General features: G+C 37.2%; 5 protein-coding genes, 3 long non-coding RNA genes and 1 other non-coding gene across 31 annotated transcripts; 5 read left to right on the top strand and 4 right to left on the bottom strand.

Annotated features, from left to right (window-relative positions):
* Positions 1-28,065: 28,065 nt before the first annotated feature.
* TSPAN12 (tetraspanin 12) lies at positions 28,066-89,492 on the bottom strand. Of its 6 annotated transcripts, none has more exons than XM_017655654.3 (9): positions 89,370-89,492; positions 88,955-89,123; positions 87,926-88,058; positions 76,261-76,343; positions 75,251-75,386; positions 53,737-53,811; positions 49,970-50,077; positions 46,186-46,329; positions 28,066-29,662 (listed from the first exon to the last, which is right to left on the bottom strand). In XM_017655654.3, the coding sequence occupies exons 3-9, from the start codon at positions 87,989-87,991 to the stop codon at positions 29,357-29,359; spliced, it is 918 nt and encodes a 305-aa protein (XP_017511143.1). In that variant the 5' UTR covers positions 87,992-88,058; positions 88,955-89,123; positions 89,370-89,492; the 3' UTR covers positions 28,066-29,356. The 6 variants fall into 6 exon arrangements, with proteins under 6 accessions (XP_017511143.1, XP_036879337.1, XP_017511148.1 ...); XM_037023442.2 differs by lacking the exons at positions 88,955-89,123; positions 89,370-89,492 and adding exons at positions 83,421-83,521; positions 84,445-84,590 and having other exon boundaries at positions 87,926-88,062; XM_017655659.3 differs by lacking the exon at positions 53,737-53,811.
* On the top strand, positions 73,135-73,241 carry LOC118973405 (U6 spliceosomal RNA). The gene has a single exon (XR_005062714.2). It is a non-coding gene; the product is annotated as a U6 spliceosomal RNA (small nuclear RNA).
* A 10,522-nt stretch (positions 89,493-100,014) lies between the features above and the next one.
* Positions 100,015-125,305, top strand: LOC118973396 (uncharacterized). Its single transcript, XR_005062703.2, has 3 exons — positions 100,015-100,317; positions 123,212-123,327; positions 124,615-125,305. It is a non-coding gene; the product is annotated as an uncharacterized lncRNA (long non-coding RNA).
* LOC140849869 (uncharacterized) lies at positions 113,047-157,894 on the bottom strand. Its single transcript, XR_012132161.1, has 3 exons — positions 157,758-157,894; positions 154,250-154,423; positions 113,047-113,254 (listed from the first exon to the last, which is right to left on the bottom strand). It is a non-coding gene; the product is annotated as an uncharacterized lncRNA (long non-coding RNA).
* Positions 157,895-158,052: 158 nt separating this feature from the next.
* Positions 158,053-184,125, top strand: ING3 (inhibitor of growth family member 3). 4 transcript variants are annotated; one of them, XM_073238542.1, is made up of 13 exons: positions 158,156-158,322; positions 158,575-158,646; positions 161,313-161,413; positions 162,290-162,331; positions 162,976-163,041; positions 172,931-173,027; positions 174,642-174,713; positions 175,522-175,641; positions 175,922-176,079; positions 176,657-176,850; positions 178,115-178,307; positions 180,055-180,093; positions 181,634-184,125. In XM_073238542.1, exons 1-13 carry the CDS (start codon positions 158,295-158,297, stop codon positions 181,748-181,750), a joined length of 1,299 nt encoding a protein of 432 aa, XP_073094643.1. In that variant the 5' UTR covers positions 158,156-158,294; the 3' UTR covers positions 181,751-184,125. The 4 variants fall into 4 exon arrangements, with proteins under 4 accessions (XP_017511150.1, XP_073094644.1, XP_073094643.1 ...); XM_017655660.3 differs by lacking the exon at positions 162,290-162,331 and having other exon boundaries at positions 158,160-158,322; XM_017655661.3 differs by lacking the exons at positions 162,290-162,331; positions 172,931-173,027; positions 174,642-174,713; ... (4 more) ...; positions 180,055-180,093; positions 181,634-184,125 and adding an exon at positions 166,253-166,369 and having other exon boundaries at positions 158,053-158,322.
* On the bottom strand, positions 182,022-190,197 carry LOC140849868 (uncharacterized). The gene is made up of 3 exons (XR_012132160.1): positions 190,043-190,197; positions 186,238-186,321; positions 182,022-182,160 (listed from the first exon to the last, which is right to left on the bottom strand). It is a non-coding gene; the product is annotated as an uncharacterized lncRNA (long non-coding RNA).
* On the top strand, positions 189,532-441,794 carry CPED1 (cadherin like and PC-esterase domain containing 1). 14 transcript variants are annotated; one of them, XM_073238530.1, is made up of 25 exons: positions 189,532-189,666; positions 191,007-191,481; positions 216,719-216,902; positions 243,312-243,418; positions 250,434-250,509; positions 277,501-277,633; positions 278,974-279,142; positions 305,687-305,829; positions 306,615-306,687; positions 307,848-308,015; positions 309,256-309,360; positions 310,904-311,073; positions 314,769-314,839; positions 316,234-316,284; positions 320,514-320,700; positions 321,721-321,889; positions 360,647-360,704; positions 375,450-375,544; positions 403,644-403,761; positions 410,526-410,662; positions 423,060-423,280; positions 423,502-423,633; positions 424,038-424,125; positions 427,529-427,675; positions 439,773-441,794. In XM_073238530.1, exons 2-25 carry the CDS (start codon positions 191,233-191,235, stop codon positions 439,989-439,991), a joined length of 3,270 nt encoding a protein of 1,089 aa, XP_073094631.1. In that variant the 5' UTR covers positions 189,532-189,666; positions 191,007-191,232; the 3' UTR covers positions 439,992-441,794. The 14 variants fall into 14 exon arrangements, 13 of the variants coding, with proteins under 13 accessions (XP_073094631.1, XP_073094636.1, XP_073094637.1 ...); XM_073238535.1 differs by lacking the exons at positions 189,532-189,666; positions 439,773-441,794 and adding exons at positions 190,383-190,567; positions 435,902-437,144; XM_073238536.1 differs by lacking the exons at positions 189,532-189,666; positions 439,773-441,794 and adding exons at positions 190,383-190,567; positions 429,987-435,123.
* Positions 441,795-460,235: 18,441 nt separating this feature from the next.
* WNT16 (Wnt family member 16) lies at positions 460,236-474,643 on the top strand. The gene is made up of 4 exons (XM_017675778.3): positions 460,236-460,680; positions 460,871-461,118; positions 462,927-463,213; positions 469,942-474,643. Exons 1-4 carry the CDS (start codon positions 460,586-460,588, stop codon positions 470,404-470,406), a joined length of 1,095 nt encoding a protein of 364 aa, XP_017531267.1. The 5' UTR covers positions 460,236-460,585; the 3' UTR covers positions 470,407-474,643.
* Positions 474,644-480,547: 5,904 nt separating this feature from the next.
* FAM3C (FAM3 metabolism regulating signaling molecule C) lies at positions 480,548-525,329 on the bottom strand. Of its 2 annotated transcripts, none has more exons than XM_017675791.3 (10): positions 525,173-525,329; positions 515,884-515,938; positions 511,857-511,961; positions 505,341-505,370; positions 504,308-504,431; positions 493,666-493,724; positions 492,553-492,603; positions 490,489-490,573; positions 481,667-481,793; positions 480,548-481,080 (listed from the first exon to the last, which is right to left on the bottom strand). In XM_017675791.3, the coding sequence occupies exons 2-10, from the start codon at positions 515,894-515,896 to the stop codon at positions 480,991-480,993; spliced, it is 684 nt and encodes a 227-aa protein (XP_017531280.1). In that variant the 5' UTR covers positions 515,897-515,938; positions 525,173-525,329; the 3' UTR covers positions 480,548-480,990. The 2 variants fall into 2 exon arrangements, with proteins under 2 accessions (XP_017531280.1, XP_017531288.1); XM_017675799.3 differs by lacking the exon at positions 525,173-525,329 and adding an exon at positions 517,140-517,239.
* Positions 525,330-528,403: the final 3,074 nt, after the last annotated feature.

The raw sequence follows: 528,403 nt of genomic DNA, 5'->3' as shown, positions 1-528,403 counted from the left end.
GTGCATCTGTATTGTAAGTGAAGTGTAATTATTTCTGTGTACCATATGGACTAGCCAAGGTCATTGTTTTGCCGATTTTGTTTTAAATTCATATATCTTATCTCAAAGGGTAGCATAATATCTGCATTATGCTGAAAAAAATAGACCTTTGGAGAATACTTAAATAAAACATGTGCATGCTTGAACAGGACAAAATGATTGACTGTTGCCCTTTTTTTCTTAGACTTCCTTTGTTTCCAAAATCTAGGATGTACCACACTTGCAGTACATATTTGGGAAGACCCTGTAACATGTGCAAACTCAAAGAACCCGTCCATAGTGAACGATACTTACATTAGCCTAATTCAGTAGAGGTAGTAGCTTTCTGCTACACTGGGAATTTAGGCAGAGACTTTAGTAGAAAAGTTAATATCATCTAAAAATAGAAGAGCATCATTGCTTTAAATGGCTGTTTTTGGAATTAGCTTGCTTGACAATACAACTCCACAGCTAATAACTATGATAATTTAAGAATAGTACGATGTTTATTGGTCATTGGGAAAAAAGGTAGCATGGGTAAAATCTGTTATTGTTTTTAATGTGAGACTTTCAAGTGGAGTGCTCTTTGCAGTGTGTGACCCACAGTTTATTAGCCTGTACCCCATGCCACTTGCCTCTTGAACACTGTGGACCAAGAGGTAAGGCTAATGCCTGAACCTTAAATACTTCTTGAGTTAAGTAAAGAGAAGCTCTGAGGTAATAACTTTAGTCAGAACTCAGATTCATAATCAAAGACTTTTCTATCTAGAGAAACAGCAGGATTTATTTGTCTAGCTATGGGTGTGTGTGTGTGTCTACATATGTATGTTTATATATATTCACACCCATATGCATACATTTTTATTTTAAAAATATGCACATATGCTTTGTTTCTCTTCAATAGGGGACAAAAAACAAGGAAATGTTAAGAGATTATTAGAAGAAGGAAAAAGAGAAAATCACTTAGAACACAGAGTGGTTTTAACTAATGATAACTAGTGATCAGCTTGGTGGATAGTCTTCTCTTTTTTCTTATTAATTCTTTTCCTTTACAGTCCTTCATTTACTGAGATGCCAATCCTGTGGTAAAAGGTCCAACACACCTCCCCATCCCTTCAACTGAGTTACAATGTTGAGTTGGAAATAGCCTCCAGGGAGTTATTTCCATGTCTGCCAGCAACATTGCTCAAAAGAATAAAAAGGGTTCTGGATATCAAATAGATGACTCCTCAGAGTTCCACTAGAAAAGCATCTCCTTTTCCCCAGAGTGTTATTGAGGTGTTTGTTTTATTAACTCACAGGTGTAAGAATGGTTATTGCTCTGCACTGTATCAGTTTCATCAGAATTTTCAACACGATTGGATAGGCACACTGTATTATTTTTTCTAAGCAAGAGTTTGAATTGTACCCACCTTGGCTCATTTTATTTAGGATAGTAAAATATTCTCAAAAGAGTATTGTTTTTACTTTTAAGGAATTACTACTTTTGAACAGCACATTTGCCTAAGACAATTATAAAAGCTATTCACTGCAAAGAGCTTTCAGTGGCAATAGTAATAGATCCATATCAGATCCTCTAATTTGAGCATGAAAAACACTAGCCGTTCCCAAGTATCCATCCTGCCCTTCCCACCATGGTTTCAAAAGATGTGAAAAACACTAATAAGAGAGTGTTGCAGGAGGAGTACCACAGAATGCTGCTGTGAATCCTAATCCCACCTCAAATTGGTTCATCTGCTTGATCCCATTGAAATGTCAGAGAATGGGACAACAGAGCAGTAAATCTAGAAAGAAGGGTAAGTTTACACTCAGAGGCATTCACCAATCATTTGGGCCTATGTGGTCTCTATGAATTCCAAGGCATGGGGCTGCCTGCAGAAGGGAATTGAAGGGTGGATACCAAACATGTGAAGAGAGAGCTGGAGAAACCCTAGAAGACATGGATAGGGATATTGACAAGGCTACAAGGTGCTAGGGATGTGTCATTAGGCTTTGATTCTAATTGACAATTCAGCATTTTTTACATTTATCAGATTAATTCCTTTGTTAGAGAACTACAAACTCTAACCCCAAAAGGTACTTATCTTAACCTATACTCAGTTTTTAATATTCAAGCACCAATAAATTGCTCAGAGATCTCCCAGACCCCCTGTATAACAGAGAACAAAACCCTAAAAGAGCAGAATAAGGAACCAGCCCCAATAAATGGGAAAGAGCTGAAAGTGCAGAAGCATGTACCTTAACCTTGAATAGACGAATCTGTTAAATTTCCCAATCAGAGGCACTGGATATGAAAATTTTGGAAGTAAAAATGTCATGCACTTCACACTTTTACCTAGGATTTCACCTAGACCTAACGAGCCTCATTTTTAATTCCCAGCTACCCTAGTAAGGGACCAATGTACAAACTACAGAAGTAAAATCTGGATGCATCCTTTCCAATATACAGTTTATTCTGTGAATTCACAGTGAACAGTAAATAACAATGACTATTACAACCATGAAAAGATAACAATAATAATGAAGACTATTAAATTTTACCAGGTCCTAAATACATGACAGGCATTGTGCTAATCGTTTGAAATATAAAACTCTATTAGATAATTTATAGCTACTTTTCTGTTGAGAAATCTTTAACACTGAAAAATGACAGATCTGGAATTTTATAATTCAGATAATATAATTTTTTAAATTAAATCACCTATTTCTGCAATAGAGTTCTATTTTGTAGGAACATTGATGTAATTTCTTCCTTTAACATAAAACACAAATGAAAAGAAACAGGATCAGGAAGAAGCCTGGGTAGCTGTGGTCTATTGATTGCAATGTTGTTATCAAAGGTGATTAATGTTTCTGCTCATTTTATTTGGTCTGTATTTCTTTCTTACCTTGAAAAATGGGCTGCTAATTATGATTTCTGGTTGATACTGGTGAATTAAAATAGAAATAGAACCTAGCTGGAAAATAACACTTCTATCCTCGTTGACAAAGACTTTTCCAACAACTGCTTATTAGCGCAGCATACACATTGAGCTAATTTTCCAGTAACAGAGAGAACTGTTTGGTAGAACGTCTATCATCTCTCACTTACTCCCTCTTTTGAACAAGGCCTGCCAAAATTTTCAAGGTTGTTGATCAGGGCTGCAGTTATAATTTGCATCACCTAATTGGTCTATAGTCCAAGTCCTGGAAACTTGTAATAACAGAACAGAAATATTGTAGAATTAAAGTCAATAACCACAATTCCCAGCCTTCATTATCTTTTGTATCTTGCTCAAATTCTTTCAGGCAAAAATTCCAGAGGATGACAGTTAAGTCCTATTGGCATTTAGCACAATATGCAAAATAAGGTGCAGAGAGAGTCTGATAGGCAAAATGGTTGCATAATTCAGTACCCCAAGTTAGTGTGATAACAATTAAAAATATGCTTGGATTTTTACATCCTTGCAAAGAACTTCGAAATTTTTCTGTAGGTTGCTGATATTTTTTATTTGCTCCTAGTAAAATAGAAAGCTTCAATAAAGGTGTAAACACAGACATGTGATTTATACAGAACTGTAGAAAATTTAATGTACCTTTTAAAATGGTACTTGGGATATAACTACTTGTAATAAAACTTCTTCTTTGGGTTTCATCGTTTCCTTGTTTTATGTTCCAAAATAACACTGGCCTATTAATAATATCTCTTTACTTTCCATCTCAATCTTCCCTTTCCTACTTCTCAAAAGGCAGATGTGCTATTCATTCTAAGTATTAATATTTTTCCCAAAACTTCTTTCACATGAAAAAATTCAGGTGAAATTATGATTTAAAAGAATTGTATAGAAAAGTGAATATTATATATGATTTATCATTGTTAAATCCTATTGACAATGATGGTAAATTATAAAAATGTACCTCAATGAAATAATAAAACCTCCAAATTGTCTTGCAGAAAGATTAAAATCCTTCATTTTCTGTTTTACCCTAAGTAGGAATATGTAGCAGGTAAACTCTAATGTAAAAATCACACTCTACTTGAAAAAGAGGCTTAATATATATAACATAAGACAACTCCACTAGTGTCCAAAACAAAATGCATTTATTCATCCAAGTGTGTGTAAGCCTACTAATGAGAGACTAAAAAATGGAGCCCTAAGTGACTTAAGGAAACTGAAACCAAACATTTTGTGGAAGATACAGAGATTGAAAGACCAGAAGAATTCAATCACGTCTGTTTCTCCAGTCATCTTACCTAGAATTCAGTTCATTGGCAAATATTCTGAGAGTTCAGTTCATTATGCTGCAATTATTTACTGTTAGATACAGGTAATATATTTTGTAAGATTATCTGAAAGTAATTCAAGACATTTCCTCTATCACCTATAGACTCGAATTTTAATAAGTATCTCAACCTAAATTTAGATTGAATGCTAAAATGATTACAATAAACTCAGTGTAGGAGAAGACGGTTAAGGTCATCAGTCAAAAAGTGAGAGTAGAAATGTCTCAGTTCATGTGTCTGAGTATCTCTGATATTGATTAAATATGTTTCTATAATAATTTTAGAATCAAAATTTAAATGCATAAACTTTAGAATGTCTATTGTTTACTTTTAATTAGCTGCACTTCCCTTCTCCATTTTTCCCATAATAGAGAAAAATTAATTTGATGTCCAAAATATATTAGAAGAGCCTAGCCTCAAGAAATGGTTTTTCACAATATAAGAGAAAGCCAAAAAAAAGTTAACTTAAGCCATCAAATGCATTTTTCATAATAGGAATATGTGAAGTAATACAAAATATTGCTACAAAAACACAAGTTCTTAAGAAATTTATTATATGTTTATTTCTGTTTTTAATCATAGATTACCATATAACTTATGCAGTGGTTTTACTATGAAGTCTCTTTGATGTCTCAGATAAAACTGAGGAGGGAAAATGTTAGAGGGAGCGAGTTAAACACACATGCGGGCACACATCACACACACGTACACACACAGGCAAAATGTGGTATTCCATTGATTTCACTAACTGATAAAAATAGAATTTTAAGGAAATTCTTGGAAGGCAACCCTTTCTTGTCAGTAGTCATTAAGTCTTGTGGTGGTTTGTTTTCTTTGTTGATTGGAGAAAATTATGATGTAGCTATGTCTAGGCTTTTAAATGAATCTTCCTGAAAAGAACTATCAAATGTAGCATTCTTAGGATAACCAAATAGCATTATCTTTTTTCTAAAGCTTAAATACACAGCATGCCTGAGCCTGTGTTCACTAACACAGAAAAGAAAAGAGATAGCAGTGATTTTGAGTGCAACATGAAAAAGAGAAATTCATTGTTTATTAACTTGCAGATTATTGAGAATCTGTGCCTAGAAGGCTACTTCTAAGTAAAGCAACAGATTTTCTTAAAAAGTAATCAATTTCTTAGCTAAACTTGTTTTAAACAGTAAGGTAATTTTATCTGATAGTGGAGCTGTGAAAAGCAAACTTCTGTTTTCTTACCATAAAGTTGAAAAGGACACCAAGAATTTCACATTCTGTCTTCAAAACGTATCTATGAGCTTCAGCCCTGTTCTCCTCCCTACTTTTCAAGGGGCTAAGCCACTTTCTTAGGACTTCATAATTGATAAGGATGACAGATGTCCACACATGCCCAGTCTCCAGTCCATGTTAATACTGTATGTGACTGTGTGGAGAACTGGAGACATACCAAGAGGTGGAAGCAAGTCTCCTCATCCAAAGGGAATGTTAAATGCATCCTGAATATTAAACAGTGTGAGATGTGACTCAAGAAAGTTCTTTTCAGCTCCTTTAATGGACAGTATAATGCCTGCAGCTTTAACTTACATACATTTCAAGAGATTTTCTAACAAGAAAGTTAATTTTGGGGAATGATTTTTGCATTATACTTCAGCTATGATAAAAACAGCAGTGCAAAGGGGCATAATGAGGCTTGGGCTGTGGAGGTAACCCTTCTCCTCATTCAGGTTCTTTGTGAGCACACTGTATGTTCCAGGCACCGTGCTAGGTGTTGGCATAAGCCAGTGACAAGATTCTTCCCTTGTTGGTATTGCAGGGGAGGAAAAAATCATTTTCCTTTTTCCTGTCTGAGTTATTGGCTAAGACCAACTCATAACAAAACACAGATTAACAAGAGAAAAACAGGAGTTTATTAATGTGTATACCTCATGTACACATGGAAGAGACCCAGGGAGATACCAAAGGTGGCCTAGAATTCAGGATTGAATATCATTTTCGCAGGGAAAAAGAGAAGGGGTGGGGACTTCTCAGGGAAGGATAGATTATTTTTAGGAAGAAGAATAGATGGAAGGTATGAGAGTTTGTGACAGTTTATCTAGGGAGGGTGTGGAATTCTAGTCCCTTGTGAGAAGGATCAGTCCTTCTCCCTGATTGATGAAACTGCCAGGCAGGACATGTCTGAATATTGAGTTCCTTTTGGAGGACTTATCTTTAGGCAGATAAAGGAGGTTCGGAGAAAGTCTCTCTTGCATTTGGTGTTTTACAAGTGCGTACAGCTCCAAACAACCAATATACCAAAGCAACATATTTCGGGGTGGCAAGTTCTGTATTCGTATGGTCATGTTTTGGGGTATTGTATTCTGCTACTTTTTGGTATTGATAGTCTACTTGTTGGCTCGGACCCAAAACAGGCAGAAGTGGAATTAAGCAAACTAAGTTCATAGTGAGATGCACTCCAGGAAAAAATATATGGGGTGTTCAGATCAGCAGTGAAAATGGTCAGGTGGGGAGAATATGAAATACGGTGTTGATGAAAATGCCACTGAAAAGCCATGTGAGATTGGTAGAAGGAATAACAGACCACCCCCTTAAAGACATTTCAGGCCTGGGAAACATCTGTACATTTGCCCTAGGAATGTGAAAAACCAATCTATCTGATTTCAGTAAAGTTCATGGGCTTTAATTTTTCCCTTCAATTGCCCATTATTTCAGGACTTTATATGATTTGGGGACAGATTTTTCTGGATGTGAAAGCAAAAAATCAACAGTTTATCATTCTTGATTCCTATTTCTTTCCCTTTCATAATTAAGTGCCAAAATAAAGGTCTCTCAGTGAAGATGACAGCTAACCTTTATTCATTAAGCAACTAATGCAAGGCATTGACTTCCTTTCAATTCTCTCAACAACTTTGGAGCTGGTGTTAAGATAACCATTTTTCAAACAGGACATTTTAGATCAGGGTAAGTTAAGCAACTAGCCAAGGCTACACCACTGGTAAATGATTAAGATAGAATTCAGACCCAGGTTTGCTGCAAAGACTATGTGCTTACTCCTTTACCAGAGTAGGTCATTTTGTCAACTACAGAATGAAATAGTATTAAATCTGTGTACAGCACACAGTTCTGGATTCCATCACTTAACATCAAAACACTTAGGAACATCTTACAACTTGCTTATATCTATATTACTGTGCTTTCCTTACTGAAATGACAAGTATTTACATCAGCCACAGTTCACTCACTCACTTTATGGGTTCAACACATATTGATTAAGTGCTGCTCTGCTGCACATTTGAAATATAATAATGGACAAGACAAATATGATCCCTGTCATATTACAATGTTTGTTGAAAGGAATATCATTAAGCGAATAAACACACAGATAATACATAATTGCAAGTCGTGGTTAAGTGCCATAATGGAAAATAAAGGATACCGTGAAAGGATGAAAGGAATAACAGAGTGGTCCTAAGTTAAAATTCAAGGTTCAGGAAAGTCCTCTTTGAGGAAGTGACATTGACTGGGGGCCCAAAGGAGAAGTGGGAGCTATTCCAAAAGGGGAGAAAAACATTCTAGGCAAACACTAGAAGCAATATTATAATCTGCAAAAGAGAAGAGCTCCTGTAACATCTGAAAACCTGTTAGAAGGCCTGTGTGGTTGAGCCACCACAAGTGGGGAGGAGTGGCTTCAGATGGGGAAGTGGACACAGTAAAAGGTGTAAATGAATTTATAGACTCTTCCACATAAGGATTTTGACTTTGGCCATGGTCCAATGGGAAACCACAGAGAATTTTTAGCAGAGGAGTAATATAATCCAATATATGCTTTTAAAATACACTCCAGTTGCTGTATGCTGAAGAATAACTTGGGGAAAAGGGCCCAAAGGAAGCCAAGAGACCAATTAGGAAACCATTTCAGTGGCTCAAGTGAACCATGACATATGGCTGGCTTGAAGTGGTACCTGAGACGCTGAATGACTGAAGGAACACCTTGAAGTCAAAGTGTAGGGGACTTGGTAGTGGCCAGCATGAGAGAAGTCTAAGGAAACTGTTGATTTTGGATTGAAACAGCTGAGTGGAGGAAAGTGCCATTTGCTGAGAGGATCAGGAGTTCTGTTAAACATGAGCATGAGTCATCCAAGAGGAGGGGCAAATAATAGTAATAAAAAGAATTGGGAAGTATTTATTAAATGCTTATTGTATGCCAGACACAGTTTTTAAGTGCTTTAAGTGTATTACTTCATTTGTCATCATAAATCCCTATTGAGTATATACTCTTAGCTTCTCCAGTTTATAGATAAAGAAGCCAAGGCAGAGAGATGTCACATGCTTTCCTAGGGTCACCCAGCAAATAAACTGCAAGATTGGGATTAACCCTAAATTTCTAAGTCTGACTCCAAAACCTCAAAGTTTATCCACCCAGGGATCTTTCTCTTTGGTCTTTAAGTAAGTAGTAAGATATAAGTACACAGCACAGAAGAGGATTTGAGAGTTATTCATTTGGGAATCAGCACCATAGAGAAGGAGGTAATGAAATCCAGCTCCGAGATGAGATCTCTCAGGGGAGCACAGGATGAAAGGAGTGGGGATTTTATTTTGTCGGCTTAATAGGTTACAATACGGCATGTTCCAGTCTTGGTAAGAAAGACCAGGTAGACAGGAAAGGAAAGGTTGAAGTTGCAGGAAAGAGAAGAGAAACAGAATGCAGAAAGGAGGGCCTGGACTCAGAGAGCAGAAGAAGGAGCCCTTGAGGGGAGGGTCACTGCCTCTGGCCCTGGCATGAGCCTCTCGCACAGGTTCCGTCTGTGGCCATGAGAGGCAGAGGAGGGCATAGTCACTGAGTGTGTTCCCTTGCTGTCCTCTATTTGTGCTCACCATGGGGTGACAGTGTCTACTGGAGACAAATCTGCCCTTTCACTGTTCTGAATAATAGGAGCATTGACCCTAACTCTAAAGAGCACCTGGAAACCTTCGAGGCACAAAAACGTACAAGGCATGTATGGCACTCAGCAAAGTGTGAGAGCAGCTGACTGAGTTTTCATTGGTTTCGTCCGAATTCCTTCTCTGTACTTTCCCCTCATTTCCGGGCGCTGGCCAGTCCTACAGATAGGAGGAATCCCTGTGACCTGGGGAGATGACTCAGGAGGTGTTGCCTCAGCCAGCGAGCCACCACCCGCCACCCAAGTGTCCCCTGGGTTTCCTTTTCTGAGACCCTTGCCTGAGTTTTTATCTCTGAATGTGGCCAGCCAGTGCTAGGAGGCCAGCCAGTGCTAGGGGGAACACAATCCAATCAGAATAACTCACACGAAGATACAGTGACAGACGCAATTCCCAGGATATTTGCAATTGAAAAGAGACCACTTAAACTTAATGAATCTCTAGAGAAATACTAATATTGAGAAAGATATCTGTGGTCCCTGAGTATTCTCCAGGAAACTGTCTAGTCTCTCTGATCTGCTTATCAATCAGGACAGCCCTACATGCAGAGAGACACATCAGATACCCACCCAAGCACACACACTGACACATGTGCATATACTGAGATACTCACACATCAAGACACATTCATTACACACCCCCATGCACATAATACACACAGCATGCACATGAACACACTTGTACTCACCACAAACACCAAAAATACAGATACACACATGTTCAGATAGCGTGCACCAAAATACCTAAGTACTGTGTATATTTTTACATTAACTATACTTTTATTGGAGCACTATATTACCATCTTTATTTATCAGCCCATTATTCACTAAGTAAGTACTTCCTACTGGTGTACCCAACTTACTGATCCCAATTATGGTCTTTTTTTTTTTTCACATAACGTGAACAAATAGATCATGTCCTTCACTTTTATGGTATATACTCCTGCTTCAGGTTTTCTGTCCAATTGTTTCTCATAATTACCACTTAATCCACATGTTCTAATTTTTTAGTTAACAATTGAAATAAAGTTTCAATTCCAATCAGACTTTTGTTAAGCCAAATTGTGTTCTATATGTGTGTGTGAAGATCAGTGCAGCTGGCTGTGGGCAGGGACGAGGATATGTAAACATTCTAAGTCAGAGAGAAGAGTTTGGATTTATTATTGTAAGTTAAACACAAAGCCATAGAGAGTTCAATACACCATCGTGGCTGTAGTCCCGAGAATACTTACAAGGAACAGAAAGGAAGTGAGGGAACCTATCAGGAGGCTACTGCAGAGGTCCAGCTGAGAAGGGAGGTGGCGTGAACTAGAAGGGGAACAGTGGGGATGGAGAAAGTTTGGTGGATCCAGGAAAGATGTTGAAGGCGGGACTAACAGGACTTGCTGAGGGATTAGAGGTGAGACAAGGAAGAGCCTAAACAACTAGGTGGATTTACTAAGACAGGGAAGCCCGGAAGAGAACTGGGGGGATTAGGAGTTCTGTTAACCATGTACACCTTAAATTCATGGGATCCACGTGAAGAAGTCACGGAGCAGCTGGGTATCTAAAAGCGGAATTTCAAGGAGAGGTCAGTGCTGAAGATAGAAATCAGAATTGTGAGACTAGAGACGGTGTTTAAAGCACAGTCCTGGAGTGCATTGCCAAGGTGAGCATGTACATAAAGAAGGAGTCATGAGCAGCTGGGCTCTTCCAACATTTTAAAGCAAAACAGAGGAGGAGGGGCAGCAGAGAAAATAGAAGAAACTATCAGTGAAGGATGAGAAATAGCAAGACAGTTTTTATCAGTTTTACTACTATGTGAACCTACTGAAAAGGGAAATAAATCTATTTTATGTGCTTTCTCCTGCAAAAGCTAAGAATTTGGGCAAGGCATTGTGGCGGTTTTAAAGATAATGTCCAAGAATTCTTTGCTATTCCTTCCTCCTAGATTTCCCTCCCTTGTGTGGGGGCCGCATTTAATGAATCTCTTCTAATTAACTGAATCTGGCAATAGTGGCAGTATCTCCCTTCAAGATTAGATTATAAGAGGCCTGCACATTTACCTTGGGTGTTCTTTCCTGTTCTTTTTCACTCTGTCTCGGACCACTTGCTCTGAGGCAAGCTGGCTACTGTGTTGTGAGGTGACCTGTTGGAGAGGAATCCAGAGTCCCAGTCAGCAGCTCACATCAGTTGCCAGCCACGCAAACATACCACCTTGGAAGTGGGTCCTTCATCCTGGGGTGCGGGGGCCTGCAGGTGACTGCAGCTTCATCCAGTGTCTTCATCAGAGACCCTGAGCCAGAACCACGCAGCCACGTGGCTTTCAGAAACTGTGAGATAATAACTATTTGTTGTTTCAAACTATTAAGTTTTGGGGTAAATATTCAAAGCATTAGCTAATGAGTTCATCAGCATAATGGAGACAGAAAGTGCTACGTAACGACATATAACAGGCTTCCCCTCCAATGTTCTTATTGCTTTACTCCCAGGAGAAAAAAAAATCAAATCTGCTAAATGTATTTGAAGAGATAAGAACTGATCTCATCTTTTCTCAAAACCGAAATGGGATCTCATGGCACAGACCCACGTGTAGTTCACATCTTCCACCTCCAGCTATTTTGGTCAAAGTGCTGTCTACCTCAATTAGCATTTATGATCTTGAAACACAACCCTTAGAGGTCAGTGTTAATACACTACGGGTTTTGTAAAGTATTCCCAGACAGAACTACTTTAAACCCTCCCCAGTCTCCCTAAAAATGGAAGGTCAAGACCAAGAGCACCAGAGGAGGAAGGAGAAGGAGAAGTCCGTGCGCGGGAACCCGGGCTCTACCACCGCCTGGCTGTGCGACCTTGAAAGTCTATCCAGCCTTTGAGTCTCCATTTCCGCGTCTCTAAAGTGAAGTTCCTCCCACCTTACAGATGGATGGGAGAGTTAAATAAAATAAAACCTGCAGAAAGCCCTTTTAAAAGGCAAGCTTTTAGGATGATCACACAGCCATCCTTGTCTGCTCCCTCTGCTATTGGCATGTTGATGGCGATGGCTGATAGACGTCACTGGTTTGTTTGAGGATAGAATACATTTATTCAGGCCACACTGAATGTCCCTCTTTCAAATTGTTCTTATATTGTATGAGCCCAGAATATTTTACACCAAAGGATGCATTTCTACCTAAGTGTTCCCATATAGCCTCATACACCTGATTCTGGCATGCTTCTATTTTACTTTTATAAATTATGAGGAGCTTGTTCTTCCTCCTTCTTGGTAATTCTTGGTATGAACTATTTTATCTGAACTGAAGACAACAAATCTCAGAGATGAGCTGTACAGTCTGAGTCAAGTTAGCATTTTCAGCGTTAGTTTCTACTCTGTTCAAGCTGAGAAGTCAGATTTCTCTCTGTTGAAATCATTAAAAAACAATCACGCTAATCACAGCAATTGTAAGCAGATGATTATATTAAAGGTCACAAATAAAATCCATACTTTAAGGAACCTCAGATGAAATGTGTATAAACAAAATATATGTACTCACGGTTGGTTATTGAGATAACCATGGAGTTAACGTTAAACTTCTCTCTTTTTTTCAGCTTTCTCTTCTCTAACCTTTCACATAAAGGAGAAGGGCATTCCTAGGGGAAGTTGCTGGTCTCTAGGAATGAATGACGAAAGCTGTCATAATGGCCAGATTGATCCACTTAACGAGTTAAAGAAACATGCAGAATTAGCATCTCTTCATTAAAAAAAATTTAAATTAGAATATAAATTTATTCTGTTTCTTTGTCTTCTTAGAAGTTCATTTTTGTTGTAGTCAATTCTTCTCAAGGGCCTTTAAGAACCACCTTTCTGAATTTCAGCAAATGTTTTGCATTGTGATCTGTTTACTTGCAACAGGTGGGTTCATTTCGATTGTTTGAGATTTTAAAATATTTTCAATATGAAATATTTTGACAATACTGAGAAGCAGGAAGAATAAATAAACACATATGTTCTCACCACTGAGATCTAACAAATGTTAATGTTTTGCCTAGTTTCAGGTATTTCTTTAATTTTTCAGAAATGAAGCCTTAAAGTTACAAGTGAAGCTTCCAGATTCCCATTCCCTTCTTCCCTCTCTATACAGAAACCTTACCCTGAGATCTGTATGTTACACTGTCCATTTGTGTTTTAATAATTATTCTACATAGGTGTGTATGCAAATTAAGGTGAGATGCCAGAATGTCTTTGCACATTTAGATGAAGGGATCAGAAGCTTTGGGAGACAGGAATTTGGAGTGAATTTATCGTGTGACCTACTCACTCACTGTGGATAAAGTGAAGGTTCCTGTGGCCATGATTCTCACCTGGCCCTCGTTGGCCAGCTCACTACACACATGTGGGCAATGCGTTGTTATTGACTCTATATTAAGAGTTCTGCTGAGGACAGAGACTGAGACAGCCGTGGGGGCAGAGAGGTCCAGAGGCAGAGACCAGCTTGCTGCATGCAGACTCGCTCTGAGTGGACAGGATTCTAGTGATTGACCTGCCACCATGGAAATAAAGTCGGGTATAAACCCTTTCACCCCAAGAACGTTCCATTGTCATTTCTTTGGTCTCATTGAATCCATAGTGAACTCTTCCAGGGCTGAAACCCATTGGCAAGACGCCCACCCAGCAACTCTCTCCCAACGGAATGCTCGGGAAACACTCCTTTACCAACCAGTTGAGAAATATAAGGAAAGGCCCAGTAAAGAAAGGACCGGCATCCTAAAAAGCTCAAGTGCTTCAAGCCAGTGACAATGTGAGCGACTCTCCCTTTGAAAGGACCTCCCTGATGCTCGGTGTGAAGGGACAGCTGGAAGTGATTATCAAAATGAGCAGCCGAACTAGAGCAATAATCAAAATAATTGAACCCACAGAGATCTTTGGCAGTAGCTGAGTATGGTGTTCCTAGAAAAAAATATATATGGACAGCCTATAATATAAGAAACAATTTAAAAAATTTTAATTCTCAAGGCAGAGTTTTGACTTTAATTGTAACAATGAAGAGCCACAACTTGCTCTCAAATCCCAGATTTGAGCCAGTTCATAAACATAGGCCCCTGAAATGAAGGGACCAGATTCCTTCAAGGTCGCCTCCTGCCACACTACCACCAGAAGGCTGTGTAAATCCTCCTTGGGTTCCCCAAAGGCACCTGCAGTCATTTATTAGTCTTGCTGTGCATTGGGGAATAAGAAATACCCAGACTCTTCAGAGATTATTGGACTGGCTCAGAGCTAACACTGATCTAGGGAGATCCTAAATGCCCAGGTGGCCCCATAGGCAGAAGAGGGACTTGCAGAAGTCAATGGCTTACATTAAAGGGAGTTGAAAAGCCAGAAATTCTTTATTATAATGCAGAGAAAGAAATGCACAAGCCAGAGTCTATCCCTACTATGGACTGAGCAGTTCTGTGAACTCACCTGTGCTTAACTACACAGTTTCTGGGTGCAGATCCCGAGTTCAGCAGCAGGAGGTATACCCAAGTTAGCTCTTTGATCCTTGGAGTAAGGACTGTAAGGCAGAAAGAATCAAATGAAAGTGGCTGCAACAGCCTCTCCCCTCAAAATTAGAAAACCACCAATAATACTTCAGAGATCAGGGCCACTGTCCTATCTGAACGATGAGGGGTAGAGATTTCTGTCACCTCTTGCATTTAATTCACTGTCTTGCCAATGGGTTTCAGCCCCAGGCAAGTTCTCTATGGATTCAGTGTGACCAAAGAAATTGACAGCAAAACGTTCTTTGGGGTGAAAGAGTTTATTACCCTGCTTGTTCTCCTAGCAGTAGGTGGCATCTCTGCCTCTGCCCAGAGCACTGGGCCAAGCTCTCTAGATAGTACAATAATAGCTTATTGCCTAAAGGTGTGGCAGTGGCAGCCCAGCAACAGGCCAGTTACATCATCAGGTGGTTTAAGTTCAGTGAGGATCCTGGCCATAGGAACCCCAACTTCCCCACACTCCACCCCTCCAGGATTCTCACCTTACAATCTACATGCTTTCAATCTTCTGCAATGGTCCCTGTGCAAGAAAGCTGGAGCACTGTAACCAGATTCCACAGTAGCAACAGAGAATAACAACAACTTAGAGATAATAACAAAAATTATAATAATCCTCAAGCCAGAGGAGGTTCCTAGTAATAAAAATTATAATAATCCTCAAGCCAGAGGAAATTCCCAATCCACAAAGACTTTAGGAGCAGTAAGACACATGTTTTCATGACACCAACATAGGCAAATCTTGTCCATCAAGTAGGATGCATGCAAGAGAACGGTCCTGTGATAGGACTGTAGCAGGAAGGGGGGCCCTTCCAAGTCTAGTATGCCACACTTTTACTCCTTTCCCCAAGGGGGTTACTGAAAGGTCTATATATATAATGCTACTGGAGGTGCATGCACTAGCCATGATAAAACAAAACTCCCAGGTAAGATGCTCCTACCTTCTGGCCATTCAGGATATACTACTGTAACCTTTGGCAGCCACTCTGCTATTATTCCAGGAATACAAAGGAGATCAGCTTCCAGGCCTTGTCCCCAAGGTGCCAGGAGAGCCAGCCATCAATGGTCCATGTGTTGAAAGGTCCAAGGCCATGTTCACTCAATGGATTCTCCGGGGTCCAGTGCAGTTAGTACTGGCAGCAAGATGTTATTCTGGTGACCAAATCTTGACATCAGTGATTCTTCCTTGGTTTGTACTTGCAGTTGTATAGGGGAGGCAGCCATATGTGTTAACATGTCTTCGGGGCTCAGGGCTCCCTTTTTGGGTCTTTCGTTCAAACACCATAGCATGGTCCATAAGCGGACTGACCATCCCCACAGACTACTGGTATCTGACTTTAGTCCGGATTTTAACAAGCCACTGTGCCTCTCTATCATGCCTGCTGCAGTAGGATTGTATGGCACATGAAACTTCCATTTGATTCCCAGCTGTCATACCCATTCTTGCAGTGTATGACCAGTAAAATGGGTGCGCTGATCACTCTCAATCACCTGTGGTTGGCCGTAGGCAGCAAAGAGATGCTCCAGGCCTCTTTTGGTCGTCTGCAGGTCTGCACAACGGGCAGGACAAGCACCCAGAAGTCCAGTAGCTGTGTCCACACAAGTCATCGCATACCGATATCCTCCTGACACAGGTAGAGGCCCAATATAGTCTATCTGCCACCTGACGAGGGGTATAGGCCCCTTAGCTATTGTCCCATGTTGCTGTGGAACTCAGTCTAAGTCCCTTTGGGAGCATACAACACACTCCTGCGGGGCCCTACTAACTTCTTCAAAGGTCAAAGGCAAGCCTTACTGACGGGCTACAGCCCACATTGTCTTTTGCCCCGCATGCGACAAACTGATGTAACCATTGGGCTACATCAGAGGCAGGCTTTCCTTCTAACCAACGTATCTGGGCCAATTTATCTGCTTCATCATTTCCTGGGGATGCCAGTGGCACATGGTATACTGTAGTTATTTTAGTCTGACCACAGGCCCATAAGTCTTGCCACAATTCTTGCCCCCAAAGGGGTCGATGACCAACCAGCTAGTTGGCATGGCCACAGGGTCAAGCCCCGATAGACAGCCCAGCTGTCAGTGCAGACTATAGGGCGGAGTTCCTGGCTGATCACAAGCCACACAGCCTGCAACTCCACCCATTGGCTACTCTTCCCCTCATTCACCTACATGGGTTTTGCCAAAGACAGATGGATTTTGTAGAATTATGTGGATAGTCATAAATAAAATCGAGCCGTGTTGGCACTTATGCAGCTTTTCAAGATGTGGTTCAGTATGCCGCTATGAGATATGGCAAATGCTCTTCCTCTACACTAACTCCTAAAGATCAGAGAAGCAATATTCTGTCATGTGGCAGGGACAATATGCTATAGATTCCCTGGGCTCACTCAGCTCCGAGGACTCTCTGGGCCTCTGTGGCATCCACATTCCCGGGACCCTGGTTGTCTTATCATCCCACCAGACATCACATTGGTCCACTGTGTTTGATAGCGTCATTCTAATTAAATGTGTGGGACTCCACAGAAACTGAATTCCTGCCAGTTGGCCTCCCCCTTGACAAAGGCTGCACCCTTTTCTCAGCAGGCAGTCTCCTTTTGTTTATTTTGTCCCTGTGCCCAGTAAAAAAAAAAAAAATCATGTTTCTCCTCCCAATTTTCCCTGAAACGGCCTCTCGTACAGGATGTGCTTCTTTTTTTCCTTAATTTTCTGACAATTCATTGTCTCTTTCATTGGGTCTATTTCTGCTCCTACACACACAAAACTGGAGCCTGGTCTCAGTCAACTGCTTATGTTCTCTTTCCATAGAATGTGTTCTTGTGTCAGGATTCATGAGGAAGGAAAGCTCCGGTTTAGACATTTTGAGTATGAAGAGGTTTGATATAGGGAATTAGAACACCATTAGGGCTGGAGGAAGAAAAAGTAAGGTGGTCAGAAATGTAGGTGTGATCGCTCACAGGCGGGAGGCCACCAGCAGGGTTCCACAGGGGGCAGGAGGACTGAGCCCTCGGAAATCCATGAAAGTGGCTCTCTTTGGAAAAATCTACCCTGAAGCCATACCAGCAGGAAATTCTGAGGAATGGATTCCAGACTGTTTTCCTACGACACAGGAGAATGAAGAAACAGGGATTCTGCTGAGTTGACAGAGGAAATTCAATTGTTCCCAAGGGTCTAAGCTCACCACTATACATTGTCTCTAGTCTGAGCTTCTCCTTTAAAAACCTGCATCATCCTGACTTTGCCACAATAATCTCAAACTTGAGCCTAAAACAAAATCTCTACAACAGTTGTACCTTCTCATTTCTCTTCCGTCTTTTGAACTGTATTCTCCTGAACCTTTGACTCGTAAATCAGGGAGCCAAAATATATTTCTTTTTCATAATGTGTGAGTCTCACTGTTTTCTGCTTTCCATGCAAGGTTTCTTTCTTCTTGACCGTGCTACAAACATAATGCTTCAAAGCTGTCATCACCAAGTGTCTGTATTTCCACATTTAGGTCCCCTCCCTTCAGAGTATTTTTCTTCCTGTCTATCCTACATGCAGTGAAAATACAGACTTCAGAACTATGGCTGTGCTGATAAAAACCCATGTGAGGTTCTCCCTGTACTCAGAATAAAGTCCAAAATTCTTATAAGGCCCTCCATTATCTGAGCCCAGACTACCTCTGTGTTTTTATCTACCCCAGTCATAACAGCCTCCTCCCTGTGATGGGTGCACACTATGCTAATGCCCACCTCTTTGATGAATTTATGATGACCTTAACCTGAAATATCCTTCTCACATTTTTTCTCGTTAAAGTGTGCCCCTCCCGTATGACTTTCTATGATAGGCCAAAACTTCATCTGCCTTGATGTCTTGCTTTCTTGCTTTCTCGGAAATCCTGTGTGTACTACATATTTTTTCATTTAGTCTTACATTAATTTTCAATGTTATTAATTCAGTTCACACATTAATGAGTATCTTCAGTCACCAGAAACTGTAACTATTCTATTCTATGTCCATTTGCCCTATCTCTCCAATTAAACTGTGAGTTCCCTGAGGCAAGGGTTATAGTTTATATTTTTTTTCTGACCTTCACAGTGTCTAGCCCTTCTTATTCTACATAGCAGATGTTCAATGGATCTTATTAAATTGAATTGAATTGGTCTCAAACTTGGCAAGAGAAGATAAGAAGATTGAATCCCAAAGAAAACTAGGAGAGAATAGAAAGAAATTAGAAACCACCATTAGACATCTGATTGTCAGATTGATTCATATTGAACCGCAAGCAGAATAATAGCACATTGTACCTTCATCACAGCAATTTCTCTCCAATTTTGCCAGAGCACATCTTTCCAGAAAGAAATAGATTTTTAAGCTATGCATGTATGGAAAACTTAGCAACACAAGGGCAGTTAAATTCTCACTTGCTTAGTCCATAATACAGAAAAGGTACTATCCCAAGGCTTATTTTTAATTCCAGAGAATGCATCCATTTGTTTTCCTTTAACTGTTCTAGCTACAGGTCCCTGCCCTTTGACACATGTTTGAACATGAATTACAAAACAGAGAGAACTTTCTCCTGCCATACTAAGAGATGATTTCTATCTTTCTTACTAGTTCAAAGATCATGAATTATAGGCCTTTTTTGTTTTAAACTTCTTTTAAGAATAAGAAAGAATATGTCCTGGGAGCACATATTATCCTGAAAAATCAAATCCCTACACGGAAGAGATGCCGCATCTGATCGCCCAGTTTGAAAGGCCCTGATGGGTCAGGCTTATGAGCAGACTTGGCATATGGTTTGTTCAGCTCTGTCCAGATGAAGTTATCTTACACTAAAACAGGAGAAATTTAGTCAAGTCCTAGTAAAGTATTAACTACTACACACTAAGACTAGTAAATCGTTCAAATGGTGAATAAAGAAGGGTGTCAGCGAGGCTCAGGCCAGGACTGAGGACAGCCAGTTCAAAGAGAAACTAGGTAGCAAGTGGACCTCAGTCTACAGAGGCAGGTGGAGACATAATGAAGCCTCTCCCACTGTCCCGAGACACCCAGCGTCCCCAGGGCTGTTTCCTAACGCCCAGTCTTATTCCCTCCCCCACTTTTCCTCCCCTAGGCAACCGCTGATCTGCTTCTGTCACTATCAGTTATTTTGAATTTTCTAGAATTTTATGTAAATGGACTCTTATAGTATGCACCATTTATTGTTTGGCTTCTCTCACTCAGCATAATTCTTCTGATTTTTCACCCATGTTGTTGTATATATCAGTAAGTCATTCTTTTTTGTTGCTCAAGACATAATTACTTTGAGAGTTACCCATACTGTTGTTTGATCAATAGGCCATTCTTTTTTTATTATTGAATAAAATTCCATCTGATGGATATGATATTCCTGGATCCTTTAAGATCAAATTTGGAAAATTTACTAATATCATTTATTCACATCTTTCTTTTGCTCTTTCTCTTGAGGACTCCAATTATATGTGTATTAGATTGTTTAAAATGGTCAAAGCTCAGGGATGCCTTTTTCCCTGTTTTGGATATTTTTCTTTCTCTTTGATTTCCTTTTTACATAATTTATAATGGTCTGCTTTGAAATTCATTAATATTTTCTTCTACAATGGCTAATCACTGTTAATTCTATCCAGCATGTTTTTAATGTCATACTTTGTAGTTTTTAATCTCTTAAAGTTTAAGTCCTTTTTGTTATCTTCCCTATCTCCACTTAATTAGTTTAACACATGGAGTATCACTGCAGGCATGCCTCATTTATTGCACTTCACAATATTACTTTTTTTTTAAACTAATTGAAGGTTTGTGGCTATTCTGCATTGAACAAGTTTATCACTGCCACAGAATTTTCTCACTTCATGTCTGTGTGTCTCATTTTGGTAATTCTCACGATATTTCAAACTCTTTCATCATTATTATATTTCTGATTTATGATCAGCGATTACACCTCACTGAAGGCTCAGGTGATAGTACTTTTTAGCAATACAGTTTGTATTACTTAAGGTATATACATTTTTTTTTAGATTGAATGCTGCAGCACTCTTAATTGACTGCAACATAGTATAAACATGACTTTTATATACACTGGGAAACCAAAACTTCATTGGGTTCATTTTATGTGATATTCACTTTTTGTAGCAGTCTGGAATTGGACATGCAGTAGCTGTGAGGTGTGCCTGTACATATACTCTTTTAATATCTTTGTCTGCTAACTTTAATATCTGTGGCAGTTCTGGATGTATCTCAATTGGTGTTTTTCTCCTCATGGTCATATTTTGTTGCTTTTTAGAATTCCTGGTAATCTTTGACTGGATGTCAGATATTGTGAATTTTCCTTTTGAACATTTTTGTATTTTCTTAAATATTCTTGAGCTTTGTTTTGGATGCAGTTATATTACATGGAAATGGTTGTGATAATCTAATATCCTGTTTTTAGGATTTGTTTGATGCCAGAAGAGCCAAATTTATTCCAGGGCTAGTTATTCGCCACTACTGAAATGGGACATCCTGCATACTCCAGCCAATGCCCTATGGAATTATGGGGTTTTCTAGTCTGGCTGGTGTGAGTAGCACTTTTCCCAGCTCTCTGTGGACAGTAGGCACTGGTCACTCTAACCATAGATTCAGTTCTCTTCTGAATATTCAGAGGGGAAATTCTACATATCAGCAGGTCCTTTGTCCATGCATCTCTCTCCTCCAAACTCTAACTGCCTTGGTCTCCCTATATTCTGAGTTTCACATCTTCTACATATGAAGTCCTCCAAACTCTATGTAAATTCTACCCCCCTTCACTACACCCTGAAAGCTCTCTCAAGGCAAAAAGTTGAGGAAACCATAAGGATCATCTCATTTGGTACCAGTTTCTGAAAGATCCCTTTCTTTATTGCCTGATACCCAGTGTATTGAAAATCATTATCTCAGCACTTTGTTGTCTATTTCAAGTAGAAGGGTATATTTGGTCCCCAATAGCACATCTTGGCTGGAGGTAGAAGTCTTATTTTGTATCCTTAAGGTCAATAATAGACAGACAGATACAACATTTTTTATCTAATAGAATTAAAGACAGAATGTACACCTTCCAAGTTCTGAAACTAAAAATAAAATTTTAAATAAATGTATTTATGGGACTCTAGCTTGTAGACCTTGATACAATAGCTATCAAAGATGAATCTGTTTATACACACATACATACACGTACAAAATGCATATAACCTTTGAACATTAAAAAATTTCTAAGGAAATTATAGCAAAATTGAGCAATAGAATAAAATAACAATATGTCATGACCAAGAAATTAAGAATAATTTAGGCAATCTCATAATAAAATAGCTCTCTTATAAAGTAGTTAAGATCATGGACTCTGAAGTTTAGACAAACTTGGTTAAAATATCAGCAATATCACTTGCTTGCTATGTAATTTGGGGCATAACCCTTAAGCTCTCTGAGGTACCTATGGAGGTACCTCATCTTTCTTATAAAACTGACCTCATTGGAATTATGAAGAGTAAATGAAATACTGTGTTTGATGTACACAGTGCAAAAGTTTTGGATGTCACAATTTTTTAGGCAATTTTCTAGAATTGCATAGATATTCCAAAGAAAATCCAAAGCTAGTGGACATTTGTTCCAATCTTCAGCTCTCCAGAGAGTTCTTTAGTGATGTAAATTCAGCTTTTACTCTGTACTCTCCCAGTTAAACAAATGTAGATTTAAAAGTTAAAGGATTTGGTGTTAGGCATAAAAGCATTTTATAAATCTAAGACACTATTATGTTATTAGACCACAAGTACAATTTTATAGTTCACTCAGACATTTATAAGACTTGACTGAGCTCTAAATGCATTCTGCAGATCCAATCTACATCCATTTATAGCTAAATGAATCCTTAGCCCATGATAACCCAGTGCCCTCTATCCCAGTCAAGAGCAGTTTCTCCTTATTGGAATTATTTTGGACAATAGCTTTTGATTTATGTAACCAACTCATAATTCAAGCACTTATTAGTTCATACACATAGTGAATAGATATGCTACTGATACATAAGAAACACTACTCAGGCCTATGCAAAATGCTGAATGGGATACAAAATAACAGAATTTGTTCTCAAAAGAGACTAAAAATACAAAAAGAAAAGGCTAATATAAATGAAAATAATAAAATAGAAAATACAGGGATCAAACTAGATATCATAGCAACAGCTCAGAGAAGGAAGGACCACTGTGGTCCAAAGAATTGGTTTGCTTGATGTAGGAAGTGGCTGCTGAGCTGGGACTTACAGGTTGAGTGCAAGGTGAACCTGTGGAGATGAAGGTACATCAGAGAAGCACCAGGATGTAAACAAAGTCATGAAAGCACAGCATACATGGGATGCTGGAAGCAATGAGTGGACCATGGCCGGCCTATGTGGCTGGTGTACAGCAACATATGGGAAAGTACTAGGGAATAAGTTTGGAAAAAGAAGTACAAGTGGAAGATTTTATTCTGCAAGTGTCAAGGAATGTGGCAGATGGCTAGTTGACACCTAATACCCATTTTCATTTTCTGTAGTCATAGAACTGAAATGCCTGGTTTAACTGGATACACACACTATTCCCTCCCAAACCCTGTAGATGCGGGATGTGAACGGAAGCAATGTGTGCTGCACGGTATGTCCTTAAAGGGAAGAAGCATGCCTCCTCTTTGACTCGCCCCTTTCTCCAGCCTGCTGCCTGAAATGTGGAAGTAGAGTATGCCCTTGGGATCACGTGAACAAGGGGAACGACTGAGCAGAGCAGCCGCAGAGAGGAGCCTGAGCCTCTCACACAGCCGGGCAGCCATACCTCGGGCTGCTCGCACATGTATGTTTTATGACATATAAACTCACTTCCATTTTTTTAACTGAAGTATCATTGATATAAAATCTTGTATTTGTTCCAAGTATACAACACACTGGCTTAACTGTTACTTATATAATTAAATCCTCACCCCAACTAGTGTGGTTACTGTCAGTCAACATAGTACCATGCTGTACTACCACCCCCATGACCAACTTATATTATGATCAAGACTTTTTGTGCTCCTTTATCACCTTCAACCTCCACACCCACCCACCCCAACCCCTCCTCCATGGTAACTACCGGTCATTTTTCAGTGTCCATGAATCTACTGCTGTTTTGTTCGTTTTTTGTTTTGTTTTTAGATTCCACAAATAAGTGAAATCATATGGCATTTGTCTCTCTCCGCCTGGCCTTTTGTTGCAAATGGCAGGATTTCTTTTTTTTTATGGCTGAATAATATCCCATTGCGTATATGTACCACATCTACTTTATCCATTCATCTACTGATGGACACTTAGGTTGCTTCCATTTCTTGGCTATTGTAAATAATGGGTGGCAAACACGGGGTGGGGGTGCATATATCTTTTCACATTAGGGATTTTGCTTTCTTCATGTAAATTCCTTGGAGTAGAATTACTGGGTCATATGGTATTTCTATTTTTAGTTTTTTGAGGAAACTCCATGCTGCTTTCCATGGTGGCTGCACCAATTTACATTCCTACCAACAGTGTAGGAGGGTCCACTTTTCTTCATACCCTCAATGATACTTGTTATTCCTTGTCTTTTGGATAGGGGCCATTCTAACTGGTGTGAGGTAATGTTTCATTGTGGTTTTGATTTGCATTTCCCTGATGATTAGCAATATAGAGCATCTTCTCATGTGCCTGTTGGTCATCTATATTTCTTTGGAAAAATGTCTGTTCGGGTCCTTTGCCCATTCTTTAATCAGGTTATTTGATTTTTTGGCATTGAGGCATATGAGTTCTTTATATATTTTGGATGTTAACCCCTTATGGCATGAAACATTTATGAATATATTCTCCCATACTGTAGGTTGCTTTTCTGTTCTGCTAATGGTGTCCTTTGCTGTACAAAAGCATTTTAGTTTGATGCAGTCTCACTTGTTCATTTTTTATTTTGTTTCCCTTGCCTGAGGAGATATGTCCAGGAAAAAATTGCTCATATTTATGTTCAAGAGATATTTGTTTGTGTTTTATTCTAAAAGTTTTGTGGTTTCATGTCTTACATTTAGGTCTTTAATCCATTTTGAGTTTACTTTTGTGTACTGAGTTAGACAGTTTAATTCTCTTACTTGTAGCTATAAACTCACTTCTATTTTATTTAAGTCACTACATTGCAGCCAAATCTGTGTGCTGCCTTATTGCTGCCCTACAGTCCTCACTTAGCCAGGCAAGGACTGGGATGGCCTGTCGCCTCTGACCTTCATTTACCACAATGTGCCACATAAATGATTAACACAAATGAGTTGGAAAGCTCTGTGAAGTGTTTGAGTAAGGATGTGAAATGAAAACAATTGCATTGTAAAAGAGTTAATCTGAGTAAGGCATGGCAGGTCAGTGTTACCTGAGGCTAGGAATGGGGATGGCAGGCATTTACAGCAAAGGGGCATGATAGAACTTTTTGAAAGGGTGAAATGTTTTATATCTTGATTGTGGTTGTGGTTAGATGAGTATATATGTTTGTCAAAACTAACTAAACTTAAAATAGGTGCTATATATAATCACTTCAATAAGGTTTATCAAAGAAAGTAATTTGGCTGTGTTTGTGCAAGAGAGATCAATGGGAGGAGATAAGAGGTGGGGAGAGAAGATAAATTGATGACTTCAATCAAAGCTTTAGATAATTGTAACTTGTTCTGGCAAATAGTAGGACGAGTGAAATTACATAGATGCAAGAGTCACTTTGAAGCAAGAAGTAACAGAATTTGGAGACAAATTAAGATTGGACATATTGACTCCCATGCAGAACAATCTGGATTTTTATGTAAGGCATCAGCAGAGTTTCACCCCATGCTGATGAAGATGCTGTGTCACAGAATGGAGGGGGAGGAAGGTAGGGCACTGGCATTTACTTGTTAAATAAATTTCCTCTAAGCTTCTCCTGTTCACTTGTAAAATAGGGTTATTAATGACTATAGATTGCAAAAAAGGGCAGAAAAATATGTGTAAAGTAACTAGTACCCTGTGGTATGGCACCCAACATGCACCCATAAGCATGTAAAATAAAAGATAATGACAATAACATAACAGAGAATAAATGAGCTTTCAAGATGATATCAGAGACTCTCTCATCCATGATTCTAGGAGGAGCCTGGATGTGAGAAAATAAGAACTCAGTTAATAGAAAAAATGAATCTGTTTATAAATCACAGGATGATAATAGGAAGGGGGTTGGGTGAAGTAACATAGCACTTGGCAGTATTTTTTAAAAAGAGGGTGGCTCCTTTGCCACAGAGGATTCAATGGTGCATTCACTTCTATTTTCTTCACCTCCCTTGACTCATCCACAGGAGTGGGAGTTCAGATAAAAGGAAGTTCTTGTAGCATCCCGTTTAAGATTCTCTGCACATAAGATTTGGTTCTCAGCCCATTTTCTGTCAGGCTTCCTGAGATCAGAAAGCAATGTGTAAAAAATTTCAGGCTTCACAGTGAACTCTCCTGAGCTCCAGCCTGGAATTTGCAGCTGACTGTAGACATCTCCATCTGTATGTCCTGCAGGCACGTCCAACTCTGTACGTCCCAAACCAAATTAATTACCCTCCCGCACACCAGTTCCCCTCCGGTCTTCTATCTAGGTTAATGCCATTGCCAATTTAATGGCACAAAATCTAGAAACTTTGAGTCTTTAACTTCTTGTCCCATAATCCCCAAAATAAAGCTGCTACCAATGTTTGTGGGTTTACTGTGTTATCTGTTTCATGCACTCTAGTTTTTTTACTTCCATTGTCCTGGTGAGGATCCTTCTGTCTCTCCAGGACCACAACAGCCATCTAGCCAGTGCCTCCGGAGTCTCCAGAGTCCTGTAACTCCAGAGCACTCCGTACTAAGATGGGGTAAAGGCTGGCCCTCCTCACCTCCACCCTCCCCGCCACGGAGTTGTGCAATGGGTTCACCTGTCTCCCTCTTCCTAGTTTCCCACTTGGCTAGTACAGTGAAATTCCTTTATTACTTCTTTTCTGAAAATATTTCAGTGACTCTCCACTGAATTTACAAATTGAGATCCAAACCTAAATTTCACCCATTTCCTTTTCTATAGTATCTCTTCAGGCATCTATGATCTATCTACTTTGAAGGACAGGCTCTGCCCCAAAATAATGTACACTTTATAACTTCAGAGAAATGTGCTCCATTGTTGGCTAAGCTCCACCATTCCTTTCTAACTCAGCTTGAAGGCCATTTCCTTCATGTGGTTGCCTTAATTCCACTCTCTTCTGCCTCATAGTCACAAACATGCATATTCCTGTATTAATATCATCTGTGGTTAGCATAAGTGTCTCTCGACCCCATTTTTACAGTGCTTGAGGACAGATACCATCTCTTCCTGCCATCTCTGAATCTCTAGGGCACTTTGACTTGTCTTTTGACCAGTCTGTAAATAATCTTTAATTTTTACTTTTAAAAAAATGGTGATTTTTACAAAATAAAGATTTTAAAAGTTCCCAAAGAAACAGTTAACAATTTTGTTTCCAGTGTACCTCCACAGTGAACTCTCTCAGCTCTGCCATATAAAGTGCACTTTTTTAAGTCCCTTGCAGTTTTATTATTACAGGTGCGCTGCTACCATAAGAGATCTTTATAGACCACAGTTATAAATGTCATTTGTTCCCATTAAGCAAGTGTATTATATAAGATTGTTTAAATCTATGTTGACTATTCTATAGAGCACTAAATCACGCAATATATCAATATATCTCAAGTCTAAAAATATAAAAATAGACTTTTATTTATAATTTGAGGACTTCTTGTATTTTTTTTACTGAGCTCAATATATGCTTGTTCTTTCTGAGACTACGAGACACAAAGCACCCAAATTTGACCATTATCGAAATAATTCAAATAATAGAGCTGCCTCAATCATTTGGGCATTTTAGGTGAAATTATGGGAAGCTGGGGATGTTGAGGAAATTATAAAAAGGATTCTTTTGGTTCTAAGTGATTTACTCAGTTTTCAATTAAATCAATAGAAGAGATGAAATCTGGCAGTTGATTTCAAACATATTCCTTAGACTCATTTTCTCTTAACAATTACTTTAGGAAACTGGGGAATGAAAACATTGAAAAAATAAGTAAACATAAATGAGCACATTTTTGTCATTTTTATATTATATCAAATACATTATACATCATTCAGCTCAAAAACAAACTGGAAAAGTAGAGGGGCATCATTTTGTTTTTTCTCAGTGAACACACATACTCTTATTGATTAGTTCCTAAGTTTGGAAATCCCTTCTTTACTTTACTCAATCATTTCTTCCCATATTTTCCTCTCCCTCTTAATCTTCTTGAGTGGTGAAGGTGCTATTAAAATGTAAAAATTAAATACAGATAAATTATTACTCTCTAGAAAATATTTATTGATGTTTTAAGTTTCTTTCCATTTTCTGAGAAATAAACATCATGCACAACATACAGTAAAATGCACTTTTCCCATTTCAAATAAATATATTTTACTTTTGTAAAGATTTTACTCTTGTAAAGAATTTAATAATCTTTGTAATGCACCACAGTATCTTAGTCAGTGAAATAAAGCAAAGAAAATCTCTAGTTAAAGTGTCACCAGTTTTAATGATTCTCACAGCATTTTTCTGGAGAAAGGGAACACTATTCTCTGTAGAATTATATTTAGACTTGGAAACTGTTGCTTCTTGTTTAGAGAAAGCGAAGATAAACCCCTTTAAAAAGTGTTTATTGTCAAAAAGAGTTAGTTTGGGAGAAAGATAGCATCCAACTCCATGGCTGAATGCACTAAATTATGTCTAAACTTGCCTGTTACTTCCTAGAGACCACACTACCTTCTGAATTATAATGATTTCTTTGTATCACACTGATAATTTTTCAAAATTAGTGGTTAAGTATTTAAATTGACAGTTGTGTATGTAATATAAACCCAGACAGAATTTTAAAGCTCTATTACCAGGAAAGGTTAAAAATAATGGTGCTATACAGGACAAATTTAATCTTTTCACAATTGTTATTCTTAACATTTTAAGAAACTAAATCTACCAATCATAAAGACTTAACACAGACTCTTACATACACATATATCCCTGATCAGTTGAAGACAATGTGTTAGTTTGCTCTTGTAAGTAGTAAGAATATTTTAGTAACCTGCAAAAAATCACTTAGGTAGTCACCAATATTTAGAGTTTTCTTATGTATAATCTATCCACTCTCAAAAGAATATAACGCCAAGTAATAAAAGTCATTAGTACTGTCTACTATGTTAGCAGTTAATTGGTAGTTTATACACTAGCAAGCTTAGGGAAGTAAATCAAACCTGACTGTAGCCCCAGTCATACCACACAGTGGCTCACTTACATGGGTGCAGAAAAGTTGGTCAAACTATGTCAGAAGCTCAAAGCCTAACTCTGTCCATAAAAATCTTACACAGGCTATAACACAGGTATTAGATCTGTGCCCAGCATTGCAAAGGGCATCAACTACTGTCCCGGTGGGGACTTATACTATGCAATTTTTCCCTGTTCATTTTAAAGGGTAGAAAATTATATGCTTAGGCGTTCTTTCATGGCAATATTTTATTTTTGCACATTTCTGAAACAGGTAAGTATGTGCTCAAAAATTCACAAGTCCAGTAAAATAACTTTCCTTCTTTGACATTCTCTATAATTCCTCCATCTCAAAGTGTGTGTTAAAACTGTTTGCCATGGATGTGTGTTCAAAGATCCTCGACAGGCTTGGCTTCAGCAGTTCTACCGAGTGGCACGACAGGTGCTGGGTCGTGTCATCCTTCAGGGACATCATTTGGTCTGTCCCAGGCTCCCTTCTGTCATAATAGAGCGCCCAGAGAAGAGTGACAGTGAGAATCATGGCCAGGATTTGTGTCACTCCAATGGAGATCCCCAGAAACCTTAGCACCTGCAGTTGTTTGGTTCCTCGCAAAAAGGAATACATTTTCTTCCCACATCCCTGTAAAAGAAATAATATGGTCAATATTACACTGGATGTGCTACAGAGGGTCAAAATAGTGAAAATAATCTCTATCTTTAATGGAACCAAGTGACTTGAATCATGAAGTTTAAGACAGTGACTTGCAACAGGAACGCCTATCAGAAGCTGGAGGAGAGATGAAGTGTGTGGACTTTTTGAAAAGCTGGCCCAAGTCAGGCTGATAAGCTTATTCTTTCCTCTGTCTTCTTCACAACCTGAAATTGAGAACCACTGGTATAAAACACAACATCTAGAGCAGGGTTTGACAAGCTTTTTTTTTTTGTAAAGGGCCAGAGAGTAGATCTGTTAGGCTTTGCAGGCCATATGGTCTTTACTGCAACTACTCATCTCTGCCACTGTTAACAGGGAAGCAGCCACAGACAGTAAGTAAATGAATGGATGTGGTTGTGTTCCGGTGAGACTTGAACAGAAGGGCAGCTGGCCAGAGCTGGGTGGGGCACAGGACACAGGCTGCTGACCCCTGATAGAGATTGATCCAAAATATTCATAAACTATGTTTCATTATTATTATTTCTATTCACTGCTAGATTATAGCTCATTTGGTCAGAAGCTTTTCCCAAAGATCAGGAATGTTTTCCCAGTTTGCTGCTGAAACATGCTGGTGGGTGGAAATCAGTCTATTCCCCTCTTCCTAAGCCCCACATGCACACATACCTCTGTCCACTGCCTGTCACAGAAATACACATAGGGGCATTTACAGCATGACATCAAGTTCTAGTTCTACCAGGTAAGGGTTTTAAAGGTACCTTTAGCTCTCCTATAGACTAGAGACATCTGATTTTAAAAGATTAGCAAGCATTTTTTTTGTGTGTTGTTGTAAGTACAAAAGGCTAAGGAGTGCCTATGGTAGATACAGAAGAGAATTTTAAAAAAACAGAGAAAAAAAGTGTTAAGAGAAAGAAAAGCCACACTGAAGGAAAACTTGGTGGATGGGAAGAAAAGGAGGTAGAATGTGACTAATTATTGTCATTAAGTCACCTCTCAGGTGAGCAAAGCATAGGTGACCTGCCATGTCTTTTGAATCCACAGCAAAGAAATGATAATACACTCTTCTAAAGGGAAACTGATTCTCAGCTAAGGTGAAAATCTAGGAGAATTTTATAACAATAACAAATTTCAAACAAATATTTGAAGATCCTCAGATATTACTCTACTTAGAAGAGACCAGTCCTGCCATAGTTTCATGGATGCTGGCAGAGACAAAGGACTTTATCACTCATAGTAACAGAAATAGCCAGAGGTATGTGCTGGTTCCTCGAGTCCCACAGGCAACATTAAGAAAGCCAGATGATGCCTGCACAGAGGATGGGTTGCATCATGGGAGAGGAACCTAAGCTCAGGGAACCCTAATATTTTATAAGGGGCAGTATGCATATTTTTCCTTTGCATCAGACAGAGACATTATCTTTATTATACTGGATAGTAAATCTGCCCTTTTCTCTGGAGAGAGATCCTACTTCCATCTTCAAGGCTATTTTTCATGCAAAACCTTTGAAAAGACAGTGTAGAACAAAGACAGCTAGCGCATCTGCTTATAAGACATGCAGAAATGCAAGAGACACATGGAAAATCAGTTTTCAACAATGAGAACTTGATTTTTTAAAGTTTTTATTCTGAGTTTGGGGTAAAAATGACACAGTGCTTACTCTGTTGAGGCAGCTACTTGAATAAAAATAACCAGAAAGATATTTAAATATCTGTCCCCTTGTCTTCTTCTTCAGATTCCACAAAAAAAAAAAAAAAAAACACAACTAAACCAAGGAAGGCAAGATTACTGAATCAGTTGTTAATTTGTTCATTATATTGGAGGGGATGAGTGAATAATAATAGATTTCCAAAGACACTGATCAGTAACTATATCCCAATAAGTCATTAGTCTCAAGAAATATAATCATGTAAAGCTAGTCACAGACACATCCCAATAACTATATTATCTGGTTTACCATGTATACAAATCAATAGAAAAAGATAAGCAAAGTTTCATCAACTTCACCAAGAATGAAAATATTTTTAATTTAATACTACTTAACATTGGTTTAATGAAATCACTTCTTTGGCCGTCTTACTTATTTAATGCACACACAAATAGGCATGTCATGTGCACACGTACACACACATTCTGTGAGAAACCAAAATAGATATCACAAGAAGACAACTCACCAAAGTTCAGAGACTCTTTGGAGTTCTACTCAGCCAGTCTATTAGAGTCCATTCACTCTTACATTTATGTGCCATTCTAATAAGCGTCCTCAGATGACACTGAATAGAATAACGAATAAGATCATTCTGAATTTCAAATCCCTGCTCTGCTATTTAGGAAGCTATGCGACTTTGGGCAAGCTATTCTCTTGGAGCTTTAATTTTCTCATGTGAAAACATAGATAATTATAGTGCCTATCTGTTTGGGATGCTGGAAGAATCAAATGAATAAACACATTGAAACACCTAGAATGGGGCCTAGTATGTGTTAAGCGTTCAGTAGGTGTCAGCTCTTCTCTGGTGTGTCAGCCCACAGAAGGTAAGAAAGCTCGAATTGAAATAGATAGAAAAATCTATGAGAAGCAGGTATTCGCAGATAAGCATAAGGTACAACACTTTTAACAAGACTATGAAAATGCCAAAATCACTGCATTGTGTCACCACTGAATATTGATGCAATAGCCCTTGTCCACAAGAGCCAAGGTGGCTGTCACTTGTTTTCAGGACAGGGAAGCACCTATCCAAAATGATTAGTTGTCACAGAGACATTATATCACGAGTCTTCTCATTAAGCAGAGAACAATTTAAAATAGTTTGGAAAGAGTTACATTTAAAGATAGTTAAGCTGAAAAAGTTTAGCTTCAGACATTTGGTAAATTAATGTATATGGACATAAAACGTAGCATCAGTGCCAAGTAATGCAGCGCCTGCTCAACATATCTATCTTAAACAAAACTGATATAAGAGGCTGTAGATTATATTTAATTGATTTCTTACCTATGTTCTCAGGACTTAGTATAAAGATGGAAATTTAATGAATAAAGGAAGAATTAGTGTGGGCCTATTAATATTTTGGTAATAATAATTAAATTTCGGAATTAAAGGTACACCAGGAGAGAAAAAATTGTGCTGATGATTCAGGCCTGGGAACGGCTCCAAGTCATTTATCATTTGATTTTTACCTTTTCAGTAGTCCCTGGCATTTAAATTTTACCCATACAGTTCTTCCTATTGTCTTAAGATCCCCCACCCCTTTTGCCTAATTCATTCTAACCTGAAAAACTGTGCAGGAAAGGCAGTATTTCTTTTTACATCTGTGAATAAAATAAAGCAGAGATTAATAACTAAGCTACAGTCTACTGTGCTTCGTATTCTGGCATGGGGACCGTATTTCAATTTTATTTTAAACAATCACATTTATTTTAAGAAGGTACAGTAAATTATATTATCCAGAATGGTTTGGCAATGTGATATATTAGTTAACACTGAACATTCTGGAGTAGGAGGAGACCTTGGAAGTCAATGAATTCACCTTTTTAACATGTAAAAATATGGCTAAAAAGCACTTCTAAAATAATATCAGCAAAACTGGCAGTAAAGGGACCTGTGAATGTCTCTCCTCCATGTGAGCAAGGAAAGCACTAGCAAAAATTGTCAGAATCGACTTTTTTAGAACTCTAAAAATTAAGCAAAGGCTTTCAGTGTCTGAGATTTATTTAAGAGAAGCACCTGAATCTCAGTAAGAACAGCAAGCTTTGTAGCAGTTTAACTTGCGCTGTTCCCATCCCGCTCCCCAGCTCTGCAGTAGCCTTGAAAATTAACAGCTCACAGTTATGGTGAAAACCAGGGGCCTGGAAGCCAGGGACAGCTCAATAGGGTTATAATTCCTTCGAGGGCCTGACATTCTCAGGGAACTCCCACCTGGTGGTTTCAGTAAGACCTTGCTTGCAAGCCTGCCTTTATCTGAACCTGACCTGCAGCTCTACCAGGGTGGACAGCCTTTCCCGTGGGAGTGCTTGCCAAAGCCCCAGAGGCACCTGTGAATGCTGAGGCTGCCCGAGGCAGGGGTAACAGTTACACACAATGAGCGAGTCAGAGAGCTTGACGGGAGAAGCTGGGAGGACGAGAAGTCTTGGCAAAGCCGTGGTATATCCATGCGGATCTAGAAAGTCACAGAGGTGAGCTGAGCTCATGCCCAGGGAGTGCGCAGGCGACGGAAGCGCTGGCGAGGCCGTAAAATCTCACCTCTGGCTATACGTGAGGCTGTGTGCAGCCTTGGCAACGCTGGGAAAGTTACTCATTCCGGGAATCTACGGAAATCACTAGTTCATTCAATAACTGACTGCTAAGCTAACTGAGCAGAGACTTCAATGGTCACACAAGACAAAGACTTTACAGAGTTAGTTCAGGAAAATCATTAATGAACAAACAATAACTTCAGGGAGAGAGGAAAATCTGATTCCCAGAGTTTCTACATCATATTATTTAAAAGGTCTAGGTCTCAACAGAAACAAAAATTACAAGATATGCAAAGAAACAAGAAAGTATGGCTCATATACTCGCAAAATGAGCCATCAAAGAAAGAGCACTTCCAACGAGAGGAACTCCCTGCCTCACCAGCCAGCCCTACCCACGCCTGGGCGAAAGCAGCTCTGGCCCCGCGTTCCCTTGCTGGAATCTGTGTTCTTAGCAAGACGCCCTGGTCCCGGCGCCGCCTTCAGATGATCCCTTGTCATAGCGCAGGGAGCCGTTATCTGAGGGGTCGGCGCTTCCCCTTTAACCACTCTGTCTCTCTTCTCCAGACTGTGTTCCTAGTCCTTCAAGTTTTCCCAATATATATATATATTGCATCGTCCTGATGACCTCTTTGTGGATTGTGTGGACTTTTGTCAGTGTTTCTTTGAAAATAACGCTGATTTTTACTTTAGAAAACTAGAGAATGCAATGAAATATTGAGACAACCACAGCTGTTGTGAATGGGGTTGGATTCCATGAAAAAAGCTTTTTAGGTATCCCAGAGGCGTGCACGTGGGATTGTATCGTTCAGCAGATAGTCAGAGCCTGGCCTCCTTCCAGGTCGCTGGGCCCTGAACATGGCCTCCGTGTGGAGGTGGCAAGAGGCCTAGTTAGATTCCTCATTTTTTCTAACAGTATGTCAGTCTTTTTACTTTTGTGAAGATTTGTGAAAAACAATATCGGAGCTATATTCCCAGGTAATTTAGAATAGTAAATAGAAAATCCCACTAGATAAAAGTACTTCAGAATTTTGCTCCCTTTGAAAAATTAGAATATTTGATTTTTTACCACTTAAATCATTCAGATGATTATGGCTGCTCTTGATCTGGGCTTTCAAAAGGCTCAAAGGCATATACAAAACTCCACAACAGCAACGCTGTTTGCCTTATGTGAATGTCTAATTACTCTTTCCCTAATCCAGATTTTCCAGTGCTGTTTATGTTTTATCATTAATTCAGTTATCTTTTTTATTGTATGCTACATTAAATCCTTTAAGAAAAAAGATACAGGGTATATAGAGTATTTTTTACATAGATAATATATAAAATAGAGTATATATTATATATTTTATATATAATATCATATATATAATATAATACAGTGTGTATATTTAACATAGTATATAGTAAAACATATATAGTTTGCATATTTATATAAAATATAAGTAAAAGCACAAATCTATACTACACACAATTTATTACTTCTTTGATGACTTAAAAGGTATGGCAGAAATTTACAGCATATTAGATATCATCAGTAAACCATTTAAATATTTACTTTAAGTTGAGAATTAACTTCCCAAAAGAATATTCCTTTTCTTGGGAAGACATTATTTTTCCAGATTTCTGTGAATAAAATAATTATCTCCCTTGGCCACTCCCTAAATTCTTCATAGAGACAGCTCCAAGGTTTATGGTCTATTCTGTATTATCCTCATTGAAGTAATTCAGTCTGAACATACATAACTTGTGAGCTTATTTTGAGCCAACTGAAAAATCATGCATAAGATTTACACTTTTCAGTGTAAACTTGGATACTTTGGTTGAAAAGAAAGGCATTCAGTCTATAGAAAAAAAATACAAATGTGCCTCTATATAACCTATTGTACTATTCGTAGATATTTAGCTGCATAAACAAACATTTCTATTCAATGAGTCAAAGAGGAAATAGAAATGTTAAAGTTCAAAACTGCATTCCATTTTTCAAAGTGTGTTTTATTCTGAATAGGAAAGAACTGAATTGAACTTATTTGCTTTCCTCAAACTAAAATATTATGAGTTGCTTTACCGTAAATATGTTTTCTTCCTAAATAAAGCTACGTTAAGCAATAGGGTTAACCTCAGATAATTCAAAGGTATGAGGAAGACATATTGGCTAACCTACTTTATTTGCTGTAATATTAAAATTCTGGTCAATTATTAACTGTAAAAAATAACACTATCTTTTTATCAGAGAAAAACCACCAGTTCCTAATTTCCTGGGATCTGTTTGAAGGCATGTCAGAATGCCTCATTTCACTAGAGGAAATTATAAACATGAATTTTTCTATGATCTATCTCTAGAATGAGTCTCTAAGATTGGAAGAACACCCATGGCTTTTCACTACTCAATATTCACAGGCCACATGAAAAAATTACGCTGACTTCTAATGTGCTTATGAAGATACAGTATAAATAAAACCTAGGTGCCAATACATGCCAGTATTGATATTTTTGTAATTGATTTTTGGTAATAAACATTACTCTCAAGTCTGAAATGACTGTGTTAATTATCAGGTACAAGTATATAATCTTCAGCCCTATTTCTTCTAAAATTTAAAAATTGAATGATAGCAGTTCATGAGTTCATGAGCTTTAAACAGGTTGGACCAAAAGTTCTCCACTGATACCCACAAACTCTGCAGGGAAATAAATGCTTCCTTAAAGGCAATTAAACAGCAAGTAATAAAATTCACTACAGGACTTTTCTATTCTCTGTAGAGTCAACCAAACCCTTGCATAGGAGATGCAGAAGAAAAAGTCTTCTTATTTCTTAATAACAACAGGGTCTCATATCTCATTTAATCTTCATAGTAGCCCCATTATCTAACAGGCAGAATCATCAGATTTAAGGGACTGCAGTTACTGAATATTTTTCATTTTTATATTTAAAAAATGCTGTTATAAAGAAACTAAAGTCAAAAAAACCCAGAGGGTGCTGTTCTCCCTGGTGAGGCCAATTCCTGCAGCAGGTGTGCCCTGACTGAGCAGAACATTTACAAACTGCTCATGCAAACACTGTCTTTCACTGGGCCCTTTTGTCCATCTAAATGTTCATCTATCAGAAGTGGGAAGGTGTTAAAACAAGTAAAGTAGGAAACCACATGAAGCACCCAAAATCTTGACCTGAAAATCTACCTTCAGCCAGCACAAGTACTATAGCCAGAAGATGCCTCCTCTCCCATCATTACCAGCAAAAGTAGGTGCAAGTTGGCTAGTTAAAAATCTCATCACATTCAGAAGATTGGAGACTGACAAGAATTAGGCTTGGGGTGGATTAATGATTGTGCATTGAGCATTGACTCCCCTATACAGAATTTTATTGTTGTTAACAAATATTTGACCAATAAATATGAGAGATGCCCTCTCAAAAAAAAAATCTCATCACAGATCACTAATTTTTCTATCTACTTTAATAAATACATTAATAAATTACTGTTATTATTGTCATTAGCTACTACCATGCATTGAACATTTGTGTTTATTATGTGCCAAGTGGTTTTCAAAGGGTTTCTCATCAAGTAGCTTGATTTATCTTTGGAATAGTATAATGAGGTAGGTACTATTACTGTCTCTCTTAATAGATAGGGAAATTGAGGTTTAGAAGTGAAAAAAAAAAGTGTACAAACCCTCAGCTTGCTTCTCCTCATGTATTCCACACCTCAGAACTTTAGTGTTGAAAAGTTATGGGCTTTGGCATCAAATAGACCTAGGCTCCATAGCTGACTAGCTCTATATAGCTTGCTTAGCTTTTTTGTGCCTCACTTTTCTCTTCGGTTAACTAGAGATAATGTACATTCATAGAAATGTTTTAGGGCTTAAATGTCATAATAGATATAAAATGCTCATTCATAGAGCAACATAAATGTGTATCCTATTTGAAAAATCCAATGTCTACTTTTCAATCCCTAATTTGCTTTAATTTTCAGCTATTACTGGTAGAATATACTTCACACAGGAACTATTCTAAGGGCTACTCATTCTTCAAATAACCCTGAGATGGGTACTCCTGTTTATTCTCATGTTAGAGCTGAGGAAAATAAAGCACAAAGAAGTTTTTAAAAAATAACTTGCCCAAGGTCACATAGCCAGTTAGAAGTAGAGCAAAGATTTAACCCAAAGAGTCTGGTTTCTGAGTCTAGTCCTAACCTCTGAACCATGCTTCCTCACTAAGGAATATCCATTCCTAAAATCTCCTTCTTTGACTTTTAGGACACTGCTTTCCATTTCTTCCCTGTCTACAACAGATGTCTCCTTCCCTGCTCTTATGTGTTGCCATTCTCCAACTACTGTCCTCCTCCACATACACGACACTCTCTCTTTGTGTGGTCGTACCTCCTTCCATGCATTCATTGACTCATATATGCTGATAACACCCACTGTGTAAACTGTTAGTCCCCCAAAGGTACCCAGTCTCTTCTCCACGTCTACATAGTAATTGACGTCCCCTCCGGGAACACAGCCTGCTAGCTGGAGACCACATTTCCCAGCCTCCCTTGCAGCTAAGCACGGCCATGTGAGCCCCCCTCCCCCGCCCCACCGTTGACTGGAACTTCAAAGAAACAAAAGCAACTCTGGAAGACAGGTATTACAACAGGTGAAGCTGTCTTACCATCCTGGGCCCCTGGATGACTTAGTACAGCAGAACTGCCTGGCAGCCTGGATCACCTACCTGGTGTATGACAGAGAAACAGACACCCACCTTATTCAAGCCATTGCATTTGGAGTTAGCTCTTCCTATAATTAGCACACACAAAGCTGGTATCTCTGGCTGAATTCTGTCTCCTGAGCTTCATATTTCTTCCTGGATTTCTGTACATGGCACACCTGACAGGAACATTGAATTCTGCATTTCCAAAATGGAACTAATCAAATCCAACTTCTCCCCGCAATGAATGGCTTCTTTATCTATCCGGTATTCAAGTCCAAGTCAAGTGTCCTTGCAGCTTCCCTGACACTCACTCCCCACACCTCCTTCATCATTCTGTTCCTTCTTTTCTTAAATATCTTTCACCTTCATCCCCTCCTCTCCAGCCTCAATGGCACAACCTGAATTCAGCCCTTCTAATCACTCCCATGAATTACCTACAATGGTTTCCTAACTCTCTTCCCTGCCTCAACACCGAATCCTCATTTCAATTCATTCTCCACAATGCGGATATGATTTTTAAGCACAAATCCAAAATTGTTACTTTGTGAGGTGCTTTTTCAGGTCAAAATATTATAATAGATTTCATATCAGTCAATTCTAAAGACAGAATTTTCAAGTCTTCACTGAAAAAGCATGAGAAGAAAAGTTGTTTGAATAGTGAATAGGTAACAGGAAGCTCACAACTGAACCATATCAGAAAGAGAGTGAAAGAAAAGAAGGCATTTGTATACCTGAACTGAAACCTGCAGAATAGTTCAAGGCCCGATTAGATCAAGCAAAGCCTGAAGATAAAAGGGATTTTCCTGACACCAAACCTAAATGGTCCTGCAGGGCTTTTCAATGATAAAACAGCTACCACCTCAAGTCAGAGTCAACCTGTCCCCTGCCTGTGTTGCTGAGGAGATAATGAAGTCAGCAGAGGCAGGAGGGATTTGACTTTATGTAACTTCTTGGGGATATTCCATCTAAATAACCACTGAGCCTGAAAGCTGCCTACTGTTTCCTATCTGGGCAGGAGATTCTGTGTGTGTTTATCTGAGAACAGACCTTCATTATTAATAAATCAGAATCCCATGACTACTCCATCCTAAGCCTCACATTTGTGAGCTGTCTGCCTTTTTATTTAGCAATGCACAACTCACAGAACTCAGTATAAAAGCATGCGTTCAGGACATACAGAGCTCTTCATAATCCTCTGTCTGCCCTGTCCAGCCCTGTCCACATGGCTCTCCTCACGCACTGTGCTCCAGCGGTGTGGTTTTGCTTTCAGTTCAACTTTGCACTAGGGCCTCTCTGCTTGGAATGCCCTTTGTGGCCCCAGGCTGCTTGGCTAACACCTGCTTATCTAAGATTGGAAGCCCAGTGAGTTAGTGCTCTGTCCTGTGTTCCCATTGCAAATCCCAAACAGAAACACAATGGCAATTAAGGATTGCCTACCCTATGTCAGGCTCCTTCTTGTGCCAAAATTCAAGACAATCCAATTCCTACATCTTATTCTAGCCACTGACAGTAAGGATCGTTACTATGCAGATTTGACTAACTGTACATTAGTGCAGCTGCTGTTACCTCTTACTTCCTGCCTTAGACTTCTCTTTCAACACTTGCTCCTCATTTTGTTTCCAGTGTGGCAATTTACTTGGTCTTAAGAAGAATCACACTAGTAACTTAAGAGCAGGTATACTTGAAAGAAAATAATCAACTCCATAATTACATAGAGCTTGCCAGAAGGCCACACCCCTATTTCCCATCATGCCCTTTCATACTTACAACATTCACATCTCTACTTCTGGCTCAGAAGTGCTGAAGAAATACTCATGTGTTTAAGATGTTGTGTGTGAAAATTATAAAATAAAAATATCTTCTATTAGTCAAAACAAAGTATTGACACAATTTTTAAATTGGTCAAAGATGTTAACACTAGAAGAGTGTTAGCAAACAGCGTTGAGATACTCCCTAGAAAAAAAATACATATATCGATTATAAAACAAATACCATTTGCCAAGGACAGCAGGAAGAAGATCCCCAGTTTGGGTGAGGCCGACAGCATGAATTCATGGCTCTCAGCTCACAGAGCAGCTAACACACAACTGAGAGGATACAAACCACAAACAGCCCATCCCACATGGTTCTCTATGAGCTGCCCCCACCTTTAACCTGGAGGAGGAGCCCCACATGTCCAATTACTGTCTGTGCACACTGGAGACCTACACATACTTGTCATCATCTGGGGTCTTCGTCCTGTAAGCCACAACTCGCAAAGATCATCTCCCTTCACAAACATCCCCTACCCTTCTCCCTCTCCCTAGTTATAGATGTTTTCTGTTACTCAGAGAGGAAATAAACAACCATCTAAAGAGGCAGAAATGGTTTGAGCAACACAATTTGTCACAAAGCAAATTATTAAGAGCATTTAACATTCAAACTCAACGCCACATGGAATAGTCTAAAGGACAAGTGCCCCAAAGACACGCAGCGGGAGAAAACCATCTCTGTCCTTACATAAACCTCTGTGGACACTGGTTTTCTGAAGAAGCAGCCAATATCTTTTAACAGTAGTCTTCCTCCTGGCTACAAAACCAAGAATGTGTCTTTAGGAGTACATTTTACTTGACTCTCTGTCCCTCTTTATTTCATATTTTGCACTGATCCTCTTGAACTATGGCCTGTCGTGAGTCTGTTTACTTCCATTTACTTTTCTGGGGGTGGCATACAGAGTTGGAAAATGGCATTTCAGTCTCTTTAAGGAGATGTTTATGCTTCCTTTCCTGTCTGAGATAGCAAAACACTTTAATTATTATCTACAACTGTGTCCTTCACCATTTTAGATATAGAACCCCAAGAACAGTTGAAAACTATGGATGCTAGTCACTGAAAGAAATGCATATAAAATATTGAAAACAACAGCGGCAGTTATCACTTTTCCCTTGAAGTCCATCTAAGAGGAGCAACAGGTCCATGGGCAAGAGTCTCTGCACTTCAAAGACTTTTTCTCTACCAGCCTCTGCCTTCTTCTTTCCTTCTGTTTTTCTTCTCCAGATAAAGTCTAGGCACAGAACTTTAGTAACAGATCTGGTGGAAAACTCAGCAGGTGAAAGAAGAGATGCCTAACAGTCCTGTATCTTACCAACCGAAACTCTGAAGTCTCACTGAGGCCAAGTTTCACATGTGATATTTGGAAAGTATGGTTACAGAAACAAACCAATCAACAGGCTGGTAAGCAGTCAGTAACAACTGCCCAGGCCACCTCTGTGTGGACTTTTGCACTTGCAGCTCCCTAGACTCAAAAAATACTCTGCAACAGATGTTTGCACATCTGCATCCTTCTCATCAACTGGTCTCAGTTTAAGTGCCACCTCCGAAGAGAACCTATTCCTTACCTACCATCCAATCTAATGCAGTATCCTCACCAATAAAGCCATTCTCCAGCACATGACCCTGTTTAGAGTCTTCAAAGTGCTTACTACCACCTAAAATTATTTTTTATTGCTTTTTGTCCTTGCTAAATGTCTATGTCCCTAACTAGAATATAAGTTAAAAGGGTGGAGAGGTTTTTGTCTGCAACATTTTGCACTATCAGAATGTAAATATCAGTCTTTATAATACCTGGAGCCCAGCAGGTCCTCACAAAATATTTGGAATGAATGAATCTGATGGAAATAAATTGACGGCTGAAGATATTTCCACCTGTGATTTTTAAAAATCTATACTTTTATATAAGTATGTAGTTCATTATAGGTATTTGAGGAGCTGTGTACCAAACCCAGCAATACCTCTGATAGGAATGTTTCTAAGATGTGCAATTGTTGCTAAGTTTCTGCTCTGTCATTTTTCACAGGTTTCAAATGTGTCATAAAATATTATCGGGTCAGGGACTATGCAGGCCACCAGATGGTTGAGAATGATTTATTTCCTTGATTTCAGTCTACTGAAGAATGTTTGCAGACAAAAAGCCAGTTCTTATCTCTGAGCTTACAGAATATGAAAGAAAAGGGACCTTGAAGTTCATCTAGTCTAGATTCACTCCTAATTTTAAAAACTCATTCTACCCACCAGTGGCATGATTATCTGACCTTGACTTTAATATTTTTAGTGATGAGACACTCACTCACTATTTTACAAGAGAATTTGTATCACAATTGGAAGGATTTTGATGAGCAAGGTCTTCCTTCTATTGATTCAAAGTTTCCTTCCTGTAAATTCTGGCCCTTGGTGCATCAATGAGTAAATCTAGTTCCTGTTCTGAATGATGAACTATGAAACATTTGAAGACATCTAAAATACCTCCTCTTAGCATTTGCTACTTCAGAATAAACGTCCCAAACACCTCCAGCCATGTCTCACTGGTTCTTCCTTGTAGGCCCCTCATCTTCCAGGTGGGTGATCTCTGGGCACACAGCAATCAGCAAACGTATGTTCTCCAGGGCAAAGTGGAATTAAGTCTTATTTTTAATGATCGATTTAATTGTATTTAAAGTACAATTAGCCATAAAACTACTAAGTGGTGATCCACTTTTCTAAGTCAACTATGCATATAATTATGCACTACAGCACTACCAACATTAGTATCTGTTATTGATTGTAAACGCAAAAGCAGCATGAACCTCCATCTCTGCTGGAAGTCTGTCTAAAGAACATCTCATAATATAAGTAATATAATGACATTGTCATAATGACAATGCCAGCTTACTATTGAAAGTCTTTTGATGAAAATATGAAAAAAACTTAAAATAACCATGCCATCAATTTACACAGGTACAATAGTGTCACTTTTTTCAATCTTAAAATTCATGGAACAAGCAATTATAAACATCCTGAAAGAAAAGCATCCCATTATAAATACTACCAATGAAAATAGTATTTTCTAAGTGAAAATAATCTAAGATGAACTAGTAAAATGAATTGCATTTTTACAACAGAAAAATTTTATTACATATTTAAATGAATATTTTCCAACAAAATAGGGTAAAAGTGAAATGAATTTATGCAGATTCAGAGTTTGTGGGAAGATCTGGCAAATTGATTCACGTTCTGCCATTCTCAGGATCAATATTGATCAATAAGCATACTATTAATATTAATTACTATAGAAGGTGGAAATTACTACATATGGTGGTATAGTCAATAAATTCTCACATTGATGTTCCACTCCTAAAAACTAACAAATTGTATTAAGTTCACCCTAGGAAAGTTGGTAGGTTTCAATTCGCGTATCTACACTTATATCTATATGGCCATCATTTGCTTTCTAAAAACTTAGTGGTAACTTATAATGTTTGAATATCCACAATTATGTCTGCACTCAATATTATCTTAGAAAATATTAAGCACTGTTTTCTGTTTTATGGGACAAACAGGACTTTAACTGATGAACTTGTTAATTGACCATCCCTATTACAGACACCTGCTAATATTCAGCTTTCATCCAGAGAAAAAGATGTAGCATAATCACTGAGGAACTCAGGGACATTGACCCAATAATTCTTTGTTCAATATACAACACCTTGCATATTCTTTTTTCATCAAAGTCAAAAGGTTATACTAAACATAATTTGGTTAAAATGATAACACCCAAAGACAATGCTTCCCAGTAGTGTGAGACATTACTGAAAGTATTTTACTTACCTTTTAAAATAAACATTTATCCAGTTGTTTGGACAATTCTTGTTATGAATTGAGTTGTATTCCCCACCCCACATGCATATGTCAAGGTCCGAATCCCCAGTACCTCAGAATGTGATCTTATTTGGAAATAGAATTGTTGTAGATGTAATGAGTTAAGATGAGTTCGTAGTAGAGAAGGGTGGGTCCCTCATCCAATATGACTTGGTGTCCTTATGAAAGGGGGAAATTTGGAGACAGATGCAAACAGGAAAAATGCCATGTGAAAATGAAGGCAGAGATTGAGTGATGCTTCTACAAACCAAGGAATGCCAATGATTGCCATAGAACCACCGAAAGCTGAGGGGGAGGCATAGAACACATTCTTTCTCATACTGCTCAGAAGGAACCAAACTTGCTGACACCTTGAACTCAGATTCATAACCTTCACAATTGGGAGGCAATAAATATCTGTTGTTTAAGCCAATCACTCTGTGCTGTCTTGTTACAGCAGCTCTAGGGAACCAATACAATTCTGAGGCTCAAAAATACTAGGCCCTCTTCTTTGTGTTATTCCTTCAGAGTCCAAAGCATTTTATTTTGGATATTGCTAAATGTGCCATAGTCTTGTTCTCTGAGATTAATGTTTTTTAACAGCCAAAAACTACTCATATCTAAGACACGAAAAGAATGGATCACTTCTGTAGGTAATCCAGGATCTTTTTCAAATAAGTTAGTTTATACTTTAAGTTAATGAAACTGATGTTTATACAACTGTACAAACTGACTCTGGCAGCCTAAAAGATGTTCTGAATAATAATAGTATTTCCAGAGAAAAATATGTAACCTCTTAAGGTAACCATCTTGAAATATGTAAAAATACATGTTTCACAAATCCTAATGTGTTTTGTCTTAAAGCTTTATCTTTACAGCCACACTATATATAGTTGTGTGTATGTGTGTTATATTGTGAATAGTGCTGCTACTTTATGTTAAGCCAGAAGTTTTCCATAGTGCTGTGTGATACCCAGGGACATGACTGGAAGTCTGGCTGGGAAATGATCCCAACTCTTCAGCCTGAGCAGCTTCCCTTCCATCTGATTTACATTTTGAGCTTCCATTCTTGACCAAGACTGCAAATAAACTTTTTGTAAGGATGGAAATATTCTAGATGGGTGTCCAATACAGGAGCCACTAGTTCCAAATAGCTTTTGAGCCCTTGAAATACAGCTGGTGCAACTGAGGAAATGAAATTTTTATTTAATTTAATTTACATTTAATTTAAATAGCTACATGTAGCTACTGGATACTGTATGGAATGGTATAGATTATAATTTGAAATAGGATTCTGCTGATAATGAAGTTTGAAAATCACCACTAAATATGAAGGAATAGGAAAACTTCTGATAACAAAGGTATAACTGATGATTCTGGTAAATTCTCCCAGGAAACACAAATATGCAACTTTCTTGAGTACGAGACACTTGATTATCATCCCAGTGAGCGTCTAACTCCATCACATCAGCTAACTAAAGCTGACATCACTGATCGTTAGCCAGCAGGGGGAACCGAAGAGCACAGGACAGCATTCTCTCAGGAGAGTGAGATTGTTTCCCCTCTACATGTTTTAGTCTACGTGGAGGCCTAAAATACATACTCGGCTCAGGAACTCCAAACGTTGTCTTCCCAAATATCCAGTTAGTTACACACTCTGCATGTGCCTGTTTTCAAAGGACCCCCTAGGAGGCAGCAATGGAACTTCAGACAAGAGTTTACAATCCAATTAATTCTAAACCCTAGTCTTCTCTAAATCCCTTTGTTAAAATGTAGTTAGTATTCAGATTTTCATATTGATTTTTACCTTTATCCTGTTTCTTCACATATCAGAGAAAAATGTTAAGAGCCTTTGTGTTTAGACAGAAGAGGAAAATTTCATCGGCCCATTCTTTTATTCATAAGTTAACCACATGTGGCCTTACCTCCTGATAAAGGTCACTGAGATCTTCCTGGTGGGCCTGTTTGGAACATCCTGGGAATTCCCTAACACAACAGGAATCCGGGGGCCAGTCCATCTCTGTCATTTCCAACCAGTCGGTGAAATACACCACTCCACAGCACTTAAACTGCAAAAGAACAACTGGTCAGGCCCAGAAACTGCAAAAATATTTTCTTAACTTATCGGAGATTAAACGCTAGATTTCTTAAATTTCTGTACCCAGAGCTAAACTCACTTCTTTCATCACCTAATAATACATGTACGTTCTACATCAAGGACAAACATGTTGTAAGGGGCTCCACAAGAGAAGACTTCTGAACAATAATGCCCGTAACACATGAGAACAGATCAGGCATAACTGAGTCTCACTCCCCAGCTGCAAGGTCCTCTACAAATGATCATATAGCCACAGGGTTAATTTACACACTAACACAACAAATAGCTGAAATCTTCTATTTATCATTTAACTTCTTGGCCACTAAGGAATAGTTGGTCAATCTATTTGTATATTACCTAGTTAACAATTTAACTACTTACAAAATTCATATATTATATTAAAAGTTTCCATAATGTCTGTAGAAAGATTTGTTGACCAAAAAAGCCCACATCATAAAGATTAGCTAACTTGGATTCATTAGCCAGTAAAATTTCAAAACTGTTTGAGATATAAACACAGTTTTGGCCAACAAATTGGTATTCAACCAAGTGAGAGTCTTGAAACAAATTATCATATTCTATCACCACAATCTCAGAAGAAATGATGTGACTTCAGTCTAAATAAAGTTGGATTTAAGATAAACTATGTTGCCTTTTTTCTTTTTTGTCTCATTTCACCAAAGATTAGTAAAAACTTTCTCTGAACAAGGACACAGATCTATCTATGTCCAAGATTAACACTGTGTCATAAAATATCACAATCTACCATTGAAAATTCAACTACCATCAGTTTTGGAGAATTCTGCACTTCTCATCTAAAATGAAAAGAAAAATACTAAAAATGATTTTACATCTTTTCATTTACCTAGATATCTAATTTTTTAAAAGAAAAAAATCCCCTTCAGAGTACTTAAATGATGAATTACTGAGGCTATGAGTTATACTAAAATTTTCCAAGAAACTTAAAAAATATTTTTAGTAGTTTCCTTTTACAAACTTGTTCTAAAAGCCATGAATATACCTGAACATCACAAATTAGGTCAAACATAATTTGACATTATATATTTTACATAAGTTACAGACAGTATCCATCAAAATGTAAAAAGACTTCAGTTTCTAAAAATCATAAACAACTACATTTCCAAGTCAGTATTTTTACATCCTTGCAGTCAGAGAAAACCCACTTCTCATTCCCTAACGACATGTGTTTTTCCACATTGATGACAGGACAGTTCTTGGAATACAGAACACTGCAACTCCATCCACAATGAAACAGCCCATTTATGTGGCTTTGTCAGGAAATGAGGTGCTCTACATAAATGAATTTTCCAAATAACTTAGGCATACCAGTGCCAAACATTTTTTATTTTAATAAGTGGCTGAGTTGTTTTTATTTTTAGGTAGTTTTTTTCTTCATCAACAGAAGATCATGAATTTGCACTGAAAATTTTCCTGCAAACTCCCTCAAGAAAACCCATTGATATGTCACCCATGCCTGTGATCTACATTTCCTTGTACTTTTCCTGCCTCCTTTAAAATGGCATTGTGAGATGGGGCCACCCTTGCTAACACTGTGTCAAACTAGAAATGCCCCCAGCACTCCACACATGAAGAAGTGAGGATCTGAGGGGCTAAGAAAGCTGCTGGGGCTGCAGAGCAGTGTGTGGCAGAGCCTGTTTATTTGAAGCCTGTACTCCAACCACTATATTAAAATACATTTGCAAAACTCCATTTTTTGTTTCAAGGTATTAAATAAATGTGCCAAGGGCTTAAGCAAGAGTCCACAGAGCTACAGTGGAGTCAGGAAGCCTGAGGCTTGACAAGGTCACTTTCAGCTCTACAAGTTATTTTGAGAGAGGGAAGTTACGAGCTGAACTGTGGCTCCCTCACCCTAAATCCATGCTGACCCCAAGAATATGACCGTGTTTGGAGACGGGGTCTTTAGAGAGGCGATTAAATAAGGTCATAAAGGTGGGCCCTAATCCCATATGACTGGTGTCCTTATAATAAGACATTTAAACACAGACACATCCAGGGAGAAGACATGACGACACAGAGAGAAGACGTCCATCTGCAAGCCCAGGAAAGAGGCCCCGGAAGGCAGCAACTCTGCCCACACCTTGATCTCAGCCCCTGGCCTCCTGAACTGTGAGACAGTGGCACATTGTGATGATGGCAACCCTAACAAGCTAATACAACGGGCTTTTAAAAGCTCTCTGAGGGTGTCCAGAGGTCTTCACCACTTCCTTTTGGGCAAAATAGGCCTATGATATGGAGGAGACTTGTTACCATGCAACAAATCTAAAAATATGTGTGCTCTCATTCACAATGCTTGTAAATTGTCCATCTAGGTGGAGGCCCTCTTCCTACCATTAGAAAAAAACTCATTTTTTTTTCTTAACCCGGGTCATCATGGTCTACATCACAAATTCCCAGAAAATAAGCTCTGGACAGCTTCTACCCAGGGCAGTAGCTGAACAGAGCTTATTATAAGTTCCCTAATGTTTCATTTATTTTCCCTTCATGTTGTTTTTAGTACAAATGAACAGCAAACAAACAAAGTCAGGAAGCATTTAAACAAACAGGAAATCTGTGTTACAATGATAATTTTCACCATCTCAACGATTGTGACACAAAGAGCCAGATTTGGAGACTCTCCTGGACTTGAACCTCTGCCTGTGTAGTGGACAGAGTAACTGAGCAGAGAGCTGGGTAGCTGGCATTTAAGACACTGATTCTCAAATACCTTATGGCCCAGCATTGAATGAAATTAAAGAAATAGGAACCCTTGGGAATATTCTGGAAACATCACTCCAATCACAAGGAAACTGCTTGGGAGAAAAGCTTGGTTGGAAACAATAACAATGGTTAATTTCAATTCACCAGATTTTAAACACCTAAATATAGACTCTGTTAGAGAAGATTGAATGTAGTGCTCTATGGAATTTAGGACAGCAAAGCTAAAATACTTAAACTCTGTAATGTTATTGTCAAAGATAAACTAAATAAATGAAATTTATCTTAACCTTCTCACTTACTCTTCTCAACACCCTGAAGAGCTAAGTACTTATTATCACTATGTTTCAAGTGAAAAGACTGAGGCTTACAAAAGTTAAGTAAATTATAGAAACTCATGTAATAGGAAGCAGTGGAGCCAGATTTGAACCAAGGTCTTTCTGACTAGAAAGTTCATGCTTTTAATTATTTACTGGCTCTTATTCTCAAATGAGAACGATTATTTAAAATTTTTAAATGATGATTGAAATACAGTACTAAAAACATGAAAAATGATCTCTTCAAAGTGAAATTGGATATTTATTAGGGAACTCTCATATAAGGAAAACACCACAGTTTCAGTAAAAAAGACTTTGAAGAAATTCTAAAATATATGTGAACCATGTGAAATGAAAGGGAAACGGCATACTTGGGAAGAAAACCAGGGCATGGAGTAACTAAGGTATTCCTCAATAAAGAATTACACTGGTGGTAACTAAATCATAAGATCCACTTTTTTAGCACAGAGTAAATGACCAAAACCAATGTTTGGAACATTTGTTTTGGAAGTGTGCCATTTATTCCACACCCTCTACCTCAGAAACTGTAGCACTTACCTCTCTCTGAAAAAAATTCCAAGCATGAGTAAGCCAACGGTATCTAGGTAAGCCATAATTTGTCATTCTAGCTTTCAAAGTGACCATGTCTGACCACTGTACTGGAACCTGGAGATAAAAAAACAAAATATCAACAACTGTAACAGATAAACACACACATTCAAACACACAGACATTCACATATTCACAAACATGATCACTTGCAAACTCAAACATACACATACTTGGAATGCATTGCAATTGACAAATACTGTTTTAAATTTATATTTAGGGCCTAAATTAAGCTAAGCCTTCCTAATACTTACTGAACCATCTCTATGTGCAGATTTTTGTACTAAAGGAGGAGGTACTTAGCATTTAGCAAAGAATGCAAAATCATTTAATGTCAATATCATGCTCAAGAAAATCAAAAAACAAGTAGTTTACTATCCATCCTACAGATCCACCTGAAAAGCTCCTCAAACAAATCATCTCTGCAGAGAAATGCCCTTTGATTTGACTTCATATGCTATGAAGCTGTTCTTTGAAATGACTGCAAATTGTAGCCCTGCAATAAAAGAAGAATTAAGAAGGGCAAGAGTTCAGCTCATGCGGACCTCACTCTGAAATAAGTTTGTCAACACCTTTTCAAAATTGGAGTTTGGAGGCATGCTAGAATTTTGGAAAAAATAGTTCTCAAAGCATTTTTTGTGCTTTTATTCTCATGTCACCAGCATCATGACTCTTAACAGTGTTGAATCACGACAGAACTTCAGATACACAACACATAGTTGGCCAGAAATCTAGTCAGCGTGTCATGCTGTGTTTTATCTGTAGTGCCATAGGAGAAACGGAGGCATACAGTCCCATCAACAAGTGCTATTACGTTTAGATTATGGAATTGGGAAACCAGACAGACTGATATGTGGAGTAATACAGACTGGGCTTAGTCAAGCAAGCTTGACACCACTCAAGATTTAGGTTATTTTAAAGTCTTATTTTTTAAAATATTAATATCAATAAAGTAGTTTAAAAATTCCTGACCACAGAAAAGTCTTCATGTTTTTTCCTTTGCTAACTTCTTTTTATGACTTGGAAATTTATAATACAAAAAAAAACACCTCAACACTTGGGCACATAACTTAGTTCTCCAAATAATGGGCCAATTGGGTATACTTCATGTCCAACCAAGTTCAGGGAACTAACTAAAGTTCAAGTTACTCACTGTATCATTATTATCTTGTATCCTTTTGAGCATAAAATAAATTGAAATAAATTCTCTAGGAATATATAATCTGAAACAATATTATTGACATATTTTTTTCTAGAAAAGGAATAATGAATAGATGACTATATAAACAACAGAAATAATGGGGTGACAGACTGATGTCAAATCTCTTGATTTGGTTATTAGAATTAGCCTTACTTTTTCTTTTATTTTCCAAAATAAATGTAAATTGTTTCCCCCTTGTGGCCACAATTGATCTGAGACCAAATGTGGCAAAAAACAGAGATCATTGAGATTCTGGCACTAAATACTGTGATTTAGCAATGAAGGAAAACTCATTTACTGGCTTCTTTCATGGAACTGTTAAGAGCACAAAGCCCATTCTATGCAAAGGTTGGGTTCTGCAAAATTTGGCAGCTAATAAACTTAATGGCAGTTTTCATTTACACTGCTATTAGTGCAAAAGCAATAAAAAATTCTGACAAACTTTTTTCTAAAGGATTACTTTCCACATTTCACTTTTAAACATCCCTTGCTCTATCCTGGTGACTGAATAGGGGAGATATACACAAGCAGTTATATATGCCCTCAATGGAAATCGCACTGTGCACCCATTTAATGCCACTGTTACTAAGAAGATATTTGCAGATTACCCCTTAACAAGATATAAGAAAGTTCTCTGAACAACTACAAATTCCTTTCAATTCAATTCTCAGAATTATATTACAATCAAACCATTTCCTTTCAAAACCCTTAAATTCTTTCTGAACTTGTTGTAAGTTAGATTTATCAAATTTTAGCATGACATAAACACCATCAAACCATTTAAAAATCCACAGAAAGTAAACTCATTTCTAAAGACCTTTTACTTATCAAAGAACACAATCAAAGGCTGAGGTGAGGGGATAAAGAATTAATTATATGATTTACTATCCATTGCCTGAATGTCAAGAAGACACATGGATGTATTTTTTGAAAACAGAAAAAAAATTAAAAGAGACCATTTCTTTACCAATAAGACCCAGAAAGTGAGTCCCTGGAACCAACTACTTTTTTACTCCCTAAATATGAACAAAGTTTCTAGGGATGAAGTAATCACGTGATTTTCAAAGACCACAGGAGCAACCCTATTTTAAGGGAGATTTAGTTTTGAAGAAAGTTCTTAATTAACTTTATATGAAACATGCCCTGATTTTTCTATTTTCAATAGAGAAAAAATTGTCATAAATTCTCTTTCCTGACTGAGAGTTGTCATACACTGAGTGTTTTCAAGGGGTTCAGATGTGTGGCAGTGCCAAAGCCCCATTCACGTGCAAACTGGAGCATGCAGAGTACCCACTAGTCTGTAATTACCACTGAGGATTCTGAACAGTTTTACTACAGTAGCAGGTTCACCACTGAATCTTTAATAATGGCGTCAGTACCAGAAACAACTTCAGTTTTATTACACAACTGCCAAAATGCATATCCGAAACAAATACAGAATAACCTCCCTCTCTTCTTAAGAGCCTTTAGATTTTAAAATGTTGAACTCTCACCTGGTGAACTTGCTCAAATGCAAATGCCCAGTCCCTACCCCTTCTTCCTCTGCCTTTCTCACCATTCTGATTTAGCATATCTGGCCTAGAGCCCTATAATGTGCGTTTTTAAGGATCTTCCTGGATGACTCCAGTTGTAGACAGTCCAAGGACAACATGGGGGAAAACATCTTTCTCCTGAAACAGAATTACTCTATGATGCTTACAGTGCAAAAAATCTGGTCTGCCACCATGTAAACCATCAGCAATCACAAACATGCAAAGTTGCTTGACCTCAAAAGTGATAAATACACCAATTTTCATCAGTAAAGTGAGAAAACATTAAGTAATAATGCCCAGTGTGAGCCAGGTGAAGAACAAGTGGTCAGCCAGACATGACTGGTAAAATCTAAAGACTGAGAAGCTGTGATCTATATTCATTCGAACATAGGTATAAAATTTATTCCATGACAAAATGAGAGGAAAAAAAAAATGCTGAAGAGCAGTTTTCACATAGCCAACTCTCAAACTGTGAAAGCATTTGTAGACAACTGAGGTAAACACACCGCAACTCTTCAAATACACTTCTTAAAGTGGAAGGTGGTTCATCTTGCTGCAAAAAGATGCATGCTTCCTAGACATCAGCATACAGCTGTGGTGAATATTCTATAGATCTTTCATGCAGATCTTCAAGATTACTCAATCCTGTCACAAACTCAAATCTTTCCTCTTATCATTCAGAAGTTGGTAAACTTATTTTCAAACATATGTTATTTTTAGTCCATTATATCCAGATTTAAGCAAGCTGTGGAATTAAAGAGATAAAGTACACCAAATGTAGTATTACAAACTATGGTTTGGAACCATGCTTTAGACACAGAAAAGAAAGAGTTATTTTTCAGAAGTAAAGGGACTACTCATTGTTATTATAGAGTATAAATACTCAGATTAATAATTGTGTCCTAAGCTACTCCAAAGTATCTGATTTAAAAGGCCAAACTGGATATTATTTCAGATTGTGTTTATATCCCATTTTGACTCACCATAATTTCCTGCTCATATGTCCAAACACCACAAGCCAGTTCTACACAGAAAATGACAAGTAAACTCCCAAAGTACTGTAGAAGAACAGAAAATTAATGCTGTTAAGATAAAATCAAAGTAAAATATGTTCATCAGAGACAAACTAAATATTATTCACTGCTGTTTATCTGATGGACAGAAAAACAGAGGCACATATTTAAGAAGCTCCCTTGGGAGCAGCTGGGGATAATTTCAGCACATTTAGAGACATCTGTGTACAACATCCAATACTCACCTCAGTGGGCCATGCAATAGTGCCCTGTTTACCATGTACTTTCATCATTAACTCACTCAAGAACCTTGTGCAATGAATAGGACTACCTCTTTCACAAATGAGAAAATTAATGCAACAAGTGGACAATGTGACTTGCTCAAGAATGTGCATAGTCAATTTTGGAGGGCTTAGGCCATTGGGGCCCTGTGCCGTGGGCTGTATTGGGACCTCCCCAGCTGTGGAGGCAACTGTACGGAAGTAGATAGCAACAGTGTGAGAAAGAATAGGCTCTCTGAAAGCTCCCTGCACTAATTCCAGCATAAACAAGACACCACCACTGCTCTCCTGAATCTTTCACTCCCTTTATAGTGCTAGTCAGGCTGGGGGTACAGGATAGTGATGTTTATTGATTATTCCCTTTCACTGAAATGACAGCTCCATTAAGGGCAGGGACTTCATTGCATTGCTCATCACAAAGTAGGTGCTCAATAAATGTATATCCCGTAAAAGAATAAATGAAAACAAAACTGAGCAATATGATAGTAAGAGACTGGGAGCTGCCTTGGACTGGTTGACCAGAAAAGGCTTTGGTGATATTTTAGATGAGTCAGTAATGACAAGGAGAAGGCCATGCTGATAAGACTTGTGGAAGAGCCACTCAGTAGGAGGAAATACGAAGTGCAAGGTCATCTTTCAGGGTGAGCTAGTTAGTTAAGAACTCAGTGGTAACTGAAGCACAGAGTGGGGTGGGATGGCACACAGAGAGTGTGAGCAGATGGCAGGTACAAAGAGTCAGATCTTTGTGGACCACAGAAAGGATTTTGGATTTTATTTTAGGATTAACTGAAATCCATTAGCAGGGCTATGATCTGATGTGCATAATAAAAACTGAATTCTGGCTGTTTTGTGCAAAATGACCTGTTGGAAAGCAAGGGTGTGATCAGGGCAACTAAATTAAAGATTGCAGAACTAGGATGCTACCAGGGAAATGGGAGGGAAAAATGAATTTATTAAGGACTGTGAGCCATCAGGATTTGAATGTTGAATTTCTTTGCTCATAATTTTTGCCAAAAAAAGGAGAGGTAAGTATAAAACATAGAAAATTGAGTTGATTTTCTACTACTTCCATGTGTGTCCCCTATGATTTAAAAATATAAATCACTGCTATTTGCTCTCATATAAAAAAAATAAAGACTATATAGCTGCATAATCTCTTAGACAATACTGTGGCTTAAAAATAATTGGTTCCAAAGAAAAAAGGTCCCCTTTTGGGATCCTACATCCCATTAAGGAGATGCCATTTTACAAGCAGTTTTATTTTCAGTATATGTAGTTCTTCTGGTCAGCTTCAATCTCCTCAGATCTCATTTCCAAAAGTTGCCTTCCTTTGAAGACTTTAGCCTTGAAATGATTATTAGAAGAAATTTTGTCAACACAGTATTCCAAGTCAGGCTTTCTCCAAACTCTCTCATAATACTTTACTCAAGAGATCGCTAGACATAAACAATACTATATTTGCACCTTACATTACAAAGAGATAAACTGTTCAATAATTATACACAAGATCAGTGTTCTTATATTTGATAAGATAAAATCCTAGGGGAGATTAAGACTCCAGAGTAAAACTATACTATGGGATACTCTTGTTTTCTCAGATCGCTGACCTAAATTCTTTTCAAAATTGATGTGTAATTATAACAAAAGCCAAGGCAGCTCTGAAAGGCAAGATACTGCTAAGATAAAACACGGACACGGACGAGAATTATGCACGCTGTTGCTAGAAAGAGAGCAGGAGATATCCTAACTTTGCCTTGGGGATAACCATGCAGATTTCTGGATTGATTTTATATCCTTTTGAACTCCACTGGAGTCATATCCCTTGTTTTTGCCTCTTATAGTCACTGACCGGTTTATGATGTCTGTGCTGCACCACAGAAAGGCTCCCAGCACAGGGCCAAGGGCCATGCTCAGGTGCATGTAATACGTGTAATGCCTGAGTAACTCTGCCAGGCCTATGGAGCCAAACAACACTACAATAACTAGAGGCCTGCACCACCTTTGACTTCTTAAAGTGAGCTTTACAATGAGCCAGCTTTACTGTAACTTAAGTATCCCCAGGAATGCATACATAAAGCATATATATTATATGTATAAAAAACTGTCTCTCATTACAAACTGAACACTGAGATTACCAAGCATGGGAAGGAGGGGGTCCACATGAGTTGGACACTCTTTTAACTCTGGGAAAACTAAAATGATCAACTCTTTTAGATTTCTAGTGTTCTCATTGGTGCAAGTTCTCCCATACAAAACAATGGTGTCTTTATTCCACTTATACTCAGGAACACAGATTTATTTGACCTTAAGATTTAAAATACAAGTTTCATCAACAGTATAAAACTTTCTTGGAACAAATCAAACCTAGAATTAAATTCAAATAAAATATTTGTTTTTACAAACGCTGCTGCCTCTTCACAGTCAGTGGCTCTGCTTTGTTATCATTGCATTAGCCTCACACATCCAGTCTTCTAATTCCAAGGAAATCTTCAAATATCAAATCCATCCTTAAACCAACATAAATAGATCAACCCCATTTACCCTTGCATTTTCTTTTCCAGTAAGCTCTGAGTCTAGCTAAATTTATTCTCACACTGATTATCACACAGGGAACCATTTCGCCATTATTCAGCGTAAGGGCTGGATCTGAGTTAGGCGTCTATAGAACATGGTGTTAATCCATAGAACAAAACAAGCAAAGAATCAAGCAATAGCTCCCACAGAACTTTGTTATGGTTTGAAGTGTACATGTATGTCATATTCCAGTACAAAACCGTCTGTTGTCCCCAGTGTGACTGGGAACGTGTGTATATCTCCCCTCAGGGTGTCAGCATGTGTCTCTCATGCCTCTTACTTTCCTAATGCACATGGTTTGATGAGATGGCCTGTATCGGTCTAGTCTGCAGAGCCACTCATTCCTGTCTTCTCCTTGTGCTGTCCTGGAATGGTGGAAAGGGCTCTGAATTTGGAGTCAGAAGACTGACGTTCAAGCCCAGCTCTGAAACACACTGTGATCTTTGGCAAATCATTAAACAGCCCTGGCTTCAGTTTGTTCATCTGTATAATGAAGATAAAAGATAAAGCTTTCTTCACTGTTATCATCAAGGTTGGTTGGACACACGTGACAGTGGTTTGGAAAGTTTTAAGTTTGTCAAGAATTACATAATACTTTTCTGAACTAGTTTGTGAAATACAATCCAATATTGACGTGCCCTTTCTTCCCATACATAGCCTTTGAGGCCTGCTAAGTGCCAGTTTCTTCATTATCATTTTTCCAGTATTTCTTCTCATTCTTTGTCCCATTATTTTTCTCCTTCTTTCTGTGTTTCTCCGTCTGCTGTACATCAGGCCTCAGAGGCTTCGTGTTCAAACCAGTTGACTACCTCACCCGTGAGTCACAGGGCTCACGGAACTGCTAGCTCACTGGTTCTGGCTGGTAGGCCTCTTGTTCTTAAACATTATTTTATCCTCAGTGACTGGGCAGTCCCTGGCACACAGCAAGTACCCAAGGAACGTTTGTGGTAATGATCAGTTTCCCAACTAAAAAGACCAATTTCAAATTATGTTGAGATTCTCTAAGGTGAACCCTGTTTTTTTGTTAACATTTGATTCCTTTTGACTTCTGCTTACCCATTTATATTTTAAATATTGTCTTTCTGTTTTACTGCTGTCATTTTTGTTTTGTGGATGATTCCAAGATAATCCAGTGTGTCCTTAAACATTTAGACAATTTACATAGCTAAAGGAAAGGAACAATGTGCAGACTCTCCCCATCATTCCTGCCCTGCTAACAACTAAACATTTTAGACAAAGGAAGAATGGGAAAGTGTGTGTTTATACAAGGAAATTGGAATGCAATTATTTGTATGACAAACTATTTTGTTTTAAAAATTATGCAATATTGAGTTCCTTAAAATAGCTAAATTCCTCTAATGTAATTAAACTAAAATTTGTGTTATAAGAATAAGTTTCATCCCTAAACATTGTTCATAAAAAGCTTGCATCAAGCAAGGCAAGCTCATAATAAGACATGTCACTCAAAAATGATGCAATTAATTAGTGATACTTTTTCCACCAAATTTCTCAAGTTGAGAATAATTAATTATCTCTCAATTAAAAAATGAGTGCCCTCATCGGGTTAGATAAAACATGATGAATGTGAAATTGCTTTTTGGACTCTTTTCTAACAATTATACAAATGGAAAGAGCAGTGACTTTGAAATAAAATAGACCTGGCTCCAGATTCTGGCGCCTTTACCCACCAGTTGGATGACCCTGGGCAAATTAAAAGGCCTCCATTTCCTCAGTTGTAAAATGAGAATGTTAAAACCCCCTTGCAGTGCTGCGTTAAGGATTCAAACAGATAAAGTGCTGTCATATAGGAAGCAATCCTTAAATGGTAGTCATTATTAACCATACATAGTCTCTCTTGGAACATAAACTCAATAAGGACAAGAGGTACCATTATGGCCAGTTATCACACTACCCGGCACAGAGCAGGTACTCAACGTGTATTCTTTGAATAGACGTAACCATGATTGTAGGATGATGGCGACTAAAACTATTCATCTCCTCCTAAAACTACCAGAATCACTCCCACTAAAAGACATCTAATCCCACAGGCTATCTGGTAAAATCTTTAGTAAAATCGCCGTGCGGTAAGAATATAGTTGGTATTTTTTCAAAACATCTTTATTAGGAAACTAGAACAGGAAGGACATGGGCAGGTAGGGAACCTGGCTTCTTTTTCCAAAAATACTGAAATAAATGGTCTGTTATTTTAAGCTAAGTTTGTCACAAAATGGCAAGAGTGGCATATGTTACTAGTCCCTTTGTCCGCTAGATTTATCTGAAGAGGAAGGGAAGGGCATGACATCTCACCTTCCTATGTAAGCCCTTGGTGATATGTAGGTAAATGTATCCCCCAATAGAAACAAAGGGGATTTAGTTCCCCCACTGAAAGTTGTTTCATTGCATTATCTGTGTACAGACAAAACAGTATAAATCTCAAGGAAGTCCTTTCTTAAAGAAACATTTAGTTCTAAAAGTGATCTAGTTCTTTGACACTCTCCTCCCCAGGATTTCCCCTGAAGAAAGCAGATTAAACACATGCTCTACCCCTTTTCTCTCCTGAAACTTCCCTAAAACAACAATAAGGGGATTTTTTTTTTTAAAGCACAAACCCAGAGATAAAGGAAAAGGAGATGACAGCAAGTAGAGTTTGGAATGTGCAGAGAAGATAGAAGAGAGCAAATACCTCAGCAGTCGCCCAACAGCTGAATGCTCAGCCAGTAGCACGGAGAGTCAGGGACAGCCTGATTCACACTACAGTGGCCCCAAATGCTCAGGCGCTGGCAGCCCTGGATGCCTCTGGAAGTGGATGAAGGTAGGGGCTGAAAAGAGGATGCCTTGTTGAAAACCTGTTTAGGAAGAGGTTAGACTCCTCAGGTCCCCCTCCCCATATACGTAGCTGGGGGACTACCCACCCCCACCAACAGAAAAGCTGGGGGGATTTCTTCTGTGGAGACAGTGAAACAGAATCTCAGGTCTGGGGACACTAGGCAGAGTAGAGGATAAAGTACAGTCCTGGAAACAGAAAACTAAAGTTCAAGTTTACACACCTTTCCCACAATGGTTCAAAACTCCAATAAAACCAAATAGCACTGAATTTCTCAGTAGAATACTGGAAGCTAGGGAGCAACAGAGGTATGTCTTCAAAATTCTGAGGAAAAAATGATGTCCAACCTATAATTCTATAGCCAGCAAAATTAACATGTAGAGGTATATAAAGGCATTTTTACACATACAGTCTTTTAAAAATTGTGTCTGCTCTGTATGTTTTTTTCTGGAAATTACTAGATGTGCTTCCTGAAATGAAAGACTAAACAGAGAAGGACAATGACTTGGAATTCAGAAAACAAAGACCCCAAAACAATAGAGGAAAAGGAAATCTCAGACTGGTAGTAAAGGGATATCCCATGACAGCAACAGCTTCAGCAGGCCTACACTGGAACAGGTCTCGAATGTTCTGAAAGATTTCCTCTAAAAAAATATCATTGGTAGAAATCATGAAATATTTGAATGTATACAGAGAACATTTAGAGCAGAGGGAGTTTAGTGTTGAATTAGACTGAAATGCATAGAAAACAAAGAGAATTATTAATTCCAAGAAAAACAAAGTATTATTCCAGAAAGAAAAACTAAACCTTGTACTTTCTGTGGCCCAGCTGTGAAGCACATTTACATAGTCATAATCAGGTAAACACTGATCAAACCTAAATTATGGTATGTCGAAGTTGAGGTGTGACAGGAACTATACATGGGGGTGGGAATCAGGGGAGGCATGAGGGCAGGAAAGGGTGCTGCTTTCTCATCTTCCATAAGAAATCAACGAATAGTGCTTAAAACTAAAATCTAAAAGAATGAGAAAAGTTACATAAATATGAGATTTAGAGATGTGGAAGTAAATTCCAAGGGAATATGCTGAAATAAAATTGAAAGCAGCTGCCTTTTAGGAATGGAAAGTTGTCAGCCTGGAGGACTAGTATTTTTCATAATAAGCATTTAAGAATTAAATTTGCTCTGTAAATAGGTGTATGAAGCTCTCTGATAAAAGTAAAAACACAATGAAAACAAACAGTAGCCTCCCCTGAAGCCTTTACACCAAAGAGAAAAGGGTTCAAAGAAGAAGCAACTTAGGTATGTTTACATAAAAAAAGTTATTCAAAAGGGGTGAAAATTAAAAGTAGCCCAGTTATACTTCATGGTAATTGAGATGGAAGAGGGTCAGTAGCAACTGGAAATTATGCTCAGATGGTGTCATCCTTCTGCTTAATGTACCTTCAGGAGCTCAAAATAGTGATGCTATAACAAAATGCAAAAGTGTGTACTTACAAGGGTTTATAGACCCCACTGAGAGGTCTCTTTCACTAGACCCTATTTGGCAATTTGGAACTCTCCTGCAATATTGTTCATTAAAACTGCTCATATCAGTGAATTAGATTATTTTCCAGAACAATTTCAGTCACAAAATTTTAAAGCCCAGAACTCTATATTATGGGCAATTTCATTCCAGAAGGAAGGCCTTGATTTGGTTTATTTGCTCAAGAGATATATATGTTTGTATATATAATCAAATGTTGTGTGTATACAAAATTACAAGTATATAGAGAGTATGTAAAAAACAAGCATACTTTTATATATGTGTATATGCAAATGTATGAGTGCATACACCCACATGGGCATGAACAAGTCATTTATTTTGCCAGAGATATACATACATTATATAATTTACCACTCAATAAATATTACAAAAACATCATTATCTCTGCTTTTTTGAAAAAGAACATGGAGCTAGGCACATTCATCTGTGATTGAGAGGCACTAAATTCCTCAGAGAACAGGTTTTAGACCTCACACCCTGGATTCAGATTCTACTTCTACCACCTAACAGTGGGCAAACCAGTTTTTATAATGAAACCAATACAATTTTTATAATGAAATCTGATGCCATGTAGACACTGAGCATTGAACAGTTCATTAAATAGAACTTTTATAAAAGTGCTAATAAACAAGTGGTTTATTTTGTTTTCATCTTTACTGTTAATGTATATTAACACAATTTATAAAAAGCAGTACTTGCTTTCGTATAAAATATCAAATAATTTTTGCTTTTGGGAAAATAGATTTATTTTTCAATTTTCATTTTTAACTTTTTTATCAGTCTGATAAAGATAGAGCTATCCTAACAAAGCCAATCAATTTACTGAGTGTTTACATTTTGGAAAGCATTAAAGTTTATAAACAGTTGAGAGATATAGGTAAAAAATAACTTTTGATTACAAAGAGCGTTTTTATAGGAAGTAAATCCTATTCACATAAAACTTATCCTCATTGTATCCAGCTTTATAGAGAGGACTCTGAGATATACACTATTTAAAGGAAACAAAAAACCTTGTATCCAACCTATCACAACCTACCAGGAAGTTATTTTCTAAACTACTTTTCTATATAAATGCCAACTGGAAAATAATTTTTACATTAAAATAAATTGTAATGTTTTCTTGAGCACTTTTACATAAGCTGTTCTGTGTAAGCAAGCAGATAGTCAGCCAAGTATCATAGAATCCCTCAGTAAGAATGTATTTCACTGAGGGAAAAGTAAAAATTATAAACACAAATCTGCTAATCTCTTAATTTATAACTAAAAACTGAGACTGATTTTTCATAAGCAACATTTTACACAATTTGAAATGAGAAAAGTCAGCTTTGGTTATTCTGGATAATTAATACAACCTGAAGCTCACCTCCCTCCAAATAAAAACTATTTCAAAATATAACATACCCTACTGGACATCTTAATGTTCTAAAGTCACAGTGCCTTTTGACTCCTATCTACATGCTACATAACCGACACTTTTAATAAACAAAAAGTGTGATTAAAGGCCTGCATTCACTAAATGATAAATGATAAACTCCAGTCTCTACCCTGTCAAATACTAAACTCTGCAAGCTTTCAGTGCTAAGTATCTCTATGTCAGTTGTTTATTTTTCCTTCCCCAGTGATTGGAGGTTTAAAAATATAATATTACTTATAGTTAGTAAATAAGAGAATTCCAGTGCCAAATATTTGTACAAGATAATGGAACAACCGACGTTCTGTTAAGAATCCACTGGGACTGAACTTCTAACAGTCCAAGAAGGCCTGCTGCTTAAAACACTCACCCACACAAAGCATCTGGTTCAGCCTTCCCTCAAAATGATGTCATAGTAGACACAAGCCTGGTACTTTCTAAAGGCCAATTATTCACCATGTTCTATGTTTCTCTATAGTTCTTTCAAAGAAAAGGCAATATTAAATATTTTTTCTTTTAAGAATCATACATGGAATGAGGTCAGCCTAATTTAGGAAAAAGCTAGAACTAGAAACCAGTTTTTGAAGAAACAAAGTCTTGCCATGCCTGAGCCCCTGCAGAAACTCAAGCTAAGATAAGAAAGTATAGGCATGTTGTGGCCCTTTGTGCATTCTTATGCTTGAGGAAATATAGAGGACTATTTCTAATAATGGATCTTAATTCATTCCCCTTTTCAATTTTATTTACCCCAGTAATCACTGAGTTGATTCCTTTAAAAAAGATGTTGGTGACATTCAAATTAGTAGGTGTTTGTTTTATACATTGTTCAAACTATTAGACAGAAAAATGTGTTATGCCAAGATCAAGGGACTTAGTCAAGGGCTATGAGTTCCCAGGGTCAGAGACCTATGTCATGAGAGTTAAAGCATTAAAGGTAAGGCAATAAAGTAGCTGGACATGTAGACAAGTCACCACGTATAGTTTCTGTTGCTTTGTAAGCTAGGTCAACTAAAGACTGCATGCTCAGCCCTGTCTGGAGAGAGTTAAAGGGTGTTACTGGTCTCTGAAGAGGATACCACTACATATTATGGGACCATCCCTCAGAATTCAAGACAGGGGTCCCCATCACCAGAAACTGGGCATTAGAGCAAATAGGAAGGAACCTTAGAAATTTCCTACCCAACAAGGTCAAAAGAACAACAGACTCAATGGCTGATCCAGATCATGCCTCTCAGACCCAACCAAATGTGGCCAGATCCCTCCCAAACACAAAAGTGGAATGAGTTCATTATCATAGGCACTTTATGACAGCATCCTTTGCAAGACAGCAGTTTAGGAAATTGGAAATTGTTAAAGATGATTTTTTAAGCAAAAAGAGAATTTATACTTTTCTATAACTTTGCGTGAAAATATCTTCTTCTAAATCACAGTCTTTTAATTATTTTCCCTTTATTTTCAGACAAGCTATGCACATTAACTTATTTTCACATATTCCCCAGAATAACTGCAAACCCTATTTGTTAAAAGAGTATTAAAGAAAAATGTTTCCTTCAAATTTTTCAAATCCATACACCCACATATCTAATGAAAGTGGAGAAGTTGATTCTTTTTTGTTCTTCTTTTTTTTTTTTGATAAATCTGTTCAAGCAAAAACACTTTCTTCCTAAACCAAAAAATATATTTTCTTCCTTAAAAGAAGAAAGTATATGAACATAACCCAATTCACAGTCATGCTTAATGTTCGGGGAAAGAAGACCACGTGTAAATAATGATAAAGTCATTAAATTCTTACCAAAGTTGCATAAACATCCTAAGATTCAGTCTAACTGATAGAAGGAACAGTTTGAATTAAATAGCGTTGAGTTACAGATTGATGGAAAGATATTCACTTTTGTTACAACGAGTATTTGAGCTATACCAGTGTTGAAAAGTGGAGACACTGAAGGCCTGCTTTTAGGAACAGATTGATGATGATGTGAGGGGAGCATGCCCATCATCTGTAAGTAAATGCTTCTAACATGCTTGAAAAGCTTGGTCTCAAATGAGTCAAGCAGTTCTACAACAATCCTCTGGTACTAGTAAATTGTTTATGGAACTTTATTTCCCTGAGGCTGGAAAATTGCTGCAGCATTCCAAAGGACTACTGTTCTAACTTTTCCACAAGAGTCCTTGAACCTGGCTAGTCTCTCTAAGGGCACCTTAGCCCAGCAACCAGTTTCCTGGTGCCTATTCAACTCGATAACTATTTTTGCTATGAAACCTGAACTAAACACATACAGATTAGTAAAATTCTGTTTAAAATATACATCTAGACAAAATTCTAAATCATTAACTAGACTTCCCTACCTGAATACCTTTATTCCTTCATCAGCAAAGGCAGATTGCTGAAGGAAAAATGTATGCCTTCAATCCTCTCTTCTATCATTAAAAAAACTTCTATAAATGTGAAACCCCCTCAGCCCAGAGTGGCAAGACCAGCCTGCTCTTCTTTCCCAGGTAAATGAGCAAAAAGGTCTGGAAGCAAACAAGAACAGACACTGCTACCTGGATGATGTAGCAAAAGATGGATCTGATCACATCATTCTCAGGCTCGCAAAACTTCAAACGCAGAGTATGTATGCATGCCATTCATGACTCCCAATATTTGGGCCCTAGCTCAACACAGCCCTAGCTCCCACGTAGGTGGCACACATTTGCCATGTGACCTATACATGCCCTTCTCCAAACACACGGTGAGCATCCAAGTCTTATCTCTCCACTAGCTTTTCAGTTCCTCAAAAGTACTGTGCTCTGGGAGAAAGGGCCCCTCCATAAACCACAGTTTACCTCTGCCCAACATTTACCAACCACCCACACTTTGTCCTCTACCATTAGATCTCAGGTCCAACACGTCTTCATGTCCCTTTATACAATGTTCTCAGTAGAGCAAGGCTATTGTTCCTTAGAGTTCTTTTAAAGTATCTTTAATAACACAAAGGGAAAACTGTTAGAATTAAAATCCTTTAATTCTAAAAGGCAAACCTCTTATGGTCTCACTAACAGTTATCAGTCCATGCCTTCAATTCAGCTATGCAAACCCTGCACAGAACTGGAAATTTTGAAATATTTTTAATGTGTGTTTCCTAGAAGAGATACTGAAAAATGCATATGTTTATGCAATTAGAAACACTCTTACATTGGCAAAGATCATCTAATAAAATGCCAATCTTCTTAAAGACAGTGTTTCAGAAATGTTTTCATAGTTGTGATCACTGTGAGGAAATTTAGTTTACAAATTTTACAGTTTTAAAACTGAAAAATGGTAACCTAAAGGAAATTCAAGGATAACCACTTATTTTAGAATAATCAAATGTACTGCTTTACAGGAATACTAAGTGAGACAACTATTGGGTTTGCACATTCTAAATAAAATTTAAATTACTATTTCTGTCATGTAAGTACATTTATCTTTATCTGAGCACATAATAAGGGCCTGTTATCACCCTTTATCTGAAAAAAGAGAAACATATATGAATCACAATTCTGAAAAAGGAAGCTTTTTAAATTTATGAAATTTCATGAAACAACCTTAATTCATAAACTGTTATTTAGTCATCAATTTCATTAGACACTACAAATAAAGTAAGTATGAAGCATCATTTTTCTAAAAAGCTTACCTGACAACAACTTTCCTCCTCCGTTTAAAGGACTTAGTACGCTCATCTTTTATATGTGTCATTTGCCCCTTTGTTTTAACTCTGAACATTTAGGAAAAACTGTTTCCTGAGTCATCTACATAGCTATATGATTTTATATGAATGTTTACTGCTTTACATTTGCCAGAGGAAGTCAATAAACTGACAAGCAGATGTGAAAGCAAAAGCACTTCATAATTGCTGAGTTCGCCTCAAGGTAGCTTGTGCTGAACTGGTAACCAGCATTCACAGCAAACGAGCTTTTCTATAACATGTGCTGACAGAGAAAAATCTGGCTTTGAACTCTGTACAGACAAAGGGCATTCACCCAATCAATATATATAGATTTACATGGCTTATATTTAACCTAAGCTATCTCAAATGTATATATAACGAAACAAGACATAACGCTTAAAATGCTTACCATGCCAGAGTATACCTAAAGTATGCAAAGGGCAGAAATACAAAAACTTGAACCATTCATCCTTCAAACCCGAAATTAAGCCGAAGTCCAATGAGCATCAAAACCCTGTCACCAAGACCCAACACGAAGGGCATGAATATCACACAATTGTCCTGGGTCCCAGTCTTGGACACAACATTTACTTTCAAAGACATCTACTTAATGTGCTTTTCTGGGGCATAGTTAGAGGCAGTCAAACGCCATCACTTAGGAAATGGAAGAGGTCACAAAACTGTGTCCTGAGCTTCCGTGCACACAAAAACAAGATGTCCAAATGGAGTCTCTAGGTCCAGAAATGCTTAAATCTTCTTCAGTTTCCTCTGCTGAAGAGCTTTTTGAGTTTAACAACTAAATTTAAATACTATAGCTTTTAAAGAATTCTAGTTAACATGCCAAAATATAGTGCATGTATTGAAGGGACATGTTTCTATCATATGAAAATGCATAACACTGAATAATACCTCATTTCCTAATGTCAAGTAATACAAACATTACTATGGTGTAATTCTTTCTCCATAATTTCATCTCAGCAAGGTCTACTGAAATTCAGCCACCTCCCATCCAGTCCCCAAAGTCTTAGTTCAGACCCCAACCATGGTTTCTGAAGATGATTTGTGTAACCATGGACAGGGCTTCCCAGTGCCTCTGGCCCTAAAAACTATATATATCAGGAAACAAGACATAACAACGCTTAAAATGCTTAACTCTAAACATTAAGGAAAAACTGTTTACTGAGTCATCTACATAGCTATATGATTTTATATGAACGTCTACTGCTTTACATTTGCCAGAGGAAGTCAATAAACTGACAAGCAGATGTGAAAGCAAAAGCACTTCACAATTGCTGAGTTCGCCTCAAGGTAGCTTGTGCTGAACTGGTAACCAGCATTCACAGCAAACAAGCTTTTCTACAGCACATGCCATTTCCAAGGGCATTTCTATAGCATTGGAAATGCCCTCCATGGGCTCTCCATAGCCCAAGAGATAACGTTAGACTCTCTCCTACAACAACCTTCACAACCGGATGACTTCATGCACGTCTCACTCTGCACTGACACCAGAACCACACCGAATTTCCGCTTTGCCTAAACTTGCTGTGTTCCTTCACCCCTCGTGTCTGTGCACACATTCTTAGTGCTGCTCTAACGCCCCTTCCCTTCTCCACCAGAAAACACTTCCACACTTCCATACACAGCTCAGATAAAGATTTTCCTGCAAAATCTGCCAGAAGTCTTCAATCGCTCCCTATTCTAATTCCCATAATAATTTGCTTATAAATTGAATACTGGGTTTTGCTATGTCATTTGTTTTTGTACTCTCCCTGCCCACGTTTGTATGTTAAGTGTCTGTCACAGATTGGGTAGTTAATATATGTTTAAGGAGGGAAAAAGGAAAGAAAAGGAGAATGGGAAGGGAAGAAAGGAGAAAGGAAAGAAGAAACAGTTTAAATTTCTTTGACAAAATAAGAGAGAATTATGGTATAATTTTTAGGGTTATTTTTATAATAAGGATATCAAATGATTATACTTTTAAAGGTTCAATGGAATTTTAAATGTAGCATATTTGTCTTACAGAAATAATGCCAGTATTAATGAAATGTATAGCAGTGTGCTGGAGTAACATGCATGGACTGTATTTGAATGCTAATGATAGTAGCTAGCAGCTGTGTATCTTTGGGCATTCTACTCTTCCTCACCTGTAAAATAAGTCTGACCATCTAAAGCTGCTATAAGTATTTACTGCAGAAACAGGGTAAAACACTGGACAGATGCTAAACATGCAGTTGGTGAACGGACCTTGATTTAGAAATAAAGATGCTAGGTTCTCAACCAAAATTACAAACAAAATAAAAAGATATTTACTTTAGTTTAATTTTAACTTAATGGCTTAGGACTAGCTATATAAATATAAAACATATGACTACTTAACAGAAAGCCTTAAACAGAGACTGCAGAAAATTACTCTTTGAAGATATTCCAGTTTTGCATTATGATTTCAAATAAAAAGCTGTGAATGGCTCATTTCTCCATGGTCATTAACAATTTACTTGATTTCCATTAAGAGAGTCTTTTCAAATTTGGTCCAATCACTGCTTATTTTAAGAAAGCTTTAAAAGTGCTTCCATACAATCACTAGCCATATGAAAATTCTCTGGAATAATAATTTTGGAACAAAAAAAGAAAACCTTTCCTGGTAAACACAAGGTATTGCTTAACACGTAAGGTGCCTCCAATTTCATTTCTGACCAACACTTGAATAGATGTGGTTTGCTGGCAGTCAAGCATATATTATTAGCATCACACTCTGACAAACGACATCTCCTGATGGTGACATTCAGCTGTTGTCGATATTGTAAACACGTCTGTTCAATCTGTTTACATTCCCCCTGAGCTGGCACAGCTTTCCTAATGCCTATGTTAATAGTAAGGTAGAATTGCAGTAACAAATGAATTTCATTTAGTCTACAGCTAAAAGCCTTGGGACGTACCCATCTACAGCCTAAAAGCAATTTCCATTTAGCTTCAATTTGTCTTTTAAAGAGAGAAGGAATTTCTGCTGCTGAAATTACTTTGAACGACATGGCATATTCAAGTTTATTTTCCAAGTCATTTTTGCCTTGTTTTCCCAATATAATTAGAATTTAATTATTCTTAATCTCCTCATATAAATACATAAAAGTTTCTGTTCTAGGACAGTTTCACATTTATTAAGAACAAATCTAGTTACAGCAGAGTTGCCAGATTCAGCAAATAAGATTACAGGATGCCCTTTTAAATTTGAGTTTAAGATAAGCAATGAATAACTGTTTAGTAGATACATATCCTCAATATTGCATGGGACATACTTACACTGCAATATTATTTTGTTGTTTTTCTGAAACCTAAATTTAATTGGATGTCCTGTAATTTATTCAGGAAACTTACATTATGGTGTTTTAACAATTTGCACCTAGAATTCAATAGAAGGGTCAAATTCATAACCAATGTTACCAGAAATGTTTCCTATGGTGGCCTCTGAGTTGCATTTTCTTGGAGGGGGTAAGATGGCAGGGCAAGTTGGTTATAAAGATCTGTTTTGAGGGTCTCATTTTTTCTTGGCCGGCCTGATGAATAATGGCATTTTGACTTTTGCTGGAGGAGCACCATAGCCCTGTTGCTAGCTGTTTTTTAGTAATCATTTAAGAGATATGCCAGCTCTCAGAGATACTAGTTGTCTAAAAAAAATATTCTTCCTGCTAATCTGGCTAGGTCTTAAAAGTGAAACAATACTTTGAATACAAGGAAATGGGCAAGTTGGTTTGAATGCATTGGGCTTGTTTAAATATTTACATCCAAAATAAAAGTAAGGAGCCACCTAAAGTTTGTTTTAATTAGGCTGAAAAGCTAAAGGTCACAGAGGATGAAACCATGAGAGTTGCCTTGCAAATATTTGCCAAAGATCTAACATCATGTCATGTTTTGCCTGAGTTCCCCCCACTTTAGCAAGTCATTAGCTTTGCAGTCTAAACATCTAAGAGGCAGATTCTTCCTTTAAAATGTCTCATCACTGCCTTCCAGGCATTATCCTCCATGTGATACGCTGGCCTCCCCTACTCACACTGTTCTAATGTCCTGTATATTAGGAACATTTATTAAAGCAGTAGGAAAGGTGAATGGTTCATATTAACAAGTTGTTTGTTGTCCAGTAGATTGGGTTGGTTATAAAAAAAGGAAATTTACACAATGGAAATGTGCTAGATTTCAAAGGGTGAGAAACATCTATTAGAGACATTTGGTGCACGCCCAGTGACAACAGGATTGGCAATCAGAAACACTTGAGGTCTGAATCAAAGCCCTCCTCGTTTTGCTACATGATGCTGGGCATATATACTACTACTGAACCTCTCCGAGCCTCATTTATAATTATCTTAGATGACTGTTGTCAGATTTAAAATAAAACATGATAGGGAAAATCTTTTATACAATGTGAGATACATTGATAGCACTTAGGTAAAGGCAGCAATTTGATTGTAGAGTGAAATAGGGAAGTTGTTATAAATACATTGTTGGAACTGGACTGCCACGGTCTGAACACCAGATTCTCCATTTACTGGCTATGCAAACTTAGGCAGATCACTTGGCCAGCCTGCCTCATTTCCTCACCTACATTATGGGAATAATAATAGTACTCTCTCATTAGGACTGTAGAGAGGACAAAATTGATCAGTTCATGTAAAACTCTTCTTATTTAAAAATGTACATAAATCTCTAGAGTATCTGTAAGCACCTGAGAATGCTAACTATTTTGATCTTCATCATCATCTTTGTCATTATTATGATTTAAGACCAGTCTTCATGGGCTGGTAGTATTGAAACAAAAGTATTAAGAAAGTCCCAGCTCAAAGGACAGCAAGAATAAGCAGAGAAGATTGGAGCAAGAGAAGTTTGTACAAGGGTCAGAAAATACAGTTTGACCAGAGAACATGAAGTAGTTGAGAAAGATAAAAATGGCAGATGAAGGCTTGATTGCAGAAGAATTCGATGCAAAATCAGGGCATCTCTACTTCATTGCCCAACCAGAAGTCTTTCCAGTTTTTGGAACAGAGGAATAATGTGATCACCATTGCATCATATTAAACTGAGACATTAGATTTGGGAAAATTAGGAGATAACAGAGACAGGCAGTTTACTCTGGGGGCTCTGCGCTGCTTCAGCAAGAAGTCAGGGGAGCCTGGACCTGAGTGCTCCAAGTAAGAGTAGAGAAGACACTGCTCCTGCGATTGTGGATTCAGTATTTACAGGACTTGGCAATTGTTTAGAGGAGGATACTGCAGAAAGGAAGTCAGAGAAGAAACTGCCTGAGAAGCAGATGAGATGCACATTGTTTATGAGTGACAGGGAGTTGGGAGTTGAGACCACAGATCATTCTCTAGCAAGGGAAAAGGTGTGCTGGATCCAGACAGAGTAGAGTCGAGAAACTTTTCATGGGAAAAGATGAAGCACAATGGGAACTGGTAATGAACTGCCAAAGTCGGTCAATGTTACAAAACAGCCAAGATTGACACACTCAACAGCAATGTACTGTGAAAAAGAGTACACCCCACAAGCAAAGGCAGGGACGGGACACAGCTGTGTCAGTCTATGCTCCTCACCCTTCTAGAGGAGGTGCTGACCCCTCAGTTGAGAGGTACCTTCTCTCTGGCTTCAGAGCACCCAGGAAAGCCTTCTTAGAGCTCTCATCAGACAGTGGTGGGATTATCTGTCTATCATACACACTGGTCTAATGGTAAAAACTAGTAATGCCTATATCATCAGTAAGTATTTGAAGCATGAATGGATGTACAAGTTAGTGGCCTTTACAACTTCAGTCCTCCAGGTCACCTTTGCATCATAAAGCACTTTCCTGCCTCACAAACTAGCTTTTCACACACAGGTTTCTATGATCCATTCTGTCTCAGGGAGAGATCAAATTACTTTGTTCTTTGTCAACTTGCTTTACATTCAAGCAACCTAGTGGAATTTATAAATGGTTTTCAGAATGTGTTCTTAAAGGTCTTTGAGCTTCCATGAAATGTGCTATCTCACCCCACCCCATACCACAATCCAGGGACCATCCAGAGTCATACAGAATGGGGGGAGGGGGAAGAACAGCAGTGAGACTATGGTTTTAAAATAGGATTCTGAGGCTTTTTTTAACTTTAATATACCTTACCCATCCTTAAATTCTAAAGTTCATACAAAGTAAATCCTGCAGAAGTTTTCTTAAATTACTGTCCTAATACCTTAAGTTGCAAAATAAAATTCCAAACCCTTCCAACCATTCTCTCTCTCATTATATACCAAGTAGAGACAAGTAAGGCAATGGGAATGGCCCCTTCTCAGAGTGGTTTATTTTCTGCAGCATTTAAGGTTTTCCAATCATGGATCTGAAGAGTTATATTCCAAGAAGCCAAGTAATACATTAACACAGGTTGTTCCTGTGAAGTGCAAAGCTTTAGTTCAGCTTCACACTAAGATTCTGTTTTAATTGGCTTGGGATGGGAGCCAGTCAAGCACTGGGTGTGCAGGAGTTGCCTCCTGAGAGCCAATTTGTGTTCATCTCTCCCCAGCCTTGCATTCAGTGATACCACATTGGTAGCCTGATATCAAACATGCTGGGAGTATTTACCCCACGGAAATGTTCAAATGCTACAATTGAGTTTTTTTTAATATGCTCAGATATCTAGCATACCAGCATACTGTTAAACTATTTTTTAAGTTCCCTACAAGAAATTAATGTGCAGCTAGCATTGAGAACCACTGCAAAGAAAGGAATACACTCGGTGAATTTTTTAGGAATCTGATGCATCTGCAATTACATGGTAGCAGCCTCACTACCTGGTGCCCCTAATATGCAAAATTTTATATACTCAAAGTGCTTCAGAAAATATGTATGTAAAAAGTTCACATGTAAACTGTACTTTTAATTGACTCAAGTTGTTATTATCAAAAGAGAGTTTGCTAATTTTTTAATTAAAAGCCTAACCATAGATTTTGGAATCATAGAATTTGAGTGCTGAAGGTAATTTAAGAAGTAATTTAGTCCAACTCTTTCACAATTAAAAAAAAGAGAAAACAGTGCTCGCTTCAGCAGCACATATACTAAAATTGGAACGATACAGAGAAGATTAGCATGGCCCCTGTGCAAGGATGACATGCAAATTTGTGAAGCGTTCCATATTTTTAAGAGTCATACCAGAAGATGATCACCAAAAAACCTCAACAAAGATCCAGGCGATGCTGCAGTTGCAGCTGCATTCATCCCACCGGTTCCTGGACTTGCCATTGGAATGAAGAAGGAGATATCTAAGCTGGCCTGTGCATACAGTAAAACAACAAATTTGACTGGATCTATACTGTTGGAACTCAACCAAGAATTAGGAGAAGTGCAAGTTGTAGCGCTCCAGAATCTTATGACTACAGACTATCTACTGTTAAAAGAACATATGGGATGTGAACAGTCCCCAGGAATGGGTTGTTTTAATTTGTCTGATTTCTCTCAGACTGTTCAAGTTCAGTTGGACAATATCCACCATATCATAGATAAGTTTTCACAAATGCCTAGGGTGCCTAACTGGTTTTCTTGGTTTCACTGGAGATGGCTAGTAATTATAGGTCTGCTTTGGTTATGTAACTGTATTCCTATTATGTTAATGTGTGCACACAATTTAACTAGTAGTTTAAAACTTATACATGCTTAAGTTACTCTACAAGAAGATATATCAAAGAAATAATCAATCTTCCCATGTTATCTTCCATCTGCTACTCCTATAGCTTTTCTTCTTCCATCCTAATTACAACCCTTAAATAGAATTCATGACTCACATCGAATTTACCGAGTATCATAATTCTTCCAAGTGGTAAAGATACCTCAAGACAAATACTGGGCATAAAAGCCACAGGGCATAAATCTGCAAAGAAGTAAAAAGCTAACCTTTTCAAACAATATTGCCTCTCTCTCACTTACCAACTTTACATTTCCCTGTATGGCCCCGGAAGATGACTGGTTAGCCAGAGACGGGTAAGATTCCTCAAGGGAGGAACAACCTAAGACAGGCACAGTCGCAGGGGGGCCATTAGGTGAGAAATTGGGGATCAACAGAGGTGAGGCTTAGAATCTCACCGCCCCCCCCCCGTGTTTTGAGAGAAATCTTCTGCATCCGTGGATGTTTTATTGCCCTTGTCTCGCTTGGATTAACACTTAGTGTACAGGCACACACCTGATCATCTAAATTTGCTCTCTTACAGCACTAAACTATGTTTTCTACCTTTACCTTGCATCTACCTACAACCTCAGCATTTTATTTAAAAAAAAAATTATAATAATAATAATAATAAGGGAGAAATGTGGGATTCACATATAAATCAAGTATAAAAATCAAATGAATATTCATATTTGACCTGATTGTTTATAGTTCATAATGTGTGATCAAAACTGAAAGTTTCTGTGATGACTGCCCTTGTACTGTTCACCATGTGAGAACTTATTCACTGTGTAAGAACTTGTTCACCATGTAAGAGCTTGTTCGTTATGCTTCAGAAGATTGGAGACTGACGAGAATTAGGCTTGGGGTGGATTAATGATTGTACATTGAGCATTGAGTCCCCTATACAAAATTTTATTGTTGTTAACAACCATTTGATCAATAAACATGAGAGATGTCCTCTCAAAAAAAAAAGAGAAAACACTAAGATTATAGAAACAAAGACTCACTTATACCCAGTAGCCTATGTAAAGGCAATGCCGGGATTGTAATGTCTATCTGCTACCGCACCACCTGAGTTTCCATATGGTTTATGGGCAGGTTTATTTTTAAAAAGAAGAGAGAGAAAGAAACAGAGTTTCATTATGACTTCACAATTCTAGTCCTAAGGGGCCTGAGTTGTAATAAGGTCCATGACATGAGAAAAAACTCAACTTCCAAATGAAAATGTCAACACATAGCCCGAGTGAAATAATTAAATAGTTTACGTATTTCCAGGCCTCATCATTTGACCACTGCAAATACTTCTATTGAAGTCATCTCTCATGGAAAGAATGCTTCCCTTCTCACAGGATGTTGAACAATTACCCCAGATTAGAGTATTGCTCTCACAGTTCCCTAAGCACGTAATCATGTGTGCTGATGAAAACGCAACACAGTGTACTGGTTGGTCTTTTTTAACATAAGAAAGAAAAGATACAAACCCATACCCACGCAAGAAGCAACAGATTTCTTTTCACCGTTCCACAATATCCTAACATTCCAACAATGATAAGGAAACAGCAAACAGCAATCATGACTGGATGAACCACAGGGAAGTAAGTCAAGATGACAGCCTCCTCTACCCTGAAAGAAGAACAATAATGTCATATTATAGGTAAACTAAAATCAAAACGTCTTTGCCTCAGGAAACCACCAGGGACCCTCCCCTCCTTCCCAGCTGAGAACAATCTCCCTCTTCTTCCCTGACCTGGGTCTCCACGTACAGCACTTCCTTCCCAACAACTGATCCTTCCCTAAAACGTGAAAGACTTCAATATGAAGGGAAATTGGTCCATATTAAAAGAAAGAGGATGGCAGAGAGAAATGATTTTTGCTGGAAAATTATGGAAAAATCATTAACTAGAACAATGAAAGAAGAACCATAATACTAAGGGTAATAATAATGACAACAAAAAAGGACTAAGTGCTTACTAAGCTCCATTGTGTTAAGGATTTTACAAAACCATACTCAAGACATTTCAGAGTAGTATATGTTGCCATCCCCATTCAGAGATGAGGAAATTGAGGCTGGGAGAAGTTTAGTAATTTGCCCCGTATGATGTTAGGGGATCAACCTTTGCAATTTGAGAAGAAAATGGCATTGCTGGGTTTTGATTTCCTTAGTTCAGGAACATGAAAGTTAGAAAGTTGGCAGTGATTTTCTTAGAGAGAAGTAGCTAGGCTGTCCTTTATACACAAATGTGATATGGCTGACATATTGTCAGGAGGACAGGCAGCTGGTATTCCCACACCCAGAATGTTCTCTGGGATAAGATGCATGCCTTAATGAGAATGTGAGAAAATGCAAGCGTCTGCAACAAAGGTTGCCATGGGCAAGAAAAACTTTCCAAAGGATCCTGAAAGAGCACTACTACCTAAACAGCTAAGGACAAAGTTGCTTAGAAACCAGCATCTGAGGAAGCTGATGAAAGGTGTAATCATTAATTATGAAGCCTACCTTGTCTCTGCAGTTAAAGTCAGAACATTATTTAGGTAGTCCCTCATCCAAGCAGAAACTGCCAACACACTGATGGACATTAGCTGGGGAGAAAAAAATACAAATTGGTTACCAGCACTGTAGGCAACGTTCTCAGTAGGATTAATAATTTATTAAGAAATTTCATCACATTAAGAAAATCAAGAATTTTCATCACATTATTGTTATGAGTTTTCCTAATGACCATTTAGGATCTGTTGAAATTTACTGTTACTATAAATATCTGCCATTCCATTTTGTAATCTTGTCATAGCCACTAAACAGAGTGTCACAAAATAGAATACAGATGGCTACACTATGAAATGGCTGATTCCAGGTTCAAATAGGAATTGAACTGTGCAAGGCAAAGTGGCCACAGAACACTAATTTTTTCAAGTGTGTAAGATGAGCTAAAACATGTCAGACATAAAAGCACGGAAGTGATCAAATACTATGAATGTCAAAGCAGGTAACTTGAAAGGGCTTCCACTGGCTAACGTTCAAACAATTTGAGCATCAAAATAATAGTAATAATACAATGAATGCAACTGTTTGAAACATCAAATATACTAAATGTATGAATTCATAAGAATAACTAAAACTTACTTGTCTGGATACTCAGTGTTCAGAAGAGAATCCAGTATTTATCCTACTTTTCCTATACAGACTAAAGAAAGAACCAAAGATTTAATGAAAGTTTTTACAGAATTCCTGCTGACATGTGCAGAAAGCATGACGGAGTATCACTATTTAACAATCCCTTCTGAAACGATGGCTCTCTAGGCAAAATCCTTAATAGCTGCCAAAATTATCAGGTCAGTGCTTCTCAGTCCTGTCAGTACATCCGAATCACCCAGGACTCTGAAAAAAAATTACTGAACCCACATCCACCCTGGACCAGTTCTTGGAAGTGGTACCTAGGCATCAGAAATGTGTAAAGGCTACACAGATGTTCTAATATGTAGTCAGGGCTGAGAACTATTGCATTTCTGTAAAAGGCTGATGGGGACTTTTAGAATGAAGAGACCAGGCTGATGTACGATACCAAAGAGACTCCACTAATCAATCTTACTATCACAAAAAGAGACAGAGAGCTACAATGTGATGTCCCAACACGCAGCAATCAGAAGTTCACAAAGATACCTTTGAGATATTTTTACCAAGTAGTCAAACCTGAATTTAATCAAGCCTCCAGCTCTAATGATCAGTGTATAGGAAATACAGGGAACAGATTTAAACTTGTTAAATGCCACCATGGGGATGCAATCAGCAAAATTGAGAATATGAGAGACTTTTAGAACAAATGATCTGGTTTATTCAACTTTTTAAAACTTGCAAGTGAAAAAAAGGCAAGAAGGAAGGAGAAGCTGTTATAAATTAAAAGAGATGTGAGAGGTTATAGATTACCCAGTGCAGTATGTTGACCTGGTTTGGATCCTAATTCAAACGAACCAACCACAAAGGCATTAAAGAGGCAACTGGAATATTTTAACATGACTGGGTATTTGAAAATATTAAGGAATTATTGCTTACTATTTTGGATGTGGCAAAAGTATTACGGTTTTTTTTTTAAGTACCCACAGCTTTTAGATACATGCTGAACGGTTTAACAACAATGACGCAGGAGGGTTAGGCGGAAAGTGGAGGCTACGTTGATAATTGTTGAAACTGGGTAATTAGGGGTAAATAATGCTTTCTACTTTTGTGTATGTTTTAAATTGTCCATAATTCAAAAAAAGTTTTTTTAACGCAACTACTTAGAACATGTTCAAAAGGAGTCTTCCTGGGAAGCTTTTCCAAAAGCTGAAGGCTAACCCCTAAGTTCTGAAGGTCTTTCCTATTTTGATGGAATTTTTTCTAAAATGTGTCTTATACTTATCTTCTGAAGCATAGTAGAGTAAAAATTACCTTAACTTGATTTTTAATAATTTCTTGCATCTTAATGAACGTCATTCACCATTCATTACATCTTATAGATTTAGCTGTAAATGCTGAAATAATGAATAGACAAGCTAGGAATGAGCCTATACTGACTCCAGCAGTGGCAATGAAAATGCTTTCTGGATAAAAGCTTCAAGGTAAAGCAAAATATGTAGAGTTCTGTGACCTCTTACACAGGCAAGTATGGCCACCTGCTTAGAAAATCAGCTAGTGAATTCACCTTTTCTTCATTCAATTGCAAATGTTTACTTAACACCTGCTATCTGCCTGGTGCAGTCTGTGCTAGATTCGCAGACCCAGAAATGAGTAAAAGAAACAAGATCCTGGCTTTTGTAGACACAAGGAATAAATATATAGGCTAGATAATTACACATGGTAACATGTACCATGAAGCACAGAAAAGTGAAGTAACCTGGCCAAGGTCTTTCAGACTCTGAGTGGCAGAGCTAAGATTCAAATCCAGGTCTTTGGTGTTTGGAGCTTTAGGCTTGGTCACAAACTTCCTTCTGGGTTTAGAAACGAGCATTGTAAGTTTGACGGGCAGTGAGAAGGCTAGCCTGCACAGTTCCTTTTTAAAGCAGAACATGCAACAACACAAAGGCAAGTCAATAAAATGAGAGGGCACCCTACTGTGTCGGAGAGTAGATTTGAAAATAACATACCTGCTAAGGAGCTGATATCAAAATATATAAAGAACTCATACTACTGAACACCAAATAAATAAATAACCCAATTAAGAAATGGGCTGAGGACCTGAACAGACATTTTCCAAAAAAGACATACAGATAGCAAACAGACATATGACAAGATGCTCAACATCACTGGTCATCAGGGACACACAAATCAAAATCACCGTAAGATATTCCCACACACTAGTCAGGGTGGCCACTACCCAAAAGACAAGAAATAACAAGTGTTGGCAAGTACCTGGAGAAAAGGGGGCCCTGCTACACTGTTGGTAGGAATGTAAATTGGTGCACCACTGTGGAAAGCAATATGGAGATTCATCAAAAAACTGAAAATAGAAATGCCATATATCCCAGTAATTCTGCTTCTGGGAATATACCTGAAGAGAAAAACATTGCTGATTTGAAAAGATACATGCACTATGTTTATTGCCACATTATTTACAGTAGTCAAGATAAGGAAGTAACCTGTGTCCCCAATAGATGAATGGATAAAGAAGATGTGATATATATATATACACACACACACACACACACACACACACACACATAGTAATAAAAAGAATGAAACCTTGCTATCTGCAACAACATGGATGGTCCTAGAGGGTAGGTGTTATGTAAAGTCAAATAAGCCAGGCAGAGAAGACAAATATTGTATGATTTCACTTACATGTGGAATCTAAAAAGCAAAACAAACAAAATAGAAATAGACTCATCAACACAGAGAAAAGATTGGTGGCTGCCATGGAGGAGGGGGTGAAATAGGTAAAGGGGAAAAACAGGCAAAAGATCTCAAATATAAAATAAATTAGTCACAATTTTGAAAGCATAGCATAGGGAATTTTTTAGAAGGGGGTTTGATGGCAGAGGTAGTCTGTAGGTAGAGGTAGTCAGGCTGAGTCTGAACTGTATTCTTTGGTGAATGGGACCTTAGGGGTCCTTGGCCTAAAACAGGTTAAGAATCCTGGGACCATAGTTCAGAGAGGAATTAGGAAAATTATTACTACAATCATTTCTTTTGGGAATGAAGAACAGATTGTAAGCCTGGATAGTTATCCAGTGGGTCAGCCACAGTGTATTAACCATGCTTCTAGGTTCTGTACACTTACCACTTTAACATCTGTTCTGTATGCCTATGCTGGACACAGCTTGGTCTGGACAAACTGATAATATGCCTGAGTCACCTTGTCTTGGCTGCATGCCCTCCACCCACCCCGGAAAGAGTCCTTCTCCCAGGCATCTGCTTTTCCTTCTCAAATACAAAACAACCAACCTGGAGACCACACCCCCAGCCACTTCCTTTACTATTTCTCACTCTGCCCACTCCATACCTGCCCTAATCAATCCAAGGTCCAGGTGCCGGACAACTAGGGACGGCCCCTATACTCCCAGGCTGCTGAAATTATTCAGACTAGCTAATCCAAAACCTACCTACCCTGTCTTCTCCGTTCCTTCTGGGAGAAGCCACAATAAAAGCTCTTGCCCAGCCACGCCCTCTCTCTCTCTGCCTTGAGATGGATCCCAGCGCCGCCGCCCCTCTTGACCTGCCCTGACAAGACACGTACTCCCTTTTGGGACTGAAGAATATAATACATTATTTTTTCAATGGCAGTCATCTCCTGATCCATTGCCCTTACCATACCTAAATAATACAGAGCCTATTAAAACACCCAGGACTAGCAGGGAACAATGGACTACTTGATTAAATCTGAGGTTATGTTTTCCTTGGCTGTATGTGGGTCTTCAAACACCTTCTAAGTTCCATGGGGGACAGGAAAAATATCAGTGTGCCATTTTATTACCTCAAATTCTTAAGTTTACCTCAAATTACTTCAAATTCTTTTGTAGCCATAAATAATTCTCCTCCTTCTTTACCATTCTTTAAAGTACTAACTGATCTTCGTTTCTTCATCTTCTAATTTCTTACAGGCTGTTTAGAGGCTTTTCAATATAATAGCTCTGAGACAGGTGTCAGTGAATTACTGGATTATTAATTTTGTGTAATATATTATCAGTAGTTGCCATATACACAGTTCTTCCATGTATTTAAAAAAAAAAAGGTGTATTTCTTTTAAATGGCACATTCCAGAACATTTCTAATATGGTAGAATGGTTAGGAACATAGGTTTTGAGGTCATTCTTCAAATGGTATGACGTGCTACAGCTCCTTTAGTTGTATATGGAATAGGTGACTGACCTGTTCCATGGGGTCAAAGGATCTTCTCTAAGAGAGCTGAAATCTGAAGAATAATCATCAAGTTCACTAGGGAGAGGAAGGTCGAAAAGAAACTTCTAGTCAGAGTGAACAGCGAAGGTCTCAGGGTAGAAGGCAGCATGATTTGGTCAAGGTAGGAAAATTGGCATGTGGTAAGAATGGAAAGCCAGGCAGGGGCCAGATCACACAGTCTTAGAGCTCATTCTAAGGTATATGGTCCTGGCCAAAATGACAATAAGAAGCCACTGAATCAAAAAGCCATGGTTTGAATTCCAGCTCTGCTCCTTTTTAGAGCTGGATGACTCTGGCTGTGTCAGTCTTTTCTAAGCCTCCATTTCCTCACATATAAAATGCTGCAATAATAAGAAGTCTGATTTTATAGAGGATTTATATGATTAAAAAAACAGAGTAGGATCTCATATATATGACCAATTAACTTTCTCAAGTCACTTGACCTCAGGGCTTTCTCTTAACGATTCTCAATTTAAGAGACAAAACCAGACCTAAATCAGTTCAGAAATGGAATCTTCAGATACTGGAAGGTCTGACAAATGGTTGAGGCAGGAAGCTCTGACAGCTACCTACTGCACATCCATGGCCATTCTCCATCCTGACATCCCTAAAACTGAACTCATCGCCATTCCTCTCAAAACCTGCTTGTCCCTCCCACTGTTGCCTGTCTCAGTAAACGGTCTAATCAACACTTCAGTCACATAAGTGGCAACTTGGTGGTCAGGCAGAACCTCTCCCTCCTCCTCAGTCCTACATCTACTTATTTTCAAGTCCTCAAGACTGTTCTTGACACCGCTGGCGGGTTTCCCCACTTTCCTGCCACTTCTGGCTAGTTCAGGCCCTCAAGCTCTTGTGAGGCAATTAGTCAGCTTACAATAGAACTCTCCAGCTCACAGGCTCCACCCCAGATGGAGGGTTCGGGAAGCTTTATGACCCACAGATCCAGGTCTTTGGCTTAAAAGCTCTCACAGCTGCCCCTTACAGCTTCTCCCACCCACTTCCCACAACTCTCCCCTGGAGAATAAAGTTTAACCTCTTGAACAGGGCACACAGGCCCTCCTCAGTCACCTCTGAGCCTGTCTCTTCTATCTGTTTCCGGCCCGTTCCTTCCCACACACATTCTGTACCTGGGCAAGAAAAAAACCTGTTCGCCTTCTCCATGAGGGCTCATGCAGCTCTGCCCAAGCCTCTAAGTCTCACACATGCAGTTCCCTCTGCCTGGCATGCCCTCTTCCCCAGCCATTCTGTCCTCAGAGCAGAGCAACCTTATCCTTAAAGACTAGCTTAACTGTCAGCTAGCGTGTACAGATTTTCTCCCAATTCCCCCCTTACCCGGAGTCAGAGTTCTTGGACAGACCTCATAGAGCCGCGTTATCTATTGTTTCCTATTTTTACCCACCCATCTCACCCTGCTACAGGACACAGACTGTGTACAGCCCCAGCATATAACAGAGTCCCAGGCCCAGTAGTGAGGCCTGAGATATATTAGATGAATGAATGAAAAAATAAATTAAAGGAAGATGATTTCAACCTGCTAGATAATTCAACTGCTAAAGAACTTCAGCAGATGCTTTAAGAAGAATTAAGCTTTCAATCACTGGAAGTTTTCCAGTAGAGAGATGCTTGCTGAATTATAAGATCAAAGACTTATACATATCAGATTGGAAGTAGGCTTCAGGGTTCTCAAAAGTCCTTTGAACTACAAACTTTTGTGTTCTCCTTAGCCCTACTGTTGTTGGCAGTTGTTACCCAAGTATCTATTACCCAAGTATCTGTGCACAGAACATTACTCAAAATAAGTCATATCAACACAAAGCTTTATCTCACAGTAAACAACCAACTCTGAGAATAAATTACCTTTTATTATGACATTATTTCCAGCTACATTAAATGTCTGAGAACAGTTTCATTCTCAAAGAATGATTGAGAAAATCATCATAGTGACCACAAATACGTTGCATACTATAGCAAGAAACTAAGTTAAAATGAGATGAGGTCACCTCAATAACCAATCCTGATGTTATTAAATCTAGAAGCACAAATTATACAAACAATTCAGAAGTCCTTCCTAATAATGGTATTGTCTAGTAACTTCCCAAATTAAAATAATTATTTAAATGTCATTCATGATGATTAGTTATTAGGCACATTGCATTACAGTGATCATGTGTAACTATGTTATAGCTCCTTACATTTTCTCCAATAATGTAAAATATTATTTGTAGTTGGAGGAAATATTTAGAAAATAAAACAAATGTTACTTTAGAGAAATACATTTAACACCTTACTTAGCAGGATATTTGCCACTTCTGTCTTGAAAACAATTAGAAAATGCTTCCATGCCTGCTCCCCTCTGCGTTTTTGGGCAGTTTATACCTTCTCAGTTCACCTTCCATCAGGAGATGAGCAGCAGAAAAGAGAGCAAATAGAAGACACTATTTTCAAGTGTTGTAAAAAAAAAAAGGGCAATGTAAATAATAGCTGAAATGAGTTCTAGAGGTTCCTTGTATCATTTATGCGTGAACATCTGTTAATTAGAGATGATAAATCATTACTACCCTGAAGCTGTTCTGACTAAGAGGTTTTACAGATCATGTTGCCCTGCAGAAGGAGTGACCATATATCCTTCTTTGACCTGCTTTAAGCCTCTGCTGTCCTGGCATTATTTTTAGTAAAGATACCCTCTCCACTTTACTCTCAGAATTGTCTTGATTTCCATGACAGATGTTATGGTCACCCTATAGGCGATGCCGTAAAAGAAGGATGGAATGTCTCATTCTACACTGCAGTTTCTCTGCAGTCTAACAGCAGGAAGCTCCAAGTCCACTCTCCCAGTGCCCCAGTTCATGCTTATTCTGAGTGGGGACAGATGAGCGAGGGGCCTACTGCTCCTGTCTGTAGCAGAGGTATGCCCCCAAGACTCATCCAAAATGCCTTGCTCTTCAAAAGGCCTTGCTTAACAACCATACAGTTGCTTAGCTGGGCCACACTGTATAAGAAAAGTTTATCAGCTTTGCCCCTGATAATAAAGTTTACTTAAAGTTTATTTTTAAAAAGCACTAACATTTGTTGGAGAGCTCTTCACGTTTCCTTAGTAAGAGTTAAAGGAAACTTGAATGCCTTTCACAGTACAAAGTTGAGAGCATCAATTTAAAAAGTCATATTTTTGTATGACTCTATAGATACCGTGTGCATGCCTGTGTTCACCTGCCAAGAATCTCTTTAGGGTCTGCATGGGTCAAGCACCTAACAGTTCATTACAAATGGCTAGAGAAAAAGAAACAGAACATTGAGGCTTCTGTTTTTTCATACCTCACATATATCCCAAAAAGGTGAACTAGATTTCCTGTCCACCTTTTAGGATTTCTTTTATAAGTTTCTTTTCATATTTCATCAGAGTAGTTCTTCTTCACTGCTACTATCTTCGGTAGTGGTAAATGAAAAACAATGGCTCTTATCTGCTGGTGAGAAATGGGAGTTAAAAGCTACAGATGGGATATTATACTTTAACAAAATAGTAAACATATTTGATGAATGCCAGTGTTCGTCAATTTCAGAAACATCCAAAGAGAACCATATTTTTTATCCACACTTGTAGAAGCAGAAAATTACCACCTAAGAGTGGCAAACACTCATATCATAAAGCCACAATTTCTTTAAAATGAAGGAAAGCTTTCATTTACTCAAATAACATGTCATTCAAATACTAACATGTGATAAATATGAAGTGAAAATCACCCATATCCTTGTTCGATCAGAACCAGAATGAGAATCATGGCCTGAAGGGAGTTCCTGGGGCAGTTTACTCACGGACCATGTCTCATGTGCTCCTTCGCATTACAAACCCACAACACTCATGACAAACCTAGAAGGTCCAGTATCTGCCTGCCACCCCCAGTCCAGCAGCACCAGGTTCATGCTTCTTCAAAGCATGGAAGAGCCACTCAACAGATGGCAAATCAAGGTCACTGGTCCATGGCATTGAAGAGAAGGTATTGCATTTGTGATCTTGAATGTGTTGTGGATTGCTTCCTCTTAGACATGCCTGTGCCTCACACTTTAAAAAACTGAGTATTCAAAGTGTCCTTTTTTACTTAAAAAAAAAATCACCCAGGTTTTCAACTCCCAGAACAGCAAAACAAAATTGTATAGGTCCTCTTTATTTTGCTTTTCTCTAAAATCCTTCTAGGGTAGGGAAGGGGAAAGGGTACCAATATAATACAAATAGATTGGAAAAAAAATCTAAAGTGGAGAATAAAAGGTACAGCTTTTGACCTCTTAGGTAATGAAGGCAGGTTTCTCAATCTTTCAAAACTGGAGGTAAGAACAATCCCCTCTCTACCCAGGAGGTGAAGGCTGGCTTCAGAAGTGGGGCTCATATGCCACTGGTTTGTTCTGCTTGTAATTCCAGCATGAAGTCAAAGCAAGGACTAAAGCCTTGCTCCTTGAGGAGAGGCACTGGGATCATCACTATGAGCATCATGGAGCATCATCAGTATGAGAAATGCAGATGCTCAGGCTCCACCCAGACATGCTGGATCAGAATCTGCCTTGTAACAAGATGCTCAGGTGATTCCTATGCACATGGCGTTGGAGTAGCACTGCTTTAGAGGACTTGGAATGAGCAGGTGGACAGCTAATCCCTTCCTACCGGGGATGTTTAGTTCTCCATTGCAAATAAATTCACTACCGTTCCCAGTAGCACAATTTCCTACTTGGAGAAAAAAGAAAACTGGAACTTGACTCCCTGTTCTAATCCTTATTAGCAAATTACAGAAGTTCTCTGAGCAACTTTTCTTTACCTAAAAAAAAACAAAACCTATTTTCCAAGACTGCTATGAGAATCAGATGAGAGAGGAGTATGAAGATGCCCAAGAGTGTGCCTGGCACAAGGCTGAAAACTACTTTTGACTCAGTAAGGAAATATAGGACCCACAAGTATTGCTCCAACATGGAAAGAATGCCAATTTCCCCAAAGTTAGCATATACCTGTCATACAATTCCAACAAAAATCTCAACAGCTATTTTTAATTATAAAAAATAATCTGAAATCTATATGGAGAAAGAAACCTTAACCAAGACAAGAAAGGAAGGTGCTTTTAAAAAAACAGAAAAATATAAAAGAATATATAAAATTCTAGAGAAAAATTCTACTAAAAACAACATGTACACAGGTATAAATAAATCTATCTTTGTACTTAACAAGGAAAAATACAGAGGGATGCACACTAGGTGGTTACCATGGACTATTCTGTCAGTGGGGATTGAGACTGAGAGAAAAGAAGGTCCAGAGAAAGAAGGAAGCAATCTCAATAAATAAATAAATAAGAACACCAACACAGAAAATGAAAAAGCTGAAACACAAGATAACAACAAATAAATAATATTTTCTATTCTTTTGGGACATAAAGAGCTCTGAAGTTGTTCAAGGAATAGGTGTTTTTAAGCAAATTCATTACTCAGAAGAGCAATATTTTTGTTAAATGATTTAGGTTTTTTCCTCTACAAAATACAGATTATTAAGAAACGCTCCAAGGTTCAGAACTCAGTAATTGTCCATGCAGAGGCACTGTCTAGGGCCAAGAAAGTGAGTTCTGCTCCTGGCACCATCACCATTGGGCTATTCGACCTTTGGCAAGTCACTAACCTACACTTACTTTTTCGTCCACAAAGTAAGGAAGTACAACCAGGTCACCTTTAAATCCCCCTTAGTTATAAAAATACGATGATTCTATAATTTAAAAGCATAAATCGTAAAAGTGAAAGACTAGTAAATAGAGTGAGAATTACTACACATTTTAAAGAAACAAAGTTTGAAATCTTAATACCTATTAACTAAGCAGGTAATTAATTACCAGGCTTTAAAATGTACTTTTTTAGAATTTAAAACTGTGATCAATTAGTGATTTTACATTTCCAAGTGGTGCATTTAACTACTCAATGCTTTATTTCTCATGTTGAGGAAAAAAATGATGCCACTTTAGATATATTTCACATTACTCATTGAAGTAAGGCTTAATTTGTCACTTTAAAATGAAGCCATCCCTAAGGAATATTCAAAGTTTTAATTTTATATTTTCCTCATAAGTTTTATAAATAATAATGTGATTATTAATAACACATCATGAAAATTTATGCCTGGGTGCAAAACATTAAAAAGTCATTAGCTCATAGAGCACAAAGATTTCCATGAGCTTGTTAAATCTTATGTATTTATTTCCTTAAGTGGATATGGGATTTTCCAAAAGCATACACAAAAATCCTTAAAATTTGGCCAATTTAGAAATAGTATATGAGAAACACCTTTTCAGGCTGTATGGGATCTTCCAGAAGAACTACTCCAGTCTCTTTATAGGATATCTGGATATGAATTCCTACAGAAACATAGTAAGACTGCTTGCCTCAACCAGATAGTACAGGCTATGAAGAAGTGAGGAAACAATTTACGGCTTGCACATTTATCTGAAATTCCTGAACACAAGCAGTTTCCTAAGTAGTTCATCATAATTTTCTTCATCTACAAGCACGTGCATTTATTTATATCCCTAGATTAAGTTCAAGTCTAATTTTACCGCCACTTGTAGGAGTGGATTTCTTTTTTGTTATTACAAATGGAACTTGAGCTAAATCAAAGGCATTTTAAGGTCAAATTTTACTTCTCTGAAAATCAGAGGGTGTGATCCCATGTAATTAATTAATGTTCAGCCATGCCCTTTGGCGCATTACACGGTGGCTGCAGGAAACCGAGTCCAGCCGTCCCCACCTGTTGGTGCAGTGGAACTCTTTGACTTACCCAAAAGAGCAGATTGAGGGCGTAGAGCAAGCAGCGTAGGCACTTCACGGAATCTTCTCTGGCCATTGTGAGCCCGGGAAAGAAGACCCATCCTTTCACCACATCCTACCCCCACGGGCAAAGCAGCGGCGATCTGCAGGAGGAGAGAAGAACCCGGACTTCTCACTGCGCTGCGCACCCCCAGCTCATCCCTCCTCCGCCAGCCCTCAGCTCGGTCCGGAATCTGGTCCCAAGCCTAGTTCGTTCGAGACATCGCTTCATCGAAAATCATGTGTTACAGTTATAATGGCAACCTAAACTCCCAGAAGTAGCAAACCGGCTTCAGATATCACCTGCTTGAGAAGAGAAAAGACTGACTCCCCGGATGAATGGAGGCGCACAGCGAACTCCGGTTCTCAGGGGACACGCGGCGGTGCCCTCTGCATTCTGATGAGACGCTCTTTAACGCCTCCCTCAGTCCACGCCCCTCCTCGGGGACAGCTCAGCTCGGAACTGTCCCGAAGGTCAGAAACCACACTCCCCCCGGAGACGTCAAAGGCGCCGCCGGCGAGCCCCTCTTTTTAGGACAGTTCCTGGACCCCCACCCCCAGCTCCATCCCGCAGCTCGCGTGTGGATGCGGGGCACTAGGAGGGGGCGCAGCGCCGAGCTGGGACTCTGCCCGCGACCAGGGTTTCTTTGGGAGAACGTGAGAAATGATGTTTCGGCCCCGGAATGATGGATTAGCCTGGGACCGGGGGCGGGGAGGGACGCCGGGGAATTAGGGCCGGTGCAGCTGTGCAGACGCCGAGTTACTCATTCACGTCCCCCTCCCCCGGCCCCGGCCGCTGCCGCGACCCCGCGCTCGGAGCTGCCCGAGGAGCACAAAGCCGAGCGCGGTCACCGCCCCGCCACCGCGTCCGCGCGCCCCCGGCAGGGCGCCGGGAGCCCCAGAGGCAGCCTCTAAGTAGTTTAGCACACAGCGCCCAGGGCAGCCGCCGGCGGGCTGGCGGGACGCGCGCAGGAAAGACGCGAGACACGCGGCCACTCACTGTCGGCGCTGGACTGCGTGCCCCACTCCCGCCGGGGGACAGTCGGGGACCCACGGCGGGGGCTCATCGGGGCAGGGGCGCTCCTCCCGGGGAGCCCCGGGGCTGCACTGGCTCCAGCTGGAGACGCTTCCTTCTCTTCCTCTCTCCCCGCCGCCGCCGTCGCCGCCTCCTGGGAAAAAGAAAGGAAAAAAAAAAGAGTCCTGGGCAGCAGTTGCTGGAAAGTCTCTGCTAAGCCACCTCCCAGCGCCGCTGTCCCTCCCAAGTCCTCGCCAAGTCCGGACTCGAGGCAGCGGCGGCGGCCAGGGCCAGCTGCACAAACTCTCAGCGCATGCTCCGGCCGCGGGCTGCCGGGTTGGATCCTGGTGGGTGTTTCTTGTCCCTTCACCCGACGCGAGCCCCCGAAGGGACGCCTCACCTCCACAGACACAGCCCAGAAGGAGTTAAAGCCTAGAGACTTTGGGAAAGTCCACGCAGTAAACCTCTTTAAAATGGTGGTGTCAGGTTCGGGGAGGTTGGGTTTATAACCATAGGGAAACTGGCTTTTATTATATGAAAATATTTGTGTTTGAGAAGGGGGGTGGAGGAATGGCCCAACCCAATTCCTGCAATGAGAAACTAGTTTTCACAACCTTTGTGGAACCACCTCCTGTGATTTGCCACTAACATGGTGCCCTAATGATCCTTCTTATCGCTTTGGTGCCCTCCCTGATTTAAAAAGCAACAAAATCCGGTTTTGTTCCCCCCTTGCACATAATATCATTTACATGAACCCCAGAGTAAATGTGTCCAGGTCTAACATCCAGGATAGGAAAAAGAATATATTTAACTCTTTCACGAGTGACCCAAAGTCACCAAAATTTCCCCCCAATAAGATTGTTTGAGTTTTAAGTGGGTGATTTGTATTGAATTGCGTGCATCACAATGGGTCTCTGAATTTTTTGAAACTAGTAATTCAGGAAGAATTAAAATAATAGGAGACGATCCTTCCAAAAGTACCTTCCCTTTTGGAAGTTAAGAAGTTTCACACTTAAATCACTCAATCATATTCTCCATGTAAAATGTTGATGTTTTATGCCTCATAATAGTCCACATTTCTATGTTAATTTTTGTGCATATTGTATGGCAAGTACAACTTCACTAAAAAATATGAATACCCTGAAATACAAGCAATATTTTCCAGAAAACCTAAAAGTGAGAGTTCTCTTTAAATTTCTTCAGAGAGAAAAAAAAGGGAATTAGAGGCCTGTGTCCATCATCATCTATCTAGGGTAAGTTGCTGTATGAACAGAGTGAAAACAAGATACACACTCTCATTTGGGTAGAAGTAAAATCAAGACTAAAAGAGACATGGAGTGTTCCGCGTTAAGGTCAGGAAAAGTCTTGGTAAGCAAGTCACTAAGCCAATTGTAAGGCAGCAAGCCCAGAAGAGCACAAAGATAGCCATCCACACAAAATACCAAGAAAAACGTGCAGTTATCCATCAGATGACTAACTCTGGCAACAGAGCATCTTCTGGAACATGGAGAAGAACAAAGAAACCCACTGTTATCTTCTGTCAGTTTCTGCTCCAGTCAGGGTGTACACCAGTTCTAAGCACAGACTGCTCAAACAGCCCACCTTCTGAATGCTGCTGATACCACACATTCCTTTGAGAGAGAGAAATACCCCCACACTGGGGGAGTCTGTGACTGCCATTAAAACTGACAAAAAGAGTGCACATAATTCCCAAATCAATAAACAGAGATCCTCTTCTATTTCCAGAAAGCAGTTAAATGCCTTTTCATAATTCATAAACTTTTAAGGGCCCTAGAGTAATAAAACTTGAGAAATACGTATGTCCCCACTACTTTTTAGTAAATAAGGAATATGGAACCAAGAGAAGTTAAAGAAGTTGCTCAGTGTTACAACTCTAGTCAAATCAGTCTCCATTCTAATTCCAGAGTCATAACTCGCTAACTAGTATGCTAGTTCAATGACTCTCAAAACTGCTATACATGAGAATCACTTAGGGAGCTTTGGAAAAATCCTAATGCTCATGCAATAACCTGAACCAATTAAACTGAAATATCTTCAGATGTAGCCTAGACATTCAATTTTTCAAAGTTCCCAAATTCATTCTCATCTGCAGTGAAGTTTGAAAACCACTGCAACTAGCACTTTTCAGATGCCTGAAAACTAGCAAAGCACTATCTTCCAGTTTAGCTGGATCAGATCCTCCACCTGAGTGTTGATAAATTGGGATTAATATCCCCAATTACAGGTAAGAAAACAACTGTAGTTACTGCTATAATAATCCTGATAAATGATCATCAGAATCTATGAATCAATATTGTAGTGGAGGAGATCTCATTACATTTGAGACAGGACAGTATGGGCAGTTCTGATTCTTTAAGCTTGACCACACCTCTTTTTAACTTCTACTCCTCGATTCTAGTTCTGCCTTTTGGAGAGTCTACAGCATGAGCAACCCTTCTCCATCTGATAGGCATTCAACACTTTGAGGGCCATTGTTCTTTCCTCTCTCCAAGTCTCTTCTCCAGGATTATAGAAGCACAGTAAGATTTTTCTATATGAGAATAACTTTTTTGTGTGTGCACAAAAGCATGAAGGAAAATCACAAAATGGTCATGACTATTTTGAATGTAGAATAACACAGCAGGGAGAGTGTCTGGTCTGTTCACTGCCCATCAGGTAAGAAACCAAGTCTATGGCCATGCCTGTTTCACTAAATACTTTTTGAGTGTGTGGCACCCACTGTACCACATGCTGAAGATATTAAGAATCAGATGGACTCCTGTCCTCCAAGAAAAAGCAAAATTATTTTGTCAGTTTAGATAACAAGAACTAAGATTTATGTATGATCTCATTATGTGTCAGTCCCAGAGTCGGGAGTAAAACTCAGCTATCCAATAAGGTACTACAAGTTCCTCACTCCACCAAGCAACTCACTTGTACATATCTTATTCCATTCGTTCTGCTCAAATTGTGCAAGGGAAGGAGCTGCATGGGTATTTGGTTGGCTGAATGAGTTTCCATTGTTTCCTAGTATAATCTCCTTACAAGTACACCTAAGAGAGCTCTTCATTACAATACAGGAAAGAGATCTAATGTTTTAAGCAAGTAATATGTTCCTGACATAATAGGTACTTCTCAAAATAAATCTTATTAATTACCCATAACAACACAGTGAGATACCGAGACTGAGATAGTTGATGTCTACAGGGACATATAAGAAGTGAAGAAATTGAGAAGTTGTCTGACTCTTTCCATTGTTAATCTGTATTACCATACTATTGCAAATTGGGGTGGAGACTCATTGACAAGCTACAAGAAGAAAAATATTCTAGACATGTTTTATTAGTTCCTGAGAATATGAGGCTGAATTTCAACTATATATACTCAGTCTGTGATTGATAAATCTACTTTTATCTTTTACTTCTGAAAGAGTACACCCAATAGGACCTTAAAAAGCCTTTTATCACTGACTTAGGTAGCCTACTCTCAACTACAAGTTTAAAGTTGGTAAATAAAATACAAAATGAACAGCTAGATTAAAATTGCAGATAAACTACAAATAATTTTTTGGTGTAAGGATGTCCCAAATTTTGCATGAAACAAATACTGCACTGGACATGTAAATACTAAAAATTATTCATTGTTTATCTGAAATTCACACTTAACTGTGCATCCTAAATTTTTATTTGCTATTCTGGCAACCCTATGCAAACCAGAAAATTCAACTCAAAGTGACACAGCAATAGGACATAACTAAATATATTATTTCTTGTAACAATAAGTCCAAACATAGCAATTAATCCACTCAACAATGACGTCAAGGAATCGGTTCTTTTTCCACTTTACTCTTCTGATGTACACCATGTATTAGCTAATGTCCTTGGACTACCTTTTCTCACTATCCCGAGATGGCTTTGCAAATCCAGGTATTGCATCCAGTTACTACTTCTAGAGGAGAAAGAAACTATTCCCTGGGGGGCCTCTCCCTTAGGATCAAGAGAACCTCTCCCAGAAGTTTTGCGGCAGGTTGCCCCTTATGATTCATTAGCTCGAACCCCATCACATACATATGCACCAGTTATTGACAAGAATTACGGGTCTGCTGTGACCAGTTTAAAACAATCAGGATAAATTCCTTGTGCCTGGAACAACTCTTCTCCAAAGTGCATGGCCAGACAGAAGTGGCTAGGTAATTGAATAGCATCAGAATTTTGTTTGAACTTTGGGCTGAAGAAAGGAATGATGCCACCATTCTCTCTCCTGTTCATTGCTAAAAAAAAACCCTACCTCTCAGCCAACAATTCCTGTGGCTTTACTCAGCAACAGCCCTTAGTTACTGAGAACCAGTGAAGCAGAAACCTACTGGTCACAGCAAAAGATCCTATGGAAACCCCATTACATCATTCCCACCCCAAGATAAAAGCTGACATTCTGCACCCATATTTGCCTTGTACACCATATGGTGATTAAAGGATTGCCCAAATCAGCAACCTCATGAAAACCTGAAAACCCCTAGAAGAATTTCCTCTTAAAATGTATCCAAACCCAGCCTCTGTACAAAGTTCAGAGGTTTGGACTCATATCACTACCTGACACTGGTATAAATAATCTAGTCCTATTCAATAAATACTTATTGAATTGTTACTACAAACTCAGAATTTTGATAGGAGATAACAAAAGTTCTAACATAATTTTGACTGTCAAAGAATTTATCACTTTATTAGCATAATTCCTCTTCAGAAAGCAAAATTTAGAGAACTTAAGAACTCTTACCCTGTATAAAGTCTTACAGTTCTTTGCAACAAACTGTAAACAAAAGGAAAGAATCTGACTCCATTTATGAATAACTGCCAAACTCTACCTTTCTTAGATCCCTCAGGGATTGTTCCATCATACCAACTCAGCTTCTTGTCATGCCCGCCATGCGACAGCTAGGACAAAGGGAAACAGTCACCACGACAATCAGACATTTGTTTTCATCTGTTGACCTTTCTCTTTGCTGTGCTTCAAAACTTTCAGGTTACTTCAACACTGCCTTAGTAAGACATCTATTTTTTTATACCAGGTAAAAATATTTCATTTCAAAGTTATTTTCAGTTAGCTAATCCAAATTCACAAGTGTCCTCACCCTACCATCTACAAACCAACCATTTTATGTAACAAAAACAGTTGTGATTTTGTGATTATAATTCAGCCTGTACAAAAGATTTATCATTGAAACCTACACTTCCTATTCTTATGTTATTATTTGTATGTGTGTGTGTGTATTAACCACACCCAAGAATGACAAACTAGAGATGTAGTGGGTTTTCATGTCATAGTTCATAGTGTGAGTGCATACACAATTGGCTGGTGAACAAGAAAAGAAAGCTAGTGTTCCTGTTTTTGTTCAGTAATGGTGTTACTTTTTTTTTCATTGTTTCAGGAACTATTGCCATGATGTTTACCACCTTTGTATTGACAGTATTCTTTCTTATAAAGCAGTATTAAAGGACACTAGTCACCATAATAAAGGAAGAGATAACATGTCATGGACATAAGACATTGTATATAACTCATGCCATTAGTTTTAATAACTTACAAGCATGTCTATTATTTTAATACATTGCTTAGTTTTATCAGTAGTATTACTCAATGTAAATGACTAGAAAAAAAGACTTGGGATGTAACCTGTTTGATTCAGAAAATGTATACAGATTCTCCAAAATGATGGCAGTAATTAAATGCTGTGTTTTGTGGCATGAGTTTTATATTGATGGCATTTTATAAGTCACTATCACACTAGCACTGGGTCACAGAGAGGAATCTTTCCAGGTCTGCCGAGATGGAGATGAGCTGCTTCTCACTTTGGAAAAGGTGACCTAAAATGAGGCAGCAGCCAGCTTGGGCTGCAAGGCTGACCATATGTGAACTTAATTAAGGAGGTCCCTGAAACCATTCCTTAGATCACATGCAGAAGCTGAAAATACAGCAGCCGAAAACTTCTCATTGTTGGGGCTTACTCTGTCTCTCTGTTTCTTATACTGTTCCCAACTAGTGCGTATCCTGGGGGCATTTTAAATCATGTCCCCTCTTCCCTCTCCTCCACAGCCTTCACCTGTTCAGGCCAGTAGTGCTCACTCTCCCATGAACTTATCATGTGTGCTGTGCTCCCCGGGCTCACAAACAAGCCTCATTCAGTTCTGGGAGCAGGCAGTGATGGCCAGAACCTAAAAACTAGACCAATCAATTAGGGTGTGACTGGAACTTGAGTGAAGACCCATCAAAAGGCCATGTAAATCCAGGCAGCTGAGCGGAACCAAGTATGAGGGGAATGTGTTGGCAAGCTTGAGGTGGAAATTTCAGCAGGAAGACAGATGGCAGCATCAGAGAGGCCCAGCAAATGGGAGCTGACAGGCACCCTGGCAGACCGACAGAAGTCAGGGGCACCGGAGTTGGCAGCAAAACACATGAAAAAGTTCACAACAGCAAGGAAGGACCCTCTGCATGTCAAGGTGATTTAGGCCCCCTCTTCTGAGGCCTAGTTGGTGAGGCTGGTCCAGGGAGAATGTAGCTCCTTAGAAAAGCAAGATTCAAGTATAAGAATCACAGAGAAATCCCTCTAGTCCCTAAGAGTAACATACTGACAACAGCAGGGGTTTGAAGTCAGCTGAGCACTTGAATACTGGCTTTCCCACTTGCTAGTAGGATGATAATGAGCACATGACTCTACCTCACTGGCCTCCATTTCCTTATCTGTATACCTACCTCCTAAAGTGGGCATGAGTATAATATGTGAGTGGCCTATATTTAGCTTGGTCACATTGTCCTTTGAAGTTTAAATAGAATAGATTGAGCCCCTTTACCGAGAACAGTGGGTAAACTTTTCTCCCCTTGCAACTCCTCTTGGGATGCTCAAGAAGGAAAACACTTTTTGTAGAGTTCTGAATCAGTTTATGGACCATTTTGCCTTCCTGGGCATGCTGGTCTTTTCTCTGAAGGATGACAGCCTTGAAGAAAATGCCTTCCTTCTCAAAGTATGGCCAGCACAGGCCTACATTCATAAGCCACCTCCATAGCAGCACCACATACAACTCAAACACAAATATTAGAAATCCTCTGGCTACTCTAATACTACTTATTTCTTGATGGTTGTCTTTTCCTGAAGTTTCCATGTTGACAGAACCTCTGTTCTCTGTTCCCTCTCACTACTTACATGCCAACCCCAAATTCCTGGGAATTTCTCAGGCAGATGACACAGCTTGGGCTGCAAGCCTGACCTTTTGTTTCCTAGTCTTTCAAACTCCGCCCTAGAGGTCTCAGCTTTCACACAGTTCTCTTCCTAAGAGAAATTCTGGGGCTAGGCAATTGGGGAGAGATTCATGGATCTAATAGAGGTACATCCTATGCTGCAGACAGTGAGTTTTCAGAAGAGAACCTGGGATTAAGACAGCCAGGAGGAGTCATTCTGGGATCAGGGTAAATATCAAACACTAACCTCTGAAATTATTCCTTCCAAGACGCCACATTTTGATTGGATTAGTTTGTAGAGGAATCTATGCCCAAGGCATTGTTGAAAATAGTACATGGATCAGTGGGCATTTAGTGGAATTTACCATCTCGTTGTGGTCAGGCAGAGAGTAGAAGGGACCCCTACCAGTGCCACCATCATCCCAGGGTCCCTGAGGCACAGTCCAAGCTGTGCCCCTGGGGAGCAACACCAGAGACTGAACACCATGGGGGAAAATGGACTTCACTACTGAAAGATATTCCACAAATAAACAAGCAAATAACAAGTCCCAGATGAGAAGAGAGCGACCAGTACCTAGAGCTGCTACAACATACTATCTAAAATAATCTAGTGTCCAACAAGAAGTTCCAAAGCCTGAAAAGAAATGGGAAAGTATAATTCATACACTAGGAAACAAGCAGACAACAGATGCTGCCAGTGATGTGACCTGATGTTGGATCTCACAGGAAAGCATTTCAAAGTAGCCATTAGAAAGATGCTCACAGCACAGAAGTTTGTCTAAAGAAGTGAAGGAAGTGTCACCTCATACAGATAATATCAATAAACAGAGGTAAATCCATTTATTAAACAACCAAATCTTTCCATATGTTCTAGATCAAAAGTACATTTATATACAACTACATATATATAAAACAATACATTATATATATGTGTGTGTGTGAATATATATATATATAATGTGTTGTTAAGCCTAGAACATGAAGAAATGTAATAAAATTGTTATGTTTGTCAATAACAGCACAAACAAGGTGGGTGGAGCAAAGCTGTAATTGGCTAAGGAAATGACTATAGGTGATAAAGTAGTAATTACATAAAACAGAAAGGAAAAAAGGAAGTAAGAATGGAAGAAAGGGAAGGAGGGAGGAAAGAAGGAAGGAAGGAGGCAAGGAGGCAAGGAGGCAAGAAGGGAAGGAGGGAGGGAAGGAGGGAGGAAAATAATTTTCCTGCCTGCTTCATCAAAGATTATGACACCAAGTCCTATCTTCCTTGGCAGCTGCTAAATTCCCAGTTCCATTCTTGTACACGCTCAACCCGCTCTGGTGCTGAAACAACCTTGATGTTGCAGTGTAGATGGTGTGACAGGAAGGGCAAGACTGTCTGCTACCAGAGCTTCTGAGAAGTCCTTGGTCGCCCAGCTGCAGCCTGTCCCTGTTGGCCCTACACTACGGGTCCAAGTACTAATTATGGGCTCCTGCCTCTGCTTCCCTATTTGACATTCCAATTCTGAATCCGATTTAGAATCAGAAATCCTCCCCCAAACTCATCTTCCTGGCTATGCCTTAACACTGTTCTTAATCTCTCCCTCCCAAGGCTAGGTCTTGTTCCCTAGTTTAATTTGTTTCTTATTTTTCTGGACCTGTTGAGAATGGGCCCCTACTGTCCATTCATAATGTTACAATGCTGCAACCTGATTCATTTGAAATTTTCTTGATGTTATGTACCATCAGCTCCACCCCCCACCACAAATATCCTTCAACACACACACACACACACATACACGTTAGGCCTCCTTGGATATTAAAACCTGCAAGAAGCAAGACAGAGTCTGCCTCCACCCTTCAGAAACGTACCTCAAGTCCTAGAGGTGGGGCGCGGTCCCCAACACTTTCCTATATTGCCCTGTAGGGATTAGTATGGTTTTTGTTTTGCCTAAACCTGCTTGAGTTTTAGCAGTGAATACATGTAAATGTCTTTTCAGTGTTGAGCTTATGGAAGTAAGCAGGTTATTGGCTTCTCTACTAAAGGAGTCTTTCATGTAGCTTTCTGTCTCCTCACTGTCAGGCTGGTTTTGCTGGCTTGTCAGTTGTTTTTGCTGGTCACAGTGTGCTTGCAACAAGCAATGGTGCTCTCCCCAGCCCTGTGCCCTGCTCTTTCCTGTCAAAGCTAAGGAACGCATTTTCTTATCTACTCTGGGCAGAAAATCGGGAGAACAAAGGCAATAGAACAGAACTCAAAGTCGAAGGAAATATGCTATAATGAGTCCAGAAAAAGTGGTGAGCTTTAGTGTAAGGATTTTGTGGTCTATTTTTGCATAAGAATTTAATGTAAGGATTGTGTGTGTACGTGTGTGTGTGCTTTCCTCATCTGTGTTCTGTGTACTTAAGCTCCTAAAATCAGTGGCCTCTGGTCATGAAAGTATTACTGAATTAATCTTTTGAAAAAAAGCCTCTGAGAAAATATTTGAAGGGAATTTTACTTTTAACAGATCATAATACTCCCAATCTAATATTGTATCTGAGCTACTTCAAGCATATGAGTGAAATGATCATTGAACTGGGAAGCAGAAAACTGAGCTGCTAGTCTGGAGTTACGTAATGGCTCTCCATCTGGAGAGGTAAGAATGAGTTTCTTTATCCCTATCAATCAATTAACTTCTTTAATTTTAATATTACAGTTCCCACTCAAAGTGGGATTCAAGCATATATTTAAAATTCCGTCCTTTCTAGTTCTGCCAAAAATTACTACCTATAGTAATTTTTTTAGAGGCATACTTTCATGATCTAATAACCTTTCATAAATCTACCCCCCAAGTGCTGATATGGTAACTGTCCCTCTATTCTATTGGTAACAATAGTTCAGTGTTTTGATATTATTGTGGTAAATAACATCTCAATAGTTGAGGTTCAAAGTTATGTTTACAATATTAGTTTACATATTACTTTGGTTAAAAAAGATCTGTTTAGAAGAAATGGTCCTTGTGCTGTATAAATCAAATACTTTTGTCTCCTCTAGGTGTATCTAGGCATGATAGATACTGGATTTGCTTTCTTCCTTATTCTTTTGTCTCTCAACTTTGAAGATGGCTGTGACTAAAACATAACATTGCATTAGGCATCTACATTTGTATTTATACCTGTAATTTTTTGTACATTGGCCATTCATAATCATTATAAGTCAATGCTAACTGGTAGCTCTCATTTCCTTTATTAATTCAGATTCAAGACCCTAAATCATAATGCATTTAACCTATTGTTCTTTCATTTGCAGGATAAAAATGACATTGTTGTGTGGTTTTTATTAATTGGTAGTCATCACAAAATAATGAGCATGTCAGTAATCAATAAGAGCTTGAAACAAGTACATTTGAGATTCTCAGTTGAATAATAGAATGAGGGAAAGGTGATTTTCAAGACATGTTTTCTGCTAAAACTAGCAGTGGTGCCAAATGATTTAGAAATTTTTGCAGTGCAGATAATAAAATTGCAAAGAATTGGACCAGAAATATCAAACTCATTTCAAATACTGATTCTTCCTTAAGTCACACTCCCCATATTGCAGTGTTCTGCATGAATCCTGGAAAAGCAACACTTAACTTACTCTGATGAATACAACAATTATAACACAAAAGAAATCACTAATGTATCAGAATAGAAGAGTATGGCCTGTTAGCATCTAATTAGGCTTTTGCTGTAATTATTCTCCATTTGAGAAATTTTCTTGATGCGAAAATGATCAAACAAATCATAAGTATTCATTTAGTTTAATTAGTTAGTAGCACTAAAGCACATTTAGTTTAATCTGTACCATTTTATATACTTTGTTCTAATGATCTTAACTGTAGAGAAGCTGAATATTTTACCACTGTAAACCTTTAAAAATACCCACATCATAAAATATTTCTTATTCAACCTTATCTCCTATCCCCACAAAACTCCCTGACAAATTCCCAACATTGTGCCGCGTTATCTGCGCTGAAGCTTTCAAAGAGGAGGGAAAGGGCTAGGGGAGTGTTGTGTGACTGGCCTGAGAGCAGTGAGAGAGCCCGGGAGGAAGGAAGCCGGAACAAGGACGGCAGAGACGCTGAGAGATGGAGGAAGAAGAAAGGAGGACAGGGGAGGTGAGAGGAGGGGAAAGAGGAGGCTGGGTTGGGATGGGAGGGAAGAAGACTGAAATGAAGGAAGGAAGAATCAGAAGAGGAAGAGTTAATGAGACGGCTGAAGTAGAAGCAAGAGCATGGAGACTGTATGTGTATCACTCACTGGTGATCCAAGCCTAACTTGAAAAATTACCTATCTATCTGGCAATGGGATTTTGTTGTTGTTATTGTCTTCTGTTTTTTTCTTTGGGAAAATGTACATGAAGAGAGGACTAAATTCTGCCTATAATTCTCCCAAACAGAAAACTCTCCAAGTTCCCTAATATCTTTTTCCATTCCTTTCATAACCAGGGAAACCCTGAGCCACCTAATTGGACAGTCTTGGTTCTCAGGATCACAAGTTCTTGCTGCCCCCTGGAATGTATGGCCTTTAATCGACGGAGGGCTCATAGGAGGGCAGAACAAACTCCAGTTCAGTGCTGGAAAGTAGTTTAATTTAATGTGCATGGTCGATTTTGGATGGTTGGGACAGCCGCTCCATCTGCCATGCTGGCAGAATTGAGTTGTAGCCAAGTCAGTTTCTTCCCTATTTGCATCAATGATGGAAAAAAAAGAAATCTTTCCTATTAATAATTTTTCATAATTTATGATTAGCTCAGTTTATTTGCTATTCTGATTACCTTTTGAAAATCATGCTTGGAAAGGTTGTACTAAATGAGTTCTTCCTCTGTCTTTATTTTTAATGGTCCTGAGATATTTCAAATGCATGTTTACATTGGAATGTTTGAATACATGAATGAAGTTTTGATCTGGACCTACAAAGCCACTTCATAATAATTTAATTTTGATTATAGATCTGAGGTATAAAGAAAGTTTCAAAATAAGTAGTTCTAAAATCTTTTCTACCATCAAAAGTGATGTTTAGTAAAATAAATACTTGATGAATAATTAAGGAAACATGCTTAGATTCATTGAACTAAAATGTAAAAAAAATGCTGCACACTATTGATTCAAGTTTACAAGACGGGCGGAGCATTTGGGAACTGTTCTCTAATTTAGTCAGAGTTTATATTCATGTTGCAAGCATTGATATGGCCACACAGGTTATTAAAATAGTAAATGCTTCTGACCTACATGGCAAAGAGCTGCTGCTCTGAGCCCTTGTCTCCCCAGCTATCCTGTCACTCTCCCACAGTCCTTGCACTGTCTAGAAAATAAAGCATTAAGGTTGGGGCAGCATGCATCCTCTAGGATCTGTTCCAAGGCTTTACAACATCCCTTCTAATTTATTGGTGTCCGAGTCACAATGACATTCAACGTGTTAAACAGAACCTCTGTATGGATACGTGCTGCCTGTTTTCACCAACATGAGAGAATGTGTTTGCAGCAGGAGGGGACAATACAGTTACTATAGGTTTGGTTTGTTTGTTTTAGCCCGTGAGCTTTCATACCCTTCTTTCCTTCCACAAGTTTCAGCCAATCTCACCCTGTCTCTGGGTAGCATTAGATTTTGTTCTACAGACACAAGTGTCTATTCCCTTGCCCCTGCTACTCCATTGCAGAACCCTGTTGCTCTAGTAATGTAGGCAAATCATGGCATGACTCCACTGTCGTTGTGCCTTCTTTCTTCCCACTGTCTTTTTCCTTCTTTCCTTAAGAGGAGGAAGGGGGTGTACGTAGAGGGGTGAGTGGATCTTCCTCCAGCCAGCATAACAGTTCCTTTAATGTGTTCATGATCAGAGTGGTTTGGGACCTCAGCATTTTCTGTACAGATTTTTCATGTTCCTGGAGTGAGCTTCCTTTGGAGTTGGGTTGAAGTTACCACAAATAACAGAAAGCAACTCTCCTCACTAATAATTACACTCATGGGTTTAAAACAGAACACCTTCACTCTCCACTTTCCCAACTCAGTTCCCCGGTTCTAGGGCCACATCAGGAGAAATTCCTCTTTTATAGATGCCCCCCACCACAGTGTTGCTTCAGTTCCAGCACATCCAGACATCACAGTCCTTCCAGGAGGTAAATAAAGCCTTCTGGGAGCCATCTAGGTGTTAGATGATGTTCAGGAGTGGAAAAGCCACCTGGATCTCCAGCACATTACACACCATGCAGTGTGCTAAAACAATGTACTTTCTTTCCCGATCTTTATTACTACATTTAGCATCTTCTTTTTAGTTGCTATCCTTAATTGTTCCATTCTAGTCAAAAACATATCCAAAATAATTGATGAGTTTCTCTTCTAAGAAAAAGTACAAAGGTGCTGAATAAAATAACATCTCTTCTTTCTGTGTTTTGTGAGGAAAAAAATGTTTTGCTGACATAAATTCTCCTCACTTCAATTCTTTATTTTGTTTTCTCCCTCTCATCTCTGAGTTTAAAAGGCCTTCAGGTGAGAAGTGATCGAACATTGATGTGTTATATGAAACTTTCCCTTCTCCACTCAGCACTAATGAAAATATTTGCCTTCTGCTTAACAGGTCTTTTCTTTAAAACTTGCTGAACTTGTTTTTTAACTTAGTAACTTCAGTGCAGCCCATAACAGGGGATGCTGTAGATTTTCATCTCTTTCATTCCTTAAGAAAAAAAGAAAGGAAAAAAATGTCCCCAAGCTTACAGGTTGAATAAGGAGAATGAAGAAAAGTCCCTTACTTCATAAAATAATCATTTTAAACTCTCATTGGCTTATTAAATTATTGCTTTCCATTAAATACCAACAAAAAATCAGTTACTATTACAGAATAATATATGTAAATTGCCAACATAATTTAATTTTATTTCATAACAATGGGGAAAGCACAAAGGGAAATGATCATCCATCATTAACAGGCACAGAGTGCTTTAGAATTGTAACAGTAATATCTGCTCAATGGGCTAATTCAAACTCAACACATGGCATATCCAAGTTTTTTATACCCTAAAATCATCTCAAGTCCACATGGTAAATCTATCCATGTAATTTTTTTTAATTGGTAAGACATAAAGGTACATACAGTCAGCATAAGAATATTTTAAACTGTTTCATCAAACTCACCAAAATTATTCCACTGAAGCTAAATAAATAGTCATCATATTACTACCCAGAGTCAGCAGCTGCTTCTATTTAAGGCTTTCGTATATGTCTTTACTGTCCCCTCCCTACTCGGCCAAATTAACCAAGGAAAGAGTCAGTGGGATTAATTTCAAGAGCTCTTTCTCCTTGCAGGGCACTGGAGATGATGGAATGGGGAGCAGCTGCGTTTCCTGAGCCAGTCTGTCCCTTCTGGTTATTTTTCTTCCTTTTCTTTCCCTCCTCAGTCTCTTTCTTCCCTTGTAAAATCTCAATTAGTTCTCAAGTTTAAATTACATTTACAACTTCACAACTCCTCTAAGTGTATCTTCAGCATTGACTCCCTCCACTGGGAACTCCAGATTCAATATTCAATCATGTACAGGCTATCTCAAGCTTCTGTGTGCACAATGTAACTGTCAGCAATGGAACAGCACACCACTTCTCTGTAAGTAGTAAGTGGAATCATTACTCGTTCATTACTCAACCAGAAACCTAGATTTTATCCTTCATTTGTCCTTTTCTATTATGCCTAAACTGTTTTCACTCTACTGGAAAGTTGTATCAGTCAACTGCAAAATATGCCTCAAATCTCTCTCATTCCCTGGCTCTGTTGTCACCAACCTAGTTAAGAAGAAGAAAACGGCAATCTCTCCACTGGACTGCTTCTTCAGTTTCAGTCACATCGATATTTTTGGTCTTGATCCATTATTCATAAAAATGTAGTAGGAATTATTGTCCTATTATTACAGATAAGGGAACTGAGTTTCCTGATGGCAAATAAATTTGCCCAAGGTTACATGGCAATAAAGATAGAGCCAGAATTTTAAACTGCATGAGCCAGCTCAGAGTTCAACAATTTATCTTATTCTGTATAGCTACAAAATGGATCTGATAGTTCAATTTGGGGTTCTTTTCACTAAACTACACTGTTGTTCTATATTTAAAGGACTAGTGACCACAGGAGTATTTTGCACATCTCCAAAATTAAAATAGACTAGAGAACTCACATGTATACACATCAGTATGTGTGTGTATCTGTGTATGTAAATATCAATTATCAAAAGTTAAGAGATTATTGAGGAGGGAATATGAGAGAGGTGAAATTATGTGCACTTTCATTTTCTTCTCTGTAATTTTCTGTTTCTACATTTTTCTAAATTCTCTACTAGTAACATACATCAGTTATAATAAAAAACTCACAATAAAACTCTAAAATAGGTCTGAAGAAAACTTAAGTAAACTATATTTAAACTGAAATATTTGATACTTTAGATTAATTTTGTGACCAAATTTTCATTACTTTCACAATTTTTAGTAACTCAATTTTTATTAACTTTGTAGATTGTGTTATAGGAATTAATCAAAAGGTTCTTTGCAAATGAGATTAGAAATTATTATCTTCCTTAGAATATTTCCCTTCCTCTCTAAATTTTCCTAACCGAATATATCATTAAAAGTCTTAATTTTGGTTAATTCCTAAGCCAACCTAAATAATATTTATATTTAAACTGCATTTTCATATACACCTGAAATCAATCATAAGGAATAGAACAGCATTTACACATGAGTGACAAGTACCTCTAGAGACATTTGATTTGTAGTACTTGTGAAGTCAGCCCCTAGAGTTCCTCTATGACCTTTCCTTGCTCCACCATACATCCAGCTTCTATTGACAACTCACTGGCATTTCAACACAGTAGGCCTAAAACTGGATTCTTTAGCAGCCAGGCTAAATTAAGTGACCCTCATGTATGCTCCCATAACACAGTACATAACCTCTTTTAACATGTAAATAGTGTATCAGAATTATTTCTTGGTCCTTGGACTTCACTAGACTATAACCTCTTTAAAAGCAGTGTCTATCGTTCATCTCCTCAGTGTCTAAATTGTTTGATAAGCATTTTGTAAATATACTTTTCAAATTTAAAAAATTAACTTCTCTAAAATAATATAATAAATCACTTTAATCAAAATCTACATCATGATAAGAAGTGTAACTCATTTTTGAAGGCAATTTAAAGTTAGTCATTCAATGAATATTTTAATACTTAAAAGATTCAGCCTCCACTAGGCCAAATGGGGAAGAATTCAATGGAATAGGTTATCAACTAGAAAATTTTTACTTTTGGTATACCAGGTGTATTTGGAGTGATGGTAAAATATTTGATTTCAATGTTCCTTACTTAATGGAATTGGTCAGCAGCTTTCTTGTTATTCATTAGACCCCATCTCTATAATTCTATTTCTTTTAAATAGAGTGTCTTTAGATGTATGAAGACTTCACTGAAACACAGTGAAATTCAGTAGGGCTATCAATGGAGATCTTTTTCCTTTTACCTAACTCCCTAAAAAAACACCGTACTCTTTTTGTATCCAAATATTGTCAACATCTTTGGCTCCCCTTTCTCTCTCTCAATAAATTCTAGATTATTGTATTTGATTCTCTTAATGTTGTTTAGTATTGGGGCCTGATATAAAATGCCACTTTGAGAATTTCATCAACCACAACAGTATGTGGAAGATATTTTTGATAGTTTTCATAAGAGTTGCAATGTCTGGTAATTTGCATCAAATATTCAAGGGTGGGGGAAACCCTGAAGCATCCACTGGCTATATGAACAAAGCTAACACCAGAGTGTGTGGCTAGTGAATGAAGGGACCTTAAGAAATTAAGGAGACTAAAAGGTATGTGGACAATTGTTGGGCTTAGAGATTGTCCTCATTCCATAGGGTATAGGATATGTGATCACTGAGAGACTGTTTGAGGCCAGAGCTTCAACCTCATGAAGTCTGAGTCAGAGTTCTTGCAGGGTATAATTTACACTCTGCAGATCATTGCCTAACATTGCACTTTACATGGGTCTTTGGAGCCTGTTTGGTGACCAGCCATGATTCACTGTAGCAGCACATTGTCAAGGCAGCTGGCCTTGCACACACACACACACACACACACACACACACTCAACCCACTGCAGAAATTAACTCTTTCTCACCTAACAACACATACACAGCTTTGTTTTCATACTGCCCCATAAGAATCACATCTTCCTCTGTGATGACCAGTTTCGTACCCACTCTTTTCATATAATATCTCTAAGCTTTGCAACAACCCTATAACGAAGGTATTATCATCCCCAATTAACAGATGAGAAGACTGAGAGGTTGAATATCTTGCCCAAAGTTTCAGAACTCTTATAAAGCTGAGCTGTAATTCAGACCAATTGCCATTGGTAACTCCTCTTGCCACACTGATAACCAATTATTTATTTATGCATCACAGTGGGACCTAGGTAAAGGGCAGAAGATCTTGTGAAGTGAAAACTCATGGAAAGTCATTAGGAAGTTAGGCAAATTCAATCATTAAAGTTGTAAACCTGCCTTCATTATTTCCAGAGCTAACTTGCTTGAGAACCGTTAAGAACCCAGGATTACTTAAAGTATGTGCTTTAATCTCAGTACATTGTTTTAAATATTCAGTACACTAAGGAAATAAGTTATTTTAATAAAGCACTAAAAAAAAATGCAGAAGTTCCCAAAAAGTAAGGAAATTGCCAATACTGTGGTCAGAATGCAGTATATTAAAAACCAGTTCCCCATCCCACGTGGCCATCCAAAGCTGGCATTCTCTAGTGAATTTACCACAGCCTAATTGAGACGCTGGTCTCAACTTTTTGCCATCAGAAGTGACTCTTCTTAAATGAGAATTTTGGCTCCTCCAGACTGCTTCTTATGAGAGAAAAAAAAATCATTAATAAGTTGCTACTTTTTAAAATATTCAAATATACCTATAAGTAGTAAACAAGCATTAATTCTTTAAGTTGTCAGTTCAGTTTATAAACCTGATTATGCCATGTATAAAGCTAGCAAATCTTCAGTCACTTTAAAGGAGGCCCTTCATTACTACAAGAAACCAGTTATAAACCTTGTTAATTAAACTGCTTTTAACATTTTAAATTGCATTAATACATTCAATAGACTCAATTTCTTTCTATATACACATAAATTATTTTAACAAACTTTCTCAAGTATTTAAGCAAAATGTATAAAATTAATAAATGAAACTTTACAAATGGTTTCGAGTTTTCTTAAATGTTCAAATATTATATACAAAATTAACTATGGTCAGTCTAGATGCACAATTTTAAATCAGTTCAATCAGACACTTAAAATGGTGTACAAGTTAAAGTCTCTTATACATTATAGCTACTTAATAGTTAGTGTAAAATATTAATATTACATTGTGGATCTCTTAAACATTTCTACAATTAAGTCTAAATCTTTCCAGAGATGAAGCATTATTTGCACAAAGGAAACACACCATCTCACAAAATTTTAGGAGTTATATTGGCATTTAACTTTTGCAGTGGCTTTCTCAGCTTTTCAATGATCTGAGGCTAGTCCTGTGGTGAAACTGGATCCTGTCTGTGACAGGGATGGAGTGCACTGAACTCTGCAGATGTGAGCAGACTATAATAAGGACTTCAAAGGTGAAAGAAGAAAATTTCATGTGGCTCATATTCATTGGGAGTGAATCACACCATTACCTAATTTTCAAGGCAGGTTAGAGTCTGCAACTCTCACCCAGGTGGCCATCCCTCTTAAATGGATTTTGCTTTCCTTGGTTCTTAAGTAAATGCATTTACATCTAGGTGTAAAGACATTTGAATGTAAAGTATCCTCACATTACTCAAACCACCCAACTCTCCATGGCAAAAAAAAAAAATGCTGAAATGCCTTGGAGCTCTGTTGACCACTTCTGCTCACAACTTCCAAGGTCATTCTATTGACAGACACATCTCCTAAGGACAGATGCACATTAACCAGCCTCACAAAAATAAAGTATCAAAATGCCAATGTCTTAATTTACAAGAAGAAATCAGGCTGGTAAGGAAGTCAGGCACTTAAAATCTTCTGGTGCACACATTATTTTCCTATAAACAAATCTCATGCAGAGGCAAGTTATTATCTGAAGACTGTCTAGTGAATATGGAATCAGAAAAAGAGGAATTAAATATATGATTTGGATGATTAGTGAATGACATCAGCACGAGACATTCTGATATATCTGCTGGGGTTTAAAGAAGTTGGATAGCCTCCCTTCTTACCTTGAGAGTTTGGTTACCAACTAAGAGGCAAATTTGGATCAAACAGATGAAGCTCAAAATGTCAGCTTTAGTACTGACAAGGGCTAGATAAAGGGCATAGCTCTAGCTATGCAGCTAAGCGCACTGGATGCTATTTCTTCACTGAATGAGACCATTAACATTGTCACTGGTACAGCTGCTCAATCCCAGTTACCCCACAGCCAACCCCATGACTATGGGTAAATAGGCCAAAATGCAAGCATCTTGTGGGAAGGCTAGCTTTCAAAGAGGAGAGAGAGAGGTGAGCAAAGAGTGACATTTTTCTCTTCCAATTTTCACTTACTAGGTAAGACATTTCTTCTGTGGCAAGAGGGGCCAGGGAATTCTTCCACACAAAGAATAGGGAGTAAGTGCCCCATGCCTAGGCAACATCCACCTGCTCAAGAAGGACTGACCTGATCTGCCATGGGGTCAGGAAAGGGTTGAGTACCGGGAACTGCTTCTGTCCCTGATTGGGTCAGGATGGGCACCAGGAGTATATGCCTCTGTGATTCTCATCTTTCCACTCGTTTACTGCATATCAATCCCTTGCCTCATTTGCAGGGTTGTTGTTTTTTTTCCCATAAGTTCTGTTAATATATCAAATGAGGTTAATGTTAAGTTTCGTGGGTCTGGAAACTACTCTCCCTTTCGAAACATTCTTTGCATGTCTTTGCTATGATCCATTATCATATCTCAATATTAATTCCCTCAATTCCAAGTTCATGAAGGATAACTCAGTCCCCCCAAATCATAAGATAGGTACCGAATAGACTCCATGGAGCTAAACTGCACTATGAGATTGAGAGATTCTTTTCTGTTTACATTTTCATAGGAACCTTTATTTAATAGCACTAAATGCTTTATTTTTACACATAAATCAGACTTGCTGCTCAGTTTCTCAAAACTAAAAAATAATTGTCTAGGAATAAATCCATAGGTGCTAAATCTGTTCTTTAGGCAAGGGAAGATCAATATAAAAGTAAGAAATGTGGTCACTTCTGGAAGCAAATGAGGGGAGATGCAGTTGGAATTGTACACAGGGGACTTTCTAAGTACTGTTAAATGTTTTATTCCTCACACTGAGTAGTGGGGACACAGGTGTTTATTATTATGTATACATTAGTTGTATGTTTTAATATTTTTCTATACAAATGTTTTAAACAAAAATAATTTATCCATTATAAAAATGGCAAGTGTAATGATTCCATTTATGTAACATTTTGTTCATGTGCATGTATGTATATGTGTGAAAATATACATGTGTCAAATGGCAACCATTAAATGGAAGATTTCTCAAGATAGATTTCAGATGGCTTCTGGTTTGTGTTGGTTTTGTTCTTCTGTATTAATCTTCTTATGTTATAAATTTAATTAGAAAAAACCAATAAATTATTTTCATTGCGAACCAGAAAGAAACATAACTGCTGCACACAGAAAGTTATTAAATGAAATTGTGTATGTAGCTTTGTTTTCCAAATTTGTTATTAAATCGCATTGCTAGACTTTTATTTTTCTCTAGTTAAAGAAAAATAATATCTGGTATATTGTATATTGCATATGGGGTCAAACTTCACTCCTGGTATCAAAAATAATGTATTATTTTTCTATTGTTTCCATAACAAATTACCACAAACTAAGAGACTTAAAAACAGCACAAATTTCTTGTCTTAATTCTGAAGCTCAGAAGTTTAACATGGCTCTTATTAGGTTCAATCAAGATTTTTTCAGGGCTGCGTGCCTTTCTGGAGGCCCTAGAGATGATCCATTTCTTTGTCTTTTTCAGCTTCTAGAGACCATCCATATTTGTTGGCTTAAGACCTCCTTCATCTCTGTAACCACTCTTCTCCCTGATTCTCTCCTGTTTGAAAGATTCTGTAAGGATTCGTTTAAGTTGGGCCCACCTGGATAATGCAGGATAATCTTCCCATCTCAAAGTCCTTAAAATTAATCATATCCTCAAAGTCTGTTTATTTATGCAAGGTAACATTCCCAAGTTCCAGAAATTAGAACAGAGACATCTTTGGCCATCATTCTCCCTACCATGTTTGTCTTATAGATATGAAAGTACAGTTCTGTGTTTATCCATATGTAATTTTCCTCTAATCTTTAAAAAACTAGAAATTTATTTTAATCTCCAAGAAACACATGATCAAATGGGAACATAATTTTAATTTACTTGGAATAATTTCTTAAAAAATGGAAAATATTGTTTACAATAATGACCCAATTGAAAAATAGGTCCTTTTGTTTTAATTGTCAAAGAAACATGGGGTCCTATAAATACTGAAAGCCCAAACTTTATAGATACTTTAGGGTTTTAAAAAATAAGGTTCCTTCAGTAAACTTTTACAAAGACCATAACATCGACAGCTACAAAGCAAGAGTAGGAATCATTGTATGTATTATGTCTATCCTTCAACCAGGGTCAGCTTTCCAAACAGGTGACTTTCCAAACAAGTGACAAGACTGCTTGTGGGAGTTGCTGCATGCTGTTCAGAACCTCTTTTTACTTGCTATCTACTACCTGTGGTGCAAGTTCTTCCAATAGGGATTCATTCATAGGTTCAAATCCTGGATTAAAACGCCAGCTATCAGAATGTAACCTAAATATTAGCAAAAACCTGGGGCTGGATTTGTTAAAAATTAGGATAAAACTTGACATTCGAGGAGGCAAGTGCATCAGAAGAAATCTACCAGAAGCTGAGAATGGGTCACTGAAATGGCAAACACAATAATGTAACTTTATCCTATTTTCTGTTTTTTAAATGCACCAACCTCTACCAAGAATAAGATAAGTCATGTCAACCAGTTGGGGGAAGATAAAATATAAGGACATGGAGGCATTTTTTAATTAATTTTAAAAACTGTAATGTCCTGGCCAGAGAGTAGAGATGGCAGGGATTCTTGATGAAATAACATGAAAGCTAGATGTAATTCCCAAGAAATGGAAACATATATGCAACTGATCATAGATCACTGATCATATTTATGCCTAATGTTTTACAACATTTTCTCTGCAGTGCCCATTGCTTATTCAGATTAATAAAAAAATAACCTGAAATTAATGACAAAAGCCCCATGAAAATACTGCAAAGCGAGGACATTATTTTTAAGATTACTTCTGCTTCTGCTCAAAAGAGTTGAAAGCGTTATATCACTTGGTGGCATATTTCATCTTAAGCAGGCTCATCCGCTTTCATGTCTGTGCTATGTATAGCATGCTGAACTATCTTCTTAAGATCAAAGGGAAACTCACTGTACTTTATTTACAAAGGCAAATATAATGGGTAACCAAGGTTCTTATTTTCCTAAACTGACTAGTCCCTTTGAACTACTGTCTTCACTGATCCATAGACCATGCTCAAATGTGGAGAAGGCTTCCTTGAATTTAGAGAATGTTCTTAGCCTAATTGGTGCCCTTTCTTTGAACAGCATGTCATGGATTTACTGTCCTATATGTGTACAACAGAGGTTTCTTCAGGATACATGAGTACTAAAATCTTTTAGAAAACAAAAGCAAAACAAGTAAATAATGTGTCAACACTGCAAATTGAAAATAGTTTATCTTAATATCAATGGATAAGAACTTGTTCCAAAGTACATGATTATAATAGCAGTAATTTTTACAATAACTGATGTACTTACCTGTGTTTAACTGGCTGTGGAATAACTTACAATGCTCATATCTATATGGATTTAAGTGGAAAATATGTGCTTTACATTAATATAAATGAGCAAATGAATATATCTGAAGCAATATGATGCAACGGAAAGAATATAGGTTTATGAGTTTTGCATTCCCATACACCACTGTAAGAACAGGGTGATTTTACCAAAGTTGTTAACATTTCTGAATCTCAAATCTCTCATCTTCAAAACAGGAAGTCCCCTTTTGCGATATACATCAGTGTTGCTCACCAGTACTTCTGCCTCTTGTGCATTATGAGGGAATTGGATTCTCTTACCCATTATGGTTAGGAATGTTGCTGTAACTTACTTTGGCTGGTAAGATATAATCTGTCATTTCTGGGAAGAAGCATTAATTGGCATTATGAAACTTTCCAGAAGTATCTTTATTTTCTGGGACAATTTTGGAAGCATGTGTTGGTATGAGATGGGGTTGCAAGTCTGAGCTACCACATGGAGAAGTGCTGCTTTTGGGAATTACCTGGATCTAAAATCTTGCTGCTTTAAGCCACCAAGAGTTGTTACTGCAGGATAACCTACCCTATCCTGACTGAACATCCCTATGCAGTTAATGAAAGGATTGAGTGAAGTAATATAAACAAGCACCTAGCTGAATGCCTAGCACATATTAGTTGATTCATAAATGCTGGTTAATAAAGTTTTCCCTTCACTCTTTCTAACCTTTCCTATGAACTTTTTTACCTCTTCTACCTCTTTTTCTGGCTCACAGAAACCAGCTATTACAGACAGAAGCAAAAAAATACTTCATAACCATTTCCACATCTCATACTCCTCATAGTTGCAGTCTCAAGAAATAAAATTTTAAAGATGGGTTAAATCACCTGGAATTTCTATTTTTATCCTCCAGAAGAATCACAAGTAGTTGTCTCTGGATTATCCTCCTTTGATGTCGTCATCTTTGACTACTTCCCAAGAACCATGGCAGTTCTGAAGGGTATTTTCCATTATGTTTCACATTAGGGTCATGATTTCCCTTGGCCTAATTGGTCTGCAAATTAGCTCTAGTTCTGTTTAACGATCTCAGTCTTTAATTCTTCTTTTTTCTTTTTTTCAATTTACTGCAGGACCTAAAAAACTGAAGTATACAGACATACAGACATGGAACAAAACAATCATTCTAGCTCAGTGAGAAATGGCCCTGAACTTATATTATTAATAGCTATCATATACAGACCATTGACTATGTGTCAGGTACTTTGCTAACCACTTTGCAAGCAACCCTTTATGTATTCTTCATGATCCTATGAATTAGGCACTGCAAGCAAGAATGGTGAAGCTGAGTTTAGAGAAACTAACGCACTAACATCCCTTGCTAGTAATTAGTGGAGCAGAAACATATGTTCAAGCAGTTTGACTACAAAGTCCATACTCTGAACCAATTCCCAAGACCTTTACCATATGATTAGGATCTTCCATCAAGTCATACTTTTAAGTTACCAAGTCATATAGTTATAGAAGACGATAAGCAGACCATTCTAAGTTGGTTTCTTATGTATCAGGCACCATCATTTCATCCCCAGAGGAGAACTTGACCATATCCCACATTCCTCCATAACAAACGGGTTGTTTGCATATATACAGGAATATCATATACAGAGGAGATCTGTATCTGTAAATTTCCTGGAAATTAGGTCATTCGGAAATCAGAGGGAGGAAGAAGAGAGCAATGATTTTATTTTCTCTTTGTCATCCAGGACTCAAGTACTGATCTTTTTTTAATTATTATTATTATTATACTCTTGTGTTATTCAAAGAAAACATTTACAAGGAGACATTTTTAATCCATATATATTGAATTATTGAATATAGTTGTATAGAAGATGCTATACCAGGAATATTTATGAAACACAGAGATCTGATCCTTGCCTCCCAAACTCAGTTTCAGAAGGGGGAGTGATTGAACTAGAGTTTGATGTTTTTGTAACTGTGATCACCTGGTGTGATGGGGAAGAGAATAATACAGCTTTAGTTTTCTTTGTAGAATACCTTAATTTCATTCCATATTTAAGTTAATTAAAACTGTTGTGGAAAATTATCTCTAGTGCCTTCTGTTCTCATTTCTTTCTGAAGAAAAAAGGAAAGAAAATACGTTCATTATTTTACTTACTAATTTCCTGAAACTTAATTTTGTAGTGTAGAGAGGCTGCTTAGAATACTTTAGAATTTCTGAGGTAGAAAGGTTATATTAATATAAGGAAATGAGAGAGCACAGGAGTAAGATTAAAGAGCAATTAAAAGTTATAAATGTGGTCTTACATAATATTGCTTTAAAATGGCAACTGGCTTCATAATTTTCTCACACCATCTTATTTCTACCTCAATTTGTACATATGTTTCTGCTTTTACATAAATATATGTATTTGGAATGAAGGATTCTCAATTTTTTTGTATATGTATTCATGGGAGTTTTCTAAATCAAAACTTGGAAGTCTGTCATTCATTTACTTCCACTGTAAAATACTCCCTAATTCTATAGAGGCATAGTTATATGCGACATTAACATTTGGGCTAAAATGTGTCCTATAGTTTCCCATAATTTAATGTAGATGAATATATGTTCATATGAATGTATGTATGTTCAGAGTCAAAACGAACTTGAGAGGGCATCTAGTTCGTACCATGCCTCTAAGCAAGGAGTCCTTAAATTATCAAAGGTAAGCGGTTATTAACAACTTTTCCTTGATCAGCCATGGATTTGCTGCAGGAAAGAAGAGCTAGAGATGGAGATAAATAAACTGATGTTTCCTGAGACAGCAATTAAAATTTTTAATTTTGTTAAATGTCTGTTAATTATAATAGTAACACACTCCAATCATAGCAACAGAACCAGGCAAGAGTTATACAAAGATAAAGGAAAGTGTACTACCCATGTTTTAAATACTCTTCCACCCACCTAATAGTTGACCTTCATTTCTTCATGGTCATACAGGCCAGTGCATACATACCTCCTCACATTCTCTCCCTCTCTCTGTTTCTTTCACACACACACACACACACACACACACACACACACACACACACACACACACAGGTTTTGTTTTTTTTTTTACAAAGATAGAGCAACATATATTAATATACAATATGGTTTTTTCATTTAAAAATACATCATATACATCCTTCTGAACCAATAAACATAAATAGAATTCACACTTTTGAATAGCTGCATTGTGTGGATGTATTGAAATAACACTCAAATTTTTTATAATTTTGGCCATTAAAAACATTTCAATAAATATGTGCAAATATTTACAGGTTCTCTTTATTCATTTCTATGTAATAAATCATTGAGGTGATTTCAGCTTAGTAACTATTTTGTGTAATTAGTATTCCAAATAATAATCTTAACTGTGGAATCCATGGCTCTGTAAGTAATTCATCTGTAGTTAATTTGCCTGTAGTATTTCCCTTAATGATCAGTTTGTCTAAAACAAAATCAGATTGAGTCATATGCTAATCCATGTAAGCTCATTTGTTTCCCCTTCTTTAAATATTTGTTCAATATTAATTTTGTGGGAGAATAAAGTTTTCAACTAATGATAATTAAATACTAACTTTAGGTTCAAAAGGAAGATTATTATAGATCCTAAATATCACAAAGCATCTTAACTGCTTTCATTTCTAAATTATTTTCCCTTAATACTTTTAACTGTATTTTTATTTCACTGTGAAAGAATTGCTCCAAAATAGTCAACTTGTCAGGAGGCATTTTAAACATTATTAATTTGATGATATAAATTACTTATTCCTGTACATATTATGTGTCTGAAGAATTAGGGCATAGAGAACTAAAAATAGAAAGAAGACAGAAAATTATTTGGCAAGTCAAAAGATATGACTTATTATTGTAGAGAATGAAGTAAAGTGAGGCACAGCATGGTGCACTGATGTTCCGTGCTTGGGGTCATGCTGTATATATATATATATATAAATGTATCTTTAAAAAATCATTTATTGAAGCCGTTATGCACAAAACACCAAGCTAAATGATGTGGAGTACTACATAGCTTGAAAGACACAGCCCCAGTCCTGTATCTGTGTTGCACACGTATAGGTAAATCTCTCTTGCGTTGCTTCACATAGCACTGATTTATTTTAGTCTTGGTCAGCTGCTTTAGAAAAAGAATACACTATCCTTCTTTATTTTAAGCATCTCTGATCACTTTGCCATTAAATTCTTTTTCACTTAGCTAGAAGTCGTCTGATTCCTGTCATACTGCTTCACTGTTATTTTAAAGATAAACATGGAATTATTTTAATAGTTTATATCCTTGTTACGGAACCTGAAGACAACTGAGTCCCAAATGGATGTAGGATCATGTTCTAAGCCTAAGCCACAGTGGTAAAGAATTCCTAGATGACAGGTATCAGTCAAGAAATATTTACCTATACTTTGGTCATAGGTAATATATTCTCTGTCGAGGAAATATCTCCAAAAGAACTATATTGTAATGCTTTGATAAGAGTGAGTTGTTACACTGTTCCCATTTCTATGAATTCATCCTCATTCTAAATGGAGACCTAAGAGTTTGATAAGAATAAACCAAATGCTTATAGCAGTTTTATGTAACTGTCAAAATTGAAAACTAGCTACACGACCTTCACTGGTGAATGGATTAACAAACTAGTACATCCTTCAGTGTACTTTTACTCAGCTATTCAAAGAAATATACTTCTGTTACACATAAAAACATTGATGAATCTCGAATGCATTATGTTAAGTAAAGAGAATCTAACTCAAGAAGTTACATAGTGTCTGGTTCTATTTATATGACATTCTGCAAATGGCAAAACAATAGGGACAGAAAACAAATCAGTCAGGAAGGATTTTCCATGCCAGGAACTGAGTATGGGGAGAAAGAATAATGACAAAAGGGATACATGTGAATTTGGGGGAATGATGGAAAAGTACTTTATCTTGATTGTGGTACATTTTTCAAAATGCAAAAATACTGATTTGCACTGTATGTAAATTACATCTCAAAAGAAAACAGTAACAAACTGGAACATATTTTCTAGTAACTACAAAACATACTGCGATTAAGTGGAATATATTAACTCTACCAAAACCTGATCCAATAATTTTTATGGATATCCCGAAGGTGAAAGATGTAACTATAGTCTGGGATAGAAGAGTTTTTGTAGCATTTAATTCACAAAAGCCTACATAAACATGATATAAAGCCCATATGTCTGCCCCTTTGAAATGTATATTTTGTATGTCATAAGCAGAAAGTTGATGGCTTGGCAGCTGTTAGTATTTGTTCAGTTTTCATTTTTGATGTACACTGGAAATAAATCCATTCTTTTGTCAGTAGCAGCTGAAAGGATACAGTTTTGTTAAATAATTAGTTTCATAATATTTTTCAAACTGGAAAGACCAAGCAAAGTTGTGTCATGGTTTTTAAAATAGGGGAATTAATGAAAAAATAAAAATTAAACTAAGAGTACATAACAATTTTTTTATTAAAGTATTATTGATATATAATCTTATGCTCAGGTTTCATATGAGCAACATTGTGGTTACTACATTCCCCCCTATTATCAAGTCCCCACCACACACCCGGTAACAGTCACTGCCCATCATCATAGTAAGATGCTGTAGAGTCACTACTTGTCTTCTCTGTGCTATGCTGCCATCCCCGAGCCCCCCCATATTATGTGTGCTAATCATAGTACCCCTGAAAACCCTTATCCCTCCCTTCCCACCCACCCTCCCCAACCCCTTTCCTTTTGGTAACCGTTACTCCATTCTTGGATTCTGTGAGTCTGATGCTGTTTTTTTCCTTCAGTTCTGGCTTTGTTGTTATAATCCATAAATGAGTGAAATCATTTGGTACTTGTCTTTCTCCACCTGGCTTATTTCACTGAGCATAATACTCTCTAGCTCCATCCATGTTGTTGCAAATGGTATGATTTCTTACTTCTTACGGGTGAATAATATTCCATTGTGTATATGTACCATCTCTTCTTTATCCGTTCATCTACTGATGGACACTTACGTTGCTTCCAAGTCTTGGCTATTGTACATAGTGCTACAATAAACATAGGGGTGCAAATGTCTTTTAGAATCTGTAGTCTTGTTTTCTTAGGGTAAATTCCTAGGAGTGGAATTCCTGGGTCAAATGGTATTTCTATTTTTAGTTTTTTGAGGAACCTCCAAATTGCTTTCCACAATAGTTGAACTACTTTACATTCCCACCAACAGAAGTAAGGTTCCCCTTTCTCCGCATTCTCACCAGCATTCATTTTTGCTTGTCTTTTGAATGTTGGCCATCCTAACTGGTGTGAGATGAAATCTCATTGTGGTTTTAATTTGAATTTACCTGATGATCAGCAACGTTGAGCATCTTTTCATGTGCCTGTTGGACACGTGAATTTCTTTAGAGAAGTGTCTGTTCAGATACTCTGCCCATTTTGTAATTGGGTTGTTTGCTTTTTGGGTATTGAGGTGTGTGAGCTCTTTATATATTTTGGATGTTAACACCTTATCAGATATGTCATTTATGAATATATTCTCCCATACTGTAGGATGCCTTATTGTTCTACTGATGTTGTCCTTTGCTGTACAGAAGCTTTTTAGTTTGATGTAGTCCCACTTTTTCATTTTCACTTTTGTTTCCCTTGCCTGAGGAGATATGTTGATGAAAAAGTTGCTCATGTTAACATTCAAGAGAGTTTTGCCAATGTTTTCTTCTAAAAGTTTTATGGTTTCAGAACTTACATTCAGGTCTTTGATCCATTTTGAATTTATTTTTGTGTATGGAGTTAGACAGTAATCCAGTTTCATTCTCTTATGTATAGCTGTCCAGTTTTGCCAACACCAGTCATTGAAGAGGCTGTCTTTTCTCCATTGTATGTCCATGCTCCTTCATAATATATTAATTGAGCATCTATGTGTGGGTTTATATCTGGACTTTCTATTCTATTCCATTGATCTATGACTCTGTTCTTGTAGCAGTACAAGAATAGTGTTGCATCTCCCTGGTCTTTTCTCCCTATTATTTACTTGAAACATGTTTTTTCTTCCCTTCACCTTTAGTCTGTGTATGTCTTTGAGTTTGAAGTGAGTCTCTTGTAGGCAGCATATAGATGGGTCTTGTTTTTTTATCCATCTGTAACTCTATGTCTTTTGTTTGGTGTGTTCAGACCATTTACATTTAGAGTGATTATCGATAGATATGTACTTATTGCATTGCAGGCTTTGGATTTGTGGTTACCAAAGCTTCAAGGGGAGCTTCTTTACTACCTAACAGTCTAACTCAACTCGCTTATTACACTATTACAAATACAATCTGAAGATTCTTTTTTTTCCTCCCTTCCTTTTCTTCCTCCTCCACTCTTTATATGTTAGGTACTCTTTGTGTATCTCTTGACTGACTTTGTGGTTAGCTGATATAATTTTGCATTTAGTTAGTAATTAATTGGTCTACTTCCTTTACTGTGGTTTTATTTTTTCCAGTAACAGCTATTTAGCCTTAGGAGCAGTTCCATCTAGAGCAGTCCCTTTAAAATGCACTGTAGAGATGGTTTGTGGGAGATAAATTCCCTCAAGTTTTGCTTATCTGGAAATTGTTTAAACCCTCCTTCAAATTTAAATGATAATCTTGCTGGGGAGAGGATTCTCGGTTTGAGGCCCTTGTGTCTCATTGCATTGAATATAACATGCCACTCCCCTCTGGCCTGTAAGGTTTCTGCTGAGAAGTCTGATGATAACCTGATGGGTTTTCTTTCATAGATTATCTTTTTTCTCTCTCTGGCTGCTTTTAATACTCTGTCCTTGTCCTTGATCTTTGCCATTTTAATTATTATATTTCTTGGTGTTGTCTTCCTTGGGTCCCTTGTGTTGGGAGAACTGTGCACTTCCATGGCCAGAGAAACTATTTCTTTCCCCAGATTGCAGAAGTTTTCATCAATTATTTCTTCAAAGAGACTTTCTATCCCTTTTTCTCTCTCTTTTTCTTCTGGTACCCCTATAATGCAAATATTGTTCATTTGGATTGGTCACACAGTTCTCTTAATAGTCTTTCATTCCTAGTGATCTTCTTTCTCTCTCTGCCTCAGCTTTTTTGTTGTATTCCTGTTCTCTAATTTCTATTCCATTTACCATGTCCTCTTCCTCATCTAATCTGCTTTTAAATCCTTCCATTATATGTTTCATTTCAGCTAGAGTACTTTTCAAGGTGTCTATCTCCCTCCTGAATTCATCCCTTAGCTCTTGAATATTTTTCTATAGTTCCATTAGCATGCTTCTGACTTTTATTTTGAATTCTTTTTCAGAAAGATTGGTGATTTCAGTTTTACTGAGCCCTCTTTCTGGTGCTTGAGGGACTTTGGATTGAAAAAGGTTCTGCCTTTTCATAATCCTATTGGCTAATGAGAAATATTAGGTTTGTGCAGGAAGTGCCATCTAGTGCCCAGAAACTCTGCTCTTTAGAGGTGCCCAGCACCTGGAGTAATGGTCGTAGGCAAGCAGTGCCAGTGCCTACCCTAAAGAATGAGCTTTTTCTTGCTTCCCAACTGTAGAGCCAGTATCTGCTGTCAAGGCCAGTGGGCTGTGTGCAGGGAGCAGCCCCTGAATTAAGGCCCTAAACTGCTATAGGTGGGCTTCCCTCTGGCTGGCCTGGAGCAATGGTGGGTGTCACAGGTAAGTGGGTCTGGTGACTGCTGGGAGGACAGAGCCCTTTCCTGCTTCCTGTCACTGTGTCTGCCTCTGCTGTCAGAGCCAATTACCCCCATGCACAAGGATCAGCCTCTGTGTTAAGCCACTGTAGTTGCAGTAGGTGGAGCTATCCTCCAGCTGGCCTGGCATGATGGTGGGGGCTGCAGGTGTGTGCACAGGTGCTGGAGGGGAGGAAGGAATGGCAGGCTACTTGTCACAGTGGGGGCCTCAGGGCTGCTTTGCCAGCCAGTGGTCTGGAGCACCTGAAGCTCCTGAAAGTTCCCAAAATTGCTAGGACAATTTTGTCCACCTGTTCCTTCTCCTGAGCAGCAAGCTCTGTGTAATCCTTGCCCTTTAGCAGCCCTCTCACTGTTGGGAAGTCTTTCAAAGTGCCCACCTTTCTTTTGTCCCAGAGCAGCCAGTTATGGGGAACCTTTTCTCCCCTAGCAGCTGGAATCTGGCTCTGACTTTGCTTTTCAGCTCCTCTGATCTCCAGAGCACCATGCAATGTGTGTTTGTGCTCCCAGATCAGATTTCTAGGGCTGGGTATTTAGCAGTCCAGGGCTTCTACTCCCTCCCTGCTCTGTTTCTCTTCCACCAGTGAGCTGGGGTGGGGGGAGTACTCAGGTCCCACTGGGTTATGGCTTTGTTACTTTACCCTTTTCCATGATGTAGATTTTCCATTCTCATTTCCCAGATGTAGACAGGCTAGTGCAATCTTATTTCTGGTCACTGTTTTAGAAATAGTTGTATTTTCTGCATTTTCGTAATATGTGTGGTTTTGGGAGGAGATTTCTGCCTCACTTCTCACACCACTATCTTTTTCCCCCCATCCATACATGACAATTTTAATGACATAAAAACTGAATCTTTGAGGATAAAGTAATATAAAAAATACAAATAATTGTTATAAGATACAAAAGATATACAAGAAGGCACATGTTATATGCATCTGTTAAGAAAATGGAAAAATTACTTTAGAAAGAAGAGGTAACATAGAATGAGGCCATCAAGAATAGACATTCATTAGACTTTTCTCTCCTTAAACTGATTATGTGATCCATTGTTAGCCTGGGCCTCAATCCATACAAATATCAAGCAAATAATATCATATGCCATCCTGCAAAAAAATTTTTTTTCAAGTAAAGCACTCTTAAATATACTTTACTGTCTCAATGTGATTATTAAAATTAATACCTAAGCATGCATTAAATGTTTCCTAAGAAATGTATCAATGAATTAATGTGCTTATCTAAAATATAATATTGCTAGCATGTAGGTTTATTCATTATTTATTTCCAGTTGTGACTTTCAAAAATTTTATAATATATTGCAAATGAATATAGATTAAGTAAAATTATCATGAGTCTGTTTCTCCATTAGCAAATTGACTCCTCGGGAACTTCACCAAAATATAGGATATGTGATAAAATGGGCTTCTTATATAAACCAAGGTAATTCACGAAATTTTCATTTTCTCTAAATAAAAATTTGTAAATAATGTTAATTCTCATGTTAGGACTTTATAAGCCTACATTTAGTTATCCTTGTTTAGTAACAACCCTTTAATTGAGAAAAGAGAACACAGAATGTAAAATACTATAGAATGATTTTTTAGACAGCGGGGAAAGTGCTGATACAGATACCCTATTCATGTAAGTGGTTTAAACTTAACATAGTGAAAATAGGATTTAACTCAGTGACTCATCAATGCCATGTTAATCATATAGAAGAGGATTAGTCTCTTACTCAGCAGTGACTGAAATTCAGACCTGAGTAACTCACAGTTTATGTAAGTAGGTGGGATCTGTGGAATGTCTCAGCCTCCCAGTGCTTGCAATCCTGATACAGCAGGGAAAGTCCAAACAACACAGGAGGTGAGGCAGAGTTGCCCATGCATCATTTAGATTTAGCTCTCACACTCAAATCCTATTCAACTTACATAGCATATCATGGCCTCAAATCCTTGCAAGAGGTGGAAATTACTGATTGGGTCAGCAAAAATCAATTGTAGAAAACACTGTGGGGTTCTGAGTGTCATGGCTGCCTAATGGAGGTCATAATTAAATGTCATGGTGGGATTTATTTTTGCTCCCAGAAATATCATACACACACACAAAGTTGGAAATGGGGGAAAACAAGAAGGCTGATGGAAAGGTGAGCTGCTTTGGGAAGCAAGGCTAGACAGACACACTCACGTTAGAGTAATGACCAAAGAATGAGAGATTATGCTTCTAGTTCAGCTGGGCAGTCATCCTCAACCCAGCGAGTGTGTTGTTGGGAGAACCCAAAGCTGCTGGAACTTGAATGATGTGCCCTGAGGAGGGAAGAAGAGGATCTCACCTGTGACTCTGCATCTCTCCCTCATCAAAGGTTCCAAAGTTCTGGAGGTTCTGGAGTGGGACCTTAAATACAACTCTTTCTGCCCAAGGCTGGGAGAAGAACTAGAACTCCATCTGAGGTTATTTCACTCATTCTTCATTCTTAAGGTAGGAAATCATTTTCCTAAAAGTTATTTTTAAGTACGATTAAGGTTTAGGCAAAAGATTGTGTTTTTGAAGGTGTGTGATGAGTAGAATTGAACTGAACGTGTGGAGCATACCTCAAGGAAACTTTCTGATGGGGCTGCTATGGGATTTGCCAGGACAAATTAGGGATCTGGGTGTAGAGAAAGGCTCTTTTCAGGGAGAGTAAAGAACTCACCTTGGTTAACTAGTCCGCATTTGTGGAAAGGCAAAAACTTGGGGGAATAGGTATCCTTAGTATCTTTCATTGTGCAGATTGATTGGTCCCACCACCTTCAGGAAGATTCCGTTGCACAGGAAAACTGAAGGGAGAAGCAGCTTCCAATAGCACATAGCTCTGGGCTGGACCTGATCAGGCACTCCTTCAAATAGGTGCTTCTCCAGCAGGGCTCAACCATTTTTAACGCAATGCTGTGGTTGCCCTGGAGTATTTTATAGCATGGACAGTCTTTATATATATTTGAGATAGAAGTAGTTATAAATATAGCCATTGGAAGCTAGGCTCATTAGTTGTAGCTGTGTTTCTTATCCAATTTTTTCAGCTCGGATTGAGGCAATTTTCAAGATACATTTTGCCATGACATGTATGCCTTTACTAATCATATTTTAAACCACAGAATCCTATTAATAATAGCCAAATGGTGAGCTTAAAGAAGAACTGCCATCAACTCTTTGGCTTTGGCCAAGAGATATGCATTTTTAATCTTTTTTATTGTCATGTTTTCAGCTGTGCCAAGGAAAAAAGAAAGTGTGTGTGTATGTGTACATGTGTGTCCAGAAAGACAGAAAAACAAGAGACAGACACAGAGTGAGAGAAAGGAGGAGGAAAAGACTGGGGTCAGTGAGGATATCTGTATACATGTTTGGCTATTTGTATGTTGATATGTCTGCGCATCTGAAATCTATGTATAGAAAGAGAAACAAAACTAATCAGTTGAGGTGAAAAATACAATTTGTGAAAAATAAAAATTTGAAACTATAATAGTATCTTCCCAACTGTAGAGGTCATATCTTTGAAAATTCTTGTGTAGGAGAATTTATAGTTAAGAAAAATAGAATAGAGTTAACTGAAGTCAGAAATTAACCAGTTAAAGCTATTATACATTTGTATTCCCTACAAAAAGAAGAGAAGAAATTATCACTAAGGATAAGATCAATAATGATCAATGAAAGCAACTAAGAATTTGTTCTGCACTATTTTGTTTTGCTTACCACCTAAATCACTAACAAGTCTCTCTCTCTTTACTGCAGCTTCTAAAAGATATATGCACAGCTGTTGGATTAAATTGAAGATTATGTACAATCTAGGGTAATGTTTATGGAGTCATAGTCCATGAGGTCCAGCATCAGGTCAGCAAAGCAGTCAGAGCACAACCAAAGAGATCATTTAAAAATAATTTAAACTCTTCACATGTGTTTCTTAGAGTCCTTAAAAGAAACATTTTTCTATGGCAATGTTTAAAATTCTTGTTCCCTCACTCATCTGCTTCTCTCTCACAAGGTAACTTCTATGCCATTCTGTCCAAAATTCCTCTGAAAAACGTTCTTGAAAGTTTTGATCCTGAAATTGCTCTAGTATTCAAATTGTTCCCTTTCAGCACACATTCCTTCTGCAGCAGTTCATCATGAAATCCCCAAAGACAAGTGGAACACAACAGTACCTCTTTTGGAGCTCAGTAGAGGGGAGAACTGATGAGATGAAGCAGGATTCATTTTGATGGATGGGGGGGAGGAGAAAGGCAGTATTATCATTAATCGCTTAATAAATTTGCCATCATAACAGCGACAAGACTTTTTTGTTTAATGCCTTTCTGATTTGATGGCTAGAGATGCTAACATCTACATGCCAATCCCAATCCTTTCCTCCCTGCTTCCATTGTCCCCATATCCTTAGTTCATCTCCATCAGCTTTATTTTGTATATGACCCAGCTTACTCATGTCTTTTCTAAAAATGAAGTTTTCTTCTTTTTAACATTCTTTATCTTTTCAACCTTAACTGCAAAATAAAGTGTTCTTTCTCTACTGTCTGATTTACTCCTTTTTCTATTCCTAACCCTAGCTCTTTTGTCTCAATTATCAACAAGGGTGATTTGAAAAATAGCATATACTAAAATCCCACATTGGGTAATTGACACAAATATTACATAGGTAAATTAGCAAATTTCAAAATTTTATCAAAGGAGAACTTTTTCTTGAGAAATGACTACTATATTTCCAAGTCTGCCTTAATTTCTACAATTAAAGTCAACTAAAAAGATCATATTTTGTTCAAGGCATGATTGCATTACTTGTACATACTTTGTACAGTTTGCTATATATTTCCTTTGCTCAATGATTGCAAATTCTTCCTTTCAGCTTATTGCAACAGCTGCTTCAGCATCCTGTTCACAGTGGTGTTGGGTTGCATCGAGGATCACTGTAATGCCAGAAGACTGGCTATGGTCCAGGATCCTGGTAGTGGTGATATTATCTGGTCATTTTAGATAAAGTATGAGCTTTCATTGATGGTGATGAAATATATTTAGAAGATATAGTAATTATGACAGATGAGATCTCACAAATACACAACAGGTCACAATCTGCTACTGTTCAGTCTTTAAACCTTTAGTTTGGTTAGGAAGCTGAAGCCAGTATCATAGACTGCTCTGCCTTCCAGCCCAGCCAGTTTGGATTGACTGTGCCAGTTAGTGTATTATTTCACTATGTGCTCTGCCAAGGCATATCTGTAGTGATAGCTTTAATTCTAATCGTGCCAATGCAAATGTACAATGTATGTGATGTATCTGTGTACCCAATGCAAGCAACACCAACACTTCAGAGTGGTTGTGTAATGCTCAAGGAATTGGCTTGAATCAGGTTTTGCATGATTGTTGCCATGCTTTGTATCACATGCCCCTGGCCACCTGGCCAGACCATAATGGATCGTGCACAGATCAATGCCTGACCCAAAGACCTGACTTAGCAACTTTTAAGAACTGTACCTGTTAAAGAAGCTGTAGCTTGGTCAGGGGATAACTGTGGCCACATAATTCCCTTTTGAGAATATGAGTACAACAGGAGACCACACTTAGTAAAAGAACAAAAGAAGAAGACATCAGTACAATAAAGTAATGAAGAGAAAGCTTTAGGGAGAGTGGTAGTTTTAGGCAAAAGTCTCTTGAACATAAGTATGAGCAATTTTTTCCTGGAAACTGCTCCTTCAGCAAGGGAAACTAATTCAAAAGTGAACAAGTGGAACTACATCAAACTAAAATGCTCTGTACAGCAAAGGACATCCTCAGAAGAACAAAAAGGCAACCTACAGTATGGTAGAATATATTCATAAATGATTTTTCCAAAAAGGGGGCTAACATCCAGAATATCTAAAGATCTCATACACATCAACACCAAAAAAATAAAATAAAATAACCCGACTAAAAAATGGGTGAGGACCTGAACAGACATTTCTTCAAAGAAGAAATACAAATGGACAACAGGCACATGAAAAGATGCTCCACATCACTAATCATCAGGGAAATGCAAATCAAAACCACAATGAGTTATCACTTCACACCAGTTAGAATGGCCACTATCCAAAAGACAAAGACATAGCAACTGTTGACAAGGATGTGGAGAAATGGGAACGCTGCTACACTGTTGGTGGGAATATAAATTTGTACAACCGCTGTGGAAAGCAGTATGGAGGTTCCTCAAAAAACTAAAAATAGAAATACCATTTGACCCAATAATTCCACTTCTAGGAAATGACCTGAAGAAAACAAAATCCATGACTTGAAAAAATATATATGCATCCCCAAGTTCATTGCCACACTATTTACAATAGCCAAGATTTGGAAACAACCTAAGTGTCTGTCCATTGATAGATAAATGGATAAAGATGTGGTACATACACACAATGGAACAATACTCAGCCATAAAAAGAAAAGATTTCCTGCAAAACCTGGATGGATCTACAGGGTATTATGCTCAGTGAAATAAGAGAGGTGGAGAAAGACAAATACCATATAATTTCACTTATTTGTGGAATACAAAAACCAAGCAAAATACAATGAATGAAACAGAAGTAGACTTATAGCCATTGAGAAGTTACTAGTGGTTACCATGGTAGAGGGTTTGGAGTGGGTGGTTGTGGAGGATGAGAGGGATAAAGGGGCACAAATATTCTCAATCAGAATATAAGTTGGTTAAAAATAAAAAGCTTTACTTTTCCTCTTCCTTCCTAATTATAACCCTTAGGTAGAATTCGTGCCTCATATCGAAATTACCGAGTATCATAATTCTTCCAAATGGTAAAGATACCTCAAGACAAATGCTGGGCATAAAAGCCATAGGGCATAAATCTGCAAAGAAGTAAAAAGCTAACCTTTTCAAACAATATTGCTTCTCTCTCACTTACCAACTTTACATTTCCCTGTATGGTCCCGGAAGATGACTGGTTAGCCAGATACAGGTAAGATTCCTCAAGGGAGGAACAACCTAAGACAGGCACAGTCGCAGGGGGACCATCAGGTGAGAAATTGGGGATCAACAGAGGTGAGCCTTAGAACCTCACCCCCCCTGTTTTGAGAGAAATCTTCTGCATCCGTGAATGTTTTGTTGCCCTTGTCTAGCTTGGATTAATACTTAGTCTACAGGCACACACCTGATCATCTACATTTGCCCTCTTACAGCACTAAACTATGTTTTCTACCTTTATCTTGCATCTACCTACCACTTCAGCATTTTATTAAAAATAATAATAATAATAATAATAATAAGGGAGAAATGTGGGATTCACATATAAATCAAGTATAAAAATCAAATGAATATTCATATTTGACCTGATTGTTCATAGTTCATAATGCGTGATCAAAAACAAAAGTTTCTGTGATGACTGCCCTTGCACTGTTCACCATGTAAGAACTTAGTCACTATGCAAGAATTTGTTCACCATGTAAGAACTTGTTCATTATGCTTCAGAAGATTGGAGACTGTTGAGAATTAGGCTTGGGGTTGATTAATGATTGTGCATTGAATCCCCTATACAGAATTTTATTGTTGTTAACAACCATTTGCTCAATAAATATGAGAGATGTCCTCTCAAAAAAAAATTAAATAAAAAATAAATAAATAAATAAAAAGCTTTGGGGAGAATGGAACAACACAGTCAAAGTAAAAAAAAAAAAAAAATGATTTTGTCATTTACTAAGGATATAAGTGGGAAAAAATAGGGAGGCAGCCAAAACCTGAGGTTCTTCAACTGGCTTTCCTAGACATTATGGTTTATGTCCACCAGAAAGATGATGGAATTTATAGCACAAAGCATGTTGATCATGGCAACATCTGTGATGTTGACTCATGAAAAGTTTATTCCAAATAATAAAGAAGCTGGGCAAACCACTAAAGCTTTTTAAAATGAAATATTTACATGCCATTTGTAAATTTAAGTGGTAAATATACTAAAATCTACTATTTTAACCATTTTTAAGTGTACAATTCAGCAGCATTAAGTGCATTCAAAATTTATGGAAACTAAAGAGGAGCAGGGTAGGGGGTAATGTTAATTCGAATAACCTCTTGCCCATAATTTTCATTGTTTTACATGCAGGGCTTTGCTAATAGGCAAGAATTAAAACTTCCACTTCAAAAAATACTTGTGATAATTGAGTCACTTATTTATTATATGGCCTGGGTCTGTTCTTATCAAACCAAAAATTAATTTTATTTTTGAGCCTAAGACTATATTGGAAAATACAGTTTTTGATCAAAACCATTTAATTCATATATATTTTAACTATATATAAATACATACATATAGTCATTAAGGAAAAAAATTCAAACTCAAGTTTTTTGTATTTTTACCAGTAAAATTTTTTCATTCCTTAAAATCAACTACTGTTTGTTTAATTAGAGGGCAGCAATCACAAGTAGAGAATTTAGCTTTCTCAATACTATTTTAATTTTAAAAACTATGTTTTTATGAATCATAGTGCTGGGGATGCACTTGAGAGAGTAAGTCCCATATCTGTAACATAAAGATAGCTTCATGTGTTAAAACAGAGTCACTAACATTTACACATACTCAAATTCCAAGATCTGATCAGTACCTTTGAGATTAGTGGGGCTACAGTTTTAAAGCCCCCTTAAGTAATACAAATCTACAGCTCAATACCAAAGTCAATATTTGTTCAGAATGAAAAAGGGCCACAAGTTTGCAGTTTTTAAAAAGGTGAAAAATATCACAAGTATTACAAAATATAAAAATATGGGCTAATGTTTCTATCAATTACTCTGCCCCATCTTTGAATTACTGTTTTTTCATTATATTTTTGGTTTATATATGCTTTTGATTGACTTTTCATGTGATGATAATTTTGTAATATTGTTTCTGTAGAAAGAACAGATATTTCACTCTTCCCAAAGGATTGATCCAAATATTTTTATATTAATAAAATAGGCATTTTTCAGCTTCATAATGCCTTACTGTTAATATCATGTAAATATTTAGGATTTTTGTAAAATCTGGGAAAACCTCTATCAAGTTTATTATTCATAATGAGCTGTGCAATGTCAAGGAAGGTCATTTTTTCTTGTGCTGTTTCTAATCTTAAATGCTCTTTATGTTGACAATACTCATTAACCAGTTTGTCTGATATTCTTCATATAAATTGTGTTTTTCTTTCTTTCCTCAAATCAACTTTTAAGTTCCTATATAGACATTTACTGATTTCACAGCAGCAGACTCACAGAACCCAAGACTGGACTAACAGTTCCAAAGGGAAAGGGACAGGGGAGGGTGAATGGGAAGGGAGGGATAAGATGATTAAGGGGTATTATGATTAACACACATAATATAGGGGGGGCCCGGGGAAGGAAGTATAGAACAGAGAAGACAAGTGGTAACTCTATAGCATCTTACTATACTGATGGACAGTGACTGTAATGAGGGTATATGGTGGGGACTTGATAATGGGGGGAATGTAGTAACCACAATGTTGCTAATGTGAAATCTGAGCATAAGATTGTACATCACTGATACCTTAATAAAAAAAATTTACTGATTTCATAATTTTTTTTCAATGTTGTTGCACATTCATTTCCCATACTTTCTGGATATCCTTCTTCTTTTCCTTATCTTCATGATTTAGACCATCAAAAAATTTACTGTGAGATAATAAAAGAATTTTTGGCATTTTAAAACTTCTTTCATTCTGCATTTCAGTTTACATTTTTCTTGCTTCAACTAGGATACTTTCTGACAATCATGTTTGAATTTTGGTGGGATCAGTAATTCTGAGAAAAAGAAACAAAATTAATCTGAAATTAAGGGAAAAGCAAATTTTTTAATTGCTGCTGTATTGTATTGAGCTACATAATTGTTTAATCAAATTACTCTAGGACTATACACATTGCCTTATTGATTATGGGTAGGAATTTTGTCACTGGAACCATTATTTCTTCAGGTTATTCCACTGAGTCAGTAGGCATTTACATCTTCCCTAGGTTGTAGCAGCCAGACTTCCCCAGTTCATGATACAGCAGATATCTAGTATGTTGGAAAGCATAAAAAATGTGACTTCACACATAGATACACTAATTGTTTATAGTACTGCTAAAATGTGGTGCCCTAAAAACACAGGAATTCTGACAAATGCAATTTTGCTCATATTGAAAAAATATACATTGTGCATTTATCATTTGATACATTGTATTATCAAGTATATTCCTGATTAGAGAGGCCTTTTTTTGACAAGGCATTGATAAGAACAGAGGCTTTTGCTCAGTTTTATACACCAAATGATTGGAATAAGTTTCCACCTATTAATGCCTTGTTTCATACATTTAAGCACCCTCCTCCCCCCTTTTTTTGACCCATATATTTCCAGGGCTGGTTGCTGTCAGACACATTCATGTGATGACATAGGTATGACCTTGTACCTTTGTATCACCGCACTGTGATAAGTCAATATAATGGGCACAAAAGAATTCCTAGAAACCATCCCTATACCTGCATGCTAGGATTAACTTAACGCTACTTACGAGTACGATTACATAAACATTCCTTCTACATTCACACCAAATGTATGTCCAACTCAAATTCCCATCAGATCCCCAAACTGCTTACAACTCCAAAGCCACCTAACACAAAGAAAAATGTGACAAAGAAAACACTGACATGAAAAGAAACATAAGTCTTAACCAAGTGTATTTAAAACATATTTTGCAAATATGACCATATGTAGTGGGTGGCCTTCAAAACACATATTCAAGTCCTAACTCCCAAACTTGTGAAAGTGACCTTATTTGGGGAAGAATTTTTGCAGATATAATTAAGTAAAAGATCTTGAGATGAGATCATCCTAGATTACTCGGGTGGGCCCTAAATCAAATGCTAATCATCCTTAGAGAAGGAAAGACAAAGATACAAAGGAAAAGACTGTGTGAAGACAGAGACGGAGACTGGAGTGATGCAATCACAAAGAATGCTCACAGAAGTGGAAAAAGCAGGAAGCCTTCTTCCCTAGAGGCTCCTGAAAAAGTACAGCCCTGCCAACACCTTGATTTCAGACTTCTGGCCTCCCAAACTGTGAAATGATAAGTTTCTGTTGCTTTAAGTCACAAGTTTTTTGGAAATCTGCCATGGTACACCATCATCTCTAGAGCCCTTTCAGGACCTTATAAGGGGTCCAGGTAAGACAGTAGGTTTTCTCTTTCTTGAGTACAAATAGGTCTGTGAAACTTACCTTATATTTTGAAATAACTTCAAATTTATCCCTCACTCAGGCTCCCCAACTGTTACTGTTGGTGATATTTTACTATATAGTTTTTGAACAATTTATGAGTAGTTATAGACATGAAACTCTCTACTCCAAACACTTTATCATGTATTTATTTTCCAAGAAGAAAAATCACTCTTACATGTCTGTAACACAATTATGAAAATCAGAAAATGATTCAATACCATTATCTGAAAATTTTGTTTACTTTTCTGTTATTGCCCTAACATCTTTAAGAAAAAAAAGTCCAGTCCTTAATGTAATCAAAGATCATATGCTGCATGTAACTGTCCTGTCTTAGTCTCCTTTAACCTGGAACAGTTCTTCTGCCCTTTTTTTTTTTTTTTTGTCTTGTATGATCTTGACAATTTTTGAAGGCTATAGGCCAGGAGTTTATAGAATATCCTCAGTTGTCTGACATTCCCCATGATTAGAGTCAAGTTCTACATTTTTGGCAAGAATACTACAAAAGTAAGGTTCGGGTCTTCAAAAGAGTCATGTCAGGAGACACATGATATTGGTTTGCCCCACTTCTGTTGATATTAGCATCAGTCATTTATGTTTAGGTAGTGTTTGCCAGATTTCTCCATTGTAAAATTATTATATTTCCCTTCTAAGTAATAAGTATTTTGGGAGAGATACTTTGAGACACATAAATATCTTATTTGTCATTGCACATATACCCACTTGTTCTAGCATCCATTGATTCTTGTCTGAACTGATTGTGGCCAAGAGATTATTTTTAAACTCCATTGTCCTTTCAACATTTAATAGTTGACATTCTACTCATGAGTTTTTCCTCCTCTGTCATTTATCTTGCCAAGATTTGGCTAGAGGAGCCCCTTTAAATTGGTTCTTAGGACACCATAAACGTTTTACAGTATCTAAAGGAAAGACATGAAATGGGTAGCAGGTGTGGTATAATAAAAAATATATTTGGTCTTTGTCCTTGGTTCCTGATACAGAGGTCCTAAAACTCTTGGATTTTCTAAGTAATAGGAGTATCTTCGTTATTCATAACAAGACCTTTCAGCCATACCTCACCTTTGCTAATGAGATGACTTGGTGCCCCTAGATGGCTTCAAGGTTGGGACTGATCACCAAGAAAATCAACCAGGAAACTGGAGAATTAGAACATTCAGCATCATCCCTCAACCTCTGGGCAGGGGAGAGGGGGCTGGAGACTGAGTTCAATAACCAGTGGACAATGATTTAATCAGTTGTGTCTGTATAACGAAATCTCAACACACACAAGTAAACTTAAACAGGATGTCGAGAGCTTCTAGGTGGTGAGCACGTCTAAGTACTTGGAGGGTGATGTGCCCTGAGAAGACATAAAAGCTCCCTGCCACCCCAACTCTCATATCTTGCCTTACGCAGCTCTTCCACAAGGATGTTCTTCAATTGTATCCTTTATAACAAACCATGTAAATGTCCATGAAGTGTTTTCTTGAGTTCTGCGAGTTATTCCAGTTAAATTTTTGAACTGGGGTGGGTGGGGTTTGGGGAGTTGTAGGAATTCCACAATTTGTAGCCAAGTCAGACAGAGTACAGATAGCCAAGGGACTTGGGATTTGGGAGTGGTATCTGAAGTGAGGGCAGTATTTGGGACTGAGTCATTAAATCTGCGGTTTGATGTTAACATTGGGTAGTTTGTGTCAGAATAGGATTGAACTGTAAGACACCCAGCTGGTGGCAGAGAATTACAGAACTGCTGGGTGTAAAAGGACCTCAGAACAGGGATTACTCCACCTCCCACCTGCTGGATACATAGAATTAGTTTATATTCTTTTGCTAAAACAACAAAGCCTTTGAAAAAACAGATCTAGGATGAAAATAGCCTCAACAGCCTTGGACAATAAAGGAGAAGCTAGGGGAAAGAAATCAAAGTAAGACAGGAAAGAAGCTTATTCTTGTCACACCTGGTCCTCAGCATGATGTCCCCTCTGCTGTTCTCAGAACTTGATGATCCTCCCAAGTCTTCACCAAATTGTCATAGAAAATAAGATAATAGATTCAAATGTTACAGTTGGACTTTGTCAATTACAAGGATGCAAGGATGAAAGAGACACCCATAAGCTCGATGTGACCCATGACCAAACCTCAGTTCCTTAATTGGATTAGCTAGCTGTGCAATTTACATTCAAAAAGAGTCAAGGGATTTTCTTTAGGTACATTAAGTAATAAAGCAAACTGATTGTGGCATTTATGCAAACTTATGATAAGTTAGCAAACTTGGAGAGTTATTTAAGAGTTTTAATAGTGCATTTTAATAGTGGCTGTAGCATATTTGTGCAGGGAAAGTAAAAACACAAGGATTTTATCAGTTCAGTAAGCTCATAACCACGTACATGACTATGTAGTTTGGACTGTCATGGAGATTGAGTTCTTTTTCCAGTGAAAAGAGGAGACACTGAGTCTCAGAATGAAGATGACATTATACAAAACAGAGCTACTTTTTAAAATAAAATTACTGTGGTTGTTATTAAGACATAATCTCTTCTGAGGAAATTATTCTCAAAATGGTGTGGATATTTCCCTAATATTCCCCAAATCTCCTGCTCCCAAAGTGATAGCCACACTCTTGCTTGGTTACAAGTTAATAATTATCCTATTGGCATAAATGATGCCACTTGGGTTGATCAAGTGTAGGCTATTTTATTGGTTGATGTATGCTCCTTTTTTTCCATCCTGTTACATCCACACCAGACTCCTTACTGTTTCAATAAAACACCAGGCATGCTTCTCCCTCAGGAGAAGCTATTTGTTCCCTCCACCTAGAACATTCTTCCCTGGGGTATCTGCCTATATAGCCAGTTTTGGGCTGCTACAACAAAATACTATAGATTGGGAGGTTTACACAACAAACCTTTATTTCCTATAGTTCTGGAGCCTAGGAAGTCTAAGATCAGGTGCCTACAGATTCAGTACCTGGGGAGAGCTCTCTTCTTGGCATGCAGAGAGCCCCCTTCTCACTGTGTGTTTACATGGTGGAGAGAGAGAGGGCGCTAGTATCTTTTTCTTATAAGGGCAGTAATCCCATCATGGGGTCCCACTCACATGGCCTCATCTAAATCGAATAACCTCCCAAAGGCTCTGTCTCCACTTATATCACACTGGGAATTACAGCATCAAGATCTGAATTTGGGGGTAGAGGGAGACATAAACATTCATTCTATAGCATGACTTCTAAGTAAGGTCTAATTGTGCCAAGTGAGCCTCTTCACTTCTGTGCTTCATCTTACTGTCTACCTTTTCACATGATCTTTTCTTTGTTTATCCCTTCCCAACTCTAAAGGGCAAACACGTAAAAGACCAAAAGGATACAGACCAAAAGCTTAGGACTAGTGGAAGCGAAGTGGAAAGTATTTCAGTTCTTTTCTCCCAGCACTTTCAATTTTTAATTGTATGGACTTTAATTCTACTAAATTCTATGGACTTTACTAAAAATTACCAGAGGTTGACTCATACAGCTTGTCTAATGAGCTGTTTCAGGAATTTTTAATGAGAAATGCTATCTCCAGTGAATTTCACTGAGTCACTGATACATAGTGTAGTAATATATTCTAAGTATTTCACCCTTAAAGCTGGGACCTACTTCTTGAAGAAATGTGTATTAAAAGATTTTCACTGAAATTAAAGTATATAAAATTATTTATAAGAAGCAATTAATTTATACTAGCTACTGTACACTTATTCTAAAATACACATTTAGAACAACTTTAGATCATCAACTACTGTTTAGTAAGGTTTTAAAATGTAATATATGCTCAGTAAGTCTACCAATCTAAATCCAGCATAATTTATTTATGTAACTTGCCTTGCACTGTAATTTTTGTTTTAGAGAATTAAAAAAGCAAAACAATGTTTTGTTCTAAACATAGTATATGAGTTACCACACTCTTTGTATAAATATCTCTGCTTACAGAATTCTATGTCACTAATCATGACACTCTGGTTAAATCAGTAACAGAATTATCATTTTACCACACTCTTGCTCAGGTACCTAGGCTTACAGAGCTGCATGCCATTAATCATCTCATCGTTAGGCAAAATTGTTTCTTATCCAGGAAAACTTATACTTAACTCAGTAAGAGTACCAAAAAGCTCACATTTAACCAAAGCAAACAATAACCTCCTCCATGTAAGACTTATTCTCTAGAGTAAAACTGAGGTAGAGAGCAGTAATCTATAACCCAAATAAATATTAATTTTAAGAAAAACAAGTGCAATGGTACAGCTTGGAAAAACAAAAGGTTCCATCATTGTGGTTAACCAGACAATGTACACTTCCATGTAATATACTTACTCCTGTTTCCATACAATACTATCCAAGAGTAGGGAATTGCCCAAAGCTCCAGCTGACTATGAAAAGGCTTACACTGATAATATGATGCTATTAAGATTGAAAAGGAAAAGGGATGCTCTAAGTTCACCAGCTAACGATTCACTGGGGGTCATAATGGTTCCTGCCTCCTGAGTGATTTCATTGAGAAGTGTATTTCTAGTACAGCTTTCTTTTCTTGAGTCCTCGTATTTGTTGGATTGTGAAGACTGAGGTTAGTTCCTGAAGGGCCTTGTGGCTTCTGCTTCACTCTCTAGGATTGTTTGTGCTGAGGGAAGCCAGCCATTATGCAGTAGGGGTATTCAAATAACCCTATAGAAAGATCCAAGTGAAAAGGAACTGAGGCTTGCTGTTAAAGCTGGCACCAATTCACTGTCCATATGAAATGCCACCTTGAAAGCAGATCCTCCAGCCCCCTCAAGCCTTGAGATGACTGTAGAACCCTGGCAGTCATCTCAACTGCAACCTCATGAGAGACCCTGAGCCAGAATTGCTGCCCAGCCAAGCAACTCCCAAATTTCTGACACAGAAACTGTGAGATATAATAAATGTCTATGGGTGTTTTAAGTCACTAAGTTTTAATTTTTTGTGAAACAATAGATGAATAATGCACATTATGATCATTATTAAGATAGAAAAGAGGCAGGCAGAATAATAACAGTAAATCAGGAACATTCAAAACTCAGGTGTTACTATGACAGTGACGCAGATTTGTAGCACAAGGTCAGAGTTACATTAGTGGCAAGATCTTTGAGAAAGAAATGATACAGCCTATGGAAAATGTGTTTCCACCAAGGTAGTAGAGGGGGAAGGAGAATACAGTTAGAAACTAGTGGCCCAATTCATGGAGAGAGAAGAAATCTAAGTCTCTGAATTAGTCATAATCATAAGAACCTTTCTATGTGCATGATATAAATATGAATACAAATTATTCCTCTCATTTTTTCAGATGGAACTTTAATGAGATTTCTGTGAGTCATGCTCCTATTTGTAGTGACCTCTAGTCCCCAACTGGGGCTTTTTTTCCAAGACGTTATTTTTAGCCATTGTAAAACAACAACTATTTGAAAGTTATGATTTCTTGATCCATAAAATAACAAAGATTTACAATAACTCCAAAAGTGTGTTTAATGATTTTTATTCCTGCTGTTTACAAAATATAAGTATTTACAAAAACAGTAATTTCATTTTTAATTTTAAAATTAAAGAATATTACTTCTAACATTCCTCCAAGATCATTACTTTCTGAGCTTTCCAGGTCCTGCTAACAGGTTATACCCTCCAGAAAACCAACAGGATTTTTAAAATACTCTTCATTCTGTTCTTCGCTCAAACTTTATTCTATAGTGCTCCACTCCACACTTAGCTATTAAGAGATAATGAATAAACCATTTTGCTTATTTCTGACAACTCCCAAGGAATAGGCACCTTTATAAAGAATAATACTTGCAATGGTGGCATGTTTGTGAAAATAATACTTTTGGAAGAAGAGCCTCACACACAGACATTTGCCTGCCATGCAAGAACTGAGGCCTGAGTCTGAGGATCAGCATGGAATTTGCATGTGGATAAATGAGGACATTTAGACCAAATGGGCTTTGGTGTAAGGCAAGAGTGACACAGAGTTGTGTCAGTTCAAGTCAAAGAGATTTTCATTCCTGTCTACTTCCACAGGCTGGCACTTAAGGGAAAAATATTCTTTATACACCTAAAAGTTCCTTCCCTCTTTCTTTCCATTTTATTACTTTTGCCTGTCTTCATCTTAACATTAAAACTTACTTTCTGGTTTCTGCCAAAAAATATTTAAAAGACTTTCTAAGACATAGTTGGAATTTGTGAGCACCATTAATTGAGTGCTTACCACAGGGTTTAGCTCAGGTAATGATATTAAGCCATCCATTTAATGTGGCAAGTATGTTTTATTATCCTCACATAACAGACAGGGAAGATATGAGCTTGGAGGAGAGAGCAAATAAATGAATGAGTTGCCAACACCACACTGATGGTATGAGGAAGAACTGGGATTGGTCTCCAGGTTTGCCCAGCTTCAGTGCCCATGATTTTAATTACTACACTATGTATTGGGGAAATACAAAACTAATATTATTATAGTGCTTATAAATATTAGGTCTTCTTCTAAGAACTTTATATGTATCTACTCATTTAATTTGTACAATGACCCTATGTAGTAGGAACTATCATTATACCCATTTTACAAATAAGCAATCTGAGGCAAGGAGAGGTTAAGTAACTGCTATTGCATTATGGAGAAGGCATTTAGTCCCATGTTGTCCAACTCCTAAGTACATTATTAATCTTGTATGTACCAACAATTTTTTTTAAGCACAAAGGATTTTAAAGACACTGCAATGTAAAAGGTTTTAAGAAAAATTAAAGTAAAAATGTATCTTTAATATTGCCATAGTATTAAAAGCAATAAACCATATCTAATTAACAACTTTAAATAAGAGTCAGCCTTTGGAGACATTTTAATATTTTAATGATCCAAAAACAAACTTTCAAAGTTACATTATATTTTAACTCATATAAAGCAATTGCAAAAATAGGCCTTCAAAAGTTGTTGTTTTTACTGAATACACAAATAAAATGTAAGTTAAAATTGATCGTTTAACTCAACTTTGTCTAACGGTTAATCACTTTGTGCTCACAGGCAGTGGGACATAAATTAATTCAAACCAATTTTCGAGTAAGTGGAAATAAAATGGTTAATAGTTGATGATGTTTTTTCAGACTGCAGGGAAACAAAAGGGAAATAATGACTAATTCAGCTGTAAATGAAATGAACTAAAAGAGAAGGTGTGTATTTGTCCAAATCTGGGCTGAAAGTCAAGTCTGAAGATACAGGGAAATTCCATTTTCCTGTTGAGGAAACATGCAATTAATGATCTTGATCCTGAAATAGATTAGTTGCTACCCAAAATTTGTTTTTTTTGGTTGAAAATATATATATAGTTTAAAGTAAATTTTTCATAAGAGCGACATGTTCATGGTAAAGCACTATTGAGTCAATATTTATCATCATCGAAATGCATGTACTGACATACCTATCTGTAAGAATTTACAATGATAATGGGTGCACTCCTGCTTCACTGAGAAAAGAATGTGTGATTGTGTAATCCTCAAAACAAATCACTTACAGTTTGTGTTTATAATGTAGACTGTGAAGGGAAAATAGTAGAAAAGAGAGGCACAGTTCCTATTAGAGGTAAGTTTATGAAGCGGTGAGATTTTAAAAGAAGTTAAGATTTTCTTAAATAAGTCAATGAACATTGACCTTAAAGCTCTAAACTTGAAGGGAGTGAGAGGGAGGCTCCATTTAAACAAGAAACTTAAAAGAAAAATAAGGAAAGATAATTCTTAAAGTTGTAGAAACACAGATCCTCACCAACTCTTTTTCTACAAATTATACTACATAGCTTTAAAACAGAAAGCATAGTGAATGGGAGAGAGAGAGAAAGCAGTTTCTTCTGTGCAGAAAAGTTAGTTGGGAGCTCTCATAAAGAAACAAAATGTCTTATATTTGTCAGCAGAAAAATATCCAAGATGTTAAATGAAAAGCTAGAGCTGGGAAGCCAGGGAGATGATACATGACTCTAGGGATCTGACACTAAGACAGTCTTGTGGTCAGTGTTATCCTTAATGTAGAAGAGAAAGCCAGAGTTAAGTACTAGTCTTTGCAACTGATGACTAGGGAGAAAACAATTTTTTCAATGTTTTATGCTTCTTTAGATCATGCTCTAAATATTTCTTTCTTGGCAAATCTTAGAAAACAAAGGAAACACTAAAAGCAGAAAACAATATGCAATTTGAACTAAATCTCAACATATTTGTCACATTACAAGTGTAAGAGACTACATTAATCTATTAGATTGTCTGTAAAATAATAACCAACCAGATGCAAGAGACATATTTAAAATAAAATGACTCAAGGAAGGTTGAAAGTAAAAAAGCAAAACAAATATTAATCATATGGGGAAAAGTATGGTTTGCAGTAATAGTATTAGGTAATTATTAAGTCAAAGTAAAAGGCTTAAAGGAAAAAAATGGACACTTTAAAACAATAAATAATGCAGTCCACAATGAATATCTCTCAAGGATCTTTATGTACAAAACAATAGCTTCAAGATCCAAAGCTGCAGAAAATACAAGTAGATACAGAAAAACAACAATACTACTTTGCTCAGCACATGATAGAATAAGTAGATAGAAAAATAAGGATACAAGGACCCTACATAACAATACTATAGAACTTACAGGTAGATATTATATTCAATATCCTCAAAACAAAAACAACTTTTCAAAAATTCCTTTAGCATTTATAAAAGGTCACCATATGTTAAGCCACAAAATTTCAATAAATCCTAAAATACAGAAACAACACAGAACACATTATTTGATCATAAGGCAGTAAAATTAGAAGTCAACAAAAATAGAAAACAGCTACAACATTAAATCCTCACAATACCTAGAAATTCAAAACTCCCTGGTTAAGCAATTTTGGGGATGAAACAATGATAAAGCCAAAATTTTAGAATATTTGCAGTGTATGGTAGTGACAATGAAAAAATTAAACAATGCTTAAAGGAAATATTAGCCATTTGCACATACATTACTATACAAGAATGAATGAAAATAAATAAGTATTAAACTTGAGAATTTGAAAAGGAACAATAACAAAATGAAAGGAACTGTTTCAGGAAGGTGTTTTGGTTGAAACCCATGTACACTTAAGTCTGATAAGTTTAGGCTGTAAATGAATTTCTCAGAAGAGATCTTAGGTAGCTCACCAGCCTTCTGGCAGGACCCACAAATGAGCTTAGAAAAGAGTAACATATTTTTTTAAAATCTGTAGCCCTGAATTGAACATAGAATCACCACTGCTAAGCGTGGAAACTACAGATAGTACTATTAGCACTGCACATTGTTGGCACTGGCTGTGGACACCACCACCCTTATCCTACCATAAATTTCTCATTGGTGCTAGCTTTGTCATCAATTTCTGATTAGGTTCACTCTGGACCCATCTCATTAGAGTACTGAAATCACATCCATAAGGAAATCTGGGAAAATTACCATCTCTCTGGCCTTTTTCCCCTGTATAAGATAAAGAATTTCCCAAACATAGGCAATGTATTCAACGACAGCTCAGAACCATGACAAATAACACCACAAGCCACCATATTAGCTGCTTGATTTTACACACTTTTTTTCCCCTGAACTTCCAAAAACATCAATAAAAAACAACCTAACATAATGTGACATAATTACATTTTCCTCTCATATAAATAAAAGCAATCTCACCCTCTACTTGAAGAGAGACAGCTCACCACAAAGAGATATCACTTTACACCTGTTACAATGGCTATTATCCAAAAGACAAGAAGTAGCAAGTATTGGCAAGGATGTGAAGAAAGAATGCGCACAGTTTGTGGACTATAAATTGGTACAACCACTATGGAAAAGAGTATGCAGGGTCCACAAAAATTAAAAATAGAACAACCATGCAGTCCAGCAACTCCACATCTGGCTATTCATCTGAAGAAAAGGAATCACTAATCAAAAATATATCTGACCCCCATATTCACTGCAGCATTATTTACAAGAGCCAAGATATGGAAATAACCTACTTGTCCACTGATGAATGAATAGATAAAGAATATGTGGTATAAATATACAATGGAATATCATTCAGCTATAAAAAAGAATGAAATATGGCCATTTGTGACAACACGGATGGATCGAAAAAGTACGCTGAGAGAAATAAGTCAGACAGAGAAAACAAATTCCATGTGATCCCACTTACAAGTGGAGTCTGAAAAAGCAGAAACAAAAACAAAGACAAAATCCCTCAGAGTATAGAGGGCAAGTACCTCAACATAATAAAGGCCATATATGACAAACACACAGCCAAAATCATACTTAATAGTGAGAAGCTGAAAGCTTTTCCTCTAAGATCGGGAACAAGACAGGGATGCCCACTCTCCCCACTGTTATTCAACATAGTACTGGAGGTCCTAGCCATGGCAATCAGACAAAACAAAGAAATACAAGGCATCCAGATTGGTAAAGAAGAAGTCAAACTGTCACTATTTGCAGATGATATGATATTGTACATAAAAAACCCTAAAGACTCCACTCTGAAACTACTAGAACAAATATCTGAATTCAGCAAGTTGCAGGATACAAAATTAATACACAGAAATCTGCTGCTTTACTATACACTAATAATGAACTAGCAGAAAGAGAAATCAGGAGAACAATTCCATTCACAATTGCATCAAAAAGCATAAAATACCTAGGAATAAACCTAACCAAGGAAGTGAAAGACCTATACCCTGAAAACTACAAGGCACTCTTAAGACAAATTAAAGAGGGCACTAACAAATGGAAACTCATCCCATGCTCTTGGCTAGGAAGATTTAATATTGTCAAAATGGCCATCCTGCCTAAAGCAATCTATAGATTCAATGCAATGCCTATCAAAATACCAACAGCATTCTTCAATGAACTGGAACAAATACTTTTAAAATTCATATGGAACCACCAAAAACCCTGAATAGCCAAAAGTAATCCTGAGAAGGAACCATAAAACAGGGGGGATCTCACTTCCCAACTTCAAGCTTTACTACAAAGCCACAGTAATTAAGTCAATTTGGTACTGGCACAAGAACAGACCCACAGACCAGTGGAACAGAATAGAGAGTCCAGATATTAACCCAAATGTATATGGTTAATTAATATATGATAAAGGACATACAATGGGGAAATGACAGCCTCTTCAACAGCTGGCGTTGGCAAAACTGGACAAGTACATGTAAGAGAATGAAACTGAATCATTTGTCTAACCTCAGACACAAAAGTAAATTCAAAATGAATCAAAGACCTGAATATAAGTCATGAAACCACAAAACTCCTAGAAAAAAACATAGGCAAAAATCTCTTGGACATAAATATGAGCAACTTCTTCATGAACATATCTCCCCAGCAAGGGAAATAAAAACAAAAATGAACATGTGGGACTATATCAAGCTGAAGAGCTTCTGTACAGCAAAGGGCACCACCAATAGAACAAAAAGGTATGGGAGAATATATTCATAAATGACAGAGCCGATAAAGGGTTGACATTCAAAATATATAAAGAGCTCACGCACCTCAACAAACAAAAAGCAAATAATCCAATTAAAAAATGGGAAGAGGAGCTGAACAGACACTTCTCCAAAGAAGAAATTCAGATGGCCAACAGACACATGAAAAGATGCTCCACATTACTAGTCATCAGAGAAATGCAAGTTAAAACCACAATGAGATATCACCTCACACCAGTAAGGATGGCCAACATCCAAAAGACAAACAAGAAATGTTGGCGAGGTTGTGGAGAAAGGGGAACCCTCCTACACTGCTGGCAGGAATGTAAATTAGTTCAACCATTGTGGAAAGCAGTATGGAGGTTCCTCAAAAATCTAAAAATAGAAATACCGTTTGACCCAGAATTCCACTTCTAGGAATTTACTCTAAGAATGCAGCAGCCCAGTTTGAAAAAGACATATGCACCCCTATGTTCATTACAGCACTATTTACAATAGCCAAGAAATGGAAGCAACCTAAGTGTCCATCAGTAGATGAATGGATAAAGAAGATGTGGTACATATACACAATGGAATATTATTCAGCCATAAGAAGAAAACAAATCCTACCATTTGCAACAACAAGAAGGAGCTAGAGGGTATTATGCTCAGTGAAATAAGCCAGATGGTGAAAGACAAGTATTAAATGATTTCACTCCTCTGTGGAGTATAAGAACAAAGAAAAAAACTGAAGAAGCAAAACAGCAGCTCCTTCAGAACCCAAGGATGACTCACAGAACCCAAGAATGGACTAACAGTTACCAAAGCAAAGGGGACTGGGGACAATGGGTGGGAAGGGAGGGATAAGAGGGTGGGGGGAGAAAGGGGGCATTACGATTAGCATGTATAATGTGGGGGGGGCACGAGGAGGGCTGTACAACACAGAGAAGACAAGTAATGACTCTATAGCATCTTACTATGTTGATGGACAGTGACTGTAATGTGGGGGGGACTTGGTGATGGGGTAGTCTAGTAAACATAATGTTCCTCATGTAATTGCAGATTAATGATACCAAAACAAAACAAAACAAAAAAATCTCTCAGAGAATATATTGGTGGTTACCAGTCAGAGGTGGGGATGAGCAAAATGGGTGAAGAGAGTCAAAAAAAGGTAACTTTCAGGTATAAAATAATTAAGTTCTGAGGATGTAGTGTACAGGATGGTGAATATATTTAATAATATTTTATTCCATATTTGAAAGTTGCTAAGAGTAAATCTAAAAGTTCTCATCACAATAAAGGTAACTATGTAACTATGCATGGTGACAGATGCTAACTAGACTTGTGATCATTTTGTTATACAAATACTGAGTCATTTGTTGTATACCTGAAACTAATAAAATGTTATATGTAAATCAAACCTCAAACAAAGAAAAAAGAAACACAAAACTACAGACCAAAAGTCCTCATGACATAAAACAAAAAGCACTCAAAATATTAGCAAATCAGGTTCATCAATATATAAAAATCATTACTACAGTACTACCATAGTAATGACACTGTGGTATATATAATACTGTATCATTATAATATAAAAAGTATTACTAAAGTATTAGTACTCGTGGATTTTATACCAGGAAGGCAAAATTGTTTTAATCTTCATATATAAATCAGTGAAATTAATCACTTTATCAGAAGGAGGATAATCACATATAATGTCACTAGATTCAGATAAGGCATTAGATAAAATTCAACACCAATTTGTGATTTTTAAAGAACACTTACCAAAGTCAGAATAAAAGGGAACCTCCTCAATAGGACAAATACTTTCTTCAAAAGCTCTATAGCTATTACCATATTTAATAATGTAGTTATTGAACACTTTCTCCAAAGAACTAGGAATAAAACAGGAGCATTTTCCTTATTACCACTTTCAACATTACTTAGAATGCTCTATTCATTGTAACTGGGCACAAAATAGAAGAGAAGTGAAACTGTCTGTATTAGTTTGCTAGGGTGATTATAGTTCCACAGACTGGGTAGTTTCAACTGTAGAAATTTTCTTACAATTCTGGTGGCTGGTTGTCCAAGACCAAGGTGTTGACAGGGTTGGTTCCTTCTGATGTATATCATCTTTCTATGTCTTCACATTGTCTTCTGTATGTCTGTGGTCTCATTCAAATTTCCTCTTCTTACATGAATCGTATTGGATTAGGGCCCATCCTAATTACCTCATTTTAATTTAATTGATTTTGTAAGGACCCTATCTCCAAATTCAGTCACATTCTGAGGTATTCAGGGTTAAGACTTCAACATGAATTTTGAAGGAGACATAATTCAGCCCATTACACTGTCCTTGTTCACAGATGATATGATTTATATACCTAGAAAATCTTAAAGGAATTTTTATAAAAATGAGAAATATCCTATGAACTTAAGTGAATTTAGCCAAGTAATGAGATATAAAGTCAATATTTAAAAGTTAATTATATTTCATATGCCAGCAAGAATAAAAGAATGTTCTAGGATAACAATTGTGCAGTAAGCATGGACAGCAACCAATATCAATTAGAGTATAACAAGAGAGGTGGATAAGATGATGGAGAATTAAAAGGTAATTGAGTATGTAGCATGAGAAAAAGAGAAAAATAATTAAAAAACACAGAGAGGGGAGGGGGATGGACAACAAGCATAAACATAAAACGAAGTAAACAGTGGCATGGTTTTCAACACTTGATGGCGTTAGGAAATGGTGCTGAAAACATTTCTTTCAAATATCATTGCAGTGAAAAATAAAAAAGTTAGGCACCCAAATAATTTCATCTTCCAAGGAAGAAGTCAAGAGATGCTGTCCAAGGGGATCGAACTGAGTTAGTGTTCTTAGGATTAGGGTTATACACTTGAAGTGCCTAATTGACATTGAAAGTCTAACCAATGAAACAATAATTATATATCAAAGTCTAGAAGCCAGGAAGGTGTGTAAGTATTCTACATACTCATCTTTTTTATTGAAGGGACAATACATCTTATCCAAAAATTAATATTTAAGAACTTTATAAACCTGAAACTTTAAGTTCTGAACGCAGCTACTAGAAGAATTAAAAACAGAAAATAACTTCCTCCAAAGAATGGAAGAGACCTGAGGATATAGAAGGCAGAAGTCTCCTGCATTTCATTATAAGCTGTTTTATACTATTAGTTTGTTGTCACATTACAGAGAAAAAAAAATCTCTCTCTCTCTTTCTCGTTCTCTATCCATCATTTAGTATCTTTATTTCTACTGAAAATTTGAGGACAATTGAATGACCATTCAGAAAATAATTACTTTCAATTACTTTTTTTATATAAGTCAAAACCAAGTTTCAGATTGTTTAAAAAATATCAATAAAGAAAGAAATACTAAAATAACTAGAAGAAAATGAGGTAAACATTTAATATCTTAAAACAACAAAAGCTTTTATTGCAACATAACATAAAATTTTGAAACCACAATTAAAATATTGATAGACTTGGTTCAAACTGGGAAGATTCCTGTCTTTCATTTTGTCATGATTTTTATTATTATTATCAATAGAGTAATAATAAGTATTATTATTTTTACCAAGGGAAAGTAATAGCATTGAATATAAAAATGGCCTATCTCAAGCTCTCTGTGACTTCTTGTTATTTTGATGACTATTTACTTAATTTGGAAAAAGACTAAGGATATATTTTTAAAGTTCCTTGAGCAGGTAAGAATCTAATATAAGGAGAATAACATCTCTGAATTTCATTGTGTTAACTACAAAAGAACATATAGTAAGAGTGTTGGATTTGGCAGTTCCCAAAATTAAGATTTATTAAATCCTAGAATAGTCTCCCCAGAAAAGTATGATTGATTATATATTGGTATGAGGTGACATATTTCATTTTCTTAATATTTCCATGCAATTGGTAATTGTTTTCTGTAAGTAAAATGTTGCAGATGTCAGTCCTCAGAGGATAAACAAGTCGTTTCTTGTATCTGTGGAACTCCTATTCTACAATCTTTAACCTATCTTTGCAAAAAATATGGTGATATTTTCTTCAAAAATACAAAATTATTTTCTTTCATTTATTCTATTTCTATTATTATATTTGCTTTAGGGATTCAAGAAGTAGAAAAAGAAAGAAAACTTATGGAGGACAAATGATAATCAAGCACAGAAATTTGCTTATCACTGCCCTCTGCTGTACAATTTTCTCAAACCAACACTACTGGGTTAAGGAAATGACCATGTTACTGAAAGATATGGAACACTGACCCAAGAATACTGTGTACCCTGCAACTACAGCATCTGTCTGCAGCAAATGTTCTCAGCTTTGGCATTAATGACATTTTGGACCTGAAAATTATTTTTTGCAAGTGGTTGTCCTTTGTATTGCTGGATGTTTAGCAGCAGTCTTAGCCTCTACCCATAGATGCCAGTGTATTTCCCCAAGTCATGACAGTGAAAAAAAATGTCTCCAGACATTGCCAAATCTCCCTGGGGGGCAAAATCACCCCTGGTGCCCCAGGTGGAGAACCACTGGTCTACCGGCTAGCAATTATATCTGTAACATGGTCTTACTATGAATCAAGGCCTTTGGCATTGAACAATGTTATCTGTTCCCAAGGATCCACTTATCATCTATGTCTGGATTATCATCTATGTCTGGATAACATAGAGACTTGCTTGTTTACTCTTATCTGTTCCATTCTGAAACACACACAAGTGTTGAGCTAGATGAGAAAGTGCCTCAATGATACAAGGATGCTGAGTCCTTTCAGTGTCATCTGCACCAGCCATCATGACAGTGGGTTGGTGGGGAAGCAGACCTTAGCCTGCCATGCAGAACAGACTCTGCTCCCTATTATTAATTATATCCCAAACCTGAATTCTGTTGTTTCTGCTACCTCTGCTGACCTTAGCATTTGCATGTTGTACTGTGTTCCAGGATCTAAGTTGGAAAGTATTCTTTCCTCCTTGTGTTCTTGACCTCATTTCCTATTTGTGTATCTGCTTCCCTCAGATCCTGACCTTTATGTGTCTGACCCAAGACCGGTAATGGGACTCAGAATCCTGAATGCCTTTTTTGCTTAATGACTGTGTGTGATATTTTGAAACTTGGATAGCACTTTGATCCTAATAGCAATATTAACTCAGCTTTGGAAAATTAAGAAAAGCTGTGGAGAGTAAAACTGATTATTCTGGAATATTTCATATTTTTTCAGTTATATAGAACTTGGAAAGAGTTCTGCGTGCACACACAACATACTACATAAGGTACCAGTCTGACTGCATTCATCTCTCTCTCTCCAAATATATATCTGATTATAAAATAATTTTAAACTTGGAAAATATAGAAATCGCTAAAGAAAATATAGTCACCTGTCATCCTACCATTGTTGAGAAATAACAATTGTTAATTTTCTAATGTAGATTCAAGTCTAAATATAAATGTGTCTGTCTATATGTATCTATCCACATACACAATTTTTTTCTTTATAAAAGTACTATCAGATTTCACACAGTACTTCTAACCTGATTTTTACTTCATAATGTATACAGGAATAATATCCAAAATAATTAACAACCCATTGCAGAGGCTGGCCTCAATGGAGAGGGGTCCTGGCATGCTGCTTATTAACACCTTAGTAGGTTCATGATGAGGGAGCCCGAGAAAGTCTCACAGGAAGGGCCATGGCAGCCAGGGTGGCGTGGGACACTCTGGGAACTCAGAGCAGCTACCATATACAAACCACTAGAAGTATCTCAATTCTTTATCTTCTATTGACTTTATTAATTTAGAACAGTTTTAGGATCACAGCAAAACTGAGGGGAAAGTACAGAGAATTTCCAAATACTCCTGCCTCCACACATGCACAGCCTCTCCCATTATCAAAACCCTTCACCAAGGTCATACATTTGTTATAACTGGCAAACCTATATAGACACATAATTACTCAAAGTGCTCATAATTTAAAATATGGTTCACTTGGTGTTGTACACTCTATGGGTTTGGACAAATACATAATGACATGTATCCATCATTATAATATCATGCAGAGTATTTCCCAAAAATCTGCTGTGTTCTGTCTATTCATACCCCCAAACCCTCTCCCAACCCTTGGCAACCAGTGATCTTTTTGTGTTCTCCGTAGTTTTGTCTTTCCCAGAATGTCATATAGTTGGAATTGTTAAGTAAGTAGACTTTTCAGATTGGCTTTTTTCACTTGGCGATATGCATTTAAAGTTCTTCCATGTATTTTTGTGGTAGCTCTTTTCTTCCTAGCACTGAATAATATTCCATCGTGTGGATGTACAGTTTATTTATCCACTTGCCTACTGAAGGACATCTTGGTTGCTTCCAAGTTTTGGCAATTATGATAAAGCTACTATAAACATCTATGTGCAAGTTTTTGTATGGACATAAGTTTTCAGCTTCTTTGGGTAATATCAAGAATGCAGTTACTGGATCAGCCAAATTATCTTCCAAAGTAGCTGTACCATTTTTCATTTCCACCAACAAGGAATGAGAGTTCTTGTTGCTCCAATTCTGGCCAACATTTGGTGGTGCCAGTGTCCCAGATTTCAGCCATTCTAATAGGTGTGGTTTTAATTTACATTTCCCTGATGGCATATGATGTGAAATACCTTATCTTGGTATTTTAACAAAAAAGTTAGTGCTGTATCAGTGTAAATCAGCTCATTAGCACTCTTGAAAGTACTGTAGTTGAACATCTACCTTGCTAGTAATCAAAAACATAATATTTAATGGCTGCAAAGTACTTGAATTTGTGGAAATTTTATTCAATATGTCTTTATATTGGTCTCTAGCACTTTATCTCTTTGTTGAATCTATATATTCATTACTCATCAAAGAAACCATCATTTCCCCATCAAACTTATGTAAATTCTTAATTCTTCCTTCCTCAAAATGTGACCATATGATAGCATCTACTACACTGTATTTGATCAATTTTTCATTAACCACCTTATTCTCTTACCAAGTTGTGCATCTCGCAAGAACAGTGACTGTTTTTTGGTTATGTTTGTATTGATGGTATTTGCTGTTCAATAAATGTTTACTGAAATGAACTGGGGTAATATTCTTTCTCATGTTCCCTAGGAATCTTATTTATCTATTAATATTTAGAACTTCTGAGGATTTTAAATACATAGAGCAAAATGAATTACCATATTACTTTCACTTTCCCTTTGTTCCTTAGGGCAAGCCTAATTAAAAAACACTTTGGAGGTCAACCCACTCCTGTATTTGAGAATTTTTCAAAGCCTTCTATTTAGAAAATTCTTCTCAGTATTCCAGTCCAATTACTTGAATGACCACTGGAATCCTATTTTCTTCACAGAGTTTAACAGTTAGCAGTCATGATAATTCCATCTTGCCTTCTCTGGTCTGCACTTGGAGACTTATGAACTTAGGCCTGATGCTCATGCATTTGTTCCTTCAATAATTGATTACATCTTTATTGAACTCATATTACCTGCCAGATCTGTGGATCAACAGATGAATAAAACATAGTCTCTGTCCTCGAGGAATTCCAAATTAGGGAGGCAGGCTCTATACTACAATGTAAGTCTCATAAGATATTTATGAACAGAATGTAAAAAAAATCCACTATATTTGTCATATTTTCACACTCTATTTGTTCAGCGGTAAGAATAGCCTAACCAAGTTTAGAAAAATACTTTATCCCTATTAGTAAAATAAGGTTTCCTAAGCCTTTAGTGATTTGGACTCATTAAAAAACAAGTTTTCGGTAAAACAAGAAAAAGTTTTAATTTTTCAAACACCATTTCTTGTCAATATCATAGAGGCTCAATGAAAGAGAAGAAGAGGAAAAGGAATCTTTGAAGGTTTTCCAGCAATGTTAAAAATCCTTGCAGTCACTGAAATAGTTTCATACAGCATCACAAGGAAAAGATGTTAGATAATTTATCTTCACATTATCAGTCTCACAAAAATGAATGTTAGGCTTTCAAAATCAGTACAGGAAATAGTTATAGACAATGATGCCATTGTGTATAAATTTACACTTGCTTTCTGTGAGAAGCTTTTAATAAGCTTAGCTAGCATATCTGACACTGGGAGCAGATCATTTTCTGAATATATCTCCTATCATTACAAGAAAATTATTTTAGAAAATAATCATTAAATGAAATAAATAATGATCATGGCCAGAAAATAAATTCAGACAGTATAATTTTCCTTTTATTAAACTTCATTATATAATAATGCTTGTAATGAATAATTAACTAATTTTACAGGGAAGAGAAAGGGAAGAAGTATTGGATTAGTTACATTTAAACTTTTTTTTAGAAAAGGGAAAACACTGGTCTGTTGAACTGCTAACTACATTAAAATGTAATAGCAATTAAATATGAATCAAACAGTAAGTTTTAAAAGGGTACCTTTTAATTTTCAAGATATTTAAATTCAGTAATACGTTTCATGTATGAAATAAAATTTGCATTTGATGAGCAACAATATTACACCTAGCAAATCAGTTTCATTTTTAAATTAAAAAAAAACTCCTCCAACTGATCATAATTACATAACTGAAATAACTCAAGTTCTGTGTCTTTGTCTTTACATTCACTGTGCTTTCAAGTGATTGCTTCCAAGACATTTATTTCCAACAGAAACATGTAATGCCAGTTATTAAAATTCAACCCATACCTTCAGAGATTGTTAAAAACTTAAACCAATGAAATATTTTTTCAGGGAGAAATATTTTATCACTGACATTGTTTGGAATTGCTGGCACATAGTGATAATAAAAAGCAGACTGTAAAAATTTGTTTTATTGTTGTTTTTAAATCCTTTGAAGAGAATGCTACCCCTTATTTGCCCACTCTGGGGTGACTGCTCCCATGGCAATGCCTCTGGGATAGCACGTACAAGGCCTTTTCCTTAATGGTACTGTCATTTCTACAAATAATATTCTTCCATAATTACATTTCTGTGCCAGGCATTGTGTCAGGTACTGTTATACATTATTTCCTTTGAGCCTTGCCACAGCCTGATAGTGCAAGCACCTTCCTTACTCTCATTTCATGGGTCAAGAAACAGTTTTAGGGACATTGAATAACTTGGTTCAGGTCATACGAGCAAATAACAGAGACAGTGCTCAAACTCGGGTGTGTCTGATTCAAAAGCCCCAATCCACTCAATACTGTTTCCCTTGATTCAAGTCTGAGTGTCTTCTGAAAGCTAATAATAAAGCAGTGTGTAAGAAACAGTCCATACCAGCAAAGGGCTCTACGATTAGTCAAAGACCGCACTTGCCCCATAAGTGGACCTCTTCGATATCCTTCACCGTAGATTCTTTTGATCTGTTCAGAAACTTCATCAAATATAGAGTATATCCTCTTTAGTTTCTCCATCTTTTTTTTGTTAACTCTTTCTGGGATTAACTCCCATTAATCAAGTATTGAAACTTCAAGACTGAACTACCCCTCCCCCGCACCCCAATTTCTTATGCATCTTTTTTATTTTCTCTTTTTTGTTCGTTCTACTTTCAGGATTGATATCATCAATCACGGCTTCTAATACTTGTATTTTTAGAATTCCCCCATTTATTCTATCTACTAACAGTCTCAGAGTTTTCATTTCCTTAAGTGATTTGTAGTATTTGAGTATCAGCTCATTTTCAATAGAGGTTGCTTTTTGTGTCTAGCCAGAGGAGCAATCCTAATGAATATTATTGCATTTGTCTTTATATGGACCCCTCATGTTTCACTGGGCCAAACCAATGCTCATGATGTTGGTACAGGGGCTCTGTGCCTTGTGAGGAGCCGGGCCCATGTGTGGTGCAGGTCTGGGGTCTAAATTCCTCTGGGATGCCTTTCCACCTATGATTTTAGGTGAATGGATGGCAAGCTTGTTTGCTGTTTCCCCAGTTTCACAGAAGCAGCAGCCCTTTGAGACTGGCCTTCTGCAAGATGGCTAGCTTAAGCTCCCTACAAATATACATCCTGAAGCTTGTGTTAAAACAAACTGATTACAGAAGACAATTTAGGTGATACAAACCACCTTTATTTGACAGTTCATAAAGCAGACAGTCTCTATTCAGAGAACTGCCAAGTGCGGCATAAGGCAGGAAGCTTTTACAGGATAAAGAATAAAGAACAAGGAAGAGAAAAACAGAAAATATCTGATTGGCTGAGGTCACATAGTTAACTTTTTTGGGGGAGAGAGCATCAAGAAAAGAAGTATAGAGTCCAGAGTTGGCTTGACATTTGGAGACTGGCTGACCATGTTTTTCGTTAAGTGGATTGTGTACAAGGATATGGAAATCACCCAAATATTGGTTTGCAGAAGTGGCACCCCAGGCGGGGGTGGCTCCATCTTGGGCCTAGAATTTATTTCTACATTTGTACTATTTTCACTCTACCACAGTCAGAAGCCAAAGATTAAATAGTTAAGGGCTATAAACCCTCTACTCTTTCAACTCTAATTCTTTGCTACTCCAACTTTGAATTCACTCATTTCTGGCACCTGAGAATTTCATTCTCTTAATTTCAAGCTTCTTTTATTTTACCCAGAATCCCCATTTGTTTTGAGGGAATGGTTTTGTGACAACTTCAGATCCAGTTACACACCATCCTTCTCAATATCTACCCCCTTCCATCCCCTAACCCCACACAGCAATTCCCCTCTGCGGTCTCCTTACCTCTCATGTGATTCTCCATCACAGACACCCAGGAACCTGGTCAGGAAAGTAGAATCCTCCGTAGAGAGGTCTTTTTAGTAGGTATTGTGGAGGTAAAGTCTGGAAACATCCATCTATATGGGAAGTGAAGCCTATTGTCTTGCTGCTTATAACTGATGGAGTGACTCAGTGGATCTGAAAAGATGTAAAATTAGAGAAAGTCAGGTAAAAACAGCATATTATTTTGCTTTCTTCCCATATTAGAAGTCTTCCAGGGAGGATACACTGCTTACTACAAAGTTAAGAAAATGTTTCAAAGTTTTACTAGTAAGATTTCAAGGTGGTGGTTTTCTTCCTAGGAGGGAAGCAGCAGAAATTTAAGAACAAGGGAAAGATTCCTCTGAGTAAATGCTATATATTAAGGATTTAAATTTTCCTTTATTCTTGGACTCCTGGCAGCAGTCATATTTTATACTCATTTTTAAATCTTTTCCCTATGCTCCAACTCCTTCTGTTAGCCAGGAGTCATCAGTGCAATACTCACATAGCCTTCCCACTTCACTTTTCCTTTGATTTAGTATGATTGTGGCAGTACAACAGTTGCAAGTGAGATATTCCTAGAGTTCCAGGTGGTGTCCAGCCTCAAAGTAAGTAGGGCGCAAGGCAAAGTTAAGAGTAGCACAAAGGAGCATCTACAACATGGATAATTTAGGAGGGACTCAACAGTATTAATAATGATGGTAATAGAAGCTGACACTTATTATATCATCACATTTATCAGGCATTAACCCAAGTGTTTTGCGTAGATGATATCATTTCAGTCTAATACTCTTATGACTTGGCTTCTGTTGCTATTTCTACTTAATAGATCAGGAAACGGAGGCCCGGTATTACAATAACTTTCTCAAGGTCATACAACTATTGTTAGAGAAAGTGGCAGAGAGAGGGAAAAAAGGTCAAGGAAAAAGCTAGAGCTGCTTTGGGCGATCTCAGCAGCAAGTGCTTATGGATCATGTATTTATTGTGCTGCAATTAATGCAGCTCTGCCACAATGCCTTCAGTCTCCAACTCTTTTCATTCCCAATTTCAAATCTAAAAGAGTGCATCTAATAGGCCCAGCTTTGGCCTGTCCTTGGTAAATTAATGGGGTATGATCAGGGAGTGCAGTAATGTAATACAGATAAGGTCACTCTGTATATGAGGGGCACTGCCTAGAAATGCAGTAGTTGCAAATTGGCAGCCACTTCAAGTGGTAACTACTATAGAACCTAATGATGTAGGAAGCTATCACATGCTTGTACATATACAATTTCTGCAGTTGATACATAGTAGAAGAATAAGAATTACATTCATTAACTAAAATATATAGTGTGTAAACTGGATTAAGTTTTGGTTTCTCTGGAACATGTATGTAGATTGACTGAATTTGGAAACCATCTATTATCTCATTTTCCTTTATATGGAAAACTTCCTGAAGAAGCTCAGTGTTTACTGAAGTGAAGGACTTCTATTTTTATTTCTTTCATTTCTGACAGCATGCTATTTTAGCTACATTGAATGAGCCACCTACTAAAAACAAAAAATACTGGGCTTTAAAAAAAATCAAATACATTGGTGAACTGGTAGAAAATGATGGAATTCTCAGAATGGGGGAGAAAAAAAAAGGAAGAAAAATGAGAATACTATGATAAATAGGTAAGGGCCAAAGTGGGCTTCTGCTGAGAAATTACCTGTGTCACACTGGACACCTAGAACTCCTGCATTGAAAACTGTGCAACATGCCAGGGTCAGGAAATGAAACCAATGACCCAACTGAAAAGAGGAGTCTAATAGGAGATAAAAATTGGGGCCCAGAGGATTATATACCCAGCAAAATGGTTAATGGGAAGGAAACATGACGAAAGTTTCCTTACAGGTCAGAAATGAGATATGTCTGTCTTGACCTTGGAACCCAGAAAAAGTAAGTCTCCCCTGAGAATCTGTAACAAGCCATTTGGATTTAAGGCCAAAATTCAGTATATCTGTACAATCCAATAAACTTTAAGTTGAGAATTTAATATGGCCCTAGGGTTGATGGTGCCTCCAAAAGCTTACAGAAGCCAATTCTAACACTCCCTAGGAAAACTCAATTTTAACTCTGGCCTCAAAGAATACTGACAATTACAACCCCAGAAACATGAGTGCAAGATCTAGAATGATAACCCACAAGGAAACGGGCACCATGAGCAGAAGCTGGAAGAAATGACAGCTCAAAAAGATGCATAAAATTTTCGGTACTGGCTTTAACAGACACAGAATATAGACTATGTTTAGTTTGTACAACAAATTAGAAAATGGCTCAACAAGCCAAATAGCACTTTTAAAAATGAAAAGTATTTGAACACTTTGAGATGGACCATATAAAAGGAAAACTGATGAGAAATGGAGGATAAAGTGAAAAAGTCTTAGAGATGTCCTATAGGTATTCAAAGAGATAATGGAGAAAATGGGAAATAGGCAACACTGAAGAGGTAATGGTTGAGAGTTGTCTACAATTGTTGCGGGGCACTAATTCTGAGGTTCAGGAATCCTTTAAATCCTAAACATGGAATAAAACAATTTTTTAAAGTAAGGAATAACTCCATACCTAGATCATCACTGTGAAATTGAGAAAATATCAGAGATCTTAATAGCAGACAGAAGGAAAGAAGGGAAGAAAGGGATGGAGGAAGGAAGACTGAAGTCACCAGGTTTTAGATTAAAAGTACAGAAAATAAATTAGATAATTCTTACTAGGAATGAGGAAAAGTTCCTTTGAGATTCATCAATATTACGGGTAAGTATCCTGTTTAAGAATGGTGGAAAAGTCGAGTACAAGAAAATGTAAGGAAGGGGAAGGGAGAAAGCCGGGAACACAAATGTATAGTGTTTCAACTCCAACTTCAAAAAGTATAAATAGAACGTTAAATTATGAACTAAAGTCAAATTTCTTTGAAAAACGAAAAGTTAAGTGACAAGTGGAAAATAATAATGCCCAGCCTTTATTGAGTGCAAACGTTAAGAAAAATAAAACACACTGAGCAGTTAAAGTCTGAATGTATCACAATGCACTTTTGCGGGGAGTGGAAAGATAGAAAAATACTGCCCAGGATTACAGACATGTAATAAGGCTGTTACTCAACATAATTAAGTTATTGCTAACACAGCCCTTTAGATATTAATACGCCATTGATTATTTCTGGTTGCTCTTTTTGTTTTTTTTTTTGCGGTTGCAAGCTTAAATACGTATCAGTTACATTAGGATGAGGAAACGGAAGGCAAACTAGGTTATGTAAGAAGCTATAAAGAGCTATTTGTGCATCTTTTAATATGGTAAATACATCTTCACTCCGTATTCTTAGTGTGAACTGTTTTAGACGAAAGCCAAACAGATGGAAGCCACCCCATTTATATTTTTAGGAGTGGCTACTGAAGATAAATTCCAGCAGACAGTTTCGTTTTAAACAATCCCAAACTGCCCGAACTTTGCTGATTATTCTAGAGTCAGGACCTTTGTTATTTGCCTAGCACTACTTGAAATCCATGAGTCCCAAACGCCGGGGCATGCAATCAGACCAGCAAAGAACAGGTGAAAAGTTGTTGCTACTTGCGGTATGCAGGCGCATACAAATCCCGTCCTTCCCCGTGGAAAAAAATCAACAAATAAACAGAGGCACCGCATTTCAGATTCTGTTGCGCACTGCTCGCAAAGGCGCCCGGTTTTTGTAGTTTCTTCAAGGAGAACCACCAGCCTCACCTTCTCGCTGAGGAGAAACTAGAACTACGTTTCCCACAAAGACGCGGGGGAGGGATCCGGTCGGCCTACGTCAGGGCCGCATCCGACCAATGACAGCTCCGGGCGGCAGTGAGGCAAGCGCCGTCAGGCGCCAAAGTGGTTTTTCTTTTTTTTCTTTTTTTTTTTTTTCCGCCGAAGCCGAGCGGGTGCTGCTAGCAGAGGCGCCATATTGGAAGGGACAAAACTCCGGCGACAGCGAGTGACACAAATAAACCCCTGGACCCCTTCGTTCCCCCAGCTCTAAGGGCCGCGATGTTGTACCTAGAGGACTATCTGGAAAGTGAGTGGGCGGCACTGGCGGGTGCCGGCTGTGGGACCTGCGGGCCAGCGGGAGCGCGAGCGGACGGCCAGGCGGGATGGCGGGAGGGAGGGGGAGGCGGGGGATATTTCTTTCTCACGGTAACTGGCAGCCTCGCTCTGGGCTGCCGGCTCCCTCGCCCCCCCGACGCACGCACACACGCATGCACGCAGCGACGTCAGCGCGTACTGTCACCGGTGGCCCCGCCCCTCTGACGGACTCTCCCTTTGACAGTGATTGAGCAGCTTCCAATGGACCTGCGGGACCGCTTCACCGAGATGCGCGAGATGGACCTGCAGGTGCAGAGTAAGTCCGCGCGTTTGCCCTTGTCCGCTGCGCGCGTTCAGCGCCAGAGTTACTTGCCACGACTTCGGCGTCTCTGCTGTTTTGACTCTACTCCGGCTCCCTGGCTAGTACATACGGAGTTGTCAAAAAGAAGCCGCAGTGCCGAACCTTGACTCTTGCCTTCCATGCTTCTGTTTCCTGACTCTTAGAAGAGAAGGAGAAGGCGTTAGGGCACACGCGTGTGCCTTTCTCTAGTTTGGGACTGCAATAAAAGTTTCCATACCCTCATTGAGAATGTAGTTACATGGTTCATGTTTTAATGCACATCGGCATGCATGTTGAGAAGATTTTGACTTGAGTCTTTACGAATAGAACATAGATTTTAGAATTTATACTTTCGTTGAAGTTCTTTCTATTCAAAGTTTTTTCAAGGGCAGAGATACGCAGAAGCACAGGTTATATGAGGTTCTTTAGAGACCCCTGTGAACTTGGAACGTCAAATTTTGAAAAGTAGCACATTATAGAATACCTTCTCCATTGTCAACAACATGGTATTTTCTCAGAGGGAAATATTTTACCGTAAAGCTTCTTGTCTGCTGTAATAAAAATTCTGGCTTTTCTTCAATCAGTGATCGCTTAGTGGTCCGGTTACTTTTTCCCAAAATTTACCATGTGCTTTCATCAAGCAGTATTTGGTTTATATGAGCTTTTTTTTTTCTTTTTCTGTGAGGTTCTTAAAAGGGTTTATGTTTCAGAGAAGGTAAAGAATATACGTTTTGGAGATAAGGTAAATTCTTAGAGCAAAATTACACTTAAGAACAAAAAAATGCTACAGAGTACCAAAGTTACGACAGTCATGCTCCAAAAGGACCTCACAAACCTACCACCTTTGTGAAATGAATATAATATAGCTTTGCAACTATTTTGTAGAGATACTGTATTAAAAATTAAGAATGTGAAATTAATTATACATAATTAAAATGTATAATCAAGTCTGCTTTTTTGACAATGCATCACTCCCTTTGGAGAAATGTAGGCGCTCCACAATTGTTTAAATGATATAAATGGCTGGCTTTCATGGGGTGTATCTGCAGAAGATGTGTTTCTTGATCTGTTTATTGCAGCTCTGTTTAAGCTATGTATGAGATGGTTCTCACGCTGCCAGGTTTTCTTTTTAGAAAAGTAGGGGTGGAGGAACATCTAGATTTTGAGGTGTAATAGTGAGGAAGAGTATCTTCGACAGAGACCAGAGAACCAAACATTCCAAAGTGTTGGAATCTTAAGGTAGCTAAGAACCTGTCCTTTTTTTCCCTCTTCTCTGTCCCACCACCACCACCATACACACCTCCATACCCATTGTTTATGAACATACCTTTCACAGCCTCTTTGAGTTTCATGTGGTGCATAATACAAGGTGGTCAAATATGGAAGCTACCTTCTTTTATTAGGTGGATTGTAGTGTGGATGTCCGAAATGTATGTTTTTCTAGCTTGCTCACTAAGTTCATTTTAACTTTAATGTAGTCAAAATGCTAAAGATTTGCTTAATTAGCCATTTTTACAGGATTGAGTACAGATTTTCATGTCAGATAGATCTGAGTTCATTTTGGAGTTTCCTGACTTACTCACTGACCTTGACCACTTTACTTCTGAGGGGTTTTCATTGTCTATAAATAATGAGAATAATCTGAAAATTAAAAATAATAGATAAATCAAAACATATAATACCTAATACAAAGTAGGCACCCAATAAAGGGTAGCTGTTGTTTTATATTTTTTCATTATCATTACAAATTTTAAATTATCTTGTAATTTGGACTTAGATTGTATAAATTAGAGGCTTCTTAAACTTTCACTTTTGATAAAAATGAAAAATTAGGATTTTCTACAGTTTATAGATATTGTGGATTAATAAAAGAGACCTCATTGTCAAGTAAATTAGGAAATCCTTATTTAAACAAAGGAAAATCCTTTTGAGAAGTTGATTATAAGACTTCTCAGAATCTTAGAAACTATCATGCACTGAAAATCTTCAAAAGAAGAATATAGTAAAAAGATTTTCCTCAACTTACATAGCAACAGAATCCCTTTTATATTTCCTTTTTGAGCAGAGATGGAATGAAATGACTGCTCTTGGTACACACTTAGGGAAATACCTATCTAGAATAAATAATATAGTATATTAACTGAGTAAATGATTGTACCTACCACTTTCATTCATGATATGAGATGATGGGTGCTTACTGACTTGTAACAAGAAGTTAAAATCTTTTTATCACTTTTTCTTGTTTAAAGAAACATGAGGATTATCTAGTGGCGCTTTCAATAAGAAATTGTGTTTTGTCACATTTGGCTGATTTAATTCCATTAGCTTTTGACCCCAAGGCTGTACTATTCAAAAACTAGACTAGCATAGAATCTATGAACATTGTTGACTACTTTGACTATTGGAAATAGTTTTGAAATAGCAACAACAAAAATAGTAGGGAAAATCATAAATTTTGGGGATTTTTTTACTAGGGTAATCAAGGCACTATATATTTATATAATGAAAGCATGACATATTTAAGTTACTGGCCAAATGAGAATGTCTGTTGTCAGATAACTTTTTCTTTCTCCAAATCAAAGCATATATATTCAGTGTATGAATTTGGTCATTAAATATGAAATGTGTTTATTATGTTGTAGATGCAATGGATCAGCTAGAACAAAGAGTCAGTGAATTCTTTATGAATGCAAAGAAAAATAAACCAGAGTGGAGAGAAGAGCAAATGGCATCCATCAAAAAAGTATGTTCAAAACTCTAGATGATTTATCAGTAAATATTGGGACCCTCTGAGAAAGATATTTTAAAATTAAATAGTTTCCTGGATATCAAAACAAGGAAAAGATACTGATACCTTTTTAGAATTTAATTGTGTTTTAGAGCTTCAGATATAGCAATTTTTAATCATTGAAACATTTTGGTAATTTAAAAAATTATTTCAATAATTAGTGACTTCTATTAGATAATTGCAGAGCCATAAAAAAGTGTATTTCTGTTTCTTTTTGTTTTATTCTAGTTTCAGGTAATTAAATTTGATTCATCTTTAGAGATATATACTGTCTTCCAATTTGGGCTGCAAACCATAATGAAATTGGCAGACATTGAAGTATATTTTATATATTGCTGTGTTATCTAAGTTGGTAGAATCATGGGAGAATCGAATCTTGATGAGAGTTGAAAGGATCCTTAAAAAGTCCTGTAGTTTAAAACTGTAAATTTGTATATGAATTGATCTTAGAAATACAAAATTCCTTTAGTTTTTATTAGATGTATGGAATGTATAACTCTTAGAGATTAAAATGATTATCACCAGCTCCCCACCCCACCCCTATACAGGTTTGCTTTAAAGGTATGATCTAATTTATTTGGGATTCATTGAAAAAACTACTTAAAAATCCTGAGTTTTGTTATGACTCTCTCAGTTAGCTGTTTGGACAGGTCCTTTAATATCTTTTTGAGTAATAATGGTTCCCCTGCTCCCAGCCTTTATATAATTGTTCAGGATCAATTGGGAAATAAATTTGAAAACTACAAACTTAGAGTAGTCTTCCTATTTATTTTGCCGCATTGAGGAAAATTATATCTGTTAGGAGAAAACAAAATTCAGAATCTGTTACAGACTTGGTCCTGGCTTGGAGGAAACCTGGAGGCCTGGGTGTATGTGAGTATAAACATCACATATATACATCCTGATGTCATTCATCATCCCTTTAACCTATCAAGTTTTTTATGCAGTTGAGCTAGGATATACCCTGAAAAGTCTGGTACTCCATTGAAATTAATAGGACCCATTTTTAAAAATTAATTAATTTTAATAATTTGCTTTATACCGAGAAGAAGTCAGGTATAGGTTGAGGTGTATGAATTGATACCTAACTTAAAGTGAGGGTTATAGAACAGTTGGAAACAAGGGACAGGCAAGTCAGAATCCTTTCAATAATTTTATATTTAAAAAGTTTTAAAAATGGAGAACATACATGTTATTTACAAATTAGATATATTTTAACTTTTTTTTTCAAAGAACTATTCATTAGCTCATATAACTTTTACTAATAGAGGCTAGACATGGAATGGTATTGATTTTTATTTTTGTCTTTTCTAGGAATTCTGAACATTTTTCTTTAATTGTTGGCCATTGTCCATAATTTCTAATTCTACCTCTTCCCTACCCTTAACTGGGTTTTTATTGCTAATGTAAGGTAACTGACAGTGATAACAAGGTATGATAATGAAAATACAGTTACATGTCCTGGATATACATATTTTAAAATTACTAATTCTTGAAATGAAAATGTTTTTATTCAGGATTACTATAAAGCTTTGGAAGATGCAGATGAGAAGGTACAGTTAGCAAACCAGATATATGACTTGGTAAGTAAAGTGAATGTGCATGCTATACCACAAGTACTTGGATTTTATATTACATTTTACATGTTATTGGCTTAAATGTAATAGGAAGAACAGATGAAAGCTAAAATACTACTCCCTTGATTCCATTCAATTTGAGAAGTCAGTGTCTAATTTTTGGAAAAGAGTCAGAGTCTGCAGTGTTAGGTAACCAATCTGTAACCTTGTATTTTAACCACATCTACATTGCTGTAATGTTAGTCCTTTTTTTTCTTTTAAACAAGAATTGTTGTTTACTAATCATCTTCTTAAGATAGTGTGTTTACTTGCTTGAAAAATCATCTCAGACTACTTTGTTGACAAGTGTTTTGGTAGCCTGATTAAAATGAAGAAGAGAATCATTTCAATCAGTGTTAATAGGTAGTACTTAAGTATCTATTAAGTGACATCACTAGATAGGACTTGATAACTGGCTAAGGTGGCAAAAAATGAGAAACACTAGATTAAATAAGCTTTTTAAAAAGGTTCTTTTTGTAGAAGTAGCACTTAAAGATTGAAATCAGAGAAGACAGCTATATGCAATATTTCTCAAACTGGTATAATAATAGTGTGCTTTTTTATGTAAAGCATCTTCTCTTAAAATATATACTTTAGGAAATACTCATGTCTGGTTTTGCCTCAAAGCAAGTTAAAGCTAAAAACACATGCTCACTTTTGGTTAACTTTAGTATATAGATTTTATATCTTATTTTTGTGGTCTTATCTGGATTACTTATTACTGAACAAGTATATGTCAATATAATTGTCATTGGTGAGCAAGACCAAGCTAAAGGTAAGCTAAACAAGATAAAGCTCACACCATATATTGGTGTACATTGTAAATAAATGCTTATACAAAACTAGAAAACATTTGTCCTATAAAGCCATAGAAAATTTTTAGTTATTTTTATATAATGAAAATATTTTAATGGTTATAATAACTTAGGCTCTTCTGTTCATACAGTTAATTCTGAAAATAATTTTATAAAAGATACTGTCTAAAGAAAGATAGTAGGCTCTAGTTTGATTTGCTGTGAAATTTTTTTAAAAGTTCTCGATTGTTTTTGTCTTACGTTATGTCTGTGAACATAGAAAGACATTTATATTTGAATCAAAGAGTACTTTCTTTAGTTACATTCTTCATTTTTAATGACTGTGTCAGTCTTTATTTAGAAACTGCCTGCTTCTAAATCATATAGCTCTTTGGTTCTACTCTTTGTTTTTGTTACATTTTGTTACTGTACTACTGTTTATACCTTTATTAGAAATATTTAATGTATTTAGAAAATATTTCATGCATTCAGAAAAAATACACAGGTAACAAATATATGGTTTTTAAATATGTGTGTTTTTTTTGTGTATCCTTCCCTTATTTATGAACTATGCTGTTCATCCACTGTGTGCTTGGTATAATGGAGTTTTACCAATGTATAATAAGAAATAAAAAGTAAATGTTACAAATGGCTCTTGTCCTCAAGGTGTCTGTAAATTTGTTAGGAAGACATGCCCACAAAGTGAAGTGAAGAACCTGTATAGAAACATGTAACAAATAAAGATTAATGTGGCTGAGTATTAAGGGATATGTGATAAAAGACTGAACCAAGTCATGCAGAGTTATTGTTGATTTTGTAGCAGGTTTGATAGGAGTTTTGAATAGAATTTATTTAGAGGCTTAGGGACTTGGATTAGGTGTTGTACTGAGAGGAAAACATTTCACTCAGAGATAATAGATAAACAGAATGAAAATAAAAATGAGCAAATGCTTCAAGGAATATAGATTATTTAGCTAGAGAGTGAGGTGAGAAAAGGTGATGTAATAAATCTAATAAAATGTAAATAAATAAATCTAATAAAATGTAGTAAAAAGCAAATGTCCATAACAGATTCATTAGAGACATGAATTCAGCCACTTTACCTGCAGTAGGACTTTGGAAATGTGATTAATCCTGGAACTTAGTTGCCTTGTCTGTAAAATAGCAGTATTTGTGCTTTACAGGAGGATTCACATGCATATATATGAAATGCCCTTAGGTACTCACTCCTTCTTTAAAGACCCTATCATTTTTCTAAATCATTTTTCTACTTTACTGAAGGCACTGCTTTTCAAGTGAAGGCATTTTCCCCTTTCATCCCTGTAGGTTATACCTGTGTTTTCCCATTCTTCTAGTATTTCTAGGACTGCCTCTTGTCTTGTCTTTACTCTTCCTCTCTTTTTTCCTCCCCTGCCCTTCCTACCCTGTTTTCCTTCTCTTTGTATTCCTTTACTTTTCCTCTCCTTCCTTCCCTTCCTTCCTTTTTTAATACTCCATTGCTATTTCAGGAGATGATGCTATCCTTAATATAAAAACCCACTCTTCTCTGATATTTAATGTTAACTATATCATATGCCCACCTTTGCGGCCATTTTCAAGCTCCTAGGCTATCACTCATGATGGGTGCTGTTCCTCAGAGTTCTGTCCTTGACCTGCATTGCTGCTTACTCTCTTCACGTGGCTCTCACATAGAGGTACTTTCTTCCCATCTTCTCCCCCAGCTCTGGAGGCCAGGGAAACCGAACGCCCCATGGTAAAGAATTGTTCTCTCTGATGCCTGTTTACCCCCTTGCGCCCACACTCATCACCCGAGTTGAAAACATTCTTCCATTACTTTTCCAGTGCTTTCTTAGTTTTAACAATTATACCTAATTATTCCTCATGCTCAGACTTCTCTTTTGAGTCTATTCATCGTATCTGAGAATTCCTAGGCCCTGGAACTCAGTGTACTAAAACTTAACTCTTAGCCCTTCCCTATTTCTCCCTGCCCCACCCTTCTTCCTCAGTCTCAGAACCGGTGATCAGTCATTCACATTGGAATGCTGAAAGTCATCCTAGACTTCTCCTTGTCCCTAATGTCTCCACTTTACTTAGCCCGTGTGTTTTTCATTTTGCCTTTCAAGTATTTCTCATTATCCCTTCCTCCACTTCTTCAGCCTGCTGTAGTTCACATACTTAAAAAAAATTGTAATGTCTTTGCTTTTCATCTTTTTAAACTTTCTCCAGCTTTCATAATCGTGCATATGCACTGCCTCTTTATTAAAATCATCTTAAAAATGTTCATATTTGTGTCATTTGTACCTAGGAGAAGATACTTGACAGCAAATAACAGAAAAGCCACACAAGAATGATGTAAACAAAAGATGTATTTTCCTCTCATGTAGAATAACTGTTAGAGGAGACAGACCAGAGCTTGCATGGCAACCCCAGCATCATCAGGGTCCAGCTGCAAGGGAGGCTGAGATATGTTGCTGTTTTAACAGGGCACATTGCCACCCCAGGTATGTGGGGTTCTGTCAGTAAGGAGAGACTGGATAGTGAGTAGGTAATTAGCAGTTTGTGCCTTCATCTTGCACCTCAGCAGAATCATGCCAGCCTCCAAGTCACTGTTATTCACTTGATTTTATTATTGCTTGAATCACAAGGTAGCTATTTATTACCTTGTGCTTGTATGTTTGTGTTCCCTACTGTTAATGTGAAGAACTATGTCTTACTTAAAATTTCAGCATCTTCAGAGCCTAACATAGTTATTTCTCAGTATTTTTTGAATAAAATCACCTGAATAAGTTAATGGAGAAGAAAAAGCACTGACATGTTATGACTCCCAAGTTATGAGTTTTAGGGATAGAGTTTAATGGTCTGATTGTTGATGTTAGATACATTTTAGTTTAGGACAATTTTTCAAAAGGTAATGGAGTTACATTGTAGTATGGTGAAATTGGTTCAGTTTTGATGAACAAACAAGGGTAGACTGAAGTGCAAATAACCACTTCTCTTCAAGGTATGCCTTTAAACCAAGAAAAGTGAAAGTAGTATAATTCAGGTGAGTTTAGTTTCCTTTAGAGAAGCACTTTAGGAGATTAAACACTTAATCTTATGATCCATATTTTGCCTCAGATCTTTTTGATATCCCTTTTTTTAAATTGCTCTCAATTTTTTTGGTTACTTCAGTTTGGATAGATTTCTTTTTATTGATACATTTTGAAGGTTCTTCTGAAAAAGGATTTATACATGTACCCCCAGCAAAAGGGCATTTTAAAAAAATATTAAATCTTATTGTGATGTACATATTTTTAGTATTTTAAATAAGAATATTTTCTACTTTATAATTATACATTTGTTTAATTTTCAGTTCCTTTACATTTAGTGAGGCTTCTTTTAAATTATGATAAAACATTTACTAAATGCTTTTAGGCTATATTATATGAAGTAATGACAATATTAGACATTCAGTTAACTCCTTCTCATAGTCTTATTTTATTATTTCCATAAAATAAAAATACTGTATCTCCTAACCAGAGTGCCTGAGGTTAGGCAAGGTTCTTAATCCTTTTGTACCCTCAGAGCCTGGCGCTATAGATTAGTTCAGTGGTAAACAGGACAAAGAAGGCTTTTGAAGGGATCTGATCCACTGTTTGCCAAACCTTGATTGTGCATCCCACCTTAAGGTTTTCACAGTGTCTTCACACCACCTATACATCTGTTTACTAAGTAAATTTTTAAATGAAATGTATTTAAGAGAAAAACTTAACATTTTGATACTGTTAACATAAGTGAAAATCTAGCATTGCTCATCATGCATTAACAATTATTAAAATGTTAAAAACAATGTGCACCCTTCTTGGAGTGCTTGTACTTTGTGTGCTGTACCATATTGCCGGAGTGGCTTGTGGCATTTGAGCACTTTATGCTTGTGGGTAAGAAATTTACTTTATTGATCTTACAAGTAATGGCAAATCAAACATAAGGGAATTATTGACTTGTTCAGTGGGAGGTCACAAATGAATTTACCACCTCAAATTAGTTATACCCCCCAGATTATCCACACTAAATATCCAACTGAAAGTTTTCATAAATATTAAAGAGAAATTACATTCCTATAACATTTAACATTTCAGAACTTAGAATGCTATGTGCAACAGAAGTGAGTGGGTGAGTCATAGTATAAGCGTAAAACTACAGTCATTTTATTCATAGATCATTCACCCAATAAACAGTGGTACTTATATAGTTCTATATAGTGGGAAAGTATAATTTCCTTTCATTTAACAAATATTTATAGAGCTCCAGCTATGAGCAGTCATTTGTACTAAGTGGGCAGTAATGACACAGACAATGAATAGGAATATAGGCAAACTATTAAATAAAATTATTTTAGATTTTGTTAAGTGCCATGAAGGAAATAAACATTGTGGAGAGAGGGAAAAACGACTAACTAGGGCAGGCTGTCTAAAGTGTAATCACGATGCGTACAATCTGAGGAGGTGACGTTTGAGGTGATATTTGGGAAATGAAAAAGAGCCAGCCGTGTGACGAGCTTAGGGAAGAACATTTCAGGCAGGTGATGTACCAAGTGCAAAGTCTGAGCCAGAAAAAAGAGGCCAGTGTGGTTGGTGTGAACTGGAAAAGGAAGTGTGGGATGAGAGGAGGCAGGCAGGAGCCCACACACGCAGGGCCTGCCAAGCCATGGATGGGTGTGAATTTTATTCTAAAAGTAATGAGAGGCCAGTGAAACATTTTAAACACTGGTGAAATGCATACCTTAGAGGAAGTTGTATGTATACCTTTGGTTAACATTAATATTATTATGGTAATTTCAAGTAAGTGTGTTGTATTTTTACACATTGTAAGATACAAGTCAGTATTTAATGTGTTTCATTTCACCCCTCAGTATTTTATATAGCATCGTATTTCATTGTATTGTCTTTCATTGAGATATTTTCTTTACTTTTAAAAATCAGTAATAAACTTTTATTTCCTATGACCAGTACTTTACTGACTACCTCATTTATTAAGGAAAGAAACCAGACTGCATAAATATCCACAAATGATGAAATTTGTGGAATCGGGTTCAGTAGAACAAACTGAGAATTTATTTCAGTAGTTGTTTCAGTGAAATTTTATAAACAGAAAAAGCTATCCTATTAAAATAATTTCCTTCTAGAATCCTGATACTGAATCATTAAACACCTACTGGGTTTTTCAGCCAGCTGCCACTGCCATAAGGCTGTGTTAGAATACAATACCTAATAAAGTTGATGTATATATACTGAGAAAATTTGAGCATTTAGTTAATATTTGAATGATTTTAGCAGCCTCTTAGCATGCTCAGTACCTTTGAATTTACTTCTTCTTTATATCCTGGCCTATCCCTGAGATGATTATATTTCAGGCCCACATATTACCTGTAAATTTGAGAATTTTTCATCTGATATTCTAATTAAGGAAATAAATTATGTGAATTTGACCTTTTGATTTGTCTCCTACCCATACTGTCTTTTAGGAAGATGATTATAGTTTATGTGTTAAGGCCTCCAGTATTTGCAGCCCAAAGATGGATCAAATTTTCATCTAGTTTAAATATAATTCAGAGATGGAAGAATCATTTTCATGACTTATCATCAGAGAAATAACTTACCATCATGGATCCTTTTTCTTGCCCAATTTACCATCCTTATTCACTATTACCAGATCTTTTCATGGATAGAAATTTATCTCAATTGCCATGGATTTCAACTTATAACTTTTGATACCAACTTGTGCTCATTCTAAAAGAGCAAGTTAGACATCTAAATTTTAGAATTTGCAGGATTAGAAGCCACAAATTATGTAGAAACCTTTTGAATACTGTATTTAGTTCTGTTTGGTTCCATCAGTACACATTTTAAAATTTGAATATTGGAAAATGGAGTGTCAAAATAGAAAGAGTAAAAGATTACAACTCTATGTGAAACTGTTGAAGGATGAGGATTTTTTGTTTCATAAAGAGGGGCCTAGTGTGACTTAAATATCCTTTTGATCTTGAATATGTTAACAAATACTGATGACAGAATTCCTATTGTCTCTGAAGAGGTCCGAAAAAGGATAATAGATTTAAACTTAAAGCAATTATGATGTGGAGTTATACAGTATTTGGAATGTAGGATAAGTAAACTCTGTGGCTAGCATTTATTGACATTAAGTAGGGCACAAATCAATAATTAGACTGTGGTCAGCCTTGTGCTAAGAATCTATGGCTAATAGCAAATTCCTCTCAATTGGATCAGTACCTTCTTTACTATTATAAATCAGTCTTACGGGGTTAGGTGTATGGAGGGGTGGGGTAATTTAGGTTCTTACTTTGCATGATACCTATGTGTGGCTTTTACAGATGTGAGATAAAATAGGTGCTTTAGCCATTCAGAATCATGTGGTTAGAGGGAATGCACTTTATAAATTTCAGCCAAGTTCAGTTCAGTTCTTAATATTTAAGTAATCAGGTACTTTATAGCTTATGTCTTGCAGTCAAATTACTTTCCAACTTTTTGGTTAAGTACAGCAATGATGAATCTAAGGAAAAAATTGTATTGCCTGATAACTGCTTATAATATTAATCAGCTCATAATCTTTTTTAACATACCAGGAGGTGGAAATGATTGGAAACTGTTTTATGAAGCTGCCCACCACAATGTGGTTAAAGCTTTTCAGTCTTTATTTTAATTATGCATTTGGTTTTCAGAGTTATTCTTTGGGTTCCATTGCTTTTTCTGAGCTATCTGGTATTGGAAACGACATCATTATTTTCTCTGTGCTGTCAGGTGGAATAAGCCTTATCACTACTATCTGTAATACAATGAAGTAGTTCTTAAATGTAGAGGTGGAGTGAGTTAGGGGAAGGTATATGGCGTCTTCATCTCACCCTAACCCACTTCCAACTGAGATTCTGTCTGTACTGTATATACCTATTACAGGCCACACTATACTTTGCTTTCTTTTTCTCTGAGAATACTAGTTATCTTCCTATCTCTGTTCAATCTTTAATTATTAGCCTTTCTTTCTATTTAAGACATTGTATTCTTCACTCTATAACTCAATCATACCTCCTTTGTGTCTGCCACAGCCCAGTGTTACATTTTTTTCTTTATGTGCTACTTCTGACCCTTTTTCGACTGTTGCTAATATGTTGCATCTAGGGGGTGTGTGTGTGTGTGCGCGCAGTAAACCTTTATTATGTTAAAAAATCTTTTAAATCTTGATTTTTTAGCTAAACTCAGATTCCTACGAAGGCACGGATTCTCTCTCATTTTTCATGTTTCCACCATTTAACCCAATGCCAAGCGCATACATAATAGGAACTCAGTATTTTTTGTGGTATAATTGTAACTAAGAAAGGTGGTGAAATTTTTCATTGCACTAAGTAGTCTTGGAATTTAAATATGAGTATTTTTCTGACTTCCCTTGAGATTAAATTTTGACAATGTAAGAGATACTCTTGAATAACTGAGGTCAGTGCTCACACTTCATTATTGTAAGGGTGGTTCCATTAAAGGATGCTGTAGTTCAAATTACCTGAAGGTTCTTTGAATAGAAGCAAGTGTCTATAATATGTAATCCTATAGGATTTTAAATATTTTAATTATAAGTTCTACCAAACTCTGAAAAGTAACTTTTGTATGTGTGATAGAGGGAAAACTGGGCTTTAAGTTATTGAAAAGTTATAAACCAATACTCCAATAGTTGCTATTAATGTATAAAACACAATAACAAGACAATATTCCTGTTTTTTCAATTTGAATCGTACTACTCAAGAGTTAAAAAACTCTTGGCTCCTGCATGCAGAAGTTCAGAGGGCAGTATGGTATAAATGTTCAGTATAAACGGTGAAGCACAATTTATTACAAACAGAGCAGATTAAATCTCATTTCCATAATGCATGAGCTATTAACTTTGGGCATTTTACTTATTCCCTCTAAGCCTTAGTTCCTTCACTTATGAAATGGAAACAATAATAATTATCTCAAAAGATTAGAGCGAGGGCTAGACAATATAGAACCTCTAATACAAGGAGCACAGTACCTGGCATCCAACTCACACAAATTGTCCTTTGCTACTTTTCTCCCCTTTCCCTCATTTTAGATACACATTATTTAATTGAAAATCTCTAAATGTTTTGCTTTCATACTGTATTAGAGACATTTTGATGTTTGTGAGTTACTCTTAATTATAACAGTGATCCAGTGGGAAACTAGAGTTTGAAAAAAGATGTCAATAGTATAACATGAATGCTTGAAAGAGTTCTTGTTTTCTTTTGTTTTACTCAAAGTAGTAAATTTGAAAAAGCATGGAAAAGATATTTATTATTACATTAAAAAATTTAAGATTTACTTGTTGCCAGTTTGAGGAGTCATATGATTTTCTGAAGTCAATCAAAAGATCTTTAGTTGAATGAGAAAATAAAATTTGCTACCTTAATGAGGGCAGCGGTATTTACAATAAAACCATTTTAACCACACTCTTTGGGGAATGGAGTTTTCTGACTAAAATCCCCTTTTGTTCCAGCCCCTTATATAAATGTTTACAAGTATAATGGTTTATGTTCCTACCTTAAGGAAATGTATGTATAGAATATAGTAGCCTCTTTGTTTGTAGACTGAGGATCTTTCATTCCTTCCTCAGTAACAGTTGCTACAGTATGGCAACGTGGATGGGCCTGTTTTAAATAGCAAGGGATTAGCTGAAATAATCCTAGGTATACTAGAAAAAGTTACCAACCCTCCTGCACTGCCTCCCCCCCCATCAAATCCCTAATAGTAGTTTTGCTTTAGTTTTCATAGCCCACTTCTGAATGTTTTCTAACAAATTGCCATTCTGGTTTCTTAAAACTTAAAAGTTACTAAAGGAGACTTGGGAGATTATTTAGCCTAGTGCCCTCATTTTATAGATTGAAAACCTGAGGTGTAGGTTGATACTCAAGAAGGATACTAAGGAAGTTCACTAAAAGAAACAAAGATTTAGGTTTCCACATTAAATTGACACTTTGTCTCACAGATTTTGGTGGTTATCTTTGATTTTATTTGAAACAGGTAGATCGACACTTGAGAAAGCTGGATCAGGAACTGGCTAAGTTTAAAATGGAGCTGGAAGCTGATAATGCTGGAATTACAGAAATATTAGAGAGGCGTAAGTAAAATTTACAGTTTTCCATCAATGTTGGACAGTATGTGTGTAAATCACTGAGGAGACACTTGTCCCACATGGATGTAAGATATTAGAACAAAGATTTAAGGAAATATAACCACCTAGAAACAAGGTAACCATCTGTCATTAAATGCATTGACTGCCCTGCTTGCTTATACATTTCTGCTTTGAGAAAGGTTTTTATCTTCTTCCTAAGAGCTGCCTGAAGGCTTTTCCTCAACTGTATTGTGAAGAAAGATTTTAACGTGGTTCCACAATACTTACTCTTTTACTCAAAGAAATCTTTCCTAAACTTTCTCTTATCAGCAAGAATCCATTTTAATGTTTTTTGCAAGGCTTGACTTGATCTACTACAATTTACTTTAATCACTGCTGGTATTTAACTCAGCGGACTTCCCCAAAACGGAGGCATGAGCTCCGTTTCTTTAAATAATTTGGCATCTCCTCCAACCTAAATACGTAATGACCATAAAAGCAGATTGTGTGGTGCTAGGCCCAAAGAAGATACTCACTAAATGGAGTTGAACCAAATCATTATTATGGCTGATTTCTACTAGATTTAATTAAGAGTTCAAACACCTTTTTTTTTTTCTTGGTGCATTTGCATAGCAAAAACCTGTTTTTACACACAGGAAAAAAAGTTTCTTTATACTGTTAGGTTATGTATGGCCATATGCATACTCCCTGGAAGGCAGCTAGAGAAGCAAGCAGTCACGAATCATTCTTGGTATCCATCATTGCATTTTTTCACTCAAAAGTAAGTTTGTCACTTTAGATGGTCATCTAATTTATTTCTGATACTCTATTCCAAGGGAACCCAATTTGAGGATAATAAGTATTTTGAAAGAAAATATAATATTCTGTAACTGCTTTGAGTTTTTTGAAATGCTGATACTAGCTATGAGTAACAGTAATTCATGCCCATTCAGAACTCCAGGGAGGTTAATGAAGCATCCTCTGTAGGGACACAGACATATGAAACTAAATCAAATCGTTATAAAATCTGCACCATATTTTCATCTCAAGGGATCAAGATAAGCCTAGAAAATTTCTTTAGAAGTATTTTAATGCTTAGTGCTAGAGAGTCTATGCCTTCCTTTTCTCAAGCAAAATCCCTAACTTCTTTTAGGAACCCTTTACTATCATGTCATTTTAATGACAAAAGAATTTTCTTTCATAAAATAATGTCCTATCACTTAATACTTTAGGATCTTCCATAAGAAGGTCTTCAACTCAGTAAAATTGATTATTTTTCAGATCTTATCAGTAATGGAGTTACAATATCCTTTCATTGACTTATGTGGTAGCCACTGTCGTGAATTCCCTAATTAAACATTAGCATGCCTTGAGCTGTTTTGGACTTAATATTGAGAAATGGATTACTTATTGCATAGAGAGAGGATGAAATTGGCTCAGGGAGAAATTGGCAGTGATGACCCTGTAATGTGTTTGCCTAAAATAATACAGGCATATGCGTCAGAGCTTGTCAGTCCTCTTCTGGGCAAGGGGACACAGTGTCTGTAGTTGATTGGTGTGTAATGTTCTGTAGTGACATTTAATGGTGGTGTTTTTCTGTGCCTCTCTCCTTTTTTTTAGGATCTTTAGAATTGGATACCCCTTCACAGCCTGTGAACAATCACCATGCTCATTCACATACGCCAGTGGAAAGTGAGTTTGGTTTAGTTCAGCTAAAATTTTAAATACAATTGAAAACTCATTGTATTGCCTGTATATTCTCTTTTATTAACTCTACACAACCACTGGGAAAGAAATTTCTTTCCCTTCCTTTAATTTCGAGATATATTTTTTTCATTGCAATTCCTGGCATACTCCTTCATTTGGGAAAAGCATATTTGATTTCGGAACAGGGAGTCTGTTTTCCCGGGAATTCATAGAGGAAAAAAATATGTGGTACTAATAGCAGCATGTACTTCCTACATACAGTTATGTGATTCTCTCTAGGGAATGTTATAAACTGAGCCAAACAATAAACTGCTTAATGGTGGGCTCTTTATTTTTTTAAATCCTTGCATCTCTACAGCTTAGCCCACTCTTTGGCATATAATAGAGTCTCAAGTGGCTGGTGAGTTAGTAAGTAAATGAATAGTTAGTCAGATACTAGCTGGCTACATGACTGTACTGGTACATTTTTTGACAAATCAATTTAATATGAAAGAAAATTATTGTAAATTGTAGACAATGTTTTGAAAGCAAAATTCATGTTTATGTGAAACCATGGTGCTTCATGGGTTATCTTCACTTTGCCACTGAAGTTTTTTTTAATGTCTGTGGAGTCTACTCTTAATAAAACACGTGACGCACAGAGTTCTGCTTGTTCTATCTTCTAAGAAAGCATAATCTTCTGTACTCTCTGAGGAGTTCAGAACATAACCGTACTTGTTTATAACAGATGTAAGGATTATGCCTTATCTATAGTTTTCCAAAGTTTAAAAACACATTCTTTATTTATATTCAGAAAGGAAATATAATCCAACCTCTCACCATACGACAACAGATCATATTCCTGAAAAGAAGTTTAAATCTGAAGCTCTTCTGTCTACCCTTACATCAGACGCCTCTAAGGAAAATACGCTAGGTTAGTTTATTATTTTAAATAAGATTGCTTTTTAATTTTTTATTTGTGTTAAAATAAGGGGAAATGAAAGCATTCAGGATTAATGAATCATACAGATTTTTTACCTGGTTAAAGTCTAGATATGGAGAAAGAAGGAAAAGGAAAAATGTGATATGAAAATTTTTATGACATGAAAATGTTAAGTTTAATGATTATATCTGTGCTGGGAAATAATGTATTTTAAGCTCACTAACATTATGTTCTCTCCAACCATTTTAATTTCTTCTTTAATTTTACACAGGGTGTCGAAATAATAACTCTACAGCCTCTTCTAACAATGCTTACAATGTGAATTCCTCCCAACCTCTGGCATCCTATAATATTGGCTCATTGTCTTCAGGAACTGGTGCAGGGGCAATTACCATGGCTGCTGCTCAAGCCGTTCAAGCTACAGCTCAGGTAAGAAGGAAAAGGTTTGGAAACAGAATGTTACATTTTGCTTGAATCACTGGCAAACTGTAATAGAAACAACTGGATGTGAACAAAAGGAGTTTTCTTACATTGTATAGTTTCTTTTTTAAATCATAGTTTTATGGTATCTGACAATTAATGAAATGAATACCCAGGAATTATATGATTGATAATGAAAAGTAAAAAATAGATTCTTACAGGTCCCTTCTCAAAATAACTGCTCATGACGCACATGGTTTTGACTATAATCCACAGCACCTGCTAGGACAGTACTTCATTCTGCTAGGACAAGGCAGTTCTGGGGCCTTCTCTGTCACCTCAGAACTTAGATTGCCTGGAGCTCGTTCACCTCTGTACAGTTTATCTGTGTTCCTAATTAAGTTTCTCATTCTATAGTTACTTCAGATCTGTGTAAAAACTGATTTTAAAACTTTAAGAATAATATAAATTACTGTGATGTAAACAAAGTAATATTAGATAAACCAAAATGATGCCGGAAACAGTAAGACTAGAAAAAGAAAATATGTTTATGTATATTAATACCACCAACGAATGTCTCTTGAAGATGAAAGAGGGACGGAGAACATCAAGTTTAAAAGCCAGTTATGAAGCATTCAAGAATAATGACTTTCAGCTGGGGAAAGAATTTTCAATGCCCAGGGAAACGGCGGGCTATTCGTCATCTTCAGCACTCATGACTACCTTGACGCAGAACGCCAGCTCCTCAGCAGCTGACTCACGGAGCGGGAGGAAGAGCAAGTGAGTTTTGTTGTACAGTAGCTCTGTACCTTTTTACTAAATGCGAAGTCCGCTTGGCTTCCATATTTTAAACAAAGGTCGCATATAATGGGGAGGTGCAAAGACATGACATTGTCATACACTATTTGAAGGGGTGAAGTCTTTAAAAAGTGTTTGGAGTCTTTATTCTTGAGTTTTAAATTGAGTTAATAAATAACTTCCGTTTACTTTCTTTTGTTCATTAGGATAAACCATTTTTATGGAACTTTTTCCATTTATAACCCCTTATTTTGTCATTATATTAAGGTAAATTGATGAATAAATAAAAACTATATCCTGAGCATTTTTAAAATAAGATTATTCATTTTTATTTAAGAGCAGGTTGTGTTAATTCTCAGTCCTATGAACCAAAAATTGAAATTATGAAAATATGCCTTTATTTTGTATATGAGACTTAGGATGATTATATAAACTTTAAGTATGAAAACTTAAAAGATTTGGCATCGTCTATTCCAGATACCTGCATACTCTAGGTGTTTATACATAGTGAGAATTCAAATGCTACACCAAAAGAGTTAGTTACCTAATAATTGTATTATAATTTATTTTTAAATGTATTTTCTGGGTGTAAGTCCCCAAAAGAATGATCAATACAATTACCATGGAAGTGCTAAATATTTAAAAAATGATTTCATATTAATGCCCACACTTATTATATTTGCTGATGGTAAAAAATCTATATTTAAAAATTTTAATTAGCATATAGATAATGCTAAATTAGTTGTGAACTTTAACACTTTTTTTCCTGTCCTACCAAGGTAGGTGTTCACTCAGTCGATGGTCATGGCCATTTTCATCAAATGCTTCTGTGTATCTGTGTTTTAGATTTTGAGGAAGAGTATTCAGTTTGATTAAAAATACAATGGTAGCCATAACTTATACTAATTCTTAAAAGCATTCCTGCAATTTAAGTTAACAGTAAGTAGTAACTGACTGAAAAACTACTTTAAAAACTTTGAAATATTTTGAAAGAATTTCTTTTGAATACCTTTACTCTCCAGAAAACAAAAAAAACACCGAACAAAAATAAACTGTTAAGAAAAATGTTGCTTCTTGTTGCCCTAAACAATTGTGCTTTTAAATCTTTTTATCAGATTTTTTAGCCTACTGTTAAAAATTAATTTATACATTTAATGTTATTTCATTTGATATCAGTTATTTAGGAGTTATTCTCAGGTAACTTGTTCTGGATCCTGAGCAACTAAAACTGGTACTACTTTTTCAGAAACAACAACAAGTCTTCAAGTCAGCAGTCATCATCTTCCTCCTCGTCCTCCTCATTATCATCGTGTTCTTCATCATCAACTGTTGTACAAGAAATCTCTCAGCAAACAACAGTAGTGCCAGAATCTGATTCAAACAGTCAGGTTGATTGGACTTATGACCCCAATGAACCACGATACTGCATTTGTAATCAGGTAAAAGCCTGAGATATTCTATAAAAGCATAGTCTGAACAAACTAGGAAAAAGAATGATTTCAATTTTTAAAGTGCTTTTTAATCTAGTTAAAATACCTTTGCTTTTTTTTGTATGTTTCTTCCTGCTTCTTATAAAAATGGCATTTGCTATGAATACAAAGAGTGTAAAGAAACGTGTATGTCACCCATAATCTCAACTCTCAGTTATAACCTATATTAAACATTTTCATTTACCACTACTGTATACCCCACCTGCGTATTGTCTAGTCTGCCCAGGCTGCCATAACAAATACCACAGACCTGAGTGACTTAAGCAACAGAAATCTGCTTTTTCACAGTTCTGGAGGCTAGGTAGTGCAAGATGAAGGTACGGACAGATTCCATGCCAGGAGAGGACTTTCTCTGGGCTTACAAGATGTCTGCCTTCTTTCTGTGTCCTCACATGGTAACAAGAGAGAGCTCTGGTTCTCTTCCTCCCCACATGAGGGGACCAGCCCTACTGGATTAGGACTCTACCCGTAAGACTTCATTTAACCTTGATCACCTCCTCACAAGGCCCCCTTCTCCAAATGCAGCTACACTGGGCTTAGGGTGTGACACATGAATTTCGGGGAGGGGCACAAACATTCAGTCCATAATACGTGTCTGTGTATGAATTTGACAATTGGAATCATGGTATATTATTTTGTGTGACTGGCTTTTTTCACTAAATCATGTGTACTGAACATGATTTTCCTTTAAGATCACTGCTTTTCTTCACATAGTTATCTGTTAATACTGTGTGATATAACTTTTTAACCAATACTTAGCAATAGATTATTTTAGTGGTTTTAATTTCTTTGAAATTACAAGTAACATTAATGATAGGAATTTTGAAAGTCTAATCTATTTTATACATTTAATTTCTAGGCTGATCCTTTAGAAATTAAATTAGGTTATAATTATTTGACACAGTTACTGGATTACCTTTGAAAATTACCAAATAAATTAATGCCCAAAAAAAAAGTATATTACCTACAAAAGAATAAAAGTAGATTCACCCTAGATTCCCCCTCTAACACACTGAAAACTGGAGGTTAATGGAATAGTCAGTGGAGTGGAGCTTTTAGGGAAAAATCTGAGTGCCCCCCAAAAATTGGCACCCAGAGAAGTTGTTCAGGTGCAAAAAGTCTCACTTGTGCAGAGAATCAGAAAGTCTACCATCTAGTTACCCTGTCTGAAAAATTATTCAGTCCATTAAGTATTTAAATTAATTGAATAGTTAGAAAGTTGTGCTATAAACCGCTGGTGGTGAACAGTGAAAAGAAAAATGAGAAAGGACATATAATAAATAGGTAATATGTTTAAAAGTTTTAATGAAATGGTCTATTGACTGCAAAAATATAGATGTGCTAACATGATTCAAAAGGAAAGTAAAAACCTGCAGTAGGTAACTACCCAAGAGAGAAACTTAAAATCTTTACAAAATGAACCATCCACAAAGGTGTCTTTTGTGAGGTGATTTACAGAACAAGTTCTTCTAAACTTTGAAAGAGCACATAGTTTCTATCTCCCTCTATGCCCTTGCCCCCAAAACGTTTTTTAGGAAAAAACTTTAAACTATATAAAACTATGTACTCTGTTTCTTAATGCAGTTGTATATTCAGTATATTTTATCTGGTTTCTAACAGTATCATAAACAATCAATTTGGATTTAGATGCTTGTTATATAGTCATAGTAAAAATATTTAATTTTCTTTTAACCAGGTATCCTATGGTGAGATGGTAGGCTGTGATAACCAAGATGTAAGTATTAATTTTGTCTTTGTCAATTTAGAAATGAAAAAAATCACAGGGTATTATTACTTACTTGCATATTTTTCTTATTTACTCTGTCTCTCAGTCTAAGAAAAGAGGTTTGCAGTTATGCTAATTATGTTATATTAATGTGAGAATATTCCTCTCTGAAATAGGTTAGTGTCTCTTAATGTGTTACCAATTTAATTTTCTTAAAGGTAATTTTATGGTTTTATGTGCAGATTACACTTCTCAAAAGGTATTAACATTGTGTGAAAATTATTAGGAACCCCCTCTTACCCTTTGTTAAAGAACATTGTGTTTACTAGATCCATGAAGGTGTGGAATTTTAAAACTTCCTGCATTCTGTCAGGAAGTGTGATGCTGAGATGCAGAGGAGGAATAGTGAAGCTCTGATGTGAGGTTGTTTTCTTCCCCTTAGTACAGTGTTTCCTACTCTACTCTGCAGGTGTCAGCTGAAAACAGCTTCTGATATAAAAAATAAAGGAGGTTTGAAAGAAAAGAATTCTTACTTCTTTTTTTGGAAGCTTAATTTTGGTTCAGGATGGTTTTTTTGTATGCTAAGACTACTATTTCTATTTAGTAATTTCACTCCCTCCTTACTTTCATACAACTCAGCCCCCTTCTGTCTGTGTTCCTCCAGAGGGCTAGAAAAATCCTAAATTCTAAAGAAGTCAGTAAGGTCAGACTCCTAGGATTAATAATAAAAGTTTACAATTTTTAGAACAGTCTGAAGACTGAGCAGGGTTGGCTTAAATGCATTAAAGTTAATACTTTCTTGACCTGACAGGGTCCCAGCCACATGTTCACATAGATACCCTCATTCCACTTCCTCTGTAGAATCACTTGTGGGCTGTTTATGATTATTGCAAAACTGTGTTGCCCATTTCAAGAACACATTGTAAACTGTCCTCTGGGGCAGTTAGTAGGAGGTGAATGATATTGCTATGAATACCCTGTCATGTACTCTGATCCCACTCATTTCCAGTTGCACTCTTCTGAGGAAGCATAGAACTGCTTAATATGTTGCAGAGTGGAACACTTTTTTCTACATATGTATGTAAGAATAGATACACCCAGAAAGGAAACCCAAGGAAATTCCTTTATGTCTTTCATTACAACTAGCTTTATTCTACTTCATGAGAGGGTGAATAGGCTGAATAGTAAAATCTTTAAAATACACTTACCTTCTATATAAGAGACCCGTCTCACTCCTTGTCCTTGAAAGTTAGTATCAACTTACTGTCCAGCTTAATGAAAATCAGCACATTTCTGTTCATTATTTAAGATACAGGCCTATGTTACATGAGCCTCAGAGTTAACAAAGATGCATAATTTTTCCGTTCTTCCATTTCCTTATCTCTGAAACTTATCAGTTGGACTAAATCATCTGTAAATTGCCTCTTAGATTTAAAAAATGTATTTCCACAAATCTAATTATTAATATGCAGTCTACTGGGCATATTTTCATATACTCTCTGACCTTTAGAGGTACTAAAAACTATTTCTTTGCAATTTTGCTTCGTAGTGCCCGATAGAGTGGTTCCATTATGGCTGTGTGGGATTGACAGAAGCACCGAAAGGGAAATGGTACTGTCCACAGTGCACTGCTGCAATGAAGAGAAGAGGCAGTCGGCACAAATAAAAGGAGGTCATTTCATTTGAGAAAGAGAAAACGTCAACCTAAACATTTTATATAGGACTTTCAAAATGAAGAAAAAGAAAAATAGTGCATTTCCAGGCAACCACTTAAAGGATTTACATAGACAATCCAATAAGATCTTGAACTTGAATATTATGGGTTGTATTTTAATAATGTAAGTAAATTATTTATGCACTCCTGGTGTGCTATGAATATTATTCCAGTTAGCCTTGGATCATTTCAGTGGCCAACACATGCGGACGTTTGTACTCCTCAACCATTTTCTTAAGTAATGGGCATTCTGTGACTTAGACTTCAGAGAATTCCAAGGATGAAGATTTTAGGAGAAGTATTTTATGCTCCACAGGCGTGTTCTGCTGCATGTGCTGTACTCCAGAGCTGTTAACGTCACACTGTATATAAATGGTTGCAAAAAAAAAAACACAAAAAAAGTCAGTGCTTCTAAAAAGAATTTAAGTAATGGTTTTTTAAAGGCCTTTATAATAAACTTTGTTTCTTTGTGAAACGAAATTCAGCAGGCTGAAGGAAACGGTTTGTGCGAAAAACTGCTCATGATTCTAGAGTACCTGGGTACGTAAACAGAAACTCCTGTTGGTAAAAACGAATCTGTGCCATGAGTCTTTATATGTTTCTGCATCCAGATAGAGTGCAGCTCATGAGGGTGGGAGGGGGAGGGTCTGAAGGGGAAAGGGTGTTAAAGTGATACATTTTTATACCAAATGTGTTTATTTTTTTGTGCAAGTAATCCTTAAAATTGGAATTGTATTAGGTGTTAAAATAAAGTTTTTAAAAAATTACTTGTATTTATACTTTACATACTTAATGAAATTTCTTAATTCCAATTAATTTCCAATTTTCATAATCTAACAAGGACAGAGACCCAGGACATAGAATGCTGTGTAATCTGTAATTTCTTTAATAATGCCTGGAATCTGTGATGTGAAAATAAGGGAAAGACATTTTTAATGTAAATTTGAAATGCAAATGTATTTTTCTAGAACATCTCTCTGACTTTTCCTTTAAGGGACATGAAAGAAGTCTCATTACAGCAGATAAAATGAAAATAATGGTTCTAGATGTTTTGACTTGAGGCAGTGTGGCCAATTTAAGTGAAGAGATCCCCTGGATTGGAGCTTAAAATTCAGTTCTATTTTTTATTCTGCCACATACTGATATGATAGTTAATTCAAATTTGAATCACTCTGGGCCTTATTAAACCAGGGTGACGCTGTCTGCAGGATGTCTGTAAAGCACTCCTAAGATTTTATTCCATAGGTGCTATTTAAATTATGAATTTCGCATAGTGGAGATTTTATTTAAGGTATAATATCAAGTCTGGTCGATAGAAAAATCCTCAAAACTTTAAAAATGCTTATTATGTCATATTTATTTTACATTGAAACTTACTGCATCTGTCAGATTTTGGCTTTACCCAAAACTGCTTATGAACCTCTTAGAACTTACTCAAAAAAACTGTAAAATCTATGCAATGCTACCCAAAGGGTATGGATTAGATAGGAGATTTCTAAGGTCTCTTCCAGCTTCACGATTCCACAATTCTGAGCTGCTGCAACCTGATTTTATAACTGGACAGCCCATAAAGCTAAGTTAGGTTCATTTGTGGGTACTCATGATTTTATCGTATCATGAGTATCATCCCATGATACTCAGAATTTTCGTGGAGATTTTATAGTCCTATAAGAATATATAATGCAGTATTCAGTTAACTTATTAGCATGTTGCCTGGAGATGCTCAGTGGTAATGCTTAATCTTCTGATTATATATAATGACTTTTTCAAACTCATTTGTTTTATAGGAATTGGTCAAAGGAAAAAGCCTTATGTACAGCCTTATTTTAAGAGACAGTTCCTTGTCAGAGTCAGGAACATCCCTATTTCCAGCTGCTACAATCCCTTTCAAGTGTGTGAATTCCACTACTTACCAAATCACACAGAAAAACAGCTTAACAAACTTTGAACTCAAACACTTGACTATATTATGAATTGTGTATAAAAAATAAACCAAAATTTTGTGCAATGATTCAGTAAATGGGTGGAACCTGTTAATATCTGAGATATTAGGGCCAAACATGGAACTACCTCATCAAAAAAAAAAAAAAGATGTGGCCAACTCTTAATATTCTTTGTGACATTTACACCAAGGGTATAATGAGCATTTTTGGTATTATAAAATACACAAAGTCTTTGTTGTAAAAAACTCATGTAACAATTGGTGGCACAAAAAATCCAAATGTGGGTTCACATTTCTAGGTGGTGAAACTTGAGGCCTTACTGCTGTGGAGTGTATATTCAATGTTCATGGTGACACATTTGAAGCAATAAATGGCTTAATTAAATGCCTAAATGAAGCTGAGTGTTTGATAAACATGCAGTCATGCTTTTTAAGGGCAATTTATATTTTGCTATCTTCTCCTTTAAAGCAAATTCCACATATTTTAGATTTTTAACCATATGTTTGTGCAATGGCACCCTTTGTCCTTAGCCACAGAAATAGTTTTCTCCATCTAACTATTTGGATCTTAGAAAAATAAATGTCTAATATGCTTGGGTTATAAGGGGTAAGATACTCTTTGAATATGTAGACATTTATTTTTATAATTTTACAAGCATTAAGTGCCTAGATACTGAGAATACACAGATGAGCATTGTGTGGGTGTGGGTGTGGGTGTGTGTTGGTGTGGGTGTTCACAGACGTGAGCGACAGACTGCTGTATTTTGGTAAGTGCGGGAATGGATGTATAAAGTACCCCGGGAACACTGGGAGACTTAGCACAGCAGGTTTCATTTGAACTGATTCCTAAAGATAGATTGATTAGGTAGGGACGGTTTTCAAGGTGGAGACTGTTCAGTTGCCAGGTATATTCTGGGAACTTAAAAGTAGTCTGGAATGAGTGGATGGAAAGTAGGGAGATAGAAGGCCAGCGAATGAAGCTGGGAAGCTGAGCTAGGGTCTGGACATGAGCATTTAATACTATGCCATGGAATTACTTGTTACTAAGATTAGGGGTGACATTTCCATATTGTTAGGTAAATACATTATCATTTTAAGTTTAATAAAATAGCACTTTTATTAAAATTATAAAGTAGGGGTGACATAATTCATTTATAACTTGGAAGTTGCTTAAAAGTTATAAATTTAAGGTGAATCTCCCAATTTTGGGGACTACAAATTAGAATTGCTAGTGAAGAATTTTTAGATTTTTTTATTGAGATGATAAAATCTAAATTACTAAAACAAATTATAGTTTCTGATCCAGAATCTCAATATTCATGATTTGATACTGCTACAGAGAAATCAATTTAAACTGATTTAAAGATAAACTGATTTTACAATTTTTTGTTTTATTTTTTAATTGAAGTTGGACATAAAAAAGAGGTATATCCGCTTCTGGACATTTGCATTTCAAGTAGTAAGTCATTTATACTTTATAAATCAATATTTTAACTAATATATTTATTAGAGACCTAGGTATATTAAAATGTTTATTTGAAAGAAATGTAGTAATTTCTTAATAAATTTTTCAGAGCCTTATAATTCAGTTTTTAGTTAATCCAGATCTTCCTTTTACTTTTTTCACTGCTGGCAAAGGAAACTACAAAAGACTATTATAGTCATTCACTTTTCTGCTGCTTACTAAAAATTTAGAAGCCAGTAGGGGAAGTGAGGGTGGGGAATGTGTATGCTTGTGTTTTGTGTTGCTTCTTCCCTAAGTGTTTCTACTTAGCTATGTTACTGAGTAAGAATTGTTTTTCTTAGGAAAGTGTATAGTTGCTAGTTTTTAATGGCGAACCTGACTTAAAACATTCACAAGTTAAACATCAGTTGTAGAGAAAAACCGTGGTCAAAATTTAATTCTTTTTGCATTGTTAAATCTACTCCAGTAGAGGGACCATCTATGCTTATACATTAAAATTAAAGCAATTGTCAGTAGGTACCAGCTTACTTTTAAAAAGCTGTCTAGATCAAATGTAATACAAGGGGTCAGCCATGAATATTCCTGAATAACCCTGAACATAAATATAAGTCAGTTCATTAGAATGATTTTATTAATGTTATAACTCGTTAGCAGGTTTTAGCTGACTTACCCAGAATGTCTCATTAGAACTTAATAATATTTGTATCTCTGATTAAATTTATGTATTTATCTTTAATATGACAAATGACTATTTTCTTGAATGGGTTTCCCAAAGTGTACCAAAAATGTTTTCACTTTACCAATGGTTGTCATAAATGTTTTAAAAGTCCAGATATCTGTTGAAAACAACAACAAAATATTAAGCTTATGTATTAGAGATTATATGGTTTAGATACGAAGTAATCTTTGCCTTTTTGTGGTATACATGTGACCAAAGAACCATAGTCTGTCAAAGAAATTTCCTCTTCTTGCCCACCCAGATTAGCTAAATTAATGCCAGCCTTCATGACAGAGGTAAGATAAAAAACTTACCTCCTTTCCGTCTCCCAGTACACACATCAATTTTTTAGGTAGCAAAATTTGATGTTGTAAACATGTCAAAATACCTCTTGTTTTCTGAAAATAAAAATGGATGATTGAGTTACAATTACATTTTAAAAAGAAAAAAGTTAAATTATGTGGCTCTTCTAAGACAATTTTTAAAACTTTGGTTTCCAAGGCATATTGCAGGTATACAGAGAAGTGGAATTTCTAATTGAATAAGAACATAATTTGATATTATGATATAACAAATGAAAGTTAAATTTTGTCACATTTTCTATATTGGTTGATAAAAACTTAAGAATTTTGGGTCCATGCCAGGGTATAAATTTGCGTCGTAAAGCAAGTAAAACAAATAGTATAATCCATTGGATTGAATGTTTGCCAGTCTTCCTGTGTGCTCACTGATTGAAGCGATTCTAACTACCATCATCGCCTTTTAGAACTAGTGCATAAATATATGTATGTATATGTGTGTCTATACATACACCTAGATGTATAGATACAGTTTTTTAAAGGATGCAAATCCTAAAAGCAAAGTATATATAGGCGTAAAGGAAATTAAATGCACAAAGTTGCCTTTGCTTTGGGGAGCAATGTAATTACACATACAGAACGTGATTAAAATCCCAAAGGTGTTGCCAACGCTGCTCAGGTATTCATTATCCTAACTGAAGTAACATTATCTTAGGCAGCCACATGTGAATTGTGCAACAACTATTCTTTTGGTTAAATTTTAAGTTTCCCAACCTCAGCACTGTTGACATTCTGTGCAAGATGATTCTTTGTTGTGGAAGTGCTGTCCTGTGTATCGTGGGATGTTTGGCACGTTTGGCAACACCCCTTACATCTGCACACTAGATGCCTGTGGCGTCCCCCCAGGCCCACAAGTTGTGACAACCAAAAATGTCTCTAGGCTTCCCCCAGTGTTCCCTGGGGAACAAAACTGTCCCCCCTTGGGTTAAATATTACCAAGAAGTGAAGTATTTCCTGTAGGAAAAATGGGAATAATATGGAAAATATATGAAGTCATGATGTATAGACCTCTACAAATGAAAATTTTTAAATCACTTGCAGGAAGACACTGCTAGATGCTGCAAGGATGTGGAAATAAGTAAAATAGTTTCTGTTATAAAGCAGTTTATACTGTACAGAAGTAAAGTACACTAGTAACAGTACAGAATACAATAAAAATCATTTTGGTACTGGTGCAAGCAAGCTCAAAATGCTTATAATGAGGGAAAGTTGTGAGAAGTAAGTGACCAGTTGAGAACTATGGAGAGCTGGAGAGCCTGTGTCCCATTTTAAAAAGGCAGTACAGTGTCATACAGAATCTCCAGGTGATTTGTACTCTCAGAAACACTGGTTTAGTGAACAATTTAAAATAAAACACTTCGTTTAGAGGATTTGTTCTATTTGGACTGTTTGCTCATCTAGAAATTTGAAAGGTCTAGTTTAAAAAATAAAATATTTTTTTTAAAACTACCTCTTCAAACAGTGATTGTTAAATTCATTCTCTCCTTTTACCCCGACTCCATACCACAAACCAAAAGGAAACACCCATATGATGGAAGAGTATATTTCGTGTTGGAGAGATTTGAGGAGGAAATTACTCTGTGTTGTCAAACCTTGAAATTATACAATTCTACAAGGTGTGTCACTTTATTGTCTGAGGTTGATTCTGCTTAAAGATAAGCCCTTGAATACTGAAGTGTTTTAGTGGAAGTGGTACTTTATCAAATTACATGCACAAAAACACCCAATGTGAAACACTGCCAAAATCCACAGGTTCATAGTTCTGCATATTACCTCCCACTCCCCTCACTGAACCAACTTACTCTCTGTCTTCATTGTTCCCTGTTCTGATGCCTTTGGACTCGAACACATGCTCCTACTCAGGCTTCCATTACAACTGAGGCATAAACACCTCCTACCTGCAGTTTCCACCAACTGCTCACTGCCATCCCACTCATGCTCTTGTTCTCCCAGATAAGTATCTGCCACCCACCTCCATCTCACCGAACGAGGCAAAGAGAGCTAATATTAAATGTTCATGTTTGCCGGGGGGTCGGGGGGAGCTTCTGTGTTGCAAGAGGCTCATTATTTAATACATTTCTGTTCACTTGTCTGACACCACACCGGACTGAGCTCAGCCTCAGGATCCGAAACATAACAGACGTGCCTGCAGCATGCTTTCTTGCAACAAATGTGCACAGAACGCTTAGGTGCTTTCCACACATTATCTCCTCTAGTCATGCCAACAATGCTTCAGAGGAAGCATGAGCATCCTCATTTCACACATCACTTGTTTAAAAAACAGTTGATAAGAGGCGGCACCATGATTCTATTCAGATGGGGTTAACTCTAATATCAGATGTCTATGCACACACTCGGTGGTGGTAATTCCTGCTGTACCTTCTTCTCCACCTCTTCTTTCCACACTCCCTCTAACTATTCCCTTTCTAACACTAACTCCTTTATTTGCCACCTTCTCCCACTCCCTCAGACTCACTGGTTAAAATGGGGAATTGGGTTTTTCAACCTGCCAGTATCATTTCTAGAACACTAATGTTCCATCTTCCATCTGATTCTTATTATTTGAAGTCTAGCTATAAAATTCTCTATGCTGTTTTCTTTCACTTCTCCCCATCCAGGGGCAATGTGATTTTAGCATCTGATTTATGCTTTCTTTTGTACTTTTCTTACAGTACTAGCAATGTAATGATTGCATGCAAATGACCCTTCAGATTCCTCACTCTCAGCTCAGATTTTTTGCCTTAATAGAGATAGGCATGTCCATTCCTTTCACTTGGTGAAGAACTTTGTCTCATTTTGGATCCTTTCAACACAGGGACAATTGCAATTTAGAGATCTTGTAATTCCTATTATCTCTCAAATCACAGTGCATCCACCAAGACAAGTATCTTCCAACATTGTTGTTTAGCCATTTCCTCTTAAAACTCTTAGCTTCTTCTAAATGTCAAGTGCCACTTCAGTTTCTCTACTCCTTCATCTGTCGTCGGATTATAATGTTAAACACACTGGACGGGATATATACGATGTTCTAGATAAATCTAGCTTTAGTGTGAATATTTACTCCGTAAAGCTTTAATTCTTTGTTTTATAACGTGCTAAAGTAGTTTCCTGCAAGGAACTGTAGACGCTCATTTCTCGGAGACTGTAATAGCGGGGCACCCCTAGGGGGCGCTCCGTCTCACAAAATAGAAATGACTGACAGGAGCGCGCCTCACGGGTGGGATCACCTTAGGGGTGGGCCTCACGAGAACCTCAGCCTACAAGAGCGAGTTTGGGTTAGGAGCGGGCTGCAGAACCTCTTAGGTTCGAGCCTTGAGGAACGTCTACTACGAGCCTCCGCCAGTCCCGGGTACCCAGAGCTCGCAAAGCCAGGGCGGAAGGGAGGTGAGCAGCGGCTCTTAGGCAGGTCACCTTTCGCCTTCGCGTTCCCTCCGCTGATTCAGCACAAGTGGATGTTGTTTGCAGACGTGCCCTACGAGTGCGCTCGGTAGAGCATCAGACTGAGTTGACTTCGGGACCAAGCCTGCTGAATGTCCCTTTCTGCTGAGCAAAAGTTATTCACACCGGCTACAATCCACTCATTACAGGAACGAGGTGTCAGGCAAAAAAAGCCTTAGAAAGATTAAGCCCTTCGTCAGGAAAGGAGTAATAACACGTGACGTGAGTTCGGTTCTCAAGCGGAAAGCTCACTCCCAGTCACTTCTGGTGTATGCAACAGGCTGTCGTGTTCTGAGGTCCAGACAGTGTTTGACCCTCTTACCCCATCAGAAGGGACGGCAAGTCCCTCGAGTGCAGCTCCTTGCAGTCTGCTTTAGTCTCACCCTCGACCTCTGTCATCAGTGGACGAAGGGCTAGTTGTTTTTCCAGCGCTGTATTTGGCAGAAAGAGGTTACTTAAGGGGCCGAATGTCAAATACATATTTAAAATTCTGCAGCCCTGGAGAGGCAGCGTATTTCAGGGGAAATGAGAAATGCCGTTTCCAGTCTGGAAGGCCCTCGTCTCTGGAGCGGAGCCGACGGCGCGGCTCCAGCCGCCCCCGGAGGACCGGAGGAGCCGCGGCCGTAGCCCCGCCCCGTGCCCGGCCTGAGTGGCTGGGGGCGCGCGGGCCGCCGGCTGGGGCCCGGAGGGCGGCGGGCGCGCGCGGCCTCTGTGGGTCTGCGTGTGTGTGTCCGCGTGGGGGAGATGCTTCGGAGCCCTGCGACGGGGTGTTTCCTTCCGAATGGTTTTGGTCAGCAATCCATTAGGGGATCATGAAACTGTTTTTGGCTAAAAGGATGAAAACTGAGTAAGTACATAGCACTTTGAACTTGAAGCGGAATGAAACAAATACAAACAAAACCCTGAGAGCAACCAAGTCCATTCAAACCGAGCATTCCCTTTTTATGTTAAAAGCCGTGAATGCTCACAGGAAAGTGGCAATTTAAAACGGAATGAAGGGAAAGCAGCTAAAAACAGGAAGAGTCTGAAAAGCAGGACTGCTTTAAAACTGTAGAAAAATGAGGAACTGCTAAGGCCAGCTGGCCTGCATCCAGCAGGCTCTTTGGGTTTGAACCTATTGCGTTCTTCAGTGCTGTTTTTAGGCTTAAGATTTTACTTTGGTGCTGTTTTCTCTTGTCCTGTAAAGCCTTTACTGTGAGTTTAAGGATGTTCAGAAAGTAAGGCATTATCGGAAGCAACAGTTAGGTTATATAGTTTCAACTACCTTTTTTGTTTTTTTAAACCAGGCCAGCCACTATTTACTGTCATCCAAGGAAGGGCTCCTATTCTCCACCTCAGACTTCTGAAACCTATGAATCTTTGGCATAACCCTTCGGAAAGTTCTTAAGCGGGAATGGAGCAATCGATATAAGTCGTGGAAGAAGACAGATTTGTACTTTTCATGCTGACAAAAAAGAGCTGCAATGACTTTCCCAGCAATGTGGACGGGGGCCAAGTGAAGCTGAACTGGTCATGGTCTGTCGTCCGGGGTTCCTTTGTCGTCGGCGCTTCTGCCCCCAGCCCTTCTTGGTGGGCTTGGTGGTGGCAATCTGTCTCTTCTACCAGAGCCTGACGTTGCGAGGGACAAGGAAGCTCCCAGCTGCTGTCCCTGGAGCTGCCCCCAGCACACCCACCGAAACCCAGGCAAGCAGATGCAAGGAAGGATTCTCCCTGGACAAACAGTGCTTCCTTCTCTCCAGTAATGCACAAGAAATCAGAAAGGTAAGACGGTCATAAACTATCCTTGACATTTTCTGCAAGGATTGCTGTCTGCCTCTCTCTGTCCTTTCTGCAAAACTAAAATTAACTTCCATGAGGTCTGAAAGAGATCCAGAGTATACACAGCCCGGAGAGTGACCTTCTGACAGTGAAACACACATTAGCTTCAGCTCCTTGTACTGACTTGCAGAAAGTCCTGACCGTTATTCTCTCTCTCAGAATTTCACATCATTTCAGCTGAAGGGAATAGACAATTTGGAGCAGGTGGGAGTGATGTGAATTCGTTCTAAAATATTAGGATTCTAAGAGATTTGAAGATTTACAGTTCCAGACATAAATCAGATTCATAAAAATTGATAAATATTGAGTGTCTCTTTCCTCAAGTAAATAGAAATAGTAGACCATTTCAGCATGGGTGCCCAGATCATTCCAGTCTCAAAGATACTCTGGAATTCCATTTTATAATTGGTTAAATCAGTTTTTCATTGGTGAACACATTTCTAAGACAATGTATTTACTTCAGAACCACTTAAAAGAAAAGGATAATAAGTATCATCAAAAGAGTTTATGCTGTGTTTATTGTTTATAGAATTAGGGAAATACTGATTATTTTATACTTATATTATTCTAATTAACTTTACTAATTTTACATGTCAAGTGTTGGAAAAAACACAGAACACACCAAAGAAACCACACAGGATTTCTATTTCAATATACCACTCTGGTCATACCTGTCAGTGAAGTGGGCCTTTAAAACAGTCCAGCTTCTAAAAGAAAAAGAGGAAAGAGAAACACACACATACAAATTCACGGTGGCAAAGCCACTGATTTTTGTGCTACAGCATAGCAAGATAATTTAGGAATCTATGAGTTTAGGAAACTATCTTATATCTGCAGTAGGTAAGATCGTGGTATTGTTTGGAGCAGAATTTCCTGTTGAATATGCTACCATTATTGTGAACACCTCCAGCACCACTACCACCTTGTTGCAAAAACTCTTTTACGCATTTCTTCTCAGACTCATAACCCTGTGAGATAGGTAAGGTAGGTATGATTGTCATTATTTTACAGATAAGGTGACTGCCACTCAAAGATATCTGGGCAGGTCACAGGGCCAGCATTATGACATGGTACATCATCCCCCTGGTTCCTGCTGCAGGACTGACACTCTGAATAAAAGTCAAGTCAAAGCTCTAGAAACAATTTGTAAAACCACAACTGTAAGAACTTACTGATATACCCAATAATACTAGAACACAGAAAACTTGAAAAATTTTAAGTGAGTGACTTATTTTATCAATAACGTCAAGAAGCATCTTGACCAAGAAATATCTTATGACAAAGAACAACAGATAATATAACTAGAAACACTTTCATATGGAACTTCAACTGTAATGTGAATTAGTTATTAAATGCTCTAAAGTAATTGAAGAATTTGTATTTTTTCTTCATTTATATTGGTTTCAACTTAACTCATTTACATTTTTGTTTTTTTATTTAATACATCATATTTATGATGGGTGTAAACTGTGAGTTTGACAGTCACTTTTTGTTTACTTCTAACATTCAAAAATATAATTCCCTTAAAAACAGTTGAGATGGTTTTGTTCTTTACCTAAATTTTTTGCTGAGAATTTTGGACAAAAAGGTTTTTGTTCATTAACTTACAGCCTTTTGACTTAACATCCCTACCTGACTTTATGTAACTCTTGCTTTTGCCAGTAACATAGGCATATGTTATGTGTTATTTGTAGACTATCATGGAAAATTCCATTTCAGCTTTGAATCTCCTACTACTTATAAACCATCTGAAACTTATTGGCTGCTTGTGTAGAACATGCCCTCTAGAATTTCCGTCACAAAAAATGCCAAACACATAATGGTTTTTTCAAATTGTTGAGTCTTAAATATTTTAACCATAAACAAAACTCTAAATTCTCAATCACAATTCAGAAGCCCAGGAGATTTGAAAATTGCATTTCCAAACATTTGCCATGTACCCCCATTTTTAACATAACTTGTGCCAAGCATTGGCTTGGAGTCAGTTTTTATTAGAGGTACAAAGGAAGCTTTAAAGTATCATGTGGAAGTTAGTTAAAATCACATGTAAATTAGGTCTCCTTGTGATCTGTGTTCCAAAAAAAGAATCAAATAGTAATCCAGGTTTGAAGATTAAATATTCTTTCTGAGAGCTAAAGTGAAGAAAAAAATGTCTTTGGGGTCAACATTCTTGAAACAGCTACTTATGAAGTTCATTAAAAACATAACTATTGAGATTACAAAGATTTGCCTCAAGACCTAAAATATAGCTTTTAGGCATTTTATAGAAGAGTCATTGTTTCTATCTATAAATGTGGAGTTTTGCTGCTACTTTTATTGGCAAACCAAAATGTTCATGTTAACTAGGGCCTTTCCTTACTGGTATCTAACCATCTTCAAGTGATTTTTAAAATTATTTAAAACAGCTGATTTTGACCTATATTTCATTGATTCCAGAGGTATTTGGATGTATAAGATATCTACTAAACCCAGGCATTTCATGCAAAATATTGCATATATGTGTATCTGCATTTCTCTGGGGAAAAATATCATGATACCCTTCAGATATTCAGCCCTAAAGAAATACTGAGAAATGCAAAAAATGCTTAAAAAGCAGTATGTTTAAACTTTAACCGCTGCTCCAGAAAGTATGAGTTGGGCTTAGACTTATAAAATTAAAAAAGGAAAACAAAATCTTACTTAAAAAATCTACCTGAGAATGTTTGAAAAAGTGTTTCAGTGAAAGCTGTAGTGTCTGCAGAGATAAACATTCAGAAGCTAAAATATACTCAGAGTATTTCTTGAATCATAGTTTTCATACTTTCGTGAATAAGCAATAAGAATTTCCCAGTCTTTGTTATTGCTGTTGTTTCTCGGAGACCTTTTGTACTTTATCAGCCTAGCAACAGAAGAATATTCTGTCACTCAGAATATTAGCAAATATTTAAAGATGGGTGATTGGCTGTGCCTTTTACACCTTTACATTTGGAATTTGATTCAATGTCTAAAATGGTTTTCAGTATAGATTGAGATCACAGTATGGCATATGCCAACTTTCCATATTGAGGAAATATTCTTTGTCAGGCCAAATTTTAATTCTTTTTTCCATTTGAACTTTCCAAAGGGCCTTGCTAAGCAGATGTACTTCTGTCATTTCTTCTGTGTTTCCTCTCAACATTAATTTGAATTTTGGCTGATAAACTGCTGTGTAATTTCAGCTATTTCGGTTGTCTTCACGGAAGTAGGTCACTCAGTAAATTTATTTTCTTTGAATCTAAGACTTTAATATTTCATAACATAAGTACATTAAACTATAAACAGACACAACAGAAGAAAATCTTCTTAGGATATGTTCCTTTAATGGAAACTTTGCCATTTGGGGTATATAGTTATACTCACCATGGACATGTGTTTCTGATTATCTTCTGTTGATGCTCTACAAGGAGAATTACTGGCTCTTTTTTGCTTGATTATTCGTTCTCTTTTCTTCTTGACTCTCTGTTTTCTGCCAGTGACTGTTTTCTACAACTGCTCTTCCCAGTATCCCACTGTACCCACTGCACATAAATGAATGTTTTCATTATGTTTTAATAAAATGAATGTTTTAATTTAGTTGTGTTTCCAGTAATGCATAGTATATTTAACATTAGAAAATTTCTAAAAATTACTTGTTTAGCCCAGGTTTTCTAGAAATAGAACCTGAGGCAAATATTTAACATGCTGACTATAGGATAATGCAATCCCAGCGGTGCAGAATTTGGGAGAAAAAAGGAAGAGAGAGAGCCAACACAAATGGGTGCATGATGGGTGACATCTCCAGAGAATCTGCACTAAACTACTGTGTCTCAGAACAGGCATTGGAGGAAAGGGGCTGGATGGGCAAGCAATTTATCCCCTGTCTTTCTCCTTCTGTCTTGCATTGGTTAGAATGGGCCCAGGCTACTACCAGGTGGTATTTCCTGGACTATTGGGGAAGCCACTGGGGAAGCCGGGGCCTCAGTGGGTACAGTCCTGCCAGCACAAAAGTGAAGTGGTCCCTCCTTTCCAATCAGTACTGTGCATAGGGGCTCCCAGGTCAGTGGTGGCCAAGTGGTGAAAACAGTGTCCATACCCACAGCAATGGTGTGAGTAATGCCTTCTGGATGGGTATGGGAGGCAAGGTGATCTAGCGTCCGATACAGTATTTATGCTAATTTTGTTTTCTGAAATCTACAGAAATTGTTGAAATATGCTCTTACTCTTGGGAAATGACATTGCTTTCTTTAAGTGAATGTGTAATTTTCTCACTGCAAACTTGCCTCTCCAACTGAAAAAACAATTTTCACTTCATTTTTACCCTTTTTCCTCCTCATCCCTGTCACTCAGTCTTTCGTCTTCTTCATTCATTTAGTGAAAATTTTTTGAGCAGTTTGTATGTGCCAGACTCTGTACTAGGTCCCAGTGATAGAGAAATCAAAGGCACTGTGAGACAGGCAAGTAAATAACTTTCAGACATTTTGAAAGATGAGAAGGAGCTAGAAAGGACAGAGAAGGAAAAAAATATTACAAGCAGAAAAAGCCACATATGCAAACAAGAAATTAAATAGTGTACACACTTGGAGGATTCAGAGTATTTGCTCTGTGGGATATGTGTGTGTGCATGCGCATGTAATGTGTTGAGGGAAGTGGAACATGAGGGTTAACAGATAAGGTAGCAAGTTCAGCAGGGTGTAGTAGGAAATGTGGGCATAATGAGTCTGGATTCTATCTTGAGGGCAAGAGGGGCTCCTGAAGAATGGTTAGCAAAAAGTGGCATGAATAGATTTATGCTGTAGAGAGAACACTCCAGAACACATATCGCAGAAAGGACTGGAGGGGTGGAAATGAAGGTAAGTAGAACAGTTGGGAGGCTGTTTCAAAATACCTCTTCTTTGCCAAGTTTTACTTTCCTCTTGTGTTCCTCAACATCTTTCAGTCTTTTCCAGAACCTACTCCAAAGATACTATTAGTTAACATATTGCCATTTCAAACATTTCCATTGGCCCATCCCTTAAACTTGATCATAACTGACAAATCAACGATAAGCTTTCTTTGCACCTGGCAGCCCACCTAACCCAATGTGCCTTCCTCGTCTCTCCTTCCCCTCTGAGAAAGTATAGCTGGTTCTCTTTGGAGGCACTTTCTGGCCACCCCTATCTATTTCTTATCCTTTTCATTTGATCTTTTCTACTAACACTTCTTTGATGGTGACCCTTACACTACCAAATCAAATGATTTATCTTCAATCCACTGCCTTCTTCACTAAAGCATTTTACACTATTGGACAACAACTCTTGAAACTCCCCTTTTAAGTTCCATGACACAACAGGGCTATCCTCTGACCTTTGTGAAGTACTCAGGGTCTTGTTCTGGGCCCACTTCCTCTGTCTGATGCTAAAAGTAGACATTCCCAAACTTAGTTTAATAGGCCTTTAATTATCTTGTTTTATACTTTCTCTTGGTCATTATATCAACTTGTCATATTGTTAATTTTCACCCCTGTACAGATAACCTATCAGGTATATTTCTAGCTTGGATCTCTTTCTTAAACCCCAAGTCTTGCATCTCCAATTTCTTGTTACATTTTATCGAGGAGTAGTAAGAACTATGAAAACTCAAAACAGTTTTCTCTTCAAATGTTCATGCTAAAATCAGTGACTCCCCTTGACCTTTCTGTTTCCATCAGTAGGACTCCTAGTTCCCTGTTCTCCTGGAAGCATAGGTTCTCAACTTACGGTTATATATTTGTTGCTTTTTCTCCATACCTTGCCCATCATCTAAAAATCCATCTGACCTGGGTCCTCACCAGATCTGTAAGCCTCTCCTTGATCTACATGGCCAGGTCCAAATTACATTTTTCAGGTTGCCCCTTTTCTTTTTTAACTGCTATTTTAAAAAAGGTTTTATTTGTGGTAAAAGACGTAAGGTAGAAAATTTACCCTTGTCACCGCTTTTAAGTACACAGTTCAGCAATGCTAACTGTATTTCTATTGTGCAAAGGCCAGAGCATTTTTGCCCTGTTAACAACCCTTATTGGAAGCATGTGTTCCAACCCCACTCAGCTTGCATGTTGCCTCCCAGGCTGTTTTCCAGGTTTATATACTGCTTTTAGACATGTAGTTCCTTCTCTAGATCTCACTTGTGATGTCTCTCTGAGACCATGATGCACGTTTGGTCCTTTATTACACTAAGTAAGTTTAATAAATATCACCTTAGTACAAGTCTATATGACTGGTGTAAAGTGAGCTTTGCCCAAATCCCCTGGATGAATCTAAATAATAACTAATCAATATTCTAGAATCTTAGCATTTACCTTCACAATGTCAATGCTCTGTCCTCTTTGCCACTAACCTAGACTATTTCAGTAGTCTAACTAATTACCCCTCAATCTACCTGCATGTTCTAAGCCACCATGCACAATAATGTTACTCCTGAAAAGCCTTCAGTAATTGTAATGTTGAGCCCATTAAATTCGTAGGAACCATCCCTCCCACTCTTAGCACGTCCCAGCATACTTTTCCAGCTTTATCACCCTCTCTGCCTTTACTTGTAATCCATAGGCCAGGCCATACCTATTCTCCAGATGCCAGCATCTGTACCTCTGCCTGGAGTCCCTGCCAGTGAGTGTGCCCTAGTCAATACCTGTAGAAATCTTCATGCTCATCCTTAAGGCATTCTTAAATCTATGGAATTCTACCTCCTCCACGGTGGCAGGCCTTATCTCCAGAGCTTGCTTGTGCTTAGCATCCCTAATAAAACTTATTTTTTGATTATCATTATTTAGAAGTGAAGAAACCTGAGAATCTTAGAACTGGAAACAAGTTAGAGATCATTAGGTTTAAGGTCTTTATTTTATAAGTGAGGAAAATGAAGCTCAGTGAAAGAAAGGGTCTCTCTTGAAGTAACACATAAAGTTGATAATGATGATAGGCTTGGATGGAGACCTGTGTTTTTTCTAACTGCCTCTATTCTATTTCCATACAATATCTCCATTGACTGGTGTTATGAGTTGAATTGCATCCCCCACCCCCTGAAAAAGATATGTTCAAATCCTAACTCCCCAATACCTCAGAGTGTGACCTCAGTCAGAAATACAGTTTGTTGACAATACAGTTAGGTGCAGTGAGGTTACACTGCTGCAGAGTGAGCCCCTAATCCGATATGACTGGTGTGATAAAGAGAGTCACGTGAGGGCACACACATGGGGAGAGCGCCAGGTGACAGGGAGGAAAGAGATCAGGGTTACGCAGCTGCAAGCCAGGGAGCCCCAGAGACAGCTGTGAAACTGCCCAAAGCTGGGAAGAGACAAGGAAGAGACGTCTCCTGCAGTTTTCTGAGGGAGCATGGTCTGCTGACACCTTGATTTCAGGCTTCGGGCCTCCAGAATTGTGAGACAATACATTTCCATTGTTTTAAGCCACCCAGTTTGTGGGACTTTGTAACGGCAGTAAAATTGCCAAGGCAGAATAGTTCAGCACATGAACTCGAGTCTGATTAATAGCCCTTGTTACCTTACTACCTTTGACACATTTCTTGACATCTTTAAGTTTTGTTTTCACACATAAAAATGGATGTATTATCAACCACCTTCCAAGGCTGAACATGAGGGTTAAGTGAGATAAATCATGTGAAGCACTTGTGTGGCTGGCAGATAGAAATGCTCCATAAATATTAACTATCAGAGTAATTATTATCTGATCTCCTTGAGGATTTACTCGTCTCTGTAGTTCCTATAGACCCTAGCATTTGGCCTTTGTAATGCAGGTAAGCAATAAATAATTGCTACAGTGAATATAATCTGTACTTGGTGAGGGGTGTCTGAGCAGAAAGCCTTGGTGGGTTTTTCTCCTGCTCGTCCAGCCTCTTGGCTGGTGCTGTTTCACAGTGACGTGAGCCTTTAGAATCAAAACAAAACTTAGGGAGGCTGATTTGTTACCTAGAGTCAGGACTGCTTCTCTGTAGGCAAGGTCTTTGATTTGGGACAAATCTTTTTTTTTTTTTTTTAAGTTTAAGATGCTGGATTGACAGCATGCTATAGGTGAGCATGTGGAAAGATGAATTGCTTAGGGAATAGGGGAGAGAGGTTAAGATTTTCGACTCTGAACAAGTATATATATATCTGTTTGTTTAATGTCTGTCTCCCTGCACAGAAATAAGCTCCTTATGGGCAAGGACTGTGACTGGTTTACTGCCTACGTCCAGTGCCAAAACAGTATTGGCACATAGTGAGCTCTGGATAAATACCTAGTCAGTGAGTGAATAGATCAATGAACCACGAATTTGAGGGTCAGAGAAAGCCTATGTTAAAGGAGAGGCCAGGAAATGAGAGGACCTCCTTCTCCTTCTCTTTGTTCTTCTTGCTAAACTCTTGGTTCCGCCACTCTGTCTTTCTCCTGTACCAGTATCCCTCGAACTCCTTCCTGTACCATTTCTTGCACTTGTAACTAATGCTGATCATCCTGCCATTTTGCCACATTGAATAGGCATCATTACTTATCATCTGTCTCTCCTATTCTCTCCTATTCTCTAGCTCACTTGTGTCTTTGGGATCTTTATCATTGTCAAGTGTCTACCCTATTAAAAGATAGGAAGAAAAAGAACATCCTTCCCCACACTGTGTGCCTTTCTGGTGACTTCCTATCTCTCTTGGCTCCTTTGTCACCATCATCTAACTGCTCTTTCTATCAAGCAATTTCTGTTTTAGAATAGATTGATTCTACTAAAAATTCAGCTTCTCCTTTTATATGTTTTTATATTTTAACTAGATTTGAAGGTGGAGATTTTAAAATTGTGTGATGGGAATCTAAATACAGCATTCTATGTATAGGAGGCTCTCAGGAGATGTTGTTAGCATATTAACAGGTATGTGACTTCCATAGAATTACTTGGGCTGCCTAATGAACATTTAATGCCTGTGGATCTCTCTAAGCTAGGTGATTAGAGTGATGTTAAATTTTTATAATAAAATATCCACATGGGTGAAAACTTGTTCATAGTGAGGGAATTTTAAACAAATTCAAATTTGCTTACATTAGATAAATTTTAACAAAGTCTTGATGAAGCTTGTATTTAAACAAGGTGTGTTAAATTTCCTATGAATTAAGGTACTAGGAATCAGTTCATAGGTGTCATGCTCTCTGATTGTCTCAAGATAGTGTCGATAGCTTCTGCTGCTTCTCCCTCTGAGCAATTCTGTTTCTTGTTTCAAATGAAATTGGGAACTCACATAAGATCAACCTCTATGTGGAAACCACTAGATACACTGACATTACCAAAAGTGCTTCCTGTTACCAACTTTGAGCCTCTGGCCTTCAGAGGTGAAAGGAATGTTTTGGTTTCATTTTTCCCTTCGGTTTACTTGGGATTTTTTTGGGAGCCATTCTCACTAAAAGAATGAGCTCATGTTCTAAAATAGAATTTATGTTCTCTAACAAGAACCATACCAAAGTTGGAAATGTGCATGGTAAACAGTACTTTGTCAGTTTCTGTATGCTCCACAGATTTGTTCGAAATATAAAGCTAGACATCTTGACTTATGTACAGAAAGGAATGTAATGATATAAGATAAACTGAGTCTTTGCTATATATAAGGATCTTGATGAACATAATTTATTCAACGTTCAATTAAATTCACTAATGGAGGCTAAGGATACTTACGATCCAAAATATTACTAAGAAGATCACATGGATCTGGAAGTGGGCCTGATCACATGATCCAAAATACAATATCATTTGGTATCTCTAATCCTTACTTGGAGACTTAATAGAAACTCCCTACCCCGTTTGCTTATAGTGCATCCCCATCAGAGCAACTTGCTAAGGGGAGGCTCCTAAACTTGGTATATCACTGGTGAGAATGGACCCAACTATCTACAGCAAGCCTTCTGACCTCAAACCTATTAAATATATTGAATAAGAAGTCTAATAGAGCAGAGCTTTGTTGTGGAACAGACATTGGCTCTGGTGTACACTGATTCAGATCTGCCTGTGTCATTCACTAACTATAGGTCATAGGCAAGTTTTACCTGGATTTCTGAACTCTCAATTTTCTCACTGGAAAAATGGAGCCAACTAAAGCCTACTTGTGAGAACACCAAGCATGGTACCTGACCACACTGGGTGTTCAATAAATGCTGGTGTCCTTCCTGCCCCTGAGAAGCTGAGTTTAAGCTCTGATCTCAGAAACAAGCACTTTAAGTGGCTTATATTTATTTTACGGATGCACCTATGTAGTATGTATTTTTGACCCTTAGCCTGTGAGCTTTCTTCACTGTATTTTGCTTAGGCAAATGTTGAAGGCAGGGTGTCCTATGCTGGCGGTCTTTGCTTTCTCTCTGACACCTCTAGAGGAGTCCAAACCACATTCTGCTGGTTTTACAGGGCTGTACATGATCCTTCTTTCCTCTCCCACTCAGGAAAGGGTTTAACTGTAAGTAGTGAGAATGGAGCATATCTTCCCTGATTTATAAAGTGTAAGTTATTTATGAATGTTGAAATTTTAATTCTTTTCTTAGCCAGTTTTTCATAACACATCTCACAGCTGATCTTGACAAATGGAAGCTGGTCTCTGCTGCCCTAGGTATATTCTGATAAATCTAAGAGAGGATTTGGGGAAAAGTGGCCAATTCGGGATGGAAGAGTCAGGCAGGGGAAAGAGCCCAGTGACTGAATAATCTAAGGGGAGAAAAGACAATTGATGTCAAGAGGAAGGTGGCCCCAACGTCTCAGTGTTTCTTATTTGTTTTGACATAGGAACAAGTGGGTAAAGACAAGTAGGGGTGGTAGTGTAGACTTCTGGAAACCTCCCGAGTCACCTGTTAAAGGTTCATTAGTTGAGGTAGATCCTGCAGTGCCCTACTCACTCTCTCCAGGCAAAAGAAGAAAAGCACAAATGGGAACCCAGCTCCAATGCTGAAGAGTTGAGTTACAATGGACAAGTGACTCCTTTGGTTGTCATTTAGCTTAGCTATGGCAGAGAGGGAAATGTCTACTATAGAGATGTCATAAGATCAAATTAGACACAGCAGCTCAGGTGCTTTGAAAAGCATGGAGATTATAAAAGGTGGAGGAATAAACATCACCACAGCTGTTAAAAGAGAAACTGAGGCACATGAAAAATTTTAAGAGTTTGAGCAAAAACAATTTAGAATCAGGCAGCCCCAAACTGCAAGTGGCTAGGACTGCTCCCTGAGCAGCAGCTTAGGGGAAGACTTTTATAAAGAAAAGACAGAAACAAAGTAAGGAAATTACCGATTGGCTAAAGCTTCAAGCCTAGCTGGCTGTGATTGGCTGTCCTTAGGTTTTGACTTCATAACCTTGAGGCATTTACAGGCTTCGATTTGTGGTTGCTTACTAGGCCACCACAGCATTAGAGCCACCTTGGTGTAATGGGCTCCTTGTTCAATCAATTTAACACAGCCCGAAGGATAATATCAAGAAAATACTCTCATTGCCTTTAGCACTTGAGGGAAAAGAATGCATCTATGCAACAGAAATGTGAGTACGAGGAATACCCCTTTTTGCATTAAAAGGTTATGGTGTAGTGTGCTATACAAATGTGAAGTTACACAGTTATGTTTCAGAATGCCACCAGGAGTCCAAATTGCACGGTCACAGTTGAACTTCCTCTTGATGTTTTATTGTTATTTTAACAAGCAATAGGAAGTATAATAGCGTTCCAATAGTTTCAGCCCTAAACCTATTTCTTTCCTAGTGGAAAATCTAGCATTAATTTAGCCAAAGAGCACAAATGGTTCAGGAGAAATGGAACAGGAAATTAACTTTCCTGTAGCAGTGCAGGAACTACCTGACCTTAAACAACGCATCAACCAGAAAGCTGACTTTCATACTGAGCAGTAAAACTTCCCTACTGGACACACCCAGAGCTCAGAAGTGATTTCAAATGGACTTTTCCTCCCTCTGCCATTTATTATTAACTTTTTTTTTTTCCTGATTAAACAGTGAAAATATTAATACAATATGTGAGGCTTCCTAAACCTATTTCTCCAATTATTTTAGTGCTACATAAGCTATTTTAAAAACATATTTAGAGGAGAATTCATTTTCTTTTGTGTGGTGGGAAGTAGATAAGGATAGGGAAAAGGAGGGTTAGCTGTTGTTTTTCTTTGGAAGAAACAATGGTCAAAGTAATGCTATTTCTGCTTTAAACAAACTTGTTTTCTGGAAAGCAAATTAAGTGTATTTGTGCAAATATATTCTGTGAGAAACATGTATCTCGAGAAACTAGAATCGTCTCCTCTTTTTAATACAAAATAATGATATTTTAAAAGGAAGCCCTTTTTCTGTGCTGCAAGTGGAAGGATGTCTCATCATGCAGTGACGTGCACTTAGGATCTAAGAACAATTCCCAGCAAAACCCTGAACAAAGTAACTAGCATTTATGATGATGTAACCACTCCCTGTGAAATCCAGCATTTAAACAAAACCTTCTGATAAATGACTGGCAGTTGCATCAAGTCAGGGATCAAGTTTATACAATGCCTGGCGCCTAACAGTTTGAATGAATGGATGAATCTAGTATAATTCATGCTGTGTGTCCAGTATAGGTTTTGCTGTGGAGGCCAGCAGTCCTTAAATTCTTCTTTTGTACTCTGATTTGTACTTTCCATACCATCCAGTTCTTCCTTCATTTATAAGATATTCTTACTCCCTGCCTTTCTGAAAAGACCAAAGCAATCCACTGTGTTAGAAGAGGTGGTTTCTTTTTTAAGCCTGACCCCTCAGACCTTCTGCTGGACCCTTTAAGAATAAACTGGGTCTCTAGCCAGTCCAGAAGAAAACTAAATGCTCCTCTGTAACACAGCCCATCCCCTAAAGGAAGGATTATATGGTTTAAGGAGTTGAACATTGTGTAACAGTAATAGATGATGTCTTACTTCTTCTTCTAGAGATAGTGCTTATTTTGTTGTATTACTAGATATTGTCATTTCCTGCCAATTTTCTATTTTTAAAGTAGACAGTTGGCCATGAAATACTAAAACATTCTGGAATGAGTGTGTAATTTGGAGAGCTCTAAGGCAGGTTTTGAAAGGAATATATGAGGTTGTGTTATAGTGTGTTGGCAACATGAGCAGGATCTGGGTAGACTGGGTGGAGGCCTCCAGAGGGGAAGCATGGGAACAAATGTTCTTAGGGCTCATTCAGGCTGGGAAGAGTGTTCCCCAGGGTAGTCCCCAATAACAGTCAAACCTGTGTATTAATATTGGCCAGTGAGCTGAAGGGACAGGATATGGAGGCCATGAACAGGCACAGAGGGTGCTCAGAGTAAGCAAGAAGACAGAATGAGTGCCGAGGCATAAATGTGCTTAAGGAAACTTGATCTACAAATTTGGTATAAGGCAGGATGTTTTATGCAGAGTGTGGTACCTGAATATTTAACACTGTTTTCTCCATTCTTCTTAACACTTTGGGGCCCACATGGGTAGGACGAAGCAGAGTTCCATTGGGTTTGTGAGGTATGTGCCTCTACTCTGTGGAATTTCATTCAGCCAAGAACTGGAGTTGACCTTTGCTGCCTGAAGATGCAGGGCCACCTGCATGGAGTATGTTGACTTTCCCATCCTCAACCATCTGTGCAGGTGCAGTTCCTGGGAACCTTGAATTTCTGGGGAGAATCCTGATAAATTGGTTGCTACTGGGACGTGAGTGCTGAGGGGGGCAGACAGGAGCCACAGATGCTGTGTGCATGGGATTGACAGTATTAGACACTTGAAGTGGGCTTATGAACCTATCCTCCTCTCTTGGGGGGTATGGTCGCTGGATAGACAGTGGGTGGAGAATCTTAATCCCCAACTCAGTGCCTGAATTCTATCCTTGCATCAGGCAGGTGTTTTATTAGGCTAGAGTAGGGATTGTTTGCTATGGTGCTGGAAGAGATTCTAGGCTGGCCACTACACATTGCAGAAGCCCGAGGTCTGTGTGTGTGTAGGATGAAGTGTGGGGCTAGGAAGAGAGGAAAACTATAAACTAGGCAGGATAGTAGTGGGAGGGTGAACTGCAAGCCTTGCAGTAGGGAAAGAGGAGAGAGGAGAATTAGGATTGAAATGGACAATGAGAAGGAGTAGTTCAGGAATTTATAGGGGAATTCTATGGAAGTTCATTAGACTAGACAATGGTGACTACATATTCTAAACCAAAAAGAGTGAATGTAATGTGATTAAGAGCTTTTTAAATCCTGATAGTGTATTTCTTTTAGGACAATATAACAAAGTGAAGACTAAATCATATTTAGTCATGCAATTAATGTACAGCCTAATTTTTATCTATCCCTCATATCTAAAAAGTATGTCATGTATGGTATCAAAGGCCATTCTTTTGTTCATAATGCTGTGTTTGCTGTAACACTGGATTTTTGTCAGAGATGAAGAGTAGAAATGGTGATCCATTGATTATTTTTAAATGCCTACCGTATCATATTCCACTTGTAATTTGACAGACCCCCTATAAGTCATGTAGTTGGATTTTTTAAGTTTTTATTTTTTTAAATTAATTACAGAAAGAGCCCATTAGACGGAAGTAGCTCTGATACTGTGGCAGCCCATGTAAGCAAACCAAAATCTCAGCCTGTCAATGTCACAAGGCTCTGAAATCAAACACTAAGCACAACTGATCACAAACAGCCAGCTAGGCTTGAAGCTGTGGCCAACCAAATAATTGCCTTACTTTGCTTCTGCATTTTCTCTCTCTATGCCTTTCCCCCAGTTCCAGTGGGCAGAGCGCTCCTAACCACTTAGAGTTCGGTGCTGCCCAACTGGAATGAATTTTTGCTCAGATAAACTCTTAACATTTTGAATATGCCTCACTTTATCTTTCAACAATTTGAAATATTTAATTTGTCAAGAGGTTCTTTTATAGATACCTTTTTTTCTTCTCCCTGCCCCCCTACTCCCTCAATACATCTTTGAAAGATACTTAAGTGCACCTTCCTTGATGAGGGGCTATGTATTTCTGAATGCTTTCATCTTCACCTAGTCTCCCTTGACCCTCACACTAGTATGAAAAGACGGAAGGTTGGTGCTCACTTGCGAAGCCTCGAACTTGAATTCAGAGTCTCTGGCATCTAGGAAAATGCCCAGTACATTGTATGATGCTTAGGTATTGATATTATTGTAATGACCCCAGTGTTCTTTCCTTTCTTTTAACATTTCCTTTGTGTGGACTTACTATTTTAAGACTGAATTGCTGAATTATCTCGTTGTTTGGTCATCAGGGGACAGAGACTTGCTATTATTTTAACATTTTTCAAAGAACAAGGTCTGTCCTTGTCCTCTGCTTGGTATGAATAATTGTGGGTTGTCAATTTTGTATTTCCTTCATTACCAATGTCCATTAACTCCTTCTCTCATAACTAGGATAAGTAAGGTTCAGGGGCTGAAGAGCATTTCCTCTAAAACCAGAAAACACAGTCATGGCTTAAGGATGGATAGAAAATAACTGTCCTCCTCTTAAACTCCATGTGAGTGTTTAAGAGAAGACTGAGGCACGGGAAGAGAATAAGGAAAGGAGAGCAGAAAGAAGGAGAAGAAACAAAAGGGGGCACTTGGGAGTGATTTTTATTTGACCCAAAAAGGGAAGTAAAATCAAATGTGCCAAAAGTAAAGTCAATCTTCAGTCTCTCCAGATCTCATTTAAAGCTTTATTTTATTCTTAAAGATCTCTTGTAGGAAGCTGTCATGATGACCATCTCTCAGCCATTCCTGTGTTTTTGTAATCTCAGCTGGGCCTTTGTTATGTCTATAAAGTTCCTACAAACAGTAAACTGACGACCCACAGCTGTGCACTGTGGGTGGGTGGCATCAGAAGGAAAAGAGTCTTGAATTAGTTGGAGGAAGAGCCTCCAGAGGAGGCTGAAAAGAGGGCTTCATATGACTTTCAAAACAACTAGAAGAGTGAAAAACAAATTGGGGAAAAGGGAATATTAAGTTCCTTGAGGTTGTTTGCAATGGAGAGCATTTCAGTGGGGGTACAGCTGCTGCAGAAGGCTTGGGAAAGCAAGAAGTCACAGCAGAAGACCTTAGATGTGGACTTGAGAAATCACTGTTCTTGTGGCTTGGTATAACTCTGGGGGGAAAATCCTGGGGCCAAATACCTTTGAAATCGAAATCAGTCAAAGGGAGAAATAAAGTGAAGAAACCCATTTATTTCATACAACCAGTCATCCTTCCTTTCTCTCTTGACCAGGCTACAGCAGAAGAGAGCTCCCCAACCTCTCTGATCCAGATAAACTCTCACAGGCCCTTATAATTACCTACTGATATGTAGATGCACCACTCCTCTCCTCCCCTTGAAACACCTATTGATATGCAGATGCATTAAAGCCAGGCGAGGGATTCTGGAAATAGTACAATTTTACCCGAGTTGTGTTTTTAACTTCTCCCTGTTTCCCAGATTCCTGCCTTGAGTGAGGATTAGTCTGGGGAAGCAATGAGCAGCACACAGGTGAAGCTACGCTCAGCATGACTGCTTTCACTGGGGTTTGCAGAGCTGGGAAGCTGATCAGTCTGCCATTTGTTTTCCTGTCTCGTAACTTGCTCTCCTCTAGTCTCTCCTCTTTCTTCTGGTTACATAAGCTCTAGACTCTGAGCCCTATTTGGAAGGGTACAGTGTGATTCCAGGTTGTGAGTATGGGGAATGGGCATTACACATAGAGATGACCTGGGAATTCTCTGGGTTTACCTTGAGATTATATGCTTAATATTTTATAGATGGGTTAGGAAGACTTTTCTGATAAGCAAAAATCATAATGTATCTCTTAAGTCTCAGAATTTCAAATGTTCCCAGTGGACTAAGGCAACTTGACATTATTTATCATTAAATAATACCTAGCTTGGCCAGGTCAGGGTCTGTCCTGCTCTTTTCTTTCTTTTCCTCTGTTGTGCCTGCCTCCCTTCATCTTATGTATCAGGCCTCTCTGTTTACTTAACATCTTCACAACACATCCTTTCATAGGACTTTTTTCTTCACCTCCTGAGTGTTTCAGCCTACCTTACCTCTCACAATTACACATGCTGAGATTGCCCTTTCTGTTGCTGCTCCTTGCTTTTTCTATGCCAAACCAGGCTCCACAGGGCTCTTGTCCTCCTGAGTTAGGGCAGGGAAATGGGACAGGGGTCATGCCATCATAAAATCTTCTTAGCCTGAGAAAAAAGTCCAGCTTATTCATGAACTTAGTCCATGTGCTGTTCTTCCTCTTCTTCCAGCCCCTTAATCAATTAAGTAACTTTGTAACCAAGACAGGAGGTAGACATCAGAAGTGTAAATGAACCAATGTGGATAAAGAATGCTGAGCTCCAGACCTACACAGTCACCTATATGACCATATTTTTAAGATAAAAAACTTCAAAGGAATTATGAATCATCTGTATACATCATGCCTTATGCTGACCCCTACCCAAGAGATCCTATAAACCCCAAACCCTTGTGCACCTCCTCCCAAGATTGCCTACATTACCCTTTTTTTGAGTGTGTACTTTTTGCCTTATCTAAAGACTTCTCACTATGCAACTTAATGGTGTTTTGTCTCTGTGCTCTTCCAATGGTAAGCGTCTGTTACTTTGCTATTTCATTCAGTTTTCTAAACTTCAGCACAAGTTTTCACTCTCTCTGTCCTACTTTAGACAAGTGGGGGGGACTACTGAGATCTCTGATTTGAGCTTGCAAGTTCCTGTTGCCTGGGTGACCCAGACAGGACTATAGCTGTAAGATCATGCTCCTTAGTAGCCTGCCTGAAAATATCCTTTCTTTGTTTTTGGGAAGTTCTCAGAACATAGTCTCACTCCATTACAGTGCTCTGCAGTGCCCCTAAAACCTGGGGTGGTAGGGACTTAGTTCCCATGCAATGCAGAGTTAAGCAGACGCTGCATACCAGGTGACCCTGGCTTCAGGAATTGGCAAGGGATCTGCCCTATGCTGAGCAGGAGTTCAATGAGCTTCCCTTTCCTCCCTCTGTTCTTCCTCTCTCTTTGCTGCTTGCAAGGCAGCTGCCATTCCCTGCTTCTCTTGCTTTACTGAATTCCTTCTTTACCAACAATCACCCAACCTATTTGAGAATTCTTTCTCATGCAGTCAAGAACCCTCCCCTGTCCAGGCTGAAATTTCCCCTAGGGCGCAGGGAGAGACCTCCCCAGAAACAGCTGCCTGGCAACACAACATTCTCCATGCTCTCCCTTCCCATGTCCCCCTGGTGTGGTTAGATGACTCCTTAAGACAGGTCTCAGGTCTCTCTCATATGGCTTGATGACCCAGGTCACTGAGGATTTCCATTTTTTAAGAATTTCTTTTTTTCATTATAGGAATGCTGGCATGGAGGTGTTAGGAAATCATGTGATTTAGGTAGTAAAATCCTTGTCTTCTGCAGTCCTATGAAGGTACCTGTCTGTCCAGCAAACAAATAAAATAAGAAAACACCCTCCCTCGATCTATAGTAAACACAGTTTTCCTCATCCACCTTCTCCCTGTTATGGCTTTTAGTAAAAGAACTCAAAGAAGCTGTACCTAGGTAGAAAGACCAGCGTAAAGTTACCAACTTTAAAGTCTCTACTACTCATTAGCTTTTGGTTTCCTACTAGCTACTTAACGTGATAATAAGTAACATGGCATTACCTCCACTTTATCCTTGTCTCCAGGTCTTTCCTGTTGCCTGCCTGACCATATTTACCACTCACTATAAAAAGTACCTGTGGTACTGACCTTCAAGAATTTCCTGTTTTAATTTTTCTTTCCATCTTTTCTCTCCCTCTAAGAGTGGCCATTCTTTTCTCATTTTCTTTCAGACCCAACATTCAGAGCACATGGAAGCAAAAGCACGTTACCATCTAAATGAGCTCCTGGTCATTCTTTAGCACTTTACCCTGAGTAGAGACACTCTCTCTTAGGAACTTACATTGCATGATTTCATGAATTGTTTATTGCTCCTCTCACTGAAAAGTAAGCTTAATGAGTGACAGACTGTATCAGGGTCCTTCGCTGTTATATCCCTCGGAAACTAGAACCATGTCTGTCACATAGAAAGTGTTTAAAAAATATTAAATAGGTAAATGAACAAATGAGTGAATTGAGAAAGAGCCAGTGGGAGAGAAGGGGGAGGGAATATAAAGGATCAGGAGAAGGAGCGAAAAGGTAGACACAGTTCTCAGGTATTTGAGCCTAGAAATAATAGGGAGGATGTTTGTTTCCTGTCGGGAGGAAGAGGGTGTGGAATTCCGAGCATAAGCAGAGTGATTAGCTCCAGATAAGAGGACATCAAGTTTCTGCTATGGAAATCAGAAGAATAGTGTAAATGTTAGTTGTGACTATAGGCTGTAGATTTACCAGAACAGAGGCCCTGTAACGCTCTGCTTTTCCTTTGAACAGTGCTAATTTCCTCTGTGAATGGGAAGCATTTATCTGTAGAAATAAGGAGGTAGCTAGAGAGTGGAAAAGCTTATCATGCTGGAGAATGTGAGAGAATTGACCAGGGAAGCCTGAAGGGGAGCCTGAAGACTGAAACGCCTTTGCCAATGAGAATCTGTCCAGCCAGGCGCTTTAATTCAGCAGCTGTCAGCAAGCCCAGCCCAGGGGCAGGACAGGCAGGCTGCTGAGATCTCCCTCCGGTCTCTCAGCTCACAGCATCCTATTCCTCCGGACTGACTCGGCATGTCAACTCATTATGACTAGTTGCTTATGCCTGCTTTCTTTGGTGGGCTGTCAGGGCAGCAGAGGCAGAGACTTGTCTGTATCCCCAGCTCTTCCATGCTGGAGGCCTTGCCATGTGAATATGATGCAAGCACAGTGGAGCAAGGAATTCACATATTGGGTACAGAGTGACTGGAGCGTTGGGTCATGAAATCTGAGCTGCAGAGGAAGGTGAAAGGAGGCTAGTACAAAGTTGGCATGAGGAGGAAAGACTAGTGGTTGAAGAACTGATGTATTGGGAATAAATGAGAAGGGATGGAAATACATGAGATCAGAGAATGGAAAATGTCATTTTATAATTTGAGTGGTGGAGCTGTTTTAGGGACCACAGAGTACAAGATGTGACCATTGGAGTGGATGGTTGTAGCAAAGTGGAGGAGAGAGAGTCATTAGGCATAAAGAGGTGATGGGTATTTTATGACTTGAGATACAGATGTCAAAGCTGACACTGAGACTTCAGTGGATTTTTTCACTATTTTTATAACATAGAGAGTTATAGGTCCTCTGTTCTGGCAAATCTAGTAAAATAATGAAAGGGCTTGTGTGTGTTTACAAATGCTGAACTTAACACTTTGTGTTCATGCAGTCATTTGTTTGCTCATTCATTCATTCCTACCTCTTACTTAGAACTGGCAGTAAGCTGTGTGTACAGTAGTGACCAAAACAGGCAAGTCTAGGCCCTCATGAAGCATACAGACTTGTAGGAGAGGCAGACATTAAAAAATAATATGTAACTATAAATCACAAAGAGTGCCAAAAGGAAAATTAGATTGAGTAATAGGTGGTGATAGGGTTTTGGCAATGGCTATTCAAGTGGGTGCCATTTCATCAGAACTATATTGCAGGTACATTTTTTTTATATTAAAACATCATTGCTTTTGGTCTCTATTATTTGTTTAGAACTTACATAGAGCCACAGATGAGCAAACTTGCCTTTCATTGGATGTTGAGTGTGGAAATAGCCCCAGGGTACAGTTTGGGAGTACAGTCAGAACGTGCTAAGTGTCCCAGACTAGTTCTGAGAGATGTGGGCTCATTCCATGGTGGGATCGAGATTCAGCTGAGTCGCTGTGGGAAAAAAGCAGAGGTTCACTAAAGGTTCGTTTATGTAGGAAACATTCTGATGAGGCTCTGCTTGCATATCCAGGGAACTTGCAGCCCCTCGACTATCCTGCAATTATCAATAAGTTCTAAGTAGAAAATGTGTAGGATATGCATCTTAGCAAACTACATCCATTTTTTTATTGAATTCTCTAAAATAAGTGTACATTTCACTGGAAAAAAATCTTTTATTCTTATAGTAGAAAAATGAAAGCATAATTCACTATGATAGATTCTGCAATATTTCTAGAATGCCAGAAATCCAGATCAGCAAGACAATATGACCTTTCATTATATGTGAGACGCATCCGAGGTCTACTGTATGATTTGTATTTGAGCATCAAAAGATGTTATAAATACACAGATACTTTAATAAATCCAGAAAAAAATCTTGTAGAAAAAAACAAGTTGTATTTTTCATCCCTAACTCTATTTTGAAGAGTTATATTTCTTGTTTTTGTGGTAAGTCTTGATGAAGACTTTTTTAAGAGTGCAAGTAACTAAGAAATATAGTACTTCTATAATATAACTCTTCATTCACATTTTTCAGTATACATTCATTATTTTGCTCAAATATTTAACTATCCTTTTCTCATTCTTGCTACTATTCAAATTCTACTGAAATAAGTTTCCTAATACAAATTTTCTCCACTTTCTTTCCCAATATTCCATGGTAGTATTTATAACAAAACCTTTACAGACTGAAAAAAAAGATGTTTGTATTTATCCATTCATTTAAAGAATATTTATTATGTACCCATTCTGTGCCAAGTACTATTCTTAGGCTAAGGAAACAAATGTGAACAAAACACAGAAATGCATGCTTTTTATTTACTTTCTTTTATGACGTAAAGAGACAGGAAATAAACATAATACATATATTATATTTTTGCATTTAAAGGTGATGAGTTCAGAGAAAAACATACCAGGGTATAATAGAAGCATATAGATTATTGTAGAAATGCTTTTTATGACAAAGACTAAGCCATATTAATTGAAAAGCATATAGAATTCATGTAAAAGCACAGTTACAATATAATATGATTGTTACTCAATTTTATTCATGTATAGTTAAAGTCATTTATTGGTGAGACACTGTATTGGACACTTGCATCTAGAAGATTTTTTCCCTTTACAACCTAAGGAGGTAGGACTTGTTACTTCAGTTATACATATGAGGAAACTCTGATATCGAGAGATTAAATAATCTCCCCAATAGATGAAGCAAGCAAGTTGCAGAGCCAGAATTCAAAGCCGAATGTTTGATTCCTAGTCTTCCTCCATTCTTATGCTGCACCGCTGCATCCACCACTCCCAGGAGTTTATTCCAATGCTCTATCCTTTGCTTTATCTCACGTTGTATACAGGTTTCAGGTTTTGAAGTCCTTTCATTAAAAATAAGTGTTCAGTTTAAAAATAACTTTCTTATAGTCTAGCAAAGTGATTTTTCAAGGACTTGCTTGCAGATCTCTCAAGAGGAAGGGAGAGAGGGAAGTGATTCGGTGTTACCATCCAGAAACACTCATTCTTTTCTGAATTCTCCTCAACAGGCTTGCAAGTATAAAGCTCAGTTGTTATAGTGGTGGCCAGGTTGAATATATTCTTCCACTAAAAATGTATTTCCCAAATTGTAGGAGTAATCAGGAGCTCTCATTTCCAAAACTGCTGCTTTGCCTTTGAATAATCCTGCATGTGCTGGTACGGCTAACTTAATTGTTCACTTAGTTTTTATTTCACATACGCAGTGTGTGCACCTGTTGTTAGACCAGCTAAAACTGTCCTTGCCCCTTGGTATTGGGCCATTCTGCTGATACAGTGTGTTATAAATATTACAAGGACAGGAACAGTTTATATTTCCGGATAATGCAGCATAATTGAACTGATAAACTCACTTCCTATTTATTCTCTGTAGTCTGATATGTGAGTTAAAATTTCTATCTATGTTATAAAGGCTATTGTGAAATATAGCCGGTGATTATACTTTATTTAGAGTATGTCTATATAAGATATATTGGTAAGTGCTACATTGGTAAGTAAGCTCTTGCTTAAACTGATCCTGGTTGGGGTGAAGGGAGGGATGGCATCTTTCAAAATAATAATAACTTAAAGTTTGAAAATATACTCTCCTCTTGTGCAATCACTGCCATTCTTGAGCCAGCTGTAATGGAGTGGAGCATCCTGTGATTATGAAAGAAAATAATATGAGAAGGGAATTCTGGGCACTGTGCATTTTGCTTGAGTGACATCGATATATTTAGAAACATCTGTCTTCCCCTTTCACCTAGACGCATGTTTGTTTATTTTGGCCTCCTATGCATTACTGGTTCCCTCTAACTCCTGGGTCCAAAGGCGTAACCTGTGTTTGATTTCAAATATTCCTTCTTGTAAGTTTATCATTGCAACCAATTGCAACATTTGCTTGGGAATCATGTCCCAATTTGCAGTTAAATTCTTGAGTTCGAATAATTTCATTATTAGTAAAATGCAGTATCCTTTAACTGGGGAAAATATTGAATCATCATGATTTGCATAGAAGTTGTGATTGGCTAGTGTTCTATTCTTTTCCATTATATTCATCACATGTTTATTGGGCACCTATGTTAGCATGTACCAGGCAAAGCTCAGAAGCAGAAACAGTTTTGCCCTTTGCTTTTTATGATATATTATTATTTTGAAAATACATATGTAGTGCTTCCTATATGCCAGGCACAGTTCTAAGCCCTTTACAAATATTAACTCTTTAATTCTCCCAGCATCCTTAGAAGGAAGGTATTATCCAAGGTCACACAAATAGCTGGGGGTGATGGGATTCAAACCCAGTGGTCTGGCTCCAGGGTTTATATCCTCCTACACTACACTATGTTTTGTTTATTCATTCACAGATAGTGATAACTTGTATATATCAATGAAAACTAGGATATGGTTCCTTCCCTCAAAGGGTTTACAATCTAAATCTATTTCTTCTTTCTTTCCATTCATATCTTCAAAGATCTTGATAGAGTACTGTAATTCATTAATATGCTAGATACTTTCATCTCTTAAGCACATACTATGTGCACTGAAGACACACGGGCCATGCAGGCTACCAGTTAAAGATCTCACATCAGGGAGAGATGCACATTTCCTTTCATAAATTCAAAGGGAAGGATGTATTCCAATTAAAACTTTCCAAAAGAGGTAATGTTTGATCTAGAGTTTGCTAGTGTGGATGAATGGAGAGAGAGGAAAGAATTACAGGTAGAAGGCCCAGTGACAATGGTGTGTGTATGAAGGAGCAGTGGTATGTGGATGAGATCAGGAATGGAAATGGTTAAGAGGATATAACCAGAGAAGGAAGATAGGGTCTAAATCTGAATGGCCTTGTATTCCTTGTTGAAGATGTGGAATTGATTCTATCATTAATGGAAAATAATGAAGAAATTTTAAGTAGTGGGAAGACACATTACATGTTGTGTTTTAGATCTGTAAAGTGGACAGTTTGATTCAGAGCTGCCCAATTTTTTTTTTTTTTTTTTTTTGCCTCTTCCACTTCATCTTCCTCCTTCAACTCCTTTGTCTCCTCTTCTTTGGCCTCTGCCATTGTTTGTCACACCCCCTATCCAATCTCATGGCTCCTTCCGATAATAAAAAAAGCCTACTTTATCATTGTTTACTCTCAAGTTGTGAGGAAAACATCCAATATCTGCCATTAAACTTTAAATGGATTCAATGTCAGCATTCCTTCTACTTGGTTAAAAAATTCCTTTTTGCCAGTGAAATTTCAAATGTCATGACAAAGAGGTTTATTTGGAGGAGCAACAAGCTACTGAAAGAACCTAAAATTATGACACTTCAGTTGCCCTCCTCTTCTCACAGAGATCCACCCAGCCTCAGTGACATGCACTCAAATTGCTGCGTCCTAATGAGAGAAACAGCAGCACTGAATGCCCAAAAAGCTCTGACATTGCTTCTCAGTGCTGGCCCGTCCTGAACATGTCCTGGCACAAAACCTGTCCTCTCTGAGTCTGTTTCCTCCACTGTTTGCCTAAAAGAACTGTTTAAAGATAATGTAGCTGGAACTACCTTATAAAAGCACAATGCAGGTGAAAGTCATTGCTGTTAATTTATATTTTCAGCTACAGTTGAGCTCTGAATTTCTATGCAGCAGTATTCCTCTAGGAGCTCTATATTTTAATGGCCTAAAATTTTCATCTTTCCCTAATAGTGGGGAAAAATTCATTTCACCTTCGATTCTTGCATATGAGGTCACCTTTGTCCTTGTCAGCCTTTTAGAGAGTATCTTTCAATTCTATAGAACAAGTTAAAGGGTGACTTTCTGAATGGACCTTGATTGGCATTAATGATGTGCTACTTTTTCCTCTTGAATTTTTATGCCTTCTCTCTTTTTCAGATGGAAGAATCCATTGAGACACACTTTGGCAGCCGTGGCAGAAGGGCCATACTCTGCAGGCCTGCTTCCTACAGCAGAATGGAGCTGAAGCTCTACCAGCGCATTCTCACACAACACCACTTCACAGTGGTCATCACTGAAGAAAGGCTCAGTGATAGCCTTGGACTGGGGCTTCTAGAAAAAGGTCAGACTATGTAATTACCAAACTTGCTTGACATAGAATGTTAATTTCTAGAACATGCTTTTATCTTCCTCTAAAAAATATTCACAGAAACAAATTTTTACCCATGCTCAACTTTTTTGCATCATAGAAAACTTGGCTCCTTTTCTACGTCCTCTCAATTTTCCTTTAGCTCCATTTCTTTATTCCTGAAATTATTTTGTTTACATTTTTGTAGCATTTTAGAGTTGCATAGTTCATGTTTAAATGCTACATAAAAAATGTTTATGTTTATGAGCCTGAATACATGTTCTGCCCAACACCAAACTGCTCCATATTTTAAGAAAATTGCCACTTCATCTGACTGCAAGTAGAACATGCTGGAAATTCTTGCGAGAAGCCAGCTTAAATGTGATTCACAGATTAACTCTAAAATGCGAGACAAGTGTGAATATTTATTACACACACCATTACTAGTCAAGTCCTCTTATTTCTACTAGTTGAAGTGAAAAATAGAAGACAAGTTTTTAAAGAAGTTATTCGAGAAGAAAGTTGAGTAGATGATGAGGGTCAAAACAGGCAGTAACAATAACAGCTAACATTTATGAGCAACTAACCATGTAACAGATACCATGTTGTATTCTGCATTCTTGATCTCATTTAATCCTCATTGTGGCCCCCTAAGTACCCTAAAATTAAGAAATATTAATCCCCCCCACCCACTCACAGTATTCAGGAAGAGGAAACCGAGGCAATTTAGTGAAGCAATGCGCCCTGTATGTTCAACCTGGCTTGAAGGAAGGGCAGGATTTGAGCCCTGTGTTCCAGCCCTCACTTCTGTGCTCCTCCTGTTCACCACCTTGTTGACCATATGCTCCTCTGGTCCATTATCCTGCACTGTGCTATGATTGTAAGAGCCATGAGGATGTGCCACAGCTATTTAGCATGAGCCAATCAGATTTTTCTCTTTGTGATGACACAATATATCTGATTTCTGATTTATCAAAAGGGAGGGGAGGAAAAGCAATTTGCATCTCAACTACTAATCTCAGTGGCGGTTTCCTTTGGGAGAGAATAATTTTCATTTTTGACTTAAATTGAAACAGTCTTGCCCTCCTCATAGCACTTCTTCAGGTAGGTGCCCTCTTGCTCTTTAACATGCTGCTTTATGCGGGTGCGTGAAAGAGGATGGGGAGGGGGGCATTCAGCTTTGGTCACCTTTTACTACATGGGCAGTGAAGTTGTAAGCTACTGAGCTAGCATAGCTCCCAGGGAGTAGAGTCCAAAAAGGTCTACTTTAGCTGGTCCCTGTCCCCTAAGAATAATATTGAAATCTAGAACACTGGGCTGCTGGAAGCAAATGAAAAACAAAAGGGAAGATCAAAGCCCAGGAATATCAAAGAGGGCTGGAAACATACTTTATAAACCTTATTGAGTTGTTTCTATTAAGAAGGACCAACCTAAAATTCTGGACCATCCATAAATTGCATTGTCAGGAAACCATTTATCAGAACAGCTGTCAGTGTTAAGGAAAGATATAAAACATTTAGTCTCCCTCTCATGCCACAAAATATTTTAGCCTAAACCAGATGATTGTATAACCACCGCCTGCATGCCACGTGAGCTGTGCTTCTGGAGTCATGCAAAGCATTGGCCCTGATAACACACCACTATTGTCTGAAATTTCTATATTCCTCTGCCTCCTGGGTGCTGATACTGACTGTGTATGTGCTCAACATGGATTATCTGTGCATTCCAACATCTATTCAATTTCAGTTTTCAATTTTCTCCAGTTGCAAAACAGAAGGAATATGTGTCCTCTCTCCCTGGATGTCCTTAGGTCAGTTTTACAAGAAAAAGAAGGATTACTTTTCAGCTTCCAAATATCAAGAAAGTGCAGACAGCCTGAAGGCTGTAGAATCTGGCAGCCAAAGGAGCTGCTGGGCCCAGTAGCACAAGTTAACAGATGGCATCACCATAATTTGTCAGTGTAAATGCTGATTTGGCTGCCTTTCCTCACATTCCCTCGGTTTTTGAAAACATCTACTTTCTAACTCTTTCTTGGATTTCTTTTACTCTGTGTAATATTATTCCTGGATAGGCCTAAGAAAGAATAGTAATTTCACAAGTACAGAAAATCGATTCTGGGTTTTTCATTTGATTTTGCAGTTTTCACTATGAGAGCAATGTACGTTGAATACCTGAAATAAAAAAGTTCTGTGACTGTAATCTAACATTTCCTTGATTATCTAAAATACAGAAGAAAAAAAAACCACTTTTTTTTTTGCAGCTTATTTTCCAGGGCCACAAATATTATCTACAAATTCTGTTTGAATTGTGGGACCTACTACAAGAAGTGTTTTCTAGAAATTTGATTCTTGTAAGATTTCTTTTGCTTTAGTTTTACATAGTCACTTTATGCTTATTTTACCACATGTACAACAGCAGAAATTACGATGCTATATTGGCACATTTAAACTTAATTTCCCCATGTTGAGAAGCTTGGGGGAAGTAGAAACAATTGAGAATGATCTGGATACCTACCCACCTATTTTTCACTTTGCTACTGTAGTTTCTGCTGTTTGCTAATCTGAAATTTAAAAATATTACATTAGAAACAATACAGATACTTCCACAAATGTTACTAAGTACCCAGGTGCAGATTTGACACATTTATAAAATGCATTCTTGGTCATAGGAAAACAAATATGAAATGTATTTTCCCTATTCTTCCTATCCATTCACCTGCTTTCTCTCCTGACTTGATCCCAGTCACCTCTGCTGACCTCTTTCTGTACCATCTTTTCAAGCACAAGCAGCCTCTTTAAAGCTTAGGGTTCCTCACTCTGTTTTGTTTTTTCTTAAATGTTTAAAGCCAGCAGCAGATAAAAATTAGAAAAAATAAAAGGGTCACCAGCTAGCTAGATAACATTCCACTATTAAGTATGATTTGTAGAGTAACATTTGAGCTTTATATTTTACTTAATTTTTGTAGTACTTTTTCAGTGAACATTTGTTAAAAAGAAAAGTAAGCAGTCTCGGGTTCTAAATTAGATCATGGACATTATGTTATTTCCCTAGTTAATTCCATTCTAATGACACAATAGAAGTTGGTGGCTTAATTGGGAAAGACCATAGGGCTGTGGGTATATGACCTTAAGCAAGTTAAGTTCTCTGAGCCTAAGTTCTCTTATCTGTTAAAGGCAGTAATAATATTTACTTCTCAGTAGTAGGTGGTGAGAATATACTTACTTTGTCCACCCCATCAGAGTTCTGGGAGGAGACAAAGAAACCCAGCCAGTATTTTTCTTATTTAGTAGTCTATAGTGGGGCCCAGAAATTTATATTATACATGGACATGTAATTCTGATGTGTAGCTCATTTTGGAGAGCACGGTTGTAAGGGATAACTATTCCTTCAAGGAACAGCAATCTTTAGAGTTAATTTAGGGAATAAAATGGTACAAAACTCTTCCTGCTAAAATGCCATTGCATTACTTAAGATTTAACTGTAGTGGTATTTGTAAGCATTTCATCTTTAGGCAGATTTTGAGAATAGTAAGTAAGACAACAGTAATTGTCTTTATGGATTTATGCCTACAAAAATTTAGCAGAATGTAAAGCATATACTTTTATGTTCTTCAATCCCTTGGTTTGGAAAAATTAATCTTAAGTCCTTGCATTTGTAAGAACATATAATTCCCTAAAGGAAAAGATAGAAATACCAACCAATTATTCCCTTTCCTAGTATCCAGGTACTATTTAGTAAATCAGTGCTTTAGTATATGGACTAGTACAGTGGCCTAAAAAGAGAGTAAATGTTTTCTACAACTTCTTAGCCTATTCCTATGGTAATATTCAGGTAGTTACATGGTTCAAGAGACTTTTTATAGTCCTCTGAAAAACAAATACCAACTTGCTATAAAAGCTACAGAGTTGGAGTCACTCATGATTTCAAACTGTTCTTGTTATGTTACTTGGGGGTTTTACATGGGATGTTTTTGGAAGAAACATAAAAAGTGAAAGATTATATTGATTTTCTTACCAGGGGTTGACAGACTATGGCCCACTGGCCAAATCTGGCCCAGTGCCTGTTTTTGTAGATAAAGTTTTATTGGAAAATGGCGACACACTGGTTTTCGTACTGTCTGGCTACTTTTGTTCTACAATGTCAGAGTTGAGTACAACAGAGATTATATGGCTCTTAAAGCCTAAATATTTATTGTTGGGCCCTTTACAAAAAACATTTGCTAACCCATGTATCTATGCTTATTCTATGTTACTTGATCCCATACCAAGCTGATGGTTAAACTCTAGGACTGAGATAGTTTTTTAACTTTTACTAAGCCTCATTCAAAAAGGGTTTGATGGTTTACAATCGAACATATAATAATAAAATTACCAAAATGGATGTATAAATTTAGGGCTCAAACTGGATATTCCTCTTAGTTGCCATAATTTAAGCTTATTTTTGGCTTGCACCTCCAAGTACCCAGATCAATGAGGGAAAGAATAGAATTTTTACTCTCAGGAAGAAGAGAACACTACAGTTCCCTCCCCTAACCTCCCACATGCTCAAGTAGTATATTTAAAACAACTTTCTGAAAGGGATTATTAAGTAGATAACACTGTTACATGATAGTTCAAGGGCCAGAGCAACATTTGTATTGCAAGTGAAGTAGTTGTCATATTTTGGCTTATATAACAATCTTCCAGCATGAACTGAGAGCTTAATATTTACAGCATGGTATAGTGAAGGCATTTCAAGGAAAGGCTGGAGTTAATACTGTGACAAATAGTACCTATTGATATTAAAGTTAATATATTGTGTCGTGAAGAATGGTATTTTAAATAATGTTGCTTCAGAGCTTCCCCACTGCCCCCACCTAATAAGGACACTCTAATTTACCCAACTGGGTTCTTGGGAAGCACGATTAAAAGGTGTGGTTAATAGAGTGAAAAATACAGATCACTACTTAATGTTGTGGAAAATAGATTTCAAAAGAAAAAGCTTATTTCCTTCCCTGTTCATAATTTAATAGATTTCTCTCCTCCTATATTTTCACTTACATTCACTTGCACTTTTACAAATGCTCCACACATCAGTGTAAATGTTTGAGATTTAGTCTATTTTCAAAGGTTTATTTATAATGGCTACTTGCCAAAAGTTGTTTCTAAAGTTTATATGGAAAAGAAACATCTACTTTTGTAATGGAAAGCATATTTCAGATTTTTCTTCAGTTTATTTGTATTCAAAAAGAAGCAGTGAAGAAGTGGAAATTTAAATTACCCATATACCCATAAGTAAGAAGAGTTTAACCACAGTAATTGCTGCCTTGGGGAGGTAGTAGATTGTGGTAATTATAAAGACTAAGCTTTGGAGTAAGACTGAACATGGGCTGGAGTCCTGGGGTATCTTTAATGGTTACATGACCTTCGACAAGTTACTTAACCCCTTAAAGCCCCAGTTTTCTCTTTGTGATTGACTGCTTTGTATTATATGACTGACACACTGTAGCACTTCAAAAATGGGAGATAATATTATTACTACTGTCAGGAACTAGTTACAGAAAACAGACTGCGGAGATTCCTTTATGGGGAGAAACATTTAAATGGTTCTATGTGATGTAACATAAGGGTGATGCTGCTGGGTATTTTGGGATAAATGAATCTGATAGGTGTTTTCAAGGCCTTTACATCATGTGTTCATCGAAAGATCTGGGTTGTAAATCCTCATGACATTCCAGCAACACTCTCCTGAATATTTACACAAGGAAAAAAACCCTCACTTCCAAAAAATCTGTAAGGTCCTTGAGGTCTGTACCATGTCCAGTCTGCTTATTACTTAAAACTATGCCCTTCCTATAGGCACACATAATAAATATTATTGAATACATGAATAAATGCAGACAAAATAATGTAGCAACACTTGGGTCCCTTAAATAGTAAACTAATTGAGAGAACTCATATGAAAACTTAATTGAGAAACCATTTATCTTTTCTATAAGTTTTCAGGAACAGTGACATTTTACTAATGTTCAAGTCTGCCCTAGTAACAAGGCTAAGGCAAACACGAACACAGTAGTATAGAGAACTGATGTTTTCTGCAGCCTACACTGTTGAAGCGTTTAAATGCTTGTGTCCAGTTTTCAGAGTTCTTCTCTTCTTCTGCTGCTTTTAAGACTCTCTTACCTCATTTACCAGTGTTATCAGCCTGTTGGTTTTGGGGAGAATGGATGAATTTAGTTCTAAACATATTCAGTCTTAGTTGCCATGAGTTTTTCATGTGGATTTAGTTAGCAGAAACTGGAGCAAGCCGAGAGGCCAGGGTGGAAGCTGATTTATGGTTTACCTGCTTAGAGGTGATCATTGATTCACTGAGGGTTTAATATTCCACAAATAACAGAACACATAGCATTATCTAAAAATGCTCCCTAGTAAAGGATGCATAAAAGTAAGCATGTATAGCTGTTGCCATCAAGAATATAGAAAATATTGGGTCGATGCCTGTCATGACATTTAGGTCCCATCTGTGTTCTCTACACTAGGCTCTCTTTTTTTCTTAGCATAGTGTAAAATACTCACTTTTCAGCTCTTCCAATCCCTTACTTTAGGAAAACAGATCATATGACCTACCATTTTTATAACATACATTTCTCTAAAGAAAAAGACAGAGGCACCATCAAATTATTTCTCTTCCATGTCATCCAGGTACTCTTTAGTAAGTCATTGTTTTAGTTCATAGAATGGAGAGAATAAATATTTTCCAAAAGTTTTTAACTTGCTCCCAGGGTAGAGTCAAGTAATATGTGGTTCAAGAGACTCTGATACAGAGTGTATTTTATCATTAGGTCAGAATTATTTATGTATACTTGAAGAGGGCATATTTCTACAGTTGCAGCAGAGAACGATTGCAGCAGGGACAAAAAAATAGATTGTTCCGATTGCAAGGAATGTTTCTGGGAGGCCCTGCAAGTAGTTGGACCAATATTTTTGTATTCCCACAGTTTAACGGGACATTTGAGCACAAGATTTATTTGTAGTAACTCTAGAAGGCATGATCAGGACCAGTTTAAGAGTGAACATTTTGTCAGAGTTATCCAGCAATGGAACTGCCCATCTCAAAAAGTAGGAAGTTGTGTTGGAACAGAATCAAGTCAGGGCTGGTGATGAAGAGTTGTTTTATTACTCAGGAGAATGAGTAAAATAACCACCAAAGTCTTTTTTAAAAATCTGCATTGTAACATTTATACATACAGAATGAAAGGAAATAAGAAAAAATTTTAAACCTGTATAATTTGAGGGATTCCTTTTCTTGAGTCTTTGCCTTTAGTCTCAGGTCCACGGGCAGAAAAGAGGAATGGGCTGCAAAGGGGTGAGTGGAGAAAACATCAGTCTAGAGGCAAATCTGGAGGTGGTCCTGTTTGGCTAGTAGTGCATGTTTATAGCAGATGCTTCTGCTGATAATTTAAAACTTGAAAGCCTAATAAACTCCCCTTCTCATTCCTCTCCCCTGTCAGCCTCACACCAGCACCCATGCTGCTTTCCTGAGTCTAATATGCTTTCTGACTATTTAGCAGGAAGACAAAAGAGTAAAGGTCACATTTAAAAGGCACAGTGTGTTTTGCCTTGTCAGTATTTCACCAAGAACACCTTTGACATGTGTTTTTTATTATGCAAGTAATATGTTTTGGACTCTATCAGAAGGTGCTTCTGTGCCTTTAGTTAATCAAACTGGAAAAAAACAAATCGAATCAAAGAAACTTACAAGGCTGTACCATTCTATTTTATTATATTATGATACACAGTAATTGTGTGTTCAGGTTTATTGTTATTTTTCTCAGTGCTTATAGAATTACCGATGTATTTACGACCAAACAGAATTTGTTCTTTAATTGGCACGCTAGAGCTCAAGGAATGTTTATTTAACCTTAACTCAGTTGAGTTGTTTATATTACAGGGACTTGAGTTCAATTTAGTTTTGCAAAAAGCTTTCTTATTTATAAAAGTTGAGCTTGGAGTGACCTCCCCATTCTGATGTTTCCTTTACCCTCCACTGTGCAAAGAGAACAGAAAGCCAGTGTCTCATTTTTACTCCAAAGAAACTAAACTGCTTCCTTAAGTGGGTTAGTTCTTACAGTTGAAAATAGTAACCAGATGTTTATTGAAATCCCTAGCATTTCTCCTTCAAGCCTAGCTTCTTTCTAATCGTTTGATCTTTTTAAGTTTCATAGAAACCAGATTGGGTATTTGAATTTTCCAAAGCTGGGAAATGTTTAATATAGCTTTGAAGATACTTTCTCTGAACTGTATCTTTAAATGTACTTTCTGCTACTTTTATTTCTTAAAGAAGATGCAGCAATGAAAAGCTTTTTCTGCAATACCATCAATTCTATTTAATTATAATTACAAATAAAATGTTCTATTATTTGGTTTAGTGTTAAGGAAAAAAAATCTTGCCCGATTTATTTCTGGGAAATACATATGCTTGCTTTTGTAAAACAACAAACATCCACATTTCACCTAGTTTTGTCTCAGTTGCAAAATTAATAACCAAGTTCAATGACCAGTTGAAATACTGGGCTCATTTCAGGCACTAGGTAACATGGATTCACTCTGATCTTTTTAGATTTTGGTTCTCAAACTTGGCCACCAGCTGTAATCTTCTGAGGGGCTTTGAACTGCTGCTTGCTAGGTCCCAGCCCCAGAGATTCTGATTTAATGGAACTAGCATTTTAGCCTCAGTATTAGTTGTTAAAATCTCCAGGTGATTCTAAAGTACAAATTTTCAAACTTTGGTTGATGCTCTGTATTTTTTTCATTTCAAATTTTCATAGGCAATTTATTTCAGGTCATTGGTCTTTCCATGTTTCTTTAGGATTGAAAACATTGGGGATTGGGGACTTTCATGGTTTTTCAAATTTTCTTTGGTTTTGCCACAGACTACACTGTGCTTTGAATGACAGATTTAATGTGTAGAAACAAATAATATTCGTATTAAATTTAGATTGAGGAAAGACTCCAGAAAAGAAAAACACACTCCTTCAGATGGGACCTTTCCAGTGACAGAGTATGGATTAACTGAAAGGTAGTTTGAGGACTCCAGACTTAGTGGTTACTATGCTAGTGTGTTATCAGATTTAACTACTTGAAATACTTAGATATTTTTCTCAGTCTGGGAGGAATTTGGGAGCAGTTACCAGTATTGTCAGGACTGCCTCATAATTTTTGTACTGCTTTTCCTTTCCACTCTCCATATTATGAATATTGTTGAAACTTCGGTAGTTACTTCTTTAGAGTTGACTTTCCCCAGGTTAATTGATCTTTCCCTTTAGATATTGTCCTCTAGGACTTTTCAACTCTTCAGCTAAAGTTATTTTCTCCTAACAGTATCTCTTTGTGGATTTCCAAACTACAGTTTGGGAAATAAAGACTTTAGAAAAAGTGGGTATTTTTTTCCTTAGCAGTCTCTCTCTTATTAACCCTTGATAATCTGACTTTGACCCCCACCCCACCTCCTAAAATTGTCTTCTCAGATCTTACCAAGAACCTCCTTTTTCTTACAAAATCTACTCACTATACTTATAGTTGCATTATTTTTGGTGCAAGAACAGATTTGACCATGAGTAGGTCACTTAAAACTGTAAATGAAGCTTTAATTTGAATTCACTGATGTTAATTTCTCAGTTTCCTTGATCTCGTCTAGCAGTGTTTCCCACACTTGGTGAACTGTATAAACCAGTGGAATAACCACGTGTCCTAACACTGAGAGGCTACTCTGGAATTTTCTCTTTTAATTTCCTTAATGCCGCCCTCTCTTGCTTCTCAGACCTTTCTGACTCCTCCTTTATGTTCTTCCTCCAAATATGAGCTTTCCTTAATACATTTATGTCCAGTCATCTTCTTCACCCCATCTTGTTACGGCTTTAAGGTATTTTTCTACTCTGCAGATTCAGTGATCTCTGGGAAACAGATTGGTGGGTCCCAAAGGCAGGGGATGGGGGTGGGCAAAATGGGTGAAGGTGGTCAAAAGGTACAAATTTCTAGTTATCTATAAATAAGTTCTAGGGCTGTGATTTACAGCATGGTGACTGTTAATAATACCATATATTGTATTTTTGAAAGTTGCTGAGAGAGTAAATCATTAAGGTTCTCTTTATAAGAGAAAACGTGTAATTATGTGTGGTGATGGATGTTAACTAGATTTATTGAGATCATTTCATTATATATACAAATATCGAATCGTTGTGGTGCATACCTAAAATTAATGTAATGTTATATGTCAATTATATCTCAAAAAAAATCTCTTCTGGGCATATAATCTCAAAATAATGTTGAATCCTAATCTGACTCCTATATGGCAGAACTTTGAGAGTCCAGACTTTCCAGGTACCTGAAAGATGTTTTGATTTGTGTGTCCCACTGTCCCAAGTGAACTGATCATTTTCCAGCCCCAGCAGCATCCACTGTTACTGCCTGCCGTGGTCCTCTTCCTAACACCCCATTCCCTCAGTCTCTCGGGCTCTGAGGCTCATTGTCAGTTCCTCTCTCTCCTCCAACTGCAGCACACATCAGGCACCAAGCCCTGGGAGGTGAGTGTGTCTGCTCTCGGCCATGGCTCCACTTTCCTTACAGTTACTGTATGTCTCTGTATGTCATCAAAGTGGCTATTAGATAGTGTCCCAGCTGCTGGTCTTTGCTTTCTACAATAAACACCCATGACTGCCAACGTGATATATTCCACAAACACAGCTCTGCTTACATCACTTTCCTGTGCAGAACTCCTCACTGACGTCTCATTTTCTCCTAGAAAGAATGCCTATTTCTCAGCAGGGAATTCAAATCTTCCTATGCCACAGAGTCAGACACCTCCCCCTTCCTCTAGAGCTTGGTTTTGGGACCTGTCTTCACACTCAAATTACCCAAGCAACTTAAAAATTTTAAAAGCCAATGCCCAGGCCTCACTCCAGAAAGTTATGTCAGACTTTTAAGAGAGTATGTTTTTTATAGCCTCCCAGGTGTTATTAATGTGTGGATAGGCAGGACTATGGCAGTTGACCAGCTCACATTTGCCTGATCACATTGCAAAGCTTTCTACTTTGCATTGCTACTGAGGTTTATGCCTCCTGGAATTTCCTCCTTTCTGCCATTTCTTAAAATCCAAATTAATATATAAATTCACCCATATATTCCCTTCAAACTAGAAATGGTGAACAGGTTATCTGAGATTTCATCACACATATTCATACAGCTCTGATGCCTAGGCTATGCTTCCTGTTATATTTTTCATAATTTTTGTGTGTTCACTCATCTCCCATCCTATATTATAAACTTCTTGTAAAGCAGGGAATGTTTTATTCATCCATTTATCCTCTGTTCTGCATAGGACGGTGCCTTGCATATACATAGGAGGGACACAGTTAAATGAATAAGCAATTGACAAAATTAGCCTACAAATATACTATAACATAGCTGAATCTTTCCTTCAGATATTCAAGCACCACTTGCTGCTTTGAAGTTGAGGGGGAAAATAAGGAGTGGGATAGGAAGTAACTATGTGGTAGAGCAAAGCTCAGAACCATCTGAAGAACAATCTACATACCTGCTGCTCTAGTGAAGGTTCTCTGTGACTTTGTTTCAGAGTCAGTCAAGCCAGTAATGTCTCTGTTTTCAAAAAAGAATTCTACCAGTAAGTTAGTAATAACCTCTTAAATAATAGTCATAGTAATAATGTCATTTCAGCTCTTTAAGGAAAAATATGAAAATCATATGTGAATCTCATCATCTGTGCAACAAAATGGTTTATTTAGAGTTGGGAACTCTTGGAATTTCAAAAATCTTGTTTGGCATTCCACCTTATTATCAGAGTGACCAACATGTGATTAAGGTATGTACGGAGCAGAGATGACTCTCAGAGGGCCCCGCTTCTCTAACAGCTAGCTCTATATTTTGTGTTTATTAGAAAGTAAAAGGAATCCTTGCCTGAATGTTTGCTTAAAGCACAAAGTATTGACAGAGCTCCACCCTAGTATCTACTGACGTGCTAGGTCCATGATTCTCAAACTCAGTATGCATCACAATGTCTGGAAAGCTTGTTAAATCACACATTGCCAGGCCCTCCCTCCCAGCAGATCTGCAATAACAATGGGGCTGGTAAAAAATTAGTCCCCCGGTAATGCTGTTTGGTCCTGGACCACATGGCTCCAAACTTCTTTCGGTGTTTCTTCCAGAATCATGAAGTTCTGCTTGCTTGCTATTTAAGTAGCAAGTGACCAAATAATTCTCCATTTGCCTCACCAGGACCCTGAATCAACCTTCCACACTGGTGAGAAGCCCCATTTGTGAATTTCCATAGTTGTTAAGCCCATTAATTACGAGTTGACATGCAAAGCCTTGGTGCATGTTATCTTAATTTTTTATAGTCAAGGCCAGTGATCCCATTTGAAAATGAGAGCAACAAGTAGTTGAATTTAAACTGTCTTTGGACATGTTGGGCTTGCTTGAAGACAGTGGGATCAAGGTAAAAATATGGACACACAATTTATCCCAATGATACTTATATGACCCCAAGGAGAAGCAAGATGGCATTGTGGAAAACAGGAATACTGCCCTGCGTTGCATTGTCTATGTGAAACCATGACTAAATTAACATAGTATCTTCAGATGACTTTCATTTTACAGAAAATGAAGATTTGGGGGCTAGATGACCAGTTGGAAAATACACTAAAAAGTATAATAAATAATGAGGGATATTACCTATATGTGACCAACAGAAGCAGTTCTTTTTGAACATGTTTCTTTACAAGATTTGTATACATTTTAAACAGTTTTCTAGCTTGCTTTTTTAGCATACTTATATATCAGAGGCACATGCCATAAAAACTTGGTGACCATTATTTTGATGGCTATATAAAATGGTATTATATGGATGTATTTGATGTTAATTAAATTTTCTTAATGTTTTCCTCATTGTTAAATATTTATGGTATTTCTAATGTTTTGCTATTGTAAATAATGCACTCACAACATTTTTGTATATTAATCCTTGTCCATACTTCTAATTATTTCTTTAGCATAGATTTCTAAAATTATAATGACTAGAATAGAGAGTAAGAATCCTTTTTGAAGCTCTTCATTCATGTTGTGAAAATTTTACCTAAAAAGATTAAAGCTTTCCCACTAGACATGCAAGAAATTTCCCATATCACCAAACTTCACCAAGATTAAAATTGTCATTTTTAACAAGTGAGGTTGTTTTAAGAATGAGAACTTTACCTGATGTTTGGTGGGAATAGAGCATGGAAATCCAAATTCACAGCTGTACTATAAAACATTAAGTTTCTACTGGAAATTGGTACTTGCATCATAATAAGAATGCTGGGAATGTCAAAATGGCAGGCACATTCCACAGTAATCTGGAGCCTCACCCAATTATCAAGACTAATGAGTGCTTGCATTTCCTTTGGTTTGCTTGCTCTAGGATTCCTATGTATTATTTATCCATTTTTAGAGAAATAGTATATTAAGGTCTAACAGTAAGGCCTTATTTTGTATGGTGCCTGAAATCTCTAATCCATAGCTGTTTCCAGTATAACTATAGCAGGTTGAGACTGATTTTTGTTGTTGTTTTTTTTGTCTTATGGAAAGGAATCCTATTACTTTGTCACACTGAGTATTTTTCAGGTACTCTATGTTACCTCAGAGACAATCTTGAATTTTAAACTGATAGAGATCCAGGTTAATTTTCTATACATTTTAGATTCTATATAACAGTTCATTGGAACTTTATAGTACTTTCGCAGATTTTACAGCACATTTTACAGGTACACAATGTGTGAAAAGACTCAGTGTCATTTTTCTTGGAGAATAATATTTCTTGGATGCATATTCTAACCACATTTTTAGAAAATAGTTTTTCCATTTAAAAGGTGTTGTATATTTAAGGTAGAATTTGAATCAAATATTTGCAAATACAAAGATGAAAGCGAACATTACTCAAGGCCACCCATGAGAGAGAACACAATTAACAATGTTGTGCATTTCCAGGCATCTCTCTTAGCATAACACACGTGTGCACACACATGCACATACACATACTTCCTGTTCCTTGCCTCCTGCCTCTTTATACAATAGTTCATCCCATATGTTTTAACAGATAAAATTTTACTACTTTGATATCATGATAAAAGTTTTGCCATATCAATACAGTCTTAAAAATTTTTATAAATTTTCATATCAATCATTTTAAGTTAGCTTTTTTGATTAGTAACTAAATGCACTGTGCTAGGTACTTTATATACATTAACTCATTGAATTCTCACTCCTACTCCATAAGGTAGATACTCTGTTTCACAGATGAGGAACTGAGCAGTACATCTGACAGTGGTACAGCTGAGGTTTGACCTGAGGACTGTCTCTCTCCAAACTTGAGCCTTTAACTACAATATCATATGAGTTTCCTGAAAGTATATGAAGAATATTTCCTTCCTTCTTTTGAGTATTTTATTGTGGGCATATATCATAATTTTATAACTATAGCCTTCTTGATAGATATTTCGAGTTTTTTCAACTAGTTGCTATAAAATACAACTGCTACAACATTCATCTATACTACATTTTGGAGACTTGAGTTTAATGCTGATTTATTGGGTCAGTGGTTGAAAATATTAAAACGGGTTCTCCCTGCCAAATTCTTTTACAGAAGGATGATTCCTATTTTTACTTGATCAACAGTGCGAGTTCCCATGGATCTTCAATAAATAGATGTTAACATATTTTTAATCCAATAAAATTAGAAATGACGTATAAGTTCATTTTATTAAAAAGGTAGTTGTATTTGCATATCAAGTATTAATATATTATGCTAAATCCTGCTTTTTTAATTCCCCATACACTTTTCACCTACAAATTCTGCTTTTTAAACCTAATTTTTTATTTGTAAATTTATTATATAAAAGATATGAATAACCAGTTTATAGAAAACACATCCAAATGGCAAAACAAAGAAAAAGATCATGAAATTCAGAAAAAGTACAGAAACACAATTTAAAGTACAGCACATCACTTTACATTTTATAGGATGGGCAAAATCAAAAATTGGTGATATCACCTATTGCTGGTGGGAATTCCAGGAAAGGAAGCTTTCATACATTGTTGTTCAAGTATGAAATATTACAGTCTTTTTTTGAAAGTAATCTGGAAATATTTATAGAATTTTAAATATCTGTACTTTTTAAGCTAGCAATATTATTCTTAGGAATCAATTTGACAGACATTAAAGCATCAAAACACAATAAAATATTTAGGCCAATCTTAACATTAACAATGTCAGTGAAAGTAAAGAAAATGATTTTATGTAAGGACATCCAAAGTAAGGGAAATAAGATTACTGTACAAATTTTGAGCAGTAAATAATCAGAAAAATAGCAAATTTTGTTCCAAGTTTATCCAGAGAGATGAAAAATTAATGTTATACAGTTAGAAGAAACTGATTTTACAGAATTCTATTTAAATATGTGAGAGAGAAAATATGCTTCTTAAATGCATAAGAACAATGCACTTCAGAAGTGTGGTACATTTTAATAGTCTTTGGTGTAGTTTCACATTGGCCTAAATAGTCTTCATCTCATGGATAACAGATTTACAAGCCTCTGGAGACATTTCTGATATCACATTGGCTTCTGGGGGCAGGGCCAGTTTAAGAAAGTTGTGAAGTGGATGAAACTTGTCTTACGTGATAGCCCTGTTTACCCATTACCCAGGTCCCTCCTTATCTAAAGCACCCACTTTAGGATCACACTGGTTTGTCCTAGCTTGTCAGGTCACACCTATCATTTGGGGCTTGCTGCCACTCACTCATGAAAATGTGCATTTCTTCATCATTAGTTTTAAGGCTTATGATGTCAACTATTCTAGTAAATGCCCTTGTAGGGCCAAAGAGAGAAAACTGCAGAGTCCAGTTCCAGATAACATGCACGAGTTTTAACTGAGGCATGCCACCGATGAGGTCCTTTCTTGGCCTTAGATTGAAACCACCAGTTGGTGTCTGTTGAGCTAACATATCCTCCCCCCTCGGTAGGAATACTTACTGAAGAAACATGAGGGGTAGTGTAGAGTTGGGAAAGAAGATTGTTTTCTGTGTTTTCTAATTATATGTACGTACTTTTACTCAGAAGCCTTAAATAATAAGATACAAGACACATAGAAGCTGTCACATTTTGTTTCTTGAAAGTTCATCATTAGATCTGGAAATTATTGGAATTTACTACCACCCACTTGTTTATTCATTAAGTGCACTTATCAAGTGCTAGACATTGTTCTAAGTACTTTACAAACATTAACTCACTTAATCCTCATAACACCCCTTAAATACCGGTATTTTTATTACTGAAGGTCCAGGTTTTATGCTTCACATTTGCTGTTTGGAATGACCTTGAACAAACTTAAATTATCTATTACTTGATTTGAAAATGGGAGATAAGGCTTGCCCCATAAATATCTTACAGAAATATTATGATTGGGTTAAATAAATCCCCAAAGATTATGAAAATAATGCTTTATGAATAGGCAATGTATAATCCTGAAATATTTGTGGCATTAAATAATAAGCCATCGAAAGAGCTGATTCTTTTTTTTCGTGTTAGTGAATTATATTTTCTGAAGCTTTAGTTCTCATCTGTGCCAAATTAGTGTGGAACTATTCGTGGAATAAGTTTTAAATCAATGACTTTCTCCTCCCTCTCATATTGCTCACAGTCTCCAGTGCAATATTATACAATATTAAACCAGATATGACTAGATTGCATTCATTGCATTTTAAAGAAGCCATGCAAAATTACTTAATAAAACAAGAAGAAGGAGTAATATTTGGTTAAATAAAGTGTCACAATGCTAGTAATACACTAAAACCTGTGCCATTTTGTAGAATTTGGTATAAGGAGGGTCTATGAAAAATTCTGTCAAGTACTCAAGTAATAAAAAATAAAAAATCCAATTTAAAGCACCAATAAGGATTATGAAGAAGATATTATAACCAGGCATCAGGATATTTTGTGATTGACACTAAAACTCAAGTTTTATTCAACACATGATTGTTAAGGAAGAGCTACGTACAGGACCCTAGAATTGTTGTGGAGTCAGGTGAGTAAGACCTTTGAGGGAGTTATAGGGCAGAGGTGTATGTCAGTGCTTCTCAAACTGACACGTGCATACAAATCACCTGGGGACCTTGTTGTCGCCCAGTTCTGATTTGGTAAGGTCTAAGTTGGGGGCTGACACTGTTTATTTCTAACAAGCTCTCAGTTGATGAAAATGTTGCAGGTCCAAGGGCCATTTCTGAGTAGCAAGAATGGTTAACTGCAATGCAAGATGCAGTACAAGCAGTATGAAAGGCAGAAATAAAGTGTTTCAGAAAACAGAAAAAGAAGTGACCAAATCTGAATATGGGGGCCTAGAAAGGTGCCACAATAGAATCCTTGCTGTGTAAGAATGACTGCTCAAGCCGATTTTGGAGGGAAAAGCATTCCACAACATGAGCCGCGTGCTAGAGGCACACAGTGCTGGGAGTCTCAGAGGCCCACAAGGGGTCTGTGTGGCTGAAGAGGAAGAATGGGCTGCATTGAGAGAAATGAGATTAGGACACTACCTCAAGGGAGCTGTGATGGGCCCTGGGTGCTTTGTTGAGGAATTTGATATTGTGCTTGGAATGCTAAGATTTGTGTTCTTGGAAAATGACTCTGGTTGTAGGGAGGAAGATGAGAAAGAAAAAACATTAGAAGCAGGGAGACTAATTAGGAGGCCTTGCAGAAATGGTGAGATCTTAGGTGTAGAGACTGTGATAGGATTTGGAAAGGTCAGGATATATTTAAGAAATTCTAATTTAGAATTGATGGGAACTGGAAATCAGTGGGATATGGGAATGAGGTATAAGTTGAAGATGGCCTTATACTTTGTAGATTGAGGAAGGAAGAGGGGTAACACCTCTGATGATAAGAAAAGTGGAAAGAGGGACAGGTTTTGGCAGGAGATAATGGCTTCAGATTTGTAATTGTTCATAAGGGCATCTGGAAATGCATCCCTGAAACATGATAAAGATTGAGAAACATGAATTTGGGAGTCAGGGACAGGGAAGGAATAGCTAAAACAATAGATAGAAATAAAATTGCCAGAGGAATTGAATTTAGTGAGAAATAGTAACAAATGTAAAGAAAGGATAGGAATTTGGGGAGCTGCATGTATTAAGAGGAGGGTCTCAAACCCCAAACATGATTCATTTTTTCATTCCTCTGTATTTTAAACACCACTGGAGTTTTTATTAGCAGAGAATGCATCTTGCATAAAATGTACTCATTTTTTGCTTTCTGCATTCTAGTGCTGATTGGTTTTGTAATACAACATTCTTAGTACAAAATACTTGGCAAGATAGGTAATTAATATGTGAGGGTTTATGTCTAACTATCTCCAAATACTTAACAATCATCATTTTCTCTGGAGAATTTTATTCTGATTTTTTAGCACTAAAATCTATTCTTCACCCAGATTTTCACTGAATATCCTTTTTCTGTTCCAAGAGCCCATCCAGGATATCACACTACATTTGTTTCCCTAGGCTTCTCTAGGCTGTGACAGTTTCTCAGACTTTCCTTATTTTTGATGATCTTGGCAGTTTTGAGAAGAACAGGTCAGGTGTTTTGATGACCCTCATTTGGGATTTGCCCAATGTTTTTCTCATGATTAGACTGGAGTTATGATTTGGGGGAGTAAGACCACAGAAGTAAACCATTGTTCTCATCACATCATATGAAGGATGTGAACAATCAATATGACATATTGTTGATGCTAACCTTGATCACCTGACTGAGGGAGTGTTTGCCAGGTTCTTCTACTGGAAAGTTATCTTGTTCCTTCCCCTTTCCATACTGTACTCTTTGGAAGGATATCATTATGTGCAGCTTCCAACTAAGGACTAGAAAGTTTATGCCCCACTTTCTTGACTTCAGAGTAGCTATGTAAATTATGTGGCATTTTTCTACATGGCAGATTTGTCTCTTCATCCCTACTTATTTATTCAATCATTTGTACCAGTATGAAGTCATGGATATCTATTTTATACTTTTGATTATAAGTTAATATTACTTCAGTTATTTTGTTTCTCAAGTTTTTCCAGATTTGGCCCTTGGCTCCTGTGTCCCTTGACATACCTCCATCACTGATTTTCTTTGTTTGCTTGTTTGTTTTTGAGCTCTTCCTTACTTTCTGGCACTACAGTGCTCTAGGCTCAACTTATATGTTTACTGCTCCAGCCCTTGAATCAGCCATTTCTCCAAGGACCCCTGATTCCTTTTATTGGAAAATGGTATTAGGAAGCAATATCTGGACACTAGGTGTAGCCTGATTTTTAAAATGCTACAGTGTTGATTTCTCTTAAGGTCTTTTAGGCTGGTGGGAATTCCAGAAATGTAGAAATTTGCTAAGATGGACAAATGAGAGTTTTCTCCCAGAAAGACAATAGTCTTGAGAGCAGTGAAAGTTTAAATACACATACACACATATACAAACAGTTACACTTCAATAGAAGACTACAGAGGTGACATGAAAGTCTTTAAAAAATTAATTTAAGAAACCTGTGGAAGGAACTTTAACAAGCCTTCTAAAGTAAGCATTTCTTGAGTTTATTTCATAGGAATAAACTGATGTATTTCCTTTTTCTTTTTAATGGAAAATTTCTTCAGAGCAGGAGTCCTTTAAACTTTTGTAAAAATTTAAGTGTAATACTGCCTTCTTAAGTTTATGAGTAAATTAGAAGAATTTCAGGGGCTCAGAACCCTTCAGCAAAATGATACCATTGATCTTCACAATGCCTCATAGGGCAGAAAAATGATAGACATTAAGAAAAGAAAACCTGATTTCTAATGTGGATGTACTACATCAGGGGAGGGAATGGGTTAGAATTTCTCTGCAGTGAAACACAAAGTTTTCATCATCAGGTTTTAAAAGGATAAGGAACCAATAGCAAACAAAAACACATGACCTGAACCTTGGAGTAAGGAACCAGATTTAACTGAATTTTGTGACCATGTTGTATAATTAATTGAAGATCTCAAGATTCTGTATTTATGATTGCTCATAAAGTGAATTCTGAAAATTGAAATATTCAATCCAATTAAGATCTACTAAGTGTCTACTATAATCAGTGTTGGATACAAGAAGGTGAATGTTTTCTGTCCTTAAAGAAAAGCCATGAATAAAATTAACTAAATGCTATGTTACTGTTCTGTAGATGCATCATATTAGGAGTACAATTAAGGGAACTGGTAAATGTAGCTTGAAAGATTCAGGAAAATACATAGATATTTGTCAAGGCTAATTTATGTCCAAACAATCTTGTGGTGGAATCAAGCATAGAACCTAATTCATCAGCAATCAGTTAATAATGTAGCAATGAATGTAATGCCATCTACTAATTCTGGTAAAGGATGGATTCAGAGGAGGTAAGACTTTGTTATTCAATAGTAATTTTATAATCTAGTTGTGAAGAGAAGGGTATACAGGTGGAATAGTGAGCACATGAAATGTCCTTCTGTTATATTATAAAGGAATATTATGTATTATTTAAAAATTAACCATCTTCAGTATTTCACACTAAAGGAAAACAGATTTTAGAAATCATCCCACTTGTATCCTTATGGAATAAAATAATCTAACACTGTAAATAAGTAAATGAGGCTTGGCTTTTGTAGCTAAGTATCTTGGAAACTCTTGGCCAAGTTTCTTTTCCAAGTCAAACTTTATAAACCTTTTGTGCTTCAAGCTAATGTATGTGTTCACAGAAAAGTTCCCGTAAGTAAAGCACTTGGTATCTGCTATGATTTCTTTATAGTCAATGAATGGTTTGCTTTGTTTTCCTTCCATTTACTTCTCCTTCATTCTTTCTAAGAACTAAAATATATATTTATACCCTTTTTTAAAAACTACTTTGACATTTTTCTCACTATTCTTTCATTTTTAATTTTTATAAAAGTATTTCAGTATCCTGTCTTTTCATTGAATTTTAATTATAGATCTGTTACCACGTTCAGTTATTCAGTCATTTATGCATTTAACAACTCTGTAAATTCCAGCCACTGTTGTAGATACTGAGAATGAAGCAGTGTACAAAATAGACACAGTCTGCCCTTAGGGAGCTCATATTCAAATGGGAAGAGGCAGACAGTAGACGGACAAAAAATATGTACTCTGTCAGATGATGATAAATGCTATGGAGAAAAATAGAGCAGGAATAGACTTAAAATTCTGAAATTTTATACCATGTGCTAGGAAGCTGAAGTTGTCATTCCTTAAGTTAAACAGCATTTATATGAATGATGCTATCTCAGCGCTTTCTGCTGTTCTCTAGGTTGAATTACCGATCCAGGAGACTTTATCAATGAGGGAGGTCATTTGAGAGACAGGAAATGATTGTTTGCTTTCCATGGCAGCCTGCCTATGAGAGACGAAATAGTCTACAGGCAGCTCACTCCTTAGGGCAGTTGCTTGGTTAAAACAAAACAAGGACAAGAACCTTTAAAAGTAGCTCTTACTTTTAACACCGAGATGTTAGGTGGTTCCTGAGAACATTTAGAAAAGGAGAAAACTACTGTCAGTGATATTTTATGTCTGAATAAATATATCTGGACCTGACAACTTGTTCTAAATTTGTCTGGAGAGTCTGTGTTGCCACCGGGGCCAACACTGAAGAAGCATGTTAATGAGTGGTGTTCTCAGCAATGGTGCTTCACAGTGCATGGGGCGAAGCCTGTAGATTTCCCATGTTTTTGTAGTTTTGAGATGGAGCATGGAACATCCACAATCCTGTTTTCCTAGAACTATGCCCTATGACCTATTTAATGGCTTGACTGCCCCTATCTGGGAGCTAGTCCTACTCTGGTTTCTTTGTGACAGGGAAAGAAACCATTTTAACCATAAAAAAATCTAAGAAACTTCAAGATTTCTTTTCGAAAGTAGGTGGAAGCCAAGTTAATATTTACAGTTCCCGAGTACAAGTGCAGTTGAGCACTACTTCCTCTGACATCTGAAAATTTTACTTACTTCAATTACCAGTGGTATTGCTAATAATATTTTGGGGTGCTATCACTGTGTCAAGAGTCTAAGAATGCCTGAGTTATACATGTTATAGTAAAGTTTCCCTCCATGGTCCCAAAGGAAAATAGATGTACTGGACAATAGTTGGGAAAATACCAAAGCTGGAGAATTCCTCTTTGTCTCAGTTTCCTCTGTTATAAAGTATGTGTAATAATTGTTTCTACCCCACAGTGTTGTTGGAGATTCTGTGTAAGTTAATATAAATGAGGCATCAAAAGCTAAATTTCTTTGTGGCCTTATGTCTTTTAAAGGGATGTCATGGTCATAAACATGGCCTCTAGAGCTGCAATTCCTGTATTCAAATTATCTTCCCACAAAGTTAGACAGCTAACTTTGGGGAAGTTACTTAACATTTTGTGCTTTTAAAAAAAAAGGGGGAGGAGGGATAATCATATCCAGCAGGGTGTTGTGTGGAATAAGTGAATTAATACAAATACTGAAAAAATATATGGCTTATCGCAAGTGCTCAAGAACTGTGCCCATTGGTATCATCACTACTATGACTACTTGTGTATTAGCGTGGCCTTGGCGTCCAGATTCTAATGTAGTACACTGAAGAGCTAGGCTGGATCTCATAAAAGTCTCCTCTTCCCCTGCCAGGAAAACCTAAGAAGCCACCATCCAAATCGGCCTGGGTCTGCTTTGCCTGTTTCTTTCCCAAATTCAAGTGTGACTCCTCAGCTCTTACATTCTAATGTCAATCTTCCGGGGGCAGAAGAAACACATTAAGTAAGACCAACACCAAGAGTGTCTGCCCCAATGCCTCAGAAAGGAGTCTGTCTGAGGCCGCTTGAAACTGTGCTATCCCTGAGACAGGACCATGTGGGAAAGAGTCCAAAGAGAGAGATGAGGGCAGGCCTGCCTCAGAGTGGGACCTGCGTGCCTTTAGCAATCTAACTGGAGAGAAAAGACCTAAAATGGGAGAGAGAGCCACAGGCCACCCTTGACTTTCCCTGGCTTCTGAGAGAAAGAATGACTCCAAGAGGCACATTTGGGTCCTCGCCCCTTTAATCTAGCCAATAAAATACCTTTGGAGTTGAAGTCACCTTACTCACCCTTGTGGGAGAGCATGTCCAAACCTGAAGATCAGTGGGTATGTGCAGACATCCGCTTAAGACCAACTGACCAAATACCACTTTCCCTACAGTCATCTCAACAAAACCACTTCCCCTAAGGAGCAAGTCTAATTCATTAAAAGCTAAAACATGGAATATCAACTCGCTGAATGAGCAGTTCATGAAAAACGGAAACACCAGTGTTTTACACCGGGTCTGGCTCACTGCTATTCCAGGCAGGACCCCGACAGAGTTAAGACCAGGCGGGGCCACTACAGTAAGCTGGAGAAAATGTGGAAGCTGTGCTCAGCCCTCGTCAGTGGCTGCCTTGTAGGATAGGGACACAGTATTGCCATAGTGTCCAAGTTTCAAATGAAGGCTGAAATCTGGATTCTTACGTGAATTGTGCTGATGTTTGCATTTTGGCAAATACTTGAAATTAAAAACATAAAGAAATGAAACATAAAGAAATGCAAGCCAAACGTACCCCATATGCAGGCTTGATTCTCCCATGTGCCTGCTGTCTGCAGGCTCTGCTGTACATTCGTCCACTAACTGCTCACGCTTGCAGCTAGTTGAGCACAGGCCCAAAGCGCAACAAGATATAGTAATTTGTAATCTTGCTGAGACACAAATCTGTATCCCTAGTGCTCCAAGGTTGACTGCTGAATGTTATTTACTTAGCTACTGAGTGTGCTTTGTTCTCTCCCCAGTTTCTGAATGTCAGTGTGTGTGGCTTTGGGGTTTTTTAAAACAAGCTTGTATACATAGTACCACTCAAAACAAGTAAAGCTTTTGCTTTAAACAAAGGCTATGGGAGTTGGGGGCGGGAGTTGACTTCTAATGTTGGAGATGGAAATGAAGAGAAAGTGAAAAGGTCTGCTAAATATTTAACTAGGAAATAGAGATTTGGCCGTTTGGAGTAGAATTCAGTGAGGGGAACAATAGGAATTTTGCATGAAAACAATCAGCAGTTTTCAGGCTATCATAGCAAGAATTAAGAAGTAAATGAAGAGATCACTTGAAGTTTTTATTATACTTTACTTGATTTTAAGAGGAAATTTAAGTACTATATAAAGTATTTTTTAAATACTAATTTTTAATTTAAAATATTCAGTATTTTTGAGAGCTGAGGGTAACCCTGATGAATGTCAAGAAATTGTGATGCTTTATAAGTTATCCTAAATTCTTTTTACCGTTCAGTTCTCAGAGATTGCTTCAGCAGTGACTATCTGTACTTTTTCTATTTACTTTCATATTTCTCATATAGCATTCTGCTCATAAGAGATTCTTAATGAATTCATTGCTTTGAATTATTTAAACATCTTCCAATTTTAAACTTTTATGGCTTATATATAAATATTTTCTATCAAATCTATAAATTGTGTGTGTGTCTTGGGTAGTAAAGGGTGACATGCCTCAGACTTGGAGGAATATAAAACATATCCAAACAATGGAGTCCATGATTTGAAATCATCTCTTTGTACAGCCTTATCTTTTAAAAATATTTACTTGAGTATATTATGACAGGAGGTTTCTCCTACTGGGCTAGAAATAATATTGAATGGAACAGCCATTGGGTTTTCCCTTTTGAATCCATATCAAAGCTTTTGGCTGAAAATACCATTTAAAATAAAGTATTGGAATCGTCATGGAGTATTTGGTTTTGGCTATAGGAATCTGTATTTTGCTTCCAAGTGATGGTGCATGTAACAGGGTAGACCCTCTGGTCCAAGGCCTGATGGTTATTACGTGGACAGATTTCTTCTACCCCTAAATTGCCTTGTCCCTTGAACTGTTTGACTGTCTTCCCCCCTCTTAGGATACATCTAGCAAACAGAGAAGCTCTAGGACTAGGACTCAGCTGTTGACTTGAGTTCGATTGTCTGGGTCCTTTTGTTTGGCACAAAGGTTTCTTTTCTAGCAACAGGACAATTACAAACAGAGGAATCACTAACTCCGACAGCACAGAGCTTGTCAAACTGTAAAGGATTGATTAGTGGAGAGTGAAATGTCATTCCTGATTGTCATAGATCATCACTCTTCGATATCAGTCTTTTTTCTTTTTTTCCTATTAAGACCTTCTTTGAAAGCATTATGTCTTCAAGTGAGAAATTCTTCTGGAAAACTTTTTAAAGACAGGATTTGGAGCTGTTGGTTATTTTCTAGCTTTCTAGAAGCCACTATGACCCAATGTTGGAGATGACTTGTCAGGTTTGGTGTAAATAGCTATATCTCAGGATACATCAACAAAAGATGCCCTGTGTACAGAAATTGCTTATTTTCTTTTAAACTGGATTTCTATCCAAAATAGGACAAATTTTCCAGGTAATATCAATTCTTTTATACATAGTGTTCTTTTTCTGGTTATTTTTGAGAAACCTATTTCTATATAGTCTCTAAGGTAATGTGTTTAGCACCCTGTTGTGGGCTAAGTATTCATTCATTTAACAAACAATTATATGCAAGGCATGTTGATAAACATTTATATAAATAAATCAGAGAGAATTAGGAAAAATAACTCAAATACACAAAACAATTTAAAATGTTCATTGAAATAACTGAAATATCGTTTGCTTTGGTGCATGTCATACTCTTTATTTTGAGCTCACTTCTTTCAAAAACTAAACCACTAATTCCACTTACACAAAAACTGTCTTAAATTTTTTTGTTGAATTTTACTTTCTGCCTGCGACACGTTTTCTTTCTAAGAAATCTTTTGAGGTATATTTGAGGTCTAAGATCTATATAAAAGTAATGGTGGTATGAAGCCTAGAACAAAATATTTGGTGTTTTGACTTCTTATCATTATTTGATTTTGCAACTCTCCTATCTTAAAAGGCATAATAATCTTTTTTCTTCCAAATCTCCAAATAAGACTATAAATTTATAAAACTAGTGACTTAAACCACTCTACTTTTTGTCTTTTAAAGGAATTTTATGGTATCAGTGCCTTCTTAGCTCAGTAGGCAGTGTTGTCATCCTCATGAAGGAATTTTATGGTATTGCCTCTGTAAGTGAATTTCCTTTAAGATACAATACTAAATTTTAAAATGTTAGGTCTGTTAAAGTGTAATTGTTAATTTTAGTAACTTTGAATATTGACTTTTAAAAATATTTTGAATCATTCTTGTGTTTTAGAATTTAAATAATTACATTCTTTAATCTGAAGAAGTAAGTGGTTCCTTTAGAATATCTGATGAAGAATTATTTACTTTTGAAAACTCTTTGGCTGTTAGGTGATTTGGACTCTTGGGATCTGCTCATTTGCCTGTCTTCTCAGAAGGCTGGTGGAGAACCCTGCATACCCAAGGAAGGCATATGTCAGTTAAGTTTACATCAAAAGGTAAATATTACTCTTCAAAATGTGCACAGATTTTTCAGTCCTATGATATTAACACTGGCATTTCTTGGTCCATAATGTTTAAAAAATGTCTTGAAAAAGTGGAACCATTACATCTTTGGAGAAATTTCCAACAGCCATACCTTCCACACTACCATAAAGTAGCCACTACTTTTTGTTTGCTAGTATTCCCCTCAACTTAAACTGCTACTAATATGGACCCAGTGTTATCTAGTAGGAACCAAAGCTTCATCTGGAAGTCTATAGCCTATCAAGTTTTGCTTACCGTGGCCACACGTTCATTCAAAGGAGTAAAGTCTTTATTTTCTAGATCACTATTTTGACTTGTTCAAACCTAAATTGGTACCCTGAATTACAGTAAAATTTCTACAATTTCTTACTAACTTTTACAATTGACATTCAAAGTTTAGTCTATTTTGTCTGAACTTAAAAAATACTTTTAAAAAGTTAACTAGCGGAGGATATGAACAGACAGTTCTCCAAAGAAGAAATTCAGATGGCCAACAGGCACGGGAAAAGACGCTCCACATCACTAATCATCAGGGAAATGCAAATTAAAACCACAATGAGATATTACCTCACACCAGTTAGGATGGCCAACATCGAAAAGACTAGGAACAACAAATGCTGGAGAGGATGTGGAGAAAGGGGAACCCTCCTACACTGCTGGTGGGAATGTATACTAGTTCAACCATTGTAGAAAGCAATGTGGAGGTTCCTCAAAAAACTAAAAATAGAAATACCATTTGACCTGGGAATCCCACTCCTAGGAATTTACCCAAAGAAAACAAGTTCTCAGATTCAAAAAGAAATATGTACCCCTATGTTTATTGCAGCACTATTTATAATAGGCAAGATAGAGAAGTGACAAGTGTCCATCAGTAGATGAATGGATAAAGAAGAGGTGGTACATATACACAATAGAATACTACTCAGCTATAAGAAAGAAACAAATCCTACCATTTGCAACAACATGGATGGAGCTAGAGGGTATTATGCTCAGTGAAATAAGGCAGGCGGACAAAGACAAATACCAGATGATTTCCCTCATTTGTGCATTATAACGATGAAGCAAAACTGAAGGAACAAAACAGCAGCGGACTCAGAGACTCCAAGAAGTGACTAGTGGTTACCAAAGGGGAGGGGTGGGGGAGGGTGGGTGGGGAGGAAGGGAGAAAGGAATTAAGGGGTACTATGATGAGTACACATGGTGTGGGGTGGGGGTTCAAGGGGAAGACAGTGTAGCACAGAAAGACAAATAGTGACTCTGTGGCATCTTACTACACTGATGGACAGTGACTGCATTGGGGTATGGGGGGGGACTTGATAATATGGGTGAATGTAGTAACCACATTGTTTTTCATGTGAAACCTTCATAAGAGTAGATATCAATGATATCTTTATTTTTTAAAAAGTTAAATAAAAATTATCAAATGCCTGCAATATGCAAGTCACTATCCTGGAAAATGTACATATGATCTATTTTTGATTCCTATAACAAGTCATTAAGAAAAGTGTCAAAACCAATAGCTATTTTTCAGTAGTAAAGTAGTACTGCAGTAGCTATCCTGATCATTTGATATTTCTGCAACTGACAGTCTTGATAACTCCTTCCTCTTATTACCGTTTCACTCCCTTGGCCTTTGTGCTAAACATATTCTTTTGGTTGTTCTTACACATCTTTGGCCCTTCTTTCTCTGTTATCTTCATAGCCACCTTTCTTCTGTCTATTCTTTAAATGCCTGTGTTCCCTAACCACTCCTAAAGTTTCAAGTTTTGTAGTTGATCATATCGAAATCTACATGTAAGGTTCCAGGCACCTTCCCAGACTTCAGGCTTGCATATGTAACTGCTTGCTGAACATCTCTGCTTATATGTCCCACAGACACCTCAAAATCAACATGGAGAAAACTAACTCATGTTTCCCCAGTAAATTCACTTCTACACTTGTGTTCAGCTCTGCACAATGTCCGTTTGACTTGTCATAAGCATGATTGATCACTGTGTGTCCCTTCCTAAGATGGAAATCTGGCACTTACCTATGAGTTCTTCCTGTCCCTCGTCACCTTCATTCATCTCTAATACTAAGGAATTTAATTACTAAGTATTTCTCAAATGTCTTACTATTCCATATTTATCAAATATCATTACTTACTACCTTTATTGTGGTCAGTCACCATATCTTACCAGGACTATTGCTGAATCTGCCTCACTGATTTTTCTGAAGCAGGTATTTTGTCCCTGAAATCTATTTTGTGCACAGTTAGATGGTAAAATATAAAGCTGAATTCACCTGGCTACTCCTGTGCTTAAAATCTTCAATGGCTTCCCATCAGCTACAGGATAAAGTTTACAATACTTGCTGCATATATTGGTCAATCTTCAGAAGGAGACAAGTGCCTCACTCAAAAGGGTTTGACTAAAGAGAAACCAATGAATGAGTTATTTCAGTTTTTGGTAGAATAAGAGAAACAAAAACAATTAGAGGCACCTAGCAACCGGCAACATTGTAAAATTTTTCTGAGCTTTGTCGGAAGGAGGGTATATAGAAGGAATAATGTAGCAGAATCTAGTTAGAGCTGGAGCCAAGAAAGAGGACTCATAGGAAAGGAGCTATGAACACAAGGGAATGTAGCCATTGCCAAAGCAGAGTGCAGTGGAGAGGGAGCTGAGAAGATAGGTGCTCAGCCTCTCTCTACTTTTACCCTCCCATCTCTTGCCAAGGTCTCCTGTTGGTGCCAGGCACCATTCTGAGTGCTTACGTATTTACTTATGTCCATTCTTTATGTATGAGGGGTCTGAAGCATAGGAAAGTTAAGAAAATGGCCTAAGACCTCATAGCTAATAGATGAAGTGAGCAAGATTCAAACTCACGCAGTCTGGCTTCCAATTCTGTTTTCTTCACCACATCACTATAGAACCGTTCTAAATAAATATTTAGCCATTGCACCTACAGCCTAGTTAGTCTAATGAATATTCTTAGATACATAGATTCTAAGTGCTACATGTCACTTTGGAGCATGAATAGTTTGAAGCTTTATGAACCCTGACTTATTTATATAAACACAACTATTCAGAAGAGAAGTTGCTTCAAATTTGTTGGGAATTTATGATTGTCAATGAATTTAGAGGGAACAGAGAAAGGGCACCTGCTCAAATTAGGATTACTAATCACATCAGAGCTTTGGAATTTAAGTGCTTAATGAAAATGATCATAAGATATGTTATAGAAAACACATGGCCAGTAGTCTCTCTAGTCAGAAGGACAGTTATGTGAATTCACAACATGTATCGGTCCATGTGATGCTGAAAGTGAAGTGAGGTCCACTATTTGGGATAACACTAAACTTAGTAATTGGGCCTATATTTCACCTTTAACAGACAGGTTCTAGTGTTTCAGGAGCAGAGGGATTCATTTCTAGCTCTGCATGTGTGCAGTATTAGCCCTCACTAAAGCCAGGGTGCCGTTTTTAGTCTTGGAGCACTGAGAACTGCTGCTTTTACTGCATTTGAAGACATTTTCAGGAATATTTGCTGGAATGATAATTGCATGTGAGAGACCTGGGGATAAAAAACATTTTCCTTTTCTTTGAGAAAAAAAAGTATGACTTTTCTTGTCATTAATTCTTTTTCTTGCAGATGATACTGAACAGCTTTCCAAGGTCTTATTTTTGATAAAATAAAAGGTATAAACATCTGAACCAATTATCAAGAAAAAAGAGCAGTTCCCTAAAATAAAATGAGAGGAACATGTGACTCTCAATGTTCATGGTGACAAAAAATTTTTTTCCCTATGTGCTTTCTTGTGCTTAATAAGGGGCCCAAATTCAAATGTTCACTCTCCTTAATGAGTTAGTGATATTACTATAGTTGTAGTTCTTATTTTTAGATGTTTTCTAAATATTTAGAATTAATTTGCTGTTTCACTTATTAATTAAATGTATCTCAAAATAAGAGTGAGTTTTTCTTTTGCTTCTGATAATACATAACAATTTAGATGAGATTATCCACAGATTAAGATTATGGAAGGTATGTTTGGATTGAAGTCTTTCTAAATGCACATTTCTTTTCTCCCAAATTGATCTCAGAAATATCTTAAGGCTCAAATGTCATAATTACTTTTATGTGCATTCTAATCCTTTCAAGGATATTAAAAGTTTTATGCCAAGAAAAACAGCAGTCTTTGTAAAACACACACACACACACACACACACACACACACACACACACACACACACACACAGGAATATATAAAGCATTCAAACCCAGTATAAAATCAGTATATATTGAAGGTAATTATTTAGGTGATAATGATTTGTCAGTGTAGATTCTTTAAATGTAACAAGTGTCCACTCTGGTGGGATGTTGATAATGGGGGAGGCTGTGCATGTGAGGGCAGGACCGTATGGGAAATCTCAATGCCATCTGCTCAATGTTGCTGTGCACCTAAATTTATCCTCCAAGAAAAAGCCCGTTAAAAAAATAACTATCACAGTGTTAAGCTGGAGAAGTCAGCATAGAGAAGTCAGCTGATCCAAGTTAAAACTTCTTTGATGATGTACTTGATAATGACTCAAATCTCATACATTTTATGATGTGCAGTAAAAAAAGAATAAAGGACAGTAGGATATAGAAGAGCATTATTAAGTTTGACAATTAAAAAGTTAATATATATGAACATATAGTTGATTTAGCATAGCTGTATTACCCATAACCCTTGAATATGTTTATTTCTTTGTGCCAAGTTATTCAGTTTAAATGCTGAGCTTGGTGCTTGGTTCCAGAGTATAATGGAAATTATGTTTTAGGTGTCACCACTCCTGCAACTCTGAATTCCAAAGAGGTGTTTTGGAGAAAGGAGCATGGGAAGAGGTCATTGGATGGGGAATGGGCAAATAGAAGGTGGAAGGGTGATAGTAATTGCTTCCTTTGGCTTGGCTCTGGTGTTTTAAAGCAAGTGCTTTGTTGATGCTGAGTTAGTTCAACCTTCAGATCCAAGGCCTCATCTGAAAAGTTATTTCTCTGATAAGACACAGTAACTTACCCTTCTGTCTGAAATCTCTGCAAGCTGTACTCTGTCTTGGCAGCATCTACATGATTCTTCTGGCCTATTAGTTCAGTTCTTGTTCTGCATTTTTGCTAGGTCTGTTCTATTTTTTTCAGTTTGCATGGGATGGGACAGCATATCTGGGATGCTCCAGTATCTGCAAAAGGAACACATTTGCTTTGAGTTCTTCAAGAAGTGGCAGAAGGTTTGAAAATGGCCCTGAGTCCATACATAGCCTGTAATGCTGCTTCCCTAATGCTGATTCCCTTTCTGCATCCTTCTGTTTTTAAAGACTCCATTTAGTCAATTGCAGCTGAGTGATTTTGCCTGATGTGGGGCAAAATAGTTCAAGTTGATTGACTTTTGAAGCTCTAACAATCAAATTTAGAAGGGTTCTTTATGTATTATCTTAAGAAAAGGACCCAAACCTCGAATATGGGTTCCTGTACTTTTGCACTATTCTGTCTCTCCTCAGCCTGCCTTAGGAATACTGAATTGAAAACTTAAGACCTTTTGAAAACATTCCTACACTTAGTCACTAAACTTTCTCACTTTTGAATGTGATAAATGTAGCCATCCCTAAATTCTAAAGCGTACTATACATAGAGCCTTTTCTCAATTTTCAGGGCAGAAAGAATATAAATTCCTTAGACTTAAATATTATCTTTGGAGACTTTCAAAATTGAGTATTTAGGATGTTGCTAGTGCAGATTTACAAGAGCAGGATCTTCTGAAGTCTGGGCTTCATTCATGCACAACCCAGACTGAAGTTTACTGTTTGCTGAAAAAAGGAATAGGGTTAAGATCGCAAGGATTAGAGAATGTTTAATCCAAGCACTGTTTCAAAGCACTTTAAATGAACTATTTTTAAGAAAATGACAACTTATGTTTGAATTACTGAACTGGTAAAATCTTAGAGAAGAAGTGGAACTTAGAGACCAAAGCCTCTAAATGCTTTATTGTACAAATGGAGAACTTGACAAAGAAAAGCAAAGGGTTATGATTCTCAAGGTCAAGGTCATGATTCTGTAAAGACTCAAGGTCATGATTCTGTAAAGGCCACCAGTGGGGTGACAGCCTGGATTTCTGTTTTCTCTTTTCTCCAACTGCATGCTAGCAGGACACAGTGGAGAAACTACGATACTTTATTAATTTGGAAAGTAATCAGTAATTTCTCAAAAATGAATCTGAATTTCCAGCTAATCTCCCCTGATCTCTTTCTGTTGGTTTAAACAAAGCTTTACCATATTTGACATTAACTTGGGGATGTAGTTGATAATACCTACTTAATTAATTTGTAAATTCAGAAGGAGAAGATTAAGCTTGTTTGTATCTTTTCTTTAAAGTTACAATATATATTTGAATTTAAGATACTTCTATGAAATTTTCTAAGAACAGATTTTTGTGAAAACACAGTTTTGCTGTGACTCAGTTTTATATTTAGGAACAATAATGCCCTTCAGTATGAAGTGAAACTCTGTATGAAGTTTTCAAACAGGATTAGCACTGAATTACCCACTGTCTATGATTCAGATCACTGAGGGCCTTTGGAACTTTGGAGTTCAGTTGATTCTGAGGTATGTTTAGTGCTATTTCTTTTTGCCAAAGCGAAATTTGCAACTCTTAAGTTATTTGTGTTACCCTAATTTCCATGAGGGCAAAAGTGACTATGTTTTATTTCTAGCAAATATCATGGTGATGAAGTATATTAAAGTCTTCAAAAGCACTCTCAAATATTTTAAAGATTTATAAGCACAAGTTTTTATTTTATGTTATCAAATAAACCACTTTTATTGTTTTGGATTTGAATGTTGACTTGCAGACATTTGAAGGTGGAGTGTGTATGGTGTAGATGGTACTTCCCGTCTATATATATATACCCTATGGGTTTTGCATCTCCTTTGCTAGCATTTGTGAATGCCTAACTTACTAGAATCTCATTCCTTTCAGGTCAACATATTGCCAGAAATACAGCATCAGCTTTGCACAAAGGAAGGATTATGTCAAATAATTAGAAGATTTCCAGGTAATCTTCAGTTTGCTTCTTTATGCTTAAACAGATAAGATATGTAGGCTTCCTCAACAGAGACCAAATAATGAGGTCTCAGAACCTCATATTTAACTCCTCTGTGTATCAATTCCACTGTCACAAATCTTCCAGAATCCACAGGTTTTACCAATGTGAAGACCTTGATAAAAAGGAATACAAGTGTTAACATTGATATTCTTTCTCTCATTTTTGTCTTCTAACTTTCTAGGTGAATATTCCATTTCTTCCTTTGTGTTTTTCTTTAAAATAATTGCTTTATTTTAAAAGCAATTATAATATTTCTTAATTATATAAAACTTGAGGTTTTAAAAAAATGTATTTCTTTGTGATTAAATGATTCTGATCCTAACAAATTTGTTTCTTCTCTCTGAAATCCCCCTTCCTTTGTGTGTTTTAAACTGGATACTGAATGAGTAAATTCTATGTCCTGACAACATTAGAGCCAAAATTACCACCTCATTTCCTCATAGATTCCCAGAGTGGAAAAAAAGCATCAGATGGTATATGAATCTTCATAGATCAAATTATAACTTACTTCAAAACTCATCAGTTTAAAGAGATCCTCAGATTTCTTATTTAAAGCCTTATGTAATATTTAACAGCTTATGCCCCTAGAAATATAGTATTTCACTATATAATCTAGATCTACATTGCTTTCTTTCTTTTTTGGGGGGGAACATAGTGAAATCAGAAAACTGTCTTAACCCATCAACTTTCCCATAGGGTTTCTGCCTCCACACCAAACTGTGTCCTGTTATAAAGACTGCAGTCTTCTGTCATTTATCAAGGATTAAAACAAAATAAAAATGGACCAGCAATTCAACTTTCAATTTAAGATATGGTCTAAAATAAATAATAGTTGTATAAACTTTCTTCTGTAGCTGTTGTTTCATATGGCAATTGTACTGACTCCGTAATCCGTTTTTGTTTTGTTTGGGTTAACTCCAGCTGGGTTGTTTCTCTTTTTTATAAAAAAAAGAATGTTTTTATAAGAAGTAAAATAATTATTTCCACTGATAAATTATTAATAAATATGTAGAAATCCTTTAGTTAAGGCAATTTGAAAAAGGTCTTGTTTACATTTTGAACAGAGCTTACATATTTTTAAAGTATGTTTTTCTAGGTTACTATTTACATTTCAAATGGTTGAACAAAACACCAAGTTTCCTTAATACTGGAGTTAGCAGAATAGAATCATAAGAGTGAAAGCATGCTTGCAGCCAGAAATGGATTACCAGTTTTAAAAAATTACCCAAACAACTCTTATATAAGTTTATATTTTGTGTCCATAAAATTAATGTGTTTTTATGTCTTTCTTTGCTTTAAACTTTTTTATTCTCAAGAACAGCTATAGGTTCTAGACATATCCTTTCTCCCCTCTGTCTAGTGTGTTAATTTTCTGTTTATCTCCGTCACTAACAAGATGGTTTCATGGACAAGATGATTTCATGGAATATACACCCTTTTAAATGGAATGACTTCTCCTGTCATGTTATCTTTTTCTAGCTAAAGATAATTTTCTTAGATGTGTAGCTTTAAAAGAATGTGTCTATAGCATTATTTTCTGATTTAAGCTTTATAAACAATATCTTTTATTGTAGACTGTTGCTATGAATATATGGTATATCATATAAGCTCAGTATTCACAAGATGGAAAATATTTTATTTATTGTGAATACTGAATGTTTAATACTGGTTACAGATTAGATAGCATCATGTTAGTACCTAAATATATATAGCACTATTGAAAAGTTAAGATAGTAAAACTGAAAATAATACTTCATCATATAGCCATTTTTTAAAAAAGGCCAAGTGGCCTGTGTTATTTTAAGCTGTTTTTCATTTCGAGTGAGACAAAACACAAATTTTGAAACCAGAAATTTTAGCTCTGCCCCCTATTAGCTATGTGGCAACTTCAGGATGTTGAGTTTTTAAATCTACAAAATGAAGATAATGAGAAGCTTATTACCATTTCATAAGCTTTTGAAAATCAAGTAAATTATATATGTATGTATAATATACACATTATTATACACTCATATATGTGTCTCACACACACACATATATTTGTACATATTACATACACACAAAAAGCAAATAATACCTTGTATCTTACATGTAATGCTTACAAAATGGTAACTGCATCATTATAGATTTGAAAAATCAAGCAACAGGCCTCACTATACTTAATATTTTTTCTTCATCTGATCATTACTATGACTTTATATTTCCATCGAAGACCTGTAAAGAGTCTGAGATTCCATGCTACTTCCAAACTCACAAGTCACCTGCTACAATTTCCTGGGGGCTGGCAGAAGGTAGGAGACTCCAGGGTCAGAGACAAATGACTTTATTATTTGTAGTGATAGCTGGAGGTGGACTGTCAGCATCTGCGCCAGTTTACTGTATCCCACTTGTGATGTGAAGAAGGCTAGGGAGCTAGGTAATGCTTGAATCCTTAGAGTTTGCATTTCAAGAGAGGAACTCTGAGCTTAGGGAACTTGAATCTTTTCTAATGGGCATGCCTTTATTTCTAGTGAGCATGCCTGCCCTTTGCCCCAGAGAGAGACATTATTTTTGTTAAATGGTACAAAACCTTCTCTTTGCTCCAGAGTGAGACACCATCTCTATCTTTCAAGGCTATCTGCTGTATAAATAATCTTTGAAAAGATAGTTCAGAACAAAGATCGTCAGTTCCTCTGCTTGCAAAATGTGCAGAAATGTGAAAGATATATGGAGAAGGGTTTCCTAAGGTTTCAGAGAAGAATACCTGACAAGTTCTAGCTCCGACGTTTAATCAATATATAATTCTGAGCAAGATTTGAAGCTTAGTTGTGCTTCAGTTTTCTTATCTATAAAAATGCAACATTTGGCAATGATTAATAATGCTGAGGTTCCATGATTCTACTGTGTCATTTTTCCCTGTAGACACGCTGCCCCATGCTTTATCTTCAGCAGTAGGTAGAGACAGAGATGCCAAGAAAGGAGGGTGAGCATACTGGTGAATGCAGTTGGGGGCAGGTAAGTGTGGCAGGACAGCGTTTGGGCCAGATGTAGAGGAGTGCTTGAAGACAGCATGTTAGACTAACACAGTCTGTTCTGTTCCGCAGCCAAACACGGTGTACCTGACATTAGAGTCGTGACTCCCATTAAAGGGCACAAATCCATGGAACTTTTACGGGCTAGCTCAAAGATTTATTTTTATCTTGTTACTTAATACTTTGCCTTTGGGGGGAAAAAGTTTCTTATAATTTTTAGTTGACTAACCTTGTTGCTAATGATTTCTGTTGCTTTTGATTAAAGGTTTTCTTTTTTTTTTATAAAAAGGATTTCTTTCCCATATTCGAACTATAAGTATAAAACACAACATCAGAGAACTGTTTTACTCCAGTTGCAAGTTGTTGATTTTGTTCTTTTAGTGCAGCATTGCCACCAAAAAGTCCTGCTTAGGAGCTTGCCAAAATTTTGGCTCTCCCTCATTCTTTCCAGCAGTGTTATCTCAGCCTGAGCACTGGCTTTCACATGGAGCCTGAAATGTACCCAGACTTCTATTCAAAGATAGCATATTGAACGTTTTAGGATCTCTGTCCTCATTTTCTTAGTAACATGTGAGCACATAAAGAGAAAGGAAAACAAAAAAAATTGAATACCTTTCAATGTATCTAAACAAGGCTGAACTTTAAAAAGTCATAGATACCAAATATAAAACATATCTTTTTTATTATATAATTGAAATTATTTTTAAACATTGGCAAATAATGATTATTTATCTCATGTGACACTGTTGATTGCTTTTAATATTCCAAGTCTAAAAAGTCCTATTTATCATATGCTCTCAGTGAACTGTTGTCCAACAATCAGGTAGCCTAGCTTAAATTTTTTAAAAAAGCAACATGTAAATTGTCCATGCTTAAGACCATTTGAGGATTTTACTACTTTCATTTTTTTCCTCCCCACTGCTATACCTTGGAGGAATGTTCTTCTTCAAACAAGGGTAAAGGAATGGGACCATCCCTAATATTAAAGAAGACCAGGGGCTTAACTCTACTAGACAATTAGGCAAACTTTCAAAGTAGGCCAAAGTTTGCTTGTTCTCTGTGCTCTCAAATGCTGACACCCCATCCTGTGTCTCCTGTGTGCTCTTTCCTTCTTTTGTATTTCCAAAACCTTTTACCTCCTGAGCCACACATGATTATAATCCTTTATGCAAAATATTCTTTCCCCGAGTAAAATTCATCTCTTTAGTATGACTGACTTCAACAAGGTGATAGCAGAAAGCAAGCTGATGGAACTAATTCATCCTAAATTATACCCTCACCCCAGTTATAAGCCTCTTAGATATATTTGCATTTTTACAAAAGAAGCTTGCAAACCCAATGAATTTCTAATTGGTAGGATTTCTGGAAGTGCATTCAAATTCCCATTCAATTATCAGCAAGCCATCCACACCCAAAGCTTACCAAATCCATCTACTTTTCTTCATCCCTACCATGACCGTCCTGGTCCAAGTCAGCATTCTCTCTAACTCTCCCCACTTCCTTTCTTGCCTCTGAAACATCCAGAGTGACCTTTCTGCAGCCAGATTGATCTTTCTCCATCCCTTTCATAAATAAAACAAATTCATTAGGCCTGCTCACAGTAGTCTGCCTAGGGACTAAACAGTGACGCCCCCAATAACTAGCTGATGCTCTGACATGACCCAGGGATGGATTTTATCTAGAACAGAAGTCACACACCCAAATGTTTCCAGGGACCTGGCTTGGGACACAGAAAATTTCATAACAAATTCAGAAGGTTGAGAGGCCAGATAACCTGCACATTTTCAGTATTTGGCCTGTCATTAAATTTAGACTCTTTCGCATAAGCCACTGGGTCTCCGGGAAGAGGAACTGAACCCATAGGAAAGTACAAGGCTGTGCTGCATGGCATCCCAGCTACACCTCTGGAGTGTTTTAATGTTGGAAACTTAAAGAAAGGTCCCCTGTGCTTCTCATCCCTGTAAAGTTCAGTTACCACTAAGATTCAAATCCCTTCCAGTGGCCTAGTGCTGCTTCTCCCACCTACTCATCTCCATACTTGTCTCTGCTCCTTCCCCTTAACACATCTTTGCCTTTCCCTAAACCCTTGGTAAACTCCAGCTTTCCTTTTGCTCATAAACAATAACTGCTAACCGCTAAGCACAACAAAGTTGGGTTTTCTAGTAAAACCTTAATTTCTGGAGTTTGAAGGGATTGTCAGCATCTCCTTGCTTTTCTTTCTTGCTATTGTCTACAAACATCCTGATGATTCAAGACAGTCAAGAAAATTATCACCTGGGTTAACTTCTTCCTCTCCACTTTAAATCTGCCATCATTCTTGCTACTTTTGATGTCCATACCAATGACCCTGTCATCAGCCTAACCTTACTGTTCTTTGATCTCACTGAGCATACGATGTTCATTTTTCATCAACTTCAGCTTCCTACTTGTGTAACTTTGCTTAGTAACTTGCATCATCCAGAACTACTCCATCTTTGAAGCTTAAATTAATTCACTATTGTTAATCATAGTCCTTCTGGCATTTTCACTGTTTCAGTGCCACTGAGCCTAGAACCTCAGCTGACATTTTGGTACTCTTAATTCTGCTACTTTCTCCAAGTATGTTAGCCAGTTTTGGTCATAATTTCTTTCCTACCAAGCCTGGATCACCTAGTCTTCCACACCACCCTTTTAGCAACCAATTTGACTTCTCTGTCCCTATACAACAAACACTGAAAAAAAATCTCAAAGTTTGTTGTTCTCTTATTAGAGGATGTGTTCCTCAGTTGCTAAAATGGAAAAAAACAATCATGCTACTCTTGAAATTGTCAGCTCACCTACCACCATTAACATAGTAGTGGCCTCTTCTGAAGCAGCCTCTCCTTGTCTCCTTCTAAAACGCTTATGAAAACACATACCAGTAAAAATTTAACAACCACTCCTAGCACTTGCAATGCAGGAAAACATAGGAGGAATTTCTAAGGCTGTGCATTCTAAGACTGATAGAAGTAAATTGTAGCGCTTAATATTCCATTCAATTCAGTAGAAGTACAGAAGATCTTCTCCTCCATAGTCAGGATGTATTTCCAAAGATGAGCCAGTGGAATGTGCACACGGTTTGGATGTGGTTTCCAAAAGAATGTCTTCTACAATCTTAGCCAGTCATCAGTTGAGCTAAACAAGTTAGCACCAGAAAATGGATCTTAATCTGTCGTGAAGCCGTAGGTCTCAGAAAAGTCAAGGGTTGAGAAAAGGACACATTCGTTCCAAATTGAGCATATTGTTTTTAAAATGAAGAATATAAATATCTTGACTATACCAATCCAGAGAACATTTTTGTATATCTATTTCAATACAACTACGAACATTTTTGTGTGTGTATTTCATATTGAAAATCTAAACTATTGTAACTCAAAGGTGTCTTCCAAGTGAAGTCTCCCCAATTCGCTGACATAGATGTATACTTCTTTCCTCTGTGTCCCTGCTGTACCTGGTGAAAACTTCTATTGTAGCCAAGTCACATGGTATGCTAATTGTATTTTTTTGTGCTTATCACTGCACGAGGACTGAGATTCCCTGAGGGTAGGATCTCATTTGTCACTTCTCAAGTTCAGTGCATGGTCATAGTTCCTGGTATATAAGAGTCACTCTAATATTTTTTAAAAAGACTGGAGAGGCTGATGGAGAGGGTTGGAGTTATAGAAAAGAAGTCCTTCCAATCAGTCATCAGAGGGTCTTGGCAATACTTGCGTGAGTTTAACATTTACCCGTTATTGGTTTGTTACTGGTACTCAATACTGATTTTGTTCTAGGGGGCAGAGAACAAGGGCCAGCAAAGTTGAAAATACTGCCTTATTCCTCTAAGATATAATTAAATATTTTGAGTAGTAAGGTATTTGCATCTATGAAAGACTTAGAGAACTGGCATAATATATATATACACAATGCATAACATTATCAGTCGACCAACTTCTAGGTGATTCCCATTGCAGCCAAGAGACTCATCACTGTACTGAAGTCGAAGAGGACAAGTTTAACAGTGTCTCACATTGTTGTGGATCCTCAGTCATGCAGGCTAGACATGTACTTGCGGTTCCCTTGGGCAGGCTCATATTTATGTACCACTTTAACCCAAACATCTTTAAATATTTGTTCACCATTTCTTTAGAAGAGAAGCTAAGTGCTGACTGCCAGAAGGATGGAGTAGGAAGACAATGGTGAAAGTTCTCTCTCTTTACTTATCCAGTAATATTTTAGTGCTTCTTATAGATGAGCCCTTCAGGCAGTTTTCTTCATCTTAATGGTTCTACATTCAGGGCAGAGGAAATCCAATACTTCTTGCTTACTATTGTGCATCAGCAGTTTTTCTCTGTGAATCCTGTGAAAGAAAGTGAGGGTGTCTGAGATATGGATGGAAAACCTAAATCAGAATGAAAGAGCATTGATCTAGATTGCAGTGGATGTTAGGTGAATTATTTTTCTTTTTTAAACTTTAAACCTTAAAATATCTGAAAAGCTCTATTTAATGAAGAAATGGAATTGCTTTGGTCCGTAACAGGTAGGATCCTACCCTCTTCATCACCTCCCTTGCTCTGTCTTTTCTTTCTCCTGGTGACCCCTGGCGGCAACTTCCTGACACTTTCCTGACCCCAGGAAGCTCAGGAAGGTTCAGTCTGGGAGTCATGACTCGAGCGAGATAAGGAACCTTAGACTAGAGAGACTTCACAGCAGTCAGTGGGAGTGGAAAGTATATTTGTGATGTTCTCTGGTTATCAAGCATGAAAGTTAGTAGACATGTTCATCTCTTTCCTTGTATCCGGTTCAGGTTTTTGCCTGCCCATAAAGAAGTTAATGCAAATAGAAATCAGATTTTTAAAATAATCATGCATTTTAAAAATTCCTTTTATCTTCACCTTTTATATGCCTTTATCATACTAGTAAGATACTTCCATTGTGAAAAAACAGAAAATATAAATAAACAATAAAAAAGAAAAAAGTAAATACAGTGAAATTACATAATCTTCTCTATTAATATACAATTTTTACATACTAGAGTATTATGCAATTCAAGTGTGAACACATTATGGCATATTTATCAGTGAAAAACTAAGAAGACATTAAAAATAATGTAGATTTATATTTATTTTTACAGACAAATATACACACCATATTGTTGAGTTAAAAATGAGAGTATCGTGTATCATATATATTTTATATACTATATATATTTTATATTAATATATACTTTGCCTATTTATACAGTATTTATGCAAAATGTGTATTGAGTGTGTTTAGTTTTAAAATATATAGTTAATAATATTGTAATAAGGGTGGTGGTAGGGTAACTAGACTTGTTACGGGGATATTTTGTAATGTAGAAAAATACCAAATACCTATGATGTGCACCTGAAACTAATAGGATATTGTATGTCAGTTATACTTCAACAACAATAAAGAAATAAAAAATAAAAATATGTACTTACATATATGAATTCATTTAATACAATGGCTCTATGAGGGAGATATAATTATTTGACTCAAGTGCAGAGAAATTAGGTAAAATTTCCAGGATCACACATAGAACACATGGTATCTGCATATAGGCAGTATGAGTCTGAAGCCTTCTTTCTTGACCTCTTCACTCAACCAAACTCCTCAGGGTGGCATTCATGGCCCCACAGGCTAAGGCAGCTTGCGTTTCCCCCTGGTCTCCAGTTATTCCCCCAACCTAACTCTATCTGCTCAAGCCAACTGCCGCCACTCATGCATACGTTACTGCCCTCTCCTCTTGTGGCTTCACCCTATGACCTCTTTTTAGCTTGATTATCTCTTTAAAGACCTTTTCTCCAAATACAGTCACATTCTGAGGTACTGGGGGTAAAAACTTTAACATAGGAATTTTGGGGGACACATTTCAGCCACAGATGGGTGGATGAGGCAAGGAAATGTGATTGGCAGTTCCACCAGATCCATTTGGAGAGAGGAAAACAGATCTCCAAAGGAAGACAAAAACAACAGATGTCTATTATTGTAGGTATTTGATAAATACTTATTGGTTGGCTATGATAAAGCCTGTGGAATTCTTTAGCAGAACTAACCTCCCTGCCCCAAATCATTTTAAAGTAAGGGAATATTCATCTCCCCTTCTCTTCAGCCCCAGGAGCCCAATACTGTCCACTAGTGACACGCATGCCCTCTGCTGGGCTCCATGTGGGCTCTGTCCGCGCTGTGCTTACTTCTTTCTACCTTGAACCCTATTCTCACATGTCCCCAGACCTGCATCTACTCTCCAGAGCGAGCTAATCTGACAGATTAATTAGTGCTGCCATACTTCCCTTTCTCAAAAGTACAATTTTTTTCCCACAGGAAATACTTCAACCCAAATTAATTGATAAGAATTTTAAACACCCTTGCACACCAGTCAGAATCTTATGGAGACTATTGTACATGCAAATGTAGCAATCACCTACACATTCTAATCTAGCCTTAAAATTTGCCACTCTCCCTCTGAACCATAGATCTTGAAGTTTGCTAATCATGGCCAAAATCAAATGGCAGTATTTGGAAAATGATAGCATAGCCTTGCTTCACTTCCTTGAAAATGGGGGGGAAAATCTGCTGCTTACTATATAGCCTGTTAGTCAGAAAAGACATATTTCTTCCTCCCACTTGGCATTTCTTAAAATCTAAGAAGCAAAGTTATCAGTGTGCCAGGATATGTACTATGTGGTCCTTCATACCTGGCCACAGGCAAGATGTGAGTGAAAGCCCATGGTGGGTCGTAGCACTGGGATATGAGGAAGAATGTGAGCTTCAGAAGCCTCACTTTTTCCTCTTGTCTTTGGGAGAAGTCAGACCAAGTTCATTGACCCAAAAGTGTCTCTTGCTCTTATGTTGCTCATGGCTTTATACTGTCCACATTTGGCATCAGGCCAGTTTGAAAGGGACATGTCCATTTTCCAGTCAACATCTGGCAACTCATTGGCATGTCTAGAGTCATGCTAAAGACTGACTAGGTAAGGGAGTGGATTAATCCCTCTGCTCTTTGTTAAAAGGCTCTGACCTTGAACCAGTTTGGTAAATCTTTATGTCTCTGGTTTGTGACCTCTGTTATGTTATGCCATCATGTAGGTGTATTTATTTATTTCACTTAGAGTCTGTTTTTTTGTGCCAAACACTGTTACAAACTAGGGGCAACATTGCGTAGCACACATATATGATTCTGATTATTAATTTAGATTTTCAACAGACTGTAAAGAGGTAAGAAAAGTGATGTTCACTTTTGTTGCCTAAATCTCTGTCAGGCCCCTATTTACTTACTTAGATGATAAACATAGGTGAGTAGCTTGTGTCTAAATAATACCAAAATAACTTGTTAAAATATGGAGAACTTCAAACAACAAAACCAGTTTTCTTTGCATTACCTAATAAAAATTTAGTACTGTATTTTTACTTCATGAATTTGGTTATCCTGTGTGCCTGGCCTGCATTTATTAACCAATAATTTATTCCCAGCTATATGTAGACATATTGTATGACTCAGTATATAGCCCACTAAAATAAACCATACTATATTTGTTCACATTTTCCTCAACAAATATATCACCCAAGCAAATGACTGTGATATTTTCCCCACATCACTTTTTTCTGAGCCACTATATTTGCAACAAAAATATTAGTAGTGATTTTGAAGTCTTGAAAAGATGCCTGAAAAATATAACTTGTTTCAAAATAGATGAAAAAATTCTCACATGAGTGGCGAAAGTTTTTATTTTTAAGCCATCAGGGGCTACACAGTTTGGGTATTGTACAAGCTGGGTTAAGAAGGATGCAGGTGAAAATTCATACGAAACTTATCTACTTGCTTAGCTTTGTGAGTAAGCTCAATAAGCAAAAGAGAACTATATAATTTTGATTGATTTATCATTTTCAAATCTATTTATCATATATATGTGTTTGTGTGTGAGAGAGAGAAAGGTAGTTAGGTGTTAAAAGACTTCAAGATAATCTCTTTCCCAATCTCCCCAGTGATAGAGATAGCTATTGTACAACAAAATTACAAGTGTTAGAAAAGAAAAATGATGTAAGTTTGTAATGCTCTTGAACATTGGTTTTGTTCATTCATTTTCGTGAAAGTCCAGGGCCAGGAACTGACTTTCGATTTGCAAGGTATCATCAACATGACAAAATAAAAGCATACTGAGGTGATGTATTAAGTGTAATGTGCATACTTCATAAGGGCATGTTATGTAACACATTCGTGGGAGGATGATGCTTGTTATGATGACTCGCTTAAGCTTCTCATTGTAACCATAATAATTCATAATACAGTTTATTGGAACTAATACATTTTGACAGGCATCTTGTGTCTTCCAATCGGACACACCCTGTTGGAAAAAATATTGATAAAGGCCCAAAAAGAATGCTGCAGTAAGTTATAGACAAGGTGAATACATTCATTTCCCCAAACAGAATTTTAGAGTTCTTTGTTAGTGGTTATGTGTGATTAGAAAGATACACGTCTTAGCAGAGGTATAATTAACTGAACGAATGGGGTAATTTTAGAAGATGCTTTACTCCTTGATGATGGGTTGGGTGTGCTTCTGACTGGGAAAGAGGCGTAGACTGTATTATATAGTAAACCCCATTCAAATCCTGTGATTTATTGCATCAATAACTTTCAAAGCTATTTTCTTTAAACTTCTCTTAGCACCATCTAATGGTAAAATATGGAATTTTCTCTTTTCTTCTGAGCCATTTTAATGAATGACATCATAGAGTCATAGCAATACAACCCCAGTGCTGACAATCATTTCACGAGAAAATGGGTAACAGTATCAAAGGGTCAACTTACCCCCAAAAGGACAAAAGTAGGTAATTCATCCACATTGACTGAGAGGGCCTTCTGAAGGTCCACCTTGCTTCACCCATTGCTGAGCATCTTTCAGAAAGTATGTACTGATAAGAATTCTAACCTACCTTGTGAAGACAGAAGTCAGGAATCCTATATGGTCCGGGTGGGAGGAAATCTAACTCTAGTTCCAACCCTAACTGTAGTTATGAGACTCTGGGAAAGGTTCTTAGTCCATTCATACCTCTTTTGTAGGCTTTTAAAATAGGAACAATGATAATGACCATTCTTTCCTCATAGAGTTTTCATGAAAATACTTTATAAAAGAATATGTTTTGTAAATCTATGAAAGTAACATGTAAGGAATTATTTTTATATCACTCCGGATATCCATTACTTGATTTGGAAAGGAAAATCGAATGAGGTTTTCAGTTTTCCACACTGACATAAAACTGTCACAGCAATATATATTGTTCTTTTTGGAGGCATTCTGATAAGGAAAGAAATAGGCAGGTGTTATCTACAGTTAGAGGTTAAGTACAGACCATCGCTGAATAGAATTAATACTAGTTTTTGGGTTGTTTTGAAGAAAGTGTTTGGTTGTTTTAAAATTTTTAACCCTTTCTGAACATGTGTGGGGCAGATATTATCATACCTTATTCAGATAAATGGAAGCTCTGAGAACCACTGGGCTACCGAGAAAGAACCCATATCTCAGGTACTATACTTTATCTCTTATAATAAACTTGAGCCACTATACTCTATTTTAAATCTGTCTTATAATGCAAGAAAACAAGAAAAGAACTATTTAAGAAAGCCTAGTACCTGGGCCTCATGACAACTTGAACTTGTTTACCAATTCTATTATTATTATTATTATTATTTATCTCATCCACTCAAATTATCCTTGTAATCTTTTATTGATCTTCTTTACATGCAGCAGCTGTTAAGTGAATTGGCTGCAGGCAGAAGATTGCTTTTGCTTTGTTTTGTCTTAGCCTTTTGATCTGGAACTCAAGAGCCATGGGAGCCACCCTCCCTGGGCCGGTGGAAACTCAGGGCCCCAGCCCACAGCAGTATTCTCACCACTGAGGGTCCTTTTCACATTTCTTCATCTACCACTCTAGGCTCAGTTCTTCAAACCATCTACAACCTTTCTAGGCGAAGTAGGAAATCTATAGTGAGAGACCGCTTAATGTAGCCATATGCATGCCCTTAGGGAGGACTCAGAGGTGGGGGTGCTCACCAGCGCTATGTTTGGGCCTCTGCAATGATGGGGACCATCTGGGCCTACTTAGAAGGGCCAAGAATTAGTTGTCCTGGCTTTTTGAAGCTACTTTTCTAACCTTGGAAGGTTTTCAGAATTCACTGATTGTGTTGCTAAAATGGACTATAAAAACCCAATCTGGGGTTACGGATTTATAAATATAAGAAGAACCAAATTATGCTTTGTGGGAAATATATGATGTCTGTGGAATTAATGGTGCTCAAAATCATTTTCAGAACAAGTAATTGCTTTGACCTGATTGCACATCTGTTGTTGGATAGCGGCTAGATGCAGACTGAGCCGGGCTGCAGATGTGTGAATCCCATCTCGGCCACTTCATAGCTTAGTGTCCTGGGGCAAGTTTTTTGCTTTTTCCGTGCCTCAGCTTTCTGTCTACAGCTGAGGGACAATGACTATCTCCTAGCATTGGTAAGAGGATAGAAGGAGTTGACGTGTTTAAAGTACTTGGCACAAAGCCTCGCACAGAGTGTGCAACCCACATGTATTAAGTAGTACGATTGTTGCTTCAATAAGTATTTCCATAAATATTAGTTGATAATTGCTAACTACTACTTTCATCTAGTTTGGTGAGACCTGAGTATTTCAGGATTCACTGACCTGGGTTCACAACTAAGATCTTAAAACTGTCACAAAACTATTTCTTTGCCATCACCTGTATTCACTATCTTCAGGTTCCGTCATCTCAAAATCCTGCTACCCTTCACTTTTGGGTCATCCTAAAGCAGTCTTCCACTCTTATCAGACCACACATTCTTTTTAAATAACAAATATATTTATTGCCCTCTGATTGATCTGGGAGGAATAGCTGTAACTTACCTATACACATAATTTCAACAAGCCGGTATAATGCCATAACTTTCAAATAAAGGACAAATACAAGTACTTTATAACAATTTGTAATCAATATGTTTAGATACAATGATGCCATAAGGTGGAATGAAATCCTCAAATGCTCCCACTGATATTTGGAATCACTATGAATTTGAAAGATACAAATTCAGATTGGTGCAGTTGATTTGTAAGAAAATCAGATTCTATAGGTCAAATGTTGGTACTAGAGATGTGCTTCTCCAAAATGGTGAACAACTCTTGAGAAAATCATAGAGTTGTTTCCTCGCTTGACCATGGAACTACATTCCTGTAAAATTGTGCATATTAAAAACTGAGTAAAATCTTGGAGTTTATATATAAAATGGAGTTAAGCTCTAAGTTCAAATAACTACCAACAGGCTTTTCACCCATGTTGGTGTCCAGTGAGACATTCAAATGTGATGCAGTTTAAGGAAGAGTTCACTGCTGGGCACAGAGTGATATTCAACACAGTAACAACTCTTGTGGTATATGCACTGGCCAATGAGAATGGATGGCTAACTATTCAAATAGATGCTGGACTTCACACCTTACTAGTGCATTCCTAATAAACATCAGCTTTCTCCTACACGAGGCAGAAATCTAGCATTTATGACCCACAACTGTTAAGTTGCAGCAGCATTCTTATGCATCGTGATGCCCGCAAGTGCCATCTTTATCTTAAAGGGTTTATTCTATGTGTGCAGGAGATGATCCTTGCATGCTTGATACCACGTCCACCATTACTCTATGCCTGTTCAGGTGGCCTCTGGTTACCTGTTGCTGATGTACGCCACTGATCTGCCCACCAAAAGTGCTCTGCCACTCAGGCCCCACATGGCTGCTGCTGTGGCTGGCACTGTGCTGAAGTGTCAAGCCCAGGGTCAGGGATTCCAAGGGTCATGCAGACCTGCTTCTCCCCTGGTCGCTGCTGAAACTGGTTGTCGTGTCCTGTTGTGCCAATCGCTGTCTTGCCATGGGCTGGAAGTCTTTGGGTGTTCTCAGAAGCCCAAATAAGTCAAAACTAAATTGATTCAGTAGTAAAAACCCAGGAGTCAAATCCTTTCTGTTAGAATTTTTTTCTATTGATGTAGTGTTACACTCTCAAATTCTCACAGATAATTAAAAAAAAGTCATTTAGCATTGTTTTAGCTTCCAACCTGGCCTTGACCTGGATTGGAAGAGTGACTGTGGACTGCAGGAGCAACGTTCTGAAGCTCACCCTTCTCTTCTGTGCTGTCCCGTTACCCCTGGACGTCTTTTACCAGCCACCTCTTCTTCTATAGGCCAGATCCCTTAGTATTGGCCTTACCCGCAGCTCCTCCAGTCAAGGCCAGACATGGTGAACCCCTAGTTGGACACAGATGAGCTTCACACCAGAACTCCACTATGATGGTAGATAACAACCAGATAGCATCCTTGACGTGTCCTATTGACCATAGGGTTTAAAAGAACAAAAAAGTAGATATCTTTTTTTTCTTGTCTCATTTTTGGGGGTTGTGATGTGATGTTTATTATTGCTGAGTTCTGATAGTGTCCCTCCTGGACCTGAACTATTTCTCTTTAACAGAGTATGGAAATAGGGTTGTATTTATCCTTCAGATATAAAACTATAACTATTTATATGCTTGTGTTCCAAATATTGCAAAAGCAGAATGTTTACTTTGAATCTAAATACAGAATTGAGAACAAAAGGAGATAGATTACATGGTTAAGTAAACTGCTATGCCTGATTTATCTTTTTCAGTAGTATTTGTAATGTTTCTGTTTCTAGATTCCTTCTCTCAGTCCTGTGCAGGTCAGTCAACAGCTAATTTTAGAAGAGCTGATGTCATTTAAGGGAAAGAACTTTAAACTGTATCCATAAAGGGTTGTTTTTTAAAAAGCAAAGATACCACCCACAAAGTGATATTTAAACTTTTCCAGTTACATGATTTATTGGTAAACCTACGCATGTTATGCCAAGAGCAAAATAAGTAATACACCAGTTGTACTCTGAGTTTTTAATTAAGGGAAATTTTACCAGTCATACAGATTTTAATAGGATATGCTGCTATAAAATGGGTGAAAAGCCCTTAGTTACATGGAATATGGTTCACAGGAGAAAGCAAAACCTAAAAACAACCAAAAAAATCTAAGGTGTTATGTCCATTTTGAAAATTTCTGGTTGGAATCATGTGCCCTAATGTCAGCTCCAGCTCCTGGGACTAATGGGTTTTGTGAATGTTTTAAGTGATTTGGTAAATAGAAGCTGGTGTCAGGGGACTGAAGAAAATGCTGAGTCAAGAACAGCAGTGCCGAGCTGGTAACTAGGGAAGCAGTTTTGAAGCAGTGCTGAAACCTGAATTTCAAGTCATTTGATGGATGATGATGACTGTGAACTTTTGTCACTTCTCACTCCAGATCCATGAAATTGAATGAACACTCAAGTCCAACTTTTTACCTAATAGAAACTTCCTGACCTTTTTGGTTGTGCTGGGCTGCCAGCGACCCTGCCTTCCCTCACAGTGGAGCACCCAGCAGCACCTCCAGCAGAGAGAGCTGATCTCGCCACAGGGGATCAAGCCATGTGTGGCAGGGAACCTGGGCGAAAATGGCCCTTTCAAGACAATGCTAAGCATTATGTTGTGTTAAACAAATTAAAACAGCCCCTCCAACAACAACAGGTCTGTCTCTAAAAACCTTGAGGAGTAGTTGAACTTAAACAAATTTTTAATACATGGAGTGAAACAAATACGATAACAAATATTGGTAGCAAAAGGGGGAATTAGCCTTAATGCATAATGAAATTTCTGCCAAATTCTGCTTTTATAACCCTTTTTCTTCCCTAGGCAACTCCCTCTGGCTCACCAAAACACCATCCTAACCAACCTCTCTCCTCGTTGGTTTTTTTGCCCACCCTCCTCTCTATAACTCATTTCTGTACATTTAAAAAATCATGTTACTTTTTTTCCCATTACTCCAAATAACATAACAAAGGCTTGGTTCTTAAGTCAGTCTTTCTTAGAGGGAAAAAGAGGAGGAGAAAACCTGTACTTTGACATTTTTTTCACTGTTACCTAATATTTTCCCCTCTTGACTTAAATCTAGCTTGATTTATTTCTACTACTTAACAATTCAAACTTTTAAATTTAGCTTCCATTGGCTGGGGCTATGGTATCAAACTATAGTAGAGAGTTGACCAGTTAGCTCAGGGCTTTGAATTCCTGAGTGATGGCCAGAGCTCACAAGATCTTTTAAAGCCATCACCACACACTAGTACTCTTACCACTGAGAGTCCTTTTCACATTATGTGCCCTAATTTATTGAAAATAGATTGAGACATTGATAGGTGCCACAAGATTATTTTCCCTATGACATTTAATATATTTGGTAAGAAATAGAAATTCAGTCTGTATTTGCTATCCAGGGACATGCAGACAAGTGGTTTTAATTGAGATAAAGTACAGATGTCAAAGCTCTAAAGCCTGCTTGAATAAAGTCTCTGGGAAATAATTTATATAAATATATACATACATATATGTAAATGCATATATAATTATATTAAATATATATTATAAATATATTTATATACTAAATATAAATATGTAAGTATTAAATATATATAATTATTCATATATACATGCATGCATGCATACATGTGCATGCACACACATATATGCTAAATGCATCTTGGCAGTGCAAAAGATGAGAGATGTATGGAAAAAATATGAAGAATATCCTCTGGAGGATAGTCATTTGAATTTAATGTCCTGGCCTAAGTTCTATTCAGAGAAAAGACAGTTCAACTTCAGAGTTTAAAATCTGGACAAAAATGGGAAAAAAAAATCCAAAATTTTAATTACCTAATTAACATCTTTAAAGACCAACAATTATTTAGCACTTCAGATATTGATAGTATTACTATGCACATTTTATTACACCAAAAATATCGTGTAAAAAATTGAAGGTTGAGTTGGTCTGTGAACTTGCATTCAGGGAGACACGTTAGTGCATGGTTTCATTTAAGCAGGGTCAATGACCTCCAGCGTTTGCATCTTACATTTAAATTGGGATTGGCTTCACTGTACTTGAAAAGAATTCAGAATCACTGTTCCAAATTTCTAGTAGAGTATTAATTATTCTGATGTAAATTATATCACAATATTTCATTGTTTACTCTAGAAAAAGTTCCTGAGAAAAATAGTTTAATATTAATAAAGTGATTAACATATTTTACAGTGGGTGGGCTTAGATGGCTATTCTGTTATCAATTTGTTTCACTCTATATATTAATATTTGTTGGAGGTTGCATTTCAAATTGTTATTAATGATGCTCATTAATTTAGGCCAAATTATTCATCTTTGGTCTTGTTGAAGTAGTCAAGCATTTTTTTTCTCCTTTCCTTTTGGGAGAATTCATGCAGAAAAACATCAAAGCAAAATTAAGCTGCCATAAAGTAATAAAACAATCTTTCATGCTATTTGGTCATTGCAATGAAATCATAGGGACAAGAAAATTGAAGTAGTAGTCTAGACACAGTTTTTATTACCAAGGATGAGCAGAATTCAAGGTTCTTATGTTGTCATGGTCAAAACATAGAGTAGGCCATGGGGAAAATTGTTTTTGTAGAATTGCATGACTTTGACACTTCCACTGAAAAAGAACAGAAAGGAGAACATTTATGGCTTTGCATTTACTGAATGCTCTCTAAGCATTTGATTGATTGGCTAGTCCTTGGAAACTTTGTACAATGACTACCCCTTTGAAGCATATTGCTATGTCATTGAGCTGGTCACTTTTATGGGTCACATTGTATCTCCACTTACATCAGGACATGGACTGCATCTCATTTCCTGTAACATTAAGTGTGATTTTTCTCCCCAAAATTACTATATTGGAGTTCTGTGCTATTTGTGGTTCAATGCACCCTTATGTAGTAACATAGGAAAAATATTCTGAAACTATAGAGAGGAAACTATTGGTGTCAAAGCTACATAGGTAATAATATAATAATGTCAGATCTTGAGAAAGGGATTTTTAGTTGCCTGGCTTAAGGGGAGAATTTTGTATTAATAATGCTCTTATGTGTTTGGTGTATCCATGTTCACAGCACATTAAAGGAAATTTCATATTTAATTCTGTCAGCATCCAAATGAGGTAGGTTCTTATTGCTATTATTATTCTCATTTTCCAGATAAAGATACTGAACCAAGAAAAGTTAGGGAATTAGATTATGCTCATAACTATGAATAGGAACCCATTAATAGACAGGAATTAGGATTTCTAAAATAATTGTTATTTGGAATATCATTTGAAAATATTTCTGGGGAAAAAAATTGGAAAGCAACTATATTACAACATCCTGGACAAATTAAAACATGTGGCTGTTGGTTTCTCCCATATCTTCACAGGCCCAGGTTCAGTTTGCTACGTAAAACAAATGAATCCCAGGTCCCCAAATCCTCCCTTAGGTGGTGTCCATAAGGTGCAGCCTTCCTGCTAGCTGTCTGATGGTGACTTTCCCTTCCAAGTTTCTTGTGCTCACTGTGAGTTCCAGGGAGCTCTGGGGTATCAGGCCTCTTGGCTTCATCTCGGGCATCCGTCTCTCCCTGCTCACTGGAGCTGTCTGAGTGTTACTGCGCATTCTGATATGGTCATGAACATATCGTGTCACTCTAATGAGTGCCACACTGAAGTGGAGAGAGAGAAAAACAATTCCTGCCCACATTGCACTCATTTCCTTGGGGGGTGAACAAAAAGGTTACACTACAACTCCAGTAAAAGCACTCAGCCCTTGGCTTGTTCCTTATCATTTCAGCCCCTTTTTCCGTGACCAGTGCACATAATCTCTAGTTATTTGGGTAAGAAGACTTTGGCGTTCACTTATTAAGCAGACGTTTATTGAGCTCCTATACTATTCCAGCCTGGACTTGGGACTAGATGTGCAATAGAGAAAAACAATGAGAGTTCCTGACCTCAGAGAGCTTATAGTCCAGTGAACTGAGAATACCCTTTGATGTACTGAAAATAATCTGGCCCTTCTGACTGCCAATGAGTAATCAAGTTTGTGAATTTGAATCTACCTCACCATTTTTACACTGCTCAAGAGATGAAAGGTGGTTAATATTACTCAAATACTTTCTCAGAGGTTGGGAGCTTAAAGTGGGTCCAGCTACAGCCTCTCCTACAAGGTTTATTGGGCCTTACTGGAATAAGGCAGCAGCTGGTAGACCCCGAGGAGCACTCACAATTGCTGGAGAGTGCCTAAATTCACAAAAGGACCCTATTTCAGCTCTGGCCCTTCAACCCTTGCCATTTATCTGTTCCATTATTAGGTCATAATAGCATATATTAAAAATTCAGTGTAACATCACTTTTTACCTAGAATCACAAATTTAGAACTGTAGAGTACCTTGGAAATCATCTACTTACTCATGGAGCAAATATTTGTTTAGTGCCCACTGTGCTTGTTCTGTGCTTTTTCATTGTCACACAACGGAGGAAACAGATCCAAAGGTTGTTTCTCTTAAGGAACTGGCAGAACTTGAGGTTTGCTTCTGTTGTTTTCAAAGCATATACTACATACTCATTGGATGATGTGAAGATCATTCCTTGTATTAGAACTCTCCAGAGAACAGAACCAATAATATATCTATTTTTATATCTATCTATCTATCTATCTGTCATGTGCTGTTACCTATCATTTATACATAAGAGAGAGGGAGAGAAAAAGATTTATTGTTATGCTATTGGCTCATGTGATTACAGAGGCTGAGAAGTCCCATGATCTGCCATCTGCAAGCTGGAGACCTGGGGGAGCTGGTGGTGTAGATTCCAGTCCAAGTCTGAAGGTCTGAGGACCAGTGTGCAGGGCAGGAGAAGATGGCTGTCCCAGCTCAGTCTGGGAGCAAATTCAACCCTCCTAGCCTTTTTGTTCTATTGGAGCCCTCAGCAGATTGGATGACAGCCACCCGTATCTGTGAGAGTTCCCTGCTTTACTCATTCCACGTATTCAAATGCTAATCTCTTCCAGAACACCCTCTCAGGCATACCCAGAAGTAATGTTTAAACAGCCATTATCTAGGCATCTGTTGGCCCAGTTAAGTTGCCATATAAAATTAACCATAGAACCCCTTTGTCCTTCCTGCCCACAGACATTCTAACCTTCTCTCATGGGGAGTATGTTTATGTACTCTCTTGCTTTCCTCCATTTGGACATGGATGATATGTATCAATATTCAACCATTTTTGACCTAACAAAAGATAATTTCGTATGGTTTCTGCCTAAGCCATATATAAATGCTGGTATTTGATATCAAAGCTAGTGTTATTTTTTTCTCCCTCATTCTTCCTTTATGTGTACACACACACACACACAGTTATACACACGTATAACTGCTTCTCCAGGACACGTGGCTAGTAAGGAAAAGACCTGCACCAAAACACGTATTTTACAAATACAGGGTTTGTACTGGATATTCTCCATTTGCCTGTCCAGATTCACACTAACCCCTTTCCCAGGACACCGTCCTCCACAGGCCTCACAAGTCTCCCCAGTCCCCTGACTTCTGGCAGGAGATCAGTGTTCAGGAGGACAGAACTTTGGGACATTTATTCCCCACCTACTTCCCTGATGAACCCCAGCTTAAAAAGTGTCTGTGCTTCTCTGCTTGTGGCCAGAGCTCATGATCGGTGCCTTCTCCCACAGCCAGGCTTTGTGCCTGGTTCCAGAAGCATCTCCCTCCTGGGCTAGATGTGGTAAAATCTTCCATTCTATCAGGTCTGGGAACTTCACTACCTATGGGTTTTCCTCAACTCCACCTTTGTGTTTGTTAACAGTCCCTTCTTGAATAGTCTCTTGGTTAATAGTCTCTTCAGTTGCCCCTTTGGCCCATCTTTTTTTTCTGGGTCCCTCATTGAGAGTTGTTTCCTGGCTATAATGTCAGTTTGTGCATGTATTAATCTATATTTGCTATGCATGTAAATTCTGAGGATATATTTGCATAGCTTTTATACCTGCAGGCTAAGGACTAAGACTTGTTAATATCCTCCAGCAGAAAGAACAATTAATACATCCACAAATAGTACCATTTGTGGATGTATTAATTGTTCTTTCTGCTGGTATTTGTACTTCTGATCTTAAAACTAACTGTTAATTATTAAGACCTTTCATCTTCACTGGAAGTTTTAAAATAAGAAAATACTGGCCAAGTTTAGCTTCCTAACATGAAATGCAAGACAATATTCAAACATCTGTGAAATATAATTACACTTTCCACTATTACTTTCCCATTAATTATTAGCTCTGGGGGAAAACATTAAATCAAATACAATATAAATTTGGCAGCTAATCTTTGCTATTACAAGTGTTTTCCAGTGGTTAGTCTTTGCCTGTGATGTATATAATTATATGCCCCATAATGGAAGGGAAAAAAATAACCAAATAAAATATTTTTAATACATTGGAATACCATTTTATTCTCTAAAAGTACATTGGCTTAATCCCCCAAAGCTAGTTCCTTGCTAGAACAAACATTTACTGAACCCTTGTTATGTATCAATACTGTGTTCAGTAATGTGGGACATCCTGAAGACTCATGGGAAATGAGTATGCTTAAAGACTCCTTGCCAATGTCACATGCCCACTAAATATTGGTTGGTAAGAATCAAAATGAAACCCTAGGCCTCATGGTTCTGGTTTAATCTTCCTTTTCACAAAACCATGCCACAGTGAGTAGATACTCAGTGCCTGACCAGCCAGGTACTACAAGTCACGAGAAAAGCTATCTTCATGCATCCCTAACAGATTGTTCATTTCTTCTCTAAGTGGTAAAGTTATGGGCTGCAGAAATCTTTAAAATAAGCTAAGAGTAGTCAATAAATAAAAGCACATATTGTTACTGGGAGAGGTCTTTCTCGCCCCTCCTCTGTCATGCAGGGAGAAGGAATAAGAAATGAGAAATCTAGAAAACAGCTTCATCTAGCAAAGTGGAAATACACTCTGAAAGAGAGAGTGGGCAGTCTGAGAGGTCAGGACCAGCCCTGTTTATTTGAATACTTATTGGTTTTATAGGAAAGTGTGAGGAGTGGGTTAACAAGTTCAAATTATATAACTGCTCTGGCTCTGAGCATGCTCTTACTCATAATGCAGACAGAAAAACCCACACGGGGAAATGTTCTAATGGTCATATGAATGGGCCAAGGTCTCTTGGACATGTCTTGATGTCCTTTGTGCAGGCATCAGCTTTGGGGATTTCCTGGCTCCGTTTTAACTTCTTGTTTTAGCCAGAGTGGGTATAAACCCATCTAGAAAGGTTACCAGCTTCCACCTCTCCCTTCCTTTCTGCCACTCATGTCTTACTAACTGCCTACTGTAGCAATGTGATAGTTCATTTCTGTATCTGCTATCTGTTTGGTTCTCATAGTGTGGGGTAAGAAAACCCTAAAGATGCACACTATGCCTTCCATATTTAATGACTTTCTGAAAATATTTAATAAGTATATGTTAATGAATTACAAGGCCATTTAAAAGACTGTATCATAGAGCCTCATCTCCCAAACTCCTTCCAAAAACAGAAACTAGTTTTGGCATTGTCTATAGGATATTGCTAGGCTCCTGGTATGTGTTGGGGGGTCAAGGGAGAGAGGGGATGTAAGATTAAGGAAGTAGATTAGACCGGTCTATTGAGAAAGCCCTTGGTAGATATGCCATGAAAGATATTAGGAACAGTGAGTTCTGACAAATCTTTGACTCTGTTAAATAAGAACCTATGATATTTAAAGTTTCCACAATTATTTATGAATCCTCCATGAAATGTCGCATTTTTAGGTACTAATGGAGCTTATTTTTAATTTTTGACTGTAATCAAGGAAAATAGAATGATTTTAGATGTCAGAGTTTTGGGGGGTTTTTTGGTTTTGTTATTTTAGGATCATTATAACCTCCAAATCTGTAATAATATAACGGCAAGTCTATGTATATGTCACGAAAGGTAACGGTGACTTTAATCAGTATTCAGTTCCATTGTTCAAACACCATTTCAGGGGAATCTGACATGAACTTGGCAATTGCTATATTGGAGTCCTTCAACTATATGTTATGTTATAGTCTCCTCCCCTTGAACTCAACCAAAAAAAGGTGATGTAAAATTGTTTACTCTTCTGACATATTTGCTGACTACTTCCTCAAAACCATCGAGCTATTTATCTTGGTGAAATACTTACTATGTGTAGCTTCTCTTCAAACTGGTACTGTTGCTTCCTGGCAGCCAGGGTAAAAGAGAAATCAGTCAATTATACTGTTTTCATAGTAACAAAACACACTACAAATTAGATCTTCTGGAGACAGAAAGTTTTCCCTTGTAATAAATTCTAAAAAATGTCTATATAATGAAAAATAAAAGAATATTCTTATTGCAAATTTAATCCTAACACATAAAACTAGTGAAAAAAAAGAACACTTATTTTCTTACTACAAATTTAAAGAATTATATAAATACTTCAACTCTTTTTAAGTTGTGATTCCCAAGAAAAGCAATTACCTTAATGACTCTTCATTTGTCACCTCCAGAAACAAGCAATTTGAATATTTCTTTTATTATGATGTATTAGAACATCTTTAATAGGGAAGCCTTACAAATAGGCTATCGTTTTTTTGAGAAAGATCACACTGTGCTAAATAATGAGATATGGGAATGCATTGAACAGCTTGACTTCTGCTGACTTTTACTTAAGAGTGTGAAGTGTTTTAAATTGGACTATATTAGTATTGATGAAACGTGTACAAGGGGGAAAATAATTTAAAGGCTTTGTTCCATTTTGAGGGCTAGATAAATTGTATAATTTAAAAATAAAGCTCTGTGACTTTGGCAGTAAGGAAACAACCACTCTCATATGCTGTTGGAGAGAATGGAAATTGGGGCAATCTTTGTGGAAGGCAATTCAGTATGTCTATCAAATTTATAATGCATTTACTCATTGACCAGGCAGTTACACATATAGATTAGAATCTTCCCCTAGATAAACTTATAAAAGTATACATATGAGAGCATTCATTGCAGTATTTTTGAAATCACAAAAGACAAACATTACAAAAATAATCTCAATACACAAAGTAAAAGAATGGCTAAATTAAATATATATTGATTTAATGGAACACCTTAAGCCGTTAAGAAGTATAAGGTAATTCTGTAGTATATGCTAATATGGAAAGGACTCCAGGAGGTTCGATAGCTATATATATATATATATATAAGCCACACATAAACCATCTTACAGGGGTCTCTCCTTATCCACAGGGCATGTGTTCTAAGGCCTAGAGTGGATGCCTGAAACCCTATATAAACCATGTCTTTTCCTATTCATACATATACCTATGATTAATTTATCAGTCAGGCACAGTAAGAAATTAACAATAATAAAATAGAACAATTATAACAATATATTCTAATAAAAGTTATGTGAATGTGATCTCTCTAACTCTCTCAAAATATATTAGTGTACTCTATTCACCCTTCTCGTGATGTGAGAGTATAAAATGCCTACATAATGAGGTGAAGTGAGGTGAATGATGTAGACATTGCAACATAGCCTTAGGCAACTATTGACCTTCATCATGCTCCAGGACCTTGGTGGACCTCAGGTAACTGAAACTGGAAAGTGAAACTACAGATGAAGGAGGACTACTGTAATGTCTCTTTAGGATCAATAGAAAAACAGTAATACCTACATGTAGGCACACTTCATACTGCACTTAGCAGACACTGCATTTTTTATAAACTGAAGGTCTGTGCCAACCCCACATGGAGCAAAAGTCTGTTTGTGCCACTTTCCAACAGCATTTGCTCACTTCATGGCACTGTGTCACATCTGGTAATTCTCAGGAAATTTCAAACTGTTTCACGATTGTTGTATTTGCTGCAGTGATCTGTGATCAGTGGTTACAACTCGCCAAAAGCTCAAACGATGGTAGCGTTTTTTAACAATAATATATTTTGAAATTAAGATATCTACATTTTTTTAGGCACAGTGCCATCACATACTTAATAGACTCCACTATAGTGTAAACATAACTTTTATGTGCAGTGGGAAACCAAAAAAATCCATTTGATTAGCTTTATTGCAACATTTGCTGTATTGTGGTGGTCTGGAATAAAGCTGCAGTTTCTCCGAGGTATGCCTGTGTGTAGGTTGATGTAGATATACTGATTTCTCTGTCAACTTACGTACTAAAAAGTCATATGGATCTTACCCACTGTGTGCTTTCTAGACTTCAAAAGTGAATATGTAAGCTTTGGCTTTGGTGGGGAGAAGCCCTAAATGGGTGTGGATAGCCAGCTGCTTTTTCTTTTTCATTTGAGAGCTTTCTGTACAATTGATTTTTCTAATTATGTACATACCTATGTTTTTCAAAAAAAAAAATCAAGTGAGCGTTCTTGAGTAAGTCATTAGTTGGTCTTTATTTTTATGTACTTCAAAAGCCCAGTAAATATTATTTTACAAAACAATAAAACACTGTTATTGATGTCACCAAGGTGATGAAGCATGACAGACCCTAGCGTGTGAGGGACCGTACTGTCAGGGTACCAACTCAAGCTATCTATGTGATACTCTCACTGCAAACAAGTCAGCTCCTGCAGCCACCTTCCCTGTACTGAGAGTGCATCTCTGGCCTTGTAGATAGATCCGTTTGGTGGAGGGTAGTTGGAGACATCATCTGGACCTCCCTTTCTGAGCAAGAAAATTTGAAAGGTTACTACAATTATTTTCCTAGTCTGTGGTAAGAGAACATACCACAAAACAAAGACCTCTCTTAACATGCTTTCATACTGAACGGATCTAACTTTGGTTCAGAGTGGGGAGAAAATTTGTTGCCTATTTCCGGTGGACCTTGTAGTTTAACACAGCAGACCCTATTTTGAAAGCAATTCCAAAAGGAAACAGTAGAATGACTGTCTTTTGCTCTTTTGCATCTTTCCAGACTTACGACTTCCAGTGAGCCCATCTGTGTGTCTGGATCAGAGCACGCAATTAAAGCTGAGTACTTCGAGACACCTTTTAAAAACAATGAAGCCGCGTACGTGGAAACCAAGGCAGTGGAGGCAAGAACAGCTGTAAGCTAATCATTTTGAATTGTTATATCCAGCATGCATGTTAGGAGGCAGCAAACAAGAGAAAAGCACTGAGCAGATTTGGCGGTTTTACATGTTTGAATGATTAAGTTCTGTTACATAAATTGTTGGCTATCTTTCATAATAAAGAATGCTATCATGGATTTCTTTGAGACTTGTTCAAACCTTTCCTACCATAGAATAGGCATCTGGGTAAACAGGATTCTTACCCAGGAGGTCACATTAATGGAAATCGAATTTAAAACCTTGACAATGTGAAACTATAAAATTCTAACTTCCATTTTTATACTCGGATGACATTGCCTTAGTCTATGAATATGGCTGAATGATTTTTTTTCCGTGTTATTTTTTTTATGGGCCCCAGGATCTAAGAAAGCAACTGCCAGGTACCAAGTTATTCAAGTTACCTTCACAGAAATGATTTTGTAATATAGACAAATTACAGTGAAAAATTAAGAGATTTTCATTATCGTATCTAAGAAACAAATAATTTGATTCATCTTATTTATAGTTATTAGGTAGTATTTCCAGAGTTAATAGTATTTATTGAAGAACCACATGTGTTTTCTGTTACCAGGCTTCAATATTGAAATAGCATAATAGTCTTTTCACTATTTGAACTTAGCTATGTGAAATGTGGAAACACTGTGCAGGAAAGCAAATAGTTATACATTTTGGTATCATTTATAATTAAAATATAATTCATTATCATTTACAATGAAAATGTATTTCATTTTCATTTCCTCACAAAACAAACTGCCGTTATTTTTCCTTTGCAGACTAAAGTGTTTTCCTAATACTTCCTCCCTTAAATTAACTCTTAATTATTGGTGAGAGTTATTAGGTAGAATCAAACTAGTGGGACAAGTATTTTGGCATATTTTTGGTGACCTGGCCACTATTAAGAAACTTAGTATCTTTTCTTGCAGAGGGAAAGATAGAGCAAAGGGAGGCAGGGCAGAACTGGAAGATTCCAGGTGTTTCACTGCTGTCCTTTTATCACTTTTGTTGCAATTGTACCATATGTGACTAATTTAAATTTTTTAAATCTTCAAACCTTACTTTAGGTACTAGTTTCCTACCTTTCTTTCTTTTAAAGAATGTTTTTGTTAAATCTGCCACAGTGGAGAATTCTTATCAATTTGAACCCTTATCTGTGTAACTGTGTATCTCCCAGTAGTGATGCTAATACGCAGTGAAATTGCTTAAGGAAACCCACCCACTGAAGGCTAGAGGATAGAGGAGTGTACCAAGCTTTGAGGTAATTTACAAATTACACACTCCAAATTATGGAGCATTAACTGTGTTGTTTCATTTTTTAGGAATCAAACGGCCATCCTTGCTCCACATGAAACAATCTTTAGAGCTAAAGATCTATCTGTGATTCTTAAAGCATATGTTTTGGTGACATCCTTCATGCCTTTGCATGCATTCATTCATTCAACTGGCTCGGTTTGGGATCCACCAAAGAAAAAACGCTTCACTGTCAAGGTAAAATTTCCTTTGAAGCTATTTCACACAAAGTACATTGAAGATCAGTGAAGTAAGTTGGGCTGTCTTTCCCTGACCTTTATGAAATCAAATCCCATTGAACAAAAATTGCATCATTTTATTGCTGCAAGCGGAGATTTTCATTTAATAGGTGCAGGTTCAAAAAATGAACTGGAAACAGCTTAAGTCACTGGGGATCACAAATGCTACATCTTTTTTCCCCTCAATTCATCATTCTAGTTCAATTCTTTGACCTATTAGAAAAGTAGTTCTCAGCTGTATTGTGTTTTTCTTGACTTTCCGCTTATTCAAGAAAAATACAGTTGATGCAACAAATGAAAATAAAATTTTACCCTTATACTTTTTGCTTCATTCTTAGGAAACAAAATGCCTATTTCATTACAGCAGTCAATATGGAATTATTTACTGAGTGAAAAACAGAGCTGTCAGGTATACCTAATAGAGTAAGACACAGCAGGAAGAATGATGAGAAACTTTCAGGGAAGAACTTAATAACATCTCCAAAAAGTTTAGGAATGAAAGGTAAACTCAGGTTTACTCAGTTGAAAAAAAAAAGTTCTAGCTAAGACACTTGTGCATCCTTTCAATTTCCATTTTCTCTTATGTGTCCTCTGAACAATTCTTTCTATAAAATTGAAAATTCCTCCAAAGAACAAAGTCTACATGATCCCACTTACATGAGGATCCAAAACAGTCAAACTCACAGAAGCAGAGACCAGTATGGTAGTTACCAGGGGGTGGGGGTGAGGGATGGGATGGGAAGGTGTTGGCCAAAGGGTACAAAGTTTCATTTATGCAAGATGAATTTGTCCTAGAGATCTACTGTGCAGCTTACAGTTAATAATACTAAGACTTGCTAAGGATTTCCTTAGGTTTTAAGGGCAGTTGTCCTATCTCAACTACATCAATACATGTGGTTTTAATTAATCATGAAAAAGTAGAATCTAATTTGGTTTCTTTCATGTTATCTCTAACAAATCTTTAGAGTGGCTGCCTACTATTTCTCTAAATACCTTTAATTATTCCTAAATTTTCCCTGTGAGTTTGAATTATATGAAATTGCTGATATTTGGGCCACTTTTGACCCACAAAAAAAGTTTGCAATTTCATGTGACTCAACCTAATATTTGGAACTCAGGTATAGAGATATAAAAGAATCATCTTTCTCAACGCATGTCACATTCATGCATTCAACAAATATTTATTGAGCACAGACCAAAATCCCCATTCTCGTGGAACTAGCAATTGCAGTCTCGGCAAGACCCCTGCATCTGTGTACTCCATTTTATCCCCATTTCCCACTCAAATTCCCTTTCCCTCAAAATGTCCTCTTATAATGATTGAATGTGTATATTTATGTTTATATTCTAAAATGTGCATTTTTGTCTTGTTATGTGTGTATGCATTTTCAGTGTATTGTACTAGAGATTTTTTCTTCTGATTATTTTATATTCAGCACTATATATTTTTAGGAAGGAACCATCCACATTGCTATTTGTACTTCTTTTGTGATACTTTTCACTGATTTATAGTATTCTGTGATGTGTATTCCATAATAGTTTACCTATCCACTCCTCCAGCAATACACGTATTGATTGTTCCAACATTTGGCTAAACCAAACAGTGCTTCAAATGTACAAAATCCCTCTTTATGAACCTGCATATGATTTTTTGGAGAATATATACCCAGCACTGGCATTGCTGGGTCATAGATAGGGGTTCATTTGATAGAATTAAATAATGCCAGTTCACTTTCCAAACTGCCCATGTAAGATTTTTGCCATTGTTAGTCTTTCCATATCCCTACCATTTGGCCCACATTTGACCTTTTCTAGCTTGTAACAGATGAAAGTGATATCTCACTCTTGAACATAGCTCAGTTTGTCATCTATTTGTTAACTTCATCTATAGTGTCCTTTGTTGATGAAAATTATTCAACTGATTAGTCAAATAACTTTTTCCTTATGGTTCCTGCAGAGGAGATTTACTTCCAGAAATCACTTCTTATCTCTAAGTCACAACGTTGTGCTTCTTCATTTTATTCTATTACTGTTATCATTTTTCCTGGGCATAAAAATATTTAGTTCAACTAGAGTTCACCTTCGATCCATGTACCAATTCTCATGGGCTACAAATGCATCATTTCTCAATAATCCGACATGTGACATAACCTTTATTGTGTAAGTTCCCATATGAATAAGGAACTGTCTCTGAGATCTCTATACTATTCCAGTCGGCCTACTTGTTTGATTATTTTGGCAGTATATGCCTTAGAACACCTGGCAAGGGAGGTTCCTCTTCTCTACTTTTTCAAGATTGAATTAACTATGTTTAGACATTTATTTCCTCATGAACATTTTAAATATCAAATATATTTTTTAAATCCTACTGGAATTTCAATATATAGTTTCATTGAATTTATAGTTTAATTTTTGAAGAATTCACTATTCATAATATTTAAGTTTTTCCATTTATTCAGATCATTTTGTCCTTTAATAGTTTAAATTTTTTCTCCACAGAGATTTTATACGTTCTTGTTTATTTTTAGATTCTTTTGAGTGTTTATTGATACTGTTTTTAAAATTGTTTTATTTAGTTGCTTATTACTAGAATAGAGAAATACTACTTTTGAAATTGAACTTGTATTTGGTAAACTTGTTGCAATAATTTTACCTTTAATACTACTGGTATTTCTAGGTAGATGATCATTTTATCTACAAATAAAGTCCTGTTAATGTCTTCCATTTTAATTCTTGTATATCTTCTTTCCTTCTTTCTTTCTTTTTTCCCTTTACTAAATAATGTTGGCCAGAACCCCCAGTACTATCTTTAAAAGAAGTAATAGTAAGTGTTCTTGAAGGGAACACATCTCAAGTTTCTCCATTAAGTAAGATGCTTGCAGTAGGTTTTTGGTATTTAATCTTTACACTCTCCCAAAGTAATAAAAATAATATAACTGACCACAGTGTATCCATAATTGTCTTAACAACTATTACAGTATGTGGGTAATCTTGTTTCATCTGCTCTATCTCCACTCCCCTTCCCAGACACTAATTTCTTCTGAAATAAATGCCAGACATTGTATGATTTCATTTATAAACTTTTTTGGAGAGAAATCTAAGAGGCATGGGTTTATAAACTTAACTAAATCAAAGAAGTTCCCTTTTAATTTTAATTTGCTGGGAGTCTTCATCATAAAAAGATTGTGAACTTCACAGATGCTTTTTCTTTATTGATTAATGTAATTATATATGATTTTTTTTTACCACTTCAGGTTTATTTTTGTGATTCATTACATTACTAGGTTTACTTTTAATAAAACCTCCTTGCATGACTGAGATGAAACATAACTGATTATTTGGGGCTATTTTTCAGATCTTTATTGGATTTGTTTAGTTACGATTTTTATGTCTATGTTCATAAATGATATAGACCAATAATTATATTTTCTTATATTTCCTTTATCTGGTTTTTATAGTTGAGATTATAGTAGCTTCATAAAATAGAGCTGGATAAATTTCACTCTTTTTCAGTTTTATATAAGATAGGAATTAACTGGCCCTCAAGAATTTGGTACAAGTCTCTCAAGAAAATAGATTTGGAAGGTTTTGAAATACTATTGACACTTCAGTTTGTTCAGAGCATTTTGGTTGATTCTAAGTTCTCAATTTCTTCTTGTACAATTTGGCATTTTGTATTTTTTTTTAGAAATTTATCAGTTTCATCTACATTTTCAAATTCTTTCAAATCAGTGTATAGCTGATTATAATGCTTTGATTTTTATACCTGTTGTATCCATAACTATTTCATTTTTTCATTTTATAATTTGTATATATATATATATATATTCTATTTATATCTTGATTAGAATTGCCAGAGGTCTGTATAGTTGGTTAATCTCTTTAAAGTAGTTTTTACTTTGTTAATCTTTCCCTTTATTTTGGAGATGTTCCCAATTTTGCAAATTTCTCCTCTTATTTTTGTCATTTCCTGGCTTCTAGTGTTTTGTTTGATTGCTCTCTTGTTCTTCTTTCTAGCATCTTCATTCTAATGCTTGCCTCCTTTATACTTAATATTTTTTGTTTCCTAGCAAAAGTGGCTAATGCTATAATACCTTCCATATACTCCTTTAGTCATATCCCATAATTTTCAACTATTTTGTTCTAAGTATTTCTTAATAATCTTTATGATCGCCTTATTTAATCAAGATATTTAATAATATATATTATTTTGTTTCTAAAGATAGGATTATTTTCAAGCTATCCTTTTGTTATGAATATCTAATTTATTGCATTATTATCAGAGAATATATTCTGTATGCTACTGCTATCTTGGAATTTCTTGAGTCTTCCTTTTATTGACTAACATTTATATTGAAAGAGTATCTTCCATAGGTGCTTTAAAAGAAAAACTGCATGTGGGTGTAGAATTCTATATATACTTAAAGATTCAAACTTATTAATTGTGTTTTACAGATACTTGGCTCTTTTTTTTTTTTGCTTAATCTAGCAGCTGCTAAATAGAATGTATTAAAATCTCCAAATTCTCCAAATGCCTTTTTCTCCCTGCCATTCTGTTGGTTGAATATTTTGAAGCTACTTTGTTAGTTACCTATTTATTTATGATGGCTGTATGTTCTTTTTCCATAGTTCTTTTAGCCAGTATATAATATCTTTCCTTCATCTTAGGATACTATTGTGTTCATTTTATTTTCTTAGACATTAAGATTGCTATGAACTTTCTTTTGGTTTGTATTTTTATTTTCCTATCTATTTATAGGAAAATATGTATATTTATATATTTTTAACACTCTCTACATGTCTTTGTAGTAAATTACTTTTTTGTAGGCAGTATTGATTTGGAATTGTTTTGATGCAATCTGACAATCTCCGTCTTTTAGTTTATGATTTTTTAACTGAGTTGCACGGATTGTGATTGTGTTAGGACTTATTTATTTTTGATATTCATCTTTTGTTTCTTCTTAAATATCTTTCCTGTTTCTCCCTGTAAAGCTCAACTTTTCTTCGGTAACTTTTAAAGTAGTACGTTCTAAATATATATGATACAGAGTAGGAACCCTTCACTTTAAGACATACACTCACATTTGTCTCCTTTAATTTCTTAAACTTTTCAATATCTCTGTGCTCCTGGTCTGCCCATCAAGACAATTATCCTTTGCTTGCTGTATCACTTCCCCAATTCTGTCATCAGAACATAGATTTTTAGTTCTGGTTGAATAGTCATATTTTTTTTCCTTTTATGGTCTTTTTTTCCCTCAAAACAAAAACTAAAACAATAAACTTTATCAAGGAATCTTTCACCTTTAGTTCCCCTATTTATAACATTCTACTGGATTTGTTCCTTGTCTTATATGAATGTTTCCAATTTGGGCCTGAAGTCTTTACTCTAATTATGGAAAATATGTTTTCATTATTTCTTGAAATATTTTTGCTCCCTCTTTTTTCTTTCTTTCTCCTGTTATCCAGATTTTGATCCCTTGTTTCATTTGCCAATTCCCACAGTTTTACTTACATCTATTGACTTCTTACTGTATTTCCTCTTGGTACTTTTTAATGATCCCTTTTTCACATTTCATTTTTCTACTGTCTTCCATTATGTTCATGAATATATTAATCATGCTTATTTAAAATTCCTAGTCCATTAGTTTTAGAAGTCCAGCACAGTATCCATTGCACCACAGTGCCCCTAGTCCATTAGTTTGAATAACATGATATATGTTACTGCGTTACTTTTGAGAAGCTGTTTTTTCATGTGTCCCCTATTTTGTCCTTTGAACCTAAGCTCTCCTGCAGATGCACCATTTATTCCAGCTGGTGTAGTATTTGGGGAAGGTCAGTCCTACAAGGGAAGCCAAGAAGAGTGGAAAGGATGAGTTCCAGGTCCCATAAACCACTTTTGGTCACCTCCCTCTGCTGCCACTATAGCAGGAGATTTCTCTGGTCAGAATTTCACCCCCAAAACTCTTAGGAAGAAAAGCCCTAGGAGTTGGCACTTATGTCCATTGAATTCCATTAAATTTGGAATCAGAGAGAGAGTGGGGTACAGGAGTGAACACCAAATGGGACAGAATCTCACACATCTCCTCAACTCCTCCCCTGAGCAGGACAATAGCCCCAGGAACTGACAACTGGAATCCTGGGGTAGACTTCACATCCTCAGCAGGGAAGGAGCAGGCAGTGATTGTCCTAGGGGGTCACAGAGGAGAGTTAGGAGGAAAACAAAAATATTTTTCTTCAGCCTATCCTCTCAAAGAAGTCTTTGGTAACCTCCCACCCCAAACTCCAGCCATCCCTGTCCGAAGCCACTGGTCAGACCAGTGCAAAACAACTTTCAGAATCCCTTTCACACAGGGTTTCATTGTTTGTTCTTATGTTAAATTCATGCCTGGATCTCATTTCATCTACACGAGCTCCTTATCTTGACAGGAAACTGAAGCTCCTAGATATTCCAAGTAATTTTGTAAAGTTTTTTTTCTTTATTGAAGCCCCACTTCCCCGACCCCAGTAGAAATGATACACTTTTTTTGTGATCGTTTTTGTATTTCCTAAGATAAGTCATAAGAAAAGAAAGCTCTTTGTGATTTGCTTCTCTTTAGATTTCTATGCTGTATTCACCATTTTGTTTCTTACTCGTATGTTTGTCGCGTCTGTGGGGCAGATGTAAGCTGCGGCTGGAGTGCAGGAAGCATGCAGTTCTTGCCATATTTGTCCTCACCACGGGGTGTGTCTTGTCAAGATCTTGCCTGATTATTCTGGGCAATACCATTATCTACTCTTAAAGGGAGGTAGTGCAGCTTCCTGGGTTAATGTGCCAGAGAGAGATTATTTCCTTATGAGGTCAGAGTTAAATTTGATGCTACAGATAGATTTGAGAAAACAAGGGAATATTTATTTACCCTTCAAGTGCAGAACTTATTGCTTCAGCTGAAACAAATAGATTATACTTATCTGTTAAAGCACTTGACCATCCTCCAAAATACTGCTTCCTCCTGGTATTTTTAGATGTAAAAAAATACACACAAACAGTTCTCAATGCTAATGTGGAAAGAAGGATAAAATCAAAACCCACTTTAAAGACTAACCATGTGACATCAAAGTTTTATTAAACGCTGTTCTTAAATTTCTTAAAACGTTAATATGTGTGTGTGTGTCTGTGAGTCCTGAATTCAAAGGCTAAATTACTTAGTTAAATCAGTAATGATTTATGCACTGTGCAGTGAGGCAAGCCCACTAAACTGGTTATCAGTGGCCATTTATATAATATTCTGGCAGCTAAAGGAGGTATGAATGTAATAACAGATATAAATATGAGCTCATTTATTTCCAATTAGGCCTGCTGCTGAGATACTATATCTGCTAAAGCTTTGGAAAGAGTGGAAAAATATCAAGAAATGCAAATTTGAGAAATAATGAAAAGTAGAAGCTTTGTAAACTTAACTTTTTCTAAAATTCCCTTATATACCATGCAGATAATTTAAGTTTAAGCATTAGATATTTCCAAAGGAAAGACAAATTTAAAAGGGGAAGGAAGTTGGAAAAAGGGAAAGAAAATTAATAGCAAAAGCAACATTCACTTTACTATTTAATCTGATTTTAGGACAACCATTTTTGCTGCTGTAAAAGCAATGTCATTTTCTTGGTGAATATAATCCACTTTTAAGCGACAGTTTAGTAAAAATTTCTTCCCCTAAAAAGCTCTCAATTCAATTATGAAACACTCTGGTTATATCTCTGACTTAAAGAATAGAACTCTTCCACAACCATTCTAACTATAACTTTTGATCAAGTGCATCCATGGTTGTCTTCATACACAGATCATATAGATAGCTGCAAGAAATGTCATAAATTTAAGTTTGGTTCTTAGAGTAAAAGTGTCAAGTTATCCCTTCATTGTAAAACTATCCAGCAGAGAGGAAACTCTCATATCTGTAACTTTTTTATGATGTCTAGAGATTCTTATAACTATGACCATAGCAGACTGCTCCGAGTGAAATGGATTGCTGGGATGATTTGTGACTTCTGGCAGGAAGACCTGTCAAAAGCCTTATTTTGTCTAGTTGAGACATTACTTAAGTCAATTCATTGATCAGCTACCCCTCGTTTAAAGATGTTCATTTCCTGATATCCAGTATTCAAAAATGTTGTTAAGACGATTCGCTGAATGTAATCAGCTCTCGATAAATGTGTCTTTGATTGAATTCAATCAAAGATCACTTAAAAATCATTTCTTTTGGACAAAGTAAAATTGTATTTGTAGATGATATGCTCTTTTTTAGTGAAGTATAATTGACATACAATATCCTATTACACTCAGGTATACAACATAGTGATTCTATATTTTTATACATTATGAAATGATCCCCAGGATAAGCTGAGTTACATTGTCATTTACAAATTTTTAACTGTGGAAGAAATTGCCCCAGTCTATTTAATCCCTCACCTCTAGTTCAGTCCCTGTATTTTGTGATGATCTTCCAGTGGCTTAGTAAATGCAGTAGACAGGTGTCATAAACTGAATTTTTGAACAGGGCCACTTTGAAAGGGGAAAACATGAGACATTGCAGATTTTTCTCCAGTCAGTGTCTGTGAGAATCATCTCCAGTAGAAACCTAAGTTAAAGCAAGCTCCTGCCCAGTGTGTGGCTCTAAATCACCTGCTTTCTACCACCACTGCATTGGCCTTTGGGGGACCATTCTTCCATTTCCAGGGCCTGCAGTTCCCTTTCACATCCTTGCGATTAGCAGATGTGCACGCAGGAGAGAATGAACCTTGGCAAAGAGGGGCATATTATTATTTGCAAGGACCCCTTTTAAAGAATGCATATATCTCTTATTCAGGTTTGGAAACATGACACAGTGGCGAGGATGAAGTTAGCTGCGTTTGTCGTCCATATTTATGCAGTGCCTTTCGTAATGTTGGGTGAGATAGCTCATATATTCCTAGGGTAAAAATGAATAATGTCTTTGCAAGTAGGAATAAAGATACAGTATGGTTTTTCAACCTTAGGAAGTATTCTTTTCCTGATCATCATTTTTACATCCAAAACGGCAGACAGTGGCACTGACCTCGTGAAAGACTTTCACTGAGCATCTGGCCCTTCTCAGGTCTGAGAGATTTATGTCAGCTGCAGAAAGAATGTGAATAAAAGCCTGCTCCTGGGAGTTGGTAAAATGAGTTGATATATTACTTAATCTACTCTTGCTTGGATTAAATTTAAAAATTGTACCCAGTGTTCATTTTCAAGTATGATTTCATATAAATAGAAAATATAGATAACCAGCATAAAGTTAAATAAATAAACATTGTGACTAAAGCTGACACAATAAAAACTAAAATAATAATTGCAAAATAACACTTATGTAATCAGGCAACAATGGTGTTAAAAGTTATTTCAGATATGGTATGTATTTGCTCTAGAAAAAGAATGATTGTTTTGCAACTGCACAAGATTTCAAAGAGCTGTCGATGGCAACTTTGTCTCTTGTTTTGAAAAGTTTCATTCAGACTCAGAGACTCCAAGAAGGGACTAGTGGTGACCAAATGGGAGGGGCAGAGGAGGGTGGGTGGGAGGCAGGGAGAAGGGGATTCAGGGATAGTATGATTGGCACACATGGTGTAGGGGGGGATCAAGGGGAAGATAGTGTAGCACAAAGAAGGCAAATAGTGACTCTGTGGCATCTTACTACACTGATGGGCAGTGACTGCAATGGGGTATGGAGGGGACAGGATAACAGGGGTGAATGTAGTAACCACATTGTTTTTTCATGTGAAACCTTCATAAGAGTGTTTATCAATAATACCTTAATAAAATAAATAAATAAAATTTAAAAAAAGAAAAATTTCATTCAGTCCCAACTTTGTTCCATAAAAGGCTTGTCAGGTAGTTTTGTGCATTCATTCATTCTTAATACTGCAACCAGATTATTAGCCTAATAGATAGAAATTTATTCATTAATCATGGTCATGTTTATTTGATAAAAAATGGTCATTCAAACATATGGCAGGCACTTTAAAAAAATGTTCATTTTTATCCAAGGTACCTTTACTGACTGTAACATATAAAAAACTTTCACTTGGGGAAAATGTGATTTAAGAAGAGGTTCTGCAGCAAAAGATAAATATGGTTAATTTCCCTATAACATCTTTGTTAATTGAAATATACCTCTTCTGAAACTAATGTAGTGAACCAATAAAAATATGCAAGTATAATTAACTGATGTGTATACATTGCATATATTATATGTGTATAAACATTATATAAAGTGTGTTACAGTGACACTAAAAGGTAAAACAACAATCATGAATAAATTCATTAATTATTATTTCCTTTAATACTAGAAAACGTATAGGCAAGTATTAATTATATATCTGGGAAAATGGAGGTTAGCTAATATTCGGGGATTTCAGTGTGAAATCAGGAGAGGTAAGTGAATTTCTTCAGATTGCTTGAAAATGAAAATGGGGAATGCTTTGAGGGTATTTTGGATGTTGGGAAAAGAAGACTAATATAAGCACAATGTTTCAAATACTTAAAGCATCTACAGGGAACGGCACCATCTTAAGTTTTTAGTTTCTCATAGTTTCTTCCATGCATGAGCTAGGTAAGCCTGAAAGACGTTCAGAGAGCAGCTGTAATCCTTTCCTTCACTCCTCTCCATACAATAAAGAGTTAAGATGGAGCTTTGGGTAATGGACCCTTGAACTAAGGCAAAACTCCCTGCAAGCTTCCTGAATTTTTCTCCTTCTGTGCAGGCATCTAGAGATCTACTGAATTTAATTTTATAAATCTTGATTCCTGGACTTCAACGAGACTCACCTGAGTTTTCCATTCTGTGATAATAGTAAATATATTCTGAGGACTGGAAAATATGTTGGGAGAAAAACAGATAAAGTCAGCAAAGAATCAAGAGAGAAAAACAAAGAAAAATTTACTTGCCTACATATATTTAGAATCCTTGAAAGAAGAGGTTATGCTTATTTTTTATTTAAAAAAGAATCAAACGTTTGGTGCCTGACATAAAACCTAGTAGTGCCCGATAGATAGAGGGGGAGAGAATGACTTGGAACGGACACTCCACTCATCAAAATGCAGAAAAGCATAATTAGTAATAAAAATAACCCATATACAAAGTGGCATGTGAATACAAAGTAATAATAGTGAAGACCATGGTAGTGTCTCCAAAAATTAATTATCTTAACGCTTAAGTTTATAATAAAATAGGTACTGAGTGGAGAAGACAGATAGTTATGTTTTTACTTTAGGTGTAGAAACAAAATAATTTTCCACCAGTATATTTTGAAGCCTATTACATGTTTCTCATTTGAAACATTTCTATTAACAATTTCCTTTATTCCTTGAGATATATCTCAAAGGCTCTGACAAATTCTAAATGTAAAGTATCCCCAGGTGGGCCAACTAGATAAAACAATTATTTCTGCCAAAAGAAGACAGACTTTGCTCCCGTCAGGAGAAAAATCTGATGTGCATTTGTCTTATATGATTTATTCATTGTAAGTTCAAAATGAAATACAGCCTTTTCCCTTCCATATATTAAAATACGGTTTTAAGTTTGAGAGGAACAGCAATCTTTTGTCACAGAAGCAGCCTACGTAGTTATAAGATCAAGCAAAACAAAATACTGTATTGCCCCCACGTGGTCTTTTTAGGTATTGCACTAATAGCCTGAGCTGTCCAACGGAGAAAGGAAAAAAGGCAAAATGCTTAGACAGCAAAGCTTTGACCTTTTTCTTTCATTGAATTTTACATACATTCATTTTTAAAATGTTATTTGATAATCCATGAATGTGGCAGGAAGGCTATATTGCTAAGCAGAGATTCTGAATTCTAAATCTTCAGTGCAATTTAAATTGCCTACACCACAAAACTGGAATGCTTTCAGCATTTGTCAGTCATTGGACATTGTGTTTCTATTTAAGATGATTTTGAAATGCACAGGGTTTGTAAAGAATACTGTAAGGTTAACACTAGCATTTTAGATTTAACATTTAGGAATGCATTACTTTTATCATTCTCGCTTGTGTGTACTTCCATTTGATTTCAGCCTGAACTTCAAATTGGTTGCTAAGTCGAATTCCTGTGAATTATGTAAAGGATCTAATAATGTGATATGGAACTGAACATTTGTCTTTAATTTATGTGTGCTAGGGCAGACAAAATGGATTCTTCCTCAGGATTCTGTGCACATACATGGTGCTGCATTCTCCATCTACAGCAATTGATTTCATGGCATTTGTTAGTTGTATCTCTCTAGAGCATATAAGCAGTCATTCTGTCTTCTTCCTTTACTGTACAAAGCATTCCCAAAACCATTGCTCCATCCTCTTTGTCTCATAACAGCCCATCCCCGTACCTCCACTGCCATACTTATGAAGCCAGTTCTTAGAAGCTCTATGAAGCAGGTCTTTAAAATTTGGAGAAAGGGACGGCAAACAGGAGAGGAAATCCCAGGTATCTCTGTGTGTACATATATATATCCCTGTACCCATATGCTGTGTGGCTCCCCCCAAACCAGCTTCCGTATGCCTGGTGTTTACTCCTCTAGAATCAAATAGTTCCAGGTAACACAGCCCCCTCTACCTGTTTAAAAAAGCCCCTTACTGAAATGACTTCTACCAGAACTTTTATTCCAGATGTATATGAAAGGTAGGAGAATTTTCCCATGTGCCTGATCACCCAAATCATCTACATAACAAGTACAATTTCAGGTCACAGAGAATAAAATGATTACTCTAAACTTAGAAGTCACAAAAGAAAAACATTATGCTAAGAAAATATATTACATTTTCATGCTTTCAAGGAGTTATTGTTAAAGTGAAAGAAATGTGATTTAAAGATATGAATAGGGCGGTGCTGACATCCTTTCAGTCTGAATGATAAGCAAACATCCAACTACACTTTTACTCTAAAGGAGAGAGAAATAAATCACTAGCAGTGGATGTATAGTGCTGGACCTACAAAAGTAAGAAGAAAAATGCCAAAGCATGACCTGCATGTGCCTAGGGGTGGAGGTGCAATAGAAAAGTCCTTGTACCCCACTTTATCTATAAAATAGGAATGATTGTCTGCAAGCTAAATCGAGTATTTTCATTCTTTCTGCAAACATTTACTGAACTTCCCATATTCTGGACATTGTGTTAGGTTCTAGTGATACAGTAATAAACAAGACATAGTCCCCACTTTTGTGGAGTTTATCCTTTTATTGAATGGTAGGTGAAGTATAGGTAAAGAATATCTATATCAATACCTGTATCTATCCATCTAAACAAATACAGATAATTAGATTTTTAATGTAGCTAAGAAGGAAGTGAATAAGGATGATGTGTACAAAGCCATTTTATGAGAGGTGGAAAGAGCTCCCTGACTAGGCTACATTTGAGCTATAATTCATGGAGAGACCGAGTGCCACGGAAGAGCTAGTGCTGAAACATTCCCAGCAAATGGAGAATTCCAGTGTCTTGAGGTGGGCGGGTCCTTGCACATTCACAGAACAGCCTGAAAGTGCTGTGTGGAACCAAAGGAGAGTGGTGGGGAGGGAGTAGGAGAGAAAGGCAGAAGTGGCGTCACCCAGGACTTACAGGCCAAGTAAGGAATTTGCATTTTTTTTCCTGTGGGCAAAGAAACACCACTGAAAGATAGTGAACAGGGGAGTACCATAATTTGATTTTCCTTTTCAAGTCCACTCTGCTGCTGTGTCTAGAGCAAATTGAAGAGGATTGTGAGTTGAGGCAAAGAAATCCATTGCAAGGCTATTGAGATGTCCAGGTGAGGAGGCTGGCGGCTCGGACTGGTAGGGAGATGATGGTCTAAACAAGGAGAGAAATGGATGACCTTGGGAGGTGGAAATCATTGGTGATGAGCTGAGAAAGAGGATAGACCGAGACAGCTCAAAGATGGTTCTTCAGCCCTTATCTGGGTGGTGGTGCCATTTCCTGAGGTGGGTCAAATGAAAGGGAGTGGACAGAGAAATGTGAAATGAGGAAGAGGAGAGGGGGATGGGCCCCTGAACTCCCTGCAGCTGAACCCCGTTGGGGCTTCACAGCCACTTGTTTGGCTCCAGGCCTCCTGTGCTCTCTGCCCTGCTCGAGGCAATACACAGAAAAGTCCCTGCCTTAGGGGTTTAGTGCTCCTTTCCCCATTCACTTTTCCTCCCTGCCTTTCTCCACTCCATCCCCCTCTCCCTTCTGCCACTTCCAGCAGAAGTCTCCTATCACTTCTAGAACAAGAGAAGAATAACTAGTCACTCTCACTAACAGATGCAGTCTCCATTTCAAAAGGAGAAGAAATGAAGACAGTTTGAACAAACAAAAAGGCAAATTGAATTAGGTAGCTTCTGCAAAACAAGCCACCCACCAATTTAGTGAATTGGAACAACAAATACTTATTATTTCTCATGATTCTGTGGGTAGGCTGGGCAGGCACTGCTGATTTCTGTGGCTCAGCTGAGGCTAAATGGTCTAGCCTGGCATAACTCAAATGTTTGGCTCTTGTCTGGCTGTCAGCTGTGATCATGGGGATGACTCAGCCTGTGCATCATCCTGCAGGCTACGTTCTGTTCTTTTATATGGTGGCGGCGTCAAGGTTCCCAAGAGCAGCAAGTGAGCATGCCCCAAAGTCCAAGTTCTTTTCAAGCTTTTGTTTGTATAGTGGGCTGAACGATTGCTCCTTAAAAGATATGTCCATATCCTAATCACCAGAACCTGTGAATGTGACCTTATTAGGAAAAAGTGTCTTGGGAGATGTAATTAAAGATCTCAAATTGCAGTCATCCTGGATTATCCAAGTGGGCCCTAAGTCCAGTGACACATGCCCTTATAAGAGAAGGGAAAAGGGAGATTTGGCACACAGCCCCCAGAAGCTGGAAGGGGCAAGGACTGGATTGTCCCCTAGAGCCCTAGGAGGGAGTGTGACCCTGCCAGCACCTTGATTTTAGACTTTTGGCCTCCAACACTGAAAGAATTAATTTCTGTTGACTTAACTCACCAAGTTTGAAGTTGTTTGTTACAGCAGCCTTAGGAAGTAAAAACAGTTTGTATCACATTTGCTAATGTCCTCTGACCAAAGAACATCGCATGGCTGAGCCAAGGTTCAAGGGATGAAGAAATAAACTCCACTTCTGGTCACACATCAAAGAGGTGGGCCTACAGAGGCGGGAAGAATTTGATGCAAGTTTTTACACACTGCCACACCAATGGAAAGAAAGGTTTTCACATTAGAGCAGATTATGGGCAGGTTTCATGGGATGGACTATAAATGTGACTAATAAAACCACACACAAAAAAAAGTTTTTCAGTCAGAGGCAGGAAGTAACAAGAGAAGTGGCAGAAGGGCATTCCTATCGAGGGGCTTCTTTACTCCTACACGATGAGAATGAAACTTCTAATGGTTGTATTCCTTCATCAAGTAAGGCAGTCAAACAGTATCATCTCCCTTTATTAAATAGTTGATAAATTAATGTGTGTAATCTGTGTCTTTTTGCATGTTTAAGATTTTTGTGTTTGATCATGGAGTCAAAAGCAACTCAAAAGCAATGCTGTTTCAGTAATTGTCCATAGTCAGTTCAGCTCAGTTTACTTCAAAATTGTTTAAAGGATACCTAGGCACTGGGCAACATGGAGAGGGACTCAGAAGAGAAAGGTTGTTCTTGCCTTCAAAGAACTGTCCAGTGAGTTCTTTGCAAGAGAACATATTTGTAAACCATACAAAGCTGAGCACAGTAAATGGCTGAGGAGAGAATTATTCATCCTGGGGAAGGTGAGGTAGATTTCACAAAATAAGTAGTATTTTAGCTGAGCTTGGAAAAAATGGGTGGGATTTCTTTAGAAATGAGGAGGAAGTGTATACATTTACCTTGGAAAGACATCATAAAGCATGCAGGTAGAAACATAGGTTATAGTCTCAGAAGTATAAGCTGCCTTATTTGCTGGAATGTGTGTGCATTTCAGGGAGGGAAGAGTCCCAGGATAGCCTGGAGTAGGAAGTAACCTGGAGAAAGAAAGAAGGGAAATGGGTAAAGGATTTGTGGAATGGAGGAAACCAGAAAAGATGTTAGAGCCAGATCCTGAAGAGCTTGAATTTCATGCACTATAAAATGGAAAATCATCCCACTGTCATTTTATGCTTCTGGATATACTCTCATATATGGTTTCATTTGATATTTTTAAGAACCCTGGGAGATAAGGTAATATCTTTATATCCATTCTATGGATGAAGAAATGAAGATTCATGATTTAGAAGAGATGACAGAGCCAATAAATGTGATTAGGATTAAGACTCAGATCTCCAGCGAATAAAATCCCTCTTAATTATCACTTAACTACCTGCAGTATTAAGCAATGCTCTGTGTGCCCTCCATAATGCACGCTGACTGCTGAACCCAGAACCTCAGTGCCCGAGGCAAGCGTTTGTATTGCTTCCATCATCGTGCACTGAACTGTAGGAGCAAAAAGAGCCAGATTTGCTTCTATAAAAGCAAAGTTGAATATTTATAAAAGAATCAGTCTAGAAAATTGATTTAAAACATCGCAGGTGGATTAGGTGTGGGGTAACAACTTTCAGAGTTCAGGTGGCATACTACAATACCTTGAAGATTCTGCCCTGAGATTTCTTTGCAAGTGTCTTTATGTTCTTACTCTAATTGCAGTTATAACCATGCATTACGGGTAAGGTTGCCAGATAACTGGCCGTTCTAATTAGTTCACCTGAGTGCAAATAAAATACGTTGGCTGTGTGCTGTAAGACTGACCGAGGAAGATATAATTTGTTTTTAAATGATTTTTAATTTTTTGTGTGTCTGTGTGTGTTTTTAATTTAAATGTTTTTTAATTAAAATGTGTAAGAATTGTATGCATCACTTTTTGAATTCTATAAAAATGAGAGAGCTGTCTGTCCCTTTGTAACAAAAAGAAAAGGGCTTCTACTGTTTTTTATACCACTCCTTTTATAAATAGTGGGGGCTTCTTTCTGATTTGAACTGTGCTTCATAAAGATGATTCTGGCAACAATGAAAAAGGAAGTGGTTGGGGGCAGGGAAATCAGAAGTTGGTCAGGACCACAGCGATTTGGACTAAGTAAGCAGCATTACAGTTGACCCTTCAACATGGGGTTGAACTGTGCATGGATTTTTTTCAATAAATATGTTAGAAGAAATTTTAAAGATTTGAGACAATTTGGAAAGACATTTTCTTTTCTCTCTTTAGTGGTAAGAATACAGTTTTTAGTACATATAACAAAAACACACATAGTAATGGCTACATTATCAAAGGCTATTAAGTTTGGAGGAGTCAAAGGCATACACAGATTGTCCAGTGCCAGGGCGATTGGCACCCCTAATCCCCATGTTGTCAAGGGTCAACAGCATATTTAAAGTACTCAATCTTGCACTTTTAAATGATGTGTCATATTTAAATGCTCATTTAAGATATCCCATTAAGAGAATGAGCAGTATTTGAACACTGGTAGGAGAGGAGTATAATAAGGTAACTGCAACGAGAAAGGCATGAGGAAATAGCAGAGTTGTAATAAATCTACTAAGGAGTCAACAGACTTCAACACTACAGTTTCTTTACTGTACAACCAGAACCCATTGCTTTTGTAATGAATTATTTTTGTGATTGACCATGAAACTTAGTAAGACCTCAAATAGATATTCTGCATAAGATATCCAGAACATAAATGGAAAACATCTTCCCTTTTCACTTTGTTACTCATTTGAGAGTATTTATAGATATATGAGAGAGGTGTATTTCTTTGCCAAATGCATCCCTGTTTGCAAATTTTATACTCCCTGTTACAAATATTACTTGTTGGAAATTACCAGATTTCCAGGTCATTTTCTACTCATTTTTGCAAACTTTTCCAAAAAACTGCTAGACCTTCACTTTATTGGAGATGTAAAGAAGACCTGTCTTTTGACTTTAATACAAATAGTTACGACCTGCTTTAACAATGGTATTCACATAAAGAAAATGAGTAGACATATACATACAGAGTCCAGTCATAAAATGTTTACAACTTTAACTCTTTGCTCTTTACTGTTAAATCTCTCTGCTCCTTTATATCCCACTGAGAGATTCCAGAAGGGGCAATAAAGATAACCTGCCAGTCCTCTGAGAAGGATGAATATAATGCAATCAAGGGTCTACCATTTGAAGCAAATAATTAAATTTTTATGCTATTCCAGCCTTTTGTATTTCTGTACCCTGCTTCTGATCAATTCTCTGAAATGCATGTGGGAGAATTTTAAATTTTCAACTATAAAACTGATAAAAATCACATAGAATCCAGTTTTTGAATTTCCAACTTTAATGTATGCCTAAAGCTTATGATTGTTAAGAAGTACAAATGAGTAAGATTATTCATGTCACTGGAAGCAAGAAACTTATTTAAATACTGGAGTTTTGATCTAATTCCAGGAAATGAGTACAACTATCCTAATTTAGGTTCAGCTAATTAATTCAGTTTTTCAGTGGTTTACCCTAAAGCAAGCTAATTTTCAATGAGCTAAAACAAATGATGAGAATATTTATGTTCTTAAATCATTTACATTAACACAAAACTTGTTCTTGATCCAGGCAATTTGATTTAAATTACAAAGAAATATTCTCAGTTATTCCAAAAAGTAATTAAACTACATAAATGCTCAGGTTGTTGAATTGATATTTTAGATGTATGGATATAAGGGCACATGCTTGAGAATTGTGACAGCTTAAACCCCATTTTCCATGTGAAAACAAAAACATTCTCCTATATTTCAGGGTCTATCCACATTCCTAAATCGAGTAGTCAAAGTCACATTGCCAGAGGTAATGCTGGGCTTTGCAGCCAAGCAGACTTGCTTCAACAGTCATATAAGTTACCTCTTGGCTATATAACCTTAGGCAAGTTTCTTGCATTCTGAACCCTCAGTTTCTTCATCTATGAAGTGTGGATAATGAGTATTAACCTCATAACATTGCTATGAATATAAATAAAATAGTGCATGAGAAACACGGAGTGGCTTTCTCCGCCTGGCTTATTTTACTTTGCCTAATACCCTCTAGGTCCATTCATGTTGTTGCAAATGGCAGGATTTCTTTACTTTTTATGGCTGAATAATGTTCTGTTGTATATATGTACCACATCTTCTTTATCCATTCATCTACTAATGGACAGTTAGGTTGTTCATATCTTGGTTATTGTAGATAATGTGACAGTAAACACAAGGGTGGATATATATTTTCAAATCAGAGATTTTGTTTCCTTTGGACAAATTCCTAGGGTGAGGTGGGATAAAGAGGCATAAAAATCTCAATTGTAATGTAAGTTGGTCACTTAGATGGAAGTGTAGCAAGGAGAATATAGTCAGTGTTTCTGTAATATTTTCCTATGTTGACAAATAGTAACTGCACTAGTGGGGGTGAGGATTTCATAATGTGTATAACTGTTGAATCACTGTTGTGTATACTTGAAACCAATATAATACTGTATGTCAACTATAATTCAGTTAAAAAATACAAATAAATAAAGAAATGCTGTGTCTGGTATAAGGTGTCAACTTGGCTAAGGACAGTGACTATTATTAAATACAGCATATAATTATAATTATATCCAAATACAGTATGCGCACTCATGAAAACTTATATCAGTACTTCATGAAATTCATGGTTTGTAATTTAGTCATTTTTTCTTCATTTCTCAAATCTTTTTTCCTCTTTCACTTCTGTTTTTAAATGTCTGATGTTTTCTTTAAATCATGTCCCTTTCAAACACAGAGGAAACTTCTTCCTAGGGCCCGGAATGCTCACTAGCACTTCATCTCCTTCAACAGCTCTCTGAAGTGTGGCAAATGTGTTCCTCTGGGCCAGACCCATCCAGAGTGTGATTCTCATGCAGGGTGTCGTGTACCTCTGAGAACTCATGAAGACTCTCTAAGGAGTTCCCAAGCACGTGGATAGTTTCAAGAGAATCTTCTTTCCCCGTGCCTTTCATAGACCTTTCTGCCCTTCAAAAGAAAGAGCTAGCTCTCATGTATCCCTAATACTATGAAGATGATGATTGCTCTTGGAGGAAAAAAGTTATGCAATACCCCCTCCAAAAAAAAAACTCAACACAAATTTAAATACAGTGTTGTTTAGAGAAAGTAAAGAATGATAATAGTGATTATATAACAAACACTATGTAACACTACATAACAAATCCTTCCCAGCTCACGTTTTCAGTTTTTAACAAAATTAAGTATTTCATGATAAATCACTATGTATAAGTGCTTTTTGTTCCCCACAAACCTTGGAGGGAGTTCAAGGAACTAAGTCACATTGCTATAACTAAGCTCTTCCAACCACATCTCTATATTTAGGCAAACAACTTATCTCGGTGCTTTCATTAAAAGTGCTAATACTGATGCCAAACCCTTCGCATGCTAGCGATAAGTAATATTCTCTCAATGGCTATACGAGCTAACTGAATAAAAAGAAATCATATCCATCTAAGGGTGCATTTCCAATACAATTTTACTTTTTTATTTTAGAAATTATTTCATAAGGTTTGTAATCTATTTCTATTGTTCTGACCAATTGTATACAACCAATAATTGTAATCATAACTCATTTTAGAAGAAAAAATATTTTAAAAGTTAGAGCCATATGGTAACTGAAAATTTTAAAACTTAAATTTATAAACATTTTTCTTACTGACCATTATGGAGTGATAAACTTTCATATGTAAAATATATTACTTTTGGATAAAATTCTGAGGTATTCTGATTCCTTCAGATACATTTTCCGAGTTCTGCTAGGGAAGAGACTGGTTAGCTCAGAGTCAGACAGAGAGATCCCAGCTGAATCTGTTAAAGGCAGAATAATAGTATCAAGAACAATAGACTTGAAATCCAACTGTAAAAAATAGAGAGATTTGAGTACATACTTATTCCCCTTTTATTATGGACAAACAACATAGAATGCTAGATAGCATATATTTAATCGAGTTCCCTTAGATAAAATTGAGTCTGAGCTCTTATATGATATTTCTTTTTATGCTTTGACATAACCTGAAATGGTTATTCACTAGACTTTGTGTTCCATCATTGATTTGTCCTCTCTTTTGGATTGTTCCTATCAGCATTCAAGTTTGCGGTGTGATATTTCTCACCCTAGGATTATTCCCATCAGCATTCAAGCTTGCTGTGTGATATATCTCATCCTAAGCAAATGAACAAAATGTTCATGGATAAAACAGTAACTAAGAGGAGATGGAGTAGAAATGGAGATCACATCCACTATTTATAGGAGCTGAGAAATGTTTCTTTTGCAAAATTTCTAACCATTGAAGAAGTGCTCTTTGGGACTTTGGCAATACAAAATTAACAAGTGTCTAAATGTGCTGGTTGGAGGAAGTAAGACTGTAAAAACTGCAAAATTGCTTTTAAAATGTTTCAATTGTGCTAATACATGCATAATAACAAATTTACCACCCTAACCATTTTGAAGTGTACAGTTCAGTAGTATTAAATATATTTACATTGTTATGTATCCAATCTCCAGAACTTTTTGCAAAACTGAAATTATTTACCTATTAAACAACAACTCTGCATTTCCCCCTCCCCCAAGTCAGGGATAGCCACCATTCTATTTTCAGTTTCTATCCATTTGACTACTCTGACACCTGATGTAAGTGGACTCATACAGTGTCTTTTGTGACTGGATTGTTTCACGTAGCATGCAAAGTTCATGCATGCTGTAGTATGTATCAGAATGTCCTTCTGGTTTAAGGATGAGTAATATTCCATTGTATGTGCATACTACATTTTGTTTATCCATTCATCCATCAATGGATACATGAGTTGCTTCCACCTTTTCACTATTGGGAATAACGCCACTATGAACATGGGTGTACAGATATCTCTTCGAGACCTTGTTTTCCATTCTGTTGACTATTTACCCAGAAGATGAATTACTGATAATTCTATTTTTAATTTTTCAAGGAACCTCTATGTATTTTGCATAGTAACTGCACCACTTGACATCCCCACCCACAGTGCCCAGGCCTTCTGATTCCTTCACATCCCCACCCCCACTTAAAATTTTATGTTTTTTAAAAATAGTAGCCACCCTCATTGACATGAGGTAGTATCTTTTTGTGGTTTTGATTTGCACTTCCCTAATGATTAGTGAAGTTGAGCATCTTTTTATATGGTTGTTGGTGCAAAATGATTTTAAGTACTGTATTCTTTATCTGAGAAGATGAAAATTTTTTTCTCACACAGTGCTATTAAGAGAAATTCTAGTAAACTGTGATAAGGTACAATGTTATTAAACACTACTCAAAATTCAAGATATTGAAATATCAATATCCTGCTATAGTTTCCCTGTTAGTCAAGAACATACTTTAAAGAAAAAACTCTAATATTTGCTAATCTTTCATCTCCTGTTTTAACTCTTAGATTAAATTTTCTTATCTCAAAAATCCTCTTGAACAGCTGTAAGCTTCTATTTTTCAAAGGTTTTATTACAAGTCACCAGAAAAATGCATATCCTCCCTCTCTCAGGAGATTGAAACAAGAGATAAACGTGGGGTCCTAAGGAGAAAAATGATGTTTTCCAGAAGCTTCAGTAAACGGTTTCTCTTATCAAAGTCTCTGGTTTCTGTAATGTTATACTTAGATTTATTTATTTAACAGTAAATAATACCTGCTGTGTGTTAGGTACTGGCCACCCAAAGATAAAATGGTACATTTTCTGCCCTAAAGACACCACAGTCTAATCGTGAGAGCAGACGAGAAAGTCAGCAAGTTTTGACACAGAACAACATGTGTTGACATTGAAAGCAATTTGCTCAAGGCCTCATGGGAGAACACAGGGAATTAATCAGGCAAAGCTGGGAATTTAGCATGGGAGGGGTCTAGAGATGGGGTGGGGGAATGAAGTGGATATAAGGACACCTTAGAGTATTTTAAGGTATCAAAGACATAACTGAAGTCTTCCTGTAAGTATTTTCAAGTTCATCCTCAGTTCCCCTTGTCTTTCCACTTTTAATTGATAATTTTGATCTGTCTAGTTCAATAAGTCTCTTGAGTGAATAGATAGAAAAATTATAAATACCTTACTTGGTTATGATTGAATTTTACACAAGTACAAACAAGTGGTGATGCTTTATCTGGTGTCATAACCGTGATCTTACAAGGTCATTCTCTATTTAATTTATTTTGCCCTAAATTTGTATTTAATTTTTACACCAATAGAGGAAATTTATAGTTCATAAAATAGTTTCATGTTATGCTAAAAGTTTTAAGATGTTCCTTTATTCATTTTTACCTCACTGCCAAGGTACTGATTTCTAAGGGTCTTATATTGTTATATTTATGCAACTTGGAAAAATCAATTAAAAGACTTGATCTAGAGAGGGAGAAGTCTTCTTGATATTTGCATTCATGGCTTGATTGTTTTAGATTATTGATGAAGGTGAAGATGCTCTTTCAGGTATTTGTGCTGGTGAAAGCTCCTGGGTGAAATGTGTTTTTCAGATACTGATGGGTTTGAATGTAATTAATATCAAATAATTTCAGATTCGACATTGTCTGATGAGATCACTGAACATAGTTCTGTCTTTCTACATCTGAGGACACCAAGATGCACAGTACTCAAGTAATTTGACCAAGCAGATACAATTAGTGTAGCAAATTGTAATACAACGAGATACTCTAAGAAGTCTTCACTTAGCCTAAGTGGATTAGTTATAAGAACTAATAGAAGTATTGTGCCCTCTCTATGCAACTTGTTGAAAGTTGATGATCTTTAAAAAAAATACCTATTAAGCACTTGCATAATGCTACTTTCATTTCCGACATACGTAGTTTGCTTGATAGTATACTAAATAAATTAAACAGAAGAGGTCACTCATCTAGACTTTTCTTTGAATTGAAGGACTTAAGTAAATTGAAATCCAGGCAGTGAGATAGAAGGAAACACATACAGAGGCAAAAACTGAGACAGAGCTAACAAAAAAATAAAACAAGTTGCTCCATTTTGAATCATCCCTTTGAGTACCACCTCTCTCTCCTGTCTTCACACTTCTGTTTATAAAGGCAGCTATGTTCTGGGCCCTCTGCTTTCATATTGTTGTGGATGTTGGTCCCTCTCTTAGCACATCGAGTTCTTTGGGAAATGGAAGAAAAGCCAGTCATTGGGGCCCTTCAGTTATGCTCTCAACCTTATGTTGGGATATATCCCACCTGATAGGCCATTCGGTCATCAGACCTTTTTATCCTCTCTTCCTTAAACATTCCTATTGCAAGGCTTATCAAGTATTTTTTAAATGCTGTTCTTTAGGTGATGTCACAAATATTTGAATTTCCAGAGACAGTTGTGCTTTTCTGCATCATGCATTGCAATCTGACAATCTGGGCTCAACAAATGCTTTAATTGAAATTTCTTTTAAACTGCTGTGGACTCATTTTAATTAACAAAGGGAGCTAATGTGCTGAGTATTGACATGTGCTGGGTGGTGGCGTCCCTTACATACATTCTTTCATTTAATCCTAGCATTACCTCTACAAAGTAAATAGTGTTGTTACTCCCACAGGGTCTCACAATTACAGTAACAGGCATAGAGCCAAAGTCAAATCTGGGACATTTTACCTCTAGAGACTCTAGTGTTATCACTGTGCTAAGTAACTTGTCCCCTAACACTTAGAGCACAGAATTTTCCCTAGGGTAAAAAACTCACTGAAAGTTGAGTTTAATGGAACTCAATTCATGTACTAGCAGCCCATATTCAATGCTCACTGTTAACAGTCAGAAATTAGGAGATAATCTTTGCCACAGTAGAGGAATAAATACAACCCTAAGACATTAAATTGCAAATTATTTTTTTGCCATGGAAGATATAATCAGATCATTAATCTTATGTATTTTATATGCTACATAAACATATCCAACTTTGTTAAGTTTTTACCTCTGTGATATTCAGGAAGCATTAAAATGGAAAATGTAATAATATCATTAATAACCCATTCACCATAATGTGGTGAACTGAGTGAAATATGGTGAGTTAATTTTTATTTGGAAAAACCTCATGTTACTCTGTTTTGACTCAAGGGTGTTAACATTTTTAGTGTTAATGTTAATTTGTTTTGTCTTGCTCATACAATTATTACCTTCATTTTCCTTAGTGAAATGGAAAAATGTCCCATTTGCCAAATGCTAATGATGTGTTCTCAGGTCTTAAAATGTACATCTCATTAGGTTTCTGTTTTTTAGCTGGTTAAAGTTTATGAAGTCAGTATTTGTTTCTCTTTGGGGAATTTTGCTTGTGTATTTTAAAGATACATTTACCATTTCCCTCAGGTGGCTTGCCAATAGTGATCCTTCATTATCATAGCAATAAAAAATTTTTACTTTGTAGTCTTATGCAGATTTAGTGTGTTCTTCCAAAAACATTAACAGAGTACCTGTTGCATGTTTTTTCAAAAAATATTTTTTGTTCTTCATCTTTGAAAGACTGTGTTTATCCAGAGAAAGTCCATTATGACTCAATATGAGTTTTGCTGTACACTTTTTAAAAGTTTTGACTTGAACTTTGTTGTTGAGTATCCTCAAGAAGTAGTTTCATTGATCTGATTGTTTTAATATTTAAGCAAATAAAAATAGCTCTTTGTGACACCAACAGTAGTGTTTCTAAGAAGACATGAACCTGAGCTTCATTCCCCTTTATGTAATCCAACCCCATCCTTTCTATTCACACACAACATTAAATTAAAATGTTAGGAAGATACTTAGATTCTCTTAGATTCTTCTCTAGCTGGCTAACTCTCCCATGGCAAAATATCATAAAGCAGCAACTTTGATATAGTTATTTTTGTTCTGATATATTCAGAAAACTGATAATAATAGAGAGCTTAGATTTGAATTTTTCATACTTTACAGTAGCTTTTAAATACATTTTCTTTTAAGTAATGTTCTGACTTCACAACTCTTATTGGTAGGTATTAATCCATTTTAAAAAGGACACAAAAAATCTGGGGAAGTGAGTTATAAGTCCAAATTCACCTCGTTAGCAGAGTCACAAATTAAACCTGGGAGTTTTGATCACAAGCCCTGTTAATAGTCCCACCACACATCCCATAATGAAATGCCATGAAATGAAAAAAAATGGAGTAGGTACCTTTAAAGTAACTTAAATTACAAGGTGTAATGTGAAAGACATATTCATGTGAAAGACTTATCATATTTTAAAAATATATAATATTATATATTGCATATAATATATATTCATTATATAATTATTTTCAATATATTATATACTCTTTCAGTATTTTATATATATAATGTATACACATACAAAGAATATATATGTCTTAGATTTTCAAATGTTCCTACTTAAGGAGTTTTTTTTTTTAGTGTGACAAGGACAGATAACCTAAAGAAATTTTTCAAATTGGTCATCTACAAATGATAGAGAGACAAATTGAGGTGGTTGTTTCAACATATGAATCTTCAACTTTATTCACAGCTGCAAACATTTTTTGAAACATTCCTGACAGCCAGTTCACCTCTTCAGGCTTTTGATAATATGAAGGAAGCAATTAGCAAGCTCCTGCTAGCTGCTGAAGTGTTCAGTGAAACATCTACTCTGGGACCAAAGGCTTTTGAAAGGTAAAAACATTTTAATATTTAAAAAAAACACCCTACCTTCTGAAAATTGATTGTTAGTGAAAATATATCTAAATTACATAGTAGATGAAATTAGAAAGTCAGTATACAATGTCAGTACACAAATATGAACTTCTAAACATGTTTCTGTATTTATAAAACCTAAAATTTCACAGCTTGTTATAGACTCATTAGTATCTAAATAATGGTGGCAAGATATAAAGCAGATGTCATTAAATTAATTGCATCCTCTTTTCAAACTCAGCTATTTCTATCATACAGGCTTTGCATTGACTAGGTATAATTGTAATTGTATTTATGGACTTTTATTAAAAAAATCCAACAACTCTTGTTTTCGTAACTCAAGTTAACTGAATATAATTTAATGACTTTTTTCCTGGGGAACTTCTAAATTTGGTATGTCAAAAAAAGGGAGTGACTCAATTAAGTTTTATTATGCTTTATATGTGAAAAAGACTCCCTGGCACATAAGAGTAGGAGAGTTTCCTTCGCCATATTTGGGTTACATGGAGTAACCCCCATTGTCTAGTTTAACATGTTGTGAATTATGTTATGAAGTATGTATTTGTAATTTCTGTAAAAAACAAAACAGATTTCAAATCCCAAAATAAAATGCATGTAATTTTAGATTATTCAAGCCACTGCTCTTTTTAATTAGCACAGACATTCACATTTAATTATAGTAACTGTTAGTACTGTATTACCAGGTAGTCGAATAATGTAGCAAGTAGAATCTATTTTAATGTTGCCTTGTGTCTTTATTGCAGATGCAGGTTGTGTTTTCAACTTTTAACTTTTGACATCGGCTATGGAGGTTTCGGGTACCCTATAGTGCTCCAGGTGAGTGTGCCAAGGCCTCGTGTAAGCCTCTACCTTTTGCTGAAGGGTGTGCACGCGCATGTGTGTGTGTGTGTGTGTCTGCGGTTTTCATTTACAATAACCAATCAACAAAAAGCAACTTGCCTCAGAGTCACTATAGGCATGTATTTACCATGCTTCAGAGAATTAATTAGTATGGGGGTAGAGTTCTAGTCCCTATTATGCATCCCTGTAAGACAAGCTTGGATTTTTCTATGGTTCAGTCACTGTTGATGAAATAAATGCGACATAAAGCTGAGTATTTATTAATGCAGAAAAGCAGACATTTAAATACTAGAAAATAGCACATTTCCCAGCTTATTCACATGGGTTTATAAAAAAAGATAACTCTTACTCTTTACATATATATTTTGTTTAAAATGGACCTATATTTTAATTTTAAAAAAACCATAGGAATTTTTGAAACACATGTTTTTTTCTAAAGTATAAATATGTATAAATTGAGGAGTGTTTTTTGTACACTGATTCTTTTACTTCCTCTCAAACTCATTCAGATCATCTCCTCTGATATATTCATCATCTTAATTGTCCTTAGTGGCAAGAAGATTAAAACACAGTTGATTGCATTAGTCAATAGGAAGCTTTATTTTGGAATATGGGGTGGAATGAGGAGAAGAGGAACACAATAAAATTATGTGCAACAAGAATTCAACTTTATATTGAGTGTTGACTGGTTTTCAAACTATTATACAAGGAGAATGATTGCATTATATGTGGCTCAGACATTTGGCTGAATAGCTCAAAGATTTATCCATAAAATTTTGAAACTTTATGAATACAAAACATTGTTTTATACACATCTAATAGTTTATGTTATGCTTTTTAAAATGTATTGCTCAGAATTTTATACATTATCTTTCATGAGTACAAATTCTTCAACAATAAAGAATTTCAAGATAAACTAATGTGACTTTATAACCCATTAGTTAATTTTCTTATAAACAATCTTATCTTCAAAAGAACATTGCTTACATCTTAAAAACTGTTGACCTCCAAAAGACCACTAGATGTCAGTTCTGATCTATAATCCAACAGAAAACTAATCTTGTCTTAAGAGATGATTCTACTGTATTAAAAGTAAATCAATAAAAATTATTTGCTGTGCTTCTACTCTTTCACAGGTTCATGAGCACTTGAATTTTCAAGATGATGATAATATGGATTTTGAGGACCAAAATACAAAAGAATTCCTTTTAAAAGACACTTTCAGTTTTCTCTTCTCTAATGAATCTTCATTTTCCATGTTTTCTGAGATAGTTCAGGAACTTCATAGATCAGGTGTGTTCAAGGTAAGTTCATATATTTGTGCTGATAATTTTTTTTCAACTCATTCTTTAGAAGGTGACAATATTATTCAGTTAAGCAACTTGATAATTCATTTGAAACTAATTGGTATCTGTTATATTATTCCTCAATATTTTTCTCACTTGAGGACCAATATTATTTTCATGTCCATTAACTATGTGAGTGACTGATTATGATGAAATTTCAGTTTGAAAATGAAATAAATATTTCCTAATTCCTAAGGCATGTTTGTGGATATTATAAATAAATAATGCATGTTATTTGTTATAGAATACATTAAAAGGAATTCTAGAACTTTTTGGAGGCTATCTAGAATAGCAGTGAGTGTTCTAGATTGACATCAAGGGACTTGGGTCATAATACTAATTTTTTAAAGCATTCCTGCCTGGTTACCATCTTTGCTTAGATGTCAATGATTAGTAGCATTGGTTCAGAGCAACATTGGTTAATTTTTCTGGCATGTTAATACAAGTTTTCTTGATGCATCACCAAATTTGTATAGATTACTCAGCACAGTATTGTTCTCTGTATCTTTTCATTTTAAAGCCCATGTTCAGAAAATTTGGAGGAGTGGAATATGGAGGAAAGTTCTCACAAACAAACACTGATGCCCTATGGAGAGATGTTTGTGAGAGATACATAACATAACTTTTTAGATTCTTATTTCCCTGTGATTTTATTGACTTGTTCCTCAAGTTCCCTGTTCTTTTTAGTGAGTGGGTTGTCATTAAAACCATTAGAATCATTCAACCCAGAAAGAATGGTAATATGTTCTCAGGGATGAATTGGAAAAAAATGGATGTGGGAAATAATGGGGGGTGTCTGTTCACTAGAATCCACGAAACTCTAATATTGTAATGGCCCATAGATGAGGTTCACATATAAATTTGCTGCTCTGCTCTCTAGTAACTAGCAGGCTATTAGAGACGCCTCCTGCATTCCCAGACTCTCACACAGTCTGCCTGCCTGGGTTCATCTCCCCAGCCTTACTACCACAGCACTACTGAGATACTTCATTCAGGTCCTCTTTGTCAAATATGAAATTTTCTTATATTCAGACACCATTGTGACAAGTTGACATTGCTGTGTCTTAGCATTAATGAGCTCAATTGTTTATTTATAGAGTTCCAAATTAGATTGGTTTATGAATTGGAAGGCAGTTGGGCTAATCATGGCTTGACTTTATAACAGTTGCTTACAAACTCTTTTTCTCCCCCATTGTAGGGTGAAAACTATAAAAAGGAACTAAACCAATGCCTGTCTTTAGAGGAGATTAACTCAATTATGACTTTCATAAAGGAACTTCAGAGTTTGGGACAATTCCAACTGGTAAAACAAAAGTGACATTTGATTCCTCTTGATTACTGAGATTATAGTAGATTAGCCATAAACTGCTTGATTTTGACTTCAAACTAGGTGAAGACATTTCTTTAAGAATAGACATTTTTGTAAACTGCTTTCCTCTTTCCAGAGATTTAAATATGAAGATGAGCAGAATCCATATTCTTTAAGAGTTTGCAAGTAATAAGTGACTTCTTAAAGGTAAAAGAATATGGGATTAGTATAGCTACCAGGATTTGAGAGTTCCTAAAAAGAAAATGTCCACATTTTCCTAAAGAAATCTTGCATTTAGCTGTGGAACATTTACATATAACAAAATTTTCTTCCTGCCTAGTGGGGCCTTTTTATGTGTGTAAAATAAAATATTATTGCTTATAATAATATTTTAGAAAACCATCTAAATCTTAATTTGTGTAGATCTAGAGCAAACTTCAAAGAAAGAAAATATAAATAATTATAATAACTTACTGATTTTGCACTAAAAAATAAATGGCATTTGTTTTTTTATATGTATTTTTCAGGTTTTGTTTATTTGTCTTGTCAATATTAAGGGGTAACTTATTAGATGTGCATGTGTACAATATTTGCTTGTTTCTAGTTCTGCTACTTACATAAATAAACTATAATAGATTTGTATTTTTATACCTAAGATTTGTTTATACAAACCATGTTTTTAAAAGTCTAATGATAATTTACTATTAATCTTTTTGGATCAAACGTTTGTTTTTTACTTTTAAAAAACTATGTATTTACATACTACTTGTATGAGTTATAACCAGTTTACTAAGTTAAGTAATGCATGCTTGACACTTGGTTTTGTAATTTAGCCCCAAATTCAGAGGGTTCAAAGTAAGCTTATTGCCCCAAGATAATTTAATTTATGAATGATTTTAATCAACTTAAATATAGGAAGTATTACATTCATGACAGTTTGGCTCAATTCTGCACAAAGATAATAAAAGAGAGAGAGGCCTCCTCCTTTAGGAATTCATAATTCAAGATGTTGTGAAGGTAGAGAACACCTCTTGGCACAATGTGAGGAAGAACTGAAGAACTGTTTTGCAGGAGAAAGGGCAAACCCCAATTCCCTGACTCTCGGAGTAGAAAGAAGTTAACCATACATTTTCTTTTTGGTTGGATTAATATCTCTTACCCTGGCATAACTGACTTGTAACCCAAGAGGATTTCTGCTCATTCTTCCTGCTGTCTGATTCACTTTGTAATTCAGTTGTTTCCAGGTATCTATACCTAGGAGAAATTCATTTCCATTTAATGAAAAGGGAAAGAAAATTTACCCCATTTGGAAGTATAGAATCATCAACAAAACTAGTTCCTTATAAAAAGTGGCATTTACCTTGACCATTGCACAGAAAATTCAATTATGGTGCTGACCATTTTCTTTTAAAAAGGTATCTTTAGTAAATATCTTATTTTTAAAATATACGAATAAATATGAAACCTTTCCTAGTAATGATATACTTTATTTTGCATAACTTATTCTGATACTCAGTTTGTGAATATTCCTTCTCAGCTCTTCCCATCTACTACTCCTGGGATTCAATCTTTGATGCATGAGTTTTATGATGTGGCAAATACTATGGGAAAACCTGTTTCAGCCCTCACCCAATACAGATCTCTTTTAAGTGTATTTGAACAATTTCAGCTCCTAAATAAGAAGGTACAGCTCCAGCCACTGAAATGGTAAGATAGCCACAAATTTGAATTGTACAATCCAAAAAAATATCTCAAAGGCTTTGCATGCATTAAGGAAAGCAACAAAAAGAAGTATGTCCAAAAGTCTGTGCTCTGGAAAATAAGCTTCTTTAAAGCACTGAAACCATAATGATTCTAGTGGTCTTCGAACTGTAGAAAAAATATATCCAAACGTTTTTCAAACCAATAGGACAACTCTACTAAAAAGTAATGTTTAAAATGAAAAGTTCCAATGTAGTTTCATTCTATGATACATATCCTTGAATTAGAGGAGCTTCAGATGGAAAGAATGAAGGGAGATTGGTTTTATGAACCATCAGTCAGAGTGGAACCTGAGATGATATGAGCCTTTGTTCAGAGAGATTATGAGATGTTACTTTATTCTGGGCAAAACCTATACAAATTTATAAATACATCTCTGCCACAAGATGAGAAATTGTTTTTAAAGAAGGTAGAGTCTCAAGAGGAAAACATTTGTTTGGGAGAAAATGTTCTTGGCCTCCCATCTCCACGTCCATTCTGACAAGTAGTAATAGAGAATGAGAGGGAAGATGGACCAGGTTGGTAGATACTTGTGTCTTCAATTTCTGTAGTTGGTGAAAAGGGGCAGTCAGTGCCCAGGGTGCAAACTCAGTGAGCTTCTCTTTTAATGATTGAATTAAGAGAGTATTTGACTTTTTTACTGCCAGGCAAACAGAAGTAAACCTGAACCTCCTAGGGAGATGAAAGGCTAACAGCCATGCCATAATTACTTACATCTTTTACAGTCACTCTCAGGAATGGCTTCAGGTCTATTGACTTGTACTTCATTTCTTTCTGCCTCAGGAGATAATGAAAACAGTTCTGTAAGAAATTTCTCCTTAGAATTCAAAACTACAAATAAGCACATATTTGAGGAATTCTTAGGAAACCTCCCAGGATCAAAATTCACTTTAATTGCCACAACTTTATGGACTTGGCTGTATTTCCTCAATGATCAGAAATAGAAAGCCTGACAGAAGGTTTTGTTTGAAAATTAGATTTTACATAATATAGCTCAATCCCCCTTTGCTTGTTTTTTGCACTCTCAAATAATCCAAGACTCACATTCATCATTACTGATGGGGGAACAGCAGAGTTAATTTACCAAGGGGACTATTTAACTACTGATTTTAACCTTGACTAAATACCCTTAAGATAGGCAAGCTTTGGAAAGTTTGTCCCCCAAAAGCTTTACTTAGGTTCTGCATATGTTGTAAGGGTAAGCAATTGACTTATCTTAAATTCAGCATACAGAATTTAACACTAACTCAAACTGATTACCTTCCAATAAAAGAGTTTACTAGTGGTCAGTGTTGAGTATGATTAGAAAGGGACTCATTTTGAATCTGACAGGACTTTCTTGAATCAGACAGACATGAATTCAAGAATCCGAACTTTAGAGTTTATTATTTTAAAGTTTTGAGAGACTCAGTTCCCACATCTGTAAAATCTGGATTTTATTACCTACCATGTGTTATTTCAGAAGGATTACATAAAATAACTTCAGATACCACCTGGTGTCTGGTATCCTGCAGTGCAGGTAGGTAGAAATATTAGTATGCTTCCCTTTTCATGCTTTTATACCATCCAAAAGTCACTTATGCATTGACAGTGGGGAAAATATGTTTCATTTCTTTTATGGGAAAAGCAGAACAAATTTGAAACATTTATCTAAGTTAATACTGAGACAAGTGAGCCTTAGATCTTTACCAAGAAGCAGGTAACTCACTCTTAGAACATTTCAAGAAACAGTACTCAGTTCTAATGATCTTCAAATACACCTGTGAGCATATGTATATTTAATTATCATCCCTGTTGTATTACAAGGAGGATGTGTATTATGCACATTTCCCAGAGGAGAAAACTGAGGTGCTGAGGTGTCTCATTTGTTCAAGTGACACACATAATAGGAATAAAGGTGAGACTGGGACTCTGGCCTTCTCATCCATGGTCCCAGCTTTATTGCAGTGTATCCTGCAGATAGGAAATCACATGTGGTCATTCATCACTGTGCTTATCTTCAAAATGGTGAACTTGTTTATCTACAGGGAAAACTAATTTTTTATACTGGTACTACCTGTGTGATTTAATGCCTTCATCCTTTCTTTGAAGCAAAGATCATCTGCTGAGAGCAAGAAGGTGAGGAGAAGTAAGGTCATAAGAGCGACAGTTTAGAAAAGGTGACAGCTATGCCCGTGCCCCGAGGCTTAGAATTCAGAGGTTCCAACAGAATTAGTGTGAATCTAAACAGAATGAAAATCTTAAAGTCAGTGTTTGTGCACTATCTGCTAATTTTCACTTTACCAGAAATAAAGCTGCAAGTGTACTTTGCTGTAATCACATGGCTTCCATGAAAATCTACATTTTCAAAACAAATAATTTATTCACAGAATTACCCAAGAAATCACTGCGGATGCCTTAACATGTAAAGCATCTCATTCTGTTACAGATAGTGACCTTTCCAAATTGAGTTTATGTGTATTTATTTCAGGGTCGTATCTTTCATGAGCTTCACTCAGAATTTTTGCTTCATATGAATCTAGAGGGTTTTTAAAAATGTGGCCTGGCATCCAGTCAGATTTCAGCTACATGTTATCTCACCCCATGCTTGCTTTATCTGTTTCTTCATTCCTTAGGAGGAGTGAACTATTTTAAAGAAAGTCCTAAACATCATAATTTTTTCAACCTTAATTATGTATGTATCAAATGAAAAAAAAGACGTAAAACTGCAATAAAATTATCACACCTTCCAATATTAGCATTATCTTGTAGTCCTTGATTCTTAATTTCCTATCTGATGTTTATATTTTGAAGGAACTGAATATGCCTTATTCATCTCTTCTCTACCACAGCGCTAAGCACAATATCTAGGACAATAAATATTTATAAAACTTAATTTAACACTAAGCATTTGATTCTCACAGCATCCCTGTGAAATAAGCCAGTATTACTCTCTCCATGTTGCTGGAGTAGAAACGGAGATCCACAACACTGCACGGGAATGTCAGGTCACATCCTGCCCAGTGTTCTCTATCATCAGGACCACCAATTTTTTTGTCTGCAATTTAGATCATTTTAGTCCCAGATTTGAGGACTTAAAGGGCAATCTGGCCAAGTATTTAGTTATACAACAAAGAAATGAGGCAACGCACCAAAACATAAGTAACTTTTACCATTCACTACAGTTAATCAACATTTAAGGATGGAATCCGTGGCAAGTCATAGATTGCTTTCTGCATGGTACACTTATATTTCTTAGATTATATGTATGTTCTTTCGGTCTGTTCCTCAGAGTTTCCAAGGCTTCTTGCTTCAAGACTATGTAACTTTAGCCAAACCGATTCCGGTAAGAGAGCATGTTCATGAATCACTTCTGTTGGAGCCACGCTATCAGAGGATACTCCCTTTCCAAATGCAGAGTGACTTTTTACCCTGGTTTTCTTCAAATGTGTTTCTGCCGATTAGTGATGATGAGATTTCCACCCACGTCACTTGATGCAAGATTGCCAGTTCTTGAGGAATGAAATCCAGAAAGTGTTTCTTTGTGTTCATCCCAATAAATGTGCCCACACAGGGGGGGGAAAAAAATAGTGCCTTAGGCGTAATTTCCATGAATTTTGTTCATTTCATTGATCCAGAGTCGTTTCGCATTGCATTTTCAGGAATTCTTTCGTAGAGGATGAGAACATTGAAAAGCCCCAAGTGCCATTTGATGCCATTAAAAATAAAAAAGGTAAAAACATATATCCCCATTTATTTCAACCTGAATGTAAGTATTGTGTGGCCAAACATTTAAAATGACTGGCTTCATTAGCAATCAATAATGAAGATGAAAATGGGAAATGATATTTTCCTTCAAATTTGGAAATATTTTTTGCCTCTTAAAAATAATAGAGTTGGGGAAATATAAAGAAATAAGTATTGTCATGTATAAATTAGAATAACCTGTTTAAAGAGGCCAGTTAACAACACATAAGAAAAGATTTAAAAATTATTCTTGCACACCAGAAATTTCACTTTTAGTTATTCATTTTAGGGAAATAATTAAGAATGTACACAAAAATTTAATTACATGTTATTAATAAAATATTAGAAACTACCACTGTTGCAATGCTAGTGAACTGTATAAATAAGCTATGTTCATCCAATAAAATACTAGAAAGTCATCCTAATGCTACAGTAGAATACCTGTGGCATGAAAGATGTTTATCATATATCATTAAATGAAACAATTGGCTATAAGCAATGCAGACCTCAACATTAATGCTGATTTTTATTTTCTCTCCTAGACTTATGTCTATTTTCTGATAAAACTGAGTGTTTTATCATAAAAAAGATGTTTCTAACTTTAAGGAGAAAAAAAATGAAGTACCGTATGCCTATAATTTTTTTTAATGAGGTTTAATCCAATACAGTGCTTCTCAGTGTGTGGCCCCTAGATCAGCAACCTCAGCAACACTAGGAAATTTGGAAAATTCAGATCTTCTGAACCAGAATCTCTGGGTATGAGGCCCAGAAATCTGTATTTTCAGAAGCCCTTAGATGATTCTGAGACCTGCTAAAGTTTGAGAAGCATTGAGTCACTGAAATGAATCACCAGGCCCAGTGAAGGGCTGATGATAAACTTCAATTCGGATCGTCTTTCTCTCTCCCACCATTTTTTCTCTTTAAATGAATGATATAAGCACTCTGAGTGTTTTAAGTCATTCATTTATTCCATCAATATTTGTAGGGGAGTGTTTTAGATAGATGTTTGGTTGAATTCAGAAACTTTGAGTAGGTATCAGTGGAACCAACTGGATGGAATTTCTGTAATTCTAATGATCTGGGAAATTACAGGATCATAGAACTGAAAGGAATCTTGATCACCTTCAGGCAATGGATGGATGGCACTTAGATAATTTATTTTTCTCCCTTGATATTTTACAATTTGAAACAATCATTCTTCTGAGATCTGAACCAAATAGCTTCTTTTCACTGTAGCTTTCAGTTTAACTTAGATGTGCTTTCTGATAAATGTTAAATAATATAATATGTGTTTTATTGCATTATACTCTTTGAGACTACTGAATAGACATTCTTTTTTATTTTGATTAATAATTTTCATTTTAAATTTACATTTTTCAGCTGCAGTTCCACAAAGTATAAATGAAACCGAAGAAGTGCATTGCAGTGATGGTGAGTTCCAATTAAAGTGTTTCAGCAGCATAATCAATGGGCAGAGCCCTGCTTTGAATAAATCATCATTTTATCATATTTGGGTATCTTTAGACTGCTAAAGTATTTTAAGTAAGTTTTCAGAAGTTATGAGATTTCTGAATGAGTCACTATCTGTCACTTTCACATGAGAAAAACATTTTTAATTTTTGAACATGAAATATTTGTAAGTGTGTTTGTTTAAGGACAAAGACTTCCAGATTTATTTTGAGGGCTCCTGAAGGTGCTAAGGTTTACCTTGGACTCTGCTCAAGTGGAAAAGCTTGGTTCATCTGCTTCACACATTGATTTTTAGCACTCTTACCACCCCAACGTAATTCTTCTTCTGCCAGATTGTTGATATAATGGATAGGACTTGAGTTGAATTTTCTTTATAACAGTTGAGAGTTTTAAAGCCAATTCTTGATATGTTTTCTCAAAATTCATGGTTTTTCTTGCCAAAATATAATCATGAAAAAATATATACATTACAGTAAAACACAGCAAGTATTATATAGATTTTTAAATTTTTAAATAATTTTCTTCACTGTGGTCAGTATCATTCCAGTGTTCTTCCAAGTATATCATTCTAAAAAATTTAACTAATTTTTTCCAAGACTAAGGGGTTATTAAATACCTGAACTGGATCATAAAGCTGGGTCTTCTGATTCTTTGTTAAAAACTCATGAGGTATCTTAATATCCTATGATAATATGATGAAAAAACAGGAGTTTTACTTAGAAGGTTTGTTTTTTAACAATGTGTGTGTTTTAAAATGTACAAATAATTAGTGCTAAAACTTGCAGTTAGAAAATTTAGCCTTTCACAAAAATCTATTCCAGTAAAACATTGAAGCTCAAAAAAATGACACTTATGGACTAAAGTCTAATTTATTATGAATAAAATCTTCTAATTTAATAAAATCTAATTTGTAACTTCTAAAATGCAATTTAAGTCATTCATTATGCTTTAACATCATCATTAAAATAAGGACAGACTGATAGGTTTTATAAACCACTTATAAACTATATAATAATGTGGTTTAATAGAATCAACAAATGCATCCAAATAAATAAAAATAGCATTTTAAATAAAATATTGCCACTCAGGAAAAGGTAACATATTACTTATGCCATTTCTTCCCTATATCTCTTATGCCAATCTCCCACTCCTAGAAATATACATGCTACTCAATTCTCCTGGGACACTGGTGCATAGATTGTAGTGGGAAAAGGTCTAGGGAGAAAATTGGGAGCAAGATTAGAATGAACATTTGCTGAGAGTCGGCTCTGTGCCAGGCAAGTTCTGGGTTAGATGCGACATCAAGGAAGCCACTTTACCTCTTTGGTCTTCTATTTTCTCATCTGTAAAATGAAATGACTTGTGGGATAATCTCTCTCTTTTTTTTTTTCAGTTTCCAGATAACATAGTGTAGCGGATATGAACATGTTAGATAAGCTCTGCAACTTTGTTCATATCTTTATGTTTGATAAAACTGGTCCTACCTGAGTCTTCATAATTAATTTTCCTGCTTTTATGGTATGATATAAGATTACAAAGAATGACTTGATAATGCCACAGAACAGGTGGGATTATCTTTGAGAATCTAGGCTGTTCTTGTATTTAATATGAATTATGATTACCCCTCAAGAGGGCAATAAAGTCTGCAGTTAAAAGAAATATATTAAAGACAACTAAAACTTCGAACAGCTTTCCCATATGTACTTGCCAAATAGGTTAAGCAGCCTGCTGCCACCATACCTCACCCTAGGTTCTCTGTAGAGCTAAGGTACGTTGGCCAGAGACAAGCTAGGACTGGGCTGGGAAGGATGCCAAGGAAGCCAGGTGTTTGTAGGCAGCAACACTGATGATTCAGTTGAAGATGATGTCAGGGCTAAATCAGCTTTCAAACAGGGGTCTAAGATGCAGCACTTAAGCCACAGGTGGAGAGTTTCTGATGAAACCAAAAACAAGCCATTGCCAAAATCTCACTTAAGAGTGTGATTACACATTTCATCTCAGAGAGGGCTGAGTTTCAGTGCTGTAATGGGCAACCCCATCAAAAACTTTCACTACTAAGTAAAACTGTAAACTGCGGGGAAATTAACTCTCAGTGACTGTTTTTAAAAATGTATCATGATAGGTTAAAGTACATCTTCTGCGGTTATTATTTTTGAAGAAGTTAATACTTTGTTATTCATTGAGCTGATTCTGAGCATAAAAGTTCAGTGCAAGTATTTATATTACGTTTCTGCCTAGGAAATGGCCCTCTTGAAAGCAAATTCTGTATCTCTGGGCTCCAGATTGTTTAAGGTGTTGTGTTGGGTTCATTGTCTCCAATTTAATCAGATCTCATGCCCAACAATAACCCGGTTACTGTGCTTATCTCTGTGCCTTGAATATAGAATATGCTGGAAAAAAATATTTGACAAAATGAATGTATTATTAATAAGTGGTTGAATTTGGATGAAAATCTATGGTCCTTTTCAGAATGAGAAATCTAAGGACACAATCTCATCCTTGTTCTCTGATTTTTCTCCCTTATTATAAAAAATTGCAGGAGCTGGTCAAAATCATAAATGCAGTCTACCTACATCTGTCAGCCAGATAACATGCTGATAACAAGTAAAGCAGGCAGTTTATCCAATTCATGGAGTTTTCAACCAAAATAGCTAGTTGTTTATTTTTTTCATTATGACTTTTCCCAACAATGAAATTCCAATATGGCTCTTGTATTATTGCTGTTCCTAATTTGCACTTGAACAGTTTTTTTCTTCCACTGGCTGAGAAAACCATGGAGTATAGGTTAGAAATACATAGGATTTTTTTCATTTTTATTGTTTAAGTCCGTGATAGGAGTTATACTGAGACCCAGTTCTCACAACTGGAATAAAACATCCCTCAGGTTGGTGGTGTCCATTGCTGTGGATTTGTTGTTGCATCTCCATGTCTATCAAAGGCATATAAAAAAATATGGTATTGCTGAATCACAAAGTCCAGGATGTAATGGGAATACAACTGGAGAGGAAGATGAGGAGAAGATTGTGAAATGCCTTGTCTGCTTTATTAGGAGCTTATACAGGCTTCCAGAGGTCATGAGAAACCATTAAAGAACTGAAGGCAAATTATTGTATTTTATTTTAGAAAAATTGCTGAAATGGCTATATAAAAATAGAAGAGACAACAGATCATAGGATAATCTACTTTCGGTTCAGTTATATAGCTTTTTGCAGCATATTAAGAGTTCTCTTTTTTGTTGCTATGTTGTAAAAAGCATTGAACACTTTATTTAAAGGCAATAGAAAGATGCTTTCATTTTACCTGTTTCTATAGAATTTCCTCTGTTTATTTTACTGGAATTTTGTTGACTATTGGAAAGTATTTATGCAAAAAAATACTAATGTTTCTTGGGAAAACATTTGCTAAATTTCTTTTGAGTAATTTGTTTATTGCAAATATGAACACAATATAATATTGCAGTGGCTATTATATGTGCTTATAAATATTATTATGTTTTCTTTGCCAAGATACTTCTGTAAAAATTGGGCTACCAAATAGAAACACATTTTAAAAATGGCTTAGTATCAGTGGTATGAAGTAATATGCTAGGTTCTATAACAGAATTGAGTATTTCCATCTTATATTTAAGGGTACTTTCTTAGGTGAGGTGGTTGAGGTATTCCTCAGGGGCTCCTCAGGATGCCCCACTGATGTTTTTGTGTCTAAGTGTTTGGTATAATATTGGATTTCACTTCTTCAATCTGCCCTACTGCCTACAAGCTAGTATATCAGTACGGTGGCAGTTTAATGACACTCCCTATTAAGGAATTTTCCTCATTCCTTTCTGTCACCATTTCACAGTCATCACCCCCATTTCCACAGTTGCTTAATATATGCAGTAAATGCAATTATCAATCCATTGGAGAGATGTCACCTTCCATGGCTTTAAAACTTTTAAAGGCTGAGCAAAAAAATATCTGTATAGTACCAACTAAAGTCAAGCTGTAATATGAGGCAAATTCTACAAAATTTAGCAAATAGAAAATCCAGCTGAAGCCACAAATCAACTACCATTAGAGTGCCAAATGGAAAATCAGCAGTGATCATTAAAGTTGTTAAAAGGAATTTTAAATTAAACAAACCCTTTATCATATGTAAATATTTAGCCATTTCACAATTGTCTTTTCTTTGTGATTGTTTTTTTGTAACAGATGAAGACATGCAATGTTATATCAAGCAGATCTTTGTATATCCACATTTGGAACTAAATCCTGAATTTAACCCCAAGATCAAAGATTATTACTCTGAAGTCCCATTTGACGTGGTAACAGTGGCAGTTGGAGCAGAGACTTCTAAGTGTCAGTGCAAGGTGTCCCTGTATGAACGGGCAGGGCCAAGGTATGGGGATGCTGACGGGGGCTGAGTGGACACATCATAGTGAGAAGCAGGCTGTTTGAAACAACCTTCGAAGATGGTTCAGAAAAGCAGAGGCTCAAGCCCAGCTGGACAGAATGCCAAAGTGTGAAATCCTCCTGATTTTCAGGGGTCATGTGATTAAAAAGAACACATCAGTGTTCTACTGATGTTAGCCATCTTTGTATCTAATCTTTTTAACAATGTTGCCACAAAAGAGCATTTTATAATATGAAATATTAAAGAGTACTCAATGAGGGAAAATTAATTTATGGCTGTCTTCATGTTCTTAGATTGTTGAAGAGTTCATCCTTCTGCACAGTAGCCTCCTTCTACCCCAGTGTGATTCCTCAAGACTTAATTTTCAGGGGTTGATTACTTAATATATCTGTTGGTGACAATTTATGGACATAGTAGCATTAATTCTCAGACTCACAAGATTTTTTCTTAGCCTTTGAGAGTCACCAACTCTTTTATTGGTAATTTTGAACAGAAGATAGAATCTTGTCACATGGCATGTCCCTGGCAAGGAAAATACCCACGTACCAGGCTATCAGGGAAGAGATGCACTGGCATCCGCAGAGCTGGGACCAGAAGAGTCTAGTAGAAAGGAAAGAAGGTTCAAGTCAAACCAACCTGGGTTGCAACCCTGACTCGACTGTATGACTTTGGGTATTTTGTTTCCCAGTTCTCTGTTTAAAATTAGGACAACCATAGTTTTTATGTAGATTTGTGAGTATTAAATGAAATAATGTGTAACCCTGACAGGGTGATTAATAAATATGAGTTCCCTTTCCTGTAATTGATAGGGGACATGACTTGCTCCACAAGATAACTCTTGGCATATCAAGGTACTATGAAATACAAGTTAAAATCTTTTTTTCAGGTTTTTGGTTTCTTATGAACTTGTACAGACCTTATCTGCTTTTTATGCGAATTGTAGGCATTTAATAAATATTGATGGATCACTCCATTTGGGCTGAATAAATGTTTCTCTCTCTCCAGCTTTGCCAACTACCCTCTGGGTTTAGGAATGAACAAAATCTCAATGCTTGTGGTAGATGAGTCTCCAGCACAGGGTGATACCCTGATCACATACAAACTCACTATCTATAGAGAAGACCGTCCGAGTCTGCCTTTGTTTGAGGACTTCACAGCATGTGGTTTTGTGCAGGTAAGTGAATTTTACATTTGCACGTTGGTTGAATTGGGAGCAAGCTGTTAACACATGTGAAAAATGCCAAATGAAAATTATTAGGAAGAATGTATGCTTTCAAGTTCAACTGTGGTCTCCCTTCAAAAGAGAGAGTCCCAGTCAGGTATCTAAGAGACCTCACTGTGAGTGGTGGTTCTTTTTAGTGTGGTGGCTACTCAGTGTTTATTTGTGTTCAGTGAGTTTATTGTGGTTAATATTGGGAAAAAGTCTGAGTCCTCACGCTTAGTTACAAAATGGCCTTTATTTACATTTCCATTTTAAATTGTGCTGTTTCTTGAATTTAACCCTGGACCTACTTTGAAATTTTAAACTAGATTCAGTGGAACTTATTTTAAAGAATGAGAGGAAAATTTATGAAACTGCTTTACACAAGGGATATCAGTAAATGAAATTAAATTTGCTTGGGTAGATATATTTCTCCTTTACTTCTCAAACCTTATTCATTCCTAGAGGCTGTGGTTTCTCTTACAATCAACACACACCATTCTGTAGTCCTGCTGATTTTGGGGGGTGAACATTACCCAAAGAGAGAGGCTGTCTTTTTTAGTGGTTTATTTCCTCTATTTTATCCTTTTTTTAGGATTCTGTGTATAACCTTCTACATTTCCTTTCTTCATATACCCTCACTGTAGGTGATTCTAGGGCGGCAGTAATTGGTACTAATCCACTTAGGAAGTATAACTGCAAATATGTCATGTCTCAGTGACTGATTAACTCTTGGCAGCATTGAAGCACAGAGGGTTGGTGAAAGAGAAAAATGGCCCAGTAGGTCTCAGAGGGTAGGATGGATACCTCTGAGTATCCATTTTCATAATGTAGTAACCAGTTTTCATAAATGTAGTGGCCAGATATAATATTCTGTCCCCCTCTACCCACCACCCCCACATTCTCACCTATGCCTAAGAGTTTAGTACTATTTTGTAAGGGTACTTGTTGCTGAGATTTTTATTTTTTGAGGAAACCATACCTGTAGTTTATAAATGACCACCAACTCAAAGAAAATTTCATGTTGGTCTAAAGACTGGTCTAAAGCAGGATGGAACCATTATTCTGAAAGATATTAATAGGTGAACTTTAAAAAAAGATAAAGAGTATGTTTCCAAGGTTATGAAGCAAAGGATTAGACAAAATCAAGTAGGTTTCTTAATTGTAGGACTTCTCTGAACCTTTCATATACTAATTTAAAGGGTGGACCCTCACAAGGAAAATATATAATGGGCTGCATTTCCAAACTAACTTGACATCCTTTCAGTGGAATAGCTATTAATATTCTTCTGTGGAACACAGTTGAAGAAACACTGAGCTAGACTATGAACAAGGCTTCAAAATAAGTCCCTCTCAGTCACCCACTTTTCAGTTTGCTTTGTTTGGGTTGCTCTGCCTCAGTCTTTTTCCAAACTAGAAAGCAAATAATAGAGCCACACCAAAAATGTTCGCTGAGGGAAGAAAAACCAGAGGGAGGTATGTTTTTGTCTAAGTATGTGTGTATTTGTGTGTATATAATAATTTCCAAACTAAATATTCTCACCTTCTTTGGTGTGTGACTATCTGTATTTTTTGTTTTTCTTTGTCCTACTCCAATATTTTAGAAAGAAAGCTAACTCTTAGGATAAATCATCTTTGTGGAAAAGATAATAGTATGCATATTTTCCCAGAATATTTATGGTTACCTACAGCAGTTATTTTTCACATTAAAAAGCACCAGAGATTTCATTTTAATGTAGATTTTAATTTGTAAGTCTTTAGGGGTGACTACATTTTTTAGTTGTTCAGGAAATGTGACTATTATATGGAGTAAATATGTAATAAGGGTTATAAGGGAAAATAAAATACCTAAAGGAATGTATTTTTACTTCTAATGTGTCACCAGTTAGGTTCGTACTGTTGCTTTTTTTTTTCCCCTCTGTCTTTTGAAGCATAATTGTGTTACCCACAGTTATTGGCACAGGATTATATTTTTGTTCCACTCTAAACTTAAACATGGTAAGGTGAAATATGAAATGACTCATTCACTCTTCTGTTATATACCAAACCCATTTAATGGGTATTAATAGTTTAATACGATTTTTTTTCAATTTCTAAGTGTTCATAAAAATGTAAAATCCTTATGCTGAATCTTTAACCCTGACATGTGTTTCGGGAATATCTGTTCCTTCCTGGGTGTCATTTGGAGAGACCACTGTACTGTTAATTATAATTATATACATGATAAGTATCTGGAGAGGTATCGGTAGGAATGGGAATGTATTCAGTGGAAGGGAAATTGCAGAGGTGGAGTCTGCAGGAATTTCTCCTTGTCTATGGTTATCATGTCTTTGTGCACGACTACTTACTGACTCAAATACTAAACTAGTTCCAGCCATATCTGACTGACTCTTTTCCAGTTCAGTTTTGCAAACTTGATCTTGAACAACTTGAAGCACACCCTGTCAAAGACTTTTTAAAAAAATGCTGCAAGCTTCCCCTTCCGAAATGACCATGCATTTTCGTGGCCTCCTGCCCTACTATTTGTCAGAATGTGTTTTGTGCTTCTGCTAACCTGGCTTGCTCACTCTTCCCCTGTTCATCCTTCCCAATCATGCAACATTGTCTGATGCTGTCCCTCTCACTGGAAACTAAAAGGAGTTTATTTGATGTCACTCCAGAAACTATAACTGGGATTCCAGTGAGGAAATTTAGATACAGATAGTGTAAGATCAAAACTGCCCAAGGATAGATAATGACTGTCATTTATTATATACAAGGCTCTGTCCTAGATGCTTTATAGTCTCTTTAATCCTTACAGCATCCCTGTAGGTTGAAATCTGCTCTTAGACCTGGGGTTTCAGAGGAGAAAACCTAAGGATCAGAAAGGTTAAAGAAATTGCCCAAGGTAACATAGCTAGTGAGGGGCAGGACTTAGAATTGAATCCAAGCATGCCTAATGCCTAAGTCCATGCTATATTATTCTAGTAGAATGGGCTGTCTTGTAGGTAGGCACTTTCTTCTCCCATGAGGTGTTCAAGCATCAGCTGGAAATCCATCTCTCAAGGAACAGATGTGGAATTGGATTGGATGACTTTTTAAGTAACCTTGATGTTAACAAAATCAGAAGTCTTCTCATTGACCTTTGGTATGTTGCAAATTCCCATGATTAAAATACAGTGTTACTGAGGCCACCTTGTGCCAAGGTAGGCTGGCTCGCTCAGTGGGGATGGGCATCTTGGACCTGATGAAGGAGGAGCAGGCCCTAGCCCTGCGCCTTATGCCAGCTCTACTCAGCTCAGGGCTCTACACCTGCAGGGCACCTTGTCCTCTGACTGTGAGCAAACCTACCCTTATGGACTCCCCGCAAGGATTCTGGCTCCTGGAGTTTGCCATTCCCCCCAGGAGCCTGATTCCAGTTGCCTAGTCAGGAACTCTTTAGGCCCAGCTATCATCTATCAAGTAACCCTCTTGAACTCAAAAAGAATAAACTAGAGAAATAGGGGCTGCTGCCCTCCATAAAGTGGTGTTGGCCTGGTCTGCTGGCAGGAGGAACTGCCCGGAGGAAGACAACAGGGAGAAGCGCCCTTCACACAACCCAGGAATCTTAGGTGGGATGAGTGGAGGCAAAAGGTGACCATGAAGACTGGCAGCCAGACCACTGGCTAAGTAACCCCTTGGGCAGTTGGTGCCATCTGATATTTTTCTAGCATTTGCAGCTCCCCATGATTTAAGGGAGAGAAAGTCTTGAACAGTTATCAGAAGATTATGAAACTGAGGTACAAAAGCACTTACTTCATAAGAGTGGATAACCCAATGGCCAAGAAGCATGTGAAAAGATTCTCAACCCTATCAGGCATCAACAGCACCTCCCACCCACCACAATGCAAAGCATTGAAAGAACTGACAATACCCATACTGGTGTGGATATGGAGCAATTGTTCTTTCGTACACCTCTAGGGGGAGTGTAAAAGGTTCCACCACTTCGGAAAACTTCGGCAGTTATTACTAAAGCTAAACATACATATGGTGTATGACTTGGCAATTCTCCTACTTATACACTCAAGATAAAGGCATACCCATCAAAAGACATAACCAAGGAATCTTTTTTTTTTTAACTTTCATAAAACTTTATTTTTTAGAGCAGTTTTAGGTTTACAATAAAAGTGAGAGGAAGGTGCAGAGATTTCCTGAATACTCCCTGACTCCACACATGCACAGCCTCCCGTCATCAACTCCATCACCAGAATGGTACAGGTTTTACCAAGGGCAAATTCACCATGACTCATCATAACCACCAAAAGACCATCATTTGCCTTATGGTTGACTCTTGGTGTTGCACATACTGTGGGTTTGGACAAATATTCAATGGAATATATACATAATTATAAAATTATGAAGAGTATTTTCACTGCCCTAAGAATCCTCCGTACTCTGCCTATTCATCTCTTCCACTGCCTACCAAAATCACTGATCTTTTCATTGTCTTCACAGTTTTACCTTTTCTAGAATGTCAGCTGGTTGGAATAATAGAGTCTGTAGCTTTCTCAGATTGGCTTATTTCTCTTAGTCATATGCATTTAAGGTTCCTCCATGTCTTTTCATGGTCTGATGGTTCATTTCTTTTAAGCACAAGAAATCTTCATATCAGTTGTATTTATAATAGCTAACAATTCATTAAGAAAAAAGATAAACAAACTCATTATAATACTGTTGAGATATTTAAAAATAAATGATTGATACACATAAACATGGATGAATCTCCAAAACATTCTGTTGAGAAAAAGAAGCCAGATATAAAAAGACATACTGTGTTTCATGTACATGAAGTTTAAGAACATGTAAAACTAATCTGTGGTGATAAAAATCAGAATAGTGGTTACCTAGGTTTGGGTAACTCTGAGCATGAGGGAACTTTTGGGCAAATGTCCTGTACCTTAATCTGGGTGGTGGTTACATGTACAACCAGTTGATATCTAGATATATAAAAAATTTAATTTACTATGTACTTAAGATTTGTGTAATTGACTATGTATAAAACACACATAAATGTATTTAGCTATATAAAAATTATGTACACTGGATATAAATTATACCTCAATAATAAGAAAAAATGAGTAGTGAGGAAGTATGTATTAATTTCCAAGGCATGCCTCCCTTTTCAAGTATTATATTGATCAGAAACATATTAATGAGCATGCAACTGCCTTAGATAATAGATTATATTAGGCACTTGTTACTATAATATGAAGAAAAATATTAGAAAATTTTTGTGGGATGTATCTTGCAGATGATTGCTGAAAGTATTTCAGTGATTTAAAAGAGTCCTTCCCTGAAGGTCTTAATTTAAAGTTTATGTGTGGTTCCTACAGTAGGACTATATTTTATAACATGAAAAAGTGTCTAGTAAGTACTAGTATATTTTTAGCCTTCCTTTTAGAACCTGTCCAAAGAGTGAACAGATAATGAGTGAGTAATATAGATTGCTTTAGGCACTTACCTGGGCACAAGTGGCCTCAGGAACTGGGAGAAGGCAGTGGCAGAGGTAGGATTTTCTCACCATAGGCTCCAGTTAAAATTCAGATTCAGAGACCTTCCCATTATTTCTCTTTTATATTTAATCTCATTAAGTTTCATTGCAAACTGATACCATGATGATGTTTAGAATATAGAGAGTGAGGTATGAAATTTCTAATGTCCTATCAATTCTCAGTTATTTGAGAGTTTCCAAATTAAGTTAATAACTAAACAGATACACATTTTGAGACTTACAAACTTTTGGCCATCCAAACTGTTCTTTTTATTTTCTGTCAACAAGCATAGTGCCTTCATTAGATTCTTAATGTTGAAGTCCAGAGTCAAACTATTGCATATGAAGTGATGGACTGTTCTATTTGAATCCCCAAAGCCTGTATGTAGCAAAGTAAAAGGAAATGAATTAAACTTAAATTATATTTTGTTTGTTGGCTGATGAAAAAAATTTTTCTTTTAATATTTCTAATTAGATTTTGGCCTAAAGGATTCCATTATTAAATTTTAATTAAACATAAAAAGCAATCCATCTTTAAATAATCAAAAAAAAAGAGAATACAATTTGTGGCTAATCAAGTCTTCTAATTTCTCCTTCCCCATTCTCTTACCTTCTGGACATAAACTATTTCATCATTTCAATGAAAGACCATACAGTGAAGAGAAAGCAAATGTAAGGCATACCAGTCAATTTAAAAATCAATTACTTTAACACTTTGGTGAATAATAAGATAAATTAATTTGGTAATAGACATTTTGTGTCATTTATATGATCAAACATTGTCAAGTACCTACTTAGCCATAATTAACTATTTGAGTTTAGTGTCTGAGTCTAATTATATAACCAATGGGAATTTGTATATGGTTGCCACAGAGGCATCACTTTGTTTGCTTATTGCCCATGAGGGAGAAAGGGCTCATTTACATGACTGATATAAATGATTTATATCATTTGATATAAACTTAATGACTGATATAAATGATTTATATCATGACTGATACAAACTAGATTTGGAGCAAGGTTTCTCAACCTCAGCATTGCTGATATTGGGGCTGGATAATTCTTTGCTGTGGGGGACCATCCTGTGCCTTGTAGAATGTCTAGCAGCATCCCAGGCCTCCCTCCACTAGATTGCTCTCCAAGCTGTGACAATCTAGTGTCTCCAAACATTGCTAAATGTCCCCTGAAGGGCAAAATCCATCCCCATTGAGAACCACTGATGAACCAAAGAGAGGTTCTACTTTTATTCTTTCCACTAATAAATCTAGTAAGTCTCCAGTGGATTTACTGGAAGTATGAAGAGTTTAGAGGTAACCCTTCAATGCTGAATGCTGAAGAAGCATTCTTACCTTTTTTCACCCTTGTATTGTTAATCATTTCTGTAGTGGGTGATACTCCTCTGACAGCTCTTGATGCTACTCATTGGCTTGCCACTGTTTCTGTCTAATGTAATTATAATGAGGAATATGCATTCAGTTATAGATAACATGATTATGAGATAAAAAAGTCATACAACATATCTAGACTATTTCATTTTGATTTGCCCATAAATAGCATAATATTTTGCTGTTAGGAAGAAAGATTTAGAAAGTAATAAACTGTTATTATGGCTGGAATATGTCATGCTTAGGAATTAATAAAATATATTTATACTCTAAGGAAATTATAATACATATGAGGAGATATTTCTTTTAATATCTCTTTTCAAATCAAAATTTTTTGATATGGATAACAATAAAACATTCACAGAAATTGATCTGTATAGATGATCTATGGTATTGTATATATTCTGCTCCTGAAATGTTATGCCAGAATAGAGCCATAAATAAAATCTACAGAAAGATCATATAGCAGAAATATGGGAGACTATGTTTCATGGGTCTACTTACTAGAAACAGCTTTCATTTTAAAATAAATTCAAATTAATAGAAGGAAAATGCCAAGGAAAGGAAAAATATCATTAAAAATTTTTTGTCCAGCATTTAGCTACACCCTTAAAACTGACATTTACTGCTCTATTTTTAAAAATTAATTAGTGATCTGGATGATGAGTTATTAAGTGTTGTGTGAGTGACTTCAGTTACAGCATTTGGAAATGCTTCATAATTTTCCTATTGATTTTTTTGTACTTTCACAGCACTGCAGAGGACTATCACAAAATAACTCATGTAAAAGTTGTCTCATGTCTTAGCAAATGTCCATAGTAAAAGAACAAAAGAACAATTTATCAATAACTACTTAATAAAAAACCTTAATTACAACCTTCCAGTTGTAAAGCTACAACTGGAAATAAAAGCATTTCCAAAGTTGTATTATCTATTAAATACTTATTATAGTGGTTAGTTACCTTGCCCACCTCAATATACCAGAGGAATGTGATTTGATTTTTTAACAACAGAGTCTGTGTCATAGTGAAATGCTCCCAAAAAGCAACTGTTTATTAACTATATCATATGCACTGTTTTTAGAAATAGATGCCATTGCTGTAGCATAATCCAGTAATAGTGACAGCGGCAGAGAAATAATAGTAATGAAATACTTATATGATCTTATTATGTGCCAAGCATCGGGTTAAGCACTTCACCTTCCTGTCTCATTTAATGTTCTACACAACCCTAAGCATAGACTAATTTTTTACCACCCCACCTTTTTTAATCATACAGAGGAACTAAGACTTTAAAACATATCTGATTGTTGACAAAAGTGGGATTTGAATACAGGTCTGACTTCAAATTGATCCCCTTAGTCATTACTCTTGACCATAGAATTTAAAACCCTCATCATATTTACAATCTAATTGACCTGTTTAGGAAACTCTTCTTCAGCCAGAATTCAACCTGTTAAAATTTAGGTGACTAGAATTTGTTTCTATGGTCATGTACAATGGTAATTTTTGTAATGTTCCTGGAATCACTGAAAAGTTTGAGGTCTTCATAATCTTCACTTCGGTGGGGAGTATTATGATATCAGGGCCTTCCTTTTTTCAGTACTGATCTATTAGGAAAGTTTAAAGCTAACATCTAAATTGTATCTTTATTGATATCCAATAGTGGAATTCTACTAGCCAGAATACTATTATTCTACTATTGTTAATTTTTTTCCAATGCACAGGCTTTTTTAAATGTTTTTAATGTTATCTTTGATTACACATTAGAACAATTTCTAGTTAACCATTTTCACTATTTAATGCAACTTGCTATCTTATTATTGCTATTAAAAATATCCACAATACATTTTTTCAAAGGAACGACAGGGAAGTATACTTTCTTACAGCAAGAAGAATGTGTTGTAGGACTGATAACTTGACAATACTCTGATGACCTTACCATCACACTCTTGTGTAATCATTACAACAAGGAGATAAGATAACGTAGGTGATTTTGATCATCTGCTCCACCCTACCCCCTTCTAAGAGTCTTAGGCTAAGTATTTTATGTTTCTCATATTTATTTATAGATTTATTTACTTTTTTCTGTTAACTTATATATTTATATTTTATATTAATCATATTCCTTTGTATTTTATATTACGGTGATATTTCTCAAAGGTATCATGAACAAATATAAATTTCCACTTTCAATGACTGACAATCTCTCTAACTTAAATGAGTAAAAATGAAGTCGTTTCTTGAATGCTGTTATTGAATACTGCATTTAGTTTTTAAACTTGTAGTAAAGAATGTCTCCATTGTAAAAGTCAGCACTTTCTCTTGCCCTATAAACAGATGAGAGTCAGTGTTTTCTTTGAAAATTACTTTATCAGAGCTAATTTTGTATCTTAGCAAATTTTCCAAACGTAGGGCTTAAAAGCCATGGACTCAAGGATGCTGGCCATAACTGCCGTCAGGGAAGCCTGAGCTTCGGTCCCAGCTCTGCGTTGAGCTGGCCTAATTGGCCGTGTCTCTTAGTGCAAGGCATGTAAGTTCCCTCACCTCGGTTCCTTATCTTTAGAGATGGAACTAGTAATATGATCTATCTTATAGAATCATTTTGAGGATTCGGTTAGATAATAAATGCCAAGTTTTATCACGAGCCTAGTGCATGATCAAGTGCTCAATCAAATAACCGCCATCATCTTCATCATCGGGAAAACTCCTTCTGTCCAGACGCACCTCTAGGGCTAACCCGCAAGTGTATAGGGAAGGAGAAAAGGGGGGAAGAAAGAGAACAAAAGAATTAGGAGCCAATAATACTGAGGAATAGCCAGAATTGAGACAGATTAAGAGTTGGAAAGGAGAGTGAGTAACTTTAGCTCTTCCACACGGCTGCATTCCTGATGCGTTCAAGGGCCCTAGGCACTTTAGCCTTTGTGGACCCTTTTTCATGGGGAAAAAAAAACGGACTTAAATTACATTTTATGACTGTGTTGATAAAAAGATGAATATATTAATATGATATATAGGGAGACGTTTCTTTGGCTGAAGGATTTGCTTTTTTCTTCTCATTTTAAAGGAAATTGAAACATTTTCTTGGGCCCTTCAAAGTATCGTCTGTGGTAAGCATGGTTCCCACTGTGCCTAACAGAGAATTTGGCTGTACTCTTCTGTGTCACTCTGGAACATTCGTATGTAGCAGAGGCATCCATTTCATTATCAATGACCCGAGCCATAGGCCTTCTTTTCAAGTCTTGTTAAGGGCCCTTGACTTAAAACAGCCTTTTGAAGGTGTTTCAAGTTCTGTGAGTAGGAACTGAGCAACCCTTACCAACATTCTTCAAGAACCCAGGTAGCACCAGTAAGAGTGACATGTTTGCACGAGCAGTTTGCACACCCAGACATTCTGAAAGCAGAGGTCTCCTCCTTGGCCAGTAAGCATTCCTGTACATCAAAGGCTTGGGCATTTTTTGTTTAGCATTCAGTTTTCTTAAAAAGCAATCAAAGATAAGAGGGATGTGTTCTTTAATTCATGACCTATTTTAGCACTTACATAAATTATTTTTCTGAGTTGGTGAAAGAGTCATGTTAATCACTCACCTCAAGAGTTCATGTAACTTATGGTCAGATAAATTACCAGTTAAATAAAAACTTTTGCTCAGCACATCTGTTCGCCGTGTTTTCCAAGTCACATCTGCTTCCTTTACAAGAAGAAACAATCTTTTACTACCGTTAGCGTAACCGTGCCAATACGAAGGGGAAGAAAATGAATCTCTGTGGCTTCCAACAGCATCCAGAGGTTTCCCTGAGTAGAACCTTCTGCTGTATACACTCCTCTTCATTTGTTTGTGTTTTGGCATTCTAAGCATTCATCTTCTGATTTCTGAACTGGATGGAAAAATAGAAAAGAGCCCTGGGAGGTTTTTAAGTAGAATATCCTGTTCGAGTAAATGGATTTCAAGTGTGACATTGGAAACTTTGAAGGAGCTTGTGGCTAAAAGAGGCAGAAAAGGGAATCTCTTTTTGATAACCCCAATTCCTAATACCCACTTCTTTGTGGGATTTAATTGCTTTCAAGGGCCCCCAGATGTTTTATCTCTCATTCCCCATTTTCTTCCCCATTTCTCAAGTCCAGAATAAGTCTAGTAGAGGCACATACCAAGAAAGCAAACATGGTGGTGAGAGGGGAGAGATCTTGGGGGCCAGAGTAAGTATTTTTACAAGTCCTCCTCACCCTACCAAATGAAGTCTAGAACATGACCTATTTTTAAAAAGACATTTTTGGCTTCCTCAAACAATAGAGTGGCTCTGTTGAGTTAAAACAAGGAGTTGGTCTGGGCCAGTGGTCCTAAATGTTTTGGAGGAAGCAATTACCCTTTTGAATATCTGATGAAAGCTTTGACCCTTGTCTCAAGAAGTAACCCACAGTCACACCCAGTGCAGTAATCAATGTCACAGTCATGAAAAACCCCAGGCAAATATTCTTATCCTAGTAACTCACAATCGGAGGCAGGATAGCATTAGCTGCAACAAACATAATAAGGAGAGTTTCATTTGTGGCATAAATACGTATGGTTATAATTCAGTCTGTTGAACACCTACTTTGTCTCTGAACACCTAGTTTGTTACAAACTACTAAGTATTAAGTGTATGCAATTATTATTTCATTGGTAGTTTTAATGGTAGAGAAATTAGTGTCTGCATAATATTATATTTTGGAATTTCATGTGGTCTTTCAATGACCTCTCTTAGCTCAGAGAACCAGCAATTGTGATAGTCCTCAAAGCCAACTGCCACCAAATCTAATACTGCTTTAGAAACAAACGTCTGTGAGGAGCTTCCTAGCCACTCTTCTCACAGGCTTACCAAGTGGTTATGAGTTGTAGGGAATGGTGATCTTGAAAATGCAGGGGAAATCAGTATGTCATTTGTTTCTATTATCCTCTAAATTTGATATTAGCCTCATTAGTCAAAGCCATTGATATGCTTTCTTTCAGCAGGCTATAAAAAATTGTTCCCTGTTCAAAGAAAGGTTAGGTTAACCCAGTGGCACAATTAGGTAGTTCTGAGAACATTTCCCCTTGCGTTGGAACACCAGTAACATTCTAGTCGGTAGGCATGCATTGTAGGACCATGAAGGAGGGATGGGATTCCTTGCAGATGGTTTCGGTGATTGCAGAGCTACAAGCTGACGTATGTTCCCTGAAGGCAGCATTGGGACACTTTCCTGCCTAACATATTTAACTTCTTTGAAAATGCAGCTAATTTGTCTTTTTTTCCTTGTTCATCCACGTCCATTTTTTCAGGCAGGACTAATGAGCTTTTAACTTTGAGCATGACCTCACTCCTCAAAGCAGATCAGGCCTCACCACACCGGTGGCCCCAGCTTGGTAGGATCTCACTCTTTAGCAACGTGGCGCTGCCTTTCACTGACTTGCCTGGGTGTTTACCTCCTCCACCCCCCACCTCCTTGTCATGCTTGAAGCTGATCTTCCCACACTTAAGGATTTGAAAAATAGATATTGCAAGTGGGATTCTTGACCTGATAGGTTCCTTTATAATTAAGCTCTGATAAGGTTAAGAGACCCAGATTTTAAAGGTTTTTAAGAAATAGTAGGGAGGGAAAAATTTTCTTTAAGTGAAATAACCTCTCTTAAATACTTTGAACAAAATAGTGGTTGTGCTGCATGGATTTGAGTCAAAGTTCACCACTTCCATGTTGGAGACCTTGGGCAGGTTTCTCATCTCTCAGGCAGGCATCTGATAGTACCAACCCCATGGAGTGATTTTAAGGAAACACTGAGTTAATACTGTGGAGAGTTTGGAACAGTGCCTGCACGCAGAATGAACTCAATATACATGTTTGTAAAATATAAATGGGCTGATTTGAAACAGGGTTTTTTTTTTCTATTGAGGTCTAGTAAACTGGATTGGAGATTTTTATATTGCTTACATTTAAGTTTAGATTTAATGAGATGTAAAAATGTTAAGGGCTTTGCAGAACAAACCACCTGTGCCAAATTATTAAGTTTTGTAGTGAAGGTGAAAAAGGAAAAAAATTCCAGAATTGATTGGAAAATTGGTCCTGAACATGTGTTTTAATCTTGGTAGTTGCACGATTAATTTTGTATGTCATTTTATAAACGGTCTTATTGAGAGACTGAGAATTCAAGAGTTATTTGACAAAAAGAGGGGAAGTAAAAAAAAAGTTTCTTTGGACATTCTTCACAGATATTATCTACTGGATTCTATTAAAGTTAAAGAGATCAAATGTTCACTGTACCATTTTCTTAAATGAACAGAGAAGGACAAAGTGGTACCTGTGTGTCATCAGGCACAAGGATTACATAATGTAATTTAATTTTTAGTATGTGCTTTAAAAAACAAAAGGACTATCTTTTGAAGTTGTGATAATCATCTAAATGAGAAAATGAGTCCCATTCTATATATTCACATCATAGTTTCAATCCAAACTACTAAACTCTCACCCACTTTTTTAGAACCAAAGTTTGTTCCAAATGACTTTCGGATTCCTAAATGCTAACACATCCTCACAGATTAGAAGTGTATCACTTTTGAGAATATTTAAAATGCGTAGTATCTAACTTTTTTTCAGCACTTATTGTATGCCAGAATACTTACTTGGTAATCTGCAAATCTAATTACTTCCCATTCATTAAATCAATTCTCAAAAACAAAAAGAAGAAAGAAGATACAAGCACTTACCAAGCAGATACTTTGATAATGCCTGATAATTTCACAGATGGAGAAATGAGACACAGACACCATGCCCAGTCACATAGCTCATAAGGAGCAGAGCCCATTCTTGAACCCAGCTAGCCTAGTTCCAGAGCTCTGCTACTTTCAAGTTGTCATCTTAGCATCTAGACTCCATTCCAAAACAAGATTACAGAAATAAGAGTATGTTTTCCAAAAGGCTTTGGCCCCAAAAGCTAATTTGTAGGTTATTGTTTTGGAACTTGTAGTCAATTTTTTATTTCTATAGAAAAAAATTTACAAGTAAGGTTAGGTTACAGGGAACTTTCAAAAAACCTTGTAATTTATAATATCATTAATATAGTGGAAGAGGATGGGGCCAGTAGGCCACAGAGCCCTGCAACCAACACAGCCGGGGGTTGGGGAGACCCAGTGACCAAAGCTGTTAGTGGGAAGATGCCGGTGGAGGACATGGAGTAGCTGGATGTGTCTTTAGCTGTAAGATTGGCCAGTAGCTCTGTGGGCAGCTGTTGTATTCATTTTAAGGCCATTTGTGAATCTTGTATTCCAATTCCATCCTCCTCCACTAAATTAATGATATCATAAATTACAAGGTTTTTTTGAAAGTTCCCTGTAACCTAACCTTACTTGTAAATTTTGTTCTATAGAAAAAAAATGGACTATAAGTTCCAAAACAATAAACTCCAGAGTTGGAAGATCCTGGATGCCCAACCCCTCACCCTGCCTATGAGTAAACCTCAATATCTTGCCAAAGCTTATCCTTAATAATTTACCAGAGTTCATTGCCAGTAAGTGGCAGAATGAGGATGAGAACCTCTGGCTGATGATCAGACCCCCTTGGCAGTTACTAGTTATGCCCTATATGAAAGAGCTTTTGGAATCCAGACCTAGATATGTTTCCTGAGTTGCTTGAGGCAGCTCTACATCTTTAAGAAAATCTGTAATGAAAATTACTACTAGTAAATTTATAAAATGAATGAACAGTTGCAAACTTGCTGACCACTCCCCTTAACTAAAAAGAGGTCCCTATTTCTTCTTTACACTATATACCTTGCTGTTCCATGCCCTTATTTGTTAAGTCTTAGTGGTATCCTCTTGACATAACAAAATGTAAAAACTATATCCTCTTGATGTAGCAAAATGTAAAAACTGTAAAGAAAAATCTTTCTGGTGAAAGGAAGGCATTATATGTAGAGGTAGTTAAAAATCATTATTTAAAAACATCCTCCTTGAGCAATGGCCCCCAAGAATGAGATTTACTTGATAATCGACAAATTTTGAATAGCTGGTCAAAAAATACATTTGTCTACATCAATACTGGCACAGAATGAAAAAATAATGATTCATGTAAAGATCTCAAAATAGCATGCACTGCCTGGGACTCTGGCATCCTCCTTTCCTATGCTAAGTCCATCTGTGATCACACTAACCCCTTGGCCTGGCTCGTAGCCCTCCCTGCCAACTGGCCACATGCCACTGATGAACAGCCTCTCACCCCCTTTCATAACCAGAGTGCAAATATTAGATGAATTTCCTTTGAACCTTGCTTCCTCTCGGCTATTAACATAATCTAGCTCCGAGAAGAAACGCTTTCGGTTCTGGGAGCCACAGCTTCCCTTATTAATCACCTTTTTTTTTTTTTCTGGATAAGCAAATATGAAAAGAAGTTTTACACATCTCCAAGGTATTTGATACATTTTATCTTGATTGGAAACACTGTCCATTTCTTACATGTTTAACTAGAATCTGTCAGTGCAACATACAGAGGGTTAACTAGCCCTTGAAAGGAATACTAAGGTTTCTCTGTATAACAATAATAAGATCAAAATAATAATAAACCAGACATTTCTTATTTGACGCTTCTTCTGAGAATCTATTTCCTTAGCTTCATGTGTAACTGACCAGACAACAGCCAGCCCATATTTAAATAACTCAACTTAATAAAATAATATGTGTTCCATGTTAGAAGGAAACATTCCGGAATTTTATAGTCTTCTTAACACCATTATCCAGTTAGAACACTTTTAACCATAATGATAATAATTTCCAGCTGTCTTAAATCCTAAAAGTAAAGCACCAACCCTCCCCAAATAGATCTTGGCATTGAAACATGTGTAAACAATTACGAATATCTAAACCATACCAGCACTGTTTTTCAGACTCTCTCCAAAACCGTAGGGAAAAAAAAATGCCTCTAATAAGTATGTTGGTAGATATATCCTACTTCAAAAGTTGCTTTTGCAGACCCACAGTAAAGATTGCACTTTTTAATGGATATATAAATGGTGTAAACTTTACATTTCACATCCATAAAAAAGTTGAAAACATCACTGCAATTTAGTTTTCTGATTTGTAAAACTCAGATTTTTTCAAAACCCTGAGGATCTAGGTGGAGAAGAATCATGACTTTTCAGTAAGATCCTGCTTCTCAGGAGATCAAACAGGGCCTCGACTTGGCTAAAAGTTTGCAAGTGGATTCTCCTATCCATTAGCACAGTAGTGTTTAAGATAATGAAATATTTGTGGGTATCTTTAATACAACACTATAATTTACTTAAAAAACACCATAGTTACTTAACTATAATACTATAGTTACTGTTCCTGGAGATTATGCTCTAACTCTCTTCCTTTCTCATTCTCTTACATGTGCACATGGGTGTCTGTACGCATATGCATGCACACACACACACACACACAGAGGCATGCACACACATCAAGTTCCTCCAGGCAGAAACCTAGGTCTTTGATCACCCCACTTACCACAATGCCTAGAAGATTCTTAATTAATATTTGTAAAGTTAAAGGATAGTTCCAAGCTAGATGCAAAATTAAATAGATGTTCCACTTTTTAAAGTCATTATATTCTAAGCCATATGATTAAACTCCTCTCAGAAATGTTAAAATGCATCCTTATGTTTGTATCAGAGTAGTGCTGGCATCATTCCTGTCCCTGAAGGTTACCAAATAATGCAGTTTCTAAATACTTCATGTTTCACTAAAGAGAAGGCCTCCTTCATAGCCTCAGACTTTCACATACTCAGCAACAAGGATGATGCAGACACTGAGAGAGAGAAGAGGTGGCCTTTGGGGAACATATTTCTCTTAAGAAAGCCTCCCTCCTTCCCTCTGCTTCTAAGGGGAGAAGCGCACACTTCCCTATCTGAGGTAATCACCTGCAGAGTTTGGAGATGACTTCAAGGAAGAGAGAAAGGTGCTTGTTTATCTGGCTGACTGTCTGCTTGGTTATAGGGCTTGCAGAATGGCCTTGTCCTGCCAGAGAGGGAGAAAGCTTTCTTGAGGTATCCCATTGGTAAAGTTCATCAGGCTAAGAAGGAGCAAGGACTGGGGGTGTATCTATACTTAGAGATGTAGAGGTATATCTCAGGACCTACAGGTATGTCTTCCCAGGCTGCAGTGCCTTGAGATGAAGCTGTAGAAGGTAGAAGAGACTTTGGTTCCTTAGACCTATCAGGGGTTCAGCTTGGGACAAAAAGGTACCTGAGGCTCTGAGTAAATCAGGATCCACTGGAAAAGGTAGCTGAGGCCTCTCACAGCTGCTTCATCATCAGGGCTTATTTGAAGCTACCCTCGTCCACATTGAGTGTAGAAGACAAACTAGATCAGCAGCGATGACCACAGGAGCGATTCCCTCTCTCCTACTTCCTCACTCACATTAAGAGAAGTGAGTTTAAGAAAGCTGTGAGATAACAGACTTCACCCACTACCTCCAACCTTCTGGTATTAGTTTTCCATCACTGTGTATCAAATTATCACAAATGTAACATCTTAAAACAATCAATTTACTCAGTTTGGTAGCTCAGAAATCCAGGAAGAGTGTGATGGGGTTCTTGGCTCAGGGGCTCAAAGCTGGAATCATGGTGTTGTTCAGGCTGAATTTCTGTCTGGGAACTCTGGGAAAGAATAGGTTTCCAAGCTCACTCAGGTTATTACAGAATTCAGTTCCTTGCTGCTGCAGGCCTGAAGTTCCTGTTTCCTGGCTTGCTGTCAGCTAGGGGCTGCTGTCGGCTCCCAGAGGCTGCCTGCATTCCTTGCCATGCAGTCCCCCCCATGTCCTACACCAGCAATGGAGAATCTCCCATACCTTGACTCCTTCTCAGAATTTGTCTCTCTCTGTCCCCATTGTCTCTGATCTGTAGACCTAGATTTAATTTCCCTAATTTAAGGCCAACTGATTTTTGTCCTTTGTTACATCTGTAAAATTCTTTCACAGCACCACCTAGATTCTTGTTTGCTTGAGTAACTGGAGGAATATATATAAACACCAATGGCCAGGAATTTTAAGAGCTTTCTTATAATTGAAACTGTCACACCTCTCTACCCACCATAAGCTATAGGGTCAACAAATCTAACCTCCCCTGGGGAAAGCTTTGGATCCAATATGAAATCAAATTTTTAGTGAATAGTCCTAAGTCTTTATAATGAAAATGAGACTTTTTATAACTGACAATGGCTCACGTGTAATAATATAGACCTTTAATACTATTAAGGGAGTCAGACTCCTTAAGAAACTGGGTAGATGTGTCAATGGAGTATAATAGTAATAGTTATTGGAAAAAAATAAAATTACTCTTATTTATACCTTGCAAGTTGAGATTTCTCAATCAAAACAATTATACATGATTGGAATAAGCTCATGCATAGAGCAGTCCATCTTTATAAACTGTGTGCCAGTACTGTTCTTGGTAATTTTATCATCTTAATATACATGACAACCATGAGTGGTAGGCAGTGTCACCACAGCAAAAAAGCTGCAGACCTGGGATTTAAATTCAGGTCTGTCTGGTTTCAAAGCTCATGATAGTAATTGTTAAACAATTAGCTGCACTTAAGCTACTAAGGTATTTTTACCCCATATGACAAATGAGGAAACCTGTTCAGCCATGAAGTAAAATGCCTATTATCAGAGCTTTGGATACTTTCATAATCAAATCACGTTCTGCACCAAATAAATCCCTATAACCCTGATATACAGGGTGTGATTAGGTTTCCAAGTGTGCATTAGTTCCTCTTCTAAGATCAGCATTTCACTGCACTTGGTTGCATTTCTTTATTTGCCTTTTCTTAGGTGAAATAATTTAAAAGACTTGGGATAGACCTAACTAAACATAAAGTGTTGCAAATACAAATCCTTTCAGAGGTAGGTAATAGTACATGATAAAATCAGGCCAAGGGAGAGGCAATACGAAGTGGTAGGGAAAGCCAATGCCCTGTTAAATGTGAACAGCAGTTACGAAGCTCAAGATGATTGTTGCCATTTTGGAATTCTAGCTCAATATTGTCTGCTCTCCTGAGTCGTCAAAAGAAATGTTTGGATATATTGGAAGACCTCTCAAATTTACCTACAGGTAACAATTTTTTAAAAAAGAAACCCTCTGATTATGCTCAGTGAAATAAGCCAGGCAGAGAAAAACAAGTACCAAGTGTGGAGTATACTCCACTCATCTGTGGAGTATAAGAACAAAGAAAAAACTGAAGGAAAAAAACAGCAGCAGAATCATAGAACCCAAGAATGGACTAACAGTTACGAAAGGGAAAGGGACTAGAGAGGATGGGTGGGAAGGGAGGGACAAGGGGGGTGGGAAGAAAGGGGGCATTATGATTAGCATATATAACGTGGGGGGTAGGCACAGGGAGGGCAGTGCAACACAGAGAAGACAAGTAGTGACTCTACAGCATCTCACTACGCTGATGGACAGTGACTGTAATGGGGGCTGTGGGGGGGACTTGGTGAAGGAGGGAACCTAGTAAACATGTTCCTCATGTAATTGTAGATTAATGATAGCAAAGAAAAGAAACCCTCTGCAAGCCAAACAATCAAACGAATACAAATTCTATGATGAGGTCTCACTTACAGACCATCAGTTTGTGTCTTCTTATATAACCCGACTCACTCATACTATAAATGGTAAACTTAATCATTGTGTATGGGGGAGGTAGCAAGGGAGTTAAGAAAGGATGTAATGGTTAGAACAGTTTATATTTCTAATGTTGAAAACCCAATTTGAACTAAATTTTAAAATGAAGGGGATTTACTAGCTGATGGAACTAAAGGGGGGAAAAAATGTTTGGCTTCAGGTGAAGCTTGATTCAGTGCTCAAATGGTCTCACCTATTTCCTCTCCATCTTCCTGCTGTGTATTCCAGTTGTTGCATCTCCCTCAGACTCTACCTGGAAACCTATGGTAGCCCTGAGTCCTCTTACGTGTCTACATGTAGCTGTGGCCATACTAAACTTCATGGCCTCATATCACATTCCTAGAAGTCCTTTCAAAATCATCACAAATCTCATCTCTGCTTAGATCTTGTGCCCAACCATTTATTATTGATTGACTTAAGTCAATGGACTATCTGTAGAAATGGTAAGAGGTCAACCTCCAGCTACGTATGGACAAAAATCAACTACCAAAAGTAGTTAGTAATACTCTTTCAAGAGATACAGGTCCTGGGAAACAAAAAATGGCTTCCACATAGGATTCATCTTATGTGATTACTTCTTCCAGTCATAGGACTTTAAATCTAAAGATGGCTATCAAGTACCTACCTGTAGTCTCAACCCTCCTCTTCTCCAGCTACACATGAACCACTGTTACTTAGATAGCCCACCTTCTGTCATATTCAGTATCTTTAATGTCAAATTCATTATTTCTTCCCCCCTCCCAACTTCCAACAACTTTTCATCACCTCTACTTTATTAGTCAAGGTTCTTGGGTACAAAAAATAGAAATCAATTCTGGGTAACCTAAGCAGAAAAGGAACTTATTCAAAATGTATCTGGTAATTTACAGACTTGAGCTATTAAGGGAAAACTAAAAAAATCAGAAAATAGTATGCAAGGGAAACAGATGACATCATAGTCAATGTCACACCGGGAGAATCATCTCGTCTGGATGCCCCTGCAGGTGCCATTATGCCTGTCCAGATTCCACCCTTTCCACATCCTACTGGCTGCTGCTCCTTTCACTGCTGCCAAATGTCAAGGCCAGTGAATTCTAAACTGTCCCTTCTTATTTGTGTTATTTTCTCCAAGCTCAAAGTCTTTGGGTGTGACATCCAGTTGGCCAAGTTTAGGCCATATGTCCTTTACCAATTTACCTGGAGTACCTGTGTGACTTTCACAGTAGAGAATCCATCCTAAATAAAAAGAGCTTGAGTAATAATAAGCAGTGAAAAAAATGACACATATCCCTAATTCTGGTATTTTTTTTGTGCCTCATAAGTAGACAGCTACCAGTTCACCGTAAGTAAGTGTATTCTCATACCTGTAGCTCTGCAGAGGTAGAATAAAATAGGCCCCCTCAAGAGGCAATATGCTTCTCGCCAGAGTATCCATGGCACAGACAAGTTGACCATTTGGTTGCAATACTAAAGAATTAATTTGGGCATTAGAAGCCTGGGTAGACCAGATGACTTTTTAAAAACTCACTAATCTATGTATTTTAAATAAGTGAAAAGTTAAAAGGATATCCCAGTCTAAGTTTACTGCTAGATGCTGTTCTTTTTCTTTCACTGTTTTGTGTTTGTAAAGACCTAAGAGCAAAAGCTCAGGACACCATATGTCTGACTTCAGGGACCCAATACGACCCTGATATCACTTCCTTTTGTAGATGTCACAGGGCCTGTCCCACTGCTGGCTGCTTGGCCCAGGGTTCCAAGGGGCTGTGTGCCAAAGCTGATTTGGAGGCTTAGACCACAGGTTGCCATCCAAGTTCCTCCCTGGTCTATTATACTTCTTCATTTCCCTTCCAGCTAGACCTGAGTTTCCTTAGGAGTCACTGCTTGTGGACACTGTAGGGGCTCACAGTACCTCCTGCACAGACAGCAGGGCCATTTCTACCAGGGCTTGCTGTCCATGGTATAACCAGCTGCCTTCACTTTCTTTTCATTCCTGTCCTGTCACTGCTTTTCCTTATACTAGTGATTCTCAAATGTGATCATGTGTCCAAATCTCCTGGAAGGCTTGTTAAAGTGCAGATTGCTAGCCCCAGCCCATTTCTGATTCAGTAGGACTGGGTGGGACCCAAGAATTCTCATGTCTGCTGGCTTTCTTGGTGACACTGATCCTGACCTCTGGTCCAGGAACTGTACTTTGAGAACCATTGCCTCTTACTATCCCTGAGCTTATGCCCCTTCTTTCTCATCTAAAAAGCACATGCTTTTAGGATAATGTAGCTCAGGGGCATTCTTTCTTCAATGCAGTTCTTTTGTAGTCCATTAATTTGTATGATAGGAAAGACAGTTTCTGTACCTTTCAAAAAACCCCATTGTTGTGTGTGAATAGACTAATTTCTAAGTACTGTCACCAGGGAGATAGTTTTTCCAGAGAGTAAAATAAACCCCTTCTAAGGTATTTCTCATTACTTGACTTTCAATCCTATATTGATCACTTTGTATTCTTTATGGAACAAATGTATTTTTACTCATTTTTATTAACATTTTCTCATGTTTCCTATAAGAGATTCTAAAAAAATGAAGATGCTTTTCTATGGCTTTTCTTGAATTGTCCGAAATTGTCAAAAGCATTCATGTTTTGCTTATATAGCATATTATATCAGATTATTTCAGTGATGAATAATGCAAATTATTAGTCTTTAGTTTCATTTTCCCTTGTTAAACATAACTCAAATCTATGAAAACAAAAAGGAACAAACACAGAAGGAAAATTTCACCAAATATCAAATAAAAGACATACTGAAGTGGTACATTTTGGGTAAAAGCTTCATTTAAGGATCCCCTCAGTGTGTTTCTCATTTTGTTTTGCTGTGTCACTTTTGGTAAATCAGCTTCTAAAAGTGAAAATACATTTCTTTTGATCTAACTTTAAAAATTTGAAACTTCTAAATTGACCAACAATGAAAATAAAGGCTATGCTCATTAATGGACCAGATTCTTATTTGGCAACATATAATTGCATGGATACATTCAAATAATTTTTATCCCACTTCTATTATTCAGTCATGAAAATGGATGATATGTTTAGTTATTATTTGACCAATCTGTATGTCATTAAAAAGGTCCTTTTCTTAGGAACTAATACCGTTCACACTCCAGTTTCCTTCTTTCATTCTGTGCCCAGTCTCTAGAGACCTCACCACAGAGCTCTAATACACCCACTTCCTACATGAGTTCTCTGTGTGATTCACCACCATGGAGTCTAAAGTTTCTAAATTATTTTTTTCTTTCTTTTTCCTCTTTTTGTTATGTGAGTGGAGTGTGTGGGGGGGTCAATTTTTACAATTCAGAAAAAGTTTTAAGATTGGAATTTACAAAATCCAACATTTCTTTTGATTCTAGCTTTTAGTCAAATCACTTGTTTTCTTTTTGTTTGTTAAATTTCTACATGAAACCAAAATATTATTTCATATATTTGTAGTTTTAATAAACTCCATGCTGTTCAGAGTCATCCAAGGTTTTGGAAACATAATGTATGTAGCTATTTTAACTTCCTATTAAACCATTTGAGTATATGAGATTTTTTTGCATAAGGATGCTAATTGAATAAACACAATTTACCAACCATCACTGCCAACAGGGCCTCTTTAAGTGAATGATTTTTTTTAAAACCACTAGGACACTCCACCAGAAGACCACATTTTGCAAAATGTTTTTCAGTTATACACAAGGGTGGTATCTGAAGACCTGGATTTTTGTGCTGGCTCTATCACTTACTACCTCAATGACATTGAGATGCCAATTAACTTCTCAGAAAATTGCTATGATCTGTGAAATAGAGATAACAATTACCCTAACCTATTTCACTGTGTTGTTATTAAAAGTAAAATGGTAATGGATATAAAAGCCTTTTGTAAATTAGAAAGTGTTATAGAGATGAGGGAGACTATGTTCATTTATATATTAGGCATATTGCTTAGTTTTAAATGATCCCAGTTCATTCCTTTTGGGGATTTTAATTAAACATATATTCTAATATCATCCTCTATCAGAGGAATGGCTGTGGTTCTCTTTGATAATAAACTGATATATGTAACCGAATTGGTTAAGCCTACATTGTAAAAACAACTCACGATGATATTCCCTCTGCCAGGTCCAAAGGGATGTTTGTCTTTGAAATTATTTTGGTTCCTTTTATTTTTAGAGTAATTCCATGTTTCTTCTTCCTCTTTAAGAATCATGTAGCAATGAAAAATATACTGTAGACTGTGGCATTTTCTTGATGCTACAAGAAATAAATGTATAAAAAAGTTCTTTACTCTAAAAATTCCTAAGCATTAACAGATCGTGAAAGTCAGCAACAACTGTTGTCCCTGGGATCATGGGCTACAAGTAGAGGGCAGATAATTCCACAGAGATGAAAAGAGTGTGTGAGTGTTTGAGGTGTGGCCTCATTTGGCTTTCATGTCCTTTCGGGACACAACACATTTTGTGGGAGAAGAAGTTAATGCAGCTGCCTTTGCTAATCAGTCAATATGACCCAGCTCCTCAGGGAGGAAGGCAAAGGCAGCTACACTCTCAGACCCACCAGCCTTGTTGATTAACAGTGAATAGGCTGGTAAAGTCACCCTCTAAGTCTGTCTAGCCCATCAGGCCTAGAAATGTAATTTAGATGATTATCTCTGTGCCCATTAAACCTTGTGACCTATTGCAGTTCGTTTGAAGTCAGCCTGCTTACACTTGCTAATAGGAAAAAATGAAGGATTAACTCAGAGGTCATGAAATCAGAGTGCAGCCAAGATGATGGCAAAAGAGCATAAGCAACCTTCCTCTGTCCCTGTAGGAAAGAGGAAGAACCCTAAGAATAGGAGCTGTCAACAGAGTTCATGTCTTTATGGAAAAAGGAGTTCTTTAGAATGCAACCAAGACTGAATCCTTTGCCATCCCCTGGTTTCAGCCCATGTTGTTAATTTATAGTCATCATATTCAGGCAAGGTGGGATGTCATGTTTAAAATCACAGGATTTCTGAGAGAGATCACAGCATAAAGTCTGGCTGGGAAGCTTTATGAAGATAATAAACAAAGTATCTGTATCCTATAACCATTTGAGGCAGATGCCTTAAATATTTGGGATCTGATATAAAAGTTAAATAACTTTGTGTAGATTTTAAGGCACAAAAGAACCTACTAGAATTCATTAGTTTTAATTCACCTCAAGAGTTTATTGATTTAAAACTTATAAGAGCTGAGCCCAGTTCCTCAGGTCCTTACTTGACTCACCTTCTCCATGTATGCTGAGTACTTTACTGGCTAACTTTTTAGATACTGTAATAACAGGAATATTTATTACTGGTCAGAGTTTTAATATGTTCAGAAAGTTGATCAAATAAAAACTGCTTATCAGCATGCCTCTTGCTGGTTGGATATTTAAACTTCCACTTTATGAAAATCTGAAGTGAATTTTTTTTTTTAGTGTCTGTCTGGTTTTGGTATTAAAGTGATGTTGGCCTCATAGAATGACTCTGGAAATATTCTCTCCTCACTACTTTCTGGAATACTTTAAAAAGGAGGGGTATTAGCTCTTCTTTAAATGTTTGGTAGAATTCAGCTGTGAAACCATCTGGTCCTGGATTTTTATTTGTTGGGAGTTTTTTGATTAGCAGTTCAATTTCATTCCTGCTAATTGGTCTGTTCAGATTTTTTGTTTCTTTATGGGTCAGTCTTGGAAGGTTGTATTTTTCTAGGAAATTTTCCATTTCTTTTAAGTTTTCTAATTTACTGGTGTATAGTTTTTCATAGTATTCTCTAACAATTGCTGGTATTTCTGTGGTATCTGTTGTGACTGTTCCTTCTTCATTTCTTATGTTTATTTGTATAGTCTGCCTTTTTCTTGATAAGTCTGGTTAGGAGTTTATCTATTTTGTTTATCTTCTTAAAGAATCAGCTCTTGGTTTCATTGATTTTTTTTATATTCTTTTATTCTTTTTTATTTATTTCTGCTCTGATCTTTGTTATGCCCCTCCTTCTACTAACTTGGGGTTTCATTTGTTCTTCTGAAATAAATTTTTAAAATTTATCACTCCTAAAAAGTTAGTGAGATGCTAATATTTCAAAAATAGTCTTCTTCATCCAAAGGATCAAAATGCTGTATTCTCTTGAGTATCACATTTAGTAGATAATTTTATTTGCCAAAACATTTCCTTCATAATTCTTTAGAAACAAAACTATTTGCAAAGGTAGGTAATTTAATATGGCAAATCCTACAAATGTTTCATGGTCATAAGAAAAGAAAATCAAGCTGAGTTTTAAACCTCAATTAAGGTCTTTTTATTTTCTAATTCATAATGGCTGATAATAACCAAAAATAATATCAAATGCAACATAAACATATGTGCACATATATATATGCAAAATACTTTGGTGAAATAAGTTTAAAATTATAAAGTTTTCAAAAAATATGGAATGCAATTGACAATTCAGAATGCATGTATGAATGAATATGTATATCTTTCAACATTGAATAGATACCAGTCATGTTCTATAAAACTGTCAAACAGATTAATAACCTACATACAGCTTTTACAGATAGGTTAAATTAGTTTGTCATATTCCTAAGAAAGTATTAAAATGGTTGTATCAAAAATTAAGTTTTATAGAGAAGTTAATTAGGAAACATTAACCTTAATTAGAAAAATGCAACTTTATACTTTTAGAAACTTTCTGCCCTATTTATTTCCCTTTCTAAAATGTATTCTGTTTTTAAATGGAATTTTCTATTAAGAATAGTATGGCATTGAATTAGATATAGTTTTATTAGAAGGTAGGAGATAATCCAAGCTTCTTTGTTCCCATGAAGCTTTAATAAAATGTTTGATTAAAATAACCTTCTGCTTTTTGAATTAGCTGCCAGAATTTAAACATAAAGAGGTTCATGTAAAAATCTGGATTTTAGTTCCTGGTCAAGATCTGGCAATCTTAGGCCTCTGTTCCCAGATGACTGATATTCTCACCACAATTTACTGTCCACTGAGGCATACCTCCCCGACCACATCACTCTGTAAGCCCCCAGTGTCTGCCCTACACTGAGGAGAGTGATTAGGTTAGTCATAGACAGGGTTGTACTGAATGGGTAGAAAGCAGTATCTTATAGGTTGAATATTTGGAGACATGCTTACAGATTTATAAATAACTAGTGCATCTTCTTGAAAGCTAATGCTTAGATCACAATGCTAGGCAACTACTGAAAACCAAGCATAGTTTTCTTTCATCTCACAGTTTTATCAACTCTGTCCAGACTGAAATACTCCATGTTGTTTCTTAAATTTTTGTCTCCATTTTGAGTTTGAACCATACTGGAGATATTTTTTCTTGCTTTACTTTAATACAGTTAATATAACTCATATGCAATTTAAGGATTGCAGAAAGCTGCTTTCTCATAGAAACATGTAGGGGCATTGGTATCAATAAAATATTTTAATAGCCATAATTTATATCCTTTCAGGATTTTTGCTTTCTGTGTCTGTCTGTTGAGAATATAAGGAATACCTATGACAAATGGATAGATAGATCAATCAATAGATGTCTTAGTCCAAACATCTGTATATTTTAAGGTTTTATAGTACATCTCATTCTTCTCAACATCTGGTTCCAAGCAGTGTATAATCTATGATAATCTGGAGTATGAGTGGATTCAGTTGGCTCTGCCTTTCAGGCTATGTAGAATAATCTACATTTAGTGTTGAATAATTTGCATATCTTTAGTGATTAATAGTTTCAAACTTTATACAAATGAATGTGGGTCTGGATAAAACATATATACTGCCCTATGACTGTCCTCTTTCTTTGTGTACATGATCATATTTTGAATTTCCAACTAGAAATCAATATTCTTGAGTCAGAGACCATTTTTATTGGGGGGCTGGAAGGGGTTTGATACCATCTCGTATCATTCAGCTCAGTGATATGTAGTCCTTCACAGATGCTTGTAACCACTCATTCAAAATGATGGTTTCACATGTCAGTACTCATTTAGTCATTACAACAGCCCTATGAAATTGATACTATTGTTAATATCCCCATTTTATAGTTACGAAAACTGAGGCACAGAGCAGTTAAGTATCTCACCGAGATTGCATGGAATAATGGAGCTTGGATTCAAATGCAGGCAGTTTAGTTCCAGAGTCTTGTATTCTCCATTACTGTTCTGCATTGGATAAAGGCCATGAAAGTTATTACCGCAATCATACTTCTATTTCTTGATTCAAATATGAATATTTCAAGAAAGCTCCACAATTGAACATGAATGATCTTTAAAATAAAGGTCTAATTTTTAGGTTCAAATATATTTTGAATCAACAACTATCATATTTTGAACTTGTCCGGATGAACCTGGCTGTGCCCTCACTATAGGAAGAGTGACAGAGGAAGGTTGAAGCTGGCACCAGACTGAGCCAACAAAGTGAGACAGAAGCTGGGAAACAGCTCTTGATCACAGTAGATCTGTCAGGCAAGGCAGCTAGACCACGGGATATGGTTCACTTTTTTTCTGAGAGAAACAGTGGCAGCAGGGCTGCACGAAGCAGCAAGTTGACTTGAGGTGAGTGGCCTCCTATACTGAGTAGCCTGAAGCAAACGCCACTTGGTGATTCTGCACAGGCAGGTATAAAGCACTTAAGCAATTAGTCCAGTGCTAGCAGGATCCTGTCCACAGGATCTGGGTTCAAGTAGGAACAGGTTTTCAGGTGCTAAAAAACACTGGAAGTAATGTGAATATAACAATTAGGTTAAAAAATAATAATAATAACTAACAAAGCCTGCCAAATAATAATGAAAGGGAAGGGAATTTCTGTATATATTTCACAGGATTACAAGATCCATAGAAGCCTCCACATCTTTTTATCCCTGTTGCCTTTTTTTCTTCATTTTGTTTTGTTTAAGTCTCTGCCTACCTTTTATAATGGCACATTTGGAATATCACAAAAAGAGAATCACTTGGAATATTGCATTTAGTTTTGGTTTGCACATTACTAAAAACAAACCAGTTGGATGAAGTTCAGAGGAAAGCAAGAAAAACCATTAAGAGCATGAAAGGACTGATTTATTAGTCATGATTAAAGGAACCAAATATGTCCAAAAGGAGAGGAGAGGAGCATGACAACAGCTCAGAAATATCTCAAAGGTGCAGTGGCTCCTGGAGGGAGACAATTTTTTTTTTTTAATCTGTGCAACAGCAAGTATATCTTGTCAAACAGATTTGGTTTAGAAAGAAAAATCGCTACTTTGTGCTTTTATAGAGACAGTGGAAGGAACAGCTCTGATGTAACTCACTGTGCACTTTCTCAGTAAATATTCTCCCCATTTTGAAAAAGACCAGGGCAATCTGAAGTAAAGTATGAGCGATTATATAATTTCTTTTGCGGGAATTTCTGAAATCCTTGGAAAGAAAGCATCTGTGATTACAGAGACTAGACATGCTCCGAAGAATAGAAGGAGCAATAGCTTTAAGGTAAATCTGTCATGTATTGACCTACAGCTGCTTGAATTTACTCCCTAGTAAGTAAGAGTGTTCTAGCCAAGGATGCTTGCTTAGGAGTAGCAAGGAGAAGTGGCAGGTCACATTTTTGTATTTTGCTTAATTTGTTGTTTTTTTATGGGAAGTACCACTGAGATTTAGATGCATTGGAACCAAATTATTTTCTACCTCTTTTCCCTTTTAGGAGTGTGACTTCATAGTGAGAGAGAAACACATTCTGTTGTGACATACTGGCTTCTTAAAATGCAAATCACAAAATTTTACCTTCCTAACTGCATGGATTAAACAGAATAGGTGGCTTGTGTCAAGCTGTCTAGTTCATAGAGGGTGCTGACTTGATATTAATTTTCTCTGCTTGGCACCAGCCCATTCTCTTTTCATCCTTGCAACCTTTCTAGTCAAACTAATTCTGTACAAATTCTTGGCATTGTCCATTTTTAATGTTTTTCTAGAGAAGCAGAAAATGCTGAATTTCCCTGAAAACTTCAATTCACAAAAAAATTCAAGAAAACCTTTGAAAGTTTGTATAAACCAAACAAAACGCATACATAGGCCATATATTTACCTTAAATGATTTCTTCCTTAGTTGTAGAATGCTGTAGTTGAGGTATATGGTTGATCTAATGTGTTTAAAAATACTAAGAAAAACTCTTAGAAAAGAAAAAAAGATGCTGAATGCAAATGTACAAAGTTTAAAGAAAAAAGGTGTAGTGGGAAATTCCTTCCAAGCAGGAGCCAGGAGTAAGTGCTGCGCTGTGGCTGAGCTATTGTCCAGCCACCTATCTGGACAATAGATTTGCAAATGGTTTTTAGGTTCTGCTACCATAGATGTAATGCAATGATATTTTGTAATACTAACCTATGCTTTCCCCCCCTTTTCCCTGCCACCTTTACCTGCCTTCCAGGCGGGAATCAGCTTTCACCCCAGGTGGTATGGGGGTTATAGCATAAACACAAGTAAGAAGACAAAGGCAATTCATTAAGTTGAATTCTGCCTTACAGAAAAGGTGTCTAGGAACCAGTTCTCACCACTCCCAACATACTACCATTGTCTGATTGCAGAACAGAAGGGAAAAGCAGCAGGGAACAGAGAAAGCTGGGTGCTGGTAAGTGTCCCTGAGAAGGTGTCCTTGAACCACACATCCTTTCTGTCAGCAGAACCACAAAGCAGAGAAGCTCTTGCCCTTTGTTGGGAACCCAATAGCAGAGATGCTCTCTCCCTTACTGAATGCAGCCTCTGAGGAGGGGGCGAGTTGAGCTAGCAACTTGTGAAAGCAGGAGAGATGACAGCATAGAACATTCAGGAGATAGCAGCCAAAACCACCTTGTCAAATGTCCCAAGGCCCCATTACCAAATGCAAATGCATCTGGAATTGGCCCAGTCTCTGACTTCCTTGAGGAATAGGCATTTAACTAGAAAGTAATTTTTTTTTTCAGAGAAAGAAAGCTGTATTTTCACGTACCTGTGTTTGTGGTCTGTGAAATCACCTATTATACTAATACACACGTGTCAGTATTTTGGTTATGGTGAAGAGCATTAACCTCATGCTGTAGTGTCAGGGCAAAGAGGGAGTGGGGGACTGCTTGATCAAAAAGATCCACTTGAAGTGGATCCATTTGAAGATGAGTATTTGAAGATCCATTTGAAGGTGAGTATTAAATATGAAAAACTCGGTGCACACAGGTAGGCAGGCCTGTGCAAGAAGCTGTGGCCTGAACTACAGTGGCAGTGAATAGGAGCGACCTGATGGAAGGCTGGAGGTCCGGAGGGCAGGGAATGAAGGAGCCCAACAGTGAGATGCCATAGCGACTGAGCTTAGATGATAGAGGGTGGAAGGCAGCCCCAGTACATATGCAGGGAAAGCAAGATGAGCTGGCTTTGGAAAAGATGAGCATGTTCACCAGCTAAGTTGAATTGAAGGCACAGGTGGGTCACATGACAGAAAGATCAGGCAACTGAACAGAAATTTGAAGGACTGGAGATGCAGGTGTCATTGCTATGAAAGTGTTAACTGAGTCTGTGAAGCCAGATAAGATTATGCAGGCAAGAAAGTAAATTTGTCCCAGGAGAGACTTACAGGAGTGCCCTGTACTTAGTGCCTAGGAGAAAGGAAGGAGCCAGCACATGCAACAGAAAATGTCAAAAACAAGCTGCACTGTGCCTTGAAATAAAGAGTGAAAGGTGTTTGAAAAGGAGTGATCAAATGCAGTAGAAAAGTGGAGGGGAGCAAGACTCTCAGGCAACCTGTTGGCCTACTCAGTTAGGAGGTTAGAGACCTTAGAATGAACTATTTCCCCCGGGAATGGTGAGTGCAGAAGCTAGGTTGCTAGAGGTAAGAAAGGAGCGAATGAGGAGAAATTAATAGCAGTAGATATATATACTGTTTGTTAGAAGTTTGGCAGTGACTGAAGTAGAGATGATAGCTGCAGAAAGGTCAAACAAGGCCTGTCAGAATGCATTCAAGCCCACAGAGCCCTTCATGTTTTAATGTACATGCACAATAAATTCAAAGGCCAGGGAGGATTCCTATGTGAAGACAAGTTTATGTCCTACATCCTACTGAAGTACTATCACAGTAGTGTACAGACAGGAATGTTTCTGGTACCTTCTTCCAAACACCAGAAGACGGCTTTTTTCACAAGTCTGTATCTTTAAGCCTTTAATTATGAAACTCACTTTATTTGCTTCATATCCTTCTTTGATTTTTCTGTTGTCTACCTGAATTTGTGTGTTCAAGTGATTAAGATTTGAGATGAATAATAGCTCAACGGCAATGGTTTTTAAACTCAATATAACAGTTTTTAATTAGCTTCTTAATTGCTGTGTATTAAAGGTTATTGTTTAGCCCTGGTCCAACATAGTAAGAGAGAAGAGCCTTTTAGTTAGTGTAATAAGAAGTTAAAGTAATTGCTTTATTTAATAGTCTGCAATTTTGTAAATAAATATTTAGTGTTTAAAATTAGTCACAGTATTTGTGAAAGAAAGAAAAAGCTAACAATGGTTGTGCTGTGTTTATGATATACACTGGGATCAAAAGCCTCACAGTTAGAACACAGAACTGATTTCCAATTATGGTTTTTTGTTTACGGTATGACTTACCAAAGTTCATGTCACTTTACTATTCTCTCTGTGAATGAGGTTTCTTGGATTTCCAGAACCCTGGAATAATACCAGATGTGGCCCAGATGAGGTCCAGCCTTTTTCCTGATACATTCCCCACAGTATAGGTTCCATTGCTCTGGGCAAACTGCAGAAGATGTGTGTGTGCTGAGCCCATACTGACTTGTGATGTTTTCATATGAGTGATTTTCATACTACAGGAGAGACAAATGTCATCAGCTGATGACCTGTTTTCCTTTTTTTCTAAAAGCTAGCACAGGAATGGTTACCCCAGTTTCTTAGACATATATCTCTCTGGGAAAACCCCAACATTGAAATGGAAATAGACTTTTAATGTGCCAGCAAATTTGATTTTCCTGCAAGAATTCTGAGGCTCTTAATTTGTTTTTCTCCATTATTCATGCACAAAGATATGCTATTTTGCTTTAATTCAATCTGTTTTGTTGATTTTCTTTTAAAGAACCCGACTCTGTATTTTCATCCCTTTAATTGGTAAACTCACTTTAATCGGTAAATTCACTATATTTTTAATTTTTTTTAACTAACAAAAGACTTTGAAAAAATTAAAAATAGCAAAGTAAACAGTCCTTCAGGTGAGCCTAGTGCTTAATATTCATTTTAGTACTTTGAAGCCAATAGGATAGTGATAATCTTAAAAAATTATTATTTTAATACAACCACATGGAACTCATGACAAATATCATATAGAATCCACGGTTTGTTTTCTGTACACTCTTATTCTCCAAGTGTTCCCTGTCTTATACTCACATCCCCCAGTGAACTGTACCTCAATACACACTCTTTCTACTACTTTACTGCTTACGTATATTATTATCGGCCCTAGTTTTCCAGTGCCCCAAGGATATTTCTTTACTACACAATGGAAAAAGTGATGAACAAAGAAAGGATGAGTATCTGCCCTTTATTAAGTGAGGAACAGGACATCATTAAATGATCAACCAGCAGTTTTTAAAATTAATACTTCATCTCTACTACTTTCTTAGTCATTTTAAAAATCAACATGGTGATTAGCAGGGATGTGCCTTAGCATTTATTTATCTTCAAACCAACTTGACATTTTTCCACACACAAAAAAAATCTTAAGCTACTGTTTTTTCCTCATTTTCAAGAAATACCCAGCAGTAAGTGTTCTACTACAATCAGGCAACTGCACAAGATATTGTGTGGTGATTCTTACACTGATTTATGCTTTCATCTGTGTGATTATCACACTGCAGGAGAGACAGCTGTTTTCAGCTAATGCCTGTTTAAATGGTTTCCCCAGCTTGCTTGACACAGAGGTATATTCATCAGGTATTCCTGAAAATTTAGGAACATTTCACTCATCACCTAAAAGGAAAGGGATAAGCCATGCAAAGGGATCAGCATTAAAAATGAAAAATCCACTGGAACCTGGAGTTCCCAGTTGCCCAAATATTAATTATGAAAGAATCACTGTCCCCAGGCCCCAGCAATGACTAAATTGTACTGGGCTCTGTATGTTTCCCCAGATGGAATTCAATATATTCATTTGAAGTACATTTCTCACAAGAATATTTCCATGATTAGTATATAAATACATTATTGATTTTGAATGGCAATCAAAAGATTTTTTTAATGTATATTCTACCTCAGAAAGATAGCATAAAAAGTGCTCTCCAGTTTCATTTCTAAGTGATATTAGTTCTTAGCCAAAATGTCAACTTGGCTGATACCAAAAGTTTGCAAGTATTGTTGCTTATATGAATAGATTTCTAATATTTTATCAACCTTAGTAAAATTGTTAAAACCTATATCCTCCAAAAATGTAAGAAAGGTTCTATTATCAGGTCCATTTTTCCGATGAGGAAAATAAAGCACAGAGTGGTTGAGTCCCTTTCCAAAAGTCATACACTTAGTTTATGGCAGGTCTGGTTATCAAGAAACCCTAAATGCAAGAATACTGGATGCATATTAATTGAGTATGTATCAGTCTCAAAACTCAATATGGTTCTGAATAGACATTTCTGAACAAAGTTAATAAATGGAAATTCAAAAGCCATATCTATTCCAAAATAAATATAGGAAACTATTTAGGGGGCCATTTATGCCTATCTACATCAGCTGTGTCACACATGTTTATTTCCCTCATAAAAATATTCTATACTGGACCTATCCAACATATTAAAATATTTGTTCTTTCAGACAATAAGAAACAATAAAACCACTATAAAAGCTACAGTGAAATTAGACCTGTCAGCCCACACTAAACACTTAAATGAGGGCTTTTTTTAGTTTTAATGATGTTAGATTTCCTGAAATAAAAATTCATATAAAATTCATAAAAATAATGCCAGAAGTTGGTAGACCATGTTAAGGTATTTACTACTTCATTAAAAGCAGACTGACCCATATCAAAATGGAAGAAATCCGCTTAATGGAGACAGTGACTGCTAATAGTCCAGCAAGTTGCCCTCTGTGCCTTCCCCACTTCCATGCCCTCCTTCCTTGGGCCCTTGTTCCCTCCCCTCCTGCCTGCTCCCTCCTGCCCTGCCCTCCTTTCCTCCTTTCATTATTAATTTTGTGGTTACTGAGCATCCTTACATTTCTAAGGCTCAGTGTAACTGAAAACAGCAAGCCACCGAGAAGCACCACTGGTGAGAACAGGAGTTCTAGAGTCAGCCAGCCCTGGGTTTAAATGCCAGTTTTCCCCTTCCTGTTGGGATTATTTCGGTCAAGTCACTATACCTCATCGCTAAGATGGGGATACTAGTACCTACCTGGTGGTGTTGTGAGTGTGATTTAATTAAATAAGCCAACATATGTAGCCTGAGGACCACTATACCTGGCATATGGAAGGTGTTTGAGATATGTTCAGTCCCTCCTCTTACCTTACTTCCCTTATACCAGCATTTTTTTTCCTTCAAAGAATAATTCCTGTTTATTTTTCTAAGGTCCAAACTATCCTTTCAAAGAAAAAAAAATCATTTAGTTTTTCTACAAAGCCCTATACAAATGTAAGAATTTGCCAAAATACTGTAATTATTAAGTCATAGGTAATTAATAGTAATTATGTGCCTGGAGCCCACAAGGTTCCCCCAAGTGCTGAGTGCTTGTCTCGACTTTTGGGGCCTAGAAACCATTTGGCTTACCGTGACCCCATAGTCCTTTCCTTCAGGGTGTCTAGCAGTTCCGGCTTCCATTCAGCTTAGGAGTTGTTTTTGTAGCTATCAGCAGAGAAGGAAATGGCATAAAGCAATGGCAGTGTTTTTAAGTTTAAGTAATATTTGCTTCCAAGTATTAAAAACTGTTGAAAGCCAGAGTTGGGACAGTTGTCAGCCAAGGAGTACTTACTGAATATGAATTTGGACATGGATTTGAGAAGACAGAGGGGCCCTCATCCTCAAAAAGCTTCCCAAGGCAAGGGAGGAGGGCACTGCGGACTCTAGGAATTCCAAATGTCTGCAGAGTATTTCAGAAGGCTGGGAGTCTCTGGTAAGTTCCATAAGGCATAGACTTTGTCTTCGGTCCCTCGCAGGCCTCTGTACCTAATAGACACAGAAACAACAGCGGGTAAGTGAATGAATAGCTGCGGCAAGCTGCTCCAGTACATGTTGAACTGATAAGAAATTGCTCACTATTCGTGGAGATCAGATATGAACAGAAGAACATAACTAACATTCTTTTCCAGGTGAATTTCAATTTTTCTTTCAAAGTTAGTTTATAACATCTATTCAGAATAAGGTACAGAATATATTTAAGTTTTGATAACCAAAGAGCTAAGTACCAGGCTCTTGATTAGAGATTCATTCAGCTCACTGGGGGGAAAAACTAACTGTTTTCCACACTTCTGTAAAAATTATTTCTTTTGTGTGATTCTTCACCCGAGAGGAAGAAAGTCAAGACGCAGTTGCTTTCTTTATTGCATGTTGAAGAGTTTTGATTTAGCCATTTTTCCTATTATTTAAATGATAAGATGACATTGTAAGAAGGGGAAAAGAGTACCACTAGTCTACAGAAAAAGTGAGGGCAAACCAATTTTTTGTAAGCAGTTAAAATGTGAACAGTTGAAATGTAAGCTCAGTTGAGACTGTCATCCAGTTTCAGATAAATGTAAAACAAATAATACTGTTATTTTAATTTAATCCTAAAGCTGTTTTTCATTATTTCTGGGTTTCACTACATTCATCAAAAGTCCTACAGTGCTTAACCTTTCTTGTTAAACTTTTAAGGAGACTCATATTTCCTCTTAATAAGTTTTGCATTGTATTTAATACAGAAAAACAGTGGGTGGGTTTTCTATTTCTTCTGACTTTAACAACATTAAAGATAATTATAACTATTTTCTGAGTTGTGCTTTGAATACACTTGAGTTGCCTTAATCAAAGCCTGGCAAAAAAAAAAAAAAAAAACTAGAGTAAGAACTGAAGGTGGATGAACAGAGAATTGTTGCAAAGGGGATGCAGTCAAAGTGTGTGCAGTGCTCACTGATAGTAGATGAACAGTGGGAACAGAAGGATAAATCAGTGTTAAGTAAAAGGTAAACAACTTCTTCTCTCTGAAAATGGCTACATTTCTTTAACAAAATGACCATTGCAAAGCCAAGAGAAGGGAACAATATTCAATGAAGTATACAGTTGAAATCATAAAAATAACTTCTTCTCTTGTCTGGAATTATCTAATTCCTATGGTTAAGTAAAGAGCGAAGGAGACACAGGAATTCCTTTATGAGATTAACTTCATTCGGTTTGAAGTTAAAACTACCCACCAACCTGAGGCAAAACCTTCCAGAAATGGGTGCTGTTCATCATAAATGATTGTATAATATGTCAAACATAGATGTGGCTCAGTGCAATCCTATCACCACTTCTGAGACCCAAAGAAGAGTAAATGTTTTCTAGTCAGTGGCATCAATCCTGTATGATTCTATATATGTTCTGTATGAAGAACAGTATACTGTCCCTGGAAATAGCACATATAAATATAAAAATTATTTGCTAGACAAAGAGTATAGCAAATGATCTATCTCTCTGTTTCAGAGATGGAATTAGATACAAGAAACAATCCAACATCTTATTCTTCAGTGATTTTACATTGACATTTTATAAATGAGCATGACAAATAGCATAGGAAACACTCATTGTAGGATTACTTCAAAGTGTTTACTATTTACCTTAAACAAGTTTAAATTTTAACTTCAAAATATTTCTTAAATCACAGAAAATAAAGAAGTAAATACAAAATATATAATAGCCGGACATAAAAATAAAATCTATTTTATTGCCAATAATTAAGAATTTAGTTTTAAGCTATGGAATCAATAGCTTAATGATAGTGGAGGTTTTGGGGTAAACTGTATGGGGTAAGATAAAATTCAGTGTGGGTACCTCCTGCACTTCATTCCCTGTTTCTCCAAAGCACTATAAATTGGGAGTGCAAAGTCTCAGCAAGCAAATGCATTCAGTGAACATCGGCAAACTGTAAATTTACTAGGGTTTCTTATGATGAATTCCTACTGCTGACATGTGTCCAATTATCACAGTTTCCTAATGGATTTTTAGATCCACAGTATACTGCTGATAATTAAAAGTCTTTGCTCGAGCAATCCGTAAGGCCCACTGCAGCAAGAAAGAAGGAAGCCATGGGCTAGGAAAATTGCAGCAGCCAGGTAATAATCTGATATCAGACATTTCAAATGCTTTGCAAACAACTAATTAGCCATATATGTTAATGTATTACAGTGTCTAGAATTACATCCGATGAACTGGATACCACACTGATCATTACAGAATTCTGTTTTTTGATCATTACACTGGCTGCCCTTCCAGAGCATCATTAATAAAACAGACCCATGACAAAAGGCATTTAGTTTCATATATTTTCATTTGCTTTCTTGAACAAAACATTATTCTGTGTTCAAGACCTGGTTATTTATAATGATGACCAGGCAGGGAAACAAATTTGCAAATGTTGTCCAAAGTTTTGTTATTACAGCCTTTTATTCTTTATCTGTCTTTGATGAGATAGCTGTCAAATTCTGCTTCAAGACTTGCAAATTACCTAAAAAGTTTGTGCATGGGAACTTGTAGTAAGCTTCTTTATCCATAAATTTAAAAATTCATAAAATAGTGTTTGAATATTCTAGGTGAAGACACTAGCACTTATCTTCTATAATGGTTATTATAAAAGAGAGTCATTATGGCTCTGTTTTGAATTCCTGATATTTTATGCCTCTATCAAAATGCTGTCCCTAGCCAGTATGAATTTTTTATCTTCTGGTGCCTGAAAAGCTGAACACCGACATAATATATAACATTTAGAAGACTCACAACATATAGGACATTATGCATATATCTAGCAAAATTATCAAAATAAGATGTCAAATGCTATAGGTACCTAGCAATTGATTAGAGGAATAAAGTTTTTGTGAGACTCTAAAAAATGAAAAAATTATTCCCTTTGTAAAATTGCTATAAATTAAGTGTAGTAGCACTGATTTAATCAAGCTACTCATAGCTACATTTCTTACCCAATGATTCAATTCGGTTCAATTTGTCTTCTCTTTTCTAGAGGAGAAAAGAAATTCTCTACCCACCTTCTGAAACCCACAAAGAGGCCAAAATCAAGGGTATGTTTTTAAGCATTTATCTCAAAGAACTGCTCTCAGAGTGCATCAAGGATTCTGAACTAGGGCATAGACTTCTCTGATGTTTCCTGCCTCCCTGCAGCCTAAGATGTGAACTGACGCAGCCAGGTCTGCTCCCAGAATACCTGGTCAGCTCTGGAACTCACTGATCCGTTCTTTTCATTGCAGATACAATTTTCCAGGCATTGAGGTCAACAAAATAGACATGATTTCTCTCCTGTGTTGTGAAGTTTACAGTATACTTAAGGATCTAAACAGTAAACATCCAAATAAATCATATAATTATGGATTATGCAAAGGCCATAAAGGAAATGATGGACAGTGATAAGGAACCCTGCTGGCAGGGTCTTTAGGGAATGTCTCACTGTGAGGGGGATGTTTCAAATAAGAGGAAACCAGCCTTGAGAAAGGCCAGGGTAAGAAAATTTCAGGCATAGAAACCTGCTTGTTTAAAGGTCTGTGGCTCTTTTGAAGAAAAAAAAGAAAAGGCCAGTTTGCTGAGAGAATGGCTGGATAAGGGAGAAGGTGGTGCTGAAGAGAATGAAGAGGCAGCAGGAGACCAGATCATGCAGCGCTTTATTGGCCACAGCACGGAGTTTACATTTTATGTTCGTCGCACCTAATAGCACTTCAGGCACATCATATCCAAAAGTGTAACTTGTAATCTCCTTGTCATATCAATCCCTCAGTCTAAAACAAGAAACACTCAGGTCTTTCAGAGTTAATTAAATTGAGGGCATTGCATACACAAGTGACAAGAAGAGCTGAGAAGCAAAACAGGATGGTGGAGCAACCTAGACATGACCAAGTCCCTGCCACCCCGGAGGGAGACCAGGAGAGGAGCTGGCTTTTCAGATGCTGGTGCCATCTCACACCATTTTACAGTGTGGCCATAAAGTTGGAACAGAGATGATTCATTTTATTTTATTTTATACATTAATTTTACAGATTGAACAACCAGATATTATGTGTGCTTGATATGATACAATAAGGAAGTACCCAGTACCACCCAAGATGCAATGTTCAGCTCTTGTTAGGCTTATAATTCAAACAAACCGATGATTAAAAGACATGTATAGACAGTAAGAGTAACAATTACAAATATTAAACACTGAATATTCGTCAAAGTTAAAGAATTACTAATTTTTTCTAAATTCGATAGTGTTATTTTGTTTACATTAAAAGTGTTTATCTTTTAAAGATACATATTGAAGAATTTACAGATGAAATGACATGATGTCTGGAAATAGCTTTAAAATCATCTAGTGAGAATAGATCAGGGAATAGGAGTTTAGATCAAATAAAATTGACTGCATGTTGCTAATTGTGAAAGATAGGTGTTCAGTGTATTACTTGATCTATTTTTGTTCTGTTTGGACATTTCTACAAATAAAACACCGAAATTAAATTTGCAGGAATGGTAGCACTTCCTAGAGAGAGTTTGTGAGGAGAAAAGATAAGAGATCCAAAATTGAGCCTTGAAACCCATAACATTTAGGAGTGGGGAAAGGGAAGAACCAGAAAAGGAGACTGAAGTGGAGGGGCACAGATGAAGAGGGAATAGGAGGTGAGTGCGGCATTGTGAAGCCAAGAAAGAATTAGAGTAGCAGTCAAGATATGTGGAATGGGAGCAGAAAAGTCCTTCTCATCCCAGGTGTGATTTGGGGCTCTGCTATCTCATTGGCAAGATGGTGGGAAAATGAAAAGATTGGGATTCAGTCTCAGGGCAGGTTGGCATTGCTCCTTGCACTTGAGTATGTGACCTTCCCAGTTTACTAAAGAAAACTGGGAAACAGACATTTGGTTTCCATTTGCGACATCCCTTGGCAACATATTATGGCTACATATTATGGCAAGATTCAGGAATTCCTCAGTCACTTAATAGTGTTCAACTCCATCGTCACTTTTTTTTTTTTATGGAGGATATCATTGAAAATATGAAAAAGTCCCATAAATCAAAGAGAGACTTAGCAAAAGTATTTTAGCCATTATACTTTTCAATTTATGAAAAATAAAGAACTTACCCATGGGTAATTTTTTAAGTTCCCACATTTTGGAAAAGAAATGAGATTGGTTCTAGCCATACTTTCTTAAGATTTTTTTTTTACACTTGTAAGCTGTATGTTATTGCCTTTTTTACCACCTTAGCCCTATCCCAATTTAGAATAGAAATGTAAAGATTTATTTATTCATTCCACAGGTAAATTCACAAGTATTTATTAAGTGCCTACTAAGTATCAGGCACTGTTATAGACACCAAGCCGTACCAATGGAGAAGGACCTGGCAGGAAACAAAAACAAGCAAAATCCCTGCTTTCATGAAATTTACAGTTGTTGAAGAGACATGCAACAATTTTAACAAATAATTATACAGTATATTAGGTAGTGATAAGTGCTATTCATAAGTGATAAGATCAAGCATGGTAAAAGGACAGAAAGCAAGAATAGTATACTATTTTAATAATTGATCAGAGAAGTTCCTGTGAGCAGATACCTGAATGAAATGCAAGAGTGAGACTTGGTCTCTGGGAAAAGCATTCCAGGCAGAAGGGACAGCAAGTGCAAAGGCCCTGAGGTAAGCATATGATTGGTGCTTTGAAGAACAGTGAGCGGAGCAAGTAGCATGGCTGCAGCAGAGGGGGTGAGTAGGAAAGTGACAGAGAAAGAGAATGAGATGGGCATAGGGAAGTTGCAGCATGGAGACAGATCCTGAAAAGCCTTGTAGACCATACTCAAGTCTAAGTTTTATTGGAGAGAATGGAAAGAGAAGGCATTGCATAGTTTTGAGAGCAGGTAGGCATGATCTGACTTAGTTTTTTTTATTTTAATAAATTTGTTTAAATTGAAGTGTAGTTGATGTGCAATATTATATTGGTTTCATATAATACAGTGGTTCAGCAGTTACCTGTATTTTAAATCCTCACCCCCACTAGTACATTTACTATCTGGCAACATGGGAAGATGTTACAGAATCATTGACTATATTCTCCATATTATGCTACCATCCCCATGACCAACTTATATTATGATTGAGATTTTTGTGCCCCTTTGCCCCCCTCACCCTCCTCACCCACCCATTGCAACCCTTCCCTCTGGTAACTGCCAGTCACTTCTCAGCGTCTCTGAGTCTACTGCTGTTTTATTTGTTTTGTTTTGGTTTTAGATTGTACAAATAACTGAAATCATATGGTATTTGTCTTTCTCCACCTGGCTTATTTCACTTAACATACCTTCTAGGTCCATCCATGTTGTCACGAATGGCAGGATTTCTTTCTTTTTTATGGCTGAATAATATTCCATTATATATATATACCACATCTTCTTTATCTGTTCATCTTTGATGGACACTTAAGTTGCTTCCATATCTTGGCTATTGTAAATAATGCTGCAATGAACGTAAATGTGCATATATTTTTTCAAGTCAGAGATTTTATTTGCTTTGGGTAAATTCCTAGAAGTTGAGTTACTGGGTCTTATGGTATTTCTATTTTTAGTTTTTTGAGGAACCTCCACACTACTTTCCATAATGGCTGCACCAATTTTCATTCCCACCAGCAGTGTAGGAGAGTTCCCATTTCTCCACATTTAGCCAACACTCGTTATGTCTTGTCTTTTGGATAGTGGCCGTTCTAACTGATGTGAGGTGATATCTCATTGTGGTTTTGATTGGCATTTCCCTAATGACTAGTGATGTCGAGCATCTTTTCATGTGCCTGTCGGCCATCTGTAGTTCTTTTGAAAAATGTCTGTTCAGGTCCTTTCCCCATTTTTTTAATCAGGTTGTTTGGATTTCTGGTGTTGAGTTGTATGAGTTTGCTATATATTTTGGATATTAACCCCTCATTGAATAAATTCTTCCATTTACAAATATATTCTCCCATATTGTAGGTTGCCTTTTTATTCCATTGATGGTTTCCTTTGCTGTACAGAAGCTTTTTAGTTTGATGTATTCCCACTTGTACACTTTTGATTTTGTTTCCCTTGCCCAGGGAGATATGTCCAGAAAAAAATTGCTCATGCTTATGTTCAAGAGATTTTTGCCTATATTTTCCCCAAGGGTTTTATGGTTTCGTGTCTTACATTTAGACTTTAATCCATTTGAAGTTTACTTTTGTGTATGGAGTTAGACAGTAATCCAGTTTCATTGTTTTGCATGTAGCTGTTCAGTTTTCCTAACACCATTTACTGAAGAGACTGTTTTTTACAGATTGTATATTCATGGCTCCTTTATCATATATTAATTGACCAGATGTGTGTGGGTTTATTTCTGGGCTGTTCCATTGATCTATGGGTCTGTTCTTGTGCTGGTACCATACTGTTTTGATTTCTATACCTGTGTAGTGTAGCTTGAAGTCAGGGTGAGTAATATTGCCAACTTTGTTCTTTTTCAAGATTTCATTGGCTATTTGGAGTCTTTTGTGGTTCCATATGAATTTTAAGATTATTTGCTCTAGTTCACTGAAAAATGGCGTTGGTATTTTCATAAGGATTGCATTGAATCTATAAATTGCTTTGGGCAGGATGGCTATTTTGACAATATTATTTCTTCCTATCCATGAACATGGGAGAGATTCCCATTTATTTGTGTCTTCTTTAATTTCTCTCATCAGTGTTTTATAGTTTTTGGAGCACAGGTTTAACCTCCTTGGTTAGATTATTCTTTTGTATTATTTCTTTTTGATGCAACTGTAAATGGAATTGTTTTCCTGATTTCTCTTTCTGCTAGTTCATTGTTAAGTATATAGCAATGCAACAAATTTCTGTATATTGATTTTGTATCCTGCAACTTTGATGAATCCAGTTATTAGTTCTAATAGGTTTTCTTTTTGGTGGAGTCTTTATAGAGTTTTCTATATATGATATCATGTCATCTGCAAATAGTTACACTTTTACTTCTTCCTTACCAACTTGGATGCCTTTTATCTCTTTGTGTTATCTGATTGCTGTGTCTAGATCTTACAGTACTATAAAATTGCTATGTGAATAATACTATATAAATAATAGTGGTGAGTGGACATCCTTGTCTTGTTTCTGATCTTAGAGGAAAAGCTTTCAGGTTTTGGCCATTGAGTATGATGTTAGCTGTGGGTCTGTCATATATGGCCTTTATTATGTTGAGGTATACACCCTCTATATCCATTTTATAGGGAGTTTTTACAATGAATGGATGTTGAATTTTGTCACATGCTTTTTCAGATTCTGTTAAGATGATCATATGATTTCTATCCCTCTTTTGTAAATGTGATGTCATCACATTGATTGATTCATGAATATTGTACCATCCTTGCATCCCTGGAATAAATCCCACTTGGTTATAATGGATGATCCTTTTGTTGTCTTTTTAATTTGGTTTGCTAGTATTTTGTTGAGGATCTTTGCATCTATATCAGGGATATTGGTCTATGTTTTCTTTTTTTGTGGTCTCTTCGGTTTTGATATTAGAGTGATATTGGCCTCATAAAATGAGTTTGGAAGTATTCCGTCCTTTTCTACTTTTTTGGAATACATTAAATAGGATGTGTATTTGTTCTTTAAATGTTTGGTAGAATTCGGCTTGAAAGCTATTTGGTCCTGGACTTTTGTTTGTTGGGAGTTTTTTGAAATTTAATTTTATTACTGGTAATTGATCTGTTTGGGTTTTCTGTTTCTTTCTGGGTCAGTCTTGGATGGTTGTAATTTTTATAGGAATTTGTTTATTTTTTTAGGTTGTCCAATTTATTGGCATATATTTTTCATAGAATTATCAAATCATTCTTTGTATTTCTGTGGTGTCAGCTGTAACTTGCCCTTTTTTGCTTCTGACCTTGTTGACCTACTGTTTTGAAAGATGTGTGTTTTTCTGTATTCACCCATTATTTATCTGATACTGTGAATAAAGTATAAGGATGTGGGCAAGCTCGGCCCTGGTGATCAGTTAGGTATAGAGAAAGGCCCACAAAGAACACCAAAAATCTCAAACTGTCTTTGTAAGTGTATTTTTTAGATGTCTCTTAGAGATGGTTAAGCAACATATAAACATCTTTTTATTCCTTAGCAGCTGTATATGACCATTTAAAGTCCTTAAAAGCTCACAAAGTAACTTGTGGCAAATTAATGAAGTATTGGCATGTGTGCATGGTATTATTAACATGACAAAGTTCCATCCTAAATATCAAGTTATTAAAATCAATGTGGCCACATTGATTGAAAATAATTTCTAGCCCATTCCTCTTAGCTCTTTCTGATTTGTAGTAAAAGAAACTAAGGCCATGAGCAGTTAGTTCTCCTGTCCAGGACCACATATTAGAGCATTTTAAGTAAGACAAAGGCCAAGGTTTTCTCACTTCCAGTCCTGTGTTTTCCAGGCACTAAAGTGCCTCCAATACCATGTATCATTTTCACTGACTAATTTCAATTCTAACTTTAGAAAAACTAGAGAGACAAAGTTCTTCTATGCTCAGGAAAACTAGAAAATAAGTCACTAACCAGATGATAATCAAGAAATATGTTTCATTCACCCACTTTTATTTGCTAATATTAAAACAATGTATATCCTTTTCTGACCATCAAAATGCTCTCAAGTAATATAGTCTCTCAAACTCTGAAAAATGAAATCAGCTCTGAACTATTCTACAACACTAAACAAACATTAAAGTCTGAAACCTGCCTGTGATGACAGGACTTTATTAAATCTTGGTGAAGTCATGTGAATTAAGCTACAAATTAATTTACAAAAGTCACACACATAGAAATCAGATTTTCCCCATCCCTAAGTCATTGATGAATTTTAAAGCCTGTCTGGCTAGTCTTGGCTGTTAAAGCATTGGTTTCTTCAGCCCGTAAATGTCAAGGTCAGTTGGAGGTAAGAGCCGTGTGGTAATAGGGAAAGAGAATTAAAGGAATGAGGAAAATATTTCCAAATCTAAGAAAATATTTCCAAATTTTAGGTAAAAAGTAAAAGAACTCTTTGATGCATACTTTTGCCACCTTTTGGAGTATAAACTGAAATCACAAGTCTTTTGAAAACACTGAGAGCAGGAAAAACACAAGGTTTTTATAGATTAACAAATAGTTTACAGATTTAAAGGGAAATAGATGCCCTAGTGACCGAAGGATATTCTTAAGTCTATATCCTGCAGTCTAGAATGTAAAACACTGGTTTAAGTATATTAGGGAAGACTTCTTGGAGGGGGTGACATCTGAAATGATTTTGAAGGACTCGTAGAAAGGAGGCTGAGGCGGAGGGTACATTCTTGCCCAGGGGACATGAAAGGCAATGCAGTGTATCTAAGAAACTATATATAGTTCAATGCTGCTGATATGAAAAATCCCAACAGAAACTACTTCATGCTTCTGTCTATTTCTGGTTCTTCATGGAACATATGCATCGAAACTCATTTACTCTGTTGACAGAAAAGCATTATTAATTATTGTCAAAAAAAAAGGCTACTGTTAATTTTCTATACCCAAACAATGTAGAAAATAAGTGGCTTTTAATAAAGAATTCCAGACAGGCTGGGCAAACCTTCATTTTTGTCTGCCTCCAAGATTACTGTGAGTCTAATTGAGGTCAAGCTTTAAAGTCAGGTAACACATGTTCTTGCTGTTCTCAACAGAAAAAACAAACACATCTAAAAAATACACTTACAAAGACAGTTTGAGATTTTTGGTGTTCTTTGTGGGCCTTTCTCTATACCTAACTGATCACCAGGGCCGAGCTTGCCCACATCCTCAGTGTCTTTTGATCTTTATCTTCATTATATCTCACTTGCAGTTCTGTCACATTTTTCTCTCTACTTTTAGTCTCCTGGCATCCTAGGAAGTGAAGTGACTTGTCTGAGATGCAAATATGATGTTATTCTTCCCCTATAATTCTGCCCATACCCCATGCCTTCAGGATAAAATCTAATCTGCTTATATTCCCTCTGGTTCTCATTCCCATCATTGCCTCAACTTCTGGACTCCTCATTTTACTATCTTTCTATCCAGTTTGCTATTCTGTTACTTCTTTGCTTGAATTACCCTTCTCTTCTTTTCTAGGTTAAGATGTTCATTTCAAGTACATTTGTCCTAGGAACTCTTGCTGAGGTTTTAGACCAAATGTAGGAGAAATCCTTCAGGCTGCCTCAGAATTAACCTTTTCTTACCTTAACACAGAGCACATATCACATTGTGTTATGAAGGTTTCTCTCACAAGCTAAGAAATTCTTAATAGCTGCAACCCTATCTTTTATTTCTGTATCTTCTGCATCCAATAAATTATCTGGATGTGGTCAAATTTCTAAGTAAATGTGAAATAAAATGAGTTAATGTGTCCTTTTCCTATAAGTCACCTATATATCTCTATTTTTCAAATGTAAAAAGTACTAAGGAAAAATTCAAGGTAAATTTTTATAAATTTGCCTACTTCTCTATCAAAAATATGAATTGTGTTTTTAGGATGAATTTTTAAAGGCATATTTTAAAATTTTGTAGAGTGAAAAACTTAGTCACAATTGTTATTAGAGAGGCTATTTCTTTTCCAAGGAAAGCCTTTGAATTGAAATTTGGGGTTATTTCTATGGTTGTTGAAGTAAGAATGCAACAGCACAATTAGGCCCAATCTGTGTTTGTTTTTTATACTTTCTGTCAATTCTTCTAATCCTTTTGGGATGGAATGCCTGTGGCTTACTGGCTAGTGTGGCAAAACGGAACAATTCTAATTCACTCAAATTTGGGTGATTATTGGTTTATGCCTCTGTGGTTCTTTTCTTATTGAGTTTTGGGTCCAAAACTCTTGGAGATATATCAGTTTCAGACCTCAATCAAAATGTATTTTTAATTGGCAAGCTCATACGAGAAATTGAGAAAAATGGCATACAGATAAAAGGAAACACTGTTATTTGAACAATTTGATTTATACACTTTCCTTCAGTATTATTTCCCTGGCATACCAACAAAATGATACTTCAGTTAAGTCTACAATAAATATTTTAGTCAAAATGTTGTTTGATCTCTTGTCTAAATGGCAGCAACCAAAACAATCCCTAGATAATAAGTAATATTAAAAGTGGGCCTTTACATACATTGAAAATACCAGGTATAGTCGTTCTGTTTCTGGTACACTGAGTAAATCAGAGAGCCAGAAGCCAAGAATAACTTGGGGAGGTGAAAATCTGTTTAAGCTCTAAAATTATGTTTGAATTTGCAGCTGAGAACTCCCACACCTATTGGTCCTTCCCTGAAGCTCGTTGGCCCTGTCATGTGTCTTTCAACACTTTCCCCCATCCTCTCCTACAGCAGGGTATTTATAAATGTTGGTTACACGTTGGAGGATATACACAGATGTACATGTTGCTTTGTGGGTATACTCTCAGAAATCAAATCATAAGGTGCAAAGACTAACTTTATCTTATGCTTTGTACTCTTCACATAGCTTAATATTGTGCATTAAAATGCTTGATACACTGTGTTCAAATTTCTATGACTACAGTCCAACATTATGAGGGAAAGCAGACTAATATTTGTTGGAAGACCGGGGAGTAGAAGAAGCATGAATGGATAGAGAAATTTCCAGGGAAACTTAACTTTTCTCCATTTCTGTGTCTCAATACAAAAACATGCTTTAAAATAACTAAACACATATTCATTCCTACTGGCAAAGAGAGTGCACTTATATCGAAATAAAGGAATCAACAAAATGGGTAAGATATGTTTTCAGTTGAGGAGGAGCAGAGCACTTCCCTCTATTTCTGACAGTCTGTCGCCAGGCCCGTCCAATGTACTTTCTGGGAACTTCATCAAGTAAAATCTTCTAAGATACTACTGCTTTCAAAACCTAGTTCAAATTTCCTTTTAGATCTGGGAACTTCCCAAGAGCATATAGAACTCTTAAGGAAGATTAATTTTTATTCTGTTCATCTGATCTATTTCACATATCATTTAATAAGTTGACAAAAGGACTGAAATACACAGAGACATGGAATTTTGGGTTACCCAAAACAACCTCCTCTGACTCAGTCAGATTTGTGGTTTATATTTTAGCCATCACTATGGTTAATTTCTATTTGTTTTTACAATGAATATGAGCAAATGGTTGATAAAAAAAATTAAAAGAGAAAGAACCAAAAGTGAAATGTGAGAGCAGACAGACCAGCCAACACTGTATTCAAGATACCAAGCTAAATGGTGGAAAATATGAACAAGCTGGGTTACTTTAGTTGAAAAAACAAACCGTTGACAGGCCCCTAATACCTTTAAGGCTTGTTTGGTAAATGTTAAAGCTTTTCTTTCCTTTGCATGGAAGTTTCTATTGGGTCACCTCAACTAATAAAATCAAGCTCACCTTGAATCAGTTCTTCTTTAATTTTTTTCCTCCTCTCGTGGGTCATCTGAAAATGTCAGTGATGACATGATATGTTCCATGATCCTAAAGAGTAGGCTACAGGCAGATGTATGGGAGGAAACTCAGAGCAGAAGAAAAGTAGGAGAAACGGGGGAAAAAGCCATTTCCAGAGCACCTACTGGGTGTTAGGTTAGATCGGGGCTGTACAGACATTGCCTCGCAATGACCCACTGAGTGTTATTAACTCGACTTCACAGATGAGGAATTTAAGACTTTAAAAGGTCAGTAATTTCTCTAGGGTTAGTGGTAGGGTTAAGATTTTATCCCAGTTCTAATTTATGCGAAATTCTTATGATTTCATGTTACCTATAAAACTGGGATACAAAAGTAAGAAATGCCTGATATAAAAACCCAGAAATAAATAAAATGTATTTTCTTACATGTGTATAAAAGTTAGAATTAATATCTGTGGACATCATTTATCTGTGTAGGCTTGGCCTCTATTACCGTGGATAGCAAGCTGACTATATTTTTAAAGATAGTGATAACAAATGTGTATGGCACTACCCGAATAATACTGATTAAAAATAATTAATTACCACAGGCCGAGCTATAAATTTATTTTACCAGCCTTCCAGGCCTTTGAAGCAGAGCATATATTGTCTCCACTTAGTAAAACTGGGCCTGATAATCATTCCAGTTACCAGCAGAACACGGTTTGGGTGGGGTTTTTTCCCTGTGAAATCTGTCAGTTTTTAAACTCAGTATGTCTCATTGCTTATTAGAAAACATAATGTAAAGAATAGAATGAATCTGAATTTGTTTGTGTTTTGGGGACTTCCTAATGTCTCATAAAGGAAAAGGAGTTTTTAATTTTTTAATTCCATTAGAGAAGAAATAAATGACCTGTTATTTCCCTTTTATTAGTTTTTCTGTAAGTAGTATGGTTTTCTTCTATGGTCCTGATTTTACTTATTAGACTGTTAATTCATTCACATTAGGAGATAGAAACACAAACATGTAAGACCTCAGACCCTTTATAAACATGATAAAATATCTTAGCAGATATCTACAATATTAACCCGGGAAATCCCTGTGTAGAGTTAAACAATATGATTATGAAAACACGTAGGTTAAAAAAAGTACTATTTCCTTTTTTTCTTCTATAATTAATCTCCTTTTTCTTGGAGATGGTGGGGAATACCTTTCACTGTAACTGTACAGTTACAATTATATAATCCTTGTCAAAACAAAAAACTGTCCATTTGTCTAGTGATAAAAGGTATATCAGCATACCTACTGTTCATAATTCAAGTCAAGATCTAGTTTTTTAAAAACACCATTTTAGGTCAAAAAAGAAGTACCTCTAACACACTTATACTGAGGTGAGAATATGAAGTTCTTCATTGAATGTTTGGTGTGGGGCCAAATGTAGAAAAATTTGGACAAGTGATGGACCAGTCGTAACTAAATTTACTTCAATATTTCCATTCATCTCCACCCATTAACGGCTGCTAAAGGGATAGGGAAATTTGCATATGTGTCTAAGAAATATGAAGGACATCCAGACAGCTATAAATTTTGAAGAAAATACTTCTTTCCTTCATAAAACAAATAAACATAAGGTTATTTTTCTTTCAACAACCATACTCACTGCTTATCCCTGGTGTCTTGACTTCTATCAAACTTCAAGCTTGGCTGGTGTCAGTCTGAACGTGAGTTCTCATGAACACACTGTAAATTGGCTGTGGAGAAGTAGAGGTTTTCTGGAGTACAGGAAACCTCATTGTGGTGTTTGGCAGTTGTTTGGGTGCCACGAATGTAGCACATAGAGAGACTGTGCGGCTTAAGCTTCCACTTTACTAGAGGGCTGGAGGAGATGGAGTTTAGTAGGTCTGCCGGTTGAGTAGGCCAGTGTAAACTTGTGTGTTAACACTGTCTTATGATAGAATAGTCTTTTGCCAAGCATGTCATTCAGTTTTCAGACATAATTTAGCTGCTTTGGGATGTGGGGAGTAGGGAGGAATTTTGCTACTGTCGACTAGAATAATCCCGGTGAGTAAGATGGTGGGGAGAAGATTGCTGTGAGCCATCTGTTGCTACGAGCTGGGGAGAATTGAAGCTTTAATCTGCTCAGTTGGCACTAGCTGAATGCAGTCTGTTTCAGGTCCTGTATGACAGCTACCTGCAGACTGCTGCTTGGTACTCCTGAAGCCTCCATTGTACCTTCTGGCTGCTTGTAACCATAAGGCAAATACTTAATCAGTAGCTTTTGAAAAAGAGCACGGTTGATAAATCCGTAAAATTCTCTTCTCTGATTAAAGCAGCAGCTATGTGGCAAAAATCTATTAAAGCTTAGTTAGAGACCATTATAGTGGAGAAGGTAAATCATTACAGGGCAGAGTTGTAGATACTCTAGGAAAATAGATTTGGCTGGGCTAGTCCTGTCTCCCGCTGTGAGAATTAAATAGGAGTCTGGGGATAAGTTAAGTTTAGTGCAGGACATAGTTATAAGACAGCAGGGAAAATCCTGTAACTGAAAGGCTGCAGTTCTCCGAAAAATGCACATTGATTTTCGAAGGCTGGAGAATGTTCTTCAATCTCTGTGCTACTGTACCCTGACAGAGAAGAAGAGCTGTGGCCACATTTTAGAACACACTTAATTTTTCTTTTTTTTTTTTTTGGTTTTATTTTTAATGCTTTCCTGCAAGTCTAGCTCATAGAACAAAAAATGTTTAATGAGATAATGGGCATAAAAGCAATTAGGAAAGTGAAAGATCTCCATTCAGTTGTCATTCAGCCTTAACTGAACTCAGTTTTCATTTTTCAAAAGTTTTTTGCAGTTTAAGGAGAGCCAATATAAAGATAAATGTTAGCCTCTCCTGTCTTGTACACTAACATACACATTTTCAAAAAGTAATAAATCCACAAATTGCCAACAGTAGAGCTTTGTTTTTATTTTAGTTTTTCCATTTAAAATATTATAATATTTTTCCTAAAGAGTATCTAGTAAGTCCTGACATCATTAAGAGAGAATTCCTAAAGCAGTTTTTAGAAATAATTACAAATTAGTGCATTGATTCTCACTTTAAAATTTCTTGCTTTATGTTCATTTACTTACTCTTTTATTCTACAAATGTTTATTGATCTGTTACAATGCATGAGATCACATGAAGTGCTCTGGGATACAAAACTAGTAACACTGCTGATACTTTTACTATGACCACTGCTACTAGCAGATCGCTTACAAAAGGCATCCTATGTATCAAGCACTGTTCTCAGCACTTTGCAGAAATCTGTTCCTCACAACAACCCTATGAAGTAGGTGCTATTACTATCCTGATTTTTACATTTGAGGAAACTCAAGCATGAAGAGATTAAGTAAATGGCCAAAGTCACACAGCTAATATTCAGAAGAACTGGGACTTAATTCAGCCAGAATAATGGTTTACATTTGGGTGAGTGGGGGGTGTGTACGCACATGAACATGCATACAAGGGAGGGGTTGGAAGCCTGCTTCTGAAAGGGCTGCGAGGAGCCAGAGGACAGAATCCCTGCGGCCGGGAGAGCCATGGGCCTGGCAGAGGCTGGGACAATTGGTCTGAGCTGCTTGTGCAGAGTTGGAGCGTGGGTCTGCCTGGCCACAGAGGTGCAGAAGCAAGCTGCCCACACTGGCTAGACTGTGGAGTATGCACAATTGATTATGGGTGTAAAGTTAGAATGGAGGATTGGGCCAGATTCCAAAAACCAAAAGGTCAGGATAGGGAGTATGGCCTGTTTAATGCCATTGGAAAAATCACTGACAGTTTTTTGGTATTGGGGAGATATGTTCAGAAATGCACTTCAGAGTTTTAATCTAGTAACAAAATGTGGTAGGATTGAGATGGAGAAAGACTGATCCATCTTGTTTAGCATGCAATTACAATAAAGAAAGTCAGAAAATAGTGTTTGGGGATGGTAGTTATTATGCAAAAGACAAGATGCTTCCAGCAGAGTATTCTATTATTTAAGGATCAGAACCCCTCTGTACCCTACATCTTGGCATCCATAAACTAGAAAATCTCAAAAGACCCCATAGGACTGGCCTGACAAAATGAGAGGCCTTATTGTTCACATGCAAATTCCTGCATGTCATGGGCATGCATCTTTCTTGATGACTTTCTGAGTTTCTTAAACGAAAGCTCATCTTTGATAATTACATTCAGTATTGTTTCTGAACACATGCTATGCTTCTCCATGAGAGAAAAGTATATTAGATCCGTTTTCATTATAATTATCCTCGGATGGTAAGTGTGAGTGGAGTGGGCACACTTTTGTCTGACTGAAAACATCTGCAGTTTATTTTCTATGGTGTTTTTTCCTATTTTTTTAAATCTGACTCATGCGTTGGAGAGCATTGCCCGATCTTGCTTTTTCCCTTTCAGTTGCAACTTCCTCATCAGCTGCCATCAAGGCTGCCTTCCCACCATTCTCTGGAATTTACTGGGCCAGGGTTGTTCTGTATGCTCGTGAAATACAGGTATCTCAAACCCCTTCCCCTGACTAGAGATACAGGTGGTTACAAAATGCCACTCATTGGAGTAATTATCTTACAGATGTGCCATGACTTACCACAATGTGTGATTTTTATCGTAAGGTTCATTTCTGTCAGTAACTAAAAACTCAGGCCAAATCAGTTATTTTTTGCTTAATTACAAGGACCTTCAGAGTTCAGGACATATCTGTGAAGAGTCCTATGAAGCAACCATGGTCAAAACAGTGGAGATATTAAACTCTGTTTTTTCCCTACTCACTCAGGAGTAGGATTCTGGCATATGAGAAACCGTGGTCATTCATGGATAACTCCACAACCTGTAAATACCTGCAAACTATTGAAATTTACTGAGACGCTATCAGAAGGGTTGCGCTGAAAGGGAACTGCAAATGCACATTAGCAGTCTGGGGATCACAGAAGACCTAACAAGTGGGGTCTCAGGTGGCTGGTATCAGCTCAGCATTACTGGACGTTGTTCTCTGTGACTTATAGGCCAAAGTAGGGAATGAACTGCAGGACCAACCCACACAGTGGGAACAGCAGTGAGTCAGAGCACGAACACCTTGGAGAAGAGTCAGTTCACCAGCTCTCCCAACCAAACTGTAACCTTGCCAACCAAATTATTTCAGTCAACAAGTATGTTTCAAATATCTTCACTGAGCACAGCATCTTTCTGTGTGCCATAGGAAAATATAAAATGCAGGAAAAATGTAATTCATATTTCTAGGCCAGTACTGTCACTAGAAATATAATGTGAGCCACATATGTAATTTAAAATTTCTGGTAGACCCATTAAGAAAGCAAAAAAAGAGGTAGAGTTAAATTCCTAAACCTTTTAATTTTTTTTATTATAGAGGTTGAGCTCTGAATATTATCGGAGGAAAGGGAGATAGTGTAGTCTCATAAACGTGTTGGCAAAAGTAATTGAAATGCCACTTGATTTTCCTTAAAAGTCTTTTTCCATTGTATGGTGGTGTTTATTTACTGTTTGCTGATGTAAGTTAGGTTTACCAATTGTTACTTTGTTTTTTTTAATATAATTTTTTATTGAGATAAAAAAGAGGCAAAGTTAATCTCAATCAGGTTTTTAAGCAAATATACCCAAATTATTTCAATATATAATCAGTATAAAATTACTATGAGATATTTTGCATTTTCCTTCATATTGTTTGCCAAATCTGTTGTGTGTTTTACAGTTACAGTGCATCTCACTGAGATGAACTACGTGTGAAGATAGCTACCATCCTAGACAGCAAAATTCTAGGGCATTTAAAAATCCAGCTGGTATGAGAGGTCTTTTTGTATGGTGATAAGAAATAAGATCTTAGGAACAAATGGGATTTTCATAACATTTTCATATTCATCATTTAATTAATCAATTACAGCAGCATTTCCAAGAGTGTAGTCTGAAAAAAACATGTTTCCTATAAAGTGGTATGTAGAAAGTGATCTGTAATCACACAGGGTTGGAAAATTCTGGGTTAAACGAATTTTCTTCTCCTCTGCTGGTGAAAACCTTGGCTCTGTGGATGTGCATTGTGAATTTCCAAGAAGAGAAAGTGTGTACGATATTTCCTATTCTTAATTGATCATGAAATTGTTTTTCACAGAGCATCTCTTCAGTCTAGTGTTACAAAGAACGTATTGTGGAAAGTGCTGATTTAAGACCAAAATAAGTGATGTAGGAGTTTGGAAATTGGAAAGAGGCAGAATGGAGAGGTCCACTTTGTGGGGATGTGGGTGTACCTGCAGTTAATTCTTCTTCCGTGTGTCCAACAGGATCTCTATTATAAGAATTTGGCCCATTCTGCCCTTGGCTGTCTCCCACAAACATTTTTAAGTTCCTTAGAAAAGAGAGAAAGTCTTATTCACATCTTGATCTCACACTGGATCAAACATAATTATCAGTAAATATGTGTGGGATTGAATTAAATGGAAAGTTTGATAGAGACCCATGCAGAGCAGAGCACTACGAGAGAAATGAACTGTATAAGCCCAGAAAGAGAAACAAATCACACCAGTACGCAGAGGTTCCTGGGGAAATGACAGAGAGAAATGGTGTCATTCCCGACACAGCAGGGACCCAGCCCTCCCTGTTTCAGGCATTCAAAGTCAGGGTCATTCCTGGGAGAATATTCACAGTCAAGGCAAACCAGAGAACAGGAGAGGGCAAGAGAAGCGGTGGAGGGAAGGGGAGACGAAGGGAAGCAGGGAGTCATGTGACAAAAATTAACAAAACCTTCCTTCCCTTACCATGTGTGGGAGCTTCTGCTTTTAACAGATAAATATTAAGTCTTTTGAGATAATGAGATCTGAGACAAAAGGAAGGAGGTCAGGCACATGGGAAGGTCAAGAACCAGGGCTTGGGGAAGAAACTCTGGCAAGTATACTATTCTACCCAGATACCTAAGAATCACATGAATTACTAAAAAGAATAACTTAGAGATGCACGTCCAGAAAATCGCTTTCCTCACTGCTTTTTGCTGCTTTTCTCACATCTAGATGTGGGGTGGCTGGCCTGTGCCCTTACCTGATAAGCTCTGTAGGAACCTGATTTCTGGATTGGCTTATAGATGCACAGAGGAAGATGGAGAGCAGCAAGCAAAGCGGCCACAGTTTCATCTTTCTCCCAACCTCTGCTTGTCACCCGAATCTGCAGCCTGTAACTTTTCTTGTCTGAGAAATCCTGGTTTTAGAAATGGACTTCTAAAGGTGGAACATAGCCTGAACACAAGGGAAAAATTCCCACTGCCTTCTACCACCGATGATAACTGAATGTTTGATAAAGCAGAAACATGGAGCAAGACTATGATAAAGTTGGGTATAGTACAAAGAAATTAAAACTGCAGCCATCCCTGTAATAATGATAGACACTTCCCAGAGCTCCTCTATACATTTCAGGGAATATTTTTCCTATTTTGGAATTAGCCATGAAAAAGAAAAGGCATGTTTCCCTAATTTTACTCCCTCTCCAGAACATTACCTTTGACCTGGCTTCCAGTCATCAGACAAACTCTTCCAGCTTGTCCTTCCAAAATTTTGAACACCCAAAGAATGCACCAGGCTGGAGATCAAAGAGCTCCTCTGGTTCACACATGGCTGCTGGGACAGCTCTGTGCTGTGCCCCTCCTGGAATTAGCACTGATGTCTTCAGAGCAGCCAGCCGCAGGAGGAGGGCGACCCGTCATTGGAGACATGAGGTAGGAGTGAGGGTATCTTGAGCCCAGTGTAAAGCCATGTTCCCTGCTCCCAGTGAGAGGAAACGGTTTCCATGCCTGGCTGGCAAGCTGTGTAGGAAGAGGGTCTAAGCCCGAGAGAGCCACAAGCCTTCATTGGGAGGTACAGTCTTCTACTCAGAAGCTACAATCATTGTTAGGATTGTGATCATAACAGGACAATTAAGTCAAGAACAAAATTTACTTTCCTATAGATTTTTTTTTCTACAGCTGGGCTCCAGATTTTTCAAAGTACATTCAGATGTATTATGTCCTTTGAGCTTCCAATAAAGCAACCAGAGTAGGAAGCCCCTGGGCTGATGGAAACTCGAGGACAGTGTCTTGCTGACTATTGTGCCTGCAATCCCTAACAGAGCTCCTGACATTCAGTGGGCATTCCATAAATACTTATTGAGTGGATTAATGGATGCCCATTTTGCAAATGGAGACACTGACTTGGAAATAATTAATGATTGTGCCACAGACAATAATGTCATTAAGTAGCTGAGTTGGTGCTATAATCTAGGTCTTCTGATACATTTTACAAAGCATCTCTAGAAAGACTTGTATACTCAGTAAACTTTCAAAGCATGCTGATTACATTTTTTTCCTAGAACTATTCCCTCCTTCAGGCTAGGCTTTTGTTATTTTCTGACACCAGTTGCTCCTATTTTAAGACATGTTGACGTGTAGCCCATCATAAATAAAGATGACACACCTGGCCCACCATCAGGGGACATGATTCATCCATTCCAAATCTTTCCCACTTTTCTCAAGCTTTCATCCCTATGCCCTAAGTCTCAGCAGAATATTAACAAGATCAAAGTCAGCTGGTATGAACCCACAATGTCTCCAAATTCTTCTAAAGTCAGCTGGTATGAACCCAAAGATGCCTCCTTTCTCTGTGAGGGAGGTGTCCCTCCTCTCTCAAAAGCTACTCTCTCCATTTCCCTTAGACCTCACTATCTCCTAACTCCTAGAAGCCTTGCACCACCAACTAATTATTCTTCAAATTAATTCTTTCTACTGACTCCTTCCTTTCTGCCAGGAAACATGCAATTCACCTCCATATTTAAGAATAATTCTTTCTCTATTCTTGGGACTCCTGAGGACATCTTACCATCTTTACAACTCCTCCTCTGTCAAGAGCTAAGCTCCCTGCAGTGTGACTTCTACGCTGCCAGTAGACCATTCTGTACTATCCCAGAGGCCACAGTGGCTTCTTCTATAGTTCTGTCCTTTAAGTTAAGTAAATTAGCAATTGCTGTCAGTGAGCTTGAGCAACAAATCTAGAAAGTTCTGTCCCCTTCCCGAACTACTTCTGGTTTTTCACAGTGCTGTGGAAAATCTGAATTTTCTGTCTGAGTGAAACGAGGCTAACGAAATTGACAATTTTCACATTAATGGGCAAAACATGACTAGAGGAAGAAGGAGGAGAAGGGTGACCGTTAAGCAAGTAGAGTATGAGGCCCTATCCTATGTGGGTGTCCAAAGAAGAGAACAAAATAAACGGGAAAGAACAAAAGGAGAGAGAAAAGGTGGGAAGCTGCTCGCTAGTTGGGGCATGTGGCAGGGCTGGTCCCAGGTCTTGGGGCTGTCACTATATGGAGTCAAAAAGTCAAGACTTCCCCATCTCCACCAGAGTTCTCGAATTTGCACCTGTTCACATCTGACCCCATTCTCCACTCTCAGGGAGGGGCTTAGAAAGGAGAGATTCACCATAGTCCTTCTTTCTGCAAACATCCAAAATTCTGGGACACTCACAGAGAAACAAATCCCTGCTGTAAAAAACCTTCCTTCATCTACTTAATGATGTCTCAATTTCAAACCTTTGTTCCAAAATTGGAGAGGGGGGATTACAATGCAAACAAAAGTTAATTTACAGTTTAAGTAACAAACATAAGAATATCCTTTGCTTGCCTGTTGTGATGACCTCAATACACAGAAGATCAGAGGCTTAAAAGTCCATAATAGATGTTTGGAGTAGAAACCCCTGAATGAAAAAGAATCAGCAATAGGCAGAAGATGTGAAAAGAAAACTACTCTAAACTAAAAGTGTTGGGACCACCCACCCTTGTTTACTGTCATCTGGAAAAAGGCAGAAGGGAATTCTACACAGGTTGATTTCAAAGTCTGCCAGTCAGCACACACCAACAGGGAACCAGCTCTGCTTGTATGGATGCAAATCCTCAGGTGCCCCGCCTGGGCCAGGTCTGAACTGATCCCGCAGAGTGATGGGCAGAGCAGGTCACAGTACCCAAATTGTGTTGCTTATCCCTTCACAGAGGACTGGTCAGTAACCCAAAGGATCTAAAAAAGGAGAGGCGCATTATCTCATTTCCCCTGTATACAATACTATTAAAAGTGGAAAGAATTATAAACAGAAAGTTACGGCTTCATTAAGCCCATGATGCAGGTCAAGTTTCCTGGCAGCCAGTTCTGCCCCAGGCTAGTGCTAGACATGTAGTCATTTACAGCAGAAATAATAGCAGATTATATAGTTCTTTCTGTGCAACATGTGTGGGAGCTTTATATAGCTATTACTGTTCCTTTCCTCAGAAAGTAGTCAGATAAATATAACCAAAAAGGGTCGTTGCCGAATCTTGATGATTCAAGGGGGCTGCAGGCCACCTCCATAAAACAGGCTTTCTTTTCTGGGATGCAGTGCCTTTTCATTAATTCCAGAAAAGTTTGCATTAATTTCCACTCTGAAAAGCAAGGTTTATTCACTGATGAAGATTTCATATGAATTTTAAATACTAAGAAAACTACATGGCTGTACTTATTAATAATCATTATTTTAATTTTCCTTTTTTGAGGATTTTTTTCCTTAAATTGCATGTGTTAGCAAGCACAAAATGTCTTCCCACGTTTCACGAGACCACTAAAAACAATGTCTTTTACAAATCAGGAGTGGAGAAATTATATAACTTGGATTCTATAAATTTCACTTATCTGTCAATGAAGAAACACTCCCATGTGGAGTCAGTTAATTATTTTATCCCTCTTTCATTTTTCATCCTGCAAGTAATTCTGAATTCTCTGTTCACTTTTCACACTGTGGAAAGATTCTCTGGTCACTCTTCAATTGATATTTAGGAAAGTCGATTTTCAGGTACTTGTGGATATAATCTTATCTTCACACTGTCAGAGGTCTCTGGCATTGTTTACATTTTAATTTTCTGGAAACTGAGTTCCAATTAAAAAATTGAGACAATTTTTTCTTTTAGTAGTCTGACCTGGAGAATGGAGTTATGTGTGATTTTAAATAAAGAAAGAAAGCTTAAGCCATTCATTTTGCTTACTTTTCTCAAATTGCTCAAAAACATTCACCTGTGGTGATTAGCAGGTTCAAGTGGACACTTTGCTCACTTTAAAGCATAAGACACTGTGACCTGCTCATTTCAAATGTATTTTAAATATTCAGAAACTAAAAGACTCTTTAATTCATGAGTTGGGAGCAAGTAAGAAATTGAAAGTTACCCAGCCCATTAGTTGGTTACCTTAAGCAAGCTAATAAAAGCTGACTTTGAACGAAATACAGATTTCAACATCACGAGAAAGGAAAGCTCATACTGCTGATGGACTGGAGAGCTGCTGTCTCAGGATTTTTTTTTAACTCGGGCAAACCGAGTCATCTGCTCACTACGTGTAAGTACAAGCAACAGTAACCTGCCTTCTTCCATCTTGAAATCAAAACCGTTTTGATTCTAAAAGGAGCCTCAATTTCCAAAGATGGAAAAGAAGCACTGAATGCACAGTAGTGGGCTTGGAGCTTTCCCTGAGAGTGCTAATAAAAACAAAATAATGATATTTTTCCCTGATAAGTTTTAAACAGTTAATTAAGAACCTTTGGCTTCTATTTCTCCAAAGGACAAGCATTAAATAGGCCAAATGGGCAGCTGGGAGTCGTGAACATTAATATCACAAAAGGTTATATTCTCTTTATAGAAGAACAGTTTGCATAATTGAAAACTTGTGTTCTAATTAAAATATACTTTTCCTTACTAAAATTTAATTTGCACAGAACTTTTAAAGAATGTATCTAGGATATAAAACAAACCATGATGCCTTTTATGAATGGTTGTTTTACTCTTCTAACTGTTTTTATTCCAAACAGTACAAATTGTATAACAAACCATGAACATCCTTTCTAATCCTGCCCCAGACATAACAGTTTGGTATGCACACATCTAGCCTTTTAACTATTATATATGTATATTGACCAAAAAGTGAGACAGTTCAACATTTTGTTTATAACCTACATTTTTCATTTGCAATATTATGCATATCTTTCTCTATCAGTACATACCAATTTATGTTGTTCTTTTCACTGGCTGAAAATATACTGAGAATCACTGAAAAGAAGAAAAAAATTACTCATAATCTCAACACTTTTTTAAACTTATGTAAAATAGTTGGTGAAAATCTTTCCATTTATCCATTCCTACTCCCCCACACTTACACTCTGATATAGTGCATACTATTAACTATTAATTTTGACCAAATTAATACTGACATATTTATATACATATCAGCATACGTATATATTTTTAAATGAAAATGAAATCATAGTACAATAATGATCTGAAACATCCCCTTTTCCCCAACCCTAATAGGTATGTACATCTTTTCCAACCAGTAAATATAAAAATTACCTCCATTTTTCCAATGGCTACATAATATTTCATTGTATGATGTGCTGTGTTGACTTATTTAGTCCTTTATTGACAGGCATTAAGGCGGTTTCTTATGCTTTGCTATCATATATACTGCTATAATGATCATCCTTTTACATGTAAATCTTTATGTACTTTCACTCTTAGTTCTGTAAGAAAGAAAATGGAAGTGGAGTTAATAGATAAAAAAGAAGGAGACTTGTAAACTTGAACATACCCCACCAAATTAGTTTCCATGAGCAATACATGAGTATGCCTGTTTCCCACACCCTCATCAATACTGGTGTTAGTTACAACATTATATGTTAAAGGGAAAATATAAATCAGGTGATCAGTCCAGTTCTCAGACACACTGACCAAAATTTGCACAAATAAGTGGCCCACTAATTTATATACATCACTAAGAGATACTGATTCTTCTCTCCAATAGTACTAATTTCAGGTTTTCTTATTACCAAGGGGGGTATCACCATGTGCCAAGAAGCTAGAAGAGAATTGATATTTAGTATTGACCAAATACATGCATAATATGTATCATGTACTGAACAAAGGCTAAAGTGACTTAAAATCCAGATTTATTCAGATGTTACTGCCTGTGTTGTCTACACAGACTACAACAGTAGTCTAGGTTGTCTATTCCTTGGGGCAAATAAATATTTTATGTTATTTATGTTGATACAGATATATCAGTCTCTGAGGAAGCTCAAAGAGAAAGTTACACCTACATATAGACAAGTAGTTACAGTAGAGGGTATGTCTGTTAAAGGTGTTATGACATTACAACAAAGAGAAAACAACCTCTGTGGGCAGGAAGAGGAGTGGGACCAAGAAAGATTTCTCACAAGAGATAGCAATCTTGTGTGGTCCCGGAGCACAGGGCTCCTGGACAGAGGCAGGAGCGTGGGGAACAGCAAGTAGATTCTATTTGGCTAGAATACAGGATAACAATGGGAAGAGCAGGGGAGAGGCACTTAAGTGAGAAAAATTGATCTCAACTGTGAAGGATTTTTGTTTTTATGCCAAAACTTTTGGATCAAAGCCCATATCCCCTGGTGAGCCCGTGGGTTTCTTTTTATTTTAAGTAAGGAGGAAACACAAATTTGAACAAGTAATGGTAGAGCATCATCATTCCAGAGAACTTGGAAATTATCACTAGAGTGGATTTGTACAACTTCTCATAATCCCTGGTGAGTGAATAAAGAAACATTACTCTAATTCTGAGAAACACTATTTTGATTAATATCACCATATTTGTCCTCTCCTCATAATTCTGTATGTAAGCATTTGATCCCATCATCCATTGGACAGTCTCCCTGCATATTCCACAAGCGTTTTGAGCTCAACAACTGAACTGAACAGTTTTCCCTACACTTACCTTCATAAACAGACCATTCTTTCCCTTCTCATTTGTCCATCCACCAGCCCAAAGATTTCCAAAAGTTGTCCTAGATTTTTCCTCCCCTATATTTCATTGATTAAAATTTCTCCTAACATCTCTTGTATCCTGGACCCTTTGCCATCATCTAATTCAGACTTTCATTACCTTCCCCTAAACAATTATAATAGTCTCCTAACCCACCTTCCTGCCTCTAGACTCAGCAGGCTGTCGAGATTCTGTATATTTTTTTTGCCTCTTTGCTTAACATGCAGTTATAATTTTGTTGCGATATCCCACCCCACCATGACCACCATTAAAATCCTTTCATGATGTCTATGACATAAGGGTTAAAAAAAATGTTCACAAAACATAGTGAACAGTTTAATTTCATTTTTGTGAAACTATATGCTCCTGTACTAAATACTATGTATATAATACACAAGTGAAACAGTATGCATGCATAGGGACAGGGGGAAATACAAAATATCAACTACTCTTCACCTTTTCTTTTTTTTATTTTCCAACTTTCTAATGAACATACATATATTATGCAACTAATTAACTAATGAATTAGAGGAAAGATAAAATCCAAACCTCTTCATATAGTTTATGCCACTCCATATCTTGGTCCCTTCATCCAACAAACCTAAAGTTGACCCATACCTCTGTCCTTGATGTTCTTAAAATACACCCCATCTTTCTAATCGTTAGATCTTCCTTGCATATGTTTTTTCTTGATGGCATTTCCCTCTTCTTCTCTTTCTACTCATCCTTGAAATCAGTCTCCCCCTTTCAACGCCATGCTCCTTGAATACCAGGGCTATTGCAACTTGTTCATCTCTGTATTCCTTGCACGTGGTAAGAGCACAATAAATGATCCCTGAGTAAATGAATGATCAAGTTCCTTGGCTGTAAATGAAAATGAATTGAAGATACAGCCTCCCTCAATATTTACCTTTATACCTTTTCTACATCTCAGAAAAAGAACTCCAAGTGACTTTCTCAGCAGTGTTAAAGTAGACAATGTCTGCTTGTGGGAGGCAAAGCTTCAGAAAGCCTGGACTTTAACTGCATTAATCCTCTTTTTTAAAAAAAGTACCCACAAATGTTCTCTTACAAGTCAGATTTGAAGTTTGAAGCTCTTTATTTTTCATTATTTTTCATTATTTTTACATATAATACATTTTATTTCCATTCTATTAATGGATTCTTCATTCATTCCATGTATTGATTTATTTAATCCCCATAGTAGTGTTATAAGGCAGACTTTCACAGAAGAGAAAACTGAAGCAACTAGGTATTTAATTTTCCAGGAACCTCAAAGACAGTGAGTGGCAGAGCTGAAATTAGAACTGTGCCTCCTAACACAATAGCCTCCACCCTTAACCACCATACTACATCTAACTAATGTCAGATCTAGATCCTTCTATTTTGTTATGTGCCACCCTGGCCTCAGTGGCTGTTTTCCAGTGCACGGCCCTCAAGTGAATTTCACAGGACAATTCCCTAGAACCAATTGCAGGGGCATAATAATGGACAGCATCTGATGTAGCATATGAAATATGACTAATATTTTTTAGAAAGAGAATCCAATTTTAAAAATTAAATTTGATAGTGTACAGTCTGCATAATCATGTTATTGATACCCAACAAAATTGCTATAAATGAACAAAGAAATGAGTGCATTCATAGAATATGATTATGTCATATGCAATTTGTGACTTACTGAAAAAGGAAAGTGTGCCACTAACTCAAGAACTTATTCATCCCCACGAATGACTTCTTAGCAATGCCAGACAGATGTCACTCATCACAGAATATTTCTTTTCTTTGTAATTTTTTTTAAATAGTAAATGGATGTCAGTTGTTTCCATACAGCTTTGTGGTATTTTCTTTTGTTTTGGTCTTTGCTGCTACTTAACAACTTTTGACTCATGTCCGCTTCATAGAACAAATGATTCCACATTATTTCTTAGTTCAGGGTTTCTGGCACAAACTAGTCACCAGAATAGCTATGTTTATGTAGAGTGTCCTGGTCATATGCTTTTTGACAGATGGTCAAAGAAATTTCATCAAAATGACTTCCTCCTCAGGAAATTAAAACTCTCTGAGATAATTGAATTATCTCCAGGATAAACAATGAAAAATTATTTGACTTTTTTTAGAATCAATTTAAGTTATAGAAATTTATTGATAGACTGTCTTAACTACCGACAGTGAAAAATAGGCAAACCCTATTTAAAATGTTTTGCCAAAGTCATCTTAGTTGTTCTACACCATTCTTTTTTGACTTAACGTCTACTTTCTCACTTTCCAGAAACCTATAGTTCATGGAACACACTTTGGGGAACATATAGCCTTTCTTTGAATTATATCATTTTTAATTTCAATAAAATTTTTAGAGTACAATTCAAATAGGATTTTGAAACTTTATGAAATACCGTAAGAAATGATAAAAAATAAGGGCCAATCTACTGAACAATTTATCCTCTAAGATACTGTTTTCCCCCAATTATCATCCCTAACTGTTAAATCATTCAGTCATATACACAGCTCCAGTTACGAGGAACACCTGGCATAAGAATTGGTGCATCAATAGGAATTAATGTAGTCTAATGCTGTATCCACTTTGGTTTTGTGCTGTCAAAGTTACCCAACTCAGTGGACCCTAAGACACAGTTGGCCTTTCAGGAGCAGTGAAGTATCCGATCTGGGGAGGGTAACAACTGCAGAGTTCTAGAACAAAGCCAGGCCTCTGACTTTAAAGCATTGTTAGCTATAACTTGGCTCTGCTAGACCAGACAAGCATATCTGATTGGTGACAGCAGGATCCCAGAACAGCTGTTGACTAATGCAGAGAAGTGACATATTCTGGAGATCAGCTTGAAATGCCACGTGGTTATGGGTCATGGCAGAAGGCAGGTCCACTGAGCATGTGGCCAGGAGGGAAGACCCAGTGGTTTCAGCTGATTGGAGAGCGGCAACCTGGCACAAACTCATAGCAGCAGCCTTTTGAGGCTACAGTTGTGGAGACTTAGAGATATGTGACCTGTAAGGACTCACTCACCAGACTTGGCTTTGAATGAAAGAATCACTTCATCCCACACAGTGAGTTGTGACAAGCGCTGAACAGTAATGATCAAATCACAGCAACAGCATTCAAGTTTAGGAAATAATGAGCTAATTTAAAACCCATGGGGAGTTTAAAACAAGCTAAATGAACGTCTTGTATCTTGAAATTTCTCCAGGATAGCTTCTCTTATAACTGGGGTCATGGAGTCTTCAATTCCTCCACTAAAATGGGCAATGCTTAATTCTGCATGGCATGCCAAGGAAGATAGCACGTTTTCCACAGGAAAATGCCAACTCCTGCCTGGGCATGCTTGCTGATAATTGACAGTATCAAAGCCTGAACTGATATGGCTGGGTTGCATTCTGAGCAAACTGTTTCAGGGTCTTGTAACTGACACCATATGCTGTGCACAGTCCCCAAACACCAGTAGGCAAAACCATTTCCAATCTGTTCCAGATTGTGTTGTGTGTTTTATAGCTAAAGACTGAATACCAAGCTAATAGTTACAGCCAGGAAGAAAAATTAGCAATTTATAAATCAGGGTGCAGTTAGGCTTCAGATAGAAAGGGGACTCACTCCTTTGTAGGTGTTAGTATAGGACAGGATCAACTGCTTGGCCCCCAACCCTTGCCCCTGCCTCCACTGTTTCCACTGCTTGGAAAGCCCAGCTGCCCCCAGCTACCTGGTGAACTCCAGTATATTTCAAGTTGTAATCTTTGTAAAGCAAAGCTGATCATGCTCTTTTGTGCCAACACCATGTCTGGAACAATCTTCATTATAGCATTTAGCACTTTTTACAGCAATTGTGTTTACATATCTGTTTTCTCCACTAGAACTCCATGAGGGCAGGGGCTGTGGCTCGCTCTTATATGCCGAACAAATGTCTGTTAAAAGAATCTGTTGAGAAAAAAACAAATGAATAAATGTCATAAACTTCATTGGAGAACAGAAAACACATGACAAATGAGTCCTGATGATTTTGAAAATCATATTAAAATAAATATTTTCCTTGATGAAAGGCAATAATGTGTAAATATCTGTTCATTGTGTACCAGGGGAATTAATTTTAAGTCTTTAGTTAACAAGTAATTTCCTAATGTACAATTCAATTTCAAAAGTAAAATTTATTTGAGTGACCAGGCATGAGCTGGAAAGATGCTTTGAGGCTTTTTCCACTGGCAGGAATAGATCTGACCTGAATCATTCTTAAGAGTCCCACTTCTGACCAACTGTAAGCATTTTAAAATGCAGCTGGTTATGTTTAGGGATGCCATCTGTAACCACGAAGAAAGAGTCTTCCTTTATGAAGAGTTAATTGGTCTGGAAATATTTCATAAACATGGTTTTTGTTTCTTAGTACAGTGTGTTTTGTTTTTCAGTCTATGAAGCAGGGGTTTGAAGGCAGATACACCCATGGTTCAAGTTCTGCCTACTCTACTTATTGGGCTGTTTGACTTCAGAACAGCTTCCCCAAAACTCGACAAATGTGTATTTCCTCAACTGTTCAATGAAGATAAGATCTACTTCAAACAGTTGTAAAGATTTAATGCACTAGTGCATATGAGGTACCTACCCTGGGCTTGGCATAATCCAGGCCCTTTATAAACGGCATTTCCCTCTCTCCTTGTCAATTCACCAGGAGATTGGTGTCGCCGGAAGAGTTAGTTCATTAACACAGCACGTGGACCTTAGCTCTTCTTTAACCTGTGGTTTGTTCCCCCACAGTTCCCACAACTTTTTAAGAGCAAAATGCTTGTAGATCACAATTTATGCCATGGCTATCCATGAATGCCAACAAGATGTGACTACACAGAGCCATTGCTCTGCTATGTGAAACTCCAACACAGCTATTTAAAAGCCCTTTAATGGTCTGAGCATTCTTCTACTGTTAATGTATTTTTGCCCTTCAATAAAACCTTAAAATATGACTGTCAAGTTGTGCTAGACTAATCTTTTAACTCTTAGAATTAATTTTGCAGTTATAGAAAATTCCCAAATACCCTACACCCAGCTTTCCCTAATATTAACAGTTGACATGACCATAGTACTTTATTAATACTAAGACATTCATATTGGTACAATATATTTATTTAACCAAACACTCAATTTCCAATATTGTTTTCCAATATTTTTTTCTGTCCCAGGATCCCAAATTGTGTTGAGTTACCATGTTTCTTGCTCTTTTATAATCTCTGACAGTTCCAGTCTTTCCTTGTCTTTCATGACCTTGACACTTTTGAAGAATGCATGTCAGTTATTTGCAGAATGTCTCTCAACTTGGAACTGTATGTTTTCTCCTGATAAAATGAAGTCACACATTTGTGGCAAGAATACTGCAGAAACTATGTATTTCTCTTGATCACTTGATGAGGGCATTGTCGGTTGGGTTTCTCTACTGTAAAGTTACATTTTTCCCTGTGCAATTAATAAATGTCTTAAAGGAGTGACCTTTAGACTGCTCCTAGAGTATTTTTATTTTTAAAAGTCTGATTAAAATGTAAAAGAAAAAGATTATACATACAAGGGGCTGTCCTGTCATTTTCTGCACATTTTTGTAGGTATCTAATTTTTACAGTATTAGGATATCTTTATATTAAAAATTAATATTAATTACATTAACAGTGTAATATCGATCTTACAATGTCATATTAATTTGAATGTTCAACTTTGAATGCTGAACATCTCTTTCTAACCAGAACTTAGCTACATTTAGCATGTTTTGAGCTCAACAGTGGATGTGTAGGATACTGATTGGTGGATAATGTTTAAAAATACTATTTAGTGCTAAACTACTACTAAAACCTCAAGAGAGGTGGAATTTATAACTTAAAATGTAATGAGATAATTCTTTTGTCGTCTAACATAGTCTACATAACACTTTAAGTTCCTTTTAAGTTTTATTTTTATTGATTTATTTTTGCCTTTCTTAGAGTTTATTTTTTTAATTCAAGTATAGTTGATACACAATATTATATTGGCTTCAAGTATGCAAACAGTGCTTCAACAGTTACACACATTATTAAATCCTCACCCCAACTAGTGCAGTTACTACCTGTCAACATGGGAAGATGTTACAGAATCATTGGCTTTATTCTCCATGCTGTACTACCATCCCCATGACCAACTTATATTATGATTGAGATTTTGTGCCTCTTTATCCTCCTCACCCACTCCACCTACTCTCCACAACCCCTTCCCCATGGTAACCACCAGTCACTTCTCAATGTCTATGAATCTACTACTGTTTTGTTCATTTTGTTTCATTTTGTTTTTAGATTCCACATATAAGTGAATCATATGATATTTGTCTTTTTGTCTGCCTGGCTTATTTCACTTAGCATAATACCCTCTAAGTCCATCCATGCTGTTGCAAATGGCAGGATTTCTTTATTTTTTATGGCTAAATATTAGTCCATTGTTTATATGTACCACATCCTCTTTATCCATTCATCTATTGATGGACACTTTGGTTGCTTCCATATCTTGGCTATTATAAATAATGCAGCAATAAACATAGGGGTACATATATCCTTTTCAATCAGAGGTTTTGTTTTATTTGGGCAAATTCCTAAAAGTAACAAGTACTGAGTCATATGTATTTCTACTTTTAGTTGATTGAGGAACCTCCATACTGCTTTCCATCATTGGGCATGTGCATGTGTAGGTGTAAGTGTGCTTAGGTAGAAGTTATCAAGGTGAATATAGGCAGGAAGTGCCCATGGGGTGTCTAAAAATAATGTAACTACTTTTTTTATTAAAACATTTGACTCTGTCGATGGCACTCAGAAGATTCCCTGCCAAAACTACATTGTTAAGAATCACAGCCTCATATGCTTTATTAGTGGACTATTTATATATGGAATGGTCCATACTGAAATATTTACATATTGCGTTATGTACGATATGAATGATCAATATCTCCTGGGAAGACCTTTTTGCTACTTAATATCTGGCAAACATTTTTATATTTGGTGTCATCATTATTGATAAGTACACATCAATTACAAGTTGTCTTTTAAAATATGTCTATAGCCTACTGCCCATTTCACTCACTGCAATTCCTGCTTCAGTCTTCAAATAATAGATTTGCTCCTTTGGGGTAAATAACCTTTTATTGTTGTTATTGTTTTGTCACTTCCCAAACTGATTAGATTCTTCAAAGTACAAGAGAGCCCAGGGTCATACACTCAGTTCCAATTCTATACTTCTTTGTTCATGAATCAAAAAGAACTGAAATTTTTCAAATATCCAAACATAAAATCAGTCTTTCTTTTCATTTGCATTCACATCTACCCTTCTGGATTCCATCTGGCACCAAAGCCAAAAGCACTGAAAGACCACAACAAAGGCTGCTTTCCTTGGATTTCTAGCTCACCAGAAGTGTTGGAAACATTAGTCATTTCACAGGCCCCATCCCACTAGAGTTTCCAGTCCAAATTCTACAAAGCCCAGAAACTCATATGTATTTCTAAAGTGAGAAGACAAGGTGCCTTTCAAAATGGACTCCAGCAAGCAGGATCATGCTGGCCCCATCCTAGTTAATTTGGAGGCCATCTAGGTTAAAAAAGAAAATTGCATATTATTTTAGGGATTTGGAATGCATGAGAAATATAAACAAGTATTCCAAATATTGATGTCATATTAATAAATGTAATTGAGTAAAACTAATTCATCGGCTTATTATTTGTTTCCATTTCCCTTTTTCCTGAGTTCATTGGGACTAACTTAAAATTCTTAGGTAGTATAATACATGGCCACTGATACTTGTTTAAGGAAAAGAAACACAGAGAGTTGTGTTATATGATGGCTCCTTACTACATGGATTCTAATGTGTTATAAGTAAGACTATGACCTCCAAACACAAAGAGCACATTACAACTCTGTTACCCAATGTCAAGTTCCATATTTTTTAAAAGCAGTTAAAACTGAAAACTTATTTGTAAACCTCACTAAAACAGGATAATATCAAGCATTGAAACACATCGGTTTTTAAAACAGTGCTGTTGGAGATCCCTTCTGCATGAAGTACAATGAGATGGCTCACTATTCACTTTCACTAAAATTCAGAGTATGGCAATTATATAGGTCAACCTTGTTCATGGCAAATATTTTATTAAAACTGTAAATAAAAATCAAAATGTCTCCTACTCTTCAGTAAAGAAATTTAGTTTTGTATTGTCCCTTAAAAGGGCAGCTACATAGTAAAAAATTTTCTAAGTCTTATAAAAGGGAATATAACTTAGAGATTTATATAATAAGAATTTTTAAACAGAACAAAATTAAAGAAGCTTATTAATTCATTGTCAGTATCCTAAACTTCATGTCATTACAATGAACCAAGGATGAAAATCATGAACCCAAAATAATTTTATTGATTTCTAACCACTTTTTTCCTTTTTTTTTTAAATTGATATACATTCTTAGATATTCATTGATATACAGTCTTAGAAGGTTTCACATGAGCAACATTGTGCTTTCAATATTCACCCATATTTTCAAATCACCCCCCACCCCATTGCAGTCATTGTCCATCAGTGTTGTAAGACGCTATGGAGTCATTACTTGTCTTCTCCATGCTATACTGCCTTTCCCGTGACCTACCTATATTGTGTGTGCTAATTATAATACCCCTTATTTCCCTTCTCCTTCCCTCCCCACCAACCCCTTCCTTTTAAGAACCACTAGTCCCTTCTTGGAGTTTGTGAATCTGCTGCTGTTTCATTCCTTCAGTTTTGCTTTGTTATACTCCGCAAATGAGTGACATTGTTTGATACTTGTCTTTCTCCACCTGGCTCATTTCACTGAGTAGAATACCCTTTGGCTACATCCATGTGCAAATGGTAGGATTTGTTTTCTTTTTATAGCTAAGTAATATTCCACTATGTATATGTACCACATTTTCTTTATCCATTCACCTGCTGATGGAAACTTAGGTTGATTCTGTATCTTGGCTATTGTAAACAGTGCTGCAATAAACAGGGGTGCAGATGTCTTTTTGAATCAGGGATCTCATTTTCTTTGGGTAAATCCCTAAGAGTGGAATTACTGGGTCAAATGTATTTCTGTTTCTCATATTTTGAGAAAACTCCATATTGCTTTCCACAATTCTTGAACTAATTTACATTCCAGCCAACAGTGTAGGAGGGTACCCCTTTCTCTACATCCTCGCTAGCATTTGTTGTTCCTTGTCTTTTGGATGTTGACCATCCTGACTGGTGTGAGGTGATACCTCATTGTGGTTTTAATTTGCATTTCCCTGATAGTTAGCAATGCAGAGATTCTTTTCATGTGCCTTTTGGCCATCTGAATTTCTTCTTTGAAGAACACTCTCTTCAGATCCTCCACCCATTTTTTAATCAGATTATTTGTTTTTTGGGTATTGAGGCATGTGAGCTCTTTATATATTTTTGGTGTTAACCCCATATCAGATATGTTGTTTACAAATATATTCTCCCATACTGTAGAATGCCTTTTTGTTATGTTGATGGTGTCCCTTACTGTACAGAAGCCTCTTAGTTTGATGTCCCATGTGTTCATTTTTGCTTTTGTTTCCCTTGCCCAAGGAGATGTGTTCAGAAAAAAGTTGAGCATGTTTATATTCAGGAGATTTTTGCATATGTTTTTTTCTAAGAGTTTTATGGTTTCATGAGTTACATTCAGCTCTTTGATTCATTTTGAGTTTACTTTTGTGTGTGGAGTTGACAATAATCCAGTTACATTCTCTTACATGTAGCTGTCCAGATTTGCCAACACCAGTTATTGAAGAGACTATCATTTCTCCATTGTACACCCATGGCTCCTTTATCATATATTAATTGGCCATATATGTGTGCATTTATATCTGGGCTCTCTTTTCTGTTCCGTTGATCTCTGGGTCTGTTCTTGTGCCAGTACCAAATTGTTTTTGATTACTGTGGCTTTGTAGTAGAGCTTGAAGTTGGGGAGCATAATCCTCCTGGCTTTGTTCTTCCTTCTCAGGATTGCTTTGGCTTTTTGCGGTCTTTTACTGTTCCATGTGAATTTTAGAATTATTTATTCTAGTTTGTTGATGAATGCTTTTGGTATTTTGATAGGGATTGCATTGAATCTGTAGATTGCTTTAGGCAGGATGGCCATTTTGACAATATTAATTTTTCCTATCCATGAGCACAGGATCTATTTCCACTTTTTGGTGTCTTCTTTAATTTCTCTCATGAGTGTCTTATATTTTTCAGGGTATAGGTCCTTCACTCCCTTGGTTAGGTTTATTCCTAGGTATTTTATTCTTTTCGACGCAACTGTAAATGGAGTTGTTTTCCCGATTTCTCTTTCTGCTAGTTCATTGTTAGTATATAAGAATGTAACAGATTTCTGTGCATTAATTTTGTATCCTTCAACTTTGATGATTCAGTTATTGGTTCTAGTAGTTTTGGGGTAGATTTTTCAGGGTTTTTTATATACAATATCATGTCATCTGCAGATAGTGACATTTTAATTTCTTCCTCCCAATCTTTCATTTCTTTGTGTTGTCTGATTGCCATGGTTAGGACCTCCAGAACTATGTTGAATAAATGTGGTGAGAGTGGGCATACTTGTCTTGTTCCTGATCTTAGAGGAAAAGCTTTCAGCTTTCCATTGTTAAGTATGGTGTTGGCTGTGGGTTTTTAATATATGACCTTTACTATGTTGAGGTACTTGCTCTCTATACCCATTTTGTTGAGAGTTTTTATCATGAATGGATATTGAATTTTGTCAAATGCTTTTTCAGCATCTATGGAGATTATCATGTGATTTTTGTCTTTCTTTTTGTTGATGTGGTGTATGATGTTGATGGATTTTCAAATATTGCATCCCTAGAATAAATCCCACTTGATCATGATGGATGATCTTTTTTGATGTATTTTGAATTAGGTTTGCTAATATTTTGTTGAGTATTTTTGCATCTATGTTTATCAGGGATATTGGTCTGTAATTTTCTTTTTTTGTGGTATATTTGTCTGGTTTTGGTATTAGAGTGATGCTAGCCTCTTAGAATGACTGTGGATGTATTCCCTGCTCTTCTACTTTTTGGAAAACTTTAAGGAGGATGGGTGTTAGGTCTTCTCTAAATGTTTGATAAAATTCAGCGGTGAAGCCATCTCAGGGGTTTTGTTCTTAGGTATTTTTTATTTTACTGCCAATCCAATTTCATTGCTGGTAATTGGTCTGTTCAGATTTTCTGTTTCTTCCTTGGTCAGCCATGGAAGGTTGAATTTTTCTAGAAAGTTGTCCATTTCTTCTACATTATCCAATTTGTTAACATAATTTTTCTTAGTATTCTATAGTAATTTGGTCTTTCCATGATGTCCAAAGAGATTTTTCTTTCTCATTTCTGATTCTGTTGATGTGTGTAGACTCTCTTTTTTTCATGATAAGTCTGGCCATGGGTTTATCTATTTTTTTTATTTTCTCAAAGAACCAGCTCCTGGTTTAGTTGATTCTTTCTATTGTTTCATTCTTCTCAATTTTATTTATTTCTGCTCTGATCTTTATTATGTCCCACCTTCCAATGACTTTGGGGGTAATTTTTTCTTCCCTTTCTAGTTTCATTAATTGTGACTTTAGACTGTTCATTTGGGATTGTTCTTCTTTCTTGATATAAACCTGTATTGCAATATACTTTCCTCTTAGAATGGCCTTTGCTGAATTCCACAGGCTTTACGGTGTTGAGCTGTTGTTTTCATTTGTCTCCATATATTGCCTGATCTCTGCTTTTATTTGGTCATTGATCCATTGATAATTTAGGAGCATGTTGTTAAACCTCCATGTGTTTGTGGTCTTTTTGTTTTCTTTGCAAAATTTGTTTCAAGATTCATACCTTTGTGATCTGAGAAGCTGGTTGGCAGAATTTCTATCTTTTTTAATTTACTGAGGCTATTTTTTTGTGGCCTAAGTATATGATCTATTGTGGAAAATGTACCATGCACACTTGAGAAGAATGTGTATCCTGCTGCTTTTGGATGGAGTGTTCTGGAGATGTCTGTTAGGTCCATCTGTTCTAATGTGCTGTTTAGTGCCTATATCTCCTTACTTATTTTCTGTCTGGTTGATCTGTCCTTTGGAGTGAGTGGTGTGTTGAAGACTCCTAAAATGAATGCATTGCATTCTATTTCTCCTTTAATTCTGTTAGTATTTGTTTCACATATTTAGGTGCTTCTATACTGGGTGCAGAGGTTTTTATAATGGTTATAACTTCTTTTTGGACTGACCCCTTTATCATTATGCAATGTCCTTACTTGTCCCTCATTGCTTCCATCATTTTGAAATCTATTTTGTCCTATATAAGTACTGCTATTCCTGTTTTTTTCTCCCTATTATTTGCATGAAATATCTTTTTTCCATACCTTCACCTTTAGTCTGGTTATGTCTTTGGTTTGAAGTGAGTCTCTTGTAAGCAGCATATAGATGGGTCTTGTTTTTTTATCCATTCTGTAACTCTATGTCTTTTGATTGGTGCATTCAGTCCATTTACATTTATGGTGATTATTGGTAGATATGTACTTATTGCCATTGCAGGCTTTAGATTTGTGGTTACCAAAGGTTCAAGGGCAGCTTCTTTACTACCCAAAAGTTTGTCTTAACTTATAAAGTTTCTTTTTTTTTCTCCCTTCTTTTTCTTCTTCCTCCTCCACTCTTTCTATACTAGGTATCATATTCTGTGTTCTTTGTGTATACCTTGACTGACTTTGTGGGTAGTTGATTTAATTTTGCATTTGCTTAGCAATTAGTTGGTCTACTTCTTTTACTGTGGTATTATTTTCTCTGGTGACAGCTATTTAGCCTTAGGAGCACTTCCATCTAGAGCAGTCCCTTTAAAATACACTGTAGAGATGGTTTGTGGGAGGTAAATTTCCTCAAATTTTGCTTATCTAGAAATTGTTTACTCCCTACTTCAAATCAAAATCATAATCTTGGTGGGTAGAGTATTCTTGGTTGCAGGTCCTTCTGTTTCATTGGAGTGAATCTATCATACCACTCCCTTCTGGCCTGTAGGGTTTCTGCTAAGAAGTCTGATGGTACCCTGATGGGCTTTCCCTTACACATGATCTTTTTTTCTCTCTCTGGCTGCTTTTAACTCTGTCCTTGTCCTTGATCTTTGCCATTTTAATTATTATATGTCTTGGTGTTTTCTTGCCATCTAACTTTTCCCCCACCCTGGATTTCTACCCACTTTTTATCTTGATTTCTAAATGCCATCTACTCTAAACTTGAATGGCCATGTTTTCATTCCATTTCAGAATGTTTCAAATGCTCATCCTTCCTGGAATTATATGCTTAATTCTTTTGATTATATTTCCTTGGATAAGTGATAAACTCTGTGAACACTGGACAGTATTAAATGACTGTGCAGGTCCATAGTTGTTCACAGACTTCAGAAGGAATCAAACCTATCTAAATCTTGATTTTGGACTTCTGCCTCCAGAACTGTGAAACAATATCTTTCTGTTGTTCTAAGCCACCCAGTTCATAGTACTATATCAGCAGTAGGAAACTAACATACCACCAAAGGTGCTATCAGCCCTTTTCTGATTTTCTATTCTTTTACTTTATCATTTTAAATATTTTCTTTACTTAAGTTTGCATTTTGAATAATATAAGCATGATTCTTATGGGGTATGTGGTGGGGACTTGATAATGGGGGCATTCTAGTAACCACAATGCTGCCTATGTGACTATATATTAATGATACCAAAATAAAAAGAATATATGTATATATAAGCATGATTCTTACAAAAGGCAAAATCTTTAAAACATAAGTAAAAAGTAAAAGTTCATTTTTACTCCCCCATCTCTGGCCTACCATTTTTAATCTTCTCAGAGAGCCACTGTTGAGAATTTTCTTTTATATTATTCCAGAAATTATGTATGTACAGTCAAGCATATATAATATCTAGCACTTTATTTTACTTGAATAAGATCATGGTATATATAATGTACTGCAACTTGCTTTATTGATCTTAATAATATAGCTTATATATCTCTCTATATCTTCACTCTGCTTCTTTCTTTTCTATGAATCACAAAATATTCCATTATACGAATGTATTAGTTATTTACCCAGTTCCCTATTGATATATACTTTTTTGTATCAAGTTCTCTTTTATTTTATGAAGCATGCCAGCAAATTTCCTTGTAGACTTTATAGCGAATACTTGTAAGGTAAAGTCTTAACAGTATAATTTTACTTACAAGGTAATTCCAAAGTGCCTTCCATAAAGCATATAATCTCCTTTAATATAAATATATGTGCATTACATTCTTTTCCTCATGAAAAACATTCTGTTTTAGGATCAATGTAGTATGTAAAGGATGATCCTGTAATTCTTATTGCTAATGTATACCTCAGCTAATTATTCTATAAATGTGTTCATTGGGTGTCCAATATTGTGCATTGTACAATAGCTTCTAGTATTTAATGGCTGGCTGACTACAATAAAAGGAAAGCAGTTGTTAAATGTACAGACAGTGTGAAGACAAAAATAATTCATTCCTTAGCTCTATTAAATCATAGTAACCTATTTCTTGTGGGAAAAGGAACAGTCCTGATCTAGAGTGGATTCTACCATTGTGGGGGATGGCAACCATGCCAGGATTATCAAGTTTGAGAAGTCACCACTAACTTATTGGATATAGCAGCAGCCCAGAGGAAGGGGGGTGGGGGATGGGTCCTTCTGGAAGGAGCTGAGTGCCATAGGTAGTAAATGTACATATTTTGATTTGGATGTGCAATATTCATTATTCAACAGAAGAGGAGACTTGTTTTATCTTAAAGGAATGACTCTGTGGGGCCAAAAAGGTAGATACAGTTTAAAGATACCTACCAGATCAAATAGTCCAATTGGTATTGCTCTCAAAATATAGCAATATCACATTAAAAACAAGAAATACTAATTCCTTTGAGGCTAAACACTTTTGTAAGGAGCTTAAATGGGCTTCCAGAGAAATTGCTAAGAAAAAATAGTGATCATGTATTCATGATAGGGTAGGGCTAGGGCTCCTTAGCATCTTTGGGTCACTATAGTACTTCATGAAAAGTTAAGTACATTTTTAAAAATGGTTTAATTTTAAAAATTAAAAAAATTAATTTAAAAATTAAACATATACACTGTGCACACATTTGGAAAAGAAATTCCTATTAGTTATCTTATTGCACTCTATCAAGAGCTATGACCCTCCACTCAGGAATTTGTGAGATCTCCAGCAAAACGACACACTCTAAAAGGAGCACTTTCTGGGGTGAATGCCATTTTAAGCAACTCTGATAAATAGTACCTTTTCCATGGGTCCAGACTCTGAGGTTCCAGGAGATGTGACGCTCACATCAAAAGTGCCGTCATTCCTTTTGTTGAATGTGTGCCTGAACCAGACCAAACTACTGATGACATCAGTGAGAAAGAAATGAAAGATGTTAATGAGTTTTTCCTTTTAAGGTAATTCAATTTATTTTTTTTATTAGAGAAGTTAATCTCTTTCCAGATGTAAGGAAATACTTTAAAAGACTCATTATGCAAAGAATAGGTTTCACTGACTCTTAGAGGAAGAGAGAAGTTTGGCTGCATCTTACATTTCCCTCGTGGGTTGACTAAGTAAGTTGGTTTCTCCTTGCTATCAAGCAGCGCGGAGGTTGGCGGCTCAAAGACAGCTCTACAGTCCCACGGCTGCATCTGCGTTCTCATGGTTGTCCCATGGTCACAACATGTCTGCTCCTCCTGCAGGCTCATCTCCACATTTTAAACAGAAAGAAGAAACAGAATGACAAAGGAGATGCAGCATCAGAGAGGCAAAACTGACAGCAGGAAGCAAAGCCTTTCTGGAAATCTACAGCTCACTTCCACTTAACTATTTTTTTGGCTAGAATTGTGTCACATGGCTATGTCTAGCTACAAATGAGACTGGGAAATACAGTTTAGGTTCTTTGTTTGTTGAATGATAGATACATTGTTACCTAAGGTCTTTCTGTTAGAAAGGACGAAGGGAGAAGGGGTATTGTGTAGGTACCTAATATCTTCTGCTTTAAAATGGCACAGATTTACTTTATACCTGGAAATGCAAAGTGCTGTGCTGAGAATGCAAGTCCTAATCTCAAGCAACATAGTCTATCACGTTGTCAAAAGTTTCTTCTTAATCTTGAACAGAAATCTAAATCTCATTTGTTCTAATTAGCCTCATAAGTGCAGCTTAGAACAAACTACTGTAATAATAGAGAAGCATATATTCTGATCTGACTTCAAAGCTGCTGAAACAAATGACTCACAACAGGATAAGCCATTAATACATGAAACAGTACATTTTTCTCATTGATTGATATGTGTCAGTTACATGCAGAGTTTCAAGGGAGACTAGCAAAGACTTGGATAGCTATGGTCTGGACTATCTTGCTAATGCCCTCCAGGTGAATTTAGGACATGATCATACACACGCACACCACAAAGACCCCAAGCACACAGTAATTATAGGCAAAGATCTGTCCAATTCCAGACCTATGCAAATGTTTCAACATTATTTGCATGATGATATATGCATGTGTGTGTATTTGCATGTGCGTGTGTCTGGGGGGTGTATTTAAGATACACTTCTATGGACACACTGAACACAACATCTCAGTCTGAAGTACCTGACTTTAGGTGACTTGATGGCATGTTCATGGTGTGTTTCAAATGGTATATATTGTTCTGTAACAAAATACAGTCTTCAGTTCTTTTTCTTTATCACGTGCTGTAGAAATCTCTCCTTGTTGGTCCATTAGATCTAGCCTAATATGTGTTCCAGATACATTGCATAAGGGCTTTTCTATAGCACATTCTGAGAAGCCTGACTTTGGGGCTATGAATTACGTGAATTTTTAATTTTAGTATGAAGTGCCCTCCAAAGTAGCTGAACTAATTTGCAATCTCATCAGCAGTGTATAATGATAATTATTTCTCATTGCTCTCCCTAACATTTGATATAAACTTTTGTTTGCTATCTGACAGATTCTTAATGATGTTTCTCTAGCTTTACAAAAGGCCTAGTCTCCACCAATTAAACTATGGATAATATCATTCATAGATGTTTATTCAGGCTAAAACTCCTCACAACATTATTATAAACTGTGTTATTTTTTTATGGTTTTTTAAAATAATGAACATTTTCATACAAATCACATTTCTATTCTTTAAAGTATCATAAACTCCATTTTCAGTGATGAAACTACAGCTCAATCATTTGTCATTAAAAATGAAAATATGTCAAGTCCAGATTTAAAGAAGTCTGTATATCCCTCTATTCCTTTCATTCCTTAATGTCCTGGTCCTTTTTGTATGAGATCTGGAAATCTAAGTTGGGGGTTAGGATACTTAAGAATGTGAGGGAAGGTGACTAGAAGTTGCTCATTAGAGGCAGTCACAGAGCAAAGAAGAGATTAAAGCAATTATGTCTCTCCATTACTGAGGATTCATGTTATGAAGAGGGAGACAATTGAGTCAAACCCATTTTGCATTTAGTAGATGCTTATTGTTGACTACTGTAGAGTAGGGACAGGTTATATATGTGAGTGAAATAATTGTTTGCTTTCACGGAGTATTCAGTCTAGTGGAAAAGACACAAATAAATAAATAATTACCAACCTGTGAAGAGTATGAAGGAAGCAAACGGTGCTGACATGGACAAAAGCAGGGATATGTACCTGGGGTAGGGTTTTAAGACGTCTTGCTGAGACATAAAACACAAAAAGATGCTCTCCTGGCACACTTAGGGAGAAAGCATTCCTGACTGAGATTACAGCATTTTTATCTGTCCTAAATGTGATAGGCTGAGAGAAGCTGGTAAGAAGGGTGGAAGCAGAACCAGGTGAGATTGACTGGAGGGACACAGAGCAGGTCCCGGTGCCAGTAGCTCTGTAGAAAAGCTGGGAAGTCACTTTGCAGTATATGCAAATATCAAGTTATAACACCGCACACCTGAAACTTACATAATGTTACATCCCGATATTACACCAATAAAAAGAAAGGATAGGAGGGAAAGAGGGAGTGAGGAGGGAGGAAGTGGGGAAGAAGAGTAAGCTGGGAGAAGATGAGAATGGTCTGAGCTGCTGGAGCAGAGGAGAGATTTCAGAGTCAAAAACTGCTGTTCTCCACTGTACATGTCAGGCTGTAGAAGGCCTCGCTTAGTACGGAACATGCCTCTGTAATGATATCATTGCACTGCAATTTTACTGACTTTTGTAAATATATGAATGTGTTTTGAATAAAATATATGTATTTGATTCCATTTCTGGAATATCATGGGTCCTTAATAAATGTGCACTGAACTGAAATTCATCTGTTAAATTCACATTGTCTCCAAATATTTCCCATTAACATTTTTCCACTTTTTTAATGTTCTTTCCTCTTGATATATTGTCCTCTAATATAATATGCTATATTTTTAATGAGTCAACAACACATAGGTTTATTTTTTAAAGTAAAACTTGCATCCATTTCTTTAAAAACTGGCAGAGCAGTAACATGAAAATCAATACTAAAATATAAATTAAATTGTCATTAGAATTTACATTAATCCCCTAATGTAAGTAGTTAGTCATAGCACAAAAAACTCTTACTAAGTCAAATACCACAGGAAGGGTAAATAAGAATTGTTCCCTTTTATCCAGAGGTGCAAAAAAAAAATCTTAGTTTTTAGATTTTACTATGATGGATCATGTTAATTACTATGGCAGCTAATTTCTACCATTTTATTGCAGGACTGTGGCTTGCTGATTCACCCGGAAGAGGCCTGCGGGTTACAGCCTATTTCCTTCGACTACATTGAAGCCATTTCACAGCCTGAACTGAAGATCTGTCCATCTGGGGACACAAAAGGTGACTCTTAGATTGGATATCACTTCTCTTAAGAAAAAAATCTTTAGTTTAGATAAGCTATCTATATAAATATAATTAAACTATATTTGCACAAAAAAATGACAGTAATGTATTACTTTTTCATTAGTTTTAGCTGTAGCATATATAATTAATAGAAATGCATTGCTTTAATATGTGAAATATTTTGATTAATCAAATGCTTTTCTCTTCACCCTCTGCTCTTTGCCTAGTGAATCTATGTTATCTACAATTATCAGCCAGAAAGACACTTATGTAAAGATACTTCCTTGAGCCTCTGTTTCCTTATTACATATTTTCGTAGAACTGGGTGCTTTTCTTCCATGGCAGTTTCCGTAATTTAAATGATAAGTATGTGATTAATTGTTTGATGTCGGTCTTCGCAGGCTGTCCGCTGCATGAGGCCAGGGAGTGTGACTTGTTCACACTCTATCAATTCACTTAGCACCATAATTTCCACAAAGTGGATACAAAATAAATATCTGTTGGCCCTGTGAACTAAAGAAGTGCTTATGGATGCATGCTTAATTTAAATTATTTCCTTTAATAAAAAAAAAATCCCTGGGAAGGATCACCAACATCTCCCATATATGGAACATTAATAGAGGCAGCAAAACTGTAAAGTCAAACTGAAATCACAGTGTTAAATCCTGCCTAAGCCTAGAGCAGACCTGGAATGAGACGCTTTGGAACCACTGCCCACATTCCCTGTTTCTCTCCTGCCCAGCACTCCTCTCTCAGTAGAGATTAGTGGGGTTGAGCCAAAGCCGGGACTCAGAATGCCTCACAAGCAATAAGAGGCGCAAGGGAGTATCTTCTCTGATATTCCTGGTTACCACTCTGGCCTTCTGATCCAGGTTTCCCTTCATCTAGAAGCTCTGAGAAAACACTCAGGAGCCTTCTACCCTTGTCGTGAACTTCACACTACAGCTTGAATGGAAAATGAGTTTCACAAATGGGCAGGACAAATTGCAATTCGGCATGCACAGTTAACAAACGTGGGCATATCCCCGTTCCTGAACATGTGTTCTACATAATAAATTACAGTCAGTACATAGGGAGGGATTTACCCATTAATGGTGTCAGGTGGTATGGTTTATGGCTTTCAGCTAAATGAGATCTATACCCTTACATACAAAGGAGATATGATGTGCCTAGGTAAAAAAAAATTTTTATCAGATGACAATTTATGAGTATCATAAAATAACTTAATTCTGTACCTCTTATTGAACCAAGTCAAAAGTTCTTCAGCACAGAGTTGAAGATTACTGAGATTCCTCAAGAAGTCGCAGCTTCTTCTATCCATTAAATTTGCAGTTAACTATGCCAGGCCCTGTTATGACGCTATCTTGTACCTGGTCCTTACAGGAGGGGTCGCCATAGAACACGGGCCTTCTGGCAACTTGAGTAGCTAGGCCTCTTGAGAGAGGTTTCCCAAAATTGACGCCCAATCAAGCCCGTTCTCTTTAGCCTGACAATTCCAGGTCTCCAAAATCTGACCCTTCCAGTCTCTCCCAATTATTCCCAGCCCCGCAGCCTCACTTAATGCCCACAATGCTGCTGAAGGACTCCAGACTCTTGATTCAGGCTATTGTCTTTAAAGTCTACTTCCCATCTTGGCTAATTCTCCTGGTGCTGTATCTTCCATCCAGGAAGCCTTTCTTTACCACCCCTCCCCCAGATTAGCTTCTTTTCTGTTCTCCCAAAATATCTTGGGCACATGTCTATAATAGCACTTAACTTCATTATGTTTCAGCATTTAATTTACATGTTTCTCTTTCTCCAATCAATGGTCTTCAAAGTGGAACGATGTATCCGAGCAAGGGGAGGGAGTGGCATGGGACAATTCACAAAGAGGAAGCTAGTAGAGATTAAAATATACACACATAATTTTATCTCATCATTTTTTCTTTATGGTGGATATAACATATGCATATAAAACTATATATACATTGGTTACACATGTATATTAATATGTTGAAGTTGCATTAACAATAAGTTTTTATAGATGACTGCCCTAGATTGTATGTTTCTCCAGAGCAGAAATTGTCCCATATTCATCTTCCAATATCTATTATATGATTTTAAATGGTTGCTGAACTAAAACCAGGATCTAAGCTCTCTCCCCTTCCACAGGAGATGGGGAGCAGCCAGGGTACAGTCAACCAGGGATAACTGTCCCACCCTTGAGGTCCTAAAAATCTAATAATTAAAAGCAAATGAGTGAGATCAGGCACAGAAGTTTGCCAGACTAGATTTTATTTTTGCTGCCGGAAATGATTTTCTTCCCTGATGGTAGGACTCCCTCCCACTGAAAAAAGTTGTCACAGTGGACAACACTGGGAGGAAGTGTATTTAGGTCCTCTAGCTTTAGATTATATGGCCACAGATTGGCTCCAAGACCTTATTTTCACAGTACATTGTAGTTATTTGGCAGTACTAGATCCATTTTTTCACCTAGCGAATGTAATGATGGTAAAATTGTCTTTTCGATAACATTAGCTCATATAATTTTGAGTGACTATTTTTTTTAATTCTTAAGTTTATTTCTAGCCTTCAGAAAATAAATTGACTATAAGATATAACCTAAGAATAAGATATCTTGCTTAAGGAAGAAAAAATAATTCTTCTAATTTAAATAAAAAGGAAATGTGTACAGTGATTGTTGAATGAGAAATATCTTTAGGGAAAACAGTTCACATTGCATTTATGATATGTAAACAGAAGATTTTGTCGTATCTTCTTTTTAGTGAGGAAATATAACATCTACTTTAATACTTGTAATATTGAAAATATAGATGTATTTTTTCTTTTTAGATGTAAGATATAAAAATTTTATAGCTTTATAAAGTCAAGAATTGCAGCTGTCATCTATATGATTTTACATTTCACTATGGCCCAAAGTCACAAAATTGAGTTTCTTTTCTCCAATATATCACCCAACCTGATGCACTTAAATGGCTAGAATCTAACTTGCATTAAATATAAAGCTGTAATTATAAATCAAGTAACTACTCCCAAAAGATAGTTTCATTCCTCACAATGTTCTTCCATAAAACATATGTCATACTTTATTTCAGAAATCACAGCTTTGATTCATTCAATGTTTAAAAATATAACAGAATTTATTTTTTTGACAGTTCTAGTTAAGAGCTGGTATCATTTAAAATGTCAGGAAACTCCAGTCCTGCAGATGTTATACAGATGTCTATTTGAAGCAGTATTACTAACTCACAATAAAAAAGGCATTGTTAGCCAATACAAAAATGTGAAGAGTTATGACTATATAAATATATAGTAGTATGAGCCATTGGGGCCAAATTTTCAGAGACCCAATCAGGCATCCTTTTTATGTGCATGCAATTTTATGCCCACAAACTAATTGCACCCATATTTGGCTCTTCGTGCATGCAACTGGCCATTTGTTTCTTCAGCCTGAGCATCAAATAGCCAAAGAAGGCCTTCGTTCATGTGAAATTAGCTGTCAGCAAGACTGTGGGTGTGCAGAGTATCTGGGGTAGAGGATGCATGTACTCTTAGATACTCCAGGTCTAATGAAAACTGAGCCCTTCAAAATATTACTAAATATAACCTTATTAGCAGAAACACATTTGTGTCCCCAACATACCACATCTCCTTAGAAAGAAAATGAACCATCTCTTTTAAAGAAACATTGTCTCTCTCAACATATAAGCCCACTGAATAAATTCAGCTTTTAAAAATAATGATAAATTCATTATAAGACCAGTTTGTGGGTTTTCCTACAAGTGCTCCCAAAGAGATTATTGAGCCATAGTTCATTTTCATATGATGAATTTGTGCTGACCTACCCTACCATTGTAAGAGGATCAGTAGATGAGAGACTCTGAGACCTCAGCTCTGGTCCAGTCCTGTCAGCAACACTATGATTCCACTTCTGTCATTCAACTCTTCGGGCCCTAGTTCATCTCTTCTGTACAAGAGACGAATGGAAAGGAGGAACTACAAGACCCATCCAAGAGGATTTCATATGCCCATTGAACACACATCTGTGTGAAGAAGAGGTTCTTTTAGAAGGAGGTTTTCTTGCGTATCAACCAAGTTAAACCCTAGGCTGTGTCTAAATCATATAGTATTAGAAGGAGCCAAGCAGAGATGTGGAGAGATAGATTACTGGTCACAAACACTGTATTCCAGAGCAAACTCAGAATTAGAGAGCAAGATATATTCTGAATGAAAAACAGAAAAATTACAAAAGAGAATTGGATGGAGAAACAAGAACTTTTGTAGTCTGCATTTTGTATTAAAAAAGCAGCTATGTTGACAGTAACTGCACTAGTTGGGGCGATAATTTAATAATGCATGTAACTGTTGAATCACTGTGCTGTCTACCTGAAACCAGTATAATATTGTATATCAACTATACTCCAACAACAAAAAAAAACAGCACCTCTCCTAAATTTTCTGTGCTGTACCTTTTACAGTACTGTTGTTCTCAACATCTGGAAAGTTTGGAAATATCTTTCATCTAGTGAATCTTCTTTTTTTCTCCAATATAGATAAAGTATACTGGAGGTGAGTCACTTCTTCAGGCTCACTCGAGTCAGGCCCACCTCTTCACTGTCCCTGAAGTACCACCCACTCTACCTCTCTAAATCTTATCTATCCATAAGATCTGGCCACATTTTATATGCTCCATGAAATCTTCCTGACAACTCTAGCCCACATGACACTTTCCTTATTCTGAACTACTGTGCCTTACTTAAGGTAGGGGTTGGGGAGTAAAATGTATTCATCAGTTGCTATGTATCAGGCATTATGGTAAGGCTATACGAATTTTCCTTATGGAGAAAAGATTAAGTAATCTGTCCCAGTTAAATAGTCAACCTTGCCTGCATATTAGAATAACTTGAAGAGTATTAAAAATGTACTGATGCTGAGTCTCAGACCCAGTGGTTCTGATTTAATCAATCTAGGAGAGAACCAGGGCCTGGGTATTTTCCAAAGCTTTCGGGTAATTCTAATGTGAAATGCTGAGGTCCACAGAGCTAGTTGGAAGCAGAGCCCAGGTGTGTGTATCTCCAAAGCCCAAGATCTTTCAGTATAACACATATTTTACTTACTCATTATCTATCATTATGCTGTAATTACTGCACATGTATAAATATTTTACATACGTAAATTGTAACCCTCCAACCTGATTAAAAATTTTTAAGGTTTAGCATTATAGTTAAGAGGCTTATATAAGTTAGCATAATGAAGTGCTCAGAATATCCCTAACATCTGGCAGACACTATGAACTGTTAATTTTTTAAATATTGTATCATAATACCAATAGGATAATCTAGCATCTAATAGAGAAGATGCTTCAATAATGTATTAAGTAAGATTCCTTCTAAAGTGTAGTATTTTCTTTTATCTCCCCCAGTTTCTCTCTCAATATGCCCACATTTTTTTCTCTTTCTGTGACCAACTAGTAAACCATAAACTAGATTTCCTTTCATGCTACATTATTTTTAACTAGTTCCACACACACAAACACACAATTCTGACATCCATGAGGTCATGAAATATAACTGCACCATATTCATACCCTGAAACAGTAGAAATCCTTCCCACTAAAATTAATGTCACACCAGATAGTTTTGTTAACAGAACCACAAATCAAAGCCAGAATAGATAGTTATTAGAAGTTTTCCTTTCTCATTATGAAATAGCTGGGGATATTTAACTACTCAATATTTTGAAGAGAAACATAGAGTAATAACATAAGCAAGACTTTTAAGGTAGAGCAGATAATTGTTGGAGACATCTGGGTGTTGTCCGAAAAGGAGATAAATAAACACTGTATATTTAATGTGCTGTTCAAATTCCATTTCTGAAAATATGAACAAGGAAAAAAACAAAAAACAAAAATCATTTATTAATTTTTTCTAATAAATTATATATGTATCCACTCACTGAAAGCTAAAGTGTTTTGAGTATCAATCAAATAGAAAAGATTTTAAATACACTGAGAATATTCATATATCTTCTAAATATTTACTAAAGGTGGTGACCTACTTATGCCTGAAGTCTGCTATTAACAAAGGTGAATATTATATTGTAACTGTGCTAGATACATTAAATACATTATCCCAGTAAAGGCTCACGCCAGTCATGTGAAAAGAACAGTACACACTTCATCTAAGAAATAAAGAAATTAAAGGCAATGGAGCTAGAAAGAGGTGAAGAGACTTATGGCAGAAAAGCCATTGCTCCAATTAAGGAGTAACTAGTCTTCAAAATAACAAATTACAGAATATTAAAGTAGTTCTCTTATACCTTGACTCTCAAAGTAGGGAATATATCAATTATTGGATAGTTCACCGAAGTATGTGTTAGGCTGATATTTGTAGCCAACCACCTCAAAATTGGTGGCTCCCCACCAATTTTGGTCCTACCAAGTGCCTAATGTACTATTTAAAAGTAAGTAATTCTTGAGTAGTACATGATCATTCAATTTTTTTTAAACTATGTGGTTTTGTGGAATGGAATTCACACCTGATTTCAGCATGAATTATGTAACTTCAGAACATGACTTATACTGCAATTCTCTCTAGTTAGCAGGAGGCCATGCATATTGCTCCACTGGATTTATATGATAAGAGTGGTCTTCTCACTATCATTTCCGTAATGGTGTACCATAGCTGAATTCCAAAGTTACTTGCAAACTATAATTTCACCAGCCGAAACAGAACCGAACGAGGTTATGCTGTCTGTTCCAGGCCAATGGATCGTACCTTGCCTTAGCTGTTCAGACAACAGGACCTGTGACTGGAGAGAAATAACTTGGCAGCCCCACAAATGCCAATATGGTGTCCTAACTAAGCCTCAGCTCCAGCAGTGCCTAAGAGGAAGGAAGGTAGGTTCTGGAGCCAGTACGGGGTGCCTTTAAATTCATGCCACCTTCAGTACCGGAAGCCATCCAGTTGTGTTATCAAGACCAATTGCTGATCTCTCGCTCTGCAGAGGATAATTCACTGAATGTAGTTTGGCTTTTTGAATCATATATAAATGTTATCATAGAAGAGTCTTAGCAATTCTTGCTCAAAATGCTCAGTTATTTCCAAATAAGGTGCTTGACAGATGGAGGATATTAAAGCCATGTCCTTTGCTGACCTGATTGCATGCCAATTTTCTCAGCACAAATTGGTAAAAGCTTACCACATCAACTGACAGATGGCAGTTCAGAGCAGCTGGCCGTGTCAACTGCAGTTCTAGCAAGGCACTGCCGTTAGAGCAGGCAGGCATCTGTAGCTTGCCCAAGCAAAGCAATGTTCCCGCATGTAAGACACTTCTGCTAGCTTACCGGTGCATGGCATTGTTTTTACCCACTAACCTTCGTGATCTTCTTTCACATTCCTGGGCAGGTCTCGCATGGACCACACTAGGCTACTTTTCCTTTAGTGAGGCTTCTAAGCTCTTGGACATGCGATGTCTCCTTGCTAGGCGCCCTCTGAGTAGGTAGATTCCGGCAGAGCCCTCGGATGCGAACTGGTCACATAAACTGAGATGCTTGGTTAACGTGAAGTAAGTAATCCTTATCCAGATTTTCAAAGTACGTTTTATCAGATGGACATTTCCTTATAAACTCTTATAAGCCTCTCATACATGGGCAAGACTGAGTTCAAAACTGGACTTCTTTAAAAAAAAACTTTATCAATCTATATAGAAAAGAGCACTGGATGGAATGTGAGCCAGTTTTTCAGATTAGGTTTATGTTTAGATTTTCCACTAACAAATAATTGAATAACAATGATGGGGGGTGAGAGGCAGGGCGGGAAGATGGATATTTTCATGGCTGAGCATATCTGTAAAGATAAAAGCAGCGGTATTAGATACTTTTAAAAAGGGAACAAAATTTATTGATTTTGTCAGTTGCATTATTAATTGTCAGTTAATATTATTATTAACCATGCATTGATTCTGTATAAGGAACTGTGTGTACTGCTACCTGTTTTATACCTTAAATCCAACCAGACTTTAAGCTTGATGAGGGTGGGGAACATGTTTGAAGCACTGCCATAATCTCACCACTTAGCATAATTTTTTATATATAATAGTCACTTGATCAATATTTGTTGAGTAAACAGACAAATTAAAATCTTATTTATTCCTCATCACAATTCTGTGAGTTGGTTATTATTTTGTGTTTTCTCCTAAAGAAAATTAAAGCCCAGGGGGACTGAGTAATTCTCCCAGGATCACAATTGTATGTGAGTGGCCACCACACGGGCATTTTCAGCCACCAAGTTAGACAGTCGAGCCTCCATATCTTAGAAATGCAGGACTGGAAGCCATGAAAATAGTCCTTGCCATAACTGTCAGGCTTCTCTATACTCTTTCAGAATACTGTTCTGACCTCAGAATTTAGAATGTTCAGAAAAATTCCAAGATGGCACAGTCTATGAAACCTGAAAGGCAGTAGTTGTTCATTTCAATTCATCACTAAATTCCATGGCTTTCAACAAGGTATAACTTCTCAGGCTTATTTCCTTTTATCTCTAAAATAATAAGTCTATATGATCGAGTCCTAGATCTTGTAGATCAATCAACTTTGTAGAACGCTCAAAGCTTTCTTCTTTGTCTGTCTTAAAATACCGTAGACGGGATAGCCTAAACAGCATCTATTTTTCACAAACTTGGAGGCTGAGAAGTCCAAGACCTGGGTGCCAGTGAGGTTAGGGTCTCGTGACGGCCCTCTTTCCAGCTTCTGTTAGCTGCCTGTTTGCTGTGTTCTCACAAGGCAGAGAGAGAGAGTCTAGTCTCCTGTTATAAGGACACGAATCCCACTACGGGGGCTCAACCCTTATGACTTTGTCTAAACCTCACTACTTCTCAGAGACTCCACCTCCTAATACAACCACATGGGGGAGGTGAGGGTTTCAACATGCACGCTGTGGGTGGATACAAACGTGCACTTCTTAATACTGTCTTTGCTGCTAATTTCAAGGCTGGTTATTAGCAACCCTAGAAAGTAATGATAAGAAAAATGAAAGATCCCCTTTCCTACCTGTTAGAGAGATATGATGTTGCAAAATCTGAAAATAAGCCCCATGTTCCGATTAGGTGATCATAGCAGAGAACAGCCAGCTGGCTGTGTACCCCTGAGGGCTTATCTAAGTGATTCTCCTAGTCCAGAGGTGTCCTTCACACCTGCATGCTCAGACACTCAAATTTGCCCGCATACTGGCAGCGGTCCTACAGAGTCTGCCTTGTTTACCACAATGCTAATTTATTCTATACACAACAGGGAAGCACTGTACATTTTTAACAGAGGAGTGGCACAACCAGAATTAGAAAAATCATTCTACAGCAGTATGAAGACTGCCTAAGAGGAGGAGGAAATGGGTGCTGGGGAAGCAGAGACTGTTTAATGGAAAAATCCCATCATGAAACACTAGGAGAGGGAAAGTGTAGATTCTAAGTACAGATTTCCAAAGAAAGTACAGATTCAAGGACAGTGGCTATTTCATAGTCTATGTGAAATCATCCCATCAGTGCAAAATCTAATGCATGCATGTAAATATGTCTACATCCACAGCAAATTTCTGGAAGTAATAAGCAGCTAAGAGTGGCACCGAAGTGGAAGGAAGTGACAGGCAATAAGATAACAGGACTGGCTACACATTTTGCAGGGCCCAGTTGAAAATGGAAATGCACGACCCTGTGTTCAAAAGTGTTAAGAATTTCAAGAAGGCAACAACAGAGCAATAAATCAAGCCCAGGACCCTTCTACCTGCACAGACTCTGTGCAGCTGCCCAGGGCACATGCCTGTGAAGCCAGCTCAGAGAGTGAAGCATGGTTAGTGATGGGTGAAGAGATCTTTTCAAGCATCTATATTATTTTCATGTTTACGATGTCTGAACATTTTTTTAAAAATCTAAAAATCTAAATTGTAAAGGGTTGTATACATCAGAACTAGGGCAGAAGCAATGAAAATGCGAAGTAGGAAGAGCCTGAGAAAGGCATTTTATATTCAGAATCACAGGACTTGGTAATATACAGACAGGTGTTCTTCTCATACACCACACAGCACAGAGATAGTTGTGTAAACATTCAAAAGGACAACTAGGAAATAGCACTTCTTTCTTAAAAAAGCCAAAACCCTCCATTTATAAATAGGAGTAGGTCAGCCAGAGGTTTTCCAGGACATCTATTTCTCACTCTCACGAGAAAAATATACGAAGTGATCTTGAAACTCTTATCTTTCATTATTAAGACAATTAAGTTTTCATCCTACCCAGAAATGTTTATGATCACCATTCTATTCCAGAGACAAATACATGTTATAGCATAACCAATTAAAAAATAGAGAAACAAGTAACAAATATTTTGTTTTTTAAACACTGTATATTGATAACGCTTTGGCTCATTTTCATGTTAAACATTCAGGAAAAGGAACATACTTGAATGAATTCACTTCACATACGCCTAAGGACAGAAGGGTCGTGGAGTAGACAGAGCCGCAGAGAGGCAATCAGGAAGCCTGTGCTACAGTTCTTATCCCACCACACGAAGGGATTTTTTATTCATCAAACCCATCGTATCACCTTGTATCAAAAGCCTTGTAATATCAGCTATCCTTAACATGTCAGCACAGAGTGGAGTTGAGGTGGTGGCCTAACGAAGTTAAGCTCAGAATATTTTTGGTCACTTTAGGGACGGGACACTGTTCATTTGTTCATCTACCCTTTGTTGAGCTAAGAGTCTGTTCTAGGTGCGTACAGCATGACCCTCCCTTTGAGGTGCTAAATTTCTAGTAGAAAAAGACAGATGGAAAAGCTATCATTAAAAATATGGCCTGACAGTTGCAAAGGTGGGGAAAAGCACAGAGGCTGGCACCTGACCACTGACTGGGGCTCAGAGGTTCTGGAAAAGTCTCTAAAAGAGAAAATGCCTGGACAGTGGGGGCAGGTGGTAGTTATATGCGAATTGCCCATCACATTACTTTGAAATAGTTTCATTGAACTAGAAAAAAATAGGGGTCTTCATTTGTTCCCCCAAAAATGCATTTGTTCCCCAAAGGGGAGCTTCCTATCACTCAAAGCTTTCTTTGATATCCTTCTTACTGGAGGGAAAAGACAATGGGCAGGAACCAAGCAGGTGAGTTGTACACTAGAGATGATTCAACGTTTCTCATTCTCTTACTTTTCCATGTGTTCCAATTTTTGTATCTGGGATTATGTAAAAGTGAGAACATATCTAAACATGCAAATTCTAAGATATAGTAGCCTTACTAACCTGAAGACTTACTAGGTAAAACTCAGATTTTTTTATAGTGAAAACCCAGAAGTTTCACTGTTGCTGTGAATAAGTTGTGTGAACATGTGCTACAAAAAAAAAAAATCCCAGAACTTTATTTTAAATCCTAATCAATGCAAGTTTCAGCTTTTAGGGAAGCATTACACTGAGTTATCTTCCTCTGAAGAGTTAGATTAAAAGGCAACAGAATTTGACTGGGTAGGTGAGAATTATTAGAAAGTTAGGCCTTCCAATAGCACGCTGTTTTGTTTAGAATCTCCAAGTAGTCATTTCTCTCAGTTGAATTTCCTTATGCTGTGATTATGATCTTTTACATCTTTTACTAATGTTTTACATTGCTGAATGCAAGACTGTAGCTGGAAACACATGCCCACCCGTGGGGAGGAATAAAGCACAAATCAGTTGAGATTTTTTAAAAAAGGTTCATATATTGATATGTTTCCATAGTTTTGACCAAGAACCCCACTGTGCTTAATGGCATGGGAGAGGGACAGTACTTATAACTGCACTTCAGCTATTTGCCTTCAATCCAGCTTCTTGAACAGGAGGCTGATCTCTGGAAGAAAAGATGGAACAAGGTTTCTCCTTGAAGCGTTTGTATCCCATTTCTTATGTGTGTATGGAAGGCAGGTAACTGTGAGACTCCTTTTAAACCCTAAGTTTATCCAAACATGAGTTATGTCCTGATTAGGTTTTTGCATATACATAATAGGTTTTGTGAAGCGTAATTGTGTTGAATCAAAGCAAAATCATTTGAAATAGACAAGCTGTCTTCAATTATACTCTCACACATTTCTCTAAATAGATATCTGCCTCTTACTTAATAAACTCTGAATGGAACATTTTTGAAAATTGATCCTAGCATAACTTTGTAATCACAATGTGAAATATATAGAAAATAGTTTAGAAATATGATAACCTAATTTACAATTGAAAAAACTTAGAAACCTGACCAAATTGAATTAAACAAGCCCTTATTTTGTTTGCCGGTTGAAAACATGGTTCAGAATTTAAACCAGTAATAAAATATATGAGAGAAGAGTGCAATTAAGAAAGGGAAATATAAAAAGGCAATACTGACTGAACATACTTAAACTCAGCTGTCAAAACAGGAAATGTAACTTACATTTGTAAGTAATGTTTGCAAGTTAAGTAGTGTCTTAGACTTTTAAGGTGTTTAAATCTTTGAAGTGTGGCTCATTTATAATAATATGTTCTGACTAATATGTGAATTCCATTATGGTCACGCAACTCATTGTTGCTTGTCAGTTTCGATGAAAAGGGGAGGATGAAAGGAAAGGAGCATGCCTCACTCTCACCAGGATTGGATGACTTACACAATGGCAGGCAGAATGGCATATAAAATTTTGTTCCAAGCACCTAGATCTATGTCCGGTGATATTGTTTAGTTGTTTGTTTTCCTTTTCTGTAAAATGTTAGGTTTTTGAAAGTGATTTGCCTAAATGTCAATTTACTTTTGTTCTTGACCCGAAAGAGCAGGTTGGTTGGTCATTGATAGCCAGTTTAATCAAAAAGCATCAGTAGAACACATTTGTTGTGACCATATTACATTTCGCAGGGAGAGGCTTTCTTGAGCTAGATTTTTCAGCAGGCCCTGGGTATCATTAGCTGTCTGATCATTCTCAGCTTCATATTTGAGCTGAATCACCCGTTGCCTCATTTAGAAATGGCTATTTATATTATGAAAGCAGTGGTGCTCAATCATGTGGCTTAGCAGAATCCTGGGGAGCTTTCTAAACATGTGGGCTATGCGTGGCCCTGGACTAGATGTGAATAAAATTTCTCTTCACCTCGCTTTCATTTCCTTTATGTAGCAAGGCGAGAGCTCTCCAGTAAACAGGCATTGCCTAGATTCATGGACAAGTAGCTTCTATCAAACTCCTACATCACTTCCCCTCTCGGAAGGGTCCAGTGGGTTCTTGTTAGTTGGGCTGAGTCCAGAGTGCTGGCATCTCCGCGCACTTTGTTGGTTCTGTAGAGGTATCCCCACTTCTGTGAATACTGAAGGTAGAGACTATGCGAGAGGAGAGAGAGGAATGAGGGAAATTATTTTAAATCAAAAAAAGTATTTCCTGTCTACTGAGTCTACATATACCCAATTCTTTCCCAGCCTCACAGATCAGAATCTGAGACACTAACAATTTATCACCTTTATATTGACTCAGCCCAGATAGCCACCAATGCTTCTCTTTGCTAATTTGCTAACTATGTCCTTGTACATTTGATGACTCCAGAGAAAGGAGGTAATGGAGTACAATATTTGCATGTTTAAGTATCATTATTGTTAGTTCCCTTCATTCAGGATGAAATAAAATGAAATGGAAATCATTTTCTTGTAGATTTGAATCAAAACTTGCCAAAATCTTGGTTGCATTTTCATCAGTAAAATTTGCCTTATTATTTGCTATTATTTGCCCTAAAGAACTAACTCCTCTAACAACAGAAGCCCTTTTCTGCATCATGTGGATTATAAACTTAGCTTTTCATATACTTCATACTTTTGCTAATTCACAGGTAGAAGATCTGAATTTAGGGTTTAGGTTTTCATTCCCAAACTTATCATATAGGAGAATATTGTAAAGACTAGCTAAGTGCTTATCAAACTCATTTCCTCCTCTTCCTGGCACACAGCTTGACTACGTTTCTCAATCTCGCTTGAAAGTAGGTGTGTGGCCACATGACTGAGTTCCAACCAATGGGATGTGAGCAGCAGTGGGGTGCCCAGCACCCAGGGTCGCCCATAGAAAACCTGGCAGCTCTTTACTCCTTCTCCCAGCCCGCTGGATATCAATGCCTGGAGAGTTCTTGGAAATCACAGTTGAAGAAGGCATAGGCCAGTCGACCCGGGACTCTGAATGACCTTTCAGCTCCAGCCCCACACATACACTATCTTCTTGGAACCACCTGGAATGTTTCCCTGAGGGAGAAATAAACTGCACTTGTGTTTAGGCCACTACACACTGGGGCTCTGTTTGTTATAGCACTTAGCCTGTTCCACCTCATACAGGGACCATAGAATATTGAGAAATTAGAAATGGAAATAAAAATAATTAAACCACTTCATGGTTTTCCAATAAGGCTATTTTAAAACAATTTCCAAGCTTTAATGGAACCGAGAAACATGATGTACCTACAGGTCCTATGGTCCATAGTGGTGTGAAAAAGAGTAGGAAAAATACCAGCCCCTCTTTACTTTTCGGTGGCACACCACATGCCAAGTCTCAGGAACAGAACAGATGCAAAACTTATCTAAGCACATCTTTGACCCCTGCTGATGAGCTAAGATCCTGTCTTTCGTGACATATCCAGGCACAGATGTTTCTGCTCCTCTCCAGAGCCTACCTTGATGGAGGCAGGCTCCCCTCAGTGTAACACAGGACCAGAAAAGAGATTCTGTGTTGGAAAATGTGGCTCAATCTTTGGTATAAAGTTGTTACTGGAATCCAAAATATGACTAACATTATTGCTGTCATGGGTTTATTGAACCCATCTCCACTCTCTTAAGCCATAGGAATAAAGTCTATTTAAGCTGATTATTTTTATGTGCATTTTCAAAATGCTGTTAAACAAAATGGATTTATTGTTTTTGATGCTATTGCTGCTATTGTTTTTTATTATTATCATTAAAAGCCAATGTATGTTCATTTTAGAAAATACAAATGAGCAAAAAGAATAAATTGTAGTGATTTCACTGCTTCAAAATAACCAGTTACCTTTCCAGGATGTTTTCTATACATCTACATGCTTTACTTTTACAAAAATGCAATGACGACTGATTTTCTGTTTATAATCAGCTTTTTATAAAATTTAACTGAAATCTTCCCCACCACAATATATCCATACCATAGTGTCATTGTAAAAAATGAAGAGAATTCAAATGGATTATACCGTAATGTGACCTGTTGGGAAGACATTTATGCTGCTTCCAATTTGTTTTGCTTTTAAAATACATTTTAACACACATCCTTAAATATTTCCTAGAAATAAAATTCCTTAAAAACTGCCAATTTGTACACACAACAGCAGTTTCCATTCATCCACTTAACAAATGGGAACTGATTTAGCCCAGGCACTGTTGTAGACTTGAGATTCAACAGTTAAAAAATTAAAGATTAAGGCCCTCTTTGTGGTGTTTACATAATAGCATATGAGAGGGTCCATTTCTCTAAACTACTAATAATATGGTTGGGGCATTTAAATCTTTGCTACTTCAGTAAAAAGTAAAAAACTACTTATGTTAATGTTTTATTGCTGACACTGGTTATTTTTATCATTGCCTTCTGATTATTTATGTTCAAAGGCCCCATTTTTTTCTTTGATTGCATATGCCAACCAGCACCTGTGCATTCTAGTGTGAGGCAGTAATTTTCACAGAAGAGAAGAGTCATTTCCAAATTGTATTGCTAGTTATAAATATTTATTATGATAATTTAGACCTTTTAAAGTAGAAATTGACCTTTAAAACATATAATCTACAAATTTCCGTTTTAAAACTTCATCAAGTTGAATGATCTAAAATATATCAAGATTGATTATGAATCATGGGACTGCAAAAATATTTTGATAATCCCTGATTTTATCAATTATGTGTGTGTTTAAACGCTGTCATTTTGACCTCAGATATCTTTCAGTTAAGAATACCAGTTAACCTCTTCCCATAACTGCCTCATCTACAGAATGAACAGTCCAAGTCACAACTGCATTTTTATTTTAGGTCTAATATATCATCTCTATCTTTCATGAAATAGAAAGGCCTTGGGATAAACGAATGGTCTTCCCAGAGCTATATCTACCAGATTCAAAATATGCTCTCTAGCTATTTGCAATTCAGAAGAACTTGGTTTTTGCAGTTGATGGTGAGGACGCTTCCTTCTCCCATCCCTGTAGCTTCTGTTAGTCACTGTCAGCCATGGAGACAGATGGTTCTGACAGTGCTGATTCGCTCCAGGTGCTAATGATCTCTCTTCTGCTTCTCCACCCAGGGTTTTAGTTTCACCAGCAACCCTGCAGGTCCTGGGAGGGCAAGAGAGCTGTGGTTTAGACATTTCCTATCTTCTCTAACATTTTCTCTAAACGAGCTGATGAATTTAAAGTGCCTAGCAGTGCACTGCAAGGCATCTGAAAAGGACTCAAAAACCCTGCTTGCCTTTCCTGTGCCTTCATTCTAGCTCACCTTCATTGTGCACTTACTGTGGGCCAGGAATAAGATGACTATTTAAACTCTCACTCAAGTCCCCTGAGGTGGTGCTAGTATTATTTTCCCCATTTTACACTTAAGGGAACAAACCTCTGGAGAAGTCACACAACTGGTTAAAGATTAACTAGTTAATAAATACCAGTACCTGAGCATCCTAAATCACAACTCTTTTGCCTCTGACATGCTTTGATAAGCTGCATCTTCATAAAACCCACAGAAAAGAGTGGAAATCTAGAATATTTTTTTCTCTCAGTAATGTACAGCTACTGTGGTTTTCCTAAGCCTCTGTATCTCTCTCTCTAGCCCACAATACAGACACCCAGTGATCTTGCTGGTTGCCTGGAGATATGCTAGGAGGGATTGCATCTTGATACTGAAAAGTACTTGTAAGAAATTTAGTGGAAAACCTGAATCTCAAAGGTCATTTACTAGTCTTAAGAGCTGAATTGCATGTCCACCCAGCCAAAGTTACATGTTGGAAGTCCTAACTCCCAATGACTGTGTTTGGACGTACAGCCTTTAAAGAAGTAACTAATGTAAAATATGAGTGGACCCTAACCTGATATGACAGGAGGCTGGGACACGGACACACATAGAAGAAAGACTACATGTAGACACAGGGAGAAGATGGCATCTGCAAGTCAAGGAGCAAGGCCCTCAGAAGAAACCCACCCTGCCAATACCTTGATTTTGGATTTCCAGCCTTCAGAGTGATGAGAAAATAAGTTTCTGTTATTTAAGCCACCCAGTGTGTGGTACTTGTTACCGCAGCCCTGGCAACTAACCAATACAAATGGAGCTGGATAATTACTAGTATCTGAAACTAAGAGCTTTCCTGATTATTCAAAGTTCCCTTTTAAAAATAAGAAATCTAGACCAGAAAAAAAACCAGAAGTAGCTATAGGTCAAATCTGGTAGGAAGAATTTCAAGTGCTTTCACACATTATTTTATCACACTGGAATTCCATTGCCTCTAATGGAACTTGAACACAAGGATCAGTGACTGGAACTTGGTGATTCAGCGTAGCCCAGTGCTGCTCATGACAGCAGCATTTGATCTGAAGGCAAATTGCAGATGCCTTCTGAATTTCCTCACACAGCTACTTGAATACACTTACCATGAAAAGAATAAACCTCTGCAGATTCTCACTGAATTTTCTGTGGATAAACAGATAAACTAGTGCCTGAGAAAGGATGGCAGTGACTGCTGCTCAAATCGGAAGAAAACGCGTGCATGACTAATGGAAAGAGAAAACCCAACAGAGAAAACCAAAGAACTAAATGAACCCGTCCAAAGACATTAAAAGTAATTGCCTCTAACACAAGTCCTTTTGACTTTCAATTTAATCAATATTTTAGAAGTGCATGCATGGTACCATGGGGGAAATGTGAATTTAGAAATTAACCCTGACTCTGACCTCAAATACTTCTTAATACGCTACAAGGAAAACAGACATGGACACAAATAGCCAACATTTCATGTAGTCGTCGATAAAATTTGTAATGGAAATTTTAAAGTGTAATGAAATCAGGGAGGACAGAAGGTCATTCTGGCAGGAGCCCTGGACGAGAGCTGCTGAGAGAGACATTTGTGTCTGGCTGGAGAATGTGTAGCATTTACACAGGTGGGGTGGCAGAGGGAGGAGCTTTGTAGGCAGGCAGATTAGCACAAGGAAAAACAGATGTTGTTGAGTGCAAATCAAGTTCAGCAAAAAAGTAGGAATCTGACCTGATTCCATGAGAAGAGGCGAAGAGAGGATGGGGCCATTGACCTTGCACTTGGAGTTGAAGGACCCAGGTTTGGGTCCTGTGCTCCCGCTTCACTAGATTTATGACCTCGATCTTCTTAAGCCTCAAATTCCTCATCTGTGAAACAGAAATAATGGCTCAAACCTCACGATTGTGAAGATCAAAGGGAATACCCTGTGTGAACTCTCTACCTAGCAAAGGCTGATATGCAATAAAATCAGCAAAAGTTAGCTGCACCCAAGGAATTCAGATTTGGTTCTACAGAAAATGGGGAACCATAGGTTTTGGAGTCTGAAAGTAAGAAGCCCAGAACTAGGCATCTTTCCCACTGATTTATCCCAGCAGCGCTGTGTGGAGAACGCATGAGAGGGTGGCCATCGTGCAAGAAGGAAGGCCCAAGAGGAGAGTGCTCTCAGCAGAGTTTTGAAGCAGTTAAGAGCCTAAAGCAGGCGGTGCTGGGCCGGGGCGGGGGAGCACCGTGAAGGAGCTGATGGGTGTGAAAGGCTCCCAGGGCAAATGGCCCCGGGGCGTAGACGACTGGTCAGAAAACCAGATTCTAGTCTTGTGACCCTTTTCTCAGAGAGTGGCGTGGCCTCTACTGAGCTGTCTAACCTCTGTGCTTTCTCTGTCTCTGCCTAACCTCTCCCAGTTTTCTCATCTACAAAATAGACTGGAAACTCTCTATGTGTTCTTACAGCACTAAATTCATGTCATTTGTATCAATACGACATGTTAAGCTGATTAGATGAGAAAGTGAAGAGCATAAGGGAGGTGAAGAAACTGAGGATAACATAAAGCAAAAGGCTTTAAACATGACTTAGTGTGTCCGTAGATGACATCATTAGTAGGAATATGGAAGAGAGGAAAGTGAATGATTTGGGGAGAATATGGTAAATGTCATCTCTAACAATTTAAAGGGCCATCCTCCAAACAGTGAGACTTGTGACCTTATGTGTATTCAACAAATTATTTTATATTACCTCTTCTCCCATGTAAACATTCAAAAGCAAATATTTTCCTTTTTAGATTCTTTTCATTGGAGATTCAACCAACAGAGGCATAATGTACTATCTGATTGAAAGACTGAATGACACCTTGCAGGAATGGCAGAAGGCGCATGGCACAAAAGTCTATCACAACATCAATGGGGGAAAGACTTTGATCAGTTATTCCTACTATCCCCAGTTCTGGATAAGCCCTTCGTTAAGACCAACATTTGAACAAGCACTTGAACATCTCTTGCAAAGGTACAATGGAACTCTTATGGACAGCACAATGCCACAATGTGCTGATTTTACTAGCTGCCATAATTACTCACTGTATGTCAAATGTGCTGAAAAGTTTAAATACCAAGTTATATGGCTGAAAACGAGTTGGAAATGACAAGGAGGTCCTATAATCAGGATGCCAGATATGGTTCAGTGAAATGTGAGGCAATGCTGTTAAAATGTTTACCATCTGTTTCAAGGCAACATGTGTCTCTCTTTCTGGATGCCAGATCACATCCCCTGGAGAATACGGGCCAGACTATATTGGTCGTTGGTGGTGTTCAGTGGCTTAATTCCAATCACCTGGAAATTATTCACAAGGTTTTGAAGAGGTAAATTTCTGCAACAATAATTGTCATTAGTATTCTAAGTAAAAAAATAAAAGTTGTTCTTGATGTAAATGAATTTCATCAAGATTTTATTGAAAGAGCAACTTGTAGTTTAGAATTACATACTAAAAGTCTAGTTTAAAATATTTCAAGATACTTTTGTGTCCAGTCACAAGACGGCTCTTCAGCATCCAAATTTACATTTACTACAGGTCAAAACATGCCCACTGACACATAAAACTCTACCCACCAAAAGAAACGAATATACATCAAATCTATAAAATGAGAATTTAGTCCTCTATGCCAATTATCACATGCTAAAAGAATTCCACTCTCTTTGTTAGCGTCAACACAAACATCTAGAAATGTACAAAGTTCATGACTCTGGAATTCTCACTATTTCATAGGGAAAATTTGCTCAATATCCTTGTGATCATTAAAACTTTGGGAATTGGATTTCATCTGCCAGTGAATGGAGTGCATTTCTTAACACAGGTAAGCCTATTTCCTCTAGACTATATGAACTTCATGTTTCCCATGAGGATCTTTGCTGGTTTCTGAAAAAGGACCCAAAAGGTACAGCATAATTTTTAGCAACTTTCATAAAAATCATAGGACATCTTATATTTAAGGATTATGGCTTCAAATCAGTTATAGTTATTCCTGGAGATAAGGAAACTATAGCCCATAAACATGTTGTAAATGAGGGTTGGGGTTCATGAAAGAAGAAAGGGGGTGCCAAACTATGAAGAATAAGGAACTGAGGGGTAGATGAGAGGAATTATGTTTTAGGTCTCTCCTTACCCCACTAATGCTTCATCTACCTCTAAAGGCTCATGCTGAGACCACAGATGAAATTGTCAGTATCAGTGAGGACTTTAGGCAAGACTGGCTTTTTTGAAGATTTCTGATTGCTTTTTTAAAAAATTGCCTTTGAAGTAGTATCATTAGCTTTTCCTCTGGTTGGATATTAGTAAATGACAGAAGTTAGACATCTCTGACCAGTTCTTACAGAAGACAGTAATTAGTGTCAATACTGAACAGAAGTCTCAGAAAAGAGAAGACCATCTGTAGGTAAGAGAACCAGCTGCTCTTGTTCAAGCGAGGAGAGTTCTCTGGCAGTCAGGCTTGTGTGCAATTGCTCAGGGAAACTCAAGGGAGCACTGGGAACTGGGGAGCCAGGAAACTTGCTGTTTACTATGTAAGCTGAGTGAGACTTATTTATGTGGTGGGGTTGAGCACTTGTAGCTTTACCCAACACCAATGACACGATCCCATGCCATACCCATGATGCCAAAGCAGAGCTGGTAGCAAGTGGCCCACGTGAAGTCTCCAAATTCAGCCTCTTGGAGTTGGGAGGAGTTAAGATCATTTAAAATGAGCTGAGGTATTTAGTATCTGGTGTAGGTAATGAAAGGGTTAAGACAGATGGGGACTGAAGAGGGGTCCTTTGATATTTGTCACTATGGGCTGTGACTTGAATCTCCTTTAATGTTATTTGAAGGCCACAGACTGAGACTGCAACTCCTTCCTAAAGACTCTCGTAGCTCCACTTTGTTGCTTTGATTGTGACTCTCACAGGAACTGGAGCACTTTCACCTGTTATTATATTTAAGTTGCTAACTCAGAATCAGTTCATCTCAGCAGACAGCAAACATTTCTTCTGCACTTACCATGGGCCAGCTACAGTGTTAAACAGTATGTTGCCACCCAGGTTTTGATGGTGTTCATCAGACTGAGTGAAGCCAAAGGAAGGAAGAAGAGGGGAAACAATAGAACAAAGGAGAAAGGGATATCCAGCAATATAGCAAGTGGAAGGAAGCAGAAAATAAATCTGAACCCCTCTTCATATGCTTACGTGGCCATTCAACACTTGGCCTCTACTTTCCTCTGTAGACTGCTCCCTTGTGACCAGTTTATAAGCATGCACACACACACACACACGCACACACGCACGTGCGCGTTTACCACACCACTGAGCTCAGTCATGCTGAGCATGTTTCGGCTTCTCAAGCACGCTGTGCTCTCGGTCACTTTCAGGTTTTCAGAAACACTTCTCCGTGCCTGCGTGCATGACATTTTGTGTGATGTGTGACTCACATCACAACTAGGGGTGACTCACACCTGAACCTCAGCAGGGATTACCGTGCTGCAGAGATCCAGCTTGCCCTTGCAAGAGGACCAAGATCCAGTCCCTTTTCCTTAGTGTGGGTCATCTCGGAAAGACCATCCCAACCCCAAAACCCCTAGTGGTATCGGTGAAAGCCTCTATGGGAATTGCATCGCTCCCTTTTCGATGTGGGCCCTGGGAACATCCTCCTGTTAGCAGCCTCCATGCAAATTTTCACCTCAGAGTCTATTCCCTGGAGAACTGACCCTTCTGTAGGAAGTTTTCTAGAAACTGCTTACTATAAAGTAACTTTCATAATTAGATACATTAAAGTTTAGAAAATACTTGTAACTGGGCAAGAAAAAGCATGTCAACAATATTGAGCATCCTTTTTTTATGCGATGACACAGACCAAATTTGCATCTTGTCTCTCTTCTTGATTTCTTCTTCACAAGCCTCTTTCATTCACTGCCTTTGTTTGTGGGTAAATGCTTCTCTTTGCATGTTACATAAAGTAGACACGCAAGCCCAGTGCAGAAGACAGGATACTAAGAAGACATATTTCCGCAGCTTCTTTTACTGTGTGGCTGAATTAACGAATGCAAGTAGTTTGCTCTTTCACCTGGAAAATGAAAGTCACTTTTGCCCTAGAGAAAAAGGCAAGCAGAATGCAGTTCCTTCCTTGTGTCAGTTGGGGATCTCCTAGAAACAGACACCAAGACAGGATTAGCAGAATGAGGGGATGTATTAGGAAGAATGCCTGGAAAGAATAAAGGGAAGGGGTTCAGGGGGAGGCAGGAAGAGTTTCAGCTCACAGCACACAATGCCGATCACTCTATCTCATGCCAAATATTTGTGAGTGTCTGTTTTCTGTTGGGAACTGTGTTTGGCTATACTGTGTCTGATGTGAAGGCAGTGGGAGATGGATGGAAGAGTTTCAGGCTCTGGGAGAGTCTTAGCTGAGCCCACGAGGAGTCCCACAGCTAGAATGGTTAGGGGAGGAGACCCTCCTCTCAACAGTGGACCTGACCTAAAACGCCCATTGAATGTGGTCATTGTCTCGGACATGGCTGGGCCAGGAGCAATATGATCCAGAGAGGCAGCAGCTGGAACCTCCACTCAATTCTTCCGCTTCCTGAAGCACACTCCCCTTCCCTGTTTCCCTGCTCCCACCAGCTAGCAGACCTCGTTCTGCCCAGCAACCTTTTCTTAAAGCCCAGCTGTCCAGTTGCCCTCCTGGCCCTGCAGAGCTGGCCCCTTTTCCCTACCAGCCAGGACCTTGTGTACTGACTGCCAATAAAGGACTTAGTAATTGTTTACACATTGATGTCTCAGAGATCAAGATTCATTTATCCTTGTATTCCTGCCCCTCAGCGCAGAGCTAAGCACAAAACACACTAATATTCAAATGACTAAATGAATAAGAATCTAAATAGAGGTAGTATTTGTGATTTTCAAATCTTGGCTTTTAAACTTTAGAATTTTAGATATTTCAATGGATCATTGTGGGCAACAAACATACCTTTGTCATAGAGGGGCAAATTGCAAACTGTGTGTCACTATAAATATGTATGTATTGCTGGTTTAGATAAACATGAATGTTTATACTTATATTTTGAATAAGAGAAGTAGAACGTGTCTTCATTTAAGAAATACACATGAAATCAATTATTTATCTCACAATAGGACCAATCTGTAAAAATGGTGACACATGATTTCTACCTGCGATACTAAATCATGAAACAATCCTCTTAATAAAAGGTCTCATTCTTCTGCTTTGCAATACAGAGTGAAGTTCAGAACTTGTGGAAAGAAAATTTGGTTATTCTGGATGCTGCAAAAACATATGGCTATGAAGTGGTTGACACCTTCACCATAACAATGGGGAGATACAAAGAGTTTTTGCAGGGGACCTGTGGATGTCATTTCCATGAGGTATTTATGTTAGCTTTCTAGTTTTTGCAGCTTTTGATTTTTAAAAATTTCTCACTGCATCTTCAATTGCTTTGTTGATCTCATTTTGCATTAAAAAATTATGTCAGGAGGAGATTAAACGATGTATTCATCATCACAACTTGAGACTACAAAGTGAGGTGTTAAACAAAATCAGTGTTTATGGAGACACTTGAAAATTAGGATCACTGGGCAATGAAAGCAAGAAGGTGGGAACCTGGAGAGCACTCGCCTTGTCGAAGACAGTCCAAGCCTTCTCCTCAGAAACTGTGTCCGAAGAAGGGGGCACGTGTCTGTCGTGGAGGCAGCTTGAAAATCAAGACAATGTTCTGTGCTCAACTAGGCTAAACTAGTGAAGGACCCTCCCCCATTGATTTATCCAGTACGTAAACAGGAGGGCCTGTGTTTTGAGTAGTTTCCCCTCTAGCCCACAGTGGTGAAAAAGATTTTATTTGTAGCCAATAATTAAATAGACTTAGCTGATAAGATGACAGAAGAAAATAATTGTATCCTTCCCCTCCTGACCCTTCTCTTCAAACTCTGGGGATTATTTCCCCCCTATCACTTGAATGAACACTTTGTGAGCCCCATAGCTTTAAAACCAGTTGCAGATAATAAAAGGACTACAATCTCTTTTAGGCAAAAGAAGAATATCATGTCAGTACTGAAACTGCCCAGTCCTCGTTTTAGCCACATGAAGCTATTCCCCGCCCCAGGCGTGCGGCGGTCTCAAAAGCCTGACACAGGAGAGGCTGCAGGAGGCTTCTTTCCTATTTCCTGATCTTCCTTTGTCCTCTTCTCTCACCCCTTTCTTCACTCAGTCATCTAAGATAGGAGATTTTAAAGACAACAGAAGTCTTACATGACCTGCATAAGCAGATCTGCATAATCCATGTGCTTTCTGGGTATATAGCATGCTAATTCTTTCTTTTTAAGATGCTTTTGTGGACTTCCTAGAAGACACCTTTCAATGGAGCCCTGTTACTTCCTTGGAGCCAATACCTCTCGGGGCTGCACCTTCCACAGCCCCTTGGCTTCCAGTTGTCCATCCCTCTGTTACGGGGCATGTTGCCCCTAGAGGAATCCCCTTGAAAAATATTCAAAATCGCAAGCACGAGGCTGGCTGTAATTGGTTACCCACAATTGGCCCACGAGAAATACTCATTCATCCTTGCTCTACTCTTGCCTTTTTCTCTCTCTTTTGCTCTGCCTCTCGCCCTCACTTTCTCATTCTCTCAGCCACCCTAAAGCTGATCTTTAGCCAGTGTCTCATACTAGTTCCCCAAACTCCAAAGGAGACAGGTCCAGCTCTCAAAGTTGGTCTCTTGAAGCCCCCTTCACTTGGCTTAAAACAAGGGTGAAGCAACTTCCTCCCCAAGAGGGAGAAAGACCACAAAGCATTTGGAAAATTTCTCACATAAAAATCCTCTCTCTTCCTTTCTCTTCATTTCCCAACTGTTTTAATGAGACAAAGGTTTGCAAAACTGGACTCTTCATACTTTTGCAAGTTTTGCATGCATTGTCCAGACATCACTTTGGAATATGAGGTTGTTCCCTCTAGATCTCAGGAACTTCAGCTGAATCTGGATGGAGAGTGTCTCTTTTGATTATCCTGTCAGATATTGATCATTGAGTCTCTTGCTCTTTCTTGAATGCTCCCTTTTGTAAACCAGGATGCAGTCACTAGTGGGTTAACTAGTGAGATGACAGATAAAGGTTTCTTCTGACCCTGTTTTTCCAGCCCTAAGATGACTGTCAGAATCCATCTCGGCCCTCAGAGTCTTTTGAACATCCAACAGTTCTTGACACTGTCTTAGTTTTTCGTGTTCTACTAAGACATTCATGTTGTATTTTTGTATGACAAATGGAACTGCATCTCAGAGAAGTGAAAGCCTGCCCCACAGTGGAGTGCACGGCATTTTAAGTTTTGATCTAGTACCTAGAATCTTGGCCATGCCGTTGTAGAGCAGGTTGTAAGTTATAGGACATGGTGTGTCTACCTATTTCTTCCATAGGAAAATATAACATCCTTCCAATGCCTATCCTGTTTGCAAAAAGTTAAGACTTAAGAAGACAAATATACGAAGCTTGGAAGAGGAAAAAACAATGAACTCGCAGCCCTGTATCGTAGTTGGCTGCAAGCATAGCCAAAGGTTGCCAAACCCACAGAAAATGGGGACTTGAAAGGCAATATACAGATTGCTTTTACCTCTTTCAGAAACAGTTTATTTATTTTTACATAATGTGTCTTCAATTAGTATTTTGGGGGAGGGTATCTGTTTTTCTCTTTCAGAGCTCTGGAAGTCTAAAATGAAGTCCTCCAATGATTTCCAGCATGACTCCAATTAAAAACAGAAGATGCCCTTCCCACATGATTGCATTGCATGTATTTCCTGCCACAGCAGCAACCAGTTGACACTAGTAGTCATGGAATTTAAGAGCAACAAAAAAGACTCTTTGAACCATCAGAATTAAAATATTGGCTTTTAATTATTACTAATAAAAACCATCCTTAATTTGCAAACAATGACTTAAACAGGTCAGATAATAATATTTCACTTATGTGATTTTGTAACTTTTTGTGTGAAATTATCCATGTACAAGTTCTTTTTTTCTTAAACCCTGTTTATAATATGTGCTGTCTTGATGGCAAACTATATAGTTACCCAAAGCTCGGTTGGTTTTGGAGCAGTGTTATATACATTTTCAAGTTTTCATGTTCAGGCTGAAATACTTCTGGAAGCATTTGCCTTTCCAGTTAGAACATAGAGCTGATAAGATCATCTTTCTCAATTGACTCCCTTCATCACTACATCTGTAAACCCATTCGTCACTTAAGCATGATTGTTGCTTATTGAACAATTTGTACCATTTGTACCTCAGGAAGTTTCTAGTGCTGACACTGATGTTTTATAATCTTTCTAAACCATCACCCAACATCTTAAATTACTTGTTAGCTTATTATAAGCAATCAAAAAAATCTAAAGCTCCTTGCAAAGGGTGGTTTGATGATAAGTGTAGCAAGCCAGGAAAAAGTAGGCTATTGGTCTCATGCAAAACATATTAAAGGGCAGAACCTTGTTAATAATAACCATTTTTTCCTCTGTGCTCATCTTCTGAGCTGGCAAAGCAATTTGTCATACAGTAATAGCAAGAATTAAAATCCGCAGTGTTAGAGCCATAGGAATGTGGGTTGGGGAGCCTTATATTTTCTAGTGTTCAATTAAACCACGCTCACAATAGATTCACAGATACCTGAGAAAGATTGGTATAATCATCAAAGTAAGAACTTGATGTGTCCTCTTTGATTTGTGGTGAGAATTCTACCATAGACATAACAAACCTGCTCCAGTGGGCCCTTTTTGCCATAGGTATGATTAAAGGTCTTGGGGCACGTCTCTTTCATCTGTCAAGGCACTGAGAGAGAATACATTGCCGCCGTGAATCTATAAACAATTTCCCAACTGGTGTGCATCAACTTTGAGTAAAATGTTCCTGCTGATTAGAAAAGCAAGTATTTCTCTTCATGGATGGAAATGGAATTTTGTTTTCCTAATGTTCATGCAGGACAAACACGGGTTCCAGGTAGCTCTTATCCAAGAGAGATTTTGGATGGTGCCTTTAGTGATGAGGCAAACATCTCCTATGAACAAAGCCTGGAAAGGATGCAAAAATATTCTCAGCCCAAACCCAGCTGCAGAAGGGGAAAATCCACAACTTATTATTATTATTATTTAGTCTAATCAGTTGTACAGACCTTATACGATGTCTCTGTTTTCTGGCAGATGTACCTTCAACTTTTGACTCAGTCAAATAAAGAATCCAAAAACCAAAAACAACTCTCTGGCATTACCACCCAGCACCAAAGCCAACAGGTTTCCTGTCATTCTGGCACCAGGGAAAGAAGAGATTTTTAGTTCTTTGCCAGAAATGATTCCCCTTTATTATTTAATCTTCATTCTATATTATTTATTATCTAATCTTAATTAAATAAACAAAGCTTATCTGGCCTAAGAATGCTGTCCTTCTGGTTGATGGACCTAAAGTTTTTCTCCTCCAAACTTTAGAAGTTTATCATAAACAAAATGAAGGAAAAAGAAAAAAACCTTTAAATTTACCTACCTAAAAAACTGAAGTGATAACTTTTAGAGAAAAAATAAAAACTGATTCCAAATTTAGTTATCTATATTACATAGCAGATTCCAGAACTTAACTATCAGCATGACTATTTTTTAATAAACTAGGAATGGAAATTTAATCCACCAAATTTATTTGAGTATCTATGTAAGCATTATGCTAACTGCTGTAAAATGAGCTAAAATAACATTTTGTAGGATTCCTGTAAGCATCTCAAACTCAACACATCCCTAAAGAGAGAACTAGTATTCCCTTTAAACTTTCTTCTTCTCTAGTGTTTCTGATTTTATTCTATTGCACTGCCATTTACGAACGAGGGTCATTCTTGATTCCAGCCCCCAGCAACTTCCAACCTATAGTTACTGAGGCCTGTTTACCTCCTAAATATCCTCCCAAGTCTTTGTGGCACTGTGTTCCAATTTGCCTCAACCTTGTTTATTCTTTTACTTAACCATCCAACATTTGTGCATCTAGTTTTTTTTAGCTGAGCAGTAGTGATACAAAAATATATAAGACTACTGTGTCTGTCCTGTCCTCAAGACATAGTAGTCTGAGTGTCAGGCATAAGAACCCATATTATGAAACAATTAAGTAGCATGTTAGAGATATAAATAGGATATTGTAATAACACCAAGATGGGGCACCTAATCCAATATGAGGATTGAGAAAACCTCTCCTGAAAACTGTTCAGGTTGATTATTAAAGGATAGGATAAGTAAGTCCTAGCCAAGGTTACAAGGTGATGGCAGAAGGAAGGCCATTCCAACCTCATGGGACAATGGGTGCCAAAGTAGCTTTGAAATAACCTAATGTTCTCTGGAAATCACAAGTAATTACGTATATTGCAGAATATCAATTACAAAAGGGGACTGAGAAAAGTGGGCTAGGGCTAGATGATGGTAAGAGTTTAGACTTTATCCTAAAGGTGAGAGAAAGCCAATGAAAGGTTTTAGAGAGACGTTAGATTGTCATGTCTCTATTCAAATAGAGAAATACAATAACAGTTATGAAGGACTATTTGAAAAAGGACTAAGTCAAGGAGGGAAGCTAGACTTTTTCAAATGTCATGTGGGAGATGATAAAGGTTCACCCAAGCCAGGACAGAGAGAGCAAGCATAAGAGAGGGAGACAAAACACAAGCCCTATTTAAAAAGAGTAGTATCTGTAGATCTTATCTGTGACATGAGAGAATAGGATAATCAAACGGAGGATGAACAAAGAGTGTCAGCAGCTCCATACTGCTCTAGTATAATGATCCCACGAGGCAGTTGTACATCCCAGCTTCTTCAGTATTGGAACCTAGAATGTCAGTATGCCTAAGAAAGAGTTGCCAACCCCTCACTCTTTCATATTCTTTACAATAAACCCTCATTTCTGGGAGTTTACTACCAACTTTAAGGGCCCAGCTAAGATGGACTTTGAACTGCCTTACTTAGCATTTCCTCCTTAATGTTTTAATATTCTAGTCTGGTAAAAACAGGACCTGCGGTTTGGGAAATACCATATACTCTTTCTCTTTAAGCCTTCTCAAGTAATATTAGTATTTTAACTGATCCCAAAAGCCCTTACAGCAAAAGAACTGTTTAGCTTAGTTTGACCCAGTTTTTTCCCAAACATTTTTGACTGTAGAACCACTTTTCTTTTTTTAAATAACAGCTATTAGCACCTCACTCAACACACTTAGGGAAAACTAACATAGAGGATAAGGTCTGAAATCACACGTGGAGTACAGATTAAATGTGACAGATTGACCACAAGCATTTATCTTCTCTTCCACTGGAAACTCCACTAAAAAAAGACTTTAAGACATAAAGCTATCCACTCCCCACTCCCAAAAAAAGACAGAATAAGAAATAACTCTTAACAGACAAGAAATCCGAATTCATCTTAAGAAGTTTGATGAGCCTACAAAAAAGTTACAAAGCCGAATGAGAGGGGAGAAGCCCACTCAGACGTGACGCACATGTGCTCCGCAGACCTCTGGAATGGCTCAGCTCTCCAGGGGCCAAGGCTGAGGAAGACAAGGCTCAGAAAACAGTTGGTTACAAGTTTGGGTGCAAAATTGGTGGACCGTGAGCCCCTCAACCCACCTCACGTAGTCAAGAACCTAGGTCCGTACACACAATCCCTTTTAAAATTAAACAGCAGAGAGACGGGACTCCGAAACACAAGTATAGCAAAGAACAAATTAAAATAGAGGCTGCAATCAGAAAAATGAAAGTGAAAATTGACACCTGAACAGTGGAGCTCCTGAACTTCCTCTAGAATCCAGCAGACAGGCAAACATATGGCACCTCAGACAAGAGGATGGATGAGAAATTGAATGGCACCAGAGAATCCCATTGAAAAGGCCGGAGTCGGGCTGAGTAGATCCGGACAGTGAAGCCAGCAGCTGGGAATATTGATTCACACAAATTGTTTCTACATAGCATTTTAGTGCGATATTCTCATATAAAAATTCTAAGTTCAGGAAAGATAGATGGAAACAAACACCTGTGAGTTAAGGTCAAAATAGATTTAAAGACCCAAGATGTACCTCTAAACAGAGCAGGGTAGGAATTTAGTTTGTAATCAATCAGACCAATGAAGAATTCAGTGACATGAATATTCAGCCTCTTGTGAAACTGAGTTTAAGGCAGCAGAGTTAGTCTCTGGGGAACTGCATGGGAGTACAAGATAGTGCCAAGAGTTCATCATTAAATAGGTAAGCCACTGGTCTGTATCCCCTTATAAGCAATCTCCCCACCTCAGAGAAGAATTTGTTCTCAGGGCCAGAAACAGCTCTGTCTCAGGACAGGAGTTAAAAAGGCTCAACTCTGAAGAGTAAGAAGGATTGGAGATGTGGAAGGAATAGGGGAGACTGAGACATTGCAAATCTGGAAACATGGAATAAAAAACACTCAAAAAAAACCCAAACAAAGCAAAACAGAAACCCTCATTCCTGAAGCAAACTTTAGTCTTACCCTCTTATCCTTAGCATCTTTGACCTATTCACAAGTTGGACTCCCTTCAATCAAAGCACAGCTGATTTCATGTGGCCATAATTAATTATCGGGGACAGCAATGAAAGAATTCATTATTATCTGTAAAAATTGCAGGATTTCCTGAAATGCAATTATGAATTATAAGGATTGGCTTCTAGCTAGTGTTTGTTGCTTTATTTTTATCCCATCTCTGTGAATTCTTAGGCTACTTTTTCAGCTGGTTGTAAATTTTGTCGCTGGAGCTGAATTGACTGTCCTGTCTGCATAATAACTATACCAAATAAAAAGTACCGCAGTCATATTCATTTATCTTAAAAGACTCCATAGGCCCATTTTGTCTTATTGGTATGTTTTCCAAGCTTAGAAGCCATTGTCCTCATTCTTCTTCAGATCCCACCCCTGATCATGAAACAGGTTTGTAATCAGACCATTCCCCACCCCCTCCCCCAATCCTCCCCCACCGCACAATGACAAATTAAAGACAAGGAGTTAATTTAGATTATTTAAAGAGGCCAAAAAAATTGTCATTTAACACTCATCTTTAAAGTAATGTAAAACATTGCCAAATCACACATTTATGCATTATTAATCACATGTACTAGTTCCTTATCCCTCTTGGTAGACAGGTCTCTTTATCAGTGGTCAAATCATCTGCACCCAAATTTAGAGAAATATTTGGAAGCATCAAACTATAGAATTTGTATCTGATCAAAGTGATCACAGTAAATGAACACTTTAGTCTTTTGTCTCTGGTTCAAGATCTAAATCTTTCACTGATTTTTCTAATCACTCAACTTTTTATTCTTTTCTGTCATTGTTATTACTATTATGCCTCAGAGGTAACCTAACATTTGTATTGCTGACAGCTGTCTTTCAAAGCCACATTCCGTTTGACACTTTAGTTGGATTGTAATAATCCCAAATGGTCCTCTGATTTTGGGAAGGACCCAAGTGGGCATATTTCCACACATGAGATCAAAGGAAAGAAGCAATTAGCTCTTTATTGTGCAGTATATCAAACATCTTTCACTTGCATAACATTTTTCAAGCTTTGCAATTGTGACTCACTCCTTTTCCTTCACTTTAGAGCCCGGAAGAGTGGGTAAAATGAGATAATATTTTGAAACTCAGAGAAAGCAATTGGACAGCAATGCTGGATATTGAATTTTACAAACAAGTTCAAAGAAATAATAGCCATGTGAACAGATTGTCATGCCCACCATAAATTAGCAGTAAGTCCTCTTAATGCACTAAGGAACTATTCATTACATGGAAACAACATGGTGCCTGACCTTGGGGAGCTAGTCTCAGATAATGTCTTTGAAGTCATTTCATTCTTGTTCTTACTTCAACTATCTTAGACATGTGTCTTTATATAGTCCCCTTGAGGGTGGGGACCATATCTGAATGACTCCATGTGTTTCCTAACACAAATTGAAGATTGAAAGTTGGATAGTATAAGGGAAAAAAAGAAATCATTAATTTAATCATTTGATTTTAATTTTATCTGATATGGCATTTTGTTTTCTTTGGTACTGCTTTCCTATTATAAAAGGGTTACATGAATTCTTGCTAACTTTAAATTTTTTTTGTTTATTAGGTATGTAAATCATATTTATTTTTTAAATAAATTTATACAATAAAACTAAAAACTTCTGTCTTTACAGCACATACCCTCCCTCCCCCACTGAAGACTTCATTAGCAATTTGGTACATCACTCCATTTGAAACACACTCTTGATTTTAATCCCATGCAGTTAAAATTCAGGCTGTCAACATTTATGGTTGCTGGATTTATATAACATTGGAGTTTATTTAGAACTACCTTATTTCTTCTTTAACATTTTTAGGGAACAGTAACAGTTTAGGAAATGAATTTTAATTTTAATCTGAAGTATGAACATTCCTATTCTTCCTATCTCAGTATTGAATTCTGCTTATACTTGGCTTATGCAGCCAACAGATTCAGTCTATGGTAGGTTGATGATAGACTCAGTTAATATTGATGAATGAATATCTGGTATTGAAAGTCCCCTCTCATCATTGCTTGTTTTACTCCTTCTCAAATGGTCTTGGTTCTTTTCCTACTAAAGTTTTTAAGATGTATTTCAGAATTTCTTTGCCATGTTCTCTCCCAATTCTGCTGTGATTACCATTAGAATAGTACTTTAATTGGCCTGAGAGGATTTGCCATAATATGTGTTTCCATTTATTCATGTTTTCTTTAATGTCTCATTAAACTTTTGATATACTTTTCACCAGCATAATTGTTGAACTTAATTAAGTTGTACTAATTGTAATAAGATCTTTTCTCTAATATATTTCTTATTGATAGACCATAGAAAATTATGTAATTTTTAAATATTCACTTCATAATATCTCATTATTTTTCAGTGGATTCTTTTGGGTTTTCAGGGTAAACAATCATATTGCTACAAATAACTCTTCGCCAATTTTCTATAACAAAATATTTCATAATTATAAAGTTTACATTCATTAAATAAATTGTATATGCCGCTGTTAGAGTGCACAATATTTTTAAAGGCTTTTTAAAGGCTCCTGGATTCAGTTTACAATCGCATTTTAGGAGGACTTTTTACATCTCTATTTTGACAAATGAAAATGGAAATAATTCTTTATGTTTGTCAGCTGACAGGATTCAGCATCAGGGTGCTACTAGCTTAACAAGGGAATTAATAAACATACCTTCTTTGATTATTTCCTGCAATAGTTTTCAAAGGAAACCAACTGAATTAAGTCTTTATATCTCTTCTGTGAAACACATCCAAGACTGTTGTAAGCATCTACCATTATCCAACATCTGTAATGCAACACTAAATGCAACCCTGAAATCACACAAAACATTAAAATAATTTATAAAGAATGATGACCTTTTGCATGAGGATGGACCTTTATCTATTTTACATGTGATTAGCACGCAGATCATCAGGCAATTGCAAAAGCCAGAATTTAAGATAAAATTATGCAAACAAAATTAACCTTACCTTGACTTCAAAAAACTGGAATAATATTTTTCAGGGTTGAATATAATATTTATGCTTAAGTGTTTCCTTAAATACACTTCCTAAAAACTGTTCACCAATCTTGCTATCAGCACAAACCTCCTCCAAAATGGACAGAACCTTCAGGAAAACATTTGTGCCCCTCCCCAGCCTATCACTAAGTTGATGTAGAAGGACCTGCACATAATAGAAACTTACAACCATGGGGCCTGGAATATTAATTAGTGGTTAGCTGCAAAATGAGCTCTAAATTATGACCCATAGGGATTCCTTACCACAACCCTCTGATTTCATTTGACGTCTTAAGAGTCACTTCATCTGAGGGCCTGATCATAAAAAAACAAAAGTCCTGTAGTTAGAAGAATGCAAGTCATTTTTGGGGGGTTAGCAGTGTATGACTGGTGTTAAAACACATAACTATTACATTTTTTTTCCTTTAAAAGGAGAATAGCCTCAACAGTTTTATGATTACAAAGGAATTCACATTCATTGTATTAAATTTGAAAAGTCAATACCAAAAGTTATGAGGAATTCATTTTAAATCGCCTGTAATTCCTCTATCTAAAGATCCCTACTGTTAACATTTTGGTGTAGACATTTATAGAATTTCTATTCAAGTAAATCTAAAAAAGTTCATGCTCACTTGCAACATAACTAAAAATACTTATCTTCAAAATAGATGTCACATATTTTTCTCAAATATTCTGTATTTTTGGAACTGTTTTCTTTCACATGGAATCAAAAAACATGTGCCTAAATCATTATATAGCAAACAAAACAATAAAAAAATCCATGTGAGCTAGTGTTGACTTCATTGGTTATCAATAATAAAGTTTATGTGTCCATATTGACTGAAAATAATGTCTTCCAGTTGCATTGATATGATAGAATTAATGATTTGTTATTCATTTGTAAAGGCATCCAAAACCTCTTGGCCAGTATTTTCTCTGCTTCCTACTTCCCAACCCTCCCCGCAATCTGTCCTTACCCTCTCCTTCCCCCCATCACAGCCCACCTCATTCCCTCTGATCATTAGTGCTAACAACCTGAGCTATATTTACCCAGAGATTAAAACTGATTATTATAGGATTTCACCAGGGCAACTTTTTGTAAACTGTACAAAATAAACTGTAAATATGGCATCTTTGTTTGTATATTTCTGTATGCTGATATTCATGAAATATCTGTGAATGGAATCACAGAGAAACAATATACATTGCCTCTGGGGAGGAATTTGAGTGACTGGATTTGAGAGGCAGAGATGGGAAGGACATATTTTATTATATACCCTTTTGCACTGTATAAATGCTTTACAAAGCTACCTATTAAAAGATTTTTAAGATAAAAATATACATATGTATAAACATATATAAAGTTATTAGCTTAGAGGATATAGGGTGATTGATCCTTCAGATTCCATAACTTCTAAGTGCCCAGAGAAATGAAACCACCAACTCCACTAATTGGAACTGTGTCAGGTTACGGAAATAGAAAAGTATTTTTTCCTTTCTCTGAAAACAGTTTTAGTTTCCATTCTGTAAGAAGGTGCCATGACAGGTTCAGAGGACCACGTTTGAATCAGTGACCCAGCAAAGGCACATAGTATATCTTCTCTGTATGTTAGCATCTGACCTAAATACACACACACACACACACACACACATGCAGCAGTGTGATAGAAAAACCATCTGAGACCATTCCTTAGTGGCATTGGAGCCAGCTGCCCTGAGGTAAGAAAAATGGCAGAAATTCTAATTTCCATCTTGGTTCTTTTTGGAAGATCTCAGGCCCTTGGTCATGTAAGTCATATTTATGACCTCTGGGCAGCATTTGTGTGATAAACTGCTGTTCGGTTCTGTGAACTCGTTGTACTTACTCTATGCCAGGCTCAAATGTCCTTAGCTGGCCTCAGTTTTTTCTGCTCTCTATTTGCAGGTAGTGAAATCAAAGTCATCCAAAGAATATCATTTTATTAAAATGAAACAATCAAGAAATCATATTGTGGGAAAATATTTCAGCAAGCAAAGCAATCTACAACAGCGAGAAAGCTCTGTGACAAGTGCTCAGTCACCATATCACGTCAGAGGTCCAGTTAATCAGGTTTACTCTGAAATCCTTCTCAGCAGACTGTGTGCAGGTACAAGGACTGTGTAGACTCGCTGCAGGAGGACTGAGTTTGGGAGTGGAGACAAGGCACCACCGGGACGACATCTAAGAACCAAATCCTGTACCTCACATGTCTTTTGGACCCACAACCCCACTCCCACACCCCAGCACACGTGTGTACCCCAGGGCCCACATAGCTAAAAAAAAAATAGTGACAATAACACCTTTTTCTACAGCTTTATGAAGTCAAGTGTACACCTGAAAATCAGTTGGTTTCAAAGGGTAAGAGAGAGGTAGAAAAATGTTACTTGAAGGGTAATCATAAACTAGAACCACTGTAGGCTATTGACCATTGTGTTAATGAAGAGAAATACAGACACTTGAATGACATGGAAAAAGGATACTGCTCTTGAGTATCGTGTTACCTTCTCTATCAGTACATTAATACTAAAAAGGGAAAAAAGCAATTACATTCCATGTGCAAGTAGGAATTGAGCTTGTGTCCTTTACCAGGAGAAAATGTGGTGTTTATGATGGCTTAAGCTTTTGTGACTCTAGTGCTTAGGAAAAACATCTCTTCCTATTATTTTTAAATTTTATAATTGAAAGGAAAAGAATAGGAATGCTCCATGAGGGAATTCGAAGAGATCCTACAAGAGAGATAGGAAGTGTAATATATTACATTTAAAACACCGATGTAGTTAACTTTGCACTCTGTACTTTTCATAAACATTCCCTCCTATCCTGCCTGTGAATTTGGATGGGTGACTGCAGTCTAAGTTGATCACATACATAATTTTAAAGTGACAAACAAAATACAGTTCCTCGTGTATTACTTTATTATGTTTCACTGATGATATTACTTAAGAAAGCTTTTGTTTGCCATTAAAGCCCTATGCAATTTAAGATTACAATTACATTTTATATAAACGTTTTGCAAAGGATTAGGCATTCTCTCAAGTGCATAGGTATTTATTTCCATAGAGCGTTATACATGTCCACAAATACAACTATGTTACTAGTAATGGTATTTTCATTTTCCTGGGCAACTGTATCTAATCCAAATTTAAAACAGGCATAAAACTATTTTTTATTAAAACTGTGGCATACATATAAAACATATCAAATTCTAGCATTGAGAACTTTCTCTTCTATATTTCCATTTCAAAATAGTAAATACATTTTACAAAGGTTTTGTTGTGAGATAGCATCACACAGTTACCGGGTTTTTAAAGGCTTATCCTTCTTTTCATAAAAATAATGCTGAGAGGGTAAATTCAATACATGGCTGAAAATACCAAATGTACAAATACCTCAATTTCATTACCATACAAAAAACAAAACATTTCTATTGATCAGTTCGTTAGTATGAATATCCAACTCCTTAAAAGTCTATTTTTATATATATTTTTATATGTAAGTAAACATGAATTTATATTTAACTGTCTAAAATTATATTTAAGTACAAATATCACTTGATATAAACAATACATATCTGGATCTATGAGATAGATTTTCAAAAAGAATGTGATAAAATAAGCTTTTGATGTGAAAGATTTTTCTAATATCTGCAGCTCTATGCAAGCATCAGTTTCAGGCTTTCAAAGATTGTCTTTTAATGATATAAAATGTTGCCAATTCATGCAGCTTCTACATCAAGTTTTAATGTATTTACATATACTATAACAGGATTATAGTTGGTGGAAGTTTTTTGGAATTTACTCGCAAGCCAACTGTAATAACTGTCTGACTGAGGTTAATCTGGCAATTAACCTCTTCATCATTGAAATAATAATGATTTTAGAAACAATTGTAATAATACTATTAATAAATAAATGTCTTCTAGTAATAGTTTGTGTTCAGAGAGTATCTCTTATTTTCCTTTTTCCTGGAGATGTGCATGCTTACAATAGTGACTACTTGGCCAGGATATTCTCATGCAGATTCCACTGTTGGAGTATGGCTTAACAAGATAAGCATATAGTTTTTTCCAACCCTGATAAGTCTCCAAATTTTGATCAGATGAACTCTCTGCTGCTCTATGCCCACAACTTTTGGACGCATTGCAGTGACAAGCATTTTTTTTTTTTAAGATAAGGCACTAAAATACTGGGAATCACTTTAGTAACTCCTTAACTGAAACAAAAACAAAAACACACATTTTGTTTTACCTTGAGAAAATAGGTGTGTGTGTATGTATGTGACTGTGTATTTTTATGTGCTTAACAAGTTCATAATTGGAGTGGGAAAAATAGGAATAGGCATTTTCAACATATTTTTAGATGTAAAAGTTAAAGGAAGTGTATTATTTTGGGTAAAAATTAATCAGAATCCAACCTAAACTAAAGAAAACATTTATAATATAACAAGTTAAGAATAACTGTATGAGCATTTCCACGCATCACTGCTGACATTGTGCGTGTGTGTGCGTGTGATTGTTTAAAGGCACAGTGAACTGTTTGCCAGCCATCCGAGTGGATGGATAGGATCCTGTGGGAACAGAATGCAAAAGGAGGGCTCACCATTGCCTGCCAGGTGGGTTTCTGTTTAGGTCATTTAATCTTCCTTACATTAGTTGCCCCTGAGTCTAGCAGTCATCTCAATGAAACAATGACTCCCACTTAGAAAGCATGGGAAGAAATCACTCATTTTTGAAATGGAAGTAGTTCTGGTGATGTTTATGGCAAAGACACAAGGCTGTTGTACGTCTCATTTCTTCTTTTAGTTCTGTTTCTGAAGGGTTCCAAGAAGAAATACAGAAAGTAGTCAAAAGTTATGTAACCCAGTAAGAATTATTTCCAAGTTCTGATGCTGTGGCATGAGTGGGGGGAGGGCGGTGGAGGCCTAACATCGTAAGAAGGTTTAAGAGCCTGGAGAGATGATTAGGGTTAGAATCTTATTAAATATTATCGTATGAACTCCATAAGTTGAGAAAAGACTGAAAGAATCATCAACATCTAAAGTTTCTTTCTGTGAATTTTCATCTTATAAAAAGAAACAAATCAAAAAATGACACTGAAATCAGTGGCCAAGATTATCACGTTTAAAATGAACATAGTTTTGAGTAAGCTCACATGGGCTGATAAACTTCAAAAACATATATCCACGTACAAAGTGATACTACAGCAGATTCTCTGCAAATGCTACTGTAGCTTTCTTTTGAAAGTGTATTTAAAGTTCAAATCATTCTGGTTGCTCTTGGAAACTAAGGCGTTTTTTTAGATCACTTAGACTTAAGGGGATGAACCAGAAGTTGTCAGAAACCCCAAAGACGGCAGGAGAGTGCCAGTGCCTACAGACTGGATTTTATATTTGGCACAGCTTCCAAGGTTTCATACTGTCGAAGAATCTTTTATCATGTTTTTATTGCTGCAGTAACTGCTATTATCAATATACATATTTCTTTTATGATTCAGTCACTGGGTGTACGGGGCCAGAGAACTCATTTTTTTTTTCTAATATAGACCATGCAAGCCTCCTAAAATGATTCTCCATTTGTTTTCTTTATGTTCATTGAAATATAAAGAATTTGTTTTATGGCTATATTAAATGTCAGATCATTATGCTTTAATACAATCAAAATACTAATTCTTCAAACCTATCAAGAATATTTCTAATTCGTAAGTCTATGCACAATGTAAATGAAGATAATGAATTAAACCCAACTAATAGTAAGAACAAAATTAAAATAAACACTCTTAGAGAAAACATTATAAGAGGGTTTTATATCCCTACTGAGTTGTCATGTTAGGTTTTGAATTTGACTTATGCTGACTGGCTAGTTGTAAGGACACTTTTAATATATATAACCAAGGTATTTTCTTATGAAATTTATATACAGCATTATATTATTATTTTATTACATGAAAAAATGATTCCTATAAAATTCGTTACAATGTTCAGATATTTTTTAAAAGCAAAGTAATTATAATTGGCTATTCACACATCAAAATTCAGAAGTAACATAATCTCATAAGTATAAAATGTATACAGTTGATTCTCAACTATGTAATGACTCCTCCTATTTTATGCTTGGCTGGTAAAATACATCAATTTGATGCAGCCTTTAGTGACAGGCTAAATGATTTGATGGTGATGATATATGATTTGTTTAGATATTTTGTTCAATTGTATTTCTATTTTTTTTCTATAAAAACATCTGTTCAAAATCTGCAGATTGAAATCTCAGTGCACAGCATCAAGGTCAACTTTCAAATTTTCTTTACACTCCATAATTTAATTTTTATTTGGTCTATAATTGGTATGCATTTAAAAAATTATGAATATTGGGAAAATATAAAGAACATTACAATGAAACAGGCATGTGTTGTAAAATAAAAATCAATTGTATATCTGCTAATCTCCACCTTGATGTTAGAGGTTGTTTGGTCTGGAATAGATCTTCTTACATTCTTCACAGGTGAAGATCTTCGAATTCAGAATTCCTGATGTCCTTTTGCAGTTAATACATGGAGGCGAGAGAGTGGTATAAAATGAGCAAACGTGGCTTAATTAACCCGTGAGAGGCTTACAGCAGTCAGAACAGGGTGAGGAGGGGCTGCAGCACAGACCTTCACCCAGGAGAGCCTCCTGGATCCTAATATGGATTTAAAAATTGAGCACCTTCTCCTTCTGCCTTTGACAGATCTCGGACATCTCTTCAAACATCTTCGTAAGATTGAAGTCACTTTGGAGGTTCTCATTCCTAAGGAAAAAAGAAATAATAATTCTCAAACTTTATTGGACCAAATATTAGAACCTAGATTAACCAGAGCAGATGAATGTGCCCTGAATGACACCTACTTATTTCCCATCAGGGAGAACAGGAAACCACCTCTACCCATCAATACAGTATACCCTCTAGAGACCCTGAAATAGCGATTATTGCTCACTTAATATTTTCACCCATAGAATCATTCACCCACCACATGACGTTTCCTACTTATCTGTACTTTTGCCTTTGAAATGGGACTCGTGAGGTCTTTTCTTTGCGCATTTAATATGTAATACAAGATGCATGCAAAAACTTAGGTTTTTACGTTTTCCTCCTTGCCTTAATTACGTGTAACATGAAGCTTCTGTTTTAACAGGCATGAGCTTTCCAATTTTACAGTATCATAAAAAGAGTTTATGAGCCTTTTGTTAAAAATCAGTGCCTATGTCACTGGCAGGGCATGAAATGATTTGCAGCTACTTCTACTTACAAGAAAAAATTTGGTCTGAATTCAGAGTAATACCGGAGGAAACTGAAACAATGCCTTTTTAGCCTAAAATGGTTTAGTCATCAAATGGCACAGTTTTGAGTTCATCAGTTTCTACCACATGTGCACATCCCCTGGGGAAAACCTGGACTCTGTTCATACTTGTCTCTAAAGAGGCCCCATTTCAATGTTCATATTAGTTATGCAAAATCAATGGCATGTTTTTAAAGGGTGTGGATACAACCCTGAGCACAAGTTACTCCTGCCAAGAAAGGAATCATTTCAATAGGACGGAGTTCCATGGCCATAGTATTGGTAAACATCCGAAGCTCTCTCTACTGTATAAATAAATTGATATCTTCCATGAATTATTTATGGATTCTGAAGTGAGGCTGATACAGACATTTCATCTCAGGTTCCTATTTCCCAGAAGAATGGGAAGTCTCAAGTGGGCAATCGGCCTGAATGGTGTTTTATTTTTCCGTGTCCTGGGGTCATAAGTCTTTGAAGTACTGAGTTTCTGGAAGTCAATTTCTCTTCCTACAGAAGCCTCCCTGGGTATCCTCTTCAATGAACTGTTATCAAACACAGTGAAAACACCTATCTTCCCCTTACCACAGTGCACTGACTTGCCTGCTGCCTCTGCAGACTGCGGGAGCCCCAAACCAAGCCTTTCCTTGTCTGTGTGTGGGCACAGCATGTCCGATAAGGGACCCAGAAACAGGAATTCGGCATTATTTTAAACAAAGACTCATACTGAGTAAATATACATGCACACAGGTGTGTGTAAGGGTACGTGTTTGTGCGTACACACACACACACACACGCAAAACGAAATAGATGATAGAGAAATTCTAAGTAACCTTATATCCTCGTATTCGTTTCTTTAAAACATTCCTCTTCTTTTTCACTTAGAGCAGTGTGTGAACCTATAGAAGAACAGGTTCTCTCTCTCTGGATGCCTTAGCCAGGTGCTGGCCTGGACATGTGGGGAATGTGGTTGCGGGCCTCTGCCAAGCGGCGCGGGGAGGATACCCGAGGGGAGTTATCTGGCAGATGCTTCTCCTGGGAGGTGACAAGCCACCAAACGGCCAGAAGTCATAAGGAGAAGATGCTGGGAAAGGCTTGACCACAGCGTGACGGCTGCCACTGTTAAAAGGACAAGGAGAACCTGGGAGGAGAAAGCAGCCCGGGCAGCCACGTATCCTGCTGGAAAGAAGCGGCTCGGTGGGGCTGTCTGATAGGAGTCCCCCTTCGGAGGGATTCCTGCCCAGCGCCCCGCCCCTCTGCCCTCCTCTCCACCCCGCCGCCTTTCTGAGCGGCTCTGTTCCCAGAAGGCCGCGGCAGCAGCCGCTTCAGTCCTAGGGGCTGCGGCAGAGGGACCCCTACCCCCCGCTGGGCGGACGGCACTGGGCGGGATCATAGCTCTACGGCTCATTCGGCTAAAACACAACAGCCTTTCCCACAAGTCAAATTTGTTTTCGGCCTCCACCTCCTCGACTGGATTATTCCCCCTATTGTTATTTCTGCAGTCCCTGTGTCCATCCCTGTCATGGTACTGCGCAGATATAGGAGTCGAGTCATCCATCATCACCTTTTTACGTGCGACCCCACTAGCCTTAGCCCCTGGACTGACTCTTACTCATCTTTCTGCCATCCAGTATCTAAAAGGGGTACGCATGCACCAAATGCTCTTCTCCCAAGCTCTTTTCTCTGCCTACGACTTCTCAGCTTAGATGCTCTCTCCTCCAGGAATTGGGCTCCATTCCTCCCAATACAGGTCACAGTGTCCTTCCTTCATGGTGCCAGAGCACTCTACTTACCTCTATGCCTGCCTTTATCATTCTTTGCTTCATAATTTGTACACCCTGGAATGTCAACTCCATGAGGAAGAGATGTTTTTGTTTGTTTGATTGTGTTTATTTATTATTGGTTTTTAACTGTTTTATTGAGATACAATTTGCATACCACACGCTTCACTCATTTAGAGCCTACAATTCAACCATCACCATACTCTAACTTCAGAATATTTTGTCACCCCAAAAAGAAATACAGTAATCACTCTCTTCTCTTCCCCTCCTCTGCCCTCTCCCCCTGCCCTTGCCCCTGGCTTTAAGCAACCGCAATCCGTTTGCTGTTTCTATAGATTTACTTAACCTGAACATTTCATATAATATGTAGTCTTTTATAGCTGGCTTCTTAGTCTTCACTAGTATTTTAATCTCTCCATTCTAAGTAGAAATAAATGGCCTAGCAAAAAACATTCAATGAACTTTTATAAAATATAAATGCACAAATTTTAGCATTTCCTGAAGTTAGAGACTATGCTCAAAATAGAACTTATCTAAGAGACTTTGGCAAAAGCATTATGTTAGAAATAGCATTATCACTTCCTAAAACCCTCTCTAGCAAATACCAATTGTTTGCTTATTCCCACTGTGCCCTGAGGACTGGGGTGGGGCAGAAAGAGGTAGCTGGAGAAAGTTCGAGCCATTTTTGGAAGCTGCCTGCCTGGACTGGGGGAGGCTGTCTGGTGCTCAGGGACCTACTGACACCAGGTGCAGGGCCCTCAGGCTGCCGCCCACACAGGCCTAAGGCGCTGCAGGTCTCCCTTTTGTCGGACTCACTGCTTATCTCAACAGTTGTTTATGCTTCCTCTGCCCTGCCTCTGTCGGCTGGAAAGGGTGTGATAAAGTCATGCCTAGGTTTAATGAATCATCAGGACTTAGACATCAAGCCCTCATAAGCGTGCTGAAGTTTTAGGAGAGGACATAGTAAGACATTTTTAGTTTAGTTTGGTGCAATTTCAGGTACTAGTAATCTAGAAATGGGGCTGTTGGTTGAAGCAGGGAGCATCACATAACTTATCCCAAAGATTCTGCCATTCCCAAGAACAGATCAGACAAAAGAGATGCTGCAGTAATGGCCCCATCTAGAACTGTCTGCTAACCGGATCCCAGGGTATGTCGGAAGATGTCCACACAATGCCCTTGGGCCATGCATGCCAACAGGGCATGACTTCTGATCAGCAGAAATATTCTATTAACTTTTTTTTTCTACTGTATTATTGAAAAATGCAATATTAGTGCAACATCAGAACTCATTTTTATGTCATAAATTCTCCTTTAATTTTATATATAATAAGTGCTTACAGATGCAAATCATGTTTAAATGGATGGACAACATGGTTAAAAGAAGTATTGGCCATATTGTAGTAATTTTGCAAACAGCTGTTTCAAGTTAACATATGTGTATTCCCAGTCTTGTGTGTATGAGATACAAGTTAATGTCAACAGCACATTAACAATGCAACTGAATTTAATTATAGAATTCAAAATGCTATTCGTAGAAGGATCACATTTTCCCTGAAAAGCATAGGTAGGGAACATCTGTTTCTGGTGAGTTTCAAATAGGTTCTTGCATCTTTTATACTCACTGATTCCATAATTTTTTTGCAACAGTGGATTAACTAGAAGGGTTCCCTGCATATTTTTTTCCTAAAACAAGATAGCAGATAAATTCTTCAGCAGCTTAATCTTGCAAGTGGTGTTATATACACCCTTTAAATATGAATCTGAGAATTGTAAAAACACTGCAGACCATGAGAAAGATACTCTTACTTTTGCACAAAGTTGTTTCTGGAAGGAAAGCTTACTGGCTTTGTTACCAGATGGCTCCCCAGTAAGTTCACAATTCTTTATTTTACTAGGTTCTTTAGTTTGAAATCCTTTTGATTAGTGAAATCACTTAACATTAACCTCCAGGTTCTCTTAAGATGCTAATATCCTTGGAAGGGTGGGGCCATTAGACATTTGCAGTACCAGTGAACTTAATAACGTTATTTTTCTCCCAAAAGCTCGCAAAATTCAATGGAGTCAGTGAATTAGGGGATGGGGGGAAATTTTGGAGGGAGCCCTGTGGCCAAGAAGATTCCTCTGGGAGAAAGGGGAGCCCGAGCAGAGGGGCACTGGTTGCCAGTGGACCTATGACTGAGCACTCCTGTGCCAGTTTACCTCTAAAGGCTAAACTTTACAATCACTTACAGTTGAATAATGGACTTGGAATATAGTACCACTGAGGAATTGCTACAGGAATTCAGATTATTCACCTGGAGAGGTAAAAACTTCAGAGAGGACCTAATGGGGCTGCTCCCATTAGCCACAGTCGTGGGTTTTTGCAACTCAGCTTAGTCAGAAGACCTAATAAGCACATCTCTTGCTCCCTCTAGCTCTCCACTTGCTAGTTTCCACCACTGCCCAAAGGAACAGAAGATCGTGCTTCATTGCACTGTACTTTCCAGCAGGAGTCCCTGCATCTCAAAGCAGGCCACTTAGAGGGTGGGCAAGGATGCAAACATTGTAAAAGTGGAGACAGTCATCTGCTTGACTGTTGATGGAAAGGAAAAGTTTATACTTGTCCTTTATTGCTTAGAAGATTTGAATGCAAGTGCAAACTGGCTGCAATGCCAACTCTCCCAAGCAGCTAGGACCCATCAGGCTGCTCTAGTGGGCTGAACATCCAAAGTGTCTTACCCATTCTCATGGCCCCATGCAGGTGCATTTTTCAGAAAGAAAGGGTGTTACCCCTTCATGTCTATAACAATGGTCCCTCCTACAGCCTCCAAACATTACAGATCATGTATATGAGAATTTATGTTCATCAAGCTTCTGAGATGTGAATGGTTCCTGAGAAATTAACAGGGTAAAACTATGCTGCTGTGAAATTTTATGTAATAAGGAATTTTAAAAGATTTAAAAAATTTGACTAGATGTGCCCATTGTCTCTGGCCTCTGAGATGGAAGATAGTTTAGTGGCTGGAGAATAAACTACAAAAGCTTTTATCCTTTCATGCCAATAAAAAGCATAACTGTTACCTAAACAGTGTGCTCCACTTTGCAGTGTTTACTTCCATGCTGCACTAAAAGATGGCTGCTGGCAGAAGTTTTCTTGGGCAAAGAGCATTCAAACACTTAAACCCCCCTTTCTGATTCCAGGTACAGCTTTTTTTTGAGTTGGGGAAGGCTAGAACATCAATTGAGAAGGTAAACCAGTTTTGTAGTTTTGCCCATCAGGTTGCAAGAAGGAAAGAAGAAAAGGAAAAGGAGAAGGCAACAGAATATAAGAAGAATAAGGAAAAACAAGGAATGGGTGCAAAAAGAATTCAGGGAAGAAAAAAACAGGAGTTTCAGAACCCTAGGAAATGGTAACAGATGTCATTTGGTGTCCTGATTATCAGTCAACCAGAATGGTCTAGAATTAAACCACAAGTTCATCAAATAGATCTTAAGAAGATAGGCCACAAACAGGCAACAAAACGTCATAATCTCTGGCTGAAAAGTAAGATGTTCAGTTATCCAGATGTGTGTTTGGTTTCACAGCTGTTAAGCAGCTATACTGTTGACAGAACTACAGAGAGGATAACTGTAGTCGCAAATGGACAGTGTATCGTTTTACCCTAACAAATCTGATTGGCGGTACTTTCAAAATGCCTTTTGGAAAGGATGAGTCCTTTTCTTAGCTTCGTGTTCAGAATTCTGAGCCTTTCCTTGTTTTAGGAATAAATCTGACCACTGTAACTCACTTGCTAATTGTATTTCTCACCCTGCCCAGTAATAAAATTTGTCCTTTATTCTGATTCAAGTGATCCCAGTGTAGAAACTTACCCTTTTAAGTTATCAAGCTATTTCAGTGAGGACTATGTTAAGAGTTTCAGTACAAGACTGCTAACACAAAAACAAAAGCTACATTTAGACAATGAATGCTAAGACCTTTTGAGCCTTCTCCTCTACTAGATGGAAGAACATAAGCCAATATCATCAAAACAGGAGACTGAAATACTCTTCTCTGGGGAATCTGATGAGCCTAAGAAACAAAACAAAAATAGACTGATACTGAGGATTCACCAATAAAATGACACATCAAGATCAGCCTAAAATAAAACCCAGAGTCAGTCATTCCTACCCACATACACAAAGCTTCTAATTTGCTTTTAGGTACTCCACTCATAATCTTGAGCAACAACCAAGTATTAGCAGACATGTGAGGCAAGCTTCTCAAGTGACAGGTAGAGACAAGGCAAACAGAATAAAGTGACTTGGAAGAAACATTCCAGACCGGAACAGGTCAGGGGACACTGGTCAAAAAGATGATCCTGACAAAACTTCTGATTCAGAGGAGATTTAGAAACTGGTGAGGATTGGGATTGAATCTGTGACAAACGCATAGAAACCAGACAAGTGAGGGAAAAGCAAATGAGGAAAAGGACAATAACCATAGTATATTCTACAGTTTAGTACAAATAACACTATGTGTCATAATGATACAAAAACTGACTGCTGCTTTAACTACAGTTTTGAGATATCCATACCAGGAATATAAAGGATCTGAACGTACATGTGAGAGGGGGATGAACAGAGCAAATCCTCAACTACCACAGATAATGCCTAAAATTCTCCAAATGAAGGAGTAACAGTGTAAGTTTGATATTTAGCAAATTGGCACAGAATATGAAAAGAATTCAGCTGAAAGAGCTGAAGTTACTGCTCCTGATGAGAGGTAAATGTCAAGTAGGAAACTGCTCTTTTTCATTACAAGTGCTTAATTTCTTCATATGGATGATGTTTTGAAACCTACGGTATTGGGAGAATTTTAGTGGGAGGATCATCTTCTATAAGTTGTTTTGCAAAGTTCCATTGATTCACTGTTGTACTCCTTTGATTGGATTACTGAAGGGTGCAGTTTAAATATTAGGAAAGGAGCCACAGAAAGATCCAAGACTCCCTGAGGGCTACTGCATAAAACTAAGCCAGAAAGATAAACAATGATGCATGAGCTTAAGCTTTCTAAGTGGTTCTTCTGTTTTCTCCAGCTTTGAAACATATTTATGCATTTCAACTCCTTTCTTTTGTTTCTGAATTCCAAGTCAAGACACACCTTAAAACAAGCAATTAGCAAAAATAACCCTGCATCATATGTGCTGTCAAATGACTTAAATTATCCTGAAAAAAATATACATATTTCTTTATAAGCAATCCCAAGCAGCAATACCATTTTGTCTATTCTGAACTTATATAATTTATCAACAAATAATTATGCTTATTAAATGAATCCAAATATTTCATCAACATTTTTATGAGCATCTAGATTATACATAAATATTATGTTTCAGAAATTCAGCCTACTGATTTTAAGTCACCTGTTTATTATCAGTTTTGTGATTTGCCCTCATCCACCTTCCCAACCTCGTATTGACTACTCTAGGCCACCCAACGTGCTTCTGGGCCACTTGCCTGAGATGACACTGTGTGAGGGATCACAAATTAATTTTAAGGTTACCAAAGGAAACCACAAGGAGAAAAGTAAGCCATAAATGTGTTCTAGGGTTTAAAAATTGGAGGAGGACATTGTTTAGGGACACTGATATTTGGTGAAATCATCCCTCTGCTGTTTAGGCTTGATTTGTAAAACTGAGAGTGACTGATAAGAAGACACCGCTGTCTTAGCAGATTCCCCAGGGTGGAGAGGCAGTGCGGCAGTGACTGTTGACTTACCTGATACTAACCACTCCCTACACCCTACACGGATGCTCATTTGCTCGGCATGACTTGTCTTTCTGGAGAATAGAGTCCAGAGCATTCACGTCATAGTTAACCTGCCTATAGCTTCTTCCATGCAGATTCTTAATCTGCCTTCCCATCTGTTTTGAGGCCTTGCAACACTACCCTTTACTGTAGGTGACAGGACTGATTAATTGGCCTTCTCTCTCCCAGGAACTGAAAACTTCCTTCAACATTTCTGTATTCTTGTTTCGTCTATGGTAAGGAAATCTGAACCCTTTTCCCCACCCACCTCACTGGCTCCTCCACCCCTGTGGAGAATGAGTGGCCCGTCAATTAGTCTCCATCACCCGTGGGTGCTTCACAAACCAGAGAGTGCCATGTTCCCTTGCCATAGTCCTGGAGGTCATCAAGTAATGCACGCTCTCTTCTCCACTTGCTGTTGCCTAATGTAGCTTCTTGTCTCAGGCTGAGATAGGGTGGATATATTGGGCCAAACTTGTTTTGTCAGCCTTGCTGTCTGGATTCAGGGGGAAGTAGGGATAGGAAAGTTCACTTAGCATAATCTAGCTTTGCTAGGAAGCCTTACACTTACTAAAGCTGATACTTTGCCCAAACTGGTTCAGTTTTCTCTGTGCATGTTTTATTCATCTGAATCCCTGGGGCAGGGAAGGGGGTGGAGTACAAAGGGTAAGATTCCAGCATCAAACCCCACCCTGGACTGCCAACAATTACTATAAGGCTAAGATATGCTGAGGGCCAAATCAGTTTCTGAAGGGCAACTCCTTCCAGCCAAAGCCTGCTATAACTCAGTTAACCTATAAGGCAAATACTAGTTCTCTACCCAAAACAGCATTAAAAGTGGCTCCACTGTATTTGTCTGGTGCTGCCTTCATGAGCGCGCCCTGGAGATTCCAGACAATATGCTGGGGCTCAAGCAGCAACTGGAATCTTTTACCCAGTCGGCTGGACTCAGGCTCTGTTCTGGCATGTGGCCCTGTGTATCAATATTGTGGTTTTCAGCCCATTTTGGAAGCTGCTTTGCTAAGCCATGTGACAACCCCAAAAGTTGGTCTGGCACCAGAAGACTTCATCAGATTTCGAACTTGAGAGCCCTCAAGTCGGCTGTTTTTGTATTGATGCCTCCCTCCATAATCATTAACAGGAGGTGAGAGGGCTGCAGTTGGAACACACCTCACACCTACTATGCAGTTTGTGTTTATGTCTCTGAGCCCTCATAAATCTCCTGGGCTCTGAGCACTTGCCCACTCAAATGAAAGCACTCTCTGGGGGAAACTCCCGGAAGAGTTTGAGTTATTAGCCTAGCTCCACAGTCTTACCTGGAAGGGGCCCACGGCATAGCTACAGACTTGTCAGAAAGATTTAAGAGTATCAGTTTATTTGCTGATTTTAACACTAGCAGAAACTGAAGCTGTGAAGACTAACTGCCACAGCCGTCCGGTGGTCCCCTTGGAACTTGTGCAAATCATGGGGCACACACTAATGCAGTGTACTAGGTACAAGTCATGGCGAATTTCCAATTGAAAAGTGGCAAAGCAGTAGATTATGTCAATGCTGACAGCTCTCAACTTAATGCTTCATTGATTCCACTGTTATGAGAGATTCCTTGTCTGTTAAAACAGCAATCACTCAAGCATTATTGAATGCCTCCTACACATTCAACCTTGTAGGCCATGGGGAATGGCAAAGAATGGCTCTTACTCTTTGATTTCAAGATGTTTGTAATCTAATTGGTAACTTAATAATTAGAGCACATAAAACTATCAGAGAACAGAAGTGAATTAAGCGATCGATCTTCTGGTAGGTACCTTTGATGATGCAGGAACTGGGCAGAGAAAGACATTAATATGGTTAATTGTGGAAGGCTTCCTGCAGGGGGTGACCTAAAGGATGGGTAGGTGAGTTCAGTTGAGTGAAAAGAGGAGAACATTCTAAGCTCTTAGGAAAAGTGACTATGAGGAAATAGAGTGAATTTAATCAGAAGTGACTGCTGTGGACAAACCCTGAATAAAGGATTTTAGAAGTCAAATCAAAGGGTTTAAAACTTAAGTAGAAATAACTAGAAATCAGTCAGGAAAGTGAAAAAAGTAGAGTTAAGTTTAAATGTGATCCACCTTCATATGAAGACTGAAACATGAGTACATAACCAAACTCTATTAGGTGCTTGGCCACACTAAAATTCTATTTTAATGTGCTGCCCACCCATAATGAGGACATTAGCCAATGGTTAAAAATACCAACAACCTTGAATACAAAAGCAGTTTTCGCAGTTGCTGATTTTTGACTGGGGTATTTTGCTACGACAAGGGTATTTATTACATCACAACAATTAAATGTAATTATGCAGACGAACGAATAAGAGACTATGGAGTCAGGTCTTTCTAAATGACTTTTCCCTCTAAGTTTTCTCCCTTCAAATTTGAGATTGTTCAATTTTAGTAGAAAAGAAAAAAAGAGAGAGTTTGTTTTTTCCATTATAGACACCCCAGTGATCACTCCACAAATACTACTATAAAAAATGCTAATGACCGATTTTTCATGTAGCTTTCTTGATACCTTATTAAAATCAATAATTCATTTACGGACCTGTTTTATTTTACAAAATCCAGGAAAACTTTTTTTGAAAAGGGAAAATCAACACTGTTTCAGTTTTGTGTATTTAGCTTACCTGTGCCCTCAGGCAACAATGACCACGCCTGTTGGTCAAGAATTGTGTTACTTTTTCCTGTCATGTTGAAAAGATTGCATAATCCACACACAGACCACTAGAGATAAATTATAGCAACACTTTATGAGGCCTTTTCAACCTTAATTTCCAGGACAGGTAGACAAAAAATTTTTTTCACTTTTGTAGTTGTGGACATGTAAAATGCAAGACAGAGTCTTTTTCTAAGTCCTGCTCTTTCTCTTGGTTCTGTCACAGGTGGTTTCCTCTTTTGCTCCACATCTGTCATTCCTACAGGCTTTTCAGGCCACCAAAGGACACCAGGACAACTAGAATGCCATTCTCCACCCCTGCCTAAGAGCCAGTGGTCACAGTCCAAGCTCTGTTCCACCCTGGTAGCATCCAGGTGCAATTTAAAATAGAATGGATGAGGACCCAGTTATTTAAAAAGTCACCTTTGGTCTTCTGTTCTCTCCCAGGAGTTAAGACCAGCTGGGGTGCTTCTGGTATCAGTTTCCAGGACGTAAGTCTCTGTGATCTGCAGCAGAAACTCTTACAACAGGGCCTTCAGAAGTCTAGTCCTCTGATGGACTGCCAGAGGCAGAGTCCAAGGCATATCTCTGCAGGCAGACTTTTTGCTGAGTTTCCCAGGGACTGAAAGAAAACTACCAGGAGAAACAGGCTCCTCAGGGTTCTACAAGAAATCATCTATGACTGTCTTGAGTGGGAAGTAGGATTTATTGCCAGCCAGCTACTTATCTGGTTCAGTCAGCCCAGCTGGTTAAAGATGACAACTGTCATACTCAGTCCCTCAGGAGAGCTCCTTCGCATGAAGTGAATAGGCTTGAAATCTTTCTCTCCCCCTCCTAAATATCCTTTTCCAGAAAATAGTTCAAAACACCTTACCCCTGTTAGGAAAACAAATTCACATACATGCCTTCCTTACAGAATCAGAAAGCTACAGGATGCCTCAGGAATCTGTGCAAACTTCAAGGCACATGGCACTTTTCTTAACAGTGTTAATCAAATTTTAGGTAGCTGGGTTCAGATCATGAGGTGACATAATATTGGCTCTCATTGTGGACAGAGAATGGCATGATCTTTACAATATTACATAGATATGGGCACCTGAAGCTTAGAATGATTGCACGACACAGTAAGCACCAGGTCACATTCTGTTGGTCAGTTAATATTTTGTCCTCTCTCCAAATTATAAAATCAAAAATAATAAATAGGAAATGAGGCTCATGCCTGCACCAAAGATACTAAGAATTTGAGATGTGTAGTTGTATAGATCTTTGAGCTTGACCCATCATTTACTTTATTTCTCAACTCTGAAGAGAGAGCAAAATCCTCACTACTGAAAAGTAGAAATTTATATTAAGAGGAGATATAGATTAGATTATGAAAGAGCTCCTCACTTTCATAGTCCAGGATAAATAAAATTTATCCTGTTATCTTGTTAACTTCTTTTATCTTCTAAATAAAATTTCATATAACCTGGTAAGATTCCAATGTATTTTAAAGCTCAATCATTTTCAAATACTTCTGCAATTAAAATGATTCATTTAAATTGAAATCCAGAAACAAAAGTAGAACTGAAGATAGAAGATGTGGGCCAAAAATCTCTAATGTGTGCTGCCCTGGGAACGAGGCTCACCTCTCAAGGAGACAAGTCCTTATCATGACAAGGGTTTCCTCCTACCAGAAGTCCAAACCCATTAGTAAATGCAGTTCTCCCTGCCGCCCGCGAGCATGCGCACACAAACACACACACATATACACACACATTATGTCCCTCCCCACAGCCTTATGGGAATGCCAATTGAGACTTGGATCTGAAACAGAGCTTCTGATCATTTTACAAGTGAGAAAAGTGAGGCTCAAAGTTGCATTTAATTGCCCAAGATTATAACCTGCTGTCTAAAGACCCTGCCACCCAATTGAGCTCATTGCTCTTTCTGCTGTTCCTCACAGCCCAGGAAAACCAGATAGCCAAGAGTGGGAAGATGGAAGGAAGTCTGTGCGGCTGACATCTGCCTCAGTGAGACCCACTTCAGGGAGGCTGCTTCAGAGGAGACCCACCCGCTATGGTTTTTTTGTTCATCTTCAGAGGACGGAACAACTTTTTTTGATGGAGATGTGTCTGAACTGTGACATAAAGAGCCGTGGGACACAGAAGAAAACTTTAGACTGTGAGGCCCAGTGCTCTGGGATTTTATCAGGGGGAAAAAAAAAAAGGTTTTGAATTAGATTATGCAGCAGTACATTCTAGTGGAAAAAACAAGGCCTTTAAAATAAGATTGATTTTTTTACTCTACGGTTTACTAGCTGAGTGAGCTTGAGTAAGTTTTTAATCTCTCTGAATTAATTTCCTTACCTATAAAATGAGTATCAACCTTAGGGGGACTGAAATTTTGTGTGAAGAGAGAGACAGGCAAAGAGAGACAGAGAAAGGGAAAGAACACAGGGGCACACAGGAGGCTCTCCGTGCATGAAAGTTCCTGCAGCCTGGCCCAATGTAGGCTCTCAATTGTCTAGTCACTGAATGAAAAGCCTACTTCTTCAGCTGGATCAACTCCTGCAAATAAGTCTCCTTTGCTTCAGTGGCATGGACAGAATGACCCCAAAGGCCTTACTTAGGTGGTACAAAAGAGGTATGGTACTCAGGCCTTTATACTGTGTCTTGAACTTGAAAGTGGTTGACCCAGTGGTCTTAGCCTCTAAGAATAGAATACTCTGAGTACTCCTCTAAAGGTTTTATCTGGATGCCTGGACAGTGCTGGATCCCTAAAGTAACAGTGAAGGCAACATTCAAGTGACCGCCCCCTCACTTCCAAACTAGATGAAGATAACCCCCCATGTGTGTCCATGGCGCCCTGTACACCCCCTGTTCACTGCACTGTACTGTAATTGCTTGCTCATGTGTCTTTACAAGTAGGATGTAAACTCCACTACCATTTAGCTCAGCACCATCTCCCACTTTAAACTCATAAGAGAGGCTCAATATATATTTTTAAATGAAAAAAAAAAATCCAACAACTTCCTTAAAACATCTACTACTATTGACCCTAAAATCAGTCTAAAGTATTAATGTTCTCCACTCCCCCACCCAAAATTGATTTCCCACCCCTCCCCCATTCTTTTGAAAAGGAAGTCTCTTCATGAATTTCATCATTTACGCCACTTAGGTACCTGCTCAGGACGTTCCTCATCATGTTAATCCACTAGATACGTTGCATTCAAAACCAAGATCTCTTGTACTGGGCTGGTGGCCGGGTACAGCAATAAATGCTCCATGATCTCCCCTGGAGAGGCTCACAGAATAAAGTGAGCTTGGATGAAGGCTCTGATTTCCAGAGAGGCCACTAGCCATTAGCCAAAATATTTCTGGATAAGGAACTATACCCTATCATCAACTTGACTCTAAAAATTACAATGTGGCTTCAGGACCTGGTACATAGTGTTCACTCAATAAATATTTGTTAGATAAAGGAATGAATGGAATAGGATGGGAATTTCAGTGAGCTTTTATTGCTCTGGGCTGATATTGGGGACATGAGCAAATAAAATTCTTTATTTGAGGGTAAAGCAAGTAAAGCCCATCTCTAATTTGAATAAGTCTGGATTTTGGCACCAATTAAGCTGATACACCCACCCTGGAATTTGCTAACCTTTCAGAAGTCCTCTGAGGGGCAGGGAATGCCAGAAACTAAGCGAGGCAGGGCTTTCCCATACCACAGCTAAGCGTGTCCCCCTTGCCTTCAAAGCTCCCCCAGCAGTCTTCTATCCTGAAATGGTCTAGCTAACCAACCTTCCCGAGCTGCTATGAGATACCATGACCTTCTCCTGCTTCCGAACTCTTCGGCTCCACTTGATTCTACACTCTCACTGTATGCTATATTTTACTCCACCTCATTTGATTCCATATTCTTTTTTATCGACACTCTCAAATTTCTTTGTTTTAAACTTGTCTCCGTGGCTGGTTTGTGCACTTGAGGGAAAGGATCTTGTCTTCATAAACGCCTAGAGTACTGGGTGCACAATAGGTGGTTAATAAGTCATAAAAATTTGTCTTCACTGTGTAGCCCTGTCCAAGGTCTCCCTGAGAGGCTTCGTGCGGACTGGGGAGAAGGATGAGGACGCGACCCGCATCTATTCTAGAGCTTTCCGGATAGTTCTCACTTTCTTTTTCTGCCCTCCATCTTCTGACAGTGCTCTCAAGAACCACAGAAAAAGACAAATCGGGAAAACGGAATCACGCAACACATTTAAATGTGGTAAATTAGATGGTAGGCTGGAACCTTTCCTTTCACTAAAAATCAATGCCTGCAGAAATGACAATGTTCTCTAGCCAGACAGCGTTTGGCGCGTCTTCTGGCCCCTAAAGTCTTCTGACACACGGAGACCTCCAGCAGGGTTTTGAAAGGTCAACTTGTTTGGTACTAACTCTGACTCAAAAGATTATTCTCCTGTGAGGTGAAGGACAGGAAAGAAACGGGGGCAGTGAGATTTTCCAGCCACTCCACCCAGAGGGTAATTAATCCAAAAGCGACCGGGATGGGTGGAACTCCAACATCTCCCATTCGACCCACGCCTTCACCCAGGGTGGCTAAGAGAAGCGTCGCTATCAGTCTCAGGTGGAATCAGTCCCCCTCCCGCAGAGACCCGCTCTCCAGGGGCTGCGACCGGAGGAAAAAGGTCAGGAACACGCCCGGGTCTGGACGCGCGGTCGGCGAGCGCCGGCCCGAGCGCCCCCTGAGGGGCCCGCTCGCAGCCAATGGGAGCCTGAGGTCCGGGAGGATGCGATGCGGGCCGCAGCTGGGCCAATCAGACTCCCGGCGCGGCCAGGGGGAGGAGATGCGAGGAGCTGCCGGGGGCGATGGAGCCACAGCTACAGCAACAGAAGTTTCTCACCTTGGAATGCGAGGGCCGCTCCTGCATCTCCAGCACACCTCCAGCTCCGCGCGAGAGGAGCGCCCCAGGCTACCTTCCCCACCTCTGCACCCTGCGGCCTGCTAGCGAGGGGACGGCGGCTGAGAGCCCCTGCCACTGCTGGCCTACTTTTTATACTGTCTGCAGAGAGATAGAGGGCGAGCGACAACTTGGTGCTGGGGAACTGACCTCTGGCCTGGCGGGCCCCTGGGTGGGGAGAGCACAGGAGGAGTGGCCGGGGCTGGGGGACTCCATGCGGGGGCCATGGACAGAGCGGCGCTCCTGGGACTGTCCCGCCTGTGTGCGCTGTGGGCAGCCCTGCTCGCGCTGTTCCCCTGCGGAGCCCAAGGAAACTGGATGTGAGTGTGGGGGCAGCAGGGGTGCACGGGTATGTGGCAATAGGGGCGGCCAGCCTCGAGGAACTTACAGCTGCGGCGGGGGGAGGGGAGCCCGGACCCTAAGGCGGGTGACCTAATTTTCGGCAAAACGTCTGAGACTGGGGAAGAGGGCAGGGGAGCGGCTTACGCTAGGGGCGGCCGTGTCTTACAGGTGGTTGGGCATCGCCCCCTTCGGGGTTCCGGAGAAGCTGGGCTGCGCCAACTTGCCGCTGAACAGCCGCCAGAAGGAGCTGTGCAAGAGGAAACCATACCTGCTGCAGGGCATCGGCGAGGGCGCCCGGCTGGGCATTCAGGAGTGCAGGAACCAGTTCCGACACGAGAGATGGAACTGCCTGGTCGCCGCCGCCGCCGCCGCCCCGCCGGTCACCAAGCCCCTCTTTGGCTACGAGCTGAGCAGCGGTGAGTCCCCGGGACCCTCGGGGCTGACGCGGGACGGAGGGCGACAACACCCCCAATTCCTGTAAATGAAGTAAATAGTGCTGGCGTGGTTCCATCGCGCTCTAAATCCCAAAAGAGGCCTTTATTGGACGGGAACTGGGGGCGACGGGTTGCAGGTGCGGTGCCGGAGGGGGCGACTTCCCAGGCCCAGAGCACGGCGCTGGGAGCTGCAGGTGTCCCTCCTTCTCGCGGCGCCGGCCGGAGCTGGAGAGAAATTCTGGCACATGCCCCCGCCGACCCCTGGGACCCCGCAGCGCCCCCCTCCGTGGGGGACCAGCTGGAGAAACACGGCGTCGGCCGCCGGGAACGCTGCTGCCGCATCTGCTTTGATTTAAGCGGCTCTGCTGCGCACCGAGCCTGGACGGGCGGCTAATTGCAGCGAAGCCCCAAGTTCGTGGCTTCTCAGAGCGCTCAGGAGACGAAATAACGGTGATTTTAAGAGGGATTGTCCTGGACAACCCACCGTGCGGCTAGCGCGAGCACTGCTGCTTGGCTGCCCCCTCTGCGCTCTTTTCTCCAGCTTCTTGCTCCCTCTGCGCTCACCGCGGCGCGGGAAGCTGCAGGGAAACAAAGTTCCACTTCCACGTGTCTGGTGACTCGCTCAGGATGAAGGGACCGGGAACCAGGATTGTTCCAGGCTATCAGCAGATTCAAAGAATTTTAGGAAGTGGGCGCCGAAGGATTCGTTGTTTTTCACGTCCATTTCCTTTCTCCCTCCTCCTCTTACCCTTCCCCACCCTGACCCTACACACACCGCCGCCAAAGCGTTGCATTTATTTGCCCCGCTGCGTTTTGGCCGGCACACCCTTTCGAAGGAGCCCTGACCCCCTGCAAAAAAAAAAAAAAAAAAAGATGGGTTCTTCACAGTTGCCGAAACGCAGAGGCATCAGCAGTAGAAAGGGTTTATTGGACAACGGGCGTGAAATTGTTTCTACTCCAATCTAAACATCTTGAAAGAAAATAAAGTCTCCCGCTGTGTCTCTTCCAGGCCATATTATTAATGTTTTAATGGGACTTTAATTCCTAAAGAGTTTAGCTCTAACTTCATTGCAGGTGTACTAAATACATATTTAATAGTTTTCCGCAACGTTTTTTTTTTTTTTTTTTTGCTGGTGATATTTCAATTATCTTTCACTGGTTTTAAGACTATAAGAAGCTTAGCTAGTGCTATAATATACAATACTTGTGTTTCATATTAATATTAGTGATTTTATTCATGATATCCTAAAAAAAAAGACCAGCCTTTGGTGTGAAAGTAAATTGTAACGGCTATCTACTAATTGCTTTGGTCTTTGCTTAATTTTAATTTGCGTTCTGACATGTATTATTTATACAAACAAAAATCATTTAAAATTTAAAAAGAAAGGTCATCCAGACACCTCTGGGCATTGTGTTACTATGTATGGTTTGATTGGAAAGGATTTTAAATTCAACATGTATTTACTGAAATTTATTGTGTATTAAGCAGTGAACTGGGTATTAACAACATACATTTCAAACTTGAAAAATAAACATGATGTTCAGGTATGAGGACAATTTATGACATGCAATATATGAAAAACCCGCAAGTGCCATATTGAATATTAATGTTGCTTTTTAAAAAGGTTGGAACATGAAATTATCCTTTCTGAATACATACTCATTAAAGCATCCATTCATTGTAAGCAATTAAAAATTGCTTCCTTGCTAAGAGGATCAAGTAGGAGGCTTTATTATGAACACAAACAGTGGTATGGCTCTTTCATTTAGCAATTTATGTTTTATTCTAGGCACCAAGGAAACAGCATTTATTTATGCCGTGATGGCTGCAGGCCTTGTGCATTCTGTGACCAGGTCATGCAGTGCAGGCAACATGACGGAATGTTCCTGTGACACCACCTTGCAGAATGGTGGCTCAGCGAGTGAAGGCTGGCACTGGGGGGGCTGCTCCGATGATGTCCAGTATGGCATGTGGTTCAGCAGAAAGTTTCTAGATTTTCCCATCAGAAACACCACAGGAAAAGAAAGCAAAGTAATGTTAGCAATGAACCTACATAACAATGAAGCTGGAAGACAGGTATGTATTAGAAAATGGAATCGAAATCCAGTGCCTCTAGGTGATAACACTAGGATTACACTCTGGATGAATCTATCCAAATGACTTAAAAAACAAACACTTGCAGTCTAAGAAACACACACACACACACACACACACATACACACATACACACAATGTATTATTGTATATGTATCTTTCTTATATATGTATAACTAAGTTCATATTTTACATATATATGTGTGTGTATATACGTGTATACATATATATATATACATATATATATATATTCTTTCATGAGCCTGTACTGACCACATTGATTTAGCTTAAGTTCTTCATCTGATATGAGTTTAATCTTGTAATAGAAATTACTTGTGACTGTATACTTTGTATACTTAAAACACTAATTGTAAATAGTAGATGTATAAGTGCTTGCTGTTTCATTCAGTTTCTACCTCCTTAGTTGGTTAGTGGCAGAGCTGGAATAAGAGCTACAGTATCTGCCTGTCTAATAGGATGGAATCAAATTTCTTTTCCTCAAATTGAATTTTGATAATTTTTTTGAATCTGTTTTTTAGCAGGCAGTGTCTCCTAAACATGGTAGCAGTTCTGTCCTTACATTCTCTAGCAAAGCATTGTTGAGTACATTAGGGAATACATAACTCTTAATTAATTAATACTTTTTTGTAAAACAAAATTTTTTTAAGGGAAAATAGTTATTTTCTTATAAAGCAGTATAGATTCATTGTGAAAACTGATAAAAAAAGATAAATGTAAAGAAGCTAGAGATATATTAAACATATGGATACTTAAAAATACAGATATATGAGAGATTGAGGGGGAGACAAGTTTGAAGAACCACCGTGTAATTAACTGTTTTATACTAAGTTTTATTAAAATGGAGTAAACTTACAGCTTAATTTAATTTTTATATTACTTACCTTAATGAATATTGACACAATAAAGTTTGAGTTCTACAACATAGTTGAATTACCTGGCAATTCATAGTGACTTTTCTAAAAACAGTTGTAACCTTTTAAATACATATTTTCTATGTTGTAATAATCTTTTCATGGCAGGAATACCAGTACATATCCTATATTATTATAAATATCCAATATTATAAATATCCTTTAAAGGTCCCAAAGTAGTCATTACAATCTGCCACATTCTCTTGAAATAAATTAACACAAGTTACAGTATCTCTCAGGAATATTTAAAGTATATGTTGCATTTGTTTTACATTTTTGGAAAGTGAATAAATGCACCCCACTCAGAATAGTTGCAACTTTCAGCCAGTTTTCTTTACTTAACTACTTTGGGTTAAAATACACAAAACATGCAATAAATATATCACCATAACATTCAAATTCAAATTTGAATTTTCAATTCAAGTTTTAATTCAAAATGGCAAAATAGAAAAAAGGAAAGTTAGTAAACAATGCAGGCTTTTCATATTTTTGTTTAGAAATTTAAAAAGTTTATTTATCTCACTACTAAAGTAACTCTTGCCTAACCCCACACTTATGCACACCTTCTCTTGAAGTTTTACATTAAAAAAAATTGAATGAATGAGTTTTTGCTTTAATTTAAATGTTATCCAATAAAGGAATTTTTATTATTTCTAACACTAATATAAAGGAAGTTAAATGTAATTAATGTGCTCTTTAAAACTCTAAAGAAAAACATTGTCAGATTAGAATTAGAAAACAAGAAACGATTCAAATGAATGTTTATTATCTATGTAGACTTTAACTCTTCTTTAAACATTCTTTAAATAATCTGGTAGAGATGAAAAGTTTTTAACCAGAAACAAAATTTGGAAATTCTTATGATGAATTCCCTGAATAAAGTCATCTCCGAACTTATGAAAATACCAAAAGTATTCTAAAATGTATTTTTATTAGTAGTATTAGGCAGTGATTTTATTTTATTCCATCGGTGTGTTTTTTCAAAATAAGTAGCAATATTTGCCTCTGTAACTATTAATTTTGATCTTAAACTATTATTTATATTCTGATTTTATTAAAAACATAGAACTATGAGGCATCAATTTTAACCCACCACTTGTTGGCAGAAAACAATCTTCTCACATTACCGAGGTTTTTGCCCTTATTCCAATTACACAGACAATAATTCAGCCTATGCATGTATACACATTTTGTGTACATTTCAGAGTTTTCTCTACTGAAATTGTTTTTTAACATTGATCTAGATGGAATCTTAAAATATTACAAAATGATACCTGGAGATTTGAGGCTACTACACTCGTATTTTTGTTGGTCTTTTCTCATGAAGTATTCCAATTCAAAACATTTTTGTATTTTTCTTTCCATTGGTGGCCAAGAAAAAAACCCCACCACCACCACCAGTACAACAAAAACCAACCGGGTTTCCAGATTATTATCTAACATGGAAGAATAATCATCTCCATTTTCAATATTGACAATTAGGATTTTAATCTAATAGGCATATTATTCTGAGGAAAGTTCAAGGTCTGCATTCAATTGAGTTGATTTTCCTTGTCTCAAAATCCTAAACTCAAAATGTAGGAAAGCATTCAGAGAAATGTGGGTACTGGCGCTTAGTAGTGCTTATGAGCAGGGTAGATGATTTTCTAACCGCTGACCTTAAATACTCTGATTCCCTCTTGGTTTCTGACACCATTCCTAAAGTTATGACTCCAAGAATAATGTTGCCGAATGGTGATTGGCTAACAATGATCTGATGTCTTCCAGGGGCAGAACTTCTGGGAATAATGTGACTTGGAATATTTATGGGTATTTCTTTTGGTGTGCTCAAAATATTTCCATTCTTCCCATGTCCACCTCATAAACTTTTAAATGTTCCAACCCCATAATTTGTTTTATGATGAGTAACTCAAAAAAGTGGGAAGGGCCTGACCCCAAGTTTTCACTGACCTGTTTCAAGAATATTTATAAGTACTCGAACAACACAGAAGTGTTTTGCTTTTCAGCAGGTTCAAATATATTTTTGGACTAATGGGGAAAAAATGGGTCAGAGAAATAAGAATTCTTACAGCCATCCCACTGTACGTCACAATTTTCACAAAAACTTAAATAGATCATTTGTTAGTAGACAAAATGAAATACTCATCAACAAAATGTTCCACAACTGTTTTTTGTTTTTTGTTTTGCCATTTCTGTAAAGTTTGGATAAAGCAATATGCTGGAAAACAATCATTGCCTGCTGCTGCCTCTGAGTCAAAATTATGGGACCAATCACTTGGTAGACCACTTCCGAAGCAGTTTCTATTTTTACATTAAGTATTAATGATACATCTTTCCTATTTCACTTCCATAGAAATTAACAACCAAAACTTAACACAAGGAGCCCAGTAGATTAAATATTACCCTCCTAATTGCTCTCCCATAGTTTAAAAATATTCCACCAAAATGTGCACATCTGTTTGCAATAGTTAACAAAACATTCCTCTGTTAATATCGTTATAAACCTTAACAACTCAACTAGAGTAGAGAAAGGAATTTTCTCATAACCACACACAACTCATTCAGTTGCTATGCTCTTACTTTTCCTGTTAACAGAAAATGACTACTATCACTGCAGCTCAGAATGGTTATTTGACATTAATTAAGAATCTGATCTAAAACACTCCAGAATATACTTTTTGGGAGAAGTTCATGCAATTTCTTTAAATATACTTGCATTTTCCACTTTTATTTCCCTCCCTTCTACTAACAGTCTCCTGCTGCATTTAAAGACTTTTTTCCCTTATATAAGTGTCTTGATCATGCTGCTTATTTTTCAATAAAATTGGAATGATAAATAAGTACATGCTCATTATCTACTATGTGCAAGATATTTATTTTATAAAACTAAATCAAGTAAAATAATTTATGGACTGTGCACTGAGAGACTGAGCTCTGCAGAGTTAAACTGTGTGTGTGTGTGTGTGTGTGTGTGTGTGTGTGTGTGTGTGTGTCTGCCTGTGAACACTGCATTTCATCAAATTCTCCTAGTGGCGATTACATTGCTTTATTTTAACCCTATTTGCCCAAGTTTCTTCCCTGAGATATTATGATGGTATAATTATTTAAATTGCATGTCAAGTTATTGAGATTCTCCTTGAGGTTTGTCTTTCTATCCTAGATTATATATGTATATTTTATATATATATGTGTATATACATATATGATAAAAATACTATTTCTTATACTTATTTTTAAGGACAAATGGTAATAGAATGGAAAGGTAATAGAATAAAACTTCTGAACAATATCATCCCTGAGGAGTTATAGTTAACTCCAGGCATTTAAAATTTTCTCATTTTCTGTGGCAGGAAAATCTCCCCCAAATTCTGATGTAGAGTTAGCAGTTGGTATCATTGGATTGGGAAAAGTCAGTTTCTCTTTTTATCTTTCAAACTTGCAAAGTCGTGTGTTACTCTTGTGGACCAGCACTGTTGTGGGCTCAGGATTTAGAGGAGAACCCAGCCAGATCATGGTCTCTCAATACCATGGACCTCCCAGCAGGGACTCTCTCTCTTGTTTAAGAAAGTGGTTTTTATTACTTCCTCCAGATTCAGATTACCAATAGAAGATGAGTTAAAACTGTTTAAGTGATCTGGATTAACTATTCAGTAAGTATTTGGTTTCTATTCTGTCATCCATTTGCAATTGGCAACACTATGATGCCTGAACTGGTTAATAAAGGAAAAAGTTGGCTCTTCAGACAAGCTCCTGAGGGAGAGTCAGCTTTAAATCACAAAGCAAAGACTATGGGCTGTTGGTCTAGTTTAAACGCATTAAACATACATTCTTAGGTTTTCGGCTCTCCTTGGACAGTCCTGTTTTGTGATTACCTAGTATTGCTTGCATTCTCTTTTTATCATATCCTTCAGGCTCTTAAAATCTGAACAAAAGAAGGCAGATTTCATTAATCTGAACATTTATTTGCCTGGAGACATTGTAAGAATTGAAGGCTTTGTGAGTATCAAGTGCCATAAATTTAACCAAATAAGCTTGTGTGCCATACTTTATAAATTGTTTTCATATCATTGAAAAGAATCTTTTGCTTGACTTAATAAGAAATAGACATATCTACTCACTTCTCAGTTTTATGAATTCAGAAAGAGCACATGTGCTGTATAAAATAAAGGACAGGGGTTAAATATTCTGTTTATTATTTTAAACATTAATAAGTATCAAATATTGCACAAATCAATACCATACACCCTCAGTCAAGGTTACAAATATTTTAAATTGTTTGAAATATTCTGCCTCATCAGATAGTTCAGAAACTTCTATTAATTTGTTTGGAAATGTAACATTCAACAAACATGTCCAGTGTCAAGTTTGGTACAAAATAGCAAAATATAAAACCCTGTCATTTTATAGTTTTGATAAGAATGGGAAGTGGAATTTAAGCTGTGAGGTTTTTCCTTACTCAACTAAGATTTTACACATAATTTCCAAGTTATGGAATGGATGGGTCAGTTTTTCATTTTACCCAGCACGTTGACAGAACGTCACCTCTGCATCTAGTCCCAATAATTTATTAATCTGCTCTGCCATCCTCTGGGGATTGAGGGGAGCTATGCCGACTAGCCTGGTATGTAAGATTAGAACCTTAAAACTTTTGAAATCTCTGTATTTGTTTTGCACTGTTAGCCCCATTTGAAATTTTATCTCAGTTCTCACTGGACCTTCTTCAGGGCAAGGGGGCATTTATTTAGACCTTAGTGTGTGTCAGGCAGTGGGCTCTTACAGATATATGTAATCTCATTTAATTCTTCAGTCTGAATAGACCAAACTCAGCACTTAGGATTGAAAACTTATATAAATATTATCCCTTTTCTATGTTAGGATGGTGCTACTGATCCTTCAAGAATAGGACATATGTTTTGAATTAATTTTCCAGAAGGAGGAAGAATTTGCTGGGAGCAACCACACTCTGCAGCCCCTTCTCCTTTCGACCAACTGAAGTTGATTAGTCAGGGTTTCTTATGTGGTCTGTGCCTGGGAGATACCATGTCCCCCCAAAACCCTGTAATTGTACTGAATTTTGCAGTGATCAAACCTGAGAACTCTCAGTTCTGTAGATTCCATTTTTGGATGCCCATTAGAATCATCTGAGCAGCTTTGGAGAGAAGTACCACTGCCTGTGTCCCACCTCCACCAATTAAATCACAGTCTCAGGGGTTCAAGCACTGAGTATTTGTAAAGTTGCACAGATGTTTCTATGCATTATGAGTTGAGGACTGTGCTCTCTGTTTTCCTGAAATGTAATGTGCGTAGGCATCCCCTGAGGATCTTATTAAAACAGATTACGATACTGTAGGTCGGCAGTAGGACCTGAGAACCCGCATTTCTCACAAATGCCACTGGTGCTTCTGCCAGGTGAATGCATTCGGGGTAGCAAGGTGCTAAGTGGTATCGGCACCATGGGGACATGCATGAACCGCTTCTCATACCCCGAATTAAACAGCAGATTAGAAATTAGTAGTTTCCCTTTGTTATCTCATATAATCTCTGATAACATGTTAGCCTGGGTCTACTACTTAAATTCGATGTAGAAAGCTTTGCTCCACACAGTCAGAAGGACAAGACATTTGAACCCTAAGCAATCTTAAAGATCCTCTATATTTAAAACCATCATTTTTATGGTTGGAAACTGACCGAGAAAGTTAAGTGATTAGGTGAGTCATGCTTTGTTGTTGAGTAAAAGACTTCATGAATGTACTTAACGCAGCTTCCTGTTGGTTTCAGGCGGTTGCCAAGTTGATGTCAGTAGACTGCCGCTGCCACGGAGTTTCCGGCTCCTGTGCTGTGAAAACATGCTGGAAAACTATGTCTTCTTTTGAAAAGACAGGCCATTTGTTGAAAGATAAATATGAAAACAGTGTCCAAATCTCGGACAAAATAAAGAAGAAAATGCGCAGGAAAGAGAAAGATCAGAGGAAAATGCCGATTCGCAAGGATGATCTGCTCTACATTAATAAATCCCCCAATTACTGCGTAGAGGATAAGAAACTAGGCATCCCAGGGACCCGAGGCAGAGAATGCAACCGAACGTCCGAGGGCGCTGGTGGCTGCAACCTCCTCTGCTGTGGCCGTGGCTACAACACCCACGTGGTCAGGCACGTGGAGAGGTGCGAGTGCAAGTTTATCTGGTGCTGCTATGTTCGCTGCAGGAGGTGTGAAAGCATGACTGACGTCCACACTTGCAAGTAACCACGCCGGCCGGCACTGGAAAACACTCCTCAGTGACGGACCACAGGACTGCTCCCCTGAGGGTGCCTCTCACTGTGCAGGGCTGGTGAAGTTGACTCCTGCCTCGGAATTCTCAGATCTGTGGGCCTCTCTAAGAGTTCCCTTTACCTGATCGACGTCCAGTCACTCAGCGAGCATGTGGATTTCTTGAGATTCTAAAGTTGGAAAGGTCTGGGTTCATCTTTTGGTGGTTTGGGAATATATAGCGATATGCAAGTAAGATACCCATCTCCTAAGCAAGAAAGAATAAGCAAGCGCCTTCCTGCTGGGAGACCTGGTCCACACTTAGGATATAATCCTTGACTATGGAACTCAATAGTGGTAGGTGAACATCAGTTATTACCACTTATTCTTAAACATGAATCTCATTTATTTTCTCAGTATTTTAGATGAAGAAATCATACAAATTGTGCATAGAAACAGATGTTGAGAACAGAAGAGGTGAGTGCTTACTTACCTTTCATGCATTTCAAAAGGGCAATTAAAAAGAAAATTCATAACTGATATAATATCTCTAAAAAGGGGGTTGTTTAGAGGTGTTTATGACAAAATGGAAGAATCAAAATGTAAAAACTAAAATGTATGAGATTTTAAGTGCCTTAAACCAGGAGAACTTATCTAGAAAAATTTCAATCTTTGATCTTTGGCTTTATACTTTAATCATAGACCAGTTTCCCCTATTAAAAAGCTCTTGAGTAATGGGAGAGGAAGTGATCCTAAAAGCATGTGGGAAAATTAATGGTAAAAATATAAAGGGCTCTCATACATTGTAAGGAAAAACCCCTTTTAAATATGTAAAGACAGTATTTTGTATAGTATTTTGCTGATAAAAAAGTTTTATATTTTGTAAATACACTATTTAAGTTATATGATATATATTAAAACTTAAGATATTTATTGCCAAAGCCCAAAAGCTAAGGCAATAAAATTATCTCCAAAATAAGATTAACTTGTTTCTTTTCATGCTATTAATTCTGATTTTTTTTTCCGACGGTGAAAAGGAAGTTAATTGAGCAGTTAGTTACAGGATGTGTATTTCTTGCAAAATGACAGTTTTACATGTTATAGATTAAAATATGCTGCAAAATACTGAGAATTGTGTTATTTCAACAGATTAAATTGTTTTTAATTAGTTAATATGCTTAACTTCTAAGGTTATTATAATAAATTATCTAGCAAAAGTCTTAACTGGAAAAAAGAATCTAAATCAGAATAATGATCAATTTGTGGATCTAAGCTCCTGGATATTTATTTTGTGTAATGCTGCATTTCCGTTTGAATGTTGAATGATCTTTCAACCATTTTAGTACTTCACCTGTTTTAGTGTTCATACACGTATAGTCATCCTATTTTACAAGGTTTCTTTTGAAAATTATAGGGCTATATTAAGCTTGTATTTTCATGCAAAAGCTTAATGTTTTTTATGAATTGTTAAATATATCAGTATTACATAGAAAAAAATTAAGTTCAGAATGGACAAAGAAAAAAAGCTTTTTCTCATAATATGCCAAAGAAATGTTTCTTGGCACCCCAGGTCCCATTTTGTTTCCTGTCCATTTTATTTACCAAGGCAGAGCAATAATTTGTGAAAAAGAGCAAACCCATGTTTAACCTGGAATTTAATATTAGGTCTGAGGCATTTAACGGTGACCCTTAAAATTTAACAAAATTATTATTTACGAAGGGAGAGCCTCAGCAGTGACAAATGAACACAGGTTGTGCTTATTTAAAAGCATGGTTTACTATTCTTTAGCATCCTGCAAGAGAGATACTTATCCTCATGCCCTTTTTTTTCTCAAAATAAATCTTTTTATTTGCATTGAAAATAAGCACTCTTTTTTGAAAAGATGAAGAATAGTTTGCATTAATAGCCAATTACTTCTATTGACTAGAGAACTTTCCGTAATTCCCTCACCTTCCAATTTTGAGAATCAGGTAGCCTCTAATTCACAAATACCTGATTACTCGTCAGCCATCAGCCATTGCTTAAAAACAGTGATGCCAACTCACCTAGCCTCTCTGGGTTGCCTGAGCAGGACTTCTAACTCCCAACCTTTGTCTTTGGGTTCTTCTTTTCCTTTTCTTCCCTGGCATTACCATGGAAGTCATCCTTGAACTTCTCACCTCACCTGTTTAACTGGCTTGCAACTGGCCTTGGCTCTTTTCCTCCCTGTCACGGTAGAGGTAGCACCATGGTGCTTCTGGGAACAAAAGTTCTGGAGCCCAAATTTTCCTATTCAGTCTAAGCTGCTTTTGCCTGCATTATTTGGGCTTTTATGTTGCAAGCAATAGAAATTGCAAACTCAGGAGTTTCAACCTTTTTTTAAAATTTGGTACAGCCTGCTAGAGGCAATGGCAAGAGGCAGTGATGACTGTCTTGAAATGCAGTCCATAAAAATATCAAATGGCACCTCTGGAGAAGGAAAGTGGCTAAAGTGTTTCCCTGATAGAGCTTTCCACAACATTAGAAACACTTTGATATGTTTGAATATAAACAACTGCGTTCTTTCTTCATGATCTGGATGATACTTGTGTTTTTAAGAAACTATGATAGTTATATTAAGAATAAGAATGGAATTTAATTATGTAAGTTTGGTACTATGATACTACGTGTTTCTGTAGCTTTGTAACCATGTGATATTTACAGTAAATATTTTAGAAACACACTCTACTTCTCTGAACTCCTGTCAGTACTGATATATTGGGTTTTTCTTAGTTAAAAATGTGAAACCAGAAAAGCTTTCCATCAAAATATTTATTTCTAGCCAATTTGGTGAGCTGCTGTTCTTTTTCATATCATCTCTCAAAGGCCACCAAAGACCGAGGAGTTAAACCAACCATTGGGAGACAGCCAGTTATCCAAAATACTATCAGCCACTTGGGCTGACTTGAAGGAAGAAAAATTCAAATCATATCTCCAAGAACCATGAAAACAATCCCATAAGGAAAGCTGGCTAAGATGCCTTCATTTAAAAAAAAATTCAGTCTCCCTATAGACCAGATGTGCTGTCATAACATGTCTTGGAGTAGGATGATGAGGTAAGTCGTAAGGACCAGTGCATGTGACATGGCGTGAAAGGGACACTGGTGCACCAGGGACTCATTTCCTTTGAAAGACAAAAAAATGTTAACAAACACTTAGATAGCACTTACCTAAACCAGGGATTGTTCTAAATCATATAAATTAATCAGAGTTGAGGCCCTTCACCACCACATCGTATCATATCATATTGCCTCTCACAGCACCAAAATTGTCAATACATTGACTTTACAGTATACAATTTAGTGAGTTTGGGGGCTTTGTAAATATGATGAAAATGACAGGATGTCCGTTCATGGTTTGGTTATATAAACTTGGTTGAAGGAGGAGTGAAGTGAGGAGAGAACAGAGACCTTAGAATTTGCCATGAGATATAATTAAAGTACACTGCCTCTTGATGTCTAAGCTCAAAGTGATTCAAAGTGCCTGCTACTTCAGATCCCAATGCGGCCAACCGTTTTGGATTATGCAAGGGCCTAACAATCATTCCAAAAGGAAATGACTAGGGGTAAAGATCAAGCTAATTTAGTGCGACATTAAACAAATACTTACATCCTTTATATGGTAGTGCTTATAGCCAGTTGTTACATAAGGTGTCATTTTTAATAGAGGGACAAAATTTGCTGTTGGTAATGATTTACATTCACATCCAAAGAGAAACCACCAGAGGTGGTCTGCAGAATTAAAGCCTCTTGACAGAAAACCATGATGGAAAAGCAGCCTCCCCTACTGGTTGTAAAGGGAAAGTAATAATAAATGTGGACTATGTCAACACAAGTTAAGGTTTCATATATGACTTTTTAATCTACATAAGTAGAAGCATCTGATTCATGTGTGAGAGTTGGAAAGGCAGAGAGAGTGTTGGATCGAGGGCTGCCCACTTCCCTCTGTCAAACTGCCGTTCTGCCAGTCCGGGAGGGACTCACCAGCCCTGAAGTCAAGAGGCTTCCCCTTTTGCATGTTACTAACAACCAGACACCCACGATTGTGGCCACATCCACCTGGCCATGGTCAGTTTAGAAAAGGTAAGGATGGCTCCTCGTAGCCCCTAAGTACTCTTAGGTAAAAAAAGAAATTCACCGAATTTAACTGCATATTTAAACATACCTTGAACTCTTTCTAAACCAAAGAAAGATGTAAATATACAGAATGTAAGTCAGCAACCACCTATTTGTTTCTCGTACACAATTCCTGCTTTTCTTTTTTAAAAAGGGTTTTTTTTTGTCAGTTTTTTTTTCACCCAGCTTTGAGATATAATTGACATATAACATTGTGTAAATTCAACGCCCTATCCATTGTAATTTCTTCATCTCAAACTGGCTGGCAAACAATTTTTATTCCTCATGGCTTTATGGAAGGCAAGCCAGCAAAAGGGCAAAACTGAAAAAATGAATGTGGTAAATCCTTTTTAACAGACCCGTAGTAATGGGGACAGGCTAAATAATTGTACAAGCTGAAAGATAAATCTTAGTGTGCAGAATGAGAAATTCTTTCCTCTCCTGCCTTGTACACTTTTTCTTCCTCCACATGGCCAGTTTATCATTTCTGGAGAAACTACTTTATAATTTGTTGGCTATATATAAGAATTACAATCTCAAAATTTCAATTGCCACAACTCCTGTCACTGTACCCATGTCTGACACACCTGGTGCTGGAGAATCATAGGCAACTTCCTCCAAACAGGCTCTTTCCATAATAGAATTTTTTTTATTGTTTATCAACTTTATTTCAATTAAAAATGAAAAAAATACTATGGTCCCTTCCCATGTACATTTGTTTTTGTTTGGTATCATCAATCTACAATTACATGAGCAATAACATTACCAGACTCCCCCATTCATCAAGTCCCCACCAGATACCCCATTACATCACTGTCCATCAGCGTAGTAAGATGCTATAGAGTCACTACTTGTCTTCTCTGTGTTGTACAGCCTTCCCCATGCCCGTCCCCCTACATTATGTCTGCTAATTGTAATGCCCCTTTTTCCCCCTTCTCCCTCCCTTCCCACCCATCCTCCCCAGTCCCTTTCCCTTTGGTAACTTAATCCATTCTTGGGTTCTATGAGTCTGCTGCTTCCATAATAGAATTTTAACACCCCCTTGCAAGGTGTTAACAGTTCCACAGGAATTGGCTTTCAATCTCATTCCCAGGTCAAAAGTTTCAGATCTCTATGGGCATCTAAGTATAATAAGCACATTTACTGACCTTAAACCTCAGGTCCTCTGCCTGCAGAACAGAAAGCCATTCGGGGCAGGCTGTGCTCCCCTGCTAAGGGGGAACCAGACTTAAGGCCCGGTGCTCATTCCTCACACCTAAGGAAATCCTCACCAACTGACTCTCGCATTTTGTCAACTAGCACTTACTCATGAAAAATGACAACTCCCAGGGACTACTGTCTTCTCCACGAACTGGATTTATACCTAACTATGGCTCTCAGCATCCTTTGCTTTTTTAAGTGTGCTATGCTCAGATCTTGGACTTGCAAGACATTCTTCTTGAAGTTCATTTCTGTTCTTGTCAAATAAAACACACGTCTCTAATTGGGTTTCCAATATATAAGGGTATGCTGAAGCTAAAAATTTTTTTTTGAGCTGAAATGTAAAGTAATTAAAAAGATTTCTATGTCGAACATCTGTAAATGATGAAGTGAAATGACAAATTCCGTTTTAGGATAGGAGAACTTCTCAGGTTCATACTGGCTCTTAGCTAAAACTCAGGATCCTCAGGGGTGGGAAAGTGCTTTAAGGGGCAAACCTATGGAAAACAGAGCACTTCCATTCAACAGGCCGATTTGCAAATTGGCCCTCTTACTCCCCTAGTGATTGGGAAGGCTAAGGATTGGCAGGGAATTCACTGGCCCCAGTACTGAGCTTGCTCATCTGAGCATCCCATCCTAGGAGTAGCAAGAGCACCACAGACAGGTAGGATGGCATTTGAGTGCATAATGCATTGCTAAAAATGTGTTTGCAAGTCAAATGTATGAATTTCAAGTAATGGACATACTGTTATAAGAAAGTGTTAACTCCCCAAAAGCAAAAAATGTTTCTAGAGTCCCACTTAAGAGATTCCTCTTGCCGGGCAACGCTTAGGGTGTTGGGGGTGGGAGGGAGGGGTGGTAAGGAACCCTCTGAGCAGGCAGCAAATGCCGGCATGCAAGAGGGTGGATGGTGCTGAGCAAGCTGTCTTTCCCCGGGCTTCCTCTGACCTGACGGCTGCCCCTCCCCACCTGGCAGCAAGAGGTAGGTAGGTGGTTGGTTGTTAGGAGCAGGAACTGAGGACTGCTGTTCTCTGCTCTCCAGACTGAGGCTTCAGCACACTGCTCCCCTAAGGCTCCTCGACTGCTGCTGACACAGTGAATTCAAAAATACTCCCTGACTCTGGCCACTGGCACATAATTTCACATTTGTCCCTGCAGGCAGGCCAGCAAGTGCAACTATGTCAGGTGATCATTTGAATTGCTCACTGCCTAGAGATAGACAAAAGCTCGAATTCAGCATATGAAAGGTAGCAGATTGAGGAAAAGGGCAGGTGAAATACAGTCTGAGGCTTGGAAATCAAGGGGAAGCTCATGAAGAGCTGCATCCTCTCCCACAACTTCACTGCCCAAGTCATTTAATGGTTTTTTTTCTTTTTTTTTGTATTTTTTGAATTAAAAGTATAGTTGACATACAATATTATATATTGGTTTCAAGTACACAACATAGCAATTCAATAGTTACCCCCATTATTAAATGCCCACCCCAACTAGTGCAGTTACTATGTGTCAACACAGAAAGATGTTACAGAACTATTGACTACATCCTTTACGCTGTACTTTCATCCCCAATTTTCATTATGACTGAGATTTTGTGCCTTTTTATCCCCTTCACCTATTTCACCCACCCAACCCAACTCCTTTTGGCTTGGTGTCTTGGTCGGCTGGAGCTGCTGTAACAAAACAACATACAGTTGTATTTAATGGGTAGCGTGTGCCAGGCACTTTGGTAGGTGCCACACACACACACACTGTTCCCCCTGCTTTACAGGTAAGGCGATGGAATTCTTAAGGTCCTCATGCAATCACAGTGGAAGAGAGCAGCATACTCAGGCAAGTCTGGCCTCTTAAGTTCTCACACTGTTCTCATCACAGAATTCTCTTCTCTTTAAGCCACTAGGCCTCTGATTTCTCTATCAAGGGAAACAAATATGGGCTGGATGTATGGAACATTAGGAACTTGCAAGTTCATAAATCAATTTTCCATAATAAAAGGGAGTACCTTTCACCAATTTGGTCCCAACTTCTTTTGATATTTGATGCACCCCAGTGGTGGGCATAATTTATGTAGAATTGAATATTGAGTTTAATAATGGCAGCAAATTGTACTTGTGAACTAGTTGTGCTGGGAAGATTATCTTCCCCATATTGTTTATCCGTGGAACAAACCAAAGAAAAACCTCTCTTCCGTCTCTAACCGAGAGGCTGGCCAGTCCCTTTTCCTTTCTGACTGCTCCTAGAAGAGGCAGCCTAGTGTTCAAAGTGTTTCCTTAATAGAGCAGCCCTCCAGTTGTGGCTCCATTACTGAACTGGAGGGTCTGAGATTCCCGGGAAGTTTTCTCCATGCTGCCTTCAAGCTGTGGAGTAATAGACTGAATACTCCCAAACCAGGCCTGCCTGCTTTTTCTCTATCTAGCCTTGATTTGACAGGAATTTCTAGAAGGGGAGGGGGTGCGGGTGGGAGACAAGCTGTAGGAGAGGTCAAGGTCTACACTGAGGGAGCCTCCAGAGAGATAGGAATCAACTAGCCATTGGCATGTGACAATCAAAAACCCAAGTATACGATAGAAAAATTATCCTGGGAAGAGACAGAAGAATTCTTCTGAGGGATGCTTTGCACAAGGTGAAGTCTGGTTCTCTATTTTACAACTGGTAATTTATAAGTACTTATTGCTGTCCAAGGCCTAATTGAAGAGGCTACGTGGCAAATCTTTTCCCTAATTAACACAAGCAATTTTCCCCTTTCATATTCATTTAAAAAAGTATTCTAAATGCATTTCTACTTTTGACCACTCTGCTAATTAAACACAGCATGTTTCTCATTTTTTTTTTTCATTTAAAAATGGGACATATCAACCAAACTGAGTGAAACTATCTTTTTGGGGGGAAGTTATAACTGATATACATTGTCAAAAGTATAAAGTGCAATACAGGCTAAATGCATTAAGTTCATCTGGCAGAAAATCATAAAGTATTAGTTGATTCATTTCAAAATAAATACAAAATATAGAAAGAACAATGGGAATTTTACTTTAATCAAATTAGTCAGGACTATGAAATCTCTGGCTCAATTTTCCTTTAATTTCCCAAATGTCACTTATTTTCCTATTCTCTTTGCTTAATTTTAACAGGCATATACTTGTTCTGGAAAACATATGTGATTACAACTAAATAATATGCACCCTAAAGTCCTTACACACCATTTGAAATATCCAAATGTCAATGCCAAATTTATGATTCTAGCAAAAAAAGTTCTTAACATTAAATGAGCATTGTTTCATTGATAATGTTGACTTTTAAAAGATATCTGAAAATGAAATATAGAAAATTATTGCTTCCAATGTTAAGTTGGCACAATTTATAGAAGACAGAATCGAGATAAAAGCAAGCTACATGAAAGCAGTTATTATGTAACCAATCTTTTTCTCTTCTTTGACATTTTATACAGCTTTACAGAGCTATCATTTTACAGTCTATCTTGAAAAGGATGTCCTGCCATTTAGATACTTAAATTCTATGCATATTACTGAGGGTATCGGTGTGTGTAACCATCAGAATGACTTAAATTTAGCGTGTTAAGCAGTACAATAAATGCTTGATAAATGTTAAAGTGAAGCTTGTAGGTGTATCACTTTGCCAGATAACACAAAAAATTCACGGCGCAAAACCAAGAGTATTTATTTTCATAATTAAAAAAAAGAAAAAAAGACCGCAATTATTTATTTCACAATCCCTGGAACTAAAGAATAGCTATTCTTTCAATTTACAGAATTGAGGGAATTATTTTAAATGTCAAAATATACATGCTGAATGTAATTTTAGCATATAAGCACCAAAAATCTGAAAAGTTTACAAAAATTGTTTAAATGTGTATGGTGGATTTATTCATGAATTACATTCAGTTTGAGTGAAGAAATAGTACCCCAAAGCTCATTAATATTTAAGAAATAGCTGAATAGCTTCCAACTTGGTTAACAGCAAAATAAAAAACACTGCTTTTAGTTTTTTATAGAAGTTATTGAAAACTTAGGTTCAAAATTTAAGTGCTGCCTTTTACTGTGAATGGCAGTTTGATCATTAAGTTTATGTTCCAGTTTAAGAAACTTCATACACAACTGGTATTTAATGTCCTAAAAAATCACTTGAGTCACTTAATCAGGCATCTGAAGTCAACGAAAAGTTAAATAGCCTATATTTTAATGTAAAATTGGGTGTAAAGTCATTCTGGATCAAATGAAATTATTTTTAAAAACTTATCAGTCCATTCAGTAATTAAGACTTTTCTAAATATGTCACTGTATCTCAGGCAAAAATTGCTATTACGAAGTTAGATAAAGTACATACAAAATTAATTTCTTGGTTGACAAATCAAAATTATTGTGATATTAAAGCATGTCTCTTTCCAAACCACTTGGTCAATGCCGGTAACAATCAAATAAGGAAAATATATGCCAGTATTGTTCTAAATACACTGACACGGTTGTCCTGAATTACCCAATTAGGCTGAGGAAGGGACCTGGCCCGCTTCCCCAGTTCTGTGGAGTTGCCACCTCCAACCTCACTGTAAATAGCTCATACAAAATTAAGTTTTTCAACACTGCTAACACAAAATAGAGCCAGCTTTAGTCCTGTATGCCACCTACATTTCTGTATTTACTTTATTGTATACATTAAAAAAAGAACTTTGTTGTGCTTTTCCCATATCTGATACAGGTTTTATTTCTAGGTTTCTTGGGAAGGGAAGAGAAAGACTAAGAAAGAGGTACATCAGGAGAGTCAGACCATAAAGTAACATTACACAGACAACTAGCCAAATATCTTTTTAATTTAAAACATACTATCATCAAAAGGCAATATATATAAAAGAAAACAAAGTCTGCTCCCTAACATCCATATTATTCCATGACAGATTTTCACAGCATCCAGTATATATGTCAATATACTTTTCACAATCTGTTAAGATATCCATTAGGTATGCTTTCAGAATTAGAAGATGTCATTACCAGAGCCGTCTAAACATTGAGCTATTACTAGGGAAATGTGCTTAGAAATGGTTCAGTGATTTGCTCATTACAATGACTATTTACAAAGGTATCTATTTACGTTAGCAATAAATAATCCTGATATCAAAAGAGAGATAATGCTCATGCACACACCGAGATGGCTGCATGCTCTTAAAATATTTACATGTAGTTTCTCTGTTATAACTCTTTTAATAGTGAAAGTGCGCTTTCTCCAATTTTCTCCATATTAGTCTTGCTTTTGGGGGATGCATCCTTCCATTTCTACAACTTCAGGCCATCCTTCATATTTATTTGTGTCCTTATTGTTCTTTATGTGCTGTTGGAACACAATAATAGTATACAGTTTTAAAAACCTTTGTGAATTGTTTATCTGCAGTAACACACTTCGGCACACTCATCTCAGTAACACTCATGTCAACAATGAGCTCATATAAATTATAATATCTTGTTGAAGGTATTAAATGAGCTCTGCCCTTGGAGCTTGGCAGACCTTCAAAATAACAGCTGAAAGAACAAAACATTGCAGATCATTTGTTGATCAAAAAAGTATACATTCTACTACGTTTTAAAGTCTTTCCAAACATACTGATTATAATATCAAAAGCTCAATTAGACTGTTCGATAACCAACACTTCCTAAAAGCTTAAAGTAATTATTTTCTAAAGCACGGCCATGTAGGAAAAAAAATTCCCATGCAGTTTTACTATTTTTAAGTTTTGTCATTAAAACAGTACCATCGTTATTTCAAGTAATTGATTACCAAGAACTTAATGAAAAATACGTGAACATATTTAACGTCTGCTTTAATCAAGTTTCAAGAAACTGGGATGGGAATATGGACAACCATACAGTTTCACACGATTTGATCTTGTCCATTAACTATGGAAGTCTAAGACACTAACCTGTTCAAAAGGGCTTTTTGTCTTGATGCCTTTCCCACCACAGAAGACCCAGTTGTCTCTGAAACCAAGATTGGTAATGGACGTGCTTCCCAGTTCAGCGATGAGCCGCCGGGCCTCGTCAGTGAGTCTTCAAGGGGAAGAAAAAATGATGAGATAAATACAGTACACTAGAATCTTTAATATGCAACACGAGATGAAGTGAGAAAATGTCAGCTTAAATAAGAGAATATAAAGAATATGGAAATTTTTTGGAGTAGCACTCCTACTATGTGAATTCCTTAGTAACATGAAATCTAGCAATTAATATTAAGTTGATTCTATTCAGAAGTACCTTTTAGATGTCTTTATTTCATGAGAATAATTCACTTTCCTCTACATCATCAAATAAATAGGGGATACTGCAGGTAACAGATGCCTAAGTTAATCCAAGGTCTTAATGACCAATATCTTTGTAAAAATTAAAGATCAATTTGAATCTCCTCCACTAAACCCTTTGTAAATTGCATTTGAATAGAATAAAGGTAAATGCTGACAAAAATCTGGATGTTTCTAATCCTATTTTAATGAAAAGAAAGTGGATTTCAAGAATAAGGATATAAACTGTACTTCAGTGATAACTGCCAAGTAGTTATTTAATAAAAATGAGTATTAATCACATAGCAGATCAGCATCTGCCAGCAGGAGGAAGAACAGTGACAAAAGTCAACAGCTAAGGAAAGTTAACTGGAAGATGTCATTAAGGAATTTTGTGTAGATTATTATCCTGATGGTGAATGATTCTCAATCTCCCTTCTGACCCAAAAGGGAGAAGAAATTTCGTAGGTACATACTAGCTGAAAAGTAAATAAAAAAAAGACAGCAAAAAAATAAGGGTCACCTGGGCAGATACCTGGCATAAGTCCTATCTAGCACCCAAAAGATGGCACTTACAGGTCAATGAGAGAGTTTTTTTGCTAAAGTCTGAGGCAAAGTCAGTTTTATATTTGCAAATGGCTAGAGGACATAACCACAAAAAGCACAGCATGAGAGTCAGTGAGGAAGGAACAAGGTATTCCCTGAAACATCCCATGCTAGTACCAGTTAGTTCTTTGATGTTTTAATGAAAGAAACACTGGGTACAACAGTTCTCATTTAACTACTTGAAGATAAATGGGATAATTTGTGTTAAAAAAAAAAAAAGCTGCACAAAGCAGAAAGGAACTACATATATCAGTAGATTTCCACAATTTATGCAAACCCTATCCATGCGGCAGCAGAGCTGTTTTAACAATAGCCTGGGCACTGCTGTCCTCCTGGGGGAAGTTCACTAGAATCAGTGAGAAAATCAGCGGTAGCCCTGGAATATTTAGCCTTTCGGACTCCAGTCTATATAAGTGATGTGTTTATAACCAAGTGAACAGAAATAAATGAAATGGCTGTGCAAAAGAGCCAGTGGACTCTCAGCCTCTGTGACGATTCTGAGACCTTCACCACCCTCACATGCACCTGCTTCTGGGCTTTCTTGCCAAGGTTCTCGGAGCCGCGTGCCCGCTCCTCCGTGAACTGCCTGTCACTTGTTATTTGCTCACTCGATGAACAACTTTGGCATTAGAGGGACACTCCCTCAAAGTATGGCCTGGACCCTGCTGTCTTGTTTCCAAACAGTGTTACGATGTCACGGATCTGGAAGCCTGTCAAATTCCACTCTTCAGTTTACCAAAGTCTTCTATTTCCTGGCAACTTTCTTAGAATGTTTTACTTGCATCAGCAGCACTGGTAAGTAAGTTTTGCTGCTATAACAAGAACAAAGAGTGCTGAAGTGCAGAGATGGGTCAGTAGGTTCACTGGGCAACTTACTGATGAATTCCCACAGAGAGGCCTTGATTCACATTTACATCTCAGAATAATTACAAATTGGCATCTCACAGGCTTTAGGTTTTGCTCATAAATAGCCAAATGTTAAGGGCACAAATGCCAAGGGACTGCTTTATATACAAAAAGTACTGCTTCATATCGAAATGCAGGCCTGGCAAAAAGTATGCAGTATCTTTCTTATATGAGCATTTTACATCAAATGAGAAATATATTGAAGGGTAGTCATTTTTACTTTTGTACTTTTGAATTTCAGAAGTGATCACCTTGATCTGTATCAATAAACTGAGCCAATTTAGCCACAGATCTAGAAGCAATTCTGAAAATTTAACTTTACGCTTTGCATCTGTTAATCTTTCTTGCTTTCTCATGAGAACACTGCTCGGTCCTGCACAGAGAAGGGCTTACCAAGCAGGCCTGAGCTGGCTATCCTCAGACATGCCTAATAGCAAGACGGGTACTTGGCTGGCATCTGACAACTTGGATTTTGGAAAGGCTCCTACTATTCCCAGAATGGTTCCCTGGCCTAAACTGTACAAACAATGCAGTTTATGCTGATTACCTGCTTTCTGTCTGATAGTCTGGAGTTTGGGGATATATTAGACCGAATATGCCTACACGTAAAACCCTGGGCACTGAGCCTCTAAGAAGCTTCCCCATAGACAGCATTTCACAGTACTGTCAGTTTGCTGCTGGACGAATTAAGCCCGTCCTGTGTGACTCCACTTGGGAGAGGACCCTTGAAGCCTGGGCCTGGTTCCCTCCAGACTCTGCTGCCTGCATCTTTCCTCTGCTGGTTTTGCTCTGTATCTTTTCGCTGTAACAAACTGTGGTGTGAGTGAGCAGGTCTATATGCTGAGTCCTGTGAGTCCTCCTATGAACCATCAAACCTAGGGGTGATACTGGGCACCTCGGAGGCATGGCCCTATGCATATCTAACTAGAGTTTTATAACAAGATAACTTCCTCAATAACTTCTAAAGTTTTCTGATCTGCCTACATAGAATTTGTGGTATTTTAGTATTCCTTTTTGGTATCTTCTATTTGACTAAGTGAAAAGATGATTTCATGTTTCAAAAAAGATGTTTAAAACCATGCAACATAGACAGTATTTTGAGCAGTTGCTTAAATATGCCATAGGTGTCAAAATACCATTTCTTTAAAAACCAGTATAACTAATACATTTATATATAACATATAATTTTGAGATAAAGCTTTTTATTCTATAAAGGAACAACATGAGTTTGTTACATGTACTTTAATTACCTACAATAGGTCTTAACTAGCTGAGATGTTAAAAAAATTTATATGGAATAAATTATTTTAATTAAGCATTTACTTTAAAATCAACAGAAAATTATCCTTTGACAAACTAGGAAGTAGACAGAGAGAGGGATCGAATCTTCTTAGAACAGATTCTAAAACCACACAGAGGCAATCTGGAGTAGAAACAGGAAATGGGAGCTGGGGATGCGGAGTCTTCGAACTGCCTCCATCTTTGCTGGGCAAGGAGGAATCTGACGGTCCTACAGTCACGCCATCAAACCAAGCCGGTGTTACCTTTTCCAAAAAGCCCAGAAAACAACAAGGAGAAATAACACCCTGGCTCAACTCTGATTAGGAGGGAGAACCAGTTGGGAAGCAGAAGTAAAATATGAGTGTCAAGAACTTTGGAAGAAAACCACCCTATTACCTCAGGCATTTGGAGGATACAAAACACTAGGCACAGGTAATCAATCATGTAGCCTGGACTTTAAGGAGAGTATCATAAAAAGTTCTGATTAGAAACGTTTATGAGAGAATATGTCTCTTTAGAAATAAACAGAAATCCCCAGTAATTTTTACTATATTTGCTGACAACCCCAGAAAAAACAGAGGGCAGTTCTATGTTAGTGTTACTATACGTGTTGTGTGATGGTCCACCTTAAAAAAGTTACTGTACAAAAATACTAGGAATTCCTATCACTAATGACACAACTTTTAATACTACTACTGGGAAGACCTGTAGTGCCTTGAATGAGATGAGATTCATAAAACTATTAAAGGCCACAGAAAAATTTTTTTGCTACTAAGTGCCAATAATGAAGAGACTCACTGTTTTACGAGAATATCATGTTGAGATCAAAGCATGACTGTCTTTTACAGAGAGGCAAACACTCTGATCAACATAGAGAGGGAACATGAATTCACTAATACCTATGTAAGTGCTTTAAAGTATATTTAAGCCTCCAGACCCAGGACAGATGGCCTTCTGGCCTCCAGAATAAATGAATGTCACATACTTACATTCTAAAGGAACTAACAAAGTAATCTTCAAGGTAGTTTCAGCTATTTTAGAAGCATCATGGTAAATGAAGATGCTAAGACATTAAAAATTAAATATTTTGGTTTTCAAAAAAGGCAAAAATTTTAGAAACAATGGTCCAATAAAGTACTTCCAACTCCTAGCAAAATTCTAGAATGGATTATGACAGGGAGATCCCATGAGCATTAAAAAAAAGGAAAGAAAGAGAGGAGGTGGTAGGAAGGAGGGAGGAATAAATAAAGCCAAGTCAAAGTCACTTCAGCTATTTCAACCTCTGAAGAGGCTGTCAGGCAGTAGAGCAGGGCACTGTAATTAGCATAGTTCCTGAATTGCAAGTGACCATCGTATAGCCTCAGAAAATAGCCTCTATGAATAAAATAATGACACAGCACCTGGATGTGTGCCTACTAGAGTACACTGGCAACTGCTTGAATTTAGTTTCTGCAGTTGATTAATGGATGAATCCTCTGGAGGAGGCCTCTGGCAGTGTGGGCTGCTGCCCTTGGTGAACATTTTTATCAGTGACTTAGATTTAAACAGAAGAATGACTTTGGAGAGAGTACAAAGCTTGGACCGTGGAAATCTCATAGGAAAATTGTCAGAATCAAAACCAAGGGGCCAAAGTCAGCAAAATTAAAGAAGGATAAATGAAAATAAAGTCCTTCATTTAGATTAAACAAAATCAAATTCTGAATGACGAGAAAGACCCGACTTAGCAGTTGTTAAAAAAAAAGTTTCAAGAGCAAATGAAAAGATCTGAAAATTCAACTTGACCAAAAATTCATGAGCCAAAAATATGATGTGACTGCTTAAAGAAAACTAATACAATACTAGTTGGTATGAACATTCAAAGAAATGTAATCTGTAAAACATGGTAAGTAATCATCTCCACTGCACCCTTTACTAGCCAGAGCACATCTACAACACTGTGTTCCATTTGCGACACTTGTTTTCAGAGAGACAATAATCCACCAGAGAACAACCGAGAAATGCAGCCACAAGGGCAAAATGACCTTGAAACTTAACACGATAAAAGGTTATAAGAGCCATGAGTCTTGAGCCTGGAAAAAGGAAAACTAAATAGAAATATCAGTTTCGAATATTCAAAGAATCAAACGATTTGGGGAACATATTTATTGTTTTGTTGTTTCATTTACCTGATTGCTAAGACTACCAGTTGGAATTTGGAGGGAGTTCACCCTGAGAATGTAACAGTTACTGAAGAATGGTTTTTGTTTTCTTTCAAATAGAGAAATGATGAGGGTCCCCGTGGCCTTAGGAGGTGTGCGGTCTGGCGAGTTCCAAGGGACTCTTGCCCTGCTGGGATGCTTTGCAGGTGACCTTTAAGATCCCTTAGTGCAGGATATCCACATTTAAACCCTTTGCTTAGGCATGAAGTGTTCTCTCCAAAATTAGGAGGAGTACAGTAGTGAAATTTAGCTTGCTCATTCCAATTATCATATTCTTTATTAAACAAACAAAAAGTTATTATTTAGTTGGGGTAGAAAGTAGGCATCATTAAGAGACCTCTACTCCCTAAAAGATAAGTTTTCTTAAATATAGATTTTCTTCTTTGTTTTCAAAATGGTCTTCCTAGTTAAAATCAAGAAATACTGGGATAAACAAAGGTAAAGAGGTTTCTTAGGGCAGAACTTAAGGGCCTTTCACAGTAAATCTCTAAAAGGGGCAAAATGCAAGGTGCCATCCCCAAACTTATTTGACCATTACAGTTTTGAAGGCTGGGATTCCACCACAAAATATGCTGGGAAATGCTGTGATGGAGACCAACCCCAGTCACTTGCTAAAGTACAGAGTATAGCCAAGGAGCTTATTATGTATAACAGGAACTAGGATGGGAGGGAGACAGCTACAGATAACTGAGTTCTGCATTCCCTAACCACTACGGATATCACTTCCTTTCTTGGAGAGAGCAATCATATCCATTTTATATTCTAAACTTTCTTGGATATCAGCAGGAGAACAAACCATTCCTTATGAGGTGGATCCAGTGGCCTTTTGTAAGGAAAAGCCGTAACACAGCAGTAGAAACAAGCAGAGCCTCTATTCCCTTGTAAGACTGGGTGTACCACAATTGATGACTCATTCCAGATGTTCCACAATCAGACACCTGCCGGGATATATGTTTCTGTTCTGTTCTATTTAATAGATGCAGATGGCCCTTCATAAGGATTGTCTGTCTATTTCTGTATAAAGGACATGATGCTTAAAATGTGTTTTACCAGTATTTGGAAGAGGCAAGTACTCAAAATACAAATTCATGTGCCCAAACTGAAACTGCATACAGCTGAATTCATTTAAATGTACAGAATTTGAATCATATTGATCAAGTGTACAGACATCAAAGTTTAGATTCCTACTTTTGCCTTATAGGATGAACCTTTTTCTGAGGCTCTTTAGGATACATTTGATGGCATCAATAAATACCAGCTAAAGAGTACACACCATCCCTGCCATAGTCCTTCAGTATGGCTATGATTTACTGTTAGCAGAAAGGGAATAGGTCTGATGCTCATCAAGCATAGTAATGAAACATCTGATGAAAATGAGAGGTCATGTGTGGCTATTCAGAAAAGTAAGCCTTTTTTTTTTTCAAACTTTAAATCCTTAAATTATACATGTAATATCCTATTTTCCCAGCAAAAGCAAATAGCAAGTTCCTTGTTATTTGATAAGGAATACCTGGTTACATTCAGTTTAGTTCTATCTAGCTAAATGGCAATGGATGAATACGCTAGTTTTATATAACCTGCCACTTACGAATTTAACATATCCTTGGCTGATCCAGATAAAATACACAATGTCAGTGAAATGACTTTAGCTTAGAAACATTCATAAAGTGGCACTGTTTTCTCAGTGCAAATCTACAATATAGTTACACTTTAATACATGTATGAAAAAAAATCAAGCAATAGACATGCCACATTTCTATGTGGAACTTACAGTTTAAAAGCTTTTTCAATTAAAATCTACAAGGGACATATTATATTCTTGATAAAAGTCATGTGGATAAAGTATCACAGAAGAAGTTTTTTTAAGACTACTAAAAGGGATTTAGCCCCACCAGAAAGTATTATGCACGCTTATTTTTAGAAAATAGTAAAAAATTGAAATAGTGTTTTATTGGAGCAGGAATAAATAGGTGAATAGAACAGAACTTTTAGAAACAGTCAAATCTACATAAGAACAGACATTACAAGTCACTGGGAAATTAGAAGTGTATTTTTATAAACATGAGAACGGTGAAATCACTGGAAGAGGAAAATCTACTAAGTATTTATTTTGGAAAAGGGCTTCTCAAGTATAAAAGTAGAAGAAGCTAAAAAGGAAAATACAAAAACTTAACTACACAAGAATTAGTCTAAATTTATAAAAGCTGAAAAGCTCTACACATTTAAAAAATGAAAAGCAAACAATATATTTTAATATGATGGTTAATATCCTAAACACATGAGCTCTTATAAATCAGTATGAGTCAACCTAACTGGTCAGAAGACAATTTACAACATCCAAAAAACACTTGTGAAAAAAAAAAATCTAGTGTTATCAATAAGCCAAGAAAGTCATGTTAACAAAACCCCTTTCTAAAACTTCTGGAATTGGGAACTTTTAAAAAGTTAACAGTCAGTGTCACGGAACTTCTAAAAGACATGCAAAATCGGTACAAACTTAAAATCCTTTTTAAAAAACATGCACATCCTTTAATTCAATAACCTTACTTCACAAAATATATCTTGAGGCAATAGACGACTGTTCAAAAAGTGTTAAGATAGTGCATTTTTTGCTAAGTATGAAAAATTGGAAATAGCCTAAGAGTCCAGTAGTAGGTATTTTATTAAATAAATATTAAATCATGACACATATAGAAAAGCTATACCAGGCAGACATGAACAATGTTGTTATGAAAAATATTTAATGGTATAGGAAAAATATTTACTATATAAATAAATGAAAAAATATGTTATAAATACTATCATTACAAGTATCTGAGATAAAGAAAATATGTGCATTAAGAAATATGGAGATGGAAACAAATGTTATCAATGGTTACCTTTGAATAGAGTGAGGTGAACCACACTCATTTTCCTCATTATGCTTTTCTGCATTTTCCAAACGTTACATTTACAATTTAAGAAAAAAGCTGCAAAATACCATCTACTACACTTTATGAAAAATGGATCATACTCGTCCTTTCACATATTCCACTTCTAGGAATTTGCCATAAGGACATAATCAAGGATGCAAAAAAATTTATGTAAATGGAGGTGTATCCAATGTTATTTGTAGTACCAAAAAATGTGGCTATATTAGGAAACTTTTAAATAAAGTTGGGGCCAATATGATCAATTGTTGGTAAGTGATGAAAAATACTCCTGAAGAATATTAATGTCAGAAAAACAATTTAAAGTTGTGAAAAACAGAATATAAAGAGGTATAGAAAACTTTATGTACAATATGAGTTTAATTTCACAATATATGTATGATAAATACCCAGATCAAAGGAAGCAAACTAAAAAATGTTCACAGCGCTTACCTGGAAGTTGGATTACTTTGCTTTACTTGATGTATTTTTTTCATTAAAAATGTATTGCTTTTATAAGTATAAACTACCGTTCCAAAAAGTTGTATAAATTTTTAGGTTTACATACTTGGTCGCTCCATCATCGTACGTTCCCATTAAGACTATTGTTCCATCTTGTATGGACTTCAAAAACTCAATAAATGGAGCCACATCTGAAGAAAAAGAAAGGTTGAGGGTTTTTTCAAAATGAGTAATCATCATGATAATCCCTTAAAAGTTAATAATATAAATTATTGTGTTTGTAAATCAGTAATTTGTAATACAGAATAACCAAAAGGGAGACAAATCTTGTGCACAGGTTAAAAATTAACTGTCCCTGGATATGATCCTACTATGAACTTAAAATTTCTCAGTCCTGATCCAATGTGTCTTTTGTACTGATATTCCAGGGGTTAAATGAAAAAACCATAGCAAAGTCATATTAAAGCATGACTTCTGATTTAAAGTCAGAAACTTAAAGGGGCAGGAGGAAGGCTCATGGACTTCCTGGGTATATATAAAATTGTTTGTGTGGATACTTTGCTAAGAAGAGAATATAGGGCTTTTAGCTAATTCTGAAAAGGATCTATAATGTCTAAAAATTATGTAAGTTTGTACACACACACACACACACACACACACACACAGATTTAAGAGCTCTTCTGGGTGTATCTGCTTACCGTAACTAGAGGAAGGAATGTTAAGTTAGTTATTCCTGAAAGCTAAACTAATTATGGCACATTTTACAGTCATTACCTGCTTCATCTAGTTTATCAAGATTCACAAGGACTTAAAAATAAACTACTTTATTGACTACAAACTGGGGATGTCAGAAAGGCAGGTCAGGTGCCACAAATCATCCTACATCTTGAACTCTAGTGTCAGGTTTCCTAACAGCCTCCAAGTTCAACACTACTTCAAAACTGGGTTACTGTGAATTTGAGTCAGTTTCTTCCTACAGCAAAGATTCTGAAGATTTTCTCTAATTGAATTCTATTTCATAATAATAGCATTTTCAATTCAGAAAAAAAGGTACCAGAGCCACTAACAAACCACTTCCATTTAAACACAAAGATGGCATTAATCTGCCACCCTTTCTCAACTTGAAGAGTACTTCAGCCGTAATTGATCTACAAGGGCTGAAAACTAGAGTTTCTGGTAACATGACTGGTTTCAACAACAGCTTTGCAGGAGTGTTTGACACAGTAAGTTTTGGAAGGACCAATTATGCCTTTTAGAATCTAAAATTGATGGTGGCATGTTAAATGTACAGTTTTGACAGCTATGAAAAGTTCTCCTAACCTAATTTTCAATAAATATTACATGGCATCTGATTACAAGCTGAGCAAGTATTAGAAGAGCTGAATGGTCTGAGAACCTCACATACATTTCAGGAATACTAACAGCTATTGGCTTCAGGGAATATACATGAAGTGAATGGTGACAGGGAGGTGCAAGGAACAGCCTCATACTAATACACTGCCCAAACCAACTAAGTTTCAAAAGGCAGTGCTAGTCTGCCTTCCAACTTGAGGAAGAAATCCCTTTCTTTCCGGCAGTTTCTTTGAGGTGCCAGGTCCTTGCTGTATGTGCTGGTGACTGACTTCCACTGTCTCATTAAGGAACTGCCAAATTAGCAAGATATTGGCTCATCACTTGCAGCCCAACGAACTAGAAAAAAATTCTCTTCCTTCTCTCAAATATTTATCTACTTTAATAATAATTCTGGTTATGATTGGCTTTTGAAACTGAAAAATCATATGTAAAGAAATCAATTTAATCAGTTAAAAATGCTTAAATTGGTTATGCCCTTCTTCAAGTTACTTACTCTTTAAAAATTTTCAGACAGGAACCAAGAGCAGCCCAAAGCTTTGATTTAGTGGTCCTGCAGAAAACAGGACTCATATTTTTCAAAATCTCAATTTTGATTATTATTGCCCTTAATTACACACCACAATTTTTATAAAAAAGCAAAGTATATACAATATGACTGATTACTTAAATGTACCCGGACATTTACTGAAAAGAAGAGAAACCAAATGAATTGACATCAAAATAGTAACATTATTCTCTCAGTAACAGGCTACATTATGTTGAGATGATTAAGAAGTCAGTGTTAGCAACAGAACAGTTAGATGTTATTCATGCTTACCTCCTCCCCACATGTCAAAATATTTGGTATCTAATACTTCTCCTGTTTTTCCTGAAAAAAGATCGGATTTGTATCAAATTATGCAAGTGTAATATACTCTACATTGTATAAGTCACCTGATCTTACCCAAAGGCTGATGAATGCACTAGTAGAGGAAGAATTACTTTGAGAAAGACTTGAAAAATGTGATCTGCATGCATTGGAAATATATTTCTAAAAGAGTAATTTCTGGATAGGACTTTCTCACTAATCTTATAAACCACAGAGTAGCAAACAGAAATTCACTGCTGACTGCAGACCAAATTCAAAGTCAGATATTTTCATCTTTATGTGTTATCATCTTCCCTTATTTAAGAATACTAGCTAAAAATACTTAACACATAAAACTTTTACCAAAAAAGATGAATATGCTGTTTTCTACAATTAAAGTGATCTCTTAGATATTTACATTTATTTCCCTTTTAAAATGTATTTTTTTTGCTATCAATTACATGACACAAATAGTTACAGAATTTTTTAACCTAAGAAAATGAAGAAAGTGGAAACACAAAAATTTATCTCTTGTGAAAGGAAGTAAAAAATCCTTTCCTATACTATGAACTGGGTAAGGTGGCTGTGATTTCTAATACACCTTCTACAGTGTAGACACCTTCTACAACGTTGGAGATGTTCACAGTCAATGAACTTACCAGAAGAACATGGACAATACTGAAAAAATTACAGTTAATCCTTCCTCCCTCCACCCCATCCGATAGTCTATCACCCCCGTCATTTCACACACCTTCATTCATATCTATCTACCTTCATATTACATTAGGATTCCAAGTTTTTCAGCAAGATTTCATTGGTTTGATATGAGATTGGATGCATCCTGATGATCTCACAGGAGACTCTCCACACACTGCGCACCAAGTGGATGCTTCCAAGAAAGTATGCTATAAATACCGAGGAGCTGAATCTCTGCCTGTAGCTGGTGGTTGGGAAGGGTTGGGAAAGGGCTTTGTGTCAAGTGTGGCACTTTCTGACCCGATTCCCTGTTATTAGAGTGTATTTTACTTTGGGCCACTTGAATACCCACTGACTACAACCATAAGAAGAAATAATTATACTTACCATTTACCAAGGCCACATTGATCCCTCTTCCAACATTATTCTTAACACCACTCATCAAACTGAAGAGGAAAAAGTCAAGACAAATTTAGAAGTAGATGTTATATATAAACATATATCAGATGCCAAAAAAAAGGTGGGAATATTACCTACATGCAAAAGTGTTTATCACAGGGGAGATTTAAAGGTCTCTAGTAAAGACAGAAAAGACAGTCTAATACTAAATAATTTCAAAGTAATGTCAGTAAGATTTCATTTGTAGAAATATACATATTAAAAAAGTATCAGGGCTGAAACACTAGATTATTTCTTGCTGCTCTTCATCAGATTATGAAATACCATTTTAGAAAATCCTTCAAAAAGAAAAGAAATCCTGCCATTTATAACATGGATGGACCTAGAGGGTATTATGCTCAATGAAATAAGTCAGGCAGAGAAAGACAAATACCATATGATTTCACTTATTTGTGGAATATAATACAAAGCAAAACAGAAGGAACAAAACAGCAATAGACTCATAGACACTGAGAAGTGACTGGTGGTTACCATGGGGAGGGGGAGGTGTAAAGGGGCTAAAGGGGCACAAAAATTCTCACTCATAATGAAGGTTGGTCATGGGGATAGTAGTACAGCATGGAGAATATAGCCAGGATTCTGTAACATCTTCCTATGTTGATAGATAGTAACTGCACTAGTTGGGGTGAGGATTTAATTATATGGTAACTGTTGAACCCACTGTGTTGTACACTTAAAACTAACATAAGACTGTATATCAATAAAAAAAGAAAGAAAAAAGAAAAAAATCCTTAAAACATGTGGACATTATGCACATATTCTGCACCATTCTCAAGGGATCAAACAGTAATTGATAATCTCTTTTCTACTTTTTACAATATCAATATCAATGTAACATGAAAACAGAAGTGAGATGCTACCCAGTTCATTTAATACCTGAAAGCAAGAAGAGTTTCACCTAATTGTGAACATTCTCTTAGTGAATATCAGTGTAAATTTCTCTATACCCAGAAGAAGGAATATTGTATTCGAGTAATTACTCCATCTAACCACAGTCACTCTGTACCGTCATGTCTGAGACAATCAACATCCTCTGGCAGCTCAAGGACCCTTCCATTAGGACAATGACACTGTGAAATGGAAGGTACAAGGGAAATGTTTGCTTGTTATCAGTTCAATTTGTTAAATCAGAATTATTAAGCTAAAACTGCAGGTGCCTTAATTCGAAAAACTCAAGGTAACAGTAATACTACGAGTGGTGTGCTGTTCAATAATTAACAAATGGTTTGAGGTTGGTGGAGAGGGGTGGAATATGCATGTATGTGAATACACATACATTCATATATGACACATTTATACATACATTTATACATATAAAGGTTCCTAGTGTACTATAAATTCTACTGATGTAAAGTGTTTGTAGCACAGAATTCCACAAATAATAAAGTCTGTAATACTATATTATAAACTCTACATAGCCAATTGGTTCTCACAAAATGTGTTAGTTGACTTTCACAAACTCATTTGTAGGTACCCTCTGGTTACAAGTGTAGTTCTAACACAAATGTTGGATGGTATTTCACTTGAAGAGTAAGACACAGCAAGGCAAAACAATGAAGGTGTATGTTGGAACTTCACTTGCCTGTCAGTGATGCGGTGATGTTTTTGCTGAATCACATAATAAGTTCTCAAATACTAGAAGACAATTGCCTCAATTTTTTGTGCTACTCACAATAGCTATAGATGTAACATATTTTTAAGCTTAATCTGTATAATTAACATTTTCTCCCTCACTTTCTTAAATCTAGACCTTAAGTCAGCACCCTTTTACTGTTAGAAGCCAGACAGTAAATATCAAAAGCAACCCACTAAAAAAGCAATACAAAGAAACACTCTCAAAAATACTATAAATAAATCAAGAAATTTCTAAAATATGTCTATGTAATTCAAAGGAAGGCATAAAAAGAAAACAGAGAAGCAAAAAAAGAGAGCAGAAAATAAAATGAATAAAATGGCAGGCTTAATTTCTAACATGTCAATTATAATAAATGTTAAGAGTTTAAATGTACCAAATAAAGACAGAAATTAGCACAGTGGATTAAAGCAGGACCCAATTACATGTTGTCTATAAGGAACTCTTTTTATTGCCATATTTTTAACAATTTAAAATTGTATATATTTAAGTGTGCAATTTGATATACATATACATTGAATATGTAATATATAATGTAATAAATAATGTAGTGAAAAAATCACTATCAAGCTAATTAATATATCCATCACCTAGTCACTTTGTGTGTGCATGGTGATCCCTCTTACTAAATCTGAAGTAAACAATAAAGTACTATAATTGTTGTGTATTAGATCTCTAGAACTTATTCATATTGTGGAAACAAAACTTTGTACCCCTTGACCAACGTCTCCCCATTTACTATTCCCCCAAGTCCCTGGTATCCACCATTCTACTCTCTGCTTCAATGGGTTTGACTATTTTAGATTCTACATGTAAGAAAGAGGGATCATGCAATATTTGTTTTTCTGTGTGTGGCTTATCTCACAACATCCTCCAGGTCCACTCATGTTGTCATAAATGGCGGAATTTCCTTCTTTTATTTGGCTGAATCATATTCCATTGCACATAAAAACACACTATGTTTTCCTTCCGTATTGATCTGTTGACAGACATTTAGATTGTTTCCGTATCTCACCTACTGTCAATAATCCTACAGTGAACACGGGGGTCCAGATATATCTCAGTCATTTCAGTTTCACTGAATATAATATCCAGAAATGGGATTGCCACATCCTAAAATAGTTCTATTTTTATTTTTTTTTGAATAACCTCCAGACTTTTCCATGGCCATATCAATTTACATTCCTACCTACAGTCTCTGTGTCAACACTTGTTATCTTTCGTCTTTCTGGTAACAGCCCTCCATATGGGCACGAGGTGGTATTTCATTGTGGTTTTCATTTGCATTTCCCTAATGACTAGTGAGGTCATTTCACTTATTCATAATACCTGTTGGTTATTTATATGTGTTCTTCTAAGAAATGTCTATTTAGGTCCTTTGTTCATTTTTTAATCAAGTTGTTTGGTTTTTTTGTTAGTGAGTTGTATGGCTTCCTTATATTTTTTTGAATATTAATGTCTTTTGAGATTATGGTTGCAAATATTTTCTCCCTTTCTATAAGATGACTTTTCATTTTGTCAATTGTTTCCTTTGTTGTGAAAAAGTGACTTAGTTTGATGTAATCCTATGTTATTTTTTGCTTGTATTGCCTGTGCTTTTGGTGTCATACTCAAAAACAGTCATTATCCAGCTCACTGTCATGAAGCTTTTTCCCCTGTATTTTCTTCCATTAGCTTACAGTTTTGGGTCAAAAAACTTACTTTAAATATAATGACATACATAGGTAAAGTAAAATGGGTAGAAAGAGATGTATCATGAAAACAATAATCAAAAGCAGAATTTTAACTCAGTAAGAAACAATATAAAAAATGGGTAAAGAGTTTGAATAGACCTTTCTCCAAAGAAGATACATAAAGATGCTAGACATCAGGGAAATGAAAAGTGAAACCACAGTGAGATACCATTTCACATCTGTCATTGAGAAGATGGATGATAAAAGTGTTATGTGGAGAAACTGGGACCCTTGTCTACTACTGGTGGAAAGGTAAACTGGAACAGCCACTTGGAAAACAACCTGGTAGCGGCTCAGATAGTTAAACATTGAATTACAATAAGAACCACCGTCTACTCCTAAGTATATATAAATAAGAGAAATGAAAACATACATCCACACAAAAACTTATATAAAAATATATATAGAAACATTATTCATAAGTAAAAACATGGAAACAATTTGTTTTCCAAATGTCCATTAATTGATGAATGGATAAACAAATGTGATACATCTATACAATGGAGAATTATTCAGTTATAAAAAGGAATGTAGTAGTGATACATACTACAACATGAATGAACCTTGAAAACACTACGTAACAATGCTTCAAAGAAAAAAACATATAATGACTTCCATATGAAATGTCCAAAATATGCAAATCAATAGATACAGAAAGCAAAATAGTGGTTACTTAGGGATGTCTAGGGGACATGGGAGAAGGGAGCGGGGTAGGACTGGAATAGGGTAGGAAGGCAAAAGCTAAAAGGCAGAGTTTCTTTTTGTGACATAAAAATGTTCTAAAACTGACTGATGGTTGCACATATCTGCGAATATACTAAAATCCAATGACCATATACTTCAAATGATTGACTTGTAGGACATGTGAATTCTATCTCAATAAAGCTGTTCAAACCAAATAAAACAAGAATGGCTCTATTAACATCAATTAAAATAGACTTCAGAGCAAAGAAAATGACCAGAGACAGAGATTACATAATGACTGAAGGTCAATTCAGCAAGGACACAACAATCTTAAATGTGTATATACCAAGCAATTGAGGTACAAAATATGTGAACCAAAACCAGACAGAACTGACAGGAGAACAATCCTACAGTTACAGCTGGACAAGTGAAGAACCCTCTTTCAACAATTGTCAGACAGAAAATTTCCAAGGGTACAGAAGAACTCAAAACAGCATTAACCAACAGGGTCTAAATGACATTAAAAGAACAATCTACCCAGCAATGGCAGAATATACATTCTTTTCAAGTGCTCGTGGAGTATATATTAAGAAAGACAATATTATGGACCATAAAATAAACCTCAACAAATTTTAAAGAACTGAAATCACACCAAGTTGTGTTCTGTGACCACAATGAAATCAGTAACAGAAAAGTAACAGGAAAATATCCAAACACTTGGAAACTAAACAACATACCATACTTTCAAATAATCCATGGGTCAAAGAGGAAGTCTTCAGGGAAATTAAACACACTCAACCGAATAGAAAATACAACTTACTAAAATTTATGAGACATAGATAAAAGAATACTGAGAAAAGAATTTCTATCACTAAGTGCTTACATTTAAAAAGGAAGAAAGTTTCAAATGAATAGGCTGTGTCAAGAAGCTAAAAAGAATGAAATAAACCTAAAACAAGTTGAATGAAAGAAATTTAAAGAGCAGAAATCAATGGAATTGAAAAGAGAAAAATAAAGAATATCAATGACACAAAAAGCTGGTCTTTGAAAATATCAGTAAAATTAACAAGCCTTTAGTAATACTGACATAGGAAGAAAGAGAAGACACAAATCACCAGTCTCAGAAATGAAGTGGGGATCATCAGAGACGCTGCCAACCTTAAAGGGTAACGAAGGAATGCTATGAACAACTCTACACATGTAAATTTGACAACTTAGATTAATTGTACCAATACCTCACTAAGTACTAATACCACTTACCCATTATGAAACAGATCATTTAAACAGTCCCATAATTACCAGATATTGAATTCATAGTTCATAAACTCACCTTCAGAAAATTTCCAAGCCCAGATGGTTTCACTGGCAACTTTAACCAAATATTTTAAAAATGAATTAATACCACTTTTACACAAAATCTTTCAAAAATAGAAAAGAGTACTTCCCGATTTATGTTATAAAGCCTATATTACAATGACACCCAAATGAGAATAAGACATTACAAGAATGTCTTATGTAATATACAGGCAAATGTGTATGTCTTATTAATATGCAGGCATAAATCCTTAAAAAAACATTAGTAAAAAGACTGGAAAGGAAGAAATGGAACTGTCTTTATTTACAGATTATGTTTGTCTATATGGATAGTCCCAAGGAATCTACAAAAACGAAAACATAACCTCTGAGAAGAAATTCAGCAAAGTTACAAGATATAAGACCAACATACAAAAACCAGTTGTGTGTCTATATACTAACAATGAATATATAGAAACTGAAATTAAAAAGATGTTCAACTTCAGTAGCCATAAGGAAAAGAAAACTGAGATACCACTACACACCTGTTAGAACAGCTATAAGTCACCAAATGCCAGCAAGTATACAGAGAAACTAGATCCCTCACACATTACTGGTGGCAATGTAAAATGGTGTACTCTGGAAGATGTCTGGCAGTTTCTTACAAAACTAAACATTCATTTATCACAGAGAAATAAAAGCATATGTTCACATAAAAATCTGTGATTGCTCATAGCAGTTTTATAGGCAATAACAGCAAACAGCTGATTTGTTTGAGAAACAGGTGATGAATGAACTGTAACACACCCACACCACAGAATATTACTCAGCAATAAAAAGGAGCAAATTATTAATATGCACCAATATTTCAAGGCATATGCTGAGTGAAAAAAGCCAATCTCAAATGGTCTCATAATGTATAATTCTACTCACAAAATATTTTAAAAAACATAAAAATGACAGAAACAATAAGCAGAGTAGTGGTAGCCCGGGGTCTGTAATGGTGGGGATGACTGTAACAGGGTGGTATGAGAGAGATCTCTGTGGCCATGGAATAATTCTGTATCTCAATTACTATACTGGTTACATGGATTTGCACAGGCGGTAAAAATGACACAGAACTATGTGCAAACAATGACAATTTCCTGGTTCTGATACACTATAATTACATAAGATATAACCATTGGAAAATCTGGGTGAAGAGTACATGAACTGCTCTCTACTGTCTTTGCAACCACCTGTGATTTCTGCAATTATTTAAAAAACAAAAAAACCCTGCAAGTCCATTAAAAAAGGAAAAGCACAAATATCTGGTTTTAAAAATCACAGTAGAATATAACTATTTATCTACCCATACTGGTTGCATTGTCTGCCTTCACTGTCAAAATTTACATGTAGTGAAGCATAGGCCTTTTATTAATGGATGTGCAAGACTAGTTATGAAGGGTGGGCCATACGAGGACCAAACAAATCTGCACAGGAGGGAAGTTTCAAAATGCATTTGCTTTGCTCCTTTCAGAAATATAACAGTTAAGTGAACTCCATCGTTAATCTTAAGAAGCAATGTCAGATCAGTAATTAAATGTCACAGTGTCTTTTCCAAGGAGAGGTCATCTCAGGGCACACTGCTGCGTCTTTCAGCGCAGGAAAGCAACAAAGAGGCGCTGTGACACACGCTTCCCACCAGAGGGCGGTAGCTTACCAAGTTTTAAGAACTTGAGTTCAGCCAGGGAAAGTACACTCAGCAAAGGACAAACCACTGAGGTTTTCAGGGCACAGGTTAGGCACTCTTAATATAGCAACACAAGGTAAACTATTTTCTTTTATCCTTCATGAATATGAAGGTTTCCCCACCACCACTCCACTACTCCAAGCAAAAAATCTAAAAAAAATAATTATGTAATCTCTACATAGATTGTAACATCTTTGAATCTAATTTTGTTTCAAATTCTTACTACATACTCTACTATTAAATCTTAAAATTAGTTTAAAGCAGGGCTTAACAAACTAAAGCCTATGGGCCAAATATAGCCAGCTGGCTGTTCTTTGTTTTACTATTCAGCTTAGAATGATTTTTACATTCTAATGAGCTAAGAATGGTATTTACATTTTTAATGTCTACATTTTAAATGATTATGCAAGTACCTATGTAATGACCCTTGATTTTAGGTTTCCACCCTGACAGCAGAAAATACTATCTGGTCCCTCAAGGTTAAAAAAAAGAGCCTTTAAAAGCAGTCTACTATATATTCCTGTACCAAACATAAAGATTATAAAAAGTGAAATATTATTGTTAATATCTTCATATAAACTGAAATCAACTGAGCATATGACTAAAATAAAAGCTCTATCTTGAACATAACTAAACTCTATCGGTTCTCTAATTCAAAAGAAAAAGAAGCTAAAATTTCTGTATTGTGTGGCACCTTGTGTTTATACCCAGGATTTTCTATTTCTGACTAATGAGAAGTCTGAAGTCCATTTTCATCTCCATAATGTATCTTTGACTGAATCTATCTGTCCTTAAAACCTTGACCATGACCTTAATTGTAACCATATTTTGTCCGCATTGGGATTTCTCAAACTCAGTCTACGGTGGGACCAGGCTCCTGGCAATTCATGCGGAAGGGCCATCCAGAGTGTCGTACGATGGCTAAGAGCACCCCAACCTCTGCAAGCAGCACCTCCCCAGCGGTGACATCCCCAGATGTCCCCAGACATTGACAAATGTTCCTGAGGGAGCAAAATCACCCCCACTGAGAAGCACTGACCCAGATCAGCAGTCTCCAAAATGAGTCAGTATGCACAGAGCACATGCAGGCAGTGTTAGCATTTCTACTTCAGTATTTTTCGTAATTCTAGAAGTAATTTCTACTTCTGTATGTTAGTGAGTACACACACCAAACATGTCTGCTAACAAAGGAGGCAGCAGTATAAAGAGCTGTGGCGGCAACTAGCAACAGCCTTCCGATGTTCTATTTTACTTTTATCATCATTTTACACAGCAGATAATTTTTTTCTATCATGACAGGCTGCAATTTGAAAACCTTCAACTCAAAAATTGGAGAAAGATCTCACCTCTTTACCTGCATGACCTATATATTCTTACTGTCCTGCCCCTTAGTCATGTCTCTCTAGCCAGCTCTTCCCACTTTAAGGACTTTAACATGCAATTCCTTCTGTCTAGAATATTCTTCCCTTTCTTTAATTCTCAGACTAAACATCACTATCTGAGAGAAACTATTCCTTGAGCCACTCAACCTAAAGTTGGATGCCTCAACCTCATGTCACTCACCCCACCAGGATTCGCCACACCCTCTGCTATATACAACTTGTACTACAATTTGCAATTATTTATTTGCATTTACTTCTTAAGTATCTGCCTCCCCTACTAGACTGTAAGTTCCATGAGAGCAGGGATCATACTCAATAACTACATGTTGAATAAATAAGTGATGCTAAGAAAACCAAGACTCTTCTCTTACATTTTCTGTTGGAAAAAGCTTCAATACCAAAACAGAATGCATTGGAAAAAGTATTGGACTGTGAATTGTTCCTGCAGTTTCTCCACTAGGGATCTCTAGGCCTCCTTCAGGGACCAGATTTCAGGGCCTAAAGCATAGCTATAAAATCTCATCAATTATTTAATCCCTCATGGGAATGGCAGAATGATTTCTGAAATAAGATGGATGGGTGGCCTGCCTCAATTTTACAGTTAAAGAAACCGAAATGCAAATTCTACATGACATGCCTACCATGACAGCCAAATCCCCTGGCTGTGAGCCCAGGATTTATTCTCCCAGACTCCATTGCCTATATATAGACATTTTTCCTTTTGACTTATATAATCTGTGTACAGAAAACCAGCTAGTAAAAACATTTGATGTCTTCTTTGCATTAAAACTAACATGCTTCAAGAGAGCAGAGGAGGTCTCCAAAGACAATCAATCTACCATAGGTTAGTCATTCTAAGAGAACTTTCTACCTGTTCTTCAGAATCACACTTGAGACCTCTTTAGCCAAACAAGGCAAAAAAGGGGAATGGGAACATCTAAGGTAATGGGAAGGGTATTTAATGTAAAGTCTACAAACTTCTAAAATCCAAGTGCCTTATTGCATAATTCAGTAAAACAAGACTATTATAAGAAATCAGAAGAGATTAACAATGGATTATCAATAGCATGAAGGAAAAGAAAGGAAATGAGCAGGGACCTTAAAAAACACCTGGCTCAGGCCTCCAATTTTAAAAGAAAAGTATTTCTAAGAGGCTAAGTAACCCACCCTTGGCTAATTGAAAAAGGCAGTTAACATAAAAATTTAAGAGCTTTATATACACAAAACCCTGGGAGAAAATGTCTAGTTTCCTCCCATCTGTAAAATTGCTTCTCTTTTTCTACATAATTAGTGGCATATTTATTTACTTACATGAAGTTTAAAAAAGTTCACATACCTAATTTTCCAGGCAAGCACAGATTAAAAACAACCAACTAAAAGTAGGGCTTTTGACATCAGAGGCAGCAACTTTATGTTACAAGTGGTAGCTTACACTGAGAGAAGAGACTGAAAAACCTAGAAACTGTACTTAGTAAAGCCTCTCAATATGCGAAAGCATTCAGCTAGTGGCAAGAGGTTCTGTGCCACTAGAGACTTGAGCTTATATCTCACACTTCAACAAGCAGCATTCAAACACTTAAAATAAAAGATGCTGTTTTCAAGATAAAGCATTCATTATTGAGGGCAGTGCTGTCCAACAGGACTTTTTGCAGTGACAGAAATGCTCTCTGTCCTGTTCAGTCTGGTAGGCATGAGCCCTGTGTGGCTACCGAGCACTTGAAATGTAGCTAGTGTACCTGAGGAACTGAACTTTAAAGTTAAATTAATGTAAATGGATTAACTTTTCCCCTATTTACTTAAGATTCAAAATTCAATGGCCACATTGTCTATGGCTACCAGATAGGAGAGCACAGATCTAGAGAATCTGGTCAGAGGCAATTCCTTATCTAAACACAAAGCTGGATATGCTGTGCCTCTATGTCACTAACACAACACTTAGGAATTTTAAGATTTCCTGAATGTGTGAAGAGAACACTGTATAATGAAAACTGAAATCACTTTTCTTTAGAAAAAGTATGCCCAATACATTTTCAAAAGATGCACTAAATTCAGATTCAATGTGCTATAATTGAATAGCACGCCATATACTTTCAAACTGATAATAAATACTTACACGTTGTCTTCCAGGCAGATTTTGGGTCCCACAACATTGGCTGCTCCACTTGCCATTTTAAAAGCAAAATGCTTCTCAGGGCAAGCTTTTGAGATCCCACATTTATATCTGGGTGGTTTTGTAGCTTTGGGTGAAAAAAATTTAACAAAAAAAATGTTAACAGACTCTACTATCAGTTTGTTTCACATTTCGAACCACAAAGAGCACTATGCAAAACACCAAGATATAAATACCTTAAAATACATGCTAGGATTTTTTTTTTCCCCTGAAGGTTTCAAAGGAACCTCAAAATGACCCAAAAAAGTAGGACTTCCTAGGAAACAAGTTAATAACTGACATAAATGGATCAAGTCACATGATCTTCATAAGGGTAATAAACACATTTCACCTGATTATTTTTAAGGTGATTTTTAAAATCCAGAAGGGGGAGGTTCTGAACTGTTACTTTGCATTTCTAGCTATATATGCCCAACAAACGGTTACCTCCAGGACCACAAAAAACCCTAATGCATCACTGAGTATCTGCTCATGTACTAGTTTTAACCAGGAATTCTTTTTTATTTTTTTATTAAGGTATTATTGATATACAATCTTATGCTCAGGTTTCACATGAGCAACATTGTGGTTACTAGACTCCCCCTATTATCAAGTCCCCACCACATACCCCATCACAGTCACTGGCCATCAGCATAGTAGGATTCTACAGAGTCACTACTTGTCTTCTGTGGGCCATACTGCCTTCTCTGTGCCCGCCACCATAATGTGTGCTAATCATAATACCCCTTAATAACCAAGAATTCTTTTACACACTTTCTGTACTTACAACACCTAAACTAAAAAAATACCCAAATATCCATTATGAATAATTACCAAGAATATTAAGCTGTCCAATAAAATAGCACCCTTATAACTTTGAAAAGTAGTTTCTAAATCAGTTTTTCTCAGCTGAAGCATCTCCATTATTTGGATATAAATTCTTATATGCTTAAAACCAGAATAAACCATCTGCAAAATAGTAAGAAGAAATACTTACAACGCGTAGCTGTGTCCAATGCTGACCTTGCTAAGAAAAAACAAACAAACATTATCTTTGTTAGAAGGAATAAGGCAATGGGCAAGCATCCACCTTTAAAACATATTTGGAGCTAATGGGTCTACCAGAATGAAAGTGTTTGGATTACTGCTCAGTATACAGTTAATAAAACATGAATATGAAAACAATAATAAATAAAACATAATATTTGAAGGAAAAGTGAGAAAGTACCTTTAGGCCGCATAATTCACTACAAACAACCATGAAGAGAAATTTTGGATGGTAGTACTTTATTAGTGATAGAATATTTTATTTTTACATATACATTTTGTTTTTTAATTTTAGTTATGAAAATTTAAACCCAATCATAAAGTTACTTCAAATTTAACTTCTTAGAATTTACTTTTAATTTTTTCCCAGCTTTCCTGAGATATGACACATAACATTATCTAAGTTTAGGTATATACAATATGTTGATTTGACATATTTATAAATTGCAAAATGATGACCACTATAGTGTTAGCTACCATTTCAATCCTATCACATAGTTACCATTTCTTTTTTGTGGTGAGAACATTTAAGATCCACTGCCTTAGTAATATTCAAATGTATGATACAGTATTATTAGTTAAAATCACCATGCTGTATACATCAAGTCCCAAACATGTTAATCTTATAATGGGAATTTGTATACTTATAGCAACATACCCATTACCCCCACCCCCTGACCCTTGGTAACCACCTTTCTACTCTATTTCTGAGTTTGTCCTTTTTAGATTCCACATATAAGTGGTATCCTACAGTATTTCAAACTTCCCTTTAAATATATACTTTGTAAGTATTAGGGTGTTTAAAAGTTGTGGCTGCTGTATATGGTGTTGTATACACATATATATAATGTGCTGGAGAATATATATAAACCTTAGAGGTTAGGCAAGGAGATTGGTGGGAGACATGGATGGACGGACAGACATACACACACACACACATAGGAGAGTGCCAGTGGGGTGCTTTAACTTCTCTAAAACAGAGATAAATGAGTGAAATAAAAATATTAAGGTAAATTACTAAGAGTTTTACAATTTATCAGTTCAAGGATGCCAGAATCTGATCAAACCTTAACTTCAATGCAATAGATCTCAAACTGGCCACCTACACTTAGAGCTTTTTAAGAGCACTAACATCTGATCCCACCACAGGAAATTACAATTCAGATCATCAACAGTATTGTGGAACAGCCATTTCCTGATCTGGCTTATAATAAGCATGTGGTGTCATAAATGTTTGCCAGCTTTGACTATAAATAGTCTAAGCTTTTAGTTCTGTACTATTTTTTAGATAACTGCAAATTTCCTGTAAGTCTCATACTCAAACTGGAGAACAGAGAGTTAAAGTGGAAAAATAACATACAAATATTTGAAAAAGAGGAAAATGGCCAAGTAAGGGAAGGCTCATTCACTCTGTAGGACGATCATAATATCATGCACCATTGAAGTGATAAAGGTGTTAGAGTAATACAGAAAAAGTATAATGCACAGAATAGAGCAGAAAACAAACTTTATCTGTAAGTACTGAAAATATTCATGGATAAGGACATAATACACTTGAAAGAAAGAAACAAAAAATGATCAGTTAGTAAATTAAGGTCTTGGGATTACTGGGGCTCATTCTTTCTATTTCCTTAATTGTATCATTTTTTTCCTAATTATGCCATAAAAGGGACAAAATCATTCACAGATCATCTGGTCCAATATTTTCACTTTAGTAAACGAGGAAACAAAAGCCCACAAGTGATCAGCAATCACTGAATAGCAGCAATGAAGACTAGAAATTCTCATGTGCATATAGTACAGACTTGATCATCATCCATGTTTTAAAGAAAAAGCCAGGACAGGGAGCTCTGAGAACAACCCTTCCAGCTGCAGAGGGGGTAACAGGCTCAAGACAAGGGGCCTACAAGGACATGGACACGGCTGGAGTAATCCAGACAAAAGGGCACCGGCTTGAACAAATGTAGTGGCTATGGCTTTGAAAGCAGCAGACAGGTTCAGCTAAGGGAGCAACACTGACAGGATTTCGGAACAGACCAGATGGAGGCATGACAGAAATTTGACTTTAGATGCATTCATTTATTCATGCACATGCCCCAGCAGCCACCACCACTATCTCCGGCCTCAAGATGTTCACAGTCTAGTGAGGAGACAGAGTGGGCGCTGGATGAGTTCTGGGGTGGAGCAGTTATTAAGATACCTGGAGAAGATCCAAGTGGAAAAATCTAGAAGCCAGGAGTAAATGAGATTTGGGATGAAGATACAACCTGGAAAATTAGCAAAGGATAAGGCCACCCACAGAGAGGATTTAAAGTGAGAAAAGGACTGAGGAGAGAAGCTTAGAGGTGTCATAATCAACTCATGCTGGGAGGGAGAGTGTGGCTCAGGAAAGGCAGGTAGAAGAACCAGGGCTGAGCTTCTGAAATGGTCAAACTGACTTGCTGGTAAAACTTAAGAGGTGTTGAAAAAAAAAAACGAAACAAACAGTAAATGCTACTCAATTAAAAATTTTTACTTGGATACAATTTGGGGAAAAACAGTTTCTTCATCAGGCTTTTAAGTAAATAACATCAGCTCCTTTCAATGTGTGTACGAGTAAGTGGAGAAGACCCTAAACCTGTCGTGAAACAAAAACAAAACCTGTCGTGAAAGACTTCTTTCCAGATGAAAACGAATTTTTATCTAATACTTAACAAACCCAAAAGCCCCCTTCTTAGGTTTGCAATTTAGAGAATTTTAATTCCTATGGGCCAAACAGGTAAATTTTCATAAATAAAAGCGTGTTTTCCATGTGAAGAGTATGCACACAGCATACAAACACAAGTCTCCTTTTCTCCAACATGTATTCCTCAAATTACCTTGATAGCTTTTAATTTCTAATTTCTTTCAATATATGCAACTTTTCACGTCAAGGAACAATAATAAACATTTCTGATTTGGTTTCATCAATGCATATCTTTCAACAACTCACGCTAGAAAAATCAGAACTATTCTGTACTTTAATTTTTAATAATATCTCAAGTAATTTATGTATATACTATTTCAACAGTTTAAATCTCAAAGGGTAAAAGAAGTCAACTCAATAGAACACTAAGTACTTACTACAGCATATATGCAAAAATAATTCAGACTGCTCAGTACATTTACTAGTTGTTAGATATCCATGGTGAATTGCAATCGTAACTAGTCATAACTAAGAGTGGTAGACTGTATCCATGTTGACATCCTGGTTGTGACACAGTACATAGTTTTATAAGACTTTACCAATATGACAAACTGGGTAAACGGTACTCAGGCTCTCTCTTATTACTTCCTACAAATGCATGTGGATTTACAATAATCTCAAAATAAAAAGTTTTGTTAAAAACTTGTTTTGAAAAAACCACAATTAATCTACTTTGGTAATTTCAACTACTAACTGAACAAAATGTTTCATTCTTCCCTTCTAGAAATAAGTTTGTTTTATATTTCTAAAACAGTACTGTATAATCAACCTGACTTTAAACTCATAGAAACTATCATGTAAGTTATTATGCCAAGCTGGAAAAAATTGAAAAAATTCACTACCAAAAGAACTACAGTTAATCTCATGGGTCCCCCTAAGATACAGATCATAGAAAGAATCCAAATGTCGAATTAAACTTGTTATCCTTTAGTAAAATAAGATGCTAAGCAAATGGCAAAGACAACCATATTACTATCTTTGCTTAATTATTCTGAACTGAGAATTAAAATATAACATACAAGTTAAATTTTCACCAATTCAATGGACTGGAATCCAGTAAGGTTTTGTGGAAACAGTGTATGACTTCTGTTATGACAACAAAATAAACCACCTGTCCTAAGAATGTCTAAATCAAATAGCTAAAACACGCACAGTAAAACCTTGCTGGGTCCTAACATTAGGAAAAAATCAAAATGGAAATTAAGTACCCTAGTTAAAGTAATTCATTATTTGGTCATAGCTGATGACCAGTGGCTTTTCAACCAAGGCAGCTTTATGTGAATCCCACTTGGGAAACACACTTCCTCCCCACATAAAAATCCTAATCCTCAATCACCTACATTCATTTCCATTCAGTCAGCATTAACTACCGAAAGGGCCCAGCACTAGATGCTCAGTGAAGCCCCAGAGACTACTGCCCTCCAGGAAGGGGAGACGGCTACATAAAAAAAAGGAAAAGAGAAATTCAATGATGTAAGACAAAATACAGTCAGTGCCAAACTGAGAGAGAACTTCTTTGCATTAGAATGAACAGTTCAAGAAAAGGAGCAAGACATCCTCACAGGGAGAGAGGGAGGTTCAAATGCAATTTCTCTCAAGAAGGGGCATTTATGAAGTTTTGAAAAATGAGGAAAATTAAAGAGGAAAGGAAGAGCAGAAACACATGCAGGGTGAGAAGTGAGCATGAGCTAAGGCTGAGATACCAAAGGACAGGACAGGGCCTGTCTGTGTCTGTAGCTCCTGGGCAGGTTGGCAGAGCGGGTGGGAGGCAAGGGGTTGGGAGGGGTGGAGAAGAGAAGAGATGAGAAGGGCAGGGTCAGGCTGTGGTGCCATCCTAAGCAGGGAGTTCTGATTTTGCTCTCCGATCATGGGAAGCACTACAGGTTGGTGAGTTCTACGAGAACCACTCTGGCAGAGGTGAGACAGGCAGCCATCAAAGATAAGAAACAGACCAGCAGCTCCCCGTGATGTTTATGGAAACGGTCCAGATGGGATGACGATCCGAACGAGGCCAAAACCCCGTGGCTCCACCTAGCCTCTTCCCAACACTGGGCCTTCTCCCTAAGCAGTTTTTCTATTTGTACCAATGGTCCTGGGCCTCCCTTTTCTCAAGGGTCTTCCTCTTCCTGTCTGTTCCATCTCTTCCCACTGGTTTGTAATTCACTGAATCTTTGCCCAAAGCCCACAGATCAGTGAAAGTCTCTCTATCGCTTCAAAGAAGAAAAAAAGGTTCAGGTTGTTTCTGCCTCTTTCCTTACCAACAACCTGTCTTAAGAGAATTAGCTACACATATTTTTTCCACAGCAACACTGAATAAGTCTTCAATGTCCTCAATGTCTTTCTGCTTCATCATTCACCTAAAACCAGCTGAACGGTTTCAAACTCTCAGAGGACGCCAGGCCTGCCCCTTTGTAGTAAGAGAAGTATACAGACCACAGGAAATTAAGTCTCATATGCGTTATAATAACTACTCTATGTGGCTCCTGGATACTTCATTGTAAGGTGGGTGCTGAGAGCCAAACAGTTCAGGAGGAAAGTAACAATACATTAAGAGGAAAGGGCAATTGGGGGGTGGGGGTGGGAGGGTTCCATAACCTGCTAAGATGAAAACTTGTAAGAAGATGGTCTGAAAGAATATGACTACAAATTAACATTTGAGAGATCACCAGTGTGGATGAGAACTCCAGCAAGCAGAGGCAAGATACTGCACTGATATTACTTGGGAATATGAAAGGCAGAATTCAGTGCAATACAAGGAAGTATTTTCAAGTAATCATTGAAAGAAAAGTCACCCGAAAATGTTCACTCAGATATTGATGACGACAAGTCTGAATTGCCTAAAGCACTGATACTCAGTTTGTGGTCCATGGGTAGGAACCTAAGCATCACCTGGGAGCTTGTTAGAAATGCTGATTCTCAGGCCCCATCCCAGACACTGACTCAGAATCTGCCTTTACCAAGGTTTCCTGGAGATTCCTCTGACATTAAAGTTTGAGAAACACTGATTTAAATGAGTCTTGAAACTAGATGTGAGAAAGAGTGAATCAGGTCTTGTGGATCCCTTCCAAATATTAATTTATGGAAAGCAAAACTCACTATTCTTAAGACCTCAGAGTTGTTTCATGGATTTCTGCCTACTAGGTCAAAACACTCACCTTTTGTGCATAATTTTTTAATGCCTTAATACTTCAAAGCTTAGTCAAACATTTCAAATGTTAATTTATTTAAGATTTTTTTGAAAACTAAGTTAAGGTAGCTTATGATGACACATTTACAACATAGTAGTAAATAAACTGCTAACAAGAAAAATGTTGCAGAAGGAAAACAAAGATAGGAAAGATGGATTTCTATGGCTGGTATTCAAAATGCTTCATCATGATTCCTATCACCTGCTAACTGAGGGCTAGATTTGGTCTCAAGTTTTCTAGCCGCCAACTCAAATTAGGTGTGGTATCTTCCAGAACGTGCATTTAAAATGCCATGATTAATGTCCCTAGGCATAAGTGAAACACACCCCATTAAATATATTCAAAATGTTGAACAGATGACTCATACTTTATAGTGAATTAATTGGAAGACTTTCTGTTTTGTATTTTAGAACAGTCTAATGAATCACACCAATAATTACATTTTCTTTTCTATACAGATTAAACAGCAGAGTTGACTCAATGTCGGTAACTGGTTAAAAACACAATCACATCAAAAATGAGATTTAAGAAAGGGGAAAAAAATGAAACTTACCAAATAGGTTTCCTAAACTTGCATCCATTTTTATTTCAAATACTTGAGAAATAACATAAAATGTCAGTAAGAATACTGCCACAGCTACCACCAACTTTGCAGCACCTGAAGGGCAGAAATAATTCAGCATGAGCTTTTGAGTCCACAGAATTTTTATTATGCATTTCTGTGAAAAATATGTTTAAAAAGAAATTTCTGAAGATTAATAAATTTCTACTGTTTATCTATTGGGTCTCATTTTACTTGAGTACCAACAATCCATCAAGATAAGGGACTTCCCTGGGGAAGGAATTATTCCTTCGGGGTTCTGGTCATCAGGCTGCCCCTAAGTTAACTGGAACCTCGGGCAGATTGGCTGGCCACCTAGACACAGGACTGCCTGAGTCTTGTGCCTCATTTTCACATGCAAAAAAAAAATGACCTGCTATCAATTGCTGGCTGAATACAAAATTATCATGGCACTCAAACACCACCAATATGTTGGATGACACATTCCTAATCCTTTTCAAATAAAAAGGGCAATACTGTACAGGAGTGATACGAAAACAGTGGACCTTCTGGAGACACTAAGACAACACACAGGATGTGCACTAAGCAAGGAGTTCTCGGGCGAAACGTGGCAGGTCTGCAGAGCATGTGGTACCCAAGCATCGTATCTCATGGAGCAGCTTCGTAAGCGCTCTTGGTATGGTGAACAACAGAGTATCCCTCCTCATACCTGACGCCTACTCTGACACAGGTCTTGCCCACTCCAGGAGGACTTAATTTGGACCTGTCACATACGCTGGGTGACGTGGCTGCATGGGAAGATCTGTGAAGACACGCTCAGTCTTTCCTATCTTTGTATCTTTAGCCATTTCTGAGTGCTTTACAAAGAGTCAACAGTGCTATTAACTAATGACCTGTTGAATATGAATCATTATTTTTGTTTTTCTCCACAGCTAAGCCATTCTAGGAAAGAAATAGAAAAATGCAAGATAGGAAAGGAAATGGAAAATGACAGGAGAGGGCCATTTTCCCCTAATGCTCAGGCTTCCAGAGCCACCTACTGGGGTTACTTGAGAGCACTGGTAACACTGGTCTGTACATCTCCATCCCCTCTTACCAACGTTTACGCTGATCGGAAAGAGGCAGGCGGGATGGGCAGTCATCTCTGCACCGTCAAGGAGGCAGAAGCCCAGACAGAGGTGAGGCGACTGTCGGAGGTTACAGGTAACTTAGGGGCAGCCTGAGGACCAGAAACCCAGGGATCCTGAGTGCAGCGCTTCATACCGTCCCCCATCCTAACGCCAAATGACCACGTTCTCCTGAAAAACTACGCAAACCCAACTTGCTGGTAGGGAAGAAAGAGCTGTGTTCATACTACTTTCATAACCCTCAGCTTAGGACCACGTCCTTAAAGGGAAAGGGAGGGAATGAGCTGATGAGCCGGCAGATTCTCAGAGCTCCCCATCTCTATGAGAAAGGCTCTAAATACCAAAATGAGATGGAAATGAGACGGCAACGAGGCAGCCAAGGTACCTCCACCTCCCTCATTTCCTACCTTCTCTCTATCAAACACTGCTTCGTGGTTTCAGGAGCAACTACAAGTCGCCATTATTTTTAGTGTCTAAGAGAGTAAATATTAAGAGTTCAAGAATAGGCTTTGAAGTGTTCCCCTAACAGGATGTAGCAGGAGAGCTTGCACATAGTAATACTCTCAACCAGTGTTTGCTAAATAGATGAATGCCAACAGGTCGCACTGTCCTTGATGATCTAAGAAAAGGGCTTGAAGACTATATTTCACAGGACAGTGCAAACACCTCCATTTCTGGCATTCATAGACATGCGCAACTAGAAACAACCTTTTCCTGTCCCTCAAGGCAGATGTATGAAGTTTCATTGTTCAAAATTAAAATATTAAGATAAGTTTATAATCTATGAAAGGTCTAGACGATTTACCAAGCTAAACCTGAGTCTACACTAAATAAGCTATATGCATCATATATACATATATATCATGCACTCACACACCACTTACTGAGTGACACTAGAGAGCAAAGGTTTTGTAAAAGCATCTCATTTGCACAGCTTTTCAAGCTACAATTTTCATTTTGTGAGTAAGGAAAAGGCTACAAATTCAGATCACTTGCCTAAGGTCGTATAACTAGTCAGCAGCAGAACTGAGTCTTACACCAAGACCTATGTGCTTATCCTGGGCCACCAGAGGAACTAGGAGGAAGCAAAAGCCCTGGGGGAGGAAAGAGCGAGGCGGAGAAACTGAACTGGTAATAGAGCAAACAGCTGGCCCCTGAGAGGAGCAGGCAGGTGAAGACCAGCAGAGCCTTGTAATGGCAGAGTTCTGGAGCTGGCCACCAGCCAGTTTTGCACTGCGCAGGGCCTTAACCATACCACACCACGGCTGCCATTCTTAACTTGCCACGAGACTCCCTCTTCCTTATAGTAATGGATGCACTAATCTGAGACTGCCCCAATTTTTCACAAACCAAAAGCATTACTTTAGACATTGCTGCCTCGCTATAAGGATTATGGCTATGAGGATATGTCAAAGCAACCAGGGTATTTTTTTAAGATTAGAAGAGATTAATTAGTAAAAGTAATAAACCAGGAGCTAATCTTCATTACTCATTCATTAAAAGCAATCCCTGCAGACCTATACTAGGAACAGTGCCAAACAAAATAAGCGCCCAGTGAATAGTTACCCATCAATTAACCCTGGTACTGTCAGAATCAGAGAGAGGGACTAGATGGTGAAGTTAATTTCAACTAGAATAAATGTACAATTATGTGAGAAGGAGAAACTTGCTTTGATTATTTCCAATCACCATGCTTAACTCATGTACTTTTAAAATCATCTGAACACATGTGATCATAAATAGTCCCGCTGTCTTTAAAGATCATTTTAAAAAAGAAAAGACATAACGTGTTTTTTTAAACCACAAACAAGCTCTTGGTTTCTGGGAATGTTTTCTTTCAGTAATTGTACAGCTACATATTCATGAAAGGATATTTTGTCCGTTCATGACCAAAGGACCCAGATTTTCAAATTTCTACAAAGGCATTTGTGAACAACCATGTTATAATCGTGATGTTTAAGCACCTGCACCTGATTCTATATAATTAACGATTGAAGCATGAAGACTTGTTTGTTCGCCTACCTTGACCTTAGGCACTTCAAGGAAATGTTCCCATAGGAAAATACTTTGTTTGCTGGTGAGAAGATAATTAAAAGACTATCTTGATTTTGAAAAATTACAAGTTATCTCCTATGGTGGACACACACTTTGTAGAAATTTCTATGCAAAGTGTGCACATTTTCTAGGCTCTTAGCTGTGCTGAGGAAGAGGCAGGGGTGGGTGGGATCACATTTATAGTCACTATAAAGATAGGAAGAAGTCATCAGCCTCTTCAGTTATTTATGGATCTGTCTTTTTACAATGTTTAAAGATAACTACCTTAGATTATGAATATCAAGTGGTGTTTTTCAGTTTCCTCCATATGCTGCCTAGGAATCAGATGTTCTTACACATAACCTCACTTGCGCAGATTGACCTTGAGCTAGCACATACATTCTCACTTAAGCAAAAACACATTTTATTGAATCCCTCACATATATTAGTTTTCATTTAAGTTTATACATAGGAAGACTTACTTTACATTTTTTTCAATAACCTAGAACTTAGCAAAAATAAAAATCAGTCTCCCTAGGTTGTTGAAGTCATTCTTTATATGAACATTTTATATATATTATTAGGAAAATAAGTTTAATGTATATAAGATACAAACATAAAAACATTAAAATATTTGGCATGAATTAGGTCAAGTTTGTCCCACAAAAATTTCGTATAACACTAAATTCCAATTTGTAACTTGCTAACTACATAAGAAAAGTAGAAAGTCTAGTTATTTATTATTATATTTCAGCTTTACACTAAATATACAAAAATATTATTTACCTTCTCCTTTAGTCACTACTAAACAGGTTACACAAGAAGCAAATTTATTTCTACTGAATTAAATATCTTACCTGCTACCCTCATGTTTGGTTCTTCAGTCTTTGGCACTTTTCATTAAACAAGCTCCTAAAATCAAAAGAGAAGATAAACATCATTAGGTCTAGAAGGAAAATGCCTCCCTAGATTGAGTTTGATTTGGAGTTATACATTAAACTAATTAAGTAAATGTCATGACATTTCTGAGTGTTCTGCCTATACTGACATCTAATGAAAAAACTCATCACTGGACCTGGATCCTTCCCCGAGAACGTAAAAGCTCTTGAGAGGAAGGTCTGTCTTTTATACTGCTCTGTTCCCAGCTCCCTGACTCAATGGTCAAATAGAGAAAGGCTGCCATCAAGGCATGTGAAGAGAATGTAATGCCTTATTATTCTTGGTGATTATGCATCTATAAGGAACTTCTGACATTTAATTCCAACTTCAGTTTGCAGTTGAGGTCTAAGGAGGTCAAGCTGATTACCCAGTCATGGAACAAATTATTGTAGAAATGGGGCTGGGGTCTTCTGGCTCCTGCCCTAGGGCTCACTCTAATACATGACGGCACTTCATTTTTGGTAGGACATAAATCAAATGTCACTACGGTAAGTACTTATAAAATAAAGACTTATTTTAATAAGACTTTTTCTTCTCATGTTTTCAATTAGGTTTGTAAAAGAAGATATTCAGAAGTGTAGAATTGCAATTTTAAATATTCCAGCAAGTATTATTACTGACAGTGTGTATTACATATCAAATGAAGAGACTGTTCTCTGATATAATGCTAATAACAAGAGAGAGATCCTGGAAATAAAACCTATATATGTGTATGTGTGTTTCTCTCCTGAAAAATACCTCAAGATAGGTGGAATTTTAAAAATCAAGTAAATGAGCATGGTAAGAAATTCATGCCCAAGTTTAGCTAGAAAGCTTCCAGAGTTTACTCAATCTATTGTACAGGAAAGGAATTCAAAAGATTATTTTGACAAATGAGTTACATTAATCAAAAATAGCTATTTCTTTATTTTTGATTGTATTTTTTAAAAATTTTCTGGATCTATTAATTGATGTAAGTAGGGTATTAAAATCCCCTAATATGATTGTATTGATGTCTGTTTATTCCTTTAGGTCTGATATATTTAAGTGTTCCTATATTGGGTGCATAGATATTTATAATGGTTATATCCTCTTGTTGGACCATATTTTTTATTGTATTTTATACTGACGTTTTCATGTTATGTCCGATGTGTAACTCACAGAATGCTTCAAAAGAAACAAAAATGGCACACACCCTTGAAGGACAAGGAAAGGAAGTGAGACATCCAGTTTTCTAATTCACCAATAAGGAATAAGCAGGGGTGGGGGTGGGTGTCCAAAGGGCCAATGCTCTTACATGAACCCCCTTCTTCTGCCCAGTCTACCCTGAAGAAAATATCAACAGTTAAACACTGAATTTGAACACCTTCCACATAATAGTCAACTTTATTTATCTATTTAAACTAACTACTTAGTCACAGGCTAGGAAAATACTAAAAGGAAACAAATACTGAAGTATCCACAGCCATCACATAAAAGCAGAAAAAAATCCTTGGCTTTTCAAAGAAAACCCCAAGTGGTTATATAAATTGTCTTCTGACTTCCAGCAAAAGTGAACACTATGTTCACAACACACACATGCTTTTCCTCCCAAGTAATATTTCAAAATAACTTCACTCTTATCTGAGTGTGACCTAGGAAAATTTCCTTGGAAGTGTGATAAGCAATTGGACAGACACTTCTTCTTCACCATTTCCATTATCTGTACAATAACAGTCACTACCTCATATGTCTGCCACCTGTATTCATTGCCCAGTGAGCCTGCTTCTAAGCTTATCACCAGTAAGACCACAATATAAGCAACTACAATTATTTAGCTCAGTTGTGTTTTCCATTAAATTTCCCAGAGAATAACATTTAGTAAATTCTCCAAATCAGAATCTCATCAAATATCAGCCATAACACATTTTTCAATTAAAAAAAAATTGCTCGAGAAGCAGAGTATTGGTGCAAGAGTGTAAATCAGCATAAGGAAGGAGAATTAAATATACCTGAGAACAAATCGAGGAGCATCTTTAAAAACAAAGAAAATCAGTATATACATAATCATCTTGGGGGGGGGGAGTCAAAACTTACTAGGATCTCTTATAAACCTTGGGCTGCATCTCCAACAATCAAGTGGGTGATACAACAGATCCAAGAAAATGAACACAACACAGAAAGGCCTCTGCTAGGAACTCAGAGCTCTTTAATCCAGAGGTAACAGGTTAAAGAGTTCATGATTTTTCTTATATATTCATTAATAGGTAGAAATATAGAAATTGGAGCCATTTACTAAAACTAGAATATTGATGGTAGGAGGAGACTTATTTTTAAAACAGAGTAATTTAAGAAACAACAACAAAAACTCTGATGGTACATTTGTGGAATAACATTTGCCCCATAAAATGTAGGATAGGTCAAAACCCATTTCAGTGTGTTAGGAAGATGACTAAACCAAATCAGTTCGCGAATATGTAAAGTGGACCATCTTCTGATTGTGTGCTACAAGGAGGGCCGCCCCGAGGCCCCTGGGAAATGAAACACTATTCTGGATAAGTGCTAATTAAGTATGTGACTCGACTGAAGAAGGGAGCCTAAATTAAAATCTTAGATTCACATACTGGATTTCTTTAACTGTCTTACAATTTAAACATTTCCTTAAAGTCCAACTATCTACTTGGGGCTAATTTAGTGAAGTTCTGCTAAAATAAGGGCTGAATAAGCAGGCAGCGGCTTTGGTCAATCGACTTCAAAACACAGGTGATGTGGTATATTGTCATTCTTTCCCTGAGAAGTGGACTCATGCCACATCACGTGAATTACAATAATACCATTCTGTATCAGTAAAATTAAAAAAAGAAATCACCTACCAGGTGGGAAGGTCTTGCCAGTTAAAATAAACTAGGTAATAATGCAGACAGCAGTGCAATTCACACACATTCTTACCTATGTAATCTTCCAACAGCCTTCTAGTTATGGTGGTATTCTGATGGCATAGATGAGGTCAAGGGGTTTGTCTAAGGTCATAAGAAGCTGATACTACAGACAAATCCACTTCCCTTTCATCCCAGCAGCTCACTGTCATACTTCAATATATGAAGCTTGTTGACAAAATTCCATGCCAATCAGTTTGGCTTTTGAAAATTGCTCTGGGAATTGTAAAATTCTGCTGACAACTGGCCACACCAGAGATTTGACAGTTTGTCAAAATGACTAAGCATGTGTATTAGAATACCCCAACAAAACAGAATGGAAACAAGAAAATGAAGCATACAAACACACCCACTGATGTATTTAACAATCATTTAATTAAAACAGAAGAAAATACTACAAATTATACTCCACAAATATAAATAAAGTAGTACTCAATGCAATCCAACTTAAAGCCAGTGCTGACCAAGTGGCAATTTTCAATGAATCAAGTGAAGCAAGTTCAGAGGATTCTAATATTCACACGAACTCGGGCTTTTCAAGAGGACTTATGAAAAAAAAAAAAAGGTCATAGTTTAGAGTACATTTGAGCCCAGGGAAGATTAATTGCATGGGTCAATGAGTAGGCCATGAGATGCCAAGATATTTGGTTAAATATAATTTTAGGTGTGTCTGTGAAAGTGTTTCTGGATGAGACTAATGACTGAGTAAAGCTGTTTGCCCTCCCCAGTATGAGTGAATCTCACCCAATGTGTTGGAGGCCTGAAGAGAACAAAAAGGTTAAGGGAGAATTCACTCTCTGCCTACTGTCTTGGAGCTGGGACATCCATCTTCACCCTCCTTTGAACTTGGACTGAAACTTACACCATTGGCTCTCCTAGTTCTCAGGCCTTTGGACTTGGACTGGAACTCTACCATTGGCTCCTACTGGGTCTCCTGCTTGCCTGGGACTTCTCAGCCTCCACAATTGCATGAGCTAATACATTACAATATCTTAGATAGCTATCTTGCATAGGTTCTGTTTCTCAGGAGAACTCAGACTAATAATAGGTCTCCTTAAAATCAGAATGTAAAAGATTTGTCAATCTCAGAGAAGTTTAAGAGAAATAGGAAAATGAGAACAAAGGAGGTTGCAAACAAAAGTCACCAGGGTTATGTTATTCTGATGTTATATTACAAACAAAAGTATGGTATTAAAAAACCATTTGTAAAAAAATACATGCATTTATGTGCATGAACATTGAGCAAGTGTTGGCAAACTTCTCTATAAATCTTTTCTGTAAGGTGCTGTTTGGATGTTAAATATTTTAGGTTTTGTAGACCATACAGTTTGTATCACAACTACTCCACTCTGTAGTCATTGCTGGACAGCAGCCATGGACAATATGTAACAAATGGGACATTTGTATTATAATAAAACTTCATTTGTGGACTCTAAAATTTGAATTTCATGAAGTTTTCATGTTACAAAACATTATTCTTCTCTTTATTTCAGCCACTTGAAAATGTAAAAAGCAATCTTGACTCATGGGCCACACAGACTCATGGGTTAACTTGCCAATCCAAGATAGAGGAGTAAAAAATAAAACTTAAATTAATAAAAAGTTTAAAACAGAAGAATAAAGTATTTCCCTGACTGTGCTCTAATATCCCAGCATTTCTTACAGGGTTACTTGCAGGATTTACAACTGCCACAAGGCTTCTACAGATCCTCTTAGAAGTACTAGCACAGATCAAATAGTCCTAAATTCTGCGTTCTGTAAGTGTTCATTGTACATTTTCAAGCCAGCTCCTCTCCTTGGCAAGAGCATGTACTCCGTGAGAAACAACCCAATGGAATCCTTTTCAAAAGGAGGGAAAAATTCCTTCCCTTTCTATAAATAAAGCAGTCCATCTACCACAGAGATAGGTATAAATTTAGACTTTGGAATGTTTTTCCAAAGCAATTTCAGGAGATACAAAGAAATGGCTAAAAATTACAATTATTACATCCCATTTCATTAACTGTAAAATTAAGATGAGGAGAAACTGATACTGCTGCTTTCTTTATGTAGGTGTTTAAAGTGATCATTTTTGTGATAGGCTTAGAAAAAGGGTGGGGATGTACCTGTGTATCTGATGTTTAATCAACTTTTAAAATTCCAAATACTTAGCTGTAAAAAAATTTTACGTCAACAAAAAGTTATCATTATTAGATGCAGACTGCTGTCAAGTACCCTGCTGTACCCAGATGCCACCATGCACACTTCTTTGCCAGGCTGGATACATTTTTGAAGAGAGGTGAGAAGACTGCATTCCTTATAATCCTAACATTTAAAAACTCAATATGTTGTCTGAGCTTTCTATCATTATGTTACAAATATTGTGAAAGTTAGTAAAATTTGATACTAACATAAAGTGCTTAATAGAAAAAATCCAATTACTAACTAGGCAAAATATTTTAGGACTGGTACAACACTCTGATACACAATCCTAGAAAATTCATCCTTTTAAAAGAATCTGCCACTTTAGCACACATTAAACACTTTTTTAAAGTGTATATATGATCTGAGAATAATTAAAAGGAGGAAATTTTAAGTGACCGGCTAACAATGAGCAAAGTATCCCAAGTTTTTAATTGACCAAACCAACCTTACATTTTGACTAGGAAAAAAGGAGCAAAAAACAAAGTATTTCTTTCCTTTGGGAAGAGGCAGAGGAGATCTCTATGGAGTTTATAATGCCAAGAACCACTTTTTGATCACTGAGAAAAATATCATTGTATCTACTTCTTATGCAAAGTGGCCTTCAAAGAGAAGAGACTGTATAGACACAGATCAAAACATTTAAATAATGGCCCAAGAGAACTAATAAACAAGTCTTTTGGAATAACATTTTAAAGCTCTACTGAAACCCGTGATCCAAGGCTGGATGTTTAGTTATTTGAATTACTATCATATTGCTTTTCTTGTTTCCTTAGGCAGAATCCTTGAAATTACATTAAAAAGAGGATTCGTATTTTTAAATGGCTAACAGAAACTAATCTGATCTACAGTGGCTAGATAAAATTCCATTCTTTTTAAAAATGAAATATGACAACATGCAATCATAATACTGTTTGTCCCTCCAGTTAAAAATCAGTTAGCAAAAGTGCCCTGCTAAAATCATGCCAGTGCCCTGCCTAGACCACCTTTGCCCCAGTGATTCATAACCACGTCTGACAGGCCACACACCGCATTCTGAGAACAAGTATCCTAACATGGCTCATCTCAATATGAAGAATTCCACAGCATAACCAATTTCTCCAACCAGTGTGACATTGCTTGAGACCTGAACTTCTTTCCTCTTCAGAAATTTGAGGTAAGATTTCTGAAATACTTAATTTGATCAAGAGGCATTTAACCATGCTTTCTGTAAATATTTCAAAAGATTAAAAACTAAATGGACATGTGTTCTGCTTCTCCCAAATCTAACACAGTTAAGCAACTTGTTTCTGACCAAGATACTTCATTTCTTACAATGATACCACTGAAGGAAACACCATAAGCAGGTGAGGTTGCTCTTCACTAAGTCTCATTAATGAGGGAAGATTTAGTCTAACCTACATGTATTTTCTCATTCAGGACCTATATGCCATACATGGTGCAGCTGGCAGCCAGAGTTTAGGTTTGCTTTGACAGATTTGTGTTTACTCTGATTATTACCACTACATCTATAAACTATTTAAGACAGGACAGTAAGTGGCAGGTGTATATGGTGTAATAAGCTAGCAAAAGTGAGGCCTAGGGACTAACAGAAAAAGGATAATTAAAAAGATAGAAATCAAAACACCAAGCCACACGGGATGTCAACAGGACATTAAGAGACTATTTCAGTGGACTAGTTACAAAACATAAATCACTAAAATACAAACAAGCTAGAAATAAGACTTCTGAACTGCCAACATACAGATGACTGGAAATGGGTAGGATGAAAATACGGGACCAAACTCGAGGGCATTACACCCTACAAATACAACCAAACTGCATTTTAAAACAAAGTCGTCAGTATAATCTTCATCACAAATAAATGTCAAAGAAGGACACCTTATATTAAACTCTTATTGTAAACAAATATTTCACATGGTAAAAGGTATGAAGAAGTACTGCACTGTAATTTTTTTATCTCATAGCTTCCATGCTTCATAATAATCCTTCACCGTTAACAAGTGGGGCCTGTGATTCCTCAGGCATCTAACACTATTTTGATTCTTAAGTACACATTACTTCCCTCATTTTAACATGCCTCAAATTTGGATAAGACTTTCAACCACATTTTTCTCCCTTAGTAATATATAATAACAGTGTACCTTACAAACATCTTAGATTCAAAGAAACATCGTAAGTGGTTGTTTGAGCCCTAACTACAATGTAATCCACAGCACAGACACAATTACTGGTGGGCTTTTTAAAAATGCAAATTCCTGAGCCCAGAATCCCTAGGAATAAGTGAAAACTCCAGCAGGTTTAACAAGCTCCCCAGATGATTCTCACTCTCACTCAGATCTGAAAATTTCAATCTCCAGCACACCATTCCAAACACACAGACAGGCAGATCTAGGCCAAAAAAGCCCAAAGGTAACACTCAAAAGGACAAGAATTTTCATTCTTTCCTTAACAATGAATGGAAATCAGCCTGATTCTGGGCCAGGACTCCAGTGGGGGTGAGGAGGGAGGGGTAAGCAGTGTGCCGAGGAACAGAGCAGAAAGAACTCCTGTTTGCAGAGGTTACAACAATGTTGGACTAAAAACGACATGGTGTTTTCCCTCATCTACCAAAGCATAATTTTGCTATAAAAGTTGTAATCCAGTTGAAGAAATGAAATGGTGATCAGATTTCATGATCACAAACAGGAAAAAAAGAAAACAAAGGACCTTTAATTTTGCCTGCTCCTTCATTGTTCCACAACTGTTACAGCGGTAATCTAAACTACCTTTATTCTACACTATGCCATCCAGGAGGAGAAAGATTTAGATAGGAATAGGTATTATTGAAAACAATGGCAAAAATAAAAACTAAATACATTTTAACTATAAGAAGTTGAACATAAGTAGGGGCAAAGTGTCTAGTTCACAAACTGCTACAAAAAGGATAAGAGAAAGTCACAAATTTACATACACTGTAACTATCTTCATCTCATGCAACTATTTTAGTTCCATCAGATGGGAAATTACAGTTTCCTATTCTGAATGAATGTTTTAAGAATTCCCCTACACAGCCACTTCACTACCTTTAAGTATCAGATTCACTCATACTATATTTAAGTAGTCTGCAGAATTTAACTGAACCCGGGCAGACACAATTCTGTCAAACCTCCTATGGGAAGAAATGGAGAAGCAAAGAAGTTCTATCTGACCCCAGGGACCTGGGTTAGCACATCACTTGTACCACAAAAACTGAATGCAGGCTGGCAATCATTTGCAAAGAACACGTAGTAAGAAGCATAAAATTTTCGGAACCAATTAAAAAAATCCAGCTTTGCTGACCACAAGTCCTTCAAAACACATCTAATGGTCACAACTGTAGATAATTAATAGTATCCATAATTAATGTAGTACAACTGGTAACAAGATACCTTAACAAGTTTTGTAGAACTTAAGCCAGAGAAAGACTCACCACCTCAGAAAAAAACTGTCAGTACGAGCAGTTCTATATTATAGGAAACTTAAAGATTGAGGATGATGAAAAAAAAAACACACACACAAAAAAATCACAGTTGGAAATCTCCACCTCAGATCGTCCATCTGTCACATTATTTAGCTGTAGGGTCACTGATCTTTGCATAGAGGGAACTTTTGAGGATATTAGCAAACAAATGTGGAAAAAAGGAAAAAGAAGGTACAGCATACTTATCAATGACACCAAATACCAATGGGCTGGATAGGTTTTAAAAATAAAAAGTACCGCCTCCGGTTTAGGAGTCGCTAAACTTTACAAGTGAGCCAAGACGGCCGTGTACTGAGTTCAAATCCAACATCGAACCCCATCCGCGCCTCTCTAATGCACTCAGCCCACGTTTCCGACCGCGAACCGGAGCCCCAGCCGGAGCGCAGAGCCAGCGCCAGGTGCAAGCACCGCCCCGCTCTCCACGAGCCCGGGAAGAGGGACGCTGCGCCGGGAGGCGGCCCGGACCCCCACCGCCCTCGCTCTGGGTGCCCGGTCCTGCCCGCGCCCTCCTCGCGGCCGGATGCGCCACGGCAACCGGATGAAGGTGAAGGTGAGTGCCTGGCTTCCCCCAGCCTCCTCCATCCCTCCCCGCCCTCGGCTCCGTCTGCCTGCCCGGCCTCCGCCTCTAACCGGTCAGTCCTGCCGGAGGCCCTCGGGAGCCGCCGCCGCCGCCTCCCGCGCGCTGCTCCGCTTCCTCCCGGCCTCCGGCTTCCCCTCACCCCCGCGGGTACCCAGGAGGAAGCCAGCTCGCCGCGGGGCCTCCTCCCCCGCTTCCCCGCCGCGACCAATGGGTCTCCGCCGCCGGGAAGCCGCGCCCGCCCCCTGGCGGTGGAGGACCGAGCGGGAGCTCCGGGCGACCGGCCGGAGGAAGAGGCAGGAGCGCGGAGGAGGGTCTGCGGGACCGCCGGCCCCCGCCCCGCTCCGCCCCGCGCTGAGCAATCCGGACTTGCCACGTGGGAGCCCCGGCGGCCGGGGCCTGGGCGCCGGGCAGCACCCCTCGGGACGGGGAAAGGTGTCACCCCTGCCTCCTCCTATTCACACACGTTTGCAGGATCCCAACTGAAAGGCAGACATTTAAAAATAATCAGCCCTGTTGTAGAAATCCTATGATTCTATGAGGTGGTCATACCAACCTAGGATTTTAGGTAATTTCCTCTGACTCCTGAAAAGCTAGCTAACCTGTCGTGAAAATACTACCTGTCCAGAGCACTAGAACGCTGGTGAAGTTACATGTTTGACCCAAGGAGAAAGGTCGTGCTTGTATTTTGCACGTGCTTTCTGTTTAAATTATTTAGCAACACAACAATTAGAAATGTTTTTCTTCTTTACGCACAATATATCACTTTTGTATTGATAATTGAGAGGTTAACCCAAATCCTATATACATACTACACAAAAACCTGACCCAAGAACACAAAATTGTTTCATGATTCATATTAACAGTCCAGAAGAAGTAATAACTATTAACTATTATTAAGTTAATTTAGGATAATTTAATTCAATTAAGGACAATGTATGGTTGTAAAAATTAGATTACTTTAAAAAAATATATTCTATCAAATTTTAGTTTTCTTCCAAAAATATAAAACACAGAACCTAAAAAACACAGAACCTAAATAATGGCTATAAAATCTGGAGTTTATATTCCACGGTTGGAGAGGAAACCAGAAATAGATTCTTAGAATCTTCTTTGTGCCAAACACTTTGCTGGACCTTGGGTATGTGTTCTCATTTAATGCTCACAGCTGAACTGAAGTAGATTTTGTATATTGTATTTGTGTATTGTAAGTTAAAAAACGAACACTCCAAAACTGAGTTTAATAACCTGCCCAAAAATACACTGGAGTAAGTTGAGAGGTTGGAATTCCAGCCTAGCTCCATCTAGCTCCAAACAAGACACTTTGTTTCTTATGGGACCAAAAAACACATTTACTGTACACATGCCTTCCCTTAGTCCCCATTTCCTACGGAAAGAATTTATTAAGCCTCTTGAATAGGGGGGGGTCATATTTGTGAAACAGCTTTTTGCTCTATAGCTGATTTGGCCTCCACGAAAGCGGCATATGCCATATTCTTACACCATTGCACTTGAAACAATTGCTGAGCTAAAAGTGTGTTTAATATTCTCTCAGCCAGTGACCATAATATACAGCTTAAAACCCTTCAGGAGGTGATGAAATTAAAAGACATGGGTCACAACCAACATTTTGTTGTTGAATCACTGAAGAATAGAACAAAAACATCAGAGTTGATAGCACAACTTGAGGATAAGTATTGTTTCATGAAACACTTGTACAGTGTAAGTGTGGGTTACTATGTCCTGTGTTGCAATGTAAATGTAAATTTACAATGTAAATTATATTTCTTAATATATAGGGACTGCAGTGTTTGCAAGTTGGTAAATCACTTCTTTGGAGCACCTGTTAATCAACCAGTTGTTTGATCTACCTCTTTACTTGGCAAGAGGTGGAGAAGGCATGGGAAGTAAACAGAATTAATGATCAAATTTAATAAGACAATGGAGAACAGAGAACGGTGCAGCTACAGGAACAACCCAGGTGTTGCTGTTACAAAATAATAGGTAATGATAATGTACATTTTTAAGGCCAATATTTATTTTATATTTATTGTGTGCCAGGCTCTTTGCTAAGCACTTTACATATATTGACTCATTTAGTCCTCAAACAACACTATAAATTCAGAGCAGAGAAGTGCCAGACTGTAAGGGAAAGTTGCCCAAGATTCTACTGCTAGTGCCTGGCAGAGCCAAGATTCAAACCTGCATGCCCAACCTCAAAGTCCCCTACCCGCCCTGTGTATACTTACAACTTCATTTTTCTCTTCAAGGCATGAAGGGTTTTTTATAAAACTATAACTTATACTATTTCCATATAAGAGTTACATAATACTGTTAAATATAAAACTTGATGAAAGCCTTAGACCTTCAACTGAACCCATTCTCAAGCAGAATATTCCATTCGGCATCAGTTTTCTGTATATGGAGTAGTCCTCAACAATTCTTCCCAATCTTGTATGGTCACAATAATTCTTCCCATTCCTGTAAATTCATACCACTTTACCATTAAGAGGTGGAGTCTGTATTTCTTCCTTTTGAACCCTAGGCAGGGCCTGGGACTAGTTTTGACCCATATAGACTGCTATCTATGGAAGGGATGCTGTGTAACTTCTGGGCCTTGAAGCTTCAGTATCCATGGTCTTGCGATCCAGTCACCACAGAAAGAAACTCACACTAGGTTACTCAATGACAAGAAACTACATGGAGTGAGAAAGAGAGCCCTAGTTAGGTTCAAATGATTACAGAAACCCAGCTGAAGCACTGCACGTGAGAGTGAAGTCATCTTGCATGCCCCTGCCTCAGCTAAGCTCCTAGCTGAGTACACCACATGAGTGACCCCACCTGATACCATGTGGGAACCTCCTGACTAAGACCAACCAGGCTGTATAATCTTGAGAAATAATTGCTTATTGTTGTTTTAAGTTGGCTAAATTTTATGGTAGTTTTTTACATAGCAATAGGTAAGTCAAAGATGAAAGAATAGATTTGTTAAAAAAAAAAATGCTGACCGGCTTTGGGAATAGATTGCTTTAAAAGGTTAAAGCATGTTTATATTGGATCATAAACTCAATCCTATGGAGAGATGGCCAAAAACTCACCTAGCTTTTAAAGAATAACAGCGGGAAAAAACACAGAGGTAGAATAATAAAAACAAGAGTAAAAGTGTCTTATTTGATACATAAACAGGGTAAATATCACACCCAGGTGAGGTTTAAAAACTATTGTTTAGAATGTTCACAAAAATGCACATACAGAGCTCTCAAACTTCATCCAGCCTTTTGGTA

This window comes from Manis javanica, chromosome 6 (assembly GCF_040802235.1).
Source record: "Manis javanica isolate MJ-LG chromosome 6, MJ_LKY, whole genome shotgun sequence".
Lineage (NCBI taxonomy): Eukaryota > Metazoa > Chordata > Mammalia > Pholidota > Manidae > Manis > Manis javanica.
This window is presented reverse-complemented; position numbering and strand designations above follow the sequence as displayed.

What these genes read in the sequence shown, in the direction of transcription:
- CPED1 (XM_073238530.1), top strand. Translation starts at nt 191,233, where the DNA reads ATGGTCTGTCGTCCGGGGTTCCTTTGTCGTCGGCGCTTCTGCCCCCAG. An exon ending in AAAAACGCTTCACTGTCAAG is followed by an intron (nt 279,143 to 305,686) that starts GTAAAATTTCCT and finishes CTTTATTCACAG; the next exon opens with CTGCAAACATTTTTTGAAAC. An exon ending in ATAGATCAGGTGTGTTCAAG is followed by an intron (nt 308,016 to 309,255) that starts GTAAGTTCATAT and finishes CCCCCATTGTAG; the next exon opens with GGTGAAAACTATAAAAAGGA.
- ING3 (XM_073238542.1), top strand. Translation starts at nt 158,295, where the DNA reads ATGTTGTACCTAGAGGACTATCTGGAAA. An exon ending in TACAGAAATATTAGAGAGGC is followed by an intron (nt 173,028 to 174,641) that starts GTAAGTAAAATT and finishes CCTTTTTTTTAG; the next exon opens with GATCTTTAGAATTGGATACC. An exon ending in TTCACATACGCCAGTGGAAA is followed by an intron (nt 174,714 to 175,521) that starts GTGAGTTTGGTT and finishes ATTTATATTCAG; the next exon opens with AAAGGAAATATAATCCAACC.
- FAM3C (XM_017675791.3), bottom strand. An exon ending in TACGATGATGGAGCGACCAA is followed by an intron (nt 481,794 to 490,488) that starts GTATGTAAACCT and finishes TTCCCCTTGAAG; the next exon opens with ACTCACTGACGAGGCCCGGC. An exon ending in CAAAAAGCCCTTTTGAACAG is followed by an intron (nt 481,081 to 481,666) that starts GTTAGTGTCTTA and finishes GTGTTCCAACAG; the next exon opens with CACATAAAGAACAATAAGGA.
- TSPAN12 (XM_017655654.3), bottom strand. Translation starts at nt 87,991, where the DNA reads ATGGCCAGAGAAGATTCCGTGAAGTGCCTACGCTGCTTGCTCTACGCC. An exon ending in ATCTGTTGCTTCTTGCGTGG is followed by an intron (nt 53,812 to 75,250) that starts GTATGGGTTTGT and finishes GTTCTTCTACAG; the next exon opens with TACTTTGGGAGTTTACTTGT. An exon ending in TCAGTGACCTTTATCAGGAG is followed by an intron (nt 29,663 to 46,185) that starts GTAAGGCCACAT and finishes TTTCTTTTACAG; the next exon opens with GGATGTGGGAAGAAAATGTA.
- WNT16 (XM_017675778.3), top strand. Translation starts at nt 460,586, where the DNA reads ATGGACAGAGCGGCGCTCCTGGGACTGTCCCGCCTGTGTGCGCTGTGG. An exon ending in GGAGCCCAAGGAAACTGGAT is followed by an intron (nt 460,681 to 460,870) that starts GTGAGTGTGGGG and finishes CGTGTCTTACAG; the next exon opens with GTGGTTGGGCATCGCCCCCT. An exon ending in TGGCTACGAGCTGAGCAGCG is followed by an intron (nt 461,119 to 462,926) that starts GTGAGTCCCCGG and finishes GTTTTATTCTAG; the next exon opens with GCACCAAGGAAACAGCATTT.